This window comes from Molossus molossus, unplaced genomic scaffold (assembly GCF_014108415.1).
Source record: "Molossus molossus isolate mMolMol1 unplaced genomic scaffold, mMolMol1.p scaffold_m16_p_1, whole genome shotgun sequence".
NCBI lineage: Eukaryota > Metazoa > Chordata > Mammalia > Chiroptera > Molossidae > Molossus > Molossus molossus.
The window spans coordinates 156,105,932-156,638,507 of record NW_023425344.1 but is presented as its reverse complement, the minus strand read 5'-3'; the positions used below and the strand labels follow the sequence as shown (position 1 = coordinate 156,638,507).

Genomic DNA, 532,576 nt, shown 5'->3' with positions numbered 1-532,576 from the left:
ATGTTTCACTCACACAGATGTTTCTCTTTCTCCCTCACCAGAGGATATTTTTCCTTTGATTTTTTAGATAGAGTGGAAGGGAAGGAGGGAGAGGGAGAGAGGGAGAGAGAGAGACAGAGAGACAGACAGAGACATCTATGTGAGAGAGATCCCTAGCCCAGGTTGGGGTCATTGGCCAGAGATCAAACCCAAAACCCAGGTATGTGCCCTTGATCGGGAATCAAACCCGAGATCCTTCAGTCTACATGTAGACACTCTAACCACTGAGAAACACTGTCCAGGCTCAATAAAAACATCCTTAAAGGCCCTGGTAGGCGTGGCTCAGTTGGTTGGAGCATTGTCCCATATACCAAAAGGTTATGGGTTCGACTCCTGGTCAGGGCACATATCCAGGTTGTGGGTTTGATCCCTAGTCTGTGTGTGTATGAAGCAACCAATTGATGTTCTCTCTCACATCACTGTTTATCTCTCTCTCTCTCTTCCCCTCTCTCTAAAATCAATAAATATACCTTGGGTGAGGATTGGACAAAAAAGAACCAACTTTTAAAGCCCTGGCAAGTTAGAGCGTTGGCCTATGCCCCAAAGGATCGTAGGTTCGATACCCAGTCAAGGGCATGTACCTGGGTTGTAGGTTCTGTCTCTATGTGTGTAAAGAGGCAACCAATCCATGCGTTTCATATCCATGTTTCTTTCTCTTTTCCCCTTCTCTTTCCCTCTTTCTTCCACTCTCTCTAAAAATCAATGAAAAAAATATCCTCCAGCTCTGACTGGTTTGGCTAAGTGGTTAGAGCGTCAGCCTGTAGACCAATGAGTCGTGGGTTCGATTCCAGTCAAGGGCATGTACCTCAGTTGCGGTTCATCCCTGGTCCTGGTTGTGTTGTCCGGGAGGCAGCCAGTTGATGTGTCTCTCTCACATTGATGTTTCTCTCTCTCTCTCTCTCTCTCCCCCCCCACACTCTATCTGATGATAAGGAGAAAAATATCCTTGGGTGAGGATTAAAAAAAAATATCTTAAAAAAATTCAAACCCTAACAGTTACCTTGTACTACATATAAAAATTAATTTGGAATGGATCATAGTCTTGAAGTTTAAGCTAAAACTATAGTTTTTCTAGAAGAAAGCACAAAAGAAAACCTTAGGAATAGGCATAAATTTCCCAGACAGGACACAAAATATCACTAGTCATAAAATAAAAATTTGATAAATAGGTCTGCATCAAAATGAAAAACCCTCTGCTCTTTGAAAGACACTATTTGAAAAATTAAAAGAAAAGCACAGACCAGGAGAAAAATAATCACAATATATCTATATCTGACAAATGATTTGTATCTAGAATATATAAATATTCTTACAATTCAACAACTAAAAGCAGAACATTCCAATGAAAACGGGCAAATGTTTTAATCGGACATGTCACAAAAGGAAATACCAGAAGAAATAGCCAAAAATCACATGAAGAGATGCTCAATATCATTAGTCATCAAGGAAATGCAAAATAAAACCACAATAATGTACCACTGCACATCTAGAATTGCTGAAATTAATGGATTGACAATCCCAAGTATTGGTGAGTATGTGTATAATTTAGCTGTAATTTTGATGTGTCTCTTTCATAAATTTCTGGTATGAATGAAGAATGGTACAATTACTTGGCAGGTTCTTACAAAATTAAATGCATGCTATATAACCAAGCAATTCCACTCTTAGGCATTTGTTCAAGAGAAATGAAAATATATATTCTCAAAAAGACTCACACATGAGTGCTCTCAGCAACTCAAATACTCATCAGTGTGTGAATAGATAAATTCTAGTATATTCATACAATATAAAACTACTCAGAAAGAAAAGTAACGGACCACTGATACACACAGCAACATGGGGGGAATGTTACAAACACTATACTGATTCAAAGAAACCAGACACAAAGAATACATAATCCAATTCCACTTATGTGAAACTCTAGAACAGTAAGACTAATCTATAGTGACAGAAAGCAGATCTGTGTGCCCTGGTTGGTGCAGCTCAGATGGTTGAGTGTAGAAGTCCTGCATCCTCCCATGTACAAAGGTCGCCAATTTGATTCGTGGTCAGGGCATATCCCTAGGTTTTGGGTTTAATCCCTGGTTGGGGTGCGTGTGGGAGGTGACTGACAGATGTTTCTCCCTCCCCCCCCTCTCTGTAAAATCAGTAAAGACATATTTAAAAAAGAGAAAAGAAAAAGAAAGCAGATCAGTGACTGCCTGGAGCTGAGAGGGAACTGTGAGTTGGTGGCTGAGAGTAGAATTGACTATAAAGGAACATGAGGGTAAATATTTTATAACTTTAAAAGTTTTTCAAAATTTATTGATTTGTATTTATTTATTTTTTAACTGTAGGTTCTTAAAAAACATTTTTTTTCCTTTATTGATTTTAGAGAGAGGAAGGGAGAGGGCGAGATAGAAACATTGATGAGAGAGAACATTGTTTGGCTGCCTACTGCATGCCTCCCACTGGGGACTGGGCCCACAACATGGGCATGTACCCTGACTGGGAATCGATCTTGCGACCTCTTGGTGCATGGGTAGATATAGTTTCTGAAAACGTATTAATTTAAAAATTGGATCTAGCTATGTTGTAACTAAATAATTTCTGCCGTAGTACTATGCAAAAGACAATTTACTCATTCAATATTTATTTATTTAACAAAATAATTGTTGAGAGCCTGTTATATACCTGGCACTATTCTGGGCAATAAAAACCACTCTGTAATGAATGCAGACACTTTGGGTAGAGAGTATGTCAGTAATTCTATTTAGTCTTCCTTTTAAGAAGATACATTTTTAGCCCAGCTGGTGTGGCTCAGTGGATTGAGCGTCACCCCATGGACTGAGAAGTCCCAGTTCAATTCCCTGTCAGGGCACACATGGCCTCGATCCTCAGTGGGGGGTGTGCAGAAGGCAGCCAATCAATTTTTCTATCTCTCTCTCCCTTCCTCTCTTTCTCAAAAAAAAGATACATTTTTAGTAGTTCCAGTCAAATTGGCAGAATAGGTAAATTCTGTGCTCACCTCCTCCCATGACTACATCAAAACTACAGCTAAATTATAGAATAACTGCCCTTGAGAACCACCTGACGACTAGCTGAACAGAACTTCTATAACTAAGGTTATAAAAAAAGAAGCCACAGCCCTGGCTGGTTTGGCTCAGCGGTTAGAGCGTTGGCTTGCGGTCTAGAGAGTCCCAGGTTCGGTTCCCACTAGGGGCACGTACCACCAAAAAAAAAAAAAAAAAAAAGAAAGAAAAGAAAAATAGAGAGGTTTTGAAATATTCAATATCTTGATTGTGGTGGTGGTTATACATGTGAATACATTTATCAAAACTCAACAAACTTAAATGGACACATTTTAGTGTTATACATCAATATATTTGATTTTTAAGTGGGAAAAGTATATAGAATTAATCACTGTTGAAATAGTATACATGTTCAGTTTTCTATTTGTTTCAAGTGAAAAACTTAAAAACATTAGTTTATGGATAATTACTTTACTTTTTAACTTAGCATGAATATTCATTCTTTGGTGCCTTATGAGAGATGCAAATAAAGTGCTTTGGGAGTTCTGAGGAGAGAGAGATTTTTTCTGACTAAGAGAACATCAAGGATGGCTTCATGGAAGAAACCATTTTTAATCTTGGCCTTTGTTAATAGATACAGGGAGAGATAGATAAAGAAAATGGTATGGTGCAGGCCAGTGGGGCTTAGTTGGTTGGAGGATCGTCCAATGTATGGAAAGGTCTGGGGTTTCATTCTTGGTCAGAGCACATACCCAGGTTTCGGGTTTGATCCCTGGTCGGGGTGTATGTGGGAGGCTGCCCATCAATTTTTTTTGTTTTCTCTTTCTCTCTCTTCCTCTCCTTTCCTCTCTCTCTAAAATAAAGAATAAAGAAAAAAGAAAAAATAGAAAATGGTATGGTGTTACAGGTAGAATGAACAATAAAGTAAATCAATATTGCTTTTTGCAAAAAAAACACTGTTTATTTGGAGTGATTTTAAGTCTGCATTTCACTGCTTATTACATTATGTCTCCATATTAAATGATTATATGTAATTTTCTGTCACCTTTAATTATGCATGGATGATTTCTCTCTATACAGAATGCTGTGTATGATTCTGTTTGGGTGAGATAAAGAGCTGATGTAGACCCAAGCATCTTCTTAAAGGGCCCCAGCACAGAATCACTCTCATGAACACTTGCCTTAAGCTCCAGTAAGGGGACAGCAGTTTGAAAAGTACCAGGACATGTGGGGAGGAACTGAATTGTCTGGCTTCCGTGCAAGGACTTGAGGGGCAGCTCTCCCTGTGACAAAAGTGCTGGCAGGTACTCGTGCTCCTTTGTTGCGCCCTCCCCTCATTCAAATCTGAGTCTCCATCAACCTATTTAACACTGCTTGCCCCACTCTGGTGATTCCTTGAGACCTTGCCCCACCAGTCTGAACCACTTTCAGCTGCAGTTCCTCACAAGCAGCCAGCCTCACTCAGCCTAGTTGAAGACTTTTCTAAAATCTCTCAAAGGTCCTCCAATCCCAAATAAACAGTGGCTGGCCTTGGAATGCCCTGTACCTCTTGCTAAACAGCACCAAGCTTGGCCTCAGTTCCCAATATAGCCTCTTCCAAGCACCTCCAAGCCAAGCACAGGTAGCTACCAACTGCAGATCACTTTGTAGTTCCTACTAGGTGGCCCAAGGCTGAACACAGGCTGTAGCTGAACTTGGCCTGCACTGAAGACCCTCCCAAGAGGCCACAGAACCAACACACCCAGAGGCTGGCTTCAGAACACCACCAATTAGCTGGACAAATGACAAACCCAACAAGTGAACTTGGCAGACACTGGAGCCTTGCTAAAGTAAACCCTGCTCTGTGGGGTCAGCACCCACAAAATAGCTCATCTGTTGTAGTCACAGCCAGTTCTCAGAGCCAGTCAGCCTGTGGGTCAGTGCTACCCACTGACATGCCAACAGCAATCAAGGCTCAACTACAACAGGAGGGCATGCATAACTCACACCCCTGGAGCATCTGGCTCAGGTCATGAGGGAGACTGTGCCACTGATCTCTATAGAATACCTACTACATAAGGTCACCCTGTCATGACTAGGAGATGTAGCAATTTACCTAACACATAAAAACAAACACAGCCAAAATGAGGAGACAAAGAAGCATGTCTTAAATACAAGAACAGATAAAAACTCCAGAGAAAGAACTAAACAAAATGGAGGCAAGAAATCTACCAGGTACAGATTTCAAAACTCTGGTTATAAGGATGCTCAATGAATTTAAGAGAAGAATAGATTAACTCAGTTAGAATGTGCACAAAGAGATAGAAACCTAACTAAAATGAAGACTACATTAGATGGAATCAAGAGCAGATTAGATGAAGCAGAGGATCAAACTAGCAATTAGAAGACAAGGGAGAGGAAAACACTCAAAACAATAAAAAGAAAGAATAAAAAATTAGGATAGTTTAAGGGACCACTGGAACAACATTGAGCATAACAACATTTGCATCATAAGGGTACCAGAAGGAAAAGAGAGAGAGAGAGAGAGAGAGAGAGAGAGAGAGAGAGAGAGAGAGAGAGAGATTAAAAACCTATTTGAAGAAACAATGTCTGGAAACTTTCCTAACCTGGTAAAGGAAAAAGACATTTAAGTCCAGGAAGTGCAGAGATTCCTAAATGAGATGAACCCAAGGAGTCTGACATCAAGACACATCATAAATAAATGCCAAAGGTTAAAGACAAAGCGAGAATCTTAGAAGCTACAAGAGAAAAGCTGTTATTTATTTACAAAGGATCTCCTATAAAACTGTCATTGATTACTCTACAGAAACTTTTCAGGCTAGCAGGCCTTGGCATGAAATATTTAAAGCAAGAAAAGCAAGGACCTACAACCAAGATTATTCTACCTGTGAAGGCTACCATTTAAAATCTAGGTGGCATCAAGAGCTTCCCAGACAAAAATAAAACACAAAAAAACAAAACCAAAACCAAACCAAAACTAAAGGAGTTCATCACCACCAAGTCAGTATTACAAGAAATGTTAAAGGGATTTCTTTAAGAAGAAGAAGAAGAAAAGATACAAATATAAATAATAAAATGGCAGTAACTACATACCCACCAATAATTACTTTTAAAAAATATGTTTTTATTTATTTTTTAGAGAGAAAGGGATAGAGAGATAGAAACATCAATGTGAGAGAGAAATATTGATCAGCTGCCTCCTGCACACCCCCTACTGAGGATCGAGCCAATAACCTGGGCATGTGCTCAAGCCAGGAATTGAATCGGGACCTCTGAGTCCATGTAGCAATGCTCAATCCACTGAGCCACATGGGCTGGGCACCAATAATTATTTTACTTTTTTTTTTTTTGTTCAGGTAGAGTGGGAGGGAGAGAGAGGAACAGAGAGAAACATCGATGTGAAAGGAACACACCGAGTGGCTGCCACCCGCACGACTGACCAGAGCCGTGGACAAACTGCAACCGAGGTACGCGCCCTTAGCGGGAACCGAACCCAGGTCTCTCAGGACCGCAGGCCGACGCTCTAACCGCTGAGCCAAACCGGCCAGGGCCCAATAATTATTTTAAATGTAAATGGATTAAATGCTCAAATCAAGACATAAAGTGGTTGAATGAATAAGAAAAAAAATGAGCCATATATATTCTGCTTACAAGAGACCAACTTCATATCAAAAGATATACACATAGCCCTGGACAGTTTGGCTCAGCAGTTAAGAGTGTCAGCCCTTGGACCAAAGGGTCTTGGGCTTGATTCCCTATGAAAGGCATGTACCTGGGTTGCAGATTTGATCCCTGGCCCCAGTTGGAGTTGTGAGGGAGGCAATCAATTGATGTGTCTCTCTCACATCAAGGTTTCTCTCTGTTCCTCCCACTCTCTCTTTCTCTGTCTGTCTGTTTGTCTCTCCCTCTCTCCCTCCCTCCCTTCCACTCTCTATCTAAAATCAATGGTGAAATATCCTCTGAAGAGGATTACAACAACAACAACAAAACACACACACACACACACACACACACACACAAAGAGACACACAGACTGAAAGTAAAAGGATGGAAAAAGATACTTTATGCAAATGCAAATGAAGAAAAGCTAAGGTAGCAATACTTATATCAGACAAAATAGACTTTAAAATAAAGGCTATAACAAGACAAAGAAGGACATTTCATAATGATAAAGGTATCAATTCAACAAAAGGATATAAACCTTGTAAACATTTACATACCCAATGTTGGAGCACCTAAATATATAAAGCAAATATTGACAGACATAAAGGGAGAGATAAACAGTAATATAGTCATAACAGGAGATTTTTTATTTTTATTTATTTTTATCCTCACCTGAGAACATTTTTGCATTTATCTTCAGATCAGGAGGGAGATAGGGAGGAAGAGAGAGAGAAACATCAATGTGAGAGAGACACATCAACTGGCTGCCATCCACATGACCCCAAGAAACAAACTGCAACTGAGCTATGTGCCCTTAGCGGGAAATGAACTAATAACATAATAGGAGATTTTAACACCCTATTGACATCAATGGGTAGATCATCCAGACAGAAAATCAATGAGAAACTAGTAGCCTTAAATGACACAGTACACTAGATGGATTTAATTGATATTTTTAGAACATTTTGCTCCAAAGCAGCAGAACATATATTTTCTTCAAGTGCATATGGAACACTTTTATGGATATACCACATGTTAGGCCACAAAACAAGTCTGAAGCCCGGCTGGTGTGGTTCAGTGGATTGAGTGTCATCCCATGGGATAAGAGGTCAATTCCCAGTCAGGGCATGTGCCCAGGTTGCATGTGCACCAGGTTGCATGTGCCCTCCCTTGGGCTTGGAATCAAGCCCAAGACCCTTTGGTCCAGTGGGGGGCATGACTTGCAGGAGGCAGCCAATTGATGTTTCTCTCTCACACTGATGTTTTTTTATCTCTCTCCCTTCCTCTCTCTCTAAAATATCAATAAAAACAAACAAACAAACAAAACAAGTCTCAGTAAATTTAGGAAGATTGAAATTATACCAAGCATATTCTCTGATCACAATGGTTTGAAACTAGAAGTCAATTACAAGAAGAAAACTGAAAAACACACAAATACATGAAGGCTTAATAACACACTACTAAACAATGAAAAGGTCAACAACAAGTACAAGGAAGAAATCAAAAGATACCTTGAGACAAATGAAAATAAAAAACACAATGACCCAATTCTATGGGACACAACTAAAGCAGTTCTAACAGGGCAATTCATAGCAAGACAGGTCTAACCTTAAGAAACAAGCAAATATTAAATAAACACTTTAACCTTTCCCTAGCGGAACTAGGAAAACAAAAACAAAAACAAAAAACCAAAGCCAAAGTGAGTAGAAAGAAGATATTATTAAAGATCAGAGTGAAAATAAATGAAATAGAGTTTAAAAAAATACAAAAGTTCAATAAAACCAAGAGCTGGTTCTTTGAAAAGATAAACAAAATTGATGAGCTGTTAGCCAGATTCATCAAAAAAAAAGAGAGAGGACTCAGATAAATAAAACCAGAAATGAAAGAGAAGTGACAACCAACACCATAGAAATACAAAGGATTATTAAAAAATATTATGAACAATATATGCCAACAACTTGGACAACCTGAAAGAAATGGATAAATTCCTGGAAACATATCGAGGCTGAATCAAGAAGAAACAGAAAATCTGAACAGACCAAGAACTACTAGTGAAATTGAATCAGTAATAAAAAAAACAAAACATAAACAAGCCCTGGCTGGTTTTGCTCAGCGGTTAGAGCGTCAGCCTGCGGTCCAGAGAGACCTGGGTTTGGTTCCCGCTAAGGGCATGAACCTCGGTTGCAGTTTGTCCCCGGCCCTGGTTGGTCTTGTGGGTGGCAGCCACTCGATGTGTCCCTTTCACGGTGATGTTTCTCTCTCTCTCTCTCTCTCTCTCTCTCTCTCTCTCTCTCTCTCTCTTCCTCTCTCTCCCTCCCACTCTATCTGAACAAAAGATGGAAAAATGTCCTCGGGTGAGGATAAAAAAACAAAACGAAACTCCCAACAAATATAACACTGGGCAAGGTGGTTTCATAGGTGATTTTCCCCAAACATTCAAAGAAGAATTAACACCTATCCTCAAACTATTCCAAAAATATTCAAGAGGAGAGAAGGCTCCCAAGCTCATTTTACAAGGCCACTTTTACCCTGATTTCAAAACCAAAAAAAGACATTGCAAAAAAGAATATTATAGGACAATATCCCTGATGAACATGAATATAAAATCCTCAACAAAATATTAGCAAACCAAATTCAGCAATACATTAAAAAGATCATACACTGTAATTAAGTGTGGTTTATTCCCTGGATGCAACATTGGTTCAACATCCACAAATCAATTAACATGATATGCCACATAAACAAAATGAAAGATAAAAATCATATGATCATGTCAATAGATGCAGAAAAATTATTTGACAAAATCCAGCATCCATTTATGATAAGAATTCTCAGCGAAGTGGGAACAGAGAGAACTTACCTCAACATAATAAAGGCCATATGTGACACACCTACAGAAAACATAATAGTCAATAGAAAAAAGCTAAAAGCATTTTTTTTTTTTTTTGGTATGTGCCCTTAGTGGGAACCGAACCCGGGACTCTCTGGTCTAGAGGCCGACGCTTCAACTGCTGAGCCAAACCGACCAGGGCTAAAAGCATTTTTCTTTCTTTTTTTTTTTATCCTCACCCGAGGACATTTTTGTTCAGATAGAGTGGGAGGGAGAGAGAGGAAGAGAGAGAGAGAAACATCGATGTAAAAGGGACACATCGAGTGGCTGCCACCCCCACTACCCAACCAGGGCAGGGGACAAACTGCAACTGAGGTACATGCCCTTAGCGGGAACCGAACCCGGGTCTCTCTGGACCACAGACCGACTCTCTAACCGCTGAGCCAAACTGGCCAGGGCTAAAAGCATTTTTCTTAAGATCAGAAACAAGACACCACTTTTTAAAACATTGAATTTATTAAGGTGACAGTGGTTAATAAAAGTATATAGATTTCAAGTATACAATTCGATAATACATTATCTGTATATTGTATTGTGTGTTCACCACCCCATCAATTCTCTTTCTATCACCATTTATCTTCCCTTTATCCTCTTTTACCTTCCCTGACCTCTTTTCACTCTGGTAATAACCATACTGTTGTCTGTGTCTATGAGTTCTTTTTTTTTTTTTTTTGATTAATCCCTTCACCATTTTTACCCAGCCCCCAAACCCCCTCTCCTCTGACAGCTGTCAGTCTGTTTTCTGTATCTATGAGTCTGTTTCTATTTTGTTTGTTATTTCTTTTGTTCATGAAATTTCACATATAAGTGAATTCTATGGTATTGTCTTTCTCTGTTCACCACTTTTATTCAGTATAGTACTATAAATTCTAGACACAGCAATCAGACACACACACAAAAAGTAAAAGGCATTCAGATTGGAAAGAAAGAAGTAAAACTGTTTTTATTTGCAGAAGACATGATACTATATTTAGAAAACTCTAAAGGTTCCACCAAAAAAACCCTATTTGAACTGATAAATGAATTCAGTAAAGTAGCAGGATACAAAATTAATATTCAGAAATTGGTTGCATTGTATGCACCAATAACAAACTACCAGAAAGAGAAATTAAAAAAATAATACCATTTAAAATTGCATTAAAAATACCCAGAAATAAATTTAACCAAGGAAGTAAAAGACCCATACTCAGAAAACTACAAGACATTGAAGAAAGAAATTGAAGAAGATACAAAGAAATGGAAGCATATACCATGCTCACTGATAGGAATAATTAACATAGTTAAAATATCCATACCACACAAAGCAATATACAGATTTAATACAATCTTTATAAAAATACCACTGACATATTTCACAGAACTAGAACAAATATTTCAAAAGTGTATATAGAACCACAAAATAACTTGGATAGCCACAGGAATCTTGAGAAGGAAGAACAAAGTTGGAGGAATCACACTACCTCATTACAGGGCCATAGTAATCAAAACATCAAGGTACTGGCACAAAAACAGGCATATAGATCAATGGAACAGAATAGAGAGCCCAGAAATAAATCCACATTTTTATGGTCAATATTTCATAAAAGAGGCAAGAATGTGCAATGGGGTAAAGACAGTCTATTCAATAAATGATGTTGGGAAAACTGGACAGAAACGTGAAAAAATGAAACTCTCTTACACCATGTAATAAAATAAGTTAAAAATGGATTATACACTTAAATATAAGACTTGAAACCATAAAACTTCCAGAGGAAACATAGACAGTAAACCCATTGACATCGCTTTTAGTAATATATTTTTTTGAGAATACAATAATTTTTATTCATTTCAATTTTTACATCAGGTATAGCACACAATTACAAAGATAACTGATGTTAACACAGACCTACATGCAGACAAGTGAGAATGTGGCTCCATCATATTTTCAGCTCTGAGCATCTCTGCACCTGTCCACTTTGATCAATTTTAACTTCCATGGAACGTGCAGGCGTTGAGAAGTTCAGAGGGTGAGCATTGTCTCATGTTAGCAATAACCGAAAGATACTCTGGCCCTAAATATTTTTGAGAAGTTGTTTTGTCCCGAAGGTTAGCCAAACATCTGTGTTATCACTGAAGAGCAGGTCCTTGGTTGAGGATCTGAACAACTGGAACATCATATATTCAAACCCTTTTCTTCCAAAGAGTTCCTGTTGGCTGAAGAGCATTCTGTGAACAAAATCTGCCTTATCTACCCTTGAGACCATAGCATGATTTGGGGCTATGGCTAGGTGGCAGTTCTGAGCCTCGGTCACAGGCTTTCTGGTATCATCGAGGCACAGCAGCTCAAATCTTTCTGCTTTAGATCTTTAGCCCAGTCTTCAGGGTTTTTTCCATCTGCATTTTGCAGGACTGTGGGGTGCTCCACAGTGGCCATGTCTCCCTTCTCAACCAGACACCTGAGTGTCCCACTGGACCGTAGTATTTCTTGTGGCTGTTGGGAGCACATGTGTAGGCTGGATCGCTGCCGCCACCGCACAGAGCACAGAGACTGGATTCTGGACCAGACCCAGGGGCACAGCTTTGACTGAAGAATTCATCAAATTTACAGGACCCGGTTTTGTTGTATATTAAGCCCATGGGGATGTTCCAGCCAGCAGAAGTGCCAGCTGTGGTGGGGCAGGACTTCCTGCCTCGCAGACAGTTCCAGGGGGGTCGGCATCTAGTTTCTTAACCACTGCCACAGCGTAGCCACTTTTCATGAGCGTATTCACACACTTGGACCCAAGCTGCTCATTGCCATCTTTAGGCACAGTCTTGATGTGGCTTCTTCTTTAATTTTGTAGTTGTAGGACTTTCATTCAACTTGATTTTAGGCGGTTCTGAAGAATGTTTGTTTTGCAGTTTAGTTGTAATTTTGATGTGGTTGTGGGAGGAGGCGAGTTCCGCGTTTACCTATGTTGCCATCTTGACCCAGTGAGAGATATATATATATTTTTTATTTGTCTTCTTGGGCAAGGGAAAGAAAAGAAAAAGTAAACAAATGGGACTACATTAAACTACAAAGTTTTTTTTTTTTTAAGTTTTCCATTTTTTGTTCAGATAGAGTGGGAGGGAGAGAGAGAGAGAGAGAGAGAGAGAGAGAGAGAGAGAGACATCAATGTGAAAGGGACACATCGAGTGGCTGCCACCCACACGATCAACCAGGGCCGGGGACAAACTGCAACCAAGGTATGTGCCCTTAGCGGGAACCGAACCTGGGTCTCTCTAGACCACAGGCCGACTCTTCAATCGCTGAGCCAAACCAGCCAGGGCAACTACAAAGTTTTTGCACAGCAAAGGAAACCATCAATAAAATTAAAAGACAGACTACTGAATGGGAGAAGATATTTTCTTCTGATGAGGGGTTCATTTTCAAAATATATTAAGTGCTCTTACAACTTAACACCAAAAAACAAAACAAAACAAAACAGAACAGAACAGAACACAATCTGATTAAAAAATAGAGGGCCTGAATAGACATTTTTCCAGAGAGGACATATAGATGGCCAAGAAACATGTGAAAAGATGCTCAGCATCACTAATTATAATCATTAGAGAAATGCCAATTAAAAGCACAAGGAGATATCACCTCATTTTTGTCAGATGGCTATCATCAATAAATCAACAAACAACTGTTGGTGATGTGGAGAAAAGAGAACTTTTGTGCACTGTTGGTTTAATTGCAAATTGGTGCAGCCACTATGGAAAACAGTGTGGAGGTTCCTCAAAAAAAATTAAAAATAGAACTACCATATGACCCAGCAATCCTGCTTTGTGTATTTCTCCAAAGAAATCTGGCTCTGACCAGTGTGGCTCAGTGATTAGAGCATTGGCCCAAGGACTGAAGGGTCTCGGGTTTGATTTCTGGTCAAAGGCACATACCTGGGTTGCAGGTTCAATCCCCTGCCCCGGTTAGGGTTGTGCAGGAGGCAACCAATCAATATTTCTCTCTCACATAGATGTTCCTCTCTCTTTCTCCCTCCCTCCCTTCCACTCTATCTAAAAATCAATGGAAAAATATCTGAGGGTGAGAATTAACAAACAAACAAAACCAAAAAGCAAACAAACAAAAAAAGAAATTTGAATCACTGATTTGAAAAGATATGCATTTCCATGTTTATTGCAGCATTGTTTACAATAGTCAAGATATGAAAGCAACCTAAGTGTCCATCTACAGATGAATGAATGAAGAAGTGGTGCATACATACAATGGATTATTCATTGGCCATAAAAAAGAATGAACTCTTGCCATTTGCAACAACATAGATGAACCTGGAGGATATTATGCTAAATGAAATAAGTCAGACTGCCTGGCTGGCCAGTGTGGCTCAGTGGATTGAGTGTTGTCCCATGGACTGAGAGGTTCTGGTTCAATTCTCAGTCAGGGCACATGCCCAGGTTGCAGGCTTTATCCCCAGTGGGAGGCATGGCTTGCAGGAGGCAGCCAGTCGATGTTTCTTCTCGCTCTAAAAAAATCAATAAAAGCATATTTAAAAATAAAAAATAAGTCAGATAGAGAAGGACAAATATCATATTATTTCACTTATATGTGGATCTAAAGAGCAAAATAAATGAACAAACAAAACAGAAACAAAGTGATAGATACAAATGACAAACTGATGTTGCCAGATGGAAGGAATATTGAAGGGCTGGGTGAAAAAGGTGAAGGGATTAAGAAGTACAAATTGGTAGTCACAAAGTAGTCATGGTGATGTAAAGTACAGCATAGGGAATATAGTCAATAATATTGAAATAACTATGTATGGTGTTAGGTGGGCACTAGACTTATCAGGGCACAGTTTCATAAGTTATATAAATGTCTAACTACTATGATGTATACATAAAACTAATGTAATCTGAATGCCAACTGTAATTGAAAAAGAAAATTTTTAAAAATTGGAAACAATTTATATTTTAAGATTTTTTTCTAAGGAAAAAATACTATATCAAAGATGATCATTACAATGTTATTTAAAATTACTAAAAATGGAAACATCCTACTCTTTAAACAGTATGGGAATAAAAAATGACTTAAGCTGCATTCATTCAATAGAATAATATGTATCCATTTCAAAACATATTTTTAATTATAATAAGGTGGCTAAATGGTCATGATTTAGTAAAAATGTTCATAATTATGTAAAAGAAACATGATACAAAACTATAAGTGCATTTTTTTTTTTTATCCTCACCCGAGGACATTTTTCCATTTTTTTGTTCAGATAGAGTGGGAGGGAGAGAGAGGAAGAGAGAGAGAGAGAAAGAAACATCGACATGAAAGGGACACATCGAGTGGCTGCCACCTGCATGACCAACCAGGGCCGGGGACAAACTGCAACCGAGGTACGGGCCCTTGTGGGAACCGAACCCTGGTCTCTCTGGACCACAGGGCGACGCTCTAACCGCTAAGCCAAACCGGCTAGGGCTATAAGTGCATTTTGATGTTAATTTTGTAAAAATGAAAAAGATATGCATATTTTAGAAAAAAGTCTGAAAAAAAAATACACCAATTTATGCTGATAATCTCTTAGTGATGGAATTATGGGTGATTTTTATTCCATCTTTATATTTTCATATAATTTCAACATTTTTTGCAATTGTCATACATTTTGTTTATATTCTTAGATATTGCTTGTATTAGTTTGTTAGGGCTGTCGTAACAATATACCACGGACTAGGTAGCTTAAACAACATAAATTAATTTTCTCATAATATGGCCTATTGGCCATGGTTTGCTGACCTCTGGAATAGACAGAAAGTAGCAGAAAGAAACTGGAGGTCCAAGGCCAGCTAAGAAAAGACCATCACAATAACTTGCATCTGCAGTGAGGAGGGCCTGAATTAAGTTGGGCCAATGTGATGGAAAGATGCAAATACTGGAGACATTTTAAGGGAAAAACAGATTAGGTTGGGTCAGACACTGGTTGAATGTTGGACTTGAAGTTGAGAAAACTAAAGATATTGGGAATATATCTATCTATCTATCTATCTATCTATCTATCTATCTATCTATCTATCTTTTTTTTAAATCCTCAGCCGAGGATATTTTTCCATTTATCTTTAGATAGAGTGTGATGGAGGAGAGAGAGAGAGAGAGAGAGAGAGAGAGAGAGAGAGAGAGAGAGAGAGATGAAAATGAAAGAGACACATTGATTGGTTGCTTCCCGCAAGACCTCGACCTGGGCCAGGGACTGAACCGCAAGTGAGGTACGTGCCCTTGACTGGAATCAATCTTGTGACTCTTTCATCCACAGGCTAACACTCTAACTACTGAGCCAAACTGGCCAGGGCAGATATTGGGAATATTTTAAACTAAAGATGGTGATGCCACAGACACAACTGGGTAAATTAGGACAATGGTCATTTGTAATTTGTCTGGTTTTTCTCAGTTCCTGCTCTTTTCTAACCCTCTTCCTTTACCCCCTCTGTCTCGTATCACACAGAACTACATTTCCTTGCCTTCTGACTTCTGGATAGGTCTAGAAATGGAAGTCACTGGCTGAAGAGTGTAGAAAGAGAGAAGGCTGAATCTAGGGTGTTTCCCCTTCCTTTCTCTGCTTCTAAAATTATTCCTAGTAGCTGTATCTCCCCCTCCTTGGCCATACAGCCTTTCTCTCCATGATCCTAGCTCCCTTCATGCAGACCTTGCCATAAATCAAGTGCCCTATGGATGCCCTCAGATTCTTTTTTATTTTAAGATTTTTAAAACTGATTTTTAGAGAGAGAGGAAGGGAGAAGGAGAGAAACATTGATGTGAAAGTGCAGCATTGATCAGCTGCCTCCTGCACGCTCCCTACTAGGGATTGAGCCTTAACCAGGACGTGTGCCCTGACCAGTGTCATAATGTGTCAGCGAGATAACCAGAGGTGCACAGCCGAACTGAAAAGGAGCATTTTATTCACTGGAGGGCTACGGGGGATTGTCTCCCCAAATTGCAGCCCCGAGCCTTCTCTGTTCCTTGCTTATATAGACACAAACTACAGAGAAAAAAAACTACATTTCTTGGTGTCACTTTTGGCACCGTTAAGGCAGGGGAACTGGTAGAAGAGGGACTAGAGGAGCTGTTAGAGGTCAGGGCAACCATTAATCTTTTTCTCTCCATGGTTCCTCTGAGTTTCCCAAGGCCAGCCTAAACCCCCTTATCTTTATAGTTTACTCTGGGTTTTTCAAGGCCCTCATGTTTAAAAAAACAAAACAAAACAAAAAAAACCCGCCAGGTATGTATGTGCAGTAATTGAGGGTCAGAATGGAGTTACTTCACCAAAAATTGAACTGGAAACCTTTCAGTGCATGGAACAATACCCAACCAACTGAGCCACACTGGCCAGGGCTGGATGCCCATAGATTCTTGGGCTCTAGTAACAGCATCACCTCCCATGGCTCCTCCAGCCTAGGGTGTGGCAGCAGCTGCCTGCTGTGGCTGATTTCTGGATTGCTTCACTGTTCCCCCTTTGACTTCCTTGTCCTTCTGAGACGGGGTATGTTGTGGAATAGCTGCAACGGATAAAACTACAGGAACTGTCAAGAAGATACCTTGCCAGCCCCCACCAGATTTAAGGCTTAAAACCAGCAGAGACCAGCTCGATCCAACATGGTGACTAATTTTACCTAATGGTTACCCCTAACCTCATTATATGCTCATTGTAATACAGAAGCAAGCTAAATGACACACCGAGCTGCTGTGATGGGAAATGGAAAGCCCATAAAAGAACACGTAATGGCTGACCGAGCTCCTCTGAGAAATCTCTATCCCTTTCCCAGGAAGATCCTGAATATCCCCCCTTTATTGAATAACCTACCCTTGATCAAATGACCCTCAATAAAGGAAGACATTCATTTAAGTGGGGGGCTGGGTTGCTCTGTCTGTGGAGTAGCCCATTCTGTCTCCCTGCTTCACTAGTAAACTCACTTTCACTTTAAACTCTATGATGGCTCACCTTTGAATTCTTTCCTGCATGAAGCCAAGAACCCACAGTCGGCCCCAGACCTTCAGGTCTTGGGACACCTGGAACACCTACATCATCTCTTTTTACCAATTCCTTGTGGTAAAATTCCTCTGCCATATTTCTGTTTCCCAGTTTACCCCTGACTAATATAGTTCAGAATCTGCTTTGTGATGCTGGGGGCAGTATTTGACAAACTGCACTTCTGGCTCACCATCTGGCTCCCTATTCAGCTCCCCCAATAAAGGGCACTAGAGGGAGGCTGGAAGGCTAGAGGTGAGAAAAATGACTTGCTCCTTCTGGTTTGTTCCACGTGGGCTTCCTCTCTAATTGTATTTTCTGTGAGCAGCTCCCAGCAGCTTCTTGTCCTAGCAGTCACCGAATCCAGTTTTCTATTTCCCCCAACACTTGCAGAACCAGTCTTGTCACATCTCCTCAGAGACACCAGCATTAACTGGCTTGTGCTCTCTCCTCAGATATTTGAATTTCAGTTGTGACAGGGCCCTTCTCTAAGCTTCAAAGTTCAAATAACCCTAGCCTCTTCCTTTGGTTCCCTCAGCAGTGAGGGTAGTAGCTACTTTCTGCAGTTGTTACTTCTGTGATACTTTAGAGTTCCTTTTTTTTTTTATTTGCCTGTACAGTTACATAGTTAACAACTTTAGACCTACTTAACTATTCTTTATATTCAACTCTCTGGCCAGATGATTGGTGTGGTTTCTGTCTCTTGACTGGATCCTGACTGTAATAGTTGTAGAGCTGGATTTTGGGGAAGGTGTTGGGTTTGGTTTTGAATATATTGAATTTGCAATGACAGTAGACTATCCAAGTAGAGATAAAAATCTTGTAAATAGATGGAAATATGTCACTGGAGTTTGTGAGAGATATCAGAGCTGAAATATTTTCTTATTGTCAGCGCTGATATGATGATGGAAATTGTAGGACAACATGAATTCTCTGGGTAAGTGATGTAGTGTGCTAAGAACAGACAGTTGACAATGGTCTTACATATACTCACAAAGGAAAAACAACAAAATTTTTAAAAATCATAAACTTGGCCAGGCTGGTGTGGCTCAGTGGATTGAGCATTGCTCCATGGACTGAGAGGTCCCAGTTTGATTCCCGGTCAGGGCATATGTCCGGGGTTGTGGGCATGCAGGAGGCAGCCAATCGATGTTTCTCTCTTACATTGATGTTTCTATCTCTCTCTCCCTTTCTCTCTCTCTCAAAAATCAATAAAAACATATAAAAAAAATAAAAAATCATGAACTTAAAGATACAATTGTTACTGAAAAAGGGACCTGGCTCTGAGCGGGTCTGCCTAGGGCTGCCCGATGGTGTGTGGGTTCTTAACTTTGTAAAGGAAAGATTTCACATATGAGTCCAGGTGATTTTTAGAGGATGTTTATTAAGATTTTTAAAAATTGATTTTTAGAGAGAGGAAGGGAAGGGGAGAGAGAGAAAAACATCAATATGAGAGCAACATCAATCGGCTGCCTTCTGCATGTACCCTACCAGGGATCGAACCCTAAACCCAGGAATATGCTCTGATCAGTGCGTCAACCTTTCAGTGCATGGGACAACACCCAACCAACTGAGCAACACCAGCCAAGGCAGGAGGACATTGTTAGAGCTGGGGACTGTGAAACAAGGAAGGGCCTATGATAGAAGAAGCAACAGGGGAGGGGTTAGGTGGGGAAATGAGCTTAGGCTAGGCTGCTTTGGCTCATTAAGGAGTCAGAGGGTCCTGGCTGGCATGGCTCAGTTGGTTGAGCATCATCCCATGCACCAAAATGTTGCCAGTTCGATTCCTGGTCAGGGCAAAAGCCTGGGTTGTGGGCTTGATCTCCAGTAGGGAGCGTGCAGGAGGCAGCTGATCGATGTTTCTCTCTTGCACTGTTTCTTTCTCTTTCTCCCTCTCCCTGTCTCTCTTTCTAAAATCAATAAAAATTAAAAAAAAAATGTCAGAGAAAAGGGGGCCTTGGGGACAGGGTCAGGGAGTTACCCTGGATGAGCTGCCACTGTCCATTGCTCCCTGATTGCAAATCTCATGGGGTCTTTTAGAGTTTAGGAGATGCACGCCTGTGGGGGAAGAGGAGGAGGAAGGAGCATGTGTATGTGCCTGGGAGGGAGAGCATGCTTGGGGAGCTTAGTTCTGAGGGTTTTTAAAGGCTGAGGGTTTATAGGGGGTCTTAGGGGAGATCTTAATAGAATATTCATCAATTTTATGCTGATGTGCCAAAATGAGATTTATTCCCTTAACTTCATCTGTCCTTTGGTGTGGTTGACAAAGGGCACTAACTGGATTTCTGTTCTCTTTGATTACAGAAGATAGGATTTTGATATTTACTAGATGGCTATAAACTGCTTGGTCTTTTATTAAAATTCTTTTTTATTTTTTATTTTAGAGAGACAGGAAGGGAGAGAGAGATAGAAACATCGATGTGAGAGAGAAACATCTATCAGCTGCCTCCTGCATGCCCCCTACTGGGGATCGAACCCACAACCTGGGCATGTGCCCTGACTGGGAATCAAACAGGGGCTTCTCAGTCCCTGGGACGATGCTCAGTCCACTGAGCCACACCGGCCGGGCCTGCATGGCTTTTTAACCATCTGTCTCAGTTTACCTTGGCTTGGCTTGCTGGCCAGTCTCACAGTGATCATTTTATGACAACGCATTAATTAATGTAGTTTATACTTTTTTTTGGTTTACTTAGCTTCTTGTCCAATCTGTGTTTCCAGTTCTATCCCAATATTGGGGTTATACTTACACATAAAAGTCTAGGTAGCTTGGACCACTTTTCCTCTAAGACCTTTGGAGAAAGTCCCCAGGTTTCAGTGAGGGCAGTGGCTTATCTTTCCTTCTATCTTTTGGTTCTGCCAATCAACTACTAATACTATAGCAGTAGTGCAGAAGGTTACAAAAATTATAAGAAAATTGTTTCCCTACTGAACTGGGGTCTCCCTGTCACACTGAGCGCCTGCTTTGTGTCAGGGCCCATCACGTGTGGAATTTCTGCCCATGGTGGTTCTAAAGCATTTTTTCTCCTTTATTCCCAGCGGGACGCCCTTCAGCACCTGCACCTTCCTCTGCTTTCCTTCTCCTTTCCTGACAAAATAAAGAAAAGACCTTGTGAGATGAGCCTTTAATCCATTTCAAAGTAATTCTGTGTGTGTTTCTCTCTCCCTATCTCAGACGACACACGGAGCTTCCTCTTTTTAAGTGGAAACCATCCCTGTGCTCTGAGTCCTCTTTGTTTTCTCCCTCTTGGGTGCTATAAACACCTAGAATTAAAGATTTGCTCCCTTAATTATCTCCTTTTATGTTTAGCTTAAACATCTTTAATTTTCTCTTCTCTCCTCTGCCTGCAGATATAATCTTCTTCCCTGTGCTGAAAATAACACAACACAAGACAAAACAAATAACCCCAACCCCCAAAACCTTCATTTGACCTTGGTGCAACTCAGCCTATTGTTTTCATCCTTTTTTGTTACACGTTTAAGGATGAAACTTCATTTTCTCAGTGCACAGTCACGCCCAGTTTTGCTCTCCTGACTCTTGCTGTTCCCTCAGCGCCTGTGCCTGTCATTCAAACTGTTCCCTGAAAGGCAATCTTGGCTTCCTAATCACAAGGCACAATGGATTTTTCTCAGTCCTCACTCTCTTAGACTTCTGTATGACATTTGACACTGTCAATTACCCTTCTTTCTAAAATTCTCCTCTCCTTTTTTTTTTTATCCTCACCTGAGAAAATTTTTGCATTTATCTTCAGATAGAGTGGGAGGGAGAGAGGGGAGAAGAGAGAGAAAAACATCCATGTGAGAGAGACACATCGAGTGGTTGCCACCCACATGACCCCAACCGAGGCCGGGGACAAACTGCAACTGAGGTACATGCCCTTAGTGGGAACGGAACCCCGGACTCTCTGGTCTGCGGGCCGAGGCTCTAACCGCTGAGCCAAACCGGCCAGGGCTAAAACTCTCCTCTCTTGGTTTGCATAGTAAAACATATAATTTTCTTCTCATCTTTTTGCTCAAACTGTTTTCAAAATAGTTTGGATGGCTACATATACTGAGTTTAATTTCCAATATGTCTATTGCAGTTTGAAGGGGGCATGAAGAAATAGCGGGTGTCACCTAAAGCTGATTGCTGCTCAGACAGGCTCTGTAGGATGTGGTTGAGAGATGTTAAAATCTTCCTCAGCTTGGAAGATCTAGATATTTGATTGTGTCTGAGACTGTTTAAAGTAACCAATCTTATAAGAGACCAATGTTCCCTATATAATTTCTTTCCCTGGCTAGTTAAACCCTGATAAATCTTGCCTTTCCATTTCCCTTTATTTCTCTAAGTTTCAACCTTTCGGTTTCTAATCCCTTAGGTATATAAATTCTATTATTTAGGCATGGTCAAGCTCTCTCTTCTGACTTTACTGTTTCTTTCCTAATGGTATGCATTGATTCAGTCATATCCTTAGAGTTCTGGAGGTGTTACGTCAGCCCTGAGTGTAACTTGCAGTGCTCTGTGTAAGAAAAAACCCTACTTTATTTGACAGGTTTTTCTCTCCTCTTTTTATTTTTTAAATTATTTTTATTAATTTATTTTTGCTACAGATGTTTCTCCTTTTTCCCCCATTGACACCCTCCTCCTCACCCCCACTCCCGTTCCATCCCCAGCTTTGTTGTCCATGTCCATTGGTTATAAGTAAATGCATATAAGTTCTGTGGTTCATCTCCCTCCCCCCCCCAACAGCCCCTCCTCTGTGGCTTGTCAGTCTGTATTCCACTTCTATGTCTCTGGGTCTACCCTGTTCCTCAGACTGTTATGTTCATTATATTCCACAAATAAGTGAGATCATGTGATGTTTGTCTTTCGCTGCCTGGCTTGTTTCGCTTAGCATAATACACTCCAGGTCCCTCCATGTCGTCTCAAAGGATAAGAGAGCTTTCTTTCTTACAGTTGCATAGTATTCCATTGTGTATATGTATCACAGCTTTTTATTTTTTTATTTTTTTTTATTTTTATTAATTTATTTTTGTTACAGATGTTTCTCCTTTTTACCCCATTGACACCCTCCTCCTCATCCCCCCCAACCCGTTCCTGGCTTTGTTGTCTGTGTCAATTGGTTATGCACACGTGCATGTAAGTTCTGTGGTTTTTCTCTTCCCTCCCCCCACCACTCCATCTTCTGAGGGTTGTCAGTCTGTACCCTACTTCCATGTTTCTGGGTCTACCCTATTCTTCAGACTGTTAGGTTCATTATATTCCACAAATAAGTGAGATCATGTGGTGTTTGACATTTTCTGCTTGGCTTGTTTTGCTTAGGATAATACTCTCCAGGTCCCTCCACGTTGTCTCAAAGGATAAGAGATCTTTCTTACAACTGCGTAGTACTCCGTTGTGTATATGTACCACAACTTTTTTATCCACTCGTCTACTGATGGACACTTGGACTGTTTCCAGATCTTAGCTATTGTAAATAGTGCTGCTATGAACATGGGGGTACTTATATTCTTTCTGATTGGTGTTTCAGGCTTCTTAGGGTATATTCCTAGAAGTGGGATCACTGGGTCAAATGGAAGTTCAATTTTTAATTTTTTTGAGGTAACATCATATTGTTTTCCATAGTGGCTGCACCAGTCTGCATTCCCACCAGCAGTGCACTAGTGTCCCCTTTTCTCTTCACCCTCGCCAACACTTGTTTGATGATTTGTTGATGGCAGCCATTCTGACAGGTGTGAGGTAATACCTCATAGTTGTTTTAATTTGCATCTCTCTGATGATTAGTGATGTTGAGCATTTCTTCATATGTCTCTTGGCCATTTGTATGTCCTGTTTGGAGAGGTGTCTATTCAGCTCCTCTGCCCATTTTTTAATTGGGTTCTTTGTTTTCCTTTTGTTGAGTTGTATGAGTACTCTATATATTTTGGAAATTAACCCCTTATCTGATGTATCATTGGCAATGATGTTCTCCCATACAGTGGGTTGCCTTTCCATTTTGATGGTTGTTTCTTTTGCTGTGCAGAAGCTTTTGAGTTTGATGTAGTCCCATGTGTTTATTTTTTTCTTTGTTTCTGTTGCCTTAGGTGATGTATCAGTGAAAATTCTGCTGTGTATGATGTCCGAGATTTTGATGCCTATATTTTCTTCTAGAATTTTTATGGATTCATGGGTCACATTTAAGTCTTTTATCCATTTTTAGTTTATTTTTGTGTATGGTGTAAGTTGATGGTCTAGTTTTATTTTTTTGCATGTAGCTGACCAATTTTCCCAACACCATTTATTAAAGAGGCTGTCTTTGCTCTACTGTATGCTCTTGCTACCTTTGTCAAATATTAATTGAGCATGTTGCCTTGGGTCCATTTCTGGGTTCTCTGTTCTGTTCCACTGGTCTATATGCCTGTTCTTGTGCCAGTACCAGGCTGTTTAGATTATAGTCACTTTGTAGTATAACCTGATATCTGGTATTGTGATCCCACCTACTTTGTCCCTCTTTTTCAAAATTGCTGTGGCTATTCGGGGTCTTTTTTGGTTCCATACTAACTTTTGAAGTACTTGTTCTAGTTCTGTGAAATATGTTATTGGTATTTTGATGGGGATTGCATTGAATCTATAGATTGCTTTGGGTAGTATGGACATTTTAATGATGTTAATTCTTCCAATCCATGAACAAGGTATGTGCTTCCACTTTTTTGTATCTTCCACTATTTCTTTTTTCAATGTCCTATAGTTTTCTGGAAATAGGTCCTTTACTTCTTTGGTTAAGTTTATTCCTATGTATCTTAATTTTTTTGCCACGATGGTAAATGAAATTGTTTTTTCAGTTTCTCTTTCTGTGAGTTCATCATTGGTGTATACGAATGCCGTCAATTTCTTGACATTAATTTTGTATCCTGCTACTTTGCCAAATTCATTTATTAAGTCTAGTAGATTTTTGATGGAGTCTTTAGGGTTTTCTATGTATAATATCATGTCGTCTGCAAATAATGACAGTTTCACTTCCTCCTTTTTAATTTGGATCCCTTTTATTTTTTCTTCCTGTCTGATTGCTGTGGCTAAGACTTCCAGTACTATGTTAAATAATAGTGGTGAAAGTGGACATCCCTGTCTTGTCTCTGTTCTTAAGGGAAATGGTTTTAGTTTTTGCCCATTGAATATGATGTTGGCTGTAGGTCTTTCATATATGGCCTTTATTATGTCGAGATATGATTCCTCTATTCCTACATTGCTGAGCATTTTTATCAGAAATAGATGCTGGATTTTGTCAAATGCTTTTTCAGCATCTATTGATATGATCATGTGGTTTTTATTCTTTATTTTGTTTATATGGTGTATCACATTTATTGATTTTCGAATATTGTACCAGCCTTGCATCCCTGGGATGAATCCCACTTGGTCATGGTGAATAATTTTTTTGATGTATTGCTGGATCTGATTGCTAGTATTTTGTTCAGGATTTTGGCGTCTATGTTCATCAGGGATATTGGCCTGTAGTTTTCTTTCTTTGTAGTGTCTTTTTCTGGTTTTGAAATTAGAATTATGCTGGCCTCATAAAACGAGTTTGGAAGTCTTCCTTCTTCTTGAATTTTTTGAAATAGTTTGAGGAGAATGGGTGTTAGTTCTTTTTTGAATGTTCAGTAAAACTCCCCCGTGAAGCCATCTGGGCCTGGGTTTTTGTTTGCTGGGAGAGTCTTGATTACCTCTTCAATTTCCTTAGTTGTTATTGGTCTGTTCAAGTTTTCTATCTCTTCCTGATCTAGTTTTGGGAGACTGTGTATTTCTAGAAATTTGTCCATTTTGCTTAGATTGTCAAATTTGTTGCCATATAATTGTTCATAGTAGCTGTTAATGATCTTTTGTATTTCTGTGGTGTCAGTTGTTACTTCTCTTTCATTTCTGATTTTGTGCATTTGGGTTCTCTCTCTTTGTTTCTTGGTGAGTCTAGCTAAGGGTCCATCAATCTTGCTTATCTTTTCAAAAAACCAGCTCTTTGTTTCATTGATCCTTTGAATTGGTTTTTTGGTGTCCGTATCATTTATTTCTGCTCTAATCTTTACTATTTCCTTCCTTCTACTTGCTCTGGGGTTTTCTTTTTGTTTGCTTTCTAATTCTTTAAGTTGTGAGGTTAGACAGTCAATTAGAAATTTTTCTTGTTTCTTGAAGTAGGCTTGCAGTGCTATGAACTTCCCTCTCAGAACTGCTTTTGCTGCATCCCATAGATTGTGTGTTGTTGTGTGTTCATTTTCATTGTTTTCCAGATAGTTTTTAATTTCTTCCTTGATCTCCTCGGTAACCCATTCATTGTTCAATAACATGTTATTTAGCCTCCATGTGTTGAAATATCTTTGCATGTTCTTGTTGCAATTGATTTCTAGTTTCATGCCATTGTGATCTGAGACGATGCTTGATATGATTTCTGTCTTATTGAACTTGTAGAGATTTAGTTTGTGTCCTATCATGTGGTCTATCTTTGAGAATGTCCCATGTGCACTTGAGAAGAATGTGAATTTTGTAGTTGTGGGGTGTAATTCTCTGTAGATATCTATTAAATCTATTTGGTCTAGTGCTTCATTTAGAGTCTGTGTTTTCTTGCTAATTTTTTGTCTGGAAGATCAATCCAGTGGTATCAACGGGGTGTTGAAGTCCCCTGCTATGATTGTATTGCTGTCAATTTCTCCTTGGAAGTCCTTCAGAAGATTTTTAATGTATTTTGGTGCTCCTATATTGAGTGCATATATGTTTATCAAGGTTATATCTTTCTGTTGGATAGATTCTTTCAATATTATGTAGTGGCCTTCTTTGTCTCTAGTTATGGTCTTCATTTTGAAATCTATTTTTTTCAGATATGAGTATTGCTACCCCAGCTTTTTTTTGCTTTTCGTTTGCTTGGAAGATTTTGTTTTATCCCTTCACTTTCAACCTATGTGAGTTTTTTGTTGTGAGGTGGGTCTCTTGGAAACAACATATAGATGAGTCATCCTTTCTTATCCAATCAGCTACTCTGTGTCTTTTTATGGGAGCATTCAATCCATTTACATTTAAGGTGATTATTGATATGTACTTATTTATTGCCATTTTTATTTAGTGTGGCTCTATTTTTCTTCCTATTTCTTCTACTAATTACAGCAGTCCTTTTAACATTTCTTGTCGTGCTGGTTTGGTACTAATGTATTTCCTTAGCCTTTTTTTTTTTTTGTCTGGGAAGCTCTTTATTTGACCTTCTATTTTGAATGACAGCCTTGCTGGGTAGAGTAGTCTTGGATTCAGATCCTTGTTTTTCATGACCTTGATTACTTCATGCCATTCCCTTCTGGCCTGTAGTGTTTCTTGTGAGAAGTCAGCTGAGAGCCTTATGGGATTTCCTTTGTAGGTAACCTGTTGCTTATATCTTGCTGTTTTTAGGATTCTCTATCTTTAATTTTTGGCATTTAAATTACTATGTGTCTTGGTGTGGGCCTGTTTGGGTTCTTTTTACTTGGGGCTCTCTGTGCTTCTTGAACTTGAATGCCTTCTTCCTTCACCAAATTAGGGAAGTTTTCTTTCACTATTTCTTTGAATATATTCTCTAACCCTTGCTTATTTTCTTCTTTTTCGGGGACTCCTATGATACGAATATTATTACCTTTCCAGTTGTCCCACTCTTCTTTTAAGCTGTCTTCCGGTTTTTTAACTGTTTTTTCTTTTTGGTTTTCTGATTGGTTGATTTTTTTCTACCCTTTCTTCTAATTCACTGATCCGGTCCTCAGCTTTCTCTACTCTGCTCTTTAGACCTTCCAATGTGTTCTTTATTTCTGCTATATCACTCTCGATCTCTTCCTGGTGGTTTTTAATTTCCATTTGGTTTATTTTCAGCATCTTTATGTCCTTACTCATGCTCTTGAGCTTTCTCAAGATCATGGCTCTGAATTCTACCTCTGTTAAAATGCCTAACTGCTCCTTATTGATATTATCTTGGTGGAGGTCTCTTGTTCTTTCATTTGGCTTTTGTTTCTTCGTTTCACCATTTTGGTGATCACAGTGGGCTTTGGAGCCTGCCAAGTTTTTCCGGTGGGTATTGGTGTTCTGCTGTTTGTGGCTCCCTCTCCTGGGTTTAGATGAGCGAGGGAGGACCCACGTTAAACACCACTGTCAAGTCTTACTTTCCTGGTTAGAGTTGCTAGCCCAGGGATGGTACTGTTATCCTCTACCTTTTTGCCAGGAGGCTAGAGTTTTGGGTTGTCAGTTGACTGAAAAACTCCCTCAGGTGCTCAGCATAAGGGGATTTCCCGAAGGAGGGGCAGATGCTGGTTGTTAGTAAGCCTCAATTTGCATTTCAATGGCCCACAGGGTGGGGTTGAATCTCTGAGGGAGGGGCTGCTACCTCTCCCCAGAGCCCTGGGAAGGAACAATATGGCCACTGTTTTGTGTGGCTGCAACTCAGCAAAAGCTCTGAGTGCGCTCCAAATCCCAAGTGTTCCTACACAGTTCCAGTCCAGTCTGCCCTCTCTCTACTGGAGCCCAAGGTGAGTGGCTGTGGCTTTTTTAGCCTCTGTCCTGGCTCTGCACTGTGGAGCCGCTTGGGAGTTTAACTTCAAGGGTGCTGCTCACAGCCAAGGCCGCTGCTTTCCGTGGGCTTCCAGCCCCCCTCTCGCGCCTCCCCAATCCTACCAGGATCTAGTCAGTGTCCCTGGTTATATAGTCCTCGCAAGCTGCTTTTCTGTTGCTTTTAGTTGTAATTCCAGTTTGGTCCTGGGAGATGGTCTGTGTAGCCTCCATTCACTCCACTGCCATTTTGGAATCCTGTAATTTGATTTTTAATTTTTTGAGGTAACACCATAGTGTTTTCCATAGTGGCTGCACCAGTCTGCATTCCCACCAGGTGTGTACTAGAGTCTTCTTTTCTCCATACTCTTGCCAACACTTGTTGTCTGAGAAGCTTTTTAGTTTGATGTAGTCCCATGTGTTCATTTTTTCCTTTGTTTCTCTTGCCTTAGGCGTTGTAGCAGTAAAAATTCTGCTGCGTATGATGTTTGAAATTTTGTTGCCTACATTTTCTTCTAGGGTTTTTATGGATTCACGAGTCACCTTTAAGCCTTTTATCCATGTTGAGTTTATTTTTGTGTATGGTGTAAGTTGATGGTCTAGTTTCATTTTTTTTTTTTTTTGCATGTAGCTGTCCAATTTTCTCAACACTATTTATTGAAGAGGCTGTCTTGACTCCACTGTATGCTCTTGCCGCCTTTGTCAAATATTAATTGAGCATATTGTCTTGGGTCAATTTTTGGGTTCTCTGTTCTGTTCCATCGATCTATCTGCCTGTTCTTGCGCCAGTACCAGGCTGTTTTAATAGTATAACCTCATATCTGGTATTGTGGTCCCTCCTACTTTGTTCTTCTTTTTCAAGATTGCCGTGGCTATTTGGAGTCTCTTTTGGTTCCATATACACTTTTGGAGTGTCTGTTATAGTTCTGTGAAATATATCATTGGTATTTTGATGGGGATTGCATTGAATCTATAGATTGCTTTGTATGGACATTTTAATGATGTTAATTCTTCTCATTCATGAACATAATATATGCTTCCACTCTGTTATATCTTTCTCTATTTCTTATATCAATGACCTGTAGTTTTCTGTGAAGAGGTCCTTTATTTCTTTGGTTAAGTTTATTCTTAGGTATCTTAATTTTTTTTTGCTGTGGTGGTAAATGGCATTTTTTTTTAGTTTCTCTTTTAGTGAATTCATCATTGGTGTATAAGAATGCCATCAATTTCTTGACGTTAATTTTCTTTTTCTCTCCTCTTAAATGTAGGAGTTATTTAACATGATTTAGATTAAAAAATTTTTTTTTCTTTATTGATTTTTAGAGAGAGAGGAAGGGAGAGGGAGAGAGAGATAGAAACATTGATGAGAGAGAACATGGATTGGCTGCCTCTTGCACACCCATCCCTGAGGATGGAGCCCACAACCTGGGCATGTGTCCTGGCCAGGAATCAAACTGGCGACCTCTTGGTGCATGGGTTGACACTCGACCAGTGAGCCACACTGGCTGGACTGATTTAAATTTTGAGAAGTAAAATGTTTCTGGGAGATTTTTTTGTTATTCAAGCCATAGAAAATAGAGTTTACTGTTATATGAGAAGAACTGTCTCTCCAAAATAAGAAGCGTGCACTTGAAAAATGTCATTATCTTACTGAGACTGGATAAGAATAAGAAGAATAAAAATCTGGTCTTATAAAAAATTCCTCTTTGCATTGTGCTAAGATACAGGTGAACTTCTAGTTCTTATTATTGTTAGTTGATACTTATCACAGAGCCTCAGGGAAAATAGAAAGAGAAGTATTGTGAGTTGATAGAAAAATGAGCCTCTATAACAAAGAAAAAAAAAAGCCTGAAGTTTTTTCTCTGTGAACTTTAACTATGACACATTTCAAACATGGAAGATTGTAGTAGAGCCTTAAAATGAGTTCCTGCTGCTGCCGTTTACTTTGAGTTAACCAGTGATTGTTTACATTTAAAAACACACACCAGGGAGATTTCTCTATGTAAGATTTATAGCCTTTCTCTAGTCCCCCCCGCCCCTTTTTTTTTTCTTAGCTTGTACTGCTTTCTCCCTCTACATTTGTTGAACTTGGGTACATTGTGAAATTCAAACGCACAATCTATTTTTACTTTGGTATGAGGAAATTTCAGAGTACAAGTTCACTTGGCTAGTCATAACAAGTCAGGGCAAGAATTCATCCTGGATATACCACTAGCCAAATTGGGGACAATTTGAGCATCAAATATTTTTTTAAAAATAGGTTTTATTAATTTGAGAGAGAGAGAAAGAGGAGAAAAAGAGAGAGAGAGAGAGAGAGAGAGAGAGAGAGAGAGAGAGAGAGAGAAACATCAATCAGCCGCCTCCACACTGGTCAGGGTGAATTTCAAAATTAATAATAATAGTAACAATTGTTAGGATTTTGGCCGGTGATGCAGGTTTGTGAAGGAATTCAAAACTGAGAGAAGAAAGAGAAAGGGAGGAATTTTATTTCCTTCCTCATAGTCAGGGAAAGGGCCGAGTACCAGGTGGCACAGAGAAATAAAAGATAGGCGCGTTGCTTTTTATTGGGGGTTTTTAGGGAGGGGGTTGTATTGAAGTTGAACAGATGTCTGGGGGCTTTGCCTTGAGAAACCAGTTTATCTTCTAGGGGACAGTCTGGTGATGTGCCCGGGAGGTGTTCTTATATTTTCTTTAGTGTGAAATATGCTTTGGAGTAAAGAGAGTTATTGAGAGTGTAAAAAGGGACTTTCACCTGGTTACAAGGTGTTCAGAAGAAGGAGATTTGTTTGAAGCGGGAAGAGGGAAGGAAAGTTTCTAGTCATTAGAAGCTCTTTGGTGTGAATTACTTTTAAGTTGCTAAAATGGTTGAGAAAGGGGGAGTGGAGAGAGCCCAGCCCTTATCTATTTTACTGTTTGAGTAGAAAGAGGGTTTGAAGTTGCAGGCACTAGCAATCCCTGCATTTAATTACCTGGTGCTTCTCATAAATTGTAAAAAAAATCATAACAAAAAGAAAGGCCTGTTTTCTGTTCTTACAATAATAATTCACTAACTAAAATGGGGATCTATAAATATGTACTGATGTATACAAATGAATGAATATATAAAAGGTGAAGAAGGGAATGTCTCCTTCAAGCACACTGTCAACTAATAAATGTGATAAATGAGGAAGAAATGATGAAAGTTAGAAAGTCACCATTTGGCAACCACCACATTCATAATTGCTTCTGACAAGAATCATCAACGGAAGCTAAAACTAGTGGGGGAGTTTTCTCAGAATGTGATACTTATATAGTCTCAAATTATTTCTTCCAAGATCATCTAGTGATTACAAAGGAAAAATAGTAAGTTTACATTGGTGCAGTTTGGTAAATATTGCTTTAATCAAATAATCAAAGTTAATATTGTCACTAACAGGACCAAGTAGCACCATGTCCCTGTGATGTAATGCACTGTTTTTGGAGGTGGCAGGAACAGCACCAGGTGTTAGACTGGTGGGGTCAGACCAGACCTGAGTTTAGCAACCTTGGTACCTGAGTTCTGACTAGGAAAGAATTCAGAGCCAAGACTCAAACTATAAGAGAACATTTATTTGGGAAATCATAGAGATAGAAGAAGTAATTTGTAGAAGAAATGGGCTTAGGAAACAAGTTACAGAGGTAAAGGAAGGGCCCGTGGAGCTTGGGAGTGAGGAAGGTAATGGTAATGCTCCTGGGGGGAGGGGAAGGGGTAAGGGAAAGGGAAAGGTTAGGGGATGCTCCTGGGAGGGAGAACACACTGGGTCCTCCATCCTAAGGGTTGAGAGTTTAGGAGAGGTCCCAGAGGAATATCTCAATAGACTATTCAGAAACTTTCCAGGTGTATCCTTTCAGGTTTGGGGGTCTCCACTTATTGAATGGTTGGCACCAGGGCAGGGGGTCATTATTCAGTGCAGCTGGTCCTGAAGTCAGCATGGTGTAGCTTATCTTGTTTTGCTGCTTTTCTGGGCCTGGAGCTGAAATACAACTGAGGCCTGGATGTTACCTCTAGGGAGGTATGGACTGGAATTGGAGGTATTGGTGTAAACTCATACTTGATTGATGAAGATAGAGAGATGATAAAGATGTAGATGGTAAAGAGACAGATAGATGATAGATAGATAGGTAGATAGATTCCACATGACCACCGATATGCTAGGGGAGGAAAGTTTACCATGGAGACAAGGTCCCATCCTACAATTGTCCTTTGCTAGGCACCCAGGGCATTCTGCCCTGGTGACCTTCTGTACCTGGCCCATTGTCCTTGCTCTGTTCATGTCTGTCTAACTGCCTCCCACATAACCAGTTTCCTAGCCACAGAGACTGCCTCCTCGGCTAACCTTCTTCTTGCTCCTGCCAGCCTCTCAATTCCAGCCATTCCTTTGGCCAGTATCTATCCTGGTTTGCTGCCACCCTGTGGCTACCTCTTTGGTGGCCACATTGCTACCTTCAAGGGATAGGCAAGGAAGGGCAGGGGAGAGGAATGAGGAAGAGCCATCCTGATATTTTGACTCTCAGGCCAGTGTTTTATTTACTGGGTTTTCTAGTGAGAATCCAACACTCTTCAGGCATTTTTGCACACTGAGAATTTGGCCCCACAAGATGTTCCAGTATGCTGGGTTACTTTACGACGTAAAGTGACTAATATTTGCACAGTTCCGCATTGTTTAATGAGAATAGGGGAATGAGAAGCAGCAGGAACAGATGTGAAAGAAAATGGGGGGAAAGATAAACAGTCATTCCAGTGGGGCATAGACATAGCTCAACTCCAGTCTTGGTTTTATAGTGAGGATGGTTCTCATCGGTGCTCCTGCCCCAGAGCAGGAACATGCCATCGAGGGGCTGGGCTGGAGTGGGATTGGAAGGTGTACTTTCAGATCCATCCATCTGGGAGTGGAATGCACATTTTAGAATGGTTTTGGAATCAACTTGGCCTTCCAGATGCTCTGTGGTCAGGCTAGAGCCATTGAAACTGGGCAACACATGGGTCCGGGCTGCAGAGACAGGGCGGAATCGCATACAAGCATTTATTCTAATATTGCTGGTAGTACGGGAGAGCAGTGGGTCATCCTGTCAAATCTCTGCCCTCCTCACTTGCCAGCTGCTTTTAAAGGGTAGAGAAACAATGACTACGTGAGAAAAGGCAGTCAGGCAAAAAGGAAAAAATTTAAAAAAGGGTAAAATGGTTACAGGCAAAGTGCGGAGGAATGTGGCCTGGGGGAGATTGCAAAGGCAAGGGAGAGGAATGTGGACGGAGGGCTGCAGGTACTGGTAGTCAGTGAGTCACAGTCACGGGTCCAGTGCTCCGATAATCAGGTTGTTCATCTTCCCTTGAGGTCAGGCAGTCCCCTGGTCCTCAGATTAGGAGAATGGACAGCATTCCCGAGGTGAACTCCCGAGGTGCACACCTCCCGGCCAGGTCACAGTGGGCTTTTCCTCATTCAGAACAAAGCAATTATGATGAACATTGCAAAGGATGATTAATATTTCTTATAACTATGGCTAGTGCCCCGCTACGAGTAGTTCTCTGTTCTATTTTTCTCTCCCATCCCTTTTACTATCAGGCAGCTTCTGAGTAGAGGACCCTGACCCCAGGCTGGAGTCAAAGTGACCTCTGGAGGGCAGAGAAATTCCTCCTCAACTCTAATCCAACCGCGTCCATTGCTCTATTTGCTAATAAGCTTCTAGTCCTCCTTGACAGACCGACTATCCTCCATATTTTGTCTGATAAACTAGACAGAATAAGAGCTTTAATGGTCTAAAATTAAACTTTGAAAAGTTAAGTGACATTTATGTAATGTTATAAAGTTATATATATTTTTACTGGTCCAACGTCTGTGTGCCTGATGCTTCAAAATGCCAAAACTGAAAACATAAAAATTTGGAGTCAAGAAGGGTTTATTGATAGAGAAGGCCCAGCTCAAGAAGATGGGGGTGCTTTATAGCTCCCACAAATCTATTTTAAGAGAGCCTAGAATTCAGGTGTCTTCTGTGTCAAAGCAAGGGAGGAGTGGAGAGGCAAAAGGTGGATGAGGGTTGTAGACAGCCAGGCGCCAAGACATGGCTCCACAGAAGAGCACAAACTTTCTAAATCCCTTTGTTCCCAGTAGGTAGGTCTGTAGACTTCTGATGTGAGTCTGATCTAGAGACTCCTGTTTCATAGTTCTTTACCTCTTGGGAAAGGCGTCTTCTGATAAGGGACTGTCTTTGCAAAAGTTCGAGCCTCCAGCAGGATTATTCTGGCTAATTAGCATTTCTATAACAGGAACTATTAGCCTCAACAGCTTGGGAGAAATGCAGGCTAGAATTAAGATAGAGAGTGTTCACTCTGCTACCGTGTGAGACATTTTGGTTCATCTCTGTCAACAGGTAACACCAATACACAAATTCACGAATTAGGGTAATGTTCAGTACAATGATTTGTTTGATAAAGTCATTATGGACAGTCTGTAAGACACAGTAGTTTGAATTTCTAATGTGGGTAATAAGCGCCCAGGTCCCATTTATCTGACTGTGTAGAATCATGGCTGAGTTAGGATCCTCTCAGACTGCCTAGGTGTATATTCTGATGACAGTGTTTACTAGAAGTATCTTTAGGCATGTCAGTTACCTTTTCTGTGCTTCGGATTCCTCATCTGCAAAAGTACACATGGGGGTATTGTGAGGTTTAAGTGACATAACACATACAATTTGCAGAGTGGTGCCTGGCACATGAGAAGCACCCTACAAGTATCAGTTTGTGGTTGTGGTTGTTATTATAATTTTAAGCTGCAGATTCATACTTAGTAAAAAATTCTGTAACAAATCTAATCAGCTTTCCTGTCCTGGTTTTTGTATAGATGTCATAAGTTTATTATTATTTACTAATAAAAATGTATAGAGAGCACCCCCATTTACCTATCCATAGTTTGAAATAGATGAGATTAAGTTGGTTCATTCTGGAAAAACAGCTGGTTGAGTCCAGCTATAGTTATCTTCAGTCCCATTGATGTTTTCACCATTACCTCACCAACGAGTTGAAACTAATCTTTATAGATACAAATGCTCCACTGTCACAAATGATCCAGTGTCTCATGAGAACTTTTCATTCATTGCAATCTGTTTAGTTCGTTTTACTCCGGAAGAGTTTTCCTGCCAAGCAAAACAGAACTGAGCAATTTCAAACTTATACTTAACTCCCAGTTAAAAAAAAAAAAGTCCCTGTTAATGAAGAAAGGCTGAGTGATGCTGGGTGGAGCTCTGAATTGGGAGTCAGAAGGCCAGAATTCTAGTTTCAGCACTGCTTCTATTTGAAAACATCTATCGTGTACCTTCTAAGTATATAGCAATCATATATAGTCATCCTTCAGAGAATTTGCAACCTAGCCAGAGGAAAGAAGCAGCTGAAATACAAGGTTGAATGAAATAAATGTCAAATTCAGCATCCTATGACATGCTGAGGGAAAGAAATAAATTGGAATAAGGGGCAGGGAAAAAGGAGACCTGGGCAGCTAGCACCCCTTTCCATCATTGTGGTATGCCTTGTTTAATTGTTTTACTGTATTGTACTTTGCTTTATTCTGCTTCACAGATACTGTATTTTTATTTTTTTACAAATTGAAGGTAAGACCCTCCACCAGCAACAAAATTATAACTTGCTGAAGGGTTAGCATTTTTTAGCAGTAAAGTATTTTTAAATTAAGGTATATACATTTTTTTTGACATAATGTTATCGCACACTTAATAGACTACAGTATAGTGTAAACACAACTTTTGTATGCATTGGGAAACAAAAAATATTTGTGTGACTTGCTTTACTGCGATATTTGCTTTATGAAGGCGGTCTGGAACAGAACCTGCAATATGTCAAAGATTTGCCTGTATTACAAAGTCTGGAAACCTGGGGATGGTATTCCCAGATTCCTTTGCTTTCAGGGTTCTTGCTGTAGTTTATGTTCTGTCAGTACAAGGCATTTTGGTTTGCTTTGGAAAGTAGAAGAGGAGCAGAAGGTATTTTTCCTTCTCTTCTCACAGTGTTGGTAGGTAGAAGAGTGGGCTTGCTGGACATGAGCTTTCCCAGTGGCCCTGGTGCCATTTCATCTGCCTTGGGACAGTCTCCAGCTCCAGGAGGTTCCTGACTGCTTGGAGAGCTACTCTCTCTGTGTTAATTTGCTAATAAAACTAGGTCCTCAGTTGGTTAGAGCATCATTCCCATATGCCCATCAGGCTCAAACAAACCCTCGACCTGGGTATATGCCCTGACTGGAAATTAAACTGACATCCTTTCAGTACACAGGACGATGCGCCAACCAACTGATCCACACTGGCCAGGGTTCAATTACATTCTTAAGATCACTGCCTAAAAGTGGAATTACTGAATCAGTACGTCTGTACATTTTAAGGCTTTTGGTTTTTCACATTCCCAGACTATGCTTCCAAGGGTTCACACTAGGCGTTGGAGAGCATATATTTCTCTGAATCTTCTAAATATAGGTTAGTCTAAAATTTTTTTGTGATGCTGAAATAAACATTATCTTCTTTTTTAGAAACAGCAACCAAGGCTGAAGGAGGCTATAGATGGTAAAGAGTGGGTGGCGGAGCCTGGCTGCGACCAGGCCAGGTCCTCAGTCCCGCATACTGTTTCTTTTTTAAAAATTATTTTTATTAACTTGTTTTTGTTACAGATGTTTCTCCTTTCTCCCCCATTGACACCCTCCTCCCCACCGCCCCCCCCATCCCCAGCTTTGTTGTCTATGACCATTGGTCATGCATACATGCATATAAGTTCTGTGGTTTATCTCTCCCCCTGCCCAATTCCCCCTCCTCTGAGGCTTGTCAGTCTGTACCCCACTTCTATGTCTCTGGGTCAGTTTTGTTCATCAGTTCATTTAGTTCATTATATTCCTCAAATAAGTGAGATCATGTGATATTTGTCTTTCTCTGCAGTGACCTAATGGATAAGGCATCGGCCTCCTAAGCCGCACACTGTTTCTCTTCTCCCAGGGATGCACCGTCACTAGAGGGCCCCATTTCCTCCTCATAAGAAAATAAGTGTCAGGTCACTGATATTATGTTGTTAAAAACTCCAACATGATCATGGATTCCATTAATAGAATATGACTAGTAGAAGTTAAAGAGTAATTCTGTTTACTTAGTTTTGGTCATAGCCTTTTTCAGGCATTGTTCAGTTTGAGGCTATATAACTAAAACAGACATTTGAAATAGTCCATTGATAGATCTTAAAATGATCAAAGAATTAGACAAGAGGATCTAGGAATGCGAGGATACTGAGTATTAAATTATATAGACAGGAGCAGAAAGCTAGAATGAGCTCTGATCTCTGAAGATTTGGTGACCTAGACTCTCAGTGCTCAGTGTTTAGTGGGCAGAGGGAAGTACATTTTGCAAGTGAAACACTGGGGGAAGGTGTGTTATATTTCTCGGAATTTCAAAGGAAAGATCTTTGTACCATTTTCCACCCCACTGTTTCTCCAACATGAAGACTGCTTTAAAAGCAGGGGGAGAGCCCGGCCAGTGTGGCTCAATGGATTAAGTGTCGTCCCATGGACTGAGAGGTCCTGGTTTGATTCCCAGTCAGGGCACATGCTGGGTTTTGGGCTCGATCCCCGGTGAGAGACATGCAAGAGGCAGCTGATCAATGTTTCTCTCTCACATTGATGTCTAGCTCTCTCTCTAAGCCCCCCTCCCTCAACAATAAAAACATTAAAAATGAAGCAGGGGGAGAAGAGATGGCTTATTTGACTGTGTATATGTGAGGGAATCATGCTACACCTTGGCGTGGGCTTGGTGAGGCTGCTTTCTTGCTACTGGTGTCCTCTGGATTGTTTTACCAGCAGTTTTCCTTCATGTTTTTAATTATTTGGAGGGATGCAAAGGGTGTGTGGGTGAGAAGGTAGGTGGGATGAGAGGGAGCATGTGAAGGTAGAGAGTAGAGGAAAAGGAAGGGCCTGCAGAGAGTTGAAACAAGGAAGCTTCTCAAATCCTTGACTGTCCCCTTGTTTCACATCTGTCTGGCCAACTGGCAGGCACTTCTTTGGTCTTTATGGGATAAAGGTAAAAATATAAACAGTTTTTTTTTTTTTATCCTCACCCGAGGACATTTTTTCATTTTTTGTTTAGGTAGAGTGGGAGGGAGAGAGAGGAACAGAGAGAGAGAGAGAGAAACATCGATGTGAAGGGACACATTGAGTGGCTGCCACCCGCACGACTGACCAGAGCCGGGGACAAACTGCAACCAAGGTACATGCCCTTAGCGGGAACCGAACCCTGGTCTCTCAGGACCACAGGCTGGCACTCTAACCGCTGAGCCAAACCGGCCAGGGCCAGTTTTTGTTTTTTTTTAAATCCTTACCCGAGGATATTTTTCCACTTATTTTCAGATAGAGTGGGAGGGAGAGACAGAGGGAGAGAGAGAGAAACATCGATGTGATAGGGACACATCTACCAGTTACCTCCTGCATGACCCCAACCGGGGTTGGAGACGAACTGCAACCAAGGTACATGCCCTTGATTGGAATCGAACATGCAATGCTTTGGTCCACGGTCTGACACTCTAACTGCTGAGCCAAACCAGCCAGGGCAAATAGAAACAATTTTAAATAAAATTCTAAAAGGCCTTATTTTAAGGTGGTGGATGAGAGAGGGCCCTGGCCTTAATATCCACTCAGTCGCTCACTGTCTGTGTGGCCTTGGGCCCACCACTTTACCTTCTTTTAGTCTCAGGCAGTCCCAATGTATAAATTGAACCAGGCAAAATAAAATGAAGGGACTAGAATGGGTCAAGAGCCTTAACTTGAGGTTCATGAATAAGCTTTAGGGGTTCAAGAACGTAAGCATTTTTCTGGGAAAAGAGTTAAGACATTCATTACATTTCATGGGAGAAAACAAGAAAAAGTTCAAGACCAGTGGACTAAATGAGCTCTAAGGTCCTCCCAGCCTCAACCCCCTTCTCTTCTAGAACAAGTGGGGTTGTGCCTGGCACCTCCTTTCATCTGTCTGTTCTTGGGAAAGGTTGGGTATGTGTTGGTTGTAGGCACAGAATTGTGAGGACAAATGTGCAGAACCTGGTCTTTAGAACTACAGTATCTGGGTTTAAACTCTATGTTGTCACTTACTAAAGAGGTGACTTTAGGCAAATTAAATCTTTCTGAGCTTCAATTTCCTAATTTGTAAAATGCGGATAATACTGTATATAGCTCCTCCTGATGCTGTTAATCCATGCAAAGTGTTTACAGGAATACCTGACAAATAGCAAGCATTATTTAACTACTATTACTGTTGAAGATGAATGTATATATAAGTGTAAGTGAAAATGTTTGGGAGAGATTGCGTGTGTGTGTGTGTATGTGTGTGTGTGGCGGGGGCGGGGAGTTATGGGGCAGAGGATGCAAGGGACTGTACTTGGGTAGCAGGATATTAGTTCTCAAATTTTTGTGTGAAAATTTGAATTCATTCTCCCCCCACCCCCCTCTTTTTTTTTTTTCCATCAGAAGTCATTTTTAAAAAAGTGTTTGTTCTATTTTGGCAGAAGAGAGCAGGGTGGAACTCCACTTCCCATCATTCCCTTGCTTCTAGAATTGGCATGAGTAGGACTGACAACCTGAGACCTGATCCTGGTGCCTGACAGTAATTTTCCCATCCTGGAGGTCCTGAGAAAAGCCCATGAGGACAGTCCTCCTGTGAGTATCATGATTTCAGGATCCCATGGCTCCACTGGACCAGAGACCTCATCAGCTGATCCTTGGGTCCTGCCTGAGTGGAAGTTGGCATGACCTGTGGTCACAGCCCGGGATCCAACCGTCCAGGCACCATGACCACACTGACAGTATTTCCTTTGCTCCTTTTAGACATGAGAGAAAGCATCTTTGTCTTTGACTCCATTCTTTATTCCTCTGTATAGTCTATGATTGGGCAGAGGCATTTCTTTGTGTAGGACAATTTTCCCAGTGATTTCCTGGAAATTACTGAGGTACTCTGTCTCAGTTCATTCAGAGTGTGAAAATAAAACAAATGCCACAGGCTGGGTTGCTTTAAAAACAACATAAATTTATTTCTCATAGTTCTGGAGGCTGGAAGTCTGAGATCAGGGTTCCAGCATGGGTGGGTGAGGGCCTTGTATCTTCCCATGGTGGAAGAGCCTAGAGGGCTCTGTGGGATCTCTTTTATAAAAGCACTAATCCCATTCATGAGGGTTCGACCCTTATGGCCTAATAACTTCCCAAACGCCCCACCTTTGGGGGTTAGGATGTTAACATATGAGTTTGTGCTGGTGGTGGTGGTGGTCGGGCACAAACATTCAGACCCAAGCAGATCATGTCTTTCTTTTCTCTTGGTGAGAAATTCTTTTCAGCACTGGGGAGTCATTGTGACCTCATTCCAGTGAGGAATGGGTTTGGAATGAGAAGCTTTGCCTTCTAAGTATCCCAAAGTGAAGAAAAGAGCTAAAAAAGGGAACCACGGGAGAAAAATTAGATTTCCTGTTGAGATACAGTATAGATATAATAAAATGTACTCCTTTAAAACCTATAGTTGGATGCATTTTGACAAGTGTATATAGTTGTGCTACGATGACAACAATTAAGATACAGAAGAGTTCCCCCCACCCTTAATTCTTCCTCCTATAATTGGTTTCCTTTCCTTATCCCCAGGAGCTGGTAACTGCTGATCTGATTTCTGTCTCTTTTGCCTTTTCCAGATTGTCACATCAATGGAATAATTCAGTGATTGATTTATTGTCTGGTTTATTTCACCTACTACAAGTTTTTGAGATTTATCCATGTCGTTACATGTATCATTTGTTCCTTTTTATTGCTGAGTAGTATCCCATGATATGGGTATTCCATAACTTGTTTATCTATTCACCAGTTGATGGACATTTGGGTTGTTTCCAGTTTGGTGCTATTTTGAGTAAAGCTGCTATGAACATTTGCATATAAGTCTTTGACTAGCTATATGTTTTCATTTCCTTCGGGTAAATCTCTAAAAGTGAGATTGCTGGGTTGTATGGGAAATGTATGTTTCACTTCATAAGGGACTGTCAAACTGTTTTCCAAGGTGGTTGTATCATTAGCATTTCTACTTAGTACTGTATAAATTCCAGTTGTCCACAGACTCTTCACAAGGACTTTCACATGCACACTCTACCTTCCCCAGGATAACGGGTCGTTTTGGGAGGATCCTTTTTACTGTGAAAGCTCCAGAAAAGGTTTCATAATCTGTTGTAGTTACTCATTCCAATGGTTAGCATAACAGGCTCCGCTGTTAGGAAGCTCTCTTGTTGAGAAAGAGAGAATCGAATCCCGATCCTCTTTACTTCTGACTGTTCTTCATCACTACTCTGATTTCTCTTTACCCGCTTACTCTTTATTAGGATGACTAAAATGACCAAAATTGACAACTTTGGCCAGTTAACCAACTTTATCTGACAGATAAAAAAAAAGGTAAAATAGCCCGGCTGGTGTGGCTCAGTGGTTGAGTGTTGACCCATGCACCAAGAGGTTGCCAGTTCAATTCCCGGTCAGGGCACATGCCCAGGTTGTGGGCCTAATCCCCAGTGGGGGGCATGCAGGAGGTGGCCAATTGATGTTCTCTCTCATCTATGTTTCTATCTCTCTCTACCTCTCCCTTCTTCTCTCTCTAAAATCAATAAAAAAAATTTTTTTTCTGTTAAAAGCATTTTATTGGGAAGGCCAATCTCTTCTTCCTTGTAAGCACAGGTTTTTGGCTTCTTAAAAACAAGCAAACAAAGATCTCTTCATTGTCTCACTGAAAATAGTTTTCTAATAATCTTGTTCCAGTTTCAAATATTAATGCATAATATCTCTTAACTGGGTTGTTTATAGGCCCTTCATATTGTACTTTTTTTTTCAGTAGGAATCATTTATTTATTTATTTTTATTAATTAGTTTTGTTACAGATGTTTCTCCTTTTTTCCCCATTGACACCCCCCCCATCCCCACCTTTGTTGTCTGTGTCCATTGATTATGCGTACATGCATATAAGTTCTGTGGTTTATCTCTTCCCTCCCCACCACCCGCTCTTCTGAGGATTGTCGATCTGTACCCTACTTCCATGTCTCTGGGTCTACCCTGTTCCTCAGACTATTATGTTCATTATATTCCACAAATAAGTGAGAGCATGTGGTATTTGTCTTTTTCTGCTTGGCTTGTTTTGCTTAGGATAATACTCTCCAGGTCCCTCCACGTTGTCTCAAAGGATAAGAGCTCTTTCTTTCTTACAGCTGCATAGTACTCCATTGTGTATATGTACCACAACTTTTTTATCCACACATCTGTTGATGGACACTTGGGCTGTTTCCAGATCTTAGCTATTGTAAATAGTGCTGCTATGAACACAGGAGTACATATATTCTTTCTGATTGGTGTTTCAGGCTTCTTAGGGTATATTCCTAGAAGTGGGATCACTGGATCAAATGGCAATTCAATTTTTAATTTTTTGTGGAAACACCATAATGTTTTCCATAGTGGCTGCACCAGTCTGCATTCCTACCAGCAATGTACTAGAGTCCCCTTTTCTCCACACCCTTGCCAGCACTTGTTGTTTGATGATTTGTTGATGGCGGCCATTCTGACAGGTGTGAGGTGATACCTCATTGTTGTTTTAATTTGCATCTCTCTGATGATTAGTGATGTTGAGTATTTCTTCATATGTCTCTTGGCCATTTGTATGTCCTGTTTGGAGAGGTGTCTATTCAGCTCCTCTGCCCCACCCCCCAATTTTTTTTAAAAGAGTAAAATACATTTCTGGGCTTTTCCTACTCACTCTTAAGTTTTTCTTTATTTCTTCTCTCTGCTTTTAGTTTATAGACAAAAATATTTCCTGGTGATTTGTCTTTTCCTTTAGTCTGACTCTTGCTGGAAGCCCTTCCTCTGTTGCCCTCCTCAGCAGTGTATCTCTCAGGCCCCATATTCTCTGCTTTTGGGACTAGTGGTGGCATCTGCCTGCATGGGCTGGCTCCTTGCATGGGGGCAGCAAGGCCCTGGCTTATTTTTAACCTCCTTGCATGCAGAACTCTTTCTTCCCTTTTCCATGCTGTAGAAGGCAAAGAGAGTTACATGATGGTCTGACTGTGTCCAGGAAGGGCCGGCCCTGTGATCATGAAAACCCTGGGTTTTTATTATCTAACCAGAGGGAGGTATTCATTTCGACTTGAATAGAGGCACAAGCTCTTTTTTAGATTGGAGCTGGCTATTTTGCATAAAACAAAGAAGTTATACATTAGCATGGGCTAACTGGCTCTTCTCAGTAGCTATTTAACAATGACGAGAGACAAGGGCTTAATTATAGGCGACACAGTTAAAAGACTCATAACCCACACACAATATCTTATCAAAATTTCACCAGTCCTTTCGTAAGAGATTTAAATTGGTTCACGGATCTAATGAAGAGTCTACTTTGTCCTTTTCATTTTCTCGCTGCTTCCAAGGCACTTCAAGCTTATTTCAGCCTCTGGTCTTTGCCAAAGCTGTTCCCACAGCCTGGGTGCTTTCCCTCCTTTCTTTTGTGGATCTATTATTTACTTCTTTTCCAAAGCTCATTTCAGGCATGTCATCCTATAAATAGGTTTTTTTTTTCTTTATTACAATTTCAGTCCAGTTTGAGCTCTACTGTCTGTGAACATTCATTTCTAGTACACATAATTTAACTCATTATTCTTCAGTTGTATGTATCAGTGATGCTGTCTTCTTTATAGAAATGAGCTGTTTGAGAGTAGAGATCACATTTCACTCATTTTCGGATTCTAGTACCTAACACAGATCCTGGAAACATTAATTTTTGTTGAATCAACGAGTGAATGAATATTAGGCATATGGCAGTTACTCAGTAAACAATTGTGATCCATTGTGGGACCATTGTAGGAAGTGCTGTATAACCTCATTCACTGTATCACTTTAATGCTGGTCAGTACTGTCTGCAGAGATTCAGTTAGAAACTATGTCTTCCTCCAGCATTGATTTCTTGTCTCTCCCTCTCTTCCCTCCAGTGATTTGGACAGCAAAAGGGCAAATGACCTAAAAGAGGAGGATAGAGAGGATTTAGGAGGGGTAAACAGACAACTGGAAAATATTTTTAAATATTCATAATCTTAGTTATAAATTGCATCCAGCTCCACGGGTTGGGAATTATATTACCTATTGTTTACATAAAAAATACGGGTCACCTGGCAGATGTGGCCCAGTGGTTGAGCATCAACTCATGCACAAAGAGGTTGCCTGTTTGATTCCCGGTCAGGACACATGTGGGCCCAATCCCCAGTGGGGGGCATGCAGGAGGCGGCCAATCAATGTTCTCTCTCACCAATGTTTCTATCTCTCTCCCTCTCCCTTCCTCTCTCTAAAATCAATAAAGGGAAAAAAAAATGGGACAAATGCTGACTGAGCAGGTGAAGTTTCGTGTACATGTAGTTGGTAAAAAGCACTGAATACCGTCTGTGTCTGTTTCTAAGGATGGCAGGACATTTTGAAGTGAAGTTTCCACACGGCAACTTCACCTGAAGGGGAGTTTCCACCTAGATGGCATCCGCAGAGTTAAGATTCAGGAATGTATTTAGGGCGAGAACCTGGATTAGCATCTTAGTGTGCCTTCTAAATGGCCAGTTCTCTTTCCCCTCACTGACAGCAGAGGGAGGAAGCAGCCCCTCTGCACTCCTTGGGTTCCTTCCTCTAGCCCCCTGAGGATCCTGCTCTGGGCAGGGAAAGAGCCTTCTGGACTGAAGAGCTAGCAGGCCTTCACTTGAGATTTCCTCTCCAAGTTGTCTAGGTGATTAAGAAAAGTGCATTTTTAAGTCAACTTTGTTCTCTGGGGAACAAGCAAAGAATGATTCTACTTAGTTAAAACTTTGTAATGTTCTATTTAACAGAATAGAACCCTCAGGGAAGCCCTGGCCAGTTTGGCTCTATGGTTAGAGCATTGGCCCTGGGACCAATGGGTCGTGGGTTCGATTCCTGGTCAAAAGCATGTGCCTGGATTGCAATCCCTGGCATTGGTCGGGGTAATGCAGGAGGCAAGCAATCAATGTGTCTCTCTCATATTGATATTTCTCTCTCTCTTTTCCTCCCTCCTTCCCTTCCACTCTTTCTAAAAATCAATGGAAACATATCCTCAGGTGATACATTTCAAAAAAAAAAAAAAAGAACCCTAAGAGATGAAGTAGGTAGTGGCAGATAAATACAGATGAAGGGGACCTTGTTGTCTTGTCTGTAGGCAGCAAGAGCATGGAGAAATAACAATGACTGACTGAATATATGTGTAGTATGATGCTCCACCATTCATTAAACATTTACTGAGCATCAACTATATGCTAGACCCAAAACAAGTCCTTGTCTTAAGGAAAATGACAGTGAAGTGGGGGAGAAAGAATTTGGTTTAAATTTGAAGTGTTGTCAGTTAAACAAATAGGTGCTGAGGTAGAAAATGGTGTGAGAGGATCTATATAAATAAAGTGGTGAGGGAAGACTTCCCTGAGGAGTGACATTGAGGTTGACACCTGCAGAATGAAATGAGCTCATCATGGGCAGAGCTGGGGGGAAGACATCTGCAAAGAGAACAGCACGTGCACAGGCCCTTGGTAGGGGGAGAACTGGCATGTCCCAGACCAGAAAGGAGGCCAGTGGGTTGGAGGGTGGTGCATGAAGGGCAAGGGCAGCTAGACCGGGCCAGACAAGGCATCTTGGAATCAACTGGGGAGTATCTCTTAGAAAATTAGATGATCTTGGAATCATCCAAAGACATTGAGGGTTAAGGTAAGGCATTTGGGTTTTATTTAGAGATTCAAGGGAAGCTACTAATGAGTTTTAGACAGGGAAGGGGCCTGGCCTGATTTACATTTATAAAGATCACTCTGGCTGCTGTGTGGAAGACGGGCTGGGGATTAACAAAAGTGGGCTCATGGAGGGAGATGAGGAGTTCACCACGGTCATTCATGACAAATGCTGGAGACTCGAATGGGTGGGAGCAGTTGAGATGGGGAGATGTTGATAGTGAAATTTATTTTCAAGAGAAATTTGATAGGGGTTAAATGTAGATGTTCCTTTTCAAAAATGACAGAGGTCCTGTAAATTGGAAAGTCTCCCTGAATCACTGAAGGCAGGATCCTTTGCTATTACTTTCCCCACAAGAGGACCCATGGGGACCTCAGATTCAGCTTGGGAATCTCCTTTACAAAGACCAATGACTGTGGGCTTACCAAAAGACATTTTCTTCAGAAGGCTCCTTCTGAAGGCATTCCTCTCTAAAGGAGAGTTAGTGAGTGACAGCTCCTGGTGCTGTAAACATGGGCAGAGCAGCTCCTGTGGCCAGAGAAAGCCCCCGGATCTCTTTGAGATGCAATGTTGAAAGTTGCTTGTGTGCACTGTGTGTGACCAGTCTGTCTTCTTTACTCCCTTTCTATGCAAGGATTGAAATTCTGGGACCCTTGGGAGTGCAGTCAAGAAGACCCAATAAGGAGATACTGAAATTGCTGTTATTAGAGAAGGTGGGGACTTGCATAATTAACTGAAAGAAAAAAAAAAAGATATGACTACATGTCATATCAACATGGGTTTGTGCACCCTGGCTGGTTTCCCTCAGCGGTTAGAGTGTTGGCCTGTGGTCCCGAGAGACCCGGGTTCGGTTCCCGCTAAGGGCATGTACCTCGGTTGCAGTTTGTCCCCGGCCCTGGTTGCATTGTGTGGGTGGCAACCACTCAATGTGTCCCTTTCATGTCGATGTTTTTTTCACACTCTCCCTTCCACTCTGTCTGAACAACAAAATGGAAAAATGTCCTCAGGTGAGAATAAAAAAAAACCCAAAACAAAAAAAAAACATGGGTTTGTGGAGCAGTTGATATTGTTTACAAATAGATGGATAGTGAATGAATGTATAAATAAATAAATTTAACTCACAGAAGGGAACTTGAAATAGCTTGGTTTGTGGTCTGAGCAAAGCTAGATACTATATACACCATATATCTGTAATTTACCTTCTGGTATAGAAGGCCTTAGACCACAGACATGTCCAATGTGAAGTTTTTGTGATTCCTAAAATGGCATAAAACTTGTGTGTCTTCTGCCAGTTTTTTTTTTTTTATCCTCACCCGAGGATATTTTTCCATTTTTTGTACAGATAGAGTGGGAGGGAGAGAGAGAGAGAGAAACATCGACGTGAAGGGACACATCGAGTGGCTGCCACCCGCACGACCAACCAGGGCCGGGGACAAACTGCAACCGAAGTACGTGCCCTTAGCGGGAACCGAACCCAGGTCTCTCCGGACCGCAGGCCGACGCTCTAACGGCTGAGCCAAACTGGCCAGGGCCAGTTTTTTTTTTTTTTAATGTTTTAATTTGATCTCCAAATACATAGCTTATAGTGTAGTTTTAAGTTAGAATATTCAATCTAAAATCTTAGTTTAGTCCATTTTCATTTATTATGTCTACTAACATATTTGGCTTTATTTCAACCTTCTTTTTTTTTTTTTGGCACTTATCTCCAGACAGAGCAGGAGGGAGAGAGGGAGGAAGAGAAAGAGAGCATCCATATGAGAGAAACACATCAAGTGGTTGCCACCTACACAACCACAACCAGGGCTGGAGACAAACTGCAACCAAGATACGTGCCCTTAGCAGGAACCGAGCCCAGACCTCTCTGGTCCATGGGTTGATGCTCTAACCGCTGCGGCCAGGGTTATTTCAACCTTCTTTATTTTATTTTATTTTTTAGAGAGAGAGAGAGAGAGAGAGAGAGAGAGAGAGAGAGAGAGAGAAATATAGATGTGAGAGAGAAACATTGATTGGCTGCCTCCTGCACAGCCCCTACCGGGTACTGAGCCTGCAACCCAGGCATGTGCCCTGACTGGGAATCAAACCCTTATCTTACACCATTCACAAAAATCAACTAAAAATGAATTAAAAGCATGAACATAAGAACTAGCACAAAAAATAGAACACAAAATATAACCTATTTTCTGAGGTCATGAATATCTAAAAGCATAAGATGAGTCAATGTAATGGTAATAAACTTTACAAAAAGTGTCTTGGGTATTCATTATTTTTTAAAATAGAAATTATGTTAAAGCCATATATCAGTTTGTGGAGAATCGACACCTAGGTATGTATCACCATTTATTTAGTTTTTCATTGTTTTATTTCATGAGTGTTTTATAATTTTCAGCATATAAATCTGGCACATATTTTGTTAGATTTACACTTAAGCATTTAAGTTTTTATTTATTTTATTTTTATTTTTTTGGTACATGCCCCTAGCAGGAACCGAACCCAGGAATCTGGTCCACAGGCCAACGCTCCAACCGCTGAGCCAAACCGGCCAGAGCTAAGCATTTAAATTTAAAAAAAAAATTAATTTTAGAGAGGGAAGAAGGCATAGGGAGAGAGAGAGAGAGAGAAACATTGATGTGAGAGAGACATCAATTTATTGCCTCCTGTAAGTGCCCCTATGAGGGATTGAACCTACAACCTGCAACCTAGGTATGTGCCCTGACCAGAAATTGAACACAGGGCCTTCTGGTGCATAGGACCATGCTCCAACCAACTAAGCCTCAATGGCCAGGACTATTTATACTTTTTATTAATTAATTTTCTTTTGTCACAGTTGTCCCCCCCCCCCCCGACACCCTCCTCCTTACCCCCTACATGCATATAAGTTTTTTGGTTTATCTCCTCCCTGCCCCCTGCCCCCCTCCCCTGAGTTTTGTCAGTCTGAACCATACTTCTTTCTATGTCTCTGGGTCTGTTTTGTTAATTAGTGTTTTTTTTTGGTCATTACATTCCACAAACAAGTGAGATCATGGAGTATTTGTCTTTCTCTGATTGGCTTATTTCACTTAGCATAATACTCTCCAGTTCCCTCCATGTCGTCTCAAAAGATATGAGATCTTTCTTTCTTACAGTTGCATAGTGTTCCATTGTGTATAGGTACTACAACTTTTTTTATCCACTCATCTTTTGATGGACACTTGGGCTGTTTCCAGATCTTAGCAATTATAAATAGTGTTGCTATGAACACAGGGATATATATATTCCTTGTGATTGGTGTTTCAGGCTTCTTAGGATATATTCCTAGAAGTGGGATCACTGGGTCAAATGGAAGATCCATTTTTAATTTTTGAGGAAACACCATAGTATTTTCCACAGTGGCTGCACCAGTCTGCATTCCCACCAGCAGTGTACTAGAGTCCTCTTTTCTCCACATCCTCACCAGCACTTGTTTGATGATTTGTTAATGGCGGCCATTCTGAAAGTTGTGAGGTGATACCTCATAGTTGTTTTAATTTCCATCTCTCTAATGATTAGTGAGCACTAAGCATTTTTTTATATGTCTCTTGGCCATTTGTATGTCCTGTTTGCAGAGGTGTTTATTTAGGTCCTCTGCCCACTTTTTAATTGGGTTCTTTGTCTCCCTTTTGTTGAGTTGTAATCGTACTCTATATATGTTGGAAATTAACCCCTTATCTGATGTGTCATTGGCAATTATGTTCTCCCATATAGTAGGTTCCCTTTCCATTTTTTTTTATCCTCACCCGAGGACATTTTTCCATTTTTTGTTCAGACAGAGTGGGAGGGAGAGAGAGGAAGAGAGAAAGAGAGAGAGAGAAACATCGACATGAAAGGGACACATCAAGTGGCTGCCACCCACACAACCAACCAGGGCTGGAGACAAACTGCAACCAAGGTACGCGCCCTTAGTGGGAACCAAACCCGGGTCTCTCTGGACTGCAGGCCGACGCTCTAACCACTGAGCTAAACCGTCCAGGGATCCCTTTCCATTTTGATGATTGTTTCTCTTCTTGTACAGAAGCTTTTTAGTTTGATGTAGTCCCATGTATTAATTTTTTCCTTTGTTTCTCTTGCCTTAAGCATTGTATCAGTGAAAATTCTGCATGTGATATCTGAAATTTTGTTGCCTACATTTTCTTCTAGGATTTTTATGGATTCATGAGTCACATTTAAGTCTTTTATACATTTTGAGTTTATTCTTGTGTTATGATGCAAGCTGATGGTGTAGTTTTTTTTTTTTTTTTTGCTTGTAGCTGTCCAATTTTCCCAACACCATTTATTCAGGAGGCTGTCTTGACTCCACTGTATGCTCTTACCACCTTTGTCAAATATTAATTGAGCATGTCTTGGGTCAATTTCTGGGTTCTCTGTTCTGTTCCATTGAGCCTGTTCTTGTGCCAGTACCAGGCTGTTTTGATCACAATGGCTTTGTAGTATAACCTGATATCCGGTATTGTGATCCCTCCTATGCTGTTCTTTTTTTTCAAGATTGCTGTGGCTATTCAGGGGTCTTTTTTGGTTCCATGTGAACTTTTGAAGTATTTGTTCCAGTTCTGTGAAATATGTCATTGGTATTTTAATGGAGATTGCATTGAATCTATAGATTGCTTTGGGTAGTATGGACATTTTAATGATGTTAATTCTTCCAATCCATGAACAAGGTATATGCTTCCAGTTTTTTATGCCTTCCTCTATTTCTTTTTTCAATATCCTGTATAATTATGCTTTTAATAAGAACCATTTTTTCCCCTTTAAAAGATAAATTGGATTTCTTTTTTTTTTTTATGAAGTAGAACATAGATATAGAAAAGTGTACCAATCATAAGTGTGCATTTGGTGAATGATTACAAAGTGACACATTTCACGTACTCACTGGCCAAGCCGACAAACAATATTATCAACAACCTAGAAGCTTTCCATCTGCCTCCTCTGAATTACTCACTGTTTTCTCATCCAAAAATAAAGCACTATTGTGACTTCAAAAATCATAAGTTAGTTTTGTCTTTTGTTGAACTTCATATAAATGGAATCATATAGAATGTAATCTGGCTTCTTTTTGTTACAAATTTGGGAAATTCATCCATGTTGTTGCTTGTACAAACAGTTTATTCTCATTGTAGTATAAAACACATAGTCCATTGTACAAACATAAAACAATTTATTTATCCATTCTCCTGTTGATTGACATTTGGCTTGTTACTACTTTTTAGTTCTTTGGAATAATGCTCCTAAAGCCTTCCAGTACATGTTTTTTAGGGGAACATATATACACATTTCTGCTGAGTATATAGCTAGGAGCAGAATTGACACATTAGATGTTTTGAGTATGTTTAACATAAGTAGAAATTTCTAAATAATTTTCTAAAGAATTGTATCAATTTATGCCTTTTAAGCAGTGTATCAAACTTTCATTTGTTCTAATCTTTGGTAATACCAGTATTGCCAACATATATTTTTTTAAGTTTCAGAATTTTCTTTTTTTTCCCAATTTTTAAAATTTTAGCCGTCTGGTGGGTGTATCTTAATGTATCTTTCCATAATTACTAATCAAGTTAAGCAACTTTTCATATATTTTTATTGGTTATTTGCCTATTCAAATCTCTTGTTCATTCTTTTATTGGGTTGTCTTCTTTTTTTCTTATTTATTTGTAGAAATTCTTTATATATTTTAGATATGATCTCTTTGTTAGTTACACGTGGTAAAAAATGATATCTACACTGCAATTGCCTTTTAAGCTTGTGAATGATATCTTGATAAATAGACATTACTAGTTTTAAGGTAGTTCAAATTATTAGTTTTTTTCCATAAGTGATTACTGACTTATGTGTAAATTTAAGAATTATTGTTTTCTTTGTCCTACAGTCATAAATAATATGTTTATGTTACCTTCTAGGAGCTTCATTGTTTTTCCTTTTACATTTAGATGTATTTTGCAAATAGTGTGACATGGGGTCAAGTTTTCTATTCTTCTCATGTAAATATCTAATTGACCCAGCACTATTTGTTGAAAAGACTGTCTTGAGTCAAGTATCCTTCTATAAGTGGGTCTGTTTCTGGACTCGTTATTCTATTCCATTAGTCTATTTATTTACCCTTGTAACAGTACCATGTTATTTTATTTACCATAGCTTTATAAGATTTTTATTATTTACTGTAGCTATATAAACTTTATAAAATATTTGATATCTGATACAATAAATCCTCCAACTTTTTACTTGTTTAAGATTGTCTTGGTGATTCTTGGCTCACTGCATTAAAAAAAATTAAATTTATTGTAGTATATTGGTTAGTAGGATCATACATGTTTCAGGTGTAGGCTTCTATGTTACAAGATCCGTACTTTGTACTGTGTACCCACCACCCAAAGTCAAATTATGTTCTGTCACCATATATTAGGCCCTCTTCACCCCACCTTCCCACCCCCTTCCCTCTGGCAACCACCACACTGCTGGCTGTTTGTGTCTATGAGTTTCAGTTTTATATCCTGCATACAAGTGAAATCATATGGTTCTTAGCTTTTTCTGTCTGACTTATTTCACCTAGCATAATATTCTCAAGGTTCATCCACGTGGTTGCAAATGTCAGTATTTCATTTTTTCTTATGGCTGAGTATTCCATTGTGTATATGTACATCTTCTTTATCCAATCCTCTATTGCAGGGCACTTTGATTGTCTCCTTGTCTTGGCCACTATGAATAATGCTGCAATAAACACAGGGGCACATATATCTTTGCGAATACATGTTTTTGAGTTTTTTTGGTATATAGCCAGGAGAGGGATTTCTGGGTCATATGGTAGCTCTATTCTTAAATTTTGAGAAATTGCCAGACTGTTTTTCATAGTGGTTTACCAGTCTACATTCCCACCAGCAGTAAATAAGGGTTCTTTTTTCTCCACAACCTCTCCAACACTTGTTATTACTTGCCATTCTAACAGGTGTGATCTCACTGTAGTTTTGATTTGTATTTCCCTAATTGCTGGTGAGGTTGAACATCTTTTCATACATCTGTTAGCTGTTTTGTATGTCTTGTGAGAGGTGTCTATTCAGGTCCTCTGCCCATGATTATTATTTTTGGTTACTTCTCACCAGAGAATATTTTTTCCATTGATCTTTTTAGAGAGAGTGGAAAAAAAAGGAGGAAGGGAGGAGGAAGAGGGTATGAAGAGAGAGAAAGAGAGAGAGAGAGAGAGAGAGAGAGAGAGAGAGAGAGAGAGAAATACTGATTTGAGAGAGACACATTGATTGGTTGCCTCCCACACATGCCCTGACCAGGTCAGGGGTTGAACCTGCAGCCCAGGTACATGCCCTTGACTGGGAATGAAACCCACAACCCTTCAGTCTGTGGGCTGATGCTCTAACCACTGATCCACATTGGCCAGGGCTGCTCATTTTTAAATTGGGTTGTTTTTTTGGTGTTGAGTTTTATGAGTTCTGTATATATTTTGGATATTAAGCCTTTGTTGGAGCTATTGTTTGCAAATATCATCTCTCATTTGGTTGGCTGCCTCTTTGTTTTGATGTCATTTTCTTTTGCTGTGCAGAAGCTTTTTAGTTTGATATAGTCCTATTCATTTATTTTTGCTTTTACTTCCCTTGCCTTTGGGGTCAAGTTCATTAAATGTTCTCTATGACCAAAGTCCATAAGTTTAGCACCTATGTTTTCTTCTATGTAATTTATTGTTTTAGATTTTATATTCATTTTGAATTAATTTTTGTACATGGGAACAAACTGTAATCTAATTTTATTTATTTTTTGCATGTGGCTTTCCAATGTTCTCAGCACTATTTTTTGAAGAGGCTTTCCTTATCTATTGTATTTTTGTGGCTCCTTTGTAGAAAATTATCTGCCTATATACATGTGATTTTACATCTGGGTTCTCAATTCTGTTTCATTGATCTGTATGTCTGTTTTTCTGCCAATACCATGCTGTTTTGATTATCATATTTCTGTGATATAATTTGAAGTCAGGTAATGTGATACCTCCGGCTTCATTGTTTTCTTGTTGTTATTAATTCTCACCTGAGGACATTCTTCCATTGATTTCTTGATAGAGTGGAAGTGGGGGGAGAGAGACAGAAACATCAATATGAGAGAAACACATTGACTGGTTGCCTCCCACACAACTTCGACTGAGGCTGGAGATTGAACCTGTAACCCTTTGGTCCACAGGCCGACACTCTAACCACCAAGCCAAACTGGCCAGGGTTGTTCTTTTTTTCTTGGATTGCTTAGGCTATTCAGAGTCTTTTGGTTCCATACAAATCTGATAACTTTTTTTGTTCTAGTTCTTTAAAAAATGACATTGGGGTTTTGATGGAAATTGCATTAAATCTGTATATTGCTTTGGGTAATATGGCCATTTTAACTATGTTGATGCTTCCAATTCATGAATACAGAATATTTTTTTCCATTTTGTTGTGTTCTTCAATCTCTTTTAATAAAGCTTTGAAGTTTTCAGTATATATGTCTTTCATATTCTTTGTTGCATTTTAGTGTACATTTTAGAACCAATGTGTCAATTTCCACAAAAAATGAGACTATTTGAATATATAGATCAATTTGCAGAATATTGTGAGTTCTAATCTACAAACATTTTTTAAATAATGTTTTGTGTCCTGGCCGGTTGGGCTCAGCAGTAGAGTGCCAACCCATGGACTAAAGATTCTCAGGTTCAATTCCAATCAAAGACACATACCTCAGTTGCAGTTCACTCCGGACCTGGTCGGGTTGTGTAGGAGGCAACCAATCGATGTCTCTCTCTCACGTTGATGTTTCTCTCTCTCCCCAATCCCCACTCTATCTAAAGATAAAAATGAAAAAAAGTATCTCTGGGTGAGGATTAAAATAAAATGTTTTGTAGTGTTTTGAAAATTTAAAATAGTTGTCTTTTGTGTTTTTATTCGACCTTTATGGAAAAAAGAACAAACATCAGAAGAAGAGTTTGATAATGATCTGAGTACATTAAATATTGTATGTCAAAGATGTAAATCAGTCCTCTGTGTAATATATTCTGTGTGTTTATTTAAGAATGGACTTATTGCCCTGACCATTGTGGCTCAGGGATTGGAGCATCGGCCCGCAGACGGAAGAGTCCTGGGTTCAGTTCCCGCTAAGGGCAGGTACCTCAGTTGCAGTTTGTCCCTGGCCCGGGTTGGGGTCATGTGGGTGGCAACCACTTGATGTGTCTCTCTCCCTCCTGCTCTATCCAAAGATAAATGCAAAAATGTCCTCGGGTGAGGATAAAAAAGAACAAACTTGTTTACAAATATGCAAAAAATTTTGCTTGGGCAAAGTGAGTAAAATGAAAAAGGTAATATAATATTTAACACTTTTCACATTTATCATAAGTTACATGTCTTGGGAAATCACAAGAGACCTTGGCATTAAGCTTTTGAAGAAATATGTCTCCAACTTCTAGTTCTTTCTTTTTTATTAATTTAAAAATTTCATTTTAAAATTACAGTTGACATTCAATATTATTTTACATTAGTTTCAGGTATACAGCATAGTGATTAGGCAATTATATCATTTACAAAGTGATCCCCTGGAAATTTAAGTACTCACCTGGCACCCTACATAGTTATTACAATATTATTGACTATGTTTCCTATGCTGTACTTTACATCCCTGTGACTATTTTTGTGACTACCAATTTGTACTTCTTAATCTCTTCACTTTTTTCACCCAGCCCCCTAAATCCCCTCAGTTTGTTCTCTGTATCTATGAGTCTGTTTCTGTTTTGTTTGTTCATTTATTCTTTAGATCCCACATATAAGTGGCATTGTATGATATTTGTCTTTCTCTGGCTGACTTAGGTACCAAATCTTTTTATTTTATTTTTTAAATTGATTTTTGAGAGAGAGGTAGGGAGAGAGAGCGAACAATATCGATGTGACAGAGAAACATTGATTGGCTACCTCCTGTGCTCCCCCTAACTGGGGATCAAACCTGAAACCTTTTGCTGTATGGGATGATACTTCAACCAGTTGAGCCACATTGGCCAGCTGGTACAACATCTTCTTTATCCACTTGTTTATTGATGGGTGCTTGGGTTACTTCCATAGCTTGGCTATTGTAAATAACGCTGCAATGAACATAAGGGTGTATATATATTTTCGAATTAGTGTTTTGAATTTCTTTGGATATCATCCAGAAGTGAAATTCCTGGTCATGAGGGGGTTCTATTTTTTTTATCCTCACCCGAGGACATTTTTCCATTTTTTGTTCAGATAGAGTGGGAAGGAGAGAGAGGAAGAGAGAGAGGGAGAGAAACATCGATGTGAAAGGGACACATTGAGTGGCTGCCTCCCGCACGACCCAACCAGGGCTGGGGACAAACTGCATCTGAGGTATGTGCCCTTAGTGGGAACTGAACCCAGGTCTCTCTGGACCGCAGGCCAATGCTCTAATCGCTGAGCCAAACCGGCCAGGGCGGGGGTTCTATTTTTTGAGGAAACTCTGTGCTGTTTTCCACAGTGACTGCACCAGTTTGCAATCCCACCAACAGTGCATGAAGGTTCCCTTTTCTCCACATCCTTACCAACATTTGTTGTTTGTTGATTTATTAATGATAGCTATCCTGACAGGTGTGAGGTGATATCTCATTGTAGTTTTAATTTGCATTTCTTTATAATTAGCATCTGATGATTAGAAAAGATGTTGAGTATCTTTTTATATATCAACTGGCCTTCTGTATATTCTCTGTGGAGAGGTGTTTATTCAAGTCCTCGGACCATTTTTAATTGAATTATTTTGGTGTTGAGTTGCATGAGTTTTTTTTTTTTTTTTTTTTATCCTCACCCGAGGATATTTTTCCATTTTTTTTTTTTTTTTGTACAGATAGAGTGGGAGGGAGAGAGAGGAAGGGAGAGAGAGGAAGGGAGAGAGAGAGAGAAACATCGATGTGAAGGGACACATCGAGTGGCTGCCACCTGCACGACCAACCAGGGCCGGGGACAAACTGCAACCGAAGTACGTGCCCTTAGCGGGAACCGAACCCGGGTCTCTCCGGACCGCAGGCCGACGCTCTAACCGCTGAGCCAAACTGGCCAGGGCTGCATGAGTTTTTTTAAACAAATTTTGAATATTAACTCCTTATTGAATGTATCATTGGTGAATATGTTCTCCCATTCAGTGGTTATCTTTTCATTTTGTTGTTGGTTGCCTTAGCTGTGCAAAAACTTTTTAGTTTGATGTAGTCCCATTTGTTTATTTTGTCTTTTGTTTCCCTTGCCCAAGGAGATATATTAGAAAAAAGATTGCTAAGAGAAATGTCCAAGATTTACTGCCCATTTTTTTTTTCTTCTAGGATTTTTATGGTTTTGAGTCTAAGATTTAAGTCTTTAATTCATTTTGAGTTGTTTGTTTGTTTTTTGTATATAGTGTAAGAAGGTGGTCTAGTTTTATTTTTTTGGCATGCATCTGTCTGGTTTTTCCAACACAATTTATTGAATAATTTTTTTAAACCCCATTGTATGTTCTTGCCTTCTTTGTCATATATTAATTGACCTTATAGGTATGGGTTTATTTCTGGGATCTCTATTGTGTTCTATTTATCTATCTGTTTTTATGCTAGTACCATGATTTTTTTTTTTTTTTGTTTTGATTACTATAGCTTGACATCAAATAGCATGATGACCCCAACTTTGTTCTTTTTTCTCAAGATTAGCTTTGGCTATTGAGGGTCTTTTGTGGTTCCATATACATTTTAAGATTCTTTGTTCTAGTTTGGTGAAAAATGCCATTGGTATTTTGATAGACATTGCATTAAATCTATAGAATGCTTTGGGTAGTATGGGCATTTTAACCATATTGATTCTTCCTATCTGTGAGCATCATATACGCTTCCATTTAGTTGTATATTCTTCTATTTCTTTCTTCAATGTCTTATAATTTTTCAAGTATAGGTCTTTTATCTACTTGATTAAATTTATTCTTAGGTGTTTCTTTTGATGCAATTGTACGTGGGATTGTTTTCTTAATTTCTCTTTCTGATAGCTTGTTATAGGTGTGTAAAAATGCAACCGATTTCTGAATATTCATTTTTTAAAATTTTTTTCTTTATTGATTTTAGAGAGAGAGGAAGAGAGAGATAGAAACATGAATGAGAGAGAACATCAATGGAGCACCTCCTGCATACCCCACACTGGGGATCGGGCCCACAACCTGGGCATGTGCCCTGAATGGAAATTGAACTGGCAACCTCCGGTGCATGGGTCAATGCTCAACCACTTGAGTCACACCAGCTGTGCTGAATATTCATTTTGTATCCTACTACCTTACTGAGTTCCTTTATCAGTTATAGTAGTGTTTTTGGTGGAATCTTTAAGGTTCTCTTTACATTGTATTATGTCATACTCAAATAATAATAGTTTTACTTCTTCTTTTCCAATTTGTATGCTTTTTATTTTATTTTTTCTTATCTGATTGTTGTAGCCAAGACTTTTAATACTATGTTGAATAAAAGTGGTAAAAGCAGACATTTTTTGTCTTATTCCTGATTTTAATAAAAATGCTTTAATTATTTATTTATTTTTTAAAGCAAGTGAACTTTAATATTAGCATTTTGTGCTCAGCACCATACTTAGAAGGCTATGTCACATTACTAGGAAAACACTTTTAGCTTTTCCCACTGAATATGATGATAGCTATAGGTTTGTCATATATAGTCGGCCCTCGTTTTTATTGCAGTTAATCAGTTCCAGTCTCTACCACGATAAATGAATTTCCACGAAGTAGGATTCTTTATTTATAAATCAAATATTTTCACAGAGCACAGAAAACCTGTTTATGACCTTCTAAATATGTTTTTTTAACATTATTAGAGCTCTCTAGATGTGAAATAACATTCTTTAGTCACCATTACACTTGTATTACCCAATATATTAGACAAAATAAGATAAAATAAGACATATTAGATGTTACAAATATATTATTACTATTGTACATTTCATTACACACACAGTTCTTACACACTAACCTATGAAAATAGTGCAACTTGTTCAATGATGAAGCGATGAAGATGAAGGGATGTACTGCATAGCAAAGAAGAGCAAGTTTACTGCTCCTCTGAAGGCAGGACCTCGGTAGGAGAGTCTTTAGGTGGTGCAGTATCTTCAGCAGGTGCGTCGTCATCTTCTTCTGCTGAAGGAGCACTAGGAGTAGACAGTGGGTGTCTGGGTGTGCAGCTGAAGAATATTGTGCTAAGCAGTGGCTGGCACTGTCTTTTCATATGTGTGAGGAGGCTTTTGTAGGGTTCTACTGCTCCATCAAGTGCATTCCGGAACCGCAATGCATGCATCATTTGTGGGTCCCATTCGCCAATCATGTCCCGTACTACCTTAATAATGACTTGCGAGAGAGCTCAAGTGTAAGGCCAACTTCCTTCTCCTGACCCCCAGGAACCTCTGGCTGCTCTTCCTCCTTCTCACTCGCAGACTTAGTAATCTCCACCAGATCCTTGTCAGTTAATGGCACCTGTTCTGGATGATACTCGCCCTCCTCAAGGATCTTCTGGAACGTGTTGTTCACGTAGTCCTCTGCTGCAGGCTGGTCAGCAGAGGCAGCTTCTCTGTGGAGAACAACACTCTTCAAATGATACCTCTTCTGGAACTTCTCGAACCAACCCTTGCTCGCTGTGAAATCCATGAACATTGCAGAAGAGGGTCCTGGTTGAGTTTCGTCCACCATAAAGTGCTGATAGAGCTGCCTCACCTTCTCCCAGTTGACCAGCGAATCCAACAGAATGCTTTTCTTGCGGCTGTTGCTGATCCAAATGGCTAGGGCAGACTCCGTTTCACTGTGAACTTATTACGACTTGTCACGACACACTTTGCTTCCTTGTTGAAAAAGACAGTAGCCATTGCATGGATGTTCTTTTGATCTTTATGGATGGAGCAAACGGTAGACTCATTCAAGTCATAATGGTGGGCAACCTCCACGATTTTCTTGCCATCTTTGATCATATTCAAGAGTTTCACCTTCTCCTGTATGGTAAGCATCTTCCTTTGGCACTTAGTTTTATTGTCAGAAGGCTTAGAAGAAGAAGCACATTTAGGAGCCATCCTGGGGCTTGGATAAAAGTTCTCAGAAATCGCAAACACAAGAGCAAAGATGCTTCCGATGTGTAGCGACTAGAAGCGTGTATGAGAGAAACAAACTTGAATGAGCCTGAGCCAATCAGTGGCCAGGATAAGAAGAGGATAGGATAGTCAATCAGTGAGCAGCATGCTCTGATTAGCTTGGTTTCACCACGCCCAATTTTTTTGAAAAATGTTATTGCCCACACACAAGGAGTGGCCCAGCGGTTACACCTGGCATGGAAGGATTTGCAGGGGTGTTTGAATACATAGGTCTACAGTTCATATGTACAGTAATTTTGATTTTAATTATAATACAGGGGTGTATAATTGACTCAGACAACTGAGCGCATGTTGTATCATTTTCACTGTCTCAATCAACTTTTTAATGAATATATTTGAAAAAATTGTGATAGAGTGAAGTGCGAAAGTCAAAGTGCAAAGTGGCGAGGAACAACTGTATGGCCTTTATTATGTTGACCTATGTTCCCTCTTTTCCTACTTTGCTGAGATTTTTAACTTTTAAAAATCTTAAATGGATGCTGATTTTGTCAAATGCTTTTTATGTATTTATAGATATGATCATATGATATTTATGCTTCCTTCATTTTGTTTATGTGATATGTCATGTTAAGATATTGAACCAACCTTGCATCCTGGGAATAAATCCACACTTAAACATGGTGTATGATCTTTATAATGTATTGCTGGATCTGGTTTGCTAGTATTTTGTTGAGGATTTTAGCATTTATATTCCACAGGGATAGTGGCCTATGATTTTCTTTCTTTATAGTGTTGGTATCTGTTTTTGGAATTAGGATAATGGTAACCTCATAAAATGAGCTTGGGAGTCTTCCCTCCTCTTGAATTTTTTGAAATAGTTTGAGAAGAATGGGTATTAATTCTTCTGTGAATGTTTGGTAAAATTTACCCATGAAGCCATCTCATCTAGGACATTTGTTTGCTGGGAGTTTTTTTGTTACTAATTTTATTTTGTTGGTATTAATCAGTCTGTTTAGATTTTTTGTTTCTTCTTGCTTCAGTTTTGAAAAATTATATATTTCTAGTTTATCCATTTCATCCAGATTGTCCAATTTGTTGGCATATAATTGATTATAGTAGTTTCTTGCAATCCTTTGTATTTCTGTGGTGTCAATTATCACTTCTGTTTCATTTCTGATTTTATTTATTTGGGTCCTCTCTCTTTTTTCCTTGATGAGTCTAGTTAAAGGTTTATCAACCTTGTTTATCTTTTTAAAGAACCAGCTCTTGGTTTCATTGATCTTTTATATTGTTTTTAAAGACTCTATTTGATTTATTTCTGCTCTGATTTCTATTTTTTCCTTTCTTCTACTTTGGGATTTGTTTATTGTTCTTTTTCTAGTTTCTTTAGGTGTAGTTTAGATTGTTTACTTGAGATTTTCTTATTTCTTGAGGTATGCCCGTCGTGTTATACATTTTTTTAAAAATCTTCACCTGAGGATGTTTTTCTATTTATCTTCAGATAGAGTGGGAGGAAGGGAGAGAGGGAGCAAGAGAGAGAAGCATCAATGTGAGAGAGACACATCAATGTGAGAGAGACACATCAGTTGGTTGCCTCCCACATGACCCTGATCAGGGCCAGGAATGAACTGCAACCATGGTACATGACCTTGACTAGAATGGAAGTTGTGACTCATTGGTCCACAGGCCAATGCTCTAACCATGCTATGATTTTTTATTTTTATTTTGTAATTGATTTTAGAAAGAGAGGAAGGGAGAGGGGGAGAGAGAAAAACATTAATGTGAGAGAGAAACATTTATTTTATTTATTTATTTTTTATCCTCACCTGAAGACATTTTTCCATTTTGTTGCTCATATAGAGTGGGAGAGAGAGAGAGAGGAAGAGAGTGAGTGAGTGAGAGAAACATCAACATGAAAGGGACACATCGAGTGGCTGCCACTTGCACGACCCAACCAGGGCCAGGGACAAACTGCAACCGAGGTACATGCCTTTAGTGGGAACCAAACCTGGGTCTCTCTGGACTGCAAGCCGATGCTCTAACTGCTGAGCCATACCGGCCAGGGCAAGAGAAACATTTATTGATTGTCTCCTGCACGCACCCTGACTGGAGATTGAACCTGCAACCTGGGTATGTGCCCTGAGTGGGAATCAAACCAGTAACATTTTGGTGCACTGGATGATGTTCAACCAATTGAGTTGCACCAGCCAGGGCTGTAATTTTTCTTTATTGTAATGTGCTTTTCAGTTTTGCTATCAAAGTTTTGTTACCCTCATAAAATTACAAGTGGGAAAAAGTAGGTTAACAGTTGTTCATATGGAAAATACTACAGCATTAATAAATAATAATACAAGAATAAACTCTGCTTTGCTTAATTACAACTGTAAGCCTACTTGTGCCCCACCCTGTGTTTTGTAAGTAGTTTATACTTTTCTTAGGTGTACATTCTCCCAGTGTTAAGTCCAACAGAGAGAGCCTTTCTTTCATCATTTACCATAAATATCTTGGAACTGAGACTCATTTTGTTTCAGTGGCCTGATTTTAGTCATATAGCCAACCCTGAGCCAATAACCATGGTCATGCTCCAACTGGTGGGGGATGAAGTTAGCACTACCTTAATTATATGGACTAAAAATGGGAAGGGGCTTTCCTGGCAAAAATCAGAGTTCTATTACTTTAAGAATGGGGAATGGATGCTAGGTAGGTAGAAAGTACATATGGTTATTATATATTTTTATGTTTTTTTTTCTGACATAAAGTAAAATATTTTACATAGCCAAGTTTATAAATTATTTTTATGTTTCTCTCATTAAAACTCCCTACACATCCTTAATATAATTTTACAATTTTTTTCTTATGTTTTTATGTTTTATATTTATCTATTTAATTAATTTTGAATTAATTTCAGCTTAAGATATGAAGTGAGGCTCTAATTTAGCTTCTCCTCCAAGATACTAGATGATATTCAACTTTTCCCTCCAGTAAAACATAGTATCTGACATATAACATGGTACAATAGTTGTGGAATCATTTATTGAATTGACCTTTTTTTTTTTTTTACTGATTATAAAGTCTACTTTTATCATCTATTAGATATTTATATAAACTGCATCATCTTTCCAGATGATCTAGCCAGTTCCATTCTTTTATTTGTTAGTTCTCAACTTAATATCTGATACTTTTTTGTTCAACATTTCTTGGCTATCTATCTCATTAATTTATCCATGTATATAATATTTCTAAAGTATATCATAAATATATTCTTGTTGAGGATATTTTTACTAATTTTGAAAGGTCCTAGTGAAGAAGAAGTACTAAGCTTATAATTACAACTTAAAAATGAGGCAAGATTGCCCTGACAGGTTTGGCTTAGCAGTTAGAGCATTGGCCCATGGGCTGAAGAGACAGGTTTGATCCCTAGCCAAGGGCATGTACCTTGGGAGGCAACCAATCAATGTGTCTCTCTCACTTTGATGTTTTTATCTTTCTCTGTCCCCCCTCCCTTCCTTCCACTCTATCTGAAAAAAAAATTAATAGAAAAATATCCTCAGGTGATGATTTTAAAAAAATGAGGCAAGATTAAGAAACTCAGATAGAGGCTAGGATCAGAAACATTAAGACATAGCATACATGCATAAAAAACAAAAAAAGACATAGCAGATACAGTAGTGGTATATTGAGTTTTCTGTACCCTCTGACAAGATTTCATGAGTCACCAATGATACATGTAAGAAATTACAGCAGACTGGAGCACATGGTATAAAACTGTCAATGAGGGGATAGTTTATGAAGATCAGGACAAGAGCTGCATTTGCAGGGAAAATGAGGCAACTTTCCCCCTCCTTCAGGTCCAGCTCATCTTTTTAAGGAGCTTGCTCATTTTCTCACTAAACACTTGTTTCACCTGTTTGTTTCTTAGGGTGTAGATGAAAGGGTTAAACATAGGGGTCACCACCGTGTTAAGCAAGGCCACCACCTTGTTCTTGTCCTCCCCCTGGCCACCCTTGCCTGACCGGAAATACATGAAGATGCAGCTGCCATAGAAGAGAGACACGACAATGATGTGGGAGGAACAGACTGAGAAGGCTTTCTGCCTCTCCTTGGCTGAAGGGATGTGCAGGATGGTGTAGAGGATGTGGCCATAGCAGGTGGCTGTCACTGACAGAGTGCCCAGTAAGCTGAAGTTGGCCACAATAAAACCCAGAAGCTCTATCAGACTTGTGTCTGCACATATGAGTTCTAGGAGTGGAAACTTGTCACAGAAGAAATGATTAATGGTATTGGGGCCACAGAATGGCTGCTGAGTTGTGATGAAAGCTGGAATGATGATGAGGAGAAATCCTGTCATCCAAGAAGAAAGAACTAGTTGGACACTGACGTTTTTGCTCATGATGGTGGCATAGCGCAAGGGATTACATATGGCCACGTACCTGTCAAAGGACATCACTGCCAATAGGAAGAACTCTGTGGTGCCCAGGAAGAAATACAGGAAACTTTGTAAGAAACAGCCTAGCAAGGAGATGGTCTTGTATCCGGTCAGGATGTTGGTCAGCATCTTGGGGAAGATGACTGAAGTAAACCAGATCTCCAGGACAGCAAAGTGGCGAAGAAAGTAGTACATGGGAGTCTGGAGTCGCCTGTCTATGAGGGTGATGACCACGATGAAGAGATTCCCCAGTAGAGTGAGGAGGTAGGTCAGGAGGAATCCCAGGAAGATGAGCATCTGCAGCTCACAGGCATCTGAGAGCCCCAGCAGGACAAACTCAGTGACAGTGGTATGGTTTCCCATGGCTCCTCTGACCTCTGCTGGGATGACCAATCAGAGGTGTGCAGCTTTAGGAGTTGTGATGATCTGGAAATCTGAGGACATCTGAAGCTGAAAGGAAAGAGGGATGAGTGTCATACTTTGAACTGAAGAGATCCTTTATTTCTGTGAAGGACATATCTTCCCACCACTGAACACTTAGGCTTGTTTTGCAGAGCCCCTGTCTTATGCTTGGTTCCTGGTGTGTCTGTGTGTTAGAAGAGAAAGTAGTGATCTGCAGGGTGACCTAAATAAGACCCCAAACCAAAAATTATCATTGCTTACCTTTTTTAACCAAACTTTTATTACTGACTTACTGATTCTTCCATGAATTCCTTTGTCCTAACATCATTATACCCTGTTTCATTCATACACACACACACACACACACACACACACACACACACTTCTATATATATTTGTTGTTGTTATTGTTAACCTCACCCAAGGAAAATTTTCCATTGATTTTTTTTTAGTAAGAGTGGAAGAGAGGGAGGGAGACAGAGAGAAACATGGATGTGAAAGAGATACACCGATTAGTTGCCTCCCACATGACTCCAACTGGGGCTAGGGATCAAACTTGCAACCCAGGTACATGCCCTTGACCGGGAATCAAACCCATGACTCTTTGGTCCAAGAGCTGATGCTCTAACCACTGAGAAAAACTGGCCAAGGCTTCAATATTTTAACATTTATTTTATTTTTTATTCAACATTATTTTTATCTTTACTCCAGTACTGGGTCTTCATCCATGAGTAATTTATATTTGAGGGTGCTAACTTTTCTGCTTTATTTAGCCATTCATGATACAGATCCATATCTACAGGTGAACTGATTTAGAATTCATAGACACTCTATTGCTGTTTCAAGATTGCCTGCATCTTTGATGCTTTTTTACTATTATTTGGATTAATGCAAAGGAAAGAGAAAATCTGTGAAATAAAAGCCCAACTTTCACAAATAAAAAAAAATTCAGGTAATATATGAATAAATAAAAATTCTTTAGTGGGAGTTTTGGATTCAAGGTTCTTAATGATGTTCCCAAGACATATCCAGGTTCTCCTCTCATTACATTCTCCCATGGACTCTAGATAAAATCTGTGATTTTTTTTCATTCTTTTTTTTTTTTTTTTTTAATCCTCACCCGAGGACATTTTTCCATTTTATGTTCAGATAGAGTGAGAGGGAGAGAGAGAGAAAAACATCGACGTGAAAGGGATACATCGAGTGGTCGCCACCCACATGACTAACCAGGGCCGGGGACAAACTGCAACCGAGGTACATGCCCTTAGCGGGAATTGAACCTGGGTCTCTCTGGACTGCAGGCCGATGCTCTAACCGCTGAGCCAAACTGGCCAGGGCTTCATTCTTTACATATTTCATGCACTTGTGCTTTTGCATGTGGCATTCATTCTGCTTGGAATTATCAGCCATTCAAATCTTATTTATCCTTTAAGTCTTTCCTTAATACATGCTGTTTTTTTCTATGGAGACTTCTCTTCTGAATGAATGTCTTTCATCTGTATCCCTCATAATGTTATTATATTACATTTAATTTTCATTGCATTTTGTGGTTGTTTTTCATTTCTTGCTCATGAATAAAAAATTCTGTTATTAATTTTTGCATTTTATATAACCCTTAGAACAAGTTTCTTAAAATAATCAGATTTAATAAACACTTGCTAAATGAGTGAATAATACCTCAAATATGTGAGAGATGGATTTGGTGGTGTTTGACACACAGGAGGCTGAGGACATATCACTTATATAATATTTCCTAGGGGACAGCAACTTTGCAGAGTCATATGTCTTACAATAGCCCATCTGAAGAGAGTTTGGTTTTCCTCAGAAGGAGGTGGAGATGTCTCCCCACAAATATTCTTAAGGGACACACCCTATTTTTGAGATGGTCTAGAGTTTGAGCTAGTAAGTAGACAGTGGTCTGGTTGAGTCTGCTAGAGTGCTCCTACAGCAAAAAAACCCTGAAAACCCTTTAAAAGATCTTTCTTTAAAAATCAGCATCCTTGATGCTTGCTTCAGCAGCACATATACTAAAATTGGAACAATACAGCGAAGATTAGCATTGCCCCTGAACAAGGATGACATGAAAATCTGTGAAGCGGTCCATATTTTTAGATATAGTGAACACCACTCACCCCTACCTGGTGACTTGCTGAGAACATACCTCATAAAACTTGAATACAGCCAGAAGCTCTTTCAGTGACTGAGCTGAACAGGCAGCCAACAGATGAAGGCAGGCAACAGTGAATTGCAGGGTTCTTTAAGACTTTTGCTGACCTGCCCCAGGATCTGGTGCTTGTGAAAGCCAGCCTTGGTGCACAGCTTGATCCTTCTTATGCACACCCAGGCCCAGCAGAGGCAACCACAAACTGTGGATTGCTTTGTAGCTCCAAACAGGTTTCCCAGGGTTACCCAGGGCTAGTCACAGGCAGTGTCTGACATTGACTTGCACCAGAGTCCCTCCCAAGAGGCCCTAGAACCAACACATCCAGTGACCAACTTCAAACATCAGAGCAGGATCCAATTACCTTCACAAATGGCATACCCAAAGGGAGATCTTGGCAGACGTCTGACCCTGCTGAGGGAAACTGCTCCAAGTGGTTAGCACCTGTGCAGGTACACGATACAGTGTGTTTGGGGTTGATCCTCACAGTCAGCCAGCCTGAGGGTTGACCCCATGCTTGAGTGAGCCAATAGCAAGACTCAGTTGAAACAGGAAGGTCCACATAACCCACACAAGTGACATTCCTGGGACACCCAGTACAGATGATCAAGAAGACTGTGCCACTGTATCTGACAAAACACCTTCTATATAAGGCCACCCTACCAAGACTGGGAGTCATAGCAGCTCTAACTAATACATAGCAACAAACACACAGAGGAGCCAAAATGGGGAGACAAAAAAACATGCCTCAAATGAAAGAACAGGAGAAATTTCCAGGAAAAAAAAACCCTAAATAAAATGGAGGCAAACAATTTACCAGATACAAAGTTCAAAAGAATAGCCCTGGCTGGTTTTGCTCAGTGGTTAGAGCATCGGCCCATGAACCAGAAAGTCCAGGGTTTAGTTCCCACTAGGGGCATGTACCTCAGTTGCAGTTTGTCCCTGGCCCTGGTTAGTCTCACGTGGGTGGCAACCACTCGATATGTCTCTCTCACATCAATGTTTCTCTCCCTCTCTTTCTCCCTCTCTCCCTCCTGCTCTATCTGAAGATAAATGCAAAAATGTCCTCAGGTGAGGATTAAAAAAAAAAAAAAAGAATGGTTATAACGCTGCTCAATGAACTTAGTGAGAACTACAAGAAACTTTGTGAGAACTACAGCAACATGAAAAAAGACATAGAAGAGAATCAGTCAGAAATGAAAAATACAATATTTGAAATGACAAATACACTGGAAGGAATAAACAGTAGGTTGGATGAAGCAGAAAATTGAACCAGCAATTTGGAAGACAAGGTAGCAGAATGCACTTAATCAGAGCAGCAAAAAGAAAACAGAATTAAAAAAAAATGAGAATAGTTTAGGGGACCGTTGGGACAATATGAAGAATACCAACATTCACACCATAGGGATACCAGAAGGAGAAGAGAGTGAGCAAGGGATAGAGAACCTATTTGAAGTAATAATGACTGAAAACTTCCCTAACCTGGTAAAGGAGAAATACACACAAGTCCAGGAAGCGCAGTGTCCCAAACAAGATGAATCCTCATAACTGTCAGAACGGTTATCAAACAAACAAAAAACAAGTGTTGGCAAGGATGTGGAGAAAAGAGAACCTTAGTGCACTGTTTGTGGGAATGCAGATTGGTGCAGCCGCTGTGGAAAGCAGTATGGAGTTACCTCAAAAATTAAAAATGAAACTGCCTTATGATCCAGTGATTCCACTTCTGGGAATATATCCAAAGAAGCCCTAAACACTAATTTGAAAGAATGTATGCACCCCTATATTTATTGCAATGTTATTTATAATAGCCGAGATTTGAAAGTAGCCCAAATGCCCATCAATAGATGAGTGATAAAAAGGTTGTGGAATAGAATATCATTCATCTATTAAAAAAAGGAAGGAAATCTTACCTTTTGTGGCAGCATGGATGGACCTGGAGAGTACTATGCTAAGTGAAATAAGCCAGTCAGAGAAAGACAAATACCATGTGGTTTCACTTATTTGTGGAATCTAATGAGCAAAATAAACTAACAAATCAAATAGAAACAGACTCCTAGACACGGAGAACAGACTGACAACTGTCAGAGGGGAAGGGCTTGGGGGCTGGATGGAAAAGGTGAAGGAATTAAGAAAAAATAAAAACAACTCATAGACAACAGTATGGTGATTATCAGAGGGAAAGGAGGTGGCGGGAGGTAGGAGAGCATAAAGGGGAGATAAATGGTGATGGTAGTGAGCACGCAATAAGGAATACAGATGATTGTGTTATAGAATTATACACCTAAAACCCACATAATTTTATTAGCCAATGTCACTCCAATAAATTAAATTTAAAAAGTCAGCATCCTTGAAAGTTCCCTTTCTTAAATAATATCAGCTTTGACCATAATTATCAAGCAGAGCTCTAGCAAGAATGTAAGAATTGCCCTGGCCGGTTTGGCTCAGTGGTTAGAGCGTTGGCCTGCGGTCCAGAGAGACCTGGGTTCGGTTTGCTAAGGCATGTACCTCAGTTGCAGTTTGTTCCCGGCCCTGGTTGGGTCGTGTGGGAGGCAGCGACTCGATGTGTCCCTTTCATGTCGATGTTTCTCTCTCTCTCTCTCTCCCTCCCACTCTATCTGAACATAAAATGGAAAAATGTCCTCAGGTGAGGATAAAAAAAAAAAAAAAAGACTAAAAATTATCTGCCAGACACTAGAGAATAAGATTGGGACCCAGTTTAGGTACTTGGGATAAAGAAAATGCTAGCAAATATGAGTAAGGAGGATGAAATTGTAAACTGTATAAACTTCCTTTTTTTATGGTTTTGCTTTATTTTTTAGCACAGGCTACACTATTAAAAGTCATTATAAAAACTACCATTATACCTAACATTTGTTGATAGTTATTAAAGAACATAGAATAGTCAATCAGCTTCTGAGGATATAACTAGGGCTATTTTCCACCGGTCATTTCTAGGCTCAACATTGTCTAGATTTATCAGCGATTTGAAAAGGAAGTCTCTGAAGGTTAATCATTTAGTTCAAAGGTGAGCCCAGGTGGTGAAGGAACTTACCCAGCTCTTTATTTTTATTATTATTTTTATCCTCACCTGAGGACATTTTTCGATATTTTGTTCAAATAGAGTGGGAGGGAGGGAGGGGGAGAGAGAGAGAGAGAGAGAGAGAGAGAGAGAGAGAGAGAGAAACATCGACGTGAAAGGGACACATCGAGTGGCTGCCACCCACACAACCCAACCAGGGCTGGGGACAAACTGCAACCGAGGTACATGCCCTTAGCGGGATCCGAACCTGGGTCTCTCCAGACCACAAGCTGACGCTCTAACTGCTGAACCAAACTGGCCAGGGCTTACCCAGCTCTTTAAAACATTTTTTTCTCCACTGATTTTTAGAGAAAGAGGAAGGGAGAGGGAGAGAGAGATGGAAATATTGATGAGAGAGAACATCGACTGGCTGCCTCCTGCATGCCCCTTACTGGGGATTGGGCCCACAACCTGGGCATGTGCCCTGGCTGGGAATAGAACCAGCAACCTCTTGGTGTATGGGTCAATGCTCAACCACTGAACCACACCAGCCCAGGCCTAGTTCTTTTTAGAACAGAAGCAGGATCCACCATGAATGTCACACTCAGAAACATCATCAGGAGCTAGTAGAATGAATATTATTTAGGTGAAGTCCTGGGTAGAACGCATTGAGAGGATGATGGGAATAGAGACTAAGATGAGAAAGAGTTGGATGTGAGTGGGAGGGAAGGAGAAAGCTCTGGGTTTGCACTGAATCATGAGCTTAGCACAGATAAACTGTGAAAAGACACTGTGACTACCCTAGCCATGTGGCTTAGTTGGTTAGAGCATCATCTGTGCACTAAAGAGTTGCAGGTTCAATTCCTCGTCAGGGCACATACCTGGGTTTTGGGTTTGATCCCTGGGTAAGGCAAGTATGGGAGGTAACTGATCAATGCTTCTCTCTCCCTGTCCCTTCCTCTCTCTCTAGAATCAATGAAAAAAAAACATGTCCTCGGTGAGGATTTAAAAACACACACACACAAACAAAGACATTGTGACCAGCCCAAGTATATAGCACATAGGGCTGCTAATAAACTTTTGGATTTTGTTTGTTTGTTTTACCTATTTCAACCAGAGATAAATAGCTCGGGGGCCTTCCAGATACAAAGGGAAGAAAACCACTTCATGAATCCCAGGCATTTCCCCCTTTATCCTACATGCGTGAGCAGTGAAAGGAGACTGCTGGCAGCCCGAGAGCCTGGACTTGGCTGCACCATCCACTCTGACCATTCATTGTTTTAAGAGTCTGGCATGCAGTGGCCAGTGGGAAAGTCTCTATGGATGCCCTGAAGGTTTGTCTTGCCATGGGTGGAACTGCATGGTCTTCTGGAAAGTCTAGTACACTTAGAAGGAGAGTGAGATCTTCTCCTTCTAAGAAAGAGCATTAACAATTTCACTCAGACTCCATGTGGTGTGGAGTTCTGTGTTTTCTAAGGGGACAGTTACACAGAGCACACGGTGGAATAGGCAAAGTTCCCCAACATGAGTAACTTAATGGCTCTGATTGTATAAACATTTACTTGCTTAGCATTAACCTGGATGGTGGGGCTAAAGTCACAATGAGACCAATGCATGTGCTCAAAGTGCCACATCTTATAAAGGAATGTAAAACAATGAGTGCCACGAAGAGGAAGGTTTGAGGAAGCCAGTACTGCTCTGCCATCCTCGGCAGTGCCAAGGTGGAGATGACCCCACAGATCCAGGGTCAGGTGTCTAGCAGCCCTCTGGGGAAGTCCCATCACAAATACACTACTCACAGGATTGAAGGAAATACCTGGTTCTCAGGGGTATTTCTTGAGGTTGCAATGTTGTCTATGGGCTCTAAATGTAGATCTTACACTGTTGGTGTAAGATCTCCATTTCTCATGAATTTGATGGCATTCTCTAAGGACCCCTATCCTTTTCCAAAGCATCTTGAATGATCAGCTGTCTTCTCTGGGTGGGAGAATGGTTTCCTCAGACTTTGTCACCATTCAGCTCACAGGATCTGATGAGTCCAAGAATGTTTCAAAGTCTTTCATTTTCAGCAAGCTCACCCTGCGAGCCACCTTGGAAAAGTACAGTTATTTGGTGCAATCCTCTTTTGTCCTCCTCTTAGACCAATGGGGGTGATTTTGATGATAAAGACTTTTATTACATCCTCACATTGGTCCAGTCTCTGTGAGATGATATTTCTTCTGTGGGCAGTGGGGCTCTAGGAGACAGAGGGTGAACTACTTCTGGAATAAACACATCTCTTTGTGGAGGTTTCATCAGGGCTGAAAGATTTTGGTTGCAGCTTTGTTTTCTTAAGGGATCTACCTTTCTCCCAAGTTTGATGGGGTTTGTGACCCCCAGAGAATTATTATAATGAACCTCACTCAGCCTCTTCCCAAATCTCTTGGCTGTTACTTAGTACAACTTTGCAAACAAAAGTTGCTCTTGTTTGTTCAGATCAAGAATAACAGCTACTTTTAGTTAAAGTAATAAATCTAATTATGCCTCTGAAATGGGCTCCTATCTAATATTAGGCAGTCCTATTGTTATAGAGATAAAAGGAACCATCACAAGTAATATAGTACCTTGTGATGCTAATCCTATGCTGACCCCTGCTTCACTGGGGCTGGGAGATGGTAGAAGATGGGGCCCAAGGGGGAAGGGACAAAATGAAAGATAATGGAAAAGTTAGGGTTAAAATTTCCCCCAGCTTTATTGAGGTATAATTCACAAATAAAAGGGTATATGTTTAAAGTGTACAATGTGACGATGTGTGTGTGTGTGTGTGTGTGTGTGTGTATCTCACATTGTAAAATGATTACTACAATGAAGTTAACACATCTATCACCTCACATGGTTTTCATTTGTGTGTGTGTGTGTGTGTGTGTGTGTGTGTGTGTTTTGAAGTGTCTTCTTGTTACTTTAAAGATTCAGAAATACAGGGCAGCCTTTATTTGAAAGTAATAAGTCCTAAATTAGGGCAAAATGCTTTGTGGTCCTCTTGTTTGCTTCAAGATTATGAAAATGCTTTGGATTGGAATTGTTAGCACCTACTGCATTTGCCTTTGTTTTCTCACCATTAAATCTGTTGTAATGATGAAATCGATGTAAACTTCCTTATCAAGGTTTGCAGGTCTATCCTTTGTGATGGGAAAAGTTACTGATTTTCAGAGGTTATGGAATTTATCAGCAGTTAATTTGCCTTCCCAAAGTGATTTGAAATGAGCGTCCCAGACAATGAACCTCCCTCAGCTTGTGCTTTGTTGTCAGCGGTGATGATTTAGATTCTCTGTTCCTTGGCTCAGAAATTGATGTCACAGCTGTACTGCGTACAGGGCAAATGATGTTCTTTTTATCTGCCTTTAGCTATGACATTGTGTTCTTCTTATCACTGGATTGAAGGACACCTTTGTACTGTGATTCGAGGGTGATGTCAAACACATTTTGGCTCACATATTCAGTTGTGCCAATAATTACAAATAGAATCTGTGATCTTGTTTCAATCAGGAGAAATGTGGAATGAATTTTTAAAAATGTACTAAAGTAACATTTTTGTTTTCTTTAAGCTAAAAAATAATTTATGTTTCTCATAGAACATTTTAGAAAATCCAAGCAAAATGAGAAAAAGAAAAATCACCTTCATTTTTTATTTTATTTTTAAATATTTATTTTTTTATTTTTTAAATATTTTTCTTTATTGATTTTAGAGAGAGAGGAAGGGAGAGGGATAGAAACATCGGAGACAGAGAACATTGATCAGCTGCCCCCTGCAACACTCGCCCCTCCCCAGGGGATCACCGGCCTTCAACCTAGGCATATGCCCTGACCGGAAATCAAACCAGTGTCCTCCTGGTGTAGGGGTTGATGCTCAACCACTGAGCCACACCAGCTGGACTTTTTTAAAAATAGTTTTCTATCACCTTCATTCTTATCACCTGGGTGCAAATATTATTCACATTTTAGAATAAGTATTTGTGCATAGATACATTTGTATATACCACAGATTTTTTAAAAAATGGATCATGATGTACATGTTATTTAGCATCTAGATTTTTAAAAATAAAAGTAATATAGTGTGGGGAACTTTCCATGTCAGTAAATACATAAAATCAATGCAAATTATTTTAATCAGTCTGCTATTTGTTTATTTTTTTTAAGGCTTAAAACTTGCAAATTTTATTTATTTATTTATTTATTATTTTTTCCCCCATTGACCTCCTCCTCCCCACTCCCACGCCTTTTGCCACACTGTTGTCTGTGTCCATTGGTTATGCATATAAGTTCTTTGATTTATTTCTTAACACCCCCAATCCCCTTCCCTTTAAGGTTTGTCAGTCTAGCAACCAATTTGTACTTCTTAATCCCTTCACCTTTTTCACCCATTCCCCCAAACCCCTTCCCATCTGGCAACCAACAAAATGTTCTCTGTATCTATGAGATTGTTTCTGTTTTGTCTGTTCATTTTTTTTGTAGATTCAGTTGTCGATAGATATGTATTCATTGCCATTTTGTTTGTTCATATATTTTATATTTTTCTTCAAAAAGACCCTTCAACATTTTATATAATAACAGTTTGGTGGTGATGAAATCCTTTAACGTTTTCTTGCCTGGGAAACTATATGGCCATCGATTCTAAATGACAGGTTTGCAGAGTAGAGTAATCTTGGTTGTAGGTTCTTGCTTTTCATCACTCTGAATATTTCTTGCCACTCCCTTCTGGCCTGCAAAGCTTCTTTTGAGAAATCAGCTGACAGTCTTATGAAAACTCCCTTGCAGGTAACTAACTGCTTTTCTCTTGCTGCTTTTGAGATTCTCTCTTTGTCTTGAACCTTTTGCATTTTGATGATGATGTGTCTTGGTGTGGGCCTCTTGGGGTTCATCTTGTTTGGGACTTTCTGTGCTTCCTGGATTTGTATGTCTGTTTCCTTCACCAAGTTAGGGAAGTTTTCTGTCATTATTTTTTCAAATAGGTTTTTGATTTCTTGCCCTCTCTCTTCTCCTTCTGGCACCCCCAAGATGCGAATGTTGGCACGCTTGAAGTTGTCCCAGAGGCTCCTTACACTATCCTCATTTTTTAAATTCTTTTTTCTTTTAGCTGTTTTGATTGAGTGTTTTTTGCTTCCTTATATTCCTAGAAGACATAGACACTCTTCCTAATACATAGAAAAAACATAGGGAGGCAGCCAAATGAGGAGACAAAGAAACATGTCTCAAATGAAAGAAAAGAACAAAACTCCAGGAAAAGAATGAAATGAAATGGAGATAAGCTATCTAACAGATGCAGAGTTCAAAACACTGCTTATAAGGATGCTCAATGAACTTAGTGAGGGCCTCAAGAGCATAAAAAAGGACCAGTCAGAGATGAAGGAAGCACAGTCAGAAATGAAGGAGGCACTAACTGAAATAAAGAATAATCTACAGCCCTGGCCAGTTTGGCTCAGCGGTTAGAGCGTCGGCCTGCGGTCCGGAGAGACCCGGGTTCGGTTCCCGCTAAGGGCACGTACTTCGGTTGCAGTTTGTCCCCGGCCCTGGTTGGTCATGCGGGTGGCAGCCACTCGATGTGTCCCTTCACGTCGATGTTTCTCTCTCTCTCTCCCTTCCTCTCTCTCCCTCCCACTCTATCTGTACAAAAAATAGAAAAATATCCTCGGTTGAGGATAAAAACAAACAAACAAAAAAGAATAATCTACAGAGATTCAATAGTAGAGTAGGTAAAGCCAAGAAGCAAACCATTGATTTGGAATACAGGAAAGCAAAAAAAACACCCAATCAAAAGAGCAAAAAAAAAGAATAAAAATAAAATGAGGAGAGTGTAAGGAGCCTCTGGGACAACTTCAAATGTACCAACATTCGCATCATGGGGATGCCAGAAGAAGAAGAGAGAGAACAAGAAATTGAAAACCTGTTTGAAACAATAGTGGCAGAAAACTTTTCTAACTTGGTGAAGGAAACAGACATATAAGGAAGCACCGAGAGTCCCAAACAAGATGAACCCCAAGAGGCCCACACCAAGACACATCATTATCACAATGCCAAAGGTTAAATACAAAGAGAGAATATTCAAAGCAGCAAGAGAAAAGCAGTTAGTTACCTACAAGGGAGTGCCCATAAGACTGTCAGCTGATTTCTCAAAAGAAACTTTGCAGGCCAAAAGGGAGTAGCAAGAAATATTTAAAGTGATGAAAAGCAAGAATCTACCATTAAAATTAGTCTATCCTGCAAAACTATCATTTAGTTGATGGACATATCAAGAGTTTCCCAGATAAGAAAAAGCTAGAGGAGTTCATCACCAGCAAACCATTATTATATGAAATGTTAAAGGGTCTTCTTGAAGAAAAAGAAGATAAAAAATATGAACAATAAAATGGCAATAAATACATATCTATCAACAATTGGATCTACAAATGAACAAGTAGAACAGAAACAGACTCATAGATACAGAGAACATTTTATTCATTGCCAAATGGGCAGGGGTTTGGGGGAATGGGTGAAAAAATGTGAAGGGATTAGCTCTGGCTGGTTTAGCTCAGCAGTTAGAGTATCGGTACTCGGACCAGAGAGTCCCGGGTTCATTTTCTGCTAAGGGCATAAACCTTGGTTGCAGTCTGTCCCCGGCCCCGGTTGGAGTCATGTGGGTGGCAGCCACTGGATGTGTTTCTCTCACGTAGATGTTTCTCTTTCTCTCTCCCTTCCTCCCTCTCTATCTGAAGATAAATGCAAAAATGTCCTCTGGTGAGGATGAAAAAAAAAAAAGTGAAGGGATTAGAAGTACAAATTGGTTGTTAGACTGACAAAACACAAAGGGAAGGGGGACGGGGAGTGGGTGGGAAGAGATAAACCAAAGAACTATATGCATAACCAATGGACACAGACAATAGTGTGGGTAAAGGCAGGAGTAGGGTGGGGATAAACAGGAGGGGTTCAACAGGGGAAAAAGGGAGGACATCTGTAATACATTCAACAATAAAGATAAGTTTATTTATTTAATTTATTTTTTTATCTTCACCCAAGGACATTTTAGTAATAAAGATAAGTTAAAATTTTTTTTTTTCCTTTTCCCCTAGTTTAATTCACCACATATATCTGACAATACTTTCTGATTGGAATTGTTCTCATGATTATTATTTTATCTTTAATAGTCTTTAGTTAATTATATCTTTAATGAATATTTCTATCTTTAATAGCATTTCAGTCTTTTTCCTTAGTTTTTCATCTTTTGACAGTTGTGCTGACATGTTTATAACCCCATAATTGATGATTGGTAAATTATTGTGCTGACATGTTTATAGCTCCATAATTGATGATTGGAAAAGTCACTGTGTGCCCTCTAGCTGAACATGTTTTGTAAAGAATTTAATCAACAGGGTAGAGATCAAAACTGGAATACTCTCTGAACCAAGAAATTGTTGGGAACTGGCTAAGTGTCTGACAGAGTCCACGGAGCCTGGAGGTCTCGAGTCAGAGACTCAACCTCTCCCACAATCTCAAGGAATTAGGCTTGCATTGTGCAACTCAGAGCTAAGTGTGACCCAATGTACCTTGAAATACCTGAGATAACAGACTGAGTGTTCCTGGGCGTGCCTGGGTGCTCCTGTTATCCGCAAGGCAAACTAATTCTATACAGCCTGTTGTAGCCCTGGGTATTATATCAAGAAGATCCTATTTTCTGTAAGGTATAAAAGGCATGTAATAAAGCATATTGAGGCTAATTACGAAGACTGTCACAGGGTCAGACACTGGCCAGCTAATAAATGGCTCTTATTTGGACTTCAATTCTCTAGTGGTCTTTCTTTGACTCTCTCTGTTGCGCCACAACACAGTGTCTATGGCTATACTTTGAAAGATGAGGAATTTATTGCATCTATGTACCTCCCTCTTCCCTGAACCCTCTGATTCTAGACTGTAGTTACTTTTTGTTCATGTAATTAACAATATACAATATAATTAAAACTCTATTCTTTTTTTTAAATCCTCACCTGAGGACATTTTTGCATTTATCTTCAGATGGAGTGGGAGGGAGAGAGGAAGGAAGAGAGAAAGAGAAACATCTACATGAGAGAGACACATTGAATGGCTGCCACAACCGGGAACAGGGACGAACTGCAGCCAAGGTACGTGCCCTTGGCCGGAATCAAACCTGGGACTCTGATCCGGGGGCCGACGCTCTAACCGCTGAGCTAAGCCAACCAGGGCTATGTTATTATTCTTCCATCTCTTTTCCCATGTCCCTATATTTTTAGCTGTATTGTAATTTTATATTGACAAGATTTATACCATTTCTATTCTGTTCTACAGCTCCAATTAAACCTTTGTATCTTGTCTACAAGTTAATTTTAGAATTTGAAAATCAATAAAAATTATTTATCATCTTTTTGATAAATATTACTATAGTTTGGTTGGATCCAAGGAAAGAAATGTAATTCATGTCATCAAGTTTGTTGCCTGAAGGGAAATCTTTATATGTTAATCAAGGACAGATCCCAATTTTGTAGATCTTGAATATTATACAGTTCAAGAGGAAAACTACAAAATTACACACTCAGGGCCCATTCCTTGGCTTTGGAAAGGTTTCAAGTGAGTGAGGAGCCCTGAAGCCTTTCTTCATTTGTTTCATAGTAAATCTGCCTGGCAGATCCCCCAACTTCTTTTCAGCTTCTTTGACTCCTTCTAGGTCACATTCAGCTGCTGCCATGTGTCCTGTGTGCTTGTTGCACAGGAACTCTGTTGGAACTCTGCACTCTGAGTGCTGTGTGTCACATATGCATTTATTTTGCCCAAACTTGATTGACTGTTTGCCTTGATTGTTTAGAAACCTAAGTTCAAAATCACTTTCCCAACTTGCAGGATGAACAAGAAACTAATAGAAATGGTTATTACCTCTGGGGTCAGGTAAGCGAGGAATAAGGCGAGTGGGGGAGGGTGGGAGTGAGGCTCAACACTTTTTAATTAGTTTCATTCTTTTACTAAGTAACAGTATTATTTATCCAAAATAAATTAAATAAATAAAAATACATAAACGTTGTCCCACCTTAAAAGTTTGAAAATACCGTTCCATTGTCTTTAAGCATTAAAGTGTTGTTGATGAGAAGTTTGGTGTCCTCTTATCATTGTTTCTTTTGGTAATTAGTTTTCCCACTCCCTAGAGTTTTCAAGATTTTTTCTACCTTTATTTTTTAAATTATTTTCATTTATTTATGTTTTTAGATAGAGTCGAGGGAGGGAATTAGGGAGAGAGAGAAACATCGATGTGAGAGAGACACATTGATTGGTTGCCTCCTGCATAATCCATTTGGAGCCTGGGATTGAACCTGCAACTGAGATATGTGCCCTTGACTGGGAATGGAACCCAAGACCCTTTGGTTCACAGGCCTATGCTCTAACCACTGAGCAAACCATCCAGGGCTTCTCTGCCTTTAGAGTGCTGAAATTTCATTAGGTTGTGTGGAGGAGTGGGTCTTTTTTTTTTTTCCCCTTTATCCTCACCCGAGGACATTTTTGCATTTATCTTCAGATAGAGCAGGAGGGAGAGAGGAAGGAAGAGAGAGAAACATCGATGTGAGAGAGACACATCGAGTGGTCATCACCCACACAACCCCAACCGGGGCCAAGGACAAACTGCAACCGAGGTATGTGCCCTTAGTGGGAACCAAACTGGGACTCTCAGGTCCGCAGGCCAGCTCTCTAACTGCTGAGCCAAACTGGCCAGGGCCAAAAGACTTTCAATGTATATATATATTCATCTAATTCATTCTTTTAATGGTGGCATAGTATTTTGTAGAAAGGTGTAACATAGTTCCTCCAATCCCATTCAATGGACACGTAGTTTATTTCCATTAAAAAAAACAAAACAACTATAATTTTGCAACACACATCTGGGTATATTTATCTTTGAATACATGTGAAAGTATCTCTGTAAGAAATGTTACTAGAAGTGGAACTATGGGATCAAAGTTATATACATTTTATTGTTTTTTCATTTTTATTTTATTTTTAAAAATATTTTTTCTTTATTGATTATAGAGAGAGAGGAAAGGAGAGGGAGAGAGAGATAGAAACATCAATGAGAGAGAACATCAATTGGCTGCCTCCTGCATGTCCCCACTGGGGATTGGGCCCACAACCTGGGCATAAGTTCTGACCGAGAATCGAACCGGTGACCTCTTGGTGCATGGGTCGATGCTCAACCAGTGAGGCACACTGGCCAGGTTCTTTCTCATTTTTAAATGTAATACATATATATGGTGTCTGACTGTGGTGCAAAGGCCATCATAATGAGAAGGTATCTTTAGACTGAAGAGCGATTCAGGCAACTCCATAGAATGTAACAGAATGCATTAAAGGGTAATTAACTTACAGGTATGTAGGGTTGGAGCAGACAGAGGATCCAGCAGTTCTGTGTAGACTATTCTCTGCTAACAGACCCCTGTTACAGTACTTTTAAAATAGTATAACTCAGGTACTAATGATTGACAAGGCAATGGGATAAAGAATGCAGAAGTGCCAGGGGCCGTACTGCCTGGTGGTCTTGTGATAGATGATTTTTTATAATAGATACTATCACCAATTTGAGACTTATCTCGATTGTCATGCCATTCCAGCCATTACCAACAAAAATATTTATGGCTACATTTTATGGAACACAGATAATCATCAACTGGAAGGCTTTGTTATGTTTGCTAAGTACAGTGAGGTTAATCAAAGGTTACAGCATGAAAGTAGTCTGGGACACAGAGGTGGAGTTCGTTTTGTTTACATCTACATTGACACATAAGGTAAAATATCCAAGCAGTATAAAAGGGTAAGCAGTGAAAAGAAGGTGCATTTATCACTCCCAATACTAGCCACCCAGAAAACAGCAGTTAATAATTTCTGTGACTACCTTCAAAGATATTCTGAGAATGGACAAGCATTTTATACCTTTGGTTCCATATTATGCTTCTTCCATGCCTTTCTTTTCTTCACTTAACAATATATAATATTAGCACTATATAATATATACTGCTAAGTGAATAGATATAGATATATAGAGATATACAAAGGTCTGCATTATTCTTTTAACAGCTACATATTATTCCATTGATTTTATCTATATGCATATATCTTAATTTAACCAGTAATTTTTTTTTATTTATTTATTTATTTTTTTTTATCCTCACCCGAGGACATTTTTCCATTTTTTGTACAGATAGAGTGGGAGGAAGAGAGAGGAAGGAGAGAGAGAGAAACATCGACGTGAAGGGACACATCAAGTGGCTGCCACCCGCACGACCAACCAGGGCCGGGGACAAACTGCAACCGAAGTACATGCCCTTAGCGGGAACCGAACCCGGGTCTCTCCGGACCGCAGGCCGACGCTCTAACCGCTGAGCCAAACTGGCCAGGGCTAACCAGTAATTTTTAAAAGACGTTTTTATTGATTTCAGAGAGAAGAAGGAAGAGGGAGAGAAAGATAGAAACATGGATGAGAAACTTCAATCCACTGCCTCCAGCACGCCCCCTACTGGGGATCGAACACACAACCTGGGCATGTGCCCTGACAAAGAATTGAACTGGTGACTTCCTTATGCATGGGAGGAAGCTCAAACAACTGAGTCACACCTTCCAGGCGATTTAATTCGTTCTTTATTATTATTATTATTATTTTTTATCCTCACTCGAGGACATCCTTCCATTTTTTGTTCAGGTAGAGTGGGAGGGAGAGAGAGGAACAGAGAGAGAGAGAAACATCGATGCGAAAGAAACACATCGAGTGGCTGCCACCCGCACGACTGACTGACCAGAGCCAGGGACAAACTGCAACCGAGGTACATGCCCTTAGCGGGAACCGAACCCGGGTCTCTCAGGACCGCAGGCCCACGCTCCAACCGCTGAGCCAAACCGGCCAGGGCTTAACTCGTTCTTTATTGATATTGTTTTTTCTAGTCTTTTCGTTGTTGTTATTAGTCCTCACCAGAGGGTATTTTTCCACTGATTTTTAGGTAGAGTGGGAGGGTGGAAGGGAGGGAGGGAGAGAGAGAGAGAGAAAGAGAGAGAGAGAGGGAGATCAATTGGTTGCCCCCACCGCCCGCCCTGCACTACCTCAACCTGGGCGGGGGATCGAACCTGTAAACCCGGTATGTGCCCTTGACTGGAAATTGAACCCGAGACCCTTCGATTCATGGGCCAGTGCTCTAACTGCTGAGCCAAAATAGTCAGGGCATTTTTCTAGTCTTTTACTATAACAAATAATATGGTATTTGTGAAAGTAAACATTTCACTCAGTCTTTGAGAGGACTGGATATACTCTGCTGGAGGAGTAGTATTATAAAATTTGTGGTTCTAATAGAAAAAATACAGCTGCCATTTTAATATATATTTCCTGGATTACTAATAAGTTTAGGCATATAATTCTACATTAACTGATTGTTTTTCATTTTCATTGTGACTATTTGCATTTTTTTTTTTTGTCTACTAAAGTGATTAGCATAAAAAGAAATCTTTCTCTCCTGTTTGTCCTCAAGACACCCAATTCTACTCTCCAGAGGCTTCTATAGTTAGCAATGTCTGTGTGTACTCTAGAGATATGCAATGCTTATATAAACATACTTATTCTTTTTTATTTAATAAACTTTATTGAGGTACAATTTACATTCAGTAAAGCCCACCTATTTTAAGTATACAGTTTTATAAGTTTTGACAAATATATCCATCTGTGTAACCACTATCATGACCAATGTATAGATTATTTATCACACCAGAAAGTTCTTTCATGCCTCTTTGCATCCTGCCTCTTCTCCCTCTTATTCACCTGATCACCGTATACCTGCCATCCCTAGGCCCAGGCAATCACTGATCTGTTTTTCATCCCTCCGGATTACCTTGCTAGAATATCATATAAATAGAATCATAGAATATGTACTCTTCTGTGTCTACTTCTTTTTCTTACCATAGTGCTTTCGGGATGCATATATGTTGTGTATATCAGTAGTTTATTCCTTTTTATTGTGGAATAGTATTCCATTGTATGTACATGTCACGATTTGTGCATCCACTCACCTGTTGATAGAAATTTGGGTTTCCAGTTTTTGGCTACTACGAATAAAATGGCTGTGAACATTCATGTACAAGTCTGTTGGTAGATGTTCATTTTATTTCTCTTGGGCAATACCTAGGATTGGGAACTTCCTGTTTCCTGAATGGATGTTGCCTTGGGATCTGGCCAGATGAAGGCTTTTCTGGTGTTTGGAGGGCTGCACCTCCTTTTTTTTTTTTGCCGATTTGGACTTGCTCTGGAGAACAACCAGTGTATGTACGATGCAGCCCCTCTCTGTTCCTGGTCAGAGTCAAGTCAACTGCATTTGATAATAATCTACCTATGGCCCCTGAAGAAGTGTTTCTAGGAGATCAGTGTCCTGTCACCTTGGCGTATCAAGGATTTTATGAGTTTCGATACCGTCCCACTGATTGTAACATTAGGGTTGAGGCATCCAGCTCCTGTAAGAATAAGCATAGAAAATGATGCAAATAAACAAGGTGGCTCCCCCCAAAAACTAAAAATAGCAAATTTATACATTGGAGAGACAATTAACCAGAAAGTTAAGAGCAATGATCAGTTTTGCTACTTTAAGAAATCACTTGGCTCATCTTTCTCCACCTGAGACTTCAGAAGCTGATATAATACCTATAGCTGTGATTGTAGGAGGATTGCATGCCAGAAGCTGGAATGCTGTCTGAGGATCCTGTTTGTTATCTTAAATTTTTAAATATTTTAGATGATTTGATTTTCAGTGGAATGGACCATTGTTGTTTTACAAACCTTTATTTAGAAGAGTCTGCCTCTGTTTTAACTTCATAAGGAATTATAATAAAATGCATTTTTAATGGGCTATTATTTTTTAATGCACTGTGCTATGATGCTACCTCATCCTATGTAAAATTATATGTGCAAGCTTATGTTTCCATCAGATGTTTAGTGCCTATAGTTAAAGGTTAATACTAGTTAAGCTAAATAAAATAATCTAGGGATTTAGCTAATTTATTTGGGACTGATTAAATTGAAGAATTGCTAGAAACAAATAAAGTTAGAGTTAATGGGTGGAAAGTTTCCTATTTCAGCCCACACTGTTCAGTTCCAAGGAGAAAGGATAAAATTATATAAGAAAAAAAATACCTAGGATTGGAATTGCTAGATTGCATGGTAAGTGCATGTTCTACTTTATAAAAAACTGACACATTGTTTTCCAGAGTGGTTGTACCACTCTACATTTTCACCAGCAATGTGCATTTCAAGTTTTCCACTTCTTTATTAACACCTGGTATTATCTGTCTTTTTTATTTTAGCTGTATCAGTGAGTTGTAGTGATATCTCGTTGTGGTTTTAATTTGTATTTTCTAATGACTTATTTTGCTACCTGTATATTTTTGTATGTGAAACTTCTGTCCAGATTGTTTGCCCATTTTAAATATCAAGTTACTTGTCTTTTAAAAAAAATTTCTAAAACTTTTATTTAAAAAAAACTTTTTTTCTTTATTGATTTTAGAGAGAGAGGAAGGGAGAGGGAGAGATAGAAACATTGATAAGAGAGAACATCGATTGGTCGCCTCCTGTGTGCCCCCCACTGGGGATTGGGCCCACAACCTGGGCATATGCCCTGACCAGGAATCGAACCAGAGACCAGTGCATGGGTCAATGTTCAACCACTGAGCCACACGAGCTGGGCTATTTGGGTTTCTTTTTTTAAAAAAATTTATTTATTTATTTTTATTTATTTATCCTCACCCGAGGACATATTTGCATCTATCTTCACATAGAGTTGGGGAGTGGGAGAAGGGGAGGAAGAGAGAGAGAGAGAAACATCCATGTGAGAGAGACATATCGAGTGGTTGCCTCCCACATGACCCCGGCCAGGGCCGGGGACAAACTGCAACTGAGGTACAAGCCCTTAGCGGGAACCAAACCCGGGACTCTCTGGTCTGCAGGCCAATGCTCTAACTGCTAAGCAAACCAGCCAGGCCTTTTTAAAAAAAATTGATTTTTTTTTTTTTTTTATCCTCACCCGAGGACATTTTTCCATTTTTTGTTCAGGTAGAGTGGGAGGAAGAGAGAGGAACAGAGAGAGAGAGAGAGAAACATCGATGTGAAAGGGACACATCGAGTGGCTGCCACCCGCACAACCGACCAGGGCCGGGGACAAACTGCAACTGAGGTACGTCCCCTTAGCGGGAGCCGAACCCGGGTCTCTCAGGACCGCAGGTCGACGCTCTAACCGCTGAGCCAAACAGGCCAGGGCAAAAAATTGATTTTCTTTTCTTTCTTTCTTTAATTTATCTTTTTTGTTGAATGTATTACAGATGTTCCGCATTTTTCCCCTATTGACCCCCTCATCCCCACTCCTGCCCCTGTCCTGCCTTTCCCCACACTGTTGTCTGTGTCCATTGGTTATACATATAAGTTCTTTGGTTTATCTTTTCCAATGCCCCAATCCCCTTCTCTTTGAGGTGTGTCAATCTAACAACCAATTTGTACTTCTTAATCCCTGCACCTTTTTCACCCATTCCCCCAACACCTCCTCCCATCTGGCAACCAACAAAATGTTCTCTGTATCTATGAGAATGTTTTTGTTCTGCTTGTTCATTTTGTTTGTAGATTCAGTTGTCAATAGATATGTATTCATTACCATTTTGTTTGTTCATATTTTTTATGTATTTATTTTTTAAAAAAGTAATTCATTCAGTATGTGTTGCAAGCACTTTATTTATTTATTGTGGTACATGCCCCTAGCGGAAACTGAACCAGGGACTCTCTGGTCCGCAGGCCGATGTTCAACCGCTGAGCCAAACTGGCCAGGGCTGTTCATATTTTTAAATCTTTTTCTTCAAGAAAACCCTTCAACATTTCATATAATGGTTTGGTGATGATGAAATCCTTTAGCTTTTTTTTTTTTTGGTCTGGAAAACTCTTTATATGGCCATCGATTCTAAATGACAGGTTTTCAGGATAGAGTAATCTTGGTTGTAGGTTCTTGCTTTTCATCACTCTGAATATTTCTTGCCACTCCCTTCTGGTCTGCAAAGTTTCTTTTGAGAAATCAGCTGACAGACTTATGGGAACTCCCTTGTAGGTAACTAACTGCTTTTCTCTTGCTGCTTTTAAGATTCTCTCTTTGTCTTTTTTTAAATTTTTTATCCTCACCCGAGGACATTCTTCCATTTTTTGTACAGATAGAGCGGGAGGGAGAGAGAGGAAGGGAGAGAGAGAGAAACATCGATGTGAAAGGGACACATCAAGTGGCCACCACCCGCACGACCAACCAGGGCCGGGGACAAACTGCAACCGTAGTACATGCCCCTAGCGGGAACCGAACCCGGGTCTCTCCGGACTGCAGGCCGACGCTCTAACCGTTGAGCCAAACTGGCCAGGGCAAGATTCTCTCTTTGTCTTGAACCTTGTGCATTTTGATGATGATGTGTCTTGGTGTGGGCCTCTTGGGGTTCATCTTGTTTGGGACTCTCTGTGCTTTCTGGACTTGTATGTCTGTTTCCTTCACTAAGTTAGGAAAGTTTTCTGCCATTATTGTTTCAAACAGGTTTTCGAATTCTTGTTCTCTCTCTTCCCCTTCTGGCACCCCCAAGATGCGAATGTTGGCATGCTTGAAGTCGTCCCAGAGGCTCCTTACACTATCCTCATTTTTTTTTATTCTTTTTTCTTTTTGCTGTTCTGATTGAGCGTTTTTTCCTTCCTTATATTCCAAATCAATGGTTTGCTTCTTGGATTTACATACTCTACTATTGAATCTGTGTAAATTATTCTTTATTTCAGTTAGTGCCACCCTCATTTCTGACTGGTCCTTTTTTGTGCTCTTGAGGCCCTCACTAAGTTCACTGAGGTTCTCACTAAGTTCATTGAGCATCCTTCTAACCAGTATTTTGAACTCAGCATCTGTTAGGTTGCTTATCTCCATTTCCTTTAGTTCTTTTCCTGGAGTTTTGTTCTGTTCTTTCATTTGGGACCTGTTTCTTTGTCTCCTCATTTTGGCTGCCTCCCTGTGCTTGTTCCTATGTATTACTTAACAAGAGGTATAGGGCTAGCTGAGACCAGATGCTGCTCGTTTGAAAGAATTTAGGAAAACCTGCCCTGGCCAATTTGGCTCAGCGGTTAGAGCATTGGCCAGTGGTCCACAGAGACCCGAATTTGGTTCTCGCTAAGGGCATGTACCTCGGTTGCAGTTTGTCCCCGGCCCTGGTTGGTCATGTGGGTGGCAGCCACTCGATGTGTTCATTTCATGTTGATGTTTCTCTCTCTCTCCCTCCCACTCTATCTGAACAAAAAATGAAAAAAAAAAAAAAAAAAGAATTTAGGAAAACCTGAAGCAGGAGCCAAGACAGGCCAATCCAGTGTAAAGCCACTGGAAACAGCTTGGATGGGTCTGGAAGTTGGGTGGGGCGGGGCCTCAGGGAATCACCAGGGCGGGGCAAACAGTGTGAGCCAGGTTGCTGGAGTCCTTGATATGGCGGCTGTCTGCCGCCCCAGGGAAGGTCTCACCAAAGGAACAAAGGTCTCTGACAGCTCATCTGTCCAGGAGAAAGCCCCCTTTCCAGCCCTCGCTCCGATGCCAAACAGCTCAGTTCTTCCCCATATGTCTCTGGTGTCTTTCAAGCTGCCTCCCCAATGCTGGAGCCCAGACAGAGCAAGTCCAAGTAAGTCTGTGCGTGGGCCCTTTAAGAGGAGCTGCCTGGGGCCCAGCTGCCTCAGCCTCAGTTACTGCTGGTTTTTCCAGCCAGCAGTTATGGGGACTTCTGTTCCTGGCACTGGAACCCTGAACTGGGTGCCTGGTGTGGGATGGGGACCCCTCAGTCCTCAGGGAGGACCTTCCCAGCCAAGGTGTCCTTCTAATTTTTTTCTGCCACACGTGGGTGTGGGACCAGCCCATCTCATCTTTGCCCCTCCTACCAGTCTGGATGTGGCTGCTTCTTTAATTTCGTAGTTGTAGGACTTCCATTCAGCTTGATTTCAGGTGGTTTTGAATGATGGTTGTTCTGTAGTTTAGTTGTAACTTTGATGTGGTTGTGGGAGGATGTGATACCATGTTTACCTACCCGCCATCTTGACCGGAAGTCCTTGTTTGGGCTTCTTATAGCTTATGAAGAACCTCATCTGAACCCCAAGCAGGAATCTTTAGGGAGTTCATTGAAAGATTAGACTTATTGGAAATGATTCACAAATATAATTCATACTATTATAATATCTCCTTCACTTGACTCTGCCTCTTGACTTCTCATATTTAACTAAACCCTTTCATAATTCTTGATATGCTTTAAGGTATTTATTTATTCTTTATTTTATTGTTTATCCTCACCTGAGAACATTTTTCCATTTTTTGTTCAGATAGAGTGGGAGGGAGAGAGAGGAAAAGAGAGAGAGAGACACATCGAGTGGCTGCCACTCACATGACCCAACCAAGGCTGGGGACAAACCGCCACGGAGGTACATGCCCTTAGCGGGAACCGAACCCGGGTCTCTCTGGACTACAGGTCGACGCTCTAACCACTGAGCCAAACTGGCTAGGGCTAAGGTATTTATTTAAAATAAGTAATAAAATAATTTAACAATAAGGGAATCACATTTACTTATTTATTTTTGCATCGAATAACAGGAAAATAACAGAGAAATCTCTCACTTTTGTTTGTGAACACAGTTAAATGTATTCTCATTTAAGTCTTTCACCCTGTTTGATTAATCAGCTGTGTTTAATTTGGAAGCTTATAAAGTTAAGTTTCTTATCAGCACTGAACAAGGTAGTTGATAATGCCATATCTGAACTTAAAAGTGCTTTTAGGTCCAAGGAGATAATTTTTAGAGTGTCTTTCCACTAGAGCTGGCTTCCTATAGCTAAAAACTACATTTCCAAGACGGCATTATAACTAGCATTCTGGATGCAATTTAGATTTTATATGTGTAAGAAACTGAATCTGGAACTATTATGACAGAGTGGGGGGTGGGGAAGGAGAGTGGCAGGGCATGATACAGACATGTTCCAACATGGTTCATGGCAGGCTGTGTGATTCTGGGGTCAGCCTCGTCCTGACTGAGCAGCAGAAATGGCAGTACTCCCGATCACAGCAGAGGCATTCTGTCTAAGGGTTCCTGGAAGTTCTGCGTAGCCCTTATTTTTTTAGTCCTTGCAGGACTTCATAAAACACATAAAATCACCTTCTGTTTATACTAATTTGAGTGATTTCCATTATTTGCAAGTTATTTCTCACTAATAAGAAGATGATTGATTTTTGGATATTATTTTATTCAGCCATCTTACTGAATTTATTTATTGGCTGTACTAAGTTTTCAGATGTTTTTGTGGAAGTTTTCAGTAAAAATTGTATGATTTTCTTCTCTTTGTTGCTAATTTCTTCCTAATTTATCTTGAATATTTGCACCTCACAGTGCAGAGGACGGCGAACATTTTTGTAACTAGAAACAGCAAATATTTAATTCTTTAAAGAACTTTAATTCTTTAAATTATAAATTTAATGAGGAAGCTTCTAGTCTTTCCTCATTGAGAGTAATTCTGACTTTGGAGATTATAGATATGTAACGTTAAGAAGGTACTCATTGCCCTGGCCAGTTTGGCTCAGCAGTTAGGTCAGCCTGCGGACCAATGAGTCGCAGGTTTGATTCTAGTCAAGGGCACATACCTCTGTCACAGTTCCTCCCTGGCCCTGGTGGGGATGTTTCTCTCTCTCTTTATTTCTCTCCCTCCTCCCACTCTATCTGATGATAAATAGATAAATAGAAAAGTATCTTTGGGTGAGGAATTAAAAAAAAAAAGAAGGTATTCATCTTTTTCTATTTTTATCAAGACCCTTTTTAAAAAAATTAAGAATGAAAGTTGTTTTTTATAAACAATTTTTTCAACAGCCATGAAAATGATCATCAGATGTTTCTCTTTATATATTCATATGATGAATTATATTAACAGATGTCCTAATATTGAATCATCTTGCCATCCCTCAGAAACCCCACTTGGTAATGGCATATCATTTTTTTTAACACTCTACTGGATTCTTGTGGCTGTCATGTTGTGATTTTTGCATTGATATTCATAAATGGGTAGTTTTTCTTTTTAGTACTAGTTTTACTGTTTTCCTATTGATGTGACACTTGCTTTATGAAAATAATTAGAATCTTTTCCTTATTTACTTATTTAATGTGTGCTTGTGTTTAGGTCTGTGAAATTATCTGGGTCTGGTGACTTGCAGGGGTGGAGTGTGGAGGTTAACTCTGACAACTTCAATGCTGGTGCTGAGCTACTTGGTATATTTGTTTTTCATCTTTTCTAGGGTTCATTTTCAAATGTATTTGGAGAAATGTGAGCAAAGAGAAATACATACATATATAAATAATTTCTGCAGTATCTAGTTATGTTCCTATTTGGTGTGTTTGTGCTTTCTTCTTTTAAAACAAAGAACGATAGGCTTGCTAATAGTTAACATATATAGTTTATTTTAAAAAATCAGTTCTTGTATTTGCTGTTTCTAGTTACACAAATTTATTACTTTCTCCTTTCTTTCTTTCTTTTTTTTTATCCTTACCTGAGAACATTTTTCCACTTTTTTGTTCAAATAGAGTGGGAAGGAGAGAGAGGAAGAGAGAGAAACATCGACGTGAAAGGGACACATTGAGTGGCTGCCATCCACACGACCCAACCAGGGCCAGGGTACAAACCGAGGTACAAGCCCTTAGCGGAAACCAAGCCCTGGTCTCTCTGGACCACAGGCCGATGCTCTAACTGCTGAGTCAAACCGGCCAGGGCACTTTCTTCTTTCTTAATTTCTTCCTCCTAATTTTCCTAGGTTTATCTTTTCTTTTTCTAATTTATTGTTTTATACTCACAACTCATTTACTTTTGTTTTGTTTTTTTTTATCTTCACCCAAGGGCATTTTTTCATTTCTTGTTCAGATAGAGCGGGAGGGAGAGAGAGGAAGAGAGAAACATTGATGTAAAAGGGACACATTGAGTGGCTGCCACCCACACAACCCAACCAGGGCCAGGGACAAACTGCAACCGAGGTACAAGCCCTTAGTGGGAACTGAACCCAGGTCTCTCTGGACCGCAGGCTGATGCTCTAACTGCTGAGCCAAACCAGCCAGGGCTACTTTTTAAATTCTTTCTTCTTTATTGATATAAGCAGTTTATGCTGTGAATTTTTCTCATTGCATTTATTTAGCTATATACTTCACATTGAGGTAATAATAATAACAGTGGTGAATGAATCAGCCTCTCATGAAAGAGCTTACAACTTGAAGTGAACACACACTTCTGAAAACAAACCTTTTAGACACATGTGGTTTCTTATAACAAGTACTTTGAGTTTCAAGAAACTATTTTTTAAAATTAATTAATTAGTTAATTAATTATCGTTACAGATGTTTCTCCTTTTTCCCCCATTGACACCCTCCTTCCAATTTCGTGCCACCCTCTCAGCATTGTGGTCTATGTCCATGGTTATGCGTACATGCACATAAACTCTGTGGTTTATCTCTTCCCTCCCCACCCTGTCCCCTTCTTTTTTTTTTTTTATCCTCACCCGAGGACACTTTTTCATTCTTTGTTCAGATAGAGCAGGAGGGAGAGAGAGAGAGAGAGAAACATTGACGTGAAAGAGACACATCGAGTGGTTGCCACCCACAGGACCAACCAGGGCCGGGGACAAACTGCAACCGAGGTACATGCCCCCAGCGGGAACCGAACCTGGGTCTCTCTGGACCGCAGGCCGATGCTCTAACCGCTGAGCCAAACAGCCAGGGCCCTGTCCCCTTCTTCTAAGGTTTGTCAGTCTGTATTCTACTTCTATGTCTCTGGGTATTTTTTGTTCATCAGCTTGTTTTGTTCATTATATTCCACAAATAAGTGAGATCATGTGATATTTGTCTTTCTCTGCTTGGCTTGTTTCACTTAGGATAATACTTTCCAGGTCCCTCCATGTCGTCTCAAAGGATAAGAGATCTTTCTTCCTTACAGTTGCATAGTACTCCACTGTGTACATGTACCACAGCTTTTGTATCCACTCACCTATTGATGAACACTTGGGCTCTTTCCAGATCTTAGTGATGATAAATAGTGCTGTTATGAACATGGGGTACATATATTCTTTCTGATTGGTGTTTCAGGCTTCTTACAGTATATTCCTAGAAGTGGGATCACTGGGTCAAATGGAAGTTCAATTTTTAACTTTTTGAGGTAAGACCATAGTGTTTTCCATAGTGGCTGCACCAGTCTGCACTACCACCAGCAGTGTACTAGAGTCCCCTTTTCTCCACACCCTCGCCAATACTTGTTGTTTGATGATTTGTTGATGGCAGCCATTCTGGCAGGTGTGAGGTGATACCTGCAAATGTTTTAATTTGCATCTCTCTGTTGAATAGTGACATTGAGCATTTTTTCATATGACTTTTGGCCATTTGTATGTCCTGGTTGGAGAGGTGTCTATTTAGGTCCTCTGCCTATTTTTTTATCCTCACCCAAGGACATTTTTTTGATCAGATAGAGTGCGAGAGAGAGAGAGGAAGAAAGAGATAGAGAGAGAGAAAGAGAGAGAGAGAGAGAGAGAGAGAGAGAGAGAGAGAAACATCAATGTGAAAGAGATACATCAAGTAGCTGCCACCCACATGACCCAACCAGGGCTGGGGACAAATTGCAATCGAGGTATGGGCTCTTAGTGGGAACTGAACCCGGGTCTCTCTGGATCACAGGCTGACACTCCAACCACTGAGCCAAACTGGCCAGGGCCTCCCTATTTTTAATTGGATTCTTTGTTTCTTTGTCTTCCTTTTGTTGAGTTGTATGAGTATTCCATATATTTTCAAAATTAACCCCTTATCTGATGTATCGTTGGCAATGATGCTCTCCCATACAGTGGGTTCCCTTTCCATTTTGGTGGTTGTTTCTCTTGCTGTGCAGAAGCTTTTTAGTTTGATGTGCCATATGTTCATTTTTTTCCTTTTGTTTCTCTTGCCTTAGGTGTTATCAGTAAAAATTCTGCTGCATGTGATGTCTGAAATTTTGTTGCCTATATTTTTTTCTAGGATTTTAATAGATTCATGAGTCACATTTAAGCCTTTTATCCATTTTGAGTTTATTCTTGTGTATGGTGTAAGTTGGTGGTCTAGCTTTATTTTTTTGCATGTAGCTGTCCAATTTTCCCAACACCATTTATTGAATAGGCTGTCTTTACTCCATTGTATGCTTTTGCCACCTCTGTCAAATATTAATTGAGCATAATGTCTTGGGTCAATTTCTGGATTCTCTGTTCTGTTCCATTAATCTATATGTTTGTTCTTATGCCAGTACCAGACTGTTTTGATTACTATTGCTTTGTAGTATAACCTGATATCCAGTATTGTGATCCTTCCTACTTTGTTCTACTTTTTCAAGATTGCTATAACTATTTGGGGGTCTTTTGTGGTTCCATATAAACTTTTGGAGTATTTGTTCTAGTTCTGTGAAATATGTTGTTGGTATTTTGATGGGGATTGCATTGAATCTATAGATTGTTTTGGGTAATATGGACTTTTTAATAATGTTAATTCTTCCAATCCATGAACAAGGTATGTGCTTCCAATTTTTTATATCTTCCTCTATTTCTTTTTTCAATGTCCTGTAGTTTTATGCAAATAGGTCATTTACTTCTTTGGTTAAGTTTATTCCTAGGTATTTAAATTTTTTTGCTACAATGGTAAATGGGATTTTTTTTTTAGTTTTTCTTTCTGTGAGTTCATCATTGGTGTATAAGAATGCCACTGGTTTATTGATGTTAATTTTTGTATCCTGCTACTTTGCCAAATTCATTTATTAAGTCTAGTAGATTTTTGATGGAGTCTGTAGGGTTTTCTATGTATAATATCATGTCATCTGCAAATAGTGACAGTTTCACTTCCTCCTTTCCAATTTGGATCCCTTTTATTTTTTCTTCCTGTCTGATTGCTGTGGCTAAGACTTCCAGTACTATGTTAATAAGAGTGGTGAAAGTGGGCATCCTTGTCTTGTTTCTGTTCTTAAGGGAAATGCTTTCAGTTTTTGTCTATTGAGTATGATGTTGGTTGTAGGTCTTTCATATATGGCCTTTATTATATTGGCTGTAGGTCTTTCATATATGGCCTTTATTATGTCAAGATATGAGCGTCTATTCCCACATTGCTGAGTGTTTTTATCAGAAATGGGTGCTGGATTTTGTCAAATGCTTTTTCAGCATCTATTGATATGATCATATGATTTTTATCTTTCATTTTGTTTATGTGGTGTATCGCATTTATTGATTTGTGAATATTGTACCAGCCTTGCATCCCTGGGATGAATCCCACTTGGTCATGGTGAACAATTTTTTTGATGTATTGCTAGATCTGATTTGCTAGTATTTTGTTCAGGGTTTTGGCATCTATGTTCATCAGGGATATTGGTCTCTAGTTTTCTGTCTTTGTAGTGTCTTTTTCTGGTTTTGGAATTAGAATTATGCTGGCCTCATAAAATGAGTTTGGAAGTCTTCCTTCTTGAATTTTTTGGAATAGTTTGAGGAGAATGGGGTTAGTTCTTCTTTGAATGCTCGGTAAAACTCCCCCATGAAGCCATCTGGGCCTGGGCTTTTGTTTGCTGGGAGAGTCTTGATTACCTCTTCAATTTCCTTAGTTGTTATTGGTCTGTTCAAGTTTTCTATCTCTTCCTGGTTCAGTTTTGGGAGACTATGTGTTTCCAGAAATTTGTCCATTTCATTTAGATTGTCGAATTTGTTGCCATATAATTGTTCATAATATTTGTTAACAATCCTTTGTATTTCTGTGGTGTCAGTTATTATTTCTCCTTTTTCACTTCTGATTTTGTAAATTTGGGTTCTCTCTCTTTTTTTCTTGGTGAGTTTAGCTAAGGGTCCATCAATCTTGTTTATCTTTTCAAAGAACCAGCTCTTTGTTTCAATGACCCTTTGAATTGGTGTTTTGGTCTCCATGTCATTTACTTCTGCTCTAATCTTTACTATTTCCTTCCTTCTACTTGCTCTGGGGTTTTCTTTTTGTTTGCTTTCTAGTTCTTTAAGTTGTGAAGTTGGGTAGTCAATTAGAAATTTTTCTTGTTTCTTGAGGTAGGCCTGTAGTGCTATGAACTTCCCTCTCAGAACTGCTTTCACTGCATCCCATAGATTTTGTGTTGTTGTGTGTTCATTTTTATTGGTTTCCAGGAAATTTTAAATGTCTTCCTTGATCTCCTCGGTAACCCATTCACTGTTTAATAACATGCTATTTAGCCTCCATGTGTTCAAATGTCTTTGCATGTTCTTGTTGCAATTGATTTCTAGTTTCATGCCATTGTGATCTGAGAAGATGCTTGATATGATTTCTATCTTCTTGAACTTGTAGAGACTTAGTTTGTGCCCTAACATGTGGTCTATCTTTAGAATGTCCCATGTGCACTTGAGAAGAATGTGAATTCTGCAGTTTTGAGGTGTAATTCTCTGTAGATATCTATTAAATCCTTATGATCTAGCGCTTAATTTGAGTTTGTGTTTCCTTGTTAATTTTTTGTCTAGATGATCTATCCATTGATGTCATCAGGGTGTTGAAGTCCCCTGCTATGATGTATTGCTGTTGATTTCTCCTTTGAAGTCCTCTAGAAGATTTTTAATATATTTTGGTGCTCCTATATTGCTTGCATATATGTTTACCAAGATTATATCTTCCTGTTGGATAGATTCTTTCAATATTATGTAGTGGCTTTCTTTGTCTCTAGTTATGGCCTTCATTTTGAAATCTATTTTATCAGATATGAGTATTGCTACCCCAGCTGTTTTTTCCTTTCCATTTGCTTGGAAGATTTTTTTCCATCCCTTCACTTTCAACCTATGTGTCTTTTGTTGTGAGGTGGGTCTCTTGTAAACAACATATAGATGAGTCATGCTTTCTTATCCAATCAGCTACTCTGTGTCTTTTTATCGTAGCATTCAGTCCATTTATATTTAAGGTGATTATTGATATGTACTTATTTATTACCATTTTTGTTTAGTGTGGTTATATTTTTCTTCCTATTTCTTCTACTAATTACAGCAGTCCTTTTAGCATATCTTGCAGTGCTGGTTTGGTGGTAATATATTCCCTTAACCTTTTTTTGTCTGGGAAGCTCTTTATTTGACCTTCTATTTTGAATGATAGCCTTGCTGGATAAAGTAGTCTTGGATTCAGATCTGTGTTTTTCATGACCTTGATTACTTCATGCCACTCCCTTCTGGCCTGTAGTGTTTCAGTTGAGAAGTCAGCTGAGAGTCTTATGGGGTTCCTTTTTAGGTAACCTGTTGCTTATCTCTTGCTGCCTTTAGGATTCTCTCTTTGTCTTTAATTTTTGACATTTTAATGACTATGTGTCTTGGTGTGGGCCTGTTTGGGTTCTTCTTACTTGGGGTTCTCTGTGCTTCTTGACCTTGATTGCCTTCTTCCTTCACCAAGTTAGGAAAGTTTTCTGTCACTATTTCTTCAAATATATTCTCTAACCCTTGTTAATTTTCTTCTTCGGTGACTCCTATGATGTGAATGTTATTACGTTTCCAGTTGTCCCACAGTTCTCTTAAGCTGTCTTCCTGTTTTTTAATTGTTTTTTTTTCTCTTGGTTTTCTGATTGGTTGATTTTTTCTATCCTGTCTTCTAATTCACTGATCCGGTCCTCAGCTTTCTCTACTCTGTTGGTTAGTCCTTTCGATGTGTTCTTAATTTCTGCTATGTCATTCTTCATTTCCACTTGGTTTGTTTTCAATGTTTCTATATCTTTACTCATGGTGTTGATGTCCTTACTCATGCTGTTGAGCTTCCTCAAGATCATGGCTCTGAACTCTACCTCTGATAACTTGCTTAACTGCATTTCATTTATCTCATCTTTGATAGAATTCTCTTGTTCTTTTGTTTGGGATTTGTTTCTTTGTTTCACCATTTTGGGTTTTGGGGCCTGCCAAATTTTCTCTGTGGGTGTTGGTGTTGTGCTGTTTGTGGCTCCTTCTACTGGGTTTGGATGAGCGTGGGAGGGCCCAAGTTAAACACCACTGTCAAGTCTTACTTTCCTGGGTAGATTTGCAAGGCCAGGAAAGGTTCAGTTATCCTCTAGCTTTTTGCCTGGAAGCTATTAGTTTCGGTTACTCAGTGCCTTGGAATGCAGCCCTGGTGTTCTGTGTAAGAGGATTTCCAGAGGGTGGGATAGATGCTGGTTGTTAATGAGCCTCAATTTGCTTTTCTTTGCCTCACCTGGAAGGGGTTGAATTTCTGATGGTGGGGCTGCTGCTTTTTCCCACAGCTCTGGGAAGGAGCAAGCTGGAGACGGTCCTGTGTGGCCAGAAAGGAGCAAGCTGGCCACTGTCCTTTGTGGCTGTGACTCAGCAAAAACTCTGAGTGCCCTCCAAATCTTGGGTGTCCCCACAGAGTTCCGTCCAGTCCACCCTCCCTCTGCCGGAGTCCCAGGTGAGTGGCTGTAGCTAATTCACTGCTCTGTTCCGGCCCTCTGTGCTGTGGAGCAGGCTTGGTATTTTAACCCCGAGGGCACTGCTCACAGCTAAGACTGCTGCTGTTCGTGGGCTCCCAGCCTGCCACCCTCTCATACTTCCACAGATCCTACCAGTGTCCCTGGTTATATAGTCCTGTCCTGCTGCTTTTCTGTTGCTTTTTTTCTGATGATTTGTCTTTATTTTAGTTGTAATTCCTGTTTGGTTTTGGGAGATCATCTGTGTAGCTTCCATTCACTCTGCCGCCATTTTTTCTCTTCCTATTTTTCTGATTTTAAAGTTAGAATTATTTTAATATTTCATCATGGAATATAATTATTAGTTTTTTGTATAAATAGTTGAAATTTCTTTCTATTCTTAGACATTTCATGTAACTATAAAAGCAGAGATGCTTACTAAGAGATTTTAAAAATTGGATCAAGTGGTGGATTTCAGGTGTTCATTGTATTATGCTTTATGCTTTTCTGTACATTTGACATTTTTATAATAAAAAGTTGGGAAAATCTTGTAGTTATTTAAACAACTACAAGAGAAATTTAGGAATGCTACAAAAATGATGAAAGAAGAGGGGAAGTCAGCCATGGGAAGGGACACAGTAGCTGTTTGAATTGTAAACAGTCATTACCCTCTGTTATTTTTTTCTCATGGAGAGCAGAAATCCTCTGGTGTGTGGCAGGAAATATTCAGGTTAGATATAATAGGGCTTGCCTTCTGTAGGAGAACACACAGCTGCTTTGCCTTGAGTGTCTTTAACTTCATACCTGCTCTTTGTCTAGTATGTGAAGACACCTATGGGATTGAGGTGGCTAGTCCTTTGATTGGAGAGAGGAGGCAGAAGAATGATTCTTCAAAGAGACCCCTGGCAGTAGCAGTTTACATGACTATATAGAGTTAACAGGATAGTGTCCAGCTGTCCTGAAAACAGCAGGATGGTTCCAGGCCGGGAGATAGATCAGGTTCTGCCTGAGGTGGACCCGCTGAACTCTACAGGTTTGCTGTGTGGATTAGCTTCTGCCTTGCTTCTCACTCAGAGTGATTCCATCAAAACTTTGCACACAAGACAGGGACAGGTCCTGAAGTTCATGGAGCTCAGCTTTTTATTCTTCTGGAAACAAAGAATTCATACCAACCTGGCACTTACAAAAGTATGGGATTTTACAAGATAAACAATCTTCATGACATTGATCAGGCAAATTTCCCTGACAGTAAAAAGTCATTCATGCAAAACATTATTGGTGCCCACTCTATCCAGAGCCTTACTCAGAATATTCAGGCAACTGGATAGTTCCCAGAGTGCCATGTACATAACACCTGAGAGTACAGGTTCTGGATTCTGACCTCGATAGAAAGCATGACTCTCCCATTAACTAGCTATGTAACTTTGAAAGCAAGTGCCTTAGTCTCTGTGCCTCAGCCTTCTCCTTGGTGGACTGGGTATCATAATAACCCCTAGTTTATAAGGTACCCTTGGAGGATTAGAGAGAATATGTAAAAAGTGCTTGGAATAGCACATAGTAAGTGCTCAGTAAATGTTAACTGTTATTATTTAGCATGGTTGTGTTGCATCATTTTTGACAAGCCCCATGCTCCTCATTTTCCAACCACTCAACTACCCTACACAGCCCCCGTGTTACCCCAGGGATGAGAAGCAGTTATTGGACTGCTTTTGGATCTTCCTGGTCACCCAGCTGGAGGGGGTTTCCCAGTCCACAGGAGTTTCTTGCCTTTCTAGCCTCTTCAAAACAAATTCTCAGGTGAGAGGACTCTGACCCTTGCTTTTGGGTTTATGGGTGAGAGAGTGAGTGAATCATCCTATGGACATGACCTTGAAGTCTCTCCTTCTGTCTTTTCCTCTTGAGCTAAAGATATACCTGTGGGTAATAAGATTCATTTAGCTCACCCATCGACAGTTCCAGGGGTTCTGCTGGATAATCTTTCATCTGCATTCAGGATTAACACTCCTAACAAGACCTTGGTGTAAACCATTTTGGGGAGACTTTGTGACTTTATGTGCATCTGATACAGGCCTGGTGCATTTGGATTGTTTCCAGGTTTCTATGGAATTTTGAAACTTGGAGCCCCAAGTATTTATCCCTTGAGGGAAGCTTTGCCTTCTCCGGAGTGAAGTTGTGGGGCTTCTCTGGAGACTCATTATAACACTATGGTAATAAGGCCCAGCCACTTCAAATCCCTTTGCTACTGATTGCTCTAACTTTAAAACTGGAAGCTTGCCCTTTCCCTTCCAGTTGCAGAGCATAGTAACTTTGGATATGTTTAATGAGTCTGGTAGGGGGAGCGAGGGGAAAATGGCAGGTAGGTCATTCCAAGGTCTGGATCAGTAGGGTTTTGACCATGGGCATTGTGTGGCATGATGAACAGGAGTGGACCATGTTTCAGGAGCTACAGGATAATTCCTCCTATGCTCCTTTTCTAGGAGTCTGCCTGTCCCTTGACCTCTTCAGCCCCCAGCCCCCATTATGCTTCAGCCATGGTGGCCTTCTTATTCTTTTTTTTTTTTTTTTCAATCCTCACCCGAGGACATTTTTCCATTTTAAAAAAAATTCAGATAGAGTGGGAGGGAGAGAGAGGGAGAGAGAGAGAAACATCGATGTGAAAGGGACACATCGAGTGACTGCCACCCGCACCACCAACCAGTGCCGGGGACAAACTGTAACCGAAGTACATGCCCTTAGCGGGAACTGAACCCGGGTCTCCCTGGACCGCAGGCTGATGCTGTAACCGCTGAGCCAAACCGGCCAGGGTGGCCTTCTTGTTCTTTAGCCACACCAACTCATGTCCATTGTGGGGCTTGGGGCTTCCTTACCCTGTGGCCTCTGCTTACTGCCACCTCTTTTGCTATCCATCTTATATAAAATGAAACCCCTCCTTGTTACTCCACATCCCTTTACTCTGTTTACTTACTTTTACTCATATTTTATTTTCATATTATACTTGTCTGTCTTTCCCACTAGAAGGAAAACTATACGAGTGCATGTTCATTGCTGTATCCTCCTCTCTGCTTACAACAAGCTTGACGTGGAGTAGGTGCTAAAAAAGTATTTTCTGATGAAAGAGAAAACAACACACCTCTTACCCAGAGGAGTCTTTGCATGGAGCAGAGTAGCTGTGAGATAGGGATAGAACGGAAGACATGAGCACTTCTTACAGCATTTTGCAGAGGTTTGGGGTATAAGATGCAGGAGTGCCCTTTGAGAGAGGGATGTGAGGCATGAGAAAACCAAAGGTGAATCACTTAGACCAATTCCTGTCCTTTTGGGATAATTGATCTCTCTCTGAGAACTAGCACCATTTAACTCAAGGTGTCTTCAGTGCCTTGATCGTTCCACTGAGACCAGCTTAGTATGTTTTTATTTCTGGGACTCAAAAATGTGACCTAAAGTGATGTGAAATATGGAGGATTGATACTAAAGAATATAGACTTGCTTCCAGCCAGACAGCACCATTTCCTTGTTTAAAGTACACCTTATACATTGGCACCTTCCTGCTTTGACTCCTGCCATTTCTCCTAACAGGAGTACTTTCTTCTCTCCTCCCACTTTCCAATTGCTACTCCTTCTTCAAGACCTAGTTCAAATTCTTCTTTTGTGAAGCTTTGCCAGACATTATGGGGAAGAACAACCTTTTCTTCCTCTGAACTCTTTTAAGTCTTACTGCACACACATTCATGACATTTGGCTGTGAACGATTTTAGGGGCAGCTCAAGTAACTCTCTCACTCGGAAGTCTGGTTTCTCTGGTCTTCATAGGTCACCCTTTTCTTTGGTGCTTAAGAGTCACAAGAGTTTAAGCCTAGATCCTGACTGACAACTGAAAATTTAGTAGTTCACCGGATCCCCTCCCATGTAATTCCCGGAGGAATGTTTACATTTTTTGCTGATCCCTGCTGGTTCTGCAGTTCTGCTGGTCTTCTGGCCATCTTGTGACCAGCTTCTTCAACTGCTACTGCTTTCCCCATGCCTCTGTATCCCAAGTGCAGACAAAGACCCCTCTGTTATCTGACCAAGTACACCAAAGGCCAGCAATAGCATCTATCAAAAAAGCTTTGTCAAAAGCCTTGGAATAATAGGAAGAAAAAAGGGGAGAAAAATCCATAGAACAAGATACAGGAAATTGTCCTGGTTGGTTTGGCTCAGCAGTTAGAGTGTTGGAACATGGACTGAAGGGTTGCAGATTTGATTCCCAGTCAAGGGTACATACTTCGGTTGCTGGTTTGATCCCCAGCCCTGCTCGGGGTTGTGTGGGAGGCAACCAATCAATGTGTCTCTCCTCCATTGATATTTTTCTCTCTCTCTTTTTCTCCCTCTCTTTCACTCTATCAAAAAAAAAAAAAAATCAATGGAAAAAAATTCTTCGGTGAGGATTAACAACAATAACAACAACAAAAAGATGCTCAAGGTCACTAATCATTAGAGAAATGCAAATTAAAGCTACAGGGAGATATCACCTCACACCTGTCAGAATGGCTATCATAAATAAATCAACAAACAATAAGTGTAGATGAGAACTATGGAGAAAAGGGAACTCTCATGCACTGTTGGAATGTGAGTTGGTGCAGCCACTGTGAAAAACGCCGTATCACCTCCTCCCACAACCACATCAAAATTACAACTACACTACAGAACAAACATCCTTCAGAACCACCTGAAATCAAGCTGAATGGAAGTCCTACAACTACGAAATTAAAGAAAAAGCCACACTGAGACTAGTAGTAGGGACAGAGACGAAGACTGGCTGGCCCCATTCCCACATGTGGCAGATAAAAATCAGGAGGGACACCTCAGCTGGGAAGGTCCTCCCTAAGGAACAAGGGGTCCCATCCCACACCAGGCATCCAATTTAGTGTTCCAGTGCCAGGAAGACAAGTCTCCGTAACTTCTGGCTGTAAGAACCAGCAGGAACTGAGGCTGAGGGAGGCTGAGGCTACTGGAGCCCCAGGAAGCTCCTCTTAAAAGGCCCACACACAGAGTTACTTGGATGTGCTCCCTCTGAGCTCCAGCATGGAGGAGAGGCAACTTGAAAGGTGCCAGAGACATACAGGGAAGAACTGGGCTATTTGGTCTCGGAACGAGAACTGGAGAGGCAGCTTTCTCCAGGACAGACATGCTGGCAGAGGCCTTTGTTCGTTTGATGAGTTCTCCCCCCATGAGGCTGGCAGACAGGCCCCATATCTGGGACTCCAGTAACCTGGGTCACACTGTCTTCCCCACCCTGGTGATTTCCTGAGGCCCTGCCCCACCCAACTTTTGGGCCCACACAAGCTGTTTCCAGTGGCTTTTCCATAGGATTGGCCTGCTTCGGCTCCTGCTTCATATATATATATTTTTATTTTTTATCCTCACCCGAGGACATTTTTCCATTTTTTGTACAGATAGAGTGGGAGGGAGAGAGAGGATGGGAGAGAGAGAGAGAAACATCGACGTGAAGGGACACATCAAGTGGCTGCCACCCGCACGACCAACCAGGGCCGGGGACAAACTGCAACCGAGGTACATGCCCTTAGCGGGAACCGAACCCGGGTCTCTCTGGACCGCCGGCCGACGCTCTAACCGCTGAGCCAAACTGGCCAGGGCTCCTGCTTCATATTTTTCTAAATTCTCTCAAACAAGCAGTTTCTGGTCTCAGCGAGCCTCATACCTCTCACTAAGTGGCCCCAGGCCTGGCACTAGAAGCAGCCAGTCTTGGTTCACAGCTTGGTTTTGCCTGGGCACCTTCAAACCCAGCACAAGAAGCAGCCATTCACAGACTGTTTTGTAGCTTATACCTTGGCTGTGGATATAACTCAGGCAGTGGTTGACCTTGCCCCAGAGCCAGGACACCCAGTGGACAGCTTCAGACCACATTAAAACACCACCACCCAACCACCTCCACAAGTGACACACTCAAGGAATGGATTCAGTGGGTATCAGAGCATTGCTGAAGTAAGTCTTGCTCTGTGCGATGGGACTCTGCACAGCTGATCCTCCTAGGTAGTCAGGGATCAGTGGTTAGTGGGCATAGCCAGTCCTTGCAGCTGATCAGCCTGAGTAAAACCCTCCCATTGACATGTCAACAGCAATCAAGACTCAATTACAACAGAAGGGTGTAAAGTCCACACAATGGGGTATACCTCAAAGACCCAGCTGGGTGACCAGGGAGGCTGTGCCACTGGACACTACAGGATGCCTACTATAACAGGCCACCCTAAGAAGCCTAGGAGACATAGCAACTCTACCTAATACATAGAAACAAACACAGAGAGGCAACCAAAATGAGGAGACAAAGAAATATGTCCCAAATAAGAGAACAGAACAAAACTCCAGGAAAAGAACTAAAGGAAATGGAGATAAGCAATCTAACAGATGCAAAGTTCAAAACTCTGGTTATAAGGATGCTCAATGACCTTAGTGAGAATTTCAAGGAACTTTGTGAGAATGTCAAGGAACTTAGTGAGGACCTCAAGAGCACAATAAAGGACCAGTCAGAAATGAATTATGCACTAACAGAAATAATAATTTACAGGGAACTAATAAGAGTAGGTAAAGCCAAGAAGCAAACCATCAATTTGGAATAGAAGGAAGCTGAAAACACCCAAACAGAACAGCACAAAGAAAAAAGAATCCAAATAAATGAGGATAGTATAAGGAGCCTGTGGGCCAACTTCAAGCGTACCAACATTCACATCATGGGAGTGCCAGAAGGAGAAGAGAGAGGGCAAGCCATTGAAAACCTACTTGAAAAAATAATGACAGAAAACTTTCCTAACTTGTCTGAAACAGACGGACAAGAGAGTTCCAAATAAGATGAACCCAAAGAGGTCCACACCAAGACACATCATCATCAAAATGCAAAAGATTAAAGACAAAGAGAGAATATTAAAAGCAGCAAGAGAAAAGCAGTTAGTTACCTGCAATGTAGCTCCCATAAGGCTGTCAACTGATTTCTCAGAAGAAACTTTGCAGGTCAGTAGGGAGAGGCAAGAAATATTCAGAGTGATGAAAAGCAAGGACCTACAACCAAGATTATTCTATCCTTCAAAATTATTATTTAGAATCAATGGCCATATAAAGAGTTTCCCAGACAAGAAAAAGCTAAAGGAGTCCATCACCACTAAACCAGTATTACATGAAATATTGACCGGTCTTCTTGAAGAAGAAGAAGAAGATAAAAAAACATGAATAATAAAATGGCAATAAAATACATATCTATCAACAATTGAATCTACAAAGTGAGCAAGCCGAACAGAAACAGACTCATAGATACAGAGAACTTTTTGTTGGTTGTCAGATGGGAGGGGGGTTGGGTGAAAAAGTTGAAAGGCTTAAGAAGTGCAAATTGGTTGTTAAACTGATGGACCTCAAAGGGAAGGGGGGAGGTAGAGAAGGAAGAGGGAAACCAAAGAACCTATATGAATATATGCATAACCAATAGACACAGACAATAGCGTGGGCTGTTTCCAGATCTTAGCTATTGTAAACAGTGCTGCTATGAACATGGGGGTACATATATTCTTCCTGATTGGTGTTTCAGGCTTCTTAGGGTATATTCCTAGAAGCAGGTTCACTGGTACAAATGGAAGTTCAATTTTTAATTTTTTGAGGTAACACCATATTGTTTTCCATAGTGGGTGCACCAGTCTGCATTCCCACCAGCAATGTACTAGAGTCTCCTTTTCTCCACACCCTTGCCAACACTTGTTGTTTGATGATTTGTTGATGGCGGCCATTCTGATCCGGTGTGAGGTGATACCTCATAGTTGTTTTAATTTGCATCTCTCTGATGATTTGTGATGTTGAGCATTTCTTCATATGTCTTTTGGCCATTTGTATGTCCTGCTTGGAGAGGTGTCTATTCAGCTCCTCTGCCCATTTTTTTTTTTTTATCCTCACCCGAGGACATTTTCCCACTTTTTTTTTTGTTTAGATAGAATGGGGGTCGGGGGGGGGAGAGAGAGAGAGAGAGAGAGAGAGAGAGAGAGAAACATTGACGTGAAAGGGACACATCGAGTGGTTGCCACCCGCATGACCCAACCAGGGCCGGGGACAAACTGCAACTGAGGTACATGCCCTTAGCAGGAACCGAGCCCCAGTCTCTCCAGACCACAGACCGACATTCTAACCGCTGAGCCAAACCGGTCAGGGCTACTCTGCCCATTTTTTAATTGGGTTCTTTGTCTTCCTTTTGTTGAGTTGTATGAGCACTCTATATATATTGGAAATTAACTCTTATCTGATATATCATTGGCAATGATGTTCTCCCATACAGTGGGTTGTCTTTCCATTTTGATGAGTGTTTATTTTGCTGTGCAGAAGCTTTTTAGTTTGATGTAGTCCCATGTGTTCATTTTTTCCTTTGTTTCTGTTGCCTTAGGTGATGTATCAGTGAAAGTTCTGCTGCGTATGACGTCCGAAATTTTGATGCCTACATTTTCTTCTAGAATTTTTATGGATTCACGGGTCACATTTAAGTCTTTTATCCAATTAGAGTCTATTTTTGTGTATGGTGTAAGTTGATGGTCTAGTTTCATTTTTTTGAATGTAGCTGTCCAATTTTCCCAACACCATTTGTTAAAGAGGTTGTCTTTACTCCACTGCATGCTCTTGCCACCTTGGTCAAATATTAATTGAGCATATTGTCTTGGGTCCATTTCTGGGTTCTCTATTCTGTTCCATTGATCTATCTGCCTGTTCTTGTGCCAGTACCAGGCTGTTTTGATTACAATGGCTTTGTAGTATAACCTGAAATCTGGTAATGTGATCCCTCCAACTTTGTTCTTCTTTTTCAAGATTGGTGTGACTATTCAGGGTCTGTTTTGGTTCCATATGAACTTTTGAAGTATTTGTTCTAGTTCTGTGAAATATGGCATTGTTATTTTGATGGGGATTGCATTGAATCTATAGATTGCTTTGGGTAGTATGGACATTTTAATGATGTTAATTCTTTCAATCCATGAATAAGGTATGTGCTTCCACTTTTTTACATCTTCCTCTATTTCTTTTATCAATGTCCTGTAGTTTTCTGCAAATAGGTCCTTTACTGCTTTGTTAAGCTTATTCCTAAGTATCTTAATTTTTTTTGCAGGGATGGTGAATGGGATTGATTTTTCAGTTTCTCTTTCTGTGAGTTCATCATTGGTGTTGATTTCTTGATGTTAATTTTGTATCCTGCTACTTTGCCAAATTCATTTATTAAGTCTAGTAGATTTTTGATGGAGTCTCTAGGGTTTTCTATGTATAATATCATGTCATCTGCAAATAATGACAGTTTCACTTCCTCCTTTCCAATTTGGATCCCTTTTATTTATTCTTCCTGTCTGATTGCTGTGGCTAAGACTTCCAGTACTATGTTAAATAGGAGTGGCAAAAGTGGACATCCCTGTCTTGTTCCTGTTCTTAATAGAAATGTTTTTAGTTTCTGCCCATTGAATATGATGTTGGCTGTAGGTCTTTCATATATGGCCTGCATTATGTCGAGATATGATCCCTCTATTCCCACATTGCTGAGCATTTTTATCAGAAATGGATGCTGGATTTTGTCAAATGCTTTTTCAGCGTCTATTGACATGATCATGTGGTTTTTATTCTTCATTTTGTTTATGTGGTGTATCACATTTATTGATTTGCAAATATTGTACCAGCCTTTCATCCCTGGAATGAATCCCAGTTGGTCATGGTGAATAATTTTTTTGATGTTTTGCTGGATCTGATTTGCTAGTATTTTGTTCAGGATTTGGCATCTATGTTCATCAGGGATATTGGCCTGTAGTTTTCTTTCTTTGTAGTGTCTTTTTCTGGTTTTAGAATTAGAATTATGCTGGCCTCATAGAATGTGTTTGGAAGTCTTCCTTCTTCTTGAATTTTTTTGGAATAGTTTGAAGAGAATGGGTATTAGTTCTTTTTTGAATGTTCGGTAAAACTCCCCCATGAAGCCTGGGCTTTTGTTTGCTGGGAGAGTCTTGATTACCTCTTCAATTTTCTCAGTTGTTATTGGTCTGTTCACATTTTCTATCTCTTCCCGGTCCAGTTTTGGGAGACTGTGTTTCTAGAAATTTGTCCATTTCACTTAGGTTGTCGAATTTGTTGCCATATAGTTGTTCATAGTAGCTGTTAACGATCTTTTGTATTTCTGTGGTGTCAGTTGTTACTTTTCCTCTTTCATTTCTGATTTTGTGTATTTGGTTTCTCTCTCTTTGTTTCTTGGTGAGTCTAGCTAAGGGTCCATCAATCTTGTTTATCTTTTCAAAAAACCAGCTCTTTGTTTCATTGATCCTTTGAATTGTTTTTTTTTGGTCTCTATGTCATTTATTTCTGCTCTGATCTTTACTATTTCCTTTCTTCTACTTGCTCTGGGGTTTTCTTTTTCTTCTTCTTTTTTTTTTAATGTTTTTGTTAATGTCATTTTCTTTTTTTTAAATTTTTTTTAATTTTTTTGTTACAGATATTTTACCTTTTTACCCCATTGGGACCCCCACCCCATCCCCCCTCCACCCTTTCCCCGGCTTAGTTGTCCATGTCCATTGGTCATGCATACATGCATATAAGTTCTGTGGTTTATCTCTCCCCCCCCACCCCCTATCCCCTCTTCTGAGGGATGTCAGTCTGTGCCCTACTTCCATGTGTCTGGGTCTACTGTATTCCTCAGACTGTTATGTTCATTATATTCCGTATATAAGTGAGATCATGTGGTATTTGTCTTTTTCTGCTTGGCTTCTTTCACTTAGGATAATACTTTCCAGGTCCCTCCATGTCGTCTCAAAGGATAAGAGATCTTTCTTTCTTACCGCTGCATAGTACTCCATTGTGTATATGTACCAAAACTTTTTTTATCCATTCGTCTACTGGTGGACACTTGGGCTGTTTCCAGATCTTAGCTATTGTAAATAGTGCTGCTATGAACATGGGGGTACATATGTTCTTCCTCATTGGTGTTTCAGGCTTCTTAGGGTATACTCCCAGCAGTGGGATCACTGGGTCAAATGGAAGTTCAATTTTTAATTTTTTGAGCTAGCACCATATTGTTTTCCATAGCTGCTGCACCAGTCTGCATTCCCACCAGCAGTGTATTAGAGTCCCCTTTTCTCCACACCCTCGCCAACACTTGTTGTTTGATGATTTGTTGATGGCGGCCATTCTGATCCGGTGTGAGGTGATACCTCATAGTTGTTTTAATTTGCATCTCTCTGATGATTTGTGATGTTGAGCATTTCTTCATATGTCTCTTGGCCATTTGTATGTCCTGTTTGGAGAGGTGTCTATTCAGCTCCTCTGCCCATTTTTTAATTGGGTTCTTTGTCTTCTTTTTGTGGAGTTGTATGAGCACTCTATATATATTGGAAATTAACCCCTTATCTGATACATCATTGGCAATGATGTTCTCCCATACAGTGGGTTGCCTTTCCATTTTGATGATTGTTTATTTTGCTGTGCAGAAGCTTTTTAGTTTGATGTAGTCCCATGTGTTCATTTTCTCCTTTATTTCTGTTGCCTTAGGTGATGTATCAGTGAAAATTCTGCTCTGTATGATGTCCGCAATTTTGTTGCCTACATTTTCTTCTAGAATTTTTATGGATTCACGGGTCACATTTAAGTCTTTTATCCATTTTGAGTTTATTTTTGTGTATGGTGTAAGTTGATGGTCTAGTTTCATTTTTTTGCATGTAGCTGTCCAATTTTCCCAACACCATTTATTAAAGAGGCTGTCTTTACTCCACTGTATGCTCTTGCCACCTTTGTCAAATATTAATTGAGTGTATTGCCTTGGGTCCATTTCTGGGTTTTCAGTTCTGTTCCACTGGTCTATATGCCTGTTCTTGTGCCAGTACCAGGCTGTTTTGGTTACAGTCGCTTTGTAGTATAACCTGATATCTGGTATTGTGATCCCACCTACTTTGTTCTTCTTTTTCAAGATTGCTGTGGCTATTCAGGGTCTTTTTTAGTTCCATATGAACTTTTGAAGTATTTGTTCTAGTTCTATGAAATATGTCGTTGGTATTTTGATGGGGATTGCATTGAATCTATAGATTGCTTTGGGTAGTATGGACATTTTAATTATGTTAATTCTTCCAATCCATGAACAGGGTATGTGCTTCCACTTTTTTATATCTTCCTCTATTTCTTTTTTCAATGATCTGTAGTTTTCTGCAAATAGGTCCTTTACTTCTTTGGTTAAGTTTATTCCTAGGTATCGTAATTTTTTTGGAGCGATGGTAAATGGGATTGTTTTTTCCGTTTCTCTTTCTGTGAGTTCATCATTGATGTACAAGAATGCTGTCAATTTCTTGATGTTAATTTTGTATCCTGCTACTTTGCCAAATTCATTTATTAAGTCTAATAGATTTTTGATAAAGTCTTTAGGGTTTTCTATGTATAATATCATGTCATCTGCAAATAATGACAGTTTCACTTCCTCCTTTCCAATTTGGATCCCTTTTATTTTTTCTTCATGTCTGATTGCTGTGGCTAAGACTTCCAGTACAATGTTAAATAAGAGTGGTGAAAGTGGACATCCCTGTCTTGTTCCTGTTCTTAATGGAAATGTTTTTAGTTTCTGTCCATTGAGTATGATGTTGGCTGTAGGTCTTTCATATATGGCCTTTATTATGTCGAGAAATGATCCCTCTATTCCCACATTGCTGAGCGTTTTTATCAGAAATGGATGCTGGATTTTGTCGAATGCTTTTTCAGCATCTATTGATATGATCATGTGGTTTTTATTCTTCATTTTGTTTATGTGGTGTATCACGTTTATTGATTTGCGAATATTGTACCAGCCTTTCATCCCTGGAATGAATCCCACTTGGTCATGGTGAATAATTTTTTTGATGTATTTCTGGATCCGATTTGCTAATATTTTGTTCAGGATATTGGCGTCTATGTTCATCAGGGATATTGGCCTGTAGTTTTCTTTCTTCGTAGTGTCTTTGTCTGGTTTTGGAATTAGAATTATGCTGGCCTCATAGAACGTGTTTGGAAGTCTTCCTTCTTCTTGAATTTTTTGAAATAGTTTGAGGAGAATGGGTGTTAGTTCTTTTTTTAATGTTCGGTAAAACTCCCCCGTGAAATCATCTGGGCCTGGGCTTTTGTTTGCTGGGAGAGTCTTGATTACCTCTTCAATTTCCTTAGTTGTTATTGGTCTGTTCAAGTTTTCTATCTCTTCCGGGAATAGTTTTGGGAGACTGTGTGTTTCTAGAAATTTGTCCATTTCGCTTAGATTGTCGAATTTGTTGCCATATAGTTGTTCATAGTAGTTGTTAATGATCTTTTGTATTTCCGTGGTGTTGGTTGTTACTTCTTCTGTTTCATTTCTGATTTTGTGTATTTGGGTTCTCCCTCTTTGTTTCTTGGTGAGTCTAGCTAAGGGTCCATCAATCTTGTTTATCGTTTCAAAAAACCAGCTCTTTGTTTCATTGATCCTTTGAATTGTTTTTTTGGTCTCTATGTCATTTATTTCTGCTCTGATCTTTACTATTTCCTTCCTTCTACTTGCTCTGGGGTTTTCTTTTTGTTTGCTTTCTAATTCTTTAAGTTGTGAGGTTAGACAGTCAATTAGAAATTTTTCTTGTTTTTTGCGGTAGGCCTGTAGTGCTATGAACTTCCCTCTCAGAACTGCTTTCGCTGCATCCCATAGATTTTGTGTTGTTGTTTGTTCATTTTCATTGGTTTCCAGGACGTTTTTAATTTCTTCCTTGATCTCCTCGGTGACCCATTCATTGTTTAATAACATGCTATTTAGCCTCCATGTGTTGAAATGTCTTTGCATGTTCTTGTTGCAATTGATTTCTAGTTTCATGCCATTGTGATCTGAGAAGATGCTTGATATGATTTCAATCTTCTTGAACTTGTAGAGATTTAGTTTGTGTCCTATCATGTGGTCTATTTTTAAGAATGTCCCATGTGCACTTTAGAAGAATGTGAATTCTGTAGTTGTGGGGTGTAATTCTCTGTAGATATCTATTAAATCCATTTTTTCTAGTCCTTCATTTAGAGTCTCTGTTTCCTTGCTGATTTTTTGTCTAGAGGATTTATCCAGTAGTGTCAACAGGGTCTTGCAGTCCCCTGCTATGATTGTATTGCTGTTGATTTCTCCTTTGAAGTCCTCTAGAAGATTTTTAATATATTTTGGTGCTCCTGTATTGGGTCCATATATGTTTATCAAAGTTATATCTTCCTGTTGGATAGATCCTTTCAATATTATGTAGTGGCCTTCTTTGTCTCTAGTTATGGCCTTCATTTTGAAATCTATTTTATCAGACATGAGTATTGCTACCCCAGCTTTTTTTTTCTTTCCATTTGCTTGGAAAATTTTTTTCCATCCCTTCACTTTCAACCTATGTGAGTCTTTTGTTGTGAGGTGGGCCTCTTGTAAACAAAATATAGATGAGTCATGGTTTCTTATCCAATCAGCTACTCTGTGTCTTTTTATTGGAGCATTCAATCCATTTACATTTAAGGTGATTATTGATATGTACTTATTTATTGCCATTTTTGTTTAGTGTGGTTATATTTTTCTTCCTATTTCTTCTACTAATTACAGAAGTCCTTTTAACATTTCTTGCAGTGCTGATTTGGTGCTAATATATTCCCTTAGCCTTTTTTATTTTTTATTTATTTTTTTGTCTGGGAAACTCTTTATTTGACCTTCTATTTTGAATGACAGCCTTGCTGGGTAGAGTAGTCTTGGATTCAGATCCTTGTTTTTCATGACCTTGATTACTTCATGCCATTCCCTTCTGGCCTGTAGTGTTTCTTGTGAGAAGTCAGCTGAGAGCCTTATGGGGTTTCCGTTGTAGGTAATCTGTTGCTTATCTCTTGGTGCTTTTAAGATTCTCTCTTTGTTTTTAATTTTTGGCATTTTGGTTACTATGTGTCTTGGTGTGGGCCTGTTTGGGTTCTTCTTACTTGGGGCTCTCTATGCTTCTTGAACTTGAATGCCTTCTTCCTTCACCAAATTAGGAAAGTTTTCTGTCACTATTTCTTCAAATATATTCTCTAACCCTTGCTCATTTTCTTCTTCGGGGACTTCTATGATGCAAATATTATTATGTTTCCAGTTGTCCCACAGTTCTCTTAAGCTGTTTTCCTGTTTTACAATTGTTTTTTCCTTTTAGTTTTCTGATTGGTTGATTTTTTATACCCTGTCTTCTAATTCACTGATCTGGTCCTCAGCGTCCTCTACTCTGCTTTTTAGACCCTCCAATGTGTTTTTCATTTCTGATATGTCATTTTTTTGGTGGTTTTTAATTTCCAATTGGTTTATTTTCAGCACTTCTATGTCCTTACTCATGCTGTTCAGCTTCCTCAAGATCATGGCTTGCTTAACTGCTCCACATTTATCTCATCTTCGGTAGAGGTCTCTTCTTCTTTCATTTGGCTTTTGTTTCTTTGTTTCACCATTTTGAGGATCACAGTGTGCTTTGGAGCCTGCCAAGTTTTTCCTGTGGGTATTGGTGTTCTGCTGTTTGTGGCTCCCTCTCCTGGGTTTAGATGAGCAAGGGAGGACCCAGGTTAAACACCACTGTCAAGTCTTACTTTCCTGGTTAGAGTTGCTAGCCCAGGGATGATACAGTTAATCAATAGCTTTTTGCCCGGAGGCTAGAGTTTGGGTTGTCAGTTGATTGAAAAACTCCCTCAGGTGCTCAGCATAAGGGGATTTCCAGAGGGTGGGGCAGATGCTGGTTGTTAATGAGCCTCAATTAGCATTTCAATGGCCCACAGGGTGGGGTTGGATCTCTGAGGGAGGGGCTACTGCCTCTCCCCAGTGCCCTGGGATGGAGCATTATGGCTTCCTTCCTGTGTGGCAGCAATTCAGCAAATGCTCTGAGTGCCCTCCAAATCCCGAGTGTCCCCATATGTTCCAGTGCAGTCTGCCCTCCCTCTGCCAGAGCCCAAGGTGAGTGGCTGTGGCTTTTTTAGCCTCTGTCCCGGCTCTGTGCTGTGGAGCCGCTTGGGAGTGTAAACTGAGGGCACCGCTCCCAGTTAAGGCTGCTGCTGAGCCGCCGACTGTGGGTTCTCAGCCCCCGTGTCTTGCACCTTCGAAATCCTACCAGGATCGGATCAGTGTCCCTGGTTATATGGTCCTCGCAAGCTGCTTTTCTGTTGCTTTTTCCCGTCAATTTGTCTGTGTTATAGTTGTAATTCCAGTTTGGTTCTGGGAGATTGTCTGTGTAGCTTCCGTTCACTCTGCCGCCATTTTGGATCTCTCTAAGGGCACGTTTTTTAAAAAAATTAAAAAACGGAACTGCCCTATAACCCAGCAATTCCACTTCTGGGCATATCTCCCAAGAAGCCCAAGACACTAATTCAAAAATATATATGCACCTGTATGTTTATTGCAGCTTTATTTGGAAGTAGTGGTATAGCCAAGATTTGGAAGCAGCCCAAGTGTCCATAAGTAGAGGAGTGGATAGAAAAAAAAATTTCATATATATATATATGGTATATCAAGGCTGGTGTGGTGAAGTTGGCTGAGTGTCATCCCGTGCAACAAAAGGTCTATGCCTGGGTTGCGGGCTTGATCCCCAGCAGGAGGTGTGCAGGAGGATTGTTCAGAAGACAGCTGATCAATATTTCTTTCTCTCTCAAATCAATAAAAACATATTTTTAAAAATCTGTGGTACATTTACACACTATAACACTACTTGGCCGTTCAAAGAAAAAAAAAGGGAAATCTTAGGTTTTGTGACAGCATGGATAGACCTGGGGAGCATTATGCTAAGTGAAAAAAGCCAGTTAGGGAAAAGCAAGTACCATGATTTCATTTATATGTGAAATCTGATGAACAAAATAAACTAACAAACATACTACAAACAGACTCATAGATACAGAGAACAGTTTGACAGCTGTCAGAAGAAAGGAGGTTTGAGGGGCTGGATGAAAAAGCAAAAACCAAAACAAAACTCATAGACACAGACAATAGTATGGTAATTACCAAGGACAAAGAGAGGTGTGAGGAGGTAAGAGAGGGAAAAGGGGAAATAAATAGTGATGAAAGGAGACTTGACTTGGTGTGGTAAACACACAATACAATATACAAATGATATATTATAGAATTGTACACCTGAAACCTATATAATTTTATTAACCAGTATCATCCCAATAAATTCAATAAAAATTAAAAACAAACAAAATAAACACAGTATGTTCCCAAAATTGAATCAGAAAATTGCTGCTAATTTTAAAATAATTTATTCTGGCTTCTAGGCATTAACTTTTTAAAAATATTGGGATTCAAGCTCATTAGAACATCCCACTTTTAAATTTCAATGTGTTTTATATCTTACTGAAATCAGCAGAAAAGTCAAACATTTAAGAGGAGAATGGTGGTGTCATTCTAAGGAAGCCCATGGGGATCTGTCCCTCATTTTTGAAGATTCAAGTTATGTCTGGGGATGGGTAGGTGGTGTTTTGAGAGTCACACTAACAAAAATGTCCTTAAGAGTGGTGCAATTGAAGAATGACACTTAATTAATTTTCATGAGAAATAGGACAGGCAGACCAGACATTTTCTGCCCAATGCATTCCTTGCTTTGCCCTCTTCCTGCTAGTCGGAACCAATCACTGAGCTTTCTTTTATCCTTTGTAAAAGAAAATCATGGTTTTCCATATCAGTCAGTGGGTGTTTCATCTGGAGAAGTCTCAGGAAGCAGGCAGTACTTTCAAAAGAGATAAACATTCCTCTGGCCCTTCCCTAGTCTGGTGATCTGAGACATGTAGGGTCAATGGTGGCTGCAGGGAAGAGATGAGAAGTGGTGTACAAGGGTTTTTTAACGTAAAAACTCTACCCAGTTTTTGCTGTGGCTTTCATATCATTTTATTCTAAATGCTTCTCTGAAGTCAACATTCAGTTATTTATGCACTCTGCATTTTCTGAGTATCTTAGGGTCTACTGTGTTCCAAGAAGGTGCTTGATAGATGCTGAGGTCCTTGCATCTAAATGAGGATCAGAGTTCTAGTCTTCATTTTAAATGCAAATAGGTATGAGGGACCACTTTTTACCTCTATTTGCTGCAGAATTGAAAGCACTAATGTCAATGGTGCCAGGCTGGGGTGGATATTATTTGCTCTTCTCAGCTATACCAGTACCCCAACTATTGCCCAGCCAAAATATGCTGTGGTTCTAACTTAGTGATAGACATTTTACCTTATAATTTTTTAATTGTCCAATTACTTTTTTCTTCATTCTTGTTTTTTCATAACCTCTTCGTATACTTGGTGCTGTTGACACTCCTACCATCTTGAATCCCCCCACCCCCTGCACTTGCTAACACTGCATGACTGTTTCTATTGTTTGCTTTCTGACTCCTCTTGTTTCCTGTGGTGACTCCTTCTCCTGCCTTTTAACTGAAGGCCTTCACTGAGGTTCCATTCTTTTTTCATTGTCTACATAAACTTCTCCAGAGTATACAGTTTCATATCCACATTCCTTCTATCACACGAGTTTTACACACATACATGCCTGTCACATATCAAAACAAGGCTATGATTTTTCAGAGTTTCTACATGGATGTTTTATTAGTTATCTATCATTGCATAACAAATTGCCCCAAATATTGACAGCTTGAAAAAAACAGACAAAAGCTATCTCACATAGTTTTTACAGGTCAGGATTCCATTATCAGATTATCTAAGTAGTTCCAGCTCAGGATCTCTCATGAGGTTTCAGTAGAAATGTCAGTCAGAGCACAGTCATCTGAAGCTTGACTGGGGCAGGAGGGTCCACTTCTAAGCTCGCTCATGTGGCTGTTAGTAGGAAGCCTGATCCAATACCTGGATCTTTCTACTCACATTCCAGTGCTCATTGCTCCCAATTTAATGACTGTAAGGCTCAATTTTAATCTCGCATTTTCCATTAATCCTGTGTACGCACTTCTAGCCTTCACGGATTTTCTTCCCCAACTGCTGTAGTCAGGAGAGCTGGATTTTACTCCTTCAACAGCTTTGTTAGCTTGGACAACTTATTTAACCTGTGTTGGACTTAATATCTCCGTCTGTGAAATGAGGAGATTGTAGCATTAGGATCCTGCCGTCTCCAAATGTCCCTGGTTCTATGATCATACACAATTGGAGGGAGGTGGTAGCTAATGCTTTTCAAAAATGTATGAGTAGCATCCTCATAAGAGTTGCTAGTATATCACAAATTATTGGTTGGGTCTGGAAAATATTTGTCCTTGTCACCTACTATAATTAGCCAGTTGCTGGAACAATTAATGTTCTCAGGTAAATGGAAGGCAGGCATGGGAATGGCTGGAGTTAAAGCAGGATAAGGTGGAAGCCTGAAACTTTCTGGGAAGATTGTTCTCATTGCTCTGTGGTCATTGATCTTTGTAGTAATTTTGTGGCTTAATCTATAAATTTATGAATGTCATTTATGTTAAATAAATTTCTGTAGAGTATAAATTCTATTTTGGATCTTACAAAATAACTCTGATTAGAAAGGTGATATTGTTTTCTTAGTCATTGATATTTTGAATTTAAAAAACAGAGGCTCTACCAAGCTGGTTGACTAAAGGTTTGTGTGTGTGTGTTGTGATGATGAAATATTATATGGCCATGAAAATGAGTCACACACAGCATGGTTGAATCTCTCAAATACAAGGTTGAGCAAAAGATGGCAAACAAAAAAATACCTGATTCCATTCATATGCATTTCAAAAATGGGCAAATGTAAACCACATTGTTAGAAATCAAGATAAAGGTTACCTCTGGGATGGAGGTAGGGGGCTCGAAAGCGACTTGACCTGGGTGGTGGTTACATGAGTGTGTTCACTTTATAGTAATTCATTGAGCTTATGATTTGTACACTTTTAGGTATATGTTATATTTAAATAGAAAAGGTTAAAAACATTCAAGTTCTACACTGTGGATTCCTGATTCCAAGTGCAAGAAAAGTATTTCTGGAGAGGGAGCACCCAGTGTAGGTGTGAGTAGGAGGGACAGAAGCTGGGCTCTGGAGATTAGGTGGGTGGAGAAGACTTTACCAATGCTTGCACACCTGGGGACACAAGGCCAGCTAGGGGCAGAGTAAGGAAAGTGCTTAGACTAAAGTAAAAGATGTGTATGAGAGTGTGTAAGGTGGGAGCTGAGGCTGGGAGGTAAATCTGGGAGAGATTAGGGGTGGGGCTCTGAAGTGTCAGGCTGAGCAGCTTTTTTTTTTCTCTTGGATAATGGAAGATCATTGAAGATTTGGTATATTAATAGCAGTACCTTAGGATGTTGGAGTGGATGGTACTAGGTAGCACAGAGAGGTAGGGGTAAACACAGCTGTCATGATGGGACTGGAGATGGTGGCAGACAGAGGACTGTGCACTGGGAGGCTCTGGAAGACATTTCCTGTGGTGTTAATGTTGGCTAGTGCTCTGACTTTAGTTCTCGCTAGTGTAGACAGGTTTCAGTCAGCATCTTTTCCTAAGTGGGCCTCAGGGGCCTCAGGCTCAGGCTTGGTATTCAGGGACAGCTTTGTAAGCCCCTGAGAACTCCCCATGACTGGATCTTTTTCTGAAAGTGTTTGTTCTCACCTGAACCATCTTGTCCCACCCTGCCCCACCCCATCCCAGTGGAGGTCCAAGCATGGGACCGAACCCAAACTTGAGACCCTTCCACAGTGTTGCCCCTTTCAGTCCTGAGAGAGCAGAGTCAGTTCATGGCAGTAGAAGCCTCAGCATTACAGCTGCTGTGAGGGCAGGACACGCTGGAGGTGGCGTCGGCGCGTCCAAGCTAATGTGAGGATTGCTGAGTCCCCTCGGTGAGTCTTGTTCTGAGTACTGCTGACCTTCTGTGGAATGTAGGGCACAAAAGGGTAGTTTCTTCTTTCTGGAAATCCTAGGCAAGGAGGGTTAAGCAAAATTGTCATGTAGAGAAGCAGCTTCCCTTAGTTTTTCCTTTTTGTAGCCAACCAGATATGCTGTTCAAGGAGAAAACAATTGAGGCAAAACTGTGACCTGATCAGATGTGTCCCAGGGCAGAAGTGATGGTGTTCCAGGGTAGGATGGCCAATGTCTCAGTGGGACAAGGAAAATAGTATTTGTTCTTTGCCAAAACTGCAGGACAGCAGAGCTTCTAGAAATAACGGCAACACTTGATATGATGGTTTGTGGTTTCCTAAGGTACTTCATATGAATGATCTTATTTTCCATTTTGAGCTTCTCAACCTGGCTGTGAGAAAGATCAGGGAAAGAGCATTATCCCTGCTTGTCATATGAAGATTCATTGCAGATGTCCAGAGGGATAAGGCAATTTGTTCATTGTAAGGGTGGTAAGAGGTGGGACTTGAAACCAGGTCTCCTGGCTCCAATTCCAGAGTTTTCTCAGTGGATTAGCTATATTTTCCCTTGACAGGATTTGACAGTCCTGCTGTCATCCTAAAAGACATTTAGCCCTGGGGACACCTGGCCTGCCAGTCTCTGAAAAAATCTGTTGGAGAGATGGTACATGTTGGATTGAGGGGACAGAGGAAGAATAAATGAGAGAAGCAGGATGGTAACTGTTGCTTATCAGGTGAGCACAGTGTTTTGTTTCCAATTTGCCCTGGAATCAAGAAGCAACCAAGACTTAGCTGCAGATACCGAGCAGAGGACTAGAGAAGGGGCAGGGAGGATGGTAGCAGGAGAGGAGGACAAGGCATCATCCTGTAGCTTGGTGGAGAGGCCGCTACCCCCCTTCCCACTCTCCCTAGCCAGGTCAGACTGTGTAGACAACCTGGGAGGTTTCACTTGATCAATGGATGGCTTAGCTAAATTGAAGCTCATTTGCCCTGGCCGGTTTGGCTCAGCGGTTAGAGCGTTGACCTGTGGTCCAGAGAGACCCGGGTTCGGTTCCCGCTAAAGGCACGTACCTCGGTTGCAGTTTGTCCCCGGCCCTGGTTGGTGGTGCGGGTGGCAACCACTCTATGTGTCCCTTTCACATCAATGTTTTCTCTCTCTCTCCCTCCCACTCTATCTGAACAAAAAATGGAAAAATGTCCTCGGGTGAGGATAAAAAATAATAATAAATAAATTGAAGCTCACTTCTTCACCTGCTCCGGGTAAGAGCCCCAGAGGATCTGTAGACCCTTCAATGCTGGAATGGGTGCTACACCCTGTAACTTCTTGAGCAGCATGAATATTCAACAAGCTAGACCTTTCAGTTGTCTACACCATGTCAGGGAAGACTTTGCAGCTAGGGAAGGAATCTAAATGAGTTAGGAGAGGTTCATTTCATCTGTCAGATGCTGCTTGTCTAATGTGGATGGATCTCACAGTGGCTCTTGATCAAGATAATTACTATAGAAGAGCCTAGGTGGCAGCCAAGCCTAGAGGAGCAGACCTGAGCCTACAGCTGAGGGGTTCCCAGCTGAGGTGGTGCAGAGCAACCGCTAAGTATTTCTGGGCTGCCCAGGGGGCAGAAGTTCTTATTATAATCTAAGGTGAGTGTTGTGGCCTTCATTAAACTTCTTGATAGTTTTGATATAAGGAAGTGATTTTCCACTGGATGCCGTGGCAGTTCCTGCAAAGATGTATTCTGAGAGTTAAATGAGTCATCTTGTTCCCTCATCTCAGCATTTCTAGATTTGATAACAAAACTCAGGTTCACCCTCTTTTATCATTCTTCTTGATTTTGTAGACGTTGAATATATGTGCTTTTAGTAATTGTCGTGTGTGTGTGTGTGTGTGTGTGTGTGTGAGCAAATGTCTGCTATGCCCAGGGGCCAGGACCTCTCCCTGGGGCCATGGTATTCCCCCTGCCTCATTCCTTTAAGATTTTTGCCAGTGCCCTGCCCAGTTTGGCTCAGCAGTTACAGTGTTGGTCCATGGACTGAAGGGTTCGATTCTCGGTCAAGGGCATGTACCTGAGTTGCAGATTCCATTCCAGCTGGGTCAGGATTGTGTGGGAGGCAAACAATTGATGTCTGTCTCTCTCCCCCCCTCCCTCCCTTCAACTTAATCTAAAAATCAATGGAAAATATCCTCAGGTGAGGATTAACATAACAAAACAAAAAGATTTTTGGCAGTGACTCATGATACAACATGGATGAACCTTGAAAACATTATGGTAAGTGAAAGAAGCCAGGCACAAAAGACCACATATTTATATAATCTATTTATATGAAATGTCCAGAATAGGCAAATCTACTGACTCAGAAAGTAGATTAATAGTTGTCAGGAGTTGGAGGGGGTTGATAAAAAAATATATTAAAAGCTGTTGATTTGTATGCTTTAAGTGAATGGATCGTATGGTATGTGAATTCTTTTTTTGTTTGTTTTTATCCTCACCCAAGGACATTTTTCGACATTTTGTTTAGATAGAGTGGGAGGGAGAGAGAGAGAGAGAGAGACATCGATGTGAAAGGGACACATCGATGTGGCTACCACCCACACGACCCATCCAGGGCCGGGGACAAACTACAACCAAGGTACATGCCCTTAGTGGAACCGAACCCGGGTCTCTCAGGACCGCAGGCCGACGCTCTAACCGCAAAGCCAAACCGGCCAGGGCAGTATGTGAATTCTATCTCAAAAAAGCTTCTTAAAAAAAGATGCTTGTGTAATAAGACACAGCGAGTTAGCTGGAGAGACTGTATATGTGACATGACTATACTGAGGTGGGGCAGGTCTTGGGGACTCGCTATGCAGGAATGACTGATACAGAATTCTGACTCAGTTTAGACAGGCAAAGGTTAACTCAGTCCTCAGGATTTTTACAGTCTTCTTTCTTTACACATTTATTTTCTGATTCCTAGTCCAATCCATAAACATCTTTGTCACTAGTAAGAACATGACTCCTTCTATCTAGTGTCCAGGGCAACCTTTCAAGGTTATCTGAGCTCTTTTTAACCTCGTCCCTGGAATCTGTTTACTTGACATTTGATTTGCTTTCTAGACTAATGGCCCAAGGTAAAAATCCTATGAAAGAAACTTTGCTCGCCTTTACTTTTTCCTTCTTTTTTAGATTTCCCTGAACTCAAGTTCCTTCCCATCCTTTTAGACCAAAAGCTGTTCGAGCACGTTCTTTCCTGTCATCTCCAAAGACTCCCCTCAATTGCAGACCCTGCAACATAGCCGGCATTCGGGGTGTGCTCACGTTTCCCCTCATACCCACATGTATACACAATCAATAACCATGTACATATTTCCTTTTTGGATAATTCTAACATTTTTTTAATATAAAAGAAACACTGGTTCATAGTAAAAAAACAAACAGAAAATATAGGCCATCAAGAGGTAATAATCTCCTGGAGTCCTCCCATCAAGTAATCACTCTTAATAGATTGGCATACACTTTCTTTATTATATTTTTAAGTGTAAATTTTGACACTTATCAAAGAATATATTTAACATTTATTACATCTATGTTATAAACCTTAATGATATATTGAACACCACTGAGCCCACCACCCAAATCCAAAATGGATAATTACTATACAGATGCCTCCACTGGCCCATGCCACCCCCCCCCCCCAAACCAGAGATAACCTCTGTTCAGAATTCTGCGTTTATCATTCTCCTTTCATTTAAAATCATATTTTATTACACTGTGCAATGCTTATACAGTATATTATTTAGTTTTGTTTATTTTTAAGCTTAAATCTAAAAAATTTTACTGTGTATAGCCCTCTGGGATTGCCTTTTTCTAACGTTTCTGACATTCGTCCTTACTGTTGACTGAGCTGTAGTTTACTTATTTCATTGTTATATAATTTTCCATTCTGTGGTCAAACCACTATTTGTTCTTCTGCCTTTGGACATTGGTCTGCCTTTCTTTTTTTCCTTCTTTCTACTGTGAACATTCTTGCTTGTCTTCTGGTGCACATGTACAAGTTTCTCTACCTAGAAGTAGAATTATTGACTCACAGAGCATGTGAATGTTAATTTGTACAATGTAATGACAAATTACTTTCCAAAATAATTATATAAATTTACACTCGCCACAGCAACGTAAAGTAATTTCTTTGGATTTATATTCTCTCCAATACTCCAATACTTATTGTCATATTTCTTTTGTTTTACAATATAGTGGGTATAAAATGGTATCTTGTTATTGTCTTAATTTGCATTTCCTTAATTACTAATGAGATCATACATCTTTTTTTACATTTATTGACTATATTTCCTTTTTAAAAATCTTTGCCCAAGAATATTTTTTATTAATTTTTCTTTTTAGCTAGAATGGAAGGAAGGGAGGAAGAGAGAGAGAGAGAGAGAGACAGAGAAACATCAATATGAAAGAGACACATTGATTACTTGCCAGGTACGACTGTGCCTTTGACTGGGAATCGAGCACAAGATCATTGGTCCATGGGCTGACACTCCGAACCATTGAGCTAAACCAGCCAGGCCATATTTCTTTCCTCTTTAATAGAATTCAGATCAGATGTTTAACCTTTTTTTAAATTTTATTTTATTGGATTGCTTTTCTATTATGGCTTTGTAAGAATCAATATTTTGATTATATATTACAGATAATAAACATTTGTCCTTTATCTGTGTCACAGATATGTTCTTCCCATTTGTAATTTGCCTTTAACTTTATTTTGGAGGTCTTTTAATAAACAACAATTCTTAATTTTAATGTATCTTAACTTATCAATATTTTCATTTTTTGTTTAGCACTTTTCAGATCTTTAATCAGTTTTTTTCCTACTCTAAGGCCCAAAACAACATTCTCCTATATTTTCTCCTAAACCTTTTTATTTTTACATTTAGTTTTTTGTCCATCTAGAATGGGTATCGGTGTCTGATATGAGGTAGGAAATCTAATGTTTCATTTTCCCTATATGGACATCAGCAGTACCAGCTTCTTTTCTCCTCTGACATGTATCACTGTTTCATATTTGTGTGGGTGTGTTTCTTGGCTCTCTATTTAGTTCTGCTGATCAGTTTGTGTGTATTTGTGCCAATACCGCCTTGACTTAACCACGCCATTTTTAGATCTTGTTATCTACTACGGCAAGTCCCTCCCACCCCCAAGTTTCTTCTTTTCAGCAATGTCTTGATTATTGTAGGACCTTTGCTGATACACATTTTACCCCCCAAATGGGGTCATAATGTTAGTACTAGTTTATAACTTGCTTTAAAAAAACTTAATAATAAGCCCAGCTGATGTGGCTCTGTGGTTGAGCGTTGACCCACGCACCGCGAGGTCACCGGTTCGATTCCCGGTTGTGGGCCTGATCCTCAGTGAGGGGCATGCAGAAGGTGGCCAGTCGATGTTCTCTCTCATTGATGTTTCTATCTCTCTCTCCCTCTCTCTCTTTAAAATCAATAAAGAAAAAAAATTAAAAGAAAACTTAATAATAATAATACTACATTGTGGCTATTTTGTCATTACATAAAACTTGTCATTTACATATTATAGTAAAATATAATTTTTCTTTTTATCCTCACCTGAGGATATTTTTCCATTATTTGTTCAGATAAAGTGGGAGGGAGGAAGAGAGAGAAACATTGACTTGAAAGGGGCACATCGAGTGGCTGCCTACTGCACGACCCAACCACAAACTGCAACTGAGGTACATGCCCTTAGCGGGAACCAAACCCGGGTCTCTCTGGATTGCAGGCTGATGCTCTAACCACTGAGCAAACTGGCCAGGGTGTAAAATATAATTTTTAATGGCTGCATGATGTTATTGTTTAGATGTATCATGCTTTATTCCATTCCTCATTTTTGGGTAGTTAAGTTGTTGCCAAATTTTCATTATTATAACCAATTCTGTGGTGAATGTTGTAGCAAAATCTTTGAACACATCCATGACTATTTCTTTCCTGTGGATTTCTGAGTCTAAGGATTTGCTCAATTTTAATATGAATTGATATATTATTCTTTAGAAAGTTCATATAAATTGTGTGAAAGTGTAGGTCCTTATTAACAATGAACACTATAATTTAAAAAACGTTTCGCCCAGCCCTGGCCAGTTTGGCTCAGCGGTTAGAGCGTCAGCCTGAGGTCCAGAGAGACCAGGGTTTGGTTCCCGCTAAAGGCGTGTACCTCGGTTGCAGTTTGTCCCTGGTCCTGGTTGGTTGTGTAGGTGGCAGCCACTCGATGTGTTCCTTTCATGTTGATGTTTCTCTCTCTCTCCCTCTCCCTCCCACTCTATCTGAACAAAAAATGGAAAAGTGTCCTCAGGTGAGGATAAAAAAATAAATTAATTAAATAAAAAATAAAAAACGTTTCACCCAGCCAGTGTGGCTCAGGGATTAAGCATCGACCCATGCATCAAGAGGTCATTGGTTCAGTTCCTGGTCAGGACACATGCCCAGGTTATAGGCCAAATCCCCAGTGGGGAGCATGCAGGAGGTGGCCAATTGATGTTCTCTCTCACTGATGTTTCTATCTCTCTCTCCCTCTCTCTTCTTCTCTCTCTAAAATCAATAAAGAAAAAAAAATTTTTAAGTTTCAATTCGATAGGCAAATAATTTAAAACCAAGTTAAATTTAGATTACGTATCTACTTTAGATGAACGTATTTTATGTTCATATTTTTCTAGTGAATGCCATGGGGTTGTGTATATGGACCCTGATCACAACTCTTCTACCAGATGGTACAAAGTCCTTCCTAGACCCCTCCACATGGACTCGATTTCTTTCTTCTTTTGTTTCATCAGAGGAATTGAGCCCTGTCCCCAGGACTATAATGAATCAGACTGCCACTGCGGGGGAGTTTATTTTGCTGGGATTTCCCCTCAGCAGGCAGGTGGAGTTGTTGTTTTTGGTGGTGCTGCTGCCCATGTTCCTGCTGACCCTGCTGGGGAACCTGCTGATCATCTCTATTGTGCTGTCCGACTCCCACCTCCACACCCCCATGAACTTCTTCCCGTGCAAACTCTCTATCCTGGACATCCTCTTCACCTCAGTCATTTGTCCAAAAGTGTTGGCCAATTTAGCATCTGGGAATAAAACCACATCTCCTTTGCTGGGTGTATCACCCAGTGCTATTTCTACTTCTTCCTGAGCACAGTAGAGTTTCTTCTGCAGACAGTCATGTCGTATGGTCGCTATGCTGCTGTCTGTTACCCACTGCAGTACAGCATCATCATGAGACCTTCTGTCTGCATTGGGACCATTGTGTTCTCTTGGGTGGGAGGCATCCTATCTGTGCTCTTCCCAACCATCCTCATCTCCCAGCTGCCCTTCTGTGGTTCCAACATTATTAATCACTTCTTCTGTGACAGTGGCCTGTGCAGACACCACTGCCATTGAGCTGATGGAGTTTATGCTTTCATCCACCATCATTCTCTGCTGCATAGTCCTTGTGGCCTATTCCTATAGGTACATCATCTTGACAATAGTGCACATTCCTTCCTCAGGTAGAAGGAAGAAGGCCTTTAACACCTGTGCTTCCCACCTGACAATAGTCGTGATTTCTAGTGGCATCACAGTGTTTATCTATGTGACACCCTCCCAGAAAGGATATTTGGAGGTCAACAAGGTTCCTTCAGTCCTTCAGTACTGAGCAGTGTTATGCCTCAACCCCTTTATATATACTCTGAGGAATGACACAGTGTTGGGGGTCCTCAAGGATGTCAGGGTCAGGGTTCAAGCAGTTTTAGAAAAGGCACATACCAAAATAAATACATACATACATACATACATACATACATACATACATAAAATAAATAAATAGAAAAGGGGATGATGACAATGTTGAGGAGCAAATTGTTCTCTTACAAAGACCAGTAAGGAGGATCTAGTCCCTCTACCTCTTCACCACCGTGTATGTAGTGTACAAATTCCCAGTGGTAGAAAAAGAGGACTTGCCTTAGCAAAGGGATGAGCTAGCTAAGAGATCCTGATGGATTATAGTGGAAAGAAGACTGAGCATGGAGACAGGGACTTGAACTCTGACCTTGGCTCTAACTTGAACTCTGTGACCAGAGCTGTGTCACTCTGTCACCAGCTACTCTGACCCTCAGTGCTCCCATTTGAAGTGTGTCTGGACTGGACCTGATGATCTCTAAGTCCCATCCACACTGAACATTCTAAGAATTACGGGAGAGCCTTGCAGCCCATGTCCTCACTCGAGGACATTTTTCCTTTTTTTTTTTTTTTATTCAGATAGAGCAGGAGGGAGAGAGAGAGAGAGAGAAACATCAATGTGAAAGGGACACATCGAGTGGTTGCCACCCACAGGACCCAACCAGGGCTGGGGACAAACTGCAACCGAGGTACATGCCCTTAGCGGGAACTGAACCCAGGCGTCTCCAGACCACAGGTTGTTGCTCTAACCGCTGAGCCAAACCAGCCAGGGCTGCAGCCCATGTCCTATTCAAAGTCCCAATATCTTTGGCCTTATTTCCTTATGGACCCTGATCACAACTCTTCTACCAGATGGTACAAAGTCCTTCCTAGACCCCTCCACATGGACTCGATTTCCTTCCATCTCCCCCAGGAATCTTTCTAGGGATAAACTTTATTGTTCTCCAGTCCACTGTCATATCCTGTAATCCATTGTTTTTCCTCAGTGGACATTTGTAATGATTGTAATGAATATATGTATAGTCTGTGTTATTTGATAATACTGCTTCCTATAATAGAACATATTTAAAATATCCAATATGGTCACATTCTTATATAAGACATGACCCTGTTCCTTCAGCCTCCAGTGATTGACTCATGAATGGATGATCTGAAGGCACAATCTATTGACTGACCAGTGATCTATCTACAACCTGCGTGGCTTGGCTGGGACAGATAAATTGTGCAAACAAATGTCTCTTTTTGAGAGTTTGAACCAAGAGATGCAGAGACTGTATCAGACAACGATGATGCTCCCCATGGAAGCTCAAGTAGGCTTGGTGCCTGGAGTAGGCTTATTTTGGGGGCTATGTACAAGCTGATGAGTAGTTAGAGGAAACCAATCTGCCCATTGAAGATAATGGAGTTGGTGTGGAGAGAAAAATAGAGAAGAGATAGATGAAAGCCCTCTCAGATGCAGAGACACAGAGTGAAGGACCCTCCTCTTTACTGACTTCCCAGGCCAAGGAGCTGGCTGAGTTTTATTTCCTGTTCCTGGGTTTGATGAGGTTGCCTGTACCCATAAATCAAACCCTCTTAAATTTTTTTTTCTTTATTTATTTTACAGAGAGAGAAAGTGAGAGGGAGAAAGAGATAGAAACATCGATGAGAGAGAACATTGATTGGCCACCTCCTGCATGCCCACCACGGGGCATGTGTCACAACCAGGAGTTGAACCAGCAACTTCCTGGTGCATGGGTCTATGCTCAACCACTGAGCCACACTAACTGGACAATCAAAACCCGTTTTAAAATAATATATATTTTTATTGATTCTAGAGAGAGAGAAGGGAGAGGGAGAGAGAGAAACATTGATTGGCTGCCTCCTGCATTGGGGATGAAGCCCACCACCCAGGTATGCGCCCCAACCAGGAATCAAACCAGTGACCTCTTGGTGTACGGGATGATGCTCAATCAACTGAGCCACATTGGCCAAGGCTCAAACCCCTTTTCATTGAGCCATTTTTGAGAAGGTCTTTGTGGGTACTCTCTTTCTCTCTGCACCAAGTATAGCCCTCCCCTTTTCTAGGTCCAAGAAACTAAAGATGTCTGTTTTGAACTTAACTCTTAGTCTAAATTCTTGGTGCCCAAACACTGCTTGGAATGCTTGACTAATACCACATAAGCCTATGGTTCCAGTCAGTGCAAGTCAAACTTTTCAGTGTCATCAGCAGCACTTTTTTTCCTGTCCCCTTTGGCCTCTAGTGCTGCAGCCTTCACTTGCCTGAATTAACACCTGTATCCCCATGGAACTGGGCTGAAGGGCATAGCATATCTAAGGAAACTCTGCAGAGTGCTGTGGCAATAAATAAGACCGACCAAATGAGAACAGAGGTTATTTATGCAGAGCTGGCTATGGCGAGGGAGTCAGCCATCACCATTTGGGTTTGGCAGAGACTCAAAGGTAGGCAAGGAGTGAAAGCATTATAGTAGAAGAAGAAGGTAAGGCTCAGATGTGTTCTAATTGGAGGGTTTGGCAAGGGGAAACTGGAGTGGACTAACTACAAGCCAGAAATCTTTTGTGATCAGTTTAAGGAGCATAAATAGCTTTTTCTGATTAGTCCTAAGTTGCAAAGAAGTGAGGAGTAAAAAAAAATAGGGAAGTTGTAAGTCCTACCCACGGCCTGGCGGTTCTGGGCTGACTGCTGCAGAGGTTGTAGCTTGGCTTCCCTGCCTGGTTGCTTCAGAGTTTGTAGGTCAGAGTTCTACAGTCATATATGATCTGGCTATTGTCTATTTTGTCTATTTGTGTATTCAGTGTATCAGTTCTTTTTTTTTTTTTTTTTTTGGTACGTGCCGCTAGCGGGAACTGAACCCAGGACTCTCTGGTCTGCAGGCCAAAGCTCCAACTGCTGAGCCAAACTGGACAGGGCAGTGTATCAGTTCTTTTTTTTTTTTTTTTAAATTTTTTTTATCCTCACTGAGGTCACTTTTCCATATTTTATTCAGATAAAGTGGGAGGGGAAGAGAGAGAGAAACATCGATGTGAAAGGGACACATTGAGTGGTTGCCACCCACATGACCCAACCAGGGCCAGGGACAGACTGCATCCGAGGTACACGCCCTTAGTGGGAACCGAACCCGGGTCTCTCTGGACCGTAGACCGATGCTCTAACCGCTGAGCCAAACTGGCCAGGGCATCAGTTCTTAACACATTGAAACTTCTTGAAACATTTTAAAGTTTAAGCAGAGTGAAAGTCCTCCCAAAGCCAACAACTGCTCCCATGAGTAACCGATGATGAAAGGTGAGCTCAGGTCAGCGGAGTTTAGTTGAGGGTTTTGCAGACCAGGAGTGAGAGCTGTAGAGACCTAGAGGCTCTTCCATGTACCAAAGACCCTGCTTCTTTGAGTGACCCAAGCTCTAAGATTTAGACTCTTTGGCTGGTAAGCCCTGCCCAGGCACACCCTGTCACAACACATCTGGCAAAGCAGTTGAGGCTCTGAGGCCCAGTCTTCCATGAGATTAAAGGGACAGCAGAATCTACAGTCAGATCAGTGGAGAGAAGGAAAGTAAGTCTCTGCCTCCCTGCAGGGCGCTGAGAAGGATTCAAACCAAGTGCTCCCTGGAGGTTCAGGGCCCCTCAGTTGCCCTTCTTTCCTGGCCTGAGAGAGTCTTTAAATCACTGACCAAAAGTTTCTGAGTTTAGATTTAAAAGCAGAAATAAATTTCCAAATTCCTACTGTGAATGTTTAGCCAAGCACGTCCATGTACTTTCTTTTTCTAAGCCTTTTCATCCTTTGTGGGACTGGTGTGCTCGTCTGTCTGTCTGTCTTCTCCAAGAGACAGCAACGGCCTTTGAGGGCAGAAGACTGAGTGTTTCTGGTTTCCCTACCCTGTGTCTCCCAGGAACCTACATCAGTGTTTCTCATGTTAAGTATGCTCCATAAATGTATACTAAATAAAATGAAAATGTGTTCAGTTTAGCAATAGTCCTTTTTTTTTTATCCTCACCCGAGGATATTTTTCCATTTTTTATTCAGATAGAGTGGGAAGGAGAGAGAGGAAGAGAGAGAGACATCGATGTGAAAGGGACACACCGAGTGGCCACCACCCACACAACCCAACCAGGGCCGGCCGGGGACAAACTGCAGCCAAGGTACATGCCCTTAGAGGGAACCAAACCCGGGTCTCTGTGGACTGCAGGCTGACGCTCTAACCGCTGAGCCAAACTGGCCAGGGCTAGCAATAGTCCTTTTTAAAAATTCAAATCTTATCCCAGCTGATGTGGCTCAGTGGTTGAGTGTCCACCCATGGACCAGGAGTCACCAGTTTGATTCCCATTTGGGGCACATGCCCAGGTTGCTGGCTCAATCCCCATTGAAGTGTGCAGGAGGCAGCCGATCGATATGTCTCTCTCATTGATGTTTCTATCTCTCTCTTCCTCTCCTTTCCTCTCTCTCTACAAATTAATAAAAACATATTTTAAAAAATAAGTAAAATTGCAGACTTTAGCTTGGACTGGATTGGGCCATTCACATTTCCTTTTTCTTTTTAAAAAATATACTTTTATTAATTTTAGAGAATGAGTAGGAGGGAAAGGTCAACAAGAAAGAGTTTTTCTTCTTGAAATTTGTACCTCAGCTGGTCTACACTTGCTTCCACTTTAACACTCATTCCATTTCCAAGACCAAATGGGAAGTAGCTTTTCCTCTCCCTCAGAAGACTGAGCCTTAAATACGGCCTGTCATATGGTCCTAGAAAGCCTGGGGGTTGGGGCAATAAAACAGATGGTCCTTATGACTTTGATTAAATTTCGCTTTTTTTTTTTCCTCAACCGAGGACATTTTTGCATTTATCTTCAGATAGAGCAGGAGAGAGAGAGAGAGAAACATCGACGTGAGAGAGACACGTCAACTGGCTGCCACCCACACAACCCCAACCGGGACAGGGGACAAACTGCAACTGAGGTACGTGCCCGGGACTCTCTGGTCCACAGGCCAACGCTCCAACTGCTGAGCCAAACCAGCCAGGGCAAATTTCGCTTTAAAATCTAGCTCTAGATATTATCTCTCTCTATCCCCTCAGAGACCTAGCCTTTCCCCCATAATCAGCAACCTCTGAGGCAACAGAAGACAGTAGCAGACCTGACTCATGATCACAAGGTCAGGACCTCTGGCAGGCTAAAGATAACATCTAGACCTCAGTTATGTTTTCATTTCCGATACCTAAGGTGGACCGACCCCCTGGCTACTTTCCCATGAGACTGGACTGGGGAACTCCGGAAAAGACCTTGGAACTGTCTTCAAGATCTGAAGAAGTGATTTGTTACTCCCACCTCACCTCTGACCAATCAGCTGTCAGCACGACCTGCAACCCCTAACCACAGGGTCTTGTGAGTTTGCCCTATGTAATCTGTAACCTATCACCTTTGGGTTTGTTCAGAGTACAAGCTCCTCTCGGTATTGACCAACTCAATATTAAACTATTTTTTCTTTCTATACTGCAAACTCCTGCTCGTGCATTTCTTTGGGCCATTGCCTGCAGGCAGGGGGATCCAAGGGAAAATATTGGGGTTCCAGTTACAATAACTGTGGGCCCCAGGCCAGGCTAGGCTGTGATGTGACTTTCTGTGTATCTGTGAACCTCGCAGAGGGGTTGTTTCAGGCTGCAGCTGGCAGAAGCCGAGGGGCTGGAGTGGAGGGGGGTGTTGCTCCCAGACCTCCAAACTTCTATGGCCGTCTGTTACTTGGCAGCTGTTGGGGAAATATAATAAAAAACCAAACCTCCTGCCAACCCCCAAAACCTCTCCACAAAGGTAGAAGAGACAGAAGACAATGTTACTACTGAATACACATTAAACCGGAATGGGACGAGCATCACAGGAAATCCTCTAAAAAGATCGCAGAGAAAGAAATCTCACTCTTTCATATAGCCAAGCAGATACACAAATTACACACATTTTGGTCAAGATTAAATAGCTAATCCTTAAGTAAGAGGACTTGACAGCACTATTTGTCGCACATTGTTCACTTGGTAATTGAGGTGACCATCTGTTTGCTACTTGGCTTTATCCAAGAAAAAATAAACTTCTTATATCTTTAGGATAGAAGGTAGCATGGAATCAAGGCATCCATTGAAGATAGGTTCCTACCCTCCCTCAGAGACTGGGAGACAGGGGTGCTATTTTCCTTGATGATTACACCTCAAAGAGGTGGTTCCCAGGTCCTTGAGAAAGACATCCTGGGTCACAAGGCTGGCCAGAGCCTTCTTTGGCTTTTTGAAAGATGTATATGCATTTCAAAGAGGGAGCTCACCATGAAACTGACATCATGACGTAAATCAAAATTAGGATCACTTTTGAATGGAGAGATTTTGTGTTTTCATTTTTAACATTTGATTATAAAAACACACATTATTGTTAAAATTTCAACCGGTACAGAAGACTAAGGTAAAACAGGAGAGCCCTCTCAGCTAATACTGCTCTCCAGCAGCAAACATTGTTATGCTTATAGAACATATACATGTTTATTCACACACGGAGCTTTTATTTTGCAAAAATGGGACAAAGTTGTAAGAGTTGTCTGTAATTGGTATTTAAAAAAATTTCCATGTCGCCCTGGCCGGTTTGGCGCAGTGGTTAGTGTTGGCCCACAGACCAATGAGTCACAGGTTCGATTCCGGTCAAGGACATGTACCTCGGTTGCTATTTGTACCCGGCCCCGGTTGGGGTCATGTGGGAGGCAGCCATTCAATGTGTCCCTTTCACATCGATGTTTCTCTCTCTCTCTCTCTCTTCCTATCTCTCCCTTCTACTCTATCTGAACAAAAATGGAAAAATGTCCTCGGGTGAGGATTAGAAAAAAATTTTTTTTCCCATGTCAATACCTATAAAATGACATCATTTATTTTAAAAATATTTTAAATCCTCACCAAGGCTGTTTTTATTGATTTGAGAGAGAGAGAAACATCATTGTGAGAATCAGGTTGCCTCCCATACTTGCCCCAACTGGGGATCAAACTCGAACCTTTTCGTGTACAGAACAATGCTCCAACTGAGTGACTCAGCCAGGGCTACGTAATTTTTTTTTTTTTTTTATCTTCACCTGAAGACATTTTTGCATTTATCCTCAGATAGAGCAGGAGGGAGAGAGGGAGGAAGAGAGAGAAAGAAAAACATCAGTGTGAGCGAAACACACATCGACTTATTGCCACCCACACGCATCCAATCAGGGCCGAGGACAAACCGCAACCGAGGTATGTGCCCTTAGCAGGAACCGAACCTGGGTTTCCCTGGTCCATGGGCTGACGCTCTAACCACTGAGCAAAACCTGCCAGGGTCATAATTTATTTTTAAATGTTACTTTTATAACCAATGGGCACTGACATTTCTAGTATTTTGTTAATGGTGCTAAAATTTATTAACATAAATTCCTATTATTAGGACTCATGGCTCATAGTATGTGTTCATTTTAAATTTCAGTAGATTAGTTTGGTAGATTCTGCCAAATTGTCAACAAAATATGCTAACAATTTCTTCTCCCACAAATACTGTATGAAATGTCCATCTTCTTCACCACTGGCATTACCAGATATTGTCCATCTTAATCTGTTTTTCATCAATCTGCATGTAAAGAATAGTTTCTCATTACTGTTTTGTATTTCCTCTGTTACTAGTGAGGTTGAGTATCTTTTCATATGTTCATTGGTCATCTGTATATCTTCTGTGAGTTGCTTATTCATATTTTTATGCTTGTGTACAAAGATAAAACATTCATTTTCCTGCTGGGCTGCTCTTTTCTTTTTTGATGGCTCGGTATAAACTATTTTCATTGCTTATCAAAATCTTTATTAATTTGCATACCTTTCAATCCTGCAATTTTACATTGAGGAAGGAAATCATTGGTTAAATGGGCAAAAATCCATGTCCAAGTTACTTAACACATTGTTTATAACATAAAAACATTCAGCCCTGGCTGGTTTGGCTCAGCAGTTAGAGCGTCGGCCTGCGGTCCTGAGAGACCCGGGTTCGGTTCCTGCTAAGGGCATGTACCTCGGTTGCAGTTTGTCCCCGGCCCTGGTCGGTTGTGCGGGTGGCAGCCACTCGATGTGTTCCTTTCACATCAATGTTTCTCTCTCTCTCTCTGTTCCTCTCTCTCCCTCCCGCTCTACCTGAACAAACAATGGAAAAATGTCCTCGGGTGAGGATTAAAAAAAAAACAAAAAAACAAACATTCAGAAGGTACTCTAAAATCTAACAATAAAAAATTGGGTCAATACATCATGGCAAATGTAAACAATGGAACACAATTAAGAGTAATGATATACTTCTCATATATTTACTGATGTAGAAAGAGGTTTATAGCAATAAAATTTTTAAAATTATAAAGCACTTTGTCAGTATGTTTTCATTCTGGTAAATATATATGTATATATAATAATGTATGTGTATAATGTGTTTGTGTGTGTGTGTGTGTGTATGTGTGTATATTCCCAGAATACATATATATGCAAAAATATTTAATGTAGTTATTTTGGGGTAGTGTAATTATGGATGATTTTTTAAAGTCCTTTATAAAAAATTTGTTTTTCTACAATGAAAATGTTTTGTTGATATATTTTTTAAAAAGGCAAACATCTTCTCAGAATTGAACCTCCTACAATCAGGGTCCAGTGAAATGCTGAGTCTCCTACCGCTGCAGGGAATGAGCCCTAACATTGCATTCACTTTTTTTGGCAGCTGTATCTTTTTCTGCTTCATACTGAGCTTTTAGTCCACTAAAACCTTCACATAGGAGGAACGTTTTCACATGACTGTCTTTGCTTTACTTGTTTGATTCATCTTTTAAAAAGTATGATTTTATTGATTTTAGAGAGAGAGGAAAGGGGAGGGAGAGAGAAATGGAAACATCCATCAGCTGCCTTCTGCACACACCCTGCTGGGGATTGAACCCAAAACCTGGGCATGTGCGCCAACAAGAAATTGAACTGGTGGCTGGAGATTCATTTTTTAGTTAAGAGACTTGACATTTGTATCTGTCCATTGTTTGATCTCATCAGAAGATAAGTGGTAGCTGTTTTCAGATTGATGAAACCTCTTTTCCCTCAGCAGTATCTTTTGGGATAAAACTATTGAAACTTCACATTTAAGAACTTGCTGTCCCTTTTGAGGCCCTTAGGTAATTTTCCTTGGAACATTTTGAAATCTGACTTCCTGAAATCTATAAAACTTATGTCTGGCAATCTTTCTTCCACATTGTAGTAAATAAAATTGTCAGTAGGGCAAGAAGTTACTGGGTTCTCTGCTTTCATGCATAAGAGTCGTGATGTTGGGACCTCTGGCACTATTGTATCCTGCCTGGGCTCAGTTTCCCAATCTGAATTTAAAAAGTAGCATCCGTGGCCTCCATGTCTCTTAACATCTATTTTGTACTCTTGCTAGGTTTCATTTTCCTGTTTGGTTCTTCTTTCATTTCCATCCACACGCTTCGGTCATCCTCTAGTCATGAGTTCCATCCACATCATCTGTCTTCTTGCGATAAAGTTCAAGTTCCTCCCCCATTCTGGTCTTCTATAATGCAGCACTTTTCCAGGCTTTAAGATTTTATTAGAATGACAAGGGAATCCCTGGCCAATGTGGCTCAATTGGTTTGGAGCTTCCTCCCCGTACACCAAAAGGTCCCTGGTTCGAGTCCTGTCCGGGTTTTGGGTTCCATCTCTGGTTTGGGCATATGCAAGAGAGAGCTGACAGATGAATCTCTCTCATGTGGATGTTTCTCTCTCCCTCTTCCTTCCTCTCTCTCTAAAATCAATTTTAAAAACGTTAAAAATATCTTTTTAAAAATTACAAGGGAAAATTCTCTGCAATTGTTATGATTGGCAACAAGAAGTAAACATTTCCTCTCAACCCCTAATCAATCTTAGAATATAAGCATCTTTTCAGAAAAGGACAATAGTTTAATCCTGAAAGGGTTAGAAAGAACACAATTTCAGAATTTAAAATATTGGAAAAATGTGATTCATTTAATCATCAACCAGAAACACTTGTCCATGGACCAGCTCTGGTGTATAGACTCGTGTAGGAAACCATTGCTACAGTACATGGTTTTGCAGTTTTACTTGAACACGTTTCTCTTTCCTTGAAAATTTTAGGAAGTACATGATGTCTGTTTTCTGTGTTAGTTATCTCACAATTTATCATAGGCCTGTAAATCTTCCGTCATAAGTCACAAGTCCTGTTCTCAGACATGATATTAGTTGTCACGGGTTGAGCCTCATGTTCTTTCTTTTCCAAAGTCAAATGTAGGAGAGGAAAACATCGCCTGTGACCCAAGTTCTTCAGAGGCTTCTTTGGTAACTAGCACGTCCCAGGTTTATTCTGGTTGTGGAATTGATTCTCATATGCATCAACTAAAATACGAGGTTGCTGAATTATAACAAACTCTACAGGACACACCCAAGGAAAGAGCACCTAACTATTAGCAAGGCCAGGTTGGCAGAGGGCTCTTCCCAGTCCTTGACAGGGTCATCAACCAGAGAATGGGGTCTTGTCTTCCTGGATTGGGGGGCGGGCTCTGTGCATCTGTTAGCATCAGTGAACCCCCTTAGTAGTCTGTCTAGGGATGTATTATTCTTGCAAAAGTGTTGGGCTGTGATTGTCTTTCCTCCTCAACCTTAGTGAAGGGTGATATTTAGTAGGATAAAGACAAAGACTTTTTAAAGGTAATAATGCTGAATTTATGCTATTAAAAACAATCAACATCAGCAAGTGAAGAGGTGGTTTGTCTTGAGCTATTTAACCTGGATGGATTTGGGACTGACCCTCAAAAATCTCAATTGTCTTGCTTGCTTCTGCAAAACACCAGGTCCCTGGGAGAGGGAAGACAGAGGGAGTCTAGAGAAAAAGCTGAGACCCCATGCAAGCAGGGCTTTGTATGATCTGAAAGGTCACATGCTGAGAAAAGAGATGTTTTGCACCATTCATTGGACATTGTGTTTGTTGTTAGTCAATGGGCTTATTTTCTATTTAGTCATTAACTGTACCTGCCATTGTGGGCTTACAGGGTGATATGTCAGAGTGGAGAGAGGTATTTGTCAGGATTTCATCACCCTGTGAACAATGACACCAGACTTCATTTTTAACACACACATTTTAGTGTCCATCCCAAGGAGGAAGTTAAATTTAGCACATTTTCTGCTATAGCCACTGAACAGCAGAAGACCTCCCTAGTCTTGGTTAGTTACAGCCTTTTATGTCTATCTGTGGGATCTCTCCATGTAAATTGCTAGTCCTCTGAGGAACCCAATTTTATAGCACAAAATGTAACCACAAATGCTTAGAATATACCAGGAAAGATGCCTATTGGGTGGTATGTTCATAGTGATTTCTTAGTCCCAGCCCTAGGAACGTTGGAATATCCCATTCAGATGGAGTGTGTGTGTGTGTGTGTGTGTGTGTGTGTGTCTGCACGTGCCTCAGCATGTATCCATGTGTGTAGGCCTGGTAGTGTAAATAGGGTACTCTGGGTGACCTTCTTCAGACCCTTCTTGAACTTGCTCCTGAGGAATGTGTTGGCATTGTGTCGGAAAAATCAAATCAGTCTTTTGTGTTACCTCCCAAAGGGGTTCTGGAGCAAGAAGATGAACTTTCAGAGTCATAGGCCCTACTTCCCCACACAGGGGCCTTCTAGGTCAGATTCAGAGACATGGGGTACCTCAGACCAGTGCCTGCAGTCAGGGGGCATCAGAATCTCTTAAGGAATGTGTCTAAACACAGGTGACATGGTCAGACTCCATTCAGATTTACTGAATCAAACTCTGGGGAATATAGCCCAGGACTCCATATTTTAAAAAAATATCCAGGTTGTTTTGTTGTGAGCAGGTTTGGAGACTACTGCCTCACTTGGCCTGTTCTCCAAGTATGTGGTAGCATTACTTAGTGTTGACAAGTTCTTTTGACTTTTCCTCCTAAACATTTGTTGCATTTTCTCCTCTATGTATCCACTGGACACTGGCCAAGTCCAAGCTACCAGCATCTCTGGCATGGACCAATGTAGTAGCCTCAAAGTTCCCCTGCAGGGACTCATCCCCCTCCAGTCTGTACTCCACAGAGAAGCCAGAGGGGTCATCAAATCTCAGATTGGATTGTCACACTCCCCACCCCACCCTGACACTCAGTCTAGTTATTTTTTCCCCCGTTGCTTTTAGGATGAACATAACGTTCTTCTCATGGCCAGAGGGCCTGCATGACCCACCTCCCCAGCTTCACCTCACAGCCGTTGTCCCTGCTAATAGACCTTTGCATTGGAAGTTCTCTCCAGATACTCCTTCCCCTCCCTTTGCACTTCCTGCAGGCTCAGCTGCTATTACTTCTGAGAAAAGGCCTTCCTAGCCCCTTTCATAGGCAACCCTTGTCAGTTGCAATTTTATATTGATTTACATAATGATTTGATGAGGGGTGCCTCTCCATGTAGAATGTAATTTCCCAGGAAGGCAGGGATCACTTTTCTTCACTATTGTAGCCTTAGTGCTTGGCATGCAGTAAACTAAATACAGGGTGGGGCAAAAGTAGGTTTACAGTTGTTTGCATGGAAAATAATACAATAATTAGTAAAAAAGAAAAAAAAATACAAGAATAAACTCTGTTTTGCATCCTCACAGCTGTTAACCTCCTTCTGCCTCACCTGTACCTGCTCTCTCCTCCATACGGCTGGTTGGCAGTCAGGCAATCTTCAGTCGGAGAAGGCACAGGGTCTTGGGATAGATCAGAGCTTTATAATTACACCGCCTGCCTTTGATACATTTGCTCATTCATTCATCACGACATCTGTGGTATTATGTGCCATTTTGAGCTGTGAAATTCTGGGCCTCGCTTGAGTCAGCCAGCACTCAGAGGGCACTGTTGGTAATGATTTGAACACTTGGCACATCTCACTTATCTTGGCTCAATGAAAACACTTATTGAATATGAAATACGTGCCAGACATGCTCCTTGTTCTTAGGTAGCCTGCTATCTAGGGAGGAAAGACAGACCTGAAACAAGTGAACACACATTCATATTTTACAAAAGGGGCAGCGAGTGTGCCAAGGAGACAGAGAAGAGGAGTCCAAGCCCAGCCTGGGGGATCAGAGATAGGCTTCCCTGAATAAGAACTATATGAGGGGATGAGTAGGAGTCAGGGAAACGGGCACAGTCCAGGTGCAGGTTCATGTGGAGCCAGCTTCAGAAGATGACTATTCACTGAGCAGCAGAGAGCACCCAGTTCTCCTGAGTAAGGGTTTGGCCCATCCACACTCCCCATCCATCTTCCGAGGAGGCTGGCTGAGATGGGTCCTGCCAACCTGGGTCTAGAGGGCCAAACAGGAGGGAAAAGTGTGTAAGTGAGTACCCCCAGCACCTCCTTCCCTGACTCAGGCATCACATGGACGGCTGTTTTCAGCACCACCTCCAGCTCCTGTACAAGCAATTAAAAAAATTTTTTTTTTTCCTTTACTGATTCTAGAGAGGGAGAGGGAGTGAGACATAGAAACACGGTGAAAAAGAACATCAAGCCCTGGCTGGTTTGGCTCAGCGGTTAGAGCGTCAGCCTGCGGACCAGCGAATCCCGGGTTCTGTTCCTGCTAAAGGCGTGTACCTTGGTTGCGGTTTGTCCCGGCCCCGGTTGCGGTTGTGTGGGTGGCAATCACTTGATGGGTCTCTCTCACATCGATGTCTATCTCTCTTCCTTCCTCTCTCCCTCCTGCTCTATCTGAAGATAAATGCAAAAATGTCCCCGGGTGAAGATTAAAAAAAAGAGAGAATATCATTTGGCTGCCTCCTGCACCCCGGGCCCACAACCTGGGCATGTGTCCCGACCAAGAACTGAACCGGCGCCCTCTTGGTGCATGGGTCGATGCTCAACCACTGAGCCACACTGGCAGGACTGTCCAAGCAATATTAAACATCACTACCCCCTGCATCTTTTACTCATTTCTTTATTAATGTAGAAAAGGAGCCCAAGGCCGCTGGACCAGTAGTACAAAGCACGGAGAGTTAATACTATTCTGGTGAAAGGGTTGGCTTTACAAAAGTGAAGCAGGCGGAAGCTGCCCTGGTTCTGGGGCTAGGCCCAGCCTACTGCCCAGAACCTCACAGGAGCACCTGGAACCAGCCCCTGGGAGAGGATGACAGGTAGGTTGAGTGGGATGAACTGGAGACCATGGAGGAGAGATGGCAGGGATGGAGGGCCAGGCAGTGAGAACCATCCTGTAGCTGATAAGGACAAGAAACTGCTGGCATGAGGCTCCCCACTGGACCATGGGCAGGGGCTCCAGGTGGCCTCAGCTCTGGGGACAGGAAGAAAAGTCTCGCCAGAGCATGAAACCAGACGCAGCCCTGGGTTGAAGGGCCTTTCTCTTCTCTCTCAAGCAGGGACCACCTTTGCTTTGTACTACAGGCAGGGCTTCAGGGCCCAAGGCACAGAGGAAGGCCCCGGGGCCTTCCTGTTGGGAGGGAGAGGGGCAGGGAAGGAAGCACTTGAGTGTTCCAGACTTAGGCAGCCAGGGCTGAGACACAGGTCAGGACAATAGCACCCCTACACAATGGGGCTGGAATGTGGGCAGGGCGGGGCTTACCCTAGGCCAATTACCCCATGGCTATGGTGCCTGCTGAGAACCTTCAAGAATGGAATCTGTGAGCACTGGGTGTCAGCAGACCCGCCTTCTAGCCTGAACTTTCCTGGAACAGAGCTCTGTCACCGCGGGCCAGCCTTGTCCTGCTCTGGCCTGTTCCTCATCTGCTGAGGAAGGCTTTGGATATGACCTCTCAGGTCATGGGAGGGACCCTGAAGGACAAGGGAACTCCAGAACCTGCTCCTGGTAGCTAAGTGGGAACTGGTCCCAACCAGACCCTGGATGCTGGCATGAGAGGGGCAAGGAGGTGACGGAGGGAAAAGATGTTCTTGTGTGGAACCCAACCCGAGAAATGTTCCAGAGCTGGGAGAGACCAGGGCAGCCCCTGCTTTGTCCAGGGGAGGAAGGCTGCCCTCCCTTTGGCAGGGAAGGAACGTAAGTCAGTGCGGGTCCTGCACAGCCACTACCTGGGTAACACTTGGCATGGAGAGAACAGGGTGGTACTAAGTGGCCCTTTATATTCTTCCCCGGGGTGGGGAGCTCAAGGCCTCTTTGTGGCTTCTGCCTCCAGCCCTTAGCATGGGGTCAGGAGTGCTCTTCAGTGTTCTTGCCTTGGGAACAGCCCAAGACTCTGGCTGGCTGGCACATGTTAGTTGGTGAGGAAAGGACAGAGGGGTGAGTAAGCAGACAGGGAGGCGAGAGCGACTCTCTGGCTTTCTCCACTTCCTCCAGCGAGAGCAGCTCAATCAACCGAGTCGCAGATCTCTTCCACCATGGCGTTGAAGATGTGTGGCTGGTCTGCGTAGACATGGTGTGAAGCGCCCTCGATCTCCTGTGGAGAACGGAACCCGCAGGAGTCAAGGACAGCCCTTTACTCCAGGCACCGGGGAGCTTCCACGACATTTTTCCTTTAGACCTGCTTGCCTATCAGCCATGAGCACTTGGTCGGCTTTTCTCCCCAGATCATGCCCTTTCCTGTGGGAGCCAGTGACCCAATATCCCATTCTCCTCCTCCCATGGCCATTCACTGTATCTTGCCTTCCATACTGGCCCCATCTGCTCACTTCACCCACAGGTCCGGTAAACCAGGGCCCACTAGGCAGCAGCCTAATGAAGCACACTCATTAGCAAACGAGGGAAAAAGAAAGGGAAGGCAGGGGTGTGGTGGGAAGGCTGCATGTCAGCCTCTACTATCGCTCTATTGTTCACAGCTTTGGCTTTGGGTGGGAATTTCAGGAGGGCTGGAATGGTACCATGATGTCTGTGCCTGGACAAGAACAGAAGTGAGAAGCCGCCAACCCTTTCAAGTCCACTGCCCCATCTCAATCTGTTCATCCTTCTTTTCCTCACTGACTCTTCCATCACCCTCCGCTGCTCCAAGTTGCTCATCCACGCCGGGAGTTAACCAACAAAGCAAAGCTTTCCACCTCAGCCCTGCTCCTTGCGTGGCCAACGTACCATGTCTCGGACATAGGAATCTGGCCGCTGCAGCTTCACTTTTTTCCCCGTGCTGGTGTCTATCCAGGTGTTGGCCCCATAGATCATGGTGATAGGCACATCTTTTCGAATTAAGTGAATTCGCTCTAACATGGGGCGTCGGGCCCAGCCGAAGGACTCCATCATGGCTTTGAAGGCCGTCTCACCACTAAGAAGCAAACAGGGGGAGGCAATTAGTACAATACACCCTGCAGCATAGAATGTCAACATGTTGGTCTCCAGAGTCTGAGGCAGTACCTTCATCATCTTGGTATTCACTCAAACTCTGGGTTTGAGACTCATTAAATATTGGTGCGATTAGGAGATAGGACCGAATCTCTAGAGGCCTCCTAACACGAAACAGTTAGAGGGACACGCTTGTGAAAGCCTGCAGGACACGGAGTATCCTCCACGAATGCAATGGCTTAATATTCACTCAACATGTATGTGTCATGCCCTAAGCTGAGTGCGGGGACATATGAACAAGACAGATGCTGTACCTGCCAATCTGGAGCTCACATTTCAGCTCACACCTTAGGCATTAAATAATGAATTATATGACTCATTAACTTCACATTTCCCAAGAACTGTGAAAGGTTGGTGGAGTGCTGAGACCATGGGCTAAGGACTCAGCCTGCTGGGGGTGGAGGGAGAGGGTCAAGGAGTTCACTTGGGGTGCAACCAGAGGAACGAGTACTGTGGCAGTACAAAGGGTTCCTGAGGAGGCTGAATAAAACATCAGTCTTGTGAAGACCTGGGGGGCAGCAGTTCGTGCTATGGGAGAAGCAATGACTGCCAATCAAATTTACTTTGCTCCCTGGTTACTTCCTTAGGTAGAGCTAATTGAGGCTGCATCATGACGGGTCCGCAAGGCTTTCTGGGCTGGTCTGTAGCTTTTTTAGGAGGCAGAAGAGGGTCAGGATACTGCTTTCTACCAGGCTCAGCCAGTCTCCTTTGTACCCCTGGTCTGAAGGGGAGCCTGAGATGAGAATGAAAATATGTACGAAGCCCCAAAGTGTAGGTGAAACAAAGTAGGGACTTCCCCCCACCCTCGATATTGTTTCTTGGCCAAATTTCACGTTTCCAAGGGAATGGTAAGAGTTACTTTGATCTTGTCAGGGTTACAACTTAGACACCCCCCAGGGGTTATAAAATTGAGTGATGGTATTTGGGGGAGGGGGCTGGTTATCATTATCACTGATGTCATCTCTGCTTCCTCTAGAACGAATGAGTCTATTATGTATTCTGTGGCTTAGATTGGGAGGCCATTCATTACACAGAACTAGGTCTGAGACTGGGGAATGTTCGGAGGAAAGGGCTAGGGTTGTGCGTGAGGGGCCTCAAGTGGGTATGAGACTGGCATTGAGCCCAGTGGGGGCTGAAAAAGGGGTAGAGCAGAAAGCAGGGGGCTACCTGATTTGACTGTTGAGTTAGCTGAGCTCATGAGGAATGTTGGATGGACAGTTCCCACGCTGCCTGAAAGCTATCTGGGTTTGAGGCTCATGCTCAGACAGTACTGCTGGGATGCAAATCCCCCTTCACAGCTTTGGTCACAACAGTGACCTGGACAGGCCTGGAATGAGGTGGGGCACTGTTGCTGCTCCCATGACCTTAGCTCCCCTGAGAAGCCTCCCAGCAGCTCAGGGTGAGGCCACCACAGAGGAGGTGCCACCAAAACAGCCTCCTGGTATCAGCTACTCACACAGCATGGCCTGAGGGAAAGATTAGCTCCCTGACTCTGCCCTGGCTGTCAGCTGCAAGGCTGCAGATCAGCAGGCTTGTGAGGCCTGCCATGTGAGTAGTTATAAACATAAACCTCTCAAGATTCTGGGGACATTCTGGAAATCTCCAAAAGATTTGGAAAGAATTCCTATCCCAACAATATTTCAAGATGCACATAACTGAATTTTGAAATGCACACTTTTTCTTTTTTTTTAAATCCTCACCCGAGGACATTTTTGCATTTATCTTCAGATAGAGTGGGAAGGAGAGGGAGGGAGGGAGAGAAACATTGATGTGAGAGAAACACATGGAGTGATTGCCACCCACACAACCCCAACCAGGGCCAGGGACAAACTTCAAACAAGGTACGTGCCCTTAGCGGGAACCAAACCCGGGTCTCTCTGGTCCGCAGGCTGACGAGCTCTAATCACTGAGCACAACCGGCCAGGGCAGAATGCATACTTTTTCAATCAGCAATTCTATTTGTAAGAATGTGCTTTATAGACACAGTCACGTGTGCAGAGGAAGACAGGCAAGGAGGTCTCTGAAGCTGTCACGTACTATTTAGGACTGGCAGTGACAAGGAAATTTGGGAATTACAGGTCTTAGAAAAAGATTTTTTTCACTTTGCCTTTATAAAAACACCATGTTCATATAATTTTTTTTCTGTTAAAAAAAAAGGCCCTGGCCAGTTTGGCTCAGCGGTTAGAGTGTCGGCCCGTGGACCAGAGAGACCTGCGTTTGGTTCCCACTAACGCACAGTTGCACTTTGTCCCTGGCCTGGTTGGGGGTCGTGTGGGTGGCAACCAGTCGATGTGTCTCTCTCACATCGATGTTGCTCTCTCTTTCTTCCTCCCTCTCTCCCTTCTGCTGTCTGGAGATAAATGCAAAAATGTCCTTTGATGAGGATTAAAAAAATAAAAGGTCTTTTCAAATATTTTCCAGACTCTTACCTGTCAGGATAACTGCCTATCTCCATGGAAGAATAAGGGTCACCTCTAGAAACAGTGGCAATTTTAATTCACCTGTTTCTTCTCCATCCTGGGGAAGTCTCTTGACAAGATCAAGCCTCTGTTCTCCTAACTCAGCGATTTTCAACTGGTATGTCGCAAGAATTTTTAAAACATATAATACCTGACTATTTAGTCAGGGGCCATGACCCCTTTTCCCTTAGACTGTCAAATTAAAAAATTACAATGGCCCACACAACAATAGCTGTCCAGTGTGCACGAATCAAAATTACACCCTTTTTTGTCATCAGATAGGTAAAAAATATTTTTTGGTGTACCACGGAATTTTAGTAATTAGTTTCTGTGTGCCACGGGATGAAGAAGGTTGAAAATTGCTGCCCAAACTGAACGAAAGTTTTGTGGAAGAAGAAATACAGCACAGATGATCCTGGGACACTTCTGCAGTTTTCATTTTATCGTTAAGCCCGTCTACCTGGAGCTGGCTCTGGGAGCTGCTCTCACCTGGGATTTTGCGCGTTGCAGTGGTAGATATACTCCGATATAGTATCGTCTTCAAAGAAGTCCGCAAACTTGCGCTTGAAGTCTGGTCGGAATCGCTGTACCAGGCCAGGCCCTGGGAGGGGATAGGAGACCATGGAGTGGCCAATTTGGGTGGTGGGGGAAAGACTCCTGCCTCTGCATGTTTTAACAACTTTCGCCAAACATTGTTTCTCCTATTCCTGAGACCCTCACGGCCTTTTAATCTTAAGGTAGTGAATGAAACTAGACCACTTCCCAAGAGCCCGCTCATGTTTAGTCCTGTAACATAATACAAGAGGCAAACTTAACCCTGGCATTCCAGACTCGGGGCAGAGTTTTAGAGCAATCTGTTCTCTTCACCTTCTTTATATAGTTCATGAACAAACAGGACAGCACCCAAAACAGACTGTAAAAATTGGGCCTCCTGGTCAACTCCTGACCTCTCTCTCTTCTGGTCTTCTCTTTGCATATAAGAAGCGAGAGGCCAGAGGGAGACACAGCCAGGGTGCCCTGGCCCTGGCCCTCCCCATGGCTGCCCGCCAGCTGCCACACCACATTAGCTCTTGTGGACCTGGCTAGATGCAAGTCCAAAAACAGGGAGAGTGGTGGATGCTGGCTTCCCCTAAACTTCTACCTTCTCCCCAAATGCTCATTTTTCTCTTTTATCCAGAGCAATGCTATTTCTCATGAAGGGAGAGACAACTCTTATTTAGCCATTAGCAATAACTCACAGTAAGTGGCTATTGAACATTAGTATGTATACATAGAGGGTCACCAACCTTTTCCATAAAGGGCATCTGCTTTCCACCCAGCAGAGTAAAATGCTTCCCAGAAAGTTAGGGTGTTGGTAGTCTGAGGTCAGAAGCCTAGAACCTACTGATTTCACTTCCTCTGGCTGACTCCCCCCACCCCGAACGCCTTCCCTCCCTTTAGCCACAGAATTTGCTGACAGCTACTAAATGGTGACGATGTGGTGTCTGACTGCAGCAGGGCACGGTTTCAAGGGGCTTGCCTGACACTGTGGGTTGTGTGGAGGCTCTGGTTCTGACATCTCCCTGCTGCAGGTGCTGGGTGACTGCAGAGGTGGGAGCCAGGGTGGTTACCACGCTGAATCGCCAACAGGTTGCCATAAACTCACACATGTAGTATAAGAATTCAGCAGAGGAAGAGTCACCTCATGGCCCCTTGTTCCCTCTCTCTGGGGGTCTAACCAAGGCACAGAGTAGTAGTTCTGCTCCATCTGTCCCTGGTAAGGAAAGCTTTTTCTATGCAGATGAAGGGAGAAAAAAAAAGAACCTTCTGAAACTGCAGACAAAGAGATCTAGTCCAGATTAATAGCTTTAAATAACAATGCTAGGCCCATTCCCACTTTTCAAGAACAAGTGGGGATTATGGGAGACCAGAAGCAGTAGGGCTTCTAGAATGCCACAGCTTTGGTTTAAGATAGTTTCTTTATCTGTAGGCTACTCACCCCAGGGCCCAGCTATTCGAAGAACAGCCAGTGGATTGGAACGCCCTAGGACAGAGGCCACAGCCTTGAACCAGGTTGGGGGTGCACGGATCTCACTGGGGTCTGTAGGCCGGAGGGGAAAGCCCCATGGGTCCACCAGGATGAGGTGCTTAACTCTACAGGAGGACAAAGGAGAAGTTGTATTTGCTTGGAGGTACCATAGCCCTTAAATTACCCAGGAAGAAGAGAACTAATGGCAACTAATACTGGAAGGTTCCCTACTGGGTTATGACCTAGAGGGAGGCTCCTCCTTACCTTTCAGGATACTTGATAGAGTAAGAAGTGGCCAGGAATCCTCCCAAACTGTGCCCCAGGAGGATCATACTGGGGATCCCCATGGTCTCTCGCCATGTCTCTATTGAGGTCACAAACTCATTCTCAGCCCCTTCTGGGTCCCTCGGGAATGTCGGCCTGGAGCTCCGCCCAAAGCCAAGCAGATCGAAAGTGTGCAGTGTGCGGCGGGCACTCAGTGAATCCATGTTGAGGATCCAGAGGCCCACGCCACCCCCGAAACCATGCACCATCACCAAGGGGGTGCGGTCCCTGAGCTCAGGGCTCACGGTCACTGTCCAGATCTTGTTCTGGTTTGGGAGAGACACATACCGAGCCAGGAACTTGTTCTGGAGACCTGGGGAGAGGGGATTCAGGGCAGAGCAGTAAGTCTATTTTTTTACAGCATCATCATTTTGTCTGGGCGACCACTCTTCATCTCTGTCCCTCCATTCCTAAACCCCTCCTGACCTCCCTCACCTCTTCCCTTTTATAACCCTTTCACCATACACCCTAAGAGTTCAACTCTGAGAACAATGTGTAGATCATCTAGTCTCTAGATAATAAGAATAGCCATCTTACTCCTCGAGGCTGTTTGCCTGGCTCCCTTTGGGCCAGGTGGCAGTGACCCCCACAGACCTCACAGAGCTCTTGCATCCACTGCTCTTGTACCTGTGTGCTTGGGCTTGACAGATGGACAGAAGTGTCCACACTGAGGGTATCTGGGAGGGCAGCTTCTAACTGGAGCTGAGCCAGGTGGAGGGGGTGATGGGTGTGAACTGAGCCATGGGCTTAATCCTCTTAGAGACAGTGGACAGTGTTCACTCTGCTGGTGGGAAGGCAATTACAAGACAGAGCTGCCTGGGGGAAGTCACTTGGATCTTGGACAAAAACTTGAAAGCTGTGGCTATTCTTCAGCTGCACTTACTCAGGCCCATAAGAGAGGGTAGCCATGGCTGGGGAAGTAGTACAGGGTGGGTAAGATCATAGCTCATATGGAGAGATGTGGCCCAAGGGCCTTGTTTGAGCCAGTGGCTGCTGATGTTTATGGGATGCCCTGGCCTAGTATAACACTGCCCATGAAAGCTGGTCTGCAGGGATCCCAAACTCCTGTCTCAAACCGGAGAAGTGGTAGAGAAATAGTAATATTAGAGAATATGGGACTGTTTGCTGGTCCTTGGGTAGCAAGGTGGTAAATCTAAGAAATGCCTATGTGTTTGGAAGAACAGACAGGGAGAGAAGAAGGGAGGAGTAGGAGAAGGAAGAAGGGAAGGAGAGAATATGTGTATTTGTGTTTGTTGTGTGCTAAAAGCTGGTGTAGGGTGGGAGGTGAAGTGGGATGTGGCAGAAGCTGGCATAATGGACAGGGAGGGAGACATTAAGGAACCATTATCATAGAATATGGTGTCCTTTGTACAGATCTCTTCCCTGAGATCACTGACCTTTCCTCTTACCCCCTAGCATTGTTAATCAGGAGCCAGTGGGCTCAGTGTACCAGGCTCTGGGAAGACCCTGTATCCTCCTTAGGCCTCCTGAGGGCGGTGGCACAAGCTGTCCCTGCTACTTACACTGGAGGATCCTGGCTTCCACATTCTTCAATTGAGACATCGAAGTGGGGCGCCAAGCCGGCAGCCAGCTACTCAGCCAGCCTTGAGGCCTGAGACAAAGAGACACAGAGATGCTCGTTGGCAACATTGGAAAGGAAACATTGATGCCCTCAGCCTTGCTGACAGTTACAAAAGAGTTATCAGGGCACAGGGTGTTTTCCAGGCTCAGGAGACCTCCCACTATGGCAGTCAGCAATTCCCTCAGGGCCTGATAGACTGTTACTCTTCTCTGGTAAATGGCTATTAACAACATGCCCTTTGTTTCAAAGATACTCAGAATGCCATGTGCACGGCGCTTTATAGTTTATAGAGCACTTTCACATTTATCTCATTTGAGCTTTATAATCTCCTTTGTCACTGGTCTTCATAATGTTTCGGGAGACTATAAGGGGGAAGACAACTTTTAACTAATGTTTCAGCTATCTTTTGCTATGCCCGGGACTGAATGTTCCTTTAGAGTAGGACAAATTCCCATGCCACCTGCCCTCCTGGCAGGGCACTGCGGTTTGTGTGTGCCCTCTCCCAAGCCCCTGGAAGTACAGTTGGGCTCGCAGGCAATCCTTGAGCAACAAGATGGGATAGGCAGGGAGCAGGAGGTGGGAGACCTGGGTTCAAGTCTCGCTGTGAATCACTACTGATTGAACACAGGTTGCCTCTGGCCTTGTTTTCCAGATTATAAAATGAGTGGAAATCTCACACAATCTCTACCTCCCATACCAGGCAATGAAACAGATAAGATATCTGTTCTGCTTTCTCCTTCACACCCACAGGACTGTAAGTCATTGCAGAGTAAAAGTTGAAAGCACCAGTTGTTGGGGAAAAAAAAAATCCCTCGATCTGAGTCACAGTATTATCATTTACAAAGAGAATGGCTTTGGCCTGATAAACAACCTGTCTTTGAGTGTTTAGATATGTAGGGGAGCTTAAAAGGTGCCTGGGACAAATTAAATGCTCAGTGAATGCGTTTTTATTATTCCTTTTCCTTCCCATATGATATTTCTCTTTTCCTGAACCACCTGGGTGAAGAGTATGATAGGATGGACACCACTGGCTATAGGAAGGGCCTGGGAACATCAGCACAGTCACACAGGGACATTCTATGGGAGAACCGACTGAGATGGTTCCTTAGAAATCATCTAGCCCTGCCTCTTTATTTTCAGGAGAGCAAACCAATGCCCAAAGAGGTCATACAGCTAGTTAGGAACAGAAGCAGAACAAGAAAACCCAGATTTCAAATCCAGGTTTCTCTGTACTTCTTCTCTGGAAGTTCCAACCTTGGCTTTTCAAGGCCATACATGAATACTTATAGTACAGAACATAATTTTCACACTGGTCTGTTTTTCTGAAAAGAGGTGTGATCTAAAGCCAGAAGGCCAGAATTCTAATCCTGGCACTGCCACTTACCAGCAGTGTGACTTTGGCCTTTCTATGCCAAAGTGGACTCACCTTTAAAAGGGAGGTAACAATAGTATCTACCTCATAGTGTTATTATAAAGATTAAATGAGTTAATGCACCTAAAATACATAGAATAATGCCTAGCACAAGATAAACTCTCAGTAAACATTTTGCAAGTAGCAAGTCATAATGACTGAGGTTTGAAAGAAATACTGATGTTGCAGCTGAGAGTGGTACATCAATGACATTATAGTTAGATGAGAGTTGTCAGCCTCATCAATAAACTCCTATGGAGGTTCAGAACCCTTTTAATTCTCCACTGGAATGCCTTGTAAGCTTGAAATATGAGCATCAAGACCACAGAATTTTGCCATTCTTACGAGAGAAACTTTCTCTCCACATCATAGAGACTGTGACAAGTCAGATCGTGGCATTGGGATCCCACATTGCGGCACTCAGGAGAAATGTTCTATGGAACAGCACTATGGACTGCTCAGCAGATATTTGGGGTAGCTTTACTTTCCCTCTCTTCTTCACCAAAAATTTTACAGGTACTGCACTGGAAATAGTGCCTGGTACACTGTATCTGCTCAATACAACTGGGGAGATGAGGGGTGGGGGTAGGGGGATTTAGGCAAAGAGCAGAGAAACCACTTAGCCATGAACTTAGCCTGGCAAGGGCGGTCTCTTCCCTCTAGAGCATTTTTATCCTGATGTGAGTAAGCCAGAAGGGGTTCTGTGCTGGGTCAGATGCCCATTCTGGACCTCTGTGGTCTTGGGCAAATCTCCTAACTTCTATGGGCATTGGCTTCTTCATTTGTAAAAAGAGGTGAACTACCTGCATCTCAACCAGCTCTAATATGGTTTCCCTAAGTCACTGTAGCTATTATACATTTCCTAGTGGAAAAGTTAGCTTAGAAGGTAACACTCTCCTGGGCAGTTTCTTCAAGCACAGGAAGCTATTATTGCCATAAAGTTAATTCGTTTTGCAAACTCCCAGTTATGTTGCTCTGAAAAGGGGGAACATGGGACCCACAAAAAGCCCCGTTCTGGTGGAAACCAAGGCTTGGCTGAGAGCTGAGTCATTCTTCAGGAAGCAACTTTGCCTGGCTCCTACCACACTGCAAATGGCTAGCCACACCATCTACAGGTGGCGCCCCAAGCTGATACCCTTGAGACAGTGGTAACAAGTCCCAAAAGCTTGAAATTTGAGACCACAGCGTAAAAGACATTGTCATGATGATTAAAAACATTATCAACTAGGATCACAAGCTGCAAAGTGTCTCGGCGGGTAAGAGCTAAAGAAACCTCGCAAGCCCATTCATTATTCTAATTAGACCAATTTCGGCGGTGGAGGCCTCTCTCCTCTTCCCGTGCCCTCTCCAGGCCCGGGAAAGGAGGCTCTTCCCACCCCCTACCTCCATCCCGGGGCAAACCCAGATGAACAGACCTGGCTTCTACCCCTGCCACCGCGTCCCACCAGCGTGCTTCGGCGGATCTCTGACATTCCCACCGAATCTAATCCCGGAGCACAACGGGTAGATGACAACGAGGAGCCATCACGAAGACTAACGTGGAAAGTTCGAATCACTGAGCTGCAGGCAAACTTAAGTCCCATCGCTCCCCCTGCTCTGCCGCCGCCTCTTCTTGAGCAAAAGCAAAGCAAGCAAACGCAGCCCCCAGCCCCCCTTGAGGCCGACCTGAAACAGGAAAGGCAGGAAGGTGTCTAAAAGTGTTCCTCAGCCACAGACAGTCCCAGGATCATGGCCCAGAGAGAGACAGAGAAAGAAAAAGAGACAGGATTAACTCACTGCTGCTCCAGATCATCGGCCATAGTAAACAAGCCCTGCCGGGTTGAGCCGAGCCAGCCCATCCCTCCGCCTGACGCCAGCACCAGCTGACCCAGAAGAGGGTCGGATAACAAAGTGGGGCGTGGCCAGCGAAGTCGGCGGGGAGCCCCCCCTTCCCCCCCACACGCGGACTCTGGCCTTGAACCTGGGCGGGTTGGGGACACGAATACAGGCGGAGCAGTCTCGCGCTCTAGCAGAATAGGACGATAATTCTGTTTATTTGGGAGACAGTGAGGAAGATGAGTAGTACTGAAACAATCGAGTCCCTCATGGGAGCTCCACCAGCCCCCCAGTCTCTCATGATACAAATGTGACAGAACTACCCCTGCAGGCTCTCACATACTTTTTGGGCTTCCCTATTATACAACTCTCTCCCTTCTGAAGTCTTCCCCTGGTGGTCTTTCTAATCAGATGCTTATGAATGATGTTTGTGGAGACCACACCACTGGTTAAATGCTCCAGCGAAGGGCCTGTACCCCAAGTAGATTGCTAGGTTTCCTAAATAAGCAGGATGCCTAAAGCTGAATTTCAGACAAACAACAAATACTTTTATAAAATATGTCCCATGTAATATTTGGGACACAACTGGGCATCCCGTATTTTATCTGGCAACCCTAAACCTAAGCGACATATGTCAAGATACAATTCCTTTGCTCTGGAGATTTCCCAACCTAGTTTCCAGGAAGATGTGGCTCAATTTCAGGTCTTCCACAGTTTGGAAGATTCGCTGGCTCCCCACCCTTCCCCTCAGGAGGGGAAGTTGAACTAACAAGTCTGGGTCTGCTTTAGGTAGCTGGAATAGGGTGTGAGGGTTTGGAGGATAGAGCGACTGGCTTCGGTCAGAGGTTCTGAGTGTACTTCAGACTTGCTCTGCAGAGGAGACACATCGGGAGGCTCTACACCTTACCTGAACTGGTAAACAGGGCCTGGTTTTAGGTCATCGCTTGATTAGGTTAAAACTAGACTTGGGGGTGCTGGACGGTGCGTGGGAGAATGCTAATCTGAGGGGTTTGTCAAGTTTTTTTCTTTAGCCATCCTGTAGGACTCAGGAAATTAAGATTTCTTCTTTCTTGTAACAGTGTTAAAATGGTCTGATTATCATTGCAAGGGTTTAAATGTTAAGAGAACGGACATTTATAGAATTTAGGGACCTAGAAATTTGTAACAAGTGGGCAAAGTAGTACAAATAGCAGAGAACCTGTCTCATTCATTCATCTCTTCAACAAAGCAGAGTAGGCCTAAACTTCACTGTGCCCAAGAATCATCTGGAGGGCTTGTCAAAAATTCAGGGTTCCTACCCCCTGAGATTCTAATTCAGTTGGTTTGGCTTGATGCTAAAAAGCTACATTTTTAGGAAGCATTTCAGATGCTGGAGTTCAATGAGACACATTGGTTAATTATTAGTTTCTGGACTCGGAAGCCTAGGTTAAGGTCAATCTTTGTTTTGCCTCTTATCCACTGCATGCCCTTGGTTAAGTTACTTAATCATCTCTTAATTTTCTTCCTCTCTTGTGTATTGTTGTAAGGATTAACCAAGATAATTCAAATAAAAATTTAGAACATTTATTCATTCTAAAATGTTGCTTATTGTATTATTGTTGTTGTTTTGTTATCATTATATACATAACCTATTTAAAGCCAGGCATTATGTTAGGCACCAAGAATACCATTATCAAAAGGAAAAAAAATAGCCCTGGCTGGTGTGGCTAAGTTGGTTGGAGCACTGTCCTGTACACCAAAAGGTGGTGGGTTCAATTCCCAATCAGGGCACATACCTAGGTTACGGGTTTGATTCCCAGTGGGGATGCATGCAGGAAGCAACCAATAGATGATGTTTCTCTCTCTGTCTCTCTCCCCCTCCCTTCCTCTCTCTAAGATCAATTATTTAAAAAAGCTACTTTTTATTATGGTTTTTTTTTTTTAATCCTCACCTAAGGATATTTTTCTATTTATCTTCAGATAGAGTGGGAAGGAAGAAGGGAGGAAGAGAGAGAGAGACACATCGATTGGTTGCCACCCACATGACCCCAACCGGGACCAGGGACAAACAACTGAGGTTCATGCCCTTGGCTAGAACTGAACCTGGGACTCTTTGGTCCGTGGGCTGATGCTCTAACCACTGAGCAAACTGGCCAGTGCTATTTTTTTTTTTTTTTTTTTAAGGAAAAAATAGCCTTCTCTAGTGGTGAACGTAGACTTTCTATCTGCTGCCATCCTAGGTTGTCTGTCCCTTTGCAGAACTGGCAACTTTGTATTCAGAGCTCAGCTCAAAACTCCCCTCTTCTGAGGCCTTTCCTGACCACAGAGTATAAAAGAGACCTTGAGTCTACTCAGTCACATTATTTTCCTCATAACACATATCACTATCTGAAATTATCATGCATATTTGTTTACTCATTTGTTATCAGTGTCCCTCCAGCAGAGCCTAAGGTTCACAGAGGACCTGTCTGTCTTGTCCTCTCCTGTGCTGCCAGCGCCTAGAACAGGATGTGGCACAGAGTAGACAATCAGTACTTACTGGATAAATAAATGGACAAAAAGTCCAGCCAGGAGGCAGATACGTAAACAATTACCTATAAAACAATGTACTAAGTGTCAAAGACTTTGGGCACTGTATTCTAAATTGTACCACAAAGAAAATTCCAGGCTACATCACTTTGAGACAGGGCAACAAAATCTCCTACTTTTCTGAAAATCTGTAGGATGTAGAACTTTTTTTTATTAATTTATTTTTGTTACAGATGTTTCTCCTTTTTTTCCTCATTGACACCCTCCTCCCCATCCCTGCCACCCCATACCTGGCTTTGTTGTCCGTGTCCATTGGTTATGGATGTAGAACTTTTTGAGCCAAGAATGACCTGGCTAGAACTCTCTAGACCTCTTCTCAGGAGGCAGTACAGAAAAGCCTTTGTATTTGGTTTCCATGTGCCAAACAAGCTTTACAGTAGAGGTTGCTTGAAAGTAGAAAACTTGAACATATGAAAAATGCCTTTTATAATCAAAGTTAATAGATCTCTTAAGATGGCCTCAGAGCTGAGCTATCTCAGGGCTCGGCTGGATTTGTCAGAGGGTGGAGAATACTCTCAGTGCTGCTCTGGGCAGGCCTCTTGGGAGAAATGTAAGGTACTTTTTTTCCTTATCTTCAAGACAAGATACACTATGTGCAAATATGAAAGAATACATCTTCCTTCTACCTCCAACATGTGTGATTAAAGTACTAATATAGTCTTTTTTTTTTTTTTTTTTTTTATCCTCACCCGAGGACATTTTTCCACTTTTTGTTCAGGCAGAGTGGGAGGGAGAGAGAGGAACAGAGAGAGAGAGAGAAACATCGATGTGAAAGGGACACATCGAGTGGCTGCCACCCGCACAACCAACCAGGGCTGGGGACAAACTGCAACCGAGGTACGTGCCCTTAGCGGGAACCGAACCCGGGTCTCTCAGGACCGCAGGCCGACGCTCTAACCACTGAGCCAAACCGGCCAGGGCACTAATATAGTCTTTATGAATAAAAAATAATATTGACAAACCCTCTTCCCTGTGCCTGTAAATTACACTAAATATTCCAGAGGTAGGTGGAGCTGATAATCCAATAGCTTAGGCTTCAGAGGGATGGATCATCTTTGGCTTCAAATGTTATCATTGCTTTTTGAGTGAACTATGATCAAAGTGTAGCCCTTGGATTAAACATAGGAACTAAGTAGAATAGCTCTATAGTTCCTTTGTCACCATGGCTGGTTTGGCTCAGTGGTTAGATCATCAGCCCAAGGACCACAGGGCCACGGGTTCAATTTCTGGTCAAGGGTTTGTACCTGGGTTGCAGCTTCAGTCCCCTAGCTCCAGTAGGCATTGTGTGGGAGGCAACCAATTGACGTCTCTCTCACACATCGATCTCTTTCTCTCTCTCTACTCCCCTTCCGCTCTACCTAAAAAAATCAATGGAAAAATATCCTCTGGTGAGGATTGACAACAACAAAAAAAGAGTTGCTCTGTCCAATATGGTAGCCACTAGCTACATGTGGCTACTTACATTTATTTTTTATTTTATTTTATTTTTAATTTTATTTTTGTTACAGATGTTTCTCCTTTTTTAACCCATTGACACCCTCCTCCCCATCCTCCCCACCCCGTTCCTGGCTTTCTTGTCCATGTCCATTGGTTATGTGGACATGCATATGAGTTCTGTGGTTTGTCTCTTCTCTCCCCCAACCACCCCTCTTTTGAGGGTTGTCAGTCTGTACCCTACTTCCATGTCTCTGGGTATACTCTGTTTCTCAGACTGTTATGTTCATTATATTCCACAAATAAGTGAGATCATGTGTTTTTGTTTTTTTTTGTTTTTTTTTTTTGGTACGTGCCCCTAGCGGGAACAGAACCTGGGACTCTCTGGTCCACAGGTCAACGTTCCAACCACTGAGCCAAACCGGCCAGGGCTGAGATCATGTGGTATTTGTCTTTTTCTGCTTAGCTTATTTCACTTAGGATAATACTTTCCAGGTCCCTCCATGTCATCTCAAAGGATAAGAGATCTTTCTTTCTTACAGCTGCATACTACTCCATTGTGCATATTGTACCACAGCTTTTTTTATCCATTCGTCTACTGATGAACACTTGGGCTGTTTCCAGATCTTACCTATTGTAAATAGTGCTGCTATGAACATGGGGGTACATATATTCTTCCTGATTGGTGTTTCGGGCTTCTTAGGGTATATTCCTAGGAGTGGGATCACTGGGTCAAATGGAAGTTCAATTTTTAATTTTTGAGGTAACACCATAGTGTTTTCCACAGTGGCTGCACCAGTCTGCATTTCCACCAGCAGTGTACTAGAGTCCCCTTTCTCCACACCCTCGCCAACACTTGTTGTTTGATGATTTGTTGATGGTGGCCATTCTGACAGGTGTGAGGTGATACCTCATAGTTGTTTTAATTTGCATCTCTCTGATGATTAGTGATGTTGAACATTTCTTCATATGCCTCTTAGCCATTTGATGTCCTGTTTGGACAGGTGTCTATTTAGTTCCTCTGCCAATTTGTAAATTGGGTTCTTTGTCTTCCTTTTGTTGAGTTGTATGAGCACTCTATATATATTGGAAATTAACCCCTTATCTGATATATCATTGGCAATTATGCTCCCCCATAGAGTGGGTATCCTTTCCATTTTCATGATTGTATCTTTTGCCGTGCAGAAGCTTTTGAGTTTGATGTAGTCCCATGTGTTGATTTTCTCCTTTGTTTCTGTTGACTTAGGTGATGTATCAGTGAAAATTCTGCTGCATATGATGTCTGAAATTTTGTTGCCCGCAGTTTCTTCTAGGATTTTTATGGATTCATATGTCACATTTAAGTCTTTTAGCCATTTAGAGTTTATTTTTGTGTATGGTGTAAGTTGATGGTCTAGTTTCATTTTTTTGCATGTAGCTGTCCAATTTTCCCAACACCATTTATTAAAGAGGCTGTCTTTACTCCACTGTATGCTCTTGCCACCTTTGTCAAATATTAATTGAGCATATTGCCTTGGGTCCATTTCTGGGTTTTCTGTTCTGTTCCACTGGTCTATATGCCTGTTCTTGTGCCAGTACCAGGCTGTTTTGATTACAGTGGCTTTGTAGTATAACCTGAAATCTGGTAATGTGATGCCTCCAACTTTGTTCTTTTTTTTCAAGATTGCTGTGGCTATTCGAGGTCTTTTTTGGTTCCATATAAACTTTTGAAGTATTTGTTCTAGTTCTGTGAAATATGTCATTGGTATTTTATGGGGAATGCATTGAATCTATATATTGCTAATATGGACATTTTAATGAGGTTAATTCTTTTAATCCATGTATAAGGTATGTGCTTCCACTTTTTACATTTTCCTCTATTTCTTTTTGCAATGTCCTGTAGTTTTCTGCAAATAGGTCCTTTACTTGTTTGGTTAAGTTTATTCCTAGGTATCTTAATTTTTTTTGCCGTGATGGTAAATGGGATTGTTTTCTTAGTTTCTCTTTCTGTGAGTTCATCATTGGCGTATAAGAATGCCATCGATTTCTTGATGTTAATTTTGTATCCTGCTACTTTGCCAAATTCATTTATTAAGTCTAGTAGATTTTTGATGGATTCTTTAGGGTTTTCTAAGTATAATATCATGTCATCCGCAAATAATGACAGTTTCACTTCCTCCTTTCCAATTTGAATCCCTTTTGTTTTTTTTTTCCTGCCTGATTGCTGTGGCTAAGACTTCCAGTACTATGTTAAATAAGAGTGGCAAAAGTGGGCATCCCTGTCTTGTTCCTGTTCTTAAGGGATATGCTTTTAGTTTTTGCCCATTGAGTATGATGTTGACTGTAGGTCTTTCATATGTGGCCTTTATTATATCGAGATATGATCCCTCTATTCCCACATTGCTGAGCATTTTTATCAGAAATGGATGCTGGATTTTGTCGAATGCTCTTTCAGCACCTATTGATATGATCATGTGTTTTTTATTCTTCATTTTATTTATGTGGAGTATCAAATTTATTGATTTGCAAATATTGTACCAGCCTTGCATCCCTGGAATGAATCCCACTTGGTCATGGTGAATAATTTTTTTGATATATTGCTGGATCCGATTTGCTAGTATTTTGTTCAGGATTTTTGGCATCTATGTTCATTAGGGATATTGGTCTGTAGTTTTCTTTCCTTGTAGTGTCTTTTTCTGTTTTTGGAATTAGAATTATGCTGGCCTCATAAAACAAGTTTGTAAGTCTTTCTTCTTCTTGAATTTTTTGGAATAGTTTGAGGAGAATGGGTGTTAGTTTTTTTCTGAATATTTGGCAACACTCTCCCATGAAGCCATCTGGGCCTGGGCTTTTGTTTGCTGGGAGAGTCTTGATTACCTCTTCAATTTCCTTATTGTTATTGTTCTGTTCAAGTTTTCTATCTCTTCCCGGTCCAGTTTTGGGAGACTGTGTGTTTTTAGAAATTTGTCCATTTTGCTTAGATTGTCGAATTTGTTGCCATATAATTGTTCGTAGTAGTTGTTAATGAACTTTTGTATTTCTGTGGTGAGCTGTTACTTCTCTTTTATTTCTGATTTTGTGTATTTGGGTTCTCTCTGTTTCTTGGGGAGTCTAGCTTAAGGGCCCAGCAATTTTGTTTATCTTTTTGAAAAACCAGCTCTTTGTTTCATTGATCCTTTGAATTGTTTTTTTGGTCTCTATGTCATTTATTTCTGCTCTGATCTTTACTATTTCCTTCCTTCTACTTGTTCTAGGGTTTTCTATTTGTTTGCTTTCTAATTCTTTACGTTTTGAGGTTAGATAGTCTATTAGAAATTTTTGTTTTTTCTTGAGGTAGGCCTGTAGTGTTATGAACTTCCCTCTCAGAACTGCTTTTGCTGCATCCCATAGATTTTGTGTTGTTGTGTGTTCATTTTCATTGGTTTCCAGAAAGTTTTTAATTTCTTCCTGGATCTCGTCGGTAACCCATTCATTTTTCAATAACATGCTATTTAGCCTCCATGTGTTCAAATATCTTCGCATGTTTTTGTTGCATTTTCATGCCATTGTGATCTGAGACAATGCTTGATATGATTTTAATTTTCTTAAACTTGTAGAGATCTAGTTTTTCCCCTAACATGTGGTCTATCTTTGAGAAAGTCCCATGTGCACTTGAGAAGAATGTGAATAATGTAGTGTTGGGGTGTAATTTTCTGTAAATATCTATTAAATCCATTTGATTTAGCGTTTCATTTAGAGTCTGTGTTTCCTTGTTCATTTTTTGTCTAGAAGATCTATTTAGTGATGTAAGCGGGGTATTGAAGTCCCCTGCTATGATTGTATTGCTGTCGATTTCTCCTTTGAGGTCCTCCAGAAGATTTTTAATATATTTTTCCTATATTGGGTGCATATATGTTTATCAAGGTTATATCTTCCTGTTGGATAGATCCTTTCAATATTATGTAATGGCCTTCTTTGTCTCTAGTTATGGCCTTCATTTTGAAATCTATTTTTATCAGATATGAGTATTGCTATTCCAGCTTTTTTTTCCTTTCCATTTGCTTGGAAGATTTTTTTCATCCCTTCACTTTGAACCTATGTGAGTCTTTTGTTGTGAGGTGGGTCTCTTGTAAACAACATATAGATGAGTCATGCTTTCTTATCCAATCAGTTACTCTGTGTCTTTTTATCGTAGCATTCAATCCATTTATATTTAAGGTGATTATTTATATGTACTTATTTATTGCCATTTTTGTTTAGTGTGGTTATATTTTTCTTCCTATTTCTTCTACTAATTACAGCAGTCCTTTTAATATTTCTTGCACTGCTGGTTTGGTGCTAATGTATTCCCTTAGCTTTTTTTTTGTCTGGAAAGCTCTTTATTTGACCTTCTATTTTGAATGATAGCCTTGCTAGATAGAGTAGTTTTGGATTCAGATCCTTGTTTTTCATAACCTTGATTACCTCATGCCATTCCTTTCTGGCCTGTAGTGTTTCTGTTGAGAAATCAGCTGAGAGTCTTATGGGGGTTCCTTTGTAGGTAACCTGTTGCTTGTCTCTTGCTGCTTTTAGGATTCTTTGTCATTAGAATTTTTGGCATTTTAATTACTATGTGTCTTGGTGTGGGCCTGTTTGGGTTCTTCTTACTTGGGGCTCTCTGCGCTTCTTGAACTTGAATGCCTTCTTCCTTGACCAAATTAGGGAAGTTTTCTGTCACTATTTCTTCAAATATATTCTCTAACCCTTGCTCATTTTCTTCTTCTTTGGGGACTCTTATGATGTGACTATTATTATGTTTCCAGTTGTCCCACAGTTCTCTAAGCTGTTTTTCTGTTTTTTAATTGTTTTTATTCCTTTTGGTTTTTGATTGGTTGATTTTTTCTACCCTGTCTTCTAATTCACTGATCCGGTCCTCAGCTTTCTCTACTCTGCTGTTTAGACCTTCCAATGTGTTCTTTATTTCTGATATGTCATTCTTGATTTCTTCATGGTGGTTTTTAATTTCCAATTGGTTGATTTTCAACATTTCTATGTCTTTACTTATGATGTTGATATCCTTACTCTTGCTGTTGAGCTTTCTCAAGATCATGGCTCTAAATTCTAGCTTTGTTATCTTGCTTAACTGCTCCACATTGATCTCATCTTCGGTAGAGGTCTCTTGTTCTTCACTTGGCTTTTGTTTCTTTGTTTTACCATTTTGGCTATCACAGTGGGCTTTGGAGTCTGCCAAATTTTTCCTGTGTGTGTTGGTCTTCTGCTGTTTGTGGCTCCCTCTCCTGGGTTTTGATGAGTGAGGCAGGACCCACATTAAACACCACTGTCAAGTCTTACTTTCCTGGTTAGAGTTGCTAGCCCAGGGATTGTACAGTTATCCTCTAGCTTTTTGCCTGTAGGCTGAAGAGCCTTGGGTTCTCAGTTGATTGAAAAACTCCCTCAGGTGCTCAGCCTAAGTGGATTTCCCAAGGGTGGGGCAGATGCTGGTTGTTAATGAGCCTCAATTTGCATTTCAATGGCCCACCTGGATGGGATTAAATCTCCAATGGAGGGGATGCCACATCTCCCCAGAGCCTTGGGAAGGAGTAAGATGGCCACTGTCCTTTGTGGCTGCCACTCAGCGAAAGCTTTGAGTGCCCTCCAAATCCCAGTGTCCCCACATAGTTCCAGTCCAGTCTGCCCTCCCTCTGCCGGAGACCAAGGTGAGTGGCTGTAGCTATTTTAGTGTCTGTCCCGGCTCTGGGCTGTGGATCCGCTTGGGAGTTTAACTTCAAGGGTGCTGCTCAGAGCTAAGGCCGTTGCTTTCCATGGGCTCCCAGCCTCCCTCTCATGCCTCCTCAATCCTACTAGGATCCAGTCAGTGTCCCTGGTTATATCATCCTCGAAAACTGCTTTTCTGTCACTTTTATCTGTCGATTTGTCTTTATTTTAGTTGTAATTCCAGTTTGGTCCTGGGAGATGGTCTGTGTAGCTTCTATTCACTCTGCTGCCATTTTGGCATCCTGCTACTTACATTTAAATGAATATAAATTAAATAAAAGTTCCTTAGTCACACTAGCTACATTTCAAATGCTCAATAGCCACAAGTGACTAGTAGTTACAGTATTGGACAGCACAGAGACATTTTCATCATCACAGAAAATTCTATTATTTGTGTTGTCAGGCACTGATGATTTCAGCCCAGTGTGTAAAGAGTGTTCTGCCTGTGGAAAGGATAGTAAGGTAGACTCTGTCTTCAGTGCCAGGGAGGGAGCAAGATTGAGGTGTTCACTTGATGGGACCCTCAAAGAGCTAGGAGGGAAGAAAATCAGACAAAGGAGCCTGTAAAGTTGTTCCACTTCACCAGAGGTTGCAAGTGTTCCAGAAAGGAGACTGGCCTTGAGTGGTTCTGCCTAGGTAATATGTGGGTTCTTGACCTTGTTCAGGAAAAAACTTTACAACATGAGTCCAGGTGAATTTTTTTTTAATCCTTACCTGAGGGGGGTGTGTGTGTGTGTATATATATATATATATATATATATATATATATATATATATAATTTTATTTTTTTTCTTATTTATCTTAAGATAGAGTGAGAGTGAGAGGGAAACATCGACGAGAGAGGGACACATTGACTGGTTGCCTCCCACATGACCCCAACTGGACATGACCCCAAGTGGGGCCAGGGACAAACTGCAACCGAGGTATGTGCCCTTGACCTGAATCAAACCTGCAACTTTTTGGTCCACAGGCCGACACTCTACCGCTGAGTCAAACTGGCCAGGGCAGTCCAGGTGAATTTTATAGGACGTTTATTAAAGCTGGGGACAGTGAAATAAGAACGGGCTGGGGAAATGAGCCTAGGTTGGTCTGCTTTGGCTTGTGGTAGGCATTTAGACAGACATGAGCAGAGAAAGAATGATAGGGCAAGTATAGAAGGTCATTGAGGTGAAAAGCCCTGGCTATGTAGCAAAGGACAATTATAGGGTGAGACCTTGCTCACAGGGTGACCTTTTCTCCCCTAGCATATCACTGATCATATGGTTTTGACCCTCTGATCTTTCTTCCCTAGAGATAACATTTAGGTCTCAGTTGTATTTTAGCTCCAGGCCCAGAAAAGCAGCAAAACAAGATAAGCTACACCATGCTGACTTCAGGACCAGCGGCACTGAATAATGACCCCGTGCTCCGGTGCCAACCAATCAATCAGTGGAGACCCCCAACCCTGAAAGAATACCCTTGGAAAGCTGCTGAATAGTCTATTGAGATCTTCCCCTGAGACCTCTTCTTTTTTTTTTTTTTTTGGTACATGGCCCTAGTGGGAACTGAACCCGGGACTCTCTGGTTCGCAGGCCAACATTCCAACCGCTGAGCCAAACTGGCCAGGGCCTGAGACCTCTTCTAAAATCTCTACCCTTAAAACCCTTAGGATGGAGGACCCAGTGTGTTCTTTCTCCCAGGAGCATGCCCTAACCTTTCCCTTTCCCTTACCCACCCCCCCACCCCCCAGGAGCATTACCATTACCTTCTTCACTCCCAAGCTCCACGGGCCCTTCCTTTACCTCTGTAACTTGTTTCCTAAGCCCATTTCTTCTATAAATTACTTCTATCTCTGTGATTTTCCAAATAAATGTTCTCTTATAGTTTGAGCCTTGGCTCTGAATTCTTTTCTAGCCAGAACTCAAGGACTGAAGTTGCTAAACTCAGGTCTGGTCTGACCCCAGTGGTCTAACACCCAGTGCCATTCCAGACATCTACAACAGGTTCACTAAGACGTCAGAGAAAAGAGGGCCTTGGGGACAGGTTCAGGGACTTTGTCTGAGAAAAACTGCTGCTGCCCAGGTTGCAAACTTGTGGTGTCCCTTAGAGTTTAGGAGATGCATGCCTGTGGAGGAAGAAGGAGGTGGGGAGATGTGGGCATGCTCCTAGGAAGGAGAGCTGGACCTGGACCTTCATTTTGAGAGGTTTTGAAGGCTGGGCATTTAGGAGGGTCCTTAATAGAATATTCATTAGCTTTATGTTGATGTACTAAAATAGGTTTTATTCTCTTAACTTCATCTGTCCTTGGATGTGGTTGGCAAATAACACTAATTGGATGTCTGCTGTTTCCCTGAGTAGGGTGATTTAAGGTATTTATCCTCTGGTTGGGGAGAAGTACAAACCATTTACTCTTAAGTGTTCTTATTTTAGGGAAGATAGGATTTATTAGGATTTATTAGATGGCTGAAAACTGCTGTTTAACTATCTGTCTCAATTTCCCTATTCCTGGCTTACTGGCCTGTCTCACAAGGACAGTTATGTTAGGAAAGGAATATGGATTTATTGAAGATATTTGCTGCTTTAGTAGGACTTAGAGCAGAGACTTGATACTATAGAAATTTGACTTTGTACTATTTGCAATTTAATTTTTCTTAAAATTTCCTTCTGAAAATAATAACCTATTTAATCTGTTCTTTTAGATATAAAAGTAAAAGAACAAATAATTTTTTTCTGTATTCAATCCAATACTTCTGACACCAAATGTGTGGGTGTTTTTACACCAAGCATTTCCCTAATTCTTGGAAGACACCAACAGGGTGTCCTACAGTTTAATTCAATTCTGACACTAACTGCCCTGAGTTAGTGCAGACTCCACAGGTTAAGGGCTCAGCGCCCCCACTTCAGATGCCAATCTCAAGTCCAGGTTGTCACTTGTCCTTCTGATGACCAACTATAAATTGGAAGTTTCCACCTCCCTGCTCAGGTTCAATAATTTTCTAAAATGGCCCTGGTTAGGTAGCTCAGTTGGTTAGAATGTCATTTTTTTTAATAAAAATTTTTTTCTCTATTGATTTTAGAGAGAGAGGAAGGGAGAGGGAGAGAGAGATAGAGACATCAATGAGAGAGAACATCGATTGGCTGCCTCCTGCATGCCCCCCATTGGGGATTTGGCCCACAACCTGGGCATGTGCCCTGACTGGAAATTGAACCAGCGATCTCTTGGTGCATGGGTCACTCAACCACTGAGCCACACCAGCCAGACTAGAATGTCATTTTGATACACCAAGTTTATGGGTTCGATTCCCAGTTATGACACATTCTGAACTGGGCTATTTTAAAAATCAAACTCCATTCTGACCAGTTATTTCTGTATGTAAACATCCGAGCAGTTTTCTAAAAAACCCTGAAACTGACATCCAGAGGAACCATAAAGATAAGGGGTTAATGTTGGCCTTGAGAAACTTGGAGGGATCATAAAAAGAAAGAGATTAATGATTGCCCTGACCCCTGCAACAGAATCCCCCTGCCCCTGGAGCAATCTGTATCAGCCCTGGCATCAATTAAGTGGAGCCCAGAAGAATGTAGGTTTTGGTTTTTTTTATCCTCACCCGAGGACATTTTCCCATTTTTGCTCAGACAGAGTGGGAAGGAAAGAGAGGAAGAGAGAGAGAGAGAAACATTGACGTGAAAGGAACACATCGAGTGGCTGCCTCCTGCACAACCCAACCCTGGGCCAGGGACAAACTGCAACTGAGGTACATGCCCTTATCGGGAACCGAACCCGGGTCTCTCTGGACCATGGGCCGATGCTCTAACCGCTGAGCCAAACTGGCCAGGGCAATGTAGATTTTTTAAAGATACAGTTTTTCTAATTTTTGTGGGTGCCTATATAAGCCAGAGAACAAAGAAGGCTGGATGCTGAGGATTTGGGGAAGCTGTACCCCACAGCCCGCCGGTGTAATCAGGTGCTCCTTTACAATTTGGCTGTGGTCTCTGGTTATCTCACTGACACGTTACAACAATACAACAATCAACCAATGATGCATAAGTAAGTGGAACAACAAATCAATGTTTCTCTCTCTCCCTCTCTCTCTTTCTCCTTCTCTTGTCCCTCTCTTTAAATCAATAATTAAAAAAATAAAAATAATTTTCTAAAATGGTTCACAATACTCAGGAAAAGATTACTTACTAGATTACTGGTTTATTATAAAAGAATACAACTCAGGAACACCCATATGGAGGAGATACCTAGGGCGAGGTGTGGAGGAAGGGCCACAGAGCTTCCATGCCTTCTCAGGGTGTGCAATCCTTTCAGCACAATGAATCTCTTGGTTAGTTTTTTAATTTTTTTTAAAAATGGAGGTTACATGCCCTGGCTGGTTTGGCTCAGCAGTTGAAGCGTCAGTCTGCGGACCAGAGAGTCCCAGGTTCGGTTTCTGCTAGGGGCATGTACCCCCCCCCCCTCCAAAAATGGAGATTACATTACATAGGCATGATTGAGTTAATCATTGGCCATTGTTAAATGAATTCCATCTCCAGCCCCTCTCCCTCATCTGGAGATGGTAGAGATAGGGTTGTTGAACTGAAAGTTTCAACCCTCTAATCACATGGTTGGTTCTCCTGGCAACCAGCCCCTAATGTTAGGAGCTTCCCAAAAGTCACTTTATTAACATAAACTGAAGTGTGGTTGTGTGGGGTAAAGAAGAAACTTTCCTCTATCCTCTTAGCTTCTTCCAGCTGGTCTAATAATCAAATAAACATGAGACAGATTAACAAGAGGAAAAATAACCAAATTTAATTACATGTGTACATATGGGAACCACACATACATGAGCATGTCAGAGACCCCACATATACGAGAGGTTCAGAGACAGAAAAGGAAAATGAAGTATGCGTGACATTTTGAGTTAAGATGAGGTAAAGCACCTTGGGCTTCAGAGACAGGAAGGTCATTCATTCTCAGGAGAATAAGAAGAGCAGATGCTCAGTAATTAGAACTTTGCCCTGCCCTATAGATAAGTCATAAAAAGTTATTTCTGGTGATTATTATTATGGGCAAGGCCCTTAATTTAAATTCTTTAAGGGAGAGATAAAAGTTTCTTGTGAACCCGCAGGGTCTCATTGCCTTCAGCTCAAAGTAATTCATATGTGAAAGTGGCACATCTTGGGGGAGGCCTGTTCTGAACTTCTGCAGTTGGAAGGAGCTTGTTATGAATACAAAAGATGCTCATTTTCACCTTGTTGCTCTGGAGCTATTTCAGGAACCGAGTACAAAAACCAAATATTATAACAAAGAATCATTCCTACCTCAGGAAATTACTAGGGATTTAGGAACCCTGTGACGGGAGCTAATGATGAAGACCAAATAAGCATTTCTTATTATACCACAATATCATATAAGAAAATGGGGTTTTGGCCACACTGTGGCCAAAGTTTAAAAGGTGGAGCTGTTACATGCAATAGTAGAGATAAGCAAAAGAAGAGATCTGAAGGAGAAAGTGAAAATATAAGGGGAAAAAACTGGAAAAGAGCCAAGAGACTTCTTTCCTATGTAGAGTTTTTTTGTTTGTTTGTTTGTTTTGTTTTTGTTTTTTTTTTAGAAGAGTCTTTTCCTTTGGAGGATTTGTGTTCCTTTTGATAAAGAATGTCATTTTTTGCCCTGGCCGGTTTGGCTCAGCAGTTAGAGCATCGGCCTGCGGTCCTGAGAGACCCGGGTTCGGTTCCCGCTAAGGGCTGTACCTCGGTTGCAGTTTGTCCCTGGCCCTGGTTGGTTGTGCGGGTGGCAGCCACTCGATGTGTTCCTTTCACATCGATGTTTCTCTCTCTCTCTCTGTTCCTCTCTCTCCCTCCCACTCTACCTGAACAAAAAAAATGGAAAAATGTCCTCGGGTGAGGATAAAAAAAAAAAAAAAAAAAAAGAATGTCATTTTTTTTTTTTTTTTTTTTTTTTAGCATAGAGTGAAACACTGTGAAATCATGGCCTTTGCTTATAAGGGGACTCTCCTGATCCTTCACTTTCCCATTGTTTTATAATACTAGGTATTGTAAGGTAGCAGAATATGCCACCCCAAAATATGCCACTTTAGCATAAGGATTATTTTGAGTTGAAGGCAATTGAGAAGAAGCAGATACAGGAAAAGCTCATTGCTCTGGTCTATTTGCCTAAAAGCAGAAGATAAATTTGTAAAAGTATTCCTCCTCCCCTCTCTACCAGTAAGAACAGAAGAACTCCAGATCCCTATCAACCCAGAGAAGGCACCAGAAAAATCTACCTAATGAATTTAACTAACAAATTCTTACTTTTCACTAGTTCCCTCATATATTTACCCACAATTTGCTGTCCCAGAACTCAAAGTCCATTTCCTTTGTCTTGTCACTTTCCTAAAAATTTATTGCTTTTTTTGTTAAGGTGCTCTATAAGTCCAAGTTCTAACCACTCTTTTGTGGTACTCATAACAGAGTGTTCTCATGTATATATGCAATTCACATGTTAATAAACTTCTTTTTTGTTTTGTAAATTGTCTTTTGTCAGTTTAATTTATAGGGCCAATGAACCTAAGATGGGTAGAAAGAAAACAGTTTTTCCTCTTGTGAAAAGATAAACTGAGAAACATATATGCACCCAATATAAGAGCACCTCAATATAGATATTAAAACAATTCTTGAGTCCAGCCGATGTGGCTCAGTGGTTGTGCATCGACCCATGCACCAAGAGGTTGCTGGTTTGATTCCAGATCAGGACACATGCCCAGGTTGTGGGCCCAGTCCCCAGTATGGGGCATGCAGGAGGTGGCCAACCGATGTTCTCTCTCATTTATGTTTCTATCTCTCTCTCCCTCTCACTTCCTCTCTCTCTAAAGTCAATAAAGGAAAAAACAAACAAACAAAACCCACAACTCTTGGAAGACTTTAAGGAAGAGATTGACAGCAATACAGTCCTAGTAGGGGATTTAACATCCCACTGACATGACTAGATAGATCTTACAGACAAAAAGTCAACAAGGAAACAGCGACCTTAAATGACATAGCAGATCAGATGGATTTAATTGATATTTACAGAACATTTCACCCCAAAGCTGCAGAATATACTTTCTTCTCAAGTGTATATGGGACATTCTCAAAGGTAGACCATATGTTAGGACACAAAATAAGTTTTGACAAGTTCAAGAAGATTGAAATTATATCAAGCATCTTCTCAGATCATAGTGGTATGAAACTAGAAATCAACTACAATAAAAACACTCAAAAACATTCAAACACATGGAGACTAGATAGCATGTTATTAAACAATGATCAAAGAAGAAATAAAAAAAAACTTCCTGGAAACAAATGAAAATGAACACACAACTCAAAATCTATGGGACACAGAGAAAGCAGTCCTGAGAGGGAAGTATATAGCATTACAGGCCTACATCAAGAAATAAGAAAAACTTCAAATAAATGATCTAATCCTACAACTAAAATAACTAGAAAGACAACAACAAGAAAAACCAAGAGGAAGTAGAAGGAAGGAAATAATAAAGATCAGAGCAGAAATAAATGACACAGAGACTAAAAAAACAAAAACAAAAACAAGGAACAAAACAAAAGATCAATGAAACCAAGAGCTGGTTCTTTGAAAAGATAAACAAGATTGATGAAACTTTAGCCAGACTCATCAAGAAACAAAGAGAGAGAACCCAAATACATAAAATCAGAAATGAAAGAGGTGAACTAACAACTGACACCACAGAAATAAAAAGGATTGTTAAGAAAATATTATGAACAACTGTATGCCAACAAATTGTACAACCTGGGAGAAATGGACAAAGTCCTAGAGACATATAATCTTCCAAAACTCAATTAAGAAGACTCAGACAACCAGAATAGACCAATAACAACTAATGAAATTAAAGCAGTAATCATAAAACTCTGAGCAAACAAAAGTCCTGGACCAGATGTGTTCACAGGTGAGTTTTACCAAATATTCAAAATAGAACTAACACTTATCCTCCTCAAACTATTCCAAAAACATCAAGAGGAAGGAAGACTTCCGAGCTCTTTTTATGAGGCCAGCATTATTCTAATTCCAAAACCAGATAAAGCACTACAAAGAAAGAAAATGACAGGCCAAATATCCCTGATGAACATAGATACTAAAATCCTCAACAAAATATTAGCAAATAGGATCTATCAATACATTAAAAAGATCATACACCATGACTAAGTGGGATTTATTCCAGGGATGCAAGGCTGGTACAATATTCACAAATCAATTAATGTGATACACCACATAAACCAAATGAAGGATAAAAATCCCATGATCATATCAATAGACACAGAAAAAACATTCAACAAAATCCAGCACCCATTTTTTGTATAAACTTTCAGGAAAGTGGGAATTAGAGGGATCATACCTCAACATAAGAAAGGCCATATATGACAAAGCTACAGCCAACATCATTCTCAATGGGCAAAAACTAAAAGTGTTTCCTTTTAAGAACAGGAATAAGACAGTGATGCCCATTTTCACCACTCCTATTTAACATAGTACTGAAAGTCCTAGACACAGCGATCAGACAAGAAGAAAAAAATAAAAGGCACCCAAACTGGAAAGGAGGAAGCGGAACTGTCATTTTTTGCAGATGGCATGATATTATACATAGAAAACCCTAAAGATTCCACCAAAAATCTACTAGATTTAATAAATGAATTTGACAAAGTAGCAGGATATGAAGTTAACATCCAGAAATAAATGGTATTTTTTATACACCAATAATGAACTCTCAGAAAGAGAAACTAAAAAAAAAAAACAACCCCTCTACCATTGCAACAAAAAATTTAAGATATCTAGGAATAAACTTAACCAAGGAGGCAAAAGACCTGTACTTGGAAAACTATAGGACACTGAAAAAAGAAATAGAGGAAGATACAAAACACTGGAAGCATATACCATGTTCATTGATTAAAACATCCACACTACCCAAAGCAATCTATGGATTCAATGTAATGCCTATTAAAGTACCAGTGACATATTTCAGAGATGTAGAACAAATAGTCCAAATGTTTATATGGAACCAAAAAGACCCCAAATAGCTACAGCAATCTTGAAAGAGAGAACAAGTTGGACAACAAAACTACAGAACAACCATCATTCAAAGCTGCCCGAAATCAAGCTTAATGGAAGTCCTACAACTATGAAATTAAAGAAGCCACATGGAGACTGGTAGGAGGGGTGGAGGTGCAGACCACTGGTCCCACACCCACATGTGGTGGATAAAAATCAGGAGGATGCCTTGGCTGGGAAGATCCTCCCTGAAGAGTAAGGGGTTCGGCTTCCACAGCAAGCTCCCAGCTCAGTGTTCCAGTGCCAGGAGGAGAAGTCCCCATAACTTCTGGCTGTAAAACCAAGGGAACTGAGGCTGAGGAAGGCTGAGGCTTCTGGAGCCCCAGGCAGCTCTTCTTAAAGGGCCCACACACAGACTTACTCGAACTCATACCCTCCAGGCTCCAGCTTGGGGGAGGCAGCTTGAAAGGCACCAGAGACATATGGGGAAGAACTGAATTGTTTGGCATTAGGGCAAGTGCTGGAGAGGCAGCTTTCTCCTGGACAGATGTGCTAGCAGAGGCCTTTGTTACTTTGGTGAGCCTTTTCCCCATGAGGCCAGGCAGACGGCAGCCACATCTGGGACTTCAGCAACCTGGCTCACACTATTTACCTTACCCTGGTGATTTTCTGAGGCCCCGCCTCATCCAACTTTCAGGGCCACCCAAGCTGTCAACAGTTGCTTCACCAGGGGAATGGCCTATCTTGAATCCTGCTTCATATTTTCCTAACATCTCTCAAACAAGCAGCATTTGGCAGTAGCAAACCCCATACCTCTCGTTAAGTGGCCCCAGACCCTAATGAGTGCCTAAGAGGCACTAGAAGCAGCTAGTCTTGGTTCACAACTTGGCTTTGCCTTGGCACTTTCAAGCCCAGCACAAGAAGCAGCCATCTGCAGATTGCTTTCTAGTGTATGTTTGGTGGCCCCAGGTAGAACACAGACAGTGGCTGACCTGGCCCTAGAGCCAGCACACCCAGTGGACAGCTTCAAATCACATCAAAACACCACTACCCAACCACCTTAACAAGTGACATACTCAATGAGCGGACTCAGTGGATACTAGAGCCTTGGTGAAGTAAGTCTTACTTTGTGTGGTGGGCCCCTGCACAGCTGATCATCCAAGGTAGTCAGAGGTTGGTGGATAGTGGGCACAGCCAGTCCTTGCAGCTGATCAGCTTGAGTAAAGCCCTCTCATTGATATGCCAGCAGCCATCAAGACTCAATTACAACAGAAGGGTGGACAGTCCACACAAGGGGTGCACCTTGAGGGCCCAGCTGGGAGATAAGTGAGTCTGTGCCACTGCACTCTACTGGACATCTACTATAACAGGGCACCATAGGAGGCGCAGGAGACATAGCAACTCTACCTAATACATAGAAACAAAACAGGGAGGCAGCTAAAATGAGGAGACAAAGAAACAGGTCCCAAATGAAAGAACAGAACAAAACTCCAAGAAAAGAACTAAGCAAAATGGAGATAAGCAACCTAACAGATGCAGAGTTCAAAACACTGCTTATAAAGATGCTCAGTGAACTTAGTGAGGGCCTCAAAAGCATAAAAAAGGACCAGTCAGAAATGAAGAATGCACTAACTGAAATAAAGAATAATTTACACAGATTCAATAGTAGAGTAGGTAAATGCAAGGAGCAAACCATCAATTTGGAATATAAGGAAGCAAAAAACACCCATCAGAACAGCAAAAAGAAAAAAGATTCCAAAAATATGAGGATGGTGTAAATAGCCTCTGGGACAATTTCAAGCGTACCAACATTTGCTTCATGGGGGTGCCAGAAGGAGAAGAGAGAGAACAAGGAATTGAAAACCTATTTGAAACAATAATGATAGAAAACTTCCCTAACTTGGTGAAGGAGACAGTCATACAAGTCCAGGAAGCACAGAGAGTCCCAAACAAGAGGTCCACACAAAGACACATCATCATCAAAATGCAAATGGTTCAAGACAAGGAAAGAATTGTAAAAGCAGCAAGAAAAAAGCAGTTAGTTACCTACAAAGGAGCTCCCATAAGGCTGTCAGCTGATTTCTCAAAAGAAACTTTGCAGGCCCTGGCCGGTTTGGCTCAGCGGTTAGAGCGTAGGCCTGTGGTCCGGAGAGACCTGGGTTCGGTTCCCGCTAAGGGCATGTACTTCGGTTGCAGTTTGTCCCCGGCCCTGGTTGGTCGTGCGGGTGGCAGCCACTCGATGTGTCCCTTCACATCGATGTTTCTGTCTCTCTCTTTCCCTTCCTCTCTCTCCCTCCCACTCTATCTGTACAAAAAAATGGAAAAATGTCCTCGGGTGAGGATAAAAAAAAAAGAAACTTTGCAGGCAAGAAATATTAAGAGTGATGAAAAGCAAGGACCTACAACCAAGATTACTCTATCCTGCAAAGTTATCATTTAGAATCAATGGACATATAAAGAGTTTCTCAGACAAGGAAAAACTGAAGGAGTTCATCACCACTATTATATTATGAAATGTTGAAGGGTCTTCTTGAAGAAAAAGAAGATAAAAAATATGAGTAAACAAAATGGGAATAAATACAGTGATACCTCGGTTCTCGAACATAATTCGTTCCAGGAGGACAGTCGAGAACCAAATTGTTCGAGAACCGAAGCAATGAAACCCAATAGGAAATAATGGAAACTGGATTAATTCGTTCCAAGCCCCAGAAAATGCCTATTTACTGGCCTAATTTGTATATAATATGTAGAAAAACATAAGTCTCAACAAGAAATAAAAGTGTACAGTATGTCTAAGGGTTAAATTCAGTGTAAAGCGTGACTCTCTCCACAAAGCGTGACTCTCTCTCTGCACTCACACTGAGGACGCAAGCAAGGCGCGCTGGGCCGAATGAACGCCATTCGGCTCAACTCGGCTCATCTCGGAAGTTCGAGTTCCAAATATTTGTTCGGATTCCAAGACAAAAGTTTCTCGAATCTCCTGGTCGAATACCGATTTGGTCGAAATCCGAGGCGTTCGAGAACCGAGGTATCACTGTACATATTTATTGACAATTGAATCTACAAACAAAATGAGCAAGCAGAACAGAAAAATTCTCATAGATACAGCGAACTTTCTGTTAGCTGACAGATGGGAGGGGGGTTAGGGAAATGGGTGAAAAAGGTGAAGGGATTAAGAAGTACAAATTGGTAGTTAGACTGACAAACTCCAAATGGAAGGGGAGTGGGGGAGTAGGAAGAAATAAAACAAAGAAATTATATGTACATATGCATAACCAATGAACACAGACAATAGTGTGGGGAAAGGCAGGAGGGGAGTGGGAGTGGGGAGGGGGGTCAATAGGGTATAAAGGAGGAACATTTGTAATACAATCAACAATAAAGATAAGTTAAAAATAAAAATAAAAACAAACTAACAAAAAAAGAAAAACAAGTTGGAGGAATCACAATACGAAATAGCAAGTTATACTACAAAGCCATCATAATCAAAACAGCCTGGTACTGGCACAAGAACAGGCATATAGATCAATGGAACAGAACAAAGAACCCAGAAATTGACCCAAAACATTGTGCTCAATTAATATTTGACAAAAGTGGCAAGAGCATACAATGGAGAAAAGACAGTCTCTTTAATAAATGGTGTTGGGAACATTGGACAGCTACATGCAAAAAAAAAAAAAAAAAAAAAAGGAAGCTAGACCTCCAAATTACACCGTACACAAGAATAAACTCAAAGTGGATAAAAGACCTAAATGTCACTCGTGAAACCATAAAGATCCTAGAAGAAAATGTAGGCAGCAAAATCTCAGAAATCACATATAGCAGAATTTTCATGGATATATTGCCTAGGGCAAGAGAAACAAAGGAAAAAATTAATAAATGGGACCACATCGAACTAAAAAGCTTCTGCATGGCAAAAAAACCCAGCATCGCTGGTCAAGATGGCGTGTACGTAAACGCGGTATTACATCTTCCCACAACCACATCAAAGTTACAACTAAACTACAGAACAACCATCATTCAAAACCACCTGAAATCAAGCTGAATGGAAGTCCTACAACTACGAAATTAAAGCAGCAGCCACATCCAGACTGGTAGGAGGGGCGGAGGTGCGACGGGCTGGTCCCACACCCACGTGTGGCAGATAAAAATCAGGAGGATACCTCGGCTGGGAAGGTCCTCCCTGTGGACTGAGGGGTCCCCGTTCCACACTAGGCACCCCACTCAGGGTTCCAGTGTCAGGAAGAGAATCCCCATAATTTCTGTCTGGAAAAACCAGCAGGAACTGAGGCTCAGGGAAGCTGACACGCCTGGAACCCCAGGCAGTTCCTTAAAGGGCCCGCGCACGGACTTATCAGACTCACTCTCTCTAAGCTTGGAGGGGAGGCAGCTCGAGGGGTGCCAGAAACATACAGGGAAAAACAGCTGTTTGGCACTGGAGCAAGGTCTGGAGAGGGGGCTTTCTCCAGGACAGATGTGCTGTCAGAGGCCTTTGTTCCTTTGGTGAGCCCTTCCCTGGGGTGGCAGACAGCCTCCATATCAGGGACTCCAGCAAACCGGCTGACACTGTTTGTCTCACCCTTGTGATTCCCTGAGGCCCTGCCCTACTCAACTTTCAGGCCCACCCAAGCTCTTGCCAGTAGGATTGGTCTGTCTTGGATCCTGCTTCAGGTTTTCCTAAATTCTTTTAAACGAGCAGCATCTGGTCTCAGCTAGCCCCATACCGCTCGTTAAGTAATACACAGAAACAAACACAGGGAGGCAGCCAAAATAAGGAGACAAAGATACAGGTCCCAAATGAAAGAACAGAACAAAACCCCAGGAGGAGAACTAAGCGAAATGGAGATAAGCAACCTAACAGATGCTGAGTTCAAAATACTGCTTATAAGGATGCTCAGTGAATTTAGTGAGAACCTCAGTGAACTTAGTGAGGGCCTCAAGTGCATAAAAAAGGACCAGTCAGAAATGATGCACAGTCAGAAATGAAGGAGGCAATAACTGAAATAAAGAATAATTTACACAGATTCAATAGTAGAGTACGTAAATCCAAGAAGCAAACCATCAATTTGGAATATTAGGAAGCAAAAAATGCCGAATCAGAATGACAAAAAAAAAAAAAAAAAAAAAAGAATCCAAAAAAATGAGGATAGTGTAAGGAGCCTCCAGGACAACCTCAAGTGTGCCAACATTTGCATCTTAGGGGTGCCAGAAAGAGAAGAGCGAGGACAAGAAATTGAAAATCTATTTGAAACAATATTGGCAGAAAACTTCCCTAACTTGGTGAAGGAAAGAGACATACAAGTCCAGGAAGCACAGAGAGTCCCAAACAAGATGAACCCCAAGAGTCCCACACCAAGACACATCATCATCAAAATGCAAAAGGTTCAAGACAAAGAATCTTAAAAGCAGCAAGAGAAAAGCAGTTAGTTACCTACAAGGGAATTCCCATAAGGCTGTCAGCTGATTTTTCAAAAGAAGCTTTGCAGGCCAGAAGGGAGTGGCAAGAAATATTCAGAGTGATGAAAAGCAAGAACCTACAACCAAGATTACTCTATCCTGCAAAGCTGTCATTTAGACTGGATGGCCATATAAAGACTTTCCCAGACAAGAAAAAGTTAAAGAAGTTTATCACCACCAAACTGTTATTATATGAAATAATGAAGGGTCTTTTTGAAGAAAAATATAAAATATATGAACAAACAAAATGACAATGAATACATATCTATCGACAATGGAATCTACGAACAAAATGAACAGGCAGAACAGAAACATTCTCGTAGATACAGAGAACATTTTGTTGGTTGCCAGATGGCAGGGAGTTTGGGGGAATGGGTGAAAAAGGTGAAGGGATTAAGAAGTACAAATTCATTGCTAGACTGACAAACCTCAAAGGGAAAGGGGTTGGGGGGTGGGAAGAAATAAACCAAAGAACTTATATGCATAACCAATGGACACAGACAATAGTGTGGGAAAAGGCAGGAGGGGGGTGGGAGTGGGGAGAAGGGGGTCAATGGGGGAAAAATGAGGAACATCTGCAATACATTCTACATTCAACAATAAAGATTAAAAAAAACCAAAAAAAAACCAGCATCAAAATGAAAAGGGAACCCACTCTCTAGAAGAACATATTTGCCAATGATACATCAGATAAGTGGTTAATATCCAAAAATATAGAGGGCTCATACAACTCAACAAAAGGAAGACAAACAATCCAATTAAAAAATGGGCAGAGGAACTAAATAGACACCTCTCCAAACAGGACATACAAATGGCCAAAAGACATATGAATAAATGCTCAATGTCATTAATCATCAGAGAGACGCAAATTAAAACGACTATGAGATATAACCTCTCATCTGCCAGAATGGCTGCCATCAACAAATCTTCAAAAACAAGTGCTGATGAGAATGTGGAGAAAAGGGGACTCCAGTACACTGCTGGTGGGAATGCAAACTGGTGCAGCCACTATGGAAAATAGTATGGAGTTTCCTCAAAAAATTAAAAATTGAACTGCCATTTGATCCAGTGATCCCACTTCTAGGATTATATCCTAAGAAGCCTGAAACTCAATCAGAAAGAATATATGCACTTCTATGTTCATAGCAGCATATTATAATACTTAAGATCTGGAAACAGCCCAGTGTCTATTGATGAGCAGATTAAAAAGCTGTGGTACATTTACACATGTGGAATACTATGCAGCTTTAAAAAAGAAGGATCTGGCCCTGGCCGGTTTGGCTCAACTGTTAGAGCATCAGCCTACAGTCCAGAGAGACCTGGGTTCAGTTCCTGCTAAGGGCACGTACCTCAGTTGCAGTTTGTCCCTGGCCCTGGTTGGGTCATGCAGGAGGCAGCCACTCGATGTGTCCCTTTCATGTTGATGTTTCTCTCTCTGTCTCTTTCTCTCTCTCCCTCCCACTCTATCTGAACAAAAAATGGGAAAATGTCTTCGGGTGAGGATTAAAAAAAAAAAGAAGTATCTGAAGGATCTGTTACCTTGTGTGACAGCATGGATAGACCTGGAGATTATTATACTAAGTGAAATAAGCCAGTCAGAGAAAGACAAATATCACATGATCTTACTTATATATAGAATCTAATGAATAAAATAAACTGATGAACAAAATAAGTCTAGAGGCATGGATGCAAGGAATAGACTTACAGAGCTCAGAGGGAAGCTGGGTGGAGGGACACAAAGAGATTAACCAAAGAACTTACATATGTGTATGCGTAGCCCATGGACAGGGACAGTGGTGCGGTGAAGGCCTGGGGTGGTGTAAGGGATAGGTGGAAGGGGACCAAGGTAGGGGGGAAATGGGGGACATCTGTAATACTGTCGACAATAAAAATAAATTTAAAAAGATAAACTGAGGCATATTACATTTTTTAGAGTATATTTGAGTGAAAATTGATTCTAATCAGGCAATATCAAATCTAGCAGACAGAGAGAAGCTCTGAGGAGCTGCACAAAACAAAAGACTTTCATGGCCAGAAGGGAATGGGAACAAGGAATTTATATCAGGCCAAAAAAAGTGGGCTGTTTAAATCAGGAAGAATATATGTACCCCCATGTTCATAGCAGCACTATTTACAATAGCTAAGATCTGGAAACAGCCCAAGTGTCCATCAGTAGACGAATGGATAAAAAAGCCATGGTACATATACACAATGGAGTACTATGCAGCAGTAAGAAAGAAAGATCTCTTATCCTTTGAGACGACATGGAGGGACCTGGAAAGTATTATCCTAAGTGAAATAAGCTAAGCAGAAAAAGACAAATACCACATGATCTCACTTATATAAGGAATATAATGAACATAACAGTCTGAGGAATACAGTAGACCCAGAAACATGGAAGTAGGGCACAGACTGACATCCCTCAGAAGAGGGGGTGGGGGGGTGGGAAGAGATAAACCACAGAACTTATATGCATGTATGCATGACCAATGGACATGGACAACTAAGCCAGGGATGGGGCGGGGGTGGGGTGGGGAGGAGGGTGCCAATGGGGTAAAAAAGGTAAAATATCTGTAACAAAAATTAAATAAAAAATTAAAAAAAAAAAAAAAGTGGGCTGTTTATTACCAGCTTACTTTCCTTTAGGGGTGGCAGGGGTCCTTTGACAGATTACATAATTAGAGCTGATCAGGTGATTCCTGATTGACTGGTTTAAAATTCCATTTCTGGGAGACCCGAAACTTGTAATTAAGTTAAATATTGGTTTAGTGATGTGGGATTTAGCATAAGTGACTCCATTTTGGGCCTGTTGACTTGTTTATAACACTTTCCAACAGCATTTTACTAATAAAATTGCTAAGGTCTATTCTGACTTTAGCTTCAATTTATAAATTTTTTTTCTATATTGATTTTTGGAGAGAGAGATAGAAATATAGATGAGAGAGAACATCAATTGGCCACCACCTGCATGTCCCCAACCAGGGACTGGGCCCCCAACCTGGGCATGTGCCCTGACTGGGAATTGAACCAGTGACCTCATGGTGCATGGGCCAATCTTCAACCAATGAGCCATACTGACCAGGCTCAATTTATAAATTTGATTTGCTCTTTGAGAGTCACTTGAGTTGCAGTCACTCTAGTGCCATCTTTTGTATGCCCAAAATATTGGGGCTCTGTGGTTTGACCAACTTTTTTATTTTACTTATTTATTTTTTATTCTCACTCAAGGACATTTCTGCATTTATCTTCAGGTCGAGCAGGAGGGAGAGAGAGAGGAAGAGAGGAAGAGAAACATCAATGTGAGAGAGACACATTGAGTGGTTGCCACCCACACCACCCCATCCAGGGCTGGGACAAACTGCAAACAGGTACATGCCCTTAGTGGGAACCGAACCGGAGACTCTGGTCCGCGGGCTGACGCTCTAACCGCTGAGCCAAGCCAGCAAGAGCCCAACTTTTATTTTCTAATTTATTTTTTATTTTCTGATTTGAGAAAGAGAGAGGGAGAGAGAAGGGGTGGGGGTGGAGGGAAAGAAACAACAATCTGTTGTTCCACTTATTCATGCATTTACTGGTTGCTTCCTGTATGTGCCCTGACTGGATTGAACCCAGCAACTTTGGCATTTCAGGACAATGCTCTAACCAACTGAGCTACCCAGCTAGGGCTACTTGGCCAACTTAATTATTCAGAGAAATAGGAGAAGCAGACATAGTTACCAGGATTAATAATAATTAATAACAGCAAATATTTAAGTGTACATTCACTGTGTTTTAGTACTATGTTAGATGCTGCATGCTTAACATCTCATTTAATCATCACATTACAATGACCTAGGTATTTCCATTTTATAGAAAAGGTAAATGAGGCTGCTAGACTAACTTGTCCTAGATTAGATCACTACTGAACAGCAGAATCAAGGCTCAAATTCAGGACTGTCTGACCCTAGAGGCTGCACTCTTTTTTTCTTTTTTTTTAATCCTCACCTGAGGACATTTTTGCATTTATCTTCAGATAGAGCGTGGGGGGGGGGCATTTATGTGAGAGAGATACATGGACTGGTTGCCACCCACAGGACCTGACCTCAACAGGGCAGGACAAACTACAACCAAGGTACCTGCCTTTAGCTGGAACCGAACCCGAGACTCGTCCACAGGCTGACGCTCTAACCACTGAGCCAAACCGGCCAGGGGGAGGCTACACTCTTATCCACTACTCTGGACATGATTTTTTACATATACGACTATTCTAATATAAACTACTGAAACGATTGAAACACTAGTATTAGCAATTTCAATCAAAATGTTTCAATCATCATTGAATCACAAACTGAACACATAATAAAACATTTTCTTATGGTTTTAAGTAGTCCAGAAAAGCTTTTATGGGGAGGAGGGTGTCAATGGGATAAAAAAGGAGAAACATAGTTAATGAAAACAAAACAAAACAAAAGTAAAGCTTTTAGTTCATTCTATTGATGTTTGACTTTGCAGGTCTTGAAGAAGGATACATTCTGGAGGTGAATTCAATGTTTTTCATCTCTTCTGCTTTCCCCTTTTGAGATTTCCTTTGGAAATGCTAATGTTGATAGTTGACATGGATCAAAGGCAGACAAAACTTAAGGGAGAAACTGCTAGAAGGAGCCTGGCTGATGGAATAGAACCCCCCTGAGGTATCTACTCCTGAATGATTAAAAAGCATCAGCAGAGCCTTTAAAGTTTGAGGTTGAATACCGGTGAGGAAGCTATCCTTTTATTTGCTGATGAGGTAGGGAGAAAATTTCAACTTGTCAGAGAAACTTATGCTTCCTGCAATATTATATTGAAATAGAAAGCGGTGTGGTTGCCCACTGCTCCCTCTGCCCCCCCCCCCCCCAGCAACATCAGAGAGTTTAAACTGAACTTAAATTCATATAACAGTGCTAATCTCTGTGGGTATAAATATAAATATATCTCTTCAAATAGATTGTAAAGCTTTCTGAGGATATAGATTATTTTTCTTCTTTCTAGAACCTAAGCAATGTTTTGCCCACCACTGATAATTAGTATGTTAGTTGATGCTGATGGATTTTTCAGTCTAAACACAAATAAAAATGAAAATGAAGGAACGTTGTTACTCATTTGTTTTAGGCATTTTGCCTGAGTACCTAGGATAGCTCAAAGTTATTAATAAACTGAAAAAAAAAAAAAAAACCTGCTTATATGTGACTTGCAGCTGACAGGTGAGATGAACTAAGTCTGGAAGGTCAAATTCATCTGAAATCAAACGGGCAGCGGAAGCCAGAATTTACAGTGGACCTTATTGTGTAAAAAAGTTAAAACTCTAAATAGTTAATCCCACTTGTTAAAATATAAAACCTCAAACCTTCAGTTTCCTCTGCAAAGTGAGTTGGAGTGGACAAGGGTTGAACCAGGCAATGCTCTTGTGAGCCTTTCAGCACTGACATCCTGGGATATTATACGGGTTCAAGACGTCAACTTGGGAGGAGAAGGCTGCTAAACTTCATTTAGTTTATGTACGTAGATCACCTGTTTTTCTCCCATTCCCCATCTAGCCTCATTCTCCCCACCTCTCTCTTCATTTTCTTCCCCATCACTCGGTGGCTCTTTTGCAAAGACTGTATGATTTTCCCCGGAGGTACCTCCAACTTAAGACAACGTGGGGCCCGAAGAGGAGCCCAATAAATGTTTGCTCAATGAATGAATACTTGTGGGCCTTACTACCGCGCTTACTCATAAGCACCCCCAGGGTCAGATCCCGAACCTAGAGCAGTGCCCAGTAGAGGTAAAGCTCACTCACTCCCTACGCGCACCTCTCTCTGTCAATAACCACTTCTAAACTGGTGCCTGCGCAGTGATTCGCGGCACTGGTGAATATCACTTGCTCTAATGATCTAGGACGGGCATGCGCAGTCAGAACCCTTAGCAGAGTTAGGGCCGAGCTGGTACTGAACCTGGGAAGTGCCAAGCATTGACTCAAAACAGAACCAGTTAGTCCTTGAGGATGGGTGTGGAACACATCCTCGGGTAGCTACGCGGTCCGGCCGTAAAACCTCTCCCCGCTTCCTTCCACAGTGTCTTGTTGCCAGAGCAACTGTGAGCGTCACTAACGTGACTGTAGGACAGAAAGAGTACACGTCTCCAGCCCAGATGGGAGATCCAGTGCGCAGGCGCATTAGCTTTTACTGGTCGTAGTTTTCCGGCAGATGCATTCTGCGTCTGCGCATTAGTTGTTTTATGCTTTGGCCCACCTCTACGCCTGCGCAAATTTGGCCAATCAGAGAGGGAGGAGCTTGGTTACGGAGATGCGCACGCGCGAACGCTACATCCGGTGTAGTGGCCGAGTCCTCTCGGAGTTTTGGGAGTGCAAACCGTTGTATCTACCTAGTAGTCATGTCGGCTTCAGTAGTGTCGGTCATCTCGCGATTCTTAGAAGAGTACTTGAGCACCACTCCTCAGCGTCTGAAGTTGCTGGACGCCTACCTCCTGTATATACTGCTGACCGGGGCGCTGCAGTTCGGTTATTGTCTCCTCGTGGGGACCTTTCCCTTCAACTCTTTCCTCTCGGGCTTCATCTCTTGTGTGGGGAGCTTCATCCTAGCGGGTAATGAATGATTTTATAAGTAATCGCAGTAATAATGTGTTACTTTGGTGGCTTGCTTTTATTCTCACAGTACTCTTTTCCTCGTGAAGTTATGAGAGGAGCCTACATTGCCCTCTTTTTGTGAATGGGGAAATTGAGGCTCAGAAAGTTTGTCACTACCAACTACCAAACAACCCTCTAGTAGCTGGAATTAAATCTGAAGAAAGTACCTTCATGCTGTTGCTCACGCTGGTGATCCACTTCATTTTGGTCCAGGGAAAATTCCATTTCAGTTTTCACTTAGCTTCAACACCCATCGAAAGTTGATAGACTTTTAAAATAGAAAACCCATCTCTGAAACATTTCTCTCATTTTGGTCTAATCATTACCAACCTCGGTGAAATATTTCAATGACCAGTGTAAGAAATATAAGTAAAGGAGCTTTGTTTGTTGAATCATTCTTTACTTGACTTTGGCTTTTAGCTGCTCTTACTTATTTCTTGTGGGTGAAGATGTTATTTTACCACCCTGAACTCAGTTTTTATTCACATAGTTCTATTTTAGTTTTGTTATTCTTCCTGATTCCCAGTGTTTGGTACCTTGTAGACTGCCATATTTAATGAGAGCCAGCTGTCCCCATAGATTTTTGTCAAAAATCTGACCTTTATTCCTCAAAAGGGATTCAATGAATACTGAGTCCAGACTTGAGTCAGGGAGTGTTAGCTAATCTAGTTTATAGGTGACCACCACTGGGACCTTGCCAGTCACTGGTATCACCTGCTGCATGACTTTAAAAACATTTCAGAATTCATTTTTTTTTTCTCCCAGCATGATCATTGTCAGTCAGGCCATTGTATTTTGAATTGAATCACATTGGTATTATGGTAAAATGCTTTGCGGATACACCAAGTATATGTTCCGTGTCCTCAGCTAGTTTATAGCCTAGTTGAGGCACAGACAAAATAACAGCATTAAAATGGTCTGGAGACTGCCCTGGCTGGTCTGGCTCAGCGGTTAGAGCATCGGCTTGCAGACCAGCGAATCCTGGGTTCGGTTCCTGCTAAGGGCACATACCTGGGTTGCAGGTTGTCCCCAGCCCCGGTTGGGGTCCTGTGGGTGGCAACCACTATGTGTCTCTCTCATGTTGATGTTTCTCTCTCTCTTGCCTCCCTCACTCCCTCCCGCTCTATCTGAAGATGCAAAAATGTCCTCAGGTGAGGATAAAAAAAAATATGGTCTGGAGACTTCATTTACAGTGGAGACTTCAGCACAGCTTCAAGTATAGATCTGTAGAATGGTTTTAACACATTCAAATAACTAGTGCAGACTTAGATAAGCTCTTCTTTCTTTCTCAGAACCTAAACTAAGCTAAAAGACTTAATGACTTGTGCACTAACCTGGTCTGGAGTTGCAGAGTTAGCCTGTTGATCAGATGGATATTTCATTATCTTTGAATTTTGCTTTAGATGGCCAAGACCTGGTTCTCTGTGGCAGCATTTTGGTCTTCAGGAGTTGCTAAGGTGCCATCATCAGATGCACCAGATACTCTATGCTCTTTGCTGTAGACTCTCCCTTTCCTACTCCCACATGCTGTTCATGACAAAGGACTTTTATTAGCCAGGCAGGAGAAGGAATCTTAAGAAGCTCTGATGAGCCCTGGCCAGTTTTGCTCAGTGGTTAGAGCATCGGCCCGTGGTCCAGAGAGACCCAGGTTCGGTTCCCGCTAAGGGCATGTACCTTGCTTGCAGTTTGTCCCCGGCCCCAGTTGGGGTTGTGTGGGTGGCATCTGGTTGATGTGTCTCTCTCACATCGATGCTTCTCTCTCTTCCTCCCTCTTGCTCTGTCTGAAGATGAATGCAAAATGTGCTCGGGTGAGGATAAAAAAAACAAAAGAAGCTCTGGTGAATTCTGTTTGATGATTTTGTCTGTCAGGTTTGAAAAGGTTAGTAATAGGGTAGGGCCTAAAAGCTGATTTAAAAATATGAGACATCTCCGTGCTGAAATAACCCTGGATTCATAAGCATTTAGGGTTAAAATGACTCCTCAGGGCTACAAGAAGCCTGTGGTTTGCTGAAGAGTAGGTGTGGACTAGCGTTGTAGATTATTAGTGGGCTAAAGCTAGAAGATTTTTTGAGCAGATAACTTTTCCTTATGCCAAGTCCTGTTTTTGAAGCTATTGTGGCTAAAGGAGAATTGGCAAAGGATTCATGACAATTCATAGTTACCACAGAAGAGTATCATTTACATTTCTTTTGATTGTGTCAACCTTACTAAATCCTGCTTGCTCTGTCATTTGTTACCCCAGGTCCTCAACTGGAGACTAGTTTTAAGGGGGAATTTGTATTTGAAGTTTATCCTTTGTTCTGACTGTTGGGAAGGGAAGCCTTGTTCCTATTTATGGTGCTGGCGTGATTCCTGTTGGAAGAAAAGGGAGGAGATCAGTTTGACTGAGAAAGGGAATTGTAGGAGATAATGTTGATTGGCAGTACTGCATGCTAGAGCTTTGAGTACCCATGCCAAGGAATTTGAATTTTATCCTGAGTAAGAGAGAGACTTAAAATTGGTGTTAGCATGTAGGATGAATTGGCAGAAAAAGTTCTTTAGTCTGGTTCCCTAGTTTTTTTTTGGCAGTCTGTTCTCTTTCATTCCTTCTGTATTCGTTTATTTAACATATATTCTGTGGATATTGATCACTACATTTTAAACCAATATAGAATGCTACTACACTTTTAAAAACACTGGTGTTATTTCGGTCTGATGAAAATGGTCTGTTTCTTCTATTCCCTCATGCTTCAGAGACTTACCTACTGTTTCAAGAAAGAGCCAGAAATTTCAAGAAAATTGCCATTGAGAAATCTTTTTTCTTTCTTTTTTAATCAACAGTGTACATGAGGGAATAGAAGAAACAGACCATTTTAAAAAAGGACCTCAGGGGTAGAATATTTTTTTCTTTGCTACTGATTTCAAACATCCTCAGCAGTTGTATTTTTATCTTGTGGTTAGATATCTCAAGAGGAGGACATCTGTCCCTTTTTCCAGACTAACATTTTAGTATTGGCAGCCATTCTAGTTTCTTTTTTTACTTAAGTGAAATCTCTCTTTCTGCTCATTTAAACTGCTATGTAGGGGGGATAAGTGGAAAATGTTGACTGTCCTTAAAATAAGTCTTTGATCTTGAAATAATTTTTAAAGTCATTTCACAACTTTGGACTATTAATCTATATGAAACAATTTCAATTTAAAAAATAGCTTTGTTCCCCCTAGTTTACAAATACAAAAGCAGTTTTATTTGAAAGGCAGGGAAGCCTAATCCAGAATGTTTTCTGGGAATGTTTGGGCTGTGTGTACCAGGGGCCAGCATTTAAAAAAAATTATTCTTTAGCTTTATGGATTCTTATATTATCTGTCATAATTGCTATCCAAGAGATTGGAAGTTTGCCAGCTTTGTGCCTGAGAGTACTCTAAATCTATTTTATATTCATTGCTACCTCTTTATCCTCAGTTGACTCAGGCTCTTATTTAGACTGTTGTAAGCTTCCTTCCTGACCTCCCAGGCTCCAGTACCTCTCCTTCCAGTCCTTCTAACACTATGTTTGCAGGCTTGTTTTGACTTGCAAGTCTGATTGTGCTGCTTCCTACCTCATATTTGTCTGTGATTCTCAAGGAAAAATTACAATTTTTTTCCACGGTTTTATAGGCTCTTTCATGATGTGGTCCTGTTCATATCTCCAGCTTTTGCCCCTTGTATTTTATCCTCCAGCATTATTGAGGTACTTGCTATTCCCTGAACATCTCAAGCTATTTTACCTTTGCTTGACTGCCTGGAAAATTCCTTCACTTCTTAGACATCTCAGCTCAAGAGCTGCTTCCCTTTGGGACCCTTCCAGCAGTAGACTTTTCTCCTATATTTCTATTTCACTGTGTGTGTGTGCGCGCGCACGAGAGAGAGAGAGAGAGAGAGAGAGAGAGAGAGAGAGAGCCGCGCACTTGGATATTGTGCTGTATTTGTTTGCATGTCAGTCTTCTCTCTGGAAGGTGAGCCCCTTAAAAGTAGGGGCTGTCTTTTCATCCTGCATGCTCAGTGCTTAACACTGTATATGTTAAATTGTGAGTATGCCCATAATAATTTAAGGAATACTGAACAAGTTATATGCCAGGTTCTCTGCCAAGGAACTGAGGATTCAACTGTGAAACAACTGGTCTCTATTCTCAGTGTTTGTAATCTAGTGTGAGGTGCAGACAGGCAAGTATGGATATAGAGCTGTGACAAAGAAGTATTGGTGTGAATAGAAACACAAATGGGCACTCAGCCCTGCCCAGTGGTCTTATAATACTTACCTGATACGTTTGCTTTTTTAAAATATGTTTTATAACTTTTCTCTCTACTCTCTTCTGTATTTTTTCTTTTCTTGTATTTTCAGTTGATGATCTTGCTTTATTTTTTCACTAAGAAAGTAGACAGGAATTCTTTCATCTTCCCACCAAGGAATCGGGAACCCACCTGCACTTGCCTGGCTTACTTCCCGTGATGGTGGGTGATGTATCCTTTTCCTATAAAGGCCAATTCCTTCACTGTGCAGAGGATCCAGTCCTCTTGTTCATTCAGGGACTCAGCTTCTGTACTCATCCTTCTGTTCTGCATTATTAAGTTCTCTCTCTCTGCTTTATCCTTTCATCATACGAACACGCTCTAATATTGTTCAATTAAAATTTTTTATTTGATTCTTTTTTTTAATCCTCATCTGAGGACATTTTTCCATTTCCTGTACAGACAGAGTGGGAGGGAGAGAGAGGAAGAGAGAGAGAGGGAAACATCGATGTGAAAGGGATACATCGAGTGGTCGCCACCCGCATGACCAACCAGGGCCGGGGACAAACTGCAAATGAGGTACATGCCCTTAGCGGGAACCGAACCCGGGTCTCTCCGGACCGCAGGCGGACGCTCTAACCGCTGAGCCAAACCGACCAGGGCTTTTTATTTGATTCTTACCTGGCAGGGGAGATACCATGATCATGAAGGTGGTTTTCCCAGGGCAAGGCTTATCCATGGAACTCCAGATGTGCTAACCCCTGCAATTTCCCCAAATGTGGGAAACTCAACTGCATAATTTGTGATAGTGGGGGACTGTGTTTGCTCTCTCCCCTGGCCCCCCAGTCAAATTTTTTATTTGACTTCAGATACCCCTCTCATTATCATTCCATTTTTTTTCTTCTCCATCATTACAGAATTCCTAGAAAGAATAATCTAGTTGCTGTTTGTGCTTTCTCATTTTCTATTCATTCCTTAACCTACTCTTGGTGGTGGTCTTTCTCAGGCACTGCTAAGTGAAACTACTCTTGGCAGTTCTAATGACCATGTACCTATTCACCTTACCTGGGTGCTCAGCAACAGTTAGCATTTAACATGGCTGCTTAGTTCTGTGTGGAGTACTTTCTTCTCAAAGCTTTTATTGAACTGCACTCACCTTATTCCTTCTCACTTCATTGGTTTTTCCCTTTCTACTATTTGTGCTAGGTTCTTCTCTGTTGGAAGGCATGGTTCTTGACAACTCTCGTCTCTGTTTCATTTTACATATTGGTGAAATTAAATAATGTCAGTATAATTACAACTGCCACATTTATATTTTTAGTTCTGACCTGTTCCCTGAATTCCAAATTAGTAAATCCAGTTGCCCACTAGACATCTTCACTTGAAGTGAAGATAAACAACTCCAGATTGACCCTTCCTGCCCAGCCATCTTTCTCAGTCTGACCTTTATACCAAGAACATGTCAAGATTATTCTTGCTTCCTGGAATGCTCTGCCCCTAGATCCTGTCTTTCAAATTTTGGTCTTTAAATAGCACCTTAGAGGAGTTTGTGACCACCAAATAAAAAATAGCTTCCCCCTCACTCCCTTATTACCTTGTTTTATTTTCTTCATAATACATATCTCTATGTGTTATTTTAGTGTTTATTTTTTTTACTTATTATATGTTTCTCTCCACTGGAGTGTAAATTTCTTGGGAGCCAGATGCTTGTTCATCTTGTTCTGTGCCGTATTCTCAGCACCTGGGACAATGCATGACACATAATAGACTCAGTTAATATTTTGCTGAATGAATACACATTTAAGGATTAAATTACAACTGCTAAAATGGAACAGTCAGCCTCAGGAGGTCATAGATTTCCAACTTTGGAAGTGCTCAGGGAGAGACCGAAGGATCATTTGTGGAGGAGCTTTTTGAACAGGTGTTCTTTACCTTTTGTGTATCCCATTTCATCTGAGGGATATGACACCCCTATCAGCAGACTCTGGAAGGTTTGTGATTATACAGCTAGGGATGGCTTATCAAGATTCTGGAATGGTGAGTATATTTGGAAAGATTCCCAGGGGATGCTTTCAACCTTCCCCCAGCAGGTCCACCCCTGCCACCTCTTGGGCATTTTATGCACTACATCTAGTATTGCTCTTTATGACCTTCAGGATCTTTGCATCTCAGCAGAACAACATACTGATGTTGTCATTGTAATAACTTGGGTTGCTGTGATCATGATGATGATAATACATCAATTCTTTATCTTACCCGCCTTCATGGGGAGCTTCTATTGTGAAATGATTACCACAGTAGGTTCAATTAACATTTATCTTCTCATATAGATACAATAAAAAGAAGGAAAAAAATTTTCTCTTTGTGTTTAGAACTCATAGGATTTACTTTCTTAACTTTCTTATATACCATACAGTAGTGTTAGCTATAGTCATCATGCTCTACATTACATCCTAACTTAACTTATTTTATAACTGAAAGTTTGTGCTTTTTTACAACCTTCCTCCAATCCCCCCTCCTGTCATTGTTGTATAGTGTTCTATTGTATGCATGTACCATAATTTATCCATTTTACTGTTGATAGACATTTAGATGGTTTCCAGTTTGGGGTTGTCATGGGTGTCATTCCTGTACATGTCTTTTGATGCATTTTTGTATACTTTCTGTTAGGATAGAATTGTTGGGTCATAGGGTATGTATGTTCAATAGCAGTTATATTTGTTTTATACTTTTAGATAATACTTTTTGTGTTTGCTTCTTGTACAGTTTGTCTGAGAATACAGATCAACCCACAGAACAAAGCGGATTTCCAAGGCATCTCCCCGGAGCGAGCCTTTGCTGATTTTCTCTTTGCCAGCACCATCCTGCACCTTGTTGTCATGAACTTCGTTGGCTGAGTCATTCCTGTTTGCTTAATTGAGGAGTGGCAGACTAGAAAAATGTAAGTGGTGATCAGAGCCTTTTTCCCATCATGTTGATTTTAGAAATGAAAATTGTATGGGGCTGGTTTTGATCATAGTTGGCAAGGTTCCCAAATTGCTGATAAGACGTTTGCAGAATTTTTCATCAGTCTGCAAAGTATGCAATATTATGATTCATCAGTGCTGCCACTCTTGGTCATTGCCCTCTCTTCTTAATGTTCTACAGATCATTTAGATAACAAAACGGGGGTTTGCTGTAGCTAATACATAAATTTTTGCAGCAATAATTCCATTAAAAATAACTGAGATCTTGGAAGAGACAAAAATTATAGGTTTTGCTTTTAGATTTCTCCTGTAATTTTTTCTGATTTTGATCTTAGGTGACTTTTAAGTCCTGGGCCATTGTCCCCATAGTACCTAGTATAGCGCTTACACCTGACAGACATCCAGTGTATGCTGAATGAAAGACTGGCCATTTGCTAATACATTGCTAAAGTAGAAATAAAAGGGCAATTGGATTAGCTTGGGAGAACACTTCAGAATATAGGATGAGATGTCATTTGTTTTATTTGCCATTTTTTCTTTTTTAGCAGAACTCTTTTTCTAAACAAATTCTTATATAAGTTCTCCATGTGTAAAACAACATTGGAGCTAGAATTGTTTTCATTGATAAGTTGAAAAGCCTTCATTGTTTGGACACCTTTATATGTTGTGTGCCCTCCTATCCATCTCTCCCTTCTAAGCAGAATCTGAAAACTCTAAGAAGTACATGGGTGTTTTTCAAACTATATATTCAAAATATATAGAAACACTTATTTATTTTTTTAATCCTCACCCGAGGATATTTTTTCTTTTTCTATTTATCTTCAGATAGAGTGGGAGGGAGGGAGAGAGAGAGAGAAACATTGATGTGAGAGAGACACATCGACTGTCTGCCTCCCTTTGTTCAACCAAGGCCAGGGATGAACTGCAACCGAGATACGCGCCCTTGATTGGAATTGAACCGCAACTCATTGGTCTGCAGGCCTATGCTCTAACTGCTGAGCCAAACCGGCTGGGTCTATTTTATTTTTTCTTTAAAAAAAATTTTTTTTTTCTTTATTGATCTTTTTTAGAGAGAGAGGAAGGGAGAGGGAGAGAGAGAGAAACACTGATGTGAGAGAACATGGATTGGCCCCCACACTGGGGATTGGGCCCATAACCCCAGGCATGTGCCCTGACTGGGAATCGAACTGGCGATCTCTTGGTGCATGGGTTGATGCTCAACCACTGAGCCACACTGGCTGGGCTATTTTATTTATTTTTAATTTCTAATTTTCTTTTTTTGCTTAATCCTCACCTGAGAATATTTTTCCATTGATCTTTGGATAGAGTGGTGGTGGTTGGGGGGGAGAAACATCGATGTGAGAGATACACATTGACCAGTTGTCTTCTGTATGATCCCGACCGGGGCTGGGGATCGAACCTGCAACCCAGGTACGTGCCCTTAACTGGGAATTGAACCTGTGACCCTTTGGTCCGTGGGCCAGTGCTCTAACTGCTGAGCCAAACTGGCTAGGGCAACACTTATTTTATTTATTTATTTATTTTTTATTTTTATTATTATTTTTTTTTTATCCTCACCCGAGGACATTTTTCCATTTTTTTGTTCAGGTAGAGTGGGAGGGAGAGAGAGGAACAGAGAGAGAGAGAGAGAAACATCGATGTGAAAGGAACACATCGAGTGGCTGCCACCTGCACAACCGACCAGGGCCGGGGACAAACTGCAACCGAGGTACGCGCCCTTAGCGGGAACCGAACCCGGGTCTCTCAGGACCGCAGTTCCAACGCTCTAACCGCTGAGCCAAACCGGACAGGGCGCAACACTTATTTTATATATAAGAAAACAGAGGTCCAGAATAATCCAGTAGCTTTTCCTGGCCACATAGCTAAGTGGTTGCAGAACATCGCCTTAGTACAGCAGTGCTGTTGGTCTCGTGCTTTTCCAAGACCCCACATAGCTTACTGAAGAATAACTGTACTCTTTTCTTTGCCTTTTCAATACAAAATTTAGTGTTGTGTTTACTGGCTGGTTCAGAAAAGAGAACCTTAGGAAATCTTATATAGGGGAAGAATATCCTAGGACAAGCTTCTTTCTGTCACTACTTGGAAAGCTGTCATTTTTGTACTGATCAGAAATCCAATACAAGAGTTAGAGCAACCATGTACTAAGTGAAATCAATAATGTGACAATGACTATTTCAATTTCTGGCATGATTTAATTAGTTACTTATATTACATAGATCCTTTTCATTATTGATATTGCCTCAAAAACAGTTCTGTTAGTTCAGGTAAATTTTTTTCCCCAAATATTTTTTTATTGATTTTGTTTTTAGAGGGAGAGGAAGGGAGAGGGAGAGAGGGAGAGACATCAATGTGATAGTGAAACATTGATTGGCTGCCTCCTATACACCCCCTACAGGGGATGAAGCCAGCAACCTGGGTATGTGTCCTGGCCGGAATCAAACCAGCAACTTTCAATGTACAGGATAATGCCCAACCAACTGAGCCACACTGGCCAGGGCTGAGATTTCATTTTTGATAGTGGTAAGGTGACAGAGGTTTTGTATTTCAGTGAAAAACTTTGGGAACCACTTACTATTCTAATACAATTTAACTCTTTGGAGAACTGATTAAGACTTGAGTTGTGCCTCTCCCTTCCTCCTTTTCTATGTGCCTATTATTGGAAATACAAAGAAAAGTAAAACATGACTCCTACCTTATAGTAGGGGAGAAGGCATGTAAACACAGCAGTTAAATACAGCATAGTTCAAGCCACACTAAAGATGAGAACAAGATGCTGTGGGAGTCCAGAGAAGGGAGCCACTGTGCAGAGGGAGTGGGCAAGATGTCTGACCAATGATAACTCTCTGAAGACAGCTAGAAAGCTGACCCACCAACATTGACTTTATGACTGCAAACATCATGAGTAACTCTGGGCTTTCTGATAGGAACTTTGCTGGAAAGGTCTTAAGTCTTCTGATTGCCTTACTCTAGATTTCTCAAGTTATTTTTTCTAGATGAGTCATGTGTATGCTTAAGAAAGGGACGGCACAAACATTTTAAGGATGTTCTCCAGGCCCAGGGAGATACCAAATCATGGAGAATTATTTTCTAGGGCTTTTGTGATTGGAGGAGGACCCTGCTGCAGAGAGTTTAGTATTTCAAAATTATGACAAAAACAGAGGGGAAAAAGCAGGCTCAGCAGAAACTGCATACTGCAGACTATTGTAATAACCTAGAGCCACCTGTTCGGTTGGGAATTATGGGCCCAGGGTACAGCAAAATCTCCAATCCCAGATTGCAGTGTTAAATCATTTCATAGAGAGTGTGTTTTTTCATAGAGATCCTTTATTTGACATATACTTTACTGTCCTGTTCTCAATTTTTAACATATATCATTTGCCCTTTTTATGTGCTTCTAACTCAATTCTATGTGCAATGTGACAACACTTTGGACCAAATTAGAGAACAAAAATAAGCAAATAAATGAATACAAAGAAAAAAGAAAAATGATGCACAATTACCAGGTCTGTTTCTGAGCCCATAGATCTAAGTCTGACTCTTTCCTTCCCTCTCTCCCTCTTTCCCTTTTCTTCTTTTTCTGAGCAGAACTGGGAGCCACTGGGTAAGTCAGTGGAAAAGGCAGATACTCCTACGTGCCCTGCACACGACGCTCACATTTACCAGCCGGAGCCAGACTGAGCCTTGTCACTCACTGTAGGACTGAGAATAGATTTAGAAAGGGCCCCTTGTCCCCTCTTTTAAGAATAATCCTGAGAGGAGGGGATGGGTTCATCAATGAAAAGTTCAAGCTTAAGTTGTCCTGCAGAACCTCTTGGTGCATGGGTCGACACTCAACCACTGAGCCACACCGGCTGGGCTCTTTTTTAAATTTATTTTTGAATACTGTAGTGGACCGAATAGTGTCCCTCCAAAGTTCACATCTACCCAGAACCCCACAATATGATGTTTTTTAGAAATAGTCTTTGAAGCTGTAATTAGTTAAGGATCTTGAAAAAAATTATTCTTGATTTATGATGAGCCCTAAATCCAGTGACTGATGTCCTCAAAGGGGTGAGGACAAAGGAACACAGAGAAGACAATATGAAGAAGAGTTAGAGATTGCAGCGACTCCCTCTCCAAGCCAGTGAATGCCAGGCGTCTCCTAAGGTTGGGAGAGAGGGCGTCAGGGTGGAGGCCCAGCTGGCAGAGGATGTTTGTAACATACACTCACGTCCCCTCCTGGGCCTGACACCAGTCAGAGGCAACAACTCCAGTACCCCACCCATAAAACACCTGGGATTGGCTTTGCAGATGAGAAACAGAGGTTCAGAAGGTCTTGCTGGAAATCTTGTAACTAATAAGTCTGATAATCTAGTCTGATGTCAAAAAATTTTCATGTTCCATTTTTGCTTAAGGCTATTTACTGTAAGGTATTTGGCAATTGAAGAGTTAAGAAATGTTTTTAAAAAGTTACCACTGTTATTTTATCACTATCCACCTCCTTATTTCTTTCCTTTCCTTGTTTTTATTATGACAATTTAAAAAATACAGAGAAGTACAGAGAATAAAACAGACCCCTGAAATTAGTGGGTTTTGAACAGATTATAAGCATTGTTGATTCAACTGAAGTTCCCTTTGAATTCTTCTGCAGGCCCATTTCCTTCTCTTTGCTGTAAGACTTGAAGTTCGTGGCAGTTTTGTTCAGCCAGGACTAATGAAAACCTTGATCTATTAAATACAACCATTTCCAAACTTTAGACTTTGCGGTCTCCTTTCTGAAAACATGTCCAAAGATGGCATTTTAAGAAACCCTGTGGTAAAAGCTGCTCAGTTGGCAGCACTGCTTAAAGATGGCTATTCCAGTGGTTAAGAATAGAGTCAATATTTTTTAGATTATAAAAATGTAAACACAAAGATGAAAAATGCTCCTAGTAAACTTCTGAGTTGGGAGAATTCATGTACATTTAAAATGATGGTCAGTGTTTGGTACTTAGGTGGCAGTAAATCTTTGAATGAATGCATGACACAGAAACTCAGTAAATTTGAATATTTGAAAATTTACATACGTTCTGTAATTATTTTCTATTTTGTATATTTATATCTCTTTGTGCAAGTCTTTAAAAAAATATATGGCAGACTCTCTCAGACGTTCCAAAGGGAAATGAAGACAAGGGGGACATGCTACCATTGGGTCATGGTTTGGGAAAGAGAGTTCCTGGCTCTGGCACAGTGAAATGGGCACAGAGGATCAAATCTGAGCTTGGAAGTGTGCTCAGCCTCGTGGAGATTGGCTAATGCTTGTGTTAAAACCTTGTTAGTGTTGTTTTGTTTTTATAGTGGAGGCCATTCTACTACAGGTCTCTAAAAATTCTTAGTGTTTAATCCTGGACGGAGCAAGGGGGCTATGGTCTGGGCAGACATAACTCTGACAAGCATTACTATTTACAAATATGCAATTACTATTGGCTTTTCAAATTCATCAGTAAAGTATAGTAATCTAGAGAATTATCGCAGGAATCTAAGTATTATTCTTTAGGTTCTACTGCCACCTAGTGGATGGTACAATTCATTGGCTGAGAGATTATACTGCGAAGAGGAAGAGAAGTTGAGTTTGGGGGAAGAAGCCCCTATCTTTGTGATAAAACCTGTTTTTTCCAGTCACAGGAGGGCAGCAGAGGTCCAAGTGGACTTAGATGCTGGGCGGGGGTTGCTTTACATTCTGGCCATAAGTGGGCAGTGTCGAGTTAGGCACAAAGGGCATGGAACCTTTAAGTGGGCCAAGGCTTTTGTCACACAGGAAAGAACGGTATGCAGGGCTTACTTCCTTTATTTTATCTTATTGGTTCAAGAGCTCCCTTTTGGTTTGTTCTAGACCTGTTTTTGCCCTCTACATGACCTCCCACTAGCAAAAATCTTTAATTTTTCGTTGGGAGGGGCTGTTAAAATTTCATATATTTGACATTCCACTTTATGGTAAATTAGGTTTGCCAAAAAGGGAACTATTCTACATTTGTAGAACATATTTTGAGCTAAACACAGCATCATTTTTCAACTCTTTTTTTTTTCCTCAGAGGGTGAGACTAATTCTTTACCTATTTTTCTTTTTTTTTTAAATTTATTTTTGTTACAGATGTTCCTCCTTTTTTCCCCATTGACACCCTCCTCCCCATCACCCCCACCCCGTCCCCAGCTCTGTTGTCCATGTCCATCGGTTATGTGTACATGCATATAAGTTCTGTGGTTTATCTCTTCCCTCCCCCCTACCCCTCTTCTGAGGCTTATCAGTCTGTAGCCTACTTCCATGTCTCTGGGTCTTCCCTGTTCCTCAGACTGTTATGTTCATTATATTCTACAAATAAGTGAGATCATGTGATATTTGTCTTTCTCTGCTTGGCTTGTTTCACTTAGGATAATACTCTCCAGGTCCCTCCATGTCATCTCAAAGGATAAGGGATCCTTCTTTCTTACAGCTGCATAGTACTCTATTGTGTGTATGTACCACAACTTTTTTATCCATTCGTCTACTGATGGACACTTGGGCTGTTTCCAGATCTTAGGTATTGTAAATAGTGCTGCTATGAACATGGGGGTACATATATTCTTTCTGGTTGGTGTTTCAGGCTTCTTAGGATATATTCCTAGAGGTGGGATCACTGGGTCAAATGGCAATTCAACTTTTAATTTTTGGAGGTAACACCATAGTGTTTTCCATAGTGGTTGCACCAGTCTGCATTCCCACGAGCAGTGGACTAGAGTCCCCTTTTCTCCACACCCTCGCCAACACTTGTTGTTTGATGATTTGTTGATGGTGGCCATTCTGACAGGTGTGAGGTGATACCTCATTGTTGTTTTAATTTGCATCTCTCTGATGATTAGTGATGATGAGCATTTCTTCATATGTCTCTTAGTCATTTGTATGTCATGTTTGGAGAGGTGTCTGTTTAGTTCTTCTGCCCATTTTTTAATTGGGTTTTTACCTATTATTCTTAAAACCTTGAATCTGCTTATTATATTTACTAAAAAAAACACTAATTGATGACTCTCTAATTGGTGACTGAGCTTTCTTTTGTATTTTGTCCATTTAAAGCTATTAGAGAGAGAGAAAAAAAAGGGGGGGGGATGAGAAAGAGAGAGAATATATCAAGTAGATTTGTGTTTATGAAATTCATTGCTGCCCTAAATTCCTGCCTTATTTGCTCCAGTTTTGCAGATTGATGATTCCTATTCCAAGTTATCTTCGGCCCCAGGTTGTGTAGGAGCCTTTTCTGGGGCTCTTGGGAGTCCATTTGTGCTTGCCTCTAATGCCGTATTTACCACAATGTTATGAAACTATTTGTTTCACTTCCCTGTCTCTCCCACTGAGAGTTGGGACCTCAGGGCTTAGCACAGCCTATAGTCACAATGCATGTTTGTTGAATGAGTGTATGATGAATAAATCATTTTTAACTGCAAGAAAATGCTATATAAAATAGCTGTGTCATTAGTCATGTGGGTGCTAAGACATGTGGAAAGTGCTGTGGAAGAAAGAAGCCAAGGCAGAAGTAAACACGAGACTAGAAGTTGGAAGGCCTGCTGTGTGGAATGGAGAAGTAAACTCGCCTCTCAGCCCTAGTTTCCCTGTCTGCACAGTGAGGGGATTGGCCTGGATGTTCATCATTTTCTTTTTTTTTTTTTTATCCTCACCCGAGGATATTTTTCCATTTTTTGTACAGATAGAGTGGGAGGGAGGGAGAGGAAGGGGGAGAGAGAGAGAAACATCGACGTGAAGGGACACATCGAGTGGCTGCCACCCGCACGACCAACCAGGGCCGGGGACAAACTGCAACCGAAGTACGTGCCCTTAGCGGGAACCGAACCCGGGTCTCTCCGGACCGCAGGCCGACACTCTAACCGCTGAGCCAAACCGGCCAGGGCTGGATGTTCATCATTTTCTTGCAGCTGTTCACGCTCTGATTACTGGAATTCATGAGAGTTCCCATTGTGTTTGAGGAGGATTGGCTATTTGTGTGGATTGTCAACTGGGCTTTGCCCCCACCTCAATTATTGGCTTTTATTCATATTATCAGATTCCCATAATCTATTCACAGGAAGGTTAAAGTATGACTGTCTATAACAAAGTGCACGATGTTTATATAGGGCCTTTTATAAAGTTAAACAAATTTTTTTTTTATCCTGACCTGAGGACATTTTTGCATTTATCTTCAGACAGAGTGGGAGGGAAAGAGGAAGAGAGAGAGAGAGAAACATCGATATGTGAGAGAGACATCGACTGACTGACTGGTTGCCACCCGTACAACCCCAACTGGGGCCGGGGACTAACCACAACCGAGGTACGTGCCCTTCGTGGGAACCGAACCCGGGACTCTGGTCCGCAGATCGACGCTCTAACCGCTGAGCCAAACCGGCCAGGGCGTTAAACAATATTTTAAAAATGCATTGTAGTTATCACCAGGCTTGCAGGACTCACATTTATTTTATATATACTTTTACACACATAACATGTGATCCTCATGACACACTCTTTGATGGAGGTGGACAAATAGTAGTCTTCTTGTTTACACAGGAGGGAATTAAAATGTGGTGAAATTTAAGTTGACTTGTCTAGGCCCTGGAACTAATAAGTGACTGAGTAGGAACTTAACAAGACATTTTGACTCAAACATTTTTATTTTCCTTCTTTATTATGTCAAAAACCTTTTGGGCCCTGGCCGGTTGGGCTCAGCGGTTAGAGTGTCGGCCTGCAGTCCACAGAGACCCAGGTTCGATCCCCGCTAAGGGCATGTACCTCGGCTGCAGTTTGTCCCCTGCCCTGGCTGGGTCGTGCGGGTGGCGGCCACTCGATGTGTCCCTTTCATGTCGATGTTTCTCTCTGTCCCTCCCTCCTGCTCTATCTGAATAAAAAATGGAAAAATGTCCTCGGGTGAGGATAAAAAAACAAAAACAAAAAAACTTTTGGATGATAAATATATACATCTTGTTAGAAGGTTTCCATTAAAAATACTAAATTTTGAGCCCTGTGGTTAGAGCGTCGGCCCACAGACCAAAGAGTCACAAGTTCAGTTCTGGTCAAGGGCATGTACTTGGGTTGCAGTTTGTCCTTGGCCCTGGTCGGGGTTGTGGGGGAGGCAACCAGTCTATGTGTCTCTCTCACATTGATGTTTCTCTCTATCTCTCTCCCTCCCTTCCACTCTATCTGAAGATAAATAAAAAAATATCCTCGGGTGAGGATTAAAAAAATATATATTAGTCCTGGCTGGTTTGGCTCAGCAGTTAGAGCTTCAGCCCACAGACCAGAGAGTCGCTGGTTTAATTCCAGTCAAGGGCATGTACCAAGGTTGCAGTTTGGTTCCTGGCTTTGGTGGGGGTCGTGTGGGAGGCAACCAATCGATGTGTGTGTTTCTCTCTTTCCCTCTCTCCCTTTCACTCTATCTGAAAAATCAATGGAAAAATATCCTCAGGTGAGGATTAAAAAAAAACAAAAACATATATATGTGTGTGTATATATATGTATATATATTAAACTTGCTTTTCTTTTTAATGGAAAAAACCAGAAAGGTTGATAAGAAAAGATGAAGTTAGGCTATTTACAATGTTTCTGCAAAGTTGATCATCTTTAATATGATCCAGAAGAAATGCAAGAGAACTGACTTTATCCAGAGAGGGTGACCCTGGGCTTCCTGCAGTGTGGCGAGGTTCTGTGTCTGCACCACGTGGCATGGTAGTCACCAGCACGTGTGGTTATTGAACATTTGAAATGAAGCTAAGTGACTGAGGAATCGTATTTTTGGATTCTATTTAATTTTAACTAAGTTTAAATAGTTGCTTGTGGCTAGTGGCCATGGTTTTGGACAGAACAGCTCTGGACAAATCTGTCAGACTTCTAGGTTATAGCTTCCTCATCTATAAAGTGAGAGGATTAGATTAGCTGATCTCTAAAGCTCCTTTCAGTGTTAGAAGTACACAGTCTGTGCCTTCTTAAGTTGTAGTGATTGAGATTGAGCTCTGAACCTAGAATTTCTGCAGAATGGTCTTTGATTCACATTTTTCTACTTCCAGTTTTAATTAGGTGACCAGGATCCAGGATGAGATGGATTTGAAGAAAAATCAGTATTGAACATATTTGCTCAGTGCTAGTGTCTGAATAGAGATGGTGCTGGAGAGGAATACAGATTCCACATAAAATGACCCTGTCTGACATTATTTTTTATATCTATATAGAGAGTAATTTTTTTTAAATAGAAGGTAGGGAGGGAGGGAGAGAGAGAGAAACATGGATGTGAAAAAAACACATCGACTGGTTGACCCCTGCATGACCCTGACTGGGAACAGGGATCAAACCTGAAACCTGGGTAACGTGCCCTTGATCGGGAACCCAACCCTTGACCCTTTGGTCTGAGGGCCGATACTAATCACTGAGCCAAACCAACCAGGGCAAGAGTAATTTATTTATTTAAAATCATTTATTATTATTATTGTTGTTGTTGTTATTTCTAGAAATAGAAACATCTGTGTGAGAGAGAAACATCGATTAGCTGCCTCCTGCACACCCCCTACTGGGGATCAAGCCTGAATCCCAGTCATGTGCCGTGACTGGGAATTGAACCAGGACGCCCCAGTCCATGGGACGTTGCTTAATCCACTGAGCCACACCGGCTGGGCAGGAGTAATTATTTTTAACAGTTTTTGTGTTGCGCCTTGCTTTCTTTTACTATGATTAGGGTAGACTGATCAAGTGGTGCTGTCTTTTCTGCGTGAGTGAAATAGACTGAAGGAATCATGCGAACCTTTCTCAGTAGGTGTCTTCCATTTTGCATGTCTTGATATCGAAGGAGGACATTTTATTAGTTTCTTGAAACCTTTCTCTCTTGGGTAACAGTGGGAACCATTCTTCTGAGCTGTTGAGTAGTCAGTCCAGTTTTACTGAGCAAACATTTCAAAGAATTTTAGAACCTCTGCTTTTAGACTATCCGGTAAATGTATTTTTGCATTAAAAGAAGGGAGCAGATCTTTGTAAATAGGATTTTCTGAAAACCACTATCAAAGAGACTCATATGAGTCATTTTCACCTTCTAGATGGACCAACTCCTGTGTCTCAGATTTATTATTATTATTATTTTTTTTATCCTCACCCGAGGATATTTTTCCATTTTTTGTTCAGATAGAGCGGGAGGGAGAGAGAGGAAGAGAGAGAGAGAGAAACATCGATGTGAAAGGACACATCGAGTGGCTGCCACCCGCACGACCTACCAGGGCTGGGGACTAACTGCAACCGAGGTACGTGCCCTTAGCGGGGACCGAACACGGGTCTCTCTGTACCGCAGGCCGACGCTCCAACCGCTGAGCCAAACCGGCCAGGGCCTGTGTCTCAGATTTAAATGTTTTAATATCATGGATCTCAAAACTTGACCTTTGTACTAAATTATAATTTCCTTTTTAATTGTAAACATGTCAAAGCTCTTTACTGAAGTGGCCCTCTGCTCAAGTTCTCTCTCACCTTGGCCATTAGAACTGATGTCATGTTAATTCATAGTCTGAGTGAAAAGGTGAATTTTAATAGGTCTGTTTGTTCTTGTGGATACTTTTTGTTCCCTGTTTTTTTACACATTTCATAATCCAACTGATGTGGGAATGTTCTGCAATGATGTTGCATTTCTCTAAATACCATTGTTAGTGAAATAAAAGCAGTCTGGCTAGAAGTCTAACATCTTCCATTTAAGCTCTGATGCTGGAGTCTCCAGATCAGAACCAATACACAAAATAAGCTGGTGCCCTTTTACCTACTGGGGTAGCCTAGCTCTTGTGAAAGGTAGTGTTTTCCAACCTTTTCAAGTCATGACACACATAGAATTACACGTAGATTACAGTATTTTTATGGGTCACTACAGGAAGATTAGCCGCCTGTGGCTATAGACTTTGGAGCCCAGGGCAGAGGGGTTACGTTCTAACTACCCACACGGGGCACAGCCAGCCCTCCTGGAGGCACTGGAAGGGGCCCCCGGCTTCACTCAGTTTCCAGACCCCACCTCATCTGACTCTAGCAGCAATGAGGTCGCTTCCCGGAGTTATTCCCCACATTCTTCCCCAAAATAAACTTATCTGTAAATGAAAAAATATCTTCTGTGTTTCCTTTGTTAAATGTGAAATTAGGAATTTTTCTCTACTTTTTTTCTTGAATTCTTTCTTCCTCCTCCTCCTCCAAACTGGAATTTAGTGCTTTATAAACTTTCTAGATCCAGAGAAGTGTTTTAGGCTAAATTGCTACCTCCCTACCTCTAAGAGTTGAGCCTGAGAGGGCAGGGGGACCTAACATAAAGGTGTGCCGCTAATTGATTATGGAGCTGGAGTTAAAACCCATGACTACCAGTTCCTAGTCAGCTTTGTCTTGGTGTGCTGGGAATTCAGATTTAAACGTTAATTTTTATGGATTCTTCTGTAAAATGTTGGGAGAAAAATATTTGGTTCTAGCTTGGTTTAAATATTGCCCAGGATTTAGGGCACTGTCTGTAGTGTCATAAGACCTTTTTAAAATCCTTGGCCGTCTGCTCTTACCATTGCGCTTCTTTCTTTTAGGTTCACTTTTTGATTTCCCCTGGAGAAGAACTCTTGAGATGGCGGCTTGTTGGACACATGGATTTTCTGCAGATTTCTGCTCACTACTGGCTCTGACCCGGTATGCTGGTGGAGAGCCAGAGAAGTTCCCTTGCTTCTGTGTCAAAGCAACTTTGAAAATGAGCCTCTGTTTACATGACCTCTTCTCCCTTCCATTGTGTAACCTTTTTGCCTTCCTTCCAAAGTAAACTCCATGCCACTCCTTTCTGTGCCTCCGGCTCTCTTTTTTTATTTTATTCCTCATCAGTATCAGGATCCTTTTTTCTCTTCAGTCCCCTATGCAAGTTTCTATGAATCTTCCTCCACGTTTTCATTAAGTGTATTTGAAGTTAATGACGGAAAGCAGTGTTGACAACCCTGCGAAAAGACAGTTCTTTGTCTTTTTCCTTAACCAATCTTTCAGTTGTTAAGGTGGTTGGTTCCCTTCTTATGACACAACATATTCCTGGAACTGTGTCAAGCATTTTGTTAGAAATTGAACTGTTTGCTTCCACATTTACATCTGTTTCAATAAGCTTTAGTGGTGAAAAGTGAAATATGTATCTCTTAGGCAATGTAAGCAGAGTGCAAAGAGAGAGGGTTTGTATATATGTTTATTTATGAGATGCAGTCCTCTCCAAACCACCTTCACAAATATTCTCATTTTATTCTTGTGATTATCTCAGGGGTTCTAAGATGGAGAAATCGAAGCTTAGATTTGTAACTTGCTTAAGATCAGAGTTGAGGACACAACTTGAGGGCTGCCCCAAAGCCTGGGCATGTTTATATGTATCACGCCAGCAGCCCTACTTCCATCCTGGGTGCCGTAGCGAGGAAATAAGTAAGCTGTGTTGAGAATTCCACTATTTAAACTGAGCTGACTACTGAATGAGTTGTGTTCCAGAGGTTCTCTAACTTGCCTGCACGTTAGAATCCCTTGGGGAGCTTAGAAATGAAACCGCAATGCCCAGGCCACACCCCAGACCAAGTAAATAAAAATCTTTGGGGATGGCATCTGTGCTTTGCACAGCTGCCCAGGTGATTCTCATGTGCAGCCAAGTCGGGGAAGCACTGACCCGATTCTTGCTACCCAAAATGCAGTCCATTGATCAGAAGTACTGGCATCACCTACGAGCTTATTTGAAAAGGAGACTCAAGCCCCAGACCCTACTGAAGCAGAATCTTTATTTTACCTTGGCCCTCAGATGGTTCGTGTGCATATTAAAATGAGAAGCACTGATCTAGAGCAGTGGTTCTCAAAATTTTGGTGTATTTCATAATTACCTGGGAACTTGATAAAAAGCTTGGGCTTTTGGTTTTATGAGCTCTCCATGTAACTTTGACACCCAACTAAGTTTGGGAACAGCTTTAGATCAGGAGTCAGAAGGGTTTTTTTCTTAAAATATGGGCATGGTTATATTTCAATAAAGCTATTTATAAAAACAGTCTGTTGGTCAACGGGCCATGGTTTGCCATTTCCAGGGATACTAGTTCATGAAAATTATGATTGTTCGATTTAATTTGCTTTAAAAATTTTTATATGCAGATGTCACATAACTTTATTAGGAGGCTTCTGGATTATTTTTAGTCTAGATTGATAAACAGAATAGATACATGGGGCAGATGCTATATTCCCATTTCTTGGATTAGCTCTTGCCTCAGGTGATTTGCCCAAGCCAGTTACCCTCAGTCAACAGGAAGCCTTTGTCGTTGGTGTGTCTTTCCACCATTTGCAGTAGTGTTGGTGGCAGCGAGAACGACACCAGGTGTTAGACCAGTGGGGTCAGCCTGGACCTTGGTTCTGCAACCTTGGTACTTGAGTTCTGGCTCGGAAAGAACTCAGAGCCAAGACTCAAGCTATAAGAAGATGTTTATTTAGAAAGTCACAGAGGAAGAAGTGAGCTGTAGAAGAAATAGACTCAGGGAACAAGTTACAGAGGCAAAAGTAGGGTCCTTGGAGCTCAGGAGAGAGGAAAGAAAAGGTAACACTCCCGAGGAAGAAGAGAGGGAGGGAAAGGCCTGGGAGGGAGAGCAAGCTGGGTCCTCTTTCCTAAGGGCTTTTGAGGGTGGAGCTTTTAGAATTGGTCCCAGAAGGAGGATCCCAATAGAATATTCAGCTTTTCTGGTGTGTCCTTTTAGGGTCATGGTCTCCACTGATTGGTCAGTGCCAGAGCAAGGGGTTTTGTTAATCAGTGCAGCTGGTCCTGATGTCAGCTGTGAGGTCACTTATCTGGTTTTGTTGCTTTTCTGGTCCTGGAGCTGAAATACACCAGAGGCCTAGATGTTATCTCTAGGGAGGAAAGGTTGGGGGTCTGGACTCCTGACCAGCAATGTGCTAGGGAGGGAAGGTCACCTTGGGACAAGGTCCCACCCTACAATAGTCCCTTGTTAGGCACCCTGGTGACCTTCTGGACCTGGCCCATCATCCTAGCTCCGCTCATGTCTAACTGCCCACCACACGAGGACAAAAGCTTCCAGGCCGCTTTTGGAGCCTTGAATTTAAATTTAGTTAAACACTTATTACAAGTGACTAATTTTATTTTTTTTTTAGGCTTCTATTGACTTGCTCAGTGGTTCTTAACTCTATATACGAAAGAACTAGCTGTGGAACTATTCCTTCAGGCTTAAAAAGTGCATTACCCCAACCCCTCTCCCTTCTGATTCTTAGGTGTTTTCTTTTAGCTGAAGTAACTAAAGACATGGTAGATGAGAGGCACTGAGCCAGGGTAGGTAATCTGTTCATTAGATGCCTCTTCCTGTCTCTGGGCCTTTCTTAATACCTGCTGGCTGCATTGCAATGTGCCGCTCCATGGGTGCTCGATACAGCGTGTTGGGCAAGAGGATCTGAGCACTACTGGACAGTGAGGCATATCCGGTTGCCTCTAGCTCAACACCTATAGGGTGGGTTTATTTTTATTTTCTGTGCTCTTTTGTGGAGTTGGAAGCCATTGCCACAAGCACTGTACATAGTGGCAGGAAGCCCAGCCCTGAGCACCTCCTGCCCACACATTTCCTGTGTCCTATCGCATGGAAACCATCTCTTGTGTTTTCTTCTCTTAGCAGCCTATACCTTTGGCCTCTTTGATCACACTTTTCATTTTGTACTTCAAAACATTTGTTAGGATGGTTGGGAAATACTTGGGGAGCTCACAGAGACCTGTTCCTTGGTTTTGGAGGCCAGCAAGCTGGTATTACTGGTTACTAGGGACTGGTGCACTTGTGTACAAACACAGAGTGACGCCGCTGTCCGCCTTTCTGGATGGCTTGTAGCTCTGGGCGTCTAGGCTAAAGTGTCACACAGTCTATATAACTTTCTGACTACATTTTATTTTTAAAAATTGAACAGATGCAAAAAATCGAATTTCTCCTGTGGGGGAAAACAACACTTTCCTGACCATGGGATGAGGGAATGAGAATAAAGGAGGAGGAAGCTTATGAAGAACTAAATAAAAAGACATTTTACTTATATTGAATTGTAGGTGGGTCCAAGCTATGTCAGTCGGATGAAAAGGTGTATTCTAAGCCACCAGAGAAGCAGCCTAGTGTTGCAGAAAGTACTCGCTGATCTGAAGGTGATTCAAGGACCTGTTCTGCCACTTATTTTGTCTGTTGACCTTTTGTGGACCTTTTGTTTTGTCTCTGAAATTTTGCTAATAATTAGGCACCTAGGCACTGTGCTGTATAGTGCCCGGGAATGTATTTTTTTTTATCCTCACCTGAGGACAGTTTTTCATTTTTTGTTCAGATAGAGTAGGAGGGAGAGAGAAACATCGACGTGAAAGGGTCACATCGAGTGGCTGCCACCCGCACAACCCAACCAGGGCCACGGACAAACTGCAACCGAGGTACATGCCCTTAGTGGGAACCGAACCCGGGTCTCTCTGGACCACAGGCCGACGCTCTAACTGCTGAACAAAACCGGCCAGGGCTAGTGTCCAGGAATATAAAAGATAAGACAGCCCTTGCTGTCCAGGTGAGTGTACTAACATTAACCATCTACCATAGGTCTGACATGGTCTTAAGCATCCTCCTGTTATTTATGTTTCCCTATAATCCCATGAGGTAGGGTGGTGGTATGCCCCTTATTCAGATGAAGAAATAGAAATTTAGTTTGCAGGTGTTAGGGTTTGAATCTTATTTTCCTTAGATTACAAAGCATTTGGCTTTGGCTTTGAATGAGTTAAGTAATAAGCATGGGAGTAATAATACTTCACACAGTTGTCCCAACAAAATGTAAGTGAAAGTACCTTGTTAGTGTAACTGCTCTACAAATGTATCAGTGCTCTCCTAGCAGTCATCAGAAATGCTGAGAACTGTTCCAGGCATATTATTTTTCTCCCTCAGCGGCATGTCCAGTTTTATTGGCTTTCTGCTGAAGGTCTGCTATTCACATCTGCTCTGCCTTATTAAATCCCTGGGTTGAATAATTTTGTTTTTAACTTTTTATTAATAAATTGTACACACACACGCACAGGCACAGGCACACAGGCTCATACACACACACACACACACCAGGAAATGAATAAAATAGCCCAGCCGGTGTGGCTCAGTGGTTGAGTGTCGACCCATGCACCAAGAAGTTGCCAGTTCAATTCCTGGTCAGGGCACATGCCCAGGTTGTGGGCTAGATCCCCAGTGGGGGGCTTGCAGGAGGCGGCCAATCGATGTTCTCTCTCATCAGTGTTTATCTCTCTCCCTCTCCCTTCTCTCTCTAAAATTAATAAAGAAGAAGAAGAAAAAAAAAGACGAGTGAAATAAACTCCCTTACACCCAACACTCAGTTTTTAACAATTATCAATATTTTACCCCAATCTAGTTGCAGTGTATGATTAAAAGACAAGTCTTGGTGAAAGGGCCCACTCTTTCTACTACACCATCATTTAGTTAAAAAAAGAGTACCTATTCTGTGCCAGGTACTCGAGATACAGAGGTGATCAGAACAGAGTGCCTCCCTTTCCCGAGCCTTAAATTCTAGTTGAGATAAGAGTCAAATTAGCATGGATAGAATCATGTAAGTGGAGTGAAGGAAATAAACGGTGTGATGGGGTCTTACGTGGGGACGGGGAAGGATCTGCTTAGACACAGAGGCCAGGACATATCTCTCTGAGCAGGTGACATTTAGGCTGAGATCTGACAGCTGAGAAATAGCCATGCGACCAGCCCATGGGAGTGTGTCTACATATCACTGAACTGCTTCTCATGGCCAGATGATTGAGTAGTGGAGTCTGCAAGTGGAAAAAGTATTGCCGTAGGAGACTGCTGACATCAATAACTGTTACCGAGGGAGTGCCTCCTACATGTCCAGGGCTCTGTTTTGCCGTTCTAATCTGATCCTAAAGGGGGATCAAGTGGGTGCAGAGTCACAGAGGAGGGAAGGGAGAATACAAAACACAGGTCTGGGGGTACCCTGATACCCTAGTCTGGTCATGCTCCTTCCTCTGTGATGGCTGCCTCTGGAACCGCGGCGACTCGGGTCTCCAGCGCTTGGTGGAAAGCCAGGGGATCTGAGACCAGTGCTCGTGTGAGCCCAGTTCCTTGTGACCCCAAGCAGGACACTTCCCCAGTTTCCTCACTTGTGAAAGGGGCAGAGTCGTCTGCCTACCGCTTAGGTTTACCAAGAAGACCAGAGATGTCTGCTTTGCTGCTGTCCAGACACAGGATATTCATAAAGATTCTAGACAGATGTCACCCCACCCATGTCCCTTGGTAAGTCGCTGGAACGGCGAGGAGAAGCAAGGACATCCTATAGAGGTTGCTAAAAACAGTGTCTCGAAGTCTCCACTGGAAAAAGTCCTTTTTAAGTTTAACCTGTTTCTTCCCATCGAGGCTGGAAGCATGAAGTGGGGACCAGTGCTCACCACTCTCTAAACCACATTTCTTCATCGACGTTAACCCTCTTAAGTTCTGCCGACCTTGTCTTGCATTTATATGATTTTCTAATATGTTTTTCTTTTCTCCTCTACTGAATTTATGTGGGTAGCTCAGGGAAAGGGTAGACGGGCCCTCTCCTCTGCTTCTCAGTGAGATTTCTGAAAGACTTTAAAAAATGGGAGGATCTCTCCCCTGGATACTATTGCCTGTGGAATGGAAGTGTGCCCGCATTTCCAGAGCAAACAGGGAGCCTGGGCTCCCCCTTCCCAAAGGTGGTGAATCCCATGTAGGGTATTGGCCTGAGAGAAGACGGGTGTCCAGAGAAGCTGCCCACTGGAGGGTGCTGTAGAGGTCTGGCTTCATGCTTTCAGACTTTGTGTCCTGCCAGGGGTCAAGGGGGCCCTTCTGAAGGCAGAGAGGCCGCCAGAGGGTGAGAAGGGAGACGAGGAACCAGAGTATTTGAGGTGATGCCGTGAGGACTCAGGGAGGCCAGAGGTGCTGGCTCTTGTCAGAAGCGTGGCCACAGGCTTGCCAGTGCGTCCTGTCCTGTGATTACCCCTCACCAAGCTCTCCTGAGAGCTGGGCACTGGAGGGGACAATAGAATGCACACGGTGGTGCAACAGGAACCTCCTGGGGCCAAAGGGAAGTGTCCACCTACACTGGTGGGTCTTGGAGCCCCGAGCTCGTCTGGGGGCCGGCTTAGGTAAGGGCAGCCCCACTTTTACTTCGTTGTGGGGGTCCAGTCTGACTGGCTGACCCAGCCCAACCGATCTGCACCTAAGATCACAGTTCATCTTTCTGGGCATTCCCTTCTAATTTGCATTTCCGTTTACTAAGCATTTTCGCACCCATTATTCTCACAATCCTTTCAACAGCATCGAGGCGGGCTCCTTTCTAATCTGTATGATTGAAGAAAAACTGGGACCCAGAAAAGTGGAAAGCCCTGGGAGGGAAGGCTCGTGAGGGGCAGGGAAGCTTACAGGCAACAACCGGTTCTCTAGATTCCTGGCCCAGGACTCATCCCCCAGACACAACAAAACCCCCATCATGCAGTCACAGTCATTGATACATCTCATGCCCAGAACCTCCTGGAATATTAGCTCCTTAAGGACAGAAACTGTGTGTATTTAAAGGAAACAGTACTTTATTGAGATATAATTTACATACACTAAAATGCTCAAATCTTAGGTGGGCTATTTGACACATTTTGACTCGCGTTACCCAGCTCAAGGTACAGAACATTGCACCACCGGAGGGTTCGCTGTGCCCTCTGCAGTCAGTCCTTCCACCCCAGGGGCACCCGGTCCTGGTGACTACTTTCGCCTGTTCTTGAACTTCACCTGTGTGGGGTCATACAGTTTGTACAGAGACTGCATCCCCACCCAGAGCCTAGCATGGTGTCTGGCATGTGGCAGGTACGCAACGTGAAACAAAGCCTTGTTCTTACTACCCTGCGAGGGCATCGACCCTCCTGGGAGACCAGGCATATGGGTGGTTAGTGACCTGCCCAGGGTACAAGCCAAGGCAAGTGGTAGGTCCTGGACCCAGCCCAGATTGCTTGATTCTGACTCTGCTCCCCCAAGCAGCAGGGCTCCCCAGTCTCTTTCTGGTGGCTCCCATCCCGTGCTCTGCAGGAGCAAACCTGACGATCCTGGGCAGGTAGTGCCCCCTGCTGCCGGTGGGGCCTGACCCAGACCCTCTCTCCTCCACGGGATGTGACAGGGTCACAGGGGCTGGGAGCCCAATGCAGGGACTGGCAAAGTACAGGGGCTCGCAGAATAAAAGTTACTGGCCCTCCCCTTTGATTTTCCTTGGAAAAGAGGTTTTCCTAAGGTTTGGGGGCTTTCATCCCCAGAATGAACAGACTGAGGGGAAAGAAGGCCTCTTTGGTGGAGCGCTGCTGCCCCCAGGTGGATGGCTGAGGACACGACCACAGTGCAGGATGTCCAAGTCCTGCGTTTTGCGGGTCCTAGGTTCTGATCTCAGCGTTTAGGCCCTTTGCCTCCTGGTGTCCTGAATCCTGGTATTCTGGTCTCCGAGAGGCATATGGCAGTCAGGGCCATCACCCATCACTCCAGCCTCGCCTGGAATGGAGGGCTTCTCGGGAGAACCAGCCCCAGCTCTGTTTGTAGGGACAGATGTGGCCCCCGCACCTCCTAGGGGAAGGTGAGCTGGACATAAGCTTTGAGGGCTTGTCCTGTATTAAGCAAGGGTTTAATTAGGTGAGATCAAGGTTTGATCTTAGGACTTGGTTCAGTAGGGGGTGCAGAGGTGGGGCGAGGGAGGCCTCTCGGCAGTGGGGTGTGTGGCACCTTTCAGCCTGCTGCTGGGCGGGGCTGCCAGTCAGAAGGGGCCCCTCAGCCCCTCCCGGCTTGGTGGCCTTCCTGTCGCACCTGCGGTTGGCGGTGTAACGGCTCAGCGTGCCTGGCTTCGGCACGTGGCCTGGGGCGATGGTATCTCTAGCTCAGTATTTTTAACTCCTCTTTCCAGAGGATGTGGCTTTTGTGGGAGAGCTTCAAAGGGTGCCCTGTTTACCCCTCTCGGCAACCATGACGTCATGGAAATGGGAAGGGGCTGTCCCCAGCCCCTAAACACCTGGAGGGAAGTGGGAGACTTTTTTCCACTTCCTGTCCTACTTCTGGCTACTGACTCAATGTCTGACCTGTTTATTAATTTCAAAATATATCTTCACATGTGACACGCATGTGTGGGTCTGGGTGAAATGAAGCCTGTAAATCAGGTGGCCTTTCCCAGAGGCAGGACCCTGGTGGTCCTGCAGTGGGTGTCCTCATTGACAGAAAGAGCACAAGTCTCCAGGCTGCTGGCTCCCCCCACGCCCACATATTGCTTGTTCCCAGAAGTGGACTGGAGAAGGGTGTTAAGATAGGAGAGGAGAGAGGTGGAATGGGAACGGGACCTTCAGCCCCGGACCTTGGCGTGGTCCCTCGGTGACTAGAGCTCTGACCCTGGAGCCCTGTGTGCTCTCCCACAGTAACCGTCCTCCAGGCTGCACTGGCTGAGTGCCCGTGGGGGCTGCACTGGCCAGGGGCCAGCCTGAGATTTTACTTTCCCTGATAGTTCTTGACAGGTGACTGTTAGCTCTTGGCAAAGCTGTGAAATAGAGGCTCAGCAGGCCACCTCCTCTATTAATCCACTTTTCCTTCTCTTATGCCCCTGCCCCCCCAGCTTGGCTCCCTTCCCAGAGCCCAGTCGCACTAATCACGCGTTGGATTTTCTGCTGGTTGAGTGTACATTCGCATGTGAGCCAGGCACTGAGCCTGGTGCTGCAGACACAGGGGAGCGAGGTGCGCTTCCCATCCACAGTGCCCTCGGCCAGTGGCGTTTCTTGCCTGAGATGATGCTTGACTACTAAGGTGATATCTGTAAAGGGCTTTACAGGTAACCCTAGGGGAGTTAAATTTTGAATTTTATTGGCAAACAAGAAGATACACAAGTCTCCATGACTCAGATGGCTGTCTCTCCAAGGGTGGGTCACGGCAGAGGGGTCTGAAGACCTTGCTGAGGTCTTCCTGAAGCACTTGCTTAGTCTGTCCTTGTCTGGACTGGATTGCGACTCCAACTGTACCCAGAGGGCAGGTCTCTGGGAGCAGTGTCAGAGAATCTTCTAGAATCTTAGGCCTAAGTTCATGAGAAGTCATTTGGTCCCTTCTTCTGCCTGCAGGGCTGGACTGAGGTTCAGCCTTTTGGGGCAGTAGCCCTGTCCAGAGAAACCCATCCTATAACCCATCCTATAACGGCCTCTGTGACATGTGCTGGGCTGGGGGGCAGCCTTCCCTCCTTGAAGCTGCTTTCTGCTCACGGGGACTCGGACTCTTCACGGCAGGGCCTGCATGAGGACGGGCTGGACGCGTCTTCAGATTCCCTCCGACCTGGTCCCTACTGTGCTGAGGGGCTCTGCTGCGGCCTTAGGCCCAGCGCTAGGGCAGCACAGGAACCTTCCCCTGGGCCTCCTCACAGGCCACTTTATTTATTTATTTATTTATTTTTATCCTCACCTGAGGACATTTTTGCATGTATCTTCAGATAGAACGGGAGGGAGAGAGGGAGGAAGAGAGAGAGAGAAACATTGATGTGAGAGAGGCACATTGACTGGTTGCCACCCACATGACCCCAACTGTGGCCGGGGACGAATTGCAACTGAGGTACGTGCCCTTAGTGGGAACTGAACCTGGGATTCTCTGGTCCGCGGACCAATGCTCTAACCGCCGAGCCAAACCGGCCGGGGCACAAGGCCACTTTAATTCCCCTTGATGTCTCTGGTGGGGCCTGGGTCAGACGTGAGAACAGAGTGGACAAAGTTGGGTGGCGTCTCCATGTCACCCCCACAGCACCCAGGGGCTCCTGGGCTGCTTTTCGACTCAGCCTTAATAGGCTTTAGGCTTAACAGCCTCAGACTTGAGGGGAAGATGTTTCTGGGATCGAGGAACCCCTGGTTTGAGGTGGAAACTTCTTTTTTTTTAATTTTTAAATTTATTTTTATTAAATTAATTAATTTTTGTTACAGATGTTTCTTCCCCCCGCCCACTGATCCCCCTCCCCCTCCCTCCCCGCCCGGTCCCCGGCTTTGGTGTCCACGTCCACTGTTCAAGCAGACATGCATGTAAGTTCTGTGGTTTATGAGATAGAAACTTCTTAGGGGGCAGTGCTGGCCTTGACGTCCAGATGGCTTCCTACCTGCTGAGGCCTTGTCACCTTCTGCTTGGGCGGGGCCTGGGAGGAGGAGGCCTCACTCCCTCCAGGGTCTGGGTGGAGCCCAGGCACTGCCATTTCACCTCATAGGTCCTCGGGTGACCTTAGGGGTCCAGTGACTCTGGGGCCTGTCCTCTGAGAGCCCCAGGCTGGCACCCCTCCACAGCTCCTCGGCCTCCTTCAGTCTGGGCCTCTGCCAGGGTTCTTGGAGGGGTCTGCTTTGGTCCCTTCACTGCCTTCCAGGGCCCCTGCCCCAGGTGCCTGTGTCCCCTCCAGCCTCAGTATCTTTTCAACCAACTCACAGTAGCAGACCTGCCTTCCTGGCCACCTACTTGGCCCTTGATCGATCTTTGGTATACAGACCAAAATGAATGACCACTTTAGGAGAAAAAAAAAGACAAAGTAATTTGTGCTAAGTTTTTAACGGTTGATAAACACTTGATCTATTAACCCTCCCAGGGGCATTTTCATTTAAAAGGGGGAAGAGGTTAATTAAGGGAGACCCCGTGGGGGAGTCCCTGGCAGGGTGTCAGGCTGAGCAGGCAGCTTGCGCTCGTGCAGGTGGCAGATCCCACTTTTGGGAAGGAGGCTCCTCCTGTCCTCCTGTGTGTGAGTGAGCAGTGGTGACAGGCTTCCCACAGAGACTTTTTCTCTTAGTGAGCTGTAAAAGGTCTTGTGCTTAGGCTGCAGATGAAGCAGCTCAGAGAGGACTGGGGATGGTGACCCGGCTCGGTGGGGCTGGCCGGAGCAGGGCCGGTGGTTCTCGGTTCCACAGATGTGACCGATTTGGAGATGCACGGAGCTGGAGGCAGCCCCTGGTCTCCACTGACATTGTATAGGCGGTGGCCCCCGAGCTTTGGAGGAGAGAGATGTGCCGAGGTTGCCTGCTGAGCTGGGGCTCTGTTCCCTGTGATCAGAAGCAGGCCTGAACTGTAGCTGGAAAGACTCACATGTTTCTGGCTGATGTGGTCAGACATGTGGGTGAACCATAGAGGTAGTTGGGGATAGGATGGCCTCTAACCACTAGGCTTTAGTCTTGAGAGCAGTAGTGAGGTGAATGATTGAGTGATCTCTGAGGGGCGTTCCCATTAGTGTCTATGACACGAGGAAACGTGCTCAGGCAGCAGGAGGCTCAGCCGTTTCCCGGGGTGCAGGGAATCCCACCCCCTGTCCTCAGGGACCTTGAGACATCTACTCTCCTTGGCCTGGTGCCCGGACTTGAGGGGAAAGAGCTCATCTCCCCTTTCCTTATCCTCACATCCAGGATGGTGGGAGTGTGGTCTAGCTAAGGTCACAATCTGCACCCCTCTCCTTGACTGGGCACCCCAAGGGGCTGGGCACTGGATTGGACCCAGGCAGTGGAGCAGCGGGTGGTCCCAACCATGGATTTGTGTGGCAATGTACAGTTTCTGTGGGAAACCACTCTGAAAGGCAAAGGAAATGTTCCTGGGGGGCAGGAGACAGTGGGTGGCATTTGGGGGATACTTGCTGTGTGGTCCCTGTCTGCCAAATTTCAGCTACAGGTCACTGCCACCCATGTACATGGGCCTGCTGCCACCAGTGGCCCAGCGGTGTGGCATGAAAACGGAAGAGCAAGGACCCAGGCTTTTAAGTGGGTTTGCCCAGCCCCCAGCACAGCCTTCCAAGTGGAATTTTTTAGAGGTTGACTTAAGCAACTTGTTGAGTTAGGCTCCCTGAATGTCATCGTGGCCAAATGTGTTGGGTTCTTTCTGCCCAGGTGGTGATCGACAGCAAGCTAAAATGACCCCGACGAAACCCGGCCAAACAGGAGACAGTCTCTGCTCTTCCCAATCTCTTTTAATGAAGCCAGGGCAGCAGAATATACAACGTGGCTCAGATACACAGCACAGCAGGGCCTAGATAATGAGACAGCTTCCCCCACATCTTGCGGAAAGGGCGATATGTATTTCTTTATGAACACTATTTAAAAAAATAAGCTCCTCACAACATTCTCCAGGAGCTAGAACCCGAGAGAACCCCCGGTGAGCCCTCACCCGGGGACATCGGAGGCGGTCTCTGGGAGGGGGAGGAGAATCTGTAGCCAGGAGAGGCTGCAGCAGCCCCTGCGTTGCCAGGGATGCTGGGCAGCGACAAGCAACAATGAGGGCACAGAGGGAGGGGCAGCAGCGTTTGCCAGGTCTTCGGCATCTTGATCACAGATATCTGGTAGGATCCAGTTGGAGGCATTGCCCGGGCTGGAGAGGCGAGGGAGACTTCTCCTCCCTGGAGGCTGAGACTTAGTCTCTGGGCTTGAGGGAGAGGTGGGCGGTGAGGAGCGCGGAGCACTGGGCTCTCACTGTCTTGCTGACCTGGGATGAGGAAGAACAGAAGTCAGGCTGGATACCGAGGAGGTAGACCCAGGGCAGTTAGGGATGCGATGGAGATGCCTCCATTTGTAGAGTTCTAGGAGCAAGTGAGCCCCGGGGGTTCTTTTTGCTGGTGGTGGGGCAGATGCGCTGGTCAGCAGGATGACCAGGGACACTGGAGGAAAGGTGTTGACACTCCGCCAGGATTAGGGTATATTAATACCTTCTCATTATATTGGAGGCACAGGAACTGGGAGCCCTATTCGGTTTTGCCGTGAAAGTAGAAGGTATAAGTGCATGTTGGGGTCCTGAGTGTCTCTGTTTTATTCACTCATTAGTGTGTGGCTCTTGATGTTACTTGCCCTCAGTTTCTTCATTTCCAAAATGAGGATAATAACACCTGTCCATACTTGTAGGGAGACATGACTCACTGAGGGGCTGTTGTCGCCCAAGAAGTTCTGGGTTCTACAAATGCTTCAGGCCCTTGCCAACAAGAGGAACTCCTCACAGAAAAACATGGAGTTTGGCGGGCCCAGACTTAGCCCCTAAAAGGAGACCCTGGGTGCAGGTTTGCTCTCAGAGCTTGGGGACCCACCCCAAGCCCCTCATACCCCACCTACGGACTGAGATGCCCGCTCACCTCAGCTGGACCACAGCCGCAGCGTCATGAGCAGGTTGAAGCCGGCCACTTTGAGGAGTAGGATGCGGAACCCAATCACTGACAGGTTCTGCAGGTTCAGGTTCATATCTGCAAAACCAAGAGGCCACAGCGGTTCAGAGCGTGCACACCTGAGGCTGCACAGCACCTGTGCCATCCCAGTGGCTCTCCTGGAAGCAGGGTGGGTGGCCCAGGCACCTGGGTCTGCCTCTCCCTTTGGGCTTCTGTGCACATCTCCTCGTAAACATATGTGTCCTACCCCGGGATCAACAGTATTTCATTTTGAAAGGAAAACAGCAACTGCACTTGGTCCTTATTTTATTTCTGAGCCCCTCAGGGGATGGGGATGAGGTGGGTGCTCAGGACTTACTGCAATTCCTTGGGTCTGGGCCTCTTAGTGAGAATTCAGTGGCTGAGCCACAAGAGGGACGACTCATACGGACAGCTAGAGTGGAGATGAATGTGGGCGCAGGGGAGGTGGTGAGGAGTGGTGGAGGTCCTTGAGAGAGATCACCACCTGCTGCCCTTCTTGAAAGAAGGCAAAACTCCTTGGCCATGGAGGGCAGCTGACCTCAGGGTGACCTGTTTAGTTTAGGGCTAGAAGCTCATCAGAAATTTCACAGCTGGGCCACCCAGAGCTCTTGTTGGTTCTGACAGTGGAGTGGTTGAAAGGAATACAGAAACTAGAAGTGAGTCATTGGTTGAGTGAAACTAGAGACTCATCCTCAAAGGACTCAGAATGGAAAAGGAAGTGAGAGATGATGAGAGGAACCTGGGGATTTGGGGATGACCTGGCAGCTCTGTAGGGCTCACACTGCTATTACTATTCCTGCTCCTCCTCACTTCACCCCCAGACCTGTAACGCCTTCCCACCTCCTCTCCCCAAGCAAGGTTACTGTGGGTTCATGCTCCCCCAAACCGTGCAAAGCCGGGATCAACCCTTCTCTCACCTGTTTCAAAGCTTTTCTCTACCAATGTGGCATCACAGGGGAAATCTAAAGGGAGAAAAAAGAAATTTTCTTAAGAGGCCTGAGTATGCTGACCACCCCCCCATTCCAGACCCTCTGAGGAGCTGGGCAAGTGAGTGTCTACAGCTTCTCCACATTTCCTTGTGGAGCGATCGGAGGGAGCTTGTCACATGTGGCCGTTTGCTGGGGACAGCCGCTGGCCCTGGCGGGACAGCACCCTGGCTTCTGGGCACCATTTCATTCACTTAACAAGTACTGGTTGTGCTGAGTTCATGTTACAAGGCACAGGCCTCAGGGACTGCGAGACACAGACCCTGCCCTTGGGCAGTGTCCAGGCTGGAGTCCAATAGAGGCAGTAGGACATACACAGTGACAAGTGCCATAAGGAGTCTCGATGATTTCGTGTGGTCTACCAAGTTTCCATCCCTGCACCCTGAATCCGTTCCTTTGTTTTCTCAGTATCATTGATTCAGCTGCTCAGGCATAAGATCCAGCCACCTTCCTTGATCCCTCATTTCCTCCTCATCCCAGCATGGTTCTGCCTTTGAAACCCACTAGTGCTGGCCACTCAGTTCCACTGTCACCACCCCATCCCGGCCTCCACCTTCTCTCTGCATCATTCACCTCCTTTCTCTCCCGCTCTCGTGCCTGCAATCCAATCCCCATTCAGTAGTCAGAGTGCTCTTTTAAGAAAGCAAATCAAAGCCAGATGATAGCTTCTCATGGTAATTAGAATAGCAGCTGCCCTCTCATGACCAGAGAAGCCTTATGATCTGGCCCTCGCTTCCTTCTCCCCTCTCATTCCTATCGCTCCTCTTCTTTCTCAGTGAGCGCCGGCCTCAGGCCCTTGGCACAGCTGGTGCCTTCTTATCCTTCATCTCTTAGCTCAAATAAACTTCCCCAGAGAGCCCACTTCTAACTTTTGTCCCTAAGGTGGCTGTGTCTTCAACTCCAAGTTAAAGCATATACTAGGATCTGAAGGTATCTAGAGTTCTTCTTGCTGATGGATGGTCTCCCCCAACTAGAATGAAGCTTCCTTAGGGCAGACCCCTCATCTGACTTGTTCACTACTCCACTCCAGTGGCTGGCAGCTATATAGGCACAATCAGTGGTTGTTGACTGACTGAATGACTGACTGACTGGAAGAGAGAAAGAAACAAGGGGAGGGACCTTGGAGAAGGGCATTAGAATGGGGCCTGGAAGAGCAGTAAGGGGCAAACAACTCCAGCAGAGGCAGGGAGGTGGGAACTCAGGGTGGGTGAGACTGAGGGCCAGTGCCGTCTCTTGCCACCTTCTCCCTATTTCTTTTTGCCCAGGACATTCTGTGGCCTGCCAGGATGGGGCTCACTGGTGCTCAGTGACAATTGGTGAGGCTGAGGCCACCAATCCCAGCAGCATTTGGATCCACTGGCCTGAGGGAGCCCCAGCCAAAGCAGGCCTCTTGCAGTGAAGAGACTCAGCTTGCACAGGCACCAAGTCTGCACTCACCTGAGCTGGAGTAGAAGTTCTCTTTGAAGGTGTCTGCACACCTGAAATCAGGGCTGGTGCTCCAGCGCAGGGCCCCGTTGCTCTTGGAGCCCATGGACTTCATGTGCAGCGATGTGCTGTTAGTGCCGTGCACCGTGGACTCCTCGTCTTGTGGCACAATGGTTTCAGAATCAAAATCAGTAAACAGGCAGACGGACACGTTGTTGGATTCAGGGCTTCTCATCTGGTACACGGAGGGGTCAGGGTCACTGATAACTGTGGGCCAAAAGGAGCTGGGTTAGGAGATGCTCATTTCCCTCCTTGCCCCAACCCAGGCCCGAGTCCAGATGTTGGTGATGGGCAAGCGCAACGGCTCTGTGGGCCTGGCAAGTCACATTCTCAGACTTCATTATTATTTTTTCTTTTTAAATTTGATTAAATTATTATTTTTACTATTTTATTGATTTTTTTTGGTTACAGATGTAACATTCTCAGACTTTAGATGGGAAAGAACGTATTAGAAACCAGCTGCTTGCAACAGACCAGGGACAGGCACAAGCCATGAGTCCTGGCCGAGCCCAGGCTCCCAGGGAACGCTCTCTGCCAGGCCCTGCCAGGAGACTGGGAATGAAGGCCCACTTCATGATACGGCTCATTCCTCTCCTCAGGAACTTCTTTACACGCTCAGCAGGCCTGGTGGAGAACACAGCTCTGGCAGGACAAACAAGCACAGAGAAAAGGCCCAGCAAAGCAAACGATACTTCTTGGCATCTGGCTTGGCCTCCCACACCTACACTGGGCACTGGCAGGACCTAGAAGCCTATGAGGCTGGAATTAAGTCAGAAGATGGGTCACACTACCAGGAGGTTTCTCACATCCACAGAAGTTTGGGACTATAAATCAGAACAGCTCTGTCCGAACTCGGGCTCCCCATTCACTCACTATGAGGCCTCGAGCAAGTCACACTGCCCCCTGAATCTCAGGAATTTCATCTGCAAAATGAATTGTTGCCTCGTCCACCTTCCTAGCCAGGCTTTTCTGAGAAACAAATGAGAGTTTCTTCACATAAAATTATATTTAATAAACGGTAAGGTACTGAACAGATGTAAGTAGTTGGAGCTACTGATGCCACCAGGGTATTGCTACCGTAATGTGCTACCAAATAGTTTCTACTCTTCACCCCCAGGACGCAGGCGTTGCTGAAGGCTTTTCCTCGGCTCTGAGAATCATTTTTCAGCATTTCTGTAGGGTTTAGTGTTTTGATGTAACTCTCATTGTTTGTTCTTTCAGACCTCCTGCCTCTAGAGGAAGCAGCAGAGGTTTTCAGGGAGGATGAACACTTCGGGGCCACCCAGAGAGTGCAGAGCAGGGCTGGGACTACAGCTTCCTGGCCCTGTGGTTCTCTGCTCCCACGGCTCCTCGCCATGCACGCGAGGCTTCTCAGCCTAGTGATGCACCCCACTTGCTGAGCCAGCGAGGGTGGCCTTGACAACGCAGCCATCCAGCTGGATGCAAAACTTGGGAAATCAGCCCTTGGCATGGACTTGGGATGCTGAGTCAAGGCAGAACTGCCTGCGGGTGGGGCAAGCCCTGGAGCCGCAGAGCAGGGCTGGGTCCATGGTCACATGTAAGGGTCATTTAAAGCCTGGGCCCTGAAGGATTCTGCCTGCTCCCCTCTGATCTCCACATACTGTGGGGCCTGGCATCGCTGTGAGTTAAGGCCCTACGACATGCATCTTTGTCTGCGAGGGAGAGACGGGAAGCCATAACACTACTAACACACCCCCATGGATTCTGTAGTCATCAGTGGGAGTCGTGGGCGAGCCTGGGGGGGGGGTCATGAAGGGTGTGGAGATGCTGAGAGAATGTGGTCTCACAAGGAAAGCAGAGGACAAGGTGCCATCTGATGCAGTTTGGCCTTAGGGGGGGAGTGGGGATGGCTGTGGGGGCCAGATGCCCAACTTTCAGTTCTGGTTAAACGTTCACTTGAGTCACAGAGCCAGGGGGTTATCAGGCTGGACAAGGTCAAGACCACACTATTCAATATGGTATTTTTTAACGACATGTGACTATTTAAATTAAAGTGAACCAAAATTAAATAAGCTTAAAACTTCAATGAAAAATCAGAACTTCATTTTCAGAGGTCAATCACCACGCAGCTGGTGGCTGCCGTGCTGGGTGGTGCAGACCGAGAGGGCATTTCCACCGTCACAGAACGTTCTGTTGGACCGCACTGGTCTGGAGAGAGCAGCGCCCGGAACATGAGGCTTTGAGGAAAGACAGTGGGGGCTGAGTGCGAGACTCACACGCCATCTTTCAGTTTGTGAGGGTGACTACTAGGGGCAGACCAATTGCTCAGGTTTGCTAATGAGAGAGCAAAATAAAATAGCAATAAATGAAATCAGAAGAACTGAGGTGATTTTTTAGCTTTCTTCACACCCTGTTTTTACCAGTACCCTTTTAGCTTCCCTGTCTGCAGGTCTGCTGTTGTTTCTCCTGTCCGGCTTCCCTAGCTCTGATTTCTTCTCTTGTGCATCATCTCTCCCTGCCCCCCTCCTCAATCTTTTTGAGCTCATTCATCCTCCTAAGTACTTGCCTAAAACATGGAACTGATTGGGTCTCTTTCTGCTCTAAATAATTCAGGTACTCCCTCTTGTCTGTCGAATAATGGCCAAACTTCTTGGCGTGACATCAATGTCTGCCATGATCTTCCAAACCGTGAATTTCCTCTCCCAAGTCCTTTCTATGCCCTGTAAGAGTACAGCTGCGCCAAGCTCTTCAGATTGGCTCTCTGGGAGGTCAGCTCTGCGACAGCAAAGGCCCGTCTCTGGTTTACTGTTGCATCCCTAGTACCTGCTACTAGGTGCTCAAGAAAGAACTGTTGCATAAATACATGGGCTAGTGGCCACCAGGTTTGCAAAATATCTGCTTGTTAGACTTTTTGGCCAAAGAAGCTGGGTACTCATCCTTGAACTTGATTTTTTAAAGCCTCATTTTACTTTTACTCCCGCATACCTCTGATGCAACCTTAATATTTTTGTCTGAAAACAAGACAGAAGTCACTTTCAATTTGGAGGGCTTTAGCGGGTCTACTTGCCCTGGGAGGAGAAGTGTCCCGTTCCACCCTAGCAAGATAAACATGTCCTGCCACTGGTGATATCTCCAAAGGTAGCTTTAGCAAGACTGAATCAACCTTTCAATGTGGAAGTTCAGCTGTTCTAGATCCTAACCTTTCATTTTAATTCAGAAGTAACCAGAAGAGCACATGGGCCAGTGCTCTAGTGCTTTGGTCCCTGGGGGCACAGCAGTGATGGAAAGCGCCCTTACCACAAATCTGTGCTTCGCAGCTAGACACGAGGAACCCGGAAAGTGAGTTGGAAAAACGAACTCTGAGTCCTGCTGAGGCTCTGGTGAGCATGAGGAAGCAGTAACACTTCCTGGGAAGACTTACCGGGAATTACAGAAACTCTGGTGCCTTTGCCAAATTGCAACTGGGAGGCAGTACCGCTATACCACTCCCAATATCTCCATTACAGAAACCCTTAGGTTTCTCCTCTGAGGAGCGGGGTAACTCCTCTTCTAGCCCACTGAGGACGGACAGGGGAGGCCCGCAGGCCATGAGCTGTTCATGGAAAGAGCTGGCCCCTCACCTTCACATCTGGTCTGCGTTTCTAAATTGGATTCCCAGTTTCCCACTGGCTGGCCTTAGCCGTGACTGTTTGTATTCTCTTGAAGGCTCTAGTGTTCCCTTTCTTTTTTGTTTAAGAAGACATCTTTGCCTTTCTCACCATCCAAAATTATTATCAGATGTCTTTAGTTATGCCAAAATACATATGCCTTGTTTATTCTCAAGAGCATGCTTTCTTTCTTGTTGTTCTTTATGCCTGGAACCCCATTTCTCCCCCTCCTTTGTTCATACGGATCTTATCTTTCAGGCTCAATGAACCTTTTCTACTGCATAAAACCTTCTCTAGGCCAACTTTTCAGCCAGGACCCTATTCCTCTGAATCTCCAATGTGCCTACTGACATCATCAATTGCTAAAATAGTCTTTACATTGCTGAGTTTACAATAGTTCTGTCCCTTTCACAAGTTTTTATACCATTTGGGGACAGGTCAAGAATCTATCTTAGACTTCTTCACACCCAATCTAACATTTTATAGAGTGATGGCCACATGGAAGGCATAAAAAAATATCCATTGGATGATTAGAGTTAAATTTTAGTGTGTTCAACCTAGAGACACACAGATTTTAAAGATTGATAATGATGCCCTCTCCCTTCACAGAGGCCTCTGTAAGACAGTTAGTTATAACACCCACAGTTGGCCTCACCATGGTCATCACCCACGTCCCAAGGGGAAGGATTAGTGGCACTGGCCCATGGGGTTGCACGTGGTGCCACCAGGGATGACTCACCAGATGTTATGGACACTTGGGTTCCTTTCCCAAATATGAGTTTGCCAGCCATTCCTCCAGTATTCACACCACAGGTGACGCCATTACAGAAACGTACCAGCCCTAACACCTACTTCAATAGGAGAAGCACTGATTTCCCACAAGGACGGGAGAATCACACTTTGCAGAGTTAGACCTCTTCTGTGCTGAGATTTTGTCTCTGGTGTGTTCAGTCCTTTTCCTCCTGCCCCATCTTGCTGTAGTGCCCTGGGTTGGAGGTTGTGACTTCCACAAACCGAGAATTTAGTAAAGCAGAAAGCCCTGCTCAGGGCAGTGGTCTCTCAGATTCTCTCGGAAGGTCCAGGACTACTGGCTCATCACCTGCCTCACGATTCCTAAGGCCCCAGCTTAAGGAGCTTTCTGGAGCACTGAGTACTAGATGGGAGGATAATTGAAGGATGAGTGGAAAAAACCATTTGGGATCCTACAGAAAAAAAATGCCCAGGCTCAGCTCAGCATCTTGGACAAAGAAGAATTACTTGTCAATGTTCACCTTTGCCCCACTCTACTTACTTGGCTGGACACTCACACTGGTCCCTGCTCCAAAGATCAGCTTGTTAACACCGGTATTTCCCCACTACAAGTAAGGTCTTTGCAATAACCTTCCTGATGTTAATCTGCTGGAACCCACCAGGATCTGAGCGCACCATCCTAAAAATCTGCTTGGGTCTTTGTTCCTTAGACTTCTTATTTCCCAGGGAAGCTGTTCCCTTTCCCTTTATGACAATGTAAGCTTTAGTACAGCAAAACCTTGATGATGATAATAATTTAGAAAAGCTACCACTTATTGATTACTTGCTGTATACTGGGCATTGTCTCATATTATTATGATGTGGTCATTACCATTTTGCTCTTGAGAAGGTGGAGACTATTAGCTGGACAGGGCAGAGGCAAAAGCTCCCCCAGATCTGGCAGCCCCCCATGCTGTGCTATGAACCCCTTCCACCTTGCCTCCACGCCTTGTCACTTCACATGGTCTAACTGCTGTTTAAATAGGTGCTGGGGTCACTTTTATCCTGAGAGGGGTTCCAAACTCTACTAAACTCCAGAGAGGAAGATTCTGTGAGCAGGTACCCCCATACCATGCTCATTAGCCACACCAGAGAATTTAGCTGCCTGCTGCAATCCAGGAGAATTTGTGTTTGCCATGAACTCATCTTTTTCCCCCGAAGGACACTTAGCTACTTTTCTGAATGTTCAGAGTATCTGGTGCTGATATTATCAGCTTTGCTTGAAAGCACTGAGTATCTGGAGCTCTTTTTATGTTTCCATAAATTATTCTGCTCAGATTTTTATTTACTCTACTGGTTCTTGGCACTTCTGTCTTTAATATGAGAAATGGGAACATTTTAAGCCACCGAGAGCTTGTAGAAATGGAAAACAAATGTTCCACATACCCCTGACTTTGCCATAAATCATTGCCTGTTTTCTCATAGACAAGTTATCAGTTACTTTTGCCCTGGTCATTTGCTTGGTCTTACTCACCCGGGTGGACAGCCAGCCTGGTCCCGGCTCCAAAGCTGAGCTTATTGTAACTGCTAGACGGCACACAACAGGAGGGTGCTTTACAAGAACTCTCACCAGGCGGGGCCAGCCTCCCTGGGCAGCGATGCCTCCTGTCCCTGGTTACAGGCCCCTCCAAATCACCCTTTTTCTGACACGAGAGAGGAGTCCTGCTCACTGAGTCCTTATTCCTCAGCTTCCTTTGTAATCAGCCTACGGGCCTTTCCCTCACAGCTAGCTCGAGCCAGTCCGGCCTTCCGGAGGGTGGATGCCCATTCCAGGTCCCACAGCTGAAAGTGAAGAATGAAAATTTGAAGAGTCTGGAGGAGATCCAGGGCTTAATTTTGGAAATGAATCTTGAGGGAAAATTTATAGTAGTGGAAAAGATGGAAAAGGTAGAATAGGGCTTAATCATGGAATGAGGCCTATGAAAGACACCCCTTCAGCTGGTTCCAGGAGGGCAGAGAAAGACAGGCCAACATTTGCCGTAGGAATATTCCCATAAACGCACATAAATGAGTTGTTAACCAGGGAGGTTGTGAAAATATGGAATAAGTTACATGTGGGGCTTGAGAATCTCTTCCTCTGGAGGTTTCTAAGATTCAGGTTGATATCCATATAGAGGAAAAAAGTCAAGTTTGAGAGTGGTTTAGACAAGTGCTTCTCAGTGAGGACTTCACAGAACTCCAGTCCTAAATTTCTCTACCAAAAAGGTTCTAAGCCCAAGTAAGTTTGAAAAATGCTGTATAATGTATTTCAGTCTTGAAGACTGGCAATGTATGTTATCCTTTTAAAGGCTCTGAGAAGTCCTGCTGGTAAAGAAATCCAGAGCTTCTCAAACTTATTTGATCCAATAATCTTAAAAAAATTTTTTTTCTTTATTGATATTAGAGAGAGAGAGAAAGGGAGAAGGAGAGAGAGATAGAAACATTGATGAGAAAGAAAATCGACTGGCCGCCTCCTGCATGCCCCGCACTGGGGATTGGGCCCACAACCTGAGCATGTGCCCTGACTGGGAATAGAACCATCGAACCAGGGACCTCCTGGTGCATGGGTTGACCCTCAATCACTGAGCCACACCGGCCAGGCTGATTCAATAATCTTTTAAAAAAACTGGCAATGTATATTATCATTTTAAAGGCTCTGAGAAGTCCTGCTGGTAAAGAAATTCAGAGCTGATTCAATAATCTTTTAAAAAGAACACTCATTAACACTTGTGGAACATGTGCACATTTAAATATATATATTCCTTGGAATTCCTTTCTCTAGTTCCAAGTATTTAAAATGCCATCCTAAATTTTAGCCTTAAGTTTTCTGTGTTCTGAATCTGTTTTAACTAGTCCTGTGGACACTGTTTCATTGATGCAGATTATTTCTTTCTAGTCATTATGAAACAGCTTTATTCAATCTGGGCTCCGGCTGGACATGGAGTCAGTGTACAGCAAGTTCTCCTGCTGCAGCTCGAGGGCACATACAGACGCAGTCGCCTGCCGGACCCATGGCGCCCCAACACTTGCAGGGGTGACCTACTAGGCACACCGGCAACTTTGAAACCTTTCCCACGTGAATTTATCAGTTTTCCTTTCTTAAACCTTCCCACACACCCTGGAGCTGTGTACTTCAAAGAAGATTCTGGTCTTAAAGGAGAAATTTCCTGGAGGAAGCGGGGGTCTCTCAAGAGGTGTCGACGTCATGTAGTTATCATGAGACCTCTCTCCTTTTTGCTGCTAACACCCATTTGTGCTGCTTCCCTATCACAAGTATTGTAGCTATGCCTCTGAACTCTGGTTCTTGAGAAATATCATGGGTTCTAGGCTTTCTAAATGGAGCCTGAACTGATCTGTGCAGGGAAGAGGCCTTGATGAAACACAAATGAACAGAAAATGCGGAGGAAACTCCCCTGGAGGAAGGGGCTTTCCCCACCCAAGAGCATTTGGATGGATTCCATAACTTCCTTGTTTTGAAGCCTAGCATCTCCGTCGGAGAACACTGCTACGGTCTACACCAGTGTGTTCTAAACGGCTACTCCACCTCCATGCAAGCTGTCCCTGACGTCTCTCACCAGAAGGCTTGTTTTCAACAAGCGTTTGCTCAGTGACACCCATGTGCTGGCCTCACAGAGCTTACGGTGCAATGCGGGGTGTGTACATGAGCCAGGCTGCATGGACAGGAGGGCAGGCCGCCTTCCTTTCTGCTCCCACTGCCACTAGCACGTGCTTCCACCATGGCACAGTGACGCTGGTGCCACATCTCTGAGCAGATCCTACCTGGTGCGAGATCCTGGATGGCAGAGGCTCTGCATCTTCCTCCCTCCTTTCCTTTCCCACACGGAGCCTAGTGCTTGGAACGTAATAGTTGCTTAGTAAATGTTTGTTGAACAATAAAGCCCTCTAAATATTTCAATGCATTTTAATGCAGTCTTGCTCTTTCTCTTCTTTTATAAGGACTATTTCATTTCTCTTTTAAATTGTTACGGTTTCATTCTCTAAACTTTTTATTGTTTTTGTTGCATTATTTTGGCATTAAGTTCTTTCCCTATCTCTCTATTAGACTTGGAGTTTTGTGAGAATGTGTCCAATGCCCAGGGTCTTTGGGAAGCTTAATTTATCACCTCTCATGAAAACTAGATGGTAACAAAAATAGATTTTTGGGCATAATCAGTTGCAATGTCTTTTCTGATAAAGATCTCTTGTCTCATAGGAACCTAAAAACAGCAGAAGAGTCTGTCTCTGTAATGATGAAAAGGCCTATTCCCACTGGCAATTACTACCGTTAGAATACAAACCACTACTGAACCAGTGGCTGGGAATTCAAATTTCAAAACATTCAAGTCTCATAAAGAAACATGAGAAATTAGCTCAGTAAGTGCAGATTCATCATATAAGAAAGTAAAGTAGGGACTTCCTGTGTCTTTGGTGAGTCTAAGGTCAGGCACTTACTTGGATGCACATGGAGTCTCGTTCCACTCCCGAAAGTGAGTGTTCTTCCACCCGTGTCCCACCCTGGTACAGCGCAGTACAAATACCTGCCCTCTGCCACGCAGGGCAGCTGCCTGGCCCCCTCCCACATTTGCAGGCTTCACTCTTGGGAACAGAGCTTTATTGAACAGCCTGTTCCATGGTTTTGATGATGAATTTTTCTCTGTGTGTCACTTTAGGCTCAATAAACAACCCCCACTAGGTTTCAACTTCTCTCCCTGCCCTGCCTGCTCCCTCCCTGCCTGTACCTGCTCCCTCCCTGCTGTGCCTACATCCTCCCTGCCCAGCCTGCTCCCTCCCTGCATCCTGTCAGCCCAGTTTAATGACTTTAGCATCTCTTCAGAAATGCTGACTCCTGTGCCTGGGCCATGGACACCATGGAAAGAAGGCTCTAGATGGGCCAACCAAGGACCAACAGGTGGCCTTGGGGTCCGAGGTCTTCCTTCACAGAGTGCGGGAGGGTGGTGGTGGCAGAGCCCTGAGATGGTTAACAATACGACGGAGTCAAATAGATGCGAGATGGACTCTAGCTCTGTCACTCCTAGCCGAGTGATCCTGGGCAAGTTACTTGCCCCAAACATCTGTTTCCTCACCTGTGAAATGGGAATAATACCAGCTACCTAGCATTAGGATGGGTATGAGCACTAAATGAAAAATTATATGAGGGACAGAGTATAGACACTGGCACACATCAATAGCGAATAAGAGGATGATTCCAGCAACATGTTACACTGAGGGAGAGAGACGAGCTCTTGGCAGCCACAGGTGACGTGTCCCTGCCCCACCACACAGCCTGGCACCCCTGGGTGCCTCAGCACCCTGGCTGGGATGCTCTCATGTAGGAAAAATATCTCAAGATCCAAGGGAAGGTGCTGAGAGAGAGCTCAGCCATAGCGGGGGGGGGGTTGGGGGTTGGGGGGGGGGGACAGGGTGACCCTTGGCTGCCAAGAAGAAAGTTCTGCTTTAGCAACCTAACCAAGAATGAAATCTCTTTTCTCAAAACGTTGGCATTTGTCCTCTGCAAGCATTGTGAGAACCCTCATCCAACAGCCTCAATCGCCCCACTGGGCCCGACACACGGATCAGGTCCTCCCAGACAGCGAAGGACTCCTTCACGACCCGTAGACCACACCATAGACTCACGATGACGATATCCCTGCAAAATATCTTTCTGTCTACAAAATTTCCCTTGATCATTTCTATAACACTCACATGGACGAACAACAAGGCGGGTCCCTTTTCCAAATGTAGGTTTGTAGCTTCCTCCTGATACCCACAACAGGGAAAGCCTTTGATAAAACCTGTCTCACGTGACCCCCTCTACCGTTTGCCCCAGGACTGTCAGGGCAAGCGCCCAGGGAAACACTGGCCCAGGCTCCCAGAGGTGCCGGGAGTCTCCCACGGCTGTCCTCGAGCCCTGAGCCTTGATGGGAGCCGGGGTTGGGGACGGAGAGCCCCTCACCCCCTATCCCCGGGAGAAAACACACACTCCTGTCAGCAGAGAAACGGTGCAGCAACTCCCCAACACCGCCAGGGTCCTGCCTGCGTGGGCAGCACTAGGGGTCTGAATCTGCTGCTCTGTTGTCAGATACAAGGGGCTCCTGAACTGCTCGAGGTGCTGACGGGATCTGACCGTCTTTCCTGGGAGCTCCTGTTCTCCTCCTGCCCTTTCCTTTACTCTTTGAAGCTCCCCTTTCCCAGCCTCCTTCCCGTGTGAGGCCCAGGGGGTCCCTGCATATCCTGTCCCTGGCCAGACTCCAAGCAGGACTCAGGCCCTTCCTGTGATCGGGGGTTCATCCTTCCCTCTCTACCACCTGGAAATCGGCCAAGCACCCAGAGCTCTTTGATTCCTTTACTTCTAATGACCTTCTTTCAGACAGGGCCCTGCTTTCATGAAAGCCTAGGATGAAAAAAACAGTCACAACGATTTCCGTAACATTTTTGAAAGATGGGAGGAAACTGAGATCGTGCTCCTGCTTCAGAGACCCAAAAGCTGGAGCTCACAGAAGTCACAGCCCTCTGGTCTGCGGTCTGGGGCTGAGGTGGAAACCCACCCCTCAGTCTCCTGACCACCGCGTGCTGCCGGCTGGCCCTCAGGGACCTTGCACAGGGCTCGAGGGCCCTGCTAGCAGAGCTCAGTGTGGCCCTGCCAAGCTGGGGAGGGGGGTGACCGCCGGAGCTCTGACATGGCCCCAACTGCCTGCCCCGCATGGCCTTGGATGGATGCTTAGACCACGAGCCCCCCGTTCCTTCTACGATGAACGAGAGGTCCCCAAGTTCCCTTCCAGCTCCTGCTTTTGTGGCCTTTTGTTCAGTTTGAAACCCAGCCTCAGGGAAAAGCAGGGGCCGCTTTTCACAGAGGACGGGAGAGTGGTCAGTAGAGATGCTGAGATGAGGGCAGGGTACAGGAAACGGCAGGCCAAGGTTTGGGACGCGACCATCTAAGAACCGTAGGTGTGGCACTGATGAATGGCACGTCCTCCCCCCTCCCATGGAAATAAGAAGTAGCCCAGCACTGGGGGTAGGAGCAGCAGTGGGTGGGGTGGAGGGGGTCATTTTTACAGAAGGATCCGGGTTCACTTACTTGGCGTGACCACCACTTGAGTCCCCTTCCCAAAAGTGACTCTGTTGTTTCCATAGTCACACCCTAGACAACTGCATTACAAAAAGGTCCCGGTTCCCCCACCCTCTAGGGGAGGCCACACACTCCTCACTGGAGCCCTAGGAGCTGGGAGCCTGGAAAGGCTGACCCATGTCCTCCTGTAAGGGGTGGTATGGGGACTTGAAGGAGCCTCCCTAACGGTTCTCACAGCACCAGCCCCCATGCTACCCAGTGGCGTCCATTTTCCTCATCACAGCCACGAACGAACACAGCCTCCGGCTATTTCTCCTCTAGGTAAAACAGGGCCTCTACAACTGTGAAAAACCTGCCTCCTACACAGGCCGGGAGGTGTGAGTAAATCTAGACACAGGCAGCAGGCGAGCATTTTCCCTCCTCAGCTGCTATGCCTGACAAGAAGACACCGCGTTCTTGGGGACATATGCAAAAATGCATTTTGGACACGTGCATCATTATTTGCCAGAGGAGTAGGAGAAAGAGCGTTTGCGGCATTGCCGTGCTGGGCCCGCATCCTCTCGGCTGAGCAACTGTCCAGCCTGGTGACTCAGCCTGACTCACCCTGTTTCTGTCCTCTCCTCACTCGATGCTTCCTGCAAAGAGGGGCCTTTTTGTCCTTAAGGAAGTCAAACACCTCAGCATGTAACAGACTTAACTCTTTTCCCAGAAACACACGGTGGGTTGTGCTGGCTCTCTGCCCGGGCATGGGGACTGTCCACTGTCCCTGCTGTCCTGCCTCGGGCCCATAGGGCTCCCCGCCAGGTCCCAGGCCCCAGGCCCCAGGCCCTGCGCAGGACCTAATACAGCGCCCATCTCAGCTCATTCACATATTAATTGTTCTGTTTCTCTGATTGGACTGGAAGTTCTTGAGAGCAGGGACATTACCTTAGCTTCTTCTTTTCTTTGTTTATTTCTTTTTTTAAAAACCGACCCTGGTCCCTGGCTCGTGATGATACTCAATAATCATTTTAAATAAGTTGGACTGCCTTTATTGTGCATAATTATTGGGACAAGGAGGCCCATTTTGGGAGAGGTTAGAAGCTAAGTATACTTTGGTAAATGTGAGCTGCAAAATCTAAGTGCTAAGGCAGAGAAAAACCAAGGAAGCATTTCTCAGAGATAATTATGAGGCAGTGTAAAGACCCAAAATTGTGAGGTTCATATGGAACCTCAACAAAGAAGGGAAGCTCAGTGATCAAGAAAAGGCCTAGACCCCAAAGTAAACTCAAATATTTTCCTTCTGATATCTTTACATCAATTCTCCTTAAAGGATAAAAAGAATAATAACACAGAAAATATATATTCCAAGGTAGCAGCATTTGTTATGTTCAATAATAACAAAATAGTAATAGTAGTAATGATGATGATGATAATGATATTCTATCAGAGACTATTCTAAATGTTACATATAAAAGTATAAATCCAGTATTGGAGATGGGGCTATGCATTTTTGGAGGTTTGACTTACTTGGAATGATCAAAAGTTGGGTGCCAGTTCCAAATGTGAGTGTCTGAGAGCCGGTGTTCACACTCTGAAATCTCTCTCTACAGAATGGCACCCTGTAACCGAGCCACAGCCTGAGATTCCTAAGTCACACACGTCATTTACTAAGTGGGTTCCTGTGTCTCTGTGCCTGTACCAAAGCGAGAGGAGGCATATGATCCACCTATTTAACCTTCCTTTTCCTAAGACCGTTGAAAGGTGACAAGAAATAAGGCAGAACCCAATGGGAGACCCTGCTTTGTACAGAGTGGATTATATTTAAAAAATGTCACAGCCCTTTAGGTTGAAAAAGTCACTCATGTCATTACAGCCTTTCAGTTCTAGACAGGACCTAGGGTAGTTTTATCCATCTACACTTACTAAGTGTTCAGTACACGTTTCCGGCGTGACTGATGCTCATGGATACTATAAAATGCAACATTATCACAGGCAACTGATCTTTTTCTTTAAACTGCAAACAAAACCACTGGAAAATAAAAAAATCAGTGAAGACAGATGTCCCCCACTCTAATACAAACCAGGTTATTTCATGGAACTTACTTGCTTTAACAAATAGTCTTGTTCCCGTCCCAAAGGAAACTTTGAAGCTTCCAGTATTTCCCACAGTGGTTTGTGCTGTAACAAAATGGGCCTTTTCCTTCTCTTTGCATTTTCATACCCCAGCTGGGGAGCAGGCCCAGGGAGCGTGTGGTAGTTGCTAATAATAACAGCACTTTTTTATACTCCCCTAATAAAACCCATTTGCTTTCCCCCTGTTCTTGAGCATATTTCACATCTCTTATCACCTGGAAGGTTAGTAGTTACTATTCTGTGAGATCTAGAGACCAGGAGCCCCAGGTCTTAGTCCCAGCCCTAGTTATCACTGACTTGAGGATATTGGAAAATTCAACCAACCTCTTTGGGGTATAATTTTCTTAATAGAAAAAAAAAAAAAAGAGGTCTGAATAAGACAATTTCTAAGCTCCCTTTCAGGGCTAAAATTCTATGATCCAGCAAAGTCCAAAGTGCCCTCAACGTTGTATTTTTCTGTAACTCACACCTGAGTCAGGCACTTGCAGATCAGTCACACTGGTGACTGGCCCCCCTGGGAAGACACAAGAAATAGTGAGGGAAAGGGAAAGTCAGAACAAGGGACTAGCTGCTGCCTGCTCCTCAATCTCTTCTCTCCATTGGGGTAAATGGAGCCCTTGAACTTTTTATTTCTTCATTAAAAGGGGAAGAGAATCCATTGGACATTTGAGGCACTAAGTCAAGATTTCCCAAAGCTCTACTCTAAGTCATGGCAACATCTAAGAATACAAAAGAGAAATTCCATATATTTCTTCACTCACTGTGATGGGCATTGTCTCTCATTTCTAAATAAGCCCTGACCTAGGGTCTGTGACATACTGTGGTAGAAAGAGCAAGGTTTTTGAGATCAGGCAAGCAGGCTCTGGCTTGAACCTAAGCCCTGTCACTTACTAATCCTGGGATCTTGGACAATCACTTATCTGAGCCTCAGTTTCCTCTTCTGTAAAATCGGAATACTGCCCTCTGCCCCATAGAATTGTTTAAAGACAAACGATACCATATTTTATGCATGTTCATTATTTCTATGTTAGGTTAGTTTACTGACTAACAAGGTTATTTCCTTAGGGTTATAGAATTTGTTTATGGACTGGCCATAAGAACGCATATCCTTGAATCATATAAACTCTAGGATGGCCTAAGAGTGTGATCCCAGAAGCACGGAATCTGAGAGCACGGACCTTCTCATCTCACACGGGAAGAGTACGAGGCACCCAGCGGGGCGATGTCTGCACTTCACTGACTCTTTTTGAACAGTATTTTGTGTAAAGAGACACAGTCTCTAAAGCAAACTGGGTATGGCTTATTTGGGGCACGGATAAAATGACCTTGAATGTCCTCCCCACGTGTCTTTGAATCAGTGGCAGAAGCAGCAGAAAGGGCCTATTAGATCAGGACCAGGCTCTTTTCAGCTCTTCTAGCTTTCTTCCTTTATCAGGCTCCATTGAGCTCAATTCTAGCGCTAAAAACCCCGATGTTAGAGCTCTGTCAGCCTCATATCACGGCAAAAATCTTAATGGTTTGCTAACTTCTGCTTCAAAGAAAATACGCTCATACAGTCTTGGAATACTTTCACTAATTTAGCTGGGTGCCACAATTCTTAATACTTCAAAACTAGATTGTAGCTAATTATAAATCACATACAAATGACAAAAATGAAATCTTTTCTCCCATTCACCATCACCAGAATGCCTTTTGTAGTGACCATAGAATCTCACACTTACTCAGCTCCACTTTTAGCCGGGTACCTGTCCCAAAGGTGAGTTTGTTTGTTCCTCCCCATGAGTCCCACAGTGTCTGATGCCTCAGAATAAACTCCCTTCTGTCACTTCACCTCTTTTCCTGATTTATCTAGTGAGTTAGAAAACACTTGGAATTCAATATAGCTATTTCACTTACTCATCTGAGAAAATAGCTCTCTCCACGACCCCAGATGAAATAAATTCATACACTGGTGTGAGGAGACCAGAGAGAGCATCCAGATCTACTTCCCAGTGGGAAAGCTGAGGCCCGGAGGCTAGCGCTCTGCCCTAAGTACACTGCTAGTTGGCAGCAAAGACCAAAACGTGGGTCAGCTTGGTCCTCAGTCTAGTGTGGTGCCCTCTCCACCACACAGCGAATGCATCATGACATTTACTTTATCCTCGTCTCCCTTTTGGCCTGCAAATCTGATTTCTTTGGGTGTTTGATCTCAATCATCTCAAGCATTTAATTAAGCACCTACTTTGTAAAAGGACCATATTAGACACTTGACGGGATGTACGAAGAGACTCTGGGCTCAAGGAATTTTCAGTTTAATAGGCATACCTTCCCAGTGATGAAAGATTTCTGTAGCTATATATGTCACAGGCTGTCCAAGACACCACAGCTAAATTGGGAACATAGAGTGTAAAAGGAATGGGACGACTGGGGGGAGACTACAGTCCAGGCTTTTCACAGGCTATTCCTGGGGAAACCAGGTTTGTCCTAATTATCTCGGATGTTAGTCTCTACTCCAGTCTGACCTAGTAAATTAGTTTTACTGTTATTTCAAACCTTTCTGTTAGCTATTTTCATTTTAAAAAGCTCTCCGTGAAGGCTCGACCTTAAACTCATAGGTCAACCGATGAAACAAGGATGAGGCATCCATAAGGGTAAAACACAGTAAGCACATGCAGATGTCTTAAATCACACAAGGGGAAAACTACAGTGGGATGGAGGTCAACATTTACCTGGAGAAACGAGAAGCATGGTGCCCTTTCCAAAGGTGAATTTGTTGTATCCTGAACTCACACTATAGCAACCCCTCATACAAAAATAGCCTGCAGCGTTGGGCTTTTCAACCTCTGATCTACTTGGGGAAGAGGCAAAAACACCATCATTTATGGATGACCTATCATGTATCAAGCTGGTTAACAATCTTCATATATTACGTTACCTCATTTGGGCCACAACTACAACAACTGCGCCATGAGCTGAGATATTATCCTTATTTTACAAATGAAGAACAGGTAATGTGAAGCTAGGCTGAACCAGCACTGCTACCAAAGACACAGTCTAGATGCAGGAGACAGATAAAAGACATAGGACAGATAAATATTAGGAGAGGCTATGAGAGAAAAATCCTCTTTTGTATTCCTACTAGAGTGATATCACATCTGTATTGCATATATATGTAATTATCTTGCTAGAACCAGACATCAGAACTTTAGTAATAGTGATTCAAAAAATTCCAGCTCATCTATTATTACACAATCATTTCTCAAGACACGAAGACATTTTATCCTCAATCTTTCCATTATTCCTCTGATACCTCACTTACCAGGCCTGACCAGCAGTCTGGTCCCACTCCCAAAGGTCCATTTATAGCCTCCATCATTCCCACAGTGTTTCTTAGTCAGCCAAAAACACGCAGGAGCCCACACATCCTTCTCATACCTGAGACTAAGAGACATGGCCCTTTTACCTACAAAGTGGACCATATCTTTACTTTCTTTTTACATTCCACATAACACACAGGCCAATGGACTCAAATGTGGGCATTTATTGTGCAACACTTAAAATGAAATATTAATCTACTCATATCTCCGGGTCTATCACCATCAAACTCATGATTTTCAGCTCTATTTATCCAACAGATGTATCTAGTCCTTTTGTCTTCGTTACAGTTACCAGTTTTTAGATTCTTGCCATAGTGTCTCTCCTAACTTTAACGTCCACCGATCTGAAACTCATGGAGTAGGATCCAGATCATCATGAGTGACCACTTCTTGCTCCCCAATTCAACTTGTTGCACATTCAGTGGTAGCCTTGTTACTTAAGTTCTGTTCGGACCCCAAAGCCAGGCATCCCTCTGATTAAAGGACATCCCGTCTGCTTCAGGTGTGGTAAAAAACCAACAACACACAAAACACCACTCGTCTTTTCTTTAGTTCCTATCCTTTGCAAATCTGTTGTCTCTCATCGGTCTCATGGGTAATGATTTGGCTTTCTTTTTTGTTAGGAAACAACACAACTTGGATAGAGCAGTACCATTAGAATGTTATAAGACAGACAAAGGATCCTTCTCCAATCTCTTTAATCTTCTGAAAATAACCAGGAAAGGCCTATTATATTCCATGATATACTCTAAACATTATAATCAGAGGAGACAACATGGGGAAGGAGAAATGCTGAGGAATTTAGACTTACTTGGGGTGACTTGAACCTTTGTTCCAGTTCCGAAGATAAACTTTTGGCTGCCCCCCGATTTACACTCCAGTGCAGACCTTTACAGAATGGCTTCCTATCTCCTGCCATTGCCATTTGGGTAGCATTCAAGTCTCTCTGCTTCAGTGGAAGAGACAGTGGTTTTCACCAATGCCCGTGATTATAGACCCATATGAAAATAGCTAGTTTATTAAGAACTTACATATACATTCTCTTTATGTTGAATTATACTAGTTAACGTAGCCTTTTCTTTTTGTTCTGCAAACAAATAATATTTTACATGGGTACAGCATTTAGTAATTTACACAATACTTTCACACACATTAGCTTATTTGATCTTGAACATAACTGATGAGGTGATATGAAATATTTTCATCTTACAGATGAAGAAATTGTGACCCAGATGCACTGGTCAAATCAGGTTTAGGAGAACTGGAAGTGTTCAGGCAAAATTTCTGCTTTTTCCTTTAGGATCCACTCTCTGAGTTGGCCGTCACAGTCTGTTATTTTTGGTTCATCTCTATGATTATTTTTCTCCACCGCTAGATTTTCTAGCCTCTGAGTCATTACTTTAACATTTCTTTCTACATCAGAATGCACTCAAGTCTGCATAAACCATTAATTTCTTGACACTCGGGCTCTACAAATACTGCAGTAGGTTCAATGGGCCTCAGTAGCCACATTAAGCCTCCTACTTTAGTGACATATCGCCCACTCACTGGGTTTTACTGATAACCTCGTCCCTCTCCCAGAGATGAATGTGTGATAAATCTACCAGCACTGTGCTGTCTGACAGCAATGCCTGAGCTGCCTTGATCACAGATTAATGTGATTAGCAAGCATCTCCTCCCCGATGGGAGCTCTGGTTGGGATTCCCCTTTTTTGTTATTGGGATAAAGACTAAGCTATGGAATTAAGTCTGTGAAAGCCTCTTCTCAGGGTTCCGTAGCAGTGATGGAAGGAAAAGCCTGAGAAGAGTCCAGATGATATTCTTTAGACAACCCTGACACATTTCCTTCAAACAGATTTGCAAAATTTCATCCAGCAATCTTGTTTTACCAGCCAAAGTATATCAGTTTTGATCCATATTTTTACTTAGGAATAAACTACACACTATCTCATTTTACCAGTGTTTAGCAGATTGCTCCCATCCCCAGATAAACTTTCCTTCTTCTATCGCTTTAACGTATTTAAAAATTTTTTTGTGATCATGGAGTGGAACAAGGGATGGGGGTCAGCATCCATTTTTATCATTTTGTTTTAATGTCTTTCATTACTAAACTCCAACACCCTTTGAGTTAAAGAATAAGGAGAGATTTAGTCACCTGTGCAATATAAGCCTGCAGGGTAAGTACACGCATTACAATTAATAATAACCAGGTACTTACTGGAACTCACTGATACGGTGGTTCCTTTCCCAAAGATCAATGCAGTTCCTGACTGGTAGGCACAGTGAAATGAGGCCCTGCAAATACCTCATGCAACCACTCACTCACTCCACCTTGTATTCACCTATAAACAGTGGAAACGTATCATGTCCTTGCTCTGGCAAGGAACTCAGTGGGTTTTCCATGTTTGGGTGTGCAATCACAAAGCTCTGTTAATTCATGAGAAGGGGCTAGATGGTGGTAGGTCCCTTACTCACTCAACTATGCACTGAACACCTATGCATGTAAGACATTGTGCTAGCACGGGGATACTGCGGAGAGCCATTTGGACACCATCGCTGTCCTCATGGTGCTTATAGTCCATGGGGAGGAACAAATCTGAAGATAATATACTGTCAGGCAATGAGACTGAATAAATAAAATCGGGTTGAGGAATAGGTTAGAGAATCAGCCGGCAGCTGCTCTATTTGGTGGCTTGTTAGATTGGCTGGGCTGGAAAGGTCTCTGGGGCGGTGAGGTCTGAAGTGAGGCTCAGGCATGGAGGAAGTTAATCATGACCTTCACTTACAGATAAGCAAACTGAGGTCCTGAAAGACCAAAGCCTGGCTCCAAGTCACAAAGCATCCACCACGAACATGGACGTTTAGATCATGCCTTTTCTCTGCTAAAGTACTAAGTCTAGTTCTATCAGGTAAATTCCTTGTTAGAAAAGACAGGTAAGACAGAGGTTCTTCCAAAGTGACTTTGGGATGTTATCTGGGTAACTGGAAATGGTGGCACTGGCCATTGAGGTAATGTTTGCCCAATTAATAGAAAAGCAGAATGGCCCTGGCCGGTTTGGCTCAGCGGTTGGAGCGTCAGCCTGCGGTACAGAGAAAAGCAGAATGGACAAAATCTCCTCATCTCAGTGGCCAGTTCTATCAGAAAATCCCACTCTGAGATGCCAACACCTTCTCTTCCAGTTGGCATCCTCTTAAAAACAATGCAAACCATTACCTAGCGTAATGCCCTCTTACAGTCAGGATGGGGAGGGCACGGAGAGTACTCTGTTCCCAATTAAATCGGAATAAATCGAGAACATTTGGCAGTCCACTTAGATGTCCAAAAACGCTTGTTACATGTCTTAGTACTTATTTGAATTTCGAATTCATCGTAATACTTACTAAGATCCACTTTTAACATGGTTCCCCTTCCAAACACCAGCATGTTGGTATTTGAAGACCACAGTGATCTATTTCACCACAAAAACCAAAGGGCACTTCATTTTCAGGCAAGGAATTCTCTCAGGGTTCTCTCACTTGGTTGAAACCCAATTCAACACTAAGTACATATTTAGGTAAACTCAAGAAAAGTCTTAAACTCACACACTCTTTGGAATGGTAGGAAACCTCAGAAACCATTTACTATAAGCTCCCAACCTCACAAGTTTCCCTCCTAAGCGTTCTCAGGTTTTTGATCATCTCCAGGGACAGTCTTGGTCACCAATTCTCATGCTCTATTTTTTTTTTCCATAACCAGAAAGGTTCACCTTATTTCCAAATTCAACCCTTTCTCTGCCATAGCTAAAGTTCATTAAGGTCGCTCAACGTCAAGTTTACCCTCCAATAAAATATTTCATAAAATCTAACTTTTTAAAAATTACGAATCATCTGACAGACCATACTTTTCAAAGCAATTTCACATATATTCTCTCATTTGAGTCTCACAACATCTTTTGAGCTAGGTGGAGCTGGAATTATAACCTGTGTGTGATAGGTGAACTGAAGCTTAGAGAGCTTGAGTGGTCTTCCCATTGTCTTGTAGTTGGTTCATGGCTGGCCAGGTCCACAGTGTCCTTTGGCTCCTAGCCTTAATGATTTATTTTGTACGTGCTTATATATGGATCATGCCACCCTTTCTTTCAAGTATCCTAACCTTCTCCAAAGGAAAAAAAAATCATCAAAACAAAAACAATAACTTCTCCCCTGTCCCCCAAAACACAACAAACTCAAACAAACCTCCAGCTCTTCTTTTTCAGATCAATGTCTTTTTAATGCTCACATGCTTTCTGTGAGCCAGGAGGTAAGAGCTACCAATATTTCAGTTGCATTAATTTAAAAAAATAAGGGCCAGAGGAGATAAATCAGAGTGATGGTTATAGAGGCTGTAGCCTGAGATGGATGGCAATATATCGAATCTTAGAAAACATGGTCTTTGCTCTGCTATTGTGACCGTGTTCAAATTACTTAACCACTCTGAATAGAGAGAATCACCTCTTTCTACCTCCTTCTGCCTCGTGGGACAATCGGATAAGAAATGTGAAGAAATAAGAAAAGTACCTTAATTATTTTCCTTCTCTTAAGATGACAGGCCCTAGGAAATATCAAGATAGCAATATCCTTTTCCCACACTGAATTTGTGTGTGTGTATGTATATATATATATATATATATATATATATATTTATGCATAAGAGCAACACTGAACATGTTAAAGGCAAGTTTGAGACAGATTAATATGGGCCAACACGGAACACTCATTTTAAAATTGATGACCAGACACCTGCTTCAATGTTGGAAACAGAACTGTAGCTTAAGCCCAGGTACTCACTTGGTTTGACTAACACCCTGGTTCCTCCTCCAAAAGTTAGCTTGTTCCCTGCAGTGTTAATCACAGTGATTTGATGCCCAACAAAAACCACAGGGACCAGGGAGATCACACTTTGTAGAGACCTGACAAAGGACATGTCCTATGGCCTTGGTACAAAATGCAGGGGTAATATTTAGGGCAATCCTGTCTCCTAACGCTGTACCCACTTTATAGAGCTGAAATGCTTATAAGTGGACACATATTTAATTAAAACCCTTTCATATATTTACTTACTTCTCTGCTTTGGCTATTTGGACCTGGATCTGTGAGTGAGGATAATACCTCTCAACCATAACTTCATGAGGGGTCCATTTGACCATTTTTAACCCACAAAGGAACCTGGGAACAGGAAGCCCTGGAAACTCAGGGAATCTTCAGGGTCAGGTTGTTTCATATCGCCAGAGTGGAAATTCTGATGAACACACATGCATACACAAGCATGCACCCTGTTAGGGTCTCTATATTCACATTAGTGCCCAGGGAAGGCCCCAAAGAAAGGAAGGATACCTTAGTCCTGGGTTCACCAGGCCCTCCCAGTGGCTGAGCACTGTGATCAGCTTTATTTTCCTTGGTCCAAGTTCAGACACAGACTCCCTCCCTCTTTTCTAGAGCCCATCCATTGATGGGGCTATTACTGAGGAAGAGGGTAAGGAGGCTTCTTGGGGAACGTTCAAAGTGTACAATGCAAAGATCCTTCTTATAAGAAAGGACTGTAATAGTTAATGGGGTTTCTAACAGGGAGATGGCCAGAAATCAAAGAAACCTGGTAAATTCGTCCTCCAATTTGGCATGCCCTTTCTGGGCGGAGGGCCATCCCCTTCCCCAAGTGTTGGGTGTAGACCAGAGTGGGTGTTTCAGGATGCCTCACACGCTCCAGTGGGACTGCCCTTTGCTTTTGGTGAGAGGAACACAATCTCCTCTTAGATCATCAGGTTCCTAAAAGAAACCCTGGGTTGTCTTGACCTTCCTTCCACTTCCCATCCCAGTCTACTTAGGAAGGAGGGCCCTCTAGAAGGCACAATACACATAGCCCCTTAATTTCGAGACGCAGGAATTCATTCATCTCCCTTTTCAATGCCTTTACAATGTTTCCCTGGAGTGAAAACAACCCACTCACCAGGCGTTACAGTTAGCTGAGTTCCTCTTCCAAAGTACAGCTTCCCCCAAGTTGAACCTTTATTGACACAGTGTGGACTCCCTCTACATAAACCTGGTGCTACTGTTCTATGTCACCAGCTTCCCTGCCCTGGAGGACAAGGTTGAAAATTCACCTTTATCCTCTTTTCAGTGGCTTTAAGTCTTTTTCTTGAGCAGCAGGCAGTCTAAGCTGGACAGTCAGTCCCCGGAGGCTGTCTCTCAGGGGACAATTGGGCGGTGGTTACAATAGTCTTCCTACCTGCAGAGGCCCCTCCCATCAGAAAGCAATTACCAGTCCTTTTGAAAGTGTTTAAATTGGAAGGAACGCTGCTTCCCTGGTCCTATTTATCAGTATAAAAGGCTGCTTACTTACTTGGATTGACATTACGTTTGGCTTCCTTCCCTAAACTGCACTTGTGAAAACTTTGACAGACTGGATCTGTCCTCTGGAAAAGCACATCATTTTCCTTATTCAACCTCTGGTCCTCCTTCCATGCATTTCCCTTTTCTCTTCTTTCTTTTTTTTCTTCCTGATATCCCCTTTTATTTGTCCATTTACTGTACTGGGAAATCATACCTTATCATCTTATAGGTGTAAAAATCCCAAATAGGTTTTAGCTCATGAATAATTTGACGACCTATTTCTTGGGCTATCAAAATAACGAAAATAGAAGAAACAGGTCTGAGCTCACCTTTTTATACTCTAGGTTTGAGTCATGGGATCTTGGCACTAAGAGTTGAAAGAGAGCCTAGAGATGATTCAGTTCAATATCTAAAAGGGCATAGCATCCCTTCTCTAACACCCAAAGATTAGCCTTGAGGACCCAGCGTGAAGATTTCCAAGGAAGGAGAGTTCTACTCTTCACCCAACAGCCTTTCCACTGCAGGCTGGTTCTACTTGTTCAAAAAGATCCCATAGGAGGTTGAGAGATGTCTCCTTCCAGCCAGCGTTTTGATGTAGCCCTTCTGTACTAACCCCTTCCTCATCTACACGGCAGGGCGTCACATATTTGAGAAGTTATATCTCATCTTAATACAGTCCAGCAACATCCTCTCTTACTATTTTTAAGGATCTGAGATAATTTCAGATAGTTAGCTTGGATTGTGAAGCCTGCACCCTCACCCCTCTTCCCCCAATTTATCACCATGAAGGCGTACCTGAGGAGGAGAGCCATCCTGGGGTAGAAGAGGAGGTGAGGGAGATACCTGAGGTAGAAAAGTTACGATTGTAATGCAAACTGAGAAAGCTTTTTGGAATTTAGGTACTGACCACTGTACTCCCCAGGTGAAATTGCTCCTAATTGTACCCACCATTTTGTTTTTAAATGATTATGACTTTATCCTCTGTACTTACTTGCTCTTACAGTTACTGTGGTGCCTGCGCCAAAGATGAACTTGTAGTTGTCAGACCCACAGTGCTAGGTCTCCCTACACAAACCACGTCAGCTCTGGCTGGGTGGGTGAGGACACAGGTCGGCTCCCTCGGGCCTCGCTCTGCCCTCTGTGCTTCCAGCCCCTAGCTCACTATTTTAACCTCTCGCTTTGTTTTTCACTTTCCCACAGTTTCTTCCTGTCAAAGTAGGGATAATAATATCTACCCCGGAGGACTGCTAAAAAGGTTAAATGAGTTAAAGTATGTCAGGCATTCACACAGTTCTTTGCATATAACAAGTATTCAATAAATGTTAGTTATTAGATTATCAAGATTATATAATTATTTTCATCTTTTAAAAATATGCATAATTTTCATTTGCCATATCGACTCTCTGAAATCCTGGATATTCATAGGCACTTTAAATTATGTCTAAATACTCTTCTGTCAACTAGTAAGAGTAGCAATAGTTGACATTTGGGAATTTCCCTTACATAGGATAACATCCCAAGAGGATGGTTGGCAGTTTCAGAATGTTTACTGAATCACAGGATTTGTTTGCTACATGTTACATATGTTTAAGAGACATATGCACAAGGAATGATAAAATGTTATGAGTGGGGACCCAAAACACAAAATAGCTCAAGACAAATAGAGACAGCAAAGAGGAATTTAGGAGAATATGTTGGTGATTTCTTCTTCTAGACAATTATAACTTACTTGGTTTTATACTGAGTTTGGTCCCAGATCCGAAGTAAAATCTGTTGCCGCTATACACTGTGTTCACTGTCATTACAAAAAGTCCCCTTGGGCTTCTTTATCCAGAGGTAACTAACCAAGTTAGGCCAAGACCAACCCCACCCCACCAGTTTTTTGCTATTTTTCGTAGACAAGTCAAGAACCAAAGTGAGGAATGAGCTAAGAAGGCACATTCATTATTAGAGACAGGCATAAAAAGGGCAACTGATTTTCTCCAGTGGTTTTATCGATTTCTTTTCTTTAGTTTTCTGCTTGGGTTCATTCTTGTGTCTTCTGTTCTCCATGCACATAATATTTGAGACAAAGGCACTGTGAGTAAATGCTCTTTACCTTTTTCTAATTATAAATGAAAATTCTCCTCAGGTAGACGGGATTGGGAGAAAAGCCCTTATTCTGTCTTTAGCTCCAGGGCTATCTGGTAGCTTCTCTCCCCGAGTCTATACCTGGATCTGTGTTGTACTTAATAGCCTGACCCGAGCTTCTCTCTTTTTATTTTTATTTTTTATCCTCACCTGAGGACATTTTCCCATTTTTTGTTCAGATAGAGTGGGAGGGAGAGAGAAAGAGAAAGAGAGAAACATCGATGTGTGAGAGAGACATCGACTGACTGACTGGTTGCCACCCGTACAACCCCAATTGGGGCCGGGGACTAACCACAACTGAGGTACGTGCCCTTAGTGGGAACCAAACCCGGGTCTCTCGGGACCGCAGGCCGACACTCTAACCATTGAGCCAAACCGGCCAGGGCCTGAGCTTCTCTTAATGACATCGTGAACCATGCCAACTAGCTAGCTGTATTCTGTATGCATGATCTAACAGGATCACAGTACCCTACCTATCAAAGTACCTGCATTATAAAACAACATACTTAAATATCCATATCGACTCCCTCTCACAGTCCCCAAAATAAAACTACGGTTTGGCTTATCCCCCTGCTTTCTGCCTGTGTATTCCCTTTAGCAAGGGGGAAAAAAGCGGCTGCAGTGTTGTTTGTCATTTGCATGTCCAAATGAAACATTATTTATGAGCAAAATATTTTGCTGACAATTTCAAGAGAAAGGAAACCTCGGTGCCAACAGTTAGACACCCACACAGTTTGGATTTAAACAAATCTCAACAAATGAACACAGTTATGAGAAATAAAATAGAGGTGACTTCAGTCTAAGCCAAGTAATTATAATACTTATACAGTTTTGGAGGGTGAGGGGCTTACTTGTTCTTACTTGTAGACATGATAAGCAGTGTGTTATAGGAAGGGCACCAGAGAAATAGAGCATCATTTAAATATCAAATAGGCACCTTTGTGTTTAGACACTTACATACAAATAAGCTAGAACAGGCTAGAAATAAATGTAGCTGGCTAACCAGACTTGGTTTAACATAGCTGCTGGTAGAAACATCTTGTAGCATTTTGTCTGCTTCTAGTGAAAATACTATGAGAAACAGAGGCTCCTTTTGTGGACACTGTTCTTATTTCGTAGCAAGGTTAAGATAGATTCCCTCTACCCCTTTTCATCAATGACTATTCCAAATTTAGCAATAAGGCTTCTCTTTTGTTTTGGTCTTTGAAAAACAATTCTCTCCCTACATTACCCCTCTAAGTATGCATTGTTTATGTCTCTCCCCTACCTTCAACCTCAAGACCCATTAAGTTATCCATTAAGTTACACTGATAAGTTAGTGTAAAGAGTATCTGATTGTGGTGGCCTACCAGGTACAACAGTCAGCTGGGTCCCAGATCCAAAGGTCAGTTGCCAGCCTGAACCAGAAGAAGCACTGTGATATGCTCAACAACAAAAATCAGATCAAACAGCCTTAGCAGAGCACAGAGGAAAGAGCTCCATGAATGAAGCCTGTATCATTGTCAATTTAGGTTTGATCTGGAGTAACCAAATTGCCGGTCTATAAATCCTCAGTACGTCCTTCTTTGTCATTATATTTCCACTTTCTTTTAGGGAATCTTTGTTTCCCATGTTCTGCCACAGAGTTCTAAGCATCAGAGGTATGCTTTTAATATATGTGTAGAGTAAGCGTTCTCCTATTTTAGAGGTCAAACTGGTGTTCGTAGCTTTTCATCTAAGAAGACTCACAGAGCCCAGGACAGAGAATGTTCCTCTTCCACCCTGGACATCACTGGGTTACACCACCAGCAATCTGCACAGATCCTTGAGTCCTCCTTAGACTCAGTCAGCATGATCTAAATGAGGTACAGAGCTGGTGTTATCTAGTACATTTGACCATTAGTTTGATATTGATAAAATAATTTTATAATGATCAAATTATCAGGGAGATTTCTAGTTTCCACTTCGCTTTTGGGTCATTTCCTTTCTTATGACTGAAGTGGTTTCTATGTTGATTTAGCTGCTAAAAAACTTTAAAACTGCAACAAAAATCAATTTTATTATTTCCTAAGCTAGTGAGGATTGTATAAAAGGGTCATGCCCAGGAAGGATCAGGATATGGACCATCATAGCCAAGGGAACAAATGGGACTCACTTCTAGAATGTAAGTGCCCTGAGGGCTACAGCTTGCTGTGTTTGTCTGAGCACTGAGCCTGGCATAGTCAATGCACAAAAATATCTATTAGATGAGTCCTGCAGACTCCTCAAACTCCAGGCCAGGAAAATGGATAGAGACAGGTTCAGCCAACGGAGACTTAAGTTCTAGTTCTACTCAGCCATAGACTGGTTGTGGGCCATGATCAGTCCCTTGTCTTAGTCTCAGTTTTCTCATAAATGGAGACAGTCAGAAAGAATGATTCAAAGACTTCTCTCTGTTCCAAGAGGCTATGTTATACACATTTTTGGCCTAAAATTTCAGAAACAGAAAGTGTCCCACAGTACTTAAATAAATAAATACACTTAAAAAAATAAGATAAATAAACTTAAAAAAAGTAATTTTCAGATTTGGAGAGAGGCCAATCACAGTTATTTTGGTCAATAATAATTATTTACAAGGTTCCTTCTATAAATTGACATAATCTTAGCCAGAAAGAATAGTGCCTTAGAGGCTTGTTAAGGAATTACAAATACTGTTCACTGATTACTGTACAAATCCAGGGCTATAAATCCTCACCAATTCCCCAAAGAATCAATCAGTCACAACTTTTTAGTCCCACCACCTACATTCTGGGAGAAATTCCTAGAGACCCCCCTACATGGCCCATTGTGCAACAAGATGTCAGCTCCTAGCCAGGGAGACTTTTGTCCCCCTTCTTCTATTTGATGCTCATTCACCCTTTTTAAACACTCTTTATATAGTGAATAACTGGGCCTAAATCAGTCCTTAATCCACAGACACTGCTTAATTCAGGGATATACTTTTATACTTACTGGGCTTCACAGATAACTCAGTTCCCTGTCCGAAGATAAGCTTTCCTCCCTGGTTATAATTCACACTGTGTTACACATCCTGTCAAGAACGCATCCAATCTTCCTGAACACATTTCTAATCCTCCACCCCAACGCCACAGCAGGGTTCTCCCACACCACAGCATGAATCATGGCTGTGCTTATTACTGTAACCTTTTTTTTTCCTTATAAGGGGCAGAAGGTACTTACACAGGGGGTGGGTAGAGAACAATGAGCATTCCTACTTATCCAAAATGTTTCTATTTAACACCAAACTGATCTCTCCTTTTTTGCTTAATGGCTCTGGGTATTGCCGCTCAGGGAAATGGCTTCCTTTCAAATGTGTTTCTTATGGTCTCAGCTAGAACTACTTGGCACACAAGGGTTAAAATGAAGGGCAGGTGAGGCCCCAGGGAGTCAGGCTTACCTGGGGTGACCACAACCTGGGTCCCTGCTCCGAAATTCAATTTCCCCGCGTTACCAGTTGTCACATTGTGACAAGCACCTTTACAAAATGGCTTCCCCGGAGAAGACAGCTGCTAAATGAAGACAAACTGCTCACGGGGAAACAATCTTGCTACAAAATGAGGTAACTGCATGATGTGAGATATAAGCTTTTGCCTCTCTTCTCTTCTAATTTTTCTTCTCTCAAGATGCCAAGGATGATGTGTGCCGAGAGCTGCACTTACTTCCTGGGCAGCGTGGCCAGAGAGTGGCACCGCTGGGGTTAATGAAGCTGTGCGCCCCCCTCCCCGACTCCCAGTGACACAAACCCACCGCTCCAGGAGTTTACCTGATGTCAAACTTGGTTCTCGGCACCACTGGAGCGCAGATGACACCTGGTTACCTCTGCTACCCTCTCACTGAAATAACCGGGTGCTTTGAATTCACGAGCCTACTGGGAAACTGTTCTAGGATCCCTGGGTTCTGTTCCTGTTGGGCCTAAGTCCACCACTGGACTCTACTTGCCTCAGTTTTTAAGTCTATGAAATGGGGATACCTACGGACTCTCCTTCTGAGGCAGACTTGCCTTCAGATGGTTTTACATATTGGAAGTCTGAGAGAGTGGATGGACCCCAAGGCAGGGGTATGGGTGGGATCCTGGTGGGTTCTTTCCCTCCACACCTGTCAGAGCTCCTTCAAGGACAAGGGAGGTGACCAGGCACTGGGCCTTGGTCTGCTCAGCTCCTTTAACGTCCTTCTGACCTAAGGAAGCCCCTGTGGAAAATACAGCAGGTCTGTATTTTGAAGATAATAGCATTCAGTGCACAATTTCAAATTATATGCCACTTACTTGGCTTGACAAGCAGCCTTGTCCCCTTCCCAAAGATAGAGGAGAAGCCTTGTCCTTCCACACAGTGATTATCTCGGCATCAAAAACCTGCCAACTCAGCTTCCACCTACACAAAGCTTTCCTGAGAAGGGAAACTTTGAATGTTTTCCTCCAGTGTTATCCACACAGGCCTGTGATTTTCCTTCCTGAATAAATGATCTGTCCCCCTCCTTGTTGTCCTTAGGTTCTGTTGTCCTTCCCTTTCTACCTCCTGCTCCATCTGGGCTCCTAAGGTCACAGTGGACCCAGGTCTCAATCTCTTCTGGTTCAGGGGTTGGTTTCCTCTGCTACCTAAATATACTTACAGGGCAGCACAGACAATCTGGTTCCACCACCGAAGATCATGCCCTTGCCATAGTTACTCCCACAGTGCCTCGGGGCTCTGCAAAAACCTCCTAGGGCTCACCCAGCACCATCTCAGCACCACACTCCACCCAGGACCCAGAACCAGTGTTTTTGACTGCAGGATGAAAAGCCAGCCCATCTGTCCTGTCCAGTCCTGAGAACAAAGGGAGTTTGGGACACACTTAGCAAAGGTTGCAAAAGTTAACCCAGCAACCTGGCGGCATCTGAAGGATGCAAAGGAGCCAGAGTTTTTTCACAGAGAGGCTCTGGGAACATAAGAGGTTCTCTCATTTCTCCTCCTGCCTCCAGGTAGGGCTGCACTTCAATCACCTCTGAGAGGAGGGGGTCTATCTCTTTTCAAAAACCCTCTAGAGAAAGTGCTCTGGCAACTACTCCTGACAGCTCATTTTCATTAGGAAGCGTTTATCACTCACCTCACTCCCTTCTTCTTGCAGTGTTAGCCTGAACTGTGGTCTGAACCTTGGTGGAGCCAGAGAAGGCAGCCCCAGCACCTTTTGTTTAATGCCTGCTTCCCAGATTCAGATCTGTGACTCCATGCCCACCTTACCCTCAGTCTCTTTGCTTCAGTATTAATGCCTCCACTTTCCTCTATGGGCCCTCCTGGTCCTCCGTCTCTGGGTCTGAGAGTTTCCTCTAGGGACTCTTTTCAGGCTCCATATTGCTCGTGGGCTTCACTACCCAGAGGAGTAGAAGGACAATTTTGGGATAAGTTGCTCTTCCCTGGAAAGTTTTATCTTCTCTCTGGCCCTGTCCTTGGGGCACTTTGGAGGAAGTCACGCTGGGGTCAGCAGGGGGACAGGGTGCGCAAGGTGCCCTTCTGCGCGCCCGCAGGGCGTCCTGTGAGCCGAGCGCCTGTGGCCCAGGAGCTCTCTGCAGAAGCCCCTGCGCTGCCTCCGACACGGAGATGATTTTGTGTTTAAATGAGCCAGGGTTTTTTTTTTTTTTACTTCCACTTAGACACTTTCAAATCCCAAGTGAAGAACGTCAGGGAACAGGCTGCCATCCTCCGCCCGGTTCGGATGCCCGCTCCTGTCCCGAGGCACGGCGGAGCCTTGGCAGGGAGCCGGGGAAACAGCTCCACCGCGTGCTGGAGACGATGGTTATCGTCATTATTCATAGCGAGGCTTGAACGAGCTCCATGTTCGGGGGCTCTATGCGAAATACTTAGTCCGCATTATTTTATCCAGTCCTTCCAATAACTCAACGAGATAGGTATATTTTTACCCTCATTTATAGATGGGGAAACGGAGGCTCAGAGAGGTTAAATAATTTCCCCAAGGTCACACAGCTAGTAAAGCAGCGGAGCCAGGACTTGAATTTGGGTTTTCCTGTCTCCAAAGCTCACGCCTGCTGCCTAATCCACAGCCACTGGCTTCGCAACGGCCAGAGGGACTCACATGAGACGCGGGGGAAGACCGTGCGGAGGCCCGCGGGCCAGTGGGACTTCTGTTCTTCAACCAGATGCCCTAAGTTCTAGTGGCTCATCTCAGAGATTTAAATTACAGTGGGGGTGGGGGTGGTCAAAGTAAGATGTAAAAAAGTACTTTCCGGCAGCAAGGGTTGCTAAATTTTGGAATTACAGAGAGCAATTTTCTGCTCTACACCATCCGGCAGAGCCAAAGCATATCCTACAGGGCAGAGTGCAGGGAAGCCAAGTCAGGTGGCCGGGCACTGGGACTCCTCTGGAGGTCTTCCTGACATTCTCATTGGTCAATTATTGTTTATATCTCTATTTCTCTGGAAATGTATGTGCTCCTGAGGGCTCCTCCCCATGAGCCAAAGCAAGAATGTGTGTGTGTGTGTGTGTGTGTGTGTGTGTGTATACCATTATTTTAAAGCAGAGGAGAGAATCAACCTTTTTTTGGGGGGGAAGGAACATTAATAAAGAGCCAGAGCAGATGCACAGGATTAAATTATTTTTCAAACTAATGATTTGATTGATTGCCCCTCAAGGCCCAGCCAGAGAAGAACACAACTTACTTGGTTTCACAGTGAGCGTGGTTCCACTCCCAAAGGTTAATCTGCCTGCGTTGGTGTCACACACTGTTCAGTGCTATTACAATAACCTTGACCGGGGCCTTTAGGAAGGCAGGTGGAGGTGGAGAAAGCAAGCAGGAAAACAAAACCTAAAATGACTGCCCATGGCCAAAACAATCTCCTTGTAATTAGGTTAGAACATGGGATGAATATTAATAATTAGCAATTTCCCAGCTCGATGCTCTTTGCTGTAATTTTCCTTGAAAGAATGGGCCTTGGCAGGGGCAGCTCCTGGGAAATTCAAAGTGGCTACTGCCTGGTCTCCTGGGATCCCGTCTTGTTTGTTATTCCTGCAGGCCCTTTGTCTATTTTCATTCAATTCCTGCCATTTTCCCTCCTACTTTCCCTGGAACTTCCTCCTCATGCAGGCTCACATATTTTCTCAAGGAGAGACTGCGTGGATATTAAAAGCCAAATACAATGCCCTAGGGAACATGTGCATTAATAACTTTGTTTTCCAACTGATATCACGAACCACCCAACACAAACCAAGCAAAGAAAACACCACCTGTGTTTTGACAGCTTCTGCATGATAGAAGACTGGCTTCTTGGGAAGAATAATTAGCCAGAAAGAAGAACTTACTTGGTGTGACCAAGAGTTTGGTGCCCTTCCCGAAAGTGAGCTGGGAACTCCCAACTCCAGAGTATGCACAGAGTTTCCTTTCTTTGCAAAAACCCCACAGATGCCAAGAAATCAAATCACTCACAGCATAGGAGTAGTGCTGACACAAAGCTCAGACTGTAACAATAACCAGACAAGGGGCAAAAGAGAAAAGTGGGCACAGTCCTACAGAGACCTGGCTGGATTTCAGAGGCTGTCTAGTCCATCCTCCTGTCTTCACACACGGTGCTCTCTGCCCAAGTACCCATCTAGTCTTTAAGAGCTCCGGGGAAAGTGGCTCTCCTTTGCCAACAGCCTTTGCACTAAAGCAACTGTTCTTTATATCTAACTGAAATCTGCAAACTGCAGTCTGAGTTCTTTATGTCTCAAGCTTCCCTCCTTGAAGACAAATTTCATGCCAACATACTCCAGATAGAAACTCATCACAACACCCCTAGCCAGTCCCAGTGGTTACCTTTGGGGAGGAAACTGATACTGAAGAAAGGGGGTCAAGGTGTGTATTGGATTTATCTATAATTTGAATGGTTTTTGCAAGGAGAAATTTTCATACTTACACAAATGAAAACTAATAACATTAAATAGAAACCCACAGTATATTTAAATTATTATTATTATTATTTTTAATCCTCACCCGAGGACACCCTTCCATTTTTTGTACAGACAGAGTGGGAGGGAGAGAGAGGAAGAGAGAGAGAGGGAAACATCGATGTGAAAGGGACACAGTATATTTAAAAATGGCTTGGATCTCAGACTAGCCTTCCTGTGCTCCCCAGGCTAAGGAGTCTCAGCTCCTCCATCCTAAGGTTTTGGTCTCCCGGGATCAGAGGAGAGAACTGAGCCAGGGTGTGTGGTCAGAGCAAGCTGGGGGTGCTGAGGCCAGGGTAGGTACATGTGTTCGTCCAAGAGAGTCTAGTTGGTTTTTGAATTATGCTAGAGTGACCTTTTCATCTTCCTGCTCAACACAAACTTCCCGGCTCTTAACAGACCTTTCTTGGGGCAAAAGCATTCCTAGGTATACTAAAAAATAATTCAGAGGAAGAAGCCATTGCTGATCAAAACTAAGGATGGCCAGGGACACTTACTTGCAGTCACAGAGAGTCTTGTGCCCTTTCCAAAGACAAGTTGCCTGTTCCCTGAATCCCCACAGTGATCGTCTCCACAACAAAAACTCTGCATACCTGGCCCCACTATTTTTCTTGTATGTTTCCTCTTAATTTTTGTTCTTGGTAGAATCACCCAGAGATCTCCCTATTTAGCTATAGTTTTTGTTTTCCCTCAGCACACCTTTGCTCCTTCTTCTTGATTCTCTACAGAATGTGGTGTGGCTAAGGTGCCTCTGGCTGTGACTGCCTGCTTCCCCGCAGGAGCTCCCATGCATGGAACTGTGGCCCAAGAATGCATTTCGGAACCGCCTGCAAACTTCCAACTTATTGTCAGTCTGTGAAAAATATCCCAAAGGAAATCCCTGTCTCTGGCCTCACAATGAACTCTTTGCTGTGCTAGGGGGGAAAAAAAAGTGGCTATTTTTCATAAATGAAGAAAAGGATTTGGAAAATGGCACAGAGTGGGAAGGCTGAGCATGAGAGGTTGCTCTTGGCCCACATACCATCTTTGTTGCCTCTGGCATAAAAGTAGCTTTTTAGAAAGTCATCTCCCTCCCATCCCTGGAACAAGGGAAATGAAAAGGCGTTATCAGGGCCAGGAAATTCAGAAGAGACCAAACAGAGAAAAGTGGGTCTTTTGTGAAGAGTGGAAGGAGAGGGGTCATAGGTAGGCTGGGGCCACTTCCAAAACCACTTTGGTTGGAGCCAGAAATCACACTGGGTGTAACAATGTGTCCAAACAAGTCCACTGGGGACAAACCTGGGGGGAAACTTGAAGATGAACTCTGGACAAAGTTTCACAATTTTTACTTTTTATAATATATAGACAACAAAAAAGATAATTCATATTTAAGCAGCAGCACTGGCAGCAACTTTCCCAGCTCTGGAGGGGAGGAATTTGGTGTTTGGCTAAGCTGTGGAAGGGCTGAGGGCTGGGCTTCTGTCAGAGCAGAAGCCCAGGTCCCAGAGGCTACCGGTCTGAGAGCCCAGGAAACTTTTCCCACCCAAACCAAAACCACTTTTAACTCAGTGGGAGTCAATATCAGAAAATCACATGATCTGCACTTACTGGGGAGGACACGAAGTTGAGTTCCTTTTCCAAAGATCATTTTGTTAACATTCTGTGCACACTGTGATTGGGGCCATAACGCAAACTCCTAGTGACTCTTCAGGAAAGCAACACATGCCCTGATGGAGATTTCACCTTCACAGGACTTAACAAATTCCCACATTGTCTCCCCTACTCTAATGAACAGGTCTCATTATCGCCTCAGCCATCTTTCTCTGTGTCTCTTGGTTGTTTTGCTTGAATTTTATGCTGTTTGTTGCAAATGTGCAGAGAGGAAATTGGATGACCTCATTTGACACTGAAAGTGAGTTATAAAAGCAACAATTCCATAAACTCCTTTGCGATATCACAGACAGTTCTGTTACTTCAGGCAAAAATATGACTGGGCAGAGAGACACACTAGAAATCTACTCTTCAGAGCCCCCAAAAAGATGGGGGCAGGAAGGGCCACGGAAGATACACATCTGAATTTCCACCTGGTATGGAACTGCCTTACAGAGCCCTCACCTCACCCTCAGCTCTGTTGTAGAGTAGCCGTATCACCAAACCCTGAAGATATCTCACTTTCGGCCAAGTACTCGTTTGCTGCACTCATTGCAGCCTGCCCTAGCTGGGGGTAGTGGGAATCGTTCATTCTGGCCCAGAGGGATCCCAGTCTTCTGCGAAATGTGTTCCTTTCACAGTTCGAGAATATGGTCGGTCACCACCAAGTGATGAAAACCTGATGCTATTACCATTAGCCCTGATGGGGGCTTGTTTGACTCCTAAAGAACCAAGCCCCACTGCCTCTTCCTCATTGTCAACTTACCTCCTGAATCCTCTTTATTGCAGTCATTTAAAAAGATTACATGGGTTGGTCATGCTTACTAGATCTAAGACAAACTCATGGAGTCAGGTAGCTGGTTTCCTTGTCTTTGGACATTTCCCACAGCTATACCATTCAAAAACAGGCTATCCTACCTTAAAGCACCTTGGATTGGTTATTCCATAGTCTCGTTTATAACCTGTTGTAGGGTTTAATAACCCAGTCAGTCAACTTGACAACACCTGCTTCTTAATATCATTTTTTGGACTGATATTTTGATGCGCTCGTTTGTCCCCAAAATGGCACTGTGGAAGAACTGACACCCCAAGTGAATCCCTAGGAATACCAAGATCCTGAATTTCTTATTTTCCTCCTCCCCAATGAGATACATTTACAAAGTTTCTACTCCCCACGAAGGAATTGAGCATTAAACAAAAATCTTGTCATCGTGCCTGCCGTTTATTTCACCTGAATTTCTTTTCAGGTGTTTATAAAGCCATTTGGGATCATTAATTGATCTCTTAATTTTTTTTGAATAGTGAAGTTGTTTTTAGTGAAATCTGGCATGTATGGGACTAGATGTGAATGTTTGTCAAAACGAGACAATGTTTGGCTTTCCTATTAGATCTTTTAGATCTAATAGGCATGAAAGACAAAGAAAATACCTTTTTCGTATTAGTGATGTTTAAAATGAGATAAACTTTCATTTTTTAAAAGAATAAAAGACAAGAGTAATGGGAAACATCACAGTAAAAAAAGAAGTCACTGCAGAACACAGCTGAAGAGATGCTGTGGCTGTAATGACTCAAGGTCCCTGGATCTCTCTGGAGGGAAGAGAGCTGAGCTGCCACATTAAAGGCAAGATGGTATGGTCACATGTTGCATTATTATCATTATTGCTCTATTCTCAACAATCACAAATGTTTCATGCATTTGCAAAAGTCATTTTTTTCTGAAGGTACAATTGTCTACACATTAAATTAAATCTCCACTAACTTCACAGGGTTTATTTGTTAGCTCAAATACAAAAAGAACATGGTACTTACTGGGCTTAACCACCAGCTGGGTCCCAGTTCCAAAGAAGAGTCTGTTATCATTATTCCCACAGCATTTCCTGCCTTTACTGAAACCCCTAGCACAACCCCATCAAACATAAGTCCTGTAGTGAGGGGACATTTGGACTCTCCATGATTTTTAAATTTCAGTGTCTCTAGAAAACGGCCTTTTATAATGGGAAGGAAAGAATTGGTTCTGTTGCATAAACCAAATCATTTTTATTTAAAAAGATCAGACTTCGGAGGTTTTAAAACCCTTTTGCATTTCTAGGCTTAAATCTGCCAAAGCTGAATCAAATAATTTGTTAACAACTGTTGCTGGTCTGAAGGAACGATGTATTCCTACATCTACAGGAAGGTTTTCCAGCTGCACAGCCAACTGAACTCACATCCAGGCTCCACCCAAATCCAAACTCCATGGTCCTGTCCCCCATTCACTGGTCAAGTGATTTCAAAGCTTTCTCGCTGTGTAATAGGTTCCATGTGGCAGCCTAAGAAAAGATTTCACCAGGGAAGAGTAGCAAAATGCAAACAGTTCTATTTTTCCCAAAGACCTTCCACCATGGACACATATGATGTTTCAGACAGAAAAGGGTAGGGAGTTCTCCATATAAAAATTTTTTTTTTATCCTCACCTGAGGATATTTTTCCATTTTTTGTACAGATAGAATAGGAGGGAGAGAGAGGAAGGGAGAGAGAGTGAGAAACATCGACGTGAAGGGACACATCGAGTGGCTGCCACCCGCACGACCAACCAGGGCCGGGGACAAACTGCAACCGAAGTACGTGCCCTTAGCGGGAACCGAACCCGGGTCTCTCCGGACCGCAGGCCGACGCTCTAACCGCTGAGCCAAACTGGCCAGGGCAAGGGTAGGGAGTTCTAATACACCGTCTGCCACAACCCCAAAGCCCAGTTCTAAAATAAATGGCAGAAGTGAACATTTTCTGTTATAAGACAAGTTGTACCTGAAAGGCAAGAATAAGAGCTCCTTTGTCACAAAACTGAGCATTGGCTGGGTTTTAATTCCTAGTATCTAAGAAGAGAGAGGGGTGAGCATCCAAGACAGTGATACCAGGTCTCGCTTAAAAGTAGAGTATAAGTGATAGAATTTTAAGTGTGGAGAGAAGGAGACTTAAACACATCCCCAACATGACTATGACCTGTTGATTCTTCAGATTTGAAGAGAAAGAGTTAAAAAGTGATTTTATTTCTCTCCTCTCAGCCTGGGGTATCCAGAATAAACCATTCTGGGGAAAATGAAGGGGAAAGAAGCGTAGGTAATACAGGGATGCTGTTACATGGGTCAGTTTTAATACTGAGCTGACTTACCCTAAGTCTGGTCTTTGCCTTCCTCCCACTCCCTTCCCCCTCCGTTTTGTCTGTCTTCTCAGCAACCTCCCCAAGTATAGTTCTGGAGTCTCTTTGGGAAGAAAAAGAAGACATGACCTATAGATGGAGGTGCTTGGACTGGTTGACATGCAGTTGTACAAACAAGTTGGCAGTGGTTATGTTCATACAGGTAAAGGTAGGAGCAGAGCTGAGAAACGGCCTGGAAATAGGGTTCACGGAGCAGAAAATCTATGGCATTTAGATGAGAACAATTTTCCCACAGTAGTGTTTCTCCCTGGGCTTTATCTTAATATCAGTGCCATTTCCTCTTCTCTGCCCGTGGGGTGCCATCCAGGAGAATGGGAAATTTCGAGAGCCTGCTGTATTGTGGTAGGTAAGGGATGACTGTAGGGAACTAACCCTTTTCCCAGAATGGCTGTTACTTCCCATTTGCCACGGACACAGAATCCCGCTACTCACGTACTTGGCTGGACAGAAAGCAGAGTGCCCGTCCCAAAGATGAGTTTGTTTGCTCCACTCCCATAATTCACACAGCCCTTCAGAGCCTTACAATAACCCTCAGGAAAGGGCAGGGCGGGGTGGCGCGTGGACGGGCTCAGTGCTTTCAGGCTAAGAACACCTCAGGCCCACCACAGCAAAGGCTGACTTGCCAGGTAACACTTCAGCCTCCATATTCCCGACTGGCCTTTAAACTGCCTTTTTTTTTTTTTTTTTTTGTACAGATAGAGTGGGAGGGAGAGAGAGGAAGGGAGAGAGAGAGAGAAACATCGACGTGAAGGGACACATCGAGTGGCTGCCACCCGCACGACCAACCAGGGCCGGGGACAAACTGCAACCGAAGTACGTGCCCTTAGTGGGAACCGAACCCGGGTCTCTCCGGACTGCAGGCTGACGCTCTAACCGCTGAGCCAAACTGGCCAGGGCTAAACTGCCTTTTAAGCTAACTCCTGATGGGGTTGGCGCTAAGGTCCAGAATCCTGCGTGATTCACCAGCAAGTGACTAAGAGCTTTGCAGGCATCTGCTCCCCACGCGGGATGGGAGCCAGAGGCAAGGATGTGGGGGAAGCAGCAGACACACTATTTCCCCCACTGGTCTTTGACTGTGGACCTTCCCCTTTCTCTGAATTCGTTCCTCCAACAAAATGAAGCTGGTTCTATCCTTGGAAAAGAATTCCAGGCATACAAGAGGGAATTAGATACTCCTTAACAACCCAGCTCTGCCGTCTTAGAACTAGTTAAACATGATTCATTCTGGAAGCAACTAGACCAAACAAGAGAGCTGGTGGCTGACACTACCTCTCACTGGGAGTGAAAACTCCATTTGGGTCAAGTACATTGTCTCCAGCAGGCTGGACTGTTCTTAAAAATATAATTTGCATGCCATGCTTCATGTATTATTCAATCCGTGTCTCCTTTTTCTTACAGTCACATCTCTGAGACTTACCTGGCTTTATAATTAGCTTGGTCCCAGAGCCCCAGATCCACTGATAGTTGCTATTCACACAGACACAAAAACCTTAACAAAAACCTTCACTGTCCTTCCAGGGAGCCTATTAGAGATAAATCCCAGATAAAAAGTCCAGAGCAAAGCACATAAAACAACGTAGGACTATTGACTATTGAAGATTATGTGTTCATTTAATTACTTTTGATTTCCTTGCCCATTATAGATTCTAGACACAGATGATTAAATCAAATGAGTAAACATCCAGAGTCCATCTAGGTCTCTCTGCATATAAGGCAAGCATAATTCATAAATAGTTTTCCAATTGGAGAAGTTGGATTTGCTTTACCTTTCCTGATATTTTTAAATACAAACGCAAAAGAGAGAAACAGATCATTAGTCTGGAGTCCTAATGCACCTAATTCTCTAGAGTCTTATTTTCATTGCTGATAAGATTCTAGTCAGAAACCTGGTATTCATACATAGATTAAATCCATTTGGTTTACAGACAGTTTTACCTGGAAAATGGCTTCCTGAGGAACTTGGAACCAGGCAGCCACAGGTGTGGAAGGCCACCCCCCTGGAGCAGTGTTGGGAAGAGTGGCCTATGGTACCCTGAGAACGTACCTGAGTTGACTGTTTATACAAAACACCTCTTCAAAATCATTCCTTCTAGTACTTACTCGGAAAGACCTGTAATCTGGTTCCAGCCCCAAAGATGAGTTTGTCATTGTTAAAGAACACAGTGTTACCGAGGCCTACAAAAACCCAAGCCCAGCAGGGCACTCTGCCTCACGCCTGCACCTTCTGCTCTTACCCGTCACCGGCATCAAATGACTGCCAACATCAAAGAAGATTTGGGGATACGCTTAAAACACCAATGCAGTGAAATAGTCAGTTTTTGTTAAATTTCATCCCCGATTACATTTTCAATTCACAAAGATGACAGCTCAGATAATTCACCCGAAGAATACAGGGAATCTCAAGCTCTAATTTCAGTGCTGGTTTTTTTTTTTTTTTATTTAAATTATTTATCTTGTCTGTGCTTTGGCTTTTCTGTCTGGGAAATATGTTTGATGATGTGTGCCGCTGTCGTGAAGATAAAAGTGATAGTGCAGTGGATTCCAACATAGAAGCACGTTTTGAATAATGTAGGGCAGTGTGCTTACTCAGGCCCAGATACTACGGACATGAATAGGAGGGATGTTAGCTGAAGTTTAGTGTCAAAATAACTAACAAAAAGCTTTTTTAGTAAAAAACCGAAGGAGAATATATCAGTCTCATGTGTTTTTCCACAAGAAAGTTAGTGGATAAACCACTTAATCTGCCAGAAGAGACAGGCCTGGACAAGGTCAGCTGAATTCCGTGGGATAACTGCTGGGGCACAAGAAGAAATGACCGTCCTCCCACAGCGGCAAGGAGCATAGATTAGGTTCCCATGACATCCTAATGTCCCTTTGCTGTTGGCAGCATTAAATGAGATCAGTCAAAGTTAGTTTTACAAATGAATTCGATCACCTCAGTGGTCCAATGAGCAGTGTAGTTAGATCCAGAAATTGGATCCCATCAGTGCCCAGCTGGGAAATGGAGGAGGTGGGAAGAACTCTATGATTTTCAGACACACTAACCCACAGAAATGAGAAGAGACACACTTACTTGCTGTAACAATCACTTGAGTGCCAGACCCGAAGTGCAGCGCGTTTGCAAAGTTTGTCCGTGCACAATGGTTGACTCTACTACAAAAAACCTGCCACCTCTTCATAGCCACACGACTTCAGTCCCCAGGTGGAAGCTATAGTTTCCCAGGTAGGAGAGGGTTCGTGAAAGCCATGGTATTCCTTATTCTGTGGCAGACCTTTCTCCAGAGGCTCTTCCTCATCCAGGGCCCAGCTCCTGCCTCCATAGGGGCATTTGTTAGCCCGGGTGGCCACTGCCACCTCGGTGGGGGCTCTGCTGGGGCCCATCCTCCGAAAGGATTTCCTCAGGTGCCCGAGCCATCTGGGGATCACTCAAGGAGCCAAGAAACTCCTCAGACATACAACTGACAGGCTAACAAGGCAGGCGGCGGCCTGTGGTGGGGTTGGCACTGGGGTGGGCATGGTCGTCAGGAAGCAAAGGAGAGAGAAAGGAGTTTGATAGAAAAGTTAGAGATGGAAGGATAGACCTGGAGTGGAAGGGTCTGAGAACCAAAGTAAGGAGAGCAGACAAACACACAGCTGATGTCAAAATTTGTCACACTCTGCTTTGTGAGAACACACCAGTTCTAGGGGAAAGAAGTGTTCCTGGCTCTGTCAGTTGCCCTGACCTATTTAGGACCACTTTACCGCCTGTGCCAACTTATCACATGCAGCTGAGAAGGCCCACACTCCACTCGGGGACCACCTCCCTGTCTTGTTTCTGCCTCGCAGAGTCATCTGACCAAATGTTCCACACGAGGGGCAGGAACAGCAGCCACAAAAAGACACTCAGAATCTGTTTCTTTCTTCCTAATTAGGCTGTCAATCTGTTGAGCTAATAAGTCGAACAAAGTGTCTTAATCTCTCCCAAGGAAAGGAGTCATATAAATGCAAAATAGCGGCAGCTATAAGTCAAATGGCTTGCTGGGTATCTTTCCTCTGTGTGGAGAGATGCTGAATAGAAGGAAAACTTTCCGGGTGGGGAGGAGACAGACGGGAAAACACAACAGCATTTGTTTTTATTAGGCTGAGTCTATACAGCACAAAGTAAAACAGGTCTGGCAATTATTTAGGGAACGTGACAGTCCATTCGGGCAATTTAGAGCCCAAAGAAGGTTTTTCAAGGAAGTGCCTGACTGTCTGGATCAGCTACTGACGTTAATCAGATTAACTGGACAATTGTGCTGTGTAGACCCAAACTAATAAATGTGTCTCATATGGTTCTTCGGAAAGGGTTACATTTTATAAACATAACATGAAAACTGGTCCAATATTTATACCCACTGTCTTTGTTTTGGTACCACAATTGACATTCCCCATTTTCCTCACTACACGGGTCTTACGTTTAGAGGGAAGGTGCCAGCGACCTTCTCCCTGCAGAGTCTTATCAGGTTAACACATGGAAGCTCGTTTAGAAATTCTCATTAGCTGTCTGGGATGTGAGAGCTGGCTATTACAGACTAAGGGCTTTATCTCAAGCGGCAAAGGACTTACGGGGAATGACGGTGAGTCTTGTTCCAGTCCCAAAGACAAGCTTGCTTGCCGCAGAAGACAGCACAGTGTTTCTGCCCAGTACAAAAACACTCGGCTGTGCCAAATTCTCTTCCTCTCTAAGCTCACCAGGGGTGTGCTGTACTCATTGAGACTCCTACTTGGTGATAGCCTTTTAAAAATCATTCTCTGGAAAATGTTGTCTCCCATGTTTCTTAACAAAAAAATCCCAATCACCCGCAGTCTCTCTTCGCGCCTCCCCATTTTTCTTTCCCAAACAAGAGCTTGCTATTTTCATGTGTGACAGACACTTCTTAAAGAATTCTAGTGGCTACAGGGGTGGTTTGTACTCTAGAATCCTGTTAGGTAAGATCACCTTTATTTTTTGTGAACCTCTCACATTTGAAGTTTTTATTTCTCCCAAGTCAGCCAAACTGATACTCTCTTGTCTGAGCCCAGACCTTCCGAACCCAACTCACCGCAGGTCTTGCCCCTCTTTTTGCTACTAGCTGAAACCGAACAGGTTAGAAAAGGCACATTCTACTATCTTTTATAAAAGGAAAAGAAAACTAAAAAATAACAGCCTTTGGTTAGAAGTTGAAAAGGCAGAGATTTACCAAAAAAGAACATGGATGGCAATTGTGGCTTAGTAAGGAACTTCAAACCTACCGGGTTTGACTTGTAATGTTGTCCCCTGCCCAAAGGTAAATTTTCCGAAGTTGGAAGAGCCACACTCTAATGCTGCACTTTACAAAAACGTCCAAGATCACTTCTCTCCTCCTCCCCTCACGCAACCCGATCTACTACTAATAATTAATATTTATTGAAGGCTTACTATGTACTGGCCATTATGCAAAGCCCTTTATAGGTATAAACTCTTAATCTCGTAACAACTCAGTGAATTAGATGGTATTATCACCCCCATTTTACAGATGAGAAAAATGAGGCATGAAAAGATTAGGTAACCTGATTAATGTTACACACCTAGCAAGTAGCAGAGTTGAGATTTGCCCAGGCAGTTAGATTCCAAAATTCACCTTCTTAACCATTATGCTCTACATTTTATTAGGCTTCCTTTTTTTTTTTTTTCTATTTTGCGTTCTCCTTTGAAGTGTGTATACCAGTAACAGTGACAAAATAGATCATTGACCCCAATAAATGTACCCTGAGCTGGTTCTCCTGAAAGGCTTACATTTCATAAACTTAACATTAAAACTGGTTTAATATTTATACCCACTCTCATCATTTTAGCACTGCAATTGACATTTCCCTTTTTTTTTTTCTTGCAACACATGTCTTACATTTAGAACAGCAAAGGTAAGGTGACCTTCTCCCTGGAGAGGCTTATCAGATTAACACATGGAAGCTCATTTAGAAATTCATTAATGCCTATATTAAAGATGTCTTTTCCAAAGCCCTTTGGCTTCCCTGCACAACTGCCCTTCCTCCCCCTCCCTGAGCTTCACCAAGCCTGCAGCTCCAGAGCTATCCCCAGCCAAAGCCACAGCAAACACTTCTGGGAACACAGTGTGGTTGCATAGACCTCAATTCTGAATAGGGTAGGTGGTCTCTAAGATGCTTCTGAAGATTCTTGGAGAGAAGAGCTCAGGGGAGGCCAGAAGTAGGATGAAACCCACTCCTTTCTGTTATTTCTCAAATCCACCATAAGCTGTAAGCCAGTGAGGACTGAGAGATGCAGGAATTATATGGCAAGTTTGAGTCATTCTGGATAATCCATGCTGGGGAGATGTTCTCTTGGGGGGGTCACTGGCATGCACCTAAGTCCTGAGAGTTCCCAGCAGCACCTGACTTATCTCTGGCTAGGGAGCGAGGGAACAGTACTTACCAGGGCCCCATCATGAGGTTGGCACGTATGGACTAGGAAGCCATGATACATGATGCATATTCTCACCTCTAACTTTCAATGCTCCCAGGTGGTCTTTTTGGGAATAGATCCACCTGTTTGCTCTGTGAGAAAACAGTCTCATACTCCAGCTGCCTTCCTATCATGCACTGTGGACCCCTCCTTCTAGTTATTTTGACTGAAGAATAGACGAGGGCTCAGCTTGGATTACCGGAGAGAAACCCTACTCATAACTGCATATTTTAAACATTTGGGCTCAAAAGGGAGACAGTTTCTGAGATATTTCAAACTGCACAGAGAAGTGTGAGAATTAATTTGAAGACTCACTTGGTTTCACTGCCAGACTTGTCCCCGATCCCCAAATCAGATCACGGTTGTTGACAGTATTACACAGTCATAGAGAGCTTTATAGAAACCGACCAGGCCAATGTGTACCAGGAAATCCCTTTCAGTCCCCCAAATCATAGGCGTGCTCCTCCAGCTGGGACCCTGGCCAAAAAGGCATCATGGTCGATTCGCAGCATGGTCAGGATGGAAATGCTTTTATGAGGTTAGATAGTTCATCTCTCCAACTCCAGACCAAGCCGCCCACGACCAGGCTGGCAAGGAGTGGCTCAATCCTGACGAAGCCCCTGAAGACCGGTTCTCCCACTTCTTGTGTTCAACACAACCAGACTTTCTGACCCAAATGGTTAAGACAGAAAGGACACAGAATCTGTTTTTCTCTAATCCGTGTGTTCCTGTGCCAATTATATGTGTGCCCATTTCCATGCACATACGGCATGTATAAACACTATAATCATTAAGATTAATGATTAGAATTAACCAAAAATAAAGCTGGGTGGAAAAAACAGCCCCCAAATGAAACTCGGTGCTACGGCTGCCTTTAGAAACAAGAGCATTCGTTATGAATTCAGCAGAGATACTCACAGGGTTTGACCATTAACCTTGTTCCCCCTCCAAATGTGAGTCTGTTGCCTGCATTATTATTCACACAGTGATCTTCAGCTCAGCAAAAACCTTCTAGAAACCGAACTAAGTTTCCCCTAAAGATCTTCTGGAAGGAGCGATACAGTGAGCGCAGAGAATATTAAGTAATTGTCACAGTAATAACCTGGCACAGAATCCTAGCACCAGCTTGGATTTCAGGACTGTTTCTCCATTGGAGAAGTGAAGGCTCTTCTTTCCGAAGATTCTAAAGACGGGGTTTTCCTGCACGAGCCCAGAATACTGGCTGCCAAAATCCTAGCATGTCCTCCAGTGTTTTAGACAATAATTCTCCAGGGGTTCTGAAGATTATATACCTTATTTGGACAAAGCAGGAATAGCTTATGTCCATGGCATCGATGTCAAAATAGCCAGTGGGGGTTTGACGGCAGCTGCCACTCCACCTGGCAAGAGGGGTCAGAATGTTCGTTGTCCATTGAGGGTGCTGGAGCCAGACACCCCTGACTGAGGTCCAGCTTCTGGAACATCTACGAGGATTCCCACCTTTTCTCACTCCATAGAACTAGAGATAGTCGCAGGCATTGGTCAGCCCTGAAATGAGCTCCTGACTCCAAATTCAGACCATTTCATCCCCTGCTTAGTCAGTCACCAGGAAAAAGACTTTCACCACTTTCTATCTTTGTCCTAGTAGAGACTTTTCCATTCTTACTGTCCCTTTCCTGGGGGGTAACACAACTCAAGGACAAACCTGAAATCGTCCTCTTACAGGTAGCTTCTCCTATCCTGGCGAGGGGATCCTTTGGAGCCTCTCTCAATTTTGAGGTAACTTGAAGGAAAAACTGAGGAGCAAACTCCCTGGACACAACTGCTGCGTGGACAGCACGGTGTCCTCCTCACCCCGTCCTGCTGCTTAGTAATGAACCATTCCGGAGGGAGTATGGCTGGCAATACGGCAGCTTGTAAACATCCTACTTGGACTTAGTCAGGGTTGTTCCTCTTTTAGAGATTATCTTCCTAGGAGCAGACCCCTCCTTCTCATGCCTGTTGCAGAAGTATCTCTTTTCTTCCTATTTTGCAATTTGCCTCTTAGCCAAGCCTTATCAATTTTTAAAAAGGTATATACTTTCTCAAATTCTCTCTATAAAATTAAGACTGGTGACACCCGTGCTTGGTCTCCTGGCTAAGAAAAAAATTTGTTTCACGTATGCAAGTCTGTTTTTGGTGGTGTGCCCAAGGTGTCTGATTTACGGAGCCAGGGGCGGGTGTGGGCATTGGTAAGCATTCAGGGGAAGTGTGAGTCCCATTTGCCTGGGGCAGAGCGTTGGTGGAAAGGAATAGCGGAAAGTAAATTTGGAGAACAGAAAGGGTTCCCATTTTAGAGAGCCTTAAGTGACAGTCCGATTGTGGACATGATGGTTTCTCAAAACATGAATGCCCAGATGAACCTGGACAGGGGAGAGAGGCGTAAAGAGGGGTAGGAAAAGGGGGGGGGGAATGTGAAATGATAATACAGTTAAAAAATAATAAGGAATACAGAATTCCTATATTTAGAAAAGTCTCTCAAGGTCTTTATCTAATACATATATTTCTGAGATAATACAATTCTTACAAAACTGGTGGTAAGTCCATCCTCAGAGCCGTCCTTCACCCCTCCTGTCCGGAGTACAGGAACGCAGAATTACCACTTCAGATAGCAGTCATTTTTGCTTCCATAGGCTACAACGAGTATTTCCCTTATTTTACCTTGCCTTGCCCCTCAAACATCAATAACTTTTAGAATAAAGTCTGTCTTGCCTGTAATACTCACTTGGTAAAACCTGCAGTTTGGTTCCTGCTCCAAAGAAGTATTTGTAGTTTCCTGAGGTGGTCACAGTGTTATGTGGCTCTACATAAACCCACGTAAGGCTGCCACTTCTTGGAATAGCTTTGCTGTGAATTACTAGGACATCACATGCACTTTTCCTGTTGGAAGGTCTTAACCTCATGCTTTTCTAAAAGGAATTTATTTGGGATAATATCTCAGCTTTTATAGAAAGTTGTCACTGCTTCGATTGGGTCTGAGTTTGCCAAACTTCCTCAATCTCATGCTATATTTATCTTAAATGTGTTTAAATAAAGAGGCTGTTTTAACAAACACAGGATTTTAACATTTAAATGATTGTTGAATCTTCGAAGTACTCCCCTTAGGACTCTTTATGAGAGTCACTTTATGAGCCACACAAACACTCCAAGGATGCTACTTCATAGTCATACCTCATTTTGGAACCAAAATAGTACCAATAACTGATTTGAGTCCCTCCTTTATTTATAAGTCAAGATTCTGAAAGGATTTTGGTTATTAATAAAAATGAAATCCACCTGCAAAAGATCAAGCCATTATAGATGCTACAAAAAGAGGCAGAATCAAAGAGGAGGTGAGCAACAGACAGTGGGCTGGGCTAAAGTGTGAGCCACTTCAAGATGGGCCACTCATTTGATTGTATAAACTCTATTTGTTAACAAATCAGCCCATTACCTTAGTGCCACACCTGGTTCAGGCACAGAGGATTGGTGATGAAATACTACTGAAATGTGAGATGGCAGGCATTTCTGCAAATAGCACCCAGTTCCTAGAATTCTAACAGGGAGAAAAAAGCAAAAACAAAAACACTGAACTCTGCAAGTGTAGAGATAGCCTGTAAATTTTGAGTATTGCTTTCTATAATTCAGCTCTATTACCCTCACCTTGACGGCTTCACAACTAGGGAAACACATTCTGCTTTAGCTCAGATAATTCAATGGAGGTGGGGAGCCTTCCAAGGTACCCATTGGAGGAACAGCAAACCGAGGTAAAGGGGTGAAGTCCAAGTGGGGAACTACTGTGTTCCTGGAGTGAAGAATGGGACTGTCTTCTCTCCAGAGAGAGTTTCACTGTTCCACTATTCTCCCAGAAGGGAAAGTCATGAGAAGCGTGTAGCTTCTGCTGCCCTCCCCTTACCGGAGTCCTTAGTACACTTGCCAGGTTTTCCAGTTCTGCCAGATGACATGGGCATAAACTCTACTGGATCCTCATCCCTTATCTGTTAAAGACACACTTCTTGGCTCCACACTACTGCTTCTGCAGCATCCTTTTTCATTGGTTTGTTTCTGTCTCTCTCATAAAGCTTTTCTTCTTATCTCTGTCCCTTTCCCAAAGCCTCAGTGTGCCTTGTAGACCTTCGAGAAACGCTGATTATGGTATTAATACAATTTATCAAATTGCCCTTAGACCTGATAACCAAATCCAGCCTCCAGGGAAACATGTATTCATATCTTGCTTGCACATCCGACATAGTTAACACCTGCATGCTAAACAATCAATTAAGTTCAGATGTGTTTCAACAGGTCCCACTGGATTTCCTTCCAGAAAGAATAATTCGGTAACCATAAGAACTCACCGGGTGTGACAAGCAGTGAGGTGCCTCTGCCAAAGCTGAGTGCATACCCGGTGTTGGAGTTCCACAGTGCATTTTCCCAAAACAAAAACCCCCTTGCAGTAGCCATTCTGCCTTTCCTCCTTGTGTGAACCTCTATTAAATCTAATGTCTAAAAACCAATCACAGCCCAGCCAGTGTGGCTCAGTGGTTGAGCATCGACCCATGCACCAAAAGGTCACCAATTTGATTCCTGGTCAGGGCACATGTCCAGGTTGTGGGCTGGATCCTCAGTGCAGGAGGTGGTCAATCGATGTTCTCTCTCATTGATGTTTCTGTCTGTCTCTCCCTCTCTCTTCCTCTCTCTCTCAAATCAATGGAGAAAAATAAATAAAAAATAAATAAATAAATAAATAAATAAATAAATAAAAACCAATCACACAGCATGAAGGTCATCCAGGGCCCTCTTCCATGAGACTGTCGTCTGAGAAGCTCACCCACTCACCTTGGGGAGGTGGGCAATCACTCCTGAGAAGTGCCATCCTGGGGAGCGGACCATGTTATGTGTTGAGTTTCCCTATGTCCGGCAGAGGGAAGGGCCCTTCTGGACTGAGAACATCCAGGGGCATAACCAGGAGCAATTCTGTGGGCTCTTAGGTGAAGGGTGAAAAGACACTGCCCAGAAAGTGGTTGGTAAATTTCTTCTCATTCACTTTGTCTGTGCTTTAGTTGCACTCACTGATTTAGTCTTTGAGACCCCAGCACTTACTTGGTTTAACGGAGAGCTTAGTGCCTTTCCCAAAGGTGAGCTTTCCTTGGTTGCTTCCATAATTCACACAGTCATACGGGGCCTTACAATAATCAGTGGGTGGGAAGGACTGAGGGAGAGACTGAGCAAGTGAGATCACCTTCCCCTCTAGTGGACGTCCCACCACCTTGCAGCCTCAGCTCCCAGCTCCTTCCTGGAGTTAGGGCATTTCTCTAAAAATAACAGCTCACCGTGCAGATAGAACTGAGTTTGATCTTAAAATACCAGTTTTGCTCCCAGAACACTCGGTTCTGATGGCTTGCCTATGCCTGAGACGCAGGGGACAACCGCAAAGTCTGGCAGAGACATGCCGTCTAGCACAGGAGGTCAATATTAGGGGTCTAGGGACCATGCTGCTTTCAGAGGCATAGTTCTTTTTTTTTTTTTTTAATGTTTGTTTTCTTTATTGATTTTTAGAGAGAGAGAATGGAGAGGGAGAGGAGACAGAGATAGAAACTTCGATTGGAGAGAATATCAATTGGCTGCCTCCTGCATGTTCCCCACTGGGGATCAGGCCCACACCCTGGGCATGTGCCCCGACCAGGAATCAAATCGGCGACCTCTTGGTGCATGGGTCAGCACTTAACTACAAAACCACCCACGCCAGGCAGAGTGCTTCTTATTGAGAAAAAACTGATTTCTGATTTAGGTCTTTTAGCTCTGTTTTACTACAGAATATGAGTTTTGCATATTATCACTAGAATTTCTATATATTCAGAGTCAATGAAGAAGCCAGTAAAAATTTCTACTCGTTCATGACCTAATTCTTAGGATTGCCAGACTTCATCAACTACAGACACCCACCAGCTCAGGCACAAAGAAACTAGGCACATGGATCCTCCTGGGAGAGGCAGTGTCTTGTTCCCACGAAAACTACACGGAATAGCACTGCCGCTCACTCAGGCCAGCTTTTGAGATTCTCCCGCTCCCCTCACTTACTTGGTTTTACTGTCAGTCTGGTCCCTGCTCCAAAGATCGGGTTGTTGTTATTATTGCCACAGCAATACACCCTCTAACAAAAACCTCCTCGGGGCACCTTGCAGCAGAGACAAGGGGGAGAGGCACCAACTCATACCACAGAACACAACAGTCCCATTCTCCTTTTTCTACAGAAATGGGCTCGTTTGTCATGCTCCCAGGCTGTAAAAGTGGGTGCTTCTCAGTGCACTGAGCACAGCTAATCTAGACCCTAACTGGGCACTGTGAGACATACAACCAGCTTTCAGACAGGCTCCTGAACTGTGTATAAACCCAAGCCACAAACAAATCATGCCAAACACACTGCTTGTCTTCAGACACCACGTGTATGAGGTGCTCTCTCGGGTGTGCTCCAGAACTTTTATTATTTGCATCTTGATGATGGGTTCAAAACATCCAAACTACTCACTTATATAGTTTCCTGTTAATGATAGTGCAAGTCCTTTTGTAATCGGTAAATAATGAAATATGGCAGAGCGTTGGGAAAGGGTTGGCATTTGATTATGTTTTCAGAACATCGAGGTTTTGCTTTTACTCCACCAAGGGTCTAACCAAATGACTCCTCTCAGAAGCTGAGAGTTTAGGATGCTAAGCAAGTTCCCTGAGAGTCGCTCTACTATACTAAGTCACTGTAGCTCATAGATTCCACTTACACCTACCGCCCCTGGAAAGTTATCAGAACAAGCAGGACTCTCTCTTCTTTGGGAGCACTTTTCATTCTGCTGCCCAGAGTGACAAAGTCCAGATGATAAATTAATTCCCAAACCCGCTGCTCCAAAGGAAACACACGGAGTAATGACAACGGAAGAAGCTGAAGAAGCAGTGAAAGGCCTGTTTTCACAGGTGGAAAGAAAAGCCTCCGTAATAGAAATAAAAATAACACACATTCTGATTGAATGCACTGAGGTGCCCTCCGTGAGACCACCTCCCACTGTAAGGGGGGGGGGGGACTGCATCCCGCCAGGATAACCACTGCGCGGTACCCCTGTTTAAAGGAACACACAGTTAAGCTTCACCACGGTTCCTATTACCTACCAAAGGTGACCTGAAGTCTTGTTCCAGTCCCAAAGACGAGGTTCCTGGCGCTGCCAGTGCTTGCACAGTGAGATGCTCCCTAACAGAAACCTGTTGCTTAAATTTCCACCTGGCCTCCACCCTCCACTTCCTTACTCAGAGCTCACTCCCCATGACCTTCCCAGATGGGCAGCTTGGGTGAGCCCTCAAGGATCTATTTCCAATGCCCAAACGCTTCAGTTTTAACCCCTACAAGGGCAGCAGGGCTCTGGCCAGATATTTGCTTGGCTAGCACTACGTGTTAGTGACCCCTTTGACTTCACCTGATCACGAGGTGCTGGCTGGCTGATTAAGGCACAGGAGCTGTCAAGCTCAACTCTGTAGACATTGGGAACTGAGCTCTTTGCCCTTCTCTTTCTGGGTTTTATGTTCATGTTAATGGATCTCTCTTGTCCAACTTGATGAGTGATGGGGCTCAGAAATCAAATGATTAATAACTGTTCCATCTTAAGGTCCCTAAGTCAGGCAGAAAAGAGGGCACGAAGACAGAAAAGGGGAAACAATTAAACCTCTACCTACCTGGCTATTTTCATTGTTCCTACAAAAGCCACTGTCACTGCAAAGGTGCCGCTGACCACGAGGCCTGCCTATGTGTGTGCCCCAGTCCTAAGGGTACCCGTTGTCTGCTGGAGCCCAGAATAATGGCCTTGTAGTCAAATACAGTCACAAAAGCACCCAGGAGTCCTCTGAAGCGCAGACTGTATCACCTCCCTCATCCACACAATTCATAACCTACTGTGTGCTTAGGACTGCGCGGCGACGGCAGTGGTGCCAGAGGCCCATTAGCGGGGTTTAGAAATGTCCCCATGGGAACTGCATTTAGATCCCATCTCCCCAGCAGAAGCACTTACAGGGCTGGATGATGAGCTGGGTCCCTCTCCCAAAGGTGAGTAGGTTAGTGCCTCTTCCTGTATTCACACTCTGGGACAACCCTTTGCATAAATCCCTTTGCCAGAGACCCGGGCCCTGAACCTCTCAGAACCTCTACAGTGACTCTAAAGCCCACAGATACCAGGGAGAGCTCACAGCCCTGGCTGGGGCTGCCAGTCGCTTTTGTCCCTCTCTTGTGTCAGAAAAGCTTCAAACACACATAACCAAGGCAAGGGGCCCGAGGTGAGTGCTGGGAGTGCCACCACACAGCTGGCCACTGCATCACCACTGACTTCTTCCGGAGAGTGGCCATGGCCACAAAATTCTCCCCCACCGTGTAGGGAGGATGGGTAGGATAGAGGCCCTTAGTCACAAATACTTAAAGGGCACAAAAAGATGCTATGGGTTGTGTATCTGGAATCCCAAACAGGACAAGCCAAACATCAGATTAGAACACATAATAGGAAAACACACAGAGATTTCACTCTCCTCTCAGACTTACTGGGCCTCACGGCTAAACGGGTCCCGGTCCCAAAAGTCAGCTTGTCTCCACCGCCAGTGTTCCCACTGCTGTCAGCAGCTTTACAGAAACAGGGCAGACACCTGTCATCTCCCCTCACCCCTGCGTCCGCCCTGGCTCTCTCTTGACACTGATCCAGAGATGCCCTGAGCCAAGCAGCGTAGATCTTTTCTCACCGCTTGAAGTCACAGGCTTTCTAAGTCACAATCTCTAAGCTCAAGAATACAGACTAAGGTTTCCATCTTAAGAGCTAAGACACCCAAACAGCAAGCAGTGTGATCCACAGAGTTGTTGATATTTAAAAAAAACATTTTTAATTCTATTTAAAAATAGAACTAAAGTAACTCTATTTTTAATATAACTGTGGGTCCCACCAGTTAATTGGTGTGATGAACACTCTCAAAGGCAACACGTGGGAATTCATAAAGTTCATCACACGAATAAAGTGCTTGTGTTGCACCTGAAATTTACTTTTTCTTTTTTTAGAACCAAATACTTCCAAACCAGAAAGAGCCCACTATTCAATATATAATGAAACTCGGGGTGTGATCAGGGTGGACCAGAATGCATTTTATTTTTTTTATTTTTTTATTTTTTTATCCTCACCCGAGGACATTTTTCCATTTTTTATACAGATAGAGTAGGAGGGAGAGAGAGAGAGAGAGAGAGAGAGAGAGAGGGAAACATTGATGTGAAAGGGACACATCGAGTGGCTGCCACCCGCACGACCAACCAGGGCCGGGGACAAACTGCAACCGAGGTACATGCCCTTAGTGGGAACCGAACCCGGGTCTCTCCGGACCACAGGCAGACGCTCCAACCGCTGAGCCAAACCGGCCAGGGCCAGAATGCATTTTATACTCACGAGGTTGGACTCTCAAAATGGTTCCTGAGCCAAAGATCAGCTTGTTTCCGTAATTCACACAGCATCACACTCCTCTACAAAAACATCGCGTGGCTGTGGGTATGTGGGGGGTGGGGTGGGGGGGAGGGCGAGTGACTTGGCCCTGGAAACAGAGGACTGTTCCATTTTGCATTAAGAATCTGCTGGTATTTGGTCAAGAAGCCAAGGACACTGTAGTCCTTGCAGAAACTTCTAAATGTGAAAAGGTTGGTTGTACATGGACTTTCTTGTGTTGGCTCTTTGCTTCTCGGACTAGGATACGTGCTACAACTTTTCTCTCGAAGGAATACTACAAAAGTTTAGGGTATCTTTTCTTTCAGGACTTTTCTAGCCTGTTAGCCAAATTTTCTTTCATCTCATTAATCTTAATCATACCCCCACCCAGTTCAAACCATTCTACTCTGCAGTGATGTCCTCCAATTTCAAAACCCATAGCAACTACCAACCACTAAACATTTCTGAAAGCACTTCTGGGAAGAGAACTCATGTTAGCTGGCTTCCACATAATTTCAAATATTTGGGGCTCTGAGTTGGTTTAGAGCCACTGGGAAAAGCATTCTTACACGGAGTTGCTATTAGTGGCACAGGGGTGTGGCGTTTCCCCGGGCGTATCCTGTGTTCACCTGTTTCCTGCACGCTTCTGGCTACTGTGGCATCTGTGGGAGGCAGCAGACTGACCATTGCTGGGTCCCCAGAACCCACAGCTCAGGTTTACTAGTGTCTTGCTTTGTAACTCTGGACACTCTGAGCTCCCAGTGAAGAGCACCCCTTCCCTATTCTATCCAGAGAGAGGAGAAGAAAAACACTTTGATGTTTAACGGCGCTTTATACAGCCTCGCTGGGAGGTGCTTTATCATGTAATTTTCACTCTAAGAGTCTGAGCCATCCAAATTTGGCCTCAATACTCATGGCTTTAATTTCTAATGCAGGGATAAAAAAAAAAAAAGATTCCTCTAGGTAACTGAGTGGTTAAGACAGTTGGGAAATCCAGACTTGGAAGGGTTCCATCCCCCCAGCTCTTGCTCTTTTAGTCTGCTTTTCTTTCCATTTGGGGAGGTTGTCTTTGGTTACAAAGGGAACATATTCAAATTTTCCACAGCTTTTAATTTCAGGTGCAAGAAATTTATTTGCCCTGTGTTTTTTACATTATTCTACTCTGTGCATATATACTCTATCTATCTATCTATCTATCTATCTATCTATCTATCTATCTATCTATCCTCTATCCTCTATCTAATCTCAGACAGAGTTGTTTTTACCAGTAAATTCTGTGCCTTGCCCAAACTAAGTTACTAAATTCAGATGTGCTGCTGCACTGATAAACTCCAATCCCCACTCCCCCACCCCATCCCCCCTTTTCCAAATTTAAACCTTCCCCTTGGGATCAGTGCTCAGTTCCCCATTGAATAAGCCAGTCCTACCCAGAACATTAGCTCTTAGCACCTTTTCAAATACCTTTGCCATCTGCAAAGAGAGACACACATGGACCAGTTCTGTAAAGTTATTCTGCCTGGCATTCTGTCTGCCTGCCTCTCTGGATCTTCTGGTTTGCTCGCCTCCTTGAGAGCCTACATTTCTACCATTTCTTTCGAACACTAGCAGTATTCAAAGTTAAAATGATCATACATGATAAAAGTGAAGATGCAGTCATTCTGTCTGAACTCTCTTCACATGTCACATTAGCACATAACGGCAGCAGCAAAAACAGAATTGTGAATCATACTTTCTAGTTTTGAATTAAATATTCAAGACTGGAGTTCGCCCAGAAAACTCAGATATTTGGCTAACACCCGTCTCTACCAGTTATGAGAAAGGACAGATGGAAACTCTCCTAAGTCTGCACGGTCTAGTACAACTCCTCCCTCCCAGAATCTTATACAGAGGCAACCTGAAAATGAATGAAGAACTGATTTCTGACCAAGAACGACATACTTACTGGGTGTAATGGTAAGTCTGGTTCCAGTCCCAAAGGTTAATTTCTCACTTCCAGAGATAGACACACAGTGTTCTAAGTCATTGCAAAAACCATTGCTCCAAATTCTTCAAACTACTGCAAGGCTCCCCACCCTCATGTCTCGTGACCCCCTCCTCACAATACATATACAATGTTTTAAAGCCACCAGTGACCCCTTCATGTCACTTCCTGTTGGAACAACTGAGAGAAGTGGAGATAAAAGGCTGTAATTAGAAGAGGTTTGACATGTGAGATCTGTTTTGATTTTTCTGCCAAATTTTTCTTCAAAGAGAACAAAAATTCTCTTTCTCTCTCCAGGTGCTGTCAGAATTCCCTCGGGTCCAAACACAGGTGCGAGTCTGGAATCCCCGGCTATCCTTCTCATCTTTTTACAGCATCCCACATTTCAGGTCTCTCTGAAGTGCTTTCCTGCCTTCTGGTCCATTTTCTCTCAGTTGTCCCTCTATTCTCTGCTCCTGTGGCCTGTGCCGCAAAGGGCCAGACAGATGTAGGTGAGCTAGGGGACAGCCTCGACCGCAGACAACACCGTTTGCCCCCTCTCCCCAGGGATTTTCAGGCAGGCAAATAAAGACCTGTCACAGTGTCAATCATTCTAGAGGTGCATGGGGAGAGCTTTTTGCTGTATTCCAGATAAATTTATACCGAGAAGCAGAGAAATAGAGCAACAGACTTTGATGATTCTTTCTGGGGTTTAAAGGGTTTGCTCAACACAGTGGCGATGAAAAATTTCCTTTGACTTACTTGGAATGACTGTCAGACTTGTCCCTCTCCCAAAATAGAGTCTCTGGTTACCAGCGTTACACTGTGATAGGAAGCTCAACAAAAACCAGGCGGAAGGGAGCTTGCACCTGGGCCCCACCTGGGCACTGCAGACAGGCAGGCGGACTGTCTCTCCCTACGCAGGCACGGGAGCAAGGGCGCCAGTGGGAAGGACCTTGAGGGCTCAGAGCAGCTGTGACCACGAGTGGCTGGAGGGATTGAGGCCTCCTGAGAGGGATTAGAGGGGGGCTAATGTGCATTTTGTGCAGCTCGCTGTCTAATGAAAGGTGTAGGCCCATTTGTTTTATTCCTGGGCATTTAAAAAATTCCTTTAAAAAGAGATTTAATTTCTCTCCTGATGATCATATGATTCTGAAGTGCATTTTAATTAGATCTCTTTATTACCTCTTTTCACTCTGGGAAGGATTTTCTTTCTTTGTGAACTTTCTGGAATAATTCATTTTCTCCAGATTAACCCAGTATGAGGCTCTGATCACCTTGCTCCTCTGCAACCCGACTCATTTCCCTGACACCCCCATTAGGCAGTGTCTGTGGTCCATTCTGCCCCCCACCTTGGGCCCATCTGCCCAGAGAATGTGGCGGGAGAGCACGAGTTGGGGGTTTGTTTTTCAAATTGCCACTTTTAAGACCCAAGCTCTCTATGCTACCTTTTAAGGACGAAACCTACATTTCCAATTCTTTGACTTTCTTTTCTGATCAGAGTTAACTTATCTTGATCCCTCAGCTTTATGTCCTCAACCACATGCCACCTGCACAGACACTGGAGCCCCATGCATGCGACTGCTAGGCCCTCACACTGCGCGGGCAAAGTCACCGAGAGACTTACTTGGAATGACCGACAAGCTTGTCCCCTGCCCAAATGCCAACTTGTTGGAGAAGGTGTCACACAGCCACTCAACCCTTTGCAATAACTGACAGGTGACTCTTAGAGATCTTAGATTCCAGGCTTTCTTGATGCCACTTCAAAAGCACCTCAGACAGCCAAGGGATGGGATCTGGGAGTGGGGAGCCACAGTTCAGCCAGGTTCCCTCGGGATGACTCACACCTTTCTGGGAATGTGCACTTCTCCGACCTGGCGTCATTACAATTTCTGACATGTGACAGGTTTTAAAAGCATCGGTAAGCTCCCTTGTCTCTTCCTCCCTTCTCTATTAGCCCCACATCCGCACGACATCCCAATCTGCATCTTATTTCTTCTCCAAGCCCTTGCTCGGTTTCAGCAGGTCCTCAGGCACCACTGCTCCGCCTTCTCTGAGATACATATGTTCACAGGCACGCTGTGATTAAAGAACTGGAAATGCCAGGCTCTCAGAGGCTGAGATCTGGGCTCCCTGCTCCTTATTTCTGGTCAATGTGTTGTTCTTATCTGTGCGCTAATGAAGAGCTGACCTTTCTAAGCGGACGCGTTTTGCTGAAATGACAACAGCCAGAGAGCCGACAACAAAAGTAGAACTCTCAAGGCAGTTTCGGCCTTTCTGACCCCTTTGGTAGGTTTCAGTCAAAAGGATCCCAGGCTCAAAAGTCAACCTCTCAGCTTTGGCTCCCACATTACTGGGCTTGGAGAAACTCAATAAAATCTGGGCAATGTTGGTCCCACCTGCTCCCTGCTCATTAGAACCAGGCTTTCCTTGGAGGCATCTCACACATTCAAAATGCTCGTAACAACCCAACGTTCAGCCTTATAGTAGCTGCACATTCTAGCTGCTCACCCACCTGTGTGCCCTGATGCTGATACTCAGTGCAGCAGACAGACAACGATGCCAGACCACCCCTCCGCACACACAGCATAGGACTATGCTGCTCACCTGATCGACTCAGCCTGTACACAGGTACAGGGACTGGACTGTCCCCCTTTGGCATGGGGGAAAAACACTACCCATGATGGAAAGCCTGGGAAAACAGTACCTGAACTCACAATCAGAGAGATGATGCTCTTCTCTGGATAACCCCTCTCCCCACACCTGTCTAATCAAGCTGCAGTTAAAAATATATTACTGCCTTGTAACTCCCACCTCCTCCCTGCCTCTCATTCCTTTCATTTATTGTTTCTGAGCACCCACGGGGCTCCCAACTCCCACTGATCTATTACCAGCTGACTCTGTTAGAATTCCTGCAAGGAAGAGCCAGCAGGCCTAAAATGCAAAGAGACATGGGGGACCCTGTGAGTTTGAGTCTTTCTGGCGTGCTTGGCTTCACGGTTAACCGCGTCCCCTTTCCAAATATCAGCTTCTCGGAGCTGTCACGCTTCTCCCTGCAGCAGGGCATTTTACAGCAACTGGCAGGAGGAACTTTATGAATCTTAAAAAAACAGAGTTCCTCTCTCTTCCCGGCGGGGTGCAGCCACAAACACACTGAAGCCAAATCTTTCTATCTGCTCTAATTATCAGCAAGGACACAAGTCACCATGAGGAGAAAGGTATTAAGTCTTGTATCTGAAGCTCTTGGGAATGAATCGTAATCTCTCGACTGGTGGGGTCAGAGCTGGAAATGAACACAGTGGATGCGTCTTTCTTTCCGTCTCCCCCACCCCCCGTCTCTCTCTTTGTAGTTTTGCGTCTACAGATGCCGTGGGAGACAGGCAGGGAACACGGAGGGATTTGAAATAAGACCTCAGTTTCCCACTCAGTTGTCGTTTTCTCCCTCTCCACTTTCATTTAATACCCATTTGGAACGCAGTGTCACCTGCCTGTTCCAACTCTGCTTGGTTACCCCTTCCACTGTGGATGCCAGTGGAAATAGCCTCAGCGGAGCCAAGAAGAAGTTAAGACTGATGTAAGGACGAACTTTCTGATACGAAGGATACTAAATGTTAGAATGGGTTACTTAGGGGAGTCCATTGGAAAGGGTGACTCTCCACCCCCAAAACTGAACATCATCTCTAGAGAAGGCTCTGAAAACAGCAAAGGTTCTTTTCTATCTTTCCAGGGTCAAGGTCAGCTTTACTTAATAGCAAGAGGATACACCTGGACCCAAAAGGGAATTATTAATATGGAGATTAAAGGAGGGACAGGATCTTGGAGGCCACTAGTTAATTTCAAGCAAGATCTGGTTCCCTGGCAACATACGTTTCTTTCAAATCTGACACCAGGGGCAAAACTCCAGAATTTTCAGTATGCTGTTGTGTCCTGTTACACTTACTTGGATGGACAGTCAAGGTGGTCCCCTGTCCAAACATCAGCTTTCCATAGCCACCAGTATTAACACTGTGATGGAGGCCTTTACAAGAACCCCAGGCCGCCGAGGCTCACCTTCCTCTTTAATTCTGGGGAGAAGAAACTCACCCAAAGGGACCTGGATTTGTGAGGCTGAGTTTCTTCCCACTGAAGGTCAGAGGACCATTTCTACACCTGGTCCTGGGACACTGACCTGCTGGGTCGCCCCTGCCTGGCTTCTCCCTCCTCTTCCTCTGGTTTCCAGCCTGAGGCTTACCGAGGTCTCATGTTCAGCAACTCTCCCTCTAAAGGTCTCATTTCCATTTTACAGCATCATTTTCAGGACAATTTCTCTGATCAGTTTTCAAGACATGTCCTCCCTTCGAGGTGTCACACACTTCTGATGACAACGAATTGATTGCAAGAAGACAGGAGGAGAGTGTTCAGCTTTCTGGAGGCTGACTAGAATTCAATGAGGTTTAGGCTCCAGCCTCATGAAACACCGTCTCCAGAGCCCCTCTTCATGCCTCAGCATAAGAAATGAAAAGGAGGGGCACATTGGACTCAGCCTTTTTTCACAGAGTGGCTTTTCTGTCAGCTTTGAACTTGGTGAAATGATAGTGATATTCCACAGAAAGTTTACATCTGAACTTTGCTATGGCAATTAACGATCCTGGGCTGTTCTTTGTGTTGGGGAGCCTCTCAATCCCAGGCAAACTGGGACGGCGGGTCCCCCTACAGTATTGCGAGAAGTGTCCTGACCTCACAGAGCAGCCATAGGGGTAGAGGTAAGTGAGGCTTCTGTTAGAGGCAGGCTTCTGCACATTTACCTGGCGTTCCTGTAAAGTTCATCCTTTGACCAAACACAGCTTCCATTGCTCATAATCTTAACCATAGGACGCCTGGGGGTCTCCTAAGCTGTGTCTGGTGGATGCCACAAAAAGTGTAAGAAGCAAAACTGAGGCAGTCTCATTATTGGCACATTGGTGATCAAACCACATCCCCAAAGAATATGAAAAACAAGTATTTAGCTCTTTAATCGCATTCAACTTTTAAACTCTTCAACTCTCTCGACTAAATCTGTGCTAGTCTCTCCAGTCATCTCTTCAAGCAACCTCTGATCAGCCAAGGGTCAAAGCTTTAGCTTGCTTTTCAACATGAAAAGGGTGAGAGAAAAAGGCTATTATTTAGCAGCAAAGACAAGTCTATCTGCTTTAAGCACAGCAGTCAGGGATTCAAGCGACTCTCCCCATGTCTTCCCTATTTCACAACATCATAGTTTAAAGAGCTCCCCACACCCTCCTCCAGCTGCGGTAACATCAGGACATAAGCAGTCAGATGCCTGCCCTCAGCAGAAGCCCTCAGACAGACGGTGCCAATGTATTGCTGTGGCATTAATCTCTGTTCTGCTGATTGAGGGAAACAAAATTTAATCGTGGGTCCCTTGGACTCCAACCTTGCCTTGTAGCCCCTGAATGTAGAGTCCATTGCATGGAAAATCTGGTGTATGATTTACTGTTCAGAGCTCTGGAAGGGTGCTTGCCTTGCACAGATATCTCCTATGCATGGTGATGCCATCAAACTCTCTGGCTCCTTGTCCACATTTTAAAATGTAGAGGCCGCCCACATGCTGAGAGGGGCTTCCAGCTCCTACGTGCATTCTAGTGTGTTTCTAGCAAAATACTAAAAACAAAACCTCCCCGATAGTCTCCAACCTCAGCTGCCTACCCTCTGGAAAGTGAGGTCCTGCAGTCTCCAGGATATTCCTAAGAATTTCCTTGAAGAGTTAATTAGTTAGACCCTCAGAGACTGCTGAATGCCTGGGATTTAACAATGTCATGTATTATTCATTGTTTCTGGCATGCTGGTTTTGCCCCCTGCTGAGCAGGGCACTTCTGCGCATGACAGCTTCATGGCTAACCACGCTCTGTGTTCTTCAGGCAGGCCTATCCCAGGACATTCCAAGCAGGCTCTACCAGGCTGCGTTAACTCCTTCCACGCTGCCTGCATGGCACCCCTCCCCCCAAAGGTCACTCCAAGAGCTGAGGCTGTTTTGCATCACACTTTCCCCAGTGCTGCATCCTCTCCTCATCACAGAAAGCAGGTCTAAAAACTGCGACCAGAGCACTCAGCTCACGTCAGCAGGAGACTGGGGTTCTTCAACAGGTTTTCCTCTTCCCACTTTACCCAAACGGTGCACCAAGTCAGCCTTCCCGGCATTTGTTTCTAAGCACCACTCTCAGAAACCTACCAGATATACAGATTTTCAAGAAGTGCCAATAGCAACTTTATAGCATTTTAAGTTTTTCCAAGTACTTACCCACATTATTACTATTATGGAAAGGTGGGTGTATATTTGAAGGAGAGAGTGTACTGTTTCAGTCTCACAACTCAGAGGACAAATGAAATTTCTGCCCTCTCTGCTGTTGCACTAAGTAAAATGGAGGCTCAATCAATGATTTCGGTGACCAAGAGAAAAGTGGACTTAAGTGCTCTGCCTGAGTTAACCAGACAGTTCCATCCACAGAGAACTCAATTACTGGATGGGGGATTGAGAATAGTTCCTTTAAGAGAGATAACATGAAAGGAAAAGAAGAAAACAATCTCTCTGTAGAATTTCCAGCATTCATTAATAAAATCGCAGGGTCCCATTATTTTGGAGATAAATTCAGGGGGAATTTTAGTATCTGCCTCAGGAAGATTTATGTCTGGTCTTCTGAATTTGCATAGTCACAATATGCCAATTTCCTCTCTATCTTTTTGGCAAACATTTCTTGGCTTTAGCTGAATCCCTCAGGATCCTGTATTCAATTTTTCTTGCTGTACCAATAATCTTGTTTAAGATGGATGATAGGAATGTTTTTGGCTGAAGGTAATTTAGTCTTTGTACAATGGAGCTCTAATCTCTCTGATGGGGACCATGTCTTCCTAACACAGGCATTAGATTTGGAAGCTAACCTGGGATGTTTGGGGAGATAATAATTTAAAGTAGAAGAAAAAAGTGCTTTAAATTCCCTTCACCCCCACCTCGGTTAGTTCCTTCAAACTTACTTGGATTCACAGTTAAGAGAGTTCCTTTTCCAAATGTCAGCTTACCACTGTTAGCTCCACTATTCCCACAGTCAAAGGGGCCTTTACAGAAACAGCAACAGGAGCTGCATTTTACAGACGGGTCCCAGGGGTCAATAGGGTCTTGATCTGCAACCCTGCACTAAACTATAACCCCACAAGGTGGCCACTGCAGACAAGGAGCCCCATAAACATACACATTATTTATTTTTAAAATTTCTATTGTTTTTCTCTTTATGTCTAAGCTGCCACCTTAATTTCAGCAATCCATCTCTTATTTCTTCCTTCATTGTCTACCCCAGCTGGCACTCACAGTTTCTACTTTATTGTACTTCAGGGCAGTTTCTTTGCTTTTCATTGAAATCTCTCACATCAACTCACTAGCTTCTGGGTGACTGGAAACTGAAGGCAGCAGGGGAGCAGGCCGAGGGAGCCTTCACAGGACACGTTCAAAGGGAGAAGCTGGAGGGCCTTCGACTTTCCTGGCCTGCTTCCCTGTGATGGACCAGGTGAGTCCTGCCCCTCCAGGACAGGAAAGGCTGGAGGGACCCCAGGTAGCTTCACCGTTTCATACTCACTGGGGTTGATGGTCAGCCGGGTTCCTTGCCCGAATACCAGCTTCTGGCCAGCGCTCCCTGAGTCACACCACAGCGAACAGCTTTACACAAACCTCACATGAGACCCCTCTCTCTCCCCCTTGAGGAGGACGCCTGATCTGCTCTCCTAGCACCCCAGCGGCTGTGGACAATGGTCTCAGAAGCCAGATGCCTTTAGGACAGTGTCTCTTTGGGGCTTCCTACTTTCTCCTTGACTAAGGCTCCTTCGTAGACATGTACCAGATTTTTAGTCTCTTTGCCAGCCAAATGTTTAACATCTTTATTCCACTTCATAGACTTCTAACCTTAAAAAAAACTTTCTTTCAGTCTTTTCAGAGCTCTCCCTAAAAACAGCTGGATTAAAAGAACCTTTAACATCAGAATATGCCAAGGATGAAGCTGAGCTGGTTTCATCCTTATAATTTCTGTGTTGAGTCCTAGGACCTGCTCGTCTGTGACCCACTGGGCTAAAACAGGAAAGGTTAGGTGGCAAGGCAGAAAATCCAGGGGCAGCCCTGCCCTGTGAGACCTTCTTGTCCCTGCACACTTACTTGGACTTATTTTTGGGCTCATTCCTTCCCCAGACCAGGACATGCCCACACTTGTCACCAGTAAGGAGCCCTCCTCAAGAATGCTTCTAGGAGAAACCCACCCACGTGCCCTTTAGTCTGAAAACAGACATGGTTTCTTTCCTCTTCTTGGAAATTTGATTAAAAAACTATTTCCAATTTTTTAAAGTGAAGAGGATTAGGAGAAAGTCTGTTTGCCTCAGTTCCCCTCCACCCCCCCCGCCCCCAACAGTTCAAAACTATCTATAGAAACATTCCCTTTAGGATTAGAAAAATGTGGCAAGTTTCTAATCTTTTCATCTCTTTCTCTTGCTATCTATTTACTGCAGTCATATATTTACAATCTAAATTTACATTTCATTTCCATTTGTAGGAGCTGCTAATGCACTTTCCTATTACTTCCAGAACACTGTGTATAATGATAAACTCTGTTGAAATAAACCACGTCACAAGGCGTTTTTAGGACTGGAGGTTGACATTTCTGTCTTCCCAAGACAGGACTGGGGTGAAACAAGTTATTATTACTTTTCCAGGCAAGCCCAAGATAGGGGCAGTCCAGCCAACCGAGCAACCAGGCTTGAGGGGTTGACGTGCTTATGTTTAAATAACTACCTACTGAGCATTGCTCCTTGGGATTAATTTGGATTTCCTTTTTAATCTAGTTCCAAAATGTCAGTTTCCCATCTCTTTTGCTCTTAGACTTTCTATGACAGGCGAAGCTTACAGTAAGTCTCGTGGATGCTTTTTGAATCTCCACCAATATTTCATTTCTGTGCACATCACAAATAAAAGAACCAAAAGAAGGATGAATATAACACCTTTGGGAGAAAGTTTTGAACAGTTCTCTGGGAGAGATGAGACTTAGAAATAAAAACGGAATGGCACGTGCTTTTCCTGATTATCATTTCTAATATCTGGAGCACTCTAAGCATCCAACCCAATCTGGAAACATAGCAGCTGACCCACCTGCTCTTCAGACTCCAGTTAGCACCTGGACACACAGGTCAGCATGGACATGCTTTTTAACATTTTATGCTGTTCGGGGAGGTCACTTGGAGCTAATATAATACTCACGAGGACATCCCGAGTCTAGCCTTTTGAATATGGCTAATAATTTGACCATGAAAGTAGAAGGTTTACTTTGAGGTATCCATTGGGTGGTTGGTATCTTTTGGGAATTGTAAACAAAAGTTAAACCCCAAACAATGTTCTGGAATGAGCTTTCATTGTAGTAAATAGACTCCCCCATGGAACAAAATTTTAGCTACATTCAAGTTCATTGAAATTAGGTTTGTTTCGAGAATGGGGGGAATGCTCAAAATACCCCTCTGGGGGTTGCAAGATGGACAGAAGCGTTTGGATTATGGAATCCTCTCATACTTCCAAGCTTAGTAGCTACTTTTTCACTGAGGGGCACAGAAATAAGTGGGTATCAAAAGGGGCTTTTCTGCCCTGGCCAGTTTGGCTCAGCGGTTAGAGCACTGGCCCGCGGACCAGAGAGACCTGGGTTTGGTTCCGGCTAAGGGTAGGTACTGTCAAAAAGACCAAAAAAAAAAAAAAAAAAAAAAAAGAGGGGGGATGCTTTTCTTACGCAGAGCTTACCTAGGGAAAGGATAAAAATGTCTCACCTGGAAAACGCAACGGGTCTCAGTGCCATGAGGCATGCTTTCAGAAGTTCATGACCTTTCTATTTTGAATGTTTGCTTTTAATCTTACTCTTTCCCTAAATATCAGCTTGCTGTCAATGTCGGCACCAGAAATCATTCATGGCTTTACCCAGCTAGCATGTCTCCAAGATTTTGAGCATTATGGGGATTAGACAATTGTTTCCTCTAATTGAACTGAGGCGGAGCCCTTGGGAAGACCTGGTGGATAACAGAGCCTGGTAGTCCGGTTGTTCACACCAGGAGGCTGCCTCTCACGGCCCTTCCGGACCAGGCTGCACTGCGCACCCCTGCCGCCGCCGGGTACTTCGGTCTAATCTGCCCTGTCGCCCCCCTCTTTCTCCCTAAATGCTTCCTTCCCTGACACACTAAAACTTCAGTTCAGATTCCATTTGTCAGACATGCATCTTCAACAATAGAAAAACAAGTTTAACATTTCCTGGTGCTTTTAGGTGTTGAAGAAACAGTTATAAAGAGGCTGCAGGCAGAGGCTGCCCTTGTCGTTTTCACCAGAAAGGCACCTGGCACCAAGCCCCCAGAGGTACTAAATACTGACCTTACACGGAGTTTCTAAGAGCGGTGGCTTGCGCTTAGAAACAAGTGATCCTTGGAACATACCTGGTCTAACACTCAGAGTCGTCCCTTTTCCGAATGTCAGCTTATTGTTGCCTCCTGTATTACACAATGATTCGAGACTCTACAAAAACCCGGTTGCCCAAACTCTCCTTGCTCTCTAACTGGATGTTTGTATAAAACCAGCTCTTTATAATGAGGGTCTGGCGGTAGAGTTTAGGGACCACCGGGCCCTCCTTTTCCCTTGCACTGTGGTCACTTCCCTGGAAATGTGCTGCCGTCTCCTTGCAGCACACCTGTTCCGGTGAAGCAGGAGCTGGAATTGCCTCCCCTTGTCACAGGAGAAGAAAACAGAGGCTCAGAGATGTTCTCTTAGTCCCATGGAAAACCCTATCAATTATGATAAGCATTGACCTTCCTAAGAGTCTGACTCCTTAATTCAATGCCAGACAAGCACCGTCATTCCCATTTGTTAGATGAAATAGCATCTGAGGGGAAACAGCAGTGTCCTGCACGAGGTAGCTTCACATCAGGGTTGTTTGAATTGGAGTCCGTCAATGGGCTGCCGTGGTTTGGATGTGGGTTATAAAACAGAGTGGAAAATTTAGAAATCAGGGTTCCAGAGAGAAACTTGGAAGCATTAGCTACTCAAACTTACCTGAGTTTACTGTCAGTTTCGTTCCCTTTCCAAAGGAGACTTTTCCAGATCCACCCTGAGTGACACCCCCACACACTGCTTTACAAATACTCCCGAGACCCTTCCACCAGACACGGCGCCACCGCTCCTGACCTCCCAGGGAGAAGCACAAAGCCAGAAACACAATGTTGTGAGGTGATACAATTGCATGGTTATTCCTGAAAAGAGAGAGGAACTACGGAAAAATGTAATCAATCTCTAGCCAATATCTAGTTAGAACATTACCTTTAATGAATTAACCAACCTAGCTGTTTGGCAGTTGCACTTCATTTGAAATAGCCGACTTTGGGGTCAGGGCAAGTTCCTTGACTTGCTGGACTTGCGTTTCCCTATCTGTCAAGTGGGGAGAGCGATGACTCCTTGGTGATGTTGTAAGGATTAGGATGAGAACACACTTCCTTAGCAATTATTTTAGCAACTTTAGAGACCAAATTATCAGTTACTTTCCCTCCCCAATAGAATCCCTCCACGAACAAACATTTAACTCTGGAATCCAAGTTCCAAGAATTAAATTCCAGGTTCTCTTTCTTTCTGCATCAGCTTGAGAAAGTTACTCAACCCCCCTGTGCTTCTACACAAATATAAAAGGGTCTCATCTATACAATAAGGCGAACAACAGCACCCGATCCACAGAGCTGGTATAAGGGTCGGACGTGATAATGGGTAGAAAGCAGGCAGCACATTGCCTAGCACAGAGTAAGCGATTCACAGATCACCATTATTTTCCTCCCAAGAATCCACACACATTGTCCACATTCCTCTTTTCACATTGACTTAAACATCCTCCAGCTGATAAACCAGGAGGGACTTGAGAGTAATACAAGAGCTAGCAAGCAGTTTGACGAAGGGGTTAAGTGATTTTGTGAGATTTAGTGAAAGCTGTATTCCGCTGCATAGGTGCACGACTGGACCACTTTGGTGGAAAGGGCACCTTTCAGTCAGGCAGAACTTAAATACTAGCAGAGATGGGTCAAGAAGCCATGTCCCCATTAGTGGGAGTAAAAAGGATCTCAAAACTTATTCAAGAAGAGGGCTCAATGCTCTCTTCCACTTACCAGTGTTCACAGTGAGCTGAGTTCCCTTCCCAAATTTGATCTTAGAACCACTGATTTGCTGAACACTGCTGAGGGGCTTTGCAAAAACCTATGGTGTCTACCTAATGAACCCAGCTTTTCAGAGCTCCCCAAGACCTAAAATTTTTCTTTGACCTCCAAACCCTGAAGATAAGATTCGTGATAGTGTCTTTCTTTCGGGTAGGCCAGAGCTTCAGGGCTGAGAGGCATGTCCAGAGATGTGACTGCCACTTTAAGACACCAGCAGGTCTCAGTAAGCCAATTCTGTATACATATGCTGTGGTCCAGAGCAACTGCACAGCTGATGCAATCTATCATAGAATATGAACTCCCACTGGGAAAGAAATTAGCTCTGCGGAATTTATAGGTAGTGGTTGATGGTCGTAGTTATTGTCTGAAGGCAAGATCAGCATTTTCATTTTGGCTTTTTCTCAGTCTGCAGATGGCTGCCCCTCTTCTCTAACATCAAGTTCTGCTATTGTCCCTACTTCAGCTGGATTTTTTTCTCCCCAACAGGCATGCAATCATTTTTATCTCCCTTTAGAACTTTGAGGTTCTGTTTTGAGCTCACTAGATTTTGGATAGAGAATGTTTGGGGTATAAGTGAAGTTGCCATGGCCAAAGACCATGGTCTGGCCTGGTCAGAGCTATGAGTGGTCTTGACTTTGCCCAGGACCAGGTTCAGATGTGTGACCTTGAGCAAGTTCACAAATCTCTCTGAATTTCACTGCCCACATTTGCAAAATTAGGGGTGAGTTAGGTGGTCTTTAAAGACTTTATGAGCTGATAGTCTTTGATTTGATTCTCTGGATAGAATTTATCTAAAAATGCTGTGTGAATGTTTTTTTTTTTTTTCCCAAGGTGCCTCATCTGCCTCCCCATTTTTAAATAGAATAAAACAAATATGCACAGAAAAGAAAAGTAGGTCTCTACATATTACATAGGGAAATAGAGGTTCCCAAGCCTACTGTCTGCCTTCACATTGGATCCTTTTAGAAGTGTCAAGCCAGCATTTTGGAACCAAATTCTCAGGGAGAAGTGTTCTTTCTTTGGAGCTTCCAGATAATTAAAAAACCAAACCAAATACACCGACAGCTTTGGTTTAAAGCTCGTACTTACTCAATCTCACTCTCACTTGAGTACCGGTTCCAAATGTAAATTTCCTTCCTTCCCACAGGAGTTGATGCCTTTACATAAACTACAGACTCTTGCTTACCCACGGGAAAGGTGGTTTGATCTTTATAGCCTTTCCCCAGTGCATAAGGGAATTCACCACCTAGCCAAGAGTTTCAGTTCCCTGATGGCCAGGTGTTAGATATGGAGGGGTTCTGCTAACATGTATGGAGGTACTCACCCGGGCTTACAATTAACTGAGTCCCATTCCCAAAGATGAGTTTCTCAGTGTTCTGCACACAGTGCCGGGGCCCTTTACTAAAAGCCCCTCTTAGAGCTGAGCTGTGACTTCCTCTTCTCAGACCATAGCCTGTCTCTAGTGTGATGAGGGCACAACAGGGGGCCCGCTTAGGACTCAGGCTATGAGGAGAGAGGACCGACCACGGCAGGGTGGCCCAAAGCACTTCTCTGGTTTCACAGGCAGCTGAGACCCCCAGACCCTGAATGACTACAGGCCGATTCTTGCTGCCCACCCTGTAGTATGGAGCTGTAAGAACCATGGTGCCTGGTGGCCCCCGACTGGTTCTGGCCTACGGCAGGGAGGAGATGCTGTGGGCATCAGGTATACAAAGGATGCCAGTCCCCTCTTTTCATCATTGGAAAGACAAAAAGTGCCACTTCTCCTGTGCCGACTCCTGGGAGCCTACTTTGAGAAATTATGATTCTTGAAAAGCTTTCCCACAAGCCTTACAGAGCAGCTCAAGAAAACTTAAAATTGGAAAGATAGGCATGCCCTACAAAATAATCAAATACGTGCTAAAGCCAATCACAAAACAACATTTTGATCATTACCTGATGTTTTAGATTATCCATGCGGTGTGCACATCTTTTCTCTTGAAGCTAAACCTCTTACTCAGGGCCAGTTAATCGTGTCTGGGTCTCAGAGGTAAATCTGTTCTGTGTGTCCAGTGTCCAGCCTACCAACAAAACCCTCCTTCCTTAGGGCAATGACCACGTCTCCTCAGAAACTGGCTAGATGATGCCTCAGAAAGACTGCAGACACTTCATCAATATTTGTTAAATAGCCGTTAAATGTTTTGTATTAAACATAAATCTTTTGTTCCTGTTCCTTAAGGAACACTTGAATATGTCTCTGATAATTTTAAAATTAAAAAAATAATTCTGCCACATACTACTTGCTGAATTTTATGATTTCTCTAGTCTAGGTTCCAAATGTCAGTTTTGTACGAATCGGGTTCCCACAGGAGTAAGCACCTTTACAAAAACTGGAAGAGTCAGCATGCTTGAAAGGGATGTGGTATCAACTCTGTTCTTTTTACTCACTAGGCTGAAACACCTCTTTGTCCCCCATAGGTGCCCATCTTCCTTGGAAAAGGTCTGCCCTCCTTCCCTCTTTCAGAGCAGAAATGGTATGGGGGCAGAGATGATTTCAGGATGAAGATGATACATAAGATATCAAACGTTATCTCACGGTGCAGAGCCTTCTCCTCCTCTTTATTCTCCTCCTCCTCCTCCTTCTTCTTTTTGCCAAACTGATGTTTTTACCAAAGGTTGTTTTCCGCACTTCCTCTCTCCCAGATGCAATCATAATTGGATTCCAAGTTGGCATCTGGGCATGAACCTCCAGGCTCTGCTGAGTCACACATATCAAATCCAGAAATTACGCTACCCCCCAGTGAAGAAACATGTTTTGCTCTCCCCACTTGCTGGGCAATGAAGAGTTCAAGCAGCACGCAGGGGAATATAAACTAATAACTCTCTCAGATCATATCTGTAGCTTTAAACTTTAGCATCCTAGAATGCACGACCTGGAGGGGAAATTTGCAGCTGCCTGGGCCAACACTCTCATTTTGAAGATGAAGAAGCTGAAGCCCTGAGGGGTAAATTTGCTCAAGGTCATGTAGGTAGGTAGAGGTAGAGCTGGGGCTAGAACTCAGGACACCTGAGTCACAGTCCTGTTTTCTGCTGCTTCCTTCATGTGACTCAGGAAAACAAGGACCTTGCCTGAGTAGTCCACATCCTAGAGGGTCCACTGACCAACCCAAGCATGATTATCCCTGTTAAACAGTGGGTCCCCCATTCAAGGGAGGTGATTGGTGTTGGTGCTTAATTTATGATTTTAGAGAGATATATAGAGTATCTTAATTAATTTTTAACATTTTATTTTGTAGGCTGCAGGCAACAGCAATTGATAGCGGGGGACATGGCTCATAAGATCCCAGGAAAGACAAGGAAAAGGTAGAGATTTAGAAATTTCCTTTTTACCAAGAGGATCATCCAGCAGAGAGTTGGCTCTGATTATTCTTTCTCTGTGGGACTCATTACAGGAATGACAGCTAGGGCAGGGATGGCAAATGCAAAATGTGTGGTGTTACCTGCTGCTCCTGCTCTCATGGCAGATACTGCTAATAGACATGTCATTTCTTTTCCTCTGAGTCTAGAGGTGGCCTCACAATCCTTCCTAACAATGTGTTCCAGAGAGCCACAACCAATTGCTTGCTCTTAGTAATTGAGATATAACCTGTGTGTCTCCTTGCTCTGAGGGATAATTGGAGAGAGAACCCTACAGAAGGCTTGATCAATCTGGTTGGCAAAAGTCAGGCCGGGTCCCTCACACCCCATCACAAAAGGTATCACTGACCTGGTTGAACCAAGACTCTTCTTTCCACCGGCTCTGCAGAGGCGGCAACACCATGGAGAATCCTGTCTTCTTCACAGCTTTTCTTCAAACATTAGCTTTGTGGAGGGCACTGGGCAACAAACCATGGTAGGGTTCCTCGTTCTCTTTCTTGCCCAAAGGGTCTTCAGCAAGATCTTTCCCCGAAACAGTGGTCCCGGGGATGGCATGTGACTGCTGGATCTTGAGCCCTCCCTGGCATGCTTCCTGTTATCCAGGTCTGTCCTGTGGTCTTGGAATGGGATGCCATGCAGGAAGACCGTGGTGCAGAAATCCTTTCTTCAGACCACTCACTCCCACCACCGCACATTGAGATGTTTTTAAGCTTTTCTGTCTTAATCACATTTCTATTATGTCATGGAAAAGATGCACTTGTCCATATTCATCCAAAGAACTTTCCCTATGTCCTTTGCTATTGCAACAGAATTAAGTATTTTGTTGACAGGAAAATGTCAATCTCCCCTTTTAGGGTGCTGTCTCATATTCTCAAAGACAGCCCTCTTTGAGTGACTGGGGAGATGAGCCCTTTGGGCTAACTGAGAAGCAGCTGCCAGACTCAGGGTTGAAAGGGGAATGGGCATAGAAGCAGCAGCTTGGTTTAACTTAAGTTTTGAACAAAGAATACATTCCCCCCCTGACCTATTTTCTGTCAACATCCAGTATGACTTTATGGAGATGGGCTAATTGGAGCAGTAGAGGGCGCTGCAAGGTCAAAAATATAACTGCCCACCTCAGAGGAAACTAGGAGAAAAGTCCCTTTTATGAGTGATAATAGTGATCAAGATCCAAGCTGGGGGACAAGAGTAGCCTTGATTACAGAATCCCCTGGACCCTGCCAGGTTCAAGGGCCCCCTCTGAGTGGTGTTTTTTGGCTACTGAAAGGCAGTCCGGGGCACTCTGGGGAGCTGCTCAGGCTGCAGATGTCAGTAGGTTTAAAGGAGATGGGGTATCCCTGGCCGGTTTGGCTCAGTGGTTAGAGTGTTGGCCTGCGGTCTGGAGAGACCCGGGTTCAGTTCCCACTCAGGGCACATACCTCGGTTGCAGGCTGGGTTGTGTGGGTGGCAACCACTCAATGTGTCCCTTTCACGTCAATGTTTCTCTCTCTCTCTCTTTCTCTCTCTCTCCCCCTCCCTCCCACTCTATCTGAACAAAATATCAAAGAAAAAAAAAAGTCCTTGGGTGAGGATAAAAAAAAAATAAAGGAGATGGGGTAGAGAAATTGAAGTGCAGTAAGTCTGTAATAGGTCAAAAAAGACTTGAGAGTCTTTCTTTTTTCTCCCCTTTTTATTGAATTTATTGGGGTGTTTACCACCATTTATCTCTCCCATACTCTTCTCCCCTCTCCCCCTCCCTGCCCCCCAGCATTGAGAGTCTTTCTTATCCCAAAAATTTGGGGGTCACTCGGTTGTACATTGTGGTCTCTCATGAACAAGATTGTGTAACTTGGAAGACACAGGACAGTGGCTAGAGGAACATTTCTCTGGCTCCCAGTGTCCCTTGGGCTTTGGGAAGAGCGTAGTTGGCTCAGGTCTCGGGGGAGCACAGAGCCTGCAGCATTGATAACAAATTAAAGATGTGATTCACTTTTTCTGCCCTTTGATCAACATGTCTTTTGCCAGATCTCACAACTTTATTTTTCAGATTTACTCAGCATCATTTACTCAGCATCTGAACATCTTTGATGAGAGTAAAGCTCTCAGGAAATATATTAGTCAGTCTACTTAATAAAAAACAATAGCAACAGCAATGCCTAACATTTCTAGATCATTTGTTGGGTGCTTTGCATGTGTTATTTTATCTACTTTTCCAACAGTCCTGTTAAAAAGCTATCATTATTATCTTCATTTTACAGATGGAGAAATGGAGGCTTGAAAGAAGTAGGTCATGTTTGACGCTAAACGGAAGGTTAATGCTGGAGCTGATCTGAACACAGGCAGTTTAGGTCCAGAACCCAACATTTTAATTAATTAAAAAATTGTATTTTTAATTCTTGCAGCTTTATTGAGATATGATTGACATATAACAGTGTGTAAGTTTAATGTGTGTCTGTGTTGATTTGATGCACTTATATGTGGCAAAATGATTATATATGTAGCGTTAGTGGGCACCTCGATCATATTACATAGTCACCATTTCTATTTTGTGGTGTGAACATTTAAGATCTCCTCTCTTGCCCTGGCCAGTTTTGTTCAGTGGTTAGAGCGTTGGCCCGCGGACCAATGAGTCGTGGGTTCTATTCTGGTCAAGGGCACATACCTCAGTTGTATTTGTCCCTGGCCCTGGTTGGGTCCTACCAGTCGATGTGGCTCTATCATGATGTTTCTCTCTGTCTCTCTCCCTCCCTCCCACTCTATCTGATAATAAATAGAAAAATATCCTCAGGTGAGGAATTAAAAAAAAAAAAAAGATCTCCTGTCTAGCAACTTTCTGGTATGTAATACAGTATTATTGACTCTAATCATCATTCTGTACATTAGATCCCCAGAATTTGTTAACTGTATAACTGGAAGTTTGTACCTGTTGACCCAAATCTCCCCATTGCTCCCCGCCAGTCCCTGGCAACCACTAATCTACTCTAACTAATCTACTCTCTGTTTCTATGACAGAGCCTCTCTCTTGGCCATGATTCTGAGCTGCTGTTCTGCGAGGTACCCTTCCTGAAGGGATGCCTTTCGAGATGTGCTGGGAAGACAGCATGGTGGGGCGGGTCAGGGTTCTGCCTCTTCAAGGAGGACTCAGTGTGTGACCCGTCCGTGTGGGGCATGAAGGGAGTGTGTGTCCCTTTTCATGAGGTGTCTGGAACCCTCTTCTCTGTTCTCAGGTGCAGTCAGATGTAACTGAGATGGGGCAGTCAGAAGAGCAATAGCAGTTTAATTTGAAAACTGTTACCACCCAGATTAGGAGGGAACCCTCAGCTTTCTTATAAAAATCAAGGCTGCGCAACACCGTTAGAACTGTCAGCAGGAGCCGGGTGAGGACTGGCAGCGCCCACGGATGACAGCGACCTGGAAGCGCTAAGGCTTTTTGACAGCAGAAGGCTGGGTCCCTGCAGAGGGAACCCCTGCCTGCAGGCGGCAGCGCAGGCCTGGGCAGCAGCTGATCCAGGGGACAGCCGTGGGAGGCGTTCTGGTGGCACTCGGATCACCTGGTGTTCACTTCTGGTATTCTCCATGCCTAGGGTTGCCAAGTAAAATGCAAGATGCCCAGTGAAATTTGAATTTCAGATAAACTGATTACTTTTTTTAAAGTATTAATGTGTCCCAAATAGGACTAATTTTTGCTGTTGTTTATTTGAAATGCAAACTTAACTGGGTGGGTTGTATTTTTATTTGCTAAATCTAGAAACCTTCTCCATGCCAACGGTGCAGTTTTAAGTGAACAAAGTTGCATTCCTTAGCCCTCGTGGAGCTCACACTGTGGGGGAGGAGGGTGAGAGACGAGGAGGGGGGTGGGGAAGGCAAGACAGGAGAAACAAATAACAAATGTGTATAAATCCAATGATTTCAAATAGCGACATGAGAGAAAATAAGACAGAGGTGACTCTGGGTGGGCGGGTGACTAATTTACTTGGGGTGGCCAGGGAAAGCCTCTCTGAGCTGAGATTTGTGAACAGCTCAGACCAGAGTTTCAGGCAGCTAGAAAAGGAGGCAGAGAGAGGATCAGAACGAAGGCCACAGCAGCTGAGGGGAGTGAAGGGGGAGGAGAGGATGAGCCGGGAGGCTGGATAGGAGGCAGGGATGAGACCATATGCAGGGTGTTACAGGCCCAGGAAAAGAGGGCCAGCTGGCGTCATCTGATTTATTTCATAAAGACCTAGAAAAGAGATTCTCCAGAGAAAGAATCAGAAACTGAGGACCAGCCAGTGGTCCTGACAAGGGATGATCGTGTCTGGGAGATAAGATAAGTGGATGGACTAGAGATATATTTCATGGTTCAACGGACAGGACTTACAGATGAATTGGGGAAAAGGGAATCAAAGGAATTCCTAGAACTACTCCTAGAAACACTCCTGGGTTTGGAGGAATGAATTAGTCAGCCTTCTGTTTTTCAGGGCAGTGCCTCTCAAGTGTTGTCATGTCCTGGCTTATGCAGAAAGCAGCCTGCGTAGGGCATGTGGCTGGGAGAGCTGGCCACAGGGACTCCGGCCCCCAGGCCCCACTGGCCACACAGGGCACTGTTCCAGCAAGCTTGGAACCCAGCCACCATGGCTTTGACCCACCGGGAAGCTCTGCCTGGGAGGATTTTTCATCTGGAGCCCAGTGGGTGCTGCAAAGGGCCTCGGAGAGAAGTGCAGCGAGCCCTCTCAGGGCAGGGCACTCCTCAAGAAACTAGAATTCAGGGCTGGGACAGACTTTAGAATCGATCTAGTCCAACCCTCTCATTGCTGTCTTGACACAGGAGAGTGAGGGACTTGTCTAAGGTACTCATTCATTTACTCCATTTATTGGGTACAAGTGCGCACAGCTGTGCTAGGTGCTGGGGGACAGTGCTGCCACGCTCAGGGCGTGAGGGCGCGCTGGTACCCCCGTCTGTGACCCGGGGGTACGGAAATGGGGGACAGGCAATTTGATATCTAAGCATGTGATCGTTGGGCTTGCAGTTTCTATTTCTGTCTTTTTTTTTTTAAGCGATGTATGTTCATTATGTTTTTACCAAAGTACTAGTCCAAGATGGATTGAAGACCAAAATAACAACAACAACGGTTCCTTGGCTGGAAAGGTTTGATGCCAACTGATTGTCACGTGACTGCCAGGGCCGCAGGCTCCTCTCATTTCTCTCCGCCTCCTTCCCGTCAGAAGCCCTGAGCCAGTCTCAGAGGTTTCAGGGCCCCGGTTTTGTTCTGTATCCTCTGCTCTGATGTGAGAAGATGATCTGGATTGTGGGCTTTAGCCTTTTGCTTTCCTGTGAGTTCCTGTGCATGTTCCTCTTGTTCTGCCGTCCCATTTCCCTCTTTGACTTTCAGAGGTTTGGGGTCTTTGTCTCTCACACTGGTTTTCTAGTTATTCTCTGCCTTTGACCTTTATCCCCGTGACCTCCTGCCTCTGCCCATCGAGCTCTCTCTGGGTGGGCTGTGCTGGACCCAGAGGCTGGGGGTGCAGGACCTCACTATTTCCTCATGTCTTCTTCACAGACAGGAGCACGTTGTGTAACACAGTGACCCAGAGTTCCCTGGACCAGACAGTGGCAAGCGGCAGCGAGGTGACACTGCCCTGTACTTATGACACCCAAGATGCAAATCCAGATTTATACTGGTACCGAAGAAGACCAGGTCATTCCTTTCAGTTTATTCTTTACAGGGATAACAGTGTGGTCATTGACGCAGAGTTTACTCAGGGCCGGTTTTCCGTGCAGTACAACCAGACCCACAAAACCTTCCACTTGGTGATCTCCTCAGTGACGACTGAAGACACAGCAACTTACTACTGTGCCATCTACCACGGTGATGCAGATGCCCAGGAAGTTCATGCAGAAACCCCTGAGCACGGCCTGCCTTTCAGGGCAGCTGGAGTCCTCGGATGTGGCATCTTTCTTCCTCGTCACTTTGTGTTCCAACTGGCCTTAGAGGTGCCCTGTCGTGTCTGCGAATAATAAAGTGCCTGTCACATCCAGGGGAGCACCCTGGCTTCAGTTGGAGCAGAGCATCTCCGTACTTCTGACTCAGTATCCCCTTGCTATCCTAGTATCTGTGGTAGAGAAAAGAGAGCTGCATGTCTGAGGGATTGTCATCTTTGTGTACCTAGCACCCAGGTCATGCCCGATAAAGAGTGGGCTTGATAAGTATGTGCTGCGTGTGCTGTGAGGGTATCAGAATGATGTAGGCGAAGGGCCAGCCAGTCTGAGACCCCGTCAGAAGTGTCTTCATTTTAGTCTCCATCACTTATCCATTATCGTGAATTGCTGTTTTTTTTTTTTTTTTTTTTTAAAGAATCAAATGAGACTCAAAGTTATCTATTTAAATACATTTCCCCCCAATTTACCTTTTCTGTGTCTTCTAGTGTAGCCACCTCGTTTCTCCTGGATGCTCTGACACCTCCATGTCACTTCCTTTGGGGAACATTTTTCTTTTGCTGAAGAGCACTGAGATATTCCCAGAAAGCTCTCTGTGAATCCCAGAATTGCAGCTTCAAAGCCCCCGAGATTAGAGCTCAGTGGTGTCTCCAGGGGAGAGAATTACCTCCAGGAGAAACCAGCTCTGTGATGTCAAAATAGATACACTCTCAGCCTGGGGGTCGGTGTCTCCTTCTTCTACTTCCACTGAATTCTCTGCCATAAAACAACTGTTAGAGTTATTACAGGTAATTTTAGGTACAGTAGAAGTCTCAGACATTATTTTATAGAAATACACTGAAGGACATTCCCAAGGTCGGATAGCTGGTTAATGACAGAGCCAGGGTAGCCTTCCTAGGGCTCTCTGCAGCCTCGGAGGCTGTGTCAGAGGTGGTTTGGGCAGCAGTTTATCTGGGCTTTAAAACAGGTGAAGAGCAGTCTCTGTAGAGAGGAAGGAAAAGAACAAGGCGAGGGAGCCAAAGGCCTTGAGCAAAGGACACAGCCTCTGGGGCTTCTGTTCTGCTGCCTACTGAGTGCCTAACACTCTCCTGAAGGCCCCCTCAGGGCTATTGTGATGCTGCTGGTGGAAGCTCGGAAAACTGTAATTCACAGTGCCATGGTCCCTGACCTGGAGGCAGCCACAGCCTTGTCTGGCTCCTGTCTTTAATCTTTTCTGGAGGTTCCTATTGGTGGAAGAAATTCACGGTCCTGTGATGTGCTAGGATGTTTTTTTCTGATGATCAAAGTAGTCCGGAGGGCGGCTCATTCATTTACAAAATAAAAGATTTCTATATTTAGAAAATCTTGTTTGGGGGATTCATGTGTTATTGTAGAGAAACTTGGGTGCATTCTTTTATTTTTATTTATTTTTTTATTGAGAAAATTTTTTAAATTAATTAATTAATTAATTTTTGTTACAAATGTTTCTCCTTTTTCCCTCACTGATACCCTCCTCCCTGACCCTCCCCGCCCTGTCCTCAGCTTTGTTGTCCATGTCCATTGTTCATGCATGCATGTATATAAATTCTGTGGTTTATCTCTCCCCCCAACCCCCTCTTTTGGGGATTGTAAGTCTGTACCCCACTTCCACGTCTCTGGGACTACCCAGTTCCTCAGACCATTATGTTCATTATATTCCACAAATAAGTGAGATCATGTGATATTTGTCTTTCTCTGCTTGGCTTGTTTCACTTAGGATAATACTCTCCAGGTCCCTCCATGTCGTCTCAAAGGATAAGAGATCTTTCTTTCTTACAGCTGCGTAGTACTCCATTGTGTATATGTACCACTGCTTTTTTATCCATTTGTCTACTGATGGAAATTTGGGCTGTTTCCAGATCTTAGCTATTGTAAATAGTGCTGCTATGAACATGGAGGTACATATATTCTTTCTGATTGGTGTTTCAGGCTTCTTAGGGTATATTCCTAGAAGTGGGATCACTGGGTCAAATGGAAGTTCAATTTTTAATTTTTTGAGGTAACACCATAGTGTTTTCCATAGTGGCTGCACCAGTCTGCATTTCCACCAGCAGTGTACTAGAGTCCCCTTTCTCCACACCCTCGCCAACACTTGTTGTTTGATGATTTGTTGATGGCGGCCATTCTGACAGGTGTGAGGTGATACCTTATTGTTGTTTTAATTTGTATCTCTCTGATGATTAGTGATGTTGAGCATTTCCTCATATGTCTCTTAGCCATTTGTATGTTCTATTTGAAGAGGTGTCTATTTAGTTCCTCTGCCCATTTTTTAATTGGGTTCTTTGTCTTCCTTTTGTTGAATTGTATGAGCACTCTATATATATTGGAAATTAACCCCTTATCTGATGTATCATTGGAAATTATGCTCTCCCATAGAGTGGGCTGTCTTTCCATTTTGATGATTGTATCTTTTGCAGTGCAGAAGCTTTTGAGTTTGATGTAGTCCCATGTGTTCATTTTCTCCTTTGTTTCTGTTGCCCTAGGTAATATATCAATGAAAATTCTGCTGCCTATGATGTCTGAAATTTTGTTGCCTACAGTCTCTTCTAGGATTTTTATGGATTCATGAGTCACAGTTAAGTCTTTTATCCATTTTGAGTTTATTCTTGTGTATGGTGTAAGTTGATGGTCTTGTTTCATTTTTCTGCATGTAGCTGTCCAATTTTTCCAACACCATTTATTAAAGAGGCTGTCTTTACTCCACTGTATGCTCTTGCCCTCTTTGTCAAATATTAATTGAGCATATTGTCTTGGGTCCATTTCTGGTTCTCTATTCTGTTCCATTGATCTATCTGCCTGTTCTTGTTCCAGTACCAGGCTGTTTTGATTACAGTGGCTTTGTAGTATAACCTGAAATCTGGTAATGTGATCCCTCCAACTTTGTTCTTCTTTTTCAAGATTGGTGTGGCTATTCGGGGTCTGTTTTGGTTCCATATGAACTTTTGAAGTATTTGTTTTAGTTCTGTGAAGTCTGTCGTTGGTATTTTGATGGGGATTGCATTGAATCTATAGATTGCTCTGGGTAGTATGGACATTTTAATGATGTTAATTCTTCCAATCCATGAACAAGGTATGTACTTCCACTTTTTTATATCTTCCTCTATTTCTTTTTGCAATGACATGCAGTTTTCTGTGAATAGGTTCTTTATTTTTTTGGTTACGTTTATTCCTAGGTATCTTAATTTTTTTGCTGTGATGGTAAATGGGATTTTTTTTAAGTTTCTCTTTCTGTGACTTCATCATTAGTGTGTAAGAGTGCTGTCGATTTCTTGACGTTAATTTTGTATCCTACTACTTTGCCAAATTCATTTATTAAGTCTAGTAAGTTATTGATGGAGTCTTTGGGGTTTTCTATGTATAGTATCATGTCATCTGTGAATAATGACAGTTTCACTTCCTCCTTTCCAATTTGGATCCCTTTTATTTATTCTTCCTGTCTGATTGCTGTGGCTAAGACTTCCAGTACTATGTTAAATAAGAGTGGCAAAAGTGGGCATCCTTGTCTTTTTCCTGTTCTTAAGGGAAATGCTTTTAGTTTTTGCCTATTGAATATGATGTTGGCTGTAGGTCTTTCATATATGGTCTTTATTATGTCAAGATATGATCCCTCTATTCCCAGATTGCTGAGTGTTTTTATCAGAAATGGGTGCTGGATTCTGTCAAATGCTTTTTCAGTGTCTATTGATATGTTCATATGATTTTTATCTTTCATTTTGTTTATGTGGTATATCACATTTATTGATTTGCAAATATTGTACCAGCCTTGCATCCCTGGGATGAATCCCACTTGGTCATGGTGAATACTTTTTTTGATATATTGCTGGATTCGATTTGCTAGTATTTTGTTCAGGATTTTGGTGTCTATGTTCATCAGGGATATTGGCCTGTAGTTTTCTTTCTTTGTAGTATCTTTTTCTGGTTTTGGAATTAGAATTATGCAGGCCTCATAAAATGAGTTTGGAAGTCTTCCTTCTTCTTGAATTTTAAGGAATAGTTGGAGGAGAATGGGTATTAGTTCCTTGAATGTTCAGTAAAATTCCCCTGTGAAGCTGTCCGGGCCTGGGCTTTTGTTTGCTGGGAGAGTCTTAATTACATCTTCAATTTCTTTTGTTGTTATTGGTCTGTTCAAGTTTTCTATCTCTACCCGGTCCATTTTTGGAGAATGTGTTTCTAGAAATTTGTCCATTTCACTTAGATTGTCGAATTTTTTGCCATTTAACTGTTCATAGTAGTTGTTAATGATCTTTTGTATTTCTGTGGTTGTTACTTCTCCTCTTTCATTTCTGATTTTGTGTATTTGGGTTCTCTCTCTTTATTTCTTGGTGAGTCTAGCTAAGGGTCCATCAATCTTATTTATGTTTTCAAAGAACCAGCTCTTTGTTTCATTGATCCTTTTAATTGTTTATTTGGTCTCCATGTCATTTATTTCTGCTTTGATATTTACTATTTCCTTCCTACTACTTGCTCTGGGGTTTTCTTTTTGTTTGCCTTCTAATTCTTTAAGTTGTGAGGTTAGACAGTCAATTAGAAATTTTTCTTGTTTCTTGAGGTAGGCCTGTAGTGCTATGAACTTCCCTCTCAGAACTGCTTTCGCTGCATCCCATAGATTTTGTGTTGTTGTGTGTTCATTTTCATTGGTTTCCAGGAAGTTTTTAATTTATTCTCTGATCTCCATGATAACCTATTCATTGTTCAATAACATGCTATTTAGCCTCCATGTTTTCAAATGTCTTTGCATATTCTTGTTGCAATTGATTTCTAGTTTCATGCCATTGTGACCTGAGATGATGCTTGATATGATTTCACTCTTCTTGAACTTGTAGAGACTTAGTTTGTGTACTAACATGTGGTCTATCTTTGAGAGTGTCCCATGTGCACTTGAGAAGAATGTGAATTCTGCAGTTTTGGGGTGCAATTCTCTGTAGATATCTATTAAATCCATTTGATCTAGCGCTTCATTTAGAGTCTGTGTTTCCTTATTAATTTTTTGTCTAGAGGATCTATCCAGTGATGTCAGCAGGGTGTTGAAGTCCCCTGCTATGATTGTATTGCTATTGATTTCTTCTTTGAAGTCCTCCAGAAGACTTTTAATATATGTTGGTGCTCCTATATTGGGTGCATATTTGTTTACCAAGGTTATATCTTCCTGTTGGATAGATCCATTCAATATTATGTAGTGGCCTTCTTTGACTCTAGTTATGGTCTTCATTTTGAAATCTGTTTTAACAGATGAGTATTGCTACCCCAGCTTTTTTTCCCTTTCCATTTGCTTGGAAGATTTTTTTCCATCCCTTCACTTTCAACCTATGTGAGTCTTTTGTTGTGAGGTGTGTCTCTTGTAAACAACATATATATGAGTCATGCTTTCTTATCCAGTCAGCTACTCTGTGTCCTTTTATCAGAGCATTCAAACCATTCACATTTAAGGTGATAATTGATATGTACTTATTTATTGACATTATTGTTTATTGTGGTTCTATTTTTCTTCCTATTTCTTCTAGTAATTACAGCAGTCCTTTTAGCATATCTTGCAGTGCTGGTTTGGTGTTAATATATTCTCTTAGCCTTTTTTTTTTTGGTCTGGAAAGCTCTTTATTTGGCTTTCTATTTTGAATGATAGCCTTGCTGGATAGAGTATTCTTGGATTCAGATCCTTGTTTTTCATGACCTTGATTACTTCATGCCACTTCCTTCTGGCCTGTAGTGTTTCTGTTGAGAAGTCAGCTGAGAGCCTTATGGGTTTTTTTTTTTTTTTTTTTTTTTGTAGGTAACCTGTTACTTGTCTCTTGCTCCCTTTAGGATTCTCTCTTTGTCTTTAATTTTTGGCATTTTAATTACTAAGTGTCTTTGTGTGGGCCATTTTGGGTTCTTCTTCCTTGGGGCTGGCTCTGTGCTTCTTGAACTTGAATGCCTTCTTCCTTCACCCAGTTAGGAAAGTTTTCTGTCACTATTTCTTCAAATATATTCTCTAAACCTTGGTCATTTTCTTCCTCTTTGGGGACCCCTATGATGTGAATGTTATTACGTTTCCAGTAATAAGCTGTCTTTCCGTTTTTTGTTTTTTGTTTTTAACTTTCAAGGTTTCTTTTCTTTTCTTTTTAAAAAATCTTTATTATTGAATGTATTACAAATGTTCCTCATTTATTCCCCATTGACACCCATCTCCCCACTTCCGCCCCTCTCCCGCCTTTTCCCACACTATTGTCTGTGTCCATTGGTTATGCATACGTTTTTTGGTTTATTTCTTCCCAGCCCCCGACCCCTTTTCCTTTGAGGTTTGTCAGTCTAGCAACCAATTTGTACTTCTTAATCCCTGTACCTTTTGCACCCATTTCCTCAACACCCCTCCCATCTGGCAACCAACAAAATGTTCTCTGCATCTATGAGAATGTTTCTGTTCTGCCTGTTCATTTTGTTTGTAGATTCCATTGTCGATAGATATGTATTCATTGCCATTTTGTTTGTTCATATATTTTATCTTTTTTTCCAAAAAGACCCTTCATCATTTCACATAATAATGGTTTGGCGGTGATGAACTCCTTTAACTTTTTCTTGTTTGGGAAACTCTTTATATGGCCATCGATTCTAAGTGACAGATTTGCAGGATAGAGTAATCTTGGTTGTAGGTTCTTGCTTTCCATCACTCTGAATATTTCTTGCCACTCCCTTCTGGCCTGCAAAGTTCTTTTGAGAAATCAGCAGACAGCCTTATGGGAACTCCCTTGTAGGTAACTAACTGCTTTTCTCTTGCTGCTTTTAAGATTCTCTCTTTGTCTTGAACCTTTTGCATTTTGATGATGATGTGTCTTGGTGTGGGCCTCTCGGGGTTCATCTTATTTGGGACTCTCTGTGCTTCCTGGACTTGTATGTCTGTTTCCTTCACCAAGTCAGGAAAGTTTTCTGCCATTAGTGTTTCAAACAGGTTTTCAGTTTCTTGTTCTTTCTCTTCTTTTTCTGCACCCCCAAGATGCGAATGTTGGCACGCTTGAAGTTGTCCCAGAGGCTCCTTACACTATCCTCATTTTTTTAAAATTCTTTTTTCTTTTTGCTGTTCTGATTGGGCATTTTTTGCTTCCTTATATTCCAAATCTATGGTTTGCTTCTTGGATTTACCTACTCTACTATTGAATCTGTGTAAATTATTCTTTATTTTAGTTAGTGCCTCCTTCATTTCTGACTGTGCATCCATCATTTCTGACTGGTCTTTTTTATGCTCTTGAGGCCCTCACTAAGTTTACTGAGGTTCTCACTAAGTTCATTGAGCATCCTCATAAGCAGTATTTTGAACTCAGCATCTGCTAGGTTGTTTATCTCCATTTCACTTAGTTTTTGTCTTAGGGTTTTGTTCTGTTCTTTCATTTGGGACCTGTTTCTTTGTCTCCTCATTTTGGCTGCCTCCCTGTGTTTGTTTCTGTGTATTACTTAATGAGAGGTATGGGGTACCTGAGACCAGATACTGCTTGTTTGAAAGAATTTAGGAAAACCTGAAGCAGGATCCAAGACAGAGCAATCCTATGGTTAGGCGACTGGCAACAGCTTGGGTGGGCCTGAAAGTTTGGTGGGACGGGGCCTCAGTGAATCACCAGGGCGAGGCTACCAGTGTGAGCCAGGTTGCTGGAGTCCCAGATAGGGCAGCTGTCTGCCACCCTAGGGAAGGGCTCACCAAAGGAACAAAGGCCTCTGACAGCACGTTTGTCTTGGAGAAAGCCCCCTCTCCAGGCCTCCTTCCAGTGCCTAACAGCTCAGTTCTTCCCTGTATGTCTCTGGTGCCCCTCAAGCTGCCTCCCCTCCAAGCTTAGAGGGAGTGAATCCGATAACTCCATGCATGGGCCCTTTAAGGAGCTGCCTAGGGCTCCAGCCGCGTCAACTTCCCTGAGCTCAGTTCCCACTGGTTTTTCCAGCCAAAGTTATAAGGACTTCTCTTCCTGGCACTGGAACCCTGAGCGGGGCATGTGGTGTGGTACGGGGACCCCTCAGTCCTCAGGGAGGACCTTCCCAGCCGAGGTATCCTCCTGATTTTTATCCACCACACATGGGTGTGGGACCAGCCCCTCGTGCCTCAGCCCCTCCTACCAGTCTCAATGTGGCTGCTACTTTGATTTCGTAGTTGTAGGACTTCCATTCAGCTTGATTTCAGGCAGTTTTGAATGATGGTTGTTCTGTAGTTTAGTTGTAACTTTGATATGGTTGTGGAAGGACTGATTCTGCATTTACATATGCCGCCATTTGAAGGTTTCTTCTCTTTCTGTTTTTTAATTGTTTTTTCTTTTGGTTTTCTGATTGGTTGATTTTTTTTCTACCCTGTCTTCTAATTCACTGATCTGGTCCTCAGCTTCCTCTACTCTGCTGGTTAGTCCTTCCAATGTGTTCTTTATTTCTGCTATGTCATTCTTCATTTCTACTTGGTTGGTTTTCAATGTTTCTATATCTTTACTCATTGTGCTGATGTCCTCATTCATACTGTTGAGCTTCCTCAATATCATGGCTCTGAACTCTACCTCTGATAATTTGCTTAACAGCATTTCATGCATGTCATCTTTGATAGAGTTCTCTTGTTCTTTCATATGGGATTTGTTTCTTTGTTTTACCATTTTGGCTATCTCTATGGGTCTTGGAGCTTGGCAAATTTTCCCTGTGGGTGTTGGTGTTCTGCTGTTTGTGTCTCCCTCTACTGTGTTTGGATGGGCCTGGGCGGGCCATATTAAACACCACTGTCAAGTCTTACTTTCCTGGGTAGAATTGCAAGCCCTGGAAAGGTTCAGTTATCCTCTAGCTTTTTCCTGGAGGCTAGTAGTCTTAGTTGCTCAGTGCCTTGGAATGTAGCCCTGGTGTTCTACATAGGAGCGTTTCCAGAGGGTGGGATAGATACTGGTTGTTAATGAGCCTCTATTTGGATTTCTTTGCCTCACCTGGGAAAGGCTGAATCTCTGAGGGGAGTACTGCTGCTTTCCCCCACAGCTCAGGGAAGGAGCACACTGGCCATCATACTTTGTGGCAGCAACTCAGCAAAAGCTCTGAGCACCCTTCACAGAGTTCCAGTGCAGTCGGCCCTCCTTCTGCCGTAGCCCCCAGATGAGTGGCTGTGGCTATTTTAGAGCTCTGTCCAGGCTCTCTGCGCTGTGAAGTGGGCTTGGTCTTTATTCCCCAAGGGTGCTGCTCACAGCTAAGACTGCTGCTGTCTGTGGGTTCCCAGCCTGCCACCCTCTAGTGCCTCTGCAGATCCTACCAGTGTCCCTGGTTATATGGACCTGTCCTGCTGCTTTACTGTAGCTTTTTTTCTGAGGATTTGTCTTTATTTTAGTTGTAATTCCTGTTTCATCCTGGGAGCTTGTCTGTGTAGCTTCTATTCACTCTGCCTCTATTTTCACATCCTCTAGGCCTATCTTGTGTGCAGCTGGGTTGCACAGGCCTCTCTGGTGCCCCCACACCCTGCAGGTCCCGCAGGCCAGCAGCTATATTGCACCAGTCTCTCTCAGCCTGCGGCTTCCCACTGCTCTTGTGGGCTACTGGACTTCACAGGGCTCTATGGAGCCCCAGGTCTGGAGGCTGGGGAGTGCTGCTGCTCCATGGGGCTCAACTCCTGCTCAGCTTTTGCTGTAGTTTTTGGGGATAGGTCTCAGCTGCTGGTCTGTGTTTCTGTTGCCTGGGGATGGATATCTGCTCCTCAGCCTCTGTTACTGGGGGTATATCTCGACTCTGATTGGGCTGCTACTATGGGGGATGGTGCTGGGCTCCGGGCTGTCTGTGGCTTCCGCTACTGGCACCTTGGGAGATCCACTTCTGTGCACAGGTCTGTGTTGACACCTTGTGTCCACTGGTCTGATGGTACCAGGTGCGCTGGTGGGCTCAGGTTGCTGGGCCCTAGCCGCTCCCACTGCCTCCCTCCAGGGAAGACCTGGGATCTTCCAAAATGGTGGGACCTCCCAGCGGCGCAGGGAGAAGCGCCCTGAAGGGCCGCTTACTGCGGTAGTCGGCTGCTCCCGTCCATAGCACAGGAACCTTCTGCTCCACGTCTCTGCACTGCACGAGTTTGGTCGTCCACCTTCATGTCCACTCACACTCTCTCACACACACACTCACCCTCCCTCTGGTCCTGCCCGCTGCCATCTTAGTCTTGAGTGCACTCTTTTAAAATTTTTTCTTTCTTTTATTGATTTTTTTTAGAGAGAGAGGAAAGGAGAGGGAGAGAGAGAGAGATAGAAACATCGATGAGAGTGAACACTGGTCGCCTCCAGCATGCCCCCCACTGGGGATCAGGCCCACAACCTGGTCATGTGCCCTGACCAGGAATTGAACCGGTGACCTCTTGGTGCATGGGTTGATGCTCAATCACTGAGCCACACCATCCAGACATTGGGTGCACTCTTGATAACTTGGTTTTGTTCCCATAATATCCCTGTGTCACTGGATGACTTTGAATAAGGTACTTACCTTTTTGGAGGGTCATATTTTTTTCCATTTGAGGAATGAGAGTGTGATATTTTGTTCTTAGTAACTTCAGAGAAACGTTTTAATGTGGTTCAGGTAACAGATGTGAATGTTTCGGAAACAAGCCTTCTTGACACATACAAGATGAAATTGTGTGAAATCTTTTTGTGGTTTTTCCCTGGATGGACCTGGTTTATCCATCTAGATTTTCCTAAACCTCTTGACTGGCATTCTGCAGCCTCCTGTCTTTGATTTGGGCGGTGAGGACGTGACATGGGAGTTTGCCGATGGCGAGGACGGGGGAGTTGTTGGTGAGGGTGCTCTTTCACTTGTAACCTCATAAGCCCCCCCTTGACACCCTCCTGGGTGCTGAGGAAACCACAGTACTGGGTTTCCAGGGCTCTGCTGCCTGAGTGGGTGCAGCTAGAGACAGCTGTGGCCTTGCCGAGGGGGAGTAGCAGAGCTCACAGGCCGCACTGGGGACACTGCTGTTGTTCATCGAAATAGCAGAAGCAGCAATATCAGGAAACCCAGGGCTGGGTCCCGGAGGCAGCAAGCCTCAAGGCTGGGGGCTCAGGAAGCTGGGGTGTGACCTAGAAGCTCAGTCTGACCAACAGTGAGTTCACAGCACCCTGCGGTGAATTTCCATCTGCGGTGGGCGCAGTAGGTGAAGCCAGAGGACAGCACACATGATGCACTTTAACAACTGCAGCAGAGACAGCATCAGAGAAGAATGGCAGAAAACCATCAACATCAGGGGCCCAGCCAAGAGTCAGTGCCCAGTGACCTCCAACTCTCCGTGCAGAGATTGGCAGGCAACATGTAGTAAAGATACTGTTTTTATAGGGAAATCTAGGGCTCTCATTCCTATCCTTCCCTCCAAAAACATCTGCACAGGGAGTTGCTTAAAAGCACCCTCCTCCCGCCCTCTTCATCTTTGCACCCTCAGCACAGAGCCTGGAATGTAGAGGGAGTCAATTCATATTAGTTAAACCAATTACTAGAAAGAAGTACCTTTCCTCTGTCTTACTCTAATCTCTGTTAAGGGCTTGGAGGGTATTTAGATGAGATTTAAAACTCCCTATTACCTACATGGAGAGTGTTAGGGAGTCAAAAGTAATTTTGTTTGTAAAGTAGTAGAAAGAGCAGAAAGTGCTTTTGTAGACAAGATGCCAGTTTGGGGCCAATCTAGTGCTGGGTCGAGCAGAGCCTTTCATGTTTAGGTAAAGGACACCTGCTTCCTTCCCCCAGGGCCTACTTTCCTCTTGGAGGATGGAGTTGGGAACCTGGTGGCTCCTACTTCCTATTTCTTAAGGCAAAGAAAGTAAAAGGAACAAGACACCATTTTCAAAGTGTATCAATTATAGAAATAAAAAATGAGCCCAGTGTCCCTTTGTATCTCTATATCCATTTATAAAGCAGCATATGAAGCGCTTAGGACCATAAATCCTACCCCCCAGGACTTTATCTTTCCACCATGCTGGAGGATGAGCTGGGTTAGTTGCCTTCAAAGAAAAACTTGTTTGGGCCCTGGCAGGTTTGGCTCAGCGGTTGGAGCATTGACCTGTGGACCAGAGAGTCCCGGGTTCTGTTCCCGCTAGTGGCACGTGCCAAAAAAAAAAAAAAAAAGAAAAACTTGTTTGGGAAGCAGCCATTTAAGCAAAGCTGAGGCGGGTTAACTTGAATCACTGAGAAGTTGGAAGCCTTCGGAGCACTTCTGCTGGCTTTGGTTTTCTTTCAGGGAGTATAGCCCTCCCCTGCCCGGCAGCCTGCAAGGAAGGAAAGTTGTCAGAATTGATGTAGAATCACAGACCATCAGTGGTGGAAGGAACGATAGTAGTATGTAGTCTGGGGATGGCCAGCACTGTGGATATCACTAATTTATTATGGCACATTGCCCTTCTACACACGGCAGTAGTTCACCTGGTCACTATTAGTGTATCCATGTCGGCACAAGTCATGAAACCCATTTGCTCTCCTTTAGTCATTCTTAACTCTTTGTTTTATAGATGCAAAAACCCAAGCTCAGAGAGGTGAAGCAATCTGGCTAAGGTAACACAGTGAGTGAATGACAAAGTCAGGACTAAAACCCAGATCTTTTGACTGTCAGTGTAGTGCTCTTTATATACAACCTTATGGCCTGTGTCCTTGGGACTGTTGGTAAAACAGTCACCTGTTCAGGAATGACTGGGTATGCTTGTAGGCTGGGTCAGATCAGTCCAACACTCTAAGTCTAGGGTTGTTCTTAGATCAGGAGCTGGGATTAAGGAGTACTGGGGGGTACTGGATAAAAAGCTTCATTGGCAAACCTAGGCCCCAGTTGGAATTTCATATGTAAGTTTACCTGAAGAGGAAATGCAAGTAATGTCTGGCAAACATTTATGTCTCAGCCTCGATCATATACATCCTGAGTAGCTAGTAGCGGGCTGTTCATGACTAGTGGGGATACAGGCTCACCCCGATGATAGGCTGGTTTACACATCAGAGGCCTATGATTAAGGACTGGGAACTGACATCCTCTTTATCTGGGCAAAGACAGATTCTGTTCCCCCAAATATTTTTTAGGTGGGAAGTTTAATGATGGTTTTGCAAATAACCTATGGCCCCTTTGCCAGAAAAACAAAAATAGTTGAATGAAGAAGACTGATTCTATTTATTTAGCTCTAATATCTTCGCTCCTGCATTGGAGGTGGGGGTTATTGACTGATATGACATTATACTGCATAATGGGTTTGAGTCTGGCTTGAAATAAAAGGATAACAGGAAGTGAGGTATAGTGGTGATTATCTGAGATAACGCCCCCTCATTAATCTGAAATATGTGTCTATGTGTTTTCTCTTCCCACTGCTTCTTGGTCTTTTACCATTTCTAAATTCCTTTTCTCCCCATGTACAGCATAGTTCGGGTGGAGGAAGGAATACAAAGCCCCGGATTCTTACCTTAACAGAATAATAACTTGGCAGTCAGGAGAAAATTGACAGCAACAGTCTTGGCAAACAGCATTCGGAGCCCCAGCACTGTGAGGGATACCATGTTCACCTTCCCAGCTTGAACTGTGGTGGAACAAGAATAAAGATCCAATGGACACAGACAACAATGCTGGGGATGGGGTGGCGGGGAGGGGGGTCGTGAGGGTCGGGAGGAGGGTGTCAATGAGGGAAAAAGGAGAAACATCTGTGACAAAAATAAATTAAAAAAATTAATAAATATATTTAAAAAAAGATGGTGGCTTCCTTGAGAAAATAAATTCCCTTCCAGGAATTGGGCCGACAATGCTGACACCAGCCTGACCCGAATCACCATTGTTCTTCCTGGTCTGCAAGCTCAGCTGGTGTCAGGCAGCCCTCAGTGACCACAGGCTACCGCTCATACCAGCCTGGTAAGCTTTGGAAACCCATGCTTCCAGCCCAAACTCTGCTGGGAGAATCACAGGAAGCCAACTGAGCTCAAGTATGTGTTTTGTTTTCTTTTGAAATCTGGTGATTTTTGGCCCCATCTCACATTTACAAGTTTGCTTTACCCCTCAGTTGTGAAGTTGGCACTTGGATTTCAACTAACCTTTGAGGGCATGGCAGATCTTTGAAGTTTGCTGTTTCTTTTCAGGTTCTGTTGGTTTTAGGTTATCTGAAACAAATAGAAGTGGTCAGACTTACCCTGGCAACCAAGAGGTTCAAAGGATTTTAGGTTTTAAAACTTGAGAAGATTTTAAGTCAGTAAACTGAGGACCAGAGGTATGATTTAGTTAAGGTCATATAGCTATTTACACAGTCAACATACCTACCATACAGGGCTTTATTTCATTGCACCATGAGGCCAATATCCAGGCATGCCTCTAATTTGTAAGAACTAATATTCTAGAGACGGTCAAGATGGCGGTGTAGGTAAACACGGTATCGCGTCCTCCCACAACCATATCAAAGTTACAACTAAACTACAGAACAACCATCATTCAAAACCACCTGAAATCAAGCTGAATGGAAGTCCTACAACTACGGAATTAAAGCAGCAGCCACATCGAGACTGGTAGGAGGGGCGGAGGCAAGACAGGCTGGTCCCACACCCACGTGTGGTGGATAAAAATCAGGAGGATACCTCGGCTGGGAAGGTCCTTCCTGAGGACTGAGGGGTCCCTGTCCCACACCACATGACCCGCTCAGGGTTCCAGTGCCAGGAAGAGAATCCCCATAATTCTGGCTGGAAAAACCAGCGGGAACTGAGGCTCAGGGAAGCTGATGCAGCTGGAGCTCCAGGCAGCTCCTTAAAGGGCCCGTGCATGAACTTATCGGTCTCTCTCCCTCTAAGCTTGGAGGGGAGGCAGCTCGAGGGGCACCAGAGACATACAGGGAAGAACTGAGCTGTTTGGCACTGGAGCGAGGGCTGGAGAGGGGGCTTTCTCCAAGACAAACGTGCTATCAGAGGCCTTTGTTCCTTTGGTGAGCCCTTCCCTGGGGCGGCAGACAGCTGCCCTATCTGGGACTCCAGCAACCTGGTTCACACTGGTAACCCTGCCCTGGTGATTCCCTGAGGCCCCACCCCACCCAACTTTCAGGCCCACCCAAGCTGGTGCCACTTGCTTAACCATAGGATTGGCCTGTCTTGGATCCTGCTTCAGGTTTTTCCTAAATTCTTTCAAACAAGCAGCATCTGGTCTCAGCTAGCCCCATACATCTCATTAAGTAATACACAGAAACAAACACAGGGAGGCAGCCAGAATGAGGAGACAAAGAAACAGGTCCTAAATGGAAGAACAGAACAAAACCCCAAGAAAAGAACTAGAGTGAAATGGAGATAAGCAACCTAACAGATGCTGATTTCAAAATACTGCTTATAAGGACGCTCAACGAACTCGGTGAGAACCTCAGTGAACTTAGTGAGGGCCTCAAGAGCATAAAAAAGACCAGTCAGAAATGATGGATGCACAGTCAGAATTGAAGGAGGCATTAAATGAAATAAAGAATAATTTACACAGCTTTAATAGTAGAGTACGTAAATCCAAGAAGCAAACCATCGATTTGGAATAGAAGGAAGCAAAAAACGCCCAATCAGAACAGCAAAAAGAAAAAAGAATCCAAAAAAGTGAGGATAGTGTAAGGAGCCTCTGGGACATCTTCAAGCGTGCCAACATTCGCATCTTGGGGGTGCCAGAAGGAGAAGAGAAAGAACAAGAAATTGAAAACCTGTTTGAAACAATAATGGCAGAAAACTTTCCTGACTTGGTGAAGGAAACAGACATACAAGTCCAGGAAGCACACAGAGAGTCCCAAATAAGATGAACCCCAAGAGGCCCACACCAAAACACATCATCATCAAAATGCAAAAGGTTCAAGACAAAGAGAGAATCTTAAAAGCAGCAAGAGAAAGGCAGCTAGTTACCTACAAGGGAGTTCCCATAAGGCTGTGAGCTGATTTCTCAAAAGAAACTTTGCAGGCCAGAAGGGAGTGGCAAGAAATATTCGGAGTGATGAAAACCAAGAACCTACAACCAAGATTACTCTATCCTGCAAAGCTGTCATTTAGACTCGATGGACATATAAAGAACTTCCCAGGCAAGAAAAAGTTAAAGGAGTTCATTACCACCCAACCATTATTATATGAAATGATGAAGGGTCTTTTTGAAGAAAAAGATAAAATATATGAACAAACAAAATGGCAATGAATACATATCTATCGACAATGGAATCTACAAACAAAATGAACAGGCAGAATAGCAACATTCTCATAGATACAGAAAACATTTTGTTGGTTGCCAGATGGGAGGGAGGTTAGAAGAATGGGTGAAAAAGGTGAAGGAATTAAGAAGTACAAACTGGTTGCTAGGCTGACAAACGTCAAAGGGAAAGGGGTTAGGGGGTGGGAAGAAATAAACCAAAGAACTTATATGCATAACCCATGGACATAGACAATAGTATGGGAAAAGGTGGGAGGGGGTCGGGAGTGGGGAGGAGGGGGTCAATGGGAGAAAAAATAAGGAATATCTGTAATACATTCAACAATAAAGATTAAAAAAAACCAAGTAATATTCTTTTTTTTTTTAAATACTCACCCAAGGATATTTTTCTATTTATTTTCAGAGAGAATGGGAGGGAGGGAGGGGGAGAGAGAGAGAAATATTGACATGAGAGAGACATATCAATTGGTGGCCTCCCATCCGACCCCTACCCGGGCTGGGGACCGAACTGAAACCAGGGTATGTGCCCTTGACCGAAATTGAACCGAGGGCCGAGGCTCTAACTGTTGAGCCAAACCAGCCAGGGCAGGATTAATATTTTTAACCCACAAAAGGTCGGACTGCCCTTTGTTTTGGCCTTCACACTAGACTAGAATGTATCTGGATTTTCAACTCCAGAGTCTAGTAGTAGGATAGTCATTAGTAAACTAGACAGTTGGTGGAAAAGAGAGATGAGGATGAAACAGATGAATTTTATCTTAGATTCCAGCTCAGAAATGCAGAGTTCAATTTCCCAGCCAATAACAGGGTCTAGTTGGGCTTATGTCTTGTTTCCATCATGATACCATGTTGAGAGTTGTCTGTCAAGAGTTTACATTTCCAACTTCCCTTTCCCCCAATTTTCTTCCCCATAATCTCAGCCCCTTGAGGCCAGAGCTGACCTACCTGAAGAATTCTGCATCGGTTCAAAGTCAGTGGAGTACACGATTTGATTGTTGTGTTCAACTGAACACGTCACTGCATTAGAATCTTCATATCGACCCAGCTTGACAGCACTGTACTTCCCACTGGGAGAGACGACGATGGTGGGGTCAAATTCCATTATTTTCTTGGATGACTGGAGACTTATATTGATATTCTTAGGGTAGAAATCCTTCACCAGACAAGCAACGTTGGTCCCATTTCTCATGACGAAAACAGATGGCTTGGCTGGAGGCTGCCTTTCTGCAAACAGAAACAGTTTATTTCATGAGAGGATTATCCACAATGTGTTGGAGTTAAACAAGGGTGTTTGCCTCAATTTCCCTGGGGCCAAACACTATGCCCCAGACTTTTCTGCATCCTGTTAGTGACCTGGGCTTGTTAACACCTTTATGAAAGGGTGGCCAAGGGGAGCAGAAATGAAAGGCAGTCAGTTTAAATTACAGTTAGGAGCTGCTAAGAGACATGGCTGGGAGCAGAGATGCAAAATATGAACTACAAAAAAGTTTCTGGATCATCTGAGTTTCAACAATCTATCTTTAATTAATCAATCCTCAGGACAATCAAGGTCAGGCTGAGGACCTGTTCACATCAGTATGTTTATTTTATTTTTACTATTTTAAATTTATTTAATTTTTTTGTTAATCCTCACCCGACGATATTTTTCTATTGATTTTTAGATAGAGTGGAAGGCAGGGAGGTAGAGAAAAAGAAAAACATCCATGTGAGAGATACTCAGGGCTGGGGATCGAACCTGCAATCCAGGTATGTGCCCTTGACTGGAAATAGAACCCATGACCCTTTGGTCCACAGGCTGACGCTCTAACTGCTGATCCAAACCAGCCAGGGCTCAGTTGGTTTATTTTAAATGCATGGGCCCTTGGAGGGAGATCAGGGCAGGTTCTCATGCTTTGTATTATGTCAATAAAAGAATCAAGGGTCTATGCCCTGGCTGGTTTGGCTCAGCAATTAGAGTGTTGGCCTGCAGACCAAAGAGTCTCGGATTTGAATCCGGTCAAGGGTACGTACCTTGGTTGTGGTTTGATCCCTGGCTCTGGTAGGGGTCATGCTGGAGACAACCAATTGATCTCTCTGTCTGTCTGTCTGTCTGTCTGTCTCTCTCTCTCTCTTCTTCTCCTTCTTCTTCTTCTTCTCCTTCCCTCCCTTCCACTCTATCTATGGAAAATATCCTTGGGTGAGGATTAACAAAACAAACAAAAAAAGAATCAAGGATCTGAGGACTACATAATTGGTTCAAACATTCTGAGGATAGTAGTGTTGGGGTCACTTCAGGGTTTCATCTCCATTTTATGGACTGGAAGGGATCTGCTTAAGTTAAGTATACATCTCTCTGTCTTTAGGTGAACACTTATTCTTTTGTAAGAGTCTACCCTACAGTTTCCTTTCAGTCTTTAATCAAAGAATAACAACTATCATTCTCAGGAAGTCCTTAAAGATATAAAACCAGTTGAAGTCAAATTTTTTTTTTTTTTTTTTTTTTTTTTTGGTGTTATTCTAAGTAGAGCTGTGGAATGTTGGTCCCAGTAATTGGGTCTCGTAGCCTTCTCTCCTGTCACGCCTCACCTTGATTTACCATCTATCTGCTACTCTGTGCATCTTTTTTTCCTCTTAAAACCAAAAGTCTTGAAGCTTTGAGGGTGGTAATTAAGAATCTTTCCCACCATGCCTTACTGACATTTCTGAATTGGGATACATTTTTTTGTCCATGGAGACTTGAACTCTTAGGCTATCTTCAAATAACTGCTAAAGAAAGAGACCTGTAGACACTTGACATCAGGAAAGACAACCAATCTGTGAATGGTGATCTGTATAGATTTCCCATTGTACACTTAACTGCTGATTTTCAGTATTACTAGCTTGTGTGAATATGGCCCTCCATATTCAAAACTTAGATGAGTTTGGCTTCTTGGTATCAAATTAAAAATATGTTGAATTCAAGTGTACTTTTATTTACTATGGTCTACAATCAAGACACAAGGTATTGCTAAACAAAAAGTGTTTGGTAATGAATGTGTATATGGAATGTGTTTTCTAGTGCTCTATCCTGACTCTGGATTTGGATTTCAGCTGTGATGCTCATGGTAGCGGAGCTATAACCAAATCAATCAGTTATATCTGGTTGAGATGGAGTGATTGCTCATCAGGAAGTTTTTGCTGATCACCATTTTGTAAATGGTCCATGGCTGATCAGGGTTTTCTTAAGAAAACCCTATTCAGAGAAACCCCCTCATCACCATCATCATAATTCTCCATTTTTTTTTCTCTGTCGGGAAGCTCGGCTAAAAGACTGGATTCTATTCCAGTCACTCAGGGCAGGAAACTCGTTCCTAAGAATCTAGTTTCTTATATTTTTTGGTTTTAGTTCTAAACAAGAGAGGGATTGAGGATTTTTAATAGGGCACTCCTAGAAAATGCTTCAACCTACATGAGAACTGAAGCCACTGATAACTGACACTGATAACCCTCACAGCAACGGCTTAGAAACCACACGTTCTGCTCACTCTCCTCCCTTCAGAACTGCCACATTTCTTGCTTACTATACTGACTTTGGTTTGAGATGTATTTCAGTCGATTTTCTAGGGAGTTATGAGTTATATAGAGAGGAAACTTGTCCATTAAAAAACAGAACAAAAAACCCCCTCTATCTTCTTGGTTACTTAAGCGTATCATCCAATCCTAGTCTGATTTAGTTGGCTAATTAAGGGTTGTTTGGGATTTAAAACTCTAGGTTCAAAGGCAGTTGTCAATGATCATTTTGGGCTAGAGAGACCTGGTTTGAATAATCTGAAGAATGTAATAAAACTGGTAACACAGATGTCTGAAGAAGATCACCCACTGATGATACTGAGCTCTGAATCTGTTATCAGCATTTCAGATAGAGCACAGTGCATTGATTTGGTAAAACAGTTTTCTTAGACTCTTTCTTGGTCAGTGTCTATATGTTCAAGACAATTGTTTGAAAGAAAAATGTTTTATCTAAATCATTCTTTGGTATCATGGTAACCAAAGAAAAGGCTGTCTGACTGAATTGAGCTTTAAAAAAAATGGAATGCATTAAATATAGTTGCCATATGTAACCTAGTCTATTTTTATATTGGACTTAAACCATAATTTGAAATTGTATAAAATTTGCACTATTGTAGTCCAAAATTTAAAGACTTAATAAATTGTTTGTCTTTTGAGAATTTCTAGTCTTTCCTCTTGGTCCACAAGTGTAATTGCACTTCAACATGTATTTCAAAGTGTTACTTGTTTAGATAATTGTTATTTTCAGACTCTCTCTCTCTCTCTTTTTTTTTTAATGAATACCAGTCCAATGTTAGGTTATATGCTGGTAAACAATGAAAAGAGAAGTGTTTATCTTTCCTGAACAGTCTTTCTAAAATTATAGACTTAGAAATCGTCTAGGGTTTAGATTCGCATAGAGTCCTACTGGCTCTGGAAAACTTGCAACATCAATAACAAATGTCACTTACAATGTCCCGGCTCTCTGCAACATGGGCATTAACTTGAACGCTAGAATATCAGTTTGCTCTACCTGATTATTCCCACCAGGTTAAACACCTATCTTCTAAACCTTCCAAGCTGCAGGACATTTTTTTTCAGGTTGTAATGAGGCAGGCACACTAGTCAGCTTAGCCAAAGGGATATGTAAGGATAAAGCAACTCCCTGCAGAATTTGCGCCCAGTGTATCTGCCACTGCCCCTCCTGCACCTGGGTACTCCAACTATTAGTATAATTCTTCTAGATTTCTTTATGCTGTCTGGGCTGCTCTGAAGATTTCAGAGATAAGTGAGAGCTATAGTTTTAGCATATATTTCTAAAAAATAAAAATAGTTATAGAGCTACTTCAGTGACTCAGCCTAGTGTCTCCACTCTGGCCCACTCCACTTCTCCTAGTCTACTTTCTCAAGTAATGCAAACTGGATGGCAGCCACAGTCCCAAGACTCAATTTATCCCTAGATATATAGGGGGAAAATCAACTTACGGGCCTCCACGAAGAGTTTGGTGCCAGCTCCAAAAAACACCTGTCGGGTGTCCCAGGAGCACATTGCAATGCTGCTGCACAGGTAACCAGCCTGGGGCTGGCCCTGGTGCCTGGACTAGAACATCTGCATCCTGCCTTCCCAGCCTGCTCTCAGTCAACAGACGCCGCAGTTCAGAGAACTACAAAGCTGCCCTTGGTAAGCTCAGGGGGCCAAGTGCACAACAGTCTCAGTTTTCTTTGAAGCTAATAGTGTATCTGCTGGATAAGGATGTGAGCATGAAATCCCCAGCTGAGAAACACTGGGACAGGGCAGTGCTGAGACAGAGCAAGAGAAGAGGGTGACAAGTTACTGACAAGCTGCCTTCAAGATGGAAAATTTACTCCTGGTTTATTGGGAGACCTCTCCAAGAAAAGCACAATAGCTTGGGATAGGGCTGGGGCACTGAATGTCGACATTTCTTATAATGCAGTTTGAATGAGGAATGTTAGGCACAGGTCTTGTTCTCATATCTGGCTCCCTTCTCTTGGATCACAAATGCTGCTTTTGGATGAGAAACCTAATTTCTTCCTCATCACTCACACTGAGTCTTACAATAATAACAAATCTTCTTTCTAATTCCCTGAGCCCAGGGAAAGTCTTGCAAAGGACCTGATGGTTGAACAAGAAACTGGAGGCTGCCAGGGGAGCCCAGGGGTGCTGTGTATTTGAATGCACGTCAGAGGAGCCCGTGCTTGCTTTGGATTGCTTATTTTTGTTTTATAATTTCTCCTGGCTCTGGGTCTATTTATAAGCTTCAGGAGGATATAGTAATTATCTGAAAATGAACTTAAAGACCCTATGGATTTCATCACCAAAAATCGGGTCTAGGGCCAAAGGGAATGACAGTGGTATATGGACATTATTTGCTGTCAAAACTTTAAGAATTGGGGGCTTGATTTGAAATTCTCACTCTCCCTACCTGAGCCTCACATCATCAGGCTACACTCCATCACCGCCGGAAGAGAAAAACAGAGAAGTAAATAGAGAGCATGGTCAGTGTCCCGGTAGAGGGGTTAAGTATCAGTTTCACCTCTTTCCTTCTTACCTAAGACTCCCAAAAGCACTGCTTCAGAGATTTGATTTTAACACCGCAAGTAATTCTGAATTTCAAGTGGAAATGATTTAAAGGAAAAATGAAACATAATACTTTGTGCTCAGATGCAATTTGCCCAACATAAATCAGGCTTTAATCAGCTATAACATAATTCTGTTTCTGCCCTCCTTTTTATTGCTCTAGTCTCTCTTCCCCCCAAGATAAGAAAACTCACCAAATTCCACTATTTCCCTGGAAGCAACAGGCGATCAAGAACCCCTGTAAGTTTATGTTACCCTCTAGAGGCACAGACCCTGTTGACGCTACCAGCTGCTTCAGGACTGTCAGTCTCGCCACACTCATGTACCATTCCCCATGTCTTTATTTCCTCTGAAATTAAAAAAAAAATCAACATCTAACCATGTAGGGGGTAATGCCTGCCCCGCCGGACTTGGCATTGTATAAAACTTTTCGAAAGACTGTTGTTTTCTGGACTGGTCCCAGTGACTGACTGTTGGCAGCTACCCCAGGGCCTCTGGATTTCCAAACCCTGGAACAGTCTAGTAGTAGACAATGTGTCCAGAAGAGCACCATTACTTCTCTATTGTCTTGAGGTTGGTGGCCGTGTTTCTGTATTGGAGGTAGGCTCCTGAACCCTATGCAGAGTCCTCAGATTCAGGGCTAGCCGGGAGGTGAGCACATAACTGCTCTCAGCAGACCCAGGCTCCTACGGGACCTTGTCGATCCTTTAGTTTGATCCAGGCATGTGGATTTAATGCAGTGGTCCTCAACCTTCCTAATGCCGCGACCCTTTAATATAGTTCCTCCTGTTGTGGTGACCCCCAACCATAAAATTATTTTCATTGCTACTTCATAAATGTAATGTTGCTACTGTTATGAATTGCCATCGGAAATATGTATTTTCTGATGGTCTTAGGTGATCCCTGTGAAAGGGTCGTTTGTCCACCAAAGGGGTTGTGACCTACAGGTTGAGAACCACTGATTTAATGCAAGTTCTCAGCAGAAAGAGACAAGGGCAAGACTGGCTTTTGTCATTTGAGGGAAATAAAACTCTCCTGATCTAACTCCTTTAATAATTTTTCTAACTGTCCCTCTTCCTATGCTATGGCCATGATTTTTTTCCTTATAAATGGGAGAGACTCTCCTCATCTCGAGCTTGCCTTTTCCCAGGTCCCAGGCCTTGATAGGGGACCAGAACCAGGGCTTTAGCTAGGAGGTGTAGAAGACTATGAACACTAGCCCTTAGAACAGTTTTGAAGCATACATAGAATATTTTCTTGATAGAAACCTAATGACTTTCTTCTCCAATTTTACCCCAACTCTTTGCAACAATAATAACAACAAGCCTCAGTGGATTTCCAATTTAGAACCTCGTGACATTCCAAGAAGCACCATTCATTGTCACAGGACTATGTCACAGCTCCAAGGAATGCATAGACTGATGCAAGATGTGTAACTTACTTGCTTCCATGATGAGTTGAGTGCCCCTTCCAAAGATGAGTTGTGCCATAGAAGCACCAGTTCAGGCATCATTACAAAAAACTTTGCTACCTATTTTCTCCCATCTAGTACATCAGTTTGGAAGGGGGTGGGGGTGGAGTGGAACAAGTGTAGCTAGAGACACAGAACTTTGCAAGGGTTTCTGAGATCTCAGCATTACATTTTGGCAGCTTGTTTTATGTGGCTTGTCTTTTGAGTGTTAACATTTACAGAAGTCCCTACGTTTTCTGCTATTATATCCTCAACATGTTATCTCTTACTTCCAGGTCCTGTTTCAGGACCATCTTTTTACAGGGAGAAAGGCATTATTTTGGATTTGCCGAGAATTGCCAAATGACTATTATCAGCTGAAGCATAACTTTAAGGCTTAAGTCAGTCACAAAAACTATGCCTCAGTTAGAGGTAGAAGGACATGCTGGTTGGAGCAAAAGCCACTGATGTGAAAGACTTGGAGTCCGTCCAGAGGATCATAATAATTCTAGATGACTACTATTTGTATAAGTACTTTACTACTTACAAACAACTTGTGTTTACACTACATCAACACACATTTTTGCCATAAACTCTATGAGGTGATACTATTAGATCTATCTTACAGATTAGGTCACTGAAGCTAAGATGGGTTAAAATTGTGAGTGGCTGAGCTGGGCCTCACTCTCAAGTCCCCAGAGTTCAGTTTCCAGCCACTGAACCAGAGTAATAGATAATAGGACTGAAAGGAACCCCAGTGATCACTTGTCAAAACCTCTGTGGTCACATAAGGGCTAATTAATGGATGCCTGGGGAGGGTTTTGACTCCTTTTCCAGGGTCTTAAAAAATTAAATCACAGAATTCCTACCATTGGACTTCCTTGCTTTTCCTCTAAATTGTCCCTAAGAATTGGTCTGGATGATAACAAGGATTATAGTGTGCTAAAGCTGGAAGGCACCTTGGAAGTCATTTGGTCTAGCTAGAAGGGAACTAGAGTTCAGTGAAGTTAAGTCACAGAGCTTGTCAGCAAAAGGGAAGGATTAGCACTTGGTGTTAGAATTCTTGGTCTAACATGCTCATCATTATACCTCACCTTTACCAGACATACTGGAATACAGGTTTGGTCATGGACTAGATTTGTAAATGGTGAAGGCTCGGGTATTAAGTAAGCTGGTTCTCCAAAAGTTAAAGACTCTCCAGGAGGGACAGTGGATTAAGAAGATCACCGTAGCACATTCCCCACTTTGGATTTTATCAGAAACCCAGTCCCTGTTCCTCAAACCATCCCTCGCTCAATTATATGCTAGAAGGATTTTTCAACTACCTGAAAAGTATTTTCCAAGTGACTTGAAAAAATATCTAACAAAGATAATTGCCAAATATAGTGATCATAGTAAAAAACAACAACAAAAAACAAGTCACTTACTTGGTTGCACCTCCAGATGGGTTCCATTGGCAAAGTTCAGTTCACACAGCCAACACGCCTTATCTAAAAACTGCCTTACGTTCCCTCTGTGGCAACCCTAGCCCCAGCTACCAAGTCACATGGTAGACATTGGATGGGATTTTCTGTCTCATCTGGCCTAAGCTATTTTATCCTAAGTCTTGAAGGCTGTTTTTCAGGACAAAACAGGAGGTGATTACTGTGTCAAATAGAAACTTAAGCTTCTGCCATGTTATAATGTGGATTTGTAACATGAATGGGAGAGACTGCAAAGGAGTTTTTTAGTTTGATCAGGAGAAAAGAAAGGTGGTACGTTGGTCATGGAGTTGTGCTTCTCAATTTTTGGGCTACTCTTAGGTGGGGCAAAGATCTAGTGAGTTATGTACCTCATTTATCCCTACCTTTTAGTGCAATTCCATTTTGTATTCAGCTGAGCTTTGCATCACTGCCAAGCCAGACTTCTTAGGATAAAATAGAATGAAAGTTTTCAGTGTATTTTAATAACATGTTCATGAATATCAAATTTTAGCAAGCTTTAACGACATACACTTAAAAGTAAGAGTTAAATTAAACTCTGTCATAGATAAAAATCAGAGTCTATGAGATTGCCTGTATGTCACTCATAAAAACCAGGGAAAGAATATGGATTTTGAGATCAGTTTACAGCCCATAAAGGACTGCAGATCTTACCTTCACAGTGGAGAGTGGTTCTCAGTCGTGGTGAAGAAGAAAGGTGTCAGAGAACCTGAAAGCTAGTTCGACTCTGTCCCTTACTAAGTGTGTAATTTGGCAAGTCCCTTAAGTTCACTGAGCTTCATTTGCCTCCTTTATAAAACAAGGGCAGTAGCTTCTGTGTTGGGAGGTTGTAAGATTAAATGCAAAGGTATATAGGAAGCATTCTCTGAACTAGAAAGCCTGTAATTTTTAAAGTGTTTATTGGGGTCGGGTGCAGAGAATAAATTTTACTTGAAGGACACACTTTCACTAAGCACAGGATTGTAGGGCTAGGTTGCTAAGGGAAAGCAGAATCCTTTGTCTTTGGTATTTGAGATGCGAGTGTCCCCTTCCCAGGGCTGTGGATGAGAACTAGAGTCCAGGTTTCTGTCTCTCTCGGTCTTCTCCCTAGGTCAGGTGTGACCTCTATGTCAATCTCTAAGCCTCTCCCTCAAATCCAAAAGCCAAAGTTCTTGCAGAAGTCCAGAAGCCATCCTCGCCCCACTCCCATTACCAACCTGGCCTCATTTTCAGATCCTCTCCCGGCACTCACTTCCCTCCAGCTGCACGGCCTCCTTGCTATCCTTTGCACACCCAGGCTGCACTGTGGTCCCTCTGCCCGGAGTTGCCCTTCCAAATATCTGCATGGCTCACCCACTCAGGTCCCTGCTCAAATGTCACCTTTCCAAAGAGGCCTTCTGTGACTCTTTTGTTGCAAACTGTACACTGCTCCCTCCAATGCTTGGTTCCCCTTCCCTGCTTTATTTTCCTTTACAGGGCTTCTTACTGCCTAAAATACCATACATTTAATCCATTCACTTAGTTTTACATCTGCCTTTTACCATTAGAATAACGGCTCCCATCAGGCATGAATTTCTGCGTTTTGTTCGTGCCGATTCTCCCCGCCCCTGGAAGAGGGCCTGACATATGTGGACAGTGACTTGTCGCAGGTTGCAGAGCTGGAACTCAGGCTTGGCTCTGTAGGTTCCCAGGCTGCTTTCATTTCTATTTCATTTTGCCTCGCACCACAAATGACTTGTCCTCTCACTCATTCATTCCATAAACTTTCACTTAGTGCCTGCAGTGTATTTGTGGATATGCTAAGGGGCAACTCAGAGTCCTTGCCCTCATGGAACGGAGAGAACAGAAGACAAACGGAAGAAAACGGAAGGTCATCCAAAGTTTTAGGTGGAGATGAGCCCTATAAAAATGACAGCAGGGTCAGGGGACTGCAGTATGACTGGGGATGGTTGAGAAGGGCCTCACTAGACAAGACATTTGAGGAAAGACCTGGAGAAGGAGAAGGAGAAAGCTGTTTGAGTCCCTGGGAGGAAACAGCTCCAGGCAGAGGCTCCATTCTGGGAGACGCCATTGTGTGTGAGAGGGAATGCCAAGGATGGGAGCAGGAATTTTAGAAACACATTGATGAGCTCAGGGTTTTGTGGTCTCCTCTTTTTTGGTGTGGTGCTCTGATCATCGTTTGGATCCTTCTGAGTTTACAAACTCTCGAGCACCAACATGTACTGTGAGGGATGAGCCTTGTCTGGAGAATGCTGCCTTTGGTAACTGGTTTCGATCTGGGGGTAGGAGCCCGTCCTTAGTGAGGGATGGTGATGGCACGGGAAGGGAAACAGCCTAACTGTTGCTTCAGACTCTGCAGGCAGCTTGGAAAGGAGCTCACTAGAGGCCTGAGGAGGACGCTGGGCCAGGCAGGAAAACCCTGCATGTGTGCCCCAATTGGACTGCAAGCCTGATAAACAGCAGGGTTTTTAAGTGCACAGACTGAAGTATGGACAATGTGGAACTGTCGCATCCCAGTATCCTTTGAAATGAAAAGATGAGGGGCATCCAGAGAGGGCAGGATCCAGAATACCTTTGAATGGAATCACATGGATGATGTAAATTTTGACTTTGCTAAGATCTTGGGGGACCCTTCCTGATTAGTAAAAGTGCAAGTAATAGTATCTGATCTCTCATGATTATTGTGAGAACTGAATAAAATGCCATTCTTTCATAAAGTGCCCAGGCCAGGGGCTGGAGACATAGTTGACACTCAGAAGTGGTAGTTGATAATAATATGTTAATGATAATAATATGTTAATAATAATACATATTATTAAGTCCATCTCATGGCCTACTTTCATGAAGATGTTCCTGATGACAATGGCCCTTTTCTAAGCTCCTGTCATTGTCACGGTCAGTAGCACACATTCCTATTGTGGTACTTCCTTCCATGGTGTTTCGTCCTGTTCTCTGGTTCTGGTTTATGAAGTTAAGTGGTATCCTTGGATTTTCTCTATCCAGAGGGCTAGGGGGTGTGGGTGGGGGGCTGTTAGTTTGTGTAGACCTGTTCTGTTAGTTTTGTGCTACTTGGCAGCCTGCAAGTAAGAACTTGATGGAGGCATCAAAAGGAAGTAAGTTTCTGCGAAGACAAAGGCCCTGGGTTTGCACTGATGCCCCTTTAATCCAATATTACTTGGCTAAAAAAGAAGGCACCATTCAAATGTATTCCGGATCCTGCCCTCTCTGGATGCCCCTCATCTTTTCATTTCAAAGGATGGCAAGATGCGACAGCTCAGTGTTTCCCATGCTTCAATTAATCACACCTCCTTTTTTTTTGTTTTGGTCACATCCATCTGCTGTATAATTTCTCAGTAGTTTTCTTTGAATTTACTCACGTTTTAACATCAAATATAATGAAAGTAAAACTTTAAATCCCATGGGTTTGACAACTTAGTTGTACTATTCTGATATCCATTAAAAGATAGTGCAATTAAAGTGAAAAGTCTATAGCCTGGCCAGTATGGCTCAGTGGTTGAGTGTAGACCCATGCACCAAGAGGTCACCGGTTCCATTCCTGGTCAGGGCACATGCTCAGGTTGTGGGCCCAATCCTCAGTGGGGGGCATGCAGGAGGCAGCCAGTTGATGTTTTCTCTCACCGATGTTTCTCTCTCTCTCTCCCTCTCCCTTCCTCTCTCTCTAATATCAATGAAGAAAAAAAAATTGAAAAGTCTATCTATGTACCATCTAAAACCATGGGGCTTAGGGAAACATTCGCACGTAGGGAAACACTGGATCAAATAAGGCAGTAAACAGAATTTAAATTCATTGGGAAGAACTTGGTGAACAAAGGGTGATGAGGGAAATCAGTCACTAACTTTCCTGGGAATGTGGATTACTCTATTATTTTAGTGAGAAAATTAAAAGTCAGTGAGATCTAAAGGCAAGGGCTTGAATTAGTTGCATTTCCAAAATCTTACATGGTTTAAAAAAAAAAAACAACTTGAATTTCTCTGCTCTGATTCTACTAACACAGCTTTGGATTTCTATCTCTTTGTGGATCCAAAGCCCCTGCCCCACTTCTCCCCATAGCGTGTGATGTCTGATAATGCCTAGCCTGCACTCCGTCTTTTTCCTTCCTCTGCCCTCAGTTCTATGCCTTCTTCAGTTCACACACCCATGACTGTCTTGTCCCAAGGTAGTCCCTGAGTGCAGCCCACCCTATTACTTTCTTCCACTTCACCTCTCCAGAGCCTTCTCTTACTTTGGAAAACGTAAGTTAAATGCCAAGGCATCAGGCCAGGACATGTTCTTACTTTTCCAGTAGCAAGCTCAGCAGATTTGGGACCACTGACACCCTTGCTAGACTTCCCAAGGATCTTTGAAATGGAGTTTTGTATTTGTTTGTTAGATTTTCTAGCTTAATATTACTATCTAACTAGAAGCTGCTGCCAAGTGGAGACTGCTGTCTTTTTTCTTTTTAGCAAGAACAGTTGAATTCAAATGTCACTTAAATGACACAGAAATATGCCTTTTGTGTTGAGTACAATCCTCTGACAAGTTTAGCATAGATTGCTTTATAATAGTTAGTAAATGGAACTACATCCTCTTAGTGAGGAGATGAACATCGTGAGCCCTTAGGGAACTACTCTCCTGGCTGTGTCCTGTAGACTTGAAAGCAGTTCTTAGTTGGAAACATTACACATTCACTTTGTTCTGCTTGGAATCTGGTCTCTTCTGGCTTGGGAGCCAGAAATATTCCAGCTTCTTCATTTGTAACTTAGCTTCCATTTTTCAGCCCTAATACTTGGAAATGGCTGGCTGGCACTGGTTCCTTTCTTCTAACGAGAAACGTGGCAACCGCTTACCCGGCCTCACCCTCTATGCCCGGGAGGCTGACTCCGTTCTGAGCTCTTCCAAGAGCATGTGTTTGGCCTCAGGAATTATTTACATCTGGAGCCACATTTATGGAACCCCCCAGACTCAGATCAACCTTATTTCTGACCCAACTTGGGGACTTGAAACAATGACTCTGTCGTCTCTACAGCCTGACCTGAATTCCATGGATTGAGCAGAATTTTCTGTTTCCCCTGAGTTTTGTGGGTCTTCCACAGTGCCAAAGTTTTTTTTTGTTTTTTTTTTATCAGACAACCCCCCTCTCAATTCCTATGCAGTGTTCTAACCATCTTTCCCCAAACCCTCCTTGACCTATATGGGTGCTATTACTACCCATTTCACATTTTCTAATGTTTCTGCCTCAGATGGAGGATGCCTTAACCTCAAAAAGAAGACAAATGAGTTACTTACTTGGTTCCACAGTTACACGGGTTCCTTTTCCAAAGGTGAGTTCAACTGACACACAGCACTCAGGGCTTTTCAAATACTTCAGCGGTGCCCCCGCTCCTCTTCCTACTAACTGGAGGACTGGAGGGTCTTTAGGACTTGGCTCTGAGAAAGATGGCACTTGTCACCTATCCAATGGGTTCATGATGATTTAGTCAATTACCAGTGAGGGTGAGTTTGCTTTTGGGAGGATTTTGTCTGAGGAATAGGTAGGAGCACATATTCCTAGCGTGAAGATTTCCAGGACAGGTCATGATGTTCTCTGAATTGTTGCTTTCTATTGTTTTTGATTGTTCTCATATCCTAGACCACAGCTAGCTCTCAGTCTTGGAAAACTGCCATTGCCAAGCGGATGGGACTTGGATCCATGACTATTCCTTAAAGGACAGCTAACACGGGTGTCTCCGGAGCTGACCGGCGGTGTGAAGCACTGATCAGGTGCCCATGATTTACAGCATGGTCAGTTTTAGAAAGAGCAGCTACAGCTGGTGATTGCCTAAAAACAAATCAATCTCTGTTGAAATGCAGCCTCCCAAACCGCAAAGCAAAGCACTCAGGCAAATCTCTCCAGGAATTTGGATTCAGAAATTCCATATAAGATGGCTCACGTAATTCTCTTTTGCAACAGAATCAACACAAAACCAAGACAAGGACGGTTTTTAAACACCTTCGTGTATTCCCCAAACGTGGCTGTAAGAACATATTAAAAAGCCAGCTTCACCTCAGTGAGAAGAGCAGTGAGTGAGAGGTCAGCCGTTGGGGGTCACTTCTCTGGGCCCCATCAACTTCCTGGCATCCCTTCTCAGTCAGTCACTGAGCAAAGAGAGATGGCTACTTTCTGTGTTCATCCCCCTGGGCGTGGTAGCCAGGCTGAGAATTTCCCAGGGACGTGCCGCCCTCCCCTCTGCAGTTTTTGTACAGGTCTCTGAGGGTTTTGTAGCACTGTGAGTATCCCACCAATCACAATATTACAGAGCTTTACAAAAACCTCCCTGGGTTTCACCCTGTGTGAACTCTGAGAACCCCTGGGCTGGGTGTTTTCTGCAAGCCAAGCTCCAGCAAGATCAAAGGGTTTAGCAGCTGGGTCAGGGCAGGCTCACCCAGGTGCATCTGTCTGAGGCTCTTCTGCCCCACTGGCTAAATCTACCCTGGAGTTTGCAACTAGAATGGGCTTTCAGAGACCATCATGTCCACTCCCATCTGTGCTTTCTGGCCAGTCTTCTCTCAGATGCTTTCCCACAGAAGCATTTGTCAGCTATCTGAATGTCTCAAGTGGATTCTACATGCTGTGGGTTAGGCAGAAAATGTTTGTGATCAATGTAATTTCTCCTGTCACCTGCCAAGCTTCCAGATCACCTCTGCCTGCCCCAGCTTTACACCTGAATGGTGTTAAACACTTTACAAAGAGCTTCCACATAAATTAAAAATTTATCCTCTCCTTTGACTCCCTGGTTGCTAATTTCAGGGCCAGTAGCCCATATGGTGTTTTGTGTGACTTAGAAAAGGAAACCCTGCTGGGCGAGTACAGAAGAAGCAGCTTGGGTTCAAGCTTAGGAAACAGATGGCACCTTTGTGTGCTTTATAAAAGGTTTCCCTTTCTCCAGCTCATGCAGGTCCACAACCAGGGCCTTTAGCCCTACTTGTTCCTTTGGCCAAGCGCCCTTGTGCAAGGCATAACTGTGTAGCTAGATGCAGTGGCTCTGTACAAATTCAGTTGATACCTTTTATTTGTATTCTTGCTTGACCTCTGATTAAAAAAATTTTTTTTCTTTACTAATTTTTTTAGAGAGAGAGGAAGGGAGAGGGACAGATAGAAACATCAATGAGAAAGAACATCAATTGTCCGCCTCCTGGATGCCCCCCACTAGGGATTTGGTCCACAACCTGGGCATGTGCCTTGACCAGGAATCAAACCAGTGACCTCTTGGTGCATGGGTCAATGCTCAACCACTGAGCCACACCGGCTGCACTTGACCTCTGATTTTTGACACAGTTGCTCCCTGTTTGAAAACTCTTCTCTGGGGCTCTCAAGACACTGGGCTTGGTTCACCTTTGATTACTGTGTCTATCACTATGAAAATAAAGTGATACACTGGGCTTATCAAAAGTGACCTTATTAAGTGTGAACCATTAAAAGAGAGTGTGAATTCATTTTCTTTTCTTTTTCCCCAATTTTTATTAATTTATTTTTGTTAGAGATGTTTCTCCTTTATCCACGCTAGGCACCTTCTTCCCTATCCTGCCCCCTGCAACCCCGTAGCATTGTTGTCTATGTCCATTGGTTATGCATACATGCATATAAGTTCTTTGGTTCATCTGAGGTTTGTCAGTCTGAACCATACTCCTTTCTATGTCTCTGGCTCTATTTTGTTCATCAGCTCACCATGTTCATTATATTCCACAAATAAGTGAGATCATATGGTATTTGTCTTTCTCTGATTGGATTATTTTCCTTAGCATAATACTCTCGAGGTCCCTCCATGTTGTCTCAAAGGATAAGAGATCTTTCTTTCTTACAGCTGCATAGTACTCCATTGTATATATGTACCACAGCTTTTTTATCCACATCTATTGATGGACACTTGGGCTGTTTCCAGATCTTAGTAAATGTAAATAGTGCTGCTATGAACATAGGGGTACAAATATTCTTTCTGGTTCATGTTTCAGGATTCTTAGGGTATATTCCTAGAAGTGGGATCACTGGGTCAAATAGCAATTCAATTTTTAATTATTTGAGGAAGCACCATAGTGTTTTCTATAGTGGCAGCACCAGTCTGCATTCCCACCAGCAGTTGTACTAGAGTCCCCTTTTCTCCACACCCTCGCCAGCACTTGTTGTTTGAAGATTTGTTGATGGCGGCCATTCTGGCAGGTGTGAGGTGATACCTCATTGTTGTTTTAATTTGCATCTCTCTGATGATTAGTGATGTTGAGCATTTCTTCATATGTCTCTTGGCCATTTGTATGTTCTGTTGGAGAGGTGTCTATTCAGCTCCTCTGCCCATTTTTTAAATTGGGTTATTTGTCTTCCTTTTGTTGAGTTGTATGAGTACTCTATATATTTTGGAAATTAACCCCTTATTTGATGTATCATTGACAATGATGCTCTCCCACACAGTGGGTTGCCTTTCCATTCTAATGATTGTTTCTCATTTATTTTTTTATTTTTATTTTTTAATCTTTATTGTTGAATGTTATCACAGATGTTCTTCATTTCCCCTGCATTGACCCCCTCCTCCCCACTCCTGTCCCGCCTCCTGCCTTTTCCCACACTATTGTCTGTGTCCATTGGTTATGCATATAAGTTCTTTGGTTTATTTCTTCTCACCCCCCAACCCCTTTCCCTTTGAGGTTTGTCAGTCTAGCAATGAACTTGTACTTTTTAATCCCTTCACCTTTTTCACTCATTCCCCCAACACCCCTCCCATCTGGCAACCAACAAAATGTTCTCTGTACCTGTGAGAATGTTTCTGTTCTGCCTGTTCATTTTGTTTGTAGATTCCATTGTCGATAGATATGTATCCATTGCCATTTTGTTTGTTCATATATTTTATCTTTTTGTTCAAAAAGACCCTTCATCATTTCACATAATAACGGTTTGGTGGTGATGAACTCCTTTAACTTTTTCTTGTCTGGGAAACTCTTTATATGGCCATCGATTCTAAGTGACAGCTTTGCATGATAGAGTAATCTTGGTTGTAGGTTCTTGCTTTCCATCACTCTGAATATTTCTTGCCACTCCCTTCTGGTCTGCAAAGTTTCTTTTGAGAAATCAGCTGACAGACTTATGGGAACTCCCTTGTAGGTAACTAACTGCTTTTCTCTTGCTGCTTTTAAGATTCTCTCTTTGTCTTGAACCTTTTGCATTTTGATGATGATGTGTCTTGGTGTGGGTCTCTTGGAGTTCATCTTCTTTGGGACTCTCTGTGCTTCCTGGACTTGTATGTCTGTTTCCTTCACCAAGTTAGGAAAGTTTTCTGCCATAATTGTTTCAAACAGATTTTCAATTTGTTGTTCTCTCTCTTCTCCTTCTGGCACCCCCAAGATGTGAATGTTGGCACACTTGAAGTTGTCCCAGAGGCTCTTTACACTATCCTCATTTTTTTAAAATTCTTTTTTCTTTTTGCTGTTCTGATTGGGCATTTTTTGCTTCCTTATATTCCAAATCAATGGTTTGCTTCTTGGCTTTACTTACTCTACTATTGAATCTGTGTAAATTATTCTTTATTTTAGTTAGTGCCTCCTTCATTTCTGACTGTGCATCCATCATTTCTGATTGGTTGTTTTTTATGCTGTTGAGGCCCTCACTAAGTTCACTGAGGTTCACACCGAGTTCGTTGAGCATCCTTATAAGCAGTATTTTGAACTCAGCATCTGTTAGGTTGCTTATCTCCATTTCACTCTAGTTCTTTTCTTGGGGTTTTGTTCTGTTCTTTCATTTAGGACCTGATTCTTTGTCTCCTCATTTTGGCTGCCTCCCTGTGTTTGTTTCTGTGTATTACTTAACGAGAGGTATGGGGCTATCTGAGACCAGATGCTGCTTGTTTGGAAGAATTTAGTTAAACCTGAAGCAGGATTCAAGACAGGCCAATCCTATGGTTAAGCAAGTGGCACCAGCTTGGGTGGGCCTGAAAGTTGGGTGGGGCGGGGCCTCAGGGAGTCACCAGGGTGGGACTACGAGTGTGAGCCAGGTTTCTGGAGTCCCAGATATGGTGACTGTCTGATGCCCCAGGAAAAGGCTCACCAAAGGAACAAAGGCCTCTGACAGCATGTTTGTCAGGGAGAAAGCCCCCTCTCCCATCCTCGCTCCAGTGCCTAACAGCTCAGTTCTTCCCTGGATGTCTCTGGCGCCCTTTGAGCTGCCTTCCCTCCTAGTTTAGAGGGAGTGAGTCTGATAAGTCTGTGTGTGGGCCCTTTAAGGAGCTGCCTGGGCTCCAGCCACTTCAGCTTCCCTGAGCCTCAGTTATCGCTGGTGTTTGCAGCCAGAAGTTATGGGGATTCTCTTCCTGGCGCTGGAACCCTGAGCGGGGTGCCTAGTGTGGGACGGGGACCCCTCAGTCCTCAGAGAGGACTTTCCCAGCCAAGGTGTCCCCCTGATTTTTTCCGCCAAACGCGGGTGTGGGACCAGCCCGTCAGGCCTCAGCCCCTCCTACCAGTCTCGATGTGGCTGCTGCTTTAATTCGGTAGCTGTAAGACTTCCATTCAGCTTGATTTCAGGTGGTTTTGAATGATGGTTGTTCTGTAGTTTAGTTGTAACTTTGATGTGGTTGTGAAAGGACACAATACCGCGTTTACCTATTCGTTATCTTGACCGGAAGTCCGGTTCCCAGGAAATTTTTAATTTTTTCCTTGATCTTCTCGGTAACCCATTCATTGTTTAATAACATGCTATTTAGCCTCCATGTTTTTGAATGTCTTTGCATGTTCTTGTTGCAATTGATTTCCAGTTTTATGCCATTGTGATGTGAGAAAATGCTTGATATGATTTTAATCTTCTTAAACTTGTAGAGATTTAGTTTGTGTCCTATCATGTGGCCTATCCTTGAGAATGTCCATGTGCACTTGAGAAAAATGTGAATTCTCTACTTTTGAGGTATAATTCTCTGTAGATATCTATTAAATCCATTTGTTCTAGTGCTTCATTTAGAGTCTCTGTTTCCTTGCTAATTTTTTGTCTAGAGCATCTATCCAGTGATGTCAGCGGGTGTTGAAGTCCCCTGCTATGATTGTATTGCTATCGATTTCTCCTTTGAAGTCCTCCAGAAGATTTTTAATATATGTTGGTGCTCCTATATTAGGTGCATATATGTTTATCAAGGTTATATCTTCCTGTTGGATAGATCCTTTCAATATTATGTAGTGGCCTTCTTTGTCTCTAGTTATGGCCTTCATTTTGAAATCTATTTTATCAGATATGAGTATTGCTACTCCAGCTTTTTTTCCCCTTTCTGTTTGCTTGGAAGATATTTTCCATCCCTTAACTTTTAACTTATGTGAGTCTTTTGTTGTGAGGTGGGTCTCTTGTAAACAACATATTTTTGAGTCATGCTTTCTTATCCAATCAGCTACTCTTTGTCTTTTTATTGGAGCATTCAGTCCATTTACATTTAAGGTGATTATTGATATGTACTTATTTATTGCCATTTTTGTTTAGTGTGGTTATATTTTTCTTCCTATTTCTTCTACTAATTACAGAAGTCCTTTTAACATTTCTTGCAGTGCTGATTTGGTGCTAATATATTCCCTTAGCCTTTTTTTTTTTTGTCTGGGAAGCTCTTTATTTGACCTTCTATTTTGAATGATAGCCTTGCTGGGTAGAGTAGTCTTGGATTCAGATCCTTGTTTTTCATGACCTTGATTACTTCATGCCATTCCCTTCTGGTCTGTAGTGTTTCTGTTGAGAAGTCTGCTGATAGCCAAATAGGGGTTCCTTTTTAGGTAACCTGTTGCTTATGTCTTGCTGCTTTTAGGATTCCCTCTTTGTCTTTAATTGTTTGCATTTTAATTACTATGTTTCTTGGTGTGGGCCTGTTTGGGTTCTTCTTCCTTGGGGCTCTCTGTGCTTCTTGAACTGGAGGCTTTTAGTTTCAGTTACTTGATGAGCCTTGGGTTGAAGCCCTCAGCTGAATGAAAAACTTTCTCAGGTATTCAGCATAAGAAGATTTCCAGAAGGTGGGGCAGATTCTGGGTGTTAATGAGCCTCAATTTGCATTTCTCTCGCCCAGGTGCATGGGACTAAATCTCGGAGGGAGGGGCTGCTGTTTTTCCCCAGAGCTCCAGGAAGGAGTAAGATGGCCACCATCCTGTGTGGCCGTGACTCAGCAAAAATTCTGAGCACCCTCCAAATCCCGAGTGTCCCCACAGAGTTCTAGTCCACCCTCCCTCTGCCAGAACCCAAAGTGAGTAGCTGTAGCTAATTTAGTGCTCTGTCCCAGCCCTCTGTGCTATGGTGCCGGCTTGGTATTTTAACCCCAAGGGAGCTGCTCACAGATAAAACAGCTTCTGTCTGTGGGCTCCCAACCCCCTCTTGTGCCTCTGCAGACCTACCAGGTTCAATTCAGTGTCATTTTTTTCCTGTCCCTGGTTATATGGGTCCTCTCCAGCTGCTTTTCTGTTGCTTTTTCCTGATGATTTGTCTTTTTTTGGTTGTAATTCTAGTTTGGTTCTGAGAGATGGTCTGCGTAGCTTCCATTCACTCTGCTGCCATTTTGGAATCTGAGAGTGAATTTTGTTGTTGTTATCAAAAAGGAGCAGGCTTGGAAAAAAATGTTGATCTTCAGACTTTCATTGGAAGATCTTATCCAAATCCATGGCTTAATCAGGGTGTCACAATTTTACTTATAATCTTTGTGACACCTCTTTCCTACCCTGCATGTAATTATGTGCCTGCCCCATAAACTCCAAGCAACTTAATCTCCATGTATAGAGCCTAATACTCTTCAAAGTCAGTAGAGTCAGCTGTGTACTTGGCCTAGGAAGCCCTGAAAAGTCATGTGGTAAAGTATATGGATGTATACTTTTGTTATAAAGAGGGAGTGAAAAGTTGGGAACACCAAAATAATTATGAAATGAGAAAATGAAATGTTATGGCCTCAGTAACAATGTAATAGAAGATGGCTTAGGGTAGAAAGCAGGAAAAGTGAAAAGTTGGGGGTCTCATGGGGAGGGCCAGATTAAAATAAAGAATTGTAATTTTGACTCTTGAGTATAGCTCTTTTAAGGTGCTAGTCTTTGAACTGGGAAGAAGTAGGTGGTCACTGTGTTGAATAATAGATTAACTACTGTGAGACGCACTGACCTTCTTCTAGCTGTTGTGCAGACTTTCCCAAGCAGCCATCAAAAACAGGTTTGAATAGAACTAGTTATAGGAAACAGAAAGTTGGGAGTGAAAAGGCAATTAAAATCTCGAGTTATACCAAAACTTAAACTATGCAACCTTGTAGGTCCAAAGCAGTGCATTTTACAATCCTGTGGCTGTGGCAGAGAGTTTTGGGGTGATGAATCCTGATGAGAATGCAGTTGTTGTGGTTCCCAACTTTTCATACCCTCTTTATAACAGAAGTGTATATCCATGTACTTTACCATATGACTTTGCAGGGCTTCCTAGGCCAAATACACATCTGACTCTATTGACTTTAGAGCTTGGCCATGGTTTGGTCCATTGAATATGGGTACAAGTAACAGTGTGCCATTTTTTGTTTTTTTGTTTTCACCTAAGGATATTTTAACATTGATTTTTAGATAGAGTGGAAGGAAAGGAGGGGGAGAGAGAGAGAGAGAGAGAGAGAGAGAGAGAGAGAGAGAGAAACATTCATGTGAGAGAGACACAGCGATTGGTTGCTTCTGGCATGATCCTGACTGGGGCCAGGGATTGAACCTGCAACCCAGGCATGTGCCCTTGACCAGGAATCAAACCCACAACCCTTCAGTCCATGGGCCAGTGCTCTAAGTGCTGAGCCAAACTGGCCAGGGCAGAGTGTGCCAGTTTTAAACTGAGGCTCTAAGGGGCATCACATCATAAATTTCCACCAGCACTCTTGAACCTCCGCCTTCTGAGATGAGAAGAGTATGCTCCAGGGAGTCATTGCTGCTTCAGCCTGGTTCTTAGAATGAAGACATGTAAAGCAGACCTGACTGTAACTCACATCTTGAAACCAAGTTCAGCTGGCCTGCAGACCAACGAACAAAAGCAATACATGTTCGTTGTTCTAAGCAACTGATATTTTGGGATTGTTTGTTATAGATCATAATCACAGCAGAAATAGCTGATTAATACAGATGCTAAGCCTTGGGGGGACCCCAACTATAAAATTACATGCTTAAAAATTTTGGTGGCTGCCCATTATCTTCAGGATAAAATGATATGGAACACAGGCTTTTGCTTACCTCCTCAGGCCTATATCTTGAACTTTTCTACTTGCTCCCTTAAACGCAGCTGCATTGAACTACTTCCTTCCTGAAAGCTCCATGTTTTTTCGCACCTCTTTGCTTTTACCATGTGATTGCTTTTACCTTACATGCTCTTTCCTTCTTCTATTTCCAAATTTGGTTTCTAACCCAGCTCCTTAGATCCTGTTCCTTTTCTGGTTTTAGCTTAGCTATTGACTTCCTGGGAAGTCCTAAATGAAGGCTCAAGAGTGGACTGGGTTAGATGCCCACCCCTTCCCTGAATTTTCATGACATCCAGTGCTTATCTCCATCATTGCACTCAAAACCCCTCTTTCCCCTTTTTCATTCGGTAGAGACCCTTAAAAGAAGGGTTTTTACTTGTTCATTTCTGTATACCTTGTGCCAGTACAGTGCCTGGCATGGTGAGTGCTCAGAAAATGTCTTCTGAATCTATTTTAAGGGTGAGCTATCTCATGTTCAGTGAGGATAAACTAGAAAGTGACAGAACCATGGCCAGAACCCACATATAGCCAACTCACAGTGCCCTGCTCTCTTTCTGGCACCAGGCCTCCTTATAGAACAAACACTACCTTACATTTGTTTAGCAGAGCATAGCAACATTAGTGGTAAACAAATTGCTTTTTAACATTAGCCTGACTTAAGCATCATTGGGAAAATAAATGTGTTGTCATTTGCTTCACACCTGAAAGACAGTCTAAAACAAAACAGAAATGAATTTTACTTTATATTTGGACTATTCAGAAGTATCCTTTTCTACTGACATGAGTAATCAAGGATGAGCCATGCCTCTGGACAGGAATTCTAGAATGGCACAGCTGGGAGAGACCCCGAGGATTACATATTCACGCCCCTGAGTGTTCAGATGAATGAGTCTAGAAAGGTCCAGAGAGATTTCACAACTTGGCCAATGCCCCCAAGTTCAAAAGAACATACAAGAAATCAAATATTTCAATTCCTACTTCAGTTAATTTCTTTAGTATATTAGGCAAATACCCAGTCTTCTTTGGTCTTTTATTCTGGCATTTATTATTTGCAAGTGTTTCTGGGTATCCTCTCAGTTCCTCAGCTGATCTCCTTCCCTGAAGTGGTCATAGAATGGCCTGGGTGACCTGGTATTTTCTTTTTTTTCTGTGACTTTTCACTCTTGTATGAGATACCCTTCTGTGGGACAGGGGTGTGGGTGGCAGGCACAGGGTGGGTGTATCCTGAAGTTCTGCTCTTCCTGAAAGGAGACCAGTCCATGTTCTCAGTGCCAGGCAAGCTCATCCTCAATGGGGAAGAGAGGAAAGGTACAGTGTATGAGGATTGGCTTTACCATGGGATAGTCCAGTCCTGGCTGGGAATAGGACTCATGCTCAGAGACTCAGAGTACTTTGAGAAATTTTATGGGATACCAACCCAAAAAAATAAAATAAATATTAGAGAGGGATGTCCTCCAGGGATACGGACTTTGAACTAGCTTCATTCATCTCCATCCACCTCCTGCTCCCAGTGTTAATATGTACTCTTTGAGGGTTATAGACAAATTACTATATTCAAAGGCGAATGCCAGGCTGTTGAAGAGACTTCAAACCATGTACAGGGAGGGACATCTAAAAACCATGGGGTAAGTAGACCAAAGGAAGGGGTATCTCTGGGGGGTGTTTGATCATAATCTTTGGATATCTGTCAGGGAAGAGCTGGTTTATTACATCATGTCTGTTTACTCATTCTATCTATTGCAATATGTTGGTTTTATTGACATATATGAGAAATATAAACAAATGTATAATTTGAAAAGAGAGGTTAGTTGTAATGTGGAATCTAAAACCATGTTAATGAACTTTCCATATTCTGTTAGATTAAAATCCATTGGTCTATCTTACATTTTGGATATAACTTTCACCCATACATGGTTTTATAACATTATCCTTTGGTCAACTGGGAAACGTTCATAAGTTAAGTAACTTCCACATGTTGACACATTGCATCATACAATATAAAAATACCACTGTAGTTAATATCACCACTAATATCTTTAAATCAGAAAAACATTGAAATGTTGGGGGCCCATCCAGCTCCTGGTGACATATACAACTTTTCCTAAACTCTAAATTTTTCCCTGAAACTTAGATTTTTATCATTAGTAATAACTATCCATTATTTTTCTTGATGTAATGGGAACAGTTTATTCATTTTCAAGAAGATGCCTGCCAAATACCCATGTCTGAGTAACTATAGTTTGTCTGTCAGTCATTCTTTCAAACAAAAATGGTGTTTCATGGAAAAAAGACTTGTTCAACTTGCAACTCAAATAATTGCACAAATGTTTTCCCTTGAGATAACGAACATAATTTGAAATTAGCAGAAGTGCTTCATGTGTACTTGTTTTGCCACACAGAATGTTAAGAAGACATATACTCAAGAGTTGAGATTTAATAAAATTGAGTTTTGACTATTTTGTCAATGTTATGGACTGAATTTATCCTCCCAAAATTTATATGTGGAAGTCCTCACTTCCAGTATCTCAGAATGTGTCTGTATTTGGAGATAGGGCCTTTAAAGAAATAATTAAATTAAAAAATGAGGCCCTGAGGTTTGGGGCCAATCCAATCTGACTGGTGTCCTTATAAAAAGAGAAAATTTGGACTCACAAAAAAATGAAACATGCAGGCACAGAGAAAAGACCATATAAGGATAGAAGCCTCAGGAGAAACCAGCTCTGTAGGCATCTTGATCTTTGACTTCCAGTTTCAGAACTGTGAGAAAATAAAATTTTTGCTGTTTAAGTCGCTATGACCATGGTATTTTGTGTGGCTTCCCCAGCAGACGAATATGGGACCTATGATAATCATGCTTTGGTGACAGAAGGAGGGATCAGTGAAGGCCTAGAAGTCTGACCACATTATGTTCAATACTCAAACTATATTTCTGTGATAGTACTGCAGCCTTTCCATTAAATATAATGTTTACTTGTTTAAATGACAGGTGACAGTAACTTGAGTTTTTGGCAACACCATAAAGAGGAGGAATAGATCAACATGGCTTGCAGGGTTAATACATCAAATGATATACTTAGCAACTGGACAGAAATGAAGAGGCCAGGCTTTTGAATCGAGACACATATAAAGTTCCCCAAATGAATAAATCCAGTCAGTTTCCCCTCAGTTAAGAGGCCCTCAACATACTTTGGCATTTATCAAAACCTTCTCTTACCTTTTTTAAGTTGCCCATCCAACTGAAGGAGACATGAGCTTGACAATCAGCTGATTGTAATTTTTTGGTACATCTATAGAGGAATAGACTATCCCCTCCCCCACATGAGTGGAGGACTTGATTTTGAGCTATTCTCATTATCTCAGATCTTAAAAGGTAGTGATTTGTCTATGTCTTGAATGAGAGTAATACAAAAAGTGCAATATCATTATTAGCAATTTTCTTACTTATTTTATTTATATAGTCAGTAACAAAGTTTATTGTTATCTTAGAAATATGTCATATGAACACTTGTTCAAATGTCTACAGATTCAGGAAGGTCTTTGAAATATGTTTTAAGAAACATATTTCATTTCATTTTTTAAACTTGCTGCAGACTTTTTAAACTTATCTTTATTGTTGAATATATTACAGATGTCTCTTCTTTTTTCCCCATTTGACCCTCTCCTCCCCACTCTCACCCCATTCCTACCTTCTCCACACTATTGTTTGTGTCTATTGGTTATGCATATAAGTTCTTTGGTTTATCTCCCCCCCCCCTCCCTTTGAGGTTCTTCAGTCTAACCAATTTGTACTTCTTAATTCCTTTATCTTTTTCACCCAACTCTCCTCCCATCTGGCAACCATCAAAGAATTCTCTGTATCTATGAGTCTGTTTCTGTTCTGCTTGTTCATTTGTTTGTAGATTCAATTGTTGATAGATATGTATTTATTTCCATTTTGTTAATATTTTTTTATTTTCTTTTTCTTCAAGAAGAACTGTCAACATTTCATAATACTGATTTTGTGGTGATGAACTCCTTTAGCTTTTTCTTGTCTGGGAAACACTTTATCTGTCCATCGATTCTAAATGATAGCTTTGCAGGATATAGTAATCTTGGTTGTAGGTCCTTGTTTTTCATCACTTTAAATATTTCTTGCGACTCCCTTCTGGCCTGCAAAGTTTCTTTGAGAAATCAGCTGACAGTCTTGTGGGAACTCCCTTGTAGGTAACTAACTGCTTTTCTCATGCTGCTTTTAAGATTCTCTCTTTGTCTCGAACCTTTTTCATTTTGATTATGATGTGTCTTGGTGTGGGATTCTTTGGGTTCATCTTGTTTGGGACTCTCTGTGCTTCTTGGCCTTGTATGTCTGTTTTATTTACCAAGTTAGGAAAGTTTTCTGTCATTAATTTTTTCAAATAGGTTTTCAATATCTTGCCCCCTTTCTTCTCCTTCTGCTACTCCCATGATGCAAATGTTGGTACACTTGAAGTTGTCCCACCGGTTCCGTATACCGCCCTCATTTTTTTTTGGATTCTTTTTTCTTTTTGCTGCTCTGACTGGGTGTTTTTTGCTTCCTTATATTCCTATTTGATAATTTGCTTCTTGGCTTCACCTACTCTACTATTGATTCCTTGTAAATTATTCTTTATTTCAGTTAGTGCATCCTTTATTTCTGACTGGTTCTTTATTGTGCTCTTGAGGTCCTCACTAAGCTCCTTGACATTCTTAAAAGTTCCTTGAAGTTCTCACTAAGTACATTGAGTGTTCTTATAACCAGTGTTTTGAACTCTGTATCTTTTAGATTGCTTATCTCCATTTTGTTCAGTTCTTTTCCTGGAGTTTTGTTTTGTTCTTTCACTTGGGACATGTTTCTTTGTCTCCTCATTTTGGCTGCCTCCCTGTGTTTGTTTCTATGTATTAGGTAGAGTTGCTATGTTTCCTAGGCTTCCTAGGGTGGACTGTTTTAGTAGGTGTCCTGTAGGATCCAGTGGCACAGCCTCCCTGGTCACCAAGCTGTGCTTTGAAGGTGCACCCCTCGTGTAGACTGTCCAGCCTTCTGTTGTGATTGAGTCTTGATTGCTGTTGGCAGGTCAATGGGAGGGATTTACTCAGGCTGATCAGCTGCAAGGACTGACTGTGCCCACTGACCACCAACCTCTGACTAACTTAGATGATCAGCTGTGCAGGGGCTCACCACACAGAGCAGGGCTCTGGTACCCACTGAGTCCATTCCTTCAGTGTGTTACTTGTGGAGGTGGTTGGGTGGTGTTACTTCGATGTGATCTGAAGCTGTCCCCTGGGTGTGCTGGCTCTGGAGCCAGGTCAGCCACTGCTTGTGTTCTACCTGGGGCCACCATGCATAAGCTACAAAGCGATCTGCAGATGGCTACTTCTTGTGCTGGTCTTGCAGGTGCCCAGGCATAGCCAAGCTGTGAACCATGGCTGGTTGTTCTAGTGCCAGGCCTGGGACCACTTAGCAAGAGGTATGGTGCTTGCTGTGGTCAGATGATTCTTGTTTGGGGGAATTTAGGAAAATCTAAAACAGAAGCTAAAACAAGCCAATCCTATGGTAAAGCCACTGGAAACAGTTTGGGTGGGCCCAAAAGATGGGTGGGGCAGGGCCTCAGGGAATCATCAGGGCAGTGCAAACAGTGTGAGGCAGGTTGTTGGAGTCCCAGATGTAGGGCCTGTCTGTGGGCCTCATGGGGGAAGGGCTCACCAAAGAAACAAGGGCCTCTTTGAACACATCTTTTTGGGAGAAAGCTGTCTCTCCAGCCCTTGCCCCAATGCCAAACTACTCAGTTCTTCATTGTATGTTTCCGGTGCCTTTCAAGCTGCCTCCCCTCTGCACTGGCACTCAGAGGGAGTGGGTCTGAGTAACTCCGTGCACAGGCCTTTCAAGAGGAACTACCTGGGGCTCCCTCAGCCTCAGCCTCCCTCAGCCTCAGTTCCCATTGGTTTTACAGCCAGAAGCTATGGGGATTTCTCTTCCTGGCACTGGAACCCTGAGCTGGTGCCTGGTGTGGCACGGGACCCCTCACTTCTTAGGGAGAACCTTCCCAGCTGAGGTATTCTTCCTGATTTTTACCCGCCACAAATGGGTGTGGGACCAGCCTGTTCGCACCTCTACTCCTCCTACCAATCTTGGTATGGCTTCTTCTTTAATTTAGTAGTTGTAGGACTTCCATTTAGCGTGCCAACATTTACATCATGGGTGTGCCAGAAGGAGAAGAGAGAGGGCAAGAAATTGAAAACCTATTTGAAAAAATAATGACAGAAAACTTCCTTAACTTGGTGAAGGAAACAGACATACAAGTCCTGGAAACACAGAGAGTCCCACACTAAGACACATCATAATTAAAATGCAAAAGGTTAAAGACAGAGAATCTTACAAGCAACAAGGGAAAAGCAGTTAGTTACCTACAAGGGAGTTCCCACAAGACTGTCAGCTGATTTCTCAAAAGAAACTTTGCATGCCAGAAGGAAGTGGCAAGAAATATTTGAAGTGATGAACAGCAAGGACCTACAACCAAGATTACTCTATTCTGCAAAGCTATCCTTCAGAATCGATGGACAGATAAAGCTTTTCCCAGACAAGAAAAAGCTAAAGGAGTTTATCACCACCAAATTAGTATTATATGAAATGTTGAAGGGTCTTTTTGAAGAAAAAGATAAAAAATATGAACAAACAAACAAAATGAACAAGCAGAACAGAAACAGACTCATAGATACAGAGAACTTTTAGTTGCCAGATTGGAGGGGCATTGGAGGAAAAAGGTGAAGGGATTAAAAAGTACAAATTGTTAGACTGATGAACCTCAAAGGGAAGGGGGGAGAAAGAGGAGGAAGAGATAAATCAAAGAACTTATATGCATATATGCATAACCAGTGGGCATAGACAATAGTGTGAGGAAGGCAGGAGTGGGGTGGGAGTGGGGAGGAGGAGGTCAATAGGGGAAAAGGGGGAACCATCTATAATACTTTCAACAATAAAGCTAAATTAAAAAGAAAAGATGGTGACAGAAAATCATATCTTTTTCCAAGTTGCATATACCTATTGCAACCAGCAAGTAATCTGAGACTTCAAAAATGTTAAACTTTTATTTTTGCCTTGGACCTTTTTTTCTGAATTTTTCTTGTATACAACAGGAAATTAGTCCTATTTCTTTTTTTTCTGTTACTGTGAATGCCTGCAGTCTGCTATATCAGAAAAAAAAGTTACAAACTCATTACTGTATGCTGAAAAATTAATATTTAAAAGAGTCTGCTCCTTTAGAAAATAAGTAATCCAAAGATATGTTTCAGTTCTGTTAAAAATAAGAATTTCATTAAAAGTGTAATTTTTGTTAATTGTTTATATTTCCTGAAAACTGGATTTATGATATTATTTTGATTGCACTGATGTATTCTATCTTTTAAAAGTCATAAACTTAGTTATTTTGAACAACCTGGGAGGAAGCCTAAGTATAGTTTTCTTTTCCCATGCAGTGCTTTTGCTCTTCTGAACTTAAAAAGAGTCATAGAGCCAGCCGGTGAGGCTCAGTGGATTGAGTGGCATCCCATGGACTGAGAGGTCCTGGCTCGATTCCCGGTCAGGGTACATGCCTGGGTTGCAGGCTCAATCTCTAGTAGGGGGTGTGCAGGAGGCAGCTGATCCATGTATCTCTCTCACATAGATGTTTTTATCTCTCTCTCCCTTCCTCTCTAAAAAAATCAATAAAAACATATTAAGAAAAAAAAAAAGAGCAATTGGAGTTGGTGTAATAACTGGTGATTGTAGTTCCAGGATGAAGAGATTAATCCCTGTGCTTTTGGATCAAATATATGCAGGGTTAAGCGAAGAGTGAAGGAGAGCCCAGGCTTCATAAGCTCTCAAATCAATGAAATTAACCACTGAATGATCCTCTGACGTGAACAGAAATATTGCTCAGTTTCCAGGAAACATCTTTCAAAAACACATCATTTAAGTGGGTAGGCATAAATGTGTCTTTGCTCTGGGATGAGGAGACTGCTTGGCGGCATTAGGTCAGAGAGGGTGATGCCTTGACTCTGAAATAAAATCCTAGCCCTGCTAGGTCTTCCGCTATCTTCGAGGACCAGCTCCAGATTGATCTCTTAAAGCTCTTCCCTGCTAACTCTACCCAACAAAAATTTTCCCTCTCACAGAATGTTTACTTACTTGTGATCTTCTGATAGCTCAGGTTTTATTTATGAAGAGTCTGTGCTCCTCATAATATCACTAGGTTAGAGTTTCACCTAGTGGACTTGCTTTTAGTATGGCCTTTAGAAATACATTATTTAAAAATGAATTGAACTCTGCAATCATGTCATGTTGCAAAGAGATGGAAGTCAATTCACAACAACCACTGTCTAAGGATTTTTGTACATTTTTAGTACATGTTTTAATATTTACTAATGCTTTTACTGGGCATCAAACTCTTTTTTTTTTTTTTTTGGTACATGCCCCTAGCGGGAACCGAACCTGGGACTCTCTGATCCACAGGCTGATGCTCCAACCGCTGAGCCAAACCAGCCAGGGCTGGGTATCGAACTCTTTGAAGGGAAGAGTTATGTACATTGGAGAGAAGTTGGGTTCGTCCTCTTTGTTCATCATCTACAAGTGTGTGACCCAGGATGCAGGCTCACAGTCACTGTTGGCCCCATTCCCTTTACTTCCTCCATGATATTCTCTTTTACATTGTCATGAGTATGGTTAATAAATATTAAAATGTGTGGTTGGGATTATTTAGTACTGATGACTTGGGTGATACTTGTTCATTCTGAAACCACTGTAGTAGACAATGAGTAAACCTCTAAAGAAAAGAGTTTGGAAGCAAGGGGAAATAAAACATGCAGAGGACTCCTCCTGATGCTGAGACATACACAGTGGATCACAGCTGGGTGTTTTTGAACAAAGGCTTAATACATTTCAGACTCTGTGGAACGTAGGTACTCACAGTGAAACACAGCAGCACAAAAACTCTCTTCTTCCTGTTTTTCTTTCCTTGGCATTTTGCCATTACCACCCCCTGCCATCCAGAATCTCAGAGATCTCCTTTCACCGTTGTTATTGTGGTTGAATGCTATGAAACTCAGAGGCACAAAATTATTAACATTCACACAAATCAATAAGTAAAACACCAAGAACCCCAAAAAATAAATGGGTGAAGAACAAATTAAGAAGGTCACTTATTGGTTAATAAACTTGGAAAACTATTTCAACCTTCTAGTGGTAAAAAAATATAAATAAAGCATTAACAAACCCCCTTTTCACAGATATTTAAGCAATGTTTTTGTTAGAAAAGGTGAAGCCCCCAGGCTAGCATGATGTTAAAACAATATAAATTGTTGCATTTTTTTAGAAGCCAATTGATCAATGTTAAGAGGGTGAAAACATTCATACTAGTTGAACAAATATTTTAATTTTGAGGAATTTGCTGTGAGAAAATACTATATATGTTTGAATATAAAGCGAGGTGTATTATCCTCAGAGAAGAGAGAGTCCCCTTATATTTGATTTCTTATCAATTACATTATAATGCCTTCATTGCAATTATTTTATTTTGCACAGTTAAGTGCCGTTTAATGAAGACACGTTATCCTGTAGTGATCTTAATCAATGCTAGTTCGTGGATGCTTATGGAAGTCCCCCGATGGGATTAGTCAAAAAGATGAGTACATAATTTAACAAAAACTCAGTAACTGTTCTTGGGAGTATGCCTTTGAAATGACAAGTGTTCAATATTGTTTAAACAAATCTTTTAAAGTAAATATTTTGTTGTGGAGATCAAGAATATCACTTACAGGATAAATAGCAAAACAACTGTTCTAATGTTATGTGAATAAATATTGTAGTTCAGAGATGTTTTTAGTGATAGCTTCATATATGGATTTATAACGTGCTATGATTCAAACAATTCAGACACAAGTACTTTGAAACAATGTTTGAAGATTAAAAAGGGCAGCTCTAGTGATGACAAATACATCGATTTGAGATGCCTGTGAAGCATCTGAATAAAATTTGTGAACCATGAGAATGAAAAACCAGTATTTCAAGATTAATATACTATTTTATATAATATGTGATTTTAAATATGTATGTGTAACTAAATTGATATATACAAAATGTGAAGTAGAATTTGACAATTTCATTTACAACCCTAACCGCTTATATATTCAAGTTAGCCCAAAACCTAATTTTGAATCTTCTATTTGAAGAAATGGAGACTTAGTTCAGATTTTATGTGTGTATATATTATTGGGAGGGAGGGGGGAGAGAGAGAGAGAGAAACATTATGTGAGAGAGACACATTTTATATAAGGGACTTGATCATCCTTGGATTTTGGTATGGGGGGGTGGTCCTGGAACCAGTCTCCCTCAGGTACCAAGGAATGACTGTAAAGTTTTGGGGGATTCAAAGTTATACGTGGATTTCTGACTGAGTGGGTATCGGTTCCCTTAACCCTTATATTGTTCAAAGGTTAACTGTTGTATGAATTGGTTTCAGATAATTTCCTGATACCAGTTTTTGATGGGAATACAATGAAATCATATGAGGAAAGGGAACAGAAAGATGAGAACGAGTGATGTACTTTACAGTTTGTAGAGGATGGGGAGCTGGCAACCTCTGTTAGCTATTGCCAAGACTTTGGATTATTCTAGCCATAGCTAAGCACACTTGAGGAGGGGTGGGATTCTGCAGGATTCAATAATTCTGCACCCTTTAAATTTTCATATTTTCTTTCAGAGACCTTAAGAAAATATACATCCTAATACTGACCTTTATATTTTCTGGAGAGATCAGGTTAATATCAATTCAAGTGATAAATACTTTGAGTCCACAACAGTATTTTCACTGGTACTAATGTCTTTATTTCTCTCCTTGCACGTTGTCCCTGTCCTTCCTATCTTTCTTAGCTTTACTAGGTAGGCTGTGCACAGTAGGGACCTATTCTTGAAGAAAAAAATGTACCAGCTTAGGAACAGCCAGGATTCAGTCTGTTATAGACAGCTGCAGTGCAAGGACATCCTTGCAAGGCCTAAGGCAGACTGACAATAATATCTGATTAGCAGAGTCCCCATTACCATGTCGTACATTTGAAGAGAGGAAGGTTCTGCTGCTAATGCCTTTTAATGCCTATCTGTTGTATGGTCACCACATGGGATTCAGAGAGGGAGACGGGCAAGGTCAGTGATGTGGGAAAGCATTATGTCAAAGTTCTGACTAGATTTTTAGATTTCCCTGAAGTACATGCAGAGTGGTAACTCTTACTTTCCAAAAATTCCTTTAACTCTCAGCCTTTTTTTTTTTTTATCCTCACCTGAGGGCATTTTTCCATTTTATTATTCAGATAGAATGGGAGGGAGAGAGGAAGAGAGAGAGAGAGCGAGCGAAACATTGATGTGAAAGGGACACACCGAGTGGTTGCCATCCGCACAACCCAACCAGGGCTGGGGACAAACTGCAACCGAGGTACGCGCCCTTAGCGGGAACCGAACCAGGGTCTCTCTGGACCACAGGCCGACGCTTTAACCGCTGAGCCAAATTGGCCAGGGCCCTCTTGGCCTTCTTAATTCCCACAGGAAGCACCCAATCCCTGAAGATGCACAGGAGAAAGTCTCCCAGTCTCTGTCGTGGACCGGGTGTCACATGTTTGATGGAACTGCAGTATGGGAATGTCTAAGAAGCTAATTCTCATGCCCTTCCCTGGTAGGTGCTTCCTGGGTAGTTGGCAGTTGAGACCCACATCTGTTGTAAACTGTCCCAAAGCCAGCAGCTTTTGTTCTCCGAATTGGAAAGGAACTCAAATGTGGGGTTAGGGGTACAGGGAACCACAGGATGTGACATTCTGGGTCTCCGTTGCTTCATAAGGGAGGTGCATCTGTTGGATTAGCAGCTGGTGAGGAAACTGAGTCAGCAGGGGCACAAGCAGTTTCTCAGCGCTTAGGTCCCATCCGCTCCACCTCTTTTTTAAAATACGGGCTTTTCCTGGTTTATTAGCCAACCTGTATAGTCAGGTCTGACTATGGGATCTGTGTGAAGGCGTAAACAATGCTGAACAAGATCCTTCCGTCAGATGCGATGGAGACCAGATGGCTTGTAGTGTGGAAGGTAAAAAGCCATGGCACAACCATCCGAATCCCTCCTGGCAGGTGATCTGTCTACACTGAGAGTTGAGTTGATTAGTGCATGTAGGATAAAATCTCAATATTCATTACTGAACTCTCTATATGCAGAAACAATGTATGGGGACTAGTAGAAATATATCCAAATAGAAATGCAGTGTGATTAGAGACCTTGAATCATAGCTCTTGGAGAGAGAGAAAAAGATGTTCCTCTGGAGTCAGATTCACTAACTTTACCTTGAGCCTCCAGACTAACCCAAGATTATGCTGACTTTCCCAGGTTATTTTTGAGTAGACTAGATCTGCCATGAATCCATGATAGAATGAGGTGTGGTATTAAGAGAACAAAAGTAGACCAAAGAGTTGAAGAAGACAATGCTTCCTTCATTCTTCCATGAAGGCATATGTCTGGACAGCTCCCATTAGAGTTCACGGAATTGGTGCATTCAAATCTTTGCCCAGGAGCTTTTTCTTCTTCTTTCAAATATGTTTTTATTGATTTTTTTAGAGAGAGAGAGGAGGGGAGAGAGAGTTAGAAACATCAATGTGAGAGAGAAACACTGATTGGGCGCTTCCACTACACCCCCCAACTAGGGATCCAGTTCGCAACCAGGGCATGTGCCCTGACCAGGAATTGAACCTGGGACCTCTCAGTCCTTGGAATGATGCTGAATCCACTGAGCTGTACCGGCCAGGCACCCAGGAGCTTCATAGGAGTTATATATCCTGTGGAATCTAAGATTCAGTTCTGAGCCTTTACAGGAGTGATATGTAGATAGCCCAACCTTTTGCAATGGCAAATATAGTAGTAGGCCAAGTTTGAGCTCTTTGCTCCTGATAGCTGCCTGGGAAAACAGAAATAGAAGAGGAAATCTTTCCATAGAGGTTTCTGTAGAACTGAAAAAAAATTAACTTGTACATCAACCTTGCAATGGAAATTAGAACGAATAAGAAAGCCCTTTGTGAGTTAGCTTCTAAGGGAAATACTAGAAAACACGAATAAACTAGAGCATTTACAGAAAAAGAGAAGAAAATTCATGCTTAATGAATGGTCAGCTTCAACAGCTTGGAACATATAATTTTCTATCAGAATATTGATAATGTTTCAGTGAACTTGGGTCTGGCTGCCTTGTGTTGAGTAACAATGGCAGCTACTGTTTTGTATGAGTTCAATCAGGAGACACAGGGAACAATTAGTCTGATCCCCGAGACTGCTGTTTTAGCAGAGCCTTTGGCTCAGAAACACTTTGAGATATCTTGTGTTTTTCACGTTTTATTTTTTTGACTGTTGTACAGAGCTGCTATTATATCTGAGAACCTTACCCTTTCCCTCCCGTGTATGTATGATGTGTATGTATGACACCTGTATCGGTGACACTGATGACTTATTTGTAAGCCTTGCTTAAGAACTAATTAATATCAGTACCTCAGGTGGCTTACAAGATTGGATTCTGAGGCTACAATATAGTAATATGAACTTCCTGGTCTCTTTCTTACTGTTCTCAAATATAATCAGATAATCCTCTGTCTGGTTACTTGGGAGCCAAGTTACATTTTTGCAAAAGCATTCTAAAGAGTTGCTTTAGAAAACCTAGGAAAGTGTAAGACTAAAGACAAACCACAGCCTGAAGCCCAGGCTGCTGACTTGAGCACAGATGGGGGAATGTTAACAGCCAAGAAATATGAGGTCTTTGGCTCCTTTCCCAGAACTGCCAGGCTAAGACCTTGGCAGAGACTCAACAGGAAACTGAACTCTATTTGCATATCCTTTTATACATGGGAGATTAAAAGCTTCAACCTTGAGTGATCACAGTTTTTGAGAATCACGATGAGGCATTAAAGAGAAGGAGGAGTGTCCCAAGGGAGATGATCTGGAGGCGAAGCAAGGTAGGTGTGAGGTTAGCAATGACTTTCAATTCCCTTTGATTAATCATGAGTGTATTTCATTTGGTGGTTTTAAATTTTATTTTATCCTTATTGGGTCAAAGCTAGGCAGGAATCTGTGCTTCCCGATCTTGGGAATCTGTCAGATTTGATCTGCTTTCTTCTCATTCCTGTTGGGCAGAGACCTATAGCTTATTAGTGCTAGAGGAACCTTAGAGATCATCTCATGTAAACTCTCTATTGTACAGATGAGAATCTGGGGTTCGAGGAGGTCAGCTGACTTATCTAAAGTCACACACACAAAAATGAGTTTTGACTTCTAAACAAAAAAATTTGTTTTCCCCAACAGGCTGCTAGCTTTTCTTAGCGGGTGAAGGTTTTCTCAAACCTCAGATCCCGGCTTTCCATCCAGCACGTGGTTTAGAGCAGATATCCTCACAATCTTCTCCCATCAAAACATGTGTTTCTGACACAGAGCAGCTCTGATTCCCTGGCTTTTCTTCCTAGCTCCGCCGGATAAGGTCCCTATAGTTAGTTCTTTCATGGAAGAAGCCAGAGGACTGAAGTGAGGCTATTTATCCTTTGGATTCATTCATTTGGTTTTTTTGTCTACTAACCCCATGTAGACAGCATGGTCAGAATGAGGATGGACAAATGCCACCCCTCACGGGTTAGTAACTAAACTTTATAGCTTCCTATTTAAGGATGAGAAAGTATCTCTCTATTCCTAAAAGGGTACATTGATTAAATGTACCCTGAGGCTGGGGAGGTGCTGCAGGAGAGCAACCTCAACCTGGGTGAGACCGAGCTTTCTGAAAATTGAGACCTGCTTGTCTAGCTATTGTCTTAGGCATCTGGACCAAGTCTATTGGAAAAAGACTTGGCAGAAAAAATTCATTCTCCTTGTTACCTCCAGTGAAGCCGGGACTGGCCTCCGCTACCTTCATCTGGTATGAAGGGCAATGAAGACATAGTATGTTACTGGGAGCCAGACCATCACAATAATGAACTTGTCTTCAAGGCATTAGTGCAGGGAAATAATTTAGAGAGGTTGTCTGGGAAGAACATTCTTGATGAGGTATTTTTATGAAAAATGTACTGACAGCAATTTGGATTTCTTGTTCTGGAAAAATGGTGGTGCTCATTGTCAATGTTCCCTCTCATTCTATATCTTTTCTTTTCTTGGTGAAAATCACTCTCCTTCAGACCATGAAGAATAGAGGGGAATGAAATATTAGCATTATTGAGCACCTTTGGTGTACCTGTCACCCAGGTGTGCCAGGTGCTTTCTCACAATAATTTTATTTAATCCTTGCAATAACTCCATGAAATAGGTATTATTATCTCTGTTTCATGAATGAAGAAATAAAAGTTTAGAGAAGGTAAGCAACCTTTTTCAGGTCCCACATGAATAAATGAGGAGCTGTGATTCTTACCCACTTTTGTTGGATTCCACACCTCATGCTCTTCTTACTGCTAGAGGAACTCACATATAAACACGTTTAGTTTATAGGCCAAGATATATATAATTAGAACAAATTTTTAAACTTGTTCATTTTAAGATCAGTGAAAGGAACTTATCAAAGTTAGGGACAATGATCAGACTATTGTTTTTATGTTCAATACATATTAATATTTTTGTGAATGATTAAACATTTTTATTTTTGTCATTTTACTTATCTGCACTATATTGCCACCTATTTAAGGGAGGATAATATACCTACTTAAATTATGCCACAGAACGAATTGTTAACACAATAAGGATGTTTTCATGGACCTGCCAATGTGGGGAGGGTTATAGAAGGCATTTCTCTGGAACCTAGACCAAACTCCACTCCCATCTTTCTTTCAGCTCTGCCTGATTACATGTTGTGCTCTTTCTCTCTTTCCTTCAATGTCCTAGCAGTCAAGGGCTAAGAAAACCAACTCTGATGGGTGGCCAGTCCCACCTGAGGGGCAGGCGTGAGTTAGACTTTCTGACCACCCAGTCATTATTCAGAACATTTTCACTGCCCGACAGGACTTCTGGAAGGATCACTCAGGACTGATTCCTTAGGGTCCGTCCTCACCCTTTGGCCCAACCAGCTCTGGATGCAGTAAGTTGGAAGTTAAAAAAAAAAAACTGGGAAAATTCAAAGGAGTAGAGTGAAGAGGTCGTGTTTCACATGGAAAAAAAGCGTAATCCCATTCTGAGCAGGGACATGCAGGCCTGGGATGGGGAGATCCCGCTGGAGGAAAGAAAGACACTGATCATATCTGCAGGTTCTTCTTTTGTTCTGCCCATCAGAGAGCTTTACCTTCAGTTTCTCTATGGTTCACTGCGGTGAGAGCACAATAATACTGGGCTGAGTCCTCTGGTTTCAGTCTGTTCGTTTGTAAATGCAACTGATTTTTGATGATATTCCCGGTGATAACAAATCTCCTCACAGAAGATGCGTAATGCTTAACATGCCCTGAAGTACTAATTTTGGAAACATGTTGTTTCTGGAGCTTTGGAAACCAGTTAATCCAGAGGCGTCCACAGTTAAACCCAGAGGTGTTGTAGTTGATCATCAGGAACTCCCCAGCATTTCTCAAGGTCTCCCGAAAGTGCTCCAGCTGATTCAGTGACTGGACCTCTGCAAAAAAGAAAGCCCTGATAAGAATTGCAAGAGACAGACATTATAGTACCTCCAAACTGATGACTCCTGTATTACCATACGCAGTGGTTTTCAATCCATAGGCTGCAAGAATGTCTATTTAGTCAGGGGCACTGACCTCTTTTCCCTTAGATTGTCAAATAAAAATCAACAACAGCCAACACAACAATAGCCGTCTGGTGTGAATGAATCATAACTATATCTTTTTTTTTTGGTCAGATCGGCAAAAAATGAAGATAGTTTTTGGTGTGCCGCAGAATTTTAGAATTTAGTGATTTTATGTGTGCCGTGAGATGAAAAAGGTTAAAAATCACTGCCAAAGACAAACAGCACAAGGAAGGTCAGCCCAGACAGACAGCACGTGCTGGTGACTGAGGATGGAAAAGTGCCCACAGACATACAATGGAAGCTATTGGTCTTTTTGGATGCAACCTGTAAGTGTAGTACCATGGGGACCCAGTAGGAAATAGTTCTACCTTCCTTGCAGAGCCTCCTTTTATAGAATAGAGCCTACTGCAGTCAGAAAGGACCCTGGGAAGGCATTGGATCCACTCTTTTGCCCATAGACATGATTTTAAAAAGCTTTTAATAAGCTCCAGAGAAAGGAAGCTCTTGCGTTGGGTGGCGGAGTGCCTTTAGAGCAGGCTGCCTGGGCTGTGTCCAGGCTCAGCTGCTCCAGCACTGTGGGCTGGGACAATGCCTTACCCTTTCCTTGCTTTGGTTTCTTCTTCTGTACAATAGGGAGAGTTATTACAATGAGTTATCATGAAGATTAAGCAAATCAAAATATGTAAACTACTTTGAACAGTAACTTGCATGTAAAATACCACAAGACTGTAGGCCTTCAGCTATTATTATTAGCAGTACGTCTTTATAGTTGTTGATCATTTTGATTGTCAAGATTTCATTTTTAACCTCTCTTTGCTGAAATTTCAGAATGCTTTCTCTTTTTCTCAGCTCATCGGCAATGGGTATGACTGATCATAGTCATCGAGGGTGAGAATTGGAAGGGCCCTCAGGCTGTATCAGTTCCAGCTTCTTCACCTTATAAAAGCGTCTGGGAGGTGAAGTGATGAGCTCAAGTTCTCACAGGGCAGAACTAGGTTTTGAACACAGGTTCCAGTGGGTTTCTTATCTATTGTGTAATAACTCTTCACATGCCACAATTCAACATTGTCTAATTTCTCCAACACTTCCTCAGGGTTCCTTGGAAACATACCAGGGCTGTGACCCTGTGGGATTAGCTGACCACTGCTGAGTACAATACTATTGTCATTCTTATTATCTCATAGCACCTCATTGGCTTTATTTTTCTTAACAGCATTGCCATATGGATGACTTGTGCTTATTTTGGAAAAGAAAAGAGAGGAGGTTTTGTCTCTGAATGGAAGGCAGCTCTGGCCATTGGTCCATCCATTGCTCAGCCAAGAGGATCAAAGGTAGTGCCATGGGGACAAAGGGCAGGACGTGAGGAGCAGCGTCCCTAAGGAGTGGGGTGTATTTAGGTTGAGACGAGAGGGGAGGACCAGCCTTTCTTCTTTCACTCAGCAGTAAGCACTGAAGACCTGCTAAGTGGGGAGCTAGGCACCCACTGGAATGCAAAAGGACCCAGGGCAGGGTTGAGATTTGAAAGAGTTTCTCTCCAAAGAGGTAGAGAACAAAGATTGAACTTCCTGGAGTTCTTTACGGCTCTATACTCCCACAACACAGAGGAGACTGCTTACTGTTCGAACTGCAAAGGCTCTCACTGTAAGGGGCTCAGCTTGGCTGGGAGGAAAAAGATTTTCCAGCTGACTGGAGGGGAAAAACTGCATAGCAGGGATGCAGAGTGGAAATATCCAGCAACAGAGTCCTTCCCATGGCAACCAGATGTCATGGTGTAGTGGAAAGAGTTCTTGACCCAGAGTTGGGGAACCTGTGCTCTTTTGGCTTTGCCACTAGCTGGTTGTGTGATGGTGGGAAAGTCTCTTAATTTCTCCATTCTGCAGTTTTTACATCTTCATTGAGAAGGTTGAACCAGGAGGTGGTTCAGGTTTCTCACTGTTCTAACACTGTGTGTGTGTGTGTGTGTGTGTGTGTGTGTAAAGGTTAGGCTGAGGAAGATATCCTTGACATGGAAAACATATAATGGTTTGGATGCTGATAAATAGACTAGCTGTGAACTCATTTCTAAATAAGTTGACTTTTTCTACAGAGGAGGGTTACTGATGCTGTGCCACAGCTCTGATTTAACCTACAGTATCTGTCACACTGGCCCCTTCATGGTTCTTTCTGTCCTTTCTTACAAACTTGGTGTATGAAACCCTTCTTCTCTGTAGACAACTGGGGCAGTCAATTCTCCATTAATCGCTCATGATATGACATGTGCTCTGCAAACGCAGTTTAGGTCTTTATGAAACAGGAGGCCTTGGACATGGCAGAGCTTCTGACAACACAGGCTGTTTCTCCTTGGTATTGTCCCCGTGGATGCCAGCCTGCCTTCTCTCTGCTGCTGAGCAATACTGCTCACTTCTATCAGGTGGCAGGTGCAGATGGAAACCGCCTCTGGGGCCCACCCTAGGCACACCCAGAAGTCCCGGAGGATGAATCTCTAAAGCTTTGCTGGGAATTGTGAAGACACTCCAGCTTTCTGCATAGGCACTCCACATTCCCTGGGTGTCCTGTGGCCGGCTTCCTGGGACAGGGAAAAAGCAAGAAGCTCACTGCGGTGAACACATGTTTTATTTCAGGGTCCGAGTCTGTTGGGATAGTTTCCAGGAGACGCATTGGTTGGCAAGTGTAGAGGAGGCTGCAGATTCTCTCCTGGGGCTGCCGGAGTAGATTCATCTTGAGGATCAGAGTGAGAAAGGAGTTGTCTAATTTGTGTACTCTCCTTTTGTGGTTGGGAAGCTGCACGCATCAGTTTATAGAAGGTGGTCACGTAGGTGGGGAGAGAAGGCAAAGGGCTCAGTGTTCCATGCCCCATATTCCATTCGTCAGTAATCCAATTCTGCCATCTTCCATTTCGTGTTTTGACCTTTTTAGGACTGCTTCCTCCCCACTCTGTGCTAATTGATGGAATTCTATGACTTGACCTTGAAAAATGAAAGTCTGAACTATTCAGGAAAGGACTCTCAACGAGCTAAAAAGACAGAACTGTTGCCCATTCCCCCAAGTTACAGAAAAGCTGATACTATTATGTGTCATAAAGCAGGACATGAAAATATTACTTTTAACAGAAAAGTCTGGCACACACCCAGACTCCAAATATTACAATCCTTGACCACTTGATTTAAAATAGTTATTTTTCCTAACCTGCTGATAACATATTCTACCTTCCTGTAGGTCTCTTGCATGGCAATTATCACCATCTAACATATATTTTACTTTGTATTTATTTCCACTAAAATAAACTCATGGGCTTCTGGGCACTGTATTCCCAGTGTATCTAGAAAGGTACCTGGCATATAGTAGGTGCTTAATAAATTGTTGTTGAATAACTAAATCAATGCTATATTCTAAAAAAGCAATTTTAACCTTCAAAGGTCCATACTTTGCGTTTGTTTTCTTATTTGTTGCCCTAGCAATATATTTTCACTGCCATTTCTGTTTCTGAAAGTTATAAATATTCATGAGGTTTTGTCCTTAAGCCAGAAAATAATAATTTAAACTTCCCTATTCTCCCACACAAATGCAGGTAAACAGAAAACTTATCGCTATTAGATTTCTTATTTAAACAAAGAGCTTGAGAACCTGCCTTACTTAAATTGATACAAGCAATTGCATTTGGCTTGGTTTCCTTTGTCCTGTCACTAGGTCTTGTTTCTATTGAGTTTGGCAGGCTGGCCAGCACGTTGCTCCTTGGGATCCCTTGAGAATCGAGGTATCCACTCAGAGAATTCCTTCCGCATTTGATACATGCTCCGGTCCGCTGCTGCTGCTCATCGTGTGTTTGTGTATGTGTGAACTGCTGAAAAACAAAGCAAGAACCCAGAGATTCTGCATTCTTGAAGAATGCCCAAATCATTTGGTGGTGACGAATGTGGTAGGGTGAGGGGGAGTCAGAAATTACCCTTCGATTTAAAAAATGTGTTATTTTGGCTTTGGGTTATGAAAGAGCTTGCCCTAGCAGGTCTATTTAGAGACAATGTTTGAAAAATTCAATAAAAATAAAGTAGAAATGTTCATTGTTTCCCCTGATGTCCAAGCCTCAGGGCCTGAGGCCTTGGGATTAGAAGAAGAGAAAATGTGGTCAGAGGAGAGAGCCTGCTGCCTTCTTCATCTTACTCCTGCCATGGGGGATGTGCAGGAACGCAGGAGCACTGATATCTGCTCACCTAGACTACTCTCTTAGCAATCCTCCAGACAGCCTTGTTACAGCCAATAGCATTTTGTTAGTGGGTAGATGCTTTGTTAGAGAAAGCATCTTAGAGGGCAGTGTTAGCATCAGTCTTGTGCACTACTGCATTCCCGGCACCCAACACAGTATAGGGTGCATAGTACTCACTCCTTAAATACTTAACTCACTTGTTAATTCAATATATTCATGGATTGCTCATTTTGTGCCAGACTTCTTCTAAGTGCTGGAGTTAAGGTGATAAACAAAACAGACAAAATCCCTGCCTCGTGGAGCTATATTTCAGTGGAAAGCTAGACAACAATTAAATAAGCAAGTAAAATATATAGCACATCAAATAGTGAAAAATGCTGTAGAGGACAATTAAGCAGAGAGGAGGGGGGATAAATGGTGATGGAAGGAGACTGGACTTGGGGTGGTGAACACACAATACAGTATGCAGGAGAATTGTGCATCTGAAACCTGTATAATTTTGTTAACGAGTATCACCCCAATAAATTCACTGAAAAGAAAAAAAAGCCCTGGCCAGTTTGGCTCAGCGGTTGGAGTGTCAGCCTGTGGATCAGAGAGTCCTGGGTTCGGTTCCTGCTAGGGGCACGTACCAAAAAAAAAAAAAAAAAAGAAAAAAAGATGCAAAAAAGTGGTTTCATCTTGTAGGCACTCATTTTAGTTCACTTTCTCCTCAGTGATTCTACTTTCTGTTTAGTTTCCTCTTTCTCATATATAACATTTATTGCACAGTTCTATATATGCCACTCGATTTACCTACCTTCTTCTTCCTCTTGTTTTTCAATCCTTACCCAAGAATATTTTTCCATTTATCTTCAGACAGAGTGGGAGAGAGAGAGAAAGGGAGGGAGAGAGAGAGACAGAGAGAGACATTGATGTGAGAGAGACACATCCACTGGTCGCCTCCTGCATGACCCCAACCAGGGCTGGGGACTGAACTGCAACCGAGGTAGGTGCCTCTGATCAGAATCGAACCCACGACTATTTGGTCTGTGGACCGGTGCTCTAACCACTGAGCAAAACTGGCCAGGGCAAATTTACCTACCTTCTATCACTAGCTTTTTACAACAACACTGAGAAGCTGGAACTCATTAGTATCACCATTTCAAAGATGAAGTGATACAGATGATTTTAGAAGACAGTGTGAAGTTTATGTCAGGAGCACAAAATCTCAGAGATAGAAAACATTTGAGAGGGCATCTGGGACCACTGCTCTGATGTCCCAGTTTCTTGATAGATGGTCATGGAGCATCATTTTGAATAGGTCTGGTAGTGAGGGCACAGCCCCTGCTGCTCCCTATTTCTGACACATCTAGGAGAGGGCCTCCTCCATTGTTCCCTACTCCCCTGAATCACATCTGTGCCCTTGAACACAGACTCCAGAGTCCGAAACCTGCTGCCCTCTCTTACTAGCTGTGGAAACTTGGACAGTATTTTAGTTTTTCTGTGCCTTCTTGTCCTCATTTATAAAATGGGGATAATAATAAAAAAAAAATGCATTATAGGGTTGTTGAGAGGATTAAATGGTAGAATACATGTAAAGTGCTCAGAATAGTGCTTGCCGTATCGTCAGCACTCAACAGATGTTAGTTGTTATTACAGCTAACATACAGTTTTATGGATTCGCTCAGATGTTTTTTCTCTTCTTCCTCAAACACATTTCCCCCAGTTTCTGTCAGAGGACTCATTGGTCTCTTCCTAGGAATCTATCTTGTAAACCTTATAACACATGGTACCAAAACTCTGAAAACATTTGCATAACTAGCTTCCAAATATCATTCTTTTTCCAAAGTCGTGATTTCAAACTGGGAGAAGAAATGTACCCTTTCAGCCTTGGAATTGCACTTCATCTTCCTGCCTAGCACAGATTCAAAGAAGAACAATGGGACATGACTAGCTGGTAGTGGGCTGGATGAGTCATGATGGAGCCTGTGTGGTAACTTGGATACATCCCAGGAAGGTTGGGTCTGAACTCCATTCCCAGAATATAGGGCTCAGGGTGCCCAATCCGGATGGGGATCTGGGAACCTGATTTTATACAAGGGCAAGGTCAATATTCAGAACCTTGAGACATTTTCACTCATCCAACAGGGTGGGACAGTGAGGTAGAGGCCAAGAATCAGGACACAAGGACAGAGTGAGTGGGTGTGAGATGGAGAGTTGAGAAGAGATTCCCTGAAATGTAGCTGTTTGAGGAGATAAATGAGAAGAGCTCATGGGGTCATGGCTAAAGTGCACAGAATAATTACACATTATAAGTATATTTATTACATGCATAGCATGTATATATATATATATATATATATATATATATATATATATGTGCACACATATGTATGCACATATATGGTTCTGTATATAGTTCTATCATCTACCTCTCTCTCTATGAATGAAAGATCAGGCAGGTCATGAGAGGTGAGAGGACTTGAAACACTCTTGGTGAAGCAATGAGGAGCCCTGACTGAAACCGACTGCGTGTGTCTGGCAAACTTGTTAGCCTTTTGTACTTCTGTGGAAAGCAGAATATCTGATAAGAAGGATTAGTTGGAGAAAATATTCTCTAGACATTGCTTGAAGAGTCTAATGGGGCTTTGAAAAACTTTAATTTTAAATTTAAAAAAATATTTTTCAACTTTATTGATGTGCTATAAATTGCACATAGTCACAGTCTGATAAATATGCACAGTCTGATAAATTTTATATACCTATACATCTATAAGAAATTCTCCCAGGTTTTATTTCTAGCATGTGTAGAAGAAGTAGCCACAGAGAAAGAAGAGAGGTCAAAAGGCCATATTCAGTCAGTAATTATCCAAACAATACAGAAGGCCAGAGACTGAGTCCTATCTTCTAAGTTGGGCAAGATGGCATGCAGTGCATACTACTGATGCTGAAGAAAGGGAGTGTCTCCACTTTCCCAATCCCCCCTCTTCTAGAACAACTAGATTCATGGTGTATGTGGTTGGGGAGAAACTGGACATCCGTCACCTCTAGTCATATTTTGGAAAGTGCCTCTTTATGCCTTAAGCACTTTGGGTGTGTGGCCCAGTCTTTTATGAAGCTTCAAGAAAACTGTTAAGACTGTACAGTAAATGTTACAACTTCAGACTTTGGCTCTGTCTCTCCTCTCTCCTGTCCCACACTGGGCCACTCTCCCCTGGAGGTTGCCTATCTAAGTACCCTGGGAGCACAGGAGTGATGGAGACTGAAGAAAAGGCAGTAGTGTCAGCCTTCTCTGGCTCCCGTTTCTGAAACTATTTATTAAAGAGAAATTTATGATCTTGGAACTGCTGTTCCACTTAGATCTCTATGGTTTTCGAGCTGCTCAGAAGCAGGCCAGCAGCAGGGTGGTGCTCAGAGGCACAGTAGTAAATTCCTTCGTCACTCTGTGTTGCTTTGAAGAGCTCAAGCACAGCTTGGTTGTTTGACTGATCAATGGAAGCCTTGAACTTGTTCACCAAATTGGGCTCATATGTGCCCCCTTCTCGGTGTAGGAAAGTCATTGCGTTACCCTGGGTCCTCCTGTACCAGCTGATGTAGTAGTTATTAATTGTCTCTCCTTCCATGGTGCACCTGAAAGTGGCAGACTCCCCCAGGGACACAGTCATTACTTGGTCTTGAGACACCAACACGATCGCTGACATGGCTCCTGAGAGAAAAGACATGAGAGGGTCTCAGAGAGGACTGGAACTGAGATCCCTGAGTAGGGGGCACTGTCCGTGAGCTCCAGGTCCTGGCATTCTGAATGCCTCATTGTTGCCCAGTCTTACTTGATTGAGTCCCAAGATCTGTCTTACCTGCCCAGAAGAGGGTGAGATAGATGAGCGAACAGATCCTCTGCATGGCTCCACTCAGGGACAGTTCTGGCTCCCAACTCGCCCTCTGCCTGGTCCCTCCTCCGAGTCAACACCTCTGTGACACATTTGCATCTGAGGAAACCAGCCCCTGTCGGCAGCTGTTCTATTCTCCAAGAGGGGTTTTTGCCAATCCAGGAGTTTCACAGAGCCTGTTACTGGGGTGACAATACCACCTGCAAGATTGGTAATGTGGTCCAGAAAAGTAAGGAAATTGAGAAGAGGTTAAGACAGCTTATTTGATTGATAACAAGGTTTCTGCTTCCTACCTTAAAAGTTAAGTTGGATATTATTGCTCCATTTTCATGTTAGATGTACTTGTTATATGCTCTGGGGTGATGTCACAGTTAATGCCAAGAAGAATTATTGATATTTACAGCTGTAAGCAAAAGAATCATCAAATGAGGAGATCGATGAACTACTGGTGTTGTAATAATTTTTGTGTTTACTGCAAACTCCCTCCAGGCAAAGTTGGAGAAGGGTGATTCACCCAAGTGTAAAGAGCAAATCAATGAAGTATTGTCTCCAAATTTGAGCCAGTTTCCTGATCTTTATTGAGCTAATTTATCTTTTCTGAAGATAGGTCACCTATGTTGAATTACACACAGCCAAATATTGTCAAAAATTAGAAACCACAACTACCTTCCAGGTTATGACAGCCTAAATTTATATGTTTTCAAAACAGAGGCATGCTTGAACTTTTGAGACCTACACTTTTGAATTTCAAGAACAATAATCTATGAAATTTTGAAATAAACAGGTAAATTAATACTGGAAACTAGGGGTACAGGTCCCTTGGTACACAAAGAAGTAAGAGTGGAGGTGGCATCCAACATCTGAGGATAGGTACAGGACCTAAATTCCCATGTTAGTGGAGGAAACTCACCTAAACTTTCCTGTTCCCCCCGAGTAACTGGGACCAGTCTGGCCTGAAGAAATACAGAGAGAAGCAAGCTCAAGTTTGCTTGACCTCTTGGTAGTTGCTCTTCTTACCCTCGAGTCATCTCATTTACCCAACTGCCCATCTTACCACTGTTCCTAGAAGACCACTAGCAAGTACTCAAGGGGGTTACTTTCTTATAATGATAAATTCCATCAGTACCCACCTGTTGAACAAAATGGTACCCATTTTCTATAGTTCTTTGAAAGTTTTTGAGAGCAGCTTCTCTGGACTTACATACTTGATCTTTTTATGTCGGGTTGCCTAGCTCTTGGCACATCCTATAATCTAGTCATTTTTTACTATGCACCAGACCCTGAAGATTCACTGATAAATGACAGATGTGGTCTCTCCTCTTACGGAACTTATGTTCTAGCATGAGACCTAGTTATCACTCAATGCATAATTTGCATAATGAATTCCTCCACTGCAGCTGTGATAAGTACTCTGTATAAGCAGAAGTATTATGAGAGCTTGTTACTGGGGCCAGGATCTGGTAAAGAAAGGCTTCCCTAAAGAAGTGACTTTGCAGATGAGATTCAAAAGCAGAAGTTATGCCTGGCCGGTGTGGCTCAGTGGATGAGCGTCAACCCATGCACTGGGAGATTGCCAGTTCGATTCCTGGTTAGGACACATGTCCAGGTTGAGGGCTAAAACCCCAGTGAGAAACATGTAGGAGGCGGCCAACTGATGTTCTCTCTCATTGATGTTTCTATCTTTATCCCTCTACCTTCCTTTCTCTATAAAATCAATAAAGAAAAAAAAAAAAAGCAGAAGTTGTCCAGCTAGATGGTGTCTTTTTGTCCTTCCAGGTCTACTCTACTTCCTTCTCTGGGAGTCTGACTTTAATGGACAACATCTATCTGGTTCCCTCAATCTCTGGAATCCCATTTAGTCTGGCCGGTGGGAGGTACCATCAGGGGATTGGAGAGGAGGAGGAGAGAGAGTGCAGTACGGTGTTATTTCCTCACATTCCTTCTTGCCAGGCTGCAGACTGGCAGAGGCTGCTTTCCTCTACCGGAGGCTACAGCTTCTCTCCTACAACTGTAGTGTCCTGTAGCGGCTCCTCCAGGCCATGCTTTGGGCCTGCAGTGGTAGTGGCTTCTTTGTTGTCAGACCCAGGATGTTTCAACATCTTTTTTTGTTTGGTTTGTTTTCCACAACCCAGTTGCATTAGTTTCCTACAGCTGCCTTAAAAGTACCACCAACTGAGCCCTGGCCCATTTGGCTCAGTGGTTGGAGCATCAGCCTGCAGACCAGAGAGTCTTGGGTTCGGTTCCCGCTAGGGGCATGTACCAAAAAAAAAAAAAAAAAAAAGTCAATAACAGTACCACCAACTGGATGGTTTAAAACAATAGAAATGTAATGTCCCATGGTTCTGGAGTCTAGAAGCCCAAAATCAGAGGGCTACACTTCCTCTGAAACCTGTAGGGGAATGCTTCCTTGCCCCTTCTTTTTTTGCAGAAATCGTTGGTGTTGTTGGGCTTGGCTTGTGGTTGCATCACTCAATCCTGCCTTCCTGGTCACATGGAATTCTCTCTGCATCTCTGTCTTCACATGACTGCTTCTCATAAAGATGTCAGTTGTATTGTATTTGGAGCCCACCTTACTTCAGCCTGACCTCATCGCAAGTAATTACATTAATTTCAATGACCCTATTTCCAAATAAGGTCAATTTGCAAGCTTCCGGAGGAGAGGACTTCAACATATCTTTTTTTTTGAGGGACATAATTCAATCCATAGCAACTGCCCACACGTTTGTAAATGCCTTTCATTAGATTCTCTTGAATCACCACTTCAGGAGTACCCTCTGTCTCCTGCTGTGGCTTTGCCTGATACACCAGGCATCAGGGGGCATGTGTAGGGAAAGATTATTCTATGTAAAAATCTTCATATATTTTAAAGTTTCACTAATTTCAAAAGAACAATGAGCTGGGCTCAAAGTAGCCTGTCTTTTTAGATAATTACTGTTGAACCCTCCCAAATTATTCAGGAAGTCATTCTGAAAAATCCCAAGAATGTGCTTATGTTTGACTGTGACTTATATATGCCACAGGTTAGAGGCAATTTTAAGAGTTGATTTCTAATGGGCAAAAGCGACTTTCCTCTAGGCCTGACTAGGAGTGAGTCAGCATTGATAATAAATCAAAGCCAGAGGTAGAAGACAGTAGTAGGGAAAAACCAATTATGATCTGGTGGACACTTAGGGCAGAGCATGGCTGAAAGCTGTGCCATGCCTGGTCCGGGAGCACCAGGACCTGCGGCAGACACCGTGGCCTTCCTGATCACATGGCAGGAGCAAGGCTGAACTTGAACAGAAGTGCAGCCTATCTTGGGGTGCTCAGGTGGGAGGCAGAAAAGTGTGCCAGGGCCTCACCCTTGGACTCCACCTTTCTCAGACTCTGTGCAGACTGTGTTCCTTGGGCTGATTCTTTCTATGTCAAGGCCAGCAATTAGCCACAACTTTCCATGACCTGGGGGATGTCTGTTCTTTCATCTGATTACTGAGGAGAACATTATAATGTTTCTTTTCAGTCTGTGAGGAATCAATGAGGTGATATTTGCAAAAACTTGCTCATTGCTTGGCTATGTTAGTTTCCTCCTTCCCCGGTATCTTTTTATAGAAACAAGGATACCTGAAACTTGAATGGTTAGTAGGAGAGGCAAAAGTGGTTTGGAGGGATTTAGCCATCCTTCCCCATAATCTCCATTGGCTTCCCATTTTGACATCTTCTCAATATTATGTGCTATGAAAAGACAGCCTCAAGACAAGTTCCCGAGGCATCTTCCAATGAGTTTGCTACCCCTCAGCCCCTCACTTGTAGGAAGTCTGAGGTTGCCTTTGTATACAGTGCTTTGCAATGTACAAGAGCTGCTTCACACTTGTTATGTGGTCCGTATTTATCTCCTGTGTAATTATCCCGAAGTACCAGTGGAACCCATACTGCCCTTTAGAAGTTCTACTTGAAGTGGCATGATTTCTTCTGCCCACAGGATGTCTGACGTGAACGTCAGTTGCTGTCTACAACATACAAGGAGAGCAAAGGAAGACTAGTGAGGAGCTCACTCCCAACATCATGGTCACAGGAAAGGCCCCAGGTCTTCGGTTTGTGGCTTTAAAGATAGGCTATATATAGCATTACAGGAACTTCTGTTCCCTTCTTAAGAAAGATGTTACTGACCCTAGTATGTAAACTGCCATGAGCGCTTTCTGCTTTTCTGTAGGTGTAAGATGTCTAGAGATGGCTGTAAGGCTAAAGTTGTTATTATTTTATTTTCAGGACCATGCTGCTGCTTGGGAGTCCCAGGCAAATCAACCAACAGATTACATAGCAATGGAGCAAGATGTGTTTATTGGCTTCATTGAGAACAGAAGGAGGAATGAAAGATTTGAGGTGTTAGGGACCTTAGCAAGCCCTTGAATTTATGTTTCCGCCTTTACTTCCCATAACAAGCAGAGAGCTGCTTTTTCTGTTCAAGTGAGTTCCTTGAACTCATCCTCCATTTCTTTGAATTTGCACAGACTGTTAAGAGCAGGTAGCTGGGTAACCCTACCTTTGCTCAGACAAGCCTCAGACAGAACACTACCTACAAGTCTGAGCTTGACGGGGTCCTGGAACTTGGGGGGATCCTCTTTTCTCTAATTCCCAAGAGGCAGCTGTGCTATCTTTCAGAGACCACTGCATTTAGGCTTGGAAAATCTGGACTTGCATCTGACACCATCGCTTATTGCAAATCACTTAACCTCTCCAGGCCCCAGTTTTCTAAACAATAAAATGGGGATAGTATTGCTTCATGTAGTCATGCAATAACGGACACGAATACACCTTGTGATTGATCTACAGTTAGACAGGCACTGGGGGCCTCTGGCCAGTGTGTGGGGGTGGAGTTGGGGGCAGGGTTTGGTTTGTGACTTATCTGGAGGCAGAGGAGCAGCACCCTACACAGGGCAGCATAGTAGTAAGTCCCCTCCACCTTCACGGTGGTTTCAAGACTCTCCAGGAAGAATTGGCTTTTATGAGTAAAGTTGCTCTGGAGACCGGTCACAGATGTCTCCTTGTTGGTATGTACGGTTCAGGGAGCCATCTTTGTTCCTCTTCTACCAGTATAGGGTATGATTGTTCATTTCCCATCCTGCCATTTGGTGCTGTAAAAATATTGCTTCTTCTAAAAGGAACAAATGTCTCTTGTTGTTCCAAGAGGCATCTGACTTGATTCCTGAAAGACAAAATTAAGGTAAAAGGAAGATAGAGAAAATGAGGAGCCATATCAGGGTATCAAGAGACAACTCCTGCTTGAGTCTTCCCATTAACTCCCCCAGGAGTAACTTCATCGAGGGAGGCATTTCTTTATTCACCCAGTGATTGGGCAGACAACCCCTGGCGTCTATGGTGTGCTCAGTGCTGGGCTGAGTTCTGTGGGGGTGACAGTGTTTCGGGCTCTCTGGGGCTCATCTGGCCCAGGAGCTGCGGGGCCTGCAGTTCTGAGGCTCCAAGGCCACTCTTAGCCGCGCAGCAGGGAAGTAAGAGGAAGAGGAGCAGGCAGATCCACTTCATGGCATCTGACCAAGATGGAAGGGCTCTGCTCCCGGTCCTTTCTTCCTCTTCTCAGCCTTCAGCATCTCAGTGACTGGCCTGTGGGCTCACCAGCGATGGTGAGGAAATGAGCCTGAATCAGCAGATGTTCCACCCCCAGAGAACAGCCTCACCCTCGTACAGACATGTGGGGCCTTTTTCTTTCTGCTGCAAATGGCAGCATCTCCCTCCTAGAGTGAGGCCAAGATTTTAGCTGGGAAGATGTTGATAGTTAGCTTCAGACAGCTCTTAATGGCACTTGACCTCGTTTGTGGCAGTTCTTTCTATTATTTGTTGAAATATATTTATTTTGGATTTTTTATTTGTATATCAAAAGAGCTGCTTCCTGGGAAGGGAGATCGACTTTGCCAAAATGCCACTCTTCCACCTGACAAGAGCCCATAACTGTCACACAGAGTTTAATAGAAAATATTATTGCATTGATGTAATTCTTAGTAGCAGTTAAGTGCCAACTATCATACTCTGCCCCTGTTGAGCGCCTGTAAATGTTGATGCTGGACTGAAGAAAACACAACACAAAATAAACATAATGGGAAGATGAAGGAAGTGGAACGGGCAATGAAAGGCAGATGAAAAAAAGCAAAGGTAAAGCATAGAAAAATTACCTATCAAAAGAACAAAGTAAACAAACTAAAAATAAAAGGGAATTATAATAACTTAGATAAGAGGAATGTGGAGGCAGAGAAAAGCTGGAGAGCTAATCAGGACAATTATCTTCAGGCAGTGGTTTTGAATTTTGGCCACATAGTGGGATCACCTGGAGAGTTTTAAAAGCATTGAAGCCTGGGTGCTACCCCTAGAGAGTCTGACTTAATTAATCTGGGGTGGGGCCTGGGCATCAGAATTTTTAAAAAGCTTCCTAGGTAATTCTGATGTGCAGCTGGGGTTGAAGACCACTGGGTAAGAGATTATTAGTCAAACAAAGAATAAACCATGAAGTACAGCAAAGGCTTATTACAGTGTTGTTTTCAAGGGACAAGACAAAAATCTGTGTCCAGGTGTCACCTGTAACTGGATGGGCCTGTCAGTCTTCTGCTCCTTATCCTGTCTTCAGGACTAGTGTGGACCCTCAGTGGCTCTCCTCCTTGGTGATTGCTCACGCTGGTCTCATGAATCAGAGGGCGCGAGGGCTTGGTTAGGTCAGCATCAGCCATGTCCTTGCTCCCCTGAGCTCCTACAAGTGCTGGGCACTTACTGGGTGCCTAGTAAATGTTTGCTAGGTTCAACGGTCCTTGTCCCCCGGGTCCTTTTATACTGATTGAAATGGGTTAATTCTGTAGACCTTGGTTCCTCCCCTTAATCCTACCCTGACCGTCAAGATCCAGATTCTGCCTTATTTAGCTCCCTTCTGAAGGGTAGAATTCAGCCAAGGGTAGGGGAGATGCTGTGATTCCGTACACTGGACAACATATCACTGTGTGTGCGTGAGACAGAGTGCAGTCTACAGCACACCAGACCCACAGAGTGACGGGTTCTTGCTGCATTTCAACTTCATGTTTTCTTTTCCTTCTCTCTCTCCCTTTCTTTCTCTCCCTCCCTCCCTCCCTCCCCCCTCTTCCTACCTCCCTTCCTTCCTTCTTTCCTTTTTCTCTTGTAATTCACAGGCTCACAGAAGACCACAGTCATCTGAGGAGATCTTCCATGGAGAGTGAAACCGTGTCCAGTGCCTTGAAGTGGCCACCTGTATTTAGAAGGGGTGAATTACCTTCTGCGGTACCGGAACTGCTGATTTTACAATGAAGATTTGCTGCTCGAGAGAGAGAGTGAGAGCAAGAGAGAGAGAGAGAGAGAGAGAGAGAGAGCTGTGGATAGAATGTAGTCATTGCTATCATTGGAAATCTTTGATTTCCTTGCTTGGAATATCTATGGGGGCCTCAGTTAGAACACAGAGAGGCCAGAACAGAAGTTTTTATGCCGAGAAGAGATTAATCTTATGCCTTTGTTGGTAGAAGTCTATTTATAAAAAAGCAAAAACAAAATAATGGTTATTTTGTACTTCCATCCAACAATATCCCAAATAGAGAGGAAAAAACTGGAAAAACTTGGATCAGTTATTAGTTTAAAAGGACCTGAATAGAAACCTCTCTTCTTTTGTACTATTTTTCTGCATATAAGCAAAAAAGCACTCCCTATTTTTCTTCTTTGAAATAGAGAAAAATATTTTGCTCAAGGTTCTTGGTTGGAGTAGGGCTGGGGGATAGGTCAGAGAGAAAGAGAAGATAAATGCTTTTTTTTTTTTTTGGTGATAGGGACTTAGGAAAAAAATAAAATATAGATGCTTCATTGCTTATAGGGAGCTCAAATTCTGTATCATTAGAACTATAAAGCTGTGGAATTAATCTTATATAAATCTCCAACCTGGCATTTGTCCTCAGGACAGAGGATGAAGACATAATTGGGCTCTCCCAGAGCCGTAGGGAAATTCTCTGCCTCATCTCCCACAATGAGGTAAATAGAGGCATTTATCCTTCCATCAGAGGCAGAGGAGGAAGCTGCAGGAGGCCTCCTTGGGAGTGAGACCCTCCCCACTCTACCTCAAGGGGAAGACAGTTTGATGACCCTATCTTCTGGGTTGGGTCTATGCTGCCAGAGGAGAGAAAATGCCAAGATGAGAGAACTCACTCTCTTTCGCATGGGAGAGGGGTGTGGTGGGCCAGCTGCCAGGACAGTCTGGTCCTCCATGCCAGGAGCACCCAGGCCACCAATAAAAACTTACATCATCCATGCTCTTTCTGGTTGACCTTCCTGCCCAGACACAGTTCCATAGGTCCCCCCTAGTTCTTAGGCTCTGAGCTAACACACCTACTACTTTCACTTAGTTTTATCATAGGATGGGTGGAAAAAAGGAATGAGGCTGAAAGAATGCCAAAACTCCAAAGAATGGGTTCAGCTCTGAAGATATAGAACTACCTGAGGAGACAGTGGGAGAGAAACATGGACCCACTCTAGCCTGCTTTGGGGAAGGCAGCTGTGTAGATTAAAAAAAATAAAAAAAGGGTATGAGTGTGGCTCAGTGGTTGAACGTCGACCCATGCACCAAGAGGTTGCTGGTTTGATCCTGGTCAGGGCACATGCCCAGGTTGTGGGCCTGATCCCCAGTGGGGGACATGCAGGAGGTGGCCAGTTGATGTTCTTTCTCATCGATGTTTCTCTCTCTCTCTCGCTCCCCCCTCCTCTCTCTTTAAAAATCAATAAAGAAAAATAAATAAATAGAAAAGGGGACTTCCTGTCAAGAGGGCGGTGTAGATAAATACAATACTCACCTCTTCCCACAACCACATCAAAATTACAACTAAACTACAGACAAACATCCTTCAGAACCACCTGAAATCAAGCTTAATGGAAGTCCTACAACTACAAAATTAAGGAAGCCACACTGAGACTGGTAGGAGGGGCAGAGGTGCAGACAGGCTGGTCTTACACATATGTGTGGCGGATAAAAATCAGGGGGATACCTTGGCTGTGAAGGTCCTCCCTGAGGAGCAAGGGGTCTCATCACACACCAGGCTCCCAGCTTAGGGTTCCAGTGCCAAGAAGAGAAGTCCCCATAACTTCTGGCTGTAAAAACCAGCGGGAACTGAGGCTGAGGAAGGCTGAGGCTTCTGGGGTCCCAGGCAGTTCCTCTTAAAGGGCCTACGCATGGACTTACTCAGACTTGCTCCCTCTGAGCTCCAGCATAGAGGGGAGGCAGCTTGAAAGGCACCAGAGATATACCAGGAAGAACTGAGTTGTTTGGCATTGGGGCAATGGCTGGAGAGACAGCTTACTCCAGGACATATATGCTGGTGGAGGCCACTGTTCCTTTAGTGAGCCCTCCCCCTATGAGGCCTGCAGATGGGTGCCATATCTGGGACTCCAGCAACCTGTCTCACACTGTCTTCCTCAGGTGATTCCCTGAGACTCTGCCTCATGCAAATTTTGGGTCCACCCAAGCTGTTTCCAGTGGCTTTACCATAGGATTGGCCTGTTTTGGCTCCTGCTTCAGATTTTCCTAAATTCTCTCAAACAAGTAGCATCTGACCACAACAAGCCCCATACCTCTCACTAAGTGGCCCCAGGCCTGGCACCAGAAGCAGCCAGCCTTGGTTCACAGCTTGGCTTTTCCTGGGTACCTCCAAGCCCAGCACAAGAAGTAGCCACCTGCAGATCACTTTTTAGCTTATGCCTGGTGGCCATGGGTAGAACACAGGCAGTGGCTGACCTTGCCCCAGAGCCAGAAAACCCAGGGGACAGCTTCAGACCACAGGGAAGCACCACCACCCAACCACCTCCACAAGTGACACACTGAAGGAATGGACTCAGTGGGTATCAGAGCCCTGCTGAAGTAAGTCTTGCTCTGTGTGGTGGGCCCCTACATAGCTGACTACCAAAGTAGTCAGAGGTTGGTGGTCAGTGGACACAGCCAGTCCTTGCATCTGAGCAGCCTAAGTAAAATCCTCCCATTGACATGCCAACAGCAGTCAAGATTCAATAACAACAGAAGGGTATAAAGTCCACATGAGAGGTGCACCTTGAGGGCTCAGCTTGGTGATCAGGGAGGCTGTGCCACTGGACCCTATAGGACACCTACTACAACAGGCCTCTTTAGGAAGTGCAGGAGACATAGCAACTCTATCTAATACATAGAAACAAATACAGGGAGGCAGCCAAAATGAGAAGACAAAGAAACATGTCTGAAATGAAAGAACAGAACAAAACTTCAGAAAAAGAAGTAAACAAAACAAAGATAAGCAACCTAACAGATGCAGAGTTCAAAACACTGCTCATAAGGATGCTCAATGAACTTAGTAAGAATTTCAAGGAATTTCATGAGAATATCAAGGAATTTAGTGAGGACCTCAACCTCAAGAGCATAATAAACGACCAGTCAGAAATTGCCCTGGCTGGTTTGGCTCAGCGGTTAGAGCATTGGCCTGCGGTCCAGAGAGACCCGGGTTCGGTTCCCGCTAAGGGCACATACCTTGGTTGCAGTTTGTCCCCGGCCCTGGTTGGGTCATGTGGGTGGCAGCCACTCGATGTGTCCCTTTCATGTCAATGTTTCTCTCTCTCTCTTTTTCCCTCCCACTCTATCTGAACCAAAAATGGAAAAATGTCCTCGGATGAGGATTAAAAAAAAAAAAAAATTCTGAGAAATAAAAACTGTACTAACTGAAATAAAGAATAATTTACAGGGAATCAATAGTAGAGTAGGTAAAGCCAAGAAGCAAGCCATCGATTTGGAATATAAGGAGGCAAGAAACACCCAATAAGAACACCAAAAAAAAAAAAAAAAAAAAGAATTAAAAAAAAATGAGGATAGTATAAGGAGCCTGTGGGCCAACTTTACGCGTACCAACATTTGCATCATGGGAGTGCCAGAAAGAGAAGAGAGAGGGCAAGAAATTGTAAACCTATTTGGAAAAATAATGACAGGAAACTTTTCTAACTTGGTGAAGGAAACAGACATACAAGTCCAGGAAGCACAGAGTTCCAAACAAGATGAACCCAAAGAGGTCCACACCAAGACACATCATCATCAAAATGCAAAAGGTTAAAGACAAAGAGAATATTAAAAGCAGCAAGAGAAATGCAGTTAGTTACCTACAACAAAGCTCCCATAAGGCTATCAACTTATTTCTCAAAAGAAACTTTGGAGGCCAGAAGGGAGAGGCAAGAAATATTCAGAGTGATGAAAAGCAAGAACCTATAACCAAGATTACTCTATCTTGCAAAGCTGTCATTTAGAATCGATGGTCATATAAAGTTTCCCAAACAAGAAAAAGTTAAAGGAGATCATCATTGCAAAACCATTATTATATGAAATGTTGATGGGCCTTCTTGAAGAAGATACAAAAAAATGAACAATAAAATGGCAATAAACATATATCTATCAACAATTGAATCCACAAACAAAATGAGCAACCAGAACAGAAACAGACTTATAGACACAGAGAACTTTTGGTTGGTTGCCAGATGGGAGGGGGGTTGTGTGAAAAAGATGAAGGAATTAAGAAGTACAAATTGGTTGTTAGACTGATGAATCTCAACGGGAACCAGGGAGGTGGTGCGGGAAGAGATAAACCAAAGCACTCATATACATATATGCATAACCAGTAGACACAGACAATAGTATGGGGAAGGCAGGAGGAGGGTTTGAAAGGGAGGAGGAGGTCAAGGGGGGAAAAAGGGAGACATCTGTAATACTTTTAACAATAAAGATAAGTTTAAATAAAATAAAAATAAAAAAGACACCCTGAGGTACCTGGGGGCCAGAAGAATTCTTAAACCAATTAAGTGATAAATTTAGTATCCAAGAAGATGTGGTTTCTATGACAGCTTGGGTCACCTTAACCCAGTGCCCCCATCACCCACTCTGTACTTGCTGCTGCCCCACTGCCACACCCTGTGCACCTCTGCCTTTCTGGGGCTTTGTGGCAAGTCTTTGTTGAAAAGTAGGGATGGGTATAGAGGCACAGACTGGGTAAATAAAGGGTGGGGCAAAAGTAGGTTTACAGTATGAGTACCCAAAACACAGAGTTTATTCTTGTATTATTATTTATTAATTTTTGTATTATTTTCCATACAAACAACTGTAGACCTGGGATCTATTTTTCTCCACTTGTACTGTATCTATTGTATTCACCATGGCTAGAGACACCATCATTAAGAATGGTTGTTTTATGGTACTGTTGTTTAAAGGCCTAGTTTAGAATGCGAGTGCTGTTATGTACAATATGATATGACAAGTTAAAGGGTTGTCAACACTGAACTGTGTAATGAGCACTTAGTATGAGTGAATGAAAAATTATTGAATAGAAATACAAGCTACTCAGTTGGCAGGGTTTTAATTGCCAAGTTGTCTAAGAGTTTGCACGTGTGCATGACTGAGTACTGACTGTGAACTTGGGAAATTACCAAAGGAGGGCAAAGAAAATATGATATGCAGCAAGTCGGCCCTGCATGATGAACAACCTCAGCATCTATCAAATGGAAATACATGGGGAGTGAACTCATGGCACATGACAAAGCACACAGTATCAATCTAATCTGAGAGCAATGTTCAGGCCACGGTGAGAAACCAGGAATGTAGGGTAACAGAAGCTGCATAAGGGAATGGCACATGCCAAGATGATGGACTAGTAGCACACATGGAAAGAGGATTTTTACAAGACTCAACTAATGATAATCTCTCTTTGTCAGAATACCTTCTTTGCTAAAGGGCCAGCTCAAGTCTCAGAATGGTGACCCAGAGGCTGAGCGCCACAGTGGCAGCATGCTGGGAGAGGAACTGTCACTGCTATTCACTGTCTGCTGTGTTTACGTTGACTCACAATGCGGTTGGAGACTTAGCGGGACAGCATACTAAATCCCAGCAGAATTCCTAAAGTTACCATTGGCCCAGAGGGTCCCTTGTTAATAAATATTATAGCACAAACTATGTGTTTGTCCAGGGAAGTGTGATAGGGAAGAGATATTAGCATAAAAAGAAGGCATAGTTTAAAATAGTATTTTAAATATGATGTGGAGGCCAAAGACAAACTTTTCTTTAGGGCAACCAAGATGAGAAAAAGTACAGACACAAAGCAGCTGTGCCATGGAGACCATGTCCACATTATAGCCGGGGCCTCCCTGTGTGATCCTTAGGGAACCCAACTCGCTTAGACAGATCATTAATACAAAAAGGCTCTCAGTTTTCCTCTAGACAATACTTAGATTTCATCAGTCCTCTTTTCTTCTAATGGTATGTGAAAACGAGCTCATTTCGACTGGTAGAAGAGACCTTGGAAAAGGCTTGGAAAAAAACAGGATCAGAATTCAGATGAAGACCAGAGATGCAGTTAGAATTGCTGGTGAAGCATCTTTCTGCAACCTAGGCAGCCTTCCTCTTTTGACCTTCTCTTTGTTCCCACAGCTAAATCGAGAAATCAGCATTATGCGCTTGAGTTGCTGCTCTAGTTGGGTGGGAGAGTTTTAGGCAAGCCTTTGCCTTTTAAAGAATTTTAAAAAAATCTTTTCATTTCAAAGTAGGGAGCAGATCCAAGTGGGACTACTGTGAAGAGTAAGTCATCCATGGCTGTAACACACTAGCATCACCAGATGGGGTGTGGGAATGTAGGCAATTTATAAAAACTCCATGGCAGCTTCTGTGACCACAGAGATGGTGTTGACTCGATTTAGCATTTTTAAACTTAAGGATTCACCTCATGCCAATGTATGTAGCTGTGTTCTCTCATCTGAGGTTGTTCATTTGGAAATGCAGAAGGATGAAGCGTTATTTCTTTAAATAAAATATTCCTTTTCATTGCATCTGTGCCTTAGAGATCCCTAAAGCAGAAATTTAGTTCAAACATTAAATTTAATAAACATCTATGAAACACTTACTATGCAACACACTGTGGAAATGGAAGATGAAACAGGTCAAGGATCCCTGCCCTCAAGACGTTTATAAATTAAGAAGAGCACAAAGGAAGTATCCACACAATCATGGAAAAAAGAACGAACGCATGAAATGACTCAAGAGGGGTATATGCCCAGGTTGTTCAACTGGGGAAAGATTATATCCTCAGGGGAGAGTTTTGCACTGGAGATATACATTTTGGAATCATGAGCACCTTTGTGGAATTTAACACCATGAGCATGAATGAGACAACCCAGGGAGAGATACAGAAGGAAAGGGGAACTCAGGCAAGGATTCTGGGTGCTCTATGGTTAGAAGCAGATAGAAGAGGAAGAGCCATAGGAGAAGACTGAGAAGGAGAGGCCACTGGTGTAGAGGAAAATCAGCCAAGTGTGGCATTGCAGAAGCTAAGCACGGAAAGCATTTCAAGAAGAAATGGGTGGCCACTGCTGAGAGGGTGTATGATCATTAGCTTTTAATTCCTGTGTTTGCTTTATGTCTGCTTCCTCTTATCTTAAACTGGTAAGTCCATGAGGGCAGAGCCCATGTTTATTTGGCTCACACCATGTACTCAATGTTTGGCACAGTACTTGGCACAAGATATATTTGTTGCACAAGAAATAAAAGCCAGTCTGAGGTTTTTATACTTAATTCAGTAGGCAAATAGTAGTATCTGAATTAGCATGTTCAGATTCCTAACATAGAGTTTGATCTTAGCTAAAAATGCCATTTGACCCAGTGATCCCACTTCTAGGAATATATCTTAAGAAGCCTGAAACACGGATCAGAAAGAATATATGTACCCCTATGTTCATAGCAGCACTATTTACAATAGCTAAGATCTGACAACAGCCCAAGTGTCCATCAGTAGACAAGTGGATAAAAAATATGTGGTACATATACACAATGGAGTACTATGCAGATGTAAGAAAGAAAGATATCTTATCCTTTGAGATGACATTGAGGGACCTGGAAAGTATTATCCTAAGCAAAATAAGCAAAGCAGAGATAGACAAGTATCACATGATCTCACTTATTTGTGGAATACAATGAACTAAACAAACTGATAAAACAGACCCAGTGTCATAGAAGTAGGGTAAGACTGACAATCCTCAGAAGGGTGAGGGGTTGGGAGGGATAAACCACAGAACTTATATGCATGTATGCATAACCGATGGACATGGACAACAAAACTGGGGACGGGGTGGGAGGGAATGGGGAGGAGGGTGTCAGTGGGGAGAAAAAAGAGAAACATCTGTAACAAAAATAAATTAATTAAAAAAAAATGCAAGTCTCCTTTAGGAGGCCAGTGCAGACCTGTTGGCCTCCTGCATAACTCCTCTCAACATCAGTAGGTGTCCTTCAGTCTGGACACATAAGGAAATAAGGAATCATCTGGGTGATTCCCCCATAATCCTTTAGTGTAGTGTTAGCTACTAGAATATCATGAGATGGGAATGGTTGTGTCACTTTGATGGTTCTTTGATGCCAATCCTGGGTTAAGTAGGTATCTTTATAGCAGGCATTTTCAGAGCTTTTAATATGATAATAAAGAATTGTGAATATTAACAGAGGGGTATTAATATAGCACCTTGGCCAAACTTATTTGACTATGGAATCCTTTTTAATTGCTTAACAACTGTTAACATATTGCGGGACTGTGATCTTCTGAAGAACAATTTGGTAAATGTTGCCCAAGAGTTTTGCAACAATTCTAAGAAGAAAGAAAATCATATCAAATTCCTTTTTAGTTGACATGGGGAGAAACTCCTCATTTTGGGTAGAGTCAAAGGTATGGTAGGTTGATTTATTATTCTGAAGCAATTGATACCCCCTTCCATGTGAAAAGATGATCATTTCCTGCCTGTTGTTATGTGTCTTGCAGTGCCTTCTGTGGGAAGGGTGTGAGTCCTTGCCCAGTTGATCTAGGTGTTGACCATGGGAGGGCTTTGGCCAATGAACGTGAGTGGACATGATCCGTGTCAGGTCTGAGCAGAAGCTTTAAGAAGTATCTGGAGTTTCTGCCAGCAGCTTTCTTGTTCTTTTTCCTCTGCTATCAGTGTGTCCCAAATACTGTTACCTTTCAACTTGGATTCTGGAATGGGAAGACACAGGGAGCAGAGCTTGGCAGCCACTTGTAGCCACCAACTTGCAGTAAAAATAGAAGCAAAAGTAAATTTTCATTGTTTATGCTGAGGAGATATTGGCGCTATTTGTTACCACAGCAGAGATGACTGATACAAAGAGGAAAATGTGGAAGGCTGATATAACTATGACAGCTATTTCTTTCCAGAGCTTCCAGAAGAGAGACGAAAGAGACGATGCCAGAGAAGCAAAAAATAGAATGGCTCCATTTATAGCTGAATTTTTTATACTTAACAGGAGAAAAGTTACATTCTTGCTCTGACTGAAAACAACCCCATAAATTGAAACAATCCAATCAGCCTAGATAAAGATTTATAGAGTTAATGTAGAGTATGAGGTGCTAGCATATCTGAGAAGAAATCTCAATATTTCAAACAGAATGAAATGAAAGAACACGCAGAACTGGAAGTTCATGGCCAGTCCCAGTGGCATTATTTGCCTCCCTGTAGAGCACATTACTTTCTTAGTAATCTCTCCAGATTTCCTCACACTTCCCATTAGCAGGATGGGGAGGAGGTCAGTGCCCAGCAGCACCAAATTCTGGGAAATCCCAAGGTTGTGAAGACTCTTAAATAAGAACAAAAAGTTAAAGGGAGTGATCGTTATTCAAGAAAATAATGTTCTTTCTTTTTCCTCTTTCTTAATTCTTTATTTTCTCAACCCATACCACTACCATTATGCTGGTCTGTTCTGTGGGTGTATGATAGCAGCATTTTGGACATTGCTAAGTTTTACTTGACAGAGAATTTACTACATCTGTCAGTAGGGAGCCCCTGTGAAACTCTGATAGACATTTGCTTCCCCCCAAGAAGAGACTGTATCTAGTTTAGGGTTATTATTATTATTATTATTTTTTACCAGTTTTCAGTTTGTTGGTCTGTCTATCTATATCTATCTATCTATCTATCTATCTATCTATCTATCTATCTATCTATCTATCATCTATCTATCTATCATCTATCAATCACCTATCATCTATCATTTATCTATCTGAATAAGAACATCATACCTAAAGGGGTGTGTGTGTGTGTGTGTGTGACTGTTGAGGGTGCTCATCTTTCTTCCTGGGTCATCTTAAGAATCTTCCAAGCATATGTTACCTCAGGGGAGCACATGTTTTCTCTGTTATGAGCTCATGTCACCTCCTCTAAGAAGTCTTCCCCAGCTGTAGGTCATCACTTCCCTCTCTATGTTCTCACAGGTGTCTGCTCCTTCCTCTGTTAATCACTCTCTATTTTTGTGTCTGTTTCACCCACTAGAAAGAGCACCTTGAGGACAGGAATTCAGCTTTGGTTGTTTTTGTAACTTAGCATGTGGCAGAGCACCAGAAATATTGAACATACTCAGTACATATTTCAGAGATGAGGATGTGCATCACCATAATTACAGACTTGTGTATTTTAATAATATAGCTATTGAAAATACCCACACAGAATTCAAAACACCCAAAGGACTCATCATATGCCCAGCCAGGAATCACTGAGGAACTAATAATCATATTGACTGCTCTGATTTTCTCATAGCTATTTAGCCTCTCTCTCTGGGTGGGCTTTGCTTACTTGTCCTGGGAATTGGCTCAGAAACATGGAGAAACTTTGACCCTCTCAGTTGTCCTGCATGCCCCAAAATGAGCTCTTGAGTATGCCAGACAGCTAGAGAATGGGAAAAATTATTGGCCTCTGAGAACCCTTGGCCCCTAGAATACTCATACCCTGGCAGGTGCGCTCAGTGGTTAGAGCATCGACCTGCATACCAAGGAGTCATGGGTTTGATTCCCAATAAAGGGTTTGTACCTGGGTTGCAGGTGCCATCCCCAGCCCCAGTCAGGGTGTGTGCAGAAGGCAACCAATTGATGTGTCTCTCTCACATCGAAGTTTATTTCTCTTTCTCTCTCGCCTCCCCCCCCTCTCCCTTCCACTCTCTCTAAAAATCAATGAAAAAAATATCCTTGGGTGAGGATTAAAAAAAAAGTGCCAAGCCTTGGGGCCCTACTGCAGCTGAGAGTCAGGGATGATCACCAAATTCTGGGAAAGTCTACAATCTATGAGAGTTATTCATTTATTCCTACAAATACATTTATGCATTTGTCAGGTTTAATGATAAACAAAAGCCGACATAGTCCTTGGTCTCTCAGAGCTTACAAACTAGTGAGAAAATAGACAATCAAATTAATAAAATATTATTACAAACTGACATATGAAAGCATGTTAAAAAACCTAGAAACAAAACTCTGAACTTGTTAGAAGATCTTTAAGATGTCTCTGAATAATTGATGTGCAAACTTTGATCCAAAAGGTAAGTAGGAGTTAAACAGGTGATGACAAGATAGGAGAAGTGTCATAGGAAGGGAATAATACGTACAAAGGCCTTGGATTGGGAGCGTACCTGGTGCATTCAAGCAACCGGAAGAAGTCCTGTTTAAGCATGGACAATAAAGAAGAGAGGGGTAAGAAGAATTGGCAGTGGAGATGAAAAGCAGTCTGTGCACAGTCTTAGAGGTTGCTTGAAGGATTTTTGGTCTTTTGCCTATACACAATGGGAAGTCAGTAGTATAACATGATCATACTTATATATTGAAGAGATCTCTTGGCTGCTGTGGGGAGGACATATTGGAAGGCCCCAGAGACCAGCTAGCTTATTCAAAAGGATAATAAAATGGTTCAAAGGAGAAAATGGTAGCTTGAACCAAGGTGTTGGTAGTGGAGGATGGAAAGAAGTGCATTAATTTGAGATGATGATGCTATTCTGTGAGACAGGGAAGCTTAAGAGAGGACCATATTTGGAAGAAAAATCTTGATTTAAGTCTTGAAGTTGAGTTGAAGTATCTTTGAGACATCAAAGTGGACATTTTGAATAATCAGGTGGACACAGATATTAATTCATGTATTCAACTCATATTTATTGACTACCTACTACATGCTACTCACAGTATTGAGAATTGTGTGGATCAGAAATATATTCTCCTTTGAAAATTCTTCTTTTGAGAAGCTTGAAACTTAAAACTTATGGATGAAGGTATTGGGTATAAATAAATATGGGCTTGAAAGGTTGGATATGATAGCCATCTTCAAATATTTGAAAAAAATGAAGGTAAAACGTAGTCTGTGTTGTTTCAGAATGTGCAACAAATACCAACATATAAAGTTATAAGAAATAAGATTTTGATTTGTTATAAGAAGTGATTTTTAAAAATAAGAAATGTCATTGAAAATATTTGAATTGAAACTGGATGATCATTTATTCAATCAATATCTAATGAACATATAAATTGAATGGAGGGATTCTTGCTTGACCTTTAAGATCCCTATTGGCTTGTAAGTTCAATAATTCTATTTTTTCTGTTTAAAAACTTAATTGTTCAGAAGGAAGGTCATAACTTAGATTTCCTAGAGTGCATTTTCTTACTGGGGCTCTCCCTGTATACTCCCTGTGCACTTTCAGGATGCTGCAATGAGTAACTTCTTCAAGGTTGTGACATCTTCAGAATATACAATGTATGATAGAAATTGCATTCTCTTCCTTGGCTGTCTGTGGCTTCCTCTTATGCAGAGGAAGAGGTATACTCCCATTTCCTATTTTTCTCTTGCTCTCACAGCATACCAGGATTCCATAATGTTGGATGACCTGTTTGTAGGTGCGGCCAGTTGATGGCACTATTTGTGACACATGCTACCTCCTACTAGCTGTCTTTGAGCAATCATATTTTCCATTTTTAGTCACAGAGGATGCTCACAGTCTCCTTAGCTTGGGAGCCTGGAGGAAGTGGCATGCCTGACATGCCCTTACAGTTGAACTCAAAGACTTTTTTTTAGAGGGTGGAACAATACTCTCTGGGATTTCTCTTCACTGTTCTGAATTCTTTCAATGAAGCCCTTTTTTATGATGGATAAAAATTAGACAATGCAAGATAATGGGGACACTAATAATATGACTTTAGTCAACTCTCAATTGCTTTTTACCAATGCAGTGGGGAAAAACATGGATAATTAAAAAATATTAGCTGACATTCATATCATTCATCTGGCTTTGGAATTTCCTCAGAAATACTTGGTCCATGTCCATACTCTCCTAGGGCCCTTGGTGGCCCAATCTGTTCTTATGTCTGAGGCTCCAGGTACTTTATAAAAGGCTTTTTCAGTTACCTGCTGGCAAGCTCAGGCAATTTCTCCAGGTCTTTACTTTAATTCTTGTCTGGTTTCCTTTTTCATTATTTTTTGTCGAGACTACCTTATATTGCTGTTGGGCAGTCTGGTTGCTTTCCTCAAGATGTCTCTCTTCCTTGACTCCAGGCTCTGTTTTCCATGCTTACTCCATGCCTATCTCCAGTTCTGAGCTATCTCACCCCAGTGCGGGCAAGAGCTTCATGTTCTCTTGCAGGAGGAATGAAGAACCAGAGGCACACCCTCTCATTTCCTGTCCCTTCACTAATAATTCATATTTGATTTTCTGGCTTGATCTTGAGTTGAAGGTGTATGGCACAATGTCTTGGGTTGCAGTGGATAATTCATGAAGGTCACATGGTGTGGTAAAAAGTACATTGGCTCAATAAATATTAATTCATTTCTTAATCGGCTTGTGGATGAATGTCAAACTAGAATTTATGTAATGCCTTCTTCCAAGGAGTATACAAGGACACAGTAGTGCCTCACTGAGAATATTTATTATATTAGTAACACAAATAATCTGTAACCTGATTTGGTGATGACTGATTGCTTATCATAAGTCCCACACCTGGCTGCACATCAGAATTCCTTCAGGAGCTTTTCACAAATACAAATTTTGTGTGGCATTTGGGAAAAACTAATTTATATTTCTCCACCTCTATGAAAAGTTTTAAGTAATGACTGCCCTAGACCAGTGCTCCTCAAACTTTAATATACATATAATTCACTGTGGGAATCTTGTAAAAATGCAGATTCTGATTTAGTAGATCTAGGATGATGTGTGAGATTCTGCATTCTGACAAACTTTCAGGTGAGGCTAATGCTATCTATCCAGAGACACACGTGCAATAACAATGTCTTAAACCTAAGAGAGTAGAGGAGAGGGCAGGAGAGGAAGTTTGAATGACCTGGGAAGCCAGAGTTCTATGATCACACCAATTCAATCAAAACCCCTGGGGATGTATTCCAGACATTGGTATTTTCTTTTCTTTTTTATCCTCACCGGAGGACATTTTCCCATTTTTGTTCAGATAGAGTGGGAGGGAGAGAGAGAGAGAGAGAGAGAGAGAGAGAGAGAGAGAGAGAGAGAAACATCGATGTGAAAGGGACACATTGAGTGGCTGCCACCCACATGACCAACCAGGGCCAGGGACAAACTGCAGCCAAGGTACGTGCCCTTAGTGGGAACCGAACCCGAGTCTCTCTCGACCGCAGGCCGACGCTGTAACCGCTGAGCAAAACTGGCCACACCGGCCAGGGTGGTATTTTTAAAGAACTTTCCTAAGTGATTCAACTATGCAATTGGAATTGAGAACCATTGTTTAAGAAATGTCTTGATCACGACTAGTGAAATTCTAACAGATTTAAAATAGAATGAATGAACTTCCAGTCAAGATGGCGGAGTAGGTAAATGTGGTATTGTGTCCTCCCACAATCACATCAAAGTTACAACTAAACTACTGAACAACCATCATTCAAAACCACCTGAAATTAAGCTGAATGGAAGTCCTACAACTACAAAATTAAAGAATAAGCCACATCTAGACTGGTAGGAGGGGCGGAGGCACCACAGGCTGGTCCCACACCTATGTGTGGTCGGTAAAAATTAGGAAGACATCTCGGCTGGGAAAGTCCTACCTGAGGACTGAGGGGTCCTTGTTCCACACCAAGTGCCCAGCTCAGGGTTCCAGTGCCAGGAGAGAAGTCCGCATCACTTCTGGCTGTAAAAACCAGCGGGAACTGAGGCTGAGGGAGGCTGAGGCTTCTGGAGCCCCATGCAGCTTCTCTTAAAAGGCCCACGCACCAACTTACTTGGACTCGTACCCTCCAGGCTCCAGCATGGGGGAAGAAGCTGGAAAGGCACCAGAGACGTATATTGAAGAACTGAGTTGTTTGGCATTGGAGCAAGGGCTGGAGAGGCAGCTTTCTCCTGGACAGACATGCTATCAGAGGCCTTTGCTCCTTTGGTGAGCCCTTCCCTGGGGCGGCAGACAGCCGCCATATCTGGGACTCCAGCAACCTGGCTCACACTGTTTGCCCCACCCTGGTGATTCCCTGAAGCCCTGTCCCACCCAACTTTCAGGCCCACCCAAGCTGTTGCCAGTTGCTTTACCATCGGATTGGCCTGTTTTGGCTCCTGCTTCAGATTTTCCTAAATTTTTTCAAACAAGCAGCATCTGGTCTCAGCCAGCCCCATACCTCTCATTAAGTAGCCCCAGGGCACTAGAAGCAGCCAGGTTTGGTTCACAACTTGGCTTTTCCTGGGCACCTCCAAGCCCAGAACAAGAAGCAGCCATCTGCAGATCACTTTGTAGCTTATGCCTGGTGGCCCGAGGTAGAACACAGGCAGTGGCTGACCTGGCCCCAGAACCAGCACACGTTGTGGACATCTTTAGAACACTGTGAAGCACCACCACCCAACCACCTCCACAAGTGACACACTGAAGGAATGGACTGAGTGGGTACCAGAGCCTTGCTGAAGTAAGTCTTACTTTGTGTGGTGGGCCCCTGCCCAGCTGATCATCCAAGGTAGTCAGAGGTCATTGAATAGTGGCACAGCCAGTCCTTGCAGCTGATCAGCCTGAGTAAAACCCTATCATTGATGTGCCAACGCAATTAATGCTCAATTACAACAGAAGGGTATAAAGTCCACATGAGGGGTACACATTGAGGGCCCAGCTGGGAGATGAGGGAGGCTGTGCCACTGGACCCTGCAGGACACCTACTACAACAGGCCACCCTGGGAAGCCCAGCAGACACAGCAACTCTACCTAATACATAGAAACAAACATAGGGAGGCAGCCAAAATGAGGAGACAAAGAAACATGTCTCAAATGAAAGAACAGAACAAAACTCCAGGAAAAGAACTAAGTGAAATGAAGATAAGCCACCTAACAGATGCAGAGTTAAAAACATTGCTTTTAAGCTCAATGAACTTAGTGAAAACTTTAATGAACTTAGTGAGGGCCTCAAGAGCATAAAAAAGAACCAGTCAGCCCTGGCCGGTTTGGCTCAGCGGTTAGAGCGTCGGCCTGTGGTCCTGAGAGACCCGGGTTTGGTTCCCGCTAAGGGCACGTACCTCGGTTGCAGTTTGTCCCCGGCCCTGGTCGGTTGTGTGGGTGGCGACCACTCGATGTGTCCCTTCACATCGATGTTTCTCTCTCTCTGTTCCTCTCTCTCTCGCCCACTCTACCTGAACAAAAAATGGAAGGATGTCCTCGGGTGAGGATAAAAAAAAAAAAAAAAAAAAAAGAACCAGTCAGAAATGAAGGAGGCACTAACTGAAATAAAGAATAATTTACACAGATTCAGTAGTAGAGTAGGTAAAGCCTAGAAACAAATCATTGATTTGGAATATAAGGAAGCAAAAACCACCCAATCAGAACAGCAAAAAGTAAAAAGAATTAAAAAAAATGAGGATAGTGTAAGGAGCCTCTGGGACAACTTCAAGTGTGCCAACATTCGCATCTTGGGGGTACCAGAAGGAGAAGAGAAAGAACAAGAAATTGAAAACCTATTTGAAACAATAATGACAGAAAAATTCCCTAACTTGGTGAAGGAAACAGACATACAAGTCCAGGAAGCACAGAAAGTCCCAAACAAGATGAACCCCAAGAGGCCCACACCAAGACACATCATCATCAAAATGCAAAAGGTTCAAGACAAAGAGGGAATCTTAAAAGCAGCAAGAGAAAAGTGGTTAGTTACCTACAAGGGAGTTCTCCCAAGACTGTCAGCTGATTTCTCAAAAGAAACTTTGCAGGCCAGAAGGGAGTGGCAAGAAATATTCAGAGTGATGAAAAGCAAAAACCTACAACCAAGATGACTCTATCCTGCAAAGCTGTCATTTAGAATCGATGGCCATGTACAGAGTTTTCCAGACAAGAAAAAGCTAAAGGAGTTCATCACCACCAAACCATTATTATATGAAATGTTAAAGGGTTTTCTTGAAGAAAAAGATAAAAAATATGAACAAACAAAATGGCAATAAATACATATCTATGGACAATTCAATCTACACACAAAATGAACCAGCAGAACAGAAACATTCTCACAGATACCGAGAACATTTTGTTGGTTGCCAGATGGGAGGGGGGTGGGTGGATGGGTGAAAAGGTGAAGGGATTAAGAAATACAAATTGGTTGTTAGACTGACAAACCTCAAAGGGAAGAGGAGTGGAGGGAAGGAAGAAATAAACCAAAGAATTTACATACATATATGCACAACCAATGGACACAGAAAACAGTGTGGTGAAAGGCAGCAGGAGGGTGGGAGCGGGGAGGAGAGGGGGTCAATGGAAGGAAAAGGAGGAACATCTGTAATACATTAAATAATAAAGATAAGTTAAAAAAAAAAAAAGAAATGTCTTGATCACATTTAATGTCCATTTCTCTGTAGTGAGGGCAGGTAAACCTGGACATATTTTTCTTGTACTAAAATAACCCCCAACAGTTCTGCTGCTTACAGCAGAATTTCTCAAAACATGTCCTCAGACCACTTGCAACAGTATCACTCTGGTACTTGTTATAAATATATGTTCCCAGACTTGCCCCCAGATAGACTGAATTAGAATCTTTGCAATCTCATCTCAGGAATCTGATTGGACACAGTCTCTCCAGGTGCTTTGCATGCACAATGCAGTTTGAGAAATACTGGCTTATGAGATAAAATAAAATCTCTTTAATCTTATAGTCAGGGGTCTCTAAATAAACTAGTTTCCATCAGGATTTTTAAGCTCTCTCTTTTCCTGTTTTATTTTGTCAATCCCCTGTATGCAGCCTCTAAAATGGCCCCCAGTGACCCCCTACCTCCTGTATTCATGCTATCATGTAATTCCCTCCTCTTGAGTGTGGGCTGTATTTATTGACTCATTTCTACTGAGTAGAATATGGCATAAGTAATGGGATTTCACTTCCAAGATTAGGTTATAAAAAGACTGTGCCTTCCATCTTGGATGTTCACTATCCCTCAAAGTCCTTGCTATAGGGAAGCAAACTGCCATGTCATGGGGAGCCCCATAGAAATGCCTACATGAGGACTCGGGCCTACCAATATCCACATGAGTGAGCTTGGAAGTGGATTCTCTTCTAGTCAATGCCAGTCAATGCCTCAGATGACTGAAACCTCAGCTGACGTCTTGATTGAACCCCGATGAGAACCCCTGAGCCAGGGGATCCAGCCAAAACACACCTGGATTCTTAACCCATAGAAACTGTGAGGTAATAAATGTGTTGAACCTCTGAATTTTGTGGTAATTTGTTATGTAACAATAGATAACTGGTACCCCCACTTTGAAATACCGTTCTTTCCCCTTCCTACTTATTCAAACTCCACCTCTTTCAAGACTTAGTTTTTCTAAGAAACTTTTCTTATAGTGATAGTCTTTTTATGAACTCCCAGAGCACTGCGTATGAAGTCAGTAGCACTCACTGTTAAACAGTATGTGCTTTTTTGTATTCATTTGTAATATTAAATTGTGATTTCTAATGCTCTGTCTTTAAAATAAATTCTAAACACATTAATGAGAATAGAACTTAGAATGGAAATTGCCTGAGAACAATTTCTATTACCATGAACTATCCCAACATTATTAAATATAATAAGTGCCATTTTAGAGTCAGCAGAATAAGAGCACTTCTTTGATGGTTATATTACAGGGTTGCATTTTTTTAAAGGTACTCCTTTCTTTAACATTTTCTTTTTCTTTATTGATGTTAGAGAGAGAGAAAGGGAGAAGGAAAGAGAGATAGAAACATCGATGAGAGAGAACATCGATTGGCCACCTCCTGTGTGCCTCCCACGGGGGATTGGGCCCACAACCTGGGTATGTGCCCTGATGGGAATCAAACTGGAGACCTCTCAGTGCATGGGTTGACGCTCAACCATTGAGCCACACCAGCTGGGCAGGGTTGCATTTTTATTTTTATTTATTTTTATTATTATTTTTTTTTATCCTCACCCGAGGATATTTTTCCATTTTTTGTACAGACAGAGTGGGAGGGAGAGAGAGGAAGGGAGAGAGAGGGAAACATCGACGTGAAGGGACACATCGAGTGGCTGCCACCCGCACGACCAACCAGGGCCGGGGACAAACTGCAACCGAAGTACGTGCCGTTAACGGGAACCGAACCCGGGTCTCTCCGGACCGCAGGCCGACGCTCTAACTGCTGAGCCAAACTGGCCAGGGCAGGGTTGCATTTTTAAACCCTCCTGCCTATCAGTCTGCTCAGTGGGTTCCTTCAGGCCTTGGCTTCCTGTAGTCTCAGACACTTTTGGCTCACCCATTTCGACTTGGGACCAGAGGATCTATATATTTTTTTCAGTTGATTCATGACCAACTCGGAAATGCCACATTGCCACAAGTATTTGTCTCCAAGATCTTTCTCAGCAACCGGCACAAAGGAAGCCCAGTGTTACCCCTCCCTGGCCATCCCCAACGGTCCCCAGGACTCCTCTGTAGCTAAGGGAGGATATAAAACATTTAATACCTGAAATTGTTATGGGAGCATTTCAGAAAATGACTCTATTCATCTTTCATCACAGAGTAAGAGTTAAAGCTATCTCTAATGGCTTTGGAAATTTTGATTAGAATGGTAATGGAAACCATCCTTGCTTTATCTAGTTTATGCACATGAACGCTTTCTCAATAAAGACTCTGGAAATGAGCTACAGCACTCGTGATAGTGGAAATTCTGTTCACCTCAGCCGCCTCCACAGTGAGCCTTCTCAGTACTGAAGATTGTTTTTTCAACCTTTCCTTGGGAGTCTGGAGAGACAGGTGCAAGGCTCCTTGGCCTTTCCACATAAACCCTAACAGTGTTTTCTGCCCTCTTCGGCTGATAAAGAAGCCCCCTCAACCAACTACAAAGATAAGGCTCTTGCCCCAGCTCAGCTCTTGTCTCTATTATCAGATATTACTGTTGAGCTTATCAGCATGGTGTCATCTCAAGTGTGGTGCACATTCTAACCAAAGCGGGTCTCTAATTGGGTCTGCCACCTTGGTCTGGCCCTGGAGATTCTGAGGCGGCCAGGATCAGAAGAGCAACACTGTGGATATCGGACCCACAGTAGTAAGTCCCAACGTCTTTTATTGTTGCTTTTTGAATGTTAAGTACGTATCGACTTTTTAAATCATCCTTTTCCCCTTTGATATTACTCTTCAAATCGTCATTAGAGCTGTTGCTTGGTTTATATATTAAAATCAGAGAGTTATTTTCATGCTGCTTATACCAACTCATTTGATAATTTTTCAAGTCCGCTCCTGTTATGCTGCAGATGAAGGTGGCAGGCTCTCCAACAAGAACAGTCAGAGTTTTGGTGTCTGGCTCCAAAATTATATCCAATGAGACCCCTGAAAGGGAAAGCCCAAAGTTAGAGTGACTGTGGAGAACTCCATTCACCCCAAGGGGCTGGCATGTCAGCGGCATGCCCAGCAGTGGTTTCTCTGTTAGCCCCCCGACAGATTGTTCCTGCTGCACCTTTCCCTGAGAGTAAAAGGCCCAGTGACCTTGTCCTTACCTGCACAGAAGATGGTGAGGTAGAAGAGGGGACAGGCCCACTGCATGGCTTCACGGCGGGTGACTCTCAGGTTTTCTGGTACGCCCTGGCTTTCCCTGCCCAGATCAGTCGCTGTCTGCCCATGAGAAGTTTTGTCCGTTACAAAGGTGGTTGGGCGTTAGTCACTTCCTCAGAGAGAGGAGTGACAGGCCTACAAAGTCACAAGTTAGGCTGTTCATTCAATAAACTTGGACTACTACCTATTGCAGACCAGATACTATTGGGGAGATGTAAAGACGAACAAAACATGGCTTTTGCCTTCAAAGAACTCATTTTTGAGGGGAGACAGGCATAGAGGAGTTACAGAGGAGTGTTAAGTGCTAAATGAGGTAGGTACAAAGTGCTTCAGGAGCCCGGAGGAAGGAGCTGCTTCTGCCTGTGATGCTCGGAAGAGCTAACCTGGAACTGAGCTATGAGAGTTGAGTGGGGTTTTGTCTGAATGGCATTCCCAGGACAGAGAACAGCATGAATAAAGGCTCAAGGGCATTAGGAGCAAACCAGCCTGCAAGGGATGGTCATTCTGCCTCCATAGAGTTCCTGTGCCGGGAACGTCCCCTCTGGCTCTGCCATCCCTGACTCTGTCTGAGCATTGGTCGCCTGTTGCCAGCCATTGCTATACTATTCTAAGAAGTCTTCCTGCTTTCAGACTCTCCCCCTTTTCATCCATTCTCCAAGGAGCCATCATACTGATTTTTCTTCAGACTGAAGGGAGGTCAGGTCACACTTCTGCTAAAACTCCTTTATTAACTCCCCTTGGCTTTTAGGCGAATGTAAAGATCCTATGTCATTGCCATACGATCTCCTGGTCTGTTTCCTTCTTCAGTCTCACTTTTGCCCACTTCCCCACTGAGTACGTCAGCTGCGCAAAGACACAGGTTCAGAGATTTATTGCAGTCCTCATATACCCAGATTTTGTTCTGGCTGCTCTTTCTTTCTGGAAAAAACTATAACCTCTTTTTCCTCCCTTCCCTGCTCCTACTTGAGAGAGGTGTCCTCCCCCCCTCCCGACCCCCTGAACTTGTTGGCTTATGGCACTTATCACCTCTGTTTTAATTATACAATAATTTATTTGTTTTCTGCATTGGACTATAAGATTCTTTAAGACAGTGACAAGCCCAGCCCAGAGCTTGTCAATATTAAGAACTTTGCAGATACTAGCTAGTACAAGCAGGATTTCTGTCTGTAGCCTCCTGACTCAAGGAGTCCTGTGGATTACTCAGCTAATTAAAGATGGGATTAAAAAAAGAGTTGCCAGCAACCTAGGCCAAAACCTAGGTTGCTGGGGAAGTTAGGTCTTGTAGGTGTAGAGAGGCGGGACTCTGCAGCAGGATAGCTCCCGCTTGGTGAGAATCTGCTTGCAATTGCTTGTGGCTAATATTCTGATAGCACCCATTGGTGCCTAGGTGCTATCACTACCCACATCATCTGTATGCAAAAGGAGTACTGGCTTTGCAGGTATAATAGCCTCGGGTTTTTAGTCTTACTTTGCAATTTACCAGTAGCTGGGCAAGTCACATCTCTGAGTCTTGATTTCCTCATCTGCAAATATGTAGTTACTTCGCAGGGATGTTGGAAGGTAGAAATGAAAGAGCATAGGTGAAACACTTGTTCCTGTGCCTGGCACACATTTGTAGGCCCCCCACAGATGTTGGTTCCTTGCCTCATCTCTTCTGCTTGGCATGGTTGGGTTAGTGCCCTACTCAAAACTCTTTACCTGAGCCACAGTCATTAGGGGAGAAACAGAGCTTATAATTTCAAGTCAGGTGCAGAACATTCTTCTGTGGGAAGGAGATGTTGGCTGAGCTATGTTTGGCTGTTGGAAGGACTTTGGGCAAATATACGGATAAGCCAAATGCAGTTGTGTTAGAGATGAACGGGCGTGTCAATAACTTCTATACCCTTAGGTAAAGGTCTGTCTCTGGCAGTTAAGGGTGGAGGCCACATATAAGCTATAGCCCCAGTTTTCTTTGTCCATCTGGGACGAAGAAAGAATAGGAGGACCTCAAGAAGCAAAAAGATCCCAGGATCAGATGAAATCAACCCATACTGGTTACTACGTGCCCAAGCTTAGTGCCATTCTCTCTGAAGGTCTCTGTCACTCTGGGTTTGGTATCAAACATGTATCCATAGGATCACTCTAGTATTAGTGGGAGAGAATGCCAGACTTCTGATTTTTTTCCTCTAGTTGGAAGTTTCAGGACCTGCTTTGTCTTTTATTTTTTTTCTTCAATTTTTTATTAATTTATTTTTGTTACAGGTGTTTCGCCTTTCCTCCCCCAGACACTCTCCTCTCCATCCCCCCTTCCCCCCCATTGTTGTTTATGTCTATTGTTTACACATATGTGCATATCAGTTCTTTGGTTTATCTCATCCTGTTTTGTCTTTGATTTGAGAACATATCCACTCTCTCCTCCTCCCTTTGTGTTATTTGAGTAAGAAAAAGAGATACATTTCGTGAAAGTTCTTTCTTTACTTTATCTCCTACTCATTACCCTCAAACTTCACAAGTAACACTTAAGCAGCAGCTCGGTCAGACTCTGATGTGTGCCCGTGATTTATGTCTGTGGAAGCCTGGCAGTTATCAGATGTTTGCCGTTTCCAGTTGCTGTCTCTGGTTTCTCTGCTCTGGCACCAGCTGGCCGGACAAACAACAGGGATGCAAGTGAATGAAAAGAGAAGAAGCTGTGGTTCTATTTCCCTTGGTCGGGATCTCAGCTGCCTGGTGTCCCAGGATGACTTTCAGTAAGTAAGTATTTCTTCTAAGTCTGATTGATTTGGGCTCGAAATGTTCAAATGGCTGGGATTACTTCGTTTCTCAGATTTGTTTTCACTGAAATGTCTGGGCCCCACTCGTTGTTTGAAAGCAAACGTAAGATATTTTTGGAAATTAGTGAGGAATTTCAATGGGTGTCAAGAAAAATCACGGTGTCATTTGTCTCTAAAAAAAGTTTTCGGTTGCCAGTATTCCATCTGTGACTCATTTTCCCAGCTGTGTGGCACTGAATGAAGCAGCTGCCAAGCAAAGTAGTGTAGAGGCAAGTTGGGACTTTTTTGAGTTGTAATTTTGCTTCTGTTACTGACTTGGGACCTTGGGGTGTACATAAATAAACTTTTCCATATTTAGTTTCAGCTCAGTTCCTTTAAGATGTTTTTCTGGCTCCCATCATCCAACCTGTCCTGAAATCTAAAGGTCCTAATTCCAATCTATAGATTCCTCCTGGGACACTCCCATAATTATTTCCACCAAGTACTGCTCTTGCTCCCACATCTGTGTGATTTGGTTCCTCTACGCAGCTATAAGCCCCACTACAATGTGACGTTTAGAACGGCAGAAAGCTTGTATTACCTGCCTTAGTATCCTTGGCTCTTGGCATGGTGGCTAGCTCCTAGTAGACACTCAATATATATTGTTGAGTTAAAAATAAACCATGTCAATTTTCCACTCTGAGACTTATGGATATTTGATGAGCACTTGTTAAATAGTTTAATCTTCTTCTTCTATGACTGTTCTTCAAAGCTCACGTGGGAAGATTAGAGGGCTTCCAGTTAGATGATGAGGTGGTTGAGACAGATTCTCTGAAATATACCATCAACTCCAGCACAGTTTTCATTTTTGTTCCTGTTGATCACCACCAGCAAACCCGCCCTCAGGCAGGTCTCTTCAGTCAAGGCACAGTTCTTTGATGATTTTGTTCTTCTTCCAAACTTTCCTTTACATTTCATAGTAATAGGTTTTAAAAAGGAGGAAAGATTCTTTCTCTCACTGAGATTCTTAGCACGGTGAAATCAGAGACCTGGGTGACAGACAAGAGTCACATACAATCTTCTTTTTCCGTGTTGTATGTGACATGGCATTGGTCTTTCAACTTTGGCTCTGGGGAGGAATTACTGAATAGCTTCTTACTGGCAGAGAATACAACAGGGTTATTGGAGTTGTGAGAGTCCTATATATGATTCTTCTGCTTTAACATTCAGCAATTCTGGGGATGTATCACCAAAAACCCCGAAGTGCCCCAGAGAAGAGCAAGCCCGGGAGAGAAGTGACTTACTCACTCACCAGACACTCTCTGGGCCTCTGTCTGTCCCAGGAGGGTTAAGACTTTAAAATCTGATGCCCAAAGCCAACTTTTGCAAAGGGTCTTTCTCTTATTCTTTATTCCAAGAAAAGCCTCCTGTTTTGTGTGTTTCTGTGTCCTTAAAGGGCTGCTCTTGGGGAGCATCCGTGCCGATAAACCCATATGTTGACTGCAAGCGAGAAAGCCAGCAAGACAGCAGGGATTAGGATTTGCACTGATGAATAAGTGTGGGATCTGAAGCAGCAGGAGACCCTGTGTCTTCAGAAGAGAAAATAGAGAGGAAAGTCCTACTTACTCCCTGTTCTCAGCTCAGCAGTTCATACCAAGGAGTTTCCATGGGTGGTTCCTTGAATAATCAGAGGCCCATGTGGATGTAGCGCCTATGCACTCTGGAATCTGGAATACTCTTCCTTTGACAGTTGTTTAGGATGTCGCAAGGTCAGGTATACTTTGACTTAACTCGTAATTCTCTTGGGGGTGGAAACTTTTTCAGCCATGTAGTATTCCTGTTATGTTGATAGAACTAGTTCCTTATTTATAATTATGTTTATAAACAACTTCAAATTTATTTCTGGCTCTATGTTTATAAATTATTCCACAATCTAATTAATGAGTGGGGCTACTATTGTATTTTAATACCTCATAGAGTCTCTATTTGTTTGTTTTATGAGGGTCAAGTAGAAATTAAATTTCCTTTGGATTTATTTTTTCTATGTAGGAAGTCCTTAATAATTTATCAGCATCTAGTGAAAAAGATCCTGAAGGTCTTTTGAATTGTATTTCTCTAAATTTACATTGATATTTAGTTCTTACTAGGTGGGATACTAATGTATAAAAGGGTGTTTAATTGTCCAAGAAGTTGACTTATTTGTTACCAGCAAGTAAAGGCCTAACCCAGCCCAGCAGTGGGAATGTGGCTGTGCAGCAGTAACCATCATTATGGTATCACCACCAGCAGCAAGAGTAGCTAATGCTCATGAAGTGCTTCCTCGGTGCCAATCATTGTTCTAAGTGCATTGTATGTAATAGTGTATTAATTCTTGCAGAAATCCTCTAAGGTAGTTATTATTCTTATCATTGTTTTATAGATGAAGAAGGCAAGGCATAAAGTAACTTGCCCAAGGTTACTTTAGTGAGTCTGTAAGTGGAAGATCTGGGGTTCAAAATTTAAGAAGTTTGGCTTCCAAATCTGAACTTGAGATCAATCTCTCTATCTACTCTACATCTATCTATCTATCATCTATCTATCTATCTATCTATCTATCTATCTATCTATCTATCTATCTATCATCTATCTATCATCTATCTATCTATCTATCTATCTATCTATCATATATCATCTATCATCATCATCTATCATCTATCTATCATCATTATCTATCATCTATCATCATCTATCATCTATCTATCTATCATCGATCTATCATCTATCATCATCATCTATCTACCTACCTAATTTACTAGGCTTTTTTTATATAAGTATAAATAAATATTTAATACTTTTTCAGGCTTTAGAAATGTTGATAGGTTTTTAAGGTCTATGATTAAGATGGTAATTATTGACATTAATTTGGTATGTGTGTCCAATTCATTTGTCACTCTGGGTATCAGGAACTATGCTTTTATTTGTCAGTTCAAAGATTTGAGCAATTCAATAGGATTTACTTTTCATTACTAATTATTCAGCAAGATAAAAGTGAAGAGATGCTACTTGCTGAATACATTTTATTATTTGAGAAGTGCTTGTTGGATATCTTTGTTTTCCCACAGAACTTAGTTTTGAATGAATGATTTGATGAATGAAAGGGAGAAATTCAAGATGTCACCGAATACCCTCTGTCTCACTGGATGATCTCTCTGAATTTGTACTGAGGCTTACAGGTTTTGTTGTGGGATATCAGCATGCATCACGGTGCCTGTAGTGTACCGTAAATGGCTTTGTCTCCTGGCTGCACATACATAATGGTTAAGGTACTGTAGGACAACTCTGTCCACAGACACCTGGTAGTGCTTCGACTCTGTAGTGCCTTGAAAAGTCTATTAGGTACAAGTGAGCCTTTGGTGAGCTCTCTGCAGACACAGTACACAAAGCCATAATTCCCATTAGGAATGTTATATCGGCATTGGAATGTCACACCTCTTCCAATTATGGTGACCATGTTGGAAAATTATGTCATTTTAATCTTGCAGGAGTCATCTGGCAAAGAAAAAAGGATAGGAAACAAACAGTGGTGGAAAACCGCGACAGTTTACCTGGGAACCACTTACAGAGGAAGGGCAGCACAAGGCAGAGAAGCCGGTACATGGTGCGTCTGAAGTCCTTCAGTGCCGTGCGCCGCGCAGCCTACTTTGCATGCACAATGCACTCAGGCCACCTTATCTGCAACAGCCATGTGGCTGCTTCATTGCTGCAGCAATAAAGGAAAGAGGTCCTTAGGGATGGTTGGTACTTGCGCTATCGAAAGACACACTCAGACTTGTTCAAAGGCAGAAATCCAACAGGCCCCTTTAGAGGAGGTGTGGGTGCCCCTCCGCCACTAGGGTCCTGTGTTTTCAGCATATGGTCCCATTCCCTTATCAGTCCCAGGAGGCTTAGTCCATGAAAAGAAACAACTAGGGATATAGTCTTTTGTTGAAAGACATTTGGAAGGTCATGATCTCCTGTGTCCTTGTTCCTTTGTTTCAGGAATCTAAGGTGCACAAAAGGATGAGGAAAAGTACACTGCACTATGGCTACCAGTGCCCATCTGGTCGTTTCTGGTCCTGGGACTCACTTTTCAGAAGCCAGATAGGGAGGACGTAATTTGTTGATTTTTCGTTAGTTGATTCATCAATCAACCATCCAGTCTCCAAATATTTTTTTGAATGCCAACCATATACAAGTTTTCTGCTGAGTACTGTGGATACAGTGGAAGCAAAAAACAGCCAAAATTTCTTTTAGCATTGAGTTTAAAGTCTGGTGATGCTATTCAACTTCAGGCAAGAGAAAGAGGTACAGCCCATCAGATAATATCTGTGAAACTGGTCAGGGGCCAGGTGAAGGGGCTCTGGATCTGTACATACGCATGTGGGGCTTTCTCTCAGCTAACACAGCTGGGTGTGAGCTCCCCAGAGAGGAGCGCAGCCTGGAATTTTTCCTGGTAACCCATGCTCTACCCGAGTCAGAGGGTTCCTTTTTGACTCACCTTCCTTTATAATCATTCTCCCATCAAGACATCATTCTATGTTGTTGACAATGCAAAGTTTTGGAGTTCCTGACTGTTATTATTCTATTCTTGGAGCAAAATCAGTTTGGCTTCGATTGTTCCCACTGTGAGGATAACTACATCTTTTGTGTGATGGTTTCCTTTTCATTGTGTACACAATGACTGCAGAGCCAGGAAATTTTAATTTGGGATAAATAATAAGCTATCTTCAGGGCCAATTTTATTTTTGAGAGTTTTGTGAGCCAGGGCTGATGGAGGTCAAGGATTATTTCTCTTCTATCACTTTTCTCAAAGCTTTTATTCCCACCTCTACTTCTATCTTACCTCATCTCTTTTCTAAGACTACTCATCTTTCTGCAAGACACTGTCATGAATAACTTTAAAGGTATAACAGGACAATGGACAAAGAAATAAAGAGACACACTAGAATGCTGGACTTGGAGGTACACAGAACAGAGCTGGGGATGGCTGTGGCTACACAGACACACGGACAGACATGTGGAAGGTGGAGGGCTGGTGGCATGGCTGGGGGTGTGCCTGCTCAGAGCAGAAGTGTGACAGGACTGTTCAGGAGTCTGCCAGAGGCTTGGCCACAGCAGTGAGGCTGATGCTTGGGACAGCAGAGCTGGTTGGGAAGATGTATGTGTGCTGTATGGTGGCCCTACCCAGGTTTGCCAATAAGACTCCTTGGGAAGGCTGCCCCTGGTGGTGGAGGAATGTTATACCCAAAGCCATTTTACTGGAAAGGGAATCTGACTGGATGGAGAGGTCAAGAACTTGTGACAGACTTTTTCTGGATCTGGGTCTCTTCATACCAACCCAAAGAGAGAGGAGAAAAGATAATTCAGAGAAGAAAAAGTATAGATCTTCAGCTTAGATTTCATATTTAAACAGTATTCATATAGTTTCAGGCATAGTAACTGGGTGCTCATTTACACTTTATTTGTTTATAAATAAGAGTGTGGGCAGTCAATTATATAATGAGTTTTGAGGGTCCCAAGAAAACCCCTGCCCCCAAATTTCCTTGGAGTTTAATCATTTGGGCCATCGAAGGATAAAACAGTTTTAAGATGATTGATACCTAGGCCTTAATGTACTAAAAATGAGTAAAGATCAATTTCTGTTGGCAGGGCTTTGAAGCAGGGAATTAGTGAATCTCTAGCACTCAACCAGGATGCCAGGAAGAGGCATCTCTCTCGTTTCCTTCGCCCTCATATATTACTCATCTACTTTTGAAGCATTTCTTCTGAGTCTGTTCCTTTTCTAGGTTCTTACTTCTGATCCTTCTCACTGTCCTCAGTTTTTGTATTAACTTTATATGTGATCTCACTACTTTTAACCTCAGAACCAATCTTCCCATCCATAGTGAGCTTTCTAAAACACTTTCCAAGTACATTTCCAAGAGGAAATCTTATGTACCTCTGATTTTTGCTCATTTCTCACAGGACAAAATCCGAATCCCTTAACCTGAGTCACGTGACCTTTCTCAATCAGGCCACACGTGACCTTTCCAACACTCTTCTGCCCCAACCAATGCGGACTCATTTTCATGGAGTGGGTGCTGATCCCTAAACATGGTTTTATCTACCCTCCTGACTTGCTCAAGCTGCGCTTCTTCTTCTTACCATGTGCTACTCCAGTCTCTACATTGGTCAAAATCCTTCAACCTTTAAGTCAGTTCAACTATAACTTCCACCAGGGAGCCTTTCCCAGTGCTGAACCAAACTAATCCCTTTCTCCTTTGGGCAACTGTGCACTGTATATTTACTCTGCCCACCATTCACCATGGTCTGACTTTAGAAATTAGTGACACGAGGGTCTGTATATGTCTCCTTTTTAATAATACACGCCCCTCTCATTCTCTCATTGCCTTCAGGAAGGTCCATATGCCCCAGGAAAAGGCAGATATCCCAGGGAGCTGGTTTTCAAGGGGCTGCCCATGTGCTCTGTCACTAAGTCTAGTTGATACGCAGCAGTCTCCTGGAACCCCCTGAACAGAAGTTGAAAGAAAACTTTTCTGGTTGGATCATTTATGGTGAATATACTAAAAAAACTTGGTCCCTATGTTGGCAATATTTGAGGTCCATGGCCCTTGTTGGGGTCCTTGGTGTTCAACAAGGTAGTGTCGTGTCACCATCTCCCCAGAGAGTAATCCAACATGTGTGGTTTGGAGAGGCTGACCAAGGTTTCCTACACAGCCACAGGTGCATGAAAAATCCACCCCATCAGCTAGTAACGGGCTTTGTGGCCTTGTAGTTGTAAGCAAGAACTATGGTTTCAAGGCAAACAATCTCAGATGCTTTTCACCTAGGAAAAGGTGAATGTCGGTAGTTTGAAAACTCAGAAAAAACATCTGGGTTTTTCAAAATCACAAGGCAGTAAGGGCTGTGGCCTGCTGTCAATGTTAAACCTGAATCTCACACCTAGCATCACGGTCTCAGGCGTTACCATCCACAGGAGATCTAAACCTGGAAATCAGAGCACATGAGGCAGGTCTGTTTCCATGCAGTGAGCTAACCCTGGGGACTTTTCCTTTCTTCTCAAGCTTCATATATTGACTGTCAATCTCCTCTCTAATGGACATATCTGTACATTAATTTTTTTCAGGTATGGAACAGATACTACTCTAGAGAGCTATCCCTTAATCATGCTTAAAGCATGTTGAGGAAGAACACAGTATAGGACATGCTTAACATATGATCAATTCAACTCCTATGGACAGTAATAGAAAAATGCTATTTTATAATCTTGGATAAGTAAGAGGAAAATAGGATGCTGGAAGGGAGAGGACTTGTCACCAGGTCATGTTCATGGAGCTAAACTGTTAATGAGCCTCTTATTGTTCCTCTTCCTAAGAGAGGGGGCTTCTCTGACTCTCTGCCCAGATCTTAGAAACCAGGAAGGAGAGAAGCTTCACCATCAAAGAGCTGAAAAAAATGTGTAAATAATGAGTTATTATTACTTAATACTTCCTTGATTTTAAAGTGAAGGACTTGAATGAAAATTTCTTCTTATTGGTATCTGCATTGCTATACTGAATGTTTGTGTCCCCCTAAAATTCATATGTTCAAACCTAATCCCCAGTGTAATGGTATTTAGATGAGGGGTATTAGGAGATGATTGGGTCATGAGGGTGGAGCACTCGTAAATGAGATTAGTGCCCTTGTAAAAGAGACCCCAGAGAGCGCCCTCTCCTCTTCCTATATGTGAGGATACCAGTAGAATTTAGCAATCTACAACCCAGAAGAGGGCTCTCACCAGAACCCGACCATGCTGCATCTCTAGAGTTGTGAGAAATAGATTTCTGTTATTTGTAAGCCACCTAATCTATGGTATTTTGTTATAGCAAACCAAACTAAGACATGTATCTTAGAATGCTAAACCTTCCATTTATTGACTTATAATAAAAATTATCTATTACCTAAGAAAAAGAAAGAAAAAAGAAAAATGCTATTTTAGAATGAAATTTTTTTCAGTCTGTTTGCTCTCAGGAAAGATATCTTTTGATTAATAGCATTTTTTATGAGAAGGTTGAGGGCCATTTACTCTGAGGACCTAGATTTGAACTGTAGAGAGAAATTTTAAATTAGAAAATTTTATAATAGGGATACTTTATAAAAGAAAGACTTTTTTCTTTCTTTTTTTTTCCCTTTAGCAGGAAAACTGCTCCTTGAAGACTGCCGAGAGTGTTGGGGTTCTGTCAGTAGAGACTCTAGATTAAATTTAGAGCACTCTTCTGTTGAGAAAATTAGAGTATGGTTGAGAGTGAGTTTATTCACATCTAAAAAAACCATCCCTCATTGTTGTGGAGATTATGAAGTCGGTATAAAACTAAACGCAGATATTGTAGACTAAGATGATAAATGTTCTGTTAAGAAAGGTTAGTTGGGCCCTGGCCAGTTTGGCTCAGCGGTTAGAGCGTCGGCCTGCGGTCCGGAGAGACCCGGGTTTGGTTCCCGCTAAGGGCATGTACCTCGGTTGCAGTTTGTCCCTGGCCCTGGTTGGTCGTGTGGGTGGCAGCCACTCGATGTGTCCCTTTCACATCGATGTTTCTCTCTCTCTCTCTTCCTTTCTCTCCCTCCCACTCTGTACAAAAAATGGAAAAATGTCCTCGGATGAGGATTAAAAAAAAAAAAAAAAAAGAAAGGTTAGTTGGTGTCTTTCTAGTTAGAAGTAGGGACATATTTATGTCCCCAATATGAATTTAATCACAGCTGTTGGTGTCCCATACATGGTATTCTAAGATATAATATACTGTGCTTGCCTTGTTGGGCCATGACGGCCAGACTCCACCTGAGGGTGGAGAGCTTCCTGGTGGGAAATCGTTTTCCCACTGTCAGTCATCCCAGGGTGGGAAGGACTAGCCCTGGACTCCACACTTGGAGATGGGGATGCCTGCAGATTTAAAAAACATGTTTTTATTGTTTTTAGAGAGAGGGGAAGGGAGAGGGAAAAACATCGATTGAATGCCTTCCATAGGCACCCCGAATGGAGATCGAACCCACAATCAAGGTACATGCCCTGACCAGGTATGTGCTTTGTGGCAGCCTGTGGGGAGACAGGGAGAGTCTCATGTTGGGTTTGGGGTCTCAACATGTGCACTTTTCTCTCCCCTCAAGCCCTGAGGTGTGCTCTGAATGATTAAAGGAGCAGGCTGTGTTCACACTAACATGGAATCCAGTGGGGTGGGGGTGGGGAAGCAGCCTGGAGAAGCCTCAGGAGATGACACAAGGTGGCCTGAAGAGGAGCTCTGGCCCAGGGTTGTCAAGTCCCATGGAGACCATCATGGGAAGAAATGACCACACAGCCCTTAGGGGAGAGAATGGATGCTCCATATTCTCATGATAGAAGCCGAAGATTATTGTAACTTTAATATTAATCAAACGATGTCTGTATTTTTAACTCCACAAGCTGGTAAAGTCTGAAAACACCTGGGTGACAATGAGGAACTTCCTAAAAGTAAGAGATCTGAAACTCTTGAAGTGCTGCTTGAAATAACATTTGTACAGTGACAACCACTGCTTTAATTAATGACCTGACTATCCTTAGCTGTCTTTAAGACTAATAATGCTCATCAACTAATTGATGGCTTAAACTTTAGGTGTTCAAAGAGCTGGAAAACAGCGACAAATCTGAAACTAGCCAGTTCCAATGTATGCATATATATGCATGCATGCGTTCATTCATTCAACAAACATTTATTGCCAAGCAGCGTGTTTATTGCCAGGAACACAGAGCTTACTAAGACATTACCCTAAGAAACTTACATCCTAGTAGGTAGAGACAGGCAGGGCTCTGCAGCTCTTAGTCAGAATGACAGATTGTTCCTGGTTAATGACACAGCAAGGCAAGGTCTCCTCTCGGTTTCTTTCCGAAGGGATTGTGCCACCCAGGGAGCCAAATCTGCTTTCTAGTGAACTTCATTTTATTCCTATGATCCCAGGTGTGGGAGAGCTGCTATAATGGGTCTGGCTATGCTGCTGCTCTCGGGGTGCTCCGATGGTCCTCGGTTTTTGCTTCCAACCAGAGGCTGAATTCTGGAATGACAGGACAAGGTGGGGGCAAAAAGATGGAGTAGAGCGTGGAAAGAGATTTGGTCGGTCCAGCATTGCCCTCAAGTGGTCAAATGAAGGCATGTGGGGAATGGAGAATTTCTGGAGTGAGGTTCTGAGGTGGGTGTCTGTGGATGAAGGAGCAGGCTCAGGAATGGCTTCCCCAGAGGAGACCGAGAAATCAGAAATTGGGAGCCATAGGTGAGAACTGAAAGTGAGGGTTACCACTCATCACTGACCGGTCACCTAGGGTGGCATGTGTAGAGAGCAGCAGGAACAAAGACCAGATCTGTTTCCCAATTTAGATTTTGTCAGGAGGAATAATAACTGGCTGACAAGATGACCAGACTACCTAGGGGACTAGAACGTGTGGCAGTGAGGGGTTGTGACCTTGAGCTGTACCCTGAGTCCTCTCAGTCCACCCTTGTCAAGGTTCTAGGAAGACTTTGATCTATAGTCATCACCTTCAGATTGATGGGCAGTCCAGGAATGAGCACGGATCTGAAGTAAAATCGGATGCAAATTTGTGTGTAATGAGCTTTTGAAAAAGTAGATTTACACAGTGCATAGGAAGGTACATTTGCTGTCAGCATTCTCTTGGGTCTCAAGTGGTCTCAGCATCCCAATGTTTTACATGTAGGTGGTTCAGTAACTTGACTTTGGAGGGAAGTTTTTCTTTCTTAGCATCAAGAAGTTTTCCCCCCAACCCCTCACTGGGTCAATGTCACTGTAAGGTATCCAGCAAAGTAGGACACTTTTCTGTCTCCCAGGTAATGGGTCTGTGAGTCAAGGCTGAAGTACCCTCGGCAGCCATTCTGCTCTTGGCAAAAACCTGCAACTTCTGCTTCCTCCTTTCTGTGTCCTTTAGATATATCATCACTTCCCTTATGAGGTCACGGAAACAATGGAATTTCACACCCTGAATCTTTCCCTACTTTACTTCTCCTAGTTGACCTATGACTTGGCTTTGTGAACCTTCAACAAGCTTGAAAATCCTCCTCGTCCCTGACTTTGCTGTTCTCCTGCCCAACTCCCCTGAAAAGACAGAGAAATGGGTTAGAGAAACTTCCTGATCAAGTTAAAAAATAAACAAAACAGTGAGTGACCAGTTCAGGAGCTGGGTAAATGTAGCATAATGCATTAATGGTCAAATTGATCCCATGGTCGTCTGGGAAATTCAAGCATTCCAGGCCCTGCTGTAGAAAAGGCCCACCTTCACCGTGGGAACAATGCTCAAACTGAATGAAGAGCAGCAGATCCAAAGTAGGGTAACGGGGAAGGATGGAACCTGGACCTTGGGTGCAGGCGTCTTGGAAGATGCCACAAGTCAGAGTAAGTCTGTATGTGTGTGCAGCTTGTGTGCGGTTAACCGAAGCTTTCTGAAGTCAAGAACTGCACCTTTCCTACTCTCCCTCATAAAAATCGTGCCTTGAGTCGAGTAAGCACATGATAATAAGCATACTGCCCCATAGCACAGTGGTCAAGGGACGATGCTTGGGAATCCAGCAATCCAGAATCCAAGCCCTTTTACCTGAGTGGTTCAATCTTAGGAACGTTTGCTAGCTTTTCTGTAGGCTCCTCATCTATAAAGCAGGGATAATAACACCAGCTCCCCTCCCCCGACGAACACCTGTGAGGATTAGCGGAGGCGGTGTACCTGAAGCCCTGGGTAGTGTGCCTGGCAGGCACATGGTCAGTGCTCAGGAAAGAGTCGTCTTATTATTTCCATGTGCGCATATGCAGATCTCTGTGGCAGAACTAGAGTTTTTCAGTCAAAGCCCAACTTAACTATAAACATAAAATCAGCCTCATTTCGGAAAGTGAAAACATGTGGGCATGGGGTTGAACAGATCCTCTCCCAATATACCCTTTGCCATTTCCTTCTATAGCTATAAAGGCTTTGCTCAAGTTTCCGCGGACTGACATACTCTTGAACCCTGTCTAGAACAGGAAAAACCTCTGTATATATCAGTTTTCAATTGCAACAGACGTGAGATGGCTGTGGCTGACCCTCCCTTCCTGCCGGGAGCCTGGGCGCCACCGACAGACAGCATGGCTCGGTCTCCTGCTCTGGACCGCGTGACTGACCCGTCTCGGGAGCTGCCAACACGAGAGACTTGGAGGCTTTGTATTCAATCATCATTGGGAGCCTCCTAGGAGAACAAGGTACCATGCAGAAGGCGGAGAGTCTAGATATAGCCATTCCGAGGAAAATCCTTCGGCTTGGCGACGGGGGCCAGTCCGTGGCTTTAAAGCGATTGGTGCAGATGCTGAGTGAGAGGGTGCATTCATTCATTTTGTGCTAAAAAAAAAAAAAGTTTTATTCAGGGAATTTAATATTATTTCCCTCTGGAAGGATGAAGGTATAAAAACGTAATTCTTGGAGAACCTAATTCCTCTGTAGCTGGGGGTTGGGGGGGGAGAGAGAGAGAGAGAGAGAGAGGAGAAAGAACTGGAGAGAGACGGATGAAAGGGAGCTGTGTTATCCTAGAAAGTCCTAGGGTCATTACCCAGCCTGAATTTCTCCTGGCGCTTCCCCGATGGTGTCAGATGTGCCTAGGCCCTCTGGGCACCACCCCACAGAGCCAGCATCCAAAGTCCCCTCCTCCCCTGTGGCTCCTCCTCATGTCTGGGAACACATCAAAGAGGGTTTGATATTCATAACTGCTGTGAGTCATTTTCACATGGAGCTGCGGGGAGCTGCCTGAACCACCGATTGCTGCATTCAGCCCTTTGCAAGAGCAGCTGAGCTGAACCAATCCCCCATTATATGCCAGAGCAGATTCCTCCTGGGAGACCTGGTTTTGTCCCCAGACCCCTGTGCAGAACAAAATGGGTCTTTTTAAAAAAGCTTTTTTACTGAGAAATAGTTATTAAAACATCCTCCAGTCTTGGCTATGCAACTCCACTGCCCACAGGGACAGCTCTGCATGGTTCTTCCGCAAGAGTGTGGCCACCTCCAGGTCCTGCTGTTAGTGTCAATAACCCCTGAAACCTCCCTGTTCCCTGGTCCTGAAGACCAAGGATGTCAACAAGACTCCAACCACGACCACATTGCTTCCCAGCTGGAGGAGGAAATTCTGCTCCCTCATGTTGAGTTTAGCTATTGTTGGAAAAAGCATCATGTGTGACACTCTTCGAGGGCTGGCAGAGGCGTGTGAAAGTAAAGCCACAAGATCATGGGGCTGGAAGGGGCCTTAGTCATCACCCAATTCTAGTTCCTCAAATCATAGATGAGAAAATGAGGTGCAGGGAGATGCATGAGTTGTCAAAGATCACACAGGCAAGTGTGGCTCAGACAGCTGAGCATCCCTGGCACTCAGAGTCACTTTCTAAAAGAGGGAGGGTGAGTCTTGCGATTGTTTTTGGATTGGAGGCTGCTTCAGAGGGTCAAACCTATAAGAAAGGTTTGCACCTCGGTTTCTCTGTGTGAAAAACGGCTGTATTATTTACCTTCATTTCAGGATTGCTGAGGGGCTTTGTGAATGACTTTGAGATGTCCTGGAACTTTGGGCTGGATGACAGAACAGTCTTTGATTAGGCTCTGGGTGGGTGGGGGCGGACTTGTTCGGGCTCACCAACCTGTTTTCGGTTCCTCAGTCACCACGGAGGCATTAAGACGCCCCTGGGCTTGGGAGGGTGAGAGGATTAGATAAGGAATGGTCAGACTGAGTGGTCGGACTAGGGAAAAGTGTGGAGAGTCAGCGAATGGGTGAAATATAGTAATAAAATATGTTAATATCTGCCTGTTCTCAGCTCTAGTAACAGTCTGTTAGGAGGGAATGCCCTCTCAGGTCAGTAGGACTGGACTACCTTCGTTTACAGCAGCGTGGAAACAGTGCTCGTCATTACACTATTTGTCTTCACTTTGCCAGAGAAGCAGGCATGGTTTGCTCTTTAAAATGTCCAGAGTTCCCCTTCCCATTTGAGGTTGTGGTGAAAGGTCAGTTGGGTTCTGAATAAATGAGTACTCAGGGGGTGGCCAGGGAGACCAGAGAGCAGCCCACCCGGTGCCTGGACTGAGTCTGGGAGCAGAGGCCACACCGGTCCTCTGGCCAAGGGGCCCCCACTGAGCTGGGCAGCTTGTGTTTACTGGCAATCCGTCTGGCACGCCGGCATGGTGATGCTGCGAGAACCCAGAGGCCCACGTCCGTACATCAGTCTTCTCAACTGCTTTCTTCTGTTATTACCTTGTCAACAGCAGTATCCAAGACACAAAGGACAGCTCTGCATGATGATGCAGTGAATGACTGGGTAGGTGCCTCCTGCTTAATAACCAGAGAAATATTGCTGTGCGGCATCTCTCCATATGCTGTGGCATCTGTGTCTGGCATGTAAGGGACTCATTTTCTTCATATATCTCATTAAAGATGTAAAGCAAAATGGAGGGACTGTGAATCCAACACTCCAGAACCACCTGCAACTCACTTTTCTTACCTTCTGCTGCCATCTAGTGGCCTTTTGCCTCTCCTGCATTGTCAGTTTCATACTGGGCTGAAATCTTGGCCCTGTGTAACAGAAGTAAGACAGTTCATCAACCACACAATCCTGGATCTCCTTAGATGCCTTGTTGCAACCAAGGATTGGAACCCACCTCCTGATGCCCGCCCGGACCACCTTGGGACTGTCTTCTGGAGCCTGACAGGGCCCTTTGCCCTCTGGAGAGATATTCTCCGCCAACTTTCTCATAAATCTGTTCACCTTCCATTTCCAAATGTAAACCATGAAAACCTGGTGCACTGGACATGTCTGGCCAAAGGCTGAGGCGAATCATGTAGCCTGGGGGCAGACAGAATCCCGCACTTTAAGCTGAAATGTCTCCTAATATGTTGAGGAATCCCGGGGCTGGGATGGAGGAAGGCACAGGCTCCCCCCACCACGGAAAGGGAATTCCATGGCTCTTTCAGCTGCCCGCCCACCTATTCCCATACAGAGTTCTTGCAAATGGAAGCTCCCTCCCGTCTGGGTCCCACTGTCTTAGCTCAAGACCCATGCTTCCCAAGGCTGACCTTGTTTGGCATTCGCTCCATTGCCTGTGATGGCAGCAGAGTGCTTTCAGCCCATCAGCTTGGGGCTTGGGCAGGTATGCTGGGGTGCGGGTAGCTGCGAACCGCTCCCAGGACGGAAGACACAGTGCAACACGAACCGATGTATTACAAACTCCCGAGAGCAGCACATGAAGAGCAGACAGGGCAGGCGGCAGCTGCAGGGTTTCAGCACGAGCTGCAGGTGCCTGCGTATCACTGTGGGCTCCCAACACAAGGGAAGGACTGTACCTCTGGGTTGGGGACTGAAACCCAGTGATGTTGCTTTTTGTCAGTAAACGAAGTGGTTAATGTTCTTCTCGTTAATTCTTGGCACATGTCCATTAATCCCATGAACTGATTCATTCTTCCATTTGTACTCAGCTCTAGACTATGCAGTGGAGTAGACACAAAAAGCAGCATATGACGCAGTTTCAACCTTTAAGGATCTTATTATCTAGAGAAGGAAGAAGCACAGCGGTCAAGACAGAAATGATTAATTCTCCAAATGAGAAAAACATCTAACATGGGAAGTAGGGACTCTGAGAAGGGAGGGATCACTAGAGGTTATGACAGCTGGGGAATGTGTCCTTGAAGTAAATGATTCACACCGCCTGCCCGAGGAGTTGATGGTGAAATGCTCTCTGAGGTGTGTGGCTCCTGGGTCCCCAAGCTCCAGCCGTCAGTCACTCTCCCAGGGTCAGGAGACAAAAGGGAACCTCCCAGGGCTCTGTTTATTGATCTGTAATGGCTCTCTTTTCCCTCTCAATATTACTGTTCATTCTTTGATTGACATTTTAATTTATTTACTTAGTCAAGAAACATCACACTAATCTAGTACCAGAGTTGTAGAGATAAATCTACAGACATTTCTAAGTTTTCACATCAGCTCGATGCTGAACTAGAGCTTCACAGAGCAGAGACAAACTGAAGTCACGGTCACTTTTGTCTCCATCATCAGTCACTTCATCTGTTGGTTCTTTGTTGCTGTTAGACATCTCTCACCCTTCTCTGCTCCCCCAAGAACACTTCAGATTGAGGTGCAGCCCCAAATGTCCTGTGGCATTTTCTTACAGTCCCTTCATATTTTTCTCTCTGGGGGTGACTGGGTCTGTTCCCAGGGCTTCTGGTTGGCGGGGTTGCTCAGAGAGACCTTTATTGGTTATGTGGAAACAGAAAGTCTAAATACAAACCAAGAAAAGACCCTTTGATTTAGTCTTGGTTAAAAGTAAAGTAGACTTTAGTTTGCAATGGTGTTTGATATGCTTTGTGAGAAAAAATCCTGTTATGTCCAATTTTCAAAAGTCTGTTTTGCTAAGATAAAGATATTTACATCCGATGACCACAGAGCTCAGTGAAAAGGAGCTGTTAAAAGACCAGACAGTTTCGGGGGGAAAGGTTTTATGTAATTTAAATTTACATAGATTGGCCTTTTCTTATGTTTACAGACAAGGAACAAGAAGCTTCCATATTAACTCCTGAGGAATTTAACTTCTAACAGCAAAACATTTGATCACAAAGAGCTCACAAAGTAATGTAGTGTTTATTTAATCCTCAGAATGGTTGTGTAGGAAATGTAATTGTTTAGCAGAGTTACAAATAAGTCACAACTTTATTACTTTAACTCATCCCTCTGTCTTTTCTTTCTCTCTCTGCAAACCACGTGAAATACAGGGCTGCAGTAGACATACCCCAGAGCCCAGTTTCCTTGCCAGCCCTGCTGTGTGGGGTTATATTCTGAAGACAGAGACTGCCAGGAAAGAGTAGGTACCAGGTAATGCGTGCATTTCCATAGGTGCCAGGACACGGACACAGCTACCAGCTGGCTTCAGCTGTGTCCTGGAGATGGGCTGGGGACCTTGGTATTGCCCACACCACCTGCACAAACAAACAGCCCTCCAGACTCTGTCAACTTCTGGTCTTGGAACCAAAGTGGTGCTAACGATTTCAGACTCTGTACCTTAGCTCCCTCTCTCTTTATTTCTGCAAATGTCACAAACAAGGGAAGTTCTGCTGAATTCCAGGGGTTGTGAGGGGTTGTGTTTCCTGATACGGATTGCTGGGAACCACAGTCTGTGAACTTTCCACCTGCTCCCTCTATCTCCATCACCTCTTCTCTGGGGTTAAATGAGTTTAACCCCAAACTTGCCCTCTAGCAAGTGGAGAGGGGGATTTAATTGTCACTGAGCACCTACCACGTGCTTTTAACTTTACTGCAACACCCACTCATTTAACGTTTACAGCCAACCACAGATTTGTGTTATATTCCCGTCTTATGAGCCGTGGGGGCCGTGGGAAGTTAAATAACTTTCCCAAACTTTCCCAAAGTTCCCCTGTGAGTACCACAGGCAGATATTTAGTCTAGGTCTGAGGTTCTGGCAATTTTGATGGCCATGCACAGCGGAGGAAAGGATAGATCAGTCTCCTCTCCTTCTCTACCCATGACTGTCTTCGTTAAAGGGCTAGGAGACTGTTTAGAGGTGGGAGACTCCTCCGCTGTGTCCTATGGCCCTAAAGCCCCACTCCTAAGACCTCAGGTCCTTTACTGTGTTGTCAGATTCACGTTCCAGCAGGAGCTGGGACACGGGGCCTGGGGCTGCACCTGGCCAGGGCAGGGTGCAGGGAGCAGCACAGTCACTATTACAGTCTCAGCAGCCAGCCGTCACTCAGAGTCCTCAGGGTCAGAGCCAGTCAGTATTGCGGCAGTTCCTTAACTACACCTGTCTCCCAGGGACCATCAAATCCCCAAGGAGGAGGATGGTGGGAGAACCACATACCCAGACCCATTGCTCTTTCTTCTTCTTTCTTCTGGAAGCTTGCTACAGTCATGCAGCTGAATTTGATTTCCCTCATGTAAAACATGGGTGCATCACAGAGAGGTTTCCGTCCAGGTACCAAAGGTCCCTGGATTCATCCTGGTTGACATTAGAATTTAGTCACTTGGCCAGCGCACTCAGATTCCTTTGTTGTGGTGGTATTTGCAGTTAGTTTTGTTGTTGTAGGATATGGGAGGTAGTGACTCACTGAGAGAGGGAGGCGTCTCTTTTGTAAAAAATCTCCTTTAATGTCATGGCATCACAACCATGATATTGATGATTTAGCCTCACTGTGAGTGTGGTTCTTTATTAGGCAGCACACGTTTCCATTCGATGGAAAGAAACCCTGCCCTCTTGAAGTTTCCAGTCTGAATCAACAAGATGGTTCTTATATGCAAGGCAGACAGACATACAGACTAGTGCAACAGCACCAACAGGTTATCTATCCCTTCCTAGTAACCATGTCCTTGACACTGTGAACGAGCACTTGCGGACAGGTGAGCAAGGAAGTAAGCACGGGAGTGACATGACATGCCCGTCCCAAATTCAGAGCTACAGTGGCTCAGCAATAGGTCTGCTGAGGGCCCCTGGCCGGCACCAGCAGCCGACTCCCCTCCCTGATGGGTGTGAATAGAGAAAAGAGGGAGAGATTCTTTAATAGAGAATTGCTGAACAAAAACTTTACAATGACTTTTCTTTTCCATATCCCGGTTTCATAGGTGAGGAAACACAGGCTCATATTCCTTAGGTGGCTTGGCCAAGGTCGCGCCTTGTGAAAAGTCATAGCACACCTTTCTGTTCTCTGTCACACACACCACTTACTCCGGGGTACAAACGGAATCTGATCTGTGGGGAATCCCTGCTAATGTTCTGCTTCGGACACAGGCAGCAGGGGGGATAGCCCTCCTTCTCGGCAGAAATCTCAAAGGTTAAACATATCCTCAAACTCATTTCCATTAGTAGAATATCAGGGATCTGACATGTACTCAATCATCTAAAATGATCTTGAATCTATTTATATTTCGGTAACACCTTTTAGTGTTAACATTTTCATAAATTAAACATACATTGTATAAAGTCAAGTCTTCATTTATTGGCATGTTGATTTTAATCCAAACTTCTTAATCTGACCTTCTGGTAATACTGGGGCATTAATAGTTGATAAAGTCTCCACAAGCTGCTTCTCCAAGGAACAAATTTGCATTTTAATCTGCACATTCAATGGCTGAACTCCAAAGCGTGACTAATGGACAATAATTTCAGATCTCACAGCACGCTAGTAGGGATGTCATTCTTTTAAAGGAGGAATTTTGTGTGTGTGTGTCAAATTCTACCACATAAGTAATTAACAGGTAAGGCCAGTCCTGAGCTGACATGAAGAATTCTGGGAAATTTTGAGTGCAAAGCATGCTCATTTAAAAAAAATTCTCACCCAAAGACATTTTTTGTTTTTCATTTTATCTTCAGACAGAGCAGGAGGAAGAGAGGGGGAAAGAGAGAGAGAAACATCTATGTGAGAGAGACACATTGACTGGCTGCCACCCACCCGACCCCAACTGGGGCAGGGACAAACTGCAACTGAAGTATGTATCCTTAGCGGGAACTGAACCTGGGACTCTCTGGTCCACAGGCTGATGCTCTAACCGCTGAGCCAAACTGGCCAGGGCTCATTTTTTTTTTTAATATATTAGAGAAAACATCAACTGGAACAGCACTGCGGTCCCTCTGGCCATTCCCCTGGTCTTGGCGGCAGGCTCTGATCAGGGCCCCGCCACCAGAACTCACGAGTGCAGAGCAGCAGCATCCCTGGGAGGAGAACTCCCTTTTGTGTAAGAACATCTTACAGAAATAATCCTCAGAGACCTGTGCTGGGTTTTACCAGACTGTTCCCTGTTTTATATTTCAGAAGGAGCCAGAGGCCTCAGATGGAACACTGGATGTACCAGAAGAAACAAAGTCCCCAAATACATGAAGGTGCCGCTTTGAGTGACAGCGCTGACTTCAGACGCAGTGGCTGTGCGCTCCCAGCCTCTGTAAGATCACAGCTGGCCCAGGGAGGTGAGAGCTCATGTCAGTCCTCCTGAAAGAAAACGTGCCTCTGGGTGGATTCTCAGTGGAGTCGTGACTTACTCCAGCGGGCACAAAACGGAAAACATCGAAGTCACGTGTGTGGGAATCTTCCTTTTGAGACACTCATCACAATTAGAGAGAATGTCGCTAGGAAAAGGCAGTCTTAGCAGGACCCGGACTGTTGAGGAGGTAGACATTTGGAAGAGATCTTCGCACTGTTGTTTGCCCTGCCCTTTCCCCGCCGTCACTCCCGTGCTGTCTGATGGTCTTGTGTTTGGAGAATGAGTTGATTGGGGCTCTCAGGTAGCGGTGGGCACCTCTGGGCTGAAACAAGGCAGGGCCTGTTGGAAGTCACTTATTTGGACCTTGCTCTCTGAAGGTCGTAGGTAAGAACAGATTCTCACCATATCCTATGCAAGTGCTTTTCAGATTTATTTCCATCTGTGATCCATTTGGCTAGGGAAATACCCCACGGGCCTCTACCTCTTCAGCTCCTTCTTGAGAATGTAAAATAAGCTCATTGGAATGAATAAAGAGAACGGTACTGCTTTGGCTCAAACACTAATGAGCACTTACTTTGTCATAGTGTAAATATTAAAGTTATAAGGGACAGCCCAGGGACCAACTAATTATTTTAAAGGTCCAAAGTGCTTTCAGAGTGTCCGCAATTCTACACCGAGGAACTGTGCCCTCATTCGGTGTTGACACTCCTGTGGTCCCTACACCCCAAGTCTCCTGTGCCTCCGGGGCCAACCAGGAGCTCCTCATAGACCTGTATATATTAGAGCAAGAAAACTTAGTCTTTAGTCCACTCCTATTTTACTTTATTTTTTAAGTCCTCACCTGGGGATATTTTTTCATTTATTTTCAGAGTGGGAGGGAGAGAGAGAGACACACATCAATTAGTTGCCTCCTGCACCACCCTGACCAGGGCCAGGGACTGAACTGCAACCGAGGTACGTGCTCCTGACCAGAATCGAACCCAGGACTCCTTGGTCTGTGGGCTGACGCTCTAACTGCTGAGCCAAACCAGCCAGGGCTACTCCACTCCTTATTTTATGGGTGGGAAACTGAGACCAGCAATTGCCAAGATCTCAAAATTACCTCCGAAGGGTCATGATGAAAATGCAAGTTTCCTGTCTGCCAGGAGGGTCTTCTCACTCTCTCTCTCTTGCTGACAAAGGACAGTGGGTTTTTGATCACCAGGGCAGGGGGTATTTCTACAGTTTTCAGGGTGTTTTTATTTCCAAAAGAGCATCTTTATCACCTTTTCTTGTCTTTCCTGCTTTTAGGGAGTATATAGTGTTTACCTAGAAGTAGATTTGTTCCAGTGGATGTTTGCTTATAGAAACATTTGAGAATTATTCCATTTTGTTCTGAAATTATTGGTAAAGCAATTCTTCTTCTTTATTGGACATTTTTAGGGGGGCAGGAACCCAAGATGAATGTTTATGACTCTATGTCTTGCTCATCTTTGAACTCCCTCATTCCAATCCTCATGACCTGGCAGAGTGCTTGGTATAAATAGTCACTCAGAGTGATTGAATTCAGTTGAGGTTTTTGAGGACAGTGGCCAAACATGATTCTGTGGTCATTTAGATTGTTCTTTCTGTCCTCTAACATTAGACATCTCTTCTGCCTGGCCCTTTGCTTAGAAACAAAGCATTATTTCACTTATGAATAAAAATGGTTTACCAAACAGACTATGTAGCTTGATTTGTTGGAAAAAAAAGAATATAGAGCTTTACTTGAAGTTTAATACAGTTAAATTTAGAGGAAAGAAAAAAAAAAAAAAAGAAAGAAAGAAAGAAAGAAAGAAAGAAAGAAAGAAAGAAAGAAGGCTTTAGGAACTCCTTACTCCAGGCTTGGTATATATGAATGTGTGATCTAGTGAGAGTTGGACAAATTTATGTTAGACAACCTGCTTTAATGGAAACTAGGAATATTTTAAGTGCATATAATCTAGCATTTAAAACTTTTTTCTTTTTTATTGATTTTAGAGAGAGAAGAAGGGAGAGGGAGAGAGAGATAGAAACATCAATGAGAGAGAACATCAATTGGCCGCCTCCTGCATGCCCCCCACAGGGGATTGGGCCTACAACCTGGGCATGTGCCCTGACTGGGAATTGAACTGGTGACCTCTCAGTGCATGGGTCAATGCTCAACCACTGAGCCACACTGGCCATGTTGTAACCTACTATTTAAAAGGTACTTTTATTAGATGATCTTTCTCATTATATTGGCTCATTGAAGGTAACATTGCAATTACATATAATTATAAAGAGGAAGGACATCACCCATGATCACACTACCTAGTGACAATAACTGTATCATTTTGTTATAGTTCCTTTTAGTCTTTAGTTTTAAGTATATTTTTGAAATTGTTGAGGCCATATTGTATACTAAATTTTGTTTTCCATTTATCTAAGAGCAAAAACTTTTTTCCCTATGTGATTTAAAATTCTTCAAAATCTAATTCTTGATAGTGATTGTTTAATAAAAATCTATATTATTTGATACAAAAGTTGTTTTCACTTGAATTTTTGAATTTTAAATGTGGTTCAATTATTTTCAAATATTCATTAGCAATTTATATATAATTTTTGTATTTCATTTTTGCTATATATTCATCAGGCAAGTGTTTTTTTTATTAATTTATATAAACTTTATATATTAAATTTATTAACATTTGACTGTTATACAACTCATGTACTTTCTTTTTACTCATTTATTTTTTATCTTTTAATTAAATCATTTTAGACATTGAAATCTTTTAACTTTATGCACTCAATTTTATGTAGATAGACATATATTCCCCTGATCATGTTGCTTACTGCTTTACACTCAGATATTTCTTTTCTATCCTGTTCTAGATGGAAAAGACAACAAATAGCAGAAGCATGGCTTGTGTTGGGAGGCAGACATGCTTGGGGCTTGGTAAAGGTGGACTGTATTAGCTACTTTAATAGTAGGAGTTTTCTCCCTGCTAACATGCTGCAGGAACTCCCTCTGGGTGTAACAAATGGTACCATTTTTTCCTAGTGTGAAAGGCTTTTCACAGGATTGAGAAGGTAGAGAGACTCTAGGCTGACAGGGAGAGACTGTGAAAGTTTGTCTAATTAAGTTACTGTACAAAGGGAGGAGACACAATGCCTCCTACTTCCACAAGAAAAATGATTGAGTTCCAGCTTGACTCTAGCATTGTATCTCAGGAGGACGGTAGTGAGCGCTGTCTACAGGATAGAGATGTTAAAACTATGAATGCAAGTAAAATCCAGTTTCCAGAGAGGTGTTTTTTTGGGAGCTGGGTTGTTCATAGTGGTTGGTTAGAGTTCAGGGAAAATATAATACCACCTCTTTGAAGCCATTTAACTTCCCATATTCTCAGCCAGCAAATTTATTATCAATAATTTGGATCCAAAAGTATCATAATAATGAGCTACTTTTCTACAGAATTAAAACCATTATAATTTGGTAACAATTAATTTTAATGATAAGGTGATCATTATGCTGTTTTGAAACTGACAAGGTAATAAATTATGGCTTAAAAATATCAAGAGTTTAGATTACTTAAATTTCTGATTGAAGAATTTAGAAAGCAAAGAATTTATGAATTTTATGGTTGTGACAAAGACAATATATTACATTTTACTGAGTTTTTGTTCCATTTTTGAACAATGTTCTTTTACAGAGACAGTTATTATTACTTTTAAGATATTTCCAATGCCTGTGTGGACGGTATAATAGTAACAAAGATTATATTAAAATTGGATTTAAAAAGTCTGGTCGGTGTGTGGCTCAGTGGTTGAGCGTCAACCTATGCACCAAGATGTCGCCAGTTTGATTCCTGGTCAGGGCACATGACCAGGTTGTGGACCCAGTCCCCAATGTGGGGCATGCAGGAGGCCGCGGATAGATGTTCTCTCTCATCAATGTTTTCTCTCTCTCTCTCTCTCTCTCTCTCCCTCTCATTTCCTTTCTCTCTCAAATCAATAAAGAAAAAAGTTATTTATACTTTATGATTATCATACTTGAAATATGTATATTTATAGATTTTTAATGGGTTTTTATGAAAATTAAAAATGTTTTCAATAGAATGATAATCTAAAACATGCAGTTAGACAGCATAAATTATGTGAAATTTAAGTGGTGTGATATAAAAATCAATAGCTTATATATTGTGAGCAAAATTTGTAATATTGTGGGTCTCACTAAACTTAAATTAGTATTTACATAAGTTCAGTTGGTGAACTAAAAGAACGGTAAATTGTTTTATTCTCTGCCACATGGTGGCGTCACTTTAGCTTGTAACGGAAGTAACGACATTTTTAAGTATGTTGTGATGCACCTTTTGCTGTATGAGAATTTCTGTAAGAGATATTGGTTACTTTTATGCTATTATTTTTTACAGTCACTTTAAGATAATTTCAGCTTGTTTTGTCTTTTTATATTAGCATTCATTAAGAGTTGGTACCAAAGCTCATGCTAAAAAATGTATACCTAAACAATTAACTTTTAAACAAATGTTAGACATCTGCCTTCCTATGTTTTACCATTAATTTAAAGACAAGCAATGACTAAATATTAAGACAACGCTTAGAAAATAAAGAGTAGCATCTACACCGAAATATGCTGCAAAGTTGTAGATGTATACTCTCTATAAACCAAGTCCTCATTTTTCCTCATGGAAAAATCAGCCTTGAATTATGCAAAATTGTAAGAAATTTGAATTTCTTATAAAATGCAATGGACTCCCCTGGCTGGTGTGGTTCAGTGGTTGAGTGTTGACCCATGCACCAAGAGGTCGCCTGTTCGATTAGATTCCTGGTCAGGGCACATGCCCAGGTTGTGGGCCTGACCCCCAGTAGGGGGCATGCAGGAGGCGGTCAATTGATGTTTTCTCTCTCTCTTTCTCTAAAAAATTAATAAAGAAAAAAAATAAAAAATTGCAACGGACTCATGGTGAGGCTTATCTTAATACTGATCTTATAAGCAAATACTGCCGTAAGACTCCAGTGCACTGTGCTTGTTCAGTGATATTTTCACTACATGAAGGTCAAATAATGTCAGGTAATTTGAATAGAAAGCAGTGGTGGGAAAATAGAATCATCAAATGTATGATCAGCACTGTATTCACCATTCACATGGCTATACTGTGTAGAGCTCATCTTTTGTATGAACCATTTAGTACTATTGATTAGCAATAGGTATAGTAGTAGTTATGTAATAAAATGGGGGGGAGGGAGATAATGTCAACATTAAAATTTTTTAATAAAAAACAGAATTTTTTTTTAATTATTTTATTGTTGGTGTGTAGTAAATTGATTGGCCCATCAAGTCAATGGATTAACAATTCAATATGAATTTATTTTTGAACAAATTAAAAATAACAATGGTGAAAATCATGTACAAAATTAGAAGATCAAGTTGATAAATAGAACCCAACACCATACATATATTTTTTCATCTACTCAATTCAAAATGGACAATTTAGTTTCAGTAAAATGATTTATTATACTGAACCAAATTATTAAAGATTTATTGGTTTTGAAGTTTGGTGCATGTTTAACTTGTATTTTTTAATAGTTGGTATAAGAGTACTAAGCACATAGAGTTTAAATGCCATTTTATGTTTCTACTTGTTAAAAAAGATGTAGTTAACGCTGGAGTGTGTGAAAATTATTTGTCCTTTAAAGGAAGTATATCTGACTCAAGCTGAAAGGTGTTGCTGGGAACTCTGAGTCTCCTTTCGCAGATAGTTTTCCCCCTCTGTTCTCTGGCTTTCTCTCTGCAGCCAGAGTCACTGCCTGGGAGTGTGGCTGGGACCCAGGTCATAGGTTTTAGGGGCAGGAGGCAGGTGCTGGGGAGCATGTGTAGGTACTGCACTGAGACAAGCGGCTAAGACTGGGAGCTGGGGAATCACGTGCAAGAAGAGGTAAGCATCTCCAGGGAGCTGCATTATGAACCAATCTTTCTCTCTCGTTTGACAGGGTCCTGCCCAAGCCACTGAAAGGCAAGCACTGGCTGTGTAAAACAATTCAGAATAAAATTTTCTACATTTTAGAACTGATGAGGCCCGAGGGCTCTGTTCATTCACCTTTTGGTGTTTACCCCCTTCCGAAAAGCAAGTTGATACAAGAGATGAGCCTTTTGTTCATCAGACCCTATAGTGTTACCTCTTGTTTCACTGTCCCCAAAAGGGCTCCCAGTAGGTCCAGAATGACATTCTCTTCTTTGACAGGAACATTTCCTGCATGTCCTGACTGCTGCCTCCAAACCTCCCAAAGACTGTGACTCAGCTGCAGTTACAAGAGTACCAATTAGTCCCCACAGGCTTCTTTCTACCTTCTTTCTGCCCATGTTTGCTGCTTCTGACATCTGGGATCAGAATAAGAACTTCAGTACTGGTCAAATTGGTTAAGCAGAGAATTGTGTTTCCCAGAATCATCTTCCATGTGTAGTTCTGCTTCCGAGTCAACCACAAGATGAAATTGTGCAAGTTTTGGAAGCAAAGAAGCAAAACAGTAACGAGTAACAAGTCGTCTTAGCAGGTCACTGCGGTTGGATACAGTGATAGATGCAAAGGTACCAGCAGGCCCACATTGTCCTTGCTCTCTTGTATTCTATGCCCAGCTAACCGTTCTGACTCTTGGCCCTGCAGACCAACGGTGACCCCAAGCCCATCACCAGATGCTTGGCTGTTGATCCACAGAAGTGGTAGCTGCACAGAGGTAGCAGCTTTCCACTCACCTCCCAATGAGCCCCTTTTTTACAGTTCCAGTTTGTTGGCTGAAAGTGCTTGTGTTCTTGGATTTTCCTCCAAGTCCCAACTCATCTCTCTGTGCTACTGCTTCAGGCAGACAGGTAATGACCCTTTTCTGATCCTCTGACTCCCTCTTCCAGACCTTTGCTTCTCTAGCTCCTTATCATTTACAGTGGTTCTGCTAACCTGGCTGACCCCTAAGAAACACTATTTTTGATCCTGGAGCTGATTCAGAAGAACATAACCTTAAGGATGGGAAGTTGGCATTGACTCTCTGATTTAACTAGGTATTAGTGACCCCATTGCCAATGGCAAATGGGTCACTAGAGTTCCTGATATCAGGTACCTACAGAAGGAAAGGTATTGGGTTATCAGATGGCTGTTGCCATCAAACAATTTAGTGGAAATAAAGAGTATAAGGACTGTGTGTTGCTTTTAAGTGCCTCAGGGAAATTGGAAAAATAAAATAATGAGCGCAGAGAAATACATTCTCAGTCCAAGGTCCAGGCAAGGAACTGGAAAGTTTCCATGACTTTCCTGAAAGAAATCCTTATTTTTTGTAGCTGTGGGGTCCAATATTTCTGAAAACCAAACCTGAAGACAAACTGGATTACTAGTCCCATGGCTTGCTGGATTATAGTACCAATTTAATTCAAGATCTCTTTTGGTGAAAATTAAGGCATTGACTGTGATCAAATTAGGACCCTGAAAATTGAGATGGCAACTTGTGGGTAGATTGTGATGAAACTGAGGCTCTTGAAGCCCCTCAGTTTCCTTTGTCATCAACAGAAGCTGTCTGAAGAATTTAGTCCCTCTTTGCTTGAAGAGCCTATGATAACCTGTCTTGTGGGGGAATACTGACACTCCTCATGACCCATTTTAATACATTTTATTGCTTCTATATCTATAACCAGACTCAAGTCCTGGCAGGCCCTGTGGGGACAGGTACAAAATAATGAGGTAACATCCACACCAAAAGAGCTGCAAAATTTTTTAAATGTGTATTTTTGTGGTCAAAAGTTTGTGCTGTAAATTTTTCTTCTTCCCTTCTCCCAAAAGACCTGCAGTCATTTACGGACAACATCAACAAAAAAGGAAAGTGCTTTGGGGAAGGGAAAATAACCAGACTTTTTGGGGATTTCTGGACACTAGCTCTGAAGTGATACTAAGTCTTAGAAACCCAATATGTTACTCTTGTTTACTTATCAGAATAAGAGTTTACTGAGGCCAGATGATTAATGGTATTTTGGCTCAGGCACCTCTTAGTGTATTCAGTGGGGATCTGAACTGATCTCGGAGTTATTTCCCAAGTTTTAGAATGCCTAATTAAAAGAGACACACTCAACGATATAGGCTCTCTGACCTGTGGAGTGAGGACAAGTAGAAAACATTAGTAGTGCCTCTATATTTCAAAATAGTAAATCCAAAGTAATACTGCATTCCTGGAGAAACTGTAGAGCTTAGTGCCCCCATAAAGGACTTAAAAGACGCAGGGCTGTTGATTTTCAACATATCTTCATTCAACTCATCTATTTGGCCTGAGCAGAATAAATGGATCTTGACGAATGACAAAGGATTATTTCAAACTTAATCAAACGGTGAATAAAATTGCAAAACTGCTGTTGCAGATGTGGTTTCATTGTGGAAGTACATCAATAAATTTCTTGACATTTGATTTAGGTATTGATATGGAAAAGCATTTTTTCTCTCTCTAAGTCTCATCAGTTACATGGTATCACTTCTACCACATTCTGCTGGTTACAGTTAAGTCACACAGCCAGTCCAGACTCAAGGGGAGGGGGCCACACAAGAGTCTGAATACTGAGAGGCACGGTTCATTGGAAGGCTGTCTTTGGAGACTAGCTGGCACAGTTGTCTCGAACACTTTCTAAATAGAGACATTCTTACATTAATAACTGTTCTCATTACTAATTGATATGGAGAATCCACTGTGTGTTGAGAGCCTTAATGTAAGTAGAAGAAACAGAGAAGGCATTGTGCCTATCTTCAAAGTTTGTGCATTCTATCGTGAAATATGCATATTAGCACTGAAGCTATGAGCAGGGTGGGAATTCCAGAAGTGAGAATTAATGTTCTGGTACTGATGGACAATGTATGTATTATAGCTCTCTGAGGTGAAATAAATAGATTGATAATAGGCTTCTGTACATAGCTGTTTCAACAATAAAATGACGGAATACTTTCCTAGTTCAAAATTTCAAACCCAGCGATCCTTAATCTGGTAACCAACTCAGTCCTCATAAGACCTCGCCTACCTCAAAGAACTGCTTATGAGGACACACTGAAGTAAGTGTAAGAAAGGACCTTGTAAACTATAAACAGTGATGCAAATGTAGGAGGCAACTTTTAACTTTTCAAAAAGAACTCATGATTAATGTGACATATTTGTTGAATAAATGAATTAGAAGATAAAACACATCCTTGAATCAAATTTAATATATAATTTGCTAACTGTTGCTCCTTTTCAAGTTATATTATTGCTTACTCAGCCTTATTATACTTGACAACTCTTGGAACTTTGTGTCTTAATTTTTTTTTTTTTTTTGGTCACAGATTTATGGCTTGATGAGAATAAAAGCAGATGAAGGAGAAATGAAACTCAGAAAGACAGTGTCATGTCTAGGTGATAAATAACGTCATTCACTTATTTATAAATGCATCAGACCTGATTTCATTTGTTGAATAATTCAGACAAAGTCCTGGGCTTTTTGATGTGTATATTCTGGTGGATAGATATAAAAGAAATACATCACCAAATGTATACCATGTCTGCTAATGATGATTGCCATGAAAAAATGTGAGACAGGGTAAGGAAAACGAGGGATGTGTGGGTGAGTACTACCTTTGGATTGAAGGAAAGACCTCTCTGATGAAGTGGTATTTGAGCAAGGACCTGAATTCTAGACTTCTGTACATAGCTGCACAGAGCCATCTGGGGCATGAATATTCAAGTACAAAGACCCAGAGGTGGAAGCCTGCTTGGGACATTTAAGGAAAACCTAAATGGATTATTTAGGAAGTAAGTGTGGCCACAGTATAGGGTAAAAGGTGAAATAATGTAAAAAATACCCAGTAAACTTGGGAGTCTGCTATTGTCATATTCTGTGCTGTGCTAAGGATATCAATGTGAATGAGACATAATCCTTGTCTTAAAAAATTAGAGTCCTCTAACGGAAGCAGGTATTGTAATATAAAGAGATAATCGCTGTTCTGAAAGTGAGTGCAAAGTTCAAAGGGAGCCAGAGGAAAAAGACCTTACATTGGTCTGGAAGATCAAGGTAGGCTTCAGAAAGGAGATGTCGGGGGATCATGAGGAGGAGGTGGTAATGAGGCTGGAAACTCCAAACAAAGAGAACGGAACAGAGAAAGATGGAGGCCAAAAAGGTAATAAGTCATGATATTTCTCTAGTTTAGTATTTTTTAGAAAGTCAGTGTTGATGCAAGATGTATCAGGAGGTGAAGTTGAATTGGTAGCTAAAGGCACATCATATATGGGCTTGTGTCATGTGAAGTCTGGGAAATTTTGAGAAATGAATTAGGATAACTAAATTTTCCTTTTACACAGAGCAATTAGGCATAGTGGTACCATTAACTAAGATAAGAAATACAGAGCTAGAAGAGCTTGGAGAAGGGAGAGGTAAAGAGATGTCGACATTTAGGCTTGTACAGTATAAACTGCTCAAGGATCATCTGACTAAAGGAAGTTGGATGTATACATAGGTCTGAAGCAGAATCAAGGCTAGAAGCAGAGTCATTAACATATTAATTGCAATCATAGCATAGAGAGAAATAGAATAAGGATGGAACCAGAAAAACAGCAGCAGTAAAAGCAGAAGGAGGGGGGAGTTGACTCTATAGGAATCACTGAATACATAGTGTTCTAATGTTTATTTACAAGCTTAATTTCCCAAGTACACTTTGAACTCCTTGAAGGAATTATAGCTTCTATTTTTAAAGAAATATTTTTTATTGATTTTTAGAAAGAGAGGAAGGGTAAAGGGGGGGGGAGGAGAGAGAGAGAGAGAGAAAGAGAGAGAGAGACATTGATGTGAGAGCAAAACATCAATTGGCTGCCTCCTGTATGCACCCCAATTGGGGATCAAACCTACAACCTAGGTATGAGCCTTGACTGGAACTAGAACCCACATCCTTTTTGATGTACAGGATGATACCCCAACCAACTGAACCATCCAGCTGGGCCAGTTCTATAAGTATTTAAAGTAAACTTTTTGCTTTAGAATAGTTTGGGATGTACAAGAAAGTTGTGAAGATAGTATACATAGTTTCCATATGCTCTATACTCAGTTTCCCTTCTTATTAACATCTTACAAAGGTACATTTGCCATATTAATAAACCAGTACCAATACACTGTTATTAACTAAAGTTCATACTTCATTAGATTTACTTCGATTTTTACCTAATGTCCTTTTTCTGTTTCAGGATCCCACCTAAGATAACACATTGAATTTGGTCACTTCTTAGGTTCCTCTTGGCTATGACAATTTCTCAGACTTTTGTTATCTTTGACAACATTGACACTTTTGAGGAATTCTACTCGGAGGTTTTGCAAATGTCCTTCAACTGGGATTTCTCGGATGGTTTCTTCATGATTAGACATGGATTGTGGGTTTTGGGCAGGAAGACCATGAAGGTCAAGTGGCATTTCTCAACTTCTTGTCATACCACATCAAAGAAATATGCCATCGGCATGACTCGTCTCTGTTCACGTCGACCTTAATCACCTGACTGAGGCAGTCAGGTTTGTCAGGTTTCTCCTGTGAAGCTACTGTTTTTTCACCCTTTCCGCACTGTCCTCTTTGAGAGGAAGTTGCAACGTGCAGTCTACACTTCAAAAGTGGAGAGTTATGAGGCACTTCCTTGAGTGTGCAGTGTTCGCATGCATTATTTAGAATTCTTTAGCATGGGAGATTTGTCTATTCTTTCTCACTTATTTGTTCAATAATTTATACCAATGACCCATGGATATTTACTTTATACTTCGGGTTATTAGTGCTGTTTTATTGCTCAAATTGTTCCAGTTTTGACCAAAAGGAACTTTCTCAGTTGGCTCTGACATTCCTTTGACGTACACTCATCTTTTTTTTTTTTTTTAGCGCTATAAGGTTCACCCAGCTTATCTTGCATAGTCCTGTCCCAGCCCTAGAATCAACCATTTCTCCAAGGAGCTCTAGTTCCTCTTATCGGGAAATGATTTTAGAAACCTAGGAAAGAGTGGGGATAGGGAATATATAAAACAGAGTTACTTTAACCAAGCTACTAAAATTATTAACATTATGATGGTTGAGGAATATGAAAGTCTTTATTCTTATCCTGGGTCAATGCCTGGATATGTATCTGGATATATGCCAGACCTCCAGATCACCCTCTGAAGGACTCACGTATTCAGACCACCCGACATCCACTACCCAGACCACCAAACATAACCAGACCTCCTAGCACCCATTCTCTAGACAACAGGCATTCAGACGGCCTGATCTCTTACTGATAACCATCCTGTACCAATCCTAGGGCTAAGAATGCAGGGCTGATTATTCTCAAGAACGTACTTTTTACCGTAAGAACTCTTAACTTTTTCTTCTTCATTGGAACACTCTGGGTCTAGCTGTGTTCCCAGTATGCAGACTCTAAGACCCCTGAATACATTTTTATCATTTATTTCTAGCCAAACCCTCCAGACTCTTTTTGAGTTTGTTTGACAAAAACAAGATATGAGATCTAGGCATGCTCATTGGTACTGAGGTTTCCCCCCGCCAAATATCAAAGGGGAGATGGGAAACATGTTTTGAAAGATGGTGAACTTCAAAAGGTAGAGGGAGAAAATATATTATAGGAGAAGCAAAAAGCAATTCAGCAGGAGCAGAATTTCAGAGTTAGGAAAAGCAGTCTCACAGGCAAGATTCTCTGGAGGGACACTGTAGGGAGATTAATCTGGCAGCACTAAGCAAGGTGAACCTGAGCTGGAAGAGTCTGAAAGGGGAGAGAACCGTTAACTATCCAGGGCAATAGTACTGGTACAGGTGTGAAATCGTCCCTCCTCCTTACCACACAGGTGAGGTGGGGGACAGAGCTGAATAGCCTCTCTAATCTGAACAGCTGGAGGAGTGGTATCCTTTCTGAACTGCAGCAAGCCAAACATTTTTAAGAAAGTAATTCAAAAGTATTTTATTTGGTTAGTTTGTTTTGCCTAATGTTATCTTTATTAGTATTTGCATTAGGTCTCCACAGATTGCAAATGATAGAAACCCTAACTCAAAATAGCTTAAAAAAAGAAAAATTGTGTTGCATTGTTGGTGTTCTACCTGTATCCTCCTGTGCCTATGACTTCATCCTGCCAGCTCTAGAGTTTCTTTGCCTAAGGGCTTTCTCTTCCTGCACAGCCTGCTAAATGCTGGAGTAGTAACACTCCCATTCCAGGTGCTGTCCTCCACCAATGACGCTTGAATTCGGAGTATCAGTACCCTAGCTCCTTTGGCCCTCTGGTGGGTCAAGTTGAGGCAAGTGTTTCTCACTGTTACCTGGAGATTCCCTGACAGGATTAAACTCCAGGTGATCTCCAGCGGCAGCTGGCTTGATAACACACACCCTTTATCGTCTGACTTCTTTCTTGTCACTCTCCCTGATGCCCCTGCATCCTAGGTCACCTCCCAATTAAATCATGTGTACTGGAATCCTAGTCGGCTTCTGGAGGAACCCAAGAAAAGGCAGCTGAGGGGTACAACAGAACATCTCAGGCAGATCTCTGATCACTGCAGGGTCCCAGGACTCACACAATGTTAGAGTACCCAGTTTCTTGTTCTCTTTTCAATATCATGCATTTTTCTAGTGGTGGGAAGACGGCTGCTGGCAGCTCTTGGTCCACATCCTGGCCTCTCACATCCCAATACAATTGCAGTAGCTCCATTCAAAGTTTTGGGATGTGGACGTGGGTCATGTACCCATCCTTGAACCAATCATTGTGGTTAGAGAGATGAACTATGCTAATTAACTAGGGGATCCAAAGTGGGATCAGCTTTATCCAAACCCAAACATTAGGTAGGAGGAAATGAGGCTTATTTATCCAGGGAAAATCAAGATGTTGTCCCTAGAAAAGGGGGATGGATACTAGGCAGGCAGAAAAGACACAGGCAACCTGAATCAGCTATGCTATTGTCTTTAGACACCAGATTCAGAGATGAAAACATTCTTGAGGCTAGGACCTTGCAACCCCGACTCTTTCTTTGATACCTAACGTGGGAAGACTGTTCCTAGAAGATTCATAAACTTCCTCTATACCCACCCATGCCTCCCACCATGCCTTGTGTCTACCCTCTTCCTGTCCTGTGGGTTGTTTCTTATGCTCCTGGAAAGGTGGCTGGCTGTGCAGGGACCTGGGTTTTTTGTAAGGCTCTCCCTAGCACCACCCTTACTATGGAAGCTGTGACAACACAGAAATAGAAAACCGAGTCTCCAGGCATTAAGGCTGAGATGGTGAGTTTTAGGGCTTTGTCTTCCTTCCTAAACACCAAAGAATACTGCCCTTTCCTTGACTTCATGTTTTCGGAATGCAGACAAGTCATGTGAATCATCTCGCCACCGGAAGGCTGTCGACACCAGCACGTCCCATAATAATTATAAGTGACTGTGAAACAGCAGTCCAAGGTCACAGATTTCTCCTCATGTTTATACAATGCACTTGTAGATTGATGGATGCTCTGGATACTGCCGGAACCTGTAGAAAACAAGAAAAACAATGACTTTTCTGTTGACATTGCTCACAAAATAAGTGTCAGAAATACCAGGTTTTGATCCAAAAATAAAGAAAGACACAGCCCAGTTCTATTCCAACTTCTTTCCCAAATCTCCTCTCTCAGGCCCGGCTGCAGGGTTGGTGGGATCTGTGCCAAGGCAGATGAAGGTTGTGTTTGTGCACAATAGAACAGGTGGTCCAAGGTGCATGCTTGGGGCTCTTCCCACTGGCAAAAATGGCTCTCTTCCTGCTGCCACCTGACAGGCCTTTGCAGTGTCTCTGAAGATGGGTGGCCCTGTGACCTTGCTGCTGTAGAGCCGGAAATGGTGTTTCTGCATATGCAAGCTTAGTCATGTCACCTGCTGTTTGTGTTTGCCCACCCACCTCTCTTTCTCCAGGCCTGTTACTCTTCTTCAATAAAAATATAATATATAATATATTTAAAAATATATATACTATATAATATGGTCTCTCTCATCGATATTTCTATCTCTCTCTCCCTTCCTCTTTCTCTAAAATCAATAAAAAAATTTTTTTTAAAGAAAATATGCATGCTTTAAAGGAATTAGGATCATATTAAAGTTTTATTCCTGTTGAACCTAATGTGTATGATGTTTAACTGTATGTGAAAATGTGATTTTTATAACTTTATACTACTTTGTTGTGTAAGTGTACCTTAATTTTATGATGAAGAAAACTTGTTCAATGTAGACATAATAAAAAAGAATAAAGGAGACAATAAAATTCAACTATAATCTCATTACCCAGACAGATACTGATAACATTTTGTTGTATTGCTTTCAGTATTTTTTTTTTTTTTATCCTCACCTGAGGACATTTTTGCATTTATCTTCAGATAGAGTGAGAGGGAGAGAAGAAGAGAGAGAGAAACATCGATGTGAGAGAGACACATCAAGTGGTTGCCACCCACACGACCCCAGCTGGGGCTGGGGACAAACCGCAATTGAAGTATGTGCCCTTAGTGGGAACCAAACCCGGGACTCTCTGGTTTATGAGCTGACACTCTTACCTCTGAGCCAAACTGGCCAGGGCACTTTCAGTATTTTTGAAAGCAAATATGCAGCCTGGCCGGGGTGGCTCAGTGGTTGAGTGTTGACCCATGCACCAAGAGGTCATTGGTTTGATTCCTGGTCAGGGCACATGCCCAGGTTGTGGGCCAGGAGGCAGCCAATTGATGTTCTCTCTCATCGATATTTCTATCTCTCTCTCCCTTCCTCTCTCTCTAAAATGAATAAAGAAAAAAAATTTTTTTTAAAGAAAATATGCATGCTTTAAAGGAATTAGGATCATATTAAAGTTTTATTCCTGTTGAACATAATGTGTATGATGTTTAACTGTATGTAAAAATGTGATTTTTATAACTTTATACTACTTTGTTGTGTAAGTGTACCTTAATTTTTTAAACATCGTTGCCTTGACATTATTTTATTTCCCATTTTTACTATTTTAAATAAAATTCAGTGGACATTATACATATGAGTCTTTGCATTCCTGTTGATTTATTTGTATGTTAACTGGGTTCTTTAAAGTTTTTATTATGGAAAATTCAAACATCTACAAAAGAAGAGAGAATAGTGTAATGAAACAACATATATTACCATTCAGCTCCCACAATTATCAACTCATGGCCAATCTTGTTAATCTACACACCCACCACCTCGAATGCCTACAAAGCTCCCCCAATTCTGATTAGTCTGAAGAAAATCCCACACATCTTAAAGTGTGCTTTATTCTGGAAATACATGATGTGCTATTGCCTTTTGGTCTCTCTCTCTCTCTCCCTCCCTCCTTCCCTTGTTAGTGTTTGGTGATAAGCAATGAGTAGATTTATTGTTTGGTTGGGAGTTGGTTGGCAAAATGATCATCTTCTAATTATATCACTTTTATTTCATTTAGTAACTGAAATATTTCTATAAAGACCATATTTTCCTTGCCAATCATTCTGTTCCTCTTTGAGGTTAAGTGTATGATTCTTTTCATGTACTTATCAGTTTTGAGGATAAGTAGTTGGTTCCCCTGTAGGGTGATTAACCATCCCTGTTAACCTGAGATGACAGGGTTTTCCAAGACACGAGGTTTTCAGAGCTAAAACCTGAATAGTCCTAGGCAAATCCCAGGCAAACCAGGACAAATCCCCCAAAGTAATTGAGGATTCTTTTATGAATATATGGATTTGAATATATTTGATGTGTTTTGATCTATTGGATTCATTATCTTATTGATATGGGAATTATCGTATCTTTGGTCCACGGAAATCTTTTCAGGCTGGCTCCTGAGTCTTTTTCACACAGCCTCTGTAGTTTTTAATAGCTTTCTAGTTTTCTGGGATGACAAGATATTCTAGGTTCATTTCATACATTTCCTCCCCCAGAAATGGACTCAGTCATCTATGGCTAATGACAGTTTTGTTTCTTCCTTTCAGTCCTAATGACTTACTACACTTGCTAAGACATTCAGTGAAATGTAGAACAGAAAGGATAATATTGAAAATCTTTGTCTTCTTGAAGTTTTTAAGAGAATGCTTTTAATATCTCACTTTAAAAACAATTCAACAATTCCTTCTGTCAGATTAAAGAAATCCCTTTGACCAATTTATTTTTTTGCATTTAGTGACAACATTTTATAGTTAATATATTTATGTGTATGTTGCACTAATATTAAACCTTTTTTATACTCCTGGGTTAAATCCTAAATGATCATGGTGTATTACTATTATTTTTAAATATGCAATGCTAGTTTGATAATATTTTTAGAAGCTATCATTGTTTTTCATAAGTAATATGAGTAAGCATTTGTCATCTATCCTTGTTTGTCATTGTGGTTCTGTTGGGCTCATAAAATGCACTGAGTAGCTTTCTTGTTGTTTATTATTCTCAGTACTCAGGTACAATTTGTATAATAGAGCAATTATTGGTCTTGGGTTTGATATAACTTGTCTGTAAAACCATACACATGTATATAGTTGTACGTTTGTTTAATTTATATGTAAATTTTGAATTTCTAATTTTTTTGTTAGTTTTGGTAAATTATGATTTTTAGAAAGTTTTACAATTTGGCAAAGTTTTCAACTTTATTTGTATGAATTAATTCCTTGAATTTTTAAAATAATTATTTAATTTTTTACTGTGCCTAAGGTTATAGGATTCTTTTTTACAATATTTTTGTTTTCTTTATTTCCTTGACAGAGCTTATCAAATATTTGTCCATTTTCTAACTGTTTTCAGAAAACCATTTTTTAAATTTAAATTTTTATTTTTCAATTACAGTTTGCTTTCAATATTATTTTGTATTAGTTTCAGGTGTACAGCACAGTGGTTAGATAGTCATATACTTTACAAAATGTTTCCCCCAATATTTCCTGACCCTAACTAGCACCACACATAGTTATCTCAATATCATTGACTATATTTTCTATGCTGTACTTTACATCCCTGTGACTATTCTGTAACTACCAATTCGTACTTCTTAATCCCTTTACTTCTTTGTCCTAGTCCCCTAAGCCTCCTCCCCTCTGGCAACCACCAGTCCACTCTCTGTGTCTATGAGTCAGTTTCAATTTCTTTGTTCATTAATTTTGTTCTTTAGATTCCACATATAAGTGGAATCATATCGCATTTGTCTTCCTCTGACTTATTTCACTGAGCATAATACCCTCTAGGTCCATCCATGCTGTCACATATTGTAAGATTTCATTATTATTTTTTTTTTATGGCCAAGTAATATTTCATTGTATATATGTACTGCAGCTGTTTTACATGGTTGTCTATTGATGGGGTTGCTTCTATATCTTGGCTATTGTAAATAATGCTGCAATGAACATAAAGGTACATATATTTTTTTTGAATTGGTGTTTCAGGTTTCTTTGGATAAATTCCCCAAAATAAAATTGCTGAGTCATAAAGAAGTTTCAGTTTTAATTTTTTTGAGGAAACTCCATACTGTTTTCTATAGTGGTGGTACCAATCTGCATTCCTACCAACAGTGCATGGAAGTTCTTTTTTCTCCATATCCTCGCCAACACTTGTTTGTTCAGAGAACCATTTAAATTGATCTTTTCCATTGCTTCTTTGTCTCTGTTTTCTTCATTTTAGCTCTTACACTTATTATTTTCTTCCTTTGACTTTTGTTGTTTACTCTTATCCTTTTAAAACACATTTATGTAAAACACGTTAACTCATTATGTTCAGTTTTTTTTGTTTTTAGTATATTTTTAAGGCTATAAAATTTTCTGTGTATTGCTTTAGGTTCATCTCACAATTGTCAAAATGTAGACCTTTCATTAATGTTTAGATGTAAATATTTTAACAATTCCATTAAAATATCACCTTTGTTAAATGAATTATATAAGAGTCTCTTTTTATTTGCAGCTGACTTTTTTTTTATTTTTTATCCTCACCCTAGGATATTTTTCCATTTTTTGTACAGATAGAGTGGGAGGGAGAGGAAGGGAGAGAGAGAGAGAGAAACATCGATGTGAAGGGACACATCGAGTGGCTGCCACCTGCACGACCAACCAGGGCCGGGGACAAACTGCAACCGAAGTACGTACTTTTAGCGGGAACTGAACCCCGGTCTCTCCGGATCGCAGGCCGACGCTCTAACTGCTGAGCCAAACTGGCCAGGGCTGCAGCTGACTTTTTATTTGTAGTATCAACTTTGTTCATTGTAGTAAAAAAACATGATCTGCATGATATTAATTCTTTAATATTTGTTAAGATTTGCTTTGGTCCAGTGCTATTTACAATCACTAAGATCTGGAAACAGCCCAAGCATCCATCTGTAGATGAGTGGATAAAAAAAGCTGTGGTACATTTACACAATGAAATACTATGCAGCTATAAAAAGGAAAGATTTCTTATTTTTGAGACAGCATGGAGGAACCTAGAGAGTATTATGCTAAGCAAAATAAGCCAGTCAGAGAAAGACAAGTATCACATGATTTCACTTATATGTGGAATCTAATGAACAAAAGAAACTGATGAATAAAATAGAAACAACGGCATGGAAACATGGAACAGACTGCTGAACCTCAGATGGAAAGGGGGAAGGTACCATACGAGCTTAACCAAATAACTTCTATGCATATATGCATAACCCATGGACACAGACAATAATGTGGTGAAGGCCTGGGGTGGGGGACAGGAGTGGATCTATGGGGGAATAATAGGAGGGACGTTTATAATACTTTCAACAATAAAAATAAATAAAAAAATTTGCTTCGGTCAATTTGTGTTCAGCTTCTCTGATTATTTCTTAGGGATGAATTTCTGAATATAGAATTGTTGAGTGAAATCATTTTATATATATTAACAGATTAACCTAGAATGATTGTACAGATTGACATTTCCATAACATTACTGTAATGGTTTTTTTTTCCCTTATTTACTCTAAAGCACTAGAGTCTAATGCTTTAAAAATGACTTATTATTTTTTAGGGAAAAACTATATTTCCTTGCTGTTTCAATGTGTGTTTGTTTATTACTGAGGTTAAATTATTTTGTTATTTTTTTCTTAATTTAAAATTTATTTGTTCATATTCATTACCATTGTTAAAATTGGTATTATTTTCCTCTAATTTTTTTGTAATAATACTTTATTTTTTAAGAATACAAAACAGGTTTGTTTACAAAAGATCATTGTCCCAGAGCAGACCTCTGATTCTCAATCAGATGGGTAGGCAGATGAATTTTTATTATTAAGGAGTTCCTGAGCTCCTTCAACTAACCATGTACCTGGGCACTCTCAAACCCAGAACTCACCATTACTCTTGTGGATGAAAAAGAGGCCACATACTAAACCTGACAAACTCAGGGGAGGTCAGCATAGCAGGCCCTACACACTCAGAGACGGAAAGTAACCACATGGGATGGTATGAAAATAAAAGTCATAACTAAAAGTGAACCAGAGTGGGTAGTCATACCTTGTAACTTCCTTGACAAAGGTCAGTCTTTATCCTAAGTGAGCCTGTATATTGTATTTTTGCATCTAAGATAACATACCTTTGAAATATCAGAGTAACCTTTTTTTCCAGACCCCTCAGGGCACAGCCTCCACACCAGAGCACAAGACCACAGAACCTCATTGTTATCTTGTTCCTTGTGTACCATCTCTGTGTGCTGTAAATGTTACTTATTAACTATCCTGTACCCACCAATGTAAAAAAAAAGTATGTGTCTCTTCATTTTACTTTTTATCTGATCTCAGAGATTTCCCCACTTTGCTTTCTCCTGCCCCTTAATCTACCACCAGTGGATTTCATGTAACCCTCCTTACACCTTCTTTGATTCTATTGTATAAAATAAACTACCAAACTAGCATTTTCTCAATCTGTTGAGATTATGCTTCCCAGCAACTGTCATCAGTTTGGCTCAAATCAACCCATAACATTTTTCTACAGATTTGGACATTTCTTAGGTTGACACCCTGGTATAACTTTACATATAAACCACAGATTGGCTGTGGCCTTTATTTGGGTTGTGTTCTGAGAAATATTTCAGAAGATCTTGAGATCCTGGCTGCTGAAATTGTCATTCCAGAAGAGGCAGGGATGACATGCGTACCAATGGGTGCTTGCAAAATTTAGGGTGACCTCTTCAGAAAAGGGAACAACTTATTTTGGCCAAGTCATTCTTCTGAGAGGTGTTTGTTACATAGAGTGAACTGATCGTGAAGGGAACCCTATCCAATGGATTGGGAGGAAGAGGTTTCCAACCTGAGACTGGTGTACAATAGAGGTGGGGAAATTGCACTTGTAGGAGAAGAAAACATTTGGTCACAGAGTTTCTTAAGGTTCAGGAAGATTTTAAAGAACTTCTGCCTTCAATGAATTCAACATTATTCAGGTTTCTAATGTTCAGCCCTATCATTTTCTGTCCCTAAATTCAGGCCTCTCATTAACCCCCAGGCAGTGTCAGCAGTTCTCCTCGTTCTCAGAGTTATGTTAATGGCAGGATTGTCCCCTAGAGGCCAGACAGAGGAGCAGCCTCCTTAAAATGTTCTAGGCCAGTAGTTCTCAAGGCTGGCTGCACGTTAGACTAAATTGGGGAGTTTTTTAAAAAAGTGCCGATTCCTGAGCCCTAGACCAATGTGGGGACACATGTCTGGTCACACCACATTAAAGTTTACATTTAAGTGAAAAAAAATGAGGTAGAAATGATAGCAGCTGCTCTGCAATAAATTGAAAGATGAACAGAAGCAGAATTACTCATATTAGGAAGGTGAATTAAAGAAGATGTTGGGGGAGGGAAAAAGGAATCACTTTATCTGTAGGTTTCCCAGTCTCGCAGGGAATCAATTTTATAAAATCTAACACTGAGAGTTGGAATTTGAATATGCCAGATTAGAGGTGTATATTTGTGATGTTCCCATAAAAGCATCATTTTCATATATATGAGTTTACTGCTGATTATCCAAGTTTGGCCTCCTAATTCTCAAATCTTTCCTTCTCAATAACCTTTCCGTCTGCTGTGGGTGGCCAACAACTCTGAGTTGCCGACTGAAACTTCACTAAGGGCTTAGCCTCAGCTCCAAGACTAGCATTTTGAGATTTATACTTCCACACCAACACTAATTAAAATTCTATCTTTTGAACTCATAGACTTGCAAAAAATTATAATTAAAGGGCCTACCCAGACTGTGTTCCTTATTTTAGAAATAGAAACAGAGCCAATAGAGCATTTTAGTTTTGGCAAACAAACAAATGTAAAGGATAGCTAACATACTTCTATATTTTCTTCTCTACCCCTATTACTTGATCCTCTCATACTCTGAAATAATGGGGTACAAAGACTCAAAAAATTCTCAGCCTGCATCACATGGGAATTCTTCCTATTTCTAGTCACATTTATATAGAATTTTCCTCTCACTGTCTCCACCTAAAAGAGGCAAATCACTACCAGTGGTCCTAGGACTTCCTCTAAATTATTTCTGCGAGTTACTATTACTGATGTTAAAATATGGTGGATGTGGGTCAGTAGGGAAAAGGTGAGGAGAGAAGAGAAACAGTCCTTGAGATACCTCTTGGGATTGTTCCCATGGGAGAGTCCTCAAATTTATGAAGTGACTTTCTGGATGGTCCTGGCTTCCTGACATAAAACCTAGCAAAGTTTTTCTAAATACAGTTTTATCTGCTTTATAACGAAGGAGAGATGCCTCTCAGATTCTGGTATGAGGTTGCCTGTCAGCGTTATTTCTCAGTGTTTTTGTTGTCTTCATGACTTTCTGTATTTCCCTGTGTCAGTAAGATGGAAATTAGAAATAAAAAAAATTGCCATCCACAATTCCTTGCTATCTGGATTTCTCCAACATGACTGCTTACTTCATCAAGCCCACAAGGAGCGTCTCTAGAGAATGCTTTCTCGGCAGAAACTGTGAGGTAATAAGTGTGTGCTGTGTTAAGTTGTGTTTGTGGTCATTTGTTATGTAGCAGTGGAAAATTAATGCAGATTTTGGCATCCGGAGGTGGGGAGCTTGTGTAACAAATATCTCAAAGCGATAGAAACAATTTTGAGAAGCATGACAGAAAAGCCTACATACCTTGAACAGACTATTGTAGAAATCTGGACTTCAGGGGCACTGCTGGTAATGGCTCAGAAGGAAGTAAGAAACTCGTTATTGGGAACTGGGGGAGGGAGGATTCTTTCAGGTTGTGGTAGAAAATGTTGAGAAATTGTCTTTTATAGTTATGTGGCTGAACTGGTTGTAGAGCTAAGGAGATTCCTAAGCAAAGTGCAAAGGTGCCCCTGGGTTTATTCTTGTTGCTTACAGTGAAATAAAGAGGAGAGATATAAATCGAGGAAAGAATTGTCAAACAAAAAGGAACCAACACTGGATGGATCTAAAAATTCTCACTCTCTTTACATGGAACAAGATGTTAAAATGAAGAGACCGTAGCTTGGAGGAAAAACTGAGATTTTTTTAACCCACAGAGAAGATGTTTTGGAAGACCAAACTATCTGTGAGGAGGGCCACAAGCTTCTAAATGAACAAGGCAGCTCCCTTTCTGCGTTTCTATATCTTCTTTCTGACACACTGTGTTATCATTTTATTTTTGTGCCTGGCATGGCAGGAAGGTTGTGCGTTTCTTGAGAGCACAGACTGTCTTCTTCAAATTATACCACTGGCACTAACCGTAGTGTTTGTCACACGGTAGATGGTCAATCATGTGTTTGAATGAATGGTCCCTTTAACACAATATATCACCTATCCTCAGAGGTAACTCCAATCCATGGCAATTCCCATTATAGAAGCTGCTAGTACATTCCTAGCAGTGCTTCCAAGCCGGTAATCTTAGAGTTGGCTGTGATAATTTTGCTGGGAAAGAGGTGTTTCCTAGGAGCCACGACGGCAGTTAACCACGGCCTGTTCATCTTGTGGTTCTCTCAGCTTCTGCAATAGTTCTCATGCCCCGGATCCACATTGCAGCTCGGTTGCACTCTAAGATCAACCTTTCCTGGGCATCCAATGATAAGCTCTTTTAGTTCGGATGTGGTATTACACAGACTTCCAAAGAATTTCCTAGAAGTTTGAGAACTTGCATAAGGTTGCTTAACTTCCTATTACGTCACAATACATTAGTTACTGTCCCCAGATTGCACTTATACAAACAGTCCTGGAATCTTACTGAAAATTCCCAGAAAAAGTTAGAGAAAATGTTTTGGACTTTTCAGATTTATATTCTCAATGTCAATATGGGTTTTGCTGAAAATGTGGCAATTCTAGACGGAGAATATCTCCCTTATGTTGGAGTTGTAACTCCAGGAACACAATAATGACCTGATGAGCTGATTGAAAATTTAGAAGCTGGTTGGTCATGAAAGGTTCAGCTATTAACTCGACATCCTCTCATACATTTCCTGATGGCTGGCCAGTTAGTGCAGCTCTCTGGTGTCACATTATAAGGACAACCTGATGTTCATGAAAGTCAACTAACTTTGCTTTATTCTGCTGAGAATACAATTTTCTTAGACAGACAGGGTGCAAATGCATATCATTTTATCTCAGGAACAGTGAAACTAGAGGTGCAGTGGATTGGTGCAAATCCAAATTACATTTCCTACAGAGGAACAGCAGCAAGGTGTGCAGGGGTCACCTTTCCTGGGCCGTGTGCTTGATGTGTTTATATGCCCTTTCTGGGTGGAACCTCCTTTCCCCTTGTTTTGTGTTCTCCAGGCAAGGAAGATTCATTAGTGTAACACTTCTGACTTCTCTCTGCCAGCCCCCTCACTACTTCTCCCAGATCACCCTATTTAAATTACACCCCTCTATAAATGTCCAATCATTATGCTGTGCACCAGGAACTAATACAATACTGAATATTAACTGTAATTGAAAAATTTAAAAATAAATAAATAAATCGCGCCCTTCAATCTCTCTCTGCCTCGTGTATTGCTTTCATAACACTCATCCTGATTTGGATATATGCTGTTTATTCTGTCTCTCCTATTTGAAATAAGAAACTTGACTGTTGGGTATATCTTTTCCTTAGCATTGAGTCTTTGGCATCCAACAAAATGCCTGCAACCTCTCCATGAATAAATGTACTCTAAAGCAACATGATTGCTGTAAGGCTTAGAGCTGGCAAGGGTGAAGGAAATTGCCTTCAGATAGGTGTGAATGAGGGGGAAGATTTCAGTACTCAAAAATGGGAGTATCTCTCAGACAGATGGAGTGGCCTGAGCAAGAGTGTGGAAGTAACACAGCACAGTGTATTTTCAGGGAAAACATGGTCTCCAGAGGAATCCTGGGATGGTTCTGAGAAGAGAGACAGTCCCGAAGGCTGGTCTGGCCGCACTGAACAGGACGAGTTAGAACAGGCAGAAAGAGCCTAAGGCTATGTGTGTGAGGGGCCTGCAAGGCTACAGTAAAACCAGCTGTGAAAGCAGCAGTCTTAACTGCTTCTCTTAGCCCACTTTCCTTACTGCGTGAGGAGGAGGGGGCAATGAAGTAAAAAACGTCCTGTCTGAGACTCTTAGCCAGTGTGTACAGCTAGAGGAGTTAGCTTGGTTTCTGAGGGAGACAAAACCCAGACAGCAGGCTCTTGTAAAAATTTTTTTTTTTTGTTTTGAGCACGTGCTATTTTTATCTGCTAACCCATGACCTCGGGTACTTGATTCAGGTAGGAGAATGCTTCTGAGAAGGAGGTCTGGGCACCATTTATTCTCTGAGCCCAAGTGTGAGAATGTTTTTCCAAAATAATCAGCAGTTTCTTCCCCAGACCCCAGAGGACCACCCATTCACAATTCCTATTTTCCAGCATCTTCCTGAGTGTGTGTGTGTGTGTGTGTGTGTGTGTGTGTGTGTGTTCAGGCTTCTGCAGCCTGGGGCGTGTTTTGCTGGCACCTAGGTTTTGGGTTAGTTTTTTGCCATCACTCTGCTCTTTGTGCCCTTTCTGAGAGCACAATACAGATCTCTGGCTGTAAGCGTGATTTGATGAGGTTGATGAATTTAGCTTCTTGGAAGCTCATCGAGTAGCATATATTTGTTGAATAATCATCTTAATTACATAGAAGAATAAGATAAATCTTCCCCCATTGGGAAGCTGTTTGTAACATTGGAATATTAATCAATAACACAGATAGTGTTCTTTCAGACTAGAATTACAGCTCCTCTCGCTTGCACAGAACTTGTTGGAATTGATGGCCCTCAGAGCCTTGCTGGAACCAACAGGGGAGAGAAAGAGCAAAGGGTGTCTCCTGATGGGTGTCCTAGTGTATGGTCCCAAACTCCAGGTGAAGGTACCATTGGTTACATTTCTCAGGCTTCCCTTGAATAGCCTTACAATGAATTCTTTTTTTAAAATTATTTTTTATTTTCTTTTAAAATTTTTATTATTTACTCATTTATTTATTTTTCCATCACCATATGTCCCCACTGTGCCCTCTTCCACCCCCGCCCCCACAGTCACCACACGTTGTCCATGTCCATGATCTCTCTTTCTTTTTCCTGCAATGAATTATGATACTAACTACATGGAGTTAGGCCACCCTTCACAGGATAGGGGCACAGTTCTCTGTAAGATTGCTCTTGCTTCAGATACCAGTTGCTATTTAAAAGTTCTCACAAGAAAGTGTTTGGAAAGATAACTATAGATAATAATGTCCATTGCCTTAGGGTATCATGATTGGTAGCATAAGTGGTGCACCTATTTTATTTAGTAAATCTGTTCATTGAAAACAATTTTCTTATTGACTGAATTATTTCTTTATTATCTCATGTGTGTTTTATTTGATCAACAAAAGTGTTAAATATGACCAGGAACCTTGTTCTATAACCCTATTTCTTCACTTTCCCCCCAAAGAGATAGATAACCATTAAGAGTGTTTAGAAAATCTTATTGAACATGGGATTTTTCATTGCATTGCCAATGGAGGTAAGAAAGAGAAAATCTGGGCAGCATATAGACTATTTCATTCCTCCTTTCTCCCTTCTTCCTACTCAACTAATAATCTCACATCTCATTGCATTAATAGAAATAACTAGAGCACAATTTATTCATCTTCTCACTTCAAATCTGCCAACTCTACTGCATCTGTATCCGTGTTCTCAGCCTTTTCTTTTGTTTAATGTTTGAACCCCCCCCCTGCTTACCTTGAAGCCAACTCCTCTATGTCTGTACTTGACCCTGTCACCTTTGCCAACTCAGGACTTTATAGGTTCTCTCCTCTGCATTATCAAGTTCTGTCTCTCTGCTGGATCACGCCAGCCAGTATATATAAATGTTCTATGCTATACTGTGTTGTTTCATATCCTTGATACAATGTCTCTTGCTTGACAGTTTTTAACTCAGTGGCACTGGAGGCAAGTAAATGTGGGGTTTCTTGTATTTTCTCACTGTTTTCTCTGTTATATCTCTCTCCTCCCTCTTCCAGGATTCTTTAAAAATATTTATAGTATATTTTAAAATTCTGACTGCAAAGAAATGGATAGTCATTATATATAATGGGAAAACAAAGAGAAGATATGAAGAAAATAAAAATCACCCTTTAAATCAAACATGCAGAGTTAAGCTTTGTTAGCAACTCGGTGCATTAACTTTATATATGTACATTTACAAAATTGTAACAATGTGGTGTATTCAGTTTTATTTATTGTATTTTTTCCCTGAAGAGGAATAGTATTTCCAGATCATTAGTATAGTTTTAATGGCTGCATTTGTATAGAAATTGCCATGATTTATTTGTTTAACCATTCTCCTACTAATAGACATTTATATTTCCCTCTATTTTTGATGTAATAAAAAGTATACAATAAAATATTTCTGTATAATTATTTATGCACACTATGATTATGTCCTATGAATTAAATTTATAGGAGTAGAATTAATGGGACAAGCATGTATTCTGTCTCTCCACCCCATTAACAAAGCTCGGAATCCAAAGCACATATTCTTTCCACCACTGGACCTTATGTCTTCAATCAGAAGCCTTCAGCTTCTCCAAAGCACTCCTTAGCTCTTCACTTTGACATTGGCCATTAAAACTTTTCTTAAAAAACTAGATCTCTAAATTACAAAAATGGCTCTTGGTGGCTGTTGTCATCATATATTACAGAGATGAGTAAAGAAAAAAGTTGATCTCTGTTTCCCTGCTCCCCTCTTCATCCTCCTACTCTTTTGCCAAGCTCACCCTCTTGAGGGAACAATGGTGCATGTCCATACATGCCTTACTGTTAGGTTTTTATATGTATAGGTTTTATTTTGTTTTGCTCTTTGTAGAAAATTGAATCTTACTATAAGCAATATTTTTCAACTTTCTTTCTCCAATATATCATAAATATCTTTGTAGGCCCGTGCACATTGTTCTAATATATTCCCTGTAATGGTTGCATGATAATCATGATATTCTAGATTAGTTGTTGTTATGGGGTCAGCAACTCAACTGAGTGTTTCTTCTAGTCTTGGTTAGACTCCCTCATGCATTTGAGGTCCACTGTGATCAGCTCCAGGTCAACTTTGCTGATCTTGGCTGGGTTCTCTTACATAATCCAGGGCCTCAGCGGGAGTGGGCTGACGTGGTTCTGGTCCATGTGGTCTCTTATCCTCCAGGAAGCGAGGCTGGGCTTCTCCACATGCTAAAACCAGAGGTCCTAGAGAGCAGGCAAGAGAATGTAAGTTCTTGGGAGGTGTAGGCTCAGAACTTTCTCACAGTCATTTTTGTCATATATTATTGGCCAAAGCAAATCACAAGTCCAGCCCAGATGTAAGAGATGAGAAAACAGAGTCTACCCCTTTATAGAAGAGCTACAAAGTTGTAAAGGGCATGGATTCAGGAAGACACATGAAATTGTGCCCGTTTTTGCAAAACATCACATATGGACATTCCATTATTTAGCCTATCAGTCTACTATTGATGGGTATTCAAGTTATAATATTAACCTAATTAAGGGTTTTAGTAAATATTGCAAAATTAGCATTCAAAAAGGTTGTACTTGTTTCCATGTTAAATAGTAGTATATAAGAGTGTGTTTCAGCACACTCTCATTATTCTGGAAAGGACCTCTCTCCTCCCAAACCCTGTCATTTTGCTATAAAACATGAGATATCTTTGTTATTTGATTTTTGTAGTTTAAGTTATTTGTGACATTAAATTTATTTCAAAATGCTTATTAGCCATTTTTATTGTTTCTTGTAAGAATTTTTTTTTTATCCTCACCTGAGGATATTTTTCCATTTTTTTTTGTTCAGATAGAGTGGGAGGGAGGAAGGGAGAGAGAGAGAGAGAGAGAGAGAGAGAGAGAGAGAGAGAGAGAGAGACATCTACGTGAAAGGGACACATTGACTGGCTGCCACCCACACAACCCAACCAGGGCCCGGGACAAACTGCAACCGAGGTACATGCCCTTAGTGGGAACCAAACCCGGGTCTCTCTGGACCGCAGGCCAATGCTCTAACCACTGAGCAAAACTAACCAGGGCAAAAAAATTTTTTTTTTTCATAGCTTTTGTTTGCTTTTCTATTGAGGTGTTAAATTTTCTTATTTATTTATAAATGCTCTTTATTTTTTGGGACACAAATCAGGTTTGTTATAAAAGCACAAGAACTTAGATTATTCTTGAGGCTATTAGGCCAATTTTGTTTGTTGTTTGGGGTAAGCAGAAGCTGAGTCCTTCTTAATTAACATCCTGGTTTCTAGAGTAAAATTATGCTCAGGTCATACTGAGAATAATTCTGGCAGAACTCTGTCATACCTAGTTCTTTCCTAGAAAACTTTTATTACCTTTCATGAATAACACTAGGATCAACTTCATTATTGTTTTGTTTTTATAAAGCAGAAACTTATAGATTTTATTTTTTTTATAACATCTTTATTGTTGAATGTATTACGGATGTCCCTTTTATACATTTTAAAAAGAAAATAAAGAAGTTTGAAAGTGCTAAGGAGCATCACCAAGACACTTTATGTCTTCGTGACACCTTAGGGAAAGAGATTCAATTCAATTATTTATGAAGAATCACCTATAAGCAAAACACAGTGTTAAGTGCTGCTGGTAGTGGTAGTGAAATATGCATCAAAGTTCCTGCCAACGAAAATATAGGGCCTAGTAGTATAGCTTATATGTTGTTGAGTAACTATAAGGAATCTGAGAACACCAGGCATTATCTATGGATTGAATAAATATCAACAACAGAGTAATTTTAGCTCAAGTATTGAGTGCCTTCACTGGATCAGGCACTGTGATAAGTTTTAATACGTATTTGTCCTCCTAGGTTAAATATACATGGATGTATTGTGTTCAGTAAAAAAAAAATTATTAAGCTCAGCTGGTGTGGTTCAGTGGATTGAGCATCATCCCATGGACTGAGAGGTCCTGGTTCGATTCCTGGTCAGGGCACGTATCGGGGTTGTGGGCTTGATCCCCAGTAGGGGGCATGCAGGAGGCAGCCAATTGATGTTTCTATCTCTCTGAAAAAAAAATCAATAAAAATATATTTTAAAAGTATTCCTATAGTCATAATACTATTTTTTCAATTAGTGGATATTAAAAATTTATTACTATGTCAAAAATTTGGCTTTAAAAAGGAGTTGCTCATGTTTAAAAAGGTTGGGACACACCTACCAACAGATGGGACGTAGGGACAGGACATCCCTTAGTCAGGAGTGACGCAAGTGTGGGGTGTGATCGGTTGCAAAATAAGAGTCAGGAATTCAGCTGTTTGAATATTACCCTTAAAATCAGTGTCTGGCCTGTAACCTAAACCAATCTCATGGTCCTAATTTCTTTGGTGCTCATTTTGAGTTCCCAGGACTGGTAGGAGAGGCAAAGCTACTACTGGGGTACTGGAAGTCTTCATTCACAGAGTCTTCTCTGGAGTCTACTTGTGGAGTGTCTGTGGCTCAGTAGTTTCCGTAGGCAATTCTGGACATTTATTACCAAGGTTTAATGAGGACTAGGGGAGTTAAGAGCCAAGCCATATGTGACCTGAGCACTTATTAACATCTGGGCACCTGCTAACCTCCTATTCACAATGGGGAAAACGTCCTGGTCATCAGCATTGGCCCTCCCTCTCTTCTCTCTCCCCTCTCCCAACTACAAGCCCTGGACTCCAGGCCACAGGGAACCAACCTAAGAGTCACAGCCTTAGGAGCTCCAAATCCCTTAGTCCTTTCTGCCTCCTCATCGTGGTGGAGTCATAGAGTTTCGGAAAAGAACACATTATGTTGTTCCGTGCAGCTAAAGATGACAAGGAAATGGTGTTGGTTTTTGTCATCACTATCATACTCTCAGAGTATTGTAAGAGGTACTCATTGAAGGCATAATAAATATCCTTTATGTAACTATTGAAAGTGTAAAAAGACATTTTCCCCTCTCCTTTATGGGTTTTCAAGTGCCTTTGAAGTTGAGAAAACACTGAATAAATCTGAATGTAAGCTGAATGTTGTCAGACAAAAGATATTTTTGTCATTTAACAGAGATATTGTATAGTGATTTAAAGTGAATCTGTTAGAATCATGATCTTTTTTTTTCAAATTCACTTTTACAGTGAAGAGTGCCTTTAGCTATGTTCCCAAATGTGGGAGATTCTGCACAGTCCTTTTACATTGATTGAATAAATTAGACCTAAATCAGCAATGCTACATTTAGCTGTTTACTAATCACAAGGTTGGTGAGTCAGCACACCCTCCTCTGGTAAACACAATTTACAATGACAATAATCAGTGTTTTGTAACAAACATCTCACAAGTGAGGTTTCTGTAACAAACATTCCCAGTTAACACTTTTTGGAACCACTAGGAGAGAATTTTCAATTTTATGGGAAAGCTCTTGGCTCTTTTTAGTTAACAGAGGTAAACAGAAAACTTTATTATTATTATAAGACACAAAACATGGGTTTAGCTTACATTTTATAATCTCTGGCACTTAACTTCATTAATTGCTTCTCTTATCTACCTATATGCAAATAATAGCTAGCATTGATTTAATGCTTATTATGTGCCAGGCACTGGCATCTATAAGGTACTATTTACTATTAATATTTACTATTCCAATTTTTCAAAAAGACTGAAGTGGAGTATTTTGTTTAAGGTCGCAGAACTAAATTATCAAGGATATGAATGTAGATAGTCTGTACCTGAAGCCTGTGCTTTTTATCTGTCCTGCATTATTAATTTATTTCACTCAACAAAGGCTTATTGTTCATGCAACATTTTTCAGTCTCAGAAGTACCTGTGTGAATAACTTCCTAAAACTTTTCTCACCCCCCCCCCCCAAAATAATGGTATTTAGTTTTAACATGATTTTTAATCAGGGCCGAATCAAGGATATTTTGAGCTCATAAAAATTTATTTCCACAAAGAGCTGCTGGGAGCAAGTACACATCTGTTCACTGAGCCATTATTTCAAAGCCTCACGAATATGTGCAGGCTGGGTCTTTTCAACCCTTCACTAAAGCATAACTCAATGTGATGAGATCAACAAGCAACTTACATTTTAGTAGGTGACAATAGGGAATAAGAAAAGACTCCGTTTTTCTATTAAGCCATTCTGTATTTGTGCTTGGTGACACCAGCTGATTGATGACCTCCTGCTGGCGTGGCCAATTCGGCAGGACGACCGACACAGATGTGTACAAACAAAGAAGGGAATGAGATGTCTGTTTTCTTTTCAAAGTGATGCAGTTTTTGGGTTAGATTTATGATGTTTTTTATTGGCAATGGTAGCTCCTATGAGGTTTCTAAGAAGGTGGAGACCGAATGTTTGTTAGGCTTTGAAGGTCAATCGTTCAGAAATTCCAAAACATATGTTGGTCAATGGGTTTGCTATCAAAAGGGAAAAGATTGAGACAGAGGAGGACATTTCTTTAGAAAGCAGCATGCAATCCTATGACTTTGAGTGCCCTTAAGAGAGACCAATTTGCAAGGCTGGTATTTATCCGTTCATTTGACTTAGTTGTGGCATTTACATAGTAATGTTTTCAGTTTAACTTGGGAATGTTATTTTAAATCTTATACATGCTGCATATAAAAGTGTCCAAATGAATTATCTTATGTGTTTACTGTTTCTCAATGTTTATGTGTCTGTTTGAAACTACTGTTTGCCAATCACTGCCTTCATTCCAATATGCTGTCAGCAGGGTTCTCAAACAGGGAATATGTGTTCCTCTGAGCCTCTAGTAACAAATGCCCATATTTCAAGGCTACTCCAAATTCCATGTTAACCCAAACTATTTCTTTCAGTAAATATCCAGTGGCTTTCAGTTGGGGTGTTTTTGTTTCTTGGTGTTATAAACAGCACATGACCCAGGCAGGCCCGAGGGGGTATGCAACACATGTGAAAGTCATTAGTCATTTGTGTAGGAGCAGAAAAGACATTGGATATGGCTAATCTGGTGACTCGACTTGTAGTGGATAAACATTTTTCAATTTACTCAGATGTACAAACCAGGACAGTTTTATTTTCTGTAAAACTTAATTTTTAACTTCCTGAGATTTATTAAAATATAATTGAAAATTTCTCCTTTCCCCTCAGAGTTTCACTTTGGCTGACACAATATTAGTCTTTCCACAGTCATCCGTTTAACTTTTCATATATGTTACTCTACAAGAGATTCAGCAACTGCTTTAACAAGGCATATAACCAGGACATATGCTAATTCAACTAAAATTTTTTAGACTTGAGTTACTCAAACCTCAGGGCTGGTGCAGAAAATACATTTAAATTATAAGTAAGAATGTTAGGCAATACCCCAGAGGTCACTTTTCTGCAAGTGAATCATTTGCATTTATTTAGTGATTTTCCCCCAAATATCTTGAGTTTTATAAATTAGATATGAATTTTTACCTACAGCAACAATAAAGTAGCACCTTAAAAATAGCTTTCTCTTCTGAAAGCATCCTCTGTTGTCTACTTGAAAAAAAAAATAAACCAACCAGCAGAACAACAGTTTGTTTCCTCACCTGTTTCTTTCTCAGATATTGTTTCATTTCTCTGCTTTCTTTTCCAACAAAATTTCTCCAATGAACTGTCTTTTCTTTCTTTCTTTCTTTCTTTCTTTCTTTCTTTCTTTCTTTCTTTCTTTCTTTCTTTCTTTCTTTCTTTCTCTCTCTCTCTCTCTCTCTCTCTCTCTCTCTTTCTTTCTTTCTTTCAATAACCTTTTTTAAAATTTTTATTTATTTACTGATTTTTAGAGAGAGTGGAAGGGAGAGGGAGAAACAGACCGAAACATTGATGAGAGAGAACATCAATCGGCCGCCTCCTGCATGCTCCCCACTGGGGACTGGGCCCACAACCTGGGCATGTGCCCCGACCAGGAATCGAACCAGCAACCCCTCGGTGCATGGGTCGACACTCAACCACTGAGCCACACTGGCCAGGCCTTTTCTACTTCTTTACTTCTTATTAGCTTTCAAACCAATTTAAATTCATCTTCCTCTCCTACCACTCACCGAAACTGTTCTTGTCAAATATACTAGAACCTCCTTGCTGCAAATCTAACGGTCACCTCTCTATCATCTTACTCAACTCTCAGCAGACCCATACCCTCTGTGTATATAGTCTCCTCTCCTGGCTCTTTCGTTGCCTCCCTGCCTCCTGGCTTTTCCTTCTCAGTCGCTTTGCTGCTCTTTCCCTTCCCTGCTCACGTTCTTCACCTTGGAATGCCTGAGTCTGATCAAGCGCTCATTTCTTCACTATATTTTCTCCCTGGAAAATTTGCCTCACCATGCCCCTAGGCCTCAAATACCATTTACCTGTCAACGACATCTGAAGTTTTATCTCCATCCTTGACCTCTCCATTAAGCTCCAAACCCATTTATCTAACTTACTCTATGGCATTTTTACCTGGATTTCTAATGGAAATCATAAACCCAGCATGGCTAAAACACAAATCTTTGTTTATCGTCAAACCGGCTCCCATTCCAGTCTTAACGTATGTCAGGAACTCACATCATGATATACCCAGTTGTCTAGGCCACTCACCAAGAAGCCTTTCTTGGTTCTGCTCTTTTTTTCTTTACCTTCTCCCTCATTTAATCCATGAGTAAATCCTGTTAATTTATCTGTCAAATATACCTCATATTTCTCTTTACCACCTCTGTTTCCATCCTAGTCCAAACCAACACCATTTTTGCATGGATTATTTTAACATTTCAATAGTCTACTAAATGTTCTTGGCCCTCCCATCCCCTTTGCCTCCCCTTTTCTCCCATTAGCTAGTTTCCACAGTGGAGCCAAGTAATGCTGTAAAACAGGTGCATCAAACCATGTCACTGCCTATCTATCATTCTCATTGTATTTATTACAACTCCCCAATCCAATTCCCCATGGCCTTTGTAAGACTCTACATGACACCCTCAGGAATCAACTTGTACCAGCTTGTCTTGTTCACTGTGCTCATCTAATTCCTGATCCTGGACTACACCATGCCTCCCACCCCCATTTTAAGGCTTTTGCATTTCCTTTTCCTATTCCTAGAATAATTTCTCTTCATACTTACTCTTTCTTTTTTTTTTTTTCATTTGGGTTTCAACTCAAATATAACCTCAGAAAACATTTTCCCTGACTACTCAATGAAAGTATTTTTCACTCTCAATCATGTCACCCTCATTTATTTTCCAGTGAACATTTATATTATCTGGTTTACCTTGTTTATTTACTAGAATATAAATTCCATGTGGGTAGATTTTTTATTTGTTTATTTTGTTCACTGCTATAATCCCAGGACTTAGAACATACCTAGTAAATAGTGTGTTCTAATGGTAAATAGGTGCACAATAAATACTTGTGCAACGATTGGATTTATGGTTTATTCCTGTATTTTTATGACTCTCTCGGCACCTTACAAATGTAAGCTTCATGGTTGGAGGGACTTTGTTTGTCTTGTTCATTGTTTTTTTTTAAATAATTTTATTTATTTATTTATTTTTGTTACAGATGTTCCTCTTGTTCATTGTTGTGTATGCAAGGTCTAGTGAAGTAAGTATCTGGCCTGTAATAGTTCCTCAATAAAACAGTATCCTTAGTATACCTAGTATCTTGGGAAAAAAATATATGTTCCCACTCCCAATCAGGAAAGATGATGCTGTTGTAGGACAATAAAAAGCTAGAAAAATATGACACGTGGAATAGGGAAACTGAGGGAGGAAAATGAAATAAAACCAAAAAGCTTTGCAGGCCACTTGTAGCAGGACCTTATCTTGAGAACAAAGGGTAAAAAACTCTCCTTCTCAAAAAAGAATGCAGGCGTGGAGGGAGAAAGGAAAGGGGAGAGGAGGAGGAATCTTAATAATACATAGCTAAATCACCCTGAAACTAACTAAAAGTCAGCAGAGACGAGGGAGGGGGAAGAAGGAAGGATGCAGCCTTATCTCATCCCAGTATTTGAACAGAGAAGCCAACAATCTTGGGATATAATTGCCAGGTGCTTCTTATAAATTGTGGGAAAGCCATAACAAAGAAAAGGAGAGACCTTCAGAGTTAATCTGTACCAAGATATCTAGCAGAGGAATTTTTTTAAAAAAACCTATGGACAAGAGGGTATATAAGGCAGAGACTCCCCATCCCCACCCCACTTGCTCTTCAGATTAGCTGAGCCCATCTGAGCTTCATAAATCAGATATATAGATTTGTTTGTCTTGTTTCTTTAATAAATGTGCATGCTTTAATTTTTTTTAATAAAATGGCTTTATCAAAGCTATCATCTGGAGTCCCTCATTTATTCATTTATATGAGCATGACCGCTGGAGTGAGGACAGCCCTCCCCCTTTGACTCAGGGGGCTGCCCGATAACACCTCTCTGCTGTCTTCACAGAGGGCTCTTCACAGTTCACTATCACTTTTCTTGTTTCTTTTTTTATAAATTAAGAAACTCTTCTTGCCGAGAACATGTTTTATTCCTATCAATTTCTCATAAAGGTGATAGACTCAGAACAGCAAGTTGAGCCTGCCAACTTCCCTAGACAACAGTCTTATGCAGGTCAAAGAGTGAGGATACTTGCGAAGTGGCTATGACTGTGTGAGGAGCAGTAGGAACCACTAGGTTCTAAGCTCCTTGACACCTGAATGTCTCAGGCATTTTGTTCCCGGAATCTAGAAGTGCTTTCTGCCTAGTCACTCACATATATTTACCGAATTGAAATTTTAGATTATTAGGGAGAAAGACAGAATCCTAAATCTGTTCAGAGAGAATAAAAAGGCCATAAAACAGAATGATTCAAAATGTCATCACATTCCTTAACAGCAGCACTGGAAATCAGGTAGCAGAGGAATCATGTCAAAATACTGAGGGGGACACAGGAGTGCAACAGAATGCCCTCCTCTCTTCTCATTAAAAATATCAGTGAAAACAGTATAAAAACTATTCCCCTGATGGCAGTCCACTATAAATAAAATCCCAGATGCTGAAAACACTGAGGGAATTTCAACCTATAATTTTATATCCAGTCAAAATATCAACCAAGTGTGAGAGTAGAATAAAGATATTTTTAGACATGCAAAAACTGACTGAAAGAAAATCCCAAACATCCCTTAATAGGGAGGTTTTGGAGAATGTAGCAAAAAGAAGGAATAAACCGAGAAATGAACGTAGATGAGATACAAGAACCAATATAGTCAGTGAGTGAAGCTAAAATGTCCTAGAACAGCATTTGCAGGAGCAAGTAATTTCCACAGGGCAAAGGATAGAGGTTAAGGAACACAAGATCTCTAGAGAAAAAAAGAAAATGATACTAGATGTGTTTGATGCATTCGGGGGAAATTATTAACAAATATTTTTAAAAATCTGTTGAAGAATTCAAGAAAATTGATATCAAATATGTGAGAAAATGAGGCAATTATTAACTAAAAATAGGGTGACGTGTTCACAAGGTCATAATCATATATGTACTGACTCTCAATTTAATTCCATATTATGATATAACTACACTAGGAAGGTGAGCGTATTGGAGTGCTATCATAAAATGAAGTAATAGATGATGTCTAGTATTGATAAGTCAAGGGTTTAAGCATATTATTTAGAAATTGCTAACACAGAGTTGGATTGAAAGTTGGGGCTAGAGCATAGTATTGCTGGTTTCTTTTGGTGGGAGGTGATGAGGAAAACAGACCTTTGTAACACTATTGAATTTTTAGAAATGTGCAGGTAGTACTTCTATAAAAACTTGATTTTAAAGGACTTAGTTGTAAGTTAATATGTACAACTTATTTTGTCAATTAACAAGGATAGTGATAGCAATAATACTTATATTTCAACATTAAGAATTTCATTGTGGTGGGGAATAATAACAATATAAAGAGTTCCTGGTAATATAAAGGTAGAGAATCAATGATTTAGATCTATTGCATTTGATATTTTGTATCATGAATTTTCATAAATGCAAATTTCCATTAAGGATCTCTGTGTGAGAAACTTAGAAGCTGTGTTTTTTTCTGAAGAAGTCATTGAGCTTCCGCAGGACCACGCTTACCGCCTTTCATCTCCACACCACAAACCACACCACAGAGTCATCATTCGACCAGGTTTTCTGAAACCACTCGATGCATTTCCCCATACAATTAAAAAAAAAAAAAAGCCAACTGACTTCCGGAAATTAGGAAAGAATTTAGAAACTAAAGTTATAATTAGGCGCTTTTTACTTATATCCCATTTATTTCTCCAAAGAGTTGAGGTATTAACACCTCAGTGAGTTTTAACACATTCATGGTGCACTTAAACCTATACTAATAATAGCTACCACTTATTTAAGACTAGCCATGTGCTGGGGACTGTTTGAAGCACTTTGCATATATTATCTCATGTAATCCCCACTAGGAGTTGGGTATTATGATTATCATGGTTTCCTTTTTTGTAGTTGAGGAAAAACTGAGGCACAGAGAAATTAAGTAACTTGGACAAAATCATCCAATTAATAAATCACAGAACTAGGATTTTTATATCCTGGTAATTAAGCTCCAGAGACCATATCTTCTAATGTAATATATTAGTATATCCTAAAATATTCTATTAGAATATATTGGTGACAATGTTTTAGAGATTATAGATGGCCTAGAAGATGAAAATATTAAATAACCCCCCCCCCCAAAAAAAACCCTTAAACTTACATCATCTGTTCAAGGAAAGAGACAAGTCTGGAAAGACAAGAATGAAAAGAAATGATGTGTCAGCTTTAGAGTTTGGGTACAGCCTCCAGATGCTTGGGGAGCACTGTGCTTCCACAGCACAGAGGTAGATGGCGGAGTCCCTGGGCTGGGCGGCAGAGATGTGCAGGGAGCTGTGACTCGCCTTCGTGTTTATTGTGGCACTTATTCTTCCTTCCTTCTTATTCTCTATGCTCAGTATAAACAAGGAGACAATGCCTCCTCCAGGATTCTGTCGCATCCAGTGTAAGGAGGTCATTCCTGTGGAGTAACTGCAATTGATTGTGATCAATTCTCCTTCTTGGGCGCTCAGAGACTGGGGACTCTGCTCCACTCCATTTTTGCCATTTACCCCTGTTCTCAAAGACACAGTCAAGCACAGAATATTACCATTATTGCAACATATCCACACATTTCTTTCCTTTACACATTTTCCAGAACACACTCCAAGTTAGCTACTTGGGGTCCCTTGTCTCCCCTCCTCGGAATTTTGAAAACATATCCTGTTAGACTCCCTTTTCCCATCTCCAGAAAAACCCCAACTTACAGTTTAACTGAAGCCACAGAATAGCCACCAAAATTTGCCAGGTCTTCGTCATTGTTATTGTAGCTGAGGCTTACACAGGTGTCTGTGATAGGATTTGAAAGATATGTTAGTTGGTCAATGAAGTCTTTAATTATTATAACTTCTCTGAGTTTGCTTTAGAAATCAGACGGGATTGCTAGCCCCTCAGAGGCAGCACAAATGCACGTCTACATTACTTTTAATGCATTTATTATAGGACTGCCTGCACAGGGAACTAACTGGCCATGATCTTTTAAGTAAAAGCCCACATTGCCACCTAGTGGCAAGACACAGCCATTTGTTAATGTAGGTCAAATACTCTGATGAGAAAAAACCCCAGGACAAATCTAGAATCAAAGGTAGCAACTAGGCTTCCTACGAGCGGGGTCAGTGGGGAATAGAAGCCCCACGAGTCTTTGGCTTCAGCCAGCTGTGCTAGATCAAACAGAGTTGGTGACAACCTGTGCATTTCACACTGTATCTTTCTGAAAACCCAAGGACAGTTGTGTTCTCTGTTTTTAAAAGGTATTTCTTATAAATATCTCTGGTTTCTTCATATGATATCCCTGTTTCTCCACATGATATTATTTCAGACTCCTTCCCTAGTCTTATCTTTCTTCTCTAGACTTGCAACAGTTCATCCATATCTCTTCAAACATGTTTCAAATGTTACTTAATTCTTCTGGTTGCCACTCATCTGTGATTGCTCTCTGGGACTGTTTCAGTGGTTTCTATCATGTTGTTGAATTAGTTTGAGCTTGTAGTCATTTTTTACTTTTGCGACAACTTTACAGCCCATGTGCCGCTGTGTAAGAGATGAATGTAGAGGTCATGTTTGTACCAGGTGGCCTCCTTTCCCCGGCCACCTATTATTGTGATTGGATCTGGGTAAATATTGTGCTTGTTGATTTGGACAAGGGGGTATAAAACCAGTACCTAGACAGTATTTGTCACTAGAGCTATAAAACCCTGTGGGGTTTGAACCATGGTCGTCCCTTGGCAAATGAAAGCCGGGTATGTTCAAACTCGAGTTATCGTGGAGTAAAACTAACAGGTTTACAGTGGAATCTGCCTCCCAAAAAGAGAATTGGTTTATATTCAGAGAGACATAGGTTCAGAAAAAATAGCCAATTGAGGTTTTCTTTTTCTTGGGAGGTTCACCTGTATTCTTTGTAGATGGATTTATATGACCCATCTATATCCTTTCAGCAAATCTCCTTTTTCTTGAGCTAGTTTGAGCTAGTTACATGCCAGATCATTTTCACAAAAAATACTGTAAATCCACTGTCCCTTGCTCTATATTGCAACCGGTTTGTATAAAACTATGTGCAGAAATATACAGACATCTCCACTATACTTCGTTTTGGCTGTTTCAGTCTGTCCAACATGCTCGAGCATATTAGCCACCTATCTCAGCACTGTTGCTTGCACATTTGATGGGCATAGCTCATGCGACCAGGTGAGGATGAAGGATAAAATCGTGTGATACAACAGTAGAGACAGTTCTCTGAATTGAATCTTTGTATGTTGCTATTCTTTCAGCTGAGGATCCATGACTGTAGCATTAGGCAGAAGGGCAAAGTGAAAAGTGAATACGGTTTGGAGCCAAAGAGACTTAAGTTTGAGTCATAGCCCTGCCACTTCCTAGATACTGGGTTTTGAGAAGTTAACACAACACTCCAATCCTCAGTTTACTGTGAAATGGGGATAATAAAGACCAAACGTGTGGTTTTGTGGTGAGGATTACAGATAACTTTGTGAGTTACCCCGGTATAGTGGTTAAGATAAGCTTTGGTTAAGATTATCTACCAGCACTCCTCTTACTGACTCTGCTCTTGGGTGAATTTGTTCATTTCTCTACACCCCAGTTTCCTGGGGCTAATGATTACTTCATGGTGTTGTGGTAAAGATGAAAATAATTAATTTATAAGATGGACTTGAAACAATACTTTGTGTAAACAAGGTGTGGCAAAAGTAGGTTAACAGTTGTAGATATGCCAGAGTTTATTCTTGTATTATTATTTACTAATTATTGTATTATTTTTCCAAATGAACAACTATAAACCTACTTTTGCTGCACCCCGTGCATTAAGCCCTTGATAAATGCTGGCTGTTATTACTATAGATAGCACAGTAGGGTTCGTGATAAATCCATCACTCAATGAATATGTGATATGACTATTTTATTATTTTCCTAATGACACAATGGAAACAAAATAGTCAAATGTCTTGCAAACATTTGAGACGATTTAAGTCAATAGAAATGGCTTGATTTTTAGCCTCCTAGTTTAAAAAATATCTTTAGTGAACTTATCCTAGTTCATACTGATCACTTGTTTTCTAAAAACACACACCATCTGTTAATGATGTGTTTTAAAACTTTGTTGGATATCAGTCCATGTCTTCCTTGTTTATAGGTTTGAGATTTATTCCCCTTAGGTTTTCAAATATTTTGCCCACTAACTCTCAAATCATGCCTGTAAATTCTTTGTGTGTGTGTGTGTGTGTGTGTGTGTGTTAATCCTCACCCAAAGATATTTTTTCATTGATTTTTAGATGAAAGGGAAGGAGAGAGAGACAGAAAGAGAGAGAGAGAGAAAGAGAGAGAGAGAGAGAGAGAGAGAGAGAGAGAGAGAGAGAGAGAGAAAGAGAGGCATTGATGTTTCAGAAAGAGAGAGACACATATGGATTGGTTCCTCCCACATAACTCCAACCAGGGTCGGGGATCGAACCTGCAACCCAGGTATGTGCCCTTGACTGGGAATTGAACCCTTGACTGACCTTTTGGTCTGAGGGCCAATGCTCTAACCTCCGAGCCAAACCGGCCAGGGTTATAAATTCTTTCTGTATTTGAAAATGCATTTAAATGATCTAGAAGACTTGATTATATTGAAAGCTTCAAAGATTTCTCTTAGTATTTCTTTACTTATAATTTTCCATATCTTATTATTTTTCTTTTTTAGTTTGAAAATCATTCTGCTTGATGGAGAATAAGTAGTGAAAACAGGAATTAAGGCACTCTACCTTTTCTCTATTATCTATCAACATTTTTCTATTTTGCTTAATATGTGCAGCAGCCTTCTCCTCTGCCCCTGCCTGTCTCTTTTCTCCAAACTTCTAAAATGTTCTTTATGATGCACTTTGTATTTCCTTCAAGCTTTAACGTCATTCTAAGTTTTCACTTTTTAATGCATTCTTAGGCTCATGCTATCTGCTAATCTCCTTTGTCTATGAGTCTGAAAGTAATATTTTTATAATTAAAATTTTTTTCTTTTCTTTATTGATTTTAGCAAGAGAGAGGAAGGAAGAGAGAGAGAGAGATAGAAACATGGATGAGAGAGAACATTGACTAGCTACCTCCTGTATGCCCCACAACCTGAGCATGTGCCTTGACTGGGAATCAAACTGGCAACCTCTTAGTGCATGGGTCGATGCCCCACCAGTGAGCCATACCAGCCAGGCTATTTTTATAAGTTTTAGTTAGAATCTGAGTTAGTGTACTTTCCTGTGCTGCGATAGGTTTACTTGGACGACTCCATCTTTCATATTCCTGTTGGAATTGTTTACAATGGAATAGTAAGAGTTTAATTAGCTTTAGAGCTTCTGATTCAATAAACTACAATCATATGGAGATATTTTGGTTGTCCTTTTTTTAGGAACTACTCACAAAACATAAAATTCACCACTTAAACCATTTTAAAGTGTACAATTCAGTGCTTTCAGTACATTCACAGTGTTGTGCAATAATCACCACTATCTAGCTCCAGGACATTTTCATCGCTCCCAAGGAAACCCTATACCATTCAGCAATACACTCATTCCTCCTTCTTCCCAGCCCCTGGAAATTACTTATCTATGGATTTGCCTATTCTGGTAAATTTTCATAGCTGGGATATGTAATATGGCATTTTGTGTCTGGCTTCTTTCACTTGGCATGCTTCAACAAGGTTCATCCATGCTGTAATGTGTACCAGTTTTTCATTCCTTTTTATGGCCAAATAATATTTCATTGTATGGCTATACTGCATTTTGTTTATCCATTTGGGTTGTTTCTACCTTTTGGCTATTATGAACAGTTATGTACAAGGTTTTATGTGGATATATGTACCTTGGGTGGGTACATAGGACTGGAATTACTGGGTCATATTAATTCTGTGTTTAACATTATGAGATGCCACCAAACTGCTTTTCAAAGTGGCAGCATCATTTTGTATTCCTACCAGCAGTGCACGAGAGAGTTCTAATTTCTCCACACCCTTGATAGCATTTTATATTTAATTAATTAATTAATCCTCACCCAAGGATATGTTTTTATTAATTTTAGAGAGAGAGGAAGGAAGAGAGAGAGAAACATTGATGTGAGAGAGAAACATTGATCAGTTGTCTCTTGTATGGTCCCCAACCAGGAATTGAACCTGCAACCTAGGTATGTGCCCTGACTGGAAGTTGAACCCACAGCCTTTTGTTGTATGGGATGATGATCTAATGAACTGAGACCTCTGGCCAGGGAAACATTTGTTTTTTTAAATTCCAGTATTCTGGTGGGTGTGAAGTAGTATCTTACTGCGATCTTCATTTACATTTCTTTAATGACTAATGATAACTATATTTTTATGTACTTATTAGCCAATTATATATCTTCTTTGGAGAAATGTCTATTCAAATCATTTGCTCATTGTTTAATCAGGTTATATGTGTTTTTATTATTGAGTTGTAAGAGTTCTTTATACACTCTAGATACAAGTCCCTTATCAGATATATGATTTGCAAATGTCTTCTCCCATTCTGTGGGGTGGCTTTTCATTTCTTTGATAGTGCCCTTTGAAGCACAAGTGATTTTGCTTTTGCTGAAGTCCACTTATCAATGTTCTGGTTTACTGCTTGTACTTTTCATGATACATCTAAGAAATCAATGCCTGACCCAAGAACATAAAAACGTACTCCTGTGATAGCTTCTAAAAGTTTTATAGTTTAAGTTCTAACATTTAGGTCTATGACCCACTTTTAGTTAGTTCTTCTGTGTGATATGAGGTAGGAGTCCAAATTAAATCTTTTGAAAGTGAATCTCTAGTTGTCCCAGCACCATTTGTGTCTTGGCTCTGAAGCCACAACTTTTAAAAGTATAATTTATAAGATGCTATTTCTTAGCTAAAAAATCATTTAAAAACATTTATTTTAGGATAAATACTGAAATTCCTAAAATGACTCATAAAGCCTTACACTATATGACCCCCAACCTCTCTATCTGCCTGGGCTCCAACCAATTTGCCTCCCTTTAGTTCTTGAAGTATTTCCCTCACTTCTCTTTCCCAGGTTCTCCTGAGTACTTCTGCAGGATGTCATCCCCAAACTCTAGGCTAGGTTGATCACTGTTGAGCACTTTCACTCATTACACTTGTAATTAATTCATTTTCTGATTCGTAATATAATATATGTCACACAGAATGTATATAATTCATTACAGTATTTTTATAACTTTAAAATTATTTTATAAATATAACTTTTTATAAGTTTCATTGATAAGCATAACTCGATAGGGTATAATCATAAAGAATTTGTTTTTCTCACATCTCCCCATGCAAACCTGATATGAAAGCTTCTTTCTCCCTGCCCTCCTTGACACAGGTGTTTTTTAATAGTAAGTGGGCTTGTGGAAGTTACCTAATTTCTCTATGCCTCTGTTTCCCCATCTTTATTTAAAAATCATTTTTCTTTATTAATTTTAGAAAGAAAGGGAGAAAAAGAGAGAGATAGAAACATTGATGAGAGAGAACATCAACTGGCCGCCCTTTGCACGTCCCCACCTGGGGATTGGGCCCACAACCTGGGCATGTGCCCTGACTGGGAATCAAACTGGCAACCTCTTGGTGCCTGGGCCAACACTCAACCACTGAGCCACACTGGCTGAGCTCTTTATATATTTTTAAATAAAAAGTGCATATATTTAAAAGGTATGACATTATGATTTAATATATATATGTATTCATAGTGAAATGATTTCTACAGTCAAGCTAATTAGCACATCATCTTGCATAGTTACTATTTTTTTTGGTGATGGGTGCACGTGAAATCTACCCTCTCAGCCTGTTTCCAGCATCCAATACCGTATCATTATTTGTAGTCATCATAACTGTACATTAACTCTCTAGTTTTATTCATCTTACATGATTGCAACTTTGTACCCTTTGTGAAGCCTGTCTTTCCTCAAGAAGACATGATGCATCTTTATTTTTTAATCCTCCAACCCAAGGGTTAGCCCTTGCCAAATCTCTCAGTTTTCAGCTGATCAATGAAAGTTTGGGGGAATAACTACTAAATAGCTCATGTTAAGCCTTTTTAATAGTATCTAGGGCATTTCTTATTATTTTTGTTGTTTTATCTCCATGTGGAGGTGGAAAAGAAGAAAGTAGCATGTATTTGAGACAATTTGGAATATTGATATTTCTATAGCCTTGAAAAAGAAAAGGTAAACACCATACTGAGTACTTTCATTCAAAATGTACCACTTCGAATGTATAAATCAAGGATAACTTCACAAAGATTAGTGACATGAGGTCATAAATATTGCAATTTCTGTGAATTACAAAATTTTTCCACCCTAAGGAAGAGAGTAACATTTAATTATAATCTATCTATCTATCTATCTATCTATCTATCTATCTATCTATCTATCTATCATCTATCTATCTATCAATCATCTATCTACCTACCTACCTATCATCTACCATCTATCTATCATCTATCTATCTAATAATACTACACTCAGTTTTTAAAATTGGGTTCTTAAGAAAGTAGCCAGTGAGAAAAAAGATGCACGTTGATCATAATGCCCTGGGGCAGGGGCGGAGTGGGATGAGGTGGAATGACAAACTAGTAGGTTGTCAAGCCCTGTTGAAATGGTAAGGACTAGGCAGAGAGATTGCTATAAGAAGGCAGAACTGCTGAGCTGGGACTTGCTAGTTCCAAATATTGCTTTGAGAGCTAATCTGTTCCTTTTAACCTACTTTTTCTCACTTTATTTCCATGTTATATTTCTGTGATTATTTTTATTTCTATTTCACAGATGAAAAAACTAAAGCTCTGAGACATCAATCAACTTGCCCAAATTTGCATAAGGAATAAATAGCAGACCCAGGACTGGCATGAAAATCATTAGAATCTAATTCCTAAATATCATGCAAGGAAGCCTCAAGGATGGGAGAGAACTGACCTGAGAGAAGGAACATTAACTGAGATCCCCTGCACCCCAGGACTTAGAGGCAGTTGTAGCTGATTTTTGTTTGTTTTTCTGTTTTCTAGCAATGTTCAATAAGCCGTCTGTGAGAGAGAACAGGGCTCCTCAATTTGAGGTTCACAGCCTCACTACTTACCTCACCTGGGCCCTTGAGGTTTTTGTACAGCTCCCCTGTGCCGTAAGCACTGTGTTTCTCAGAAGACAGCAGTGCATAGCTGAATCTGATATCTGGATTGAGGCCTTCACAATAGGGGACTTTTTGTCTTTTGGCATTTCTGGCTCGAAAGTGTTTGCTGTTTTCCATTGTCTCGTTCTGGAGAAACTACAGTTTGTTGATATATCAGACATACCAGAAAAAGTAGTGTACCCTGTGGACATGTATGTGTAATTCATAGTCATAGATGTTCCTTCCAAGGTGATAACTTGACCTGTTTGATTGAATTGCCATTGGTTCCTTCTGTAGGAAGAAAACTTGCTTGTTTCATGGGTTTGACCAGAGTTTTATTTTTTTGAGAATGTTTTTATTATTTTGAAAGAATAAAAAACATTTAAGTAAAGTATGCTTACCAAACATTAAGATCAGAATTAGAGAGCCCAGAGAAGAGTTCACTGTTAGTGTCTCTGGATTACAAGAGGAAGAGATCACTGTCCAAGTAAAGATACAAAAGGATCATGGTGTAGCCCAAAACCCAGGTTCAGTTGCCTGCTGCAAGGAAAGACAAACTTGTGAAACAGGTGCTGGTGCAAAAGGAAAGAAGTTTATTCATGTGCTGAGATCTGGGAGACTGTTGGACTCCCATATCAATGACCATTCCCACTTCTTGCTCAAGCCTGAGATTCTTATAGGGATAGGGTGGGGAGGGTTCCCCACTCCTTCAGTTATCTTACTAGCTTTTGGTGTGCTCTGGGGTCCTGTTCATTCATCTCTCTAGCTCTTGGTGACTCAGGCTCTGTCCATTCATCTTTCTAGTTTTTGGAGCACTCGATGTAAGAACCTCCTCCTGTGCCATTTTGGTCAATGGGGGAGACTTCCTGGAGCTCTATCAGTGGTAACAATAGTTGTGCTTAGAATTCATGCAAAAATTGACTGTTGGTGAACAGCACCCTAGTGTGAAAAGTTAATGAACAGGTTATAAAATAGTCTTTTGTCACTCTAAAATCTACTGTTTGTCCTCACTACTGTTTTTATTCTAAGGGACACTTTGGGTATAAGTTAGTTCTTTTGTACAAGGCAAGTTGCTATATCCATAATACGTCTATTGTCTTTAGGACATATATTCTAAGGGACAATAACTCCTTCTAGAACTTAGATATCACATAATATTAGTATTTTTAGACAGTTAAATTGTTTCCATATTTTTATACTTTTTATAAATAATGTTGTAATAAATATATGCTTATATATAAATTGTTCATACACTAATTATTTCCTTAAAGTATAGTCACTGGAAACACATTTTGACCAAATGCCCAATGTTGAGGTGTTAAAGTCAATATCAGTCAAAGCTAAAGCTGAATCTAAATATCAACAAAATAGAATTAACTTCAGGAATACAAGAATAAACCTGAAATTTTATCCAAAATTTAATAATTATTATAATTGTATTAGTAAAGGTTTTAGCATTCAAATTTTGAAAACTTAACATTATAGTATAGAAACTGTCTATTTTTTGCTCCTGTTATCACCGTATTTCACTTTTGCAAAACTTTCTACTAATAATGGCAGTGAAGCAAGATATATTTTGTCTCTTTCTTCTAATGCCAATGATACATTTATCTCTTTTTCACCTGGACTTAAGGAGTTGGTGCAATTGCATTAAAGTTATCCCTTTGTAAGGTGCTTTGTACACTTTGTATACTCCACATTGTCTGGTTTTCTTGATTGCTTTTTTCCCCCCCTCTTTCCGTTGTTTCTTCCCCAGCCCTGGCATCATTTTATCTGGTTTATCAGAATTAAAAAAAATTGCTCTTCAAGTATACAAGCTTGTACTTAAACTAGATGCAATTGGGCTTAAGAGTTGAATGTTTGCAGTCTGTATTTCTGGTTACATAGTGAGTTACGCAAGACTAGTGGTGCCCATTTGGGAGGTGGCCAGGTGAGGTCTTTGGAATAGCAGAGAAAGAATGAGAAGGAATTCCATGATTGTGTGTGTGTGTGTGTGTGTGTGTGGGTGTGTAAAACTTCATTATTTTCATAGATGAGAAAAATGAATGACATTATTGTTTTTCATGTTTATTTGATTGCTAAAGACTTTGTACACCTCTCTATAAATTGACTGTCCATTTGTCTTCTTTTTGTGAATTGCCTGTTTCCCCCACAGGGATATTTATGTTTTTATTACTGATTTATAAGAAGTTTTAATTACAAGAGTATTATCAATATAATCACATGGTTAATGTTTTAAAATAACTGATGGCAAAGAACAACATTCCTTTACTGTATTACTAGGCTTATGGGTTCAATCAATGAGCTATAATTAGAGGAAAATGTGTTTCCTGCCTGGCGTGGAAAGAGTTTTGATGAATCTTTTCTTTCCCTATTTCCAAGATTCAGTCTCACAAAACTGCTTAACCTGGTACAGCCAATGATAAAGTTTATCCACCTTCCCAGAAATGCCCCCAAACTTTATAGGACTTTGTCCTAAAAGGAGAAAGTGCTCACCCATGCCTGCCCTCACCAGAGCTTCTATGCCATTGGGGTTTGTACTCAGCTTCCCCTTTAGTCTCTCTCACTGTGTCATTAGAAACACAGAAGTACACAGTTGTGCCTGGTGTTTGGACAGAGAGTTTTTGCAGGTGGAAGGAGGTCTTACTCCTAATGTGATGGACCCGTAAACCATTGTGATCTTTCTTTTCATTTTTATTCACGCTTCAGAGGGAAGGCTCTTTAAAGACTTTTTGGAATATTGGACATACCGAAAAAAGGAGAGGGACCCACTGGTTTTGTATGTGCAGTTCAGTATCAGGTGCACCCCTTAAAAGAGAGTGACATGGCCCTCTGTCTGGGTCACCAAGTCTCCAATGGTTTTTCCTGAAAATCCAAGGCTTTTATTAGAATTAATAGAAACAGCATTGAATTCAATTAACAAAATGAGAGGTAAGAGAAATGATAAAAGCAGCCAAAATTTTAAACTGTCATTTTGCTCACCAGAGAGTAACAACGTCCTAGGCTGCTCCAGGCCTGGGGACTGTGGCGAGCAGTATTTTCTCCTGGTTTGGGCTGGTTGTCCCCCAAGATCTGTCCTGTCTTGAAAGTGCCACACAACACATGTGAGTGTTGAGGCTGCTAACTTGTACCAGTAGTTACACATCCCCACTTTTGGTTTTGGGGAGTTGTTCTATTAGTTCTTTTCCATGTGAGACTCACTAAACCTACTGGGTCCTTAGTGGTAGATACAAGTACTATGATTCCTTACAGAAATCTTTCTCATCTTAGATGTGGCAAGACACACAAGTGCTTCTGCACTGTAGGAAGAAACAAAACAAAACACAATGGCACCCTACTTTGGCCCAGGGAGTGAATTTTGAGCATTTATCATAATTCTTATTGAATTAATAGCTGGAAGGGGTAAGTTCTGATTTTGGAGACACATTGTGCCCTTTCTGTGTCTAGTTAAATCAGTAGAAATTAATAATGGTGATGATGATGAAAGGTGATATTTATTGAGGTGGACTAAGTTTAGCTGGGCATTAGACCAGAGGCTTTGAACACATTATTCTATATGACTGTAAAAATAGGTGTTAATATTATCATCCTCATTTTACAGATGAGGAAACTGATGATCAGAGAGGCTAAATAAATTGTCCAGGGCAACATATTGCTCAAAAGTGGTGAAGCCAGGATTCAACATCAGATCTGTCTCTTCATTCCCTGAGTCCACAGACCTTGTGTATCTGTTTTGTTCATGCAGTCCACTGTTTGCTCATTAGATATTTGCTAAGTTTCAGACACTTTACAAGTCTATCAAGTAACAGGAATTTAATATTTGTTGAATAAATGAATGACATAATTTATAAATGAATAAATTAATTAATAAATGAAGTATTTGATTTCAGAGCCTGGGAATTTATTTAACCAGAACATATGTCCTTCTAAGGGTTATTTCTTTTTTTTTTTTATCCTCACCTGAGGACATTTTTCCATCTTTTGTTCAGATGGAGTGGGAGGGAGAGAGAGGAAGAGAGAGAGAGAGAGAGAAACATTGACGTGAAAGGGACACATCAAGTGGCTGCGACCCGCACAACCCAACCAAGGCCGGGGACAAACTGCAACCGAGACACGCACCCTTAGTGGGAACCGAACCCAGGATTCTCTGGACCGCAGGCTGACGCTCTAACCATTGAGCCAAACTGGCCAGTGCTAAGGGTTATTTCTGTACATTTTTGCTCCTTGCCTTAGAAGAGAAGACAATCAAGGCTCTCAGCAAAAAAGTCCAGGTTGGCTGTGCTATATACTACTATATAGTGATGATGCAGTTTTCCTATGAGGGGAGAACTCTAAAATGTTATCAGGCCTAGACAGCACCTATGGGGAAAAGAATCAACGCTTCTCACTGTTAAGTTGTAAAAAAGCTCACGGTAAAACAGCTTCTTATTTTGTTTGACTAATAGCCCTGTTATACATATTTTTCCTTGGCAGATAGGTCTCTCCTAGTAGCTAGGTCTCTGCCACTGCTGGGGTATTAGTTAATGGCTTTAGATTCAGTCTTCAGATGCTGAGAGGACAGGGCATCTCACCAGCTCAGAAGTAGGTGGAGGAGGTGATGTCCACCCCGGTGGCACAGTTAATTTGCCCTCATTCTGCACTCCACTAGGTTGAAGTGTTATCAAATTAATGCAAGGCCTTTCCCATGCTCTTGTCTATAACATTTATATCTGGACAATTTGTGTAATGCAAGTTCAAGCTAAATACCAGGGCCAGTCTCACTGAACCCCATGCTCAGAAGGTCTCACGCTTAGCTTAATGCTCTGCTATAGCCATTTTGAAATTATTAATAAGTTTTGAACAATAGGCATTACATCTTCATTTTTCACTGGTCCCTGCAAATTATAAACAGTCCTGCTAAAGGCCTATTTATCCTAGAAACCGAGGCGCATTCTTCTCCATTTGTTGATTATTCAACCTTGTTCAGAATAACAAGACAGCAAAGATCTTCATTTCACAGCCATTCACTGAGGCATGTTGCATTTTTATCTTCCCTCTGCTCTAAGTTTCACGTTATCCTCATTACCACAGGATAATTTTGTAAAGTGCTTAACATGCCTAACTTGGAGGAGGGATCTTGCACAACAGAAGTAGCTCATATCTTTATGGAGATGCCTTTACAACAAACTCTGTCTCTGAAATCTTGTATCTCCTTCTTATCCTTTTCTTGTAAAATCATGGGTCATCTGCAGTCAGGAGATTTGAAAAGGCCATCAAACGTGTCTCCCTCTGTCCATCAGCAGAAGCAGAAGCAACCGCTGCTCTAGAATGAGCTTTTTGTGTGTGTGGAGGAAGCTTTTGAGCTCAGAGGCATATCAAACAATATCAGTTTGGATGTTAATACAACAATCTGCCCTGCTTCCATCTTGACTGCATGTAGTCTATTCTCAAAACAGCAGCCTGAGTGAGACTTTTAAATGGAAGTCAAATTATAACATTCCTTTCTCCAAACTCTCTCCTGTGGCTCCTCATTTCACCCAGTTCTTGGACATGTTGGGTACTTCCTAACTCAGGACTAGACTCTCCTGTGCCTGAAAAGCTCTTGTCCCAGATAGCCTGAGGGTTCACTCCCTCATCTTCTTCAAGCATTTGCTTAAGTGTTATCAGAGGCTAACCTACTCTGACCATCTTAACTAAAATTACAAGGGATCCACTCTCCTGCAACCCCACCCAGAATTTCCGATTCCTCTTATCCTGCTTGATACTTGTCTCCATAGATTTATTTTCTTGCATACTCTATAAATTACTTATCATGTTTAATACTTATTAGAATGGAACAGCCAACAAATCTGATATCTCTGTGCCTTTTGTTAACATGTATCTCAAATACCTTGAAGAGAGCCTGGTACAGAACAAACACTCAATAAACATGTGTTGAAAAAAATAATTATTTAATCTGAGAACAAGCATACATTCTGCATTACAAAGGGATTGGGCACATTGCCCCCATGGCCATACACATTCATTTTACATTTACAGCAACCATGTACCAGGCACTATGCTTGTGGATTTTGCAGAGGTAAGGGTAACTGATTCCCTGCAGGTTATCCTTCTAGAGAGAAAGTTGGCTTCCTGTAGAGTTCTAGCCTATTGCTTCTGTCAATCAATTTTGGAAGAGTACTGAGGTGGCATATCAGGACTGGAAGCCACAGGTTCCATCACTTCACATTGCTATAATCACACAATTTGGAGCCCATTCGTTATGCCAAGGTAAGGCCTGGTGCTTCTCAATAATGCAGTTTAAAAACTCCATGGCTCAAGACTGGGATCTGTCTCTTAGGCTCTGACATTGGCCCTGCTAGATTTCCGTATGATATCTCAGAATGTGGAGGTGTGTGGGGCCTCTGGGAAAACCATTCATATTCTCCCTTGTTTTTGTGAGTTTCCTTCAATAAACACTGTTCTAGGTCTGGTATGTGTGCTGTTTACGTGACATAGTTTCCGTTTTATTTTAAATGTCTTAAAAACTTTGACAAGTGATTGTTATTTTTTCTGCATTCTTTGATGAGAAAAATGAAGATTTGGTGTATCGGGTGACTTGCCTAAGGACACTGAGCTCATAGTAGAGGAGTTTGAATACCAAGTAATTCCTGCTGATATCAAGTCTGGTGTTCATGTTATTGCATTATTAGAATCTCCAATTCTATATGCAGTGGGATAATAGTTTCAAATATCATCTGATATATTTTTCTTCTTTAAAATTAATTTTTCTGCTGTAACCCTTTTGCCTTAAATTCTAGGGATGCATCTTATTGAATCAGGAAAGGGAGAGTGCAAAGGAATTCAATAAGACCAAAGATTCAAATTATTGACTTTATGTTTCAAACCAGACTTAAAGAGTCTTAAGAGGAGAAAACATCCTAAAAATGAAAGCATTTTTGAGGTGTAAGAAGAAGCATCTGTCCACATGTGTGTTAAATGCAGAGCTTGAGGTTTCAGGCAGTTTTTAAAAAAAATCATTAATCTTGAGTCTAAAACCCTGAACTAGTAATGCTGATGATAAAAACCACAAGATAGGTTGGCTATTCCAAGTCGAAGGGAACTTCTGTCCTTCATTTTCTGTCTGAAACTCTGAGAGGATCCAGCTTTGTAAAATGATATACTTCAACCTCTTTTTCAGTCACAGTAGAGTAGAAATGGCACTATGGTCAATTTCAACACTGTCTTCCCAAAATATCTGAAAATATTTTGTTTGCCTGTAGATGACTATAAAAAGTAGCTGCAAATTGAGAATTGCTGTGCCTGTCAAGGGAACTTCATTAAGGGAGGTGCGTGTAGACCAAGGGAAGGACACGGTTGAATCTCAGAGGATCAATACTCCAGCAAGAAAGAAGGTGGGAGTCAGATGGTTGTGAGAGACTGATGAGTGTTCATGCTAAGTCTTAGAGAAATTCCTAGAAGCTGCCACATGATATCTACACCGATATTTCATTGACCAGAGCTTAGTTCATGGCCATACCTCGCTACAAGGAAGTCTGGGCACACAGATTTTATTCTAAGGCAGAATGAAAAAGGGAAAGAGAGCAGAAAGGATATTGAGAAAAAAATATTAGGTTGAACCACACAAGATGAAGGGCTTTATATAATAATGAAAATGTAGAAAATATTAATAATTTCCTGGACATTATGCTAAAAAGATAGACTTTATGAAGAGATGAGTCATAAATCATACATATCAAAAACACTGAAGCTAAATAAATGAAATAAAAGCAATTTGCAAGAAGAACTTGATAAAATAAGGGGAAGATTTCAACAGTCCTCTCTCAGAATGTGACAGATTTAAGAGAAAACAAAACAAGAACATAGAAGAATTTAGTGCTACAATAAAAAAAACTGTTGAGTACATAGATATACACACATATATAAATTCATAGATTTCAAATAAAGTTAATTATGATTATGTACTCGGCCTCAAAGTAAACCTTAAAATTGTTTGAAAAGTCCCTCAGTTGGTTGGGCATTGTCCCATGCACAGAAGGTTGCCAGTTTGAATCCCAGTCAGGACACATGCCCAGATCCCCAGTAGAGGGCGTGCAGGAGGCAGCTGATCAATGTGTTGCTCTCACATCAATGTTTCTCTCTCTCTCCCTCACTCTTCGCCTTTCTCTAAAAATCAATTTAAAAACAATTTCATTAAGTAGAGCTTTTATAGAAAAATTTTCAGATTGCAATCTAATTAACATAAAATATAAAAAGGTGAACAATATTAACTCTTTTATAATGAAGAAATGTATTTCTAGATAAATGTGGAGCAGAGACCAAGTCAAAAGAGAAAAAAATAACCAAGAATGCCAAAAACAACAACAACAAAAGAATAGTTAACACCAATACTCATGAGACACAGTGACAGGTATATTTAGAGAATTATTAGCCCTAAATGCCTTTTCTGGGACATAAATAGCACAATTGAAAAGTTTCTACTTCTTATAATAAGTGAACCTGGCAACTGATGCATCTGATTAGAATAAAGCCCTGAGTGTTTTATGGAAATTATTGTGAGTAGATGCTCTGGTCATTGGCAGCAATTGCTGGAAGCTGGGACCAACATCACAAGGAACCTTCATGAAGGTCCCCCTGGGGTGAACATACATGGTTTAGCATGCTCTGGTGTGTTGGAAATTGTCACCTCTGGTAATATGTTCTTATCACACCACCGTCCCCTTAAAATTAACTGGTTCAATTTTGAATTAATGGATTGTCTCTTTTAGCATAACATGCAGTGACACAGTTTTAGTGAATGCAAGTGGTTTTAGAAAAAAAAAAATTATGTATGCTTAAATTGGGAAGGGGTTAGTAAGGGAGATGAGAGGAACTCAATTTTTGTTTTAAATTTCAAATGAAAAGATTTCTTTTAAATGTCTGAGTATATTAATCTGGCTTGGAGTTTGCTTATATCCTTGACCATAAGAAACCCAAGAGTTAATCTTCAGAGTCTGAGTCCTCTATACTAAGGAAGAGATGTGGGAGGCAAGTGGATATTTGTTCCTACAGTAAATTCAGTTGGATTGAGCAATTATTTTTCCCCTCGTATGAATGATTTCTTTGTGAAATTGTTTTCAACATTGAAATCTCAGTGTAGTGACATGATATTAATGCTACAGAAAAGTTATAGGAAATCTGATAGATGCCCGGCCTGTGTGGTTCAGTGGATTGAGTGTCATCCTATGGACTGAGAGGTTCTGCTTGGATTCCTTGTCCGAGCATGTGCCTAGGTTGCCGGCTTTATCCCCAGTAGGGGGCGTACAGGAGGCAGTCAAGTAATGTTTCCCTCTCACATCGATGTTTCTATCTCTCTCTCCTTTCCACTCTCTCTAAAAAAAGCCAATAAAAAATTAAAAAATCTGATAGAAAACACTGTTGTTTGATTATGTATACAACAATACAGAGATCAAGTTCATAAACACAAAATAAAAATTTCCTGACAAGCAGTTATTAATAAGGAAGCTTGCTTTGGCAACAGTTCAGGAAAGTTGAAAGATACATTATAAATATTTATGAATATAAATTCTTTCAACCTAATCTGTAAGAGTGGAGTTTTTGTTTGATTCAAAGAAAGGTGGTTTTTCATTGTCAAATTTTGTTTTGTCTGAGTATGGAAATTCTTATAGTCAGTGCTGTAGGTTTTGAGTGGTGTCCGGAGCTTTTGGTCTGTGCTGATCTTTCTTAACCCGCCAGCAAATTGCTGTGGATGCCAATTAGCCTGTGAAAACTCTGGGGCACTTGGAGAAATAATTTTTTTGAATGTGTTTTTGCTTAGGAATATCTGAATGCTGAAATGTTAAGACCAGCTTCTATATTATAATTTCTAGAGTATTTTTACTTAAAAGACTTAATGAATCAAGATCAAGATTATTTTTCTAGAAGTTTGGGAGGAAAACCTTATGAAACTGGCATCTGAGGGTGCTGATTAGGGCTTGTCCATCTCACTGGTAGAACAGAAAAGATTGTTTTCAATTATTTTTACATGAAGTTCAATTTGGAATTTCTAATAAGAGGATTTTTCTGACAGTGAATTTCATTCCAATGTAACCTCAAAGGGCAAAGTTTAAGTAAATTTCACAATTCAGTATAATAAAAACAAAAATGGAGGGAAAGGAATAGGGAACTGGAGGATAATAGAGAAAAATATTTTATATTATTCTGACTGTCAAGGACACTCAGTCTTGAGGTAAATTCAGGTATGATCCAAAGATCTGTTTTCCTGAGATTTCGCTTTGAACTTCTGCAGGAGGTAGGCCTATATAGTAAGGAGTCTGAGACTGTGTGCAAAGGGCCTCACAAGGACGTTGGGTTATAATTGCTAGTGATCAATCAAGTGGCAAAGAAACAGCCAAGTGTAGATATTTTTTGTTTGTTTGTTTTAGTACAGTTTTGTTGACTGGTAGCTTCAATGAACATTTATTGTTCCAACATCATTCCTGGGACTGAGAAATTGCTCAGTTATTGACTCCATTCTATAAATGTGGAAACAGTGGAGGAGAGAATACAACAACACTCTACATTCACAGTCACGCTGGTGTTCACACAGAACTGCCTTTTTCTCAGCTTCAGCTGGTCTGAGGTGAGACTACCATGCTCAGGCCTCTTAGATTTTAACCCCTAAAAATTAAAAAGGAGAACAGTTGTTTAAAATCTGACTTGCTAAAATAAGAGAAGCTGCCCTGGCCGGTTTGCTCAGCGGTTAGAGCGTCCACCTGCGGTCCGGAGAGACCCGGGTTCGGTTCCCGCTAAGGGCACGTACCTCGGTTGCAGTTTGTCCCCAGCCCTGGTTGGTCGTGCGGGTGGCAGCCACTCGATGTGTGCCTTTCACATCGATGTTTCCCCCCCCTCTCTCTCTCTCTTCCTCTCTCTCCCTCCCACTCTGTCTGTACAAAAAAATGGAAAAGTGTCCTCGGATGAGGATAAAAAAAAAAATAATAAGAGAAGCTTCCTTATGGCCTTCTTATTCAATCTCTTTCTTTAAAAAGTTAACAAATTTGCTGTTAGGTTCTCTCCTGACTCTGTTTCACAGAAGTCTGTTTAAAATGCTGCTTGGGTAATTTTGGAAGATAGCAGTGTCCTTTCTTGCTCCTATAACCACAGTGAAACGTGAGAGATGAGTAATTTGTGCATCTGTCTCTGACTTTATTTCTTTTCTCACAGCACCTGTAAGATTCGTGAGATGAATGGCTGACCCTTGTATCTTTGCAACTCGCAGCACAGTTGAAGAAACAGTATCATTGACAAGGCTCCCACATTTATGAATGGGATGATAAAGGAACTTTTTAGTCAAAAGTTTCTTCTCTTGTAGCATATTTCTCCTATTCACCCAGTCAATAAACTGGGTCTATTTGTATTTATCAGCCAGGTGGAGCCTCTTTCATTCACACACACACACACACACACACACACACACACACACACCCAGAACCCCCCCCCCCCCCCTTCCCACACACACACCATGTGCTTTTGCTATAAAGTTTAAGTGAGAAAACATAAGCAAAGAGCAGACAGTTGCGGGCACTGATGCCTTGAGACCAGGTAGTCCTGCTGTGTTGAACACTCTATCCTAAAATTTTTATTCAAGGACTATAATTTCAAATGAAATGTACAACATAAACAAATCTCTATTTTTATTACTTGTAGCCATACACTGCTCCTCCTACATTTCCGAAGGATGTAGAAAACGGGTGGCAAGTTATAGATACAAACACTATTGTATATGCAATGACCAAAACATAAAATCTCTCACTTTTTGTGGCCTGTGAGGATTTTACTGATGTTCACAAAAGTGTCATTGGATCTATAATTCTACACAGTGGAGGGATCTCATTTCAGCTTGGATTTCAATGGTAACTAACTCAGTCCACTGACAGCATTACCACAACAGAGAAGCGAGGAGCAGAACCAACCTCCAGATGCAGAACACAGACCACTGGCCTAGGGAGCAGAGCTGTGGATCAGCGCCACTCTTCTTGGGAGGTAAGAAATGCAGGTATGGACATTTTTGCAGAGTAATGAGAGGGAAGTGAAGCCTCTAAAAACAATAAAGAATTAATACTATGACTTTGAGAAAATGTATAAGCAAATACCAGAAACAGTCTAGAATTTCATAAGGTTACTTAAACCAGTAAGTGCCCTCCCATTGCAAACTGTTTTGGGACAAGAATGTTATAAGACAAGTAGAGGCACAGCAGGACCTAGAAGATAAACCTAGGTTATATCAAGTAGATACTACTTTCTTCACCATTAAACTACGTATCTTAGCAGGGAGATTAGAAGTTAATATGTAATTTCATTTCATTGTATTAGATTGTACTTAATTCACTTTTTACACAAAAGTATATGGCAAGGTGCCTACCAGTGATAATGTTGGGGTTAGTTCTATTATTCAGTAAGAAAATACCAGGAAACCATGTAGATTTACTAAGACCAGCATCCCATAGAAAAGGAAGCATCGACACTGAATCATTATGGGTGGCCTTCCAGAAAACTGCATAAGTCACCTTGGAGAATCTCATTTGGGGATAGATATGCTTGAGTCACTGAAGGTAGCCTTGGTTAGAGAGGGGCTGCAGGATCCTCAGGGGTTCCTAAGAGTATCTTTCCTTAAGACGGTCAGCATATTACCCTACTGCCACTCTAGAGGAAATTAGTGTAGTCAGACTCTTTGGGTCTGAGACAGGCAAAACAAAGGTATTTATCATTTAGGTATGGATCCCAGGATAGTGAAAAGGGACATTGTGTGGGCCAATGATATGAATACAAGAACCACTGTGAACCCAGCATTCTTTGGTTTTCTGGGGCTCTGGTAATAGCTGAGCATGTCTATGAAGATGAACGATACAGAGTTCTGCAACACGGGGAGCCAAGGTATGAGGCACCTTTGGCCAAGCTGACCCTAAGGAGGGGGCTCACCATTCAGGGGCTGGATCAGCATGTCCACCATCCCTCTCAGATGTCAGGAGACTGGGTGTCAGCCAGAAACAAGGCTGAAGTCAACGGAAAGTTCTACTGCTTGGGAGGTCCACTCCTTTCTGAACTACCAAACTCTCCTGGATTCTTAGAGAGGTTAGGGGTAAGTGCGGCCAAGGCCTCAAGAAGGAAATAATGATCTTCTTGCTTATGTGGCAGGTAGTCATTCTAACAATTAGTTTGAAAAATAAAAGAGACATGAGAGTATTTGTATCTGGGTTTATAGACCAGGTATATGCATAACATTTTTATTCAATGGATTTGGGTTCAGGTTTTTTTCTGAAGTTCTACAATAAGAATCTCTCCACACATTGTGCTAAATAAATGTAGCTAGATAAGTCAATATTTTTTGCAGAAAAAACTTGGTAAGCTGCCTCTCACAGAATATTCTTTATAAAGCATTTATTCTTTTTTCCCTATCCATTGGTAAATGTTATATGTTACATTCATATATAAAACAAATAACGGTTCCATATTTCATACGAATTATTTGTGACAGTTGCACTAAATGTAAAATCATTCTGTAGTGGAAGACTAATGGGTTTTGACTGAGGCAGCAAAGAATGAGATCTCATATTCTCAAGAAAGACATGTGTAAAATTCCCCCTCTCAATCTATTTTCCTTTTAAGAAAATGTCCATAGTAAAGAAAATGTAAGTTAAAATCACTATGTTTTCCCATTCATTTCAGAATTCTTGCAGGAAGAGATACAGAGACAGTGAATAAGCTTCACAGCTGTAGTGCCTGCAGCAGGGGTGGCCCACAGCTGCGGCTGTAGGTTTGGGTGCAGAATGAAAGCGTGGGGAAATCACTGTGTGTCCACGGCACAGAGTAGGTGGCAGAGAGGCCTTGTTGGAAGGCTGTGATGTGCAGGGTGCTGTGATGGGCTTTGGTATCAAGAGAGGCTGTAATTGTCCCTCCTTCTTCACGACTCCATCTGAGACCGATAAAAAGAGAAATCCCAGGCTCCTCCCCAGATCCTGTCTGTAACACGCAGTCTGTCTGCGGCAGTGCTTGAATGATTGCACCACATACTACAGTCTTCTCCCTTGTGGGTGCTCAGGGACGCAGGGCCCTGCTCCACTTTCACCTCTACTTAACCCGTCTGTAAAGACCATTTCAGAAGGATTTCTGATTATCCTTACAATACAGTCCCTCCCCAGGGAACCTCAAATGAGTTTCATGGAAGCTTGTCTCTACCTCTGCACATTGTATGACAATTCTGTTACTATCATGTTTCCCTTTTCAATAAACCCTCAACTCACAGTCTAGCTGAAGCCACGGAGTCACTGCTAATAGCTTCTTCTTCTTTTCTTTCCGTGCAGTTCACTGATTTAGGTTGAAAGCTAGTCAGAGGTCTCAAAATATGGTTTTCTCATTCTTTACAGAAATATTGATTCAATGGATTGTTCTAACCAATTAGAATCACTTCAGGCAATTCATTCAGTTCCTCCCTTTTTAATTTATTTTATTTTTTCCTTGTTTAATTAAAAAAAAAAAAAAGTCTGCATAGTTTTTTCCTTGTGAGTGGAAACAGTGCCCCCTTCAGGATATTTAGAAAAATGAGTGAGAAAGTAATGCATAGAATTGTGCACACAAGTAGAATTTATTTTTGTAAGCCAGCAAGGTGTTTCTAAAAATTTCTTAGCAAATTAACTTTAAAAAAAATTTATCTTTATTGTTGAAAGGGTTACAGATGTCCTCGCTTTTTCCCCCATTGACACCACCTTTCCTCCTTCCCCCTGCACCAGGCCTTCACTGTACTATTGTCTGTGTCTCTGTGTCTATGGGTTATGAACAAAATAAACTGACGAACAAAATAGATCCAGTGACATGGAAGCATGGAACAGGCTAACCAAAGCAAGTTAATTTTTAAAATCTCATTGATTTAGTCAGGACCTGTGCCAAGTGACAGAAAAATAATTCACATAAGCTTAGGCAACAAGAGAAATGCATTGACTCCTATAACCTTGGCAAGTGCAACGGTGTATATGGGCATCCAGCATCCACAGTGCCAGGGAACTGAATCCTGCAAGGACTCTCTTGTCATTCCACTTCTCTCTGTATATCCGTTTCATTTACTGAGACCACAAAGCAGGAGATACGATTGCAGACACTTTCTAGCTGGAGATTATCTCACAGTGCAGCCACCAAGGAAGGACAAAGACCCCCCTTTTTCATCTCAAATTTAAAAATTCTGATGTAGGGCCTTGCTTACATTAGTCTGAGATAGGTTTTCCTCCAGGGTGTCAATTTGTGACTGTATCTGGATGTACATCATACGACTTGCTCAGCTGGGTCAGGCGTCCATGCCTGAGTCAGTCAGGAATGTCTAAGGTGGTTGCATGAGTAAGATGGCAGCCCCCATTTAGACCACATGGTTGGAGTTTATATTTTACGAGGAGGGAGTTGCTGTTCTGAGTGGACAAAGTAGTAGATGCTGTCTCTACTGTGCGGACTATTGGTGGCGGAAGATAGGGAGGATGAAATGGTTTTAATTTCTTTCTTTTTTTTTATCCTCACCCGAGGACATTTTTCCATTTTTTGTACAGATAGAGTGGGAGGGAGAGAGAGGAAGAGAGAGAGAAACATCGACGTGAAAGGGACACATCGAGTGGCTGCCACCCGCACGGCCAACCAGGGCCGGGGACAAACTGCAACCGAAGTACGTGCCCTTAGCGGGAACCGAACCTGGGTCTCTCCGGACCACAGGCCGATGCTCTAACCGCTGAGCCAAACCGGCCAGGGCTGGTTTTCATTTCTTTAGGACTCCCCCAAGCATGAGTAGCTACTTTTGATGAACTGGATCTGTTTATGAATCATCTTGCCTTCCTACAAATAGTGTATCTTTTCTGTACCACGTTAACTCTTGGAGAACACCATTACAGCTTCTTCAGGTCCTCACTTACCTCGTATACAAAGCTGTAGAAAAAGACACAAAATATGATATTAATACCTAATATGTATAGAGTTGCACTATACACCAAGTACTGTGCTAAATAAATGAATAATCTCATTTAATTATCAGATCATCTATATTTTACAGAAAAGGAAACTGGGGCTTACAGCAGTTAAATAATACACTTAAGATCACACAACTGGTACAGAATGGAGTGGGATTCAACCCAACTCTCTAACTACTGGGCTAATTCCTAGTTCTGTGTTTTTCTGTTTGGGTTTAACTGGTTTCTGTTTAGGATTTGGGAGCAGTAATTTTTTACCCATTTTACTCACTATAGTCAATGTGGGACAACTTTATTCACATAATGTCTCAATCTTTAAAAATTCCTAAACTCAATCCTCTATTGTCTCAAGCAAGTTCCCACTGAAATCCCTTTCCTGCATGAACTCTCCATAACTAATAAAACCATCCAAAACGTATTTTTCTCATTGACAACACTTGAGGAAAAAAATAGAATACATTAGAAGAAATAAAAGACATTACAGTCAAAAGTATGTACCAAGCACCCACCAAGTATCAAGTAATGTAATAAATGATGAGATGAGAGTATTAAATAATTTCATAAGATCTAGTCTTGGTCTTAATGGAGTTATCAGTTAGTTAGGAAGATCAAACTAACATGTATAGAGTATAGAGCAAAAGTTAAGAGTGAAAGGGGTGCATCTTTTTTGAGGGTATAAGCTTTATATAAATTCAGCAGACAGAGGGAAATATAAATAGAGAGATAGAGAGAGGCTGTGCTACAGAGATGATTGGGATTTGGTGTGTCAGGGGAGAAGAGGTCAAGAAAGGTAATTCAATAATGAAGAGCAAGGAGAACATGACTTTCAATTTGCAAGAGGAATTGAGAGGAATCAAAAGACTTAATAAAGTGTTGGTCGTGAATGCTAAATAACAGATAAATCTGAGAGCACTTAAAAGAAGAAAACTGACAAGAATTGGTGCCTGACTATAAACTCTATAGTTCCAAGACTGAATAAAGGAAGGATGTGTTTGTATTCACAGAAACTGGGAAGTATAGAGAAGTACATGAATTGGGAAATTTTTGAAACAGATAATAGTGATGTATTAAGTAAAAATAGCCAAATGAGAGCTGGAAACAAGGAACGTAATTTTAGATAAATAGAAAGTACTTGACACAGAGCAGAAATTCAGTGTATGACAGATATTATTATGCAACATGTGCCCCATAGTGTTATCATCAGTGTGCATATACATTTATCTCTCTAGACTGTGAGTTCCCTAAAAACAGGCACTTTCTCCTAGTCAGTCTTGATTTCCCAGCATCTAGCATATCATAGACACATGGCAGGTGTATTTGCTTGTTAGAAATAAAGTGGGGCTTCCATAACACAGACTGGATAGCTAACACAACAGAAATATATTTCTCACAGTTCTGGAGGCCAGAAGTCCAAGATCAAGTTGTCAGACGGTGTAATTTTTACTTGGGCCTCTTTCCTCGACTTTCAGAGGGCAGCCTTGTCATTGTGTTTGAGCATGGTCTTTCCTTTGTGTTTGAGCACCTTTTGTGTCTCTCTGTTCTAACCTCCTCTTTTTATAAGGACACCAGTCAGATTGGATTAGGACCCACCCATCCATCCAATGACCTCATTTTAATTTTAAGGCTCTATCTTCAAATGCAGTCACATTCTGAGGTGCTTGGAGTAAGGCCTTCGACATATGAATTTTGAGGGGACACAATTCAGCCAATATAGTAAACATGGAACTTCTTCTTTTTTGAAAAGATGGAACCTAGGAGAGTTGAAATAAAGTACGTGGTATATATATATAGTTTCTGTGTGCTGGGTATGTGGAAAAGATAGAAGAGGCAAAATTCAGAAATTTTTTTCTTCTGATTTGACACATATTTAGAATTACAAAATAATATAAAGTTTTAGAGACTTTAAAAGTTCAAATATAAAGGTTATAGATTTCTAAAAATCATTCATTTCATCAAGATTAACTGACGATTTTAAAATTTTCTTCTTTAGATGGGGTTATATCACCGTTTTTATTCTTAATGTGTATTTGTGTTTCTCTTTTTTGCTTTACAGATTTTATAGAATGTTTGGATCTATTTATAAAGTATTGACTTGCTTTTAAATTAATTTCTACTTTTACTTTTAGACTTTTCCTTTAGTTTATTTTGCTCATTTAAAAATATTCTTAAAGATTTGTCTCCTTTATTATACTCTTTACCTTATTAATAAATGTGTGCAAGGTTTTACTTTTTAATGGGTATTGTTTTGAATGAATCCATAGATTTTTATATGTACTTCTATCATTAGTATTAATTTTTAATGGTGTACAGTTTTAACTTTTAGTTCTTCGACCTGGAAATTACTTAGTGGTTAATTTCCTTGCCATTCATTTACTGGCTATCATTGAATTATTAATTTTTAGCTTTATTGCATTATGTTAAGAGAATGTGGCTTTTATGAATCTTTCTAATTGTTCCTTTGAGTCACAATACATGCTCATGTTTTGGTAAATGTTCCATAGCTGTGTGTGTATAAATAACTAGGTTATTTTTTCATTTCCCTCTTTCTCTCTGTGAAATAGATATTCAACTACCCCATTATTAATATATTGTCAAATTATTATTGTACTGTCAACAAATTTTGCTTTACATTTTTCTGTGCAATATTGTCTTTTGAATAAAAGTAGGCTCATTCATCCATCCATTTATGAATTCAACTAATAACTATTGAGAATCAGTTATGTTTCAGATCCCAGGTTGAGCTCTTAGACTATGCAATGAGCAAGACAGACTCATCTCTGATGTCATGGAACATGCAACCTGTTAGGGAAAGTGACATCAATAGTTATCCAATGATCGCCACTAAGTGTGGAGGATGTTGAGACAGGAGAAGCATAGGATGCCATAAGAAGTTTAGCAGGGAGTTATACCTAAATAAACAGGGCTAGGAAAAACCTCCCTGAAGAAGTAACATTTAAATAAAAACACACACACATTTCAGGATCTGAGAGTAGACAGTATCATTCAGGGTTCTGGCAGTAAACTCGTGTACACACGAAAATGAAAAATTTGAGGAAAGTTTAATATTGCACTAATTATAAGTATAAGCAAGGTGTGAGGATTCCCAAATGGCAGTGGAGTGAATGGAAACTACACTGACTGCCTCCCAGGACCTAATTGGAATTACAACTAAAATAAAGACAAATTGTTGGGAAAAAGCAACAGAAAAGCAGCTTTCGAGGACCATATAACCAGGGACACTGAACCAATCCTGGTAGAATTGCGGAGGCGTGAGACAGGGGCTTGGAACCCATGGACAGCAGAGATCTTAGCTGTGAGCAACATCCTTGGGGTTAAACCCCCAAGCCTGATGCACAGCGCAGAGAGCTGGGACAGAGGTTAAAATAGTCACAGCCACTCACCTTGGGCTCCCACAGAGGAGGGCGGACTAGACTGGAACTGTGTGGAGACACTCAGGATTTGGAGGGCACTCAGAGCTTTTGCTGTGTTTCGGCCATGCAGGACGGTGGTCATCTTACTCCTTCCCAGGGCTCTGGGGAGAGGCAGCAGCCCCTCCCTTGGAGATTCAACCCCACCTGGGGGCCTTTGAAATGCAAATTGAGGACTATTAACAACTAGCATCAGCCCCACCCTCGGGAAATCCCCTTATGCTGAACACCTGAGAGAGTTTTTCATTCAACTGAGAACCCAAGGCTTTCAAGTAACTGCTACTAAAAGCCTCCAGGCAAAAAGCTAGAGGATAACTGAACATTCCCGGACTTGCAACTCTACCCAGGAAAGTAAGACTTGACAATGGTGTTTAAAGTGGGTCCTCCCTTGCTCATCCAAACCCAGTAGAGGAAACCACAAACAGCAGAACACCATGATTCTCAGGGAAAATTTGGCAATCTCCAAAACACACTGAGATGGCCAAAATGGTGAAACACAGAAACAAATCCAAAATGAAAGAACAAGAGACCTCCACTGAAGATGAGATAAATGAAATGCAGTTAAGCAAGTTTACAGAGCTAGAATTCAGAACCATGATCTTGAGGAAGCTCAAAAGCATGTGTAAGGACATCAATACCATGAGTAAAGACATAGAAACATCGAAAATCAACCAATTGGAAATTACAAACCACGAAGAAGAAATGAAGAATGACATAGCAGAAATAAAGAACACATTGAAAGGACTAACCAGCAGAGTAGAGGAAGCTGAGAACTGGATCAGTCAATTAGAAGAAAGGGTAGAAAAGAAATCAACCAATCAGAAAACCAAAAGGAAAAAACGATTAAAAAACAGGAAGACAGATTAAGAGAACTGTGGGACAACTGGAAACGTAATAATATTCACATCATAGGAGTCCCTGAGGAAGAAGAAACTGAGCAAGGGTTAGAGAATATATTTGAAGAAATAGTGACAGAAAAGTTCCCTAATGTGGGGAAGGAAGAAAGCATTCAAGTTCAAAAAGCACAGAGAGGCCCAAGTAAGAAGAACCCAAACAGGCCCACACCAAGACACATAGTAATCAAAATGCAAAAAATTAAAGACAAAGAGAGAATCCTATAGGCAGCAAGAGATAAGCAACAGGTTACCTACGAAAGAACCCCCATAAGGCTCTCAGCTGACTTCTCAACAGAAACACTACAGGCCAGAAGGGAAAGGCATGAGGTAATCAAGGTCATGAAAAACAAGGATCTGAATCCAAGACTACTCTACCCAGCAAGGCTCTCATTCAAAATAGAGGATCAAATAAAGAGATTCGCAGACAAAAACAAGGCTAAGGGAATACGTTAGCACCAAACCAGCACTGCAAGAAATGTTAAAGGGACTGCTGCAATTAGTAGAAGAAATAGGAAGAAAAATATTACTACACTAAACAAAAAAGGCAATAAATAAGTACATATCAATAATCACCTTAAATGTAAATGGATTGAATGCTCCAATAAAAAGACATAGAGTAGCTGTTTGGATAAGAAAGCATGACTCATATATATATATTGTTTACAAGAGACCCACCTCACAACAAAAGATTCACATAGGTTGAAAGTGAAGGGATGGAATAAAATCGTTCAAGCAAAAGGAAAGCAAAAAAAAGCTGGGGTAGCAATACTCATATCTGATAAAATAGATTTCAAAATGAAAGCCATAACTAGAGACAAAGAAGGCTACCACATAATATTGAAAAGATCTATCCCACAGGAAGATATAACCTTGGTAAATAGATATACACCCAATATAGGAGCACCAAAATATATTAAAAATCTTCTGGAGGACTTCAAAGGAGAAATTGATAGCAATACAATCATAGCAGGGGACTTCAACACCCCGCTGACATCACTGGATAGATCCTCTAGACAAAAAATTAGCAAGGAAACAGAGACTCTAAATGAAGCACTAGACCAAATGGATTTAATAGATATCTATAGAGAATTACACCCCAAAACTACAGAATTCACATTCTTCTCAAGTGCACATGGGACATTCTCAAAGAGAGACCACATGTTAGGACACAAACTAAGTCTCTATAAGTTCAAGAAGATTGAAATCATACCAAGCATCTTCTCAGATCACAATGGCATGAGATTAGAAATCAATTGCAACAAGAATAATCAAAGACATTTGAACACATGGAGGCTATATAATATGTTATTAAACAATGAATGGGTTATTGAGGAGATCAAGGAGGAAATTAAAAACTTCCTGGAAACCAATGAAAATGAACACACAGCAACACTAAATCTGTGGAATGCAGTGAAAACAGTTCTGAAAGGGAAGTTCATAGCACCACAGGCCTACCTCAAGAAACAAGAAAAGTTTCTAACAGACTATCTAACCTCGCAACTTAAAGAACTAGAAAGCAAACAAAAAGAAAACCCCAGAGCAAGTAGAAGAAAGGAAATAGTAAAGATCAGAGCAGAAATAAATGACATAGAGTCCAAAAAACAATTCAAAGGATCAATGAAACAAAGAGCTGGTTTTTTGAAAAGATAAACAAGATTGATGGACCCTTAGCTAGGCTCACCAAGAAACAAAGAGAGAGAACCCAAATGCACAAAATCAGAAATGAAAGAGAAGTAACAACTGATACCACAGAAATACAAAGGATAGTTAACAAATACAATGAACAATTATATGGCAACAAATCGACAATCTAAGCAAAATGGACAAATTTCTAGAAACACATAGTCTCCCAAAACTGGACTGGGAAGATATAGAAAATTTGAACAGACCAATAAGAAAATTGAAGATGTAATCAAGATTCTCCCAGTAAACAAAAACCCAGGCCAGAATGGCTTCACTGGGGAGTTTTACGCAAACATTCAAAGAAGAACACTCATTCTCCTCAAACTATTTAAAAAAATTCAAGAAGAAGGAAGATTTCCAAACTCGTTTTATGAGGCCAGCATAGTTCTAATTCCAAAACCAGAAAAAGACACTATAAAGAAAGAAAACTACAGGTCAATATCCCTGATGAACATAGATGCCAGAATCCTGAACAAAGTACTAGCAAATCGAATCCAGCAATACATCAAAAAAATTATTCACCATAACCAAGTGGGATTCATCTCAGGGATGCAAGGCTGGTACAATATTTGCAAATCAATAAATGTGATACACAACATAAACAAAATGAAGAATAAAAGCCACATGATCATATCAATAGATGCTGAAAAAACATTTGACAAAATCCAGTGCCCATTTCTGATAAAAACGCTCAGCAATGTGGGAATAGAGGGATCATATCTCGACATAATAAAGGCCATATATGAAAGACCTACAGCCAACATCATACTCAATGGGCAAAAACTAAAAGCATTTCCCTTAAGAACAGGAACAAGGCAAGGATGCCCACTTTCGCCACTCTTATTTAACATAGTACTGGAAGTCTTAGTCACAGCAATCAGACAGGAAGAAAAAATAAAAGGAATCCAGACTGGAGAGAAGGAAGTGCAACTGTCATTATTCGCATATGACATGATACTATACGTAAAAAACCCCAAACTCTATAAAAAATTTACTACACTTAATAAATGAATTTGGCAAAGTAGCAGGATACAAAATTAATGTCAAGAAAGATGGCATTCTTATACACCAATGATGAAATCACAGAAAGAGAAACTTCAAAAACAATCCCATTTACCATTGCAACAAAAAAAATTAAGATACCTAGGAATAAACTTAACCAAAGAAATAAAGGACCTATTCGCAGAAAACTACAGGTCATTGAAAAAAGAAATATAAGAAGATATAAAAAAGTGGAAGCACATATCTTGTTCATGGATTGGAAGAATCAACATCATTAAAATGTCCATATTACCCAAAGCAATCTATAGATTCAATGCAATCCACATCAAAATACCAACAGCATAATTCACAGAACTAGAACAAATACTCAAAAGTTCATATGGAACCAAAAAAGACCCTGGATAACCACACCAATCTTGAAAAAGAAAAACAAAGTTTGAGGGATCACATTACTAGATTTCAGGTTATACTATAAAGCCACTGCAATCAAAACATCCTGGTACTGGCACAAGAACAGGCACATAGATCAATGGAACAGAATAGAGAACCCAGAAATGGACCCAAGACAATATGCTCAATTAATATTTGAGAAAGGTGGCAAGAGCACACAGTGGAGAAAAGACAGCCTCTTTAGTCAATGGTGTTGGGAACATTGGACAGCTACATGTAAAAAAATGAAACTAGACAATCAACTTAAACCATACACAAATAAACTCAAAATGGATAAAAGACTTAAATGTGACTCATGAATCCATAAAAATTCTAGAGGAAACTGTAGGCAACAAAATTTCAGACATCATACGCAGCAGAATTTTCACTGATATATCACCTAAGGCACTAGAAACAAAGGAGAAAATGAACACATGGGATTACATCAAACTCCAAAGCTTCTGCACAGCAAAAGACACAATCATCAAAATGGAAAGGCAATCCACTGTATGGGAGAGCATAATTGCCAATGAAACATCAGATAAGGGGTTAATTTCCAAATATAGAGTCATACAATTCAACAAAAGGAAGACAAAGAACCTAATTAAAAAATGGGCCGAAGAGCTAAATAGACACCTCTCCATAGAGGACATACAAATGGCCAAGACACATATGAAGAAATGCTCAACATCACTAATCATTAGAGAGATGCAAATTAAAACAACAATGTGCTATCACCTCGCATCTGTCAAAATGGCAGCCATCAACAAATCATCAAACAGCAAGTGTTGGTGAGGGTGTGGAGAAGAGGAGTCTCTAGTAGACTGCTGGTGGGAATGCAGACTGGTGCAGCCACTATGGAAAACAATATAGTGTTACCTCAAAAAATTAAAAATTGAACTTCCATTTGACCCAGTGATCCCACTTCTAGGAATATACCCTAAGAAGCCTGAAACACCAATTAGAAAGAATGTATGTACCCCCATGCTCATAGTAGCACTATTTACAATAGCTAAGATCTGGAAACAGCCCAAATGTTCATCAGTAGACAAATGGATAAAAAAGCTGTGGTGCAGATACACAATGGAGTAGTATGCAGCTGTAAGAAAGAAAGATCTTTTACCCGTTGAGACGACATGGAGGGACCTGGAGAGTATTATCATAAGTGAAACAAGCCAAGCAGAGAAAGGCAAATATCACATGATCTCACTTATTTGTGAAATTAATGAACATAACAGTCTGAGGAATTAGGTAGACCCAGAGATGTGGAAGTGGGGTACAGACTGACAATCCCGAGAAGAGCGAGTGTGTGTGGGGGGGAGAGATAAACCACAGAACTTATATGCATGTATGCATGAACAATGGACATGGACAACAAAGCTGAGGACAAGGTGGGGAGGGGGGTATCAGTGGGGGTGAAAGAAGAAATATCTGTAACAAAAATAAAAAATTAATTAAATAAAAAGTAATTAAAAAAATAATTAGAAAAACGAAGTAACTAAAAGAAGCCCCCCCCTCCCCAAATTGAATTGCCATTTGTTCCAATGATCCCATTTCTAGGAATGTACCCTAAGAAGCCTGAAACATCAATCAGAAAGAATATATGTACCCCCATGTTCATAGCAATGCTATCTATTTACAATAGCTAAGATCTGGAAACAACCCAAATGTCCGTTAGTAGATAAATGGATAAAAAAGCTGTGGTACATACACAATGGAGTACTATGTAGCTGTAAGAAAGAAAGATCTCTTATCCTTTGAGATGACATGGAGGGACCTGGAAAGTATTATCCTAAACGAAACAAGCCAAGTAGAGAAAGACAAATAACACATGATCTCACTTATTTGTGGAATATAATGAACATAACAGTCTGAGGAATTAGGTAGACCCAGAGAGGTGGAAGTAGGGTACAGACTGACAACCCTCAGAAGAGGGAGTGGTGGGGGAGGGAAGAGATAAACCAAGGAACTTATATGCATGTACGAATAACTGCTGAACACAGACAACAAAACCAGGTATGGGGTGGGGATGATGGGGAGGAGGGTGTCAATGGGGAAAAAAAGAAGAAACACCTGTAACAAAAATAAATTAATAAAAAATTGAAAAGGAACAACAACAACAAAAGTATAAGCAAGGTGTAAGGAACAAATAATGTACTCTGGGACTAGCATCACTCCAGGCCTAAAACCAAAGGGAGAGAGTGATTACTGGAACCTGGAGATAGAAAGACTGTTTGGAGAGTCTGTCTTAAAGAACTGACCGTGTAATAGAGGGTCAATGTCAGCTTATGTCAATCTCGCAGGGAGAAAGATAGGGGAATATATACCTTGATCCATGCTTCTCCTCTACTCTGATCTCTGCAGGTGCTCCCATTGGACCAAATCCTAAACTAATAAGCAAGAGAGCTCATTGGTACATTCCCTACAGGTCAGCCAAGTGGAGCACAGAGCAAGGTGCAGAAAGTTGGAGAGAGGACCTGGAAGGGCAAACATGAGAAATTAAGCACACAGTTCAGTGAGTGAAGGTGAGAGGTGGGAGATAAGGCCAGAGAAGTAATCAGTAAGGAAGGCTTTATGGGCATTGGTAATGATTTTGGATTTTGTTCTATAGGAAATGGGAAGCCACTGATTGATTTCAAGCAAAAGAGTGAAATGATTGCATTTGCATTTTCAAATGATAACTCTGGCTACAATGAGGAAAATTCCTTAGATAGGATAATGGCTTCCTTCACCAGATGGGGACACTAGAGGAGGAAGACCTTTGGAGTGGTGAGATAATGAGTTCAATTTTGGACACATTCAGTTTGAAGCATCTAGGTGGTTCTGAGCTGAGGAGGGTCTTGGTTAGAGATACAAATTTGTCAGTATTGAACAGTTAAATGGTGTTTGAGGTTTAAGGGTTGATGAGATAGAATCTGTGTGTAGCAACAAAGAGGAATTAGGAACCCCAGAACTCAAGACATTGGTAGAGGAGGTACAGCCTTCAGAGGAACAAGAAATTAGAGATGGTTAGGAAGGTAGGAAGAGATCCTGGAGAATTTTTAGAAGTCATTAATAAAATATTTAGTGATGTGTACTCCTGGCACGGCCTAGATGAGTCAGTATGAGCTTTTGTATTCAGGATATCAGGATAAGGTGAGTGAGGTCATTTCATGAAAGAGAGAACTTAATGCTGATATTTGATAGAGTTTCTTCATCCTCAGGAGTGACTGGACTAGAAATCTGAAACCCTTCAGGAATATGAGGGTTACAGTGAATTCTCTTCTTGCAAGATTTCCATGTCTGCAGATTCTGCTTTTGAAAAGTTGTTTTTGAAAGCCAGACTATGCCATGTGGTTGTGAAGACAGGTATACATCTGTGGGATTTGACACTCTTACTATAAATGAATCAGCTACTTTTGTTTGCCTTTATGGTTGAATTCAGACTATTAAAAATAATTAGGAAAGGTTCAAGACATTTTCTCTGTTAGAATTCCTCTGACAAGAAAATCTTTAAGTGTTAGGATATAAAATTAAATAAAAAATGGCCAGCTACCCTTCTGTTCAATCTAGATGTATATAGAACCAGGATTTTATAGTTTAGATTAGCAGAAATTGATTACCAGATTCAGAGACAAAATGGCCTTAAATGTGTTACAAATAAAGTTATAATATTAAATAAAGAGTGAGCCTCTGCCTAAGTTTTATTAAAGTTCTTAGTGATAGAGCTATTAGTAAAAAGACCTGATTTCATGTGTTGTTACAGAAAAAAGGTACAAATGTACAAACAACAAAATAAAATATTGATAGAGTTGATGCAACAATTTGAAGTTAATTTTTCTTTCAGGATAAGAACCCACAACACCTCTGCCATTTGTTAAATTAACCTCTAACTTAGGGAAGTGTAACCCATATGAGCTTTTTCTCAGTTATGGGTTGCTAGGTAAATATGCTGTAGTAACCAAGTTAAACTCACTGAGAGTGTCAGGTAAGTGCCTACTAAACAACGCTCTTGAAAGGTAGAGGAAAAAAGAAACAACTGCCAATCATCGTTTTTCTTCTGAGACTGGGACTTTCCATTACAGTGTTATTAATGAATGGCCATGGCATTTAAAACTGCTTTTCCCGATATAAAGATGTATGGTTCAAATGACTGTGTCATGCAAGAGCTCAATCCTCATAGTTTCTAACTCACCATAGCAATTCTTCCAACCCAGAGATGTCAGACAGGTTTTAGGAAATTTATTAGATTTATTGAAACTAAGTTTCTTTTTTAAAAATTTCCTGCTGGTTTTCCTCAAATCTCATTACAGAATGAAGACCAAGAGTGAATCAGTAATATTTAGAGCAGTCTAATGCAGTGGTCTTCAAACTAGGGAACAAATATGTAGGGTAATCAGGTTCTAGATCCTCAGCTTCTCTATGTGCCTTTTCCTAACAACAATCTGCCTGAGAGCTTGACTGTGGTTCTCATTTTCTAACTCGTTTCACAACTGTCCTTCTCCAACCTTATATAAAAGGAATCTTTCTTTGCAGCAGAGGTTTAAAAACCTCTTGGGCAGTGGTTCTCAACCTGCGGGTCGTGACCATCGAACAACCCTTTCACAGGACTCGCCTAAGACATAACAGTAGCAAAACAGTTATGAAGTAGCAACAAAAATAATTTTATGGTGGGGGGGTCACCACAACATGAAGACCTGTATTAAAGGGTCATGGTGTTAGGAAGGTTGCGAACCACTGCTCCAGGGCACTAAGGAAAGAAGCATTTCTTTCTCGTGTGTGTGCCAGGGAAGTCTCCTTCAGTTAAAACATTATAGATCAGACCCTAGTCATTTTATTAAGAAATTCATTTCCAAAAAATGAATGCATTTTTATGTTAAATTTTTTTTTTTTTGTGGTACATGCCCCTAGCGTAAACCGAACCTGGGACTCTCTGGTCTGCAGGCCGATGCTCAACTGCTGAGCCAAACTGGCCAGAGCAAAACCTTTAAAAATTTTAGTTAAGTTGTTTTTATCAAATGTGCATCAATATTAATATAGTTATAATTTGATCCAGAAAAAAATGTGATATGGTCAGAAGAAATTGAAAAAAATTTAATTTCATAACATGTTTATGTTGCAGACTTTTCTGGTGATCAGTAACAGACTTTTAGCTAAATGGCTCAGTTGGTTGGAGCATTGTTCCATACACCAAAAGATTGTAGGTTCAATTCCCAGTCAAGGCACATACCTAGGTTGAGTGTTTGATCCCTGGTCGTGGGTGCACAGGAAGCAATTGATTGATATTTCTCTCTCACATCAGTGTTTCTCTCTCTCTCTCTCTCTCATTTTCTCTCCTTCCCTCTTTAAACTCAATAAAAAGAAAACAACCCACATCTTTGGGTGAGTATTAAAAAAAAGACTTTTAGCCCTAGCCAATTTGACTCAGCAGTTAGAGCATTGGCCTGTGGTCCAGAGAGACCTGGGTTTGGTTCCCACTAAGGGCATGTACCTCAGTTGCAGTTTGTACCTGGCCCTGGTTGGGTTGTGCGGGTGGCAGCCACTCGATGTTTCTTTCTCTCTCTTTCTTTCTCTCCCTCCTATTCTATCTGAACAAAAAACAAAAAAATGTTCTCGGGTGAGGATAAAAAAAAAGACCTTTAAAGTAAAATATATTACATTAAATTCTGCAGGAGAAGTTGAATGAAAATGTGATTATAAGAAAGAAAGAAAGAATATAAAATCTTCAATTGTTAATGAAGATTTGTCCATGAATTTTAACTGGATATTGATGGGTATCAAATCATTTTGATATCAAGATTTCATTGCATATATTTAAAAGCTATTATATGACTTTTATTTGCAAATGTCAATATTTATAATACAGTGGAATTTATATCCTTTACAGGTGTTTAAACATTCAATGAATTGCTGGATCCTATTTGCTAATATTTTGTCGAAGATTTTAGCATCTATGTTCATCAGAGATATTGGCCTGTAATTTTCTTTCTTTGTAGTGTCTTTATCTGGCTTTGAAATTAGGAATGCTGGCCTTGTAAAAAGAGCTTGCAAGTCTTCCTTCTTCTTGAATTTTTTGTAATAGTTTGAAGAGGATAGGTAATAGTTTGTTGAATGTTTGGTAAAACTTCCCTGTGAAGCCATCTGGTCCAGGACTTTTGTTTGCTGAAGATTTTTTTAATTTTTATTTTGTATTTTTATTATTGCTTTAATTTCATTAGTTGTTATTGGTCTGTTCAGGTGTTTTGATTTTTCATGATTAAGTTTTGGAAGACTGTGTGTTTCTAGGAATTTGTCCATTTCTCCCAGGTAGTTTAGCATATATTTGTTAGCATATAGTTGTTCATAGTATCTTCTTAAAATTCTTTGTATTTCTGTGGTGTCAGTTGTTACTTCACCTCTTTTATTTCTGATTTTATTTATTTGGGTCCTCTCCCTTTGTTTCTTCATGAGTCTGGTTAAAGGTTCATCAATCTTGTTTATCTTTTTAAAGAACATGCTCTTGGTTTCATTGATCTTCTGTATTGATTTTTTAGTTTGTAAGTCATTTATTTCCACTCTGATCTTTATCATTTCCTTCCTTCTACTTACTCTGGGCTTTTCTTGTTGTTCTCTTTTAATTCTATTAGTTGTAGGGTTAAACAGCTTATTAGAGATTTTTCTTGTTTCTTGAGGTAGGCCTGTATTGCTATGATATTCTCTCTCAGGACTGCTTTTGCTGTGTTCCATAGATTTTGGGTTGTTGTATACATTTTCATTTGTTTCCAGGAAGGGTTTTTATTTTTTCCTTGATTTCATTGGTAACCTATTCATTATTTAATAACATGCTACTTAGCCTCCATGTGTTTGAATGTTTTTATTGTAGTTGATTTCTAGTTTCATGCCATTGTGATCTGAGAAGATGCTTGATATAATTTCAATCTTATTGAACTTGTAGAGACTTATTTTGTGTCCTCATGTGTTGTCTATCTTTAAGAATGTCCTGTGTGCACTTGAGAAGAATATTTTTTTCTGCAACTTGGGGTGAAATGTTCTGTAAATGTCAATTAAATTGATCTGATCTAGTGTTGTTTAAGGTCACTGTTTCCTTGTTGATTCTGTTATTTAAACATTTAAAGTAATTATAAAATATTTTAGATGTCATCTTAAAAATGCATGAAGGTTTTATAGTTTTACAAAGTCTCATTTCCATTAATATAATGCATTGATTGGTCTACAAACATGAACACGCTTTGATGGCAATGCAGAATTATTGTCAATGTATGTTTATGTTCAATCCTCTTATCATTCTTTAAATCTGTATCTGCTACAGACTGGTGGAAAATATCAGTCATTGAAATTCTTGCAACTTTTCAAATGTTGTTTTTCTAAAAATTGGAATCTAAATGAAGCAAGACAGAATGAGAGACTTTTAGATCTGATATCACTCACCTTTCCGAATTTGCAGATGTTCTATGCAAGAAATTATCAAACAGTATAATTCTGAGATGTTGTAAAGAAGGTTATATTCCTCAGCCTCACCATTAAGCCTAAATTGTTTCCTTCTGTCAAAAGAGATTTAAACTTTTGTTGCTGTAGTCAATGAAAAGTGCTGATTTCTGGTGTCACAGAGAGAATAAAGCTGTCAGAGAAGTGAGGCAGGGGGGAGAGAGAGAGAGAGAGAGAGAGAGAGAGAGAGAGAGAGAGAGAGAGAGAGAGAAAGAGAGAAATTAAAGCCCATGCTGCTGGTTTTGTTAACAACCCAAGCAGGACACGTGTGTTAGCAAAGCATATGAGTGAGAAGCAAACTATCCATGGGGAATTAATATGTAGATTTATCATTATTTTTTGATCGCAAAAGGAGTTTGAAAGGAAATTAATAGTATTGGGATCATCTGTTATTTTTGCCTATGCAGTTATTTATTCCTCTTCTAATAGCATTGTGGCTTTGCCTTGGGTAACCACTTCTTCCCACACCCCAGACCCGAACAGGTCAGTCCAAGCAAAGTGAGCCTCAGGATGTTTTCTGGAATCATGGGGAAAAAAGCCTACTCTTTCTGCTGGAGTCGTTAAATTGGCAGGTAGGCAGAATAATGGTCTCCCAGAGAGGCCCATGGCCTAATCCCAGAACCTGTGAATATGTTACTTTACAGGGCAAAAGGAATCTTGCAAATGTGCTTAAATGGAGGATATCAAGATGGGGAGATTATGCTGGAATATCTGGTGAGCCCAATGTAATCACAAGGGTCCTTTTAAGAGGGAAGCAGAAGAAACAAGAGAGTCAGAGAAGGAAATGTGACAGTGGTAGCAAAGGTTAGCGTGATGGGTTGCTGGTTTTGAAGGAGGAGAGTGCCAAGGAGTGCAGCAGCCTGGGAAGTTGGAAAGGCTCGGAGTTTCAGTGGCCTCCTCTAGAGCTTCCAGAAAGAATGCAGCCCTGCCAACACCTTGGTTTTAGTGCAGTGATACTTCGGACCTCAAGAAGAGAAGATAATACATTTGCATTGTTTAAGCTGCTAAATTTGTTATTTGTGACAACAGTAGATGTAAGTCTGAGGCTCCTGGTGGTGTGTTTGCTATCACGTTGGCCAGAGTGTATTTCAGAATAAAGACAAAATAGAGTAAAGAAGAACCAGTGATAAACATGTTATTGGTGACATTATTTGAGCATTTGGATCCAGCCCCTCCTAAAAAAATTAATTAGTCTGGTATTTTCAGATTTTTTTAACTGACTATATATATATATATATATATATATATATATATATATATATATAATTTTGCTTTACTTACTTTGATCTGGGCTCTCTTGCTTGCATACAGACTTATGTAAAATCATTTTTTATTTCTCAATTTTACTTATAATAACCTCGGTTTGGTAATAATGTACTTATCATATTTACCTGCAAAAGTTATTAATTGAGTAAACTAGTGTGTTTTCCAAAAATGTAAACTTTTATAGTTCTGGGAACTCATATTATAGACAAACTATTCACTTATGTGGAAAAGTATTCAGAATATATTTGTTTTTCTCTGGAGGAAAAATTGGAAAAGAGCATTCATAGCAATACCCAGCCTTACAAAAAAAAAAAAAGAAGAAGTTTAAGAAGTTTCCCCCAAAAGAATTTTCCTGTGATAATTTGGAAAGTTAGAAATTCCTTTTAAACTTTTATATTCTTTATTGAGTTACATAGCATGGCACTTGAAACATTTATTGACACCTCTGCCAAAAACTGCATTTTAAATTTGAAATGTTATTGAAAAATGCATTGGAGAAGGTTAAAATATTAAATATTCTCAAACCCAATGATTGTAAACTAATGTTAAAAAGGTACAAATTCCCTATGTAAAAATAATCAGTATTGGTAACAGTATTAATTTTACCTTAAACTTTATTAACAAAGATAAATGAAATCAGGTAGTACGCAATTACTACCCTAGAAAAAGTGAAACAGTCTACAAGTGTATGCTTGTATGGCGTTATTTTCATCCATGTCTTTTTTCTCATAATCTTTCTATGTGTTTATCAAATTCATAAGACTGAGAGGCTGTAGTGCTTTGCCACTCTTTGAGAAGAAAAAGGACCACTGATTAATGAGTCACACATACAACATGTGATCTTAGGCAAATTAACCTCATGGAACCTTAAGTTCCTCATGTAAAATGGGATATCAATAGTACCTATGGCATAGATTTCTTGAAACTACTAAATGAAATAATACACATTATGCACTTATCAGAAAGTGGGGTACCTCTACATATTTAATGTTGGTGACTGCTATTATTATTACCAATATAATATTGTCATTACTATTAATTATCTATATAACATATAGTCTCTTCTTTCTTTGAGTTAGTCCAGAATCCTTAGTTAACATAGCTGTAAAAAATGGCAATATAGAAAAGTCACAAATTTTTATTTTATCATGTTTAATGAGGAAAATGTCACCAACTAGTTAATTTCATGGAAAAAAAACTTTAGCCCTGGCCGGTTTGGCTCAGTGGTTAGAGCGTCAGCCTGTGGTCTGGAGAGACCCGGGTTCAGTTCCCACTAAGGGCACGTACCTCGGTTGCAGTTTGTCCCTGGCCCTGGTTGGGTCGTGTGGGTGGCAACCACTCAATGTGTCCCTTTCACGTCGATGTTTCTCTCTCTCTCTCTCCCTCCCACTCTATCTGAACAAAATATTCAAAAATGTCCTCAGGCGAGGTTAAAAAAACAAAACAAAAAAACTTTAAAAAGTCATCGCTGTGAATTAAGAAATGTTACAGGCACTATTGCTTAATAGCAATTCAATAAATGAATAAAATTTAGTCCCTGATGATGACAACTTGCATTTCAGTGGGAATACAGTGAAAAATACATGTACAAAAAATACATATTAAATACATACAAGAAGTTCCATAACATGTTAGGTTTGCTTAGAGTTTTAGTTAAGGTTAAAAAAGAGGAAGTGGTTTTGGCTGGTTTAGCTCAGTGATTAGAGCGTTGGCCAGTGGACCAAACAGTAGCGGGTTTGATTGAGACCAAAGGCATGAACCTCGGTGGCAGTTTGGTCCCCTATCACGGTCAGATCATGTGGGAGGCTACCAATAGATGTGTCTCTCTCACATCAATGTTTCTCTCTTCTTCCTCTCCCTCCCTCCCACTCTATCTGAAGATAAATGGAAAAATATCCTCAGATGAGGATTAAACAAACAAAAAAAGAAGAAGTGGTCAGTTCTACCTGGGCAAGAGGGTCAAGACAAGTATTCAGGAAAGAGCAGAAACTTGAGAACAACTTGAACAGTAGTGAAGTGGTTGAGTGGGTATGAGTATTCTGCTAAAGGAATTGTGTCTACCAAAGCAGAGGCAGGAAACAATTTCATGTGCTGGGATGATGGGAGAAAACAGGGAGGGCGATGGGAGTGTGGCAACAAAAGAGGCTGAATTGCTCAACAGAGGACTGATTGATCCCAGCAGACAGTCCTTGATTGATTTACTTTGTTAGGCATGGTGGGTGCTGGGAATACAGTAGTGGTCTCCGCTTTTCTCCCCATGTTTAATGAGATATTACCGACATATAATATTGTGTAGATTTAAAGGTACGTATTGATTTGATATTGCAGAATGATGACCACCATAATGTTAGCACCTCTATCACGTCACATTGTTATTTTGTATTTGTAGTAAGAATATTTAAAATGTACTTTCATAGCAACTTTTAAATATATAATATAGTATTATTAACTATAATCACATGCTGTACATTAGACCTCCAAAACTTATTCATCTCATAACTGCAACTTGGTACACTTTGAGTGGTCTCTGCTTGGATGGGACTTACAGTCTGAATAATCACAAGTTCCTTCTGTGAGAAATGGGGCTTTATTGAAGGGAGATGGACACGATCTGATTCCTATTGTAGGAAGGTCACTCGGTGGCTGTCTGAAGCAATGTTTGAAAGGGGGCAGAACTGAGGACAGAGAGACTATTAATAAATCATCTAATAAGTAGATGATTGTTTATTAGTTTAAATGAGAGGAGCTATACGAAAGCACTAGGAGCAAGGGTGAAAAAGAAAAAACAAACTTTGACATGCAATTTGATCTCTGGCCTGAATATGTAAGTCTTGGTGACTTTTTGGACCTGAGGGGTAAAAGAGAGCATAAAACATGAATGGCCTGAAGTTATCTGACTTGTGTGAGAGGTGATACCTCCACTGAGTTTGGTTTCTATTCCACTTATCCAGACAAGCAAGAGCCCGGGGTACTGAGCCCAGGCTAGGGCATGGTATTCTAAGAGTTGAGGCCAGAAGGGGTGTGTTTAGAATGAGTGGCGAGAGTGGTTGGGATTTGGGGAACTGGGGAGGCATACCTTGCTCTTGGGCTGCAGCATGTGAAACTAAAGGGGCGTATTTCAGATGCCCCAAGCTGTTCAAGAGGACTTGGAGGGTGGCCCCAAGCTATTAGGGTGTGGGCCTATGACAGGCAGTAGGGGAGATCTTAAGGAAGATGTGGAGAATCCACAGGAAATCCAGAAGGTCCTTTGCATGTCACCAGTCTGGTTCTAGTTCCAGTCTGGGTACTAAATCTCTTGTGCCAATACTAATAACTGAGGGATGACAGGATGACAAGGTATTCCTGTGAAAGCGTATTTTTTAGTTATTATTGAGCAATCTGCCTTTGGTTCCCCTTGGCCTCTCCCAACTGCAGTAACTTCCACCACTCATTCTAAACATATCTCCAGCCTCAGCTCTGGAAACCACTCATCAGACAGTTTCAGCCATGGAGTATCATTTCCGCCGTGGAGTATCATTTTCGCCGTGGAGTATCTTATCTAACTCTCTGCTACTCACTCAGTGTAGACAGATGGAATTAAATGCTCCACAAGGGGTCTTAATAGTAAAAGCTATGTATTCAGGGAACTGTGGATGTAAAAAGAAACATTGGTATCATTTTTTATTTAATTGTCCCCCCTTAACATAGGCAAGGTGGAATCCTCTCCAGGGCCAGACATCCCCATTTCTCAGGGGATTCGAGGTGGTGATTGGTGATGGCAGCTGTTTGGCTTCACCTTTAGACAGTGTTCTTTTAAATGGTTGTTTCATCAGAAGAAATTATAGCATTACCAGAAGTAAACCTTTTTGGGGACGAATCCTAGCAGCACATGAAATTCTATTTGACAGTTGTTTGTTCTTTTTTCTCATTTTCTTAAGTCAGGGAGTTGGTGCATTAAAGAAATTTAATATATACAGGGCAAAGTTAAATTAAAGTCAAGAGGAATGACTGATAGATCAATTGGGAGACAGTGAGTTAGATATGATAGAACTTTTGCATTGTTTTGTAATTAGAAATAAGATGTGAACCAAAAAATCAGTAACCAAGTCTGGGGGGTGGAGGGTGGAGGAATGCTCCAAACCTAGCAACAGCTGGATTTTATTGTGCTCCTGAATCCTGAATGAGGCTGAGAAGGGAAAATGAAGGGGGAAAAAAAAGATTATGGGGAAGATAGCAAATTCAATTTTGGATGTGGTGACTTCAATGTGATTGTGGCACATGCAGATGGATAGTAATTAGAGCGATTTACACCATGAAAAGGTTCAGACATGATTCTAGAATATAGTTTTAGTTTAAGCTATGAGAGTCACTAGATAGCAGTGACACGGAACAACCTGCTGTATGTAAAACAAAGAGTTCTGAGGGTTAAATAAAATAAATGCATGTGAAAGTTCTTTGTAAAACTATAAAGCATTGTGTACATTCACTATTTTTATTACTATCTTGAGCATTACAGCTTTTAGACATCCTTTCTGTGTTTCCTATAGTCAGATATATTAGTATTTCTTTTCTCCAGAGTAGTCAAAGCTTTTCTATGTTCCTGTTACTCTAACCCACCCTCCCCAACCCCTGACACAGGGGCTGAGGTCTGAGGTTTCTGTAAGCCTCTCCCCTTCACTCCTCTCACTGTGCCCCACTGAGAGCACAGAAATACATCGCAGCATCCTCCAGCTGGGAGTCTGAAATTCTGAGGCTGATGCTTTTGGTTGTTCTTTGGAAGTTCACAGAGAAGCGATTATCCATTGCATTTTCTTGCTTAAAAGCTTCTTGGCGGATAATGAAAATCATCTCCCCGCTGGGAATAAATAATAATCACTGTTACTAGTGTCATATGTGCAGACCAGGGTCACAGTCTCTGCCTCCTGCACAGACACTTCTGGTTGAGGCTGAGTGACCGTCTGGGTCATGCTGGATCCTGTGGGAAAGAAGACAGAAAGGACTGCACTGGGGTATGACACCAGAGAGATAAAGCAGGCACACTCACAGCTGGTTCCATCCCCACCCACCTTTCCTCCTCCTAATCCAAACTTCAGGCAAAATCCATCAGCTTTTTTGCTTCCCATAGCTGGTACCAATGAGGAGGTAAGATCCCTGTGTTACTAATCTTTTTTCCTACTTTCCATTTGTACCGCATGCTTAGAAAAGCAAATGCAGGTGCCTTCCTTACCAAGACAGGTGGAGACCACGAATGCCCACAGCACACCGGGGCATGCCATGCTGGCAGCTCTCTTCAGCAGGGTGAAAAGTATCTTGTTCTGATCTGAAAGTTGGGTGTCAGCTGTACTCAGTGACATCACTGGGTCAAAACGGGAAATGGTATGTCAGGTGGGCTGTTGATTATGCCTTGCTTAAAGAAGTTTATTATCGCCTTTTGTTTTTGATTCAGAGAATAAAAGTTTGGGTGTAATACCAAAGGAAAAAGATGTTAGAACTTTAATTTATTCTGGGATTAAAATCCAGAGGAGAAACCAGTAAATTGTTTTTGTAAAGACATAATGTTGGAGAGGAGAATGGGATGGGTGGGAAAATGACAAGTATAACTGCTGAATTGACTTCAGTTTTCTCTGCAAGTTTTCTTTTTCTTTCATCGTTCTCTCTCTCCCCTTCCCTCACTGCCTCCCTCCGTCCCTCCCTCCTCCTCCTCTCCCTCTCCCTCCTTTTTGTATGAAAGCCAGTATCATAATGTTCTCTGTGTTGCCATATAACAGGCATACTATTATTCTTTGGCCAATTCTTTAATTAAATCATTTTTCAAAACTTTAATATAATGGTAAAGAAAAGAGCAACACTCAGTGTACAGAAAATTAAAACCAGAATTTTGATATCTAATTGCACTAATATTTAGTTGAAGATTTTTTTTTTTTTATGTACACTTGGATTTGGCTGAGTCAGGGAGCTCTAGGAATATACAAGATCAGTGGCAAATATTCCTGAAGAGCTTTGGTGCACAGCTCTTCATGGCTTTTGAATGAAGAATCAGAACAATTAATGTACAATTTATCTGGAACCGTTCTATGTTGCAAATCTGAAAGAGATCCATTGGCATCTCATTTTCCTCAACCGTTCGTTTTCCTCAACCGTACATTTTCCTGTGAGAGAAGAAAGGTCAGGAATCGTATTCCTCATTTTATACAAGAGGTAATTGCACAAAAATAAAAACTCACAATGCAAGGACCCACTAGTCCCATTGCATTAATTTTCTCTTCCTACTGAGTTTGTGTCATCCACTCTTAGATAAGGCCATCTCTATGGTTCACCTTTATGTAAATTACCCCTCCCATAAGAGAAGAAGAAAAGACTAAATTAAAAGCTGGTTGGTCATATAGGGAACGGTGGCCTTAACTTTCCCAACCTGTTTATTTATTTATTTAATTAAAAATATTTTTTAAATTAATTAATTAATTTATTTTTGTTACAGATGTTTCTCCTTTTCCCCCCACTGATACCCCACCCTGTCCCCAGTTTTGTTGTCCATGTCCATTGGTCATGCATACATGCATATAAGTTCTGTGGTTTATCTCTCCCCCACCATCCCCCTCTTCTGGGGATTGTCAGTCTGTACCCCACTTGCATGTCTCTGGGACTACCTCATTTCTCAGACTGTTATGTTCATTATATTCCACAAATAAGTGAGATCATATGGTACTTGTCTTTCTCTGTTTGGCTTGTTTGGCTTAAAATAATACTTTCCAGGTCCCTCCATGTTGTCTCAAACGATAAGAGCTCTTTCTTTCTTACAGCTGCATAGTACTCTATTGTGTATATGTACCACATCTGTTTTATCCATTCGTCTACTGATGGATAGTTGGGCTGTTTCCAGATCTTAGCTATTGTAAATAGTGCGGCTATGAACATGGGGGTACATATATTTTTTCTAATTGGTGTTTCAGGCTTCTTAGGGTATATTCCTAGAAGTGGGATCACTGGGTCAAATGGAAGTTCGATTTTTAATTTTTTGAGGTAACACTATATTGTTTTCCATAGTGGCTGCACTTTGCCTTGTACACATTGACATTTCTTGAAGCTCTTGGAATAGTGTTAGGCATATAATAAGCACTCAATAAATCCCAACCATTTTGCTTAAGTTTATGTAATAAACTGGAATGCAGACTGGTGCCATTGGTATCTTGATAGGAATTGCCTTGAATCTATAGCTTGCTTTGAAGTTATTTCAAGACCTTGATTATTTAAACATACTGTATTCTTCCCTTTATCAATGCTTTAAAAAATCCTAACTTTTATTATGTCTTATCTTCTGAAATAAACCTTTTGTGACTGTTGGAACATACAAAATTTTTCCCTTAACATTTTTTTTATGAATACATGATGGTTATTACATAAACTTTGAGCAAAATGCTTGGGATTTATTGAGTGCTTATTATATGCCTAACACTATCCCAAGAGTTTTAAGAAATGTCAATGTGTACAAGGCAAAGTTCTGTCTTTATGTATTCTGTAATGCTTCAAGAAGAGGGGTCACTAAAATCAGATTGTTTGGTTCATGTGCAGCACTGTACGACATTAGAAGAGGATTTCAAGCATTTCATATGAGAGAAGTACCCTGGGAAGAGCTAGAGAGTTAAGTTGTTTATGATTTGACCAGCCCAAAATATACATAAAAGGGATATTTGGATGAATGGAACAACCAGAAAAGAAATCCAAGGTCTTTGAAGAGTTTATGGGTAAGTAAGGAGAATAGACTGACTGGAATAGAGGTATATTTTGGGAAGAAGTAGTTTTTAAATGGTGGAGGGTGAGCAGATTCAGAAAAAGGGATGCTGATTAAAGAGTTCAGTGTTGCTATGTAACGTTTTGGGGCAGTGAAAAGACATGCTCGCACATCTGCAGAGATTGGAGTTTTGTTAATGTGATCTATCTCACCATCTCTTGAAGAGATAAGGTGATATCTTCTATTACATCAATTAACCACTCAAATCACACATGTTTCTCCTAGCAATAAAGAAGGTTCATCTTGAACTCTTCCATTATTTATTTTTTTGATGGCATTTTATTATCATTCTTGTGTTATAACTTGTGTATTCTTTTGTATATTTGTTTGATAAATAAAAACTTATCCTTGGGAGACTGAGAAATTTTTCCAGTGGATAAGGGAGAAAAATGATAAATAGAGACTATCTATTTAGAGAATTTCTCTTCTGTTACACCATCCTCCAAAAGTATTTTGTTATCTTTATTGTGGAAAGTATTACAGATGCCCCCTCCTCTTTCCCCCCATTGATGCTGTATCCCCCACTTTTATCCTTCTCCAGTCTTCCCCACATTATTGTCTGTGTTCATTGTTTATGCAAATGTGCATACAAGTTCCTTTATTTCTTTACTGCCCCCCAACCTCCTTCCCTCTGAATTTGGCAGTCTGTTTTCTTCCTTTTTTTTTATTTTTTTATCCTCACCCGAGGTCATTTTTCCATTTTTTGTTCAGATAGAGTGGGAGGGAGAGAGAGGAAGAGAGCGAGAGAAAAACATCGATGTGAAAGGGACACATCGAGTGGCTACCACCCGCATGACCAACCAGGACTGGGGACAAACTGCAACTGAGGTGCGCACCCTTAGTGGGAACTGAACCCCGGTCTCTCTGGACTGCAGGCTGACGCTCTAACCGCTGAGCCAAACCGGCCAGGGCTGTCACTCTGTTTTCTATGTCAGCTTATTTTGTTCACTATATTCTATAAATAAGTGAGGTCATGTGGTACTTGTCTTTCTCTGATTGGCTTATTTCACTTAGCATAATACTCTCCCAGTCCCTCTATGTTGTCTTAAAGAGTAAGAGATCTTTTTGTTCTTACATCTCCATAGTACTGTAGTACTTTATTGTGTAAATGTATCACAACTTTTTTTTATCTGCTCATCTACTGATGGGCACTTGGGCTATTTCCAGATCTTAGCTATTGTAAATAGCACTGCTAAGATCCTAAGGATGCATATATATTCCTGACTGATGTTTCAGGATTTTCTAATAAGTGGGATCACTGGGTCAAATGGCAGTTCAATTTTTAATTTTTTGAGGAAACACCATATTGTTTTCCATAGTGGCTGTGCAATTCTGAAGTTCTACCAGCAGTGTACTAGAGTACCCTTTTGTCCACATCCTTGCCAGTACTTGTTTTTTTATTATGAATTTTTTATTTATTTTTTTGTTACAGATATTTTACGTTTTTACCCCATTGGCACCCCCCACCCCACCCCACCTCCGCCCTGTCCCAGGCTTAGTTGTCCATGTCCATTGGTCATGCATACATGCATATAAGTTCTGTGGTTTATCTCTTCCCACCCCCCCACCCCCTCTTCTGAGGGATGTCAGTCTGTGCCCTACTTCCATGTATCTGGGTCTACTGTATTCCTCAGACTGTTATGTTCATTATATTCCGTATATAAGTGAGATCATGTGGTATTTGTCTTTTTCTGCTTGGCTTCTTTCACTTAGGATAATACTTTCCAGGTCCCTCCATGTCGTCTCAAAGGATAAGAGATCTTTCTTTCTTACCGCTGCATAGTACTCCATTGTGTATATGTACCACTGCTTTTTTAACCATTCGTCTACTGGTGGACACTTGGGCTGTTTCCAGATCTTAGCTATTGTAAATAGTGCTGCTATGAATATGGGGGTACATATATTCTTCAAGATTGGTGTTTCAGGCTTCTTAGGGTATATTCCCAGCAGTGGGATCACTGGGTCAAATGGAAGTTCAATTTTTAATTTTTTGAGGTAGCACCATATTGTTTTCCATAGCGGCTGCACCAGTCTGCATTCCCACCAGCAATGTATTAGAGTCCCCTTTTCTCCACACCCTCGCCAACACTTGTTTGATGATTTGTTGATGGCGGCCATTCGGACAGGTGTGAGGTGATACCTCATTGTTGTTTTAATTTGCATCTCTCTGATGATTAGTGATGTTGAGCATTTCTTCATATGTCTCTTGGCCATTTGTATGTCCTGTTTGGAGAGGTGTCTATTCAGCTCCTCTGCCCATTTTTTAATTGGGTTCTTTGTCTTCCTTTTGTTGAGTTGTATGAGCACTCTATATATATTGGAAATTAACCCCTTATCTGATACATCATTGGCAATGATGTTCTCCCATACAGTGGGTTGCCTTTCCATTTTGATTGTTGTTTCTTTTTTTCTTTTTTTTGTACAGATAGAGTGGGAGGGAGAGAGAGGAAGGGAGAGAGAGAGAGAAACATCGATGTGAAGGTACACATCGAGTGGCTGCCACCCGCACGACCAACCAGGGCCGGGGACAAACTGCAACCGAAGTACGTGCCCTTAGCGGGAACCGAACCCTGGTCTCTCCGGACCGCAGGCCGACGCTCTAACCGCTGAGCCAAACTGGCCAGGGCTGATTGTTGTTTCTTTTGCTGTGCAGAAGCTTTTTAGTTTGATGTAGCCCCATGTGTTCATTTTCTCCTTTATTTCTGTTGCCTTAGGTGATGTATCAGTGAAAATTCTGCTCCGTATGATGTCCAAAATTTTGTTGCCTACATTTTCTTCTAGAATTTTTATGGATTCACGGGTCACATTTAAGTCTTTTATCCATTTTGAGTTTATTTTTGTGTATGGTGTAAGTTGATGGTCTAGTTTCATTTTTTTGCATGTAGCTGTCCAATTTTCCCAACACCATTTATTAAAGAGGCTGTCTTTACTCCACTGTATGCTCTTGCCCTCTTTGTCAAATATTAATTGAGCGTATTGCCTTGGGTCCATTTCTGGGTTTTCAGTTCTGTTCCACTGGTCTATATGCCTGTCCTTGTGCCAGTACCAGGCTGTTTTGGTTACAGTCGCTTTGTAGTATAACCTGATATCTGGTATTGTGATCCCACCTACTTTGTTCTTTTTTTTCAAGATTGCTGTGGCTATTCGGGGTTTTTTTTTGGTTCCATATGAACTTTTGAAGTATTTGTTCTAGTTCTATGAAATATGTTGTTGGTATTTTGATGGGGATTGCATTGAATCTATAGATTGCTTTGGGTAGTATGGACATTTTAATGATGTTAATTCTTCCAATCCATGAACAGGGTATGTGCTTCCACTTTTTTACATCTTCCTCTATTTCTTTTTTCAATGACCTGTAGTTTTCTGCAAATAGGTCCTTTACTTCTTTGATTAAGTTTATTCCTAGGTATCGTAATTTTTTTGACGCGATGGTAAATGGGATTGTTTTTTCAGTTTCTCTTTCTGTGAGTTCATCATTGATGTACAGAATGCTGTCGATTTCTTGACGTTAATTTTGTATCCTGCTACTTTGCCAAATTCGTTTATTAAGTCTAGTAGATTTTTGATGGAGTCTTTAGGGTTTTCTATGTATAATATCATGTCATCTGCAAATAATGACAGTTGCACTTCCTCCTTTCCAATTTGGATCCCTTTTATTTTTTCTTCCTGTCTGATTGCTGTGGCTAAGACTTCCAGTACAATGTTAAATAAGAGTGGCGAAAGTGGACATCCCTGTCTTGTTCCTGTTCTTAAGGGAAATGCTTTTAGTTTCTGTCCATTGAGTATGATGTTGGTTGTAGGTCTTTCATATATGGCCTTTATTATGTCGAGATATGATCCCTCTATTCCTACATTGCTGAGCGTTTTTATCAGAAATGGATGCTGGATTTTGTCGAATGCTTTTTCAGCATCTATTGATATGATCATGTGGTTTTTATTCTTCATTTTGTTTATGTGGTGTATCACGTTTATTGATTTGCGAATATTGTACCAGCCTTGCATCCCTGGAATGAATCCCACTTGGTCATGGTGAATAATTTTTTTGATGTATTTCTGGATCCGATTTGCTAATATTTTGTTCAGGATTTTGGCGTCTATGTTCATCAGGGATATTGACCTGTAGTTTTCTTTCTTCGTAGTGTCTTTTTCTGGTTTTGGAATAACAATTATGCTGGCCTCATAGAACGTGTTTGGAAGTCTTCCTTCTTCTTGAATTTTTTGAAATAGTTTGAGGAGAATGGGTGTTAGTTCTTTTTTGAATGTTCGGTAAAACTCCCCCATGAAGCCATCTGGGCCTGGGCTTTTGTTTGCTGGGAGAGTCTTGATTACCTCTTCAATTTCCTTAGTTGTTATTGGTCTGTTCAAGTTTTCTATTTCTTCCGGGAATAGTTTTGGGAGACTGTGTGTTTCTAGAAATTTGTCCATTTCGCTTAGATTGTCGAATTTGTTGCCATATAGTTGTTCATAGTAGTTGTTAATGATCTTTTGTATTTCCATGGTGTTGGTTGTTACTTCTCCCCTTTCATTTCTGATTTTGTGTATTTGGGTTCTCTCTCTTTGTTTCTTGGTGAGTCTAGCTAAGGGTCCATCAATCTCATTTATCTTTTCGAAAAACCAGCTCTTTGTTTCATTAATCCTTTGAATTGTTTTTTTTGGTCTCTATGTCATTGATTTCTGCTCTGATCTTTACTATTTCCTTCCTTCTACTTGCTCTGGGGTTTTCTTTCTGTTTGCTTTCTAATTCTTTAAGTTGTGAGGTTAGACAGTCAATTAGAAATTTTTCTTGTTTTTTGAGGTAGGCCTGTAGTGCTATGAACTTCCCTCTCAGAACTGCTTTTGCTGCATCCCATAGATTTTGTGTAGTTGTGTGTTCATTTTCATTGGTTTCCAGGAAGTTTTTAATTTCTTCCTTGATCTCCTCAGTGACCCATTCATTGTTTAATAACATGCTATTTAGCCTCCATGTGTTGAAATGTCTTTGCATGTTCTTGTTGCAATTGATTTCTAGTTTCATGCCATTGTGATCTGAGAAGATGCTTGATATGATTTCAATCTTCTTGAACTTGTAGAGATTTAGTTTGTGTCCTATCATGTGGTCTATCTTTGAGAATGTCCCATGTGCACTTGAGAAGAATGTGTATTCTGTAGTTTTGGGGTGTAATTCTCTGTAGATATCTATTAAATCCATTTGGTCTAGTGCTTCATTTAGAGTCTCTGTTTCCTTGCTAATTTTTTGCCTAGAGGATCTATCCAGTGCTGTCAACGGGGTGTTGAAGTCCCCTGCTATGATTGTATTGTTGTCGATTTCTCCTTGGAAGTCCTCCAGAAGATTTTTAATATATTTTGGTGCTCCTATATTGGGTGCATATATGTTTATCAAGGTTATATCTTCCTGTTGGGTAGATCCTTTCAATATTATGTAGTGGCCGTTTTTGTCTCTAGTTAAGGTCTTCAGTTTGAAATCTATTTTATAAGATATGAGAATTGCTACCCCAGCTTTTTTTTTGCTTTCCATTTGCTTGGAAAATTTTTTTCCATCCCTTCACTTTCAACCTATGTGAGTCTTTTGTTGAGAGGTGGGTCTCTTGTAAACAACATATAGATGAGTCATGCTTTCTTATCCAATCAGCTACTCTGTGTCTCTTTATGGGAGCATTCAATCCATTTACGTTTAAGGTGATTATTGATATGTACTTATTTATTGCCATTTTTGTTTAGTGTGGTTCTATTTTTCTTTCCATTTCTACTGCTAATTACAGCAGTCCTTTTAACATTTCTTGCAGTGCTGGTTTGGTGCTAATGTATTCCCTTAGCCTTTTTTTGTCTGGGAAGCTCTTTATTTGACCTTCTTTTTTGAATGATAGCCTTGCTTGGTAGAGTAGTCTTGGATTCAGATTCTTGTTTTTCATGACTTTGATTACTTCATGCCATTCTCTTCTGGCCTGTAGTGTTTCTTGTGAGAAGTCAGCTGAGAGCCTTATGGGGTTCCCTTTGTAGGTAACCTGTTGCTTATCTCTTGCTGCTTTTAGGATTCTCTCTTTGTCTTTAATTTGTGGCATTTTAATTACTATGTGTCTTGGTGTGGGCCTGTTTGGGTTCTTCTTACTTGGGACTCTCTGTGCTTCTTGAACTTGAATGCCTTCTTCCCTCACCAAATTAGGGAAGTTTTCTCTCACTATTTTTTTGAATATATTCTCTATCCCTTGCTCCTTTTCTTCTTCTTTGAGGACTCCTATGATGCGAATATTATTACGTTTCCAATTGTCCCATAGTTCTCTTAAGTTGTCTTCCTGTTTTTTAATAGTTTTTTCCTTTTGTTTTTCTGATTTATTGATTTTTTCTACCCTGTCTTCTAATTCACTGATCCGGTCCTCAGCTTCCTCTACTCTGCTTTTTAAACCTTCCAATGTGGTTTTCATTTCTGATATGTCATTTTTTATCTCTTCTTGTTGGTTTTTAATTTCCAATTGGCTTATTTTCAGTGTCTCTATGTCCTTACTCATGCTGTTCAGCTTCCTCAAGATCATGGCTCTGAATTCTAGTTCTGTTAACATGCCTAATTGCTCCACATTCATCTCATCTTCGGTGGAGGTGTCTTGCTCTTTCATTTGGCTTCTGTTTCTGTGTTTCACCATTTTGGCTATCACAGTGGGCTTTGGAGCTGGTCAAGTTTTCCCTGTGGGTATTGGTGTTCTGCTGTTTGTGGCTCCCTCTCCTGTGTTTAGATGAGCGTGGGAGGACCCACGTTGAACACCACTGTCAAGTCTTACTTTCCTGGTTAAAGTTGCCAGCCCAGGAAAGGTACTGTTATCCTCTAGCTTTTTGCCTGGAGGCTAGCAGTCTAGGTTACTTGATGAGTTTTGGGTTGTCAGTTGATTGAAAAGCTCCCTCAGGTGCTTAGCACAAGGGGATTTCCCTAGGGTGGGGCAGATGCTGGTCCTTAGTGAGCCTCAATTAGCACTTCAATGGCCCACTAGGTGGGGTTGGATCTCCGAGGGAGGGGCTGCTGCCTCCCTCAGAGCTCTGGGTAGGAGCAAGATGGCCACCGTCCTGTGTGGCTGCACTCTGCCATAGCTCTGAGCGCCCTCCAGATCCCGAGTGTCCCGACACAGCTCCAGTCCAGTCTGCCCTCCCTCTGCCGGAGCCCAAGGTGAGTGGCTGTGGCTGTTTCAGCCTCTGTCCCGGCTCTGCGCTGTGGAGCCACCTGGGAGTGTAACCCGAGGGTGCCGCTCCCAGCTGAGGCCGTTGCCGAGTTGCCGACCGTGGGCTCCCAGCCCCGTCTCGCGCCTTCGCAAGCCTACCGGGATGGAGTCAGTGTCCCTCATTGTATGGTCCTCCAAGCTGCTTTTCTGATGCTTTTTCCCATCGATTTGTCTGTGTTATAGTTGTAATTCCTGTTTGGTTCTGGGAGACGGTCTGTGTAGCTTCCGTTCACTCCGCCGCCATTTTTCCTCTCAGTACTTGTTTTTTGATGATTTGTTGATGGCTGTCTTTCTGGCAGTTGTGAGGAGACATGCATAGTCATTTTAATTTGCATAGCTCTGATAAATAGTGATGAACGTTTTTTCATATGTTTCCTGATCATTTGTATGTCCTGTTTAGAGAATTGTCCATTCAGGTCGTCTGCCCATTTTTAAATTGGATTGTTTATCTTCCTTTTGTTGAGCTGTATGAGTATTTTATATATTTTGGAAATTAACCCTTTATCTGAGATATCTTTGTCAAATATATTCTCCCATACAGTAGGTTCACTTATTGTTTTGATGGTGGTTTTCCTGTGCATAATTTTTTAAGTTTAATATAGTCCCATTTATTAAAATTTGTCTTTTTTTGTGTGTGTGTTATGTGATGTGTTTGGTGAAAATTCTGCTATGTGTATGTCTGAAATTTTGCTGCCTACTTTTTATTTCTAGGATTTTTATGGGTTCATGACTTATATTTAAGTCTTTTATTTATTTTGAGTTTATTCTTGTGTATTGTGAATGTTGGTGGCCCAATTTCATCTTTTGCATGTACCTTTCAAAATCTACCAACACCATTCATTGAAGAGATGGTCTTTTCTCTATTGTGTGCTCTGGCTTCCTTTATCAAATATTAATTGTGCATAATGTCTTTGGTCGCTTTCTGGATTCTCTGTTCTGTTCCATTGATCTATATGCCTGTTCTTGTGCCAGTACCAGCTGTTTTGATTACAATGGCTTTGTAGTATAACTTCTACCTGGTATGTGATCTTTCCAACTTTGTTCTTCTTTTTCAAGATTTCTGTGGCTCTCCAGGGTCTTTTTTGGTTCCATATAAACTTTTGGATTATCTATTCTAGATTTGAGAAATATGCCACTAGTACTTTGATAGGGATTACATTGAATCTATGGGTTGCTTTGGGTAGTATGAACATTTTAATGATGTTGATTCTTCCAATCAATGAACATGGTATATGCTTCGACTTTTTTTTTTTTTTTAACATCTTCCTCTAATTCTTTCTTCAATGTCCTGTAGTGTTCTGAGAGTAGGTATTTTACCTTTTTGGTTAAGTTTATTCCCAGATATCTTAATTTTTTTGTTGAGATGGTAAATGGGATTTTTTTTTTTTTTAGTTTCCTTTTTAAGTGTTCCTAATTGATGTATAAGAATGCCACCAATTTTGTAATGTTAATTTCTTATCCTGCTACTTTGCCAAATTCATTTATTAAATCTGGTAGTTTTTTGATGGAGTCTTTAGGGTTTTCTATGTATAATCATGTCATCTGTGAATAATGGCAGTTTCACATCCTCCTTTCCAATTTGGATACTTTTTGATTTTTGTTCTTGTCTGACAGCTGTGACTAAGACTTCTAGTATTATGTTGAATAAGAGTGGCCAAAGTGGGCATCCCCGTCTTGTTCCTTTTCTTAAGGAAAATGCTTTTAGTTTTTGCCCTTTGAGTATGATATTGGCTGTAGGTTTTTCATATATGGCCTTTATTATGTTGAGTTATGATTCCTCCATTTCTGCTTTGCTAAGTGTTTTTTTTATCAGAAATGGGTACTGGGTTTTGTCAAAAAGTTTTCAGCATTTATTGAGATAATCATATGATTTTTTTATCTTTTATTTTGTTTATGTGGTGTATCACACTTTATTGATTTGTGAATATTGTACCTGCCTTCCATCCCTGGGATTAATCCCACTTGGTCGTGGTGAATAATCATTTTTAATATATTGCTGGATCTAATTTGCTAATATTTTGTTGAGAATTTGGCATCTATGTTCATCAGGTATGTTGGCCCGTGTTTATTTTTATTTTTTATCTTTGTAGTGTCTATGTGGTTTTAAAATTAGGATAATGATGGCCTCATATAAAGAGCTTGGAAGTCTTCCTTCCTCTTAAATTTTTTGGAATAGTTTTAGGAAGATAGGTTTTAGTTCTTTGAATGTTCCGTAAAACTCCCCAGTGAAGCCATCCAGACCCAGGCTTTTGTTTGCTGGTAGTTTATTGATTACAATTTCAATTTCCTTAGTTGTTATTGGTCTGTTCAAGTTTTCTGACTCTTGATGGTTCAGTTTTGGGAACCTGTGTGATTCTAGGAATTTGTCCAATTTCTTGACATATAATTGTTCATAGTATTTTCTTACAATCTTTTGTATTTCTGTGGTGTCAGTTGTTACTTCACCCCTTTCATTTCTGGTTTTATTTATTTGGGTATTTTATCTTTGCTTTGAGGTGAGTTTGGCTAATGGTTTATCCATCATATTTATCTTTTAAAAGAACAGACTTCTGGTTTCATTTGACTTCAGTATTGATTTTTTAGTCTCTCAGTCATTTATTTCTACTCTGATCTTTATTATTTTTTTTCTTTTTACTTTCTCTGGATTTTTCCTTTTTATCTTTTGAAATCTTTAAGTTTTAGGGTTAGATAATTTATTAGATATTTTTCTTGTTTCTTGAGGTTGGCCTATAATGTTATGAACTTCCCTCTGAGGACTGCTTTTGCTGTATTTTATAGATTTTGTGTTGGTGTGTTTTCATTTTCATTAGTTTCCAGGATGTATTTGATTTCTTTTTTGATCTCATGTTATTAAAACCATTCATTGTTTAATAACCGGTTATTTAGCCTCTATGAGTTTGAATGTTTTTTACAGTGTTTATTGTAATTGATTTATAGTTTCATGGTATTGTGATCCAAGAGGATGCTTGATTTGATTTCAGTCTTCTTGAACTTAGAGAAACTTAGTTTGTGTCCTAATATGTGGTCTATCTTTGAGAAGGTCCCATGTGCACTTGAGAAGAATGTGTATACTGCAGCTTTGGGGTGAAATGTTCTATAAATGTCTATTAAATCCATCTGATCAAGTGCATCATTTAAGGTCTCTATTTCCTTGTTAATTTTTTGTCTAGAAGGTCTATCCAGTGATGTTATTGGAGTATTAAAGTCCACTGCTAAGTTTGTATTGCTGTGTATCTCACCCTTGAAGTCATCTTGAAGATTTTTGGTATATTTTGTGGCTCTTATATTGGGTACATATGTGTTTACCAGGGTTATATTCTCTTATTGGATCCATCCCTTTAATATCATGTAATAAGCTTCTTTGTCTCTTATTATGTATTTCATTTTGAAGTATATTTTTATCAGATATGAGTATTGCTATCCCTGCTTTTTTTATTTTCCATTTGAATGGAAAGTTTTTTTCCATCCCTTCACTTTTATCTTGTATGAACTTTTTGTTCTGAAGTAGGTCTGTTGTAGACAGCATGTATATAGGTTATCTTTTCTTATCTATCCAGCTACCCTATATCTTTTGGTTGAAGCATTTAAGTCATTTACATTTAAGATTATTATTAATAGGTACCTACTTTTCACCAGTTTAATTCTTTATATCTGTGTTCCTCTCTCTCTCTATTTCTTCTTACAATAGTTTCTTTAGCATTTCTTATAGTGCTAGTTTGGTGGTAGTAAACTCCTTAGCCTTTTTTGTTCATGAAACTCTTTATTTACCCTTCAGTTTTGAATGATAGTCTTGCTGACTAGAGTATTCTTGGATTTAATTTCTGGCTTTTTTTTGCTTTGTACACTTCATGCCACTTCCTTCTGGCCTATGGTGTTTCTATTGAGAAATCAGCTGCCAGTCTAATGTTAGTTTCCTTGTAGGTAACTGTCTGACTCTCTCTTGCTGCCTATAACATTTTTTTGTGTGTGTGTGAGTTTAATGTTTGCCATTTTAAGTATAATGTGCTTAGGTGTGGGTCTTTTTTGGTTCATCTTGTTTGAGACTATTTGTGTTACTGTACTTGTGTGACTTTATCCTTCACCAAGTTAGGGAATTTATCTATCATTATTTCTTCAAGCAGATTTATTATTCTTTTTCCCGATTCTTCTCATTCTGGCACTGCTACGATACAAAAGTTTTTACATTGCGTATTGTCCCAAATCTCCCTTAAACTCTCCTTTTGGTTTTTAATTTTCCTTTCCATTTTCTGCTTTAATTGGTGTTTGTTTCGACCTTGTCTCCTAACTCGTTTATTCAGCCTCCAGCTTCTTCTAATGTACTATTGAATCCTTCCAAGGTATTTTTTTTTTTTTTTTTTTTTTGTACATGCCCCAGTGGGAACTGAACCTGGGACTCTCTGGTCTGCAGGCTGATTCTCCAACTGCTGAGTCAAACCAGCCAGGGCCCAAGGTATTTTTTGTTTCAGCTATGTTATTCTTCATTTCCACTTGAGATTTGCTCACAGCTTCTAATTTCTTTTTCATGCCCATGCAGTTTTCACTGAATTCTTTATAATTCTGTTGAATTGCTTGTCATTCTCACTGAGTTGTTTGAGTACCATTATAATCATTTCTTTGAACTGTGTATCTGATAAATTGCGTGACTCCATTTCATGTAGTTCTTTTTCCGTCGATTCTTCCTTTTCCTTCATTTGGGCATTGCCCCTTTGTTCTGGGGCTAGGTGGGGCAGGCTGTGTCTTGGGAGCAGGTTGTTTTTCCTGGGGCATCAGATAATGGCAGGTCATGTGTCATGGAATAGGGATCCAATCTAGTGGTCTGGGGCACTAGTGGCTGCTTACCATGTCCGTGGGGTCAAGGGCTCTTTGCTGCAGTGGAGTTAGTAGGACAGTGGATCTCTGCTTTGCCCAGTCCCTTGGGGGATGTGGGGTTCTGTGCAGTTCTCAGGTCCCACAAGGTAATGGGCTCCTCTGGTTTTTGTGGATCCTCATGGGCAGCGGGATCCTCTGCTGCTGGTAGGACCCGTGAGGGTGGCTGGCCCTTCTGCTGTTGGCGGGACCACAGGGACTGTGGACCCCTCTGGTGCTGGCAGGTCCGTGGTGGTGGTAGGATCCTGTGCTGCTGGCAGGAACCTTAGGGTGAGTGGGCCCCTCTGCTCCTAGTGTGACCCTTGAGGGCAACAGGCCCCTCAGCTGTCAGGGAAGAGGCCGTGGTGCTTGAATTGTCCATCTGTGGCCTAGAACACTGAGTCTCTGCAGTTCCCTGCTGCCTCATTTCTGGGAGGACCCTGTGGATCTTTAAAATAGAGCACTTTATGATCCAAAGCGAGGGAAAAGCACTTTGCTGGGAGCATGCTTCTGCTGTTGATAGCTTCCTCTCCTCTGAATGCCTTAATGTCAGTGCTGGGTTCCCCCCCAAACAGAATGTTGCTCAGGCACACTCGCACCCACCCACACTCTCTCTCACACACGTTCACCCTCACACACTCTCACCGTCGCTCCTGTCCTGCCTGCCGACACGTTGGAATCTCCTCTTCTGTTTGTTCTCTATTCAATTTTCAAGTATCTATCTCTGCTTTATTTTTGTTTTCCCAAAACAGACCCTGAAGCAAGGTCTCAGGTTAAGATAATTTATTTAGGGAGATATCTTAGGAAGCAAGAGTGAGAAAGTACATAGGGCAAGATTGAGGCTTGATTCTGCCAGGATCTCCCAAGAAGGGTAAAGGATCACTTTCAGAATTGTCAGCTGAAAATCAGAAATCTAGTACATTTAATTTATTGGTCCTTTTTCTTCACTTTTTGGTGCTTTCCAGGAGGTCTGGTAATACCCCTGTCCTTTCAGGCTGTGCTTGCCCTTGGGCTGATTGAGCTCCTGAAGAGTCGGAGAAGGCCCTTTGGTAGAAGGTAAAAGTTGCACAGTGTGTGCTTATTGTTGGATATTACCAGCTTGAATGAGTCTGAGTTTCCACAGAATTGTCTGCCATAGCTATTAAATAAATAAGAACTAGCCATTTGGATGTGACAACAAGGTACACATGCTCTTTGCCCTACTGAGTTGTGTGCCTGTCACTGTGTTACTGAATCTTCAAGGTTGTGACTGTCTGCAATTTATTTAAAACACTTAATACGGGAAGGTTGTATGACATAAGCTTCAAGCCCTACATCTTCAACAGGTTCCAGGGTGGTAATTCATAATAAAACCTCTCCCTCTTCTGCCACATTTCCAGATTTCCTTGGATATCACTTTAACAGACCTAGATTGCTTGCCTGGTGGTGTGGCCTAGACCCTTCACTGCTGAAGTGATGCAGTCCTTGATCATTTGCCTTTTTCAGGCCTTGTAAAAACAACTTCCACATGCTGTTTTTATTGGGCATGGAAATAACAAACAGGTAGCACTGAAATTCCAGACAGATTCCTCCTTGCCTCATGGTGTAACAACAACCTGGTGCTTCATGACAGTCAGAGTCAATCACCCCTTCAGGTCTAATAACTCCTTTCTTTGCCAGCTGGACCATTTGCATGAGGAATTGAAAGTGACCAGCTGTAGTTTCGATAGAACGCTTACTGAATCCTCTGGAGGAAGGTAGATTGCTAATCCAACAGAGCCTAAGTCTGTGGCAAAGAGAATGACAAATTTTGAAATGCTTATGGGAAAGATGTAAGATGAGTCTATTCCACACCCATTTCTTAGTTTCTTCACTTGTGTATTTTAGCTAGGATGATAATAGTATCCATAAATCAGCCATTGGTTTAATAAACGTTACTGCTTCCAAGATAGTAGCATTCTGATCAGTGAGAGTGTTGCCCCTGAGCATCTTCTTCTTCTTTTTTTTTTTTGTATCCTCACCCGAGGATATTTTTCCATTTTTTGTACAGATAGAGTGGGAGGGAGAGAGAGGAAGGGAGAGAGAGAGAGAGAAACATCGACGTGAAGGGACACATCAAGTGGCTGCCACCCGCACGACCAACCAGGGCCGGGGACAAACTGCAACCGAAGTACGTGCCCTTAGCGGGAACCGAACCCGGGTCTCTCTGGACCGCAGGCCGACGCTCTAACCGCTGAGCCAAACTGGCCAGGGCCTGAGCATCTTCTTAACTGAGCCTTTCACAGGCCATTCCACCATGTCCTCTAGATCTCTGACACAGGTGCCATAGACAGAGGTCATCTTTCAGGGTCATGGTTGGACCAATGGATCCATTCCCTGCTTATGCCTCCACTGTCACACCTGCTGTGTTCTCAAATGGGTACTTTGTTCTGAGGTGATTCAGTTTTAAACACAGATGGGCAAATAAAAGGAAACTATATATATATATATTCTCATGTACATATATATAACTGATACATTATATATATATATATATATATATATAACCTTCAATTAACAAGATGCAAAAGTTTAAGATTTTTAAATGTATGAGCTCCCAGGCAAATTATAAAGATTTTATGGATGAAGAAAATGTTTAAGAAGCTGATCTGTCACATATACCATACAAAGTATGAGGGTGACATGTAACAGTATGTGCGAAGACACTTTGTAAAACTGGAAAGCACTACACATGCCATTATTCTTACTGTTATTTTAAGGATTCTAGCTTGCAGACATCTCTCTCTCGGTGTTTCTTATATTCAATCATAAGGAGTTTTAATTCCCAAAGAAGGCAATGCTTTTCTGTGTTCCTGTTACCCCAACCACTTCCTCTTCCCCTGACCCAGGCATCAGGTCTGAGGTTTCTGTAAGCCTCTCCCTGTTGCTCCCCTCCTTGTGCCCCCACTGAGAACACAGAAATACATCGCGGCGTCCTCCAGCTGGGAGTCTGAGATCCTGAGGCTGATGCTTTTGGTTTCTCTCTGGAAGTTCACAGAGAAGCGATTTTCTGTTGCATTTTCTTGCTTATAAGGATCTTGGTGGATAATGAAAATCATCTCCTTGCTGGGAGGCTGCTTGTACCAGAATAAATAATAATCACGGTTACTAGTGTCATATGTGCAGGCCAGGGTCGCAGTCTCTGCCTCCTGCACAGACACTTCTGGTTGAGGCTGAGTGACCGTCTGGGTCATGCTGGATCCTGTGGGAAAGAAGACAGAAAGGACTGCACTGGGGTATGACACCAGAGAGATGAAGCAGGCACAGTCACAGCTGGTTCCCATCCCCACCCACCTTTCTTCCTCCTAATCCAAACTTCAGGTGAAATTCATCAGCTTTTTTGCTTCCCATAGCTGGTACCAATGAGGAGGTAAGATCCCTGTGTCACAATCTTTTTTTCCTACTTTCCATTTGTACTGGAGATTGGAAAAGCAAATACATGTTCCTTCCTTACCAAGACAGGTGGAGACCACGAATGCCCACAGCACACTGGGGCATGCCAGGCTGGCAGCTCTTTTATGCAAAATGAAAAAGCATCTTGTTCTGATCTGAAAGTTGAATGTCAGCTGTACTCAGTGACATCACTGAGTCAGAACAGGAAATGGTATGTCAGGTGGGCTGTTGATTATGCCTTGCTTAAAAAATGTTTATCAATGCCTTTTGTCTTTTGCTTCAGAAAATAAAAGTTTGGGTTTTACACAAAGGAAAAAGATGTTAGAACTTTAGTATATTCTGGGATTAAAATCCAAAGAAGGAGCCAGTAAATTGTTTTTGTAAATACATGATGCTGGAGAGAAGAATGGGATGGGTGGGAAAATGTCAGGTGCAGCTGATGAAATGGCTTTGGTTTTCTCTGTAAGCTTTCTTTTGTTTTCTTTGTTTACTTCTTTCTCTCCCTCCCTCCTTCTTTCCTTCCCTTTGTCCTCCCCTCCTGTATTCTTTCCTTTTGTATTAAATCTAAGATTATAATGGTTTCTGTGTTGCCATAAACTAGGTTTTGATGATTCTATTATTCTTTGGCCAATTCTATATTTTAATCATTTTTCAAAACATTAATATAAAGGTAAAAAATACAGCAACACTCAGTGTAGAGAAATCAAAACCAGAATTTTGATATCTAATTGCACTCTTCTTTAGTGAAGATTTTATTTTTAAATAACCCTTGGATTTGGCGAAGTGAGGGATCTTTACGATTGTACAAGACCAGTGGCAAATGTTCCTTAAGAGCTTTGGGGCACAGCTCCTCATGGCTTTTGAATGAAGAATCAGAACAATTAATATGCAATTTACCTGGGAACGTTCTGTGTTGCACATGTGACAGAGATCCATTGGCATCTCATTTTCCTCACCCAGACATGCTGCTGTGAGAGAAGAAATGTCAGGAATTGCAGTCCTCATTTCGACAAGAGACAATTGCACAAAAATGAAAATTCACAATGCAAGGACCCACTAGTCTCATTTGTGTTACTTTTCTCTTTTTAGTGAGTTTGTGTCATCCATTCTTAGATAAAGCCATCTCTATGGTCCACCTTTATGTACCCTCCCACCCCTACATAAAAGAAGGAGAAAAGAATATATTAAAAACTGATTTGCCATATAGGGAGTGGTGGCCTTAACTTTCTCAACCTGTTTATTATTTCCACTTGGAGAATGTGGTAAACAACGGGCCTTTTGCCACAGACCTCGGAACTCCAGGGGACTTCTCACAGTACCACGTCGGGAGTTGCTGTAGATGGCACAATTCTTTTGCTTGTTTGCACAGTGATTCGATTTTTGCCTTGTCAACCATTTTTGGTGAGAGTCCCATGATATTGGTAAAGATGTTATTACATTCTAATTTCCCCTTCTTCTTCAGTCCTGTAGGAAACTCCAGATGTCTGATCTGTCTTTTCTTTTCATTTCAGTCCAGTTGAAGCTATAAGTTCACAACGGAGGCCCTCAGGAGTCAGTGTTTCCACCCTCTTGCCTGCAGTCACTGGGTCCATGATGCACTTGGGGAGCCCAGGTCCACAGGGTCCATCCTGCTGCCTTAGATCATTTCCCGGTCCTCTGGGCCAGCCAAGCAAAGTTGAGTATCTTACATCCATCATCTGATCAGTCCCCAACTCCCACAGACAGTTAATCAGGTTGCTGAACTCTCACAGTCTAGTAAGATGATACATATAAAAGAACTTTCAAGTAGGCAAACATGGGGGTGGGTAGAAAGCTGTCTTTTCCATTTTCTTAAAAAAAATATATATTATGTGTAGATGATAGTTGTTTTTGATTTTTGGGGAGTTTCGTTTAAGTAAAAGTGGTTTCTTGGGTTGGGTTATTCAGAAAGTCTGTAGAAGGTGATGAGCAAAGTCAATGATAAGATATTGAGCAGAAAATAAGGGTGAAGAAACAGAAAAGAAAAGGGAGGGAAAAAAGCAGAACCCCATCTGAACAGTCTGAGAATTTCCGGTGTGCTCCTTTGAAATATCAACAGTATCTGGCAGCTACTGTCATAGGATTGCTCCTATAAGTTAGCTGGTTAGGCTATAAAAAGTAAAATATGGAAGAAAAATATCTCAACATTACCTCCTTACTTCCATATACTCAAGGGGGAACTTTTACAGAGGCAAAAACTAAGGTACATCAACAATTAAAGCCATGAGTGGGGGTAGCTGTTTCAGATGTCAAGAAATTCCCTCTTAGTTGGGTGGATCTTGACTAAAGGACACTGCGGGGTCCAGTCCTAATCACTCCAGACATCTCATGTTTAGTGATCTTATGACTCTCAATTCTTGTTTTGGGAATATAATGAACAAAAATCTTTAAAAATATTTTTCAAAGTTTTTATTTGTATTCATTACATTCGTGTACAATTTTCTTTTGTCAGAGGTGATGGACATTGTTTACTAACACCGAGTGGGTGTCCCCATGCAGAGAGTAGGACCCAGCACATTTGGGTTTCCTTTGACACAGAGGTGGTGGCTGAGTCTCTTGACTGGACAGGCTTACTGTGAGGGAGGGGAGGACCTGGGACTAAAAGGAAGGAGGCTGCTAACTGTCCCTTGTACTCCAAATCCTATTTAACCAGAATGGAAACAAAGGCATCAGATTTATTCTGCATCCTGTACCCATGGATCTGAAACCCTGTTCAAATAAGTGTACTAGATAATAAAATTCCTTCTTAGATGGTGAGTTAGGAAGGATTTTCCTCTTTCTTCATTTTTGGTTAATTTTCTTTAAAGGATAATGTTAAAAGGTGAATTAAACTTTTTATTTGTTCTTTGAGTCTGTTCTATAAAAGATAGAGAGTAATTCTCAGAATCCTCTCAGTCCTCTGGATTGCTGCTGCCATAAATTCTACCAGCTCACATCTGGCTACCAGATCAGAAATGTGGCTCCTAGAAGCTCCTTCATGCCTTGGTCTTCCCAAACCCACGAAGGATTTGATTCTAGAGTCTGAAAGTCTGACCTAGACTCTTCAGATAAAGGAGGATTTGTTCCAGTTTTATTATTTTTTTTAACGCATTAGCAGTTTCTTGAACATGATGAGACTCTTTTGCAACTCTTGTCAACCAAAGCAAGCAGTGTCTTCTTCAGGTCAAATAAAAAATTGCTGGGGAAATTTTTTAAATTACTCCTCTACACAGAGAAAAACTTGATTTAGTCCAGAAATCTGTTCAGAAAGTTATCTGTTTACAGGAGTTTCTAATTTCTATGTTAATTAAATGAAGAGCTATTTATTATTAATTTATTTTAAAATAATTTTTTGAATTTATTGGGATGGCATTATGTAAATAATATTATATGGTTTCAGGTGTACAATTCTGTAATACATCATCTGTATATTGTACTGTGTGTTCACCACCCCGTGTTAAGTCTCCTTCCATCTCCATTTATCCCCCCTTTGCCTTCTTCTACCTTCCACCACCCTTTCCCTCTGGTAATCACCATATTGGTATCAGTGTTTATGAGAGTTTTTTGTTTTGTTTTGTTTTGCTTAATCCCTTCTTCTTTTTCATCCTGTGTCCCCAAACTTTCTCTTCTCTAACAGTTGTAAGTCTGTTTTCTTTATCTATGAGTCTGTTTCTATTTTGTTTGTTTGTTTATTTTGTTCATTAGATTGCACATATAAGTGAGATCATATGGTATTTGTCTTTCTCAGACTGGCTTATTTCACTTAGCATAATACTCTCCAGGTCCATCCACACTGTCACAAAAGGTAATATTTCTCCTTTTCTATCTACTCATCTCCTGATGGGCATTTGGGTTGCTTCCAAATCTTGACTGTTTTAAATAATGCTGCAATGAACATAGGGTTGCATATATTCTTTCAAATTAATGTTTCGGGTTTCTTCAGAGATATTTCAAAAGTGGGTTTGCTGCATCATCAAGTAGTTCCATTAAAATTTTTTTAAGTTAACTCCATATTGTTTTGCACAGTGGATGCGCCAATCTGCATTCCTACCAACAGTGCATGAGGGTTCCCTTTTTTCCACATTCTCTCCACGCGTGTTGATTTATTGATGATAGCCATTCTGACAGGTGTGAGGTGATATCTCCTTGTGGTTTTAATTTGAATTTCTCTGATGATTAGTGACATTGAACATCATTTCATATGTGTATTTGCCAGCTGCATGTCCTCTTTGGAGTAGTGTCTCTTCTGGTCCCTTGCATATTTGTTTTCCATTTTTCTTTTAAAATTCTCACCCAGGACACTTTTCCATTGATTTTTCAGACAGAGTGGGGAGGTGAGAGAGAGAGAGAGGGAGAGGGAGAGAAACATCGATGTGAGAGAGACACAGTGACTGGTTGCCTCCTATGTGACCCCAACTAGGGCTGGGGATTGAACTGCCACCGAGGTATATGTCCTCAACCTGAATCAAACCTGCGACCCTTTGGTCTTTGGGCTGACGCTCTAACTTCTGAGTGACCCGGGCAGTGTTATTTTTTAATTGGATTGTTTGTTTGTTTTTTCTGTGTTTATTTGTATAAGTTCTTTATAGATTTTGTATATTAACCCCTTATCAAATGTATTATTAGTGAATATGTTCTTCCATCCTGTGGGTTGTCATTTCACTTTGTTGATAGTTTTCCTTGCTGTGAAAACACTTTTTAGTTTGATGCAGTCCCATTTGTTTATTCTTATTTGTTTGTTTTCCTTGCCTGAGGAGACATAGCAGAAAAAATTATTGTTACAAAAAATATTCAAGATTTTACTGCCTATGTTTTCCTCTTGGATTTTTATGGTTTCGAGTCTTACATTTAAGTCTTTGATTCATTTTGAGTTTATTCTTGTGTGTGGTACAAGAAGGTGGTCAAATTGTATTTTTTTGCACAGATCTGTCCAATTTCCAACATCATTTATTGAAGAGACTATGCTCTTGCTTCCTTTGAAGAATATTATTTGATCATAAAGGTGTGAGTTTATTTCTGGGCTGTCTATTCTGTTCCACTGATCTGTATATCTGCTTCTATGCCAATATCACGCTGTTTTAATGACCATGGCCTTGTAATGTAGTTGATAAGAGGTACCATGATTCCTTCAACTTGTTCTTCTTGTCAAGATTGCTGTGGCTATTCAGGGGTCTCTTGTGGTTTCATATAAGTTTTTGGAATATTTGTTGTAGTTCTGTGAAATACACCATTGGTAACTGGATAGGAATTGCCTTGAATCTACAGATTGCTTTGGGTAGTGTGGACATTTTAATGATGTTTATTCTTCTTATTCATGAACATAATATATATTTGGACTATTTGTATCTTCCATTTCTTTCTTCCATGTCTTTTAAATTTTTGAGTACAGGTATTTTACATCCTTGGTGAAATTTATTTTTACATATTTTATTTTGTTTGATGCAATTGTTAATGGGATTGTTATCTTAGTTTTCCTTTCTGTTAATTTATTATTGTTGTATAGAAATAGAAGTGATTTCTGGATGCTCATTTTATATGCTGCTATTTTACTTAATTCATTTATCATTTCCAGCATTTTTTATGTAGAATCTTTAAGATTATCTATATACAGTATCCTGTCATTTTTCAAGACCTTAATTATTTAAACATACTGTATTCTTCCCTTTATCAATGCTTTTAAAAATCCTAACTTTTATCTTGTCTTATCTTCTGAAATAAACCTTTTGTGACTCTTTTGGAACATACAAAATTATCCCCTTAACATTTTTTCATGAATACATGATGATTATTAAATAAACTTTAAGCAAAATTATTGGACGTTTTTGAATGCTTATTATATGCCTAACACTGTGCCAAGAGCTGCAAGAAATGTCAATGTGTACAAGGCAAAGTTCTGTCTTTATGTACTCTGTAATGTTTCAAGAAGAGCGGTCACTAAAAGCCAGTTTGTTTGGTTCACGTTCAGCACTGTATGACATCAGAAGAGAGAAATTCAAGCATTTTTTTTTTTTTTTTTTGAAAAACAGGTGAAACTTTATTGAAGAAAAATCCCCCTAAAAGAACAACACACTTGTTAGAAATTTTCTTGGTTTTATACTATCATTTTTTTGTCATGGAGAAGTGCCACCAATAGTATGTCTCATTGGAAGCATTTTAAAACATCTGTAGTAGAGATAATAGAACAGATATTAGTACAGATTTCCTTAGTATATAACCCTCTGACATATGGTAAAGTCAGAACTCTATGAAGAAAGAGCCATCATATCTATAATGTAAATTTTTACATTAAAATCTTATTTTTAGAAAGGATTCTCAAATGGGGCTGTAAATATTTGTTAATGTAGTTTCTAAAAGCAGCAATTTTAATTGATGTGTTTAGTCCATATACATCTAATTTAATTATTAATTTCGTTTAATTTAAGTCTACCATTTTGATATTTGTATTCTATAAGTCCAGTATTTTATCAAGAGAGAAGTACCTTGGAGGAGCTAGAGCTTTAAGTTGTTAATGATTTGAGCAGCCTGAAATGTACATAAAAGGGATATTTGGGTGAATGGAACAACCAAAAATGAAATCCAAGGTCTTGAAATGTTCATGGGTCAGTAAGGAAAATAGACTGACTGGAATAGAGGTATATTTTGGGAAGAAGTAAGAATGAAGTTTTAAATGGTAGAAGGTGAGCAGATTCAGAAAAGGGGATGATGATTAAAGAGTTTAGAATTGCTATGTAACATTTTTGGGCAGTGAAAAGACATGCTCACACATTTGCAGAGATTGGAGTTTCGTTAATGTGGTCTATCTCACCATCTTTTGAGGAAATAAGATAATATCTTCTATTACACCAATTAATCACTCAAGTCCCACTTGTTCCTACTAGCAATAAGGAAGGTTCACCTTGAACTCTTCCATTATTTATTTATTTTTATGATGGCATTTTATTATCATTCTTATGTTATAACTTGTGTATTCTTTTGTATATCTGTTTGATAAACAAAAAATTATCCTTGGGAGACTGAGGAGTTTTTTCTAGTGATAAGGGAAGAAAAATGGTAGAGACTATTCATTTAGAGAATTTCTCTTCTGTTACACCATTCTCCAAAAGCATTTTTTATATCTTTATTTTGAAAGTATTACAGATGTTCCCCCTCTATTCACCCACTGACACTCTATCTCCCACTTCCATCCTTCTCCTGACTCCCCCACATTATTGTCTGTGTCCATTGTTTATGCATATATGCATATAAGTTTCTTGGTTTATCTCTTAACTGACCCTCACCCCTCTTTCCTCTGAAGTTTGTCAGTCAGTTCCCTTATTCTATGTCTATAGATCTATTTTGATCATCAGCTTATTTTGTTCACTATATTCCATAAATAAGTGAGATCATTTGGTACTTGTTTTTTTCTGACTGGGTTATTTTGCTTAGCATAATACTCTCCTGGTCCATCTATGTTGTCTCAAAGAGTAAGAGATCTCTTTGTTCTTACAGCTGCATAGTACTCCATTGTGTAAATGTACCACAGCTTTTTTATCCATCCGTCTACTGATGGACACTTGGGCTGTTTCCAGATCTTAGCTATTGTAAATAGCACTGCTATGAACCTAGGGATGCATATATTCTTCCTGATTGATGTTTCAGGCTTTTGGGGATATATTTCAATAAGTGGGATCATTGGGTCAAATGGCAGTTCAATTTTTAATTTTTTGAGGAAACAATATATTGTTTTCCATAGTGGCTGCACCAGTCTGCATTCCCACCAGCAGTGTACTAGAGTCTCCTTTTCTCAGCATCCTCACCAGCACTAGTTATTTGATGATTTGTTGATGGCAGCCATTCTGGCAGGTGTGAAGAGATACCTCATAGTCCTTTTAATTTGCATATCTCTGATAATTAGTGACGTTAAGCATTTTTTCTCCTGGTCATTTCTATGTCCTGTTTGGAGAAGTGTCCATTTAAGTCATCTGCTCATTTTTAAATTGGATTGTCTGTCTTCCTTTTGTTGAGCTGTATGACTACTTTATATATTTTGGAAATTAACCCCTTATCCTATGTACCTTTGGCAAATATGTTTCTCCTAAGGAGTGGGTTCCCTTTTCATTTTGATGTTGCTTTCTTTTGCTGTGCATAAGCTTTTTGGTTTGATATAGTTCCAATTATTAATTTTTTCCCATGTTTCTCTTGCCCTAGGAAATATGCCACTGGTACTTTAATAGGGATTGCATTGAATCTATGGATTGCTTTAGGTGGTATGAACATTTTAATTATGTTGATTCTTCCAATTTGTGCACATGGTATGTGCTACCATTTTTTATATCTTCCTCTGTTTCTGTTTTCAATGTCCTGTAGTTTTCTGAGAACAAGCCTTTACCTCCTTGGTTATATTTATTTTCAGGTATCGTAATTTTTTTGTTGCAATGGTAAATAGGAGTGATTTTTTAGTTTCTTTTCTTAGTGTTCCTTATTGGTCTATAAGAATGCCACCGATTTTGGAATGTGAATTTTGTATCCTGCTACTTGCCAAATTCATTTATTAAATCTAGCAGTTTTTTAATGGAGTCTTTAGGGTTTTCTGTGTATAATCATGCCATCTGTGAATAGTGACTGTGTCACATACTCGTTTCTAATTTGGATGCTTTTTATATTTTCTTCTGGTCTGATAGCTGTGGCTAAGACTTCTAGTATTATGTTGAATAAGAGTGGCAGAAGTGGGTATCCCTGTCTTCTTCCTGTTCTTAAGGGAAATGCTTTTAGTTTTTGCCCCTTGAGTATGATGTTGGATGTAGGTTTTTCATATATGGCCTTTATTATGTTGAATTATGATCCATCTATTCCAGTTTTGCTGAATGTTTTTATCAGAAATGAGTGCTGGATTTTGTCAAATGCTTTTTCAGCATTTATTGAGATGATCATATGACTTTTACCTTTCATTTTGTTTATGTGGTGTATCACACTTCATTGATTTGTGAATATTGTACCTGCCTTGCATCCCTAGGATGAATCTCACTTGGTTGTGGTAAGTAATTTTTAAAATATATTGCTGGGTTAATTTGCTAATATTTTGTTGAGGATTTTGGCATCTATGTTCATCAGGGATATTGGCCTGTGGTTTTCTTTCTTTGTAGTATCTTTATCTGGTTTTGGAATTAGGATTATGCTGGCCTAATAAAAAGAGCTTGGAAGTCTTCCTTCCTCTTAAATTTTTTGAACAGTTTGAGGAGGATAGGTCCTAGTGCTTCTTTAAATGTTCAGTAAAACTCCCTGTAAAGCCGTCTGGACCCAGGCTTTTGTTTGCTGAGAGTTTACTGATTACATCTTCAATTGCCTTAGTTATTATTAGTCAGGTTCAAGTTTTCTGACTCTTTTTGGTTCAGTTTTGGAAGAGTGTGTGATTCTAGGAATTTGACCATTTCTCCTACATATCCAATTTGTTATCATATAATTGTTCAATCCTTTGTATTTCTTCAGTGTCAGTTGTTAGTCCACTTCTTTCATTTTTGATTTTATTTAGTTGGGTCCTCTTTGTTTGCTTTTTGTGAGTCTGGCTAAGTGTTGATCCATCATGTTTATGTTTTCAAAGAACTAACTTTTGATATCATTGATCTTCTGTATTGATTTTTTTAGACTCTCTGTCATTTATTTCTTCTTAGATCTTTATTAGTCTTTTTCTTCCTACTTTCTTTTGGATTTTCTATTTCTGAATTTTTAAGTTGTAGAGTTAGATAATTTATTAGATATTTTTCTTTTTTCTTGAGGTTGGCTTATGATGCTATGACTTTCCTTTTGAGGACTGCTTTTCGATTGTCCTGTAGATTTTGTGTTGGTGTGTGTTCAGTTTTATTAGTTTCCAGGAAGTTTTCTTTTTTATCCTTACCCAAGAATATTTTTCTATTTATCTTCAGATAGAGTGGGAGGAGGGAAGGAGTATGTGTGTGTGTGTGTGTGTGTGTGTGTGTGTGTGTGTGTATGTGTGTGTGTGTGTGTGTGTGTGTGTGAGAGAGAGAGAGAGAGAGAGAGAGACATCAATGTGAGAGAGACACATTGACTAGCTTCCTCCCGCATAACCCTGGCCCCTGCCCAGGATGAACCTCAACCAAGATATGTGCCTTTGACCATGACTCATTGATCTGCAGGCTGATATTCTAACCACTGAGCTAAACTGGCCAGGGCTCCAGAAGTTTTTTATTTCTTTCTTGATCTCATTGGTAACCCATTCATCATTTAATCACATGCCATTCAACTCCATGTGTTTGAATGTTTTTGAGTGTTTTTATTGTAATTGATATCTAATTTCATGCCATTGTGATCCAAGAAGATGCTTGATATGATTTCAGTCTTGAACTTAGAGAAACTTAGTCTGTGTCCTAACATATGGTCTATCTTTGAGAATGTCCCATGTGCACTTAGGAAGAATGTATATTCTGCAGCTTTGGGATGAAATGTTCTCTAAATATCAATTAGATCCATCTGATCTAGTGCATTGTTTAGGGTCTCTGTTTTCTTGTTAATTTTTTTTCTAGAAGATCTATCCAGTGATGTCAGCGGGGTGTTAAAAGTCCCCTGCTAAGTTTGTATTGCTGTGTATCTCTCCCTTGAAGTCCTATAGAAGGTTTTTGATATATTTTGAGACTATTATATTGGGTACATATATGTTTACCAATGTTATAGTTTCTTGTTGGATCAATCCCTTTAAAATCATGTAATGACTTTCTTGTCTCTTATTATGTCCGTCATTTTGAAGTATATATATATTTTTTATCAGATATGGGTATTGCTATCTCTGCTTTTTTTCTTTTCCATTAACATAGAAAATTTCTTTCCATCCCTTCACTTTCATCCTGTATGAATCTTTTGTTCTGAAGTGGGTCTGTTGTACACAGCATATATATGTGTCATGTTTTCTTATCCATTCACCTACCTATGTCTTTTGATTGGAGCATTTAAGCCATTTACATTTAAGGTTATTATTGATAGGTACCTACTTTTCACCATTTTAATTCTTTATACCTGTGTTCCTCTCTCTTTCTATTTCTTCTTTGTTTTACAACAGTCTCTTTAGCATGTCTTGTAGTGCTGGTTTGGTGGTAGTAAACACTTTAGCCTTTTTATTTTGTTCATGAAACTATTTTTTTTTATCCTCACCTGAGGACATTTTTGCATTTATCTTCAGATAGAGTGGGAGGAAGAGAGGGAGGAAGAGAGAGAGAGAAACATCAATGTGAGAGAGACACATTGAGTGGTTGCCACCCACATAACCCCAACCAGGGCCAGGGACAAACTGTAACTAAGGTACGTGCCTTTAGTGGGAACCAAACCCAGGACTCTCTGGTCCACGGGCCTATGCTCTAACCGCTGAGCCAAACTGTCCAGGATTGCTCGTGAAACTCTTTATTTACCCTTCAGTTTTGAATAATAGCTTCGCTGACTAAAGTAGTTTTGGATTCAGTCCCTGGCTTTTCATTACTTTGTATACTTCATGCCACTCCCTTCTGGCCTATAGTGTTTCTATTGAGAAATCAGCTGACAGTCTAATGGGAGCTCCTTTGTAGGTAACTGTCTGACTCTTTCTTGCTGCCTTTAATGTTCTTTCTTTGTCTTTAATGTTTGCCATTTTAAGTACAATGTGTTTAGGTGTGGGTCTTTTTAGGTTCATCTCATTTGGGACTCTTTATGCTTACTGTATTTGTGTGAATTTTTCCTTAACCAAGTTAGAGAAGTTGTCTATCATTATTTCTTCAAGTAGGTTCTTTATCCCTTTCTCTGATTCTTCTCCTTCTGGTACCTCTATGATATGAAAGTTGTTACATTTAATATTGTCCCAAAGCTCCCTTAAACTCTTCTCCTGTTTTTTTATTCATATTTTTTCTTTATTGATTTTAGAGAGAGAGGAAGTGAAAGGGAGAGGTAGAAATGTCAATAAGAGAGAACATTGATTGGCCACCTCCTGCATGCCTCTCACTGCGCTCACAGCCTGGGCATGAGTCCTGACCAGGAATTGATCTGGCAACCTCTTGGTGCATGGGTCAATGCTCAACCACTGAGCCACACTAGCCAGACTCTCCTCCTGATTTTTAATTTTCCTTTCCATTTGCTGCTTTAATTAGGTGTTTGTTTCTACCTTGTCTCCTAACTGGTTGATTCAGTCTTCAGTTTCTTTTAATTTACTTATTGAATCCGTCTAAGGTATTTTTAATTTTAGCTATGTCATTCTTTATTTCCACTTGAGATTTGTTCACAGCTTCTACTTATTTTTTTCATGCCCATGTAGTTTTCACTGAGTTCTTTATAATTCTCATTGAGTTGCTTGTAATTCTCACTAAGTTGTTTGAGCACCCTTATAATCATTTCTTTGAACTGTGTATCTGATAAATTGCTTGCCTCCATTTCATTTATTTATTTTACTGTCAATTCTTCCTTTTCCTTCATTTGGATGTTGATCCATTGTCTCACCATTTTATTGGTCTGCTGTTCTGGGGCCAGGTAGGGCAGGCTGTGTCATGGGAGCAGGTTGTTTGTCCTGGGGCATCGGATAAGGACACCTCATATGCCCTGAATCAGAGATCTGGTTCAGTGGTCTGGGGGTACTAGTGGCTCTCAGCCATGACAGTGGGGCCAAAGGCTCTTTGCTGCAATGGAGCAAGTAGAACAGAGGCTCTCTGCTTTGATGAGTCCCTTGGGGGCTGTTGGGCCCAGGGCATTTGGCAGGTCCCATTGTGTAGTGGTCTCTTCTGCTTTTCATGTGTCCTCAGGGGCAGTGGGGTCCTCTGCTCCTGGTGGGACCTGCAAGAGTGGCTGGCCCTTCTGCTATTGGTGGGTCACAGGGATTGTGGGTCCCTCTGGTGCTGACGGGTCCTTGGTGGCTGTGGGGTACCATGCTGCTGGCGGGACTCTTAGGGTGGGCAGACCCCTCTGCTCCTGGTGTGACCCTTGGTGGCAACAGGCCCCTCGGCTACCAGTGGAGAGGCCTTGGTGCTGGAATTGTCTATCTGTGTCTTAGGACACTGAGACTCTGCATTTCCCTGCTGCTTCATTTCTGGGAGGACCCTGTGGATCTTTATTCTGGAGCACTTTCTGATCCAAAGCGAGGGAAAAGCACCTGGATGGGAGCATGCTTCTGCTGCTGCATCTCCCTCTGCCCAGAGTGCCCTAATTTGCCGTGGCAGGGTTCCCCCACCAATAGGCAGCCACCTAGGCACACTCGCACCCACACACTCTCTCTCTCTCACACACGTTCACCCTCACACACTCTCAGTGTCGCTCCTGTCCTGCCTGCCGACACGTTGGAATCTCCTCGTTTGTTTGCTCTCTATTCAATTTTCAAGTTATCTCTCTGTTTTATTTTTGTTTTCCCAAAATAGACCCTGAAGCAAGGTCTCAGGTTAAGATAATTTATTTAGGAAGATATCTTAGAAAGCAAGAGTGAGAATGTACATAGGGCAAGGTTGGGGTTTGATTCTGCCAGGATCTCCCAAGAAGGGTAAAGGATCACTTTCAGAATTGTCAGCTGAAAATCAGAAATCTAGTACATTTAATTTATTGGTCCTTTTTCTTCACTTTTTGGTGCTTCCCAGGAGGTCTGGTAATATCCCTGTCCTTTCAGGCTGTGCTTGCCCTTGGGCTGATTGAGCTCCTGAAGAGTCGGAGAAGGCCCTTTGGTAGAAGGTAAGAAGTTGCACAGTGTGTGCTTATTGTTGGATATTACCAGCTTGAATGAGTCTGAGTTTCCACTGAATTGTCTACTATAGCTATTGAATAAATCAGAGGTAGGCATTTGGTTGTGACAACAAGGATCATGTGCTCTTTGCCCTACTGAGTTGTGTGCTTGTCACCATGTTACTGAATCTTCAAGGTTGTGACTATCTGCAATTTATTTAAAACCCTTAATACAGGAGGACTGCATGACATGAGCTTTAGGCCCTACTTCTTCAACAGGTACCAAGGCGGTAATTGATAATTATCCCCTTTCTGTTTTGCCACACTTTCCAGATTTTTTTGGATTTCACTTTAACAGACCAAGATTGCTTGCCTGGTGGTGTGACCTAGACCCTTCACTGCTGAAGTGATGCAGTCCTTGATCAGTTTGCCCTTTTCAGGCCTGTAGCAACAACTGCCACTTGCTGTTTTTATTGGGCATGGAAATAACAAACAGGTAGCACTGAAATTCCAGACATATTCCTCCTTGCTTCATGGTGTAACAACAACCTGGTGCTTCATGACAATCAGAGTCAATTAGCCTCCAAGGCTAATAACTCCTTTCTTTGCCTGCTGGACTGTTGGCATAAGGAGTTCAAAGTGACCAGGTGTAGTTTCAGTGGAACCCTTACTGAATACTCTGGCAGAGCGACACCTCTAATCCAGCAGAGCCTAAGGTTGTGAAAAAAGAACGACAAATTCTGAAATGGTTATAGGAGTGATGAAATGAGTCTATTCCACACCCATTTCTTAGTTTCCACATTTGTGTAGTTTAGGTAAGATGCTAAACATATCCACAAATCTGCCATTGTTTTAATTAATATTACTGGTTCTAAGAGAATGTCATCCCAATCACTGAGAGTTTTGCCCCGAGTGGCTTCTTAGCTGAGCCTTTTACAGGCCATCCCATCATGTCCTCTAGATCTCTGACCCAGGTACCACAGACATAGGTTATCTTTCAGGGTCATGGTTGATCCAGTGGATCCCTCCTTTGTTATGTCTACACTGTCACACCTGCCGTGTTCTCAAATGGATACTTTGTTCTGAGGAGATTCCGTTTTGAAGACAGATATAAAAATAAAACAAAACCAAAAAAAATGTATTTTTAAAAAAGCTTACATTAAAAAGGTGGAAAAGTTAGGATTCTTAATGTATGAGCTCCCACGCAAATTATAAAGATTTTCTGGATAAAGAGAATGCTAAAGAAATCTAATCTATCACACATACCACACGAAGTATGAGTGTGACATGTAACGGTATGTGTGAGGACCATTTTTAAAACAGGAAGGCACTACACATAACATTATTCTTACTGTTTTAAGGATTCCAGCTTGCAGACATCCATCTCTCCATGTGTCTTATATTAAGTTGTAAGGAGTTTTAATTGACAAAAAAGGCAATGCTTTTCTATGTTCCTGTTACCCCAACCACTTCCCGTCCCCCTGACACCGGCGCCAGGTCTGAGGTTTCTGTAAGCCTCTCCCTGTCTCTTCTCTCACTGTGCCCCCACTGAGAGCACAGAAATACATCGCAGTGTCCTCCAGCTGGGAGTCCGAGATCCTGAGGCTGATGCTTTTGGTTTCTTTCCGGAAGTTCACAGAGAAGCGATTATCCGTTGCATTTTTTTTATTATAAACATCTTGGCGGATAATAAAAATCATCTCCCTGCTGGGAGGCTGCTTGTACCAGAACAAAGAATACTGACTGTCACTAGTGTCATATGTACAGGCCAGGGTCACAGTCTCTGCCTCCTGCACGGACACTTCAGGTTGAGGCTGAGTGACCGTCTGGGTCATGCTGGATCCTGTGGGAAAGGAGACAGAAAGGACTGCACTGGGGTATGACACCAGAGAGATAAAGCAGGCACGCTCACAGCTGGTTCCATCCCCACCCACCTTTCCTCCTCCTAATCCAAACTTCAGGCGAAATCCATCAGCATTTTTGCTTCCCATAGCTGGTACCAATGAGGAGGTAAGATCCCTGTGTTACTAATCTTTTTTTCCTACTTTCCATTTGTACTGGAGATTGGAAAAGCAAATACATGTTCCTTCCTTACCAAGACAGGTGGAGACCACGAATGCCCACAGCACACCGGGGCATGCCATGCTGGCAGCTCTCTTCAGCAGGGGAAAAGTATCTTGTTCTGATCTGAAAGTTGGGTGTCATCTGTACTCAGTGATATCACTGAAGCAGAACAGGAAATGGTTATGTCAGGTGGGCTGTTGATTATGCCTTGCTTAAAAAATGTTTATCAATGCCTTTTGTCTTTTGCTTCAGAGAATGAAAGTTTGGATATAACACCAAAGGAAAAAGATATTAAAACTTTAATTTATTCTGGGATTATTATCCACAAAAGGAGCCAGTACATTGTTTTTGTAAAGATGCAATCTTGGAAAGGAGAATGGGATGGGTGGGAAAGAGGGAACTAAATTGATGGAAGTATTTGGTTTTCTCTTTAAGCTTTCTTTTTTTTTTCCTTTGTTCACTTCTCTCTCTCTCTCTTTGTCTCTCTCTCTCTTTTCCTCCCTCCCTCTCTTTTGTGTTAAAGCCAATATCATAATGGTCTCTGTGTTGCCACTGACAGGTTTTGATTGCACTATTATTCTTTTCCCAACTCTTTATTTTAACCATTTCTCAATACTTTAATGGTAAAGAAATAGCAACACTGTCTGGAGAAAATTAAAAGTAGAATTTAGTTGAAGATTTTTTAAGAACACTTGGCTTGGGTTGAGTCAGGGAGCTCTATGACTATACAATACCAGTGGCAAATGTTCCTGTAAGAGCCCTGGTGCACATCTTTTCATGGCTTTTGAATGAATCATCAGAACAATTAATATGCAATTTATCTGGGAACATTTTGAGATACATATCTGACAGAGATCCATTGGCATCTCATTTTCCTCACCACTTTCTTGTGAGAGGAGAAAGGTCAGGAATTGTAGTTTTCATTTTAATAAGAGGCAATTGCACAAAAATAAAAATTCACAATGTAAGGACACACTAGTCTCATTTGCATTAATTTTCTCTTCCTACTGAGATTTGTCATCCATATTTAGATAAGGCCATCTCTATGGTCCACCTTTATGTAAACTCCCCCCACCCCCTGCATAAGAGAAGAAGAAAAGACTACATTAAAAGCTGGTTGGTCATATAGGGAGTGGTGGCCTTAACTTTCCCAACCTGTTTATTATTTCCACTTGGAGAACATGGTAAACAATTGGCATTTTGCCATGGACCACGGAACTCCAGAGGACTTCTCACAATACAACTTGGAGAGTTGCTGTAGATAGCACAGTTCTTTCTGTTGTTTGCACAGTGATTCAGTTTTTGCCATGTCTATCATTTTTGGTGAGAGTCACATGATATTGGTAAAAATGTTATTACTTTCTAATTTCCTCCTGTCTTCTTCAGTTCTGTAGGAAACTCTAGATGATGGATCTGTCTTTTCTTTCCATCTCAGTCCAGCTGAAACTATAAGTTCACAAATGAGGCTCTCAGGAGTCAGTGTTTCCTCCCTCTTACCTGCAGTCACTGTGTCCATAATGCACTTTGGGAGCCTAAGCCAGAGGGTCCATCCTCAGCTTAGATCATTTCCCAATCCTCTGGGCCCAGCCAAGCAACTTGATTATCTTATATACACCATCTAATTAGTGCCTACCTCTCACAGATAGTTAATCAAGTTGCTGAACTCTGAAAGTCTAATAAGATGATATATGAAAGAAATTTCAAGTAGGCAAACTTTTCCTTTAATAAAAAAAATTATGCCCATAGTTGTGTTTTGGGAGATTTAGTAGTAGTGAAAGTACTTTCTTGGGTTGGGTTATTTAGAAAGTCTGTAGAAGGTGATGAGCAAAGTCAGATTAGAGGGCATTAAGGAGAAAATAAGGGTGAAGAAAGAGAGAAGAGAAAGTAGGGAAAACAGTACCCTATCCGAGCAGTCTGAGAGTTTCCAGTGTGTTCCTTTGAAATATCAACAGTATCTGGCAGGTACTGTCATAGGATTTCCTATGGAAGTTAGCAGGTTAGGCTATAAAAAGTAAAACTGGGGAGGAAAATATGTGAACATCACGTGCCTACTACCGTATTGCCAAGGGAGAACTTCTACAGAGGCAAAAACGAAGGCACATCAACAATTAAAGCCACAAGTGGGTGAAGCTGTTTCAGATGTCAAGAAATTCCTTCTTATTGGATGGATCTTGACTATGGGACACTGAGGGGTCTAGTCCTGATCACCCCAGGCATCTATTGTTTAGTGTTCTTATGACTCTCAATTCTTTTTGTGAAGATACAGTGAACAAAAAACTTTTAAAAGCTTTTATTCATATTGATTATATTTGTGTATAATTTTATTTTATCAGAGGTGATGGATGTTGTTTACTAACTCCTAAGTGGGGGTCCCCATGCATAGAATGAGGTCCAGTACATTTGAGTGCTCTTTGGAACATGTATTCCCTTTGACACAGAGGTGGTGGCTGAGTCTCTTGACTGGAGAGGCTTAATGTGAGGAAGGGGAGGACCTGGGACTAACACGGAAAGAAGCTGCTAACTGTCTTTTCTACTCCAAATTTTATTTAACTAGAATGGAAACAAAGGCACATGATTTATTCTACATTCTTTCCATCTTGTACCCATGGATCTGAAATCCTGTTCAAATAAATATACCAGATAATAAAATTCTCCTTAGATGGTCATTTAGGAAGGATTATTCCCTTACTTCATTTTTGGTTAATTTTCTTTAAAGGATAATGTTAAAAGTTGAATTAAAATTTTTATTTGTTCTTTGAGTCTCTTCTATAAGAGATAGAGACTAGTTTTCAGAATCCATTCTGTCATCTGGGTTGCTGCTGACATAAATTCTACCAGCTCACATCTGACTGCCAGATCAGAAATGTGGCTCCTAGCAGCTCCTCCATGTCTTGGTCTTCCCAAACCCATGAAGGATTTGATTCTGGAGTCTGGAAATTTGACCTAGACCCTTCAGATAAAGGAGTTTTTGTTACAGGTTTTTTTTTTTTTTTTTTTTTTTTTTTAGTGTATGAATTAGCAGTTTCTTGAACAAGACAGTCTTTTGCAACTCTTGTCAACCAAAGCAACAGTGCCCACTTCAGGTCAAATAAATAATTACCGGGGACATTTCTGTATTTATTCCTCTACACAGAAAAAAATTGGTTTAGTCAGAAATCTGTACAAAAAGTTATCTGTTTACATGAGTTTCTGATTTCTATTTCTAGTCAATAAAGAGACCTTGATTATTTATTCATTTTAAATAGTTTTTGTTGAGATCTTTCTTTCTTACAGCTGCATAATACTCCATTGTGTATATGTACCACGGCTTTTTTATCCATTCATCTACTGATGGACATTTGGGTTGTTTTCAAATCTTAGCTATTGTAAATAGTGCTGCTATGAACATGGGGGTACATATATTCTTTCTGATTGGTGTTTCAGGCTTCTTAGGGTATATTCCTAGAAGTGGGATCATTGGGTCAAATGGCAGTTCAATTTTTAGTTGTTTGAGGTACACCATAATGTTTTCCATAGTGGCTGCACCAGTCTGCATTCCCACCAGCAGTGTACTAGAATCCCCTTTTCTCCACACCCTCGCCAACAATTGTTGTTTGATGATTTGTTGATGGTGGCCATTCTGACAGG

The 532,576-nt window shown here is 41.7% G+C and overlaps 5 protein-coding genes, 2 non-coding genes and 2 gene segments (V, D, J or C); 5 read left to right on the top strand and 4 right to left on the bottom strand.

The window, feature by feature from the left end:
• Positions 1-63,812: 63,812 nt before the first annotated feature.
• Positions 63,813-64,757, bottom strand: LOC118624360 (olfactory receptor 49-like). The gene has a single exon (XM_036252561.1). The coding sequence runs from the start codon at positions 64,755-64,757 to the stop codon at positions 63,813-63,815; it is 945 nt and encodes a 314-aa protein (XP_036108454.1).
• Positions 64,758-66,803: 2,046 nt separating this feature from the next.
• On the top strand, positions 66,804-66,906 carry LOC118621299. The gene has a single exon (XR_004957667.1). It is a non-coding gene; the product is annotated as a U6 spliceosomal RNA (small nuclear RNA).
• A 58,187-nt stretch (positions 66,907-125,093) lies between these two features.
• LOC118616466 (olfactory receptor 6J1) lies at positions 125,094-131,294 on the top strand. The gene is given in 4 exon segments (XM_036242083.1): positions 125,094-125,360; positions 125,363-125,634; positions 125,636-126,014; positions 131,145-131,294. Coding segments are annotated over 4 exon segments (1,068 nt in total).
• Positions 131,295-139,877: 8,583 nt separating this feature from the next.
• ABHD4 (abhydrolase domain containing 4, N-acyl phospholipase B) lies at positions 139,878-151,910 on the bottom strand. Of its 4 annotated transcripts, none has more exons than XM_036276097.1 (7): positions 151,804-151,910; positions 148,558-148,646; positions 146,975-147,347; positions 146,681-146,835; positions 145,192-145,303; positions 141,980-142,166; positions 139,878-141,353 (listed from the first exon to the last, which is right to left on the bottom strand). In XM_036276097.1, the coding sequence occupies exons 1-7, from the start codon at positions 151,863-151,865 to the stop codon at positions 141,264-141,266; spliced, it is 1,068 nt and encodes a 355-aa protein (XP_036131990.1). In that variant the 5' UTR covers positions 151,866-151,910; the 3' UTR covers positions 139,878-141,263. The 4 variants fall into 4 exon arrangements, with proteins under 4 accessions (XP_036131990.1, XP_036132001.1, XP_036132012.1 ...); XM_036276108.1 differs by having other exon boundaries at positions 151,693-151,805; XM_036276119.1 differs by lacking the exon at positions 151,804-151,910 and adding an exon at positions 151,443-151,673.
• Positions 151,911-182,360: 30,450 nt separating this feature from the next.
• Positions 182,361-202,708, top strand: DAD1 (defender against cell death 1). The gene is made up of 3 exons (XM_036272779.1): positions 182,361-182,640; positions 189,695-189,869; positions 202,465-202,708. Exons 1-2 carry the CDS (start codon positions 182,430-182,432, stop codon positions 189,823-189,825), a joined length of 342 nt encoding a protein of 113 aa, XP_036128672.1. The 5' UTR covers positions 182,361-182,429; the 3' UTR covers positions 189,826-189,869; positions 202,465-202,708.
• On the top strand, positions 187,602-187,765 carry LOC118622260. The gene has a single exon (XR_004958014.1). It is a non-coding gene; the product is annotated as a U1 spliceosomal RNA (small nuclear RNA).
• Positions 202,709-214,872: 12,164 nt separating the features above from the next.
• Positions 214,873-529,052, bottom strand: LOC118629905 (T cell receptor alpha chain MC.7.G5-like). The gene is made up of 8 exons (XM_036261628.1): positions 528,981-529,052; positions 528,435-528,728; positions 527,483-527,484; positions 275,355-275,415; positions 218,506-218,760; positions 217,000-217,044; positions 216,032-216,139; positions 214,873-215,394 (listed from the first exon to the last, which is right to left on the bottom strand). Exons 1-7 carry the CDS (start codon positions 529,027-529,029, stop codon positions 216,033-216,035), a joined length of 813 nt encoding a protein of 270 aa, XP_036117521.1. The 5' UTR covers positions 529,030-529,052; the 3' UTR covers positions 214,873-215,394; position 216,032.
• On the top strand, positions 295,397-296,512 carry LOC118629907. The segment is given in 2 exon segments: positions 295,397-295,502; positions 295,730-296,512. Coding segments are annotated over 2 exon segments (495 nt in total).
• On the bottom strand, positions 307,950-360,267 carry LOC118629938. The segment is given in 8 exon segments: positions 307,950-308,321; positions 309,492-309,605; positions 310,111-310,176; positions 313,166-313,444; positions 326,524-326,568; positions 348,204-348,212; positions 359,762-360,073; positions 360,222-360,267. Coding segments are annotated over 7 exon segments (870 nt in total).
• Positions 529,053-532,576: the final 3,524 nt, after the last annotated feature.

What these genes read in the sequence shown, in the direction of transcription:
- LOC118624360 (XM_036252561.1), bottom strand. Translation starts at nt 64,757, where the DNA reads ATGGGAAACCATACCACTGTCACTGAGTTTGTCCTGCTGGGGCTCTCA.
- ABHD4 (XM_036276087.1), bottom strand. Translation starts at nt 148,849, where the DNA reads ATGTTGTTAATAGCCATTTACCAGAGAAGAGTAACAGTCTATCAGGCC. An exon ending in GGAAGCCAGGATCCTCCAGT is followed by an intron (nt 147,348 to 148,557) that starts GTAAGTAGCAGG and finishes CCCTCTCCCCAG; the next exon opens with GTCTCCAGAACAAGTTCCTG. An exon ending in TCGAATAGCTGGGCCCTGGG is followed by an intron (nt 145,304 to 146,680) that starts GTGAGTAGCCTA and finishes ATCCCCTCCCAG; the next exon opens with GGCCTGGCCTGGTACAGCGA.
- DAD1 (XM_036272779.1), top strand. Translation starts at nt 182,430, where the DNA reads ATGTCGGCTTCAGTAGTGTCGGTCATCTCGCGATTCTTAGAAGAGTAC. An exon ending in GGGGAGCTTCATCCTAGCGG is followed by an intron (nt 182,641 to 189,694) that starts GTAATGAATGAT and finishes CTTCTTGTACAG; the next exon opens with TTTGTCTGAGAATACAGATC.
- LOC118629905 (XM_036261628.1), bottom strand. Translation starts at nt 529,029, where the DNA reads ATGGCATGCCCCGGTGTGCTGTGGGCATTCGTGGTCTCCACCTGTCTT. An exon ending in AAGTCTGACAGTCATTCCAA is followed by an intron (nt 218,761 to 275,354) that starts GTAAGTCAAAGG and finishes TTTGGCCCACAG; the next exon opens with TTATCAGTGACCCTGACCCC. An exon ending in AGAGAAAAGCTTTGAAACAG is followed by an intron (nt 216,140 to 216,999) that starts GTGAGAGAAGGG and finishes TTGGTTTTGCAG; the next exon opens with ATATGAACCTGAACCTGCAG.